The sequence below is a fragment of the Rana temporaria genome, chromosome 12, assembly GCF_905171775.1.
Source record: "Rana temporaria chromosome 12, aRanTem1.1, whole genome shotgun sequence".
NCBI classification, from domain to species: Eukaryota; Metazoa; Chordata; class Amphibia; order Anura; family Ranidae; genus Rana; species Rana temporaria.
Genome location: NC_053500.1, coordinates 76838631 through 77320372, shown reverse-complemented (window position 1 = coordinate 77320372; position 481742 = coordinate 76838631). Strand labels below are relative to the sequence as shown.

Sequence of the window (481742 nt, the reverse complement as noted above, 5' to 3'; positions counted from 1 at the left end):
TTTTGAACCACGAAAAAATATGAAACAAAGTACAGTATGTAGAGAGAGAACACTAACCTTGCTTACAAGTGGGATATTGGCTGCCATGGAAACAAGATTAACAATTAATATGAATAATGATGGATTGCCACCCTCCTTCTCAATAACAGCCCCAAAAGGGGCAAGTCCCTGGTCCACCCAAGTTATTTCTTAATGAATGTATTTTTGAAGCCTTTGATCCCAAGAAAACTCAAACTGAACAAATATGTCAAGATGTAACTTTATACAGCGGGTAAAGAAGTATTGAACGTGTCACCATTTTTCTAGGTAAATATATTTCTAAAGGTCGTATCAAATAAGTTTAAGTTTTGTATAATAAAATGGAATGAAACAGAGATAATGTATTGAACACACAAAGAAAAGAAGATGCAAAAAGGCATGGAAAGCCAAGACATCAGCTGAAATCGAAATAGTAAATTAGAAAGCAATGATGCCCCTTTGTCCGTGCAAATTAAGATCAGCTGGTTCAGTCTCAACGAATGGCCTAAAAAATATGTGTCTCATTACCAAGGTGTCGCATAAGAAACATCTCATGATGGGTTAAAGCAAAGAGCTCTCTGAAGACAACCTTATTGTTGCAAAAAATACTGATGGCATTGGTTACAGAAGGATTTCCAAACTTCTAAATGTTCCAGTGAGCACTGTTGGGGCCATATTTCGGAAGTGGAAAGAACATAATTTCACAATAAATCGGCCACGACCAGGTGCTCCTCACAAGATTTCTTGAAAGTGAAAAGAAAGAATTATCCAAGAGCCAAGGACCATTTGTGGAGAGTTTCAGAAAGACCTAGAATTAGCAGGTACAATTGTTTCAACTAAAATAATAAGTAGCACACTCAACCACTATGGCCTGTATGCACGCTCACCACGCAAGACTCAATTGCTGAAGAAAAAGCATGTTGAAGCTTGTTTAAAGTTTGCTACACAAATTTAGACAAGCCTGTGAAATACTGGGAGAATATAGTCTGGACAAAATGTAACTCTCTAATTGCCATAATACTCAACATGTTTGTAGGTCAAATGGCACTGCACATCACCCCAAAAACATCATACAAACAGTGAAATTTGGAGACGAGAACAACATGGTGTGGGGCTATTTTTCAGTATACAGTACTGGCAAACTTCATATCATTAAGAGTTGGAAATTATTGAAAAACTGTACCAAGAAATTCTTGATAAAAATCTGCTGCCATTTACCAGGATAATGAAGATGAAATGATGATGGCCGTTACTGCAAGACAATGATCCCAAACACAAAGCCAAGGAAATCCTAAATTGGTTTCAAAGAAAGAAATAAAAGCTGCTAGAATGGCCCAGCCAATAGAAAATCTATGGAAAGAACTTAAGATCAGAGTTCATAGAAAAGGCCCACAGAACATTCAAGATTTTAAGACTGATCATATTAGGGGTGCAACAGATCGTCACCGATCTGTGATCCGAATGGATCGGCACACCCCGCGATCCGCTCCGGAGCCTCGGCCTAGGACAGTTCCCGGCTTCGGCCTAGCTCCGGAGCGACGGCCATCTTGCTCCACCCAGTGTGCTTGCCAGAGCCCAGTGCACAGCGTGACACGCCTCCCCGCCTCAGCGCGCTGAGGCAGGGAGGCGTGTCATGCTGTGCAATGGGCTCTGGCAAGCACACTGGGTGGAGCAAGATGGGACCACAGACATGTGGAGAGGAGACAGATCTACACCTGCCGGTAGGAGATGCATGGCTGTCTGTACACCAGAGGGGGGGGGCCTGTGACACCAGAGGAGGGGGTGACACCTGAGGAGTGGGGGGCCCTGTGACACCAAAGGAGGGGGTGACACCAGAGGAGTAGGGGGCCCTGTGACACCTGAGGAGTGGGGGGCCCTGTGACACCAAAGGAGGGGGTGACACCAGAGGAGTGGGGGGCCATGTGACACCAAAGGAGGGGGTGACACCAGAGGAGTGGGGGGCCCTGTGACACCAGAGGAGGGGGTGACACCAGAGGAATGGGGGGCCCTGTGACACCAGAGGAGGGAGAGCCGCTGTGACACCAGAGTGGAGAGGGACACCGGTGATACTAGAGTAATGATAGTGATTAGGGGGCAAGCGGACATCTTGTTACACCCAACAGAGTTTTAGATTCAGTTATTTTCATCACAAAACTGAGCTTATTTGCTTAAATACAGTGTATGTAAATCTGACGGACTGTTTACATGTTAAATTTTAAAAGCCGCAGCAAACCTGCTGACCTTACATGGTTGCTAATGTGACAGAACACCTCTGATTTTCACTTTTAACTAAATGTGAAAATCGGAGCTGTTCTGTCACATTGGCAACCATGTAAGGTCAGCAGGTTTGCTGCAGCTTTTAAAATGTAACATGTAAACAGTCCGTCAGATTTACATGTACTGTATTTAAGCAAATAAGCTCCGTTTTGTGATAAAAATAACAATCTAAAACTCTGTTGGTTGTAACAAGATTAGTCTTTTTTTTCCTTTATTGCTGATCCGAAAAATTATCCAATCCGTGACTCCAGATCCGAGGATCGATCCGATCCACCCCTAGATTATATGGAAGAATGGGCAAAAATCACATCTAAGCAATGCATGCGACTAGTTTCTCCATACAGGAGGCGTCTTGAAGCTGTCATTACCAACAAAGCATTTAGTACTAAGGATTAAATACATTTTTGTTAGCGTGTTCAATACTCTTTCCCTGTGTCATTTCATTTTATTACACATCATTTCTGAACTTGTTTTGGTTTCTTTGTATTTATGGATTGCTTGGGTTATTACGGACATTGAACATTTCATGTCAATAGCACCTTTAGAAATATAGTTACCTAGACAAATGGTGATGTGTTCAATACTTATCTTACCTTCTGTATACAGTGTCCAAATATGGCAACCTTGAGTGTAGGGGCTGTTCTTTTGCGTATAAATGTAGCAAGATGTTGGCAGGAAGTCCTAGTTTCTGAAAACATCATTTTTTGATGATGAAACATGTTGGGTGGTACTTCCAGGTGATGTCACATCCTGGAACAGGAAGCGAGTGGCAACCATCTTAGAGGGCAACTTTTGTGTTTTACAGGCTGGTTACTTCTTTATTTAGATGTACCGGTAAGTGCAGTACTTGTTTTAATATACTTTTTTTTTTTTTTAATTCTTTATTTTATATGTTTTTTTTCACACTTAATTTCTCCTTATACACACATATATAGCTAACTTTAAGTGTACACAATTTAACACTTTCCTTTAAACATTTTCTCATTAATCGTTGTGCCTCTTAACAGGATTTCAAGAATCTACCTTCATATCCACTGTTTGTAGCTATATCATAGTAAGCTCCCTGTTCCCCCAAATCTACCCTTACTTATAAATCCCTCTTCCCCTCCCCCCCATATACCTCCTCCCAAAAAAAAAAAAACTCTCCCGGCCCCTCCCCTCCCGCCATCTCCCCCCTCAGAGGTCTCGTTCTCTAAATCTTATATATGGGGTCCACACCTGTCTATACTTCTCCTCTTGTTCTCTTATTCCCATTGTCAGATGCTCCATCTGCTGAATTTCTGTTACTCTACCTAGCCATTGTTGTCTGGTCGGCATAGATGTGCTTTTCCACAGAATTGGAATACATGCCCTTGCTGCTGTCAGTAGATGTCTAATCAGGGAATTTTTAAACTTTGCCAGGGAAATTGGGAAGTCAAATAGTAAATAAGTAGCAGGATTATCTCCCAGATCCACCTCTGTAATTTCTTTTACCGTGTCAGTGACCATTTTCCAGAAATCTTTCAACTTTGCACACTCCCAAAATACATGTAACATGGTACCCTCCCCTTCTCCGCCAGCAACGGTCTGATAATTCAGGGAATATCCGTTTTAGTGCGACAGGAGTTTTGTACCATCTAGTTAAGATCTTATAACCCCCCTCCTGGTATCTAGTAGCAAGAGAGGCTTTGTGTGTAAAATTGAAGATTCCCGTTTTCTGTGTCTGAGAGTTTAATCCCCAATTCTTTTTCCCAAGCTTATATAAATGGTAGTTATTTTGGGGCTACTGCCTCTCCCAAAAGGATATACATTAACGACAGACCATGTCTCAGCGAGTCACCCTTCAAGCATAATTCCTCATATCTTGAAAGATCTCTAGCCGCATTACCTTGTGGATTCATTGCTCTAATAGCTGCTTTTAATTGATTTAGTCTCATTAGATCTATTTCCCTGCTGAATACCTCTTCCATTTCTCCCCCACTCATTCTTCGGTTCTCACCTTCAAAATGTATTAGCCTGCTCATTCCTGAACGTCTTAGATTGTTAAAATGTAAATCTGTGAGGCCAACCTGAAATCTAGGATTACCCAGCACCGGTAGTAATGGACTTGGGTGTTCCGAGATTTTGGTTTTCTTAAATATCTTTTTTATGACTCGTAATGTGGCTCCTATTGTAGGATGTTTTTTCACCTCTTGAGGGATGTCTACCTCTTGGATCCACGCCAATCCCTCCAGGGGAATGTTCGTGATTTTTTGCTCCATGAGGATCCATGGCTTAGTCTTCTGATGGGCACACCACTCTACTACCCTTGCCATATGGGAAGCATCGTGGTATCCCATTGGGTCAGGGAGGCCCACCCCTCCTTTTTCCTTTGGCATCGTCAGGATGTCCCGCCGTATTCTAGGTACTTTTCCTGGCCAGATAAACTTAGCAAATCTAGTTCTTAAATCTCTCAGGAACCCTGATGGAATCTTTACCGGTAAGGTCTGAAAAACAAAGTAGTTTTGGCATCACGTTCATTTTTATAATGTTAATTCTTCCGAACCAAGTAAAGATTTCCTTGTCCCATCGTTGGAAATCTGCCTTAATCTGCCTTATCAGGGGTACAAAGTTTAACTCATAGGTTCTTTTTAAGTTTTTTGGTATCTTTGTTCCCAAGTAAAGTATATGGGAGTCTGTCCACCTAAAAGGAAAATTAGCCGCTAATTGCTGCTGCCTCTGCCTATTTACCTCTACTCCCATCGCCTCCGATTTGCTATAATTCACCTTGAAGTTGGAAAGATCTCCATATTGCTTTATCTCCTTCAGTAGGGATGGTAGAGATAATTCTGGGGTCGTTAACGAAAATAGCAGGTCGTCAGCAAATGCAGCGACTTTGTACTCTACTCCTTTAACCCTGAGTCCTCTTATATCTCTGTTTGCACGGATGGTTCTCAGAAATGGTTCTAGGGTGAGGACAAAGATAATCGGAGAGAGTGGACATCCTTGCTATGTCCCATTTCTTATTGGGAAGGGATCAGACATTACATCGTTCACCTTTACCGTCGGGCATGAGTAGAGGCCTGCAATCCAATTTTGCATCCCTCCTCCCAGCCCTATATATTGTAATGTGGCTCTCAAAAATCCCCAGTCCACCCTATCAAAAGCTTTCTCTGCATCAGTTGAAATTAATACCAGAGGATTTTGATAGAGTTGGGACATATAGATGGTGCTTAACACTCGTTGTGTATTCTCCCTCCCTTCTCTTCCAGGGGTGAAACCAACCTGATCTGGGTGTATTAGGGAGGGTATATGGGTCACTAATCCGTTAGCAATTATTTTTGAAAAAATCTTTAGGTCTGTGTTCAATAGGGATATTGGTCGGTAGCTAGGGCATGATGTCGGATCCTTCCCTTCCTTGGGAATTACGGCTGTGTGTGCCCCCAGTGTTTTTTTTCTGAGCATCGGTCGTCCTTTTAATGAATTAAAGGCCTCCAAGAATTTAGGTGCCAGTTTTTCAAAAAAAGTTTTGTAGTATAGTAATGTATAGCCATCTGGACCCGGGGATTTGCCTACTTTCTCTATGTAGGACTCCTTTCTATTGTATTATCTATGTGGGAAAACAACTGTTTTGAGACACAATTTATGAGTCAAAGCTGTATACTTGCAATAAAACTGAAGGGAGATTTGTGGTAGAACTGACAGCCATTTATTCCTGGTCTTCTACACACAAGCCTTTTTGAATCACTTGCTAAAAGCAAGTCAACTCCATTCCGTGAGTGTAAAACTTGTAGAATGCTACTACATCAATGTCCCTTCTCTAGACGATTACTAGAGGTCAACTCATGATATGATGATGAATATTCTAGTCCTGAAGTGCTGTCTTGTACCCAGTGATCTTTTTCTAATGCACACACATGCAATACGTATCAAAAACTTAATCAATCGACCCAATTTTTAAACAACTATTTATTATTGTCAGCTTTGTGGATAACAGGTGGGTCTAAATGAAAACCAGTAACAAGAGCAAGTATGAAAGTTGCATCACGTAGTCTTACGTGTGAAAACTGTCTAAATGGATAAAGGATTTTTTTCCTCATTCAAACATGTGGATATTATTTCACATCAGACACAGAGGCCATCTCTTCAGTGAGTGATTCTTCTGTTATCGCCTCTGGGGTATCTTTGCAGCTACTGGACTGTGAAGTGTGGGAGAGAGAGCTGTTCTTCTCAAGAATTGCTTTAATTGTTGCCAATGGAGCATTTGTTCGGATTCCTGTTGGATCAAAATGTGTCCGGCTCACCAGAAATCCAGCTTCTGAGAGATACTGTAATATTTTATTTAATCTGAAACAGGAAAATTTGAAAATAAATAAACTTTAACAGGGCTTTTTTTTTTGCTGAAATGACTGTTTACAGGGTACAGAGACATAGGGGTAGATTCACGTACAGCGGCGCATATTACCGCCGGGCGTAGTGTATCTAAGATACACTACGCCGCCGTAACTTTTTTTTTCGAATCCTCAAATTATTTGCGCCGTAAGTTACGGCGACGTAGTGTATCTTTGGCGGCGTAAGGGCGCGGCTTTCAAATGGATGTGATGGGGGTGTGTTTTATGCAAATACGTCGTGACCCGACGTAAACGACTTTTTTTAACGGCGCATGCACCGTCCGTGGGGGTATCCCAGTGCGCATGCTCGAAATAAAACCGGAACAAGCCAATGCTTACGACGGTGAGGTCATTCTACGCAAATCCCTATTCGCGAAAGACTTACGCAAACGACGTAAAAAATTCAAAATGCGAGGCGGGAATGATGGCCATACTTAAAGGGTCACTAAAGAATTTTTTTTTTGCTGAAATGACTGTTTACAGGGTATAGAGACATAATAGTTAACCGATTCCTTTTAAAAAGGATTACAAATAGATACAAAACAATCATATAATGTACCTACAGTTTAGTTTTGTTTTTGCTGATGTTTCCTGCTTCTCTGATGTACAGAGCCAGAGAGCAGTGAAGGTTTTGCAAAACGAAACTGGATTGGTGCTGAGGGGTTTTAGACACACCTCCTTGATTAGTCACCACAGTGAGAAATCTCCCAGTACTGTGGTGATCAGGAAACAGACAACCAGGAAGTGTCCAGAGAGGAATTACAGCAACATCAAAGCAAAAACGAACAATGAGGACATGAAACCAGGACTGCAGTAGGGTAAATGAAGCTATTTAGCAAAAAAAAAATTCCTTTAGTGACCCTTTAACATTGAGTACGCCACCATATAGCAGGGGTAACTATACGCCGGAAAAAGCAGAATGCAAACGACGTAAAAAAGTGCGCCGGCCGGACGTACGTTCGTGGATCGCCGTAACTAGACAATTTGCATACTCGACGCAGAAATCAACGGAAACGCCACCTAGCGCCCGCCGAAAAAATGCACCTGAGATCCGACGGCGTACTAAGACGTACGCCTGTCGGATCGATCCCAGATGCCGTCGTATCTTGTTTTGTGGATACAAAACAAAGATACGACGCAGGAACTTTGAAATTAAAAGGCTTTCCTGATGATGCAGACTTGCGAAACGCGTAGAAGCCAGGTGGACAACGCACAGAGGGGGTACATCTGACCAGCGGAACCACAAGTGTAGCAGGAGCCGGGCGCGCAACCCAAAGACAAGCTGGTAAGCGGCTGTCCAAACCCGATACTGCCAAATACACCAGGTGCTGGTGATCGGGTGATCAGGCAACCTTGTGTTATCCAGCATCCTTATGCAAGCAAGCATCTTTATGCGATTTTAGGCATTTCTGTGAAAACAAGCCTCTCTGTGTGACCCAATATCCTTGGGTAATCAAGGACTCGTGTGATCAGGCAACCTTGTGTGATCCAGCATCTTTATGCAATCAAGCATTTTTTTGCGATTTTAAGCATTTCTGTGCAAATAAACCTCTCCGTGCGACTTAAGCACTTTAATGAGACCAAGCATCCTCATGCGACTATGTAAAAAACATGTAAACCCATACAGACAGAAACATGTATCTTTATGTGATCAACAATAAAACATGTTCTGTTATTGTTTTTACCCCACATGCATTTTGAACATTACGAACTCATGTATTTTATGCAAACATGTGGACTGGTAAAGAGGAAGTTATCCTCTGCAGATGTGCGTTTCCGCAATCATGCGATATAGCTGTTGTGCGTTAGCAATGTGCACCAGCAACTGTGCATCCCACAGTTGTGCGTTTAGTTAGCCTGAAACCAGCACCAGGATGAGGACCCTGTGGATGTTTATCTAGCAACCTAAAGGAATTTATTTTTTAAACCCCAAGGAGGAGACAGAGGCTCTGGCCGTCTAGGCTGAGGGAAGTTATATGCAGTATGAATCTCTGAAAAAGACTGCAGCTGAAACTCCAGAACTTGTGAGGCTTCTGATGGCTCCTCCTCGTTAGGTTGCATCTGTTCCCTGTCCTCTGACAGTGAACCTTCATCCTCATGTCTTTTAATCCCTTTGTTTGAGGATTTAGAGCAGGGAAAGGGGCACACCCCCCGGTTTCTGCTTCATGTGAGGATGCTGCGAATATAGCAGTTAACCTCTTATAGACCAACAAATGCAATGCAAAAAATGTCCAAACAGACATAGGCAGAGTGGCTGCAATGTTGGGGGAGGCTGCAATGCCTGACAGGGCTGATGGCTCAATATGTGGGCTGCCTCAAGTCTCTACAGGGGAGGATGGTATCATGCAAGCATGATAAGGGCCACCAGATTCAGGTGGCGATACCCTGGTGCCATTTTATATTCCTACCCCTGACCTTTTCTACAGGGAGACGAAAGTCCTAAGCTAAAAGCAAAGGGAACTTAACACAGGTGCATCAAGAGCTGAACTTACTCTAGCAAAAAACAATGCCTGCTTCTCTTCCGGTTTAAAGCTGGCCATACACCATACAATTATCTTATTCAATTTCCTTTAGATTTACCTTTTTTTTGATCCAACAAAATTTTATTTAGTTTGCAGAGGTACAAATTATACAAGGTCCCCTTAACATTGCGGGGACAAGATAACAACATATGTTAGGACATCCCGTACTCAGTGAGTATTTATAGGTAGGAGGTATAGCCCCCTCCCCCCAAACCGTTTCAAACAACACCATCCCGCAAAGTATCACCGTCCCCATCTCACCCCACATTGATGCCCAGAAGTCTATCCATCACAAGGTCTACCGGGGCTAGACCTGGTACATCCAACCACTTTGCCCACAATTTCTCAAATTTGTGGGTACTACCCCTGTGTTGATACACCACTTTCTCCATCCTCAGCACCAGCCCAATATTATTAATCCATTCAGCCAGAGTCGGAGGGGCCTCAGCCCTCCAGTGAACCATAATGAGTTTCCTGGCTTGGAACAGAACCCTGTGTATCGCCTCTCTGTCCGCTTCCTCCCATTCGTACTCCTCCAGAGCCCCCAAGAGACAAGCCCTCGGGTCCTGTGGAAGAGCCACGCCAAAAGTCGAATTTACTGTACTCACAACTCCCGCCCAATACGTGTGGAGCTTTGGGCATCTCCACAGCATATGGATCAGATCACCATGGTCTCTTTTGCACCTGGTACAGGTTGGATCAAGCTGAGGATTCATCTTATGGAGCCTGTGTGGGGTATAATAAGTGCGCAGCAAAATATATTGTGTGAGCCTCTGTGAAACATTTAGCGAGCATTTACCCACTGCCTGAAAGATTTCCTCCCATTGTTCCCCATCCAGTTCGCCCGCATCCGCCTCCCACCTTTCCCGTATCCTCAGGGGATGCTGCTTCATCACGTACTGTAGCAGAATGGCGTAGCACTGGGAAATAAAGCCTTTTGACGTCCCAGCATCCCCCAGAAGATCAAAAGCAGGGGTCGGCGACAGGCACCACTCAGAGGAGCGACCCTGTGCCGCCACTGCGTGCCTCAACTGCAGATAGGAGAAGTGCATAGTCTGGGGCAAGCCAAACGCCCCCTGCAGTGCAGAGAACGAGCGGAGCACCCCGTTACTGAATATGTGTGTGAGGTGCGTGATCCCATACTGTTTCCACCTGGCCCCGGACTGTAACTTGGCCAATTCAGTGTATGTGTCGTTCTGCCATATAGGGCTGTATTTCGTGTAACCCTCCGCATTTTGCACGTATTTGACCTTATTCCATACCTTCTGAATTAAGCTAAAAGTGGGGAGCTTCTTGTGCGGTTTAGCAAAGGCTTGCGCCTCCAATGCCTCAGGGATCGGCCTTCCGCCCACGGTGTGCTCCATAAGCTTCTGAGCCGAGGATCTCACCGCCGGCCGAAACATGCCAACCAGTTGCTGCATCTGAGCCGCCAAATAGTACAGCCAGGGGTTTGGCAGCGCCAATCCCCCGCCGTCTTTAGGTCTCTGCAGGTGTTCCAGTTTAATCCTGGGCGTCCTATCTTTCCATATGAGATCTCGGAAAATACTATTTACGGTATGAAAAACCTTCAGGGGTATAACCATAGGGGCGTTGTGTAGAAAGTACAACAGTTGCGGCATGAGTATCATCTTAATAAGATTCACCCTGCCGGCAACCGACAAGAATAGGGCCTTCCAAGTCTTAACTTTGTCTCTAAATTTCAGAAGTAAGGGAGAGATATTTAGATGTATGAAATCCCGTGGTTTAGCCGTGATCTGTACTCCCAGGTACTTAAAGGACAGAGTAACGGGTATGGGGCATACGGGGTTGATTATCTGCGTATCGTCGCCATCTAGTAAAAGTAGTGATGATTTTGCCCAGTTTATAAGCAAACCAGAGAACTGTCCAAACTCTGTAATTGCCACCATAGCTTCCCTGAGGGAGGGATCCGTGTCGCCCAACAGAAGGAGAGTGTCATCAGCATATAGCATCACTTTTTCCTGCATGTCACCATAGCAGAATCCAGTGATGCGGGGGTTAGCTCTGATGCCAATGGCCAACGGCTCGATAGCCAAGGCAAAGAGCAGGGGGGACAGGGGACATCCCTGTCGCGTCCCCCTCCTCAGTGCAAAGCTCCCCGACAAAGAGCCAAATGTCCGTATCGCCGCCTGCGGCTGACTGTACAGCAGCCGCACCCAGGAGATATAAACAGGGCCAAATCCAAATTTTTGCAACACGGTCCAGAGATAGTTCCAATCTATGCTATCAAAGGCCTTTGTAGCATCTAGGGACAGCAGTGCCCTACTACCCATATTATCCGCCCGTGCTTGCATGTTAAGGAACAGCCTCCTCAGATTAACCGCCGTGGACTTATTGGGCATGAACCCAGCCTGATCCCCATGAACCAAGGAAGTCACCACCCCATTCAGTCGAATGGCGAGCACCTTGGCCAATATCTTAATGTCACTCTGTAATAGGGAGATGGGGCGATAAGCCCCCGGGTCCACGGGATCCTTACCTGGCTTGAGTAACAGTACTATATTTGCTTTGGACATTGAAGGGGGCAAAGTCCCCCCCTCCCTGGCGCTGTTAAAGACTTTTAGAAGCTGTGGCAATAACACCTCGGGATATTGTTTGTACACCTCCATGGGCAACCCGTCCTCTCCCGGGGCTTTACAGTTAGGGAAAGCACTGACTGCCACCTGTAGCTCCTCGACAGTGATTGGTTTTTCTAACATGGTACGTTGGCTATCGGACAGCTCCGGGAAGACCATTTGGGCCAAATACCTCTCTAGATCCCCCTGGGTGTACATCGTGCCAGAACTGTACAGGGTCTCATAGAAACCCGCCAGTTCCTGCATAATCTGGTCTGGCTGAGAGACTACCCTTCCTGACCCCGATCTTATAGCCCCTATCGCAGGCGAGCGTTGATGTGAGTTTGCAATCCGCGCCAATATACGGCCGGTTTTCTCACCCTCCTCAAAGAACGCCTGCTTAGCAAAGAACCTCTTCTTCTCAGCCGACGAGGAGAGCAATTGCTGGTAGGCAGACTGAGCAGCCTGCCAGGCCTCTCTGGTCAGGTCAGAAGGATCAGCGACGTATACCCGCTCCATTTCCTGGACCCTGTTTTCCACTTCTATCAGTAGTGCAGCCGAGGCCCTCTTCACCTCATTCACTCCCCTTATAAGCAGGCCCCGAAAATACGCCTTGAAAGCATCCCAGTTTAACACATTCCGCTCCATTCCTTCCCCATCAGCAAAATACCTTCGTATGTCCTCCTCTATTTCCACATGGGAACTTATCAGCTTCAGCCAAAAGGCATTCAGCTTCCATGGTGCCTTAACCAAGCTCCCCTGCGGTGCCACGCAAAGCTGCACCACCAGGGCAGAGTGGTCCGACACACTGCGGGGTCTGTGTGATAGGTCCGCTATCAATGGAAGCATGCTCAAATTTCCCACCCCTAGGTCTATTCTTGATAGGCATCCATGTGTCTTCGAAAAGCACGTGAACTGCCTGACCCCGGGATTACGGTGTCTCCAGATATCCACCCAGCCCACCTCTTGCAACAACCGCGCCAGGGGAGTACTCCTAGCGAGGGCAGAGGGACCGGGGCCCGGGTGTCTATCCGCCACCTGGTCTAGACAACAGTTAAAGTCGCCAATCACGAGCAACGGAACATCCGGCTTACCATCCAAAAAGGAGAGGAGGAGCCGGAGCACCGCTGCCCTGAACGGCGGTGGGATATAAACACATGCTAAGACACATACCAAATTACCCATTTTGCAATGAATAAACACATAGCGACCTTCCGAGTCTATCATACTGTCAATTTCCTGAAAATCCAGAGCATTGTGCACTAATACACTCACCCCCCTAGAAAAGGAGGTGTGTGTAGAGTGATATGCCTTACCCACCCACCTGTATTTCAAAAAGCACACAGTTTCCGCTGTCAGGTGTGTTTCCTGAAAACAGATCACCCCTGGTAAAAATTTCCTCAGACACATAAATAACATCGTGCGTTTCAGTGGAGAGTGCATACCCCTCACATTCCAGGATACGATAGACACCTTAGCCATGTGTATCTTCCACTATCATCAAAAAACAGTATACTAGCGAGCAAACATATGTAGGCTGGCCCCTCTCTCGGGGGACAGGGCACTCCCCCATACCTGTTCTGTCCTGCACAGTTTCTCGCACAAGGGCTGAAGGCCCAAGTCTGGTGTGTTGTACCTCTTTCTTTGTATGGTGGCTGAAAAGATTAAAGTTAGTAAAACTTATGGACCGAACGGGTCCTAAAACTTCTTGGACCGCCAACAGGGCGGGTTCAACACTTTGTGCGACTAATCGTCGACTTACTCCAGTCACATCAACCATCAGCACAGTACACTTTACGTTTAGGTCAGCTCTTCTCGCTTTGTGTCGCCAATCATTGAGTCCCCCGGCCAAAGGGAAAAATAAAAAGATTCAATTAGGTAAAAAGTAGGAGATCCCCCCTAAACAGAAAAAGGGCCAACCGTTGAAGTATAATAACTCTTCCAACATGTGCATACTAGGTGCCTGGAGGCAAAACAGAAGATATAGCCTGGGACAAACTTGCTCATGTCTCACTCCCCTTCCTCCTGCACTCGGCGTTGCAAAGATTGCTCGTTCCGATCCAGCCATGACATGGCCTCCTTGGCAGATTCAAAGAACTGGGCTTGACCCCGCACCACCACCCGGAGCTTCGCAGGGTAAAGCATGGCATATGGGAGTTGCAGAGCTCGCAGCCGCCGTTTTACATCAAAGAATTTGGCCCTGCGCCTCTGTACTTCTTGTGAGAAGTCCGGGTAGAAGGACACCCGGACACCGTTATGTTGTATATTCGCTCGCTCCCGAGCCTGGCGCAGCACCGCCTCCCTGTCCCGGTAGTGAAGTAGTTTCGCCAGGATGGATCTAGGGGGGCCCCCCTGTTGCGGTGGGCGAGAGGGTACTCGGTGGGCCCTTTCCACTGCAAAAAATGGCGACAGTGCATTTTTGCCAAAAAGTTCAATCAGCCAGTTCTCCACAAACATGGTGGGGTCCTTGCCTTCCACCCTCTCTGGCAGACCCACTATACGAACGTTGTTTCGTCTGAGACGGTTCTCCATATCTTCCACCCTGTCATATGCGTCTCTAGCCATCTGCAAAGCAGCTCTGGTGTCTTGGGTCATGGGCTGCATCTGGTCCTCCACCTCACTGACTCTGCTTTCCACGGCAGTAGTACGTTCGCGGATTTTCTGCATATCCTGCCTCAGCAGTCCAAAATGTTCTTTCAGTGTGTCCACAGAAGCTGTACATTTATTTACTGCTTTGAGTATATCAGCCAGAGTGGGTTGCGCAGCATTCGCAGCCTGTGCGTCTGCGGCCTGCTCATCCTCAGGCCTGAGGCCTGCTTGATCTCCGTCCTCCTCCTCCCCCCAGTAAAGTGGGACACTGTCCTCCTGTGCTGCGGGCCTAGTGTGAGGCGCATCACCGAGCGGGACGGTTGTTCCGGCCCCCCCGTCCCAGTCATCTTCTGGGCATAATAAAGCATGTCCCTGGGGGGGTCCTTACCCTGGGTCTTAGCAGTCTTGCTGTGTTTGGGCCCCGTTCTGTCCGCTCCACGAGGCGTCCCTTTCCCAGCCAGCGCGGCGGCGCCATCTTGGATTTCCATCCCCGCTGCCTCCGATTGTCCTTTGCGGGTCATCCCCCTGGTGCAGAGCGCCGGTGGTGGTACCGCTATGATCCTGGGAGCACGGGCGTTCAGCATATGGTGGTGGTGAACCGGAATCGTGGCCGGGGGAGGATCGATACCGGATCAGCGCCGGGAGCTATGAGAGATGCGTCCTCTCACATGCCTGTCCTGGCCACGCCCCTTAGATTTACCTTTAACTGTGTAGTTGAAGGGCCTGCCTGGTTGCATACAAATTAAAAGTGTTTCGATTTGACCTTCTATTATATGGTTTTGGTAAATCTAAAGGAAATCTAAAGAAGAAAATTGTATAATGTATGGCCAGCCTTACACAGAGTGTGATGTCTGGGCATACAGCCAGGATAGCTAAAATTGCTGATTGGAGGAAAGACACACACCCCCTCTCATCATAGGCAGAGACTCTCAGAGGTGTTTTGTAACAGGGCCAGCTCCCTGATAATTTATAGTAACCTTTCCTAACAGAAATTTCAGGCTGCCTTTATCTGTTGTGTCTGAGAATTTGTCAGGAGTTATCAGGCCGATAACAGAGGAACCGGTCAGAAGAGAGCTATGGGACTTATCTCTTTGAAGAGAGATAACAAAATACTGCAGATATATGTGCCCAGCTCAAATTTCATAAATTGGGTTTACGTCCACTTTAAGGCCTTTAGCTGCCTGAGAAATTCTGACAGAGGGGGAAATCTGACAGAGGGGGAAATCTGACAGAGGGGGAAATCTGACAGAGGGGGAAATCTGACAGAGGGGGAAATCTGACGTAGTCAAATATAGAGCTAGAAAGGGATGCATAGATCAGTGTTAAAGCAGAAGTAAACGCTGCCCCTCAGATACTGTTAAAAAAAAGTATAATAAAGTATTACAACATATACATCTACATAATAACCACCATTTGCGTGTTTCTTACTTGTTCCATCAGTTTTAAAATCCATGCTTCCTGGGATATGCCAGCTACATTTTAAGTATGGTTTCCCGAGTCTGCATTGTAATATATAACTTCCACCCTTTCTTCTATTTCTAGCTGTAATCTCACACATGCTCAATGCTTTCTAAACCAAGCCTTGTTCTAGCTCCAGGATTGCTATGTACCACCCATCATAGCAGACCTGTTTGATGATTAAGGTCACAAGTGTATCAGGAACTTCTGAATGGGACTAAAATATTGTGGTGCCTTGGCACAGTGCTGTAGAGAGATGAACACAGCATGCTTATTAATGAACTTATGGCACAAAGAGCATGCCGTGAATCAGGCAGAAAATGCGCATGCTTGGGTGATGTCAATAAATAGAACGGGACAGATTACTAGCAAACGGAGGAGGAATAGTGACATCTACACACAGTGATTTGCACTGTATTCACTTCTTATTATAATGTGCAAAAGTTATGTGGGAGAGTTTACAACCACTGTAAAGTATATGGTCATGCTCTAGTGCAAGGAAAGCAGAGCCACTTTAAGCAGTGTGAGTGCTTTTGCAGGCCAGAGCTTTGTCACGGTCCAGTGTCCAATCACCTGAAGGTAGAAGCCTATGGCCTCGTACACACGACAGAGTTTCTCGGCAGAATTCAGCGAGAAACTCGGTCAGAGCCGGATTCTGCCGAGAAACTCTGTCGTGTGTACACTTTCAGCCCGATGGAGCCGCCGAGGAACTCGGCGAGAAAATAGAGAACATGTTCTCTATTTTCTCGTTGTTCTATGGAAGAACTCGGCCCGCCGAGCTCCTCGGCGGCTTCAGGGCTGAACTCGCCGAGGAACTCGATGTGTTTGGCACGTCGAGTTCCTCGGCCGTGTGTACGAGGCCTACAGACCCAGGGTCTGAATATCCTGCCTGTGTCCTGCACTGTATGATTAAAGTAAAACTAAAATTAAAGGGGTTGTAAATAATTTTTTTTTTTTTTTTTTTTAAACAAACATGTTCTACTTACCTCCACTGTGCAGCTCGTTTTGCACAGAGTGGCCCCGATCCACGTCTTCTGGGATCCCTCGGTGGCTGTCTCTGGTCCTCCCCGCAAGAACTCCACACATTCATGTGAGCTCCCTCGCATTGTGTGGAGTCCTTGCGGGCACGCTCCCGTGATACAGCGAGCGGCCATAGCCGCTCACTGTATCACTCGGCCCCACCCCTCGGCGCGCCGCGTCATTGGATGTGATTGACAGCAACTCCAGCCAATGGCTGCGCTGCTTTCAATCCATACGCTCTAGCCAATCAACGGCCAGGCTGAGTGGCGAAGAGGATGTCTGGGCCGAGCGAAAGGACTTTCGAGGGGTCAGGTAAGTATAACGGAGGTCCGGTATTGTCGGAATTTTTTTTACCTTAATGCATTAAGGTGAAAAAACTTTTACCTTTACAACCCCTTTAAAGGCAAAAAAAATTGTTTTTAGTTTTGAATAGAGTGGAGAGGGATTAGAGCCCCTGTCAAGAGATTCACCCTCTCAATTTGTCCTGTTTACCATTATCACCAACGTAAAAGTAAAAGAAAAAGAAAATCCCAAATTTTGGGTTGTCTACAGAAAAGTAATAGAAGGGAAATCTTCCAGTGGGGACACTAGGTCTGGTGACCTGGGGGTCCCCAAGGAATTCCCTTACTTTTAGGCATTTCCTCTCACTTCCTGCTTGGCTAAGTGACAGGAAGTGATGAAAAATCTCTGCAATCGGACACAAATGGGTGGAAAAAAATCTGACGGGTTATAACCCTCCCTTGCTCTATCCATAATGAGTTTCTTGCTGCAATATTCACCTGCTGTCCAGAGATTTTCCACACTTTCTGGGCCAGATCCTCATAGCGAGTACGCCTGCGTATCTACTGATACGTTGGCGTACTTTCAAATTACCCGCGTTGTATCTTTAGTTTGAATCCTCAAACCAAGATACGACGGCATCTGGGTTCGATCCGACAGGCGTACGGCTTCGTACACTATCGGATCGTAGATGCAATACTTTGGCGTCCGCTGGGTGGAGTTTGCGTCGTTTTCCGCGTCGGGTATGCAAATTAGCTTTTTCCGACGATCCACGAACGTACGCGCGGCCGTCGCATTCTCTTACTTCGTCTCTAGTCGGCTTTTTCCGGCGTATAGTTAAAGCCGCTATTTTGCAGCGTATAGATAGACTTGCCATGTTAAGTATGGCCGTCGTTCCCGCATCGAAATTTGAATTTTTTTTTTTTGCGCAAGTCGTCCGTGAATAGGGATAGACGTGAATTACGTCTAAGTTAAAAAAATTACGCCGTTGCGACGTCATTTCGCGCAATGCACGGCGGGAAATTTCGAAACGGAGCATGCGCAGTTCATTCGGCACGGGGACGCGCTTCATTTAAATGAATCACGCCCCCTACCCGCCGATTTGAATTACGCGCCGAGAGATACACTACGCCGCCGTAACTTACGGCGCAAATTCTTTGTGGATTCAAAGAATGAAAAAGTAAGTTACAGCGGCGTATTGTATCTCTGATACGCTGCGCCTATCTAAATGTATGTGAATCTGCCCCTCTATCTCTAGATGCCCAGCATCATTCAACCCACCTTGTGAAATAAGGTCATCCTGTGACTGGATGATTTTTCATCTTAACAGCATGCTTTTTGGCAGCACCAATTTTTTTGCATCTCTGTACTGATTTTGCCTCTCACACTCCAGCTCTGTTGTACATGGACTACAAGAGGCTGATACAGGTCAAATTTAGATAAGGATGATAATGAGTATCAATTACAGAGCTGCAGTACTTTTAGTCTTCTATAACTGCATGGCATCAGTTTTAACCTTACTTTGGTAAGTTTAATCCACCAATCGCATGTCTGTGAATGCTATAATAAAATGGAGGATGTTCTGCTCGAGTATCATTCTTTAGACGTTTAGGAACCATGTTCATGTGCTGCCGTTTTCTTTTACCTAGAAAAGAAAAAAAAAATTCAGAAAACAGCACACAAAAAAATGTGTACAAAAGCCCCAGATGAAAGTTTTTAAGTAAAATGCCAAAAAACCATCAGACACAAAATGGCCACCCACAATCAAACACTGATATAAACCCAAAATTAGGATGACACTTCAGATCATAGGGATAGCAGAAATTTTTATATACAAACATATTTAGTTTTGAATGTTCTCACAGCTGTGGGCTGAGAATTTCGACTATTGGATCAAAGTTTAACTACTTAAGGACCTAGCCTGTTTTTCAAACATCAAAAACAAGTATTTTTGCTAGAAAATTACTTAGAACCCCCAAATATTATATATTGTTGTTTGTCTAACACCCTAGAGAATAAAATGTCGGTCATAGCAATACTTTTTGTCACACCGTATTTGTGCAGCGGTCTTACAAGCGCACTTTTTTTGGCAAAAATTCAAGTAAAAATAAAATTGTAATTAAAAAAATATACAACAGTAAAGTTAGCCCAATTTTTTTTATATTGTGAAACTTAATGTTACACAGAGTAAATTGATACCCAACATGTCACGCTTCAAAATTGCGCCCGCTCGTGGAATGGCGTCAAACTTTTACCCTTAAAAATCTCCAAAGGCAACGTTTAAAAAATTCTACAGGTTGCTTGTGTTGAGATACACAGGAGGTACAGGGCTAGAATTATTGCTCGAACGATTGTGGTGATACCTCACTTGTGTGGTTTAAACACCGTTTTTATATGCGGCGCTACGCACGTATGCATTCGCTTCTGCGCGCTTTAAAAATTTGGGTCACTTTTATTCCTAATACAAGGAATGTAAACATCCCTTGTAATAGAAAAAAGCATCCTCTTAAAGCGGTCCTCCACCCTAAAGTGGAGTCCCGCTGATCGGAACCCTCCCCCCCTCCGGTGTCACATTTGACACCTTTCAGGGGGGAGGGGGGTGCAGACACCTGTCTAAAGACAGGTATTTGCACCCACTTCCGGCCACACGCTACGGGCGAAAGACGGGCATTCCGTCACATCCCGTCTGTCGCCCGTTGTGTGCTGGGAACACTCGGCTCCCAGCACACAGCGTGTGAGCCAATCGGCGGGCGCAGCGCGACTCGCGCATGCGCCGTAGGGAACCGGGCAGTGAAGCCGCAGCGCTTCACTTCCTGGTTCCCTCACCGTGGATGGAGGGGGGAGCAGCAGGGTGACGAGCGATCGGCTCATCCTCTGCTGCGATCACCGCTGGACTCCAGGACAGGTAAGTGTCCTTATATTAAAAGTCAGCAGCTGCAGTATTTGTAGCTGCTAGCTTTTAATATATTGTTTTAGTGGCACATCCGCTTTAAATATGGGATCTGGGGTCAAAAAGACCTCAGATCTCATATTTAGACTCAAATACAATAAAAATGTCATTTGAATAAATGACAAAAAAATGTGCCTTTAACCACTTAAGCCCCGGACCATTATGCAGCTAAAGGATCAGGCCCCTTTTTGCGATTCGGCACTGCGTCGCTTTAACTGACAATTGCGCGGTTGTGCGACGTGGCTCCCAAACAAAATTGACGTCCTTTTTTCCCCAAAAAAAAATGGAGATTTATTTTGGTGGTATTTGATCACCTCTGCGGTTTTTATTTTGTTGCGCTATAAACAAAAATAGAGCGACAATTTTGAAAAAAATTCAATATGTTTTACTTTTTGTTATAATAAATACCCCCCAAAAATATATATACATTTTTTTCCCCTCAGTTTAGGCCGATACGTATTCTTCTACATATATTTGGTGAAGGGGTTAACCTCTAGGGGGTGCTGTAGGGGTTGTGTGCCCTAGTGTGCGATTCTTACTGTAGGGGGGCGTGGCTGGAAGTGTGACGTCATTGATCGTCATTCCCTATGACAGGGAACAGACTATCACTAATTAGGAAGAACGGTGAAAGGTTTGTTTACACTTTCCTCTCCCTGTTCTTCAGCTCTGTGACCCGATAGCGGGACACCGGCGGCGATCGGGTCCGCTGGTCCCGCAGGCGCGGTCACGGTGCTTCGGGAACGGGTCGCGAGCGCCCCCATGACCCACGGCTGGGTTCTTAAAGGGGACATACCTGTACGCCCTTGTGCCCAGCCGTGCCGTTCTGTCGACGTATATCGTCGTGCGGCGGTCCCCAAGTGGTTAAGCCATATGGGCAGAAGTGACGTTTTGACCCTGCTTTGGTATAGAGAGGGGTGGGGGCCATCTTCCCCTCACTCGTCTCCATACCCAGCAAGGAAGAGGACCTGATCGCCTCCTCGGGAGATGGGGGGGCCCCTCTCCCGTCGCGATAATGGTGATCTTGCGGCGAATCCGTCGCAGAGACCACCATTACCGTTTACAGGACCGCTCACTGAAGAGATGGATACCTCAGTTGTGGCAGCAGCTGCTGCCGTTACCGAGATATCCATCTTTAAAGTGCCGACGTATATATACAGTGGGCGGTCCTTAAGTGGTTAAACTAGGTGGTGCCAACAGGGCGACCCATGGCTTGAAATTCAAGCCATGTATGGTCTCTTCTTGAAATCTAAAATATATAGTGCTAGGCTAATTACTCTAATTTGTGGTATGCATATGCTGTGTGTGAGAAATTACCTGATAATATGACAATTTTGTAAAAAAAAAAAAAGTTTGAAAACCATTGTGGGAAAAAATTACAACTTCAAAAAACTCACAATGTCTCTTTCTAAATACCTTGGAATGTCTACTTTCCAAAAAGAGGTAATTTGGGGGGTATTTGTACTTTCCTGGCATGTTGGAGTCTTAAGAAATTAGATATGCCATCAGTACATCAGGTGTGATAAATCTTCAGTGACTGGCACCATCAGTTTGTGGACTCTATAACTTTCACACCGGCCAAATAATATACACCGATTTAGATTATTTTTACCAAAGATATGTAGCGGTATAAATTTTGGGCAAAATTTATGAAGAAAAATTACAAAATTGTCAGTCTTTTGTTTATAGCGCAAAAAAATAAAAACTGTGGAGGTGATCAAATAGCCCTAAAAGAAAGCTCTATTTGTGGGGGAAAAAAAGACAACAATTTTTATTTGAGTACAGTGTCGCAGGACAATTGTCCGTTAAAGCAACGCAGTGCTGTATTGCAAAAAATGGCCTGGTCGGGAAGAGGGTAAAACCTTCCGGTGCCCCAGTGGTTAAAGGCACAGGGACGCACGTGATGACCGGCATGAGCACAATGGCAGTAAAGGCATCCCGTGTGTCCCTGCACCCAATTTGTCCAACTGTAGAAAAAAGTGGAAAGCACCCCAATCTATAACTGGCCTTTGCAGCAAGGAGCACATGGAAGGGCAATGCACATCACAAAGAAAAGATTTCCCAGCGCACTCACCAACTGTTTTTAATAGGGTTGTCCCGATACCACTTTTTTAGGACCGAGTACAAGTACCGATACTTTTTTTCAAGTAGTCGCCGATACCGAACACCGATACTTTTTTTAAATGTGTCCCCAAATGCAGCCATGTCCCCCCCCATATGCAGCCATGTCCCCCACATATGCAGCCATGTCCCCCACATATGCAGCCATGTCCCTCTAGCCATGTCCCCCACATATGCAGCCATGTCCCTCCAGCCATGTCCCTCACATATGCAGCCATGTCCCTCTAGCCATGTCCCTCACATATGCAGCCATGTCCCTCTAGCCATGTCCCTCACATATGCAGCCATGTCCCTCTAGCCATGTCCCTCACATATGCAGCCATGTCCCTCTAGCCATGTCCCTCACATATGCAGCCATGTCCCTCTAGCCATGTCCCTCACATATGCAGCCATGTCCCTCTAGCCATGTCCCTCACATATGCAGCCATGTCCCTCTTGCCATGTCCCTCACATATGCAGCCATGTCCCTCTAGCCATGTCCCTCACATATGCAGCCATGTCCCTCTAGCCATGTCCCTCACATATGCAGCAATGTCCCTCTAGCCATGTCCCTCACATATGCAGCCATGTCCCTCTAGCCATGTCCCTCACATATGCAGCAATGTCCCTCTAGCCATGTCCCTCACATATGCAGCCATGTCCCTCTAGCCATGTCCCTCACATATGCAGCAATGTCCCTCTAGCCATGTCCCTCACATATGCAGCAATGTCCCTCTAGTCATGTCCCTCGATGCGGCGTCGCGATGCGGCGGCAGCGGCGGGGGGGGGGAAAGAGGGGGGAAAGTATTCTATTTAGGTATCGGGGGTATTTGCGCGAGTACGAGTACTCCCGCAAATACTCGGTATCGGTCCCGATATCGATACTGGTATCGGTATCTGGACAACCCTAGTTTTTAACGTAAACTGTTAGACAGGGCCACTCCGGTTGTTTTGTAGGCTGGTCGGTAAGTGTGCTGGGAAATCTCCCTCATTCTGATAAGTAGGGGCACGCCATCACAGAGAGGGCTTGGAGTCAGACATGGCTGGCTTGGAGGTCCACGTCTTCTATTAAAAGTGTGTTCCAGACCCAGACTTGAAACTTAAGGCCTGAGAGGAAGGAAATTTTTTTTCCCAGTTTCTGGGGTAGAAAGTTTACATGCAGAAGGGCATGCCTTATTTTCCTGGGAGGGAGACTAGTCTTACCACCTGTGACCTCCTTGATGTACTGGTATGTGCCTTAGGAGAGACCAAACAGGCATTCTATCTCAGTCGATGGACAGGAAAGAGATTAGATGAGAGAGGGGTGGGTTATATAAGCAAAGTCCCTGCAGCTTTCTTTTTACCAGTGTCTGGTCACCTAAAAAGGTAGCTAGCTATACATAACCCATGGTTAAAAGACTAAATTCATGTGTCCTCTACTGGAAGACAATGAACATTTCTGCCATCACTAAGGTGTAGCTGCATTAATTTTTTCCAGACGTTTTCCACTTTTATTTTCATTTCTGTGTTATGCACAATTTCAATTGTGCATAACACAATTCCTGTTCCGAGCTGGCCAAGTTAACTTATCCACTGTATCTCTGAAGGGAGCCATACTTGTCATCAAGACTGGATATCAAATACATTTCAAAAACAAAGTCAGAACTATGGTACCAAACATAGGCTGCTAGCAACAATAAGGACTGATAGCCATGTCCTGATGGGTGTGTGTGTATGTGTAATATATATATATATATATATATATATATATATATACACACACACACATACATTATATATATATATATATATATATATATATATATATATATATATATATATATATATATATATATATATATATATATATATATATATATATATATATATATATATATATATATATATATACACACACACACACATATATACATATATACATACATACACACACACACACACACACACACACACATACAATTGCAGCACCACCAAAATAAATGCGCATAAATAACAAAAAATAAATATGTGAACTGAATAAAAAAAAAATTGCAATATGGGAATGCAAATATACTCTAACCAATAGTGTCATAAAACACATATATAAAAACTAGTTTATGGTGAAAAAAACTTTAATTATAGAATAAAACAAACCAACGTCCCCTTGTCAGAACACAACAGCTTAGCAGGGGAGATTTCTGTACGAACGTTGGATTGTTGGTATAGCAGCTCCGACCGGAGCTGACAGTTATTTTTTTTCATTCAACCCAAAAACTTCATAGGTCCGGATTCACGTAGCACTTACGCTGGCGTATCTCGATATACGCCGCGTAAGTGTAACTGTGTGCCGTCTTATCTGTGCGCCGTGCCCACAAAACTAGATACACCTGAAAATAGGCTTCCTACGACCGACGTAACTTTCCTACACCGGCGTATCGTAGGCGCATATTTACACTGGGCGCATTTGCCGCTCCCATTGATTTTGTATTCAAATATGCAAATTAGGGAGATATGGCGTGCGCCCGGCGCAGGCTATGCGCGGTGCACGCAAGTCCAACGTCCGGCCTAAAGTTATATCACATAAAGCAGGAGTAACTCAGCACCAGACGTGCACAGGTCAGCTGGACAGCAGCTGCAGCAACACCGTTACGGACGAGCTGAGCAACCACACTTGCAGGACAACACCTGTATGCCAACATGCCAGGCAGGGCCGCCATCAGGAATTATGGGGCCCCTTACACAGCTTCAGGCATGGGCCTGGGAGGGGGGGGGGGGTGTGCTGCCGCAAATTGAGAAAGACGAAATAAAGAAAAATATATTTAAAAAAGGAACTAAAAAGAATAGAAAACTAAATGTAAAAATATCAAAAAAATGTTTTTAATAAAAGTCCACCATGCAGAACTTGGGAGCAGCAACGCCACGCCAAGGCCCCAAATGCTGTTGCTGTCCATTCATACCACATTCACATGGTCGTGGGGATAACCTCTCCCCGACGACCCAAGGTGACACACCTTGCTGGCAAGCATGTCACCCACATTCACACACCAGTCACACTGTAGCCTGCACTACTGACCGTGCGCAGTCACTACAAAAAAAAGCTCATAACCTGAGCAAACAAAAACAAAAAGCTCATAACCTGAGCAAAGAAAATAAAAAAAGGCACTCATTTGCCCTGTCGTGGGCCACGCATGGTGCCACGGCTCCGGCTCCTCAGTTGTCTGGGGGGAGCCTCGGGTGGGGGGGGGAGGCATCAGGAGGAGGATCATCCCCAGGTCTGCCACTCCTGGCAAGTGCTGGCTGCCTGCCCTCCAACGCCAGGGCAATGCGGGTGAGGACCGCGTTAGTCTGCGCCTGCATCCGCAGCTGGCGGGTGGTGGTGTGCCGCTGGTGGCGCCTCGTCTGCCTCCCCTCCGCCTCGATGGCAGCAGTATTGGCCTGTACAGCCACTGCCAGGCTCTTTACCTCTGCCTGATGTTGTGGCCTGCAGCTCCCCAACGCAGGTGACCAGAGCAGCGCAGTTACCACTCACATCCTACAGGCTGTCAGTTATCTGGGCCGAGGAGGCCATGCTGCCTGCCACATGGCGCAGGTCCCCCGTCAAAGCACCCATATGGTGGGTCTGGCGGGCCTGTTCCCTCGCAAGATTTTCCTGGAGGGATTCAGGAACACCCCTTCTCTTGCGCATAGCCTTCCTGGGGGCAGGAGAGGCTTGGGCCGTCTGTACGGGGAGGCCCTTGAGGGGCTTCCCCTGATGGGGGAGGAGCTTCCCATGATGGGGGAGGAGGGTGAGGGGCTTCCCCTGATGGGGGAGGAGGTTTGGGAGGGTCCAGGGATGAGGCTCTCCTCCTCGAGGTACACACATCCCTCAAGGTCCCCATGCTCCTCCTCAACTTCCTCTAGAGGAGAGGTGTGAGCACACTCCGCCGGGGATGGCGTGGGTCGTCCAGCAGCTGACGGGCCCGCTCCCTCCAGCACATCTGTGGATGACACAAAACATTCACATGTTGGTGGACCCACACACTTGTCACATGTTCCCTTGCACCCCCTCACATGCTACACACCAGATAGGGGATAAAACACACTTACCTGTCCTCAAGGCCTGGTCACCGGAGTCAAAGCCCTCCATCTGCTCCCTCTCCAGACATTGGGCGATGATCTCCTCCTCATCCGTCAACCGCAGAGCAGAGGCTGGTCCTCCTCCCGTGCCCCTGGCGTGTCTCCTCATAAGGGCCAGCTTGTCCCGGACCCGATGTCTCATGTCATTAATCTTTATACTTATATCGTCGGGGGTCCTGGTCTAATTCCCAATGGCATTGACCTCCAGGGTGATCTCCTCCAGGATCTCCCTCTTACATGCCCTGCTGGTCCTGGCACTGTGGGCACCATGGAGGTACTTATTGAATTTGGCTATAACCGAAATCAGGACATCCCTCTCCTCCTTCGAAAAATTCCTCTTCCTCCTCTCCTTGCCAACATTTGCAGCTGCCATCGCTCAGCAAAAGTACCTTGCTTTAGGGGGGGAAACAAGCAGGATGTACTTTTGCGCCGGACGGGCGTATGGCTGTGCGTATTTATGCGCTCGGCATAAGCCGGTGGGCTGGCGTTTTCCAGGAAGTTGCGCCAGCGTAGTTGTGAGCATGCGCACAGGGGTGCGGTCATATGTCCGCGTCACTGCACATGTGCCGCTCATGATAGGCCGGCCGTAAAACACTGCTCCACTCTCGGACCATCATTTGCATGGGGTCACACCCACCTTCCACGGCTTACGCCTACAAATTTACGTTACGCTGGCGCAACGTTGGGAGCATTTGCTTTGTGAATTCCATGCTTGCCTCTCCACGCTGCGCCGGCGTAGTGTAAAAAAGATACGCTACGGCGGCATAAATATGCGCCGATGTATGTGAATCCGGGCCAGAGTGTGTACCAATAATTCAAATAAATCCAAACATCCGTCTCTTTGCTTATCTCGATTACGTAGAAAAGAGGGTGATAGAATTAGCAGTTTACAGAACAAACATATTTTTTTGCTTTCAGTTCAGCATTTCTGGCAAGATCAACAGGTGTTTGTGCATGCATCTTAGGAATGCAATGTAACATTTTTGTTCTTGGGTTTAGTTATACTTTCAAGTATAAAAAAAATCTGAATGTGATAAGTATCCTGGAAATAAAACTGTATACGAACAAGGAACATTTTGTATTTTCAGTTACAAAGTAACATTTAAAAAAATCTGTGAAAGTTACATACCAGGTTCTGACAATACATCTGTACCTGGAACTTTAATTAAAACTCCACTTTCTTCTGCAAGAGAGATCATAAGGTCACATAGCTTTATTAATATAAAGTAAAAGAAAACACAACATGATCAGCATCAGTTCTATCACACAAAGTAAAAACAAAAAAAAGGACAACCAACCATGAAAACTCAGGCCTTTTACATCAGTTTCTACATCCATATTCAGTTCAGTCTATATCCGTATACATCATACATGGCACTGGTCTTTTAAGTAACAAAGGGGGACCTTGTCTTACCCGTCTTCAATGCTGGTCCCCATATAGGGTCCAGACTGTGCATGTGGTGAGTGTACCCCTGAAAGAATCTTCAGGGTCTGGGCTCCATAAGGATAGATCACAGCCGTGGTGCATAGCACCCTGAGGCTGACTACCTGTGTTGCACAAAGTGCAGAGGTATGGGATCCAGGGCCCAAAGCAAAATTACAGGCCATCCCTATGGCGTTGGGTTGGGGGAAGGTTCCCAAGGTTTTACAGAGGATACACCAATCCGGATGCACTGTTTTTATGTGGTATTAGAAGAGTTAACTGAAAAATCTAAAGATAAAATAAACTAGTTTAAACTAGCCAAGAGTGATTTTTCAGTACGTTAGAGGAGGTCTATTACCTTCGGGCAGTAGCAAAAAATTGAGGACTCACAAAGTGTGGTATGGTTATAGGGAAGGTGAGCAGGGAGCATGTCCTCAAAAGCTTTTTAACAAGAAACTATACTGTACAATTTATGTAGGAGATTTTAAGTGCCACATTCCCCAGCATAGTATAGGTTAAATGCTCAAAGTCTAGGGGGGGGGGGGGTGTAAAGCAGAGGAACTTCTCGTTTTTTACTCCTGCAGACTTCTTCCCAACTGGTTCTCAAATGGAAAAAGCATTTCTCTTCTCTGGCCACTCCCTGTAAGACATAACATACAATGCAGACAAACAGTTCTGCATTGTATTTGACAACATTTAGAGACTGCTCACATTCTGGGGTTGGAGTGGATCAGTGGAGAGCCAGTATGTCGGGAGACTGAGAAGTAAGGTAAAAAAAAAAATGAAAGGCTGTCCGAGTTCTTTAAGCTTTTAAGGCTTACAAAAGGATTTCTATGGGAAAGAATTTACAAACAGAACAAATTCAGCTCCACTGGTATTCTCACAGCATTCTGCCATCATCAGTGCAAGATTACTGAAATGTAAGCTAGTATGGTAGGCTAGGATCTGCAGATCTCTCTTGTAATTAATGTGTGTTCATAGGTTTTCTTTATGAAAAACACTAAAAAGAATGGTGTTCATGGTAGGTCAAAAGAAAAAGAACAGAAAGTTTCACTACTCCAAATAGCCCCCCCCCTTTTTTTTTACAGTACAAATCAAAATATTCTGCACACAGATGAGACAAAAGTTAAACTATCCAGATTTGCAGAAAAAAGTGCTGTATAGGAAACTAAAACCTCATACCAGCTATAAGCAACAGTACATGGGGGGAACCATGGTGTGGAACTGCCTCAGGGGCTGGAGGATTTACAATTGCAAGGACCAAAACATTAAAGTTGTATGAAATATATCTAAAGCAGAATTTTGATGCATCAATCTGTGGTATAAAATGCAAACAGAATATGCAATATAGCAAGGATCCAAAACACAGGGGGTAAACCAACAATGGAGTAGATACAGCAGTAGAAATTCCATATTTAAAATTGGTGAAATGTTGAGGTGTAGTTAGAGGCAAGGGCCCGGATTCATGTAGCACTTACACCGACGTATCTCGAGATACGCCGCGTAAGTGTAAATGTGCGCCGTCATATCTGTGCACCGTGCCCACAGAACTAGATACGCCTGAAAATAGGCTTCCTACGACCGACGTAAGATTCCTACGCCGTCGTATCGTGGGCGCATATTTACGCTGGCCGCAAGGGGCGCTTCCATTGATTTACGATTTACGCCCGGCGCATTAATATACGCGGTTTACGTAAGGCTTACGTCCGGCGTATAGTTATTCCCCAAATGTATGGACCAGGGAACAGCCGTCGTATTTTACGTTGTTTACGTAGTAGTACGTGAATAGGGATGGCCGTAGGTTACGTTCACGTCGTAGGCAGTGATTCGACGTATCTTAGGGAGTATTTCTGACATGATTCTGAGCATGTGCACTGGGTTGCGTCCACGAGACAGCGCATGCGCCGCTCGTTCGGCCCATCATTTGCATGGGGTCACGCTTCATTTAAATGGATCACGCCCACTTCCACCTACTTTGAATTAGGCTGGCTTACGCCTACGAATTTACGTTACGCCGGCACAACGTTGGGAGCATTTGCTTTGTGAATACTGTGCTCGCCGCTCTGCGCCGGCGTAGCGTATATTCGATACGCTACGCCGGCATAACTATGCGCCGTTGTATGTGAATCTGGGCCAAGGTATTCAAGCAGGGCCTACCATAAACTTTTAAAACTAAAAAAGTACTCTACACAGGAATGTGTAAAAATATGTCCCTACAACAGCAAAGGTCTGATCAGAATTTACAGAAAATGTGTGGTTAGACTAGTGCAGCTAACAGAAGCTCCAAAATCTTCTGACCTGATCAATAACCCTGAATATTTAGGTCATAATTCAATTAGCATATGGCTAAGGAATGTGTTGCTTAGAAGACAACTACACTCTGCCCTGGTATGAAAGAAAAATTAAAAAGATCTGAAAACTGATAAGTTCCATAGTCATTGTTGAAAAAAATGTGCCCAGTTCAGCAGGGACTTGCTGAATTTAGACAGAAGCAGATTGTTTGAGCAACTTCTCACAAAAGGAAAACCTTGTAAAACTTTTCTTGATGAGCACTGATCAGTGTATTCAGAGAGCAGCGGGAACTGTTGTCAGAATATTATGTGCTGCGAGGGCGGGAAAGGAGGTCTCCATTCACTTTGTTTGGGCGAACGAAAAAAAAATCCCAAAAAACAATCCATCTAGTGACCGACGCATGGACAGAAAAATTAAAGTTACGCTTACCTGTAACATCTTTTCCTGCAGACTTTCAGGGAAGCCACCATGAGAGACCCTGGCTCCTCTCTTCCACAGGAAACACTGCGATGACCACCTTTAAAATTCCAGACTCCCTTGACGGTCTTTCAGTTTTTCCAGAGCAACTCTGGCCAGATAGAGAGACACAAGAACACAATAACATATCAATCATAGTTCTGTAGTACCTGTGTCGAGGTCCCCAAGAACCTCATGTATTCGTGTGGGTAACCGGTGAAGTCCTGAAAGACTACAGGAAAAGACGTTACCGGTAAGTGCAACTCATTTTCCCCCAGCATCTTTCAGGACAGCCACCATGAGAGGAAAAACGATCACTCACGGTTAGGGCGGGTCTACGGCCTGCAAAACCTTTCTCCCAAAGCACTGCTCTTTTGCCAACAGGTCCATCCTGTAATGTTTTACGAAGGTGGAGAAACTGGGCCACGTTGCCGTTCTGCAGATTTGCTCTGCTCGAGAAGACGCCATAGCTCTAGTGAAGTGTGCCTCTTTGCATGCTAGAATATCTGCTTGGCCAACCTAAGCCACCTAGCTATTGTGTGTCTGGAGGTCTTACAACCTTTCCTTGCCCCCGAAAAATAAAATAATGAATCTGTCTTTCTGACGCGTTTTGTTTCCTTCACATATTGGAGGACACATTGTCTTACATCTTAGTATGTGAAATTCCCTTCCACATGAGGGATTGGAACAAAACGTGGGCAAAACAATTTCTTGGCTTTTGTGGAACTTTGAAGCCACCTTTGGTAAAAAGGCTAGATTAGTCTAGGTGATCAAAAATAAAAAAAATAAAAGGAAGGTCTAATTTATAATGGTTGTAATTCACCGACCCTCCTATCGTCACCAAAACAAACGTTTGCAAAGTAAGATTTTTTTAAAGCGCATTCCTACAGGGGTTCAAAAGGGCCCCACTTCAGGAAAGGTGGCCTCTGAACCGGCCTTTACCTACCCAGTGCCTTGAAGAATCTCACCACCCAAGGGTTGGTGGCAAGTGTTTTTTCCAAAAATGCACTTAGGACAGAGACCTGGCTTTTTAGCATGCTTACGGCAAACCACTTATCTGCCCCACACTGCAAGAAATCCAACAATGCAATGGGGCTGTTCACCTCGTATAAACTTTCCACACACCAGACAATGAAGTGCTTCCAGGTTTTTTGATATATCAGGTGTGTCTTTTTCCTGCCATAAAGCAGAGTGGAGACTAACCTGGCCGACAAGCCACCTCTTAGTAGCTCCTCCTCAGTAACCAGGCCGCAAGATTCCACCGCTCTACCGGCGGACATAATACCATTCAAGATCCTCCCGGTCTGGCAGCATCAAGGGGGGTTCGCTCGTTCTCTTTCACATACTTTGTGTGAATTTTTGGCTGGCAAAGGGAAGGCATAGCAGCGCGGGAAAATGACAACTTTGCATTAGAGCATCCACAGCTAGGGCACTTCTGACCTGTTCAGAGAGAAGAACGGTGCTTTTGCATTCTCCCTCAATGCAAAAAAAGCCCACCCAATCTCCTGGTTATCAGCCTGAAGGGACAGAGTTGCGTTCTGCCCAGTCGAGAACTTCTGATGCCAGGGATAACAGGGTTCCGCTCCTCGTTCCACCCTTCTTGTTTATGTATGCCACTATAAAAGGAAAAGCTGCGCTGCAAGTTGAATCAACATAAATATTCAATTATGTATTAAAGTGCACAAAATCCCAGTGCAAAACTGAAAGGTAAATTAGTGCAAAAGTCCATATATGAAGTATCACAGAGGAATGCAGGAAGTGACAGGAAGTTCTCCGAATAAGTGAAACTAAATATCCAGGCACAAATCTTGTGAATCAGATGACAAATCCACCACCACTTATGTATCAGCTGCTTACCAGAGCAAGAATAAATTCAAGCATGTACAGCATGGGTCAATATGGGTCCTGGATAGACTGCCACTCTCTCTCCTGTATCACCAATCGCCGTTTCGTCACAAGGATGACTTCTTTCGTCACATCCTTGTGACGAAACGGCGTAGGGAGGAGCGACGTGCTGACGTCACCACGATCCACGCTGTCTACCCGGAAGGACGAGCAGACAGCAGAGCCGGCCGGCTTTACGATTATTGATCGCACTTTTTAACCGTTTTACATGTGAGTGCAATATCTTTTTACATTAAACTATTTTAAAACGATATCACACCATGCAAGTGTTTTTCTCCTTTGGGTAACATCTATGGAGAAAGTTGGTCTGACATAGAGGATTGGTGATACAGGAGAGAGAGTGGCAGTCTATCCAGGACCCATATTGACCCATGCTGTACATGCTTGAATTTATTCTTGCTCTGGTAAGCAGCTGATACATAAGTGGTGGTGGATTTGTCATCTGATTCACAAGATTTGTGCCTGGATATTTAGTTTCACTTATTCGGAGAACTTCCTGTCACTTCCTGCATTCCTCTGTGATACTTCATATATGGACTTTTGCACTAATTTACCTTTCAGTTTTGCACTGGGATTTTGTGCACTTTAATACATAATTGAATATTTATGTTGATTCAACTTGCAGCGCAGCTTTTCCTTTTATATTGTATTTGTGTGTGTATCTTACATATAAGTTGCAGCAGCTCTTTTTTTTATTTTTTATATTTATTATTTTTCTCACATATGTTTATAGTGTCATCACTATTTCACTCATAGACCTGCGCAGTATCTTCCTATTTTGTATATTTATGTATGCCACTACCGAGGAGTTGGCCGACCTTAGTTGAATGTGGTGGCCCTGTAGTTCGCTCTGGAAGGCATCAGGTGCTTAGGATACAGCCCTCAACACCTTCCAGTTCGATAACCTTTGGAGTTCCACTTTCATCCAGGCGCTTTAAACCATCAGGGGTCCCAAGTATGCCCCCATCCTTTGCCACTTGCATCCATGGTCACCACTTTGGTAACCGGAAAAACCCACAGCCGGCCCTGTGACAGGTTTCCCATCGCTCTCCACCACCAGACCGACCTCTTTACTATGCGGTGGTACGCTTACTAAGGCATCCAATGTTGACCGACTGTGGTTCCACACCTTCAAAATGAAGGTCTGTAGGGGATGAAAATGCAGCCCCGCCCACTGCACTGCTGTGATAGCCAATGTTAACAGCCCCAGCGATGCCCTTCCCCCTCCTAATTGAGACTGGCTGGTTGTCCTGCAGCAATCTCATTACATCTATTTTCTGTACCTTTTCCTGTGGTAGAAATATTCTCTGTTGTCTGGAGTCCAACAGATACCCCAAGTATGTAATTTACTGAGAGGGTACTAGATGGGACTGAGGGGTTTAACAGCCACCCCAGGCCCCTCTAGAAGAGTTTTGTAAATTCCTGATTGCGTGTTAAATGTTCCTCGGAGGGGCAAAGAGGAGTAAATCGTTGAGGTTGGCAATTATTGAGATGCCTCAGACATAGAAAGGCCATGGCCTCTGCAATGACCTTCGTGAAAGGAGGCTAGGCCAAATGGAAGAGCCTGAAACTGCAAGTGGATTGCTTCTTCCCCGACCCTTACCGACAGACTTCTGAAACCTTTCTGTGATCGAGATATGCAGAAAGGCATCTCTGAGGGATGCCATGTAACAGTTTGGGGGCAGTAGTGCCCTGACCAAAAAAAAAATAGAGTCCATACGGAACCCTCGGTAGACCACACTGAGGGCTTCCGCACCACAAAAACGTGGGAGTAAAACTCTTGTCCTATTTCGTCCGCTGGGACCCGCACACTACATTTTAGCTTTCCAACTCTCTCAACGATTCCAAAAGAGCCTCGGACTTCTCCGCACACCTCTGGAGTTCCGTCACTAGGTGTCTGCGTGGGGGGGGGGGGGGGGAGATCTTAACGCTAGACAGCATCCCCTCCTTACAACCCCCAGAATAAATTGGCTGCAGGAGACTGCTTCCCACTGTGGGATGAAGGCCCCCAATGTTCAGGAGGGTGAAATATCGCTGCCCCCTTTGTTTCTTCTTAGCCTCAGGCTTGAGAGCCCTTGTGCGCTTTGGAGTACGAAACCCCTTTTTTGCCTGTGGGTTTGCGTTTAACTGGAAATGCTTTCTTTTTATCTGTGGTGCAGTCTAATACAGCTTCTAGACCAGGACAGAAGAGTAAGTCCCCTGTCAGCGGGATGCCACATAATTTGACTTTGGAAGCGTTATCCCCCTGCCAAGTTTTAAGCAATAAGCCTCTTTTGGCCAAGGATCTGGTGGACATGCGGACAGACTCGGCCGAAGCTTCCGCTATGTAGGCCACCCCTTTGAGCAGCACAGGGAAGGAGGATATTGCACCTGTATCTTGGAAATCAGTATTTCAGGTTATGGGCCACGACCATCACCGCCATTGCTGGCTTCAGATTCCCCACGGACGATTCCCAAATTTTTTTTTAGGAGGAGGTCCATCCTTTTATCCATAACGTCTGACAGGGCCCCCCACGTGTCCAGGGACACTTGGGAAAAGTTGCATCCACGTTTGGATTCTTATTTCACACAGATGCAGCATCTTCCAGAAAAGAAAACCTTCTCTTCAGCATCCTGAAGAAAGGTTTCCATTCTGGATCAAGCCACTCTTTTTTGACTGCCTCTACCAAAACGTTATGGACAGGGAAAAATTTTCCTTTTCTGTTTGCCCATGCCCTGATACATCTGATAACGGAGCGTAAAAAGTTTTTTTATCTACCTGAATTCCCAGAGTGGTGTGGATTGCCCCTAGGAGGTCTTCTACCTCTTCTAGGGACAGTTTGTACCACAAGGACCTGCTGGGCTCCCCTTCCAGCCCATCGCCCTCTGACTCTGCACTGTCCAGTTGCTCCCCAGTCTCTTCTCTGGAGACTCCAGTGGTTCTTTCCTCTCCTGGCAGGGATGACCAGTAGTGCTGGTGTTGCATCCTGCTGTGCTGAAGGAGGAGCTGCAACCGACAAGGGGCCCGATGAGGGTTGCGGTAACTGAAACCCCTCAAAAAAACGTTTTAAACGATTGAAAGATAGAGGAAAGTTCCTTCACGGAGGCTGCCAAGTTGCTCTCCTGTTTTGAGGCCCGTTCCCCATCTATGAATTCTTCACATAATACTTTAGACCAACTGTCCTTTAAATTAGTCCTGCAGGAGGGACATTTCTGCTTAGAGCTATGGTAGGACCTCAATTTCTTACCCTGAAAGACACAATCACATAGGGGGTACCGTTAACCGCTGGGACCCTGACCCATTCCGCCAGCAACCCAAGAAACATCAGCAAGGAACACACCTAGGGACTCCCCAGGGCCCTCCTCCCAGGGTCCCAAGCCTCCCCCTTCTCTGACCACTCAGAAGGAATTCCCCCACATGTTAGGAGCTATACAGTGGGGGAAAGGTAAGTGGGAATTCCTCCCCAGGTTTCTGATTGCTGGAGCCAGTCTGGGCATGTTCCACCTCCGACATGCCAGCGATGTGGTGCCTACGGGCTTGTTGCTGTCAGCACAGCTTGGTCCAGCCTCTGCCTAGCATGCTTTTTAGTGTCCACTGCCGAAACCCGGAAGCCAAGGGGAAGTACCCGCCCCCACTGGAACCAACATCACCTGTCACTCGGCCCGCTCCAGCTCTATTGCGGCCACTCTACGTGCAGTGGGGTGGAGACACTTCCCCTTACTCCACCACTGTGAACCTGCCAGCAGACCCCTGAATCATCCACCTGCGAGAAGATGGGGTGGCATATTACAAGTTGTGGTCAGGTAAGCCACCCGCCGCTGGTCCAGGAGACCCCCACCTCTCTTACAGGACCACTGACTGCCTCAGCCTCCCCGGCTATACAGCCACGGTCCCTTGCAGCGTCTCCTGCTGGAAAAAACACTAATAACTGAAGGGCCGGCAGGGGAAGCTGAAATTTGAAAGATGGCTATCGCAGTGTTTCCTGTGGAAGGGAGAAGCTGGGTTCTCTCATGGTGGCTGTCCTGAATGACGCTGGGGGAAATACTGTAATAAAACGTAAAACTGATTAGACGCCTTTGCTATATGGGGGTTTTACATATTGCTATTAAAAACTGATATTTTTTTTAGTTCCTTCATTTATCATGATGGCTAAATTCAGGGCTGACCCAAGACATTGTGCTGCTTGGGTGCAAGAATGAAATGCTGCCCCCCCAAAAAAATAAAATCATGCCCACCAAAAGACCCCCACATCTAGCATTTTAAATCATGATAATTAAAACAAAAATGTAATAGGAAGTCAGATTTACATGCAACAGCACTTTGTATGCAAAACTTAATGACATACCATTATGTTCAATTCCAAGGGGCGGGCTAGGGCAGTATAGGGGCGGGCTAGGGCAGTATAGGGACAGGCTAGAGTAGTATATGGACAGACTAGGTTAGTACAGGGGCAGGCAGACAGGCCCGAGGGCAGTTGTCATGACACACAAAACTGCTGGAAAAAAATCTTGGTCGTCGTCAATTTGTTGGGTAAATAGAAGAGAAGGGGAGGTGGCTGTGGTTCAATTTTCTGCCCTCTCAAAGTGCTGCCTGGGTCCAATGGACCCACTGGGACCCATTGTAGGGCTGGCCCTGGCTACATTGAAGATCATTCACATTTTAAAATCCAAAAAATGCAGAAATTGTAAGAATGTTAACAAAATTTAAAACTGCACCTTGACTGTACTGAATGGGATGAACAGAAAACTGTTTGACAGTTATGCATTCAGATTCACATATGAGGGTCTTCAGCAGTGTGTGGATTTCCACAATGTCTTGGGATGTTGCTTTGTACAGCATTCTTCTCAGAAAGCTTGTGTTAAACAGGGAGCCAGACCTGAGAAACACAAGAACACAGACTGCTTATAAATCTACAATGTAGGAGGCGTGTGTATATTCTGGTAATGGATTATTAGCAAACTGTTTTCACTGTGCAAACAAGAATAAACATTCTAAGTAGGACTACAACTGATAATGAAGTCACCATTTAAAATCATTCATGCCAGGTAAGAGCAAACTGTCAAATTATATGAATGATTTCCATGCACTTACTGTATACACAACTCCTGGGTACTCTTAAGGTTTTGGTTGCAATGATTTTCATATACCACTAGTTTTGTGATTCACTTTCAATCCATCCTTATTTTTTACAGCCGACACCACAAGGATAGACTAGATATAGAATAAATATAATTGACTATAACAGATTTAAAGGTTTGTCTTGGGCAAGCAGTGAAGTAACACATTCCTTAACCACTTGCGCTATAGCTGAATGACGTCTACAGCGCAGCCGGCTAGTTCTGGTAGGGTGTCCGTTGACGTCCTCCAGCTTCTTGTGCATCACCTGAGGCGCGCACCCAAAAGTGTCCGTGATGGCTGGGTCTGCAGGACGAACGAATCACGGATCGGGGTAAAAGAAAGGCCAACCACAGTGGCCCTTTATCACGTGATTGCTCCGCCCAATTACGGAGCGATCACTTTGTCAACAAATCGGTGTCATGTCCAGTTCAGTTCTCTCCTTACACGCTGTATCAGTGTGAGGAAAGAGCTGAACCGGACACGTCGCCGGTGCAGCAGCGCGAGATGGCTGCGATTAGTGTGCCCTACAGTGCCATCACAGTGCCACAACAGAGGTATCAGCACCACATCAGTGCCCTACGGCGCCACTACAGTGCCCTATTAGTGCTCATCAGTGCCACCCTATCAGTGGATCCACATCAGTGCCCGTAAGTGCCGTAAAAAAATGGTTTTAATTTTCTTTGCACATTTTCCAAAAACTTCTGGGGAAAAAAAAAGGCACGTTCAAAAAACTCATTATGCCCAATAGAATATATGTTGGGGTGTTTGCTTTCCAAAATTGGTCCAAGGCCTTCAAAAGGTACTATGTAACTAGTCAAGAAATGATGTGCAATTTATGCTCCTAGAACACTTGATGGTGCTCCCTGCATGTGGCCAGGCTGTAAAAAGTCTCACATGTGTGGTATCACCATACTCAGGAGTAGCAGAATGTGTTTTGGGTTGTAGTTGCCAGTATGCATATGCGACGTGAGAGAAATAACCTGTTAATATGACAATTTTGTTAAAGCGGGGGTTCATCTGATTTTTTTTTTTTTTTTAAAGTCGCGCTGCGGCTTCACTGCCCGGTTCCCTACAGCGCATGCGCGAGTCGCGCTGTGCAGTTCTTAATGCTCCCTGTTGTGTTCTGGGAGCCGAGTGTTTCCCAGAACACAACGGGGGAGGGGGGGTTGGGTGACGCAGAGGGGCCGGACTCACGCGGGAGTCTATACCCGGAAGTGGTGCAAATACCTGTTACATACAGGTATTTGCACCCTCTCCCCCTGAAAGGTGTCAAATGTGACACCGGAGGGGGGAGGATTCCAAAAAGCGGAGGTTCACTTTTGGGTGAACCTCCACTTTAAATAAAATAATAAAAATAAATAAATAACCATGCCTTTTACTAAACACCTTGGAATATCTACTTTCCAAAAAGGGGTCATTTGGAGGGTATTTGTATTTTCTTGGCTTGCAAGTGTCCTTTCACATGGGTGGTTCCACCCAGCAGACTCCGATTTGCTCAGCGGGGGATCGATCTGAGCAGGCAGATGACAGGTCCGTCTCCTCTCACTGTGCACAGACTTGTGAGAGACAGACCTTTCAGAGCCCCGCTGTCCTCTATGGGGAGATCAGATGAAAACGGACCACCTTTCCGATCCGCCAGACGGATGGAAATTGGGGGCACCATCCGTCTGTATTTCACGGACAGGATCGAATAGCAGCGGGTGCCAGCGAACATGTCACCGCTGACATCTGAATGGAGGCTTCAATCAGGCCCATCTGAAAAACTGACAGGCGGACCTGATAGGAAAGCACATATGAAAACCAGTTAGGCTTACCGGTAACTCAGTTTCCAGGAGTCTTTCAGGACAGCCCATGAGAGAAGCCCCTCCTTCAAAAGGAAAAACTTCACCAATACACTTTACGGGCACTTCCACACTGAACAGCGCTGGGCGTCGGCTGTAAAGAGCAGCTATTTTTAGCAGCGCTTTACCATTGTTTTTGCAGCGCTTTTAGTCCGCTAGCAAGGTACTTTTAACCCCAGCTAACGGCCAAAAAAGGGTTAAAAGCGCCCGCAAAGCCCTGCTTTGCCGATGGCGCTGCCCATTAATTTCAATGGGCGGGTGCGCTTTTGGAACAGTGTATACACCACTCCTACAATGTCTCAAAGATGCTGCTTACAGGACTTTTTTGAGAGTCCTGCCAGCGCACCACTCCAGTGTAAAAACACTCAGGCTTTCACACTAAAGTAAGAGGAGAGGCGCTTTGCAGACGCTATTTTTAATGCTATAGAGCCTGTGAAGCACCTCAGTGTGAAAGGGGTCTAAAAGACAGTCTCTCTGCTGAACTGGTCAATTTTAAACAAAAACCATAGGACAAAACCTTAAAGCATATACAAACATAACAACCATTAACATAAGGGCAGGTACCTGCCTGTCCTGGAAGACTCCTGGAAAGATTTACTGGTAGGTCTGGTTTTCTGGTAACTCTGGTTTTCCCCAGTTGTCTTCAAGGACAGCCCAAGAGAGGATTAGCAAGAACCTACTATATCAGGGAGGGTCATTAAAAGTCCAAAGACCTTTACCACCCTTGGAAATACCATAATTTTGGTGGGACCAGTTATCTTAAATTCTCAATAGAGACTAGCCCCAACTATGGTGGAAATATAAAAACCACCATCCTATATAGAATATAAACATACGGATCTGCTAGTCATACGTCTAGTGACTTTTCCCCATCTACATTCTTATATATGAAATGTGACAAAGCTCATGCCTTGAAACATGTTATATACAACAGCTTTGTTATATGGAGACAGCGCTGATACTCCAAGCTAAGGCGCACCCACTGCCGCTTGAAAAGACTAAGCAGTAGGGGGTTTGCCTAAATGCAGACCTGACTACCATACTTTACGGGATTATGGCATGCCAAAAATCCACTAGAACAAGTCTCCAAATGCACCCCTCTTTCTGTTAATTGGAGCACATACACACCTAATTGCGCATATTTATTTGCTTCTGAAACCATCTTACTTGCAATCATTGCTAAAGATGAGGAGGTGCTGCTGCTGGCTGTGTTTGTCAGAGCCTTATGTGAAGTGGCAGAAGGTATGCAAACAAGTTGCTGTCCTTATGTTTTACTTTTGCCAGCCACTGGTTTTAGCACCACTTGCATACTCGAAAAACATGCAGGACTCTGATGGCAAGGTTTTATCTGAACCGATAACCCCAGGGCAGGCAGGTAGAAGCACCAACCACCAAGCCACTGCGCCGCCTATGCAAAATATGGCTATACCCCTGTACCAATATTTATTTTGGCACAAGGACATACTACATAAATACAGCAATATAAACCATCACATCCTCTACACATGAGACCATGGAAGAGGTATAACATTTTGACACAGAATAAACACCGCCCCAAAATGCATAAGTACAACGCATGACCTGCAGACTTAGTGTTGCAAATTTGTTGCAACACTCCACTTAGTGAAGCAAAGCAAAGACATTCCATTCCATAAATGCCTTAACACATTGGAGAAACAGTTTCTATGCATGTGCAAGGAAGCTCTGAAGAGGGAAGCACTGTGGTAAAAGATAGCTAACCCCAGCACTCATAAGCAAGGCCCCTTTCACACGGACGGCTTTTCTGACGCAGTTAAAAGCAGGTTTATTTTCTGTGAAATTCAAGACTCCAGGCACAGCGATCAACTGCATTTGTACAGTGCGATTAGCTGCGTTTACATGTGGTTGCGTTTAGCTGCGGCACGATATTGAACGGGGATCCGACTTGTATCCCTGCCAATACCAGGCACTGTGTTTGGTATGAATCATGAGGGGGAACTCCACCCCAAATTTTAAATAAAAAAACGTCATGGGTTCCCCCTCCAAGAGCATACCAGGCCCTTGGGTCAGGTCTGGTATGGATTTAAAGGGGAACCCCCTACGCCGGGAAAACGGCGTGGGGGTCCCCTCAAAAGCCATACCAGACCCTTATACGAGCACGCAGCCCGGCCGGTCAGGAAAGGGAATGGGGGACGAGCAAGCGCCCCCCCCCTCCTGAACCGTACCAGGCCGCATGCCCTCAACATATGGGGGGGGGGGGGTGGGTGCCCTGCACCCCCCCCCCCCACCCCAAAGCACCTTGTCCCCATGTTGATGCGGACAAGGGCCTCTTCCCGACAACCCTGGCTGTTGGTTGTCGGGGTCTGCGGGGGGCTTATCGGAATCCAGGAGCCCCCTTTAATAAGGGGGTCCCCAGATCCCGGCCCCCACCCTATGTGAATGAGTATGGGGTACATCGTACCCCTACCCATTCACCTCGGGGGGAAAAAGTGTCAATAAAAAAAACACTAGACAGGCTTTTAAAGTAATTTTTTAGGCAGCTCTAGGGATCTTCTTCCAGCTCTTTTACTAGCGGTGGCCCGGTCTTCTTTTCTTCCAACTTCGGGGGGATTCATACCAAACGCAGCTGACACAGTGCACTGTGATTACCTGTGTCGTTCCTGGACGCAGTCAATTTTTTTTTCTGCACCAAACCGCATGTAACGAAACCGCAGCTAAACACAGTGCTGGTTCCCTACTGCGCATACGCAAGCGGCGCGGCCCGTCCCCACTAGTCCCCGCTCTCTCTCTCTGGGACCAATTTTTGCTGTCACAACATAGAGTATAAGATTTCCTATCATCTGTGCCCAGTCTTGCCACAAACAGTTAATCCAGCTTTGAGCAATCCTCTTATTTTTTCAGTGAGATAAACGAACAAACAGGAGAAAACTTTTGTCCGTTCTTCCCCTTTGCTATGAATGACAGGTTATTTACATATCTCATGCACTAGCCTGAGACAGGCATTATTTTTCAATTCCCACCCCCACTCCTTTTTCTGAAGTCATGTGGTTACTTTTCTGGATTTTGACTGGATGTTAGTGATCATAGCAGAATTTAGTGTAAGGGGGAGTGTAGAGGTGGGGGGGGAGTGTAGAGGTGGGTGGGGAGTCTAATGACATCACGACTCCACCCACCGAGCTCCAGACAACAGATCCAGCCACAGAATCTGCAGTTTTTCAGTTCTAACAACAGACAGAGGGGAGACATTTGACAGGTAAAGATACATGTATATCCTTATAGATCAGCACTATGGCAGTAGTTTAGAAAGGATAAGAGTGGGTTTACATCCACTTTAATGCATTCTATTCATTAAGGTGATTAACCTTCTGTAGTGCTGCAGCCCCCTGTTTTACATACCTGAACTCTGTCATCCTTTGACCAGTAACGAGCACACCAGCTCTAGCTAGTGTCTCATGTCCTGATTGGATAGATTGATAGCAGCGCAGCCATTGGCTCCCGCTGCTGTCAATCAATTCCAATGACGCGGGGGCCGAGTCCTGCATTCTGTATTAATGGACAAAGATGCAGGACTTGGTAGCACGACCACACAGGTGTCCACCTTAGGAGAGTCTTCTCCAACGTGGACAATCGATTAGGGGAGGATCCACCAGCGCTGCAGGGGCCCCCCCCAGAAGAGGTGGATGAGGGCCACTCTGTACAAAACGAACTACACAGTGGAAGTATGACATGTTTGTTATTTAGAAAAAAAAACAAAAAACAAGGGTTTGCAAACCATTTAAGCTCTAAACACATGCTAGTATGCAAACTAGTATAACTAGCATGCAAAAACACTGACACTTTCCCTTAAATGTCAATTCTACAAGATAGACCTAAAAACAATAACCCCTGAAGATATACTGTACTGTGTTCCCTTACTGACAGGGAATTTAGCTACTATACAGAAAAAATCATCCTCTCCACTTAAAGAAGAGGAAGAGGTCCTTTTATTGGACCCATTGCATGAATCCAGCTGAGGAGTAATGGGGCTGGTAAAACCCCCACCCAATCCACCATCTAGGAATCCCCTACAGCCCCTGCACAGGAATAGGGGATCTTGGCACTAGTCAGGTTTATTATTCTCCCTGGTAAATAGGGAGAACCCAACAGTGCCCTGTGACATTAACCCCAACTCAAGGGGCCCCAGGTGACAAATTACAGGCTAGGTGAAAGCAGGTAGGTAAAGCAACCTCCATCTTACCTGTGTCCTGCTGGTGCAAAGGGTGCCTGTATCCGCCTGAGCTGCATTGAGCCCAAAATGCAGTATTAGCTCCTCCACCTGTAGCTTCCCAAAAGACCTTTGCTTGAAGGAAATGCTATTTAAAAGGCACCCACCCGCTAGTCCTTCCCCTACTTCTGCACTGAAAAAGAGGCTTGGAACCAGAGCCTCAAGCACCTGGAAATTACTTTTGCCCATCAGGATTACTGCCCGTGCATCATCCGGTCACACAGGAACACAGACAGGCCACAACTCAACGCAGCTACTGTGCAAGCCCCTTCCCAAAAATGTCTTATAGTGCAGACAGTGCACGCACCCAGACACTTGGACTGGGAACCCACGCTGCCTGTGCTGGTTCCTGTCAAGAGGGTATGCCACTTCCAGTCATGGCCTTCACCAGGCACAGAAGGAGAAAGGGAACCAAGCTACCACCTTCCTCCGAGTTGTCTATTCGCTGCTCCCAGTGGAGCCAAGTAGGTAAAGATGTGGGTGGAACAAAAAGAAAACCAGAGAACAGAGGCCTCCCTCATCCAGGTTCTATGTGATGCATCTCGTCCGTCCGGATAAAACAAAAAGAAAAACTGACCAGTTCAGCAGAGGGACTGTCTTTTAAAGTGTATGTGGTGTTTCCTGTTACTGTTGGAGGAGGAGCTTCTCTCATGGGCTGTCCTGGAAAACGACTGGGGAAAGGGGCCTCGGTGTCGAGAAGTAAAATAGACCATCAGTACATCAGGTGTGATCAATTTTCAATGATTGGCTCCATAGTTTGTAGACTATAACCTCCACAAAGAACAAAATTATAAATTCAATAATTACATTTGCAACATGTTATAACAGGAACTAAGGAAATGTTTTTACAAAATGTTTGGTCTTTTTTTATTCATAGTGCAAAAAATACCAACAAAAGCTCCATTTGTGGAAAAAGGACACAAATTTCATATGGGTACAGTGTTGCATGACTGAGTAATTGTCAAAGTGTGAGCACCGAAAGCTGAAAATTGGCCTGGTTAGGAAGGGGGTATAAGTGCTCAAGTGGTTAAAGTGGCACTAAAGATCAAAAAAAAAAAAAAATAACCTATATGACGTGCTTTGTTTTTTGAGTCTCCTGTGTAACCTTAATTTTACCTGTTGATCCTGCGTGCTTATTTTTCAATTTCCTTTAACAACCCAACTTGGGCAGAACAAGTGGAAGTTAAAAGGTTAAAACAAACCAGTTAACACTGACAGAAAAATGAAAACAGAATTTCTGTAACTGCTTGAACAGTGTTAGCTGGAGTTTTGCTTAGTTAGGTGCTTATGAAAACGAAATCTACCAGTCCATCTAACACTATCTTCTCAGACAGTGCTGCTGTCACAAGGGTGTCTCCGTATGTCCTCCAGCTAGCTAGAGGATTGTTTTTGAATGAAGATTCACTTGGTATTTGGACTTTTGTGCAGCTATATCTATATATTGAACTATATTGCAACTTTTGATTCAATTGATAAATATGTTTCTATCTATGAGCCACATGATTTGTGTTTATTATATGTGAACATTTATTTAGTATTTAATGCATTATTCCAGTGGTATTTGCAGGGTGTATTTTTTCACTATTTGGGTTCTATCCCTATTTATATATTTATTTTTCATTTGATGTGAGAAAAGCACTACGCTATTTAGGTTATTTTCTTTTATACCTGTTTAAAATTAGCCTGAGAGAGGCATTAAAAGTCATTTCATAGCTTGATAAAATCCCACCCTCTTGACGGTTTAGAAAATATTTACAAATCAGACGGGCGACGATGTCTACGGCACAGGCGCACTTTAGAAACGACGAGCATGCCATCTCTAAAGGAGTGCCGTGAATGGCGGCTCCCGCGCGCATGACGTCATAGCAGCTCTGGCCAATCACAGCGCCAGAGCCGCGATACCCGGAAGGAAGATGGACGTGATGCATAGTAGCCCATTATGCTTTACCTTTGCATGGAAACAAAGAGGAAGTAAAACCCATCATCTTTAAGAATGTGGAGACAGCTTTATGTGTTTACCTCTAGGGGTTTTCATCAATGCTATTCCAGAAATTATCTGAACAAAATATATAATAAAACAGTGTCCAATTACTGCAGAAGCTTGCCATTTATGGAAGTCCCAGAAGGCCTGATCCTTGGGACTGTTAAGATGTTTGAATGGGGTCAGGATTATGATCATATATGTATGACATAAACATTTTCTTTATCTTGTTCAAAACATCAAGTCTAACCAAATGTATTTGGTAGCAATCTGAAGAAACAGGGGGTTTTTGAGCTGAACAATTGTCTAATGCTGGCCATACAGAATACAAATGCTTAATACAATTACCGCTTCAAGGATTGTTTGATGAACACTGCCCATATAGTGCAGTTACTAAAACAATATTTGTTTGGGAATTTAATAATGAACTGGTCTTAATGGAACATCTAGTTGAATGCAAAGGTTTAAAATAATCAAAATGTAGATAGTTTTTTTTTTTTTATGCAATATGCAAGCACAGTTCTATCTGTAATACTCTTGATATTTTGTGTTCCCATCCCATTTGCATGTTGTGAATTAACAGGCATTTTGGTAAAAGACACCAATCTGGACATTTAGCAAGCAAGCAAATTTGCATTGTGACAGTAGAACACATCACAGACAGTAGAAAACATTACTTACCACATTGGGCCAAGCAAGGCCGCTGATCTTCCAGGCATACTTTCATGGCAATCACACGGCAGCTGTTTATATGGATTTTCTTTAAAATAAAAGAACATTGTTAAGGGATAGTGTGACGGTTTTGTTTGTGCATTTTACATTACTTTTTCCTAATGTATAGTAATGTAGTAATGTAAAAATGTGTTGTAATAACCCCCCCCCCCCCCCCCCCGTCAGCAGGGGGATCTCTCTCATGGCGGTATTCAGCAAGGAGCCGAGGAAGCCAGGAGAATAGTTTAACCACAGCCGCCGCCTCCTTGACCTCTCTCCCTGACCCCGCCCCCCCAAGAGGTGAGAAGCAGCGGGCGCAGCATCTACCGTGCCTCCAGAGCATGGATTGCTCTTACTTCCTCTTCACAGTGAAATGAGGCCCGGGGGAACAATCTGACTGGGGACCCAGAGGACGGGCACGCTGCCAGGGAGGATCAAAGGAGACACAGGTAGAGAAAGCAGTCTCTCTCGTCATCTCTTAGCCTCCCCCTCTTCCCCCTTTCCCTCAGCTCCCCTGTCTCTCTGATCCTAATGTCTGTATCAGTAAATCCAAATCACCATTGCTGCAAAAAACACAAATTGTACAAATATATAAACAAACTCATTTTATATAATTATTAATAAAATGTTCATTCACAGTCATGTTTTTTGGATGGTTTTTATTGATTGTTATATGGAATTAGTTTGCTTATTTATATATTGCACAATTGTGTGTTCTTGCAGCACTGGTGATTTGGATTCACTACCCAGTAGGGCTATCTTAGAATTATTGAATTTGATGAATTGTTTTATGAAATATTTTTTACTTTATTTATTTGCACAATGAGGTTGAGGTTTCTTGCAGCACCGGTGATTGGGACTCACTACCCAGTAGGTTATTTTATAATATTTCAGTTTAATGGAAGCTACACATGTCATATTCACACTATAATACTTGTTGCAGCACTGTGCACTTGGGATCAATACTCATTAGGGTTTATTTTTTTTACTGAAATATAAAATCCCACTCCTAATGCCTATGATGGCTAACCTGTGTAGAAAATATGTAAACACCTATTTTCAGGCTGTCCGGTCATGTTATTCCCTGTGCGAGCCAGTGGTGTATGCAGGGGAGAGGAAGGAGCACCAACAGATGGGACACAGGAATGTATATTTGATGTCACCACTCCAGGCTTTACAAGTCATTGACGAGCACGCTCTCCTCTCCCCTGCAGCCACCGCTGGCTCACACAGGCGATCATGTAACCAGACTGAAGCTAGCTGAAAATAGGTCAGTCTGCGAGTCGGGGGGGGGGGGGGGGGGTGATGTGTCAAAGTTCCCCGGCCAGGGGGCGGGGCTGAATATGACGTTGAGCGGCGGGAACATGGCAATTAAAATGAAAACCGTTATCCTGTGTTCCCCGCGCTGCTCTGATCACCTGAGCGGCTCTCCTGTTCCTCTCCTCCCCTGCACAGGTAGGCTGCATTTGGTGGACACAGGCTGCCTTGGTGGGCATGGATACAGTTGTTGTTAATATTTTTATAACTTAATTCTGCATAAAACAGTTAAGTGTCATTTCATGAGATAATTTATGAGGGCGTGTTTAGGGGCGAAAATAGGGGCGGGCGGGCTGGGTGGGGTAACTGGTGGCGAGTAACCCTTGAGGCCTGGCTAGTAGCTCAGGACTTGAAATTTTGAGCCGTGTGTGTGTGTGTGTGTGTGTGTGTGTGTATTATATATATATATATATATATATATATAAAACATATAGCCATGTTATGCAGGTGGGGTTTCTGAAAATGTCACCCCAATTATTTATCTTTTAATGGTTTCTGCTCAAGATCTGTTTCCTGTCCAGCTGGCTACAAAGTGCTAATACACTCACTGGTCTAGATAAGGGATTCTGGAACGCAAACTGGGGTTAATTAACTAAAATTGTTTAAAGTGTCACTAAACCCACATCATAAAAAAATCTATTAGCCTAGGTTCACACTGAATGTGGGTTAGAAATCATGCGAGTTCAGCTGAATTTGCATGATTTCAAACTGGCAATGCAATCCGACTTCACAAAGTCAAGTGCACAGAGCAAGGTCCATAAAGACATGGATGAGAGCCAGGCCTTCTCATCAGCACCCAACCTCATAAATGCGTTTCTGGAAGAAAAGACACACTCCTAAACCTTGTGGACAGCCTTCCCATATAAGTTGAAGCAGTTATTGGTACCGTAATCAATGCTGTATCTTGGCCTAGGCCAACAAGGCCCAGGAATAGGGCAGCACTTTGCAGGGGGGCAGCACGAAAAGAGTCCCAGTGGCTTGCGCTATGCTTTTAGTGTAGTGCCACTCTTGGGGTGAACTGGGCAGTCTAGTGCCCCCATAAAGCGACCACACTACTGCCGGTATAATACTGGCAGGGCCACCATCAGGACCGTCCTAGATTCCACAGGACCGTACTAGATTCCACGGGACCGTCCTAGATTCCACGGGACCCTCCGAGTCCGGTGGCGGAATGCCAGGGCCTGGTAGTTCCGCCTAGTTCAGCCCTATGTCCAGCCTGTAACGCCTCAAAATGTTCCTAGGGAAAATATAGTCAAGGCTTTGGACGAATTATGGCTCTCAGCAGACTTCACTGGTGAAACAGCGATGCATACAATTCGTTACTTCGCAAGATCAGTGTCACTACTTGTGATTGCCATATGGGTATTGTGGTCAGAACTACAGGCAACTGAAACCATGTCAAAACAAAATTAGTATAAATACCCTTTTTTTATGTTAAATTACTCTTTGCAGAAAGGTTACAGAAAGCCTTTTCCTGCTTTACAGGAGGAAAGTCAGACTTGATTCTCAAGAACCGCAGAATTAGATGTACACTGGGATTCAGGGATGCTTACTTGCATGCACCCATACTACAACTGTTACAGAAATATCTGAGATTTTTGGTCAACCAGGCCCATCTACAATTTGACGTCAACAGCACTCTACGCACGTCTCGTCACCAAAGGACGTCTATGGAGGATTGACGAAACGTGCGTAGGGTGTCTATCGAGACGGTGGTGTTACAAGTATACAGGAAGTAAGGAGAAGCAGATGGAGATGCCGCAGCTCTCATGACATTAATGCTGAACATTAACATCGTTTTTGTAAGTGCAATATTTTCGTTTACTAAACTGAAATAGTAAACACTACATACTGCACTATGAAAGTCTTTGTTTTCTATTTCTGAGCAATCCTTGGATTACTAGCTGCTGCCTTTGATTGATTCTGGGGAGACCCATGTTCCCTGAGATTGGCGTGACTGCTATCTGCAGTAACGGCTTTTTGGTAAGCAGGCTACCTACACAATTGGGCGTTTTGAAGACACGTTTGCTTTTTGGGAAGATTGGTGTCACTCACTGCTTTTCTGGAATCACCTTGATTTACTTTGGAAGACAATTTTTACATGACTCTAATTAAAATTTAGTTTTCCTCTTTTTTAAAAAAAATTATTATTTTTCTTTTTTTGAGTGTTTTATATCAGGATTTATTATCACTTGATTAATCCATTATTCACGTGATATTGAGGTCAAACATCACCTGTTCTATATATTAATTTGTTTACATATGTGCTAATTTATTGTATCACTTTAGCGCTGCTTTTTTTGGGATTTTTATTGTATTTTAAGTTTTTGTATTGAACTTAAGTGCAAGCTGCTTTTTTTCACTAATTTATCACTATTTCATTGTAAATTTATTTTTCATCTATAGCGCAGCATCAGCCCTAGGGCTTTCTTTTTCTTAATTTAAAAGGGTACAGCTGGTGGCAATCTCTGCTGTGAGGACAAGAGATGGGCCGAAGATCCTTTAATAATCAAATTCTTCAAGACAGTCAAGAAGATGAGGCAACCCATTAAAAAAAAAAAATTCCCACTTAGGGTAAGGGCTCCAGAGTGATAGAGAGATCCCAACAGCCTTTTACCCCATCTGATTCAGCATCCTTGTGGAATTTCACTTGGAAACTATTTTTCTTTGTGGCAATGGAATCGGGCTGGGGAGTATCAGAACTTCAGGCTCTGGGATCAGAAGACAAGAATATTATTTTTTGTACTCGGATAGAGTGGAACTTAGAACTGTACATGGATTCATCCCCAATTTCTCCTCTTCCTCTACTATTTTCAATCTTTTCAGATCCAAATTCGACCTTCTTCACAAAGACGATATTACTTCGGTACTAAGACACTATCTTCGAATCACAACTCTTCAGACTTTGATCTAACCCATTTGTAAAGACAGGGGCAACGGTCATTCCAGAACGGCAGTATCCATCATGTCTTGTCATGTCTACATATCGGAGCTTTACAATACCTCATAGGACATGTGGTTTTGCGGCAGCTGGGGAACCATATTTTGCAGATCCCTGCTCTAGTTTCATGGATAATCAAGTTGGTTGAGAAGGTTTACAGGGATAAGGGACTGAAAACCTTTTTAATTGGTCTGTATGCCACCCGGTTTTTGTGCTTTTTGGATGGCCAGAGCAGACGCATCCATCAAAACAATCTAAGGCCCCTTTTACACTGGGGTGGGGGCGGTGTTGGCAGTAAAGTGCCGCAATTTTTAGCACAAACCAAGGAGGGGTGGGTGCTGTGTCCGTCTATGAACTCAGAGAAATGGATTTTACGGTGAGTACAAAAATCCTATTTCTCTTCCGTTCATAGATGGACACAGCCTTCATTGACATTAGGGACGTCCCCAAGCAGTGTCAAAAAAATCGAGGGGTGGGAAAGTAACACAGCAAACCAGGTTACACCCCAAACAAAAACCGGAGTTGCTCAACGGAGAAACTCCAAACATAAACTGCCGCCCGTAACACCTGCGGCTGAGGAAGGCATCAAAAGATGCACACACATCCACCTCGTAAAACGTTGAAACAGCGTGGATTGACGACCAGGATGCATCCTAACACCGCTGTAACACAGAGGCATGATGCCGGAAAGCCCAAGAGGCCCCGATCGTCCTGGTCAAATGCGCCATTAACCCGAAAGGGGGGCGCACGCCCCTTCAGGGCATAGGCCTGAAGCACAATCCGTCGGAACCACCTAGGAACGGTGGCCGACGAGACTGCCAGGCCCTCTTGTAGGGCCAGCCACCGACACGAACAGTGAGCCCGACTTCCGGAACGGAACCGTAACATATAAGTACACTCGTAGGGCCCGAACCACATCCAGAGGATGCAAAGTGGCCTCCTCTTGGCATTTCGGCCAAGGACATAAGGATGGAAGAACAATGTCCACATCCAAGTGAAAAGCCAAAACGACCTTAGGGAGAAAAAACGGCTGCGGCCGCAGCACCACCTCATCCTTACGGATGACCAAGCAGGGAGCCTTGCAAGACAAGGCCGCCAGAACAGACAGACACCCGCCTGATCGAGGTAATTGCTACCAGAAATAAAATCACCTTTTGTGACAATAAACAAAAAACCTCCCGAATGTCCTCAAAGGGAGCATCCGGAAGCACCGAAAGGACTAAATTCAAGTCCCATGGGGGTAATGGAGGGTGCATCGGAGGGGCCACCTGCCAAACCCCTTGACCCAACGTACGCACCCAGGAGTGCGATGCCAAGGGTCGCTGCAAGTAAAAACAGCCAGAGCAGAAATCTGGCTCCTAACCGTACGTAAGGCGAGAGCCTGAACCACTCCCTGCTGCAAAGACAGCAGAATCCTGTACACAACGCATGTACGAGAGTGCCAGTTCATCTCCACACACACAGAGAAGTAGGCCTTCCATGTATGAGGAAAAAACCTACGTGAGGTAGACTTCCGTGCAGGCAGCATGGTAGAGACCACCGAGCCCAATAGGCCTCGGTCCTTAAGCCCCTGGCTCTCAACAGCCACGCCGCTAAGGCCGGTGGCTGTGAAACAGGGTGGAAGATCGGACCCTGTAACAGAAAATCAATTCCCAGGGGAAGACGCTAGGAGGCGTCTGCCACCAGACGCATCAGGGCCGCGTACCAGAAGCGACGCGGCCAATCTGGGGCAATCAGGACTGATAGAATCCCTACAGCTTACACTCAGCGCAGCAGGCGAGGAAGAAGCTTCCGAGGAGGGAAGGTGTAAAGTAGGCGACAGTGACCCCAAGGAGCCACCAACGCGCCTGACGCGTCCGCCCACGGGTCCTTAAACCTGGCCACGAACCGTGGCACCTACCGATAGAGACGGGAAGCTAGAAGGTCCACGTCCAGAGTGCCCCACTTTCGGCACAGACCCCGAAACACCTGCGGGTGGAGAGACCACTCTCCTTGGCCCAGTGCAGTGCGACTTAGGTAGTCAGCTAGCCAATTCCGTATTCCCGGAATGTACCCGGCCGATAGAGCCGGAACGGACCCTTCGGCCCACCGAAAGGATGTGCGCGACCCCGTCGCTGCAACAGAACTCCGTGTGCCTCCCTGATGATCAACCTACGCCATGGCCGTGGTGTTATCGGACAGGATCCTGACCGGTCGGCCCTGTAGATCCAGGGACCACCTGGCAAGGCAAAGCTTGATTGCTCGGAGCTCCAGAACGTTATTCAGTAGGCAGGACTCCACCTGAGTCCAGTGCCCCTGGGCTGACTGGGTGCCCCAAGCGCCCCTCCCCAACCGGAGAGGCTGGCATCCGTCGTGACCACTGTCCAGTGGCCTGCAGAAAAATGACTTTCCGGCCCGAAGCACCGGAAACGCCAGCCACCACACCAGGGGAGACCTGATCAGATGACTCAATTGAATCTGGTAATCCAGAGATGACGGAAGCTAGTCCCATCGTGACAGCAGTTCCCTCCGTAGTACCCTGGCGTGGAATTGGGCATACGGAACCGCCTCGAAAGAGGCTACCAACTGACCCAGAACCTTCCTGCAGAATCGCAGAGATGACCACTTCTGGGTCGGCAACTGCTGCACAGCAGATAGCAGAGTCTGAAGTTTTTCCGTTAGGAGAAAAACACTCCCGCCCCGGCGGAATCCAAGACTAGTCCCAGGTATTCCAGTCCCTGAGACGGAATCAACCCTGATTTCAGGACAATCCAGAAACCAGCCGAACACTCGGAGAGCCTGACACGTGATAGACACGGCTCCACCAATGCAGAGCTCGAAGAAGCTTGTAGGAGAATGTCGTCCAGACATCCCACGATAACAAACTCCCGCTGTCACAGCCGGGCCAGTATCGGGGCGAGCACCTTGGCGAAAACCCGCCGAATGGGAAGGACACCAATTGAAAATGGTCCCCCCCTGACCGCAAAGCACAGAATCTCCGGTGGTTTGAGGATATGCAGGTACACGTTCATGACATCCAAGGATGCCAGAAAATCCCCCTGATGGAGTGCCGCTATTACCAAGCGAATCGACACCACCTAAAAGTTTGCACCTTGACAAAACAAACGAGGGACTTGAGGCCCAGGTTGACCGGGCCCCATCCTCCGTGGGGACACAAACAGAATGGAGTAAAAACCCCGAGACCGTTCCAACGAGGGAACTGGCACAATCACTCCCCTGACCAGAAGATCCTGGACAGCCCCTGACAGAGCCAACCGGCGAACCGAAGGAGGCCAGAGGCCGGAGGGAAAAAACCTGCTTGGCAGACAAGAGAGAAACTCAATCTTGTACCCCAAGGAAAACACTTCGCAATGCGAAGCGAGTCTCCCACCCGAGGAGACTGGGTCCTGAAAAAAAAAAAAAAAACACGCAAAAAAACAGATCTTTAAATTTGAGTAAAAATAAATAAAAGTTATTGATAAAAAATGTATCACTTTTATTCCTATTACAAGAAAAGTAAACATCCCTTGTAATAGAAATAGGACGTGACAGGTACTCTTTATGGAGAGATCTGGGGTCTACAAGTCCCCAGATATTTCCTTTATGCTGGAAAACCGGAGCCAAAAAAAAAGAGACGATCTTAGGCTTTCCAGCAAAAAACTGCAGTGTTTACATCTGCCGGCGTTAAAGTGACGTTATGACTTTGCTTTCGGCCTCTGAGAGTCATAGAACTGTGGCTGGGGACCAGCTCTATGGTAAACAGCCGGCATCAGATTCATTTTCTGGCTCTCCGATCGCACAGGCGAGCCCGGAGAAACACTGAAAGGCGGAAGGGGGATGGGGTGAACATTTGCAAGCAACCGCTATGATGGATTTTACTTTGCTGGGAATCACCTGCTGAAAAAAGAAGATCTTAAAGATGCCTGTAGCTTCAGGCATCATTCAAATATCTCCACTCAAAGTCCTGGACATCATATGACATCCTTGGGTGGGTGGGAGGTGGATAAGGCATGTTTTCCCTTTGGGAGTACCTCAACAAAATTGACATTTCTGTCTCCAGATTGCCATATTGTATTTTACAGAAAATCACAGTGCTGTAAATTAAAAACAAAAATTTAATTTTTAATAACATGCGATTATAATGCGACTTGTATAGCAATTGTATATGCTACATTATTTTTTTTATTATTTTTTACAGTTTTTTTTCCCTGCTAAAGTGGAGTTACCCTTTAAATATAGCAATTTCCTTCTGGATTTTAGCAATCTTATGGTGCACACATTTTCCATTTCTGCATTATGCTTTATGTCTTAGAACCGATGTTTTGCAGAAGATCAAACATGCTGTTAATGTTTCTGTCCATTTCTGTTTAAAATCATCACTAAATGGGTCGTATGCAATTCTTAATCCTTAGACCACTCAGGACTCACTCAGCTGTGAGACTCTGTTAACCGCTTCCGGACCACCCACCGCATATATACTGTGGCAGAGTGGCACGACTGCACAAAATCACGTAGTTGATTGTGTGCAAACGTAGGGGACATGCCGCCAGAGCGCCGCTTACGCTGTGATTGGACACAGTTAGAGCCAATCAGCAGGTCCGGGGGGTGCCGTGATCTGCTGATCATTTAGTGGAGACACAGAGCAGCGGTCTGTCTATGTAAAGAAGGCAAACTGCTGATCTGTCATGGAGCAAAAGAGAGATATTGTGTTTCAGCTAAGCTATAACATGGATCTCTCTTTTCCTCCAGTGTATCTGTCCCCCACACAGTTAGAAAGCACCTCTCAGGGACACACTTAACCCTTTGATCGACCCTGGTGTTACCCCTTCCCTGCCAGTGTCATTTATACTGTGACCGTGCATTTCCCTATTGGTGTCACTGGTCCCCATAAAGTGTCAGTGTCCAATTTGTCTGCTGAAATGTCCCATTAAAAACCGATGATCGCCTCGTAAAAAAAATGTAAATTAAAAAAAAAAATGCCATACATCTATCCCATTGTTTGTAGACACGATAACTTTTGCACAAATCAATATACTCTTATTGGGATTTTTTTAACCAAAAATATGTAGCAGAATACAGATTGGCCTAAACTGATGAAGAAATTCGATTATTTTTTTTTTTTTTATTGCAAAATTTTATGTCACACTGTATTTTCGCAGCGATCTTTCAAAACACAATTTGGATTCACAGTGTCGCATGTCATTTGGAAGATTCGTCACAGGGTGCATCAGTGTCTTATTGTCTTGATCCTTCACGGAAGGGACTATTGTGTTTATTTTTCACTTTATTGCATTTTCCTGAAAATTACCATTCACAGTCCATTTCAGTGGATCACTTATGGTTCATTCGTTTATTGTTTTTTATTCATATTTTTTTATTATTCCATTTTTTTTTTTATTCATTTTATTATACATTTTTTCATGTATGAGTTATTCGCTTATCATTTATTAGGTGTCCAATTCACTGGTTCTCATAATCAATTTATATAGTGCAGCTTCCACTTTTTATTATATGTATTTGTGTTGTATATCAGGTTTACTTTTTTTTATCTTGGGTTAAATAGCGCAGTTTTTCTTTTTCCATTACAGGAAGTGGTTAATGGTTATGTGAGACAATTGTCTCTACATAATGGTAATTATTATGTGAGACAATTGAGACAGTTGTCTCTACATAATGGTGTAAGGGCTTTGGCATGCTTGGAGAAAATGGTTTGCCTAGTGTGAAACATGTCAGAATAGAACCAATTTCTGCTGGAAGATTTTGCTTGGTGTGTGGCATTCAATGCAGACAAGGCGAGTCAGAACCTAAGATGCGATTGTGAAGCAGCATGTGAAATCTGTTCGATTGGGTATACACGTAGAGTTATTTTCATTCAGCCAGGGGAATGAATGAAAACAAGTATAAAGATCCCTGCATCCACACAAGCAGTGTGGATACAGGCATCTCCCCCCTGTCAGAATACACTGATCAGTGCTGCAGTGGCTGATTGAATATTGGTCTTCCAGCAGGACAGAACCCATTCTAACAACCGGCATGTGTTGAACAGACAGAGCTATACATGGCTCAAGATTCAGCTGGGTCATTTCGATATGTGTACACCCAGCTTTATGGTCACCAATAAAAGAAAAATGACTTCTAGACTGTGTATCACTTACCTTCAAGCATAGTTCCTTCCTTTTGGAAGATTCTTTCTTCACACCAATGGCAATGAATAAGGTTGCTGATCATTTTTAGACTCTCATCAGCTAGTGAAGGACCTCTTAGAACCCGCACTATCACAAGAACAAAATGCTCCAAAGCGACCGAGAGCAGAACATCAATGCCTTTATTACAGCGAGCAGCTGCCCTATGAAAAACAAAGAATAAAATAAATGATTACATAGTCTGAAAAACAATGTACAGCAGTAAAACATCTAGTTGTTGCTACCTGGCAATAGCAGCCAGGACAATCCGCACTGCCAGCTCTTTGAAGTATTCTGTCCTAATGATGTTGCACCCATAGTAGCGTTTTGTGACATGCACAGTTTTGGCATACAGAGATCCAGTATCAGTTGAGGTCACAGACACAATACCCTGGTTTCTGATATTTCGAAAGGCTGCATCCAAATAATTCACAGATGTCCCAAAGGGGTCCAAATGTCTGCAGAAACAAAAAAAACAGCAGACACTTAAAAGGGTACCTCCACTTACTTGGAAAAAACATAGCAAAATACACAAGCCATATTATAGTTTCTTGCTTGGGATAAGAACTCTGCACTGCACTCTGTAGGATACAAGTCAGATTTTAGGCAAACTTTGCAACAGAAATTTCATTTTTGGTGGCATACTCTTTAAGGATAAAGATGGGTATACACACACACACACACACACACACCACACAGGTTTTTTAAGTCATTTATTAGGCAGCTCTGGGTGGTCGTCTTCCAACTTCGGGGGTCTTCTTCGGTTTCTCCAGGCTCTTCTCCCGTTCCCGGATGCTTTCTGCCGGGCTCCTCCGCTATCTTTTTTCAGCTCTTTTACTAGCGGTGGCCCGGTCTTCCCTGTCGTCTTCTTCCCTTGTCCCAAAGTTGACACAATGCTCTTGCCCACTGTAATGCCGCGTGCACGGTGCGCAATGATTTATATAGGCATGGTCACCGGGTGATGTCTCCTGGTGACCCTGCCTCTTATGACGTCACAGTCCCATCATGCCCCGGGACTGTGACGTCATAAGAGGCGGGGTCACCAGGAGACATCACCCGGTGACCACGCCCCATGCCTATATAAATCATTGCGCCCCACGCACACGGCATTACACTGGGCGAGAGCGTTGTGTCAACATCGGGACAAGAGAAGAGGGAAGACGACGGGGAAGACCGGGCCACCGCTAGTAAAAGAGCTGGAAGAAGATAGTAGAGGAGCCCGGCAGAAGGCAGAACGCACCGGAGAGAGGGAAGAGAGCCTGGAGAGCCGCAAGAGGCCCCCGAAGTCGGAAGAAAATCACCCGGAGCTGCCTAATAAATGATCTGTGTAGTGTGTTTTTTTTTTCTTGCCACTTTTCCTCAAGGTGAATGGATAGGGGTACGATGTACCCCATACTCATTCACATAGGGTGGGGGGCCGATAAGCCCCCCGACAACCAACGGCCAGGATTGTCGGGAAGAGGCCATTGTCCTCATCAACATGGGGACAGCACCCACCCCATGTTGAAGGCATGCGGCCTGGTACGGTTCAGGAGGGGGGGGCGCTCGCTCATCCCCACCCCCTTTCCTGACCAGCTGGGCTGCGTGCTTGGATAAGGGTCTGGTATGGATTTGGGGGGCCCCCACGCCGTTTTTTTCGGCGTAGGGGTTCCCCTTTAAATCCATACCAGACCCAGGGCCTGGTATGCTCCTGGAGGGGGAACCTATGCCGTGTTTTTATTTAAAATTTGGCGTGAAGTTCCCCCTCAAGATCAGCAAAGCACAAGTCGCATGCCAAAGTCGGAGCATGCAAGACGGCGTTCCGACTTTGATCCGACTTCAAGAATATTCAATGGGCTGAAGTAGGATAAAAGCCGGACCAAAGTAGTACAGGGAGCATTTTCAAAGTCGGTCCAACATGTGTCGGACCAGTTAAGACGGCTCCCATAGAAAAACATTGATTTTTACACATCATGCGACATGAGCTCCCAATGTCGGAGCGTTTTTCGGACCAGTGTGAACCTGGCCTTAAAGCTATCGTCACTCTTTGAAGACAAATATTTCTTCCTCGTCTCCGCTTGTGGCTACCAAACAAACTGAAAGAGGATTGCTGGAGAAATTATTGGAGATTCTTCACAATTACATTTAATTAAACTAAATTCACAAAATGTTTGACTTTAATTGGTTTTGCTTTATAATGTGCCTTACAATACAATTAGAATTGTAAAACTGTCTCTTAAATTAAGAATCTACACACTGGCGAAACCGTTTGTAAGAACCACTTTTGACTTACATGAAATCAAAAGATCGTGTATGCATAAGGACATTGGCATCCATCTGTGTAACCTCTACTGTGTTCACAAATTTTTCTTCTATGACCACTACTTCAGATTTCTCTTCACTTTTCATTAACACCTTCATCTTGTTAAGTTGACAGTTTTCCCGAATAATAGCAGTTGAGCTGTCACTAATGTCATTGAGCGTGACTTTCACAGAATTCCCAAGGTGCTTTGCCCATTGTAATCCCATGATGCCTAGAAGAAAAATTGGTTTATAGACTATACATACATACATACATACATATACACTAGATAAAACTTGCGCTAGGTAAATATATGAATGAATAAACTGCGGCAGCTATTACAAAAGGTACTGAACCTCAAGAATGGATGTATAAATAACAGCGCTTGCAGAATATTAAACCACAATTGAATGATGTGCTTAAACATGAAAAGTGACAATATATCAAAATACAAAATAGATGACAGAAAAATTGTGTCCGTGTGACACTCCCCTCTTGTGACCCCACTCACCAAAGATTATAAACCCTCAGCTTTGCAGTCCGGGGTCAAAAAAGCTGTGATCTAGGTGATCTGGTGTATGAGGAGCGGACGCTCAGAAAATTTTCCATAGGGGTATTCTCATGGATAAATCGGAGTAGAAGCGACCATAGTAGATTTACGTCTGCTGGGGTGGACTTTTAATTGCGCCAAATCATATTCTACCATAAATTATTATTAGCCAATTTAGGATTGGAGACAGAATTGTTTTTGAGGGAGGTGTGTTGAAATTCCTCTGTTACTTGTTTTACTAGTGCATTGTTCCTGGTATAAAACTTAATAGTAATTTTCCTTATACATTTCTGAAAAGCAATAAAAAAACATTAACTTTGTTTAAATTCCTATTAAGAGCAAATAAACAAGTTCTTCAGATATGCTCAGAACAAGTGATACCGGATGACCCAGATTTTTTTCTTTTGCATGTAAACCAAATACCAGAGAAAGCTTATAGGGAATCAAGTATTTGCCATCTCTTACAAAAGATACATGCCACAGCAAAAAATATAACAGAACCTGACGCGTTTCACACTGTAGCTCAGTGCTTAATCATAGCTAGTGCACTAGCTATGATTAAGCACTGAGCTACAGTGCGAAACGCGTCAGATTTTGTTCTCTTTTTTTGCTGTGGCATATGTTTTTTGCGACTTGTTTTAATAAAAGGAATGTTTTTTGGAGTGCGGCTGTCCAAGTTTTCCTTCGTATTTTTGCATCATCATTGCATTGCCGGCACCCATGGTTTGGATTCAGTGAGGAGACTCTCTGGTTATGTCTGAGCGGTTACCCTTTATTTGCCATCTCTTAGATGCTGCAAAGGCCTGCATACCGAAGAATTGTAAATCACCACTTCCGCCAACAATGGAGATGTGGATTAGCAAAGTAAAAGATCAGTAAACTAGAAGAATTAGTCCTTTCAGCACAACATCAACAGGAAAGATATTTAAAGACGTGGTCTACCTGGAGGGCCTTCTTGGTCTCTAGGGGAGAGGTTTAATGGGGAAAAGGCTGGCCTTATTAGAGAACAAGGAGGACCTGGAAGAATTATTGGAGTATGCTTAGGTGAGAAAGTATGTTTTTTTTTTGTGTTTTTTGTTTTTCCCGAATTACCAAGAGGGAAGGTGCTATATATATGGTCTCTGCAATGGGCAATAAGGAATGTATAATTGTATGTAAGATGGTTTTGTGTTGTAATATTTTGTGTTAAAATAAAATATATTAAAAGATAAACATTTTTTTTTAAAAAGATAAAAAAAAAAAGTCACTATCAAATTTAATGCAGTGCATTTCTGACTAGCAACACTGCACAGTCATATAACCCACAGAAGTGTCACTACCAATAATATGATGTTGTGCATTTTTGATTAGCAAACTTGTACAGTTATATGACCAACAGAAATGTCGCTGACAATTCAATGTTGTGCATTTCTGATTAGCAATAGTGTACGGTTATATAATAAAAGTGTCACGAACAATTCAATGTTATGAATTTCTGATAAGCAACAGTGTACAGTCACATAATCAATATTATGCATTTCTACTGAGCCATAAGATAGTTATATAAACACAAAACAAACTTCCAATGTTGTGCATTTCTGATGTGTGGTCAGACCAACAATCTATCCTAGGCATAGCCTGAACTCCAGATACTAATCCTTCACCCACCAGTGAAGGAACGTGGTAGTTCCAAATAATGGAAGTCTGAGGTGTGCGACAATACCACAGTAGTGGTAGCTGCTATTCTACTACCGTGTTTCCCTGAAATTAAGACACCATATAATTATTTTTCCTCAAGAAGACACACTATGTCTTATTTTCAGGGGATGCCTTATTTTTATTAAGCAGCAGCTTTACTGGTGGTTGTGGGGGGTGAGAGAGACCCACAGACTGTTGCTGGGGGAGAGAAACCCACACTGCTGAGAAAAACAGGAGCCACAGCTTTACTTCTTCCCCTGAGGATACACAATACCTAAAAGCAGAGCGTCCTGCTCCTCACTTCACTGAGGAGACTTCTTTACTTTCACTTGCTATTTCTCCCTCTATGCCTCAGCTTGCAGCACAGAATCACCATGTCTTATATTCGGGGTATGGCTTATATTGCACAAATGCTTAGAAATCCTGCTACGGCTTATTTTATGGGGATGTCTTATTTTCGGGGAAACACGGTACTGCATACATAGGTCTGAGTAGGTGTAGCTAGCCCACACACACACACACAGGTGGGAGCGAGTCCAAGCCTCCCAAGCATCTAAGGTCTTAACGAGCACAGACCCAAAGATCAATTAAGTCTCTCAGGAAGAGGTAATCACAATCTTAGCCTGGAGGAAATCAGACACCTGTAGGGCTTCACACTAAATACAGGCTAGTTTATGTAGCTTTAGCAGAGGTTTGCACCAGGAACCCCTCAATTAAGGGTTGCAGGATAGCATTTTATGCTTCTCATACAGCCCACAGGTGGTTTGTAGCCCAAGCCACAAGAGGTTTTGATTAACTCTTACACAGATAAGATATAGCAGCCCTGCAAGGATGAAATAATAGGTAAGCAACCCCCTCAAGGATATGTTCACAAGGGTGCCCCTTACTGTGCCACCCCACCCTATGGGTAAAAATTTAGGAGGCAGGCTTTAAAGGGCTAAAAACCTCTAAATGCATCATCGTGAGCTACCTGCCAGATTCATAGCAGCTGGCATTGACCCTTTAAGGATTGATGGAGTGGGAACACCCTGGATTGAGCCTTGCTCAGTCCCCTATATGCTGAAGTTATTCTAGGGGCTTCTGTAATCTCCTCAGTGGCCTATATTGCCTGCAGGAGTCCATCCAGATCCTCTAGGGTGAAGAGGTGTCTCCTTAACCTTGCATCCTCCTGAATCTGGTTTAACAGGTCTAGTTCCAACTCCCCCTCTGAGCTGTGTTCTGACCTGGCCTTCCATTCCATATCCTCCTTTTCTTCCTCTACCTAAGCTAGAGGGAGTGATTGTGAGGGTGGGAGAAGGGCACTAGGTCCCATTCAGAAGAGGCTTTCCTGGGAGGATGTGCCTTCTCTAGGGGTAAGCTCCTCTGTGTCAGGACCTTGGGTTACTGACTGCCCGGCGGATTCACGGAAAGCTTGGGCTGTTGCCGGCATTTCCGTCTGCATAGATGAGACATTTTCTCATCATTGCAGAAGCCTCCTTCCCTGCTAAATTATTAATGCATTTAGAGCAAAATGGTTTTGAGTGGGAGTTTATCCTTACAGTACCCACATTTTTATTTTTAGAAGGAGCTATGCCCTGTAGCGGCAGGAGGTTGTTTATCTGGGGCTTCCTGGGTTCCGCTGGGGGATTCTATAAGACAAGAGATACAACACATATGCATAACATTACTCTGTCTTCCCCTAAAACTGCAAGTTTGTACTGGGGAGGGGAAAGGGTAAGGTGAGAAGTGAAATCCAGTTCCTGTTCTGGCTGGCCCCGGGATTTCAGACCCCTGAAATCCAGAACCTCTCACTCCCTTTCCTCCTCCCTTTCCAAGGGGGGTTTGTACTCACCGGTCCCCGACCTGGATCTGCCTGCAGTCGCATTTGCCTTCCCTTCCTCTTGTTCCATGAGGAGGTTGGCTGGGTCCTGGGCTGCTGGTACCACTAGAGGGGCTGGTACAGCAAGCCGACCGCTTCTCACTGCCTTGCTCGCCACGCCACTCTCCATGCTGTCTCCCGGCGTTTCCTAGCACTTCCGAGTCGGCGCCGTCCTCTTCCTGTGATGCGGCTGTTCAGAACAAGGCTTGGAGACCAGTGCTTCTTGTATATGAAAATCCGGAAGTGCAGAGAGCGGCTTAATGGCAGCGTTTTTTAAATACAGCGATGGCGTGCACTCTCTGCGGCCAGAGCGCTGGTGCACGCCTGGGGCAACCTGTGAGAAGGACAAAGCCTACAGGTTAGTTCAGCCCTCCCCGGCCTCCCTAAAACCTGTCTCAACAGGGGTACCATTAGACCCTCCCTGGTCTTTAAACAAAACAAACATGTCGCTGTGTTCGGGAGAAACACAATCAATACTGGGGATCAAGGGAAAGGGTGGGGACTTATAACAAGCTGTCAATTGATTGTGTTTTCTGTGGGGAGGAGCCCTCATCTCTCAGGTGTGCTGTCCTGGAAGGCGATAGGAGAAATTATGTTTTTATAACAAATTATGTGATTAGACTGTAGTTTCTGTTTAACCACTTGCCTACAAATTAATGCAAACACCCAAAGGCCATCTCTTCAAAAATGTATGTTTATTAAATAAAAAAAGAACAGAGGTTACTATACCCTACAAATCCCCCCCCCCTCAGAAAACCCACACACTTTCCGGCCACATACCCCCAGTAAGAATATGGATTCCCAACACCAACTCCCCTAAAGGTGCCCAGAGCAGCCCTCCTGAGAGAGCCAAGACAGTGCGACCAGAACCCCCCCAAAAGATGGATCCCCTATAACAGCACTTGAACGTTGAATGGACCACGGTCTGTGAATAGTGGTACTGGTAACACTGGGTCCTTAATGTGGCGACAACTGCACCTTAAAGCCACAATGGGTGAATGCAGTGGAACCAAAAAACAAGAATCCTGGGACCAGTATCCAGAACACTGAACAGCTGGGTCAGTAATAGCGAGCCAACGATGAATGGATGACAATACATAAATATGGGATAGAATGAATGTCAGATGAGGCGATCTATAACAAATGCAGAAATTCCAAAAAGCTGCTGTTCCACTGCTGCACACCCAGCCCTTATACTGGGCGGCACCTCTACTTATTTTTCCATTGATCAGGCTCCCAGTATCCTAGGATTTTTTTGTAACATTACTGTTCTTGGTGGGTTATCCACCGCATTTTCTGATTGAGCCTGATGATTACATGCCAACATAGTTTTTACTGAAAACAAACAGCATAATCCATTTGGATATAGGAGTGTAGAGTGCACCATTTTCCCTTACTAGTCCTTGAGTGTTTCACCTCCGCCCCCCCCCCCCCCCCCCCCATTATTTTCCCCTTTCCCCAATATCCATGTTCTACCATCAGGTGAGACTAGCCTAGGTGGACTTTTGGTATTGGATTAGCCCTGTGACAAGCCCTCTTCAAGTGGAGTACCCTGTGACCACTTAGATGTAAGATTCGGGTGATCTACCCACTTTTATTATAATTTTTTTAGTGTGCATTACCGGGTCACTCACTAATATGGCACTCCGTATTGATGAAGGTGTAGAACAAGAAATTAGAGCAGTCTTTAATCGAGATGAACAAACTGTATCTGGTCTAAAAACTGATTTCAAGAAATTGTTCAGAAAGCACAGTAATCTAACAATAAAACATTTAAAGAGTAAATGGAACATTGGGGGTTATTTACGAAAGGCAAATCCACTTTGCACTACAAGTGTACTTGGAAGTTCAGTCGCTGTAGATCTGAGGGGGACATGCAAGGAAAATAAAAAACAGCACTTTAGCTTGCACATGATTGGATGATAAAATCAGCAGAGCATCCTCTCATTTCAGCTCTTCCCCTCAGATCTAAAGCGACTGCACTCCCAAGTGCACTTGTAGTGCAAAGTGGATTTGCCTTTCATAAATAACCCTCATCGTCTCCTTGGGGGCATATATTGAGGCTAAACTAATCCCATGGAGACAACGGGAACGTATTATCCCAGCCAAACATCTCCATAATGATCGATTTTTGAACTTATGACAAGAAAAAACGGTCAAAACATGGATTGCGCCTCATAGCATTATAGCCAAGGAAAAAACATAACTGTAACGACACCCCGTGTATGAAAGGGGTTAAAGTCGTTTAGGAAATTCCATTCCTGAACACCAAGGCAGCTACCAGACACTCCAAACCAGCCGAATAAGACCCCATACGAGTAATTCTCCCCCAAATACGAGGCAACGCTCTGTATGAGGTTCAAGCATGAATCACTTAGTCTTTACATATCCTGGAATGCCCATATTAGGAGTTACTTCCCGTGCATAGACCTCACAGCACACAGGGGGACACATCTTAATATTTCTTGAGATATTGTCAAGGAATTTTACTGTACCATTTGAAGTAGTCCAAGATACATTTCCTCAGTCACCCTATGCCCCTAATGGACATAGGGTGATTTAGACATAAGAGGTGGGGAGCTGAAGCAAAGGTTTCTCCTACTTTCCAAGAGATTCTGGGTTCCACGGGCCCTCCCGTTATAACTACAAGAATTGGAGGAGCAGCTACAGGAGTCTGTGAAAATACACAATGGGTATCAAGATATAGAGGAATTTGAGAGATTTAATGATAGATTGAAGATAGAAGTAGAAGAATTCCAAAAAGAGCAACAATTGGGTAAACAGAAAAAAATATCAAAGAGATGTGGCATATTTTGAATGTGGGCAGGTATTTGATTTAGAGGGGACTGCCCCTTTAAGGCATAAGCCTGGATCACGATCTGTCTAATGGTAAATTAAATGGTGGCCGACGAGACCGCCAGGCCCTTCTTTGGACCAGTTACCGACACAAACAGGCAAAGGAGTCGAAAAACATCTGGATGTAGCAACCATTCCCCTTGGTCCAGCATCTGACGATTTAGGAAATGTGCCTGCCAGTTTTCTATGCCCAGAATGTACACGGCCGATACAGCCGGCACGCGCCGCTCTGCCCACCTCAGGATGTGAGCGACCTCCAATGCTGCAGCCGAGCTCCTTGTTTCTCCTTGATGGTTGACATATGCCACCACTGTGGCGTTGGCCGACTGGATCCTGACTCCTACAGCCTCCACGACCATGTGGAGAGGCCCAAAGTTCCAGCACATTGATCGGCAGGCAGGATTCTTCCTGCGTCCAGCCACCCTGCGCCGACTGTATGCCCCAACTCACCCCCAACCGGTCAGGCTGGCGTCCATCGTGTCCACCCATCCAATTAAAGGGAAGGAACGATTTCCCGGACCGAAGGCCTAGAGACCTCCGCCACCAGATCAGGGAATCCCTGACTAGCTGGCTCACCCGAATTTGACAATCCAGAGACAACGGAGATTTGTACCATTTGGACAGGATCTCCTTTTGCAAGACTCGAGTGTGGAATTGAGCATAAGGTACCGCCTCGAAAGTGGCTATCATGAGACCCAGGACTCGCATGCAGAAGCGCAGCGATGACCACTTGCGGGACACCAACAGCTTCACTGCAGCCCGAAAAGTCTGCAGTTTGACCGAAGGGAGAAAAACTCTCGCCTCTGAGGAGTCCAGAATCATGCCCAGGTACTCCAGGCGTTGTCGGTACCAACACCGACTTCTGGAGGTTCAGAACCCAACCGAACTCCCGAAGAGTCTGACTGGCGATCACCACATCCTCCTCCAATTTTGAGGCTGAAGCTGTTCTCAGAAGGAGGTCCTTCAGGTAGCCCATGATTGCGATTCCTTGCTGTCTCAGCAAAGCCAGAATCGGGGCGAGCACCTTGGTGAAAACCCTTGGTGCCGATGCCAGGCCAAAAGGGAGAGCTACAAATTGGTAGTGGTCGTCCCAACCACAAACCGCAGAAACCTCTGATGCCTGACGCATATGGGGATATGCAAGTATGCGTCCTAGATGGAGTGCAGCGACCACAGAGCGAACTGATTCTATCCTGAACCCTTGCAACTTCACAAAGCTGTTGAGGGCCTTGAGGTCCAGGATCAGACGGACCCCTTCCTTCTTTGGGACAACAAACAAATTGGAGTAGAAGCCCTGAAACCATTCCTGCGACGGCACCGGCACTATCCGAGCAGCAGCAGGTCCAGTACTGCCCCAAACAAGGCTTTCCGACGAGCCAGAAGAAGATGAAGGTTGGAGGGGTAAAAACCTGTTTGGTGGACAAGAAAGAAACTATCTTGTATCCTGATGAAACCACTTTGCAGGTCTGAAAGCAGGTAGGTCCACCAAGCTGCAAACTCCTGAAGGCGACCCCCCACCCGAGAGTCAGGCAGGGGCAAACCTTCATGCTGTCGTAGATTTGTTCGCAGGCTTGTTTGGCTTGCGAAACCAGGGACGCTTCTGTCCCTCAGCGGACACCTTGTCGGTCTGGGAACGCTTACCTGCTGACCCGAGCGGCCAAAAAAGCGCTTCTGAGCGGAAAAGAAAGGGCCCTGGCCTACGGCGTGGCTCCTTACCTTTTCTGGATTGTGGGAGCAACGTACTCTTACCCCCAGTAACATTTTTAATAATGTCATCCAGCGAGGCTCCAAAAAGTCTCTCTCCCTGGAAAGGCAAATCCGCCAGAGCCTTCTTAGATGCCTGGTCCGCAGACCAGCATTTTAGCCAAATCAGACGACGTAGCACCACAGCAAATACTGCGGCTCTAGAAAGCAAGGGGGCCGTATCTAAGGCCGCATCGCAGACAGACTTAAAGAGGAAGTAAACCCTCACACATTTTTTTTTTTTAAATAAACCCCTGCAAGAGAAAGACATAATGAGCTAGTATGCACAGCATACTAGCTCATTATGTGTCACTTACCTGAGATCGAAGCCCTCAAAGTCCTCCTCAGTCCCGCCCACCGCCGCCATGTCCGCTCGGAGCTTTTTTCCTGTTATCGCCGCGCCGGCGCTGTCATTGGCCGGAGCGGCGATGAAGTCACTCACGCGCATGCGCACATGCGCGGAATTCCGGCAATATCATGGCATCTACAATTCACAACACCTGCATGGTCAGTGCGCCTGCGCCGTTGTCTATGGCGCGCATGTGCCGTAGACAACAGTGCATTCCTTTCTGCATACATCTCCTAAACCAGGGGTGTCCAAACTTTTTTCAAAGAGGGCCAGATTTGATGAAGTGAATTTGCACGAGGGCCAACTATTTTGCCTGACATTCTTTGAACCATTAAAATTTGGTCTAAGTGTGTTTGTTCGAGCACTAATACACTGCCCAACAAGAATTATCTTGCCTTGTGCTTGGGCGTGTTATTTGGATATGCCATATTTATTGGGGTCTAACACGCACCTTCACTTTAAGAGGGAAGTTTCAGGAGAAAAACGTACATTTTAAATAAAGAACAGTGAAGCAAAATAAGGATCAGTGCCCATCTGCAGACCCACCATTGCTATGAATGCAGCACCCACCATTGCCAGGAATGCAGCACCCACCATTGCCAGGAATCCAGCACCCACCATTGCCAGGAATCCAGCACCCAACATTGCCAGGAATCCAGCACCCAACATTGCCAGGAATCCAGCATCCAACATTGCCAGGAATCCAGCATCCAACATTGCCAGGAATCCAGCATCCAACATTGCCAGGAATGCAGCATCCAACATTGCCAGGAATGCAGCATCCAACATTGCCAGGAATGCAGCATCCAACATTGCCAGGAATGCAGCACCCATCACTGCCAGGAATGTAGACTCACCATTGCCAGGAATGCAGCCTGATTCATGCCCATCCATCTGCAGCCTTGGAGGGGGAGGGACGAGCGCCAAAAGATTACATACAGGAGAATCTCAGGTTTACACAGCGGCCTCTTTAATAGAAAGTCCCGCCTACTTTGATGGACAGAACAGTCAACCAGTGGCAGTGCAGGAGACGGGACTTTTACAGAGGCCGCCCGTATACAGGAAATTCTCCTCCTGTATGTAAGGCGCTCATCCCGCCTCCTCCCTGTCCCCTCCAAGGCAGCCAGCGTATATTTTTTTGTGGACCCACGCTGGGAGATCGTCGGGAGCCACAAAAGATATATATGTCCAAATAAACAAGCGGGCCATTCAAAACTGAAACGTGTGCCGAGATTGGCCCACGGGCCGGACTTTGTACATGCCTGTCCTAAAAGTGTATACCGATATTGCAAACACCTACAGGAATGCACCAACTGGACTGCCAGTTCCACACAGACCGGGGAGGCCTGTTGCTTTTCCAACTCACGGTGCAACAATTTTGCCCATTTAGTAAGTGTCAGGGACTCCAGGGCCGTAGCCAACACTGGCCACAATGCTGACCCCCACCACCGTAAACATGGACCGAGCAACCAACTCGGCCCTCCTATGAGCAGGGTCCTTAAAAGCAGGGGTCCCGCCACCGGAAACGTGGTTACCTTATTTAACCTGAATACCGGGGGTCCACAATCAGGGGAGATGTCAATTTTTTCAGGAAATTCTCCGCCATGCATTTTGGGACCAAAAAGGCCCTCTGCAGGCATTCCCATTCTTTGTAGATAAATTCATCAAAATAGGTCAGTTAGCTGTGCGGGCCAGCTTGTGAGACCCAAAAAGGACCAACACCTCTGTAGATGCTCCCGCCAAATCCTCAATTTTTAGGGTATCCCGCACCACTGTGATAAGTGCTCCTACAAGCGCCCTGTCCTGCGCTGACCCGGAATCATCCTCACTGTCCGAATGGTCCTGGTCCGCATCCTCTGAAACTTCAGAACATGGGCCGTTGCCACAGCAAGGCCAGAGTCTGAATCAGAGCTTTCCCCAGAAGACGGTGGGGGGAGGGGGTGTTTTTTTACCCGCACCCGTCCCCCCCCCCCCGTGCCCGCACGCAAATTCCAATCAATATAGGCTTATTGCAATTTTTTTACCAAAAACATGTAGAATACATATCGGCCTAAACTGAGGATTTTTTTTTAAAAAAAAGTGATATTTACTACAATAAAAAGCAAAAAATATTGTGTCTTTCAAAAATTCTCGCTTTTTTGCTTATAGCGCAAAAAAAATAAAACCGCAGAGGTGATCAAATACCATCAAACAAAAGCTCTATTTGTGGGGAAAAAAACTAAGATTTCATTTGGTTACAGTGTTGCATGACCATGTCATTTAAAGTGCGACAGCGCTGAAAAAAAAAAAATTGGTCTAGGCAGGAAGGGGGTGAAAATGCTGTGTATTGAAGTGGTTAACTGGCCTGCCTGTAGTCTAGACCTTTTACCAATCCAAAATATTTTAAGCATCTTTAAAATGAAAAATATGACAAAGAAAACAGGGATTGCTGAGTGGTTAGAATCCTATATCAGGTAAGAATGGGAGAACATTAGTTTGCGAAAACTCCAGCAACTGGTCTCCTCAGTTCCAAGACATTTAGAGTGTTGTTAAAAGTAGATGCTACAACATGGTAAACAAGGGCCATTCCTACTTTGAGACATGTTGCTGCCATTCATTTCAAAACTACTAATTTTCAGAACTTAAAATGGTACATTTTCTCAGTTTAAACATTTGACTTTGTATGGTCTTCTATCGTAAATAAAATAGTTTTTTTTCTTTAGATTTGGTTTAATTTTGTTTTTATATAGATTTTACACAGTGTCTCAACTTTTTTGGAATTGGGTTTATTGAGGCTATTATCCAAGTGGTTGAATTTTAGAAATGTGAAAAATTTACACTAAAGTTAATACAACGCAAATACAGCCGTTGTCTTTTACAGTAATGATCAGAACAACACAATAAGTTTTATATGTCCACAACGCAGTCCAGGCTTCACCATTCACAGTGGGCTTACCCCCTTACACCCTGAAGATGTTTTCAGGAACTGGGTTCCAAAGGAATGGACCGCGACCCTGGACCTATATAGCACCCTATGGCTGACTACACACATTGCACCAAGTGCAGAGAAAAGCACCCACGTAGAATCCACTGACCACAGCAACAATACAGGCCATCCCCACAGCGTGGGGTCTGGGAACCAATTCCAAAGTTGCGTCAATATGGATGTCCTGCTTCTATCTGTGGCACTAGAAGACAGTGAGAAGCTAGAATGAAGAATCTGAATTTTCAATAGGAAGATAATAAACTAGTTGCTCTAAGAGTAATTTCATCATAAACAAAGTCCATCACCTTAAAACACCAGCTCAAAACTGAGGACAGAGAAGGGTAGGGTCAAAGGTAAGGTTCCCAGTGAGCACCTAAAATCCAGGATCTATAAATACTTTTCCTGTGTCCTGTACTGTACCAATAAGATGTCAGATGCACAGATGCCCAGCACCCCTCTGTCCCTTTTAAGTACCACTAAGTGTATGGTTCCACAAAAAGAAACCAGCCTCTACTGCCCCCAAATACACCAGTTAACATTCTTAGAGAAAGCTGTGACATGCTCCGTCACAGAACCACTCACCATTTCATGCTGCAGGGCCAGCTTTATCCCTCACAGCGGGTGAGTCCTGCAGGGCCTTCAGGGACCAGCTCCCCATCCCTGAATGCAGAAAACTAATGCAGATGAGACCACTACCTACCCAACAGGGGTGATCAGAACAGACCAAAAATAGATGGAGGGGAAAAGGAAGGATTACAGCGCACAGCTTGTAAAATGAAAGATGGAAACCGTGGAAGAGTGAAGCAGTGCACCTGGCTTGTTGCATAGAGCTACAGGGATAAGAAGCTATAGAGTGAAAGAGTGGAAAAGTGCAGTGATAACTCACAGTCTGCAGCACAAAGAGTAATACAATAGAAAAGGGATGATGGACAAGGCAGCATGCAGCACAGAGACATGGAGAAGTAGCAAGGGGCATGGAACTATCAAGATGACAGCAGAAAAGGGGGAGAGAGAGTATCAAAGAGAGAAAAGATGGGTAGGTAGGTGTATATTCGGTGAGAATATAAAGATAAATGTTGCATAGTTAGTCAGGTTGAAAAACAGACACCAATAGAATGTGTGCACAAAGCTCTATTACTGCTAACAGAAAGCATCCACCTTTATTTAGATTTTAAGGATGGGATAATGATTAGCGGAGTGCAATGAACTCCAAAGCATCAGAAAAAGCAGATGTTACTATGAGCAAATGCACACCAAATACACTTTTTTCCTCAATTATCGGTAATGGAAACAGGGGACACTTTGGCCATTACTAAATATAAAAAAAGGCCTGGGCCATAACTCCAGTTTAAAATGCAGGAGAAATATTAGAGTATTTGTGAAAAGCAGGTCAACATTTTGCAATTGCTACATTCTGTACCTGTGGCACTAAATGCATCCAGACATTCCAGAGGTTGCCTTTCTTCCGTTAATACCGCCAGGGCACAAAAGATCAGCTGTCTGCAAAAAAAGGAGGAAAAAGGATGTACAATACATATGTGAAGGTTCTCATTTATCCAGGTCATGGTACAGCTAGTAGTAGTTTCTCACATTCAACTGGCTTCATTATGTAACGCTAACAGGGTCACACCTATGAGAATTTAATGCACGTCTCCCCGCATTCAATTTGCATAGCAGGAGAATGCGACTGGCTCTCTATGGAGCCGGTTTGCATATCTCCGCAGTGGGTCCGGTGCTGTGTTCCCGGAAAAACGTGTGATTTTGTTGGTGCATTTCAGCCCAAAATTCGGGCTGAAATCGGACCTGTGAACCAGCACGCACCAGGCCCCTGCTGTGAGCCGCATGCGGCTACAGTGTGAACCCGGCCTAAAAGCGGTAGTAAAGGCCACTAGGTCATTTTTACAGGTAAACCTATAAGGTATGCTATTGATCTCCTTTCCCTGAAGAATTCTTATGTGGAAAAATGCATTAGGTGGAGTCACTATACTAGACGCAATTATACTTGAGCCGGTCAGGCTATGTGCTGTGGTTGTGCTTTTTGAATTTTGTTTGGAACTTTGTTTTTTTGCTTGGTGTTATGTTCTGATTTAGAGCAATAAATATTTTAAACAAACTGCACCATGAAGCCTTTCTCTTTCTGCCCCTATTAACAATATCGGTATGGTGAGCAAGTTTGGATATCCATTTGATGTGTAAAATCCATTGAAAAAGGAGTTTTGCATAGCTCGGACGGGACATCTGCACCTTCATTGGAATCCTCAGATGCTGATCCCTAACTGGCTGATGGTGTTCTGACATGCCTTTTTGATACAGATCAAAAAGGCATGTCAGAACACCACCAACCTGTGATCCCACAGATCTGGTAAGCGGCGGTGATTGCCTTATTTTCTTTGGTTAACAGAAAATCTTACCTGCAGACAAGTTGTCATTCTGTTGTAATTGTGGATACCAGGAATTGTGAAATTACTCCGATCATTTTTTGGATCCTTAATTGCTCGTTTGGGACATTGTATCTCGTTTTCCAGATATTCTCTCATTTATGTCATTTAAGGTTTTTCACTTAACACAATTTCACTCCTTTTTGGATATTTATGTGGTAGCGCACTATTTTTTGTTTTACACTATAATAAGGTTTACCTGTAGGTAACATGATAATCTCCTAAAATGTGCACAGTTTAGGAGATATTCACCCTGGATGCATTCAGTTATGTGCATACTAGCAAGTTATGCCATTGCCAAGCTGGGGTATCTTCTTTATACTCATAACTGAAGAAATAAGAAACAATATGTCTTTAGCATTACAGACTGAGGCCCATTCAATGTGATTAACTACAACTAGCGATGTATAATACACAGCAATTATCAGTAAGCTGACACATCCTGCCAGGTCCTGAACTATACTATTACAACCAAAATGATGAATTATATATCAGTTTGCACTACATGAATGCACTGTTATTAAATAAAAGAGCTACTGATTAAGAAGTAAGGCTTCTCAGATCACATGTTGTATTTTTCATGATTACAGTTTGGGAGCCTTGCATGCCACTAAAAATCTCCAGCCACATCCATCCAGGAGTAGACTCCCAAACACACTAAATGGATCATGTCTCCTACAAAGCTTTCAAATCTCTTTAACCACTTTAGCCTCAGGCCATTTGACTGCCCAAAGACCAGAGCACTTTTTGCGATTCGTCACTGCTTTGTTTTAACTGACAAGTGCACAGTCGTGCAAAAAAACAAAATTGATGTTCTTTTTTTCCCACAAATAGAGCTTTCTTTTGGTGGTATTTTTTGCGCTATAAACAAAAATAGAGCGACAATGTTGAAAAAAAAAGCTATATTTTTTACTTTTTGCTATAATAAATATCCCCAAAAAATATATAAAATAAAAAAAAATTTCCTCAGTTTAGGCTGATACGTAATCTTCTACATATTTTTGTTAAAAAAAAAAAAAAAAAAAGCGTTTGATTGGATTGCGCAAAAGTTATAGCGACTACAAAATAGGGAATAGTTTTATAGCATTTTTATTAATTTTTTTTTTTTTACTAGTAATGGCAGCAATCTTTATCGTGACTGCGACATTATGGTGGACACATCGGACACTTTTGGCGATATTTTGGGACCATTCACATTTATACATTGATCAGTGCTATAAAAATAGGATTTTTGTACTCATTGTAAAATCCTTTTCTCTGAAGTTCATGGTCGGACACAGCTCCTCTATTCTTGACCTTAGGGTTATATGCAGTCTATCAGAAGAGGACTAGGCAGACATGTCAACAGTTAAAACATGTAACATCAAAGCTGAACAGTACCGCCCACCCTGCATCTAGCAGCTCAGTTCGTCTAAAAGCCATACAAACATAAAAAGGAGGGGTGGGTGCTGTGCCCATCCATGAACTTCAGAGAAAAGGATTTTACGGTGAGTACAAAAATCCTATTTCCTCTTTCGTTCCTCTATTCTTGACCTTAGGGATGTTCCCAAGCAGTGTCAAAAAAACAAGGGGTGGGATCAGCAACCAAACTTCCACCCAAAAACAACCAGAGCTCCTCAACTGAGGAGTTGCAACCTTTAACGGCCGCCTGCAAAACTTTGCAGCTGAAGCAAGCATCCGCAGATGCATTGCACATCAACCTTGTAAAACTTAGTGAAGGTGTGAACGGACGACCAGGTCGCCGCCTTACACACCTAGGAAACAGTCGCTTGATGTAGGAAGGCCCAGGAGACACCTATCGCCCTGGTCGAATGCGCCGTGACAGGAAAGGGAAGCGCCCGCCCTTGTAGGGCATAAGCCTGAATCACGATCTGTCTGATCCACGAGAAATGGTGGCCGTCGAGACCGCCAGGCCTTTCTTTGGACACAGTGTGTCTGACCTCTGAAACGGAGCCGTAGCAGACAGATACACCCGCAGAGCACGGACCACGTCCAAGGAATGCAAAGCAACCTCTTTGGGATGCAACGGTCGAGGACACAAGGATGGAAGCACAATGTCCTCATTTAGATGAAAGGCCAAAACAACCTTCGGAAGAAAGGAAGGCTGTGGACGTAGCACGGTCTTATCCTTGTGGAGGATCAAGTAGGGCGACTTGCAAGACAAGGCCGCCAACTCAGAAACCCTCCTGACTGACGTAATAGCTACCAGAAAGGCAACTTTCTGAGAGTGTCAAAAGGGGAATATCTCTGATGTTCTCAAACAAAGGTTTCTGAAGTACCGAGGGCACCAGATTCAAATCCCACGGAGGCAGTGGTGGTCGAACCAGAGGGGCGACATGTCGAAACCCTTGCACAAACGTACTCGCCAGTGAATGAGCCGCCAGGGGTCGTTGAAAGAAGACAGCCAAGGCTGATATCTGCCCCTTAATGGTGCTTAAGGCAAGTTTTTGATCCACTCACAGCAGCAGGATCGGGGGGAGTGTCCGGAAGTTGCCCTGCATGGACGCCTGAGCCTATAGCTCCTCCACAGCCCGCAGCTCCGCGGCCGTTTTAGGGGATTCTACCTGTTCGTTAATGGGTGGCGCCAGGAGGACTCGCTCCTCTAAAGTCCGGGGATCGTCCCAGCCACCTCCCGGCTCCTCAGCGACCCTCTGTGGGTACTTTTCACCGCTGCCTATATCCCGCGGCGAGGCCTCCAAGATGGTGCCACACCAGCCGGCCCCCCAGCTGCCGATCCATCCCCACGGTTTGCCGGACTCACCATGGGGACCGACAGGACTACATCCACCGGCGTCCGGAGCGGTGAGTTCACCCCCGCCCCAGTCCCCACGGGTGGAACCGCAACATGGCCCCCTGAAGGCCCCACTAGGCCTCAATGTGTAAGGGGGGGAACTAATGCGCAAAACCACTCTAACCCAGCCCCCCCCAGGTCCACAGCTAGGGCCCTCTCCACTGCACCCTCCTCAGCCCCGTCCGGGGCCTGACTACCAAGGATGACTTCAAGATGCTTATCGAGGAAGTCAAGTCCGCCTGCCAAGCCGAGATTCAAGTGCTCCACGCCAACTTTAAACATCTCTCTGACAGGGTGGAAATGGCGGAGGAAGAGATACAAGAAACAAAGATTGCGGTCCACCGCACTCAAATACATGGTGCTGAACACCGTTTTATGCTGAGGGATATGCAGGGCTAGGTGGAGGACCTGGACAACAGGGGGTGCAGAAACAACATTTGCATCAGAGGCCTACCTGAGTGAGAAGGCCCCGAGGACCTGCATGATGTCCTTCAGATCCTCTTCAATGACCTGCTAGGAGAACCCCCAAATAAACCCATCGAGATGGATCGAGCACACCGAGCCCTACGTCCCAAGGGACCTGCCTCCAGACCTTGTGATGTCATCTGCAGGGTCAATTCCTTCCCTCTGAAGGACATTATGCGTAAAGCCCGTACCATCAGGAAGGTGGTCTATGGTAATGCCCAGCTACAGCTGTATCCGGACCTGTCCTGGATCACCCTGCAGAAGCGTCGACTCTTTCAGCCCTTCTTCCTCTCGCTGCAAGAACGCAAAATAATCTACCGGTGCGGTTTCCCCTTCAGCCTTACTGCCCGTCGGCAAGGACAGTCGGCGGTGCTCCGCTACCCTGAGGACATAGACACTTTCTGCGAGTCTATGGACATACCCGTCCCCCGCCTCCAGGAATGGGACCTGGTCGCTACTCCTCCGCCTTTGCCTTCGGTGTGGCAAAAGGTCCCTCCGACCAAGCGACCCCGGGACTCCCCCCGCAGGCCTGTAAACCCGGGCATGGCTGAAAACTGTTGGCCCCTGCCTTTTTGCCGGTCATGTCATATTCACCCTTCTTTTTGACTCTCCTGGCCCACTTGCCAGCCTCATTAGTGATCCCCTTAGGCCCCCTGCTTGTTACCCGCATTTTTTTTGGGCACTCCCCATTGGAGTTCTGGGAGTGGTGATTTTTTCGGTCACTTGTCCCCCCTAGGTTTACCCTACCGGAGTTCCCTCGTTACCCTATTGTGAATTTTGGTTGATGTTTGCTGTAGTTCTCTATGTCCCCCCCCCCCGCCTGGCTCCCCTCCCTTCTGGGGGACCCTGGTCGGGAGGACTTATTGGAACCCTCTGGGCCCCGTGCGGCGTGGTGCGCCCGGGCCCTTTTTGCACACTGACCATGTGTTTGTTATGTATGTAGTGTTGTCTTTTCTTTTTTTCCTCTCTCTCTCTCCTGTTCTCCTTCCCCTTCCTCCCTCCCTTCCTGGCTCGGCCCACACTCCTGGCGAATACCCGGACCGCTTCTGCGACTTGGCGTCTTCCCTACTTGGATACTGAGGCATCCTCGCAGCTGGATCAGATGAGTATTCTCTTGCTTGTACATACCCACGACCAAGATCGTATCACTAAATGTTCACGGCTTAAATTCAAACAGGAAAAGACATCTAGCATTAAGGGAGTTTAGACCGTTTGGGGCGGACATTGTCCTTCTCCAGGAAAAGCACTTTAACAAGGGAGACTCCTTTGCATTCGCCTCCAGACAGTACCCCCAGATCTACCAGTAGTTCAACCCCCAAAAGATGGCGGGCGTAGCCATCCTCTTTAAACACGGTTCCCCCTTCACGTGCTCTGAGGCATTTATTGACCCGAGTGGGCATTACATTATTCTGAGGGGTCACTGGCAGACGCAACCTATTACACTATGTACCCTATACGCACCCAACACCCGCCAGATTCACTTCCTCTCCAGAGTGTTTGCTCGGCTGTTCCGGACACCTAATGAATACTTGCTTATAGGTGGGGACTTTAACTTGTCCCAGTCAGTGGCCCTGGATCGCCTTGTGCTGAACCCTACGGATCCGCAGGTCCGAGTCCATAGGGACTCAAAGCTGTTTCGCCAGCTTACTAGGCGCCATGCCTTGTTTGATGCATGGCGGGCTCTCCACCCCGGAGACAAACAGTTTACGTTCTACTTCGCCCCACAACGTATGCACTCCCGCTTAGACTACTTTTTTCTCAATAACGCTGCCCTCCGTGACGTTAAAGAAGCCCAGATTCTACCAATCTCCTGGTCGACCACGCTCCGTTGGTTGTGACCTTTTTTTTGCTCCAATATGGCCCCTCTAAACTGAAATTAGAATCTGCGCTGCAGCATTACTTTATTGAAAATGACACCCCCGACATCTCCCCTGACTCCCTCTGGAAGGCCCACAAGCGGTCCTTCTGGGGCATTGCATGGCGATTTCCTCGACCATGAAAAAGGATGCAAGAGCATCCAAACTGCAAGCTGAACGGGACCTTAGGGCCCTGGAGCTCCAATTACAATCCTCGCCATCCCTGTCCCTCCTTAAAAAGATTGTATGCTTGCGGACACGCAAGTTATCAGAACGTTCCCACACGTCCACCCCTCATCAGACTAAAAACAGGGCGGGCCACCTCCTTTCCCACCCTCGGGACATAGCCCATGCATTCGAGGAATTTTATACGGCCCTATACAGCGATCCTGACATCCCGCATGACCCCCGACCTGACCGACCGATTGCACCAGTACCTGGAAGGCAGCGGAATTCCTAAGATCCAGGCGTCAGACCTCCTCTCCCTTAATGCTTCTATAACGGTGGAGGAACTGACGGCCGCCATCAAGACCTTGCCCTTGCATAAATCCCCCGGGCCGGACGGCCTCCCTTATGAGTACTATAAGACCTTCCTCCCAACCCTTCTACCACACGTGTAAACTGTTTAATACCTTCCTTCAGTCGACCCCTATTCCCTCGGATATGCAAAGGTCGTTCCTCACGCTGATCCCTAAACCTGACAAGGACCCCTCATTGTGTGCAAGCTATAGACCGATAGCGCTCTTGAATTTGGATCTAAAAATTTTCACCAAACTCCTCTTGATGCGTTTGAATATGATAGTACCCTCCTTGATTCACAAGGATCAGGTGGGCTTCGTTCCCCTCCACCAAGCAGGGGATAACACGAGACGTGTTATCGACCTGATAGATGTGGCAAACAGGGATGGCCTGGAAGCATTAGTTCTCAGTTTGGATGCGGAGAAGGCTTTTGACCGTCTCAGCTGGCCTTTCATGTTTGCCAAGCTGAAACACATGGGGTTCCGGGGGCCTTTCCTGCGGGCCATACATCACCTCTACACAAACCCTACGTCCCAGGTTAAAACTCCCTTTGCACTCCCTTTCCGATAGCCAACGGGACCCGTCAGAGATGCCCACTATCGCCCCTACTGTTTGCGTTATGCGTGGAGCCCTTGGCGGCTTCCATTCGTAGAAACCCGAATATTCGCAGGATCCCGATGCGGGGCAGGGAGTTCAAACTAGCACTTTTTGCGGATGACGTCATACTTACCCTGACCCAACCCAGGATCTCTTTGCCCAACTTACATGCGGAACTCGACCTGTACAAGTCCCTCTCTGGCTATAAAAAAAAAAAAAAAACGTGGCTAAATCTGTAGCTCTCCCTATCAACATTCCGGATGCAGAAATTCAACACGTGCAACAATGCTTCCCTTATCACTGGAAGACGGAGGGCCTGAAATACCTAGGGGTTCAGATTACTCCGTCCTATGCCACTCTCTATAAAGCCAACTTCCCCCCCTCTTTCGGTCCATAAGAGAGCTACTACAGAGGTGGAGGGTTCACCACATCTCTCTCCTAGTGAGGGCTTAGACATGTTTTGACGGCTGCAAGGTGCCTGGTTGCTCTCCACTGGAAGCGACAATCCCCTCCCTCACAGGTGGATCTGTACTCACGGATAAAGGCTATAGAGTTGATGGAGAAAATCACAGCCAGGCTGCAGGATAGACTGGAGATGCATGATAAGGTCTGGGAAGAGTGGCACAGTCGTGAGGATCCGCCCTGAGCTGACGGCCACCCCCCCCCCCCTTTGTCTATGGTCTAATGATTTATATGTGGAGTCAGTAAGCTCCCCCTGCAGTCTGCTTTGTGAAGTACTGTATCCTGATACGTACTGTTTTTGTTGCTGCTATGCTGAACGTTTTTTTTTCTATCTATTGTATTACAATGCTAACCTGTGTTAAATAAACAATTGTTTTTTTTTAAAAAAATAAAAAAAAACAGCAGGATCCTGGAAACTGAATATGTCCGTGGACGCCACTCCATCTCCTCACACAGAGATGTGAGCCTTCCACGTGCGATGATAAATTTTCTGAGAAGATTATTTCCATGCCCTCAGCATGGTGGCAATTACTGAATCCGACAGGCCTCGGTCCCTTAACACCTGACTTTCAACAGCCGCGCCATTAAAGCCAGCGGCTGTAAAGCAGGATGAAGTATAGGACCTTGCGACAGAAGGTCCTCTTGCATCGGCAGTCGCCAAGGAACATACTAGGTAGGCGTACCAGGGTCGCCGAGGCCAATCTGGGGCAATTGGAATCACCGGAATCCCCTCGGTTTCCACTCTTCGAAGCACACGAGGAAGACGTTTTAGCGGGGGAAGGCATAAATTAGCAGATACCGTTCCCACGGTGCCACCAATGCGCCTGTAGCGTCCACCCAGGGATCATTTGACCTGGACACAAACCTCAGTACCTTCCAATTGAGGCGAGAAGCCAGGAGATCCACATCCATCTCAGGCAAAGGAATCTAAACACATCCGGGTGTAGTGACCATTCTCCTTGGGCCAGCATCTGGCGACTTAGGTAGTACGCTTGCCAGTTTTCTTATGCCCGGAATGTATAAGGCCGATAGAGCCGGCACGCTCCGCTCTGCCCACCGCAGGATGTGAGCAACCTCCAACACTGCAGCCAAGCTTCTTGTTCCTCCTTGATGGTACACATATGCCACCGCTGTGGCGTTGTCTGACTGGATCCTGACTGGACGTCCCTGCAGCCTCTGTGACCATGTGAAGAGGCACAGCCTGATCGCCCGAAGTTCAAGCACATTGATCGGCAGGCGGGATTCTTCCTGCGTCCAGCAACCCTGTGTCGACTGTATGCCCCTAACTCCCCCCCAACCGGTCAGGCTGGTGTCCGACGTGATCACCGTCCAGTGAAAGGGAACGACTTCCCGGACTGAAGTACCGGAGATCTCAGCCACCAGACCAGGGAAGCCCTGACCAGATGACTCACCCGGATTTGACAATCCAGGGACAACAGAGATTTGTCCCATTTTGACAGGATCTCCTTTTGCAAGACTGAAGTGTGGAATTGAGCATACGGTATTACCTCGAAGGTGGCTACCATGAGACTGAGGACTTGCATGCAAAAGCGCAGAGACGACCACCTGCAGGATGCCAACAGTTTCACCGCAGCCCAAAGAGTCTGCAACTTTTCCAAAGGGAGAAAAACTCTCGCCACTGAGTCGTCTACAATTAAGCCCAGGCATTCCAGGCGCTGTGTCAGCACCAACACCGACTTCTGGAGGTTCAGTACCTAACAAAACTCTCAAAGGGTTTGACTGGCTACAGCCACATCCTCTAAATTCTGAGTCTGAAGCTGCTCTCAAAAGGAGGTTGTCCAGGTAGCCCACGATGGCGATTCCTCGCTGTCTCAGCAGAGCCAGAATCGGGGCAAGCACCTTGGTGAAAACCCTGGGTGCCAACGCCAGGCCAAAAGGCAGAGCTACAAATCGGAAGCGATCGTCTGACTGCAAAGCGCAGAAATCTCTGATGCCTGACGTATATGGGGACATGCAAATATGTGTCCTTGATGTCCAAAAACTCCAGAAAATCCCGCGGATGGAGTGCAGCGACCACAGAGCGAACCGATTCCATCCTGAACCTTCATATTTTACAAAGGTGTTGAGGACCTTGAGGTCCAGGATTGGACGGACCCCGTTCTTTTTTGGGACTACAAACAGATTGGAGTAGAATCCCTGAAACCTTTCCGGCAGCGGCACGGGTACAATTACCCCGCCGCGTATTAGCACTTCCTGCACCGCCCCAAACAGGGCGTTCCGACGAGCCGGAAGATGATGAAGGTTGGAGGGGACAAGAAAGAAACTATCTTGTATCCTGATGAAACTACTTTGCAAACCCACTGGTTGGAAAGCAGGGAGCTGAAAACTCGTGAAGGCGACCCCCCCCACTCGAGAGTCGGGCGGGGTAAACCTTAATGCTGTCGCAGATATGTTCGCAGGCTTGTTTGGCTTGCGAAACCAGGGATGCTTTTGTCCCTCAGCTGGCCCCTTGTCGGCCTGGGAACGATTACCTGCGGACCCGGGCTGACAAAAAAAGATTCAGAGCGGAAAAGGAGGGCCCTGGCCTACGACGTGGCTCCTTACCTTTTCTGGATTGTGGGAGCAGCGTGTGCTCACCCCGAGTGACATTCATAATACTATCATAAAACGAGGCTCCAAATAGCCTCTCTCCCTGGAAGGGCAAATCCACTAGAGCCTTCTTGGAAGTCTGGTCCGCGGAACAGCATTTTAGCCAAATCAGGCGACATAGCACCATAGCAGATACCGAGCCTCTGGAAAGCAAGGGAGCTATATCTAAGGCCGCATCGCAGACATGCTTAAGGCCATGCACCAACTGGTCAGCCTGTTCCACGCAGACCGGGGAAGCCCGTTTCTCTACCAACTCGTGGTGCAACAATTTTGCCCATTCTGCAAGTGTCTGACACCAGGGCCGTGGCCAACACTGGCCGCAATGCTGACCCCAACACCGTGAACATGGATTGGCCACCGCCTCGGCCCTCCTGTCTGCAGGGTCCTTAAAGACAGGGGTCCCCTCAACTGGAATTGTGGTTACCTTGTTTAAATCTGGATACGGGGGGTTCCATAATCTGGGGAAACGTCAATTTTTTCAGGAGACTCTCCTCAAAGGGATAATGGACCGCCATGCGTTTTTGGGACCGAGAAGGCCCTCTGCGGTCGTTCCCATTCCTTGCATATAAACGTTTTAAAATACGTTAGGGAAACAGCTTAGCAGTGCGGGCCGGCTTGTGGGACCCAAAATAAATCGACCCTCAGTAGATGCCCCCACCGTATCTTCCAATTTTAGGGTCTTCCGCACTGCAGCGATAAGTGCTCCAACAAGCGCCTTTTCCTGCACTGATCCGGGCACGGAGTCCTCCTCACTGTCCGTCGGGACCTGGACCTGGTCCGCATCCTCTGACACATCAGAACAGGGACCGTGTGCCACAGCCAGGCCCGGGTCTAATTCAGAGCTTTCCCCAGAAGATGGTGGGGGAGGGGGCATTTCCCCCCCCCTTGCAGCATCACACCACTTCCACCCTGGCAACAAAGGACTCCAGTACCGCTATCGCAGGGATATCTGGGGAAGAAGCGCCAGCTTCTGACGCCATGCTGACCCACACTCGTCTGACAGCCACTCAGGAACTAAAGGAAAGGTAAACACAAAAGTTCCCCCGTTCTAGCTGCTGGAGACGGAGGGGTCCCCCAGAGGACTCACCAACCTGACCCAGGTACTGCACAGCGCCGCGGCCCGCTCTCTCTCTCCTGCACTGCCTGTGCTGACGTGTCCCCTTGCGTCTGAGGTGTTCTGTGCTGTTCGCAGCATTCAGAAAGACAATCCCAGCACTAGCGGCCAAATCTAACCATGGGCTACAAGAAAATGGCCGTCTCAGGAAAAAGCGTGAGCTACGAGAAAATGGCCGTCCGCTGCTTCAGTATTACAACTAACGTGGCTACAAGAAAATGGTGCTGGCTGGGCAAAACGGCTGCCTCTGAGGTAAAAGAAAAAAGGCAGTGAACACGCTGGGCCTCCGAGTGGAGGCCCCCCACATGGCAGACCACACAGCAGCCCACAATGGAGAGTGGATCCCGGACACCCAGCGCAGCCCCCAGCCAGGACCCGGAGCCCCCCCCAGACGACCCCTGGTCAGGTACACAGCAGGCCCAGCAACCACAGATGCATGGGGAGGAGGGAAGGGACAGGGAGAGAAGAGAGGGAGAGTGAGAGACCCCCTAGTCGACCTTCCCAGGAATGCCCAGCTGTTCCATCCTGCCGAAACAGGTGGAACCCTACTTACCTGTCCTGCAGGGATTGCTGGACGCATTCCGGACAGACCCATCACCCGAGCAGTACAGAGTGGCTGTCAGCCACGGCCCACTGACTTGGACAGCAGTAGCCCGCTCATATGTGTGCCCCGGAGCATAACGCTCACCAGTCACCCATGGAGCAAACAGCTATGTCGTGGCTGACCCAGCACGTAGCTAAAGGTCTGCTCACGCTCGATGGCCGGACTGGGGAGACTACAAGGATCTACATTATCCAGCCTGTCACCCAGCCGGCAGTTGATCGTAAATCTCAGGATCAAAAAAGTCAATAGTAAATCTCCAGGGCCAATGGTCCCAACCGGGAGCCAGGTCCTTCTATGCTAGGCAGAAAAAAACTGAGCTGCGAGATGCAGGGTGAGGGGTTATAGCCAGAGGGACTGCCCCCTGGACAGTACTGTTCAGCTTTGCTGTTAGATGTTTTAACTTTTTAACATGTCTGCCTAGTCCTCTCCTGATAGACGGCATATAACCCTAAGGTCAAGAATAGAGGAGCCGCGTCCGTCCATGAACGAAAGAGAAAATGTACCGATTACTGTGTAAATGTTACTGGCAGTGAAGGGGTTAACCACTAGGGAGCTAGGAAGGGGTTGTGTCCTAGGGAGTGATTCTGTTAGGGGGCTTGGCTTACTGTCACACATCACTGCTCTCGATGGATGAGAGGGAGCAGACGATCGGTGTCAGTGTCACTAGGCAGAACGGGGAGATGCTTGTTTACACAGGCATCCCCTGTTCTGCAGCTCCGTGACACACGATCACCAGGGGCGCGCACCCACACAGCGGCAAATTTAAAGTGACATATTTACGTCGATTTGCCTGTCCGTGCCATTCTGCCAACATAAATATTCGTGACTCAGTCCTTAAGTGGTTAAAAGCTGAACTCCAGGATAAGCAAATATAGTGTAAATACACGCGATATATTTGAACCTTTGTGTATTTCTCCCAGCTCTATGTAGTAATTCAGTATCAAATGCAAGCAGTTTACATTGCCCTCTGAGAACCGCTGCAGGTGTCAATACGTTATAAGGACACCCCCAGATTTGTTCACAGATCGCCGTTTGAACTGTGAACTCTTCCTGGGAATACAATGGGAGTTCAGCCATACAACTGTATGGCTGAACTCGCATTGCACAGACATTGCATGCGATCTGCATTGCACAAGTGTGAACCCGGGCTCAATGTTAAGACTGGCGACTGCTGCTCTTTGTGCTAGGTGACTGGTCTTCATTTTTACAGTGGGGAAAATAATACATTTGATCCCCTGCAGATTTTGTAAGTTTGCCTATTGTGACAGGAAGTCAGGTAAATCTGTGGGTGTTGTCACAGACGGGAGATACATTTCTGCCTTGTTTAGACAATACACCAATTATTATCGGGTGTCGGCTGTAGAAGTAGCCAGAAAGGTTTAACCACTTCCCGCCCGGCCTATGGCCGATTTACGTCCGGGAAGTGGTTATGAAATCCTGACAGGACGTTCTAGAACGTCCTGCAGGATTTCATGCCGCGCGCGCATCGCGGCGATCGGTGATGCGGGGTGTCAGTCTGACACCCTGCATCTCCGATCTCGGTAAAGAGCCTCCGGCGGAGACTCTTTACCACGTGATCAGCCGTGTCCAACCACGGCTGATCACGATGTAAACAGGAAGAGCCGTCGATGGCTCTTCCTCACTCGCGTCTGACAGACGCGAGTAGAGGATAGCCGATCGGCGGCTCTCCTGACAGGAGGGGTTCGCGCTGATTGTTTATCAGCGCAGCCCCCCCTCGGATCGCCACACTGGACCACCAGGGATGCCCACCCTGGAGCACCAGGGTGGGCAAAAAAAAAAAATGCCAGCAAAAAAAAAAAAAAAAAGTCTAAAAAAAATATTTAAAAAAAAGCATTAGAAAAAAGATGCCAGTCAGTGCCCACAAATGAGCACTGACTGGCAACCTGTCAAAAATCAGTGCTGCCACCCCAGTGTCCATCAGCGCCACCCCAGTGTCCATCAGTGCCACCCCACAGTGCCCATCCATGCCCAGTGCCCACCTATCAGTGCCCATCTGTTCCACCCATAAGTATCCATCAGTGCCGCCCATGAGTGCCCATCAGTGCCGCCTATGTGTGCCCATCAGTGCCGCCTATGTGTGCCCATCAGTGCCGCCTATGTGTGCCCATCAGTGCCGCCTATGTGTGCCCATCAGTGCCGCCTATGTGTGCCCATCAGTGCCGCCTATGTGTGCCCATCAGTGCCGCCTATGAGTGCCCATCAGTGTCGCATACCAGCGCCGCCAATCAGTGCCACCTCATCTGTGCCCGTCAGTACTACCTCATCGATGTCCATCAGTGCCATCTCATCGGTGCCCATTAGTGCCGCCATATCAGTGCCCGTAATTGAAAGAGAAAACTTATTTACAAAAAAATTAACAGAAAAAAATAAAAATGTAATTTTTTTCCAAATTTTCAGCCTTTTTTTAGTTGTTGCGCAAAAAAAAAAAAAATCGCAGAGGTGATCAAATACCACCAAAAGAAAGCTCTATTTGTGGGGAAAAAAGGACGCCAATTTTGTTTGGGTACAGTGTAGCATGACCGCGCAATTGCCATTCAAAGTGCGACAGTGCTGAAAGCTGAAAATTGGCTTGGGCGGGAAGCTGCGTAAGTACCTGGTATGGAAGTGGTTAAGGGTGTTGGAAAAACTTCAGCTGTTCAGAATGAGGCAATTAAGGCCTCTATAAGTAATCCAGAGGATTACTACCGATTGCTGCATCTTGAGGCTTTCTGAGTGAAGGACTGCAGTGAGCTGAAATACTTCTGAAGAGGTGAGGTGCAACTAATTTTTCTGTGTGATAAAAATCAAAAAGACTTGTTTTTCTGCTGCATGATCAGCAGTGTCTACCCAGCAGTAGGCTGTGCTCTACTCCATAGATAGGTTCCTGTGTGGAAGGTAGATGCCCAAATTGGCCAGGGTTTATTTCATGTTTGATTTTGTTTATGCTGTTTTGATGCTTGCACTTGTTTCCAGCAAGATGGAAGAATAAACCAAAATCTTTGTTTTCAACAGTCTTCGACTGCCTTTCTGTATAAGTTCCGTGTGTAGGGAACCCATCCAGAGGGTCACACACCCCCGCTACCGAGCTAACCCCTTACACATGGTGGAGAATGCGGGCAGTTAAAGTAAACCCAAAATGGAGGAGATACTGAAACAGCTACCTTTAGCAAATGCAAATCAACAACAGACAAATGCAGGTTTGCAGCGGAGCCTTGCAGCTCAATAACAGGCTCACGCAGCTCAACAACAGGCTCACCAAAAAAGAGCATGGCAGCTCAACAAAAGGTTCACCAAGAGAGCATTGCAGGCTTGGAACAGAGACACCAGCAGCAAATGGAGGCCATTGTGACACAGCTTCAGAGATAGCAGACCGAGGCTGGGAGTCAGGCCAGTAACATACCGACTTTTCGGCTAAGACACTTATTGCCAAAGATGACAGCAGATGAGGACCCCGAGATGTTTCTGACCACGTTTGAGAGAGCAGCTGAAAGAGTTGGCCTAAAGAACAGTGGGCTGGACTAGTGGCCCCCCTATTATCTGGAGAAGCCCAAAAGGCATATTTTGATTTGGAGCTTGCAGATGCAAAAAACTATGATCGGCTAAAATTGGAAATATTGGTCACGTCCCACCAACAAGAAACAGGTTCGTGCATTTTTGGGGATCGCGGGCTATTATCGCCGCTTTATCCCCCATTTTGCCTCACAGGCTGCTCCCCTGACCAATTTGACCAAAGGGAAGGAGTCGGTAATGACCAAATGGACTCCCGAAGCAGAAACAGCTTTTCAGGCTTTAAAACAGGCCTTATGTAGTCAGCCAGTTTTAAATTCGCCTGATTTTTCAAATGTGGGATTAGGAGCTGTACTGTCTCAGATTATCAAGGGGGAGGAACACCCTGTTATGTACCTCAGCCGAAAGTTGAAGGCCCATGAGGAGAATTATGCCACCATTGAGAAAGAGTGTCTGGCGGTGAAATGGGCTTTGGATTCTCTCCGGTACTACCTTTTGGGTAGACAGTTTGAACTGGTGACGGATCATGCCCCATTGAAGTGGATGGCACAGAACAAAGAGACCAATAGGAGAATAAATAGGTGGTTCCTGGCCCTCCAGGAATTTAGTTTTGTGGTAACGCATCGCCCCGGTGCTAAAATAGGGAATGCAGATGGGTTGTCCCGAGTGCATGCCTGCCTGGCAACCTGTGTCCCAACCCTAGGGTTGAAACAAGAGGGGGGGGTATGTGACAGGAAGTCAGGTAAATCTGTGGGTGTTGTCACAGGCGGGAGATACATTTCTGCCTTGTTTAGACAATACACCAATTATTATCGGCTGTCGGCTGCAGAAGTAGCCAGAAAGGTTTAAGGGCGTTGGAAAAACTTCAGCTGTTGAGAATGAGGCAATTAAGGCCTCTATAAGTAATCCAGAGGATTACTACTGATTGCTGCATCCTGAGGCTTCCTGAGTGAAGGACTGCAGTGAGCTGAAATACTTCTGAAGAGGTGAGGTGCAATTGATTTTTCTGTGTGATAAATCTGTTTTTCTGCTGTATGATCAGCAGTGTCTACCCAGCAGTAGGCTGTGCTAGACTCCATAGATAGGTTCCTGTGTGGAAGGTAGACGCCCAAAGTGGCCAGGGTTTATTTCATGTTTGATTTTGTTTATGCCGTTTTGATGCTTGCACTTGTTTCCAGCAAGATGGAAGAATAAACCAAAACCTTTGTTTTCAACCGTCTTCGACTGCCTTTCTATATAAGTTCCATGTGTAGTGAACCCATCCAGAGGGTCACACACTCCCGCTACCGAGCTAACCCCTTACACTACTTACAAAAAAATGAAGGGTCTATCATTTTTTATCAAAGGTGTATTTTAAATGCTAGAGACAGAATTTTAAAAATCCAGAAAACACATAGTTAGTTAGCCAGGTTGAAAAAAGACACAAGTCCATCCAGTTCAACCACAAAAAATAAAACAAACAAAATAAAAAACACAGTACAATCCCATACACCCAACTCCATACCCACAGTTGATCCAGAGGAAGGCAAAAAAAAAACCCAGCAGAGCATGAGATCCAATTTTGCTACAGCAGGGGAAAAAATTCCTTCCTGATCCCCCGAGAGGCAATCGGATTTACCCTGGATCAACTTTACCTACAAATCTTAGTACTCAGTTATTTTATGTACATTTAGGAAAGTATCCAGGCCTTTCTTAAAGCAATCTACTGAGCTGGCCAGAACCACGTCTGGAGAGAGTCTGTTCCACATTTTCACAGCTCTTACTGTGAAAAAAACTTTCCGTATTTGGAGGTAAAATATCTCTTTTCCTCTAGACGTAAAGAGTGCCCCCTTATCCTCAGTGTTGACCGTAAAGTGAATAACTCAACACCAAGTTTACTGTATGGACCTCTTATACATTTGTACATGTTGATCATATCCCCCCTAATTCTCCTCTTCTTAACCACTTCCATACTGGGCACTTACGCCCCTTCCTGCCCAAGCCAATTTTCAGCTTTCAGCACTGTCGCACTTTGAATGACAATTGCGCGGTCGTGCTACACTGTACCCAAACAATTTTTTTATCATTTTGTTCCCACAAATAGAGCTTTCTTTTGGTGGTATTTGATCACCTCTGCGGTTTTTATTTTTTGCGCTATAAACAAAAGAAGAGTGACAATTTAAAAAAAAAACACTATTTTTTACTTTTTTATTTAATAAATATCACAATTTTTTTTAAAAAAAACGTTTTTTTTCCTCAGTTTAGGCCGATATGTATTCTTCTACATATTTTTGGTAAAAAAAATCGCAATGATCATATATTGATTGGTTTGCGCAAAAGTTATAGCGTTTACAAAATAGCTGATAGATTTATGGCATTTTTATTTTATTAATTTTTTTACTAGTATTGGCAGCGATTTGCGATTTTTTTTTACTGTCACCGTGACATTGCGGCGAACACATCGGACACTTTTGACACGTTTTTGGCGCCATTCACATTTATACAGCGATTAATGCGATAAATATGCACTAATTACTGTATAAATGTGACTGGCATTCAAGGGGTTAACACTAGGGGGTGAGGGAGGGGTTAATATGTATACCTAAATTGTGTTCTAACTGTGGGGAAAGGGGGGTGACTGGGGGAGGTGACCGATCTATGTCCCTATGTACAAGGGACACAGATCGGTCTCCTCTCTCCCCTGACAGGACGTGGAGCTCTGTGTTTACACACAGAGCTCCACGTCTTGTCCCTATAGCCGCCGATTCCGAGTGACTGGCGGACATCACGACCGCCAGGCACGCGCATCGGCATTTCGGGGACGCGCCGGGCGCGCGCCCCCCAGTGGCCGCAAGAATACAGGATGTCAAATGACGTCCTGTTGAATTTTCAGAGTAACCGTGGAGCCGTCATTTGACGATGGCCCGGTACTCTAGTGGTTAAGAGTGAATAGATTTAGTTCTTCTAATCTTTCCTCATAGCTGAGCTCCTCCATGCCTCTTATCAGTTTGGTTGCCCTTCTCTGCACTTTCTCCAGTTCCCCGATATCCTTTTTGAGAACTGGAGCCCAAAACTGAACTGCATATTCCAGATGAGGTCTTACTAATGATTTGTACAGGGGCAAAATTATATCTCTGTCTCTGGAGTCCATACCTCTCTTAATACAAGAAAGGACTTTGCTCGCTTTGGAAACTGCAGCTTGGCATTGCATGCCATTATTGAGCTTATGATCAACTAAAACCCCCAGATCTTTCTCCACTACAGATCCCCCCAGTTGTACTCCCCCTAGCATGTATGATGCATGCATATTCTTATTCCCTAAGTGCATAACTTTACATTTATCAACATTAAACCTCATCTGCCACTCAGTCGCCAAATTAGACAGAGCATTGAGGTCGGCTTGTAAATTGGTGACATCCTGTAAGGACGTTATTCCACTGCATAGCTTGGTGTCATCTGCAAAGACAGAAATTTTACTTTTGATCTCAGACCCAATATCATTTATAAATATATTGAAAAGTAAGGGTCCCAGCACTGAACCTTGGGGTACACCACTGATAACCTTGGACCATTCAGAGTAAGAATCATTAACCACGGCTCTCTGAATTCTGTCTTTCAGCCAGTTTTCTATCCATTTACAAACTGATATATCCAATCCTGTAGACCTTACCTTACACATGAGCGGTGTGTGGGGAACTGTATTGAACGCTTTTGCAAAATCCAAATATATCACGTCCACAGCCACGCCTCTGTCCAGGGTTTTACTTACCTCTTCATAAAAGGAAATCAGGTTTGTCTGACAACTTCTGTCTTTCATGAATCCATGTTGTCTGCTGCTTAAATAGTTTTTTTCCAGCAAGAACTCATCCATGTGGTCTTTTATTAAACGTTCCAGTATCTTCCCAACTATAGAAGTTAGACTAACAGGTCTATAGTTACTTGGTAAAGACTTTGTTCCCTTTTTAAATATGGGCACCACATTGGCCCTGCGCCAATCCAGTGGTACTATTCCTGTCATTAACGAGTCCCTAAATATTAGATACAGTGGCTTTGAAATGACAGAGCTCAATTCATTCATGATACAAAGGTTATAAATGGAGTTGCAGTTCAATGAGTAAAATAAGTATTTGATCCCCAAGCAAAAGATGACTTTGTACTAGGTGGAGAAAACCTTGTTGGCAAGCACAGAGGCAAGACATTACTTGTAGTTGGTGACCAGGTTTGCACACATCTAAGGAGGAATTTCAGTTCTCTAAATCCTTAAAGTAGATGTAAAGCGGATTAATGACATTTGACCTAAGCATATATCTGTAGTGTTTGCTTATGTCTCTCCAAAGCCCTGAGTCCTGTGTCTTTCTGCTGCTCCATTCTTCTGTTATCAGCATGATAACTTCTGACAAGCCAACCGAGATAAAACAAGCCTGAAATGTGTGTCGGGGTGGGTGCTATATTTTAGATTAGCAGAGAGCTGGTCTATTTACAGCACAGCTCTGCACATCCCTTTGCCTATGTGGCGTGGGGGTGTGTGCCTTTTCTCTAGAGAATATAGCAAGCTGAAGACAGCAGATATACATGTAAAATTTACGTAGGTTCACTTCATTGAGTATATGTGAGGGTTTACATCCACTTTCTTGGCTGTCGCTTGGCAACACAAAGTTTCAGCTCCTTCCATAAATTTTCTGCAGGATTGAAGCCTCGTACACACGCTCGGTTTTCTCAGCAAGAACCAGCAAGAAAACTGCTGGCAGAGCTTTCTTGCCGAATAAACCGAGCGTGTGTACGAGGCTTTCAGGTTTCTAGTCTTGAAATCTGGCCAGAATCTTGACGAGAAAAATAGAGATCCTGCTCTCTATTTTCTCATCAAGATTCTTGTCGGGTTTTTCTTCGGGAAACAGGCTGACAAGAATCTCGATGAGAAAAATAGAGATCCTGCTCTCTATTTTCTCATCGAGATTCATGTCAGCCTGTTTCCCGAAAAGAAACCTGAGAGTGTGCATACTTACCTGTCGCAGTGGAAACCCGCGCATGCTCGAAATGACTTTGACGCATGCGCGGTAGCTTCCACGGCATAGGTAGGGTGAAGCAAGATGGCAGCGACGGCATCGAATGTGACGAGCGCATGCTCGTCGTAAGCGATGATGTCACTGCTTTCTTGCCTTCCACGAGAACCGCGGTTCTTTTGAAATGAGTGTGTGTACACTCGGGCGGCAAGAAGGTTTTTTTCCTGACAAGATTCTTGCCCATGTGTAAGAGGCCTAAGGTCTGGAAATTGGCTAGGCCACGCCATGACCTTAATGTGCTTCTTCGTGGGCCACTCCTTTGTTACATTGGCGGTATGTTTTGGGTCATTATGCTGAAAAACCTAGCCATTACCTATCTTCAGTGTTCTGACTGAGGGAAGAAGGTTCTCATCCAAGACTTTACAATACACGACCCTGTCCATTGGCCCCTCAATGCGGCAAATTCGGCCTGTACCTTTAGCAGAGAAACAGCCCCAAAGCATAATTTTTCCACTCTGTGCTTGACTGTAGGGATGTGTTCTAAAGGTCAACATTTTTCTTCCTCCAAACATGTTGAGTTAATGCCAAAGTGCTTAATTTTGGTCTCATCTGACCACAGCACTTTCTCCCAATTCTTCTCTGTCCCATTTAGATAATCATTGGAAAACTTCAAACCGGCCTGTACATTTTTGAGAAGGGGAACCTTGCGGGTGCTGCAGGATTTCAATCCATGGTGGCGTATTGTGGTACCAATGGTTTGTTTGGTGGCTGTGGTTTCAACTGCCTTGAGATCATTTTCAAGCTTCTACCATGTAGTTCTGGGCTGAACCCTCACTTTTCTCATGATCATCCTTACCTCATGAGGCAAAATCTTGCATGGCACTCCAGACTGAGGGGAATTGATGGTTATTTTTGTATTTCTTCCATTTGCGAATAATTGCCCAAACAGTTGTCTCTTTCTCAAGCTTCTTGCTGATGGTCTTGTAGCCCATTCCAGCCTTGTGCAGGTCTACAATCTTGTACCCAATGTCCCTCGACAGCTCTTGCCCATAATGGTGGGTTTGAATGGAAAAAAGATTCTGTGGACAGGTGTCTTTAATACACATAACGAGTTGTTGTTAGGAGCAGGTTCTTAACCACTTTAAGGCTGCATTCACACCTCCGCGACAAGATACGCCGCGTACGCGGTGTTTTTTGCCGCGAGTGTGTAACTTTTTTTTCCCCACAAAGTCTTCCCATTGCTTTGTATGGCCGAACGCCAATGCCGCCTGAAAAAAAGTGTCCGGGACTTTTTTTCAGGCGACAGGCGTACGGCGTCTATGAGATGTGAACCATCTCCATAGACAGCAATGGGAATTCTCCCCTCTATCGGCACAAGCGTCCGGCGTTTTGTTGCCTAGATGTGAATGGGCTCTAAGACCGGGCCTATTCTTTAAACTTGTTGTTTACAAGTTAAAATTATACATTTTTTTGCTAGAAAATTACTTAGAACCCCCAAACATTATATTTGCGATATATTTTTTTTCCTAGCTCCCTAGAAAATAAAATGGTGGTCGTTGCAATACTTTGCCACATCGTATTTTTGCAGCGGTCTTATACGTGCACTTTTTTTGGGGAAAAAAATACACTTTTTTGAATAAAAAGAAAATAAGACAACAGTAAAATTAGCCCAATTTTCTTTATATTGTGAAAGATGATGTTATGCCGAGTAAATTGATACCCAACATGTTACACTTCAAAATTACACCTGCTCATGGAATGTGACAAACTTTTATCCTTAAAAATCTCCATATGCGACATTTAAAAAGTTCTACAGGTTGTATGTTTTGAGTTACAGAGGAGGTCTAGGGCTAAAATTATTGCTCTCGCTCAAACGATCGCAGTGATACCTCACGTGTGATTTGAATATATGCAGGCACTACTCGCGTATGCATTTTCTTCTGTACGCGAGCTCGGGGGGACGGGGCGCATTAAAAAAGGTTTATTTTTTATTTGTTTTACACTGATCTTTAACCACTTCCCGACCGCCGCATGTATATGTACGTCCACAGAATGGCACGTACAGGCAAATGGGCGTACATGTACGTCCTTGCCTTCTAGTGGGTGGGGGGTCCGATCGGGACCCCCCCCCCGCGCTACATGCGGCGGTCGGGTTCCCTCGGGGAGCGATCCAGGACGACGGCGCGGCTATTTGTTTATAGTCGCTCCGTCGCGATCGCTCCCCGGAGCTGAAGAATGGGGAGAGCCGTGTGTAAACACGGCTTCCCAGTGCTTCACTGTGGCGGCGTATCGATCGAGTGATACAAGGGAGACTCAATCGATGACGTCAGTCCTACAGCCACACCCACCTACAGTTGTAAACACACACTAGGTGTACCCTAACTCCTACAGCGCCCCCTGTGGTTAACTCCCAAACTGCAACTGTCATTTTCACAATAAACAATGCAATTTAAATGCATTTTTTGCTGTGAAAAGGACAATGGTCCCAAAAATGTGTCAAAATTGTCCGAAGTGTCCGCCATAATATCAGTCACGAAAAAAAATATCGCTGATCGCCGCCATTAGTAGTAAAAAAAAAAAATAATAAAAATGCAATAAAACTATCCCCTATTTTGTAAACGCTATAAATTTTGCGCAAACCAAATCGATAAACGCTTATTGCGATTTTTTTTACTAAAAATAGGTCGAAGAATACGTATCGGCCTAAACTGAGGGGAAAAAACATTTTTAGATATGTTTTTGGGCGATATTTATTATAACAAAGTAAAAAATATTGCATTTTTTTCAAAATTGTCGCTCTATTTTTGTTTATAGCGCAAAAAATAAAAACCGCAGGTGATCAAATACCACCAAAAGAAAGCTCCATTTGTGGGGGAAAAAGGACGCCGATTTTGTTTGGGAGCTACGTCGCACGACCGCGCAATTGTCTGTTAAAGCGACGCAGTGCCGAATCGCAAAACCTGGCCTGGGCATTTACCTGCCTAAAGGTCCGGGGCTTAAGTGGTTAAAGAAAAAAAAATGGTGTCACTTTCCTATTACAAGGAATTTAAACATCCCTTGTAATAGAAAAAAAACATGACGGGACCTCTTAAATATGAGAACTGGGGTCAAAATACCTCAGATCTCATATTTACACCAAAATGCGATAAATAAAAAAAGTAATGTGAAAAAAAAAAATACCCCTTTAATAGGTATGGGCGGAAGTGACGTTTTGACTTTGCTTCCACCCTGCAATGTTATGAAGCCTGGTGGGGGCCATTTTGCCCTCACTCAGCTCCATGCCACAGAGGGGAGAGGATGCATTTGCCTCCGCGGGCGGCTCAGATAAGCGGTGGAGGGCACCGGAGCGTGGTGGGAGGGTCCTCTCCCGCCTCCGATAAAAGTGATCTTGCGGTGAATCCACCGCTGAGACCACTTATCTGAAAGCGGACCGCTTGCTGAAGAGGATACTAGGATTATGGCAGCTAGCTGCTACCATAACAATAATATTTCTCTTCAAAGTGCCGATTTATGACGGCGGGTGATCCGTAAGTGGTTAAATGGATGGGACTGATCTGAGTATCACATACTGTAGCCAGTCTGTGGGAGCCACAATTGTTGTTGGTTGGTAAGGGATCAAATACTTATTTTACTCACTGAACTGCCACTCAATTTATAACATTTGTATCATGTGTTTTTTTGGTTGATTTTCTGTCTATATCATTTAAAATACACCTATGATAAAAATGATAGACCCTTCATTTATTTTAAGTGGGTAAATTTACAAAATCCGCAGGGGATCAAATAATTGTTTTTGTTTTTAATCCTGACAGAGTATGTACAAAACCTCTATACATTTACTTCAGGTATATACAATTGTCAGATAACCATGATCAGAAAGGGTTGCTGGGATTCTCAGCCTGGATTGTGCAGAAGAAGGGGTAACTGTCCAGTAGTATTTCAGATTTTGGGGTATGTGATTTAGAAATGGTTTTATTTATAATATTTATATAGAATCATCTTGCTATGAATGCAACATACCAACATTAAAATGACTCTGTCTAGTAACTATGTAGTTTGTCATTTGTTTCCTAGTTCAATTCTTGGCTATATTACAGTTAGGTCCAAATATAATTTGGACACAGGCACAATTTTCATACTTTTGGCTCTGTATGCCACCAGAATAAAAATTAAACAAAACAATCCAAATTAATTTGAAGTGCAGACTTTCAGCTTTAATTCAAGGGGTTGAACATAAATGTCAAGTGCAAAATTTGGGAACTGTAAATATTTTTATACACAGTCCCTCCATTTTCAGGGGCTCAAACGTAAATTGGACAAATTATTATAATCATAAATAAAATATTTTTTATATTTTGTTGAGAATTCTTTACTGGCAATGACTGTCTAAAGTCTGTGTTTCCTCCTTTCTGATGCTTTGCCAGGCTCTAACTGCAGCTGTCTTCAGTTCTTTGTGGGTCTTTCTGCCTTTAGTGTTGCCTTCAGCAAGTGAAATGCATGCTCCATTGGGTTGAGATCAGGTGACTGACTTGGCCATTGCAGAATATATCACTTATTTTCCTTCAAAAGCTCATGGGTTGCTTTTTCAGTGCGTTTTGGATCATTGTCCATCTGTACTGTGAAGCGCCGTCCAAAAAACGTTGCTGTATTTGGCTGAATCTGAACAGACAGTAAATCTCTAAACACGGCAGAATTCACCCGGCTGCTTCTGTCACATCAATAAAACACCAATGACCCAGTGCCACTGGAAGCCATGTATGGCCATGCCATCACACTACCTCCACCATGTTTTGTGTGCTTTGGATCATGAGCTGTTCCAAGCCTTCTCTACACGTTTTTCTTCCCAGTCATTCTGGTACAGATTAATCTTAGTTTCATCCATCCAAAGAATGCTTTTCCAGAAGTGGTCTGGCTTTTTTAAATGCTTTTTGGCAAAGTCTAATCTGGCTTCTATATTATTCAGGCTTTTAAATGGTTTGCACCTTGTGGTGAATCCTCTGTATTTGCTCTTGTAAAGTCTTCGACAATGATACACCCACCTGCTGGAGAGTGTCCTTCACTTGTCTGGATGTTGTGAATTGTTTTTTCTTTACCATATAGAGAGGATCCTGCGATCATCCACCACTGTTGTCTTCAGTGGACGTCAAGACCTTTTTATGTTGCAAAGCTCACCAGTGTATTCTTCTTTCTTCAGAATGTACCAAACTGTTAATTTGGCCACTCCTAATGTTGCTGCTCTCTCTCTAGATTCCAAATGCACACTTAGACCCCTTTCACATGGTCGGGCTGTTCAGGTCCGCCTGTCAATTTTTCCGGCGGACCTGAATGGCCATACATCTCTATGGAGCGTCGGATGTCAGCGGTGACATGTCCGCTGACATCCGATCAAATCAGACACGTTGCCATCCGCCCATAACAGATCGGATGAGATCTTATTCGTCCGATCTCTCCATAGGAGACAGCGGCGCAGGACAAGACCCTCCCCGCTCAGTGAGCAGAGAGGAACCAGTCGTCCGCCGGCTCAGCGGAGATCAATGGATCCGTTCCCGTGTGGAAGGGACCTTAGGATCAACGCCAGACCTTTTACCTGCTTAATTGATGAAGAAATAACGAAGAAGTAGCCCACACCTGGCCATGAAACAGCTTTTGATTTAATTGTCCAATTAATTTTGGTCCCTTGAAAAAGGGGGGGGTGGCTATTAAGAGCTATAATTCCAAAACCCTTCCTCTGATTTGGATGTACATACCCTCAAAATAAACCTGAGAGTGTGCAATTTCGGATCATATCAATTATATAACTATAGCTCGAATATGTTTTGGTAAATACCTGAAAACACACTCAATTTTAAGTGTAACGAAGGCCAGAAATATTGGATTTTCTTTTGGTTTTGTTTTTTTAAATTGATAGTCTTGTCCAGATGCAGATTGTAACAAAGTCAACTTATCTGCATTATTTGGTTTGTGGTTTCCTGTGTCCTCACATGGGGTAGGACATGAGGCTGCACTCAGTAGGTAGCGCATAAATTATTGTATACTGTAGCAGGAAAGAGTAGGCACCTCAGCACCACCTGAATTTGAGGTGAGGTCTCTGGATGAATTAAAAAAGGACCCATATAACAAAGAAGGGGTCAGACTGTTGAGAGTCTCTACAGTGAGAGACGGAGGAGTGGGTGGCTGCAGGTCTCACTAGGAGACTAGAAGACGCATTGGAACTTTGGAGACCGATAATTCCATATGGGCTGTGCTTTGCTTTCTGCACTGCTGGGACATTTAGTTCTACATTGTGTGTTTGGCTCTCTGGGCAGTGAAACTTTATTCTCTGCCCTTCCCTGCAACTGCTGTCTGTATGGCCCAGACGCTGCTGCCAGGGGACAGCCCTCTGAGGACCCATGGATGTGCCTATACAGGACCTCTGCTGAGGCCACTGTTGGCAGGCAAGTCCCTGCTGTACTAAATTGCTGCCCTGTGCCCCTGGACTTTGCTGTACTGGATTGTAGTCTGCAACTCACTGTGTCCGGATTGTTGCCCTGTGACCCTGGACAGTGATTGTGGTCCTATACTTACTGTGCCTGGAGTGTGCCCTGTACTAGATTGCCGCCCTATGCCTCTGGACTTATCCTTTGATGTGCACTATTGCTACCCTGCTATAATTTTGCATGTACCCAACAGTGTTGGAATTATTGCCCTGTGTCCTTCCCTTTATCTGATTCATTGTTTTTTAACCATCCAAAATAAAGAACCACTTGGTCAGAGGCCCCAAAATCCCTCTTGATCTCCACGTGTGTTCTGTATTAGTGGTAAGTTTTCATATGTAGAAGTTTGCTCCTGTGGTGTCCTTGCCAGTCCAGTCACCGACTGATACTGCTACCATCAAGCTACATTTCCAACTTCACTGGGCATTTTGTAGATAAGAGAATTATTTAATTATCACTGCAGGGGGAAAAGTCTATTAGAGTGTTTATTTGAAAAGCACTGGGTGTAGTAAACAACTACCACCTTCTCTTTGATGTGCAACCTCATCCTCTAGCTCCATTTAGCACCTGCTCAATAGTTAGATATGAGCTTTTATAGAACCAGTTTCGCTTTTAGTTACAAAGTTCACTAGTGCAGTTTAGACATGAATAAGGCCACTCAAGTAGGGTCTCATTCAACGCAAAGGGGTTCACTGCATTGCCATCAGTGACATAGCTGTGGCCTCTTCTGATCAAAAACTATCGTGCTAAGGTCAGTAAGCAGTGGTGGTTTCCAGGTTATTGAAGGCAAGAGAGCTAGGGAGGGTGGATTAGTGAACTTTTCACTAAATGAGGACATGCTCTTTAAACCAACGCAGTAAGATTTCATAGCAACACCTGGCACTTGTAGCTTGAAGAATGTTCAGCAGTGTAGAACGGTCAGAAGTGTAGGAGTAGTCTGTAAAACTTTTGATGTAACAATGACTTAGACATATACTAGGAGGTCCTCCTAGGCAGCAACATTTTGGGAGGCTCTGGTGAAATAGTAGACCGGTCTACCTGGCCAGTTAAGCAAATTCTTTTGGTAATGTTTTTTCTTTAGCCTCTGTTTTGATGCCATACGGTAAAGGGTGAAGGTGCTGAAGAGGGCAAACAAGAAAAAAAAAAGTCAGCAGCTACAAAAACTCATCGGTCTTCGGTCCCCATGCTAACTATGGGCAGCCGGCTGCGTCTTCTTGCAGCTTCACAGCCAGCTGCACATGCATGAGCCGTGCTTTGTGAATGGTCCTGCAGCCTTCTGGGACCGGTCGTGTCCCAGGAGATTGCTTGTGGGTGGGCTGGGCTGGTGAATGGAAAGGAGAACTTCTCATCCTAGGCAAGTGAGAGCGGGTATCTGTCAAAACTAGGAACCCACTCCTCACCCCCAAAACAAAATGTCCCACATATGGCAGAGGTGGGGGAAGAGAGGCTTTAGCTAGGCTTCTAAAACTACCCCTAACCCTGCAGTCAGCAGCTCAGTTTGTCTAAAAGCAGTAAAAACTTAAAAAAGGAGGGGTGGGTGCTGTGTACATCAATGAACTTCAGAGAAAAGGATTTTATGGCGAGTACAAAAATCCTATTTTCTCTTTCATTCATGGACGGACATAGCTCCAAATAATCTTGACAGTAGGGACGTCCCCAAGCAGTGTCAAAAGAACGAGGGGTGGGTACAGCAAGCAAACCAACTTCCACCCAAAACAAAACAGAGCTCCTCAACAGAGGAGTTGCAACCTTAAACAGCCGCCTGCAAAATTTTGCGGCCGAAGCAAGCATCTGCAGATGCATGTATATCAACCTTGTAAAATTTAGTGAAGGTGTGAACGGACGACCAGGTTGCCGCCTTGTACACCTGTGAGACAGATGCTTGATGTCGGAAGGCCCAGGAAGCAACCATCTCCCTGGTTGAGTGCACCGTGACAGGAAAGGGAGGCACCCGCCCCTGTAAGGCATAGGCCTGAGTCACGATCTGTCTAAACCAACGAGAAATGGTGGCCGACAAGACCACCAGACCCTTCTTTGGACCAGTCACCGATACAAACAGTGAGTCTGACCTCCAGAACAGAGCCGTAGCAGAGAGATATACTCGCAGAGCTCGGACAACATCCAAGGAATGTAGAAAAACCTCTTTTGAATGCGACGGCCGAGGAAACAGGGATTGAAGCACTATGTCCTCATTAAGATTAAAGGCCGAAACAACTTTCGGAAGAAACTAAAGGCTGCGGGCGTAACACCGCCTTATCCTTGTGGAGGATCAAGTAGGGGGACTTGCAAGACAAGGCCACCAATTCAGAAACCCTCCTGACTGATGTAGTGGCCACCACAAAGGCCACCTTCTGAGAGTGTCAAAAGGGAAATCTCTCTGATGTTCTCAAAAAGGAGGTTTCTGAAGTGCCGAGAGCACCAGATTCAAATCCCACAGGGGTAGAGGTGGCCAAACTGGAGGGGCCACATGTCGAACCCCTTGCACGAATGTTCTCACCAGTGAATGAGCCGCCAAGGGACGTTGAAAGAAAACAGCCAAGGCTGAAATCTGCCCCTTTATGGTGCTTAGAGCAAGACTTTGATCCACCCCAAGCTGTAAACAGCAGGATTCTGTAAAACCGAATAAGTCCGTGGGCGCCACTCCATCTCCCCACACATTGGGATGTAGGCCTTCCACGTGCGATGATAGATCTTCCTAGAAGAAGACTTCCGTGCCCTCAGCATGCTGGGAATTACTGAGTCAGACAGACCCCGGTCCCACAGTACCTGACTTTCAACAGCCATGCTGGTAAAGCATAGGACCTTGCGACAGAAGGCCCTCCCACATTGGCAGTTGCCAAGGGACATCCGCCACCAGGTGTACAAGGTCGGCGTACCAGGGACGCAGAGGCCAATCTGGAGCAATTTGAATCACCGGGATCCCCTCGGTCTCCACCCTGCAAAGCAGACGAGGAAGAAGCTTCAGTGGGGGGGGGGGGGAGGCATTTATCAGCCGATACTGTCCCCACAAAGCCAACAATGCATCCGTTGCGTCCACCCAGGGATCTTTTGACCTGGCCACAAACCTCAATACCTTGCGATTTAGTCAAGAAGCCAGGAGATCCACATCTGGCGTGCCCCATCTCAGGAAAAGTAGCCGGAACACATCCGGGTGTAGTGACCATTCTCCTTGGTCCAACATCTGGCGACTTAGGTAGTCTGCTTGCCAGTTTTCTATGCCCAGAATGTATACGGCCGACACGCTCCGCTCTGCCCATCAAAGGATGTGAGCGACCTCCAATGGTGCAGCCGAGCTTCTTGTTCCTCCTTGATGGTTGACATACGCCACCGCCGTGGCGTTGTCCGAATGGATGTCCCTGAAGCCTCAGAAACCACGTGGAGAGGCACAGTCTGATCGCCCGAAGTTCCAACACATTGATCAGCGGACACCATTCCTCCTGCGTCCATCGACCCTGTGCTGACTGAACACCCCAGACACCCCCCCACCCAGTCAGGCTGGGGTCCGTCGTGATCACCGTCCAGTGAAAAGGAACGACTTCCCGGGCTGAAGGGCCGGAGATCTCAGCCACCATACCAGGGAAGCCCTGACTGGTTGGCTAACCCGGATTTGACAATCCAGGGACAACGGAGACTTGTCCCATTTGGACAGGATTTCCTTCTGCAAGATAGGAGTGTGGAATTGAGCATATGGTACCACCTTGAAGGTGGCCACCATGAGACCCAGGAATCGCATGCAAAAGCGCAGTGTCGACCACCTGCGGGATGCCAACATCTTCACGGCCGACCGAAGAGTCTGCAACTTCTCCAAGGGGAGGCAAACTCTCGCCTGAGGAGTCCAAAATTAAACCCAGGTACTCCAGGCATTGAGTCGGCACCAACACGGACTTCTGTAGGTTCACTACCCAACTGAACTCCTGAAGTCTGACTGGAGATCGCCACATCCTCCCCCAAGTCTGAGCCCAAAGCAGCTCTGAGCAGGAGGTCATCCAAGTAGCCCATGATAGCAATTCCTCGCTGTCTCAGCAAGGCCAGAATCGGAGCAAGCACCTTGGTGAAAACCCTTGGTGCTGATGCCAGGCCGAAAGGGAGAGCCACAAACTGGTAGTGGCTGTTCCCACTGCAAATCGCAGAAACTTCTGATGCCTGGAATATATAGGGACATGCAAGTATGCATCCTTGATGTAGAAGGAGGCCAGAAAATCCCCCAGATGGAGTGCAGCGACCACAGAGCGAATGGATTCCATCCTGAATTTTTTTACCCTCACAAAGGCGTTGAGGTTCAGGATTGGACGGACCCTGTCCTTTTTCGGGACTACAGATTGGAGTAAAATCCCCGAAACCTTACCGTCAGCGGCACAAGTACTATTACCCCGTGCCTCAGTAGGTCCTGCACTGCCCCCAATAGGGCGTTCAGACGAGCCGGAAGAAGATGAAGGTTTGAGGGTAAGAATCTGGTGGGCAAAAAAGAAACGCTATCTTGTACCCCGATGAAACCACTTTGCAAACCCACTGGTCGGAAAGCAGGGAGGTCCATCGAGCTGCAAACTCGCGAAGGCGACCCCCCACCCGAGAATCGATCGGGGGCAAACCTTTGTGCTGTCGCAGATTTGTTCGCAGGCTTGTTTTGCTTGCGAATTCAGGGACGCTTTTGTCCCTCAGCTGGCCCCTTGTCAGCCTGGGAACGCTTACCTGCGGGCCCAGACTGACGAAAATACCTCTTCTGAGCAGAGGAGGGCCCTGGCCTACGGCGTGGTTCCTTACCCTTTCTGGACTCTTAAGCCCAGTGGCATTCTTAATGTCGTCCAGCGAGGCTCCAAATAGCCTCTCACCCTGGAAGGGTAAATCTGCCAAAGCTTTCTTAGAAATCTGGTCGCCAAATGTTGCTATTCTTATAAGATATATATATGCATATGTATGTATGGGTATGTGTTGCAATGCAGATATTGTCGAATATTGATAAAATTAAGAAATAAATGTTTTAAAGTTATAAGTACATCTTAGAACTTAAAGTTGAATATACAAAGGATTATTATTGAGTTCAGCTATTCCCCCCCTCCTCACTCCTAATTACGGCCCCTCCTTTATGTTGAATTCCTGGACGCATCAGTTTGAGGAGAGCAGAGAAGAGGAAGCATGTTCTCCCATCACCCCTTCTACTGCCATTTCCTCTTTGCTACACATTCCAAGCCTTTTCGAGAGAAGGCAGATATGGACTTCAACCTCCCCTCCCCCTCCTCACTCGGATCTCTTGGAAAGGAGCTGAATGAACTTGTTTACACTGGGCAGCATGCCCAAACATGGACTTCCATTTCTTTCCCTTTTCCCATTGACTTTGAAATATGTGTCATGTGTTACAGACGTCACAAGGGGGTGGGTGGTACTGAGTAATCAGTGGGTGTTTCTGTTTAATGTGAACCAATCAACTGTAATGCTTTGTGATTCTATGTTTTTTTTAATAAAGCTGTGGGGGCATAGCTCGCTCTCTTGGCCGTTGACCGTTGGAAGGTGAGCATGTGGTCTGTTCTCTCCATAGATTGCATTGGTCTCACCCATAGTAATTTGAAATCAGCCACAGAATAGGTAACCCTGAGATTGTATCAGGATATCAATGAATTAATGAGTCTCTATCAGTTGGCCGCCCAACGTTTGCTTTGCTCTAATGGGAAGATACAGCACGCCGAGATGCCATGGGGTGTGTCTGTGTGGATTGAGGCTGATCACCTCCATGGATGCGCTTTCAAAGCCGCAGTCCGCTTCCGTGCAGGCGTCCTTCATTCTCTCGGTCTTTGTGCTGTGCCTTATCTATTCAAGGATGGGACATTCTTGGGCAAAGATTTTAACCCATTGTTCCTTTCTGCCGGTTTGACGTTTTTGTTTTCTGTTATGTCTTTGTTTTGCGTTTGCCGTCTGTGTTTTTATGTTTGACGCGTTGTGTTAGTTTGAATGTGGCTGTTTCAGGGGTCTATGTCTGCAGGCGGTGGGTGGACAGTATTTTTCGTTCAGGGGTCCCGAGCCGGTGACCCACGGTGGCATGTCTTGGGGTGGAGATGTTTATGTGCGCATGCTGTCACTGGACTCCTTCCTATATAAGCATCCGTGATTTACTGGTGTTGGATTAAGTGAGGTTGGCAGTATGCACATGTTAATATGTCTGGTCTGAAAGAAGAGGATTTGGGGGTTCCTTGACTAAGGGAGTTCAAAGCAGTGTTTTTTTAAGGGATTTATTAAGGGGTACAGGGTGTTGTATCAGTCACTAAGACGAGTGTTGACTGGGGGGGATTGTCAGTCGCTAAGAGGAGCCGACTGGAATTAAAATGGGGGGTTGCTAGTTTTTTTTGGGGGGGATTCAAATTGTGTTGTATCATTCACTAAGACGAGTGTTGACTGGGGAAGGGATTTATTAAGGGGTACAGGGTGTTGTAACAGTCGCTAAGAAGAGACGTTGACTGGGATTAAAGGGGGGTTGCCCTGGCTGAGAGAGCTAGGATCCTTATTTTGGGGGGGCACTGAGGGTTTTCTTTTTACATTATACATGGGTGTATGGATATATATATATATATATATATATATATATATATATATTTTTTTTTTTTTTAGGTTAGGGGTTAAGAATTAGCGTCCTGCAGACAGGGGGGCTGAAACAGTCGTATTCTGTGTATTTTGTGTATTGTTTTATTGTCATACACTGATATGCATTTTTTTTTTACATGCATTTATTTATTTTTTGTCAGCAGTCTATAAGATGGCTGCGTGAAGAAACTTACCCCCCCCCCTCCCTTCTTACTCCTCCCCCCCTCTCCAGCATAGCATACTGTCTTTCTCGTCCTCCCTCCCCCTCTCTGTTTCATGCTCCGTGAAAGTTCGCTTTTGCTCACCACACAGTGTACTTAACTTTCTGTGCTGGAAAGTAAACAATTCTCCCCCTTCCCTTCTTTCCTGCTCTGTCTTTTATTAACGACATGTGTCAGCTGGCTATTAGCAGCCGAGCAAGAAGGTAAAAAGTGTAGGAGACAGTTTTTTTTGTTTGTTTCTTTGATAGATAAATGTAACATACCTTTGTTAATCCCCCCCCCTCATGCTTCCCTGCTGGCTGACACAGGCAAAGCAATGAACAGAAAAACGTAGTGAAAAGGTTTTAAAAAAGAAAAAAAAAACATAGGTCTGGTGTTTAGTATGTATGCGTGTATTTTGGCTGTTTTATAATCTCTGCGGATGCTGATGTATCTTTTTGATTCACAGACATTTGAGGTTTTGGGACAGCCCAGGATATTTGTATATCCGAATCTGTGTGTACAGTGGGGCTTATTTTTGTTGTTTTTTTTAATAAGTTCTGAGATGACTTCCTGATCACAAAGATGGAGTCCTGCCCCTCCATGATGGGGGATAAAACTGGGTGTGTGAGGAATGTGGGAGGTCCGGACTCTCACATCCTGCCAGCCCTGGGCTCTGCCACGCTTGCAGTTGTAAGTTGGAGGTCCTCCCCCTTGCAAACAGCCCCCCTCTTCCCCCCCCCCCCCCCAAGGAAACTAAAAAGCAACCTAGAAGACAGTTTTTTTTTTAACAAAAGGTTAAATTGGGATATTGCAACTGTTTCTTTAGTATTGATGTATGGAATGGGATGTGCGGAATGCTCATTCATTGAGTACAATTGAAGTTGGTCCGTCTATGTCTGTTAGATTGTACACTGATTTATCAGAGCATCCGATTTCAGGTACTTTGTCGCAATTAAAAAACAGTAATCAGAAAATAATAGGATATTTCTCCTGAGGTTTGACAAATATGGAAAAGACATTTGATATACATAATAAGCAATTGTTAAGTCTTTATTTTGCAGTTAAAGTAACAGAAAAGATTGTGAGATCTAGTAAGATCATATTACCGACATCTGAAACTTCTTCTACAGAGAATTAATTCAGGAGAATTGAAAAAAATTGTATCAGTAAAAAGCCAACGGATTATTCTGATCCTAGCGCTCAATGGAAAGATAGTTGAATAGATAATTGTTTTGTGCAGTAGAAAAGCAGCTATTTTAATAAAATAATATCTTTTAATAACACATTGTTTTTTAGTACTAACAAAACATTAACAGCGCTAAAATGAGCCTATAAATGGCTTATGAGTCCAATACTCATGTACTGCAATGGTAAATTTGAGAAAAAGTTTGTAGGACTATAAATACATCACATTAAATTTGCCTAGTGGATATATAACATGTGTTCCCACTCTTTGTAATTTCATTAATGGTAGTCCATGCAATTCCTCAGATGTACAGTTCTTTGTTAGGAGTGATCCCACAGTGTAGACGTTTGTCTGCTCAAATGCTGATAGGGACTCTCTGTGATTTCCCCCTAAGGTTTTGTACTCACTAGAATGTAGTACTTTAAAATCATTGGATACATCCACTTGTAGTGATCACGCATCGGTTCTCCTCCTCTGGTGTGTGGTAATGATCCGTGTGTTCTTTAGTCAGTGTAGCTTGGCAGTCATGCAGGGAGGCAAGAGAAAACAGATAAAGATAAAAAATGCTTGTCATGGAGGCTGCTGCCTCTGCTCACTCAGGAATATGGCTCCAAATGCTCAGGCTCAAATTTTCCTTCGTAAGTCCCGGGTAGAAGCTAAGCTGCCTTGCAAGCTGAATCGTCGTGTAGTCACGCCCTGGCGCGTTTCGTGATAGGTCCACGTCTTCAGAGGGCGTGGCTACACGTCTTGGTATGTCTAATTTATAGTGGGGACTCTGCTTTGGGTTCCTCCCCTTTCTTAACCCTATTGGTCACCATCTGACAGGGCTGTAGGGAACCTCCCCATCAGCTGTGCGCCGTTCATCTGGGTTCGCTTGCCGTGACGTATACCGCTCACCCCTGATTGGTGCGCGGCGGTCACGTGATCCGAGAGATCGGGATACAGAGTTCCCACCCCTCTGCTATGCTGACTGGACGTACGTCAGCAGCCTTAGTAGAAGTCCTCCCACTATGCTGATCGTGCGTTCCAGTCACTCGAACCAGCCCTCGTTTTGACCATCGCTTGTGTTAGCTGATGTGTCTTGTCGGCTGATGGATACTCGCACTCCAACCATTCTTATCCAATTGTGGAGCCGTGTATCCTTCCTTATTAACCCCTCTGGCTCAGTTATTCCTCTCGGATTGTCGCTGGTCCTAGAAAGGGAAGTTAGGGGATCATTTAGAATAACTTTTAAACAAATTTGCATTTCTTATTGTTTAAAAGGATTATTTGAAAGAATATATTTTTTAAAAAAATCTTTTTTTAAAACATATATTATAAGGAAACTCTTGTTAAAATGATTAAGATTTTATAAAGGTTTTATGCAAGCTATAAATAAATATGTGCATATCTCGGTGACAATATATATGCGGCTGTCACCCTATTGCTGTGTGAGCAGACACTTCTGACAGCCGAAAAACATTGAAACCATTATATATAAAAAATAGCATTATATATAAAAAATGGTAGCATCCATCATTTGTGTAGCTATAGTACAACCTCTAATATTTATCCACAACAATTGTACATAGCTTATTATACAGAAGGTAATGGTAAGAATCCTCTCACTGTGATCGTCATTACCATCTGATAAATGGATCTAAGTCATTCCAATAATATTCTATAACTAAATATAAATATAACAACTGAACTGTAATACACAATGAATTGTAAAAAAATTTAATTTAAATTTTAAAATTCAAAAATTTAAAAATATTATGTTAAAAAGAGGACCTGAAATTTTGTAATCATGAGGAAAGATTGCCTTAATCCTATTCTGATATCAGTCTTTCTAGTGGTTACTAATAAAACAATTGAGGTCCACATCTATATTCAAGCCATTCGGACTGAGAGTGTTGGTCATATACAGCCATTGTGTTTCGCGTTTTGAAATTTCTCGGACCATGTTGGCACCCCGCCAGTTGGGGCCAACCCGGTCAATCCCCCAAAACTTCAATCCTATGGGGTTCTTATCATGTTTCTTCAGAAAATGTAACGAAACGCTATGTTCCTCATACCCAATGGTAATATTGTATATGTGTTCAGACACCCTTTTTGACAGTTTTCTTTTTGTTCGTCCTATGTACATTAGGCCACAAGGGCATTCTAAAGCGTAGACCACATGTGTTGTAGCACAAGTTATCGACTCTTTAATTTCAAAAGTTTTGCCATTGGCCGTAGATGTAAAGTTGCTTATGCCCCTCAGGTGAGTTGATACCTGGCGGCAAGATTTACATCTTCTACAGGCTGTAAAACCTGCTTTGTTCCAAAACATCTGAACTTTTTTTGGGGGGTCTAAGACTTTATGAACTATTTGGTCCCCAAAAGTTGCTGTTTTTCTGTAGATGAACACAGGAGATTCAGGTAACATTGGTTTTAATGTTTTGTCCATAGCTAGTATGTTCCAATGTTTTTTGAAGATCATTTCCACTTCACGGTACTGGTCATGATAGTTCGATATAAAGCCCCATTCATGTGTTTGTTCACGTGGACGTTCTTTAGGTTGTAGAAGGGCTACCTGTGAGCTCTCTCCCACCTGATGTCTTATTTTATCTAGCAGTTCTTCTTTATACCCCTTTTCCACAAAACGTTGTTGAATCAGTGAAGATTGTATTCTGTAATCATCATCTTTCGTGCAGTTACGCCTGATTCGCATGAACTGACCTTTAGGTATATTTCGAAGCCAGCGTGGATGGTGTCCACTCTGTATTGGAATGAAGCTGTTTCTATCTGTTGCTTTGAAGTAGGCCTTAGTTGTTAGGTGATCTGCTCCTTTAATGACCGTAACGTCTAGGTAATGAATTTCCTGTTTACTCCAAGAGAATTCCAGTTTGATATTATTATTATTACCATTAAGCCACTCTGAGTATGCAATGAGTGATTCTTCCGTTCCTTGCCATATGATGAAGAGATCATCTATATATCTCTGGTAGAAAATCAACTCTTGCTTCCTATTGTTATATATCCATCTGTCTTCCCATTCACTCATGAATAGGTTGGCTAGGCTGGGTGCAAATTTTGCACCCATAGCCACACCTATCTTCTGAGTGTAGAACTGCCCCCCATACCAGAAATAGTTATGGGTAAGGCAGTAATCCAGTGCCATTTTGAGGAATTTCTTTTGGACAAAAGGTAAATCTTCTCTTTTACTCATAGCCCAATTAAGGGCAAGGAGGGCATCATCATGTTGAATATTGGTATAAAGTGCAGCGACATCCGCTGACACTAAGAACACTTCTGAATCTTTAGGAAATCTTACTTCTTTTATTTTCTGTATGAAATTAGTGGTATCCTTTAGAAATGCCTTGATAGTAATGACACTACCTTGCATGAAGTGATCTAAATACTGTCCAATCCTAGCTGTGACGGACTCTATACCATTTACGATAGGTCTCGCTGGTGGTAGTGTTGGGTGTTTGTGTATTTTGGGGACAGTATATATCGTTGGAGTCCTGTTGAAACTTGGGCATAAATATAACTTTTCTTTCTTTGTTATCACTTTCATGTAGTACCCATAATCTATCAGATTGTGCAGGTCAACTCTGTATTGTTTCATTGGGTCCTTCTTTAGAAGTTGGTACGTATTTTGGTCATCCAGCATTTCTTTTAGTTGTGTGTGATAATATGTTTTGTCCATCACAACCACTCCTCCCCCTTTATCAGCCGGTCGGATGATAATGTCCTTGCGTTGTTCAAGGGCTTTGATGCCTTCCTCTATATATCTGGGGTTTAGACTTTTCTTAGCTGGCATAATTTCAAGATCTTTTAATACTAGCTGTTTAAAAACCTCTACTTGATGGTTATTCGTTTGTGGTGGGTTAAAGAGTGACTTATTCTTAAGACCACTGTCTATCCCAACCATCTCAGAGTACTTGTTGCTTTTCACACCAAAACTATTTGATAAGAAATATCTTTTAATGTTTATCTTTCTAATGTATTTCTGTATGTCAATGTATACATTAAACTTATTTATTGATTTTGTGGTGGTACATTTTAACCCCGCATTTAGTATATTGGATTCCTTCTGTGTCAAGGTTGCTGTTGATAAGTTGTATATTCCACTTAATCGCCCTGTCTTGGCCTTTTTTTGTTGGATACGTTGCCCTGCTCGACATCCTCTCCTGTTGTGGTTCTGTTGTTCCTGGCTGGGCTGTGATGGTTCTCCCGTTGTGGTGGGTTCCACCACTCTCTCATAAGGTTGGGGTTGTGGGATGGTTGTCCTCGTCCTCTCCATGGTCGATTGCCCCTCCCTCGTCCCCGAGAGTTGCCCCTCATGCCTCTCCCTAAAAAAGGGACTGGTCTAGGTGATGGTGCATAATAGGTATTCCCCCTAGTATCCTGAAGAGGATCATATCTATTTTGTGTACTGATTTCATAGTGGTCATCATATCCTTGATTAGATGTACCCTGTCCATATTGGGGGGGTCCATATCCACCCCTCGTATGTCCTTTATTAGATCCCCTTGTAATCTGTTGATTGCCTCTGCCTCTTTGATTATTGGGAGCAGGTGCAATTCTTACTTCTCTCTGGGAAGTGGGTGGCCCTCTATTTGTGATGGGAGCGGTGTTCTGAATCAAAGGGGTAGTGATCCCCTGTTGATTCACAGAAATCACAGAGAGTCCCTATCAGCATTTGAGCAGACAAACGTCTACACTGTGGGATCACTCCTAACAAAGAACTGTACATCTGAGGAATTGCATGGACTACCATTCATGAAATTACAAAGAGTGGGAACACATGTTATATATCCACTAGGCAAATTTAATGTGATGTATTTATAGTCCTACAAACTTTTTCTCAAATTTACCATTGCAGTACATGAGTATTGGACTCATAAGCCATTTATAGGCTCATTTTAGCGCTGTTAATGTTTTGTTAATATCTTTTTTTTTTTTTTTGCTATAATGACAGCTGCACACCAGAGGACTGTGGATCTCACACCTGTCTCCTATTAGCCTATGTACTGAACTGTGTTTTTTCCATGAACTATTTTTGCTGGTTCTATTTGAATTTTTTCACATTATAGTTTTTGAGTGGTTTTTGTTTATCTTTTGCACATATACCTCCCTGATTTGAGGTGTAGGGGGTTCTTATTTATGTATATGGTATATATATATATGTATGCAATTTTTTACTTGATTATCAGCGCAACACAATATTTTCTTATTACTACCAAGGCATTTCTAAAGGATACCACTAATTTCATACAGAAAATAAAAGTGAGATTTCCTAAAGATTCAGAAGTGTTCTTAGTGTCAGCGGATGTCGCTGCACTTTATACCAATATTCAACATGATGATGCCCTCCTTGCCCTTAATTGGGCTATGAGTAAAAGAGAAGATTTACCTTTTGTCCAAAAGAAATTCCTCAAAATGGCACTGGATTACTGCCTTACCCATAACTATTTCTGGTATGGGGGGCAGTTCTACACTCAGAAGATAGGTGTGGCTATGGGTGCAAAATTTGCACCCAGCCTAGCCAACCTATTCATGAGTGAATGGGAAGACAGATGGATATATAACAATAGGAAGCAAGAGTTGATTTTCTACCAGAGATATATAGATGATCTCTTCATCATATGGCAAGGAACGGAAGAATCACTCATTGCATACTCAGAGTGGCTTAATGGTAATAATAATAATATCAAACTGGAATTCTCTTGGAGTAAACAGGAAATTCATTACCTAGACGTTACGGTCATTAAAGGAGCAGATCACCTAACTAAGGCCTACTTCAAAGCAACAGATAGAAACAGCTTCATTCCAATACAGAGTGGACACCATCCACGCTGGCTTCGAAATATACCTAAAGGTCAGTTCATGCGAATCAGGCGTAACTGCACGAAAGATGATGATTACAGAATACAATCTTCACTGATTCAACAACGTTTTGTGGAAAAGGGGTATAAAGAAGAACTGCTAGATAAAATAAGACATCAGGTGGGAGAGAGCTCACAGGTAGCCCTTCTACAACCTAAAGAACGTCCACGTGAACAAACACATGAATGGGGCTTTATATCGAACTATCATGACCAGTACCGTGAAGTGGAAATGATCTTCAAAAAACATTGGAACATACTAGCTATGGACAAAACATTAAAACCAATGTTACCTGAATCTCCTGTGTCCATCTACAGAAAAACAGCAACTTTTGGGGACCAAATAGTTCATAAAGTCTTAGACCCCCCAAAAAAAGTTCAGATGTTTTGGAACAAAGCAGGTTTTACAGCCTGTAGAAGATGTAAATCTTGCCGCCAGGTATCAACTCACCTGAGGGGCATAAGCAACTTTACATCTACGGCCAATGGCAAAACTTTTGAAATTAAAGAGTCGATGACTTGTGCTACAACACATGTGGTCTACGCTTTAGAATGCCCTTGTGGCCTAATGTACATAGGACGAACAAAAAGAAAACTGTCAAAAAGGGTGTCTGAACACATATACAATATTACCATTGGGTATGAGGAACATAGCGTTTCGTTACATTTTCTGAAGAAACATGATAAGAACCCCATAGGATTGAAGTTTTGGGGGATTGACCGGGTTGGCCCCAACTGGCGGGGTGCCAACATAGTCCGAGAAATTTCAAAACGCGAAACACAATGGCTGTATATGACCAACACTCTCAGTCCGAATGGCTTGAATATAGATGTGGACCTCAATTGTTTTATTAGTAACCACTAGAAAGACTGATATCAGAATAGGATTAAGGCAATCTTTCCTCATGATTACAAAATTTCAGGTCCTCTTTTTAACATAATATTTTTAAATTTTTGAATTTTAAAATTTAAATTACTTTTTTTACAATTCATTGTGTATTACAGTTCAGTTGTTATATTTATATTTAGTTATAGAATATTATTGGAGTGACTTAGATCCATTTATCAGATGGTAATGACGATCACAGTGAGAGGATTCTTACCATTACCTTCTGTATAATAAGCTATGTACAATTGTTGTGGATAAATATTAGAGGTTGTACTATAGCTACACAAATGATGGATGCTACCATTTTTTATATATAATGCTATTTTTTATATATAATGGTTTCAATGTTTTTCGGCTGTCAGAAGTGTCTGCTCACACAGCAATAGGGTGACAGCCGCATATATATTGTCACCGAGATATGCACATATTTATTTATAGCTTGCATAAAACCTTTATAAAATCTTAATCATTTTAACAAGAGTTTCCTTATAATATATGTTTTAAAAAAAGATTTTTAAAAAAAATATATTCTTTCAAATAATCCTTTTAAACAATAAGAAATGCAAATTTGTTTAAAAGTTATTCTAAATGATCCCCTAACTTCCCTTTCTAGGACCAGCGACAATCCGAGAGGAATAACTGAGCCAGAGGGGTTAATAAGGAAGGATACACGGCTCCACAATCGGATAAGAATGGTTGGAGTGCGAGTATCCATCAGCCGACAAGACACATCAGCTAACACAAGCGATGGTCAAAACGAGGGCTGGTTCGAGTGACTGGAACGCACAATCAGCATAGTGGGAGGACTTCTACTAAGGCTGCTGACGTACGTCCAGTCAGCATAGCAGAGGGGTGGGAACTCTGTATCCCGATCTCTCGGATCACGTGACCGCCGCGCACCAATCAGGGGTGAGCGGTATACGTCACGGCAAGCGAACCCAGATGAACGGCGCACAGCTGATGGGGAGGTTCCCTACAGCCCTGTCAGATGGTGACCAATAGGGTTAAGAAAGGGGAGGAACCCAAAGCAGAGTCCCCACTATAAATTAGACATACCAAGACGTGTAGCCACGCCCTCTGAAGACGTGGACCTATCACGAAACGCGTCAGGGCAGGACTACACGACGATTCAGCTTGCAAGGCAGCTTAGCTTCTACCCGGGACTTACGAAGGAAAATTTGAGCCTGAGCATTTGGAGCCATATTCCTGAGTGAGCAGAGGCAGCAGCCTCCATGACAAGCATTTGTTTATCTTTATCTGTTTTCTCTTGCCTCCCTGCATGACTGCCAAGCTACACTGACTAAAGAACACACGGATCATTACCACACACCAGAGGAGGAGAACCGATGCGTGATCACTACAAGTGGATGTATCCAATGATTTTAAAGTACTACATTCTGGTGAGTACAAAACCTTAGGGGGAAATCACAGAGAGTCCCTATCAGCATTTGAGCAGACAAACGTCTACACTGTGGGATCACTCCTAACAAAGAACTGTACATCTGAGGAATTGCATGGACTACCATTAATGAAATTACAAAGAGTGGGAACACATGTTATATATCCACTAGGCAAATTTAATGTGATGTATTTATAGTCCTACAAACTTTTTCTCAAATTTACCATTGCAGTACATGAGTATTGGACTCATAAGCCATTTATAGGCTCATTTTAGCGCTGTTAATGTTTTGTTAATATCTTTTTTTTTTTTTTGCTATAATGACAGCTGCACACCAGAGGACTGTGGATCTCACACCTGTCTCCTATTAGCCTATGTACTGAACTGTGTTTTTTCCATGAACTATTTTTGCTGGTTCTATTTGAATTTTTTCACATTATAGTTTTTGAGTGGTTTTTGTTTATCTTTTGCACATATACCTCCCTGATTTGAGGTGTAGGGGGTTCTTATTTATGTATATGGTATATATATATATGTATGCAATTTTTTACTTGATTATCAGCGCAACACAATATTTTCTTATTACTACCAAGGCATTTCTAAAGGATACCACTAATTTCATACAGAAAATAAAAGTGAGATTTCCTAAAGATTCAGAAGTGTTCTTAGTGTCAGCGGATGTCGCTGCACTTTATACCAATATTCAACATGATGATGCCCTCCTTGCCCTTAATTGGGCTATGAGTAAAAGAGAAGATTTACCTTTTGTCCAAAAGAAATTCCTCAAAATGGCACTGGATTACTGCCTTACCCATAACTATTTCTGGTATGGGGGGCAGTTCTACACTCAGAAGATAGGTGTGGCTATGGGTGCAAAATTTGCACCCAGCCTAGCCAACCTATTCATGAGTGAATGGGAAGACAGATGGATATATAACAATAGGAAGCAAGAGTTGATTTTCTACCAGAGATATATAGATGATCTCTTCATCATATGGCAAGGAACGGAAGAATCACTCATTGCATACTCAGAGTGGCTTAATGGTAATAATAATAATATCAAACTGGAATTCTCTTGGAGTAAACAGGAAATTCATTACCTAGACGTTACGGTCATTAAAGGAGCAGATCACCTAACAACTAAGGCCTACTTCAAAGCAACAGATAGAAACAGCTTCATTCCAATACAGAGTGGACACCATCCACGCTGGCTTCGAAATATACCTAAAGGTCAGTTCATGCGAATCAGGCGTAACTGCACGAAAGATGATGATTACAGAATACAATCTTCACTGATTCAACAACGTTTTGTGGAAAAGGGGTATAAAGAAGAACTGCTAGATAAAATAAGACATCAGGTGGGAGAGAGCTCACAGGTAGCCCTTCTACAACCTAAAGAACGTCCACGTGAACAAACACATGAATGGGGCTTTATATCGAACTATCATGACCAGTACCGTGAAGTGGAAATGATCTTCAAAAAACATTGGAACATACTAGCTATGGACAAAACATTAAAACCAATGTTACCTGAATCTCCTGTGTCCATCTACAGAAAAACAGCAACTTTTGGGGACCAAATAGTTCATAAAGTCTTAGACCCCCCAAAAAAAGTTCAGATGTTTTGGAACAAAGCAGGTTTTACAGCCTGTAGAAGATGTAAATCTTGCCGCCAGGTATCAACTCACCTGAGGGGCATAAGCAACTTTACATCTACGGCCAATGGCAAAACTTTTGAAATTAAAGAGTCGATGACTTGTGCTACAACACATGTGGTCTACGCTTTAGAATGCCCTTGTGGCCTAATGTACATAGGACGAACAAAAAGAAAACTGTCAAAAAGGGTGTCTGAACACATATACAATATTACCATTGGGTATGAGGAACATAGCGTTTCGTTACATTTTCTGAAGAAACATGATAAGAACCCCATAGGATTGAAGTTTTGGGGGATTGACCGGGTTGGCCCCAACTGGCGGGGTGCCAACATAGTCCGAGAAATTTCAAAACGCGAAACACAATGGCTGTATATGACCAACACTCTCAGTCCGAATGGCTTGAATATAGATGTGGACCTCAATTGTTTTATTAGTAACCACTAGAAAGACTGATATCAGAATAGGATTAAGGCAATCTTTCCTCATGATTACAAAATTTCAGGTCCTCTTTTTAACATAATATTTTTAAATTTTTGAATTTTAAAATTTAAATTACATTTTTTTACAATTCATTGTGTATTACAGTTCAGTTGTTATATTTATATTTAGTTATAGAATATTATTGGAGTGACTTAGATCCATTTATCAGATGGTAATGACGATCACAGTGAGAGGATTCTTACCATTACCTTCTGTATAATAAGCTATGTACAATTGTTGTGGATAAATATTAGAGGTTGTACTATAGCTACACAAATGATGGATGCTACCATTTTTTATATATAATGCTATTTTTTATATATAATGGTTTCAATGTTTTTCGGCTGTCAGAAGTGTCTGCTCACACAGCAATAGGGTGACAGCCGCATATATATTGTCACCGAGATATGCACATATTTATTTATAGCTTGCATAAAACCTTTATAAAATCTTAATCATTTTAACAAGAGTTTCCTTATAATATATGTTTTAAAAAAAGATTTTTAAAAAAAATATATTCTTTCAAATAATCCTTTTAAACAATAAGAAATGCAAATTTGTTTAAAAGTTATTCTAAATGATCCCCTAACTTCCCTTTCTAGGACCAGCGACAATCCGAGAGGAATAACTGAGCCAGAGGGGTTAATAAGGAAGGATACACGGCTCCACAATCGGATAAGAATGGTTGGAGTGCGAGTATCCATCAGCCGACAAGACACATCAGCTAACACAAGCGATGGTCAAAACGAGGGCTGGTTCGAGTGACTGGAACGCACAATCAGCATAGTGGGAGGACTTCTACTAAGGCTGCTGACGTACGTCCAGTCAGCATAGCAGAGGGGTGGGAACTCTGTATCCCGATCTCTCGGATCACGTGACCGCCGCGCACCAATCAGGGGTGAGCGGTATACGTCACGGCAAGCGAACCCAGATGAACGGCGCACAGCTGATGGGGAGGTTCCCTACAGCCCTGTCAGATGGTGACCAATAGGGTTAAGAAAGGGGAGGAACCCAAAGCAGAGTCCCCACTATAAATTAGACATACCAAGACGTGTAGCCACGCCCTCTGAAGACGTGGACCTATCACGAAACGCGTCAGGGCAGGACTACACGACGATTCAGCTTGCAAGGCAGCTTAGCTTCTACCCGGGACTTACGAAGGAAAATTTGAGCCTGAGCATTTGGAGCCATATTCCTGAGTGAGCAGAGGCAGCAGCCTCCATGACAAGCATTTGTTTATCTTTATCTGTTTTCTCTTGCCTCCCTGCATGACTGCCAAGCTACACTGACTAAAGAACACACGGATCATTACCACACACCAGAGGAGGAGAACCGATGCGTGATCACTACAAGTGGATGTATCCAATGATTTTAAAGTACTACATTCTGGTGAGTACAAAACCTTAGGGGGAAATCACAGAGAGTCCCTATCAGCATTTGAGCAGACAAACGTCTACACTGTGGGATCACTCCTAACAAAGAACTGTACATCTGAGGAATTGCATGGACTACCATTAATGAAATTACAAAGAGTGGGAACACATGTTATATATCCACTAGGCAAATTTAATGTGATGTATTTATAGTCCTACAAACTTTTTCTCAAATTTACCATTGCAGTACATGAGTATTGGACTCATAAGCCATTTATAGGCTCATTTTAGCGCTGTTAATGTTTTGTTAATATCTTTTAATAACACATTGTTTTTTAATTCAGGAGAATTATATGCCTCATGGTGCTGGGCTTAGTTTAGCGGTTACATGGTGACCAGCCCGTCCTGTTTTTTTTTATCCTTTTAATCAGGTAGATTGAATGCGTGTTCTGTGGGGACCTGTCTCTCTGGGTTGCCTCTATTCACACCCTGACGATGCTATGCATTGCATGACCTGATACATAGAGGGCTTTTTGCCAGTTTGATTGTTGTAATGTGATACCCAGGGCCTGTTATTGTCCCTTCATTTCCCTCGTGTTCTGCCCACGATGCCTCGGCTGGTGGAGACATGGGCCCCGCCCGAATGCTGTTCTCTGCTGGAGACATGGGCCCCGCCCGAATGCTCGAGGCCTTGCCCCTTCCTTCCCCTCTTGTTCTGCCCAAATGTATGCCCGGCTGGAGGAAGCATGGGCCTGCCCGGATGCTCTTCCCTCCTGAAGGCTTTGCCCCGTCTTAAAACGCAGATGGTGTCACCTCCTGCCCATGCTGGCTTCTGTGCTCTGCAGGCTCACCGGCCCTCATTCTCTCCTTGTGTTTGTACAGGGGGGGGTAGATATGCCATTCCATTGTACAAACACTGAGGGATGAGAATTATGCAGAGGCGCAGACTTACCTGACCTACCTGGTGGGTGGCTAAGGTGGTAGAGAGTGTATAAATCCCTGCGTTCATGGCTACAGTCATTGTGTTCACAGTCACAAATCAGGGATGAGGAGATTCTGGGTATCACATTGGAACATTAGAACGTTTTACATAGTACATTTAAACGGTTTTATTCCACATGCCATGCCACCCTCAGGGTTAGTGGGTAAGTGGCCCCAAGGGGGGAGCATTCATTATCTTTTTTTGAAGTCTTGTTTGAGACGGTCTCTAGATTAGGTTGTTATAAGCTATGACAGTCTGATACTTTGAGAAATTATGTGACCGCTTTTGGAAAATAGTTAACTAATATCCGTGTACGAGTTTTTCTCACATTTCTGATGTAGGTACAGATATCCCCTGGGTGATGATTAAGAGGTTCCTTCGAAAACATTCTCTGGAAATGAGATATAATGGACTGTGCCGCCCACATCTGAATGAAACTATGGGCCAGATTCACGAACAATAGCGCCGGTGTAACGCAAGTCGTTTACGTTACACCGCCGCAAGTTTTCAGTTTTAGTGCCCGATCCACAAAGCACTTACCTGGAAACTTGCGGCGGTGTATCGTAAAGACGTCCGGCGCAAGGCGGGCCAATTCAAATGGGCGTGTGCGCATGCTACGTTTCGCAATTCCCGTGCTTTGCGTGCAGTGACATCAATTTTTCGAACGGCGACGCGCGTAGCGTAATTCCGTATTCCCGTACGGCTTACGCAAACAACGTTCATTTTTAAATTTCGACGCGGGAACGATGGCCATACTTTATACAGCAATACGATTGCTGTGTAAAGTTAAGGCAGGTCAAATAATGACTAACTTTGCGATGGGAAACTAGACTAGCGGCGACGTAGCGAACGCGAAAATCCGTCGTGAATCGCCGTAACTCCTAATTTGCATACCCGATGCTGGTTTACGACGCAAACTCCCCCCAGCGGCGGCCGCGGTACTGCATCCTAAGATCCGACAGTGTAAAACAATTACACCTGTCGGATCTTATGGATATCTATGCGTAGCCGATTCTATGAATCAGTCGCATAGATAGAAACGGAGATACGCCGTCATATCTCTTTTGTGAATCTGGCCCAATATATATTTTTTCAAATACATGGGATTGTGACCACTGGGGTTTGTGGGTTGGAATATCTCAAAGGGGGGTCCCGGTTACATAGGGTAATTAGTTAGTGTCAGAGTGTAAAGAAGTTCTCTAATGAGATAATTAAGTTTAATTCTGCTTGTAAATGTTTATGAATATGTTATCCCCAACAACTGAAAATGTATTATGACATGTCAAAGCATAACCATGGGATTAGAACAAAGGTTTAATAGAAAAATGTTGATTGAGATTGTGTGAAGAATTGTATACAATTCAGATAATGGTAAACAACATGGTATTTTGTATTTAACTGAAATCCTACAGATCTGGTTGTAAGAATTAATAAGTTCAGGTTTGAGCAATGTTTACAACAGATTCTAAACTTGGGTTTGGTTTATTATAAGGTTCCCCAGGAAACATTTAAATATGAAAGTTATGTTCAATCTAAAAAAAACATTATGAAAAAATATTATAACATTTTTAAAAATAAAATTAAAAAATAAAGTGTTAAAAGTTTTTATAATGTGACGTTTCTGACAAGAGTGGTTAAATTATGAGTAATTTTCTTGGAAGAAAACAATGGTCGGTTCATGCGCAGGGACTGGTCAGTGGATTTCGTGAGATTTGTTCTCTAAGCGATCTTTTGGCTGCTGTAGTTGGGAAATGTCATATTATAATGTAATGTACATGATTTTTGACAGATGTACAAACCAAATAGGTTTTTAAATTTTTGAAAAAGGGTTAAAAATTAGAAAAACGATACAATTTGATTGTATTGTATATGGTGAATCGTATAGATCTTGTCCAATTTGGGCAAAAGGGCGGGGAACAGATGTTCCCTCTTAAAAGATAGGAGCAGATGTTGGAGATTAGGTCACACGGCCGGACACACAGTGGTAAAATTACCCTTCTGTCTGGAGTGCTAGCGTTGAAACTAGACACCCAGTGTAAACATTCTCAACTGATGTGGTTTAAATGACTCTTTGCAATGTTTGAAAATATATATATATATTTGTCTGAAGTAAATATGTTATGAACTATAAAAGCATATTATAGGGTAAATCTTTCTTTAATAAAAGGTAATTTGTACACAATCATTTGAAGATCTGAAAGAAAGCCCTTATTAATAAAAATAGATTTTGTTTGAAATAGATGGTCAACAGAGGTTCGTTAACGGTAAACAGGGATGCATTTCTGCATATTACTGAACACCTAGAGGCCACTTCACAAATGACTTTGTATAAAATTATGGCCTTATACATGATATTAGGTGATAAGGGGGGTGCATTTAGAATGTCACCTGGGGACAGTATTTTGGGTGATAACACATTTATGCTCAGGTATAGCAATTTTGTTTATATTGGTTACGATAATGTTTTGTTATATTGACCGTGTCCTCCATTACCGTCCTTGTCTGTTAATAATAACAAAGAGAATGTAGGGACGTTACTTCTCAAATAGACATTTTAGGGGGGATTGTAGTGGATGATTATAAAATCCCTATTTTCAAAGTAGGCTAAATTCTTTTTATTATTAAAATCACTTAAATGTTTCCAAATGTTGCTATTCTTATAAGATATATATATATGCATATGTATGTATGGATATGTGTTGCAATGCAGATATTGTCGAATATTGATAAAATGAAGAAATAAATGTTTTAAAGTTATAAGTACATCTTAGAACTTAAAGTTGAATATACAAAGGATTATTATTGAGTTCAGCTATTCCCCCCCTCCTCACTCCTAATTACGGCCCCTCCTTTATGTTGAATTCCTGGACGCATCAGTTTGAGGAGAGCAGAGAAGAGGAAGCATGTTCTCCCATCACCCCTTCTACTGCCATTTCCTCTTTGCTACACATTCCAAGCCTTTTCGAGAGAAGGCAGATATGGACTTCAACCTCCCCTCCCCCTCCTTCTCACTCAGACCTCTTGGAAAGGCACTGAATGAACTTGTTTACACTGGGCAGCATGCCCAAACATGGACTTCCATTTCTTTCCCTTTTCCCATTGACTTTGAAATATGTGTCATGTGTTACAGACGTCACAAGGGGGTGGGTGGTACTGAGTAATCAGTGGGTGTTTCTGTTTAATGTGAACCAATCAACTGTAATGCCTTGTGATTCTATGTTTTTTTTAATAAAGCTGTGGGGGCATAGCTCGCTCTCTTGGCCGTTGACCGTTGCAAGGTGAGCATGTGGTCTGTTCTCTCCATAGATTGCATTTGTCTCACCCATAGTAATTTGAAATCAGCCGCAGAATGGGTAACCCTGAGATTGTATTAGGATATCAATTAATTAATGAGTCTCTATCAGTAGTACCACAGCAGATACTGAGGCTCTGGAGAGCAAGGGAGCTGTATCCAAAGCTCCATCGCAGATGTACGCAAGGCCATGCACCAGCTGGTCAGCCAACTCCACACAGATCAGGGAAGCCTGTTGCTTCTCCAGCTCGCGGTGCAACAATTTTACCCACTCGGTAAGAGTCTGTGACACCAAGGCCGTGGCCAATACTGGTTGCAATGCGGACCCCAGCATGGTGAACATGTACCTCCTGTCAGTAGGTTCCTTGAATGCAGGGGTCCCTTCTGCAGGAATTGTGGTGATTTTTTTCAACCTAGACCTAGACCCTTTTTCAAAAGGCTTTCCTCAAAGGGGCAACAGACCACCTTGCGTTTTGGGACTGCAAAGGTCCTCTGCGGCCGTTCCCATTCCTTATCTATAAATTTATCACAATTTGTCACAAAAGGAAAAACCTTTGCAGTGCAGGTCGAGTTGCGGGACCCAAAATGGACCCACACCCAGTCGCATCCTCCAATTTGAGGGTTTCCCACACCGCAGTGATAAGTGCACCCACAAGCGCCTTCTCCTGCTCTGCCCCGGACACAGAGTCCTCCTCACTGTCCGAAAGGTCCCGGTCTGCGTTCTCTGATACCTCAGAACAGGGGCCCTGCGCCACGGCCAGGCCAGAGTCAGAGCTGTCCCCAGATGATGGTGGTGGGAGGGGGAGCTTTTTACCCCCCTTACACCCACAGACTGCTTCCACCCTGGCAACAAATGATTCCAGGACAGCTAACTAAGCGTCTACCTGTACTGCTTACCTGACAGGCACTCAGGGACCAAGTCAAGGTATACTGAAATAAAGATCCACCCTCCTTGCTGCCACAGACCGAGGAGTTAACCCCAGAGGAACTCACAGTCCCGACCTAGGTACCGTTCAGAGCTGCGGTCCGCACCAACACCCAGCACAGTGTGTGCCTGAGGAGTCTCTGAGGTGATCTGCCGTTTGCGCCATACAGAATGAGCCATTTGAGCGCTAGAGGCCAAAACCGTTGGGCTTCAAAGCGGAGCAGGTAGGGCGGGCTGTGTGGGAGGGCCCCCTCACACACCCACCATTGCCACCCGGGGCATGGAGAAAGGTGGCAGATTGCCTCTGGGGGAGGCCTGCCTACTCCCAACTCCTGCAGTCCGGCTCCTCTCTCAAAAACACGCACAAAATACACTTTAAAAGAAAAAAAAAAAAAAAGCATGTTATACAGCACAGTGCTTGTGCTGTGTCATTTGGCCCCCTGTATCAACTGTAATACCTGTTTGATCCTGCCAGTTTCTACCTTACCCTTGTACGCCGACTCCGATATATCAGTGCTGCTGAGCCCTGACACCGGAGTCAGTACGTGCCTCGGTCATCCGCTGCCCTGCTCTCTCCTCCAACAGTCTCTTCCTCCCTGTCATCATGTGATCACTTTCCTCCACGCCCCTCCCGCCTCTATTCAGCTGCTTAAGGCAGCACATAGGAAAGGAATCCCATGCAGATGTACTGCCATTAATGAAAGTGTAAGTGTTCGTTAGAAATGAACAGGGGAAATACCTTTTCTGACACTGCAGCCGTGCAATCACATGATTCCCCTGTGCTAGCCAGCCTTGATCTATGGAGAGAAGCAGGAGGGGCGAAGATTATCCTGTGACATCAGCCGGCCAGCAGAGGGGAATCTTAGCCCCTTCCACTTCTCTGCAAAGATCGAGGCTGGCCAGCACAGGGGGATTATGTGACAACACGGCTGCAGTGTCAGAAAACGTATTTGCCCAGTTCATTTATACCAAACACTTACACTTTCATTAATGGCAACATATCTGCATGGGATACATGTAAAGTAACTTTAGTGACTTTACAAACACTTTAACTGCAATGGTAATTCATGAATTTGATTTAAAAGAACGGTTTCTTTTTTTTTTATGTATATGCACCTGTACTTCACAGATGTTAGTAATCTGTGAAAGAGCATTTTTAATGTTTTTTCATAAAACTTTTAAAGTTGCGTATCTCTTCTGTAAAAACATTTGGTAGCAATTTTTTTTTTAAATAAATACATTTCTTTTATATAAAGGTCTTATTAGGGAGATAAACAATCTGACATACCGATTCGTCTTCATTATTGGATTAAAGAACGTTCCGGATTGTTGTGGGGTGTTGCAATTCGGAAGAACTTGTACCTCTGTGTTCGATTCGTGTAAAATTTTCTGGGGTCTACTAACTAATAAAATAAAAATAAATAAATTACCATTTATAGTAAGTAAACTCCAGACAAATCACTAGATACACATTTGAAATACATATAGTGGGCCATTTTACCTGCCAAAGGCTTTGTATTTCTAGCCATCTAATCCTGATATTTAGGGCTCATATGCAAGAAAAGTGACTGTATTTCAATGAGCTTACTTTACAACATTGCAGTGCTTTATGCATGCTGGTTTTTTTTAGCACTGCAAATGCACAACAACTTGGTAAAAAAAAACAAGCTTAATGAAAAAAAAAAAAAAAAAAAAAAAAAAAAAAGCACTGCAAACACACATGCAGGAATATACAGTGAACGCAAAGATTGTGGTGTAAACAAAGTCTCACAAGTCTAGGCACACATGTGCGTGTCAGGAATGCATGCATTAACGCGCAAATTTCGGCCCACACGCAAAACGCGCTGCTCTTTAGCAGATGCAAGGGGGTGGCATTAATTCTTAATAGCACCACCACACTTGGAAAACGTGGTGCGTTTTCATGTCTGCAAAACCACATGGTGCCGCAGGACTATGTGATTACATGCAGCTGTGGTTTTAATAAAAGTATTGAAGACTTCTTTTCCACATTTATTGCAGGCACAAATTAATGGGCTAATCCAATCAATGGGCCGTGCTAGCTCATCTACATAAATAAATTCACAGATGATTCTTGCTGGAAGCACACTAAATGGCCTGTACGTGTTTATATATCTTTAAAGAAAGATATAAACAAGTTTTTTCTTTTTTTAAACGTGTACTCTCAGAACCGGTTCACACTGGGGAGGCAGGACTTCGGGGGCGACTCGGCAAGTCTTCCTGAAGACGACTTCAGAGGCGATTAGCAAAATGACTTCTGTATAGACGTCAATGCAACTCGCCCCGAGTCGCCCCCAAAGTCGTACAAGAGCCTTTCTCTTCCGTTCATGGACGGACACAGCAGCAATTGACCTTAGGGTATTATCCTCCCTTTTAGGAGATTGACTAGGCAGAAAAAAAGCATGTTAAGTGTTAAAACACTCCACACAGTACAGTACCTCCCAGGGGGCGGATCCCCCGGGTACATCCCTCTCTCTGCATCATGCAGCCTCAGTTTTTTTCTGTCTAGCAAAAGGAGATGACATGGCTCTTCTGGGCCCATGTGCTCTGGAGATTTTTTTGCGATTTTCTCGCTTTTCTTTTCTTTTTTTCCTGCATTTTTGGATCCTGGGATCTACAATTAACTGCCGACTGGGTGACAGGCTGGAGCCTCGATCCTTGTAGTCCCCCCATGTTCAGCCATCGAGCGTGTGCCGGCCTTTAGCTACGCGCTGGACATGCCCCGTTGCTCCAGGGGTGGCCGGTGAGCTATACGCTCCAGGGCACACATGACCGGGCTCTATGTCCGTGTCACAGTTTGCCGGGCCGACAGCCATGCCGTAACTGCGCGAACGTTGGTTCTGTCCGGGATGTCGCCAGCTGGTGGTCGCAGGACGGGTAAGTAGCAGTCCACTTGCCTTGGTATGGTGGTGCGGCTGGTGCGTTCCTGGGGAGGTCGATCGGGGGTCCGCCCTTCTTTCCTCTCTCCCTCCTTCCCCGCATTCTGGGTGGTCGGCCGTGAGTTGGGGGGTCCGCCTGGGGGGCTCCGTCCTGTGGCTGGGGGCTGCGGTTTTGTCAGGGGTGCTGTGTGCTCTTTATTGTTGCAGTGTGTGTGGGAGGGGCCTGCCCGGGGGTCCTGGGTGTTTCAATGTGTTTTTTTTTTACTATGTGTTCTGCGCTGTCACGGCCACCATTTTACTGGCGCCGGGCGCCTTTGACAATCGGTGGCCATTTTCTTGTAGCCCGCATGCTGTTTTTTGCATGTCAGCGGCCATTTTGGAAGGGGTTTTTGCCACTAGTGACCAAAATAACGGTGCAAACGGCTCCAGCACACTTCCTGAGGGGCGGCACAGCACAGACAGCGCTCTGGGCAGTTAGCAGCAGCAGTACAGCCTGGTCGGGTGGGGAGTCCTCTGGGGGGTCCCCTGTCCTCTGCTGCCGCAGGAAGGGTGGCCTGTGGGTCTTGCCTTGCAGTCCAAGGGCGGCAATTGGGTGGGTCAGCATGGCGTCCGAAACGTAGGCTTCCCCCCTAGACATGCCGGAGTTAACCCTTAGTGCCCCTGTTCCTGCGGCCTCTGTGGATGCTACGACGGCAGTCCTTGAGGCGTTTGTTGCCAGGATCGAAGCGGCGAGTGGCCAGAGGGGGGGGTAAAAAGCGCCCCCTCCCCCTGCCTTCTTCTGGGGATGTCTCTGACATGGAATCGGGCCCTGCTACTGCGTCTGGCCCTGGTTCCGTAATGTCAGAGGATGCAGGCCTAGTCCACACAGACAGTGAGGATGACCCTGCTTCAGGGTCTTTGCTCTATAGGGCGCTTGTTGGAGCTCTTATTACTGCGGTGCGGGATACTCAAAAACTTGAGGATTCGGCAGAGGCATCAGAGATGCTGGTTCCTTTTGGGTTCCGCAAGCCGGCCCGCACTGCAAAAGTGTTTCCTTGTGTTCCTTATCTGGACAAATTTTTGTACAAGGAATGGGATCGGCCGCAGAAAGTTTTTTTCTGTTTCAAAATACTTTGCGGTCAATTATCCTTTTGAGGAGGACTTGCTAAAAAAGTGGACCTCTCCTCCGTCAGTGGACCCCCGTGTCCAGACTGAACAAGACGACCATGTTGCCTATGGAAAGGGCTCCCGCTTTTAAGGACCCCGCAGATAGGAGAGCTGAGGCTGTGGCCCGCTCCATGTTTACAGTGGTGGGGTCCGCGGTGAGACCGGTCTTGGCCAGGGCTCTAGTGTCACAGACACTTACTGAACGGGCAAAGTTGTTGCTTCAGGAGTGGAGGCGAATAATGCCTCTGAGGACTGTGTGGCGCTGGCCGACCAGTTGGTGCAGGGCCTAAAATTTGTCTGCGAGTCAGCCCTGGATACGCTTCCCTTGCTCTCCAGGGCCTCCGCCTACGCGGGAGTGTTACGCCGCCTTGTGTGGCTGAAGTGTTGGTCTTTAAAGGGTTTGTAAAGGAATTTTTTTTTTTTATCTTAATAGCTTCCTTTACCTTAATGCAGTGCTGTTTTCATGTCCTCATTGTTCGTTTTTGCTCTCAAGTTGCTGTAATTTTTCTCTGATCTCCACACTTCCTGGTTGTCTGTTTCCAGATAACCACAGTCCTGGGAGCTTTCTCTCTGTGGTCACTAATCAAGGAGGTGTGATTACTGTGTGTCTAAAACCCCACAGCACCAATCAGTTTTGTTTTCCAAACCATCACTGCCCTGTATTGGCTCTGTGGCTCTGTACAGCAGAGAAGCAGGAAACATGCAAAAACGAAACTAGAAACTACAGGTACATTATATGATTGATATTTATCTATTTATCTAATCGTTTTTAAAAGGAATCAGTTAACTATTATGTCTCTATACCCTGTAAACAGTCATTTCAGCTAAAAAATGTTTTTTATTTACAACTCCTTTAAGGGTGAATGGCTTTTCGGGGCGTCTCTGGATGACATCATAAAAGATGCCACGGGAGGTAAGAGTACTCTGCTCCCTCAAGCGGGAAAAGGTAAGGAGCCTCGCCGTAAGCAGGGGCCCTCCTTTACCACCCCCAAACATTTTTTTTGTCCGCCCGGTGCGGCAGGTAAACGTTTCCAGGGCGCCAAGGCGCCCGCTGAAGGGCAGAATCGACCCTGGTTCCGCAAGCCCAACAAGCCTGCGGATAAGCCTGCATCCGCATGAAGGTCTGCCCCCGTCCGTATCTCGGGTGGGGGGGCCGGCTTCGCGAATTCGCGGCTCGGTGGAGGTCTCTTCTTTCCGACCGATGGGTTTGCGAAGTAGTTTCCTCAGGGTACAAGATAGAGTTTCTCTCTTGTCCGCCAAACAGATTTTTTCCTTCCAACCTCCAGCTTCCTCCGGAACGTCGGGAGGCCCTGTCAGGGGCTGTTCAGGATCTGCTGGTCAGGGGAGCGATTGTGCCGGTTCCTTTACTGGAACGGTTTCAGGGGTTTTACTTCAATCTGTTTGTAGTCTCCAAGAAGGAAGGGGTCCATCCAATCCTGGATCTCAAGGCCCTGAACTGTTTTGTCAAGGTGCAAAAGTTCAGGATGGAGTCGGTTCCCTTGGTAGTAGTGGCACTCCATCAAGGGGATTTTCTGGCGTCCTTGGATATCAAGGACGCGTACCTGCATATCCCCATATGCGCAAAGCACCAGAGATTTCTGCGCTTTGCGGTCGGAGAGGACCACTTTCAATTTGTGGCCCTCCCTTTCGGCCTGGCCTCGGAACCAAGGGTTTTCACCAAGGTGCTCTCTCTGATTCTGGCCCTGCTGAGGCAGCGTGGGATCGCTATCGTAGGATACCTGGACAACCTTCTTCTGAGAGCTTCTTCATGCTCAGTGTTAGAGGTGGATGTGTCCATCACTTACCAGACCCTCCGGGAATTCGGTTGGCTGCTGAATGTCCAAAAGTCGGTGTTGGTACCGTCTCAGCGTCTGGAATACCTGGGGTTGGTCCTGGATTCCTCGGAGGCGAGAGTTTTCCTGCCAACGGAGAAACTACAGACACTGCAATCGGCGGTGCAGCGGTTGGCGACCCAGAAGTGGTCGTCGCGTTGCTTTTGCATGCGGGTTCTGGGTCTGATGGTGGACTTGTTCGAGGCGGTTCCGTATTCTCAATTCCACACTCGAGTGTTACAGAGAGGAATTCTGTCGCGTTGGGACAAGCTCCCTTCGTCTCTGGATTACCAGGTCCGGGTGAGTCGCCTGGTCAGGTCCTCCCTAGTGTGGTGGCTGACATCTCCGGTACTTCGGGCCGGGAAATAGTTTCTGCCGTGCCATTGGACGGTGGTCAAGACGGATGCCAGTCTCTCCGGCTGGGGGGGTGTCTGGGGTGTCCAGTCAGCCCAGGGGCGCTGGACTCGGGAGGAGTCCCGTCTGCCAATCAATGTCCTGGAACTCCGGGCGATCAGGTTGTGCCTCTCCAAGTGGTCGCTGGGTCTGCAGGGTCGACCGGTCAGGATCCAGTCCGACAACGGCACGGCTGTGGCGTGTCAATCATCAAGGGGGCACACGGAGCTCGGCTGCAGCGGCGGAAGTCGCATACATCCTCCGGTGGGCCAAAAAGGTACGTTTCGGCTCTGTCGGCCGTGTACATTCCGGGGGTACAGAACTGGCAGGCGGACTACTTAAGTCGCCAAACGCTAGACCAAGGAGAATGGTCGCTACACCCGGATGTGTTTCAGAATCTGTGTCTGAAAAGGGGCACTCCAGACGTGGATCTTCTGGTGTCCCGTCTCAATCGGAAGGTGTCACGGTTCGTGGCCAGGTCAAGAGTCCCGTGGGCGGACGCGTCAGACGCGTTGGTGGCGCCGTGGGGTCACTATCGAATAATCTACGTCTTCCCTCCTCTGAAGCTTCTTCCTCGTCTGCTGCGCAGAGTGGAAGCTGAGGGGATACCAACAATCCTGATCGCTCCGGATTGGCCTCGCCGCCCATGGTATGCAGATCTGGTGCGCCTGGTAGCAGAGGTTCCTCGGCGCCTGCCTCTGCGAGAGGATCTTCTGTCGCAGGGCCCTATCTTTCATCCTGCTTTACAGTCGTTGGCTTTAAAAGGCGTGGCTGTTGAGAGCCAGGTGCTGAAGGATCGAGGCTCGTCGGACTCGGTGATCTCTACCATGCTGCGGGCGCGGAAGTCTACTTCCCGGAAGATTTACCATCGTACGTGGAAGGCTTACATCTCTATGTGTGAGGAGATGAATTGGCACCCTCAATCATACGTGTTGTCCCGGATTTGCTGTTCTTACAGCGTGGAGTGGATCAGGCTCTCGCCTTAAGTACGGTTAAGGGGCAGATTTCGGCCTTGGCTGTTTACTTTCAGCGATCCTTGGCGGCGCACTCTGGTGCGTATGCTTGTGCAGGGGATTCGACATGTGGCCCCTCCTGTGCGGCCTCCACTGCCTCCATGGGACTTGAATTTGGTTCTCTCTGTGCTTCAGAAGGCTCCGTTTGAGGACATCCCTTTGTTGACTCTTTCCCAGAAGGTGGTCTTTCTGGTGGCGATTACTTTGGTCAGACGGGTTTCTAAATTGGCGGCCTTGTCTTGCAAAGCTCCTTGGTCATCCACAGGGATAAGGTGGTGCTGCGGCCGCAGCCGTCATTCCTTCCCAAGGTTGTTTCGGCCTTTCACATTAATGAGGACATTGTTCTTCCATCCTTATGTCCTCGGCCGACAAACCCTAAGGAGGCCACGTTGCATTCCTTGGACGTGGTTCGAGCCCTACGGGTGTACCTGTCTGCTACGGCTCAGTTTCAGAGGTTGGATTCACTGTTCGTGTCGGTGACTGGTCCTAAGAAGGGTCTGGCGATGACACACATCTCCCAGGAGGCATAGCAGCGCTGGATGCTGCGGATATGCCATTCCGCCACAACAGGGAAAGCAACTCACAGGAATAAAACCGTGAGCTTAAAAAAAACAAAAAAAAACATGCCAATTGTATTTAAGGGGGCAGTGTAAAATAGAATGCTAATAAGTTGTAAAATAGGGTTGAACTCCGCTTTAAGCTGCATTCAAATTTGTGCATTCCCTACATACGCATTGCGAGGTCACGAATGGTTAATGGCACCCCAAATGTGGCTCACAAGCTAAAACCAGCAGTAAAAAACATGCAGCACACCACTTTCAAAAACGTGCAGGAGCTTCTTTAACGCACGTTAAATAGGTCGTTTTATGCTGTAGTGACATAAATAAAATAAAAAAACACCCAAAATAATGGGGAACCCAGGTTTTAAACCAGGAACAGAGGGAGCAGTATTCAACAAACTAAAAGAAAAGGGCATGGTGCAGGTCTCACATTTTTTGCAAACAGAAACTTGGCCATCCATCGAGGTCTTAATGAAGCCAGGGGGAAACTTTGAGTTAAGCTTCTGGCAAGCTTTACAAGTAAATCATTTTATGAGATCCCTAGGACAACCATCTAATTTCCGGCGACAGTTAACAAAATTTGAGAGCTATTGTGATGATGAGGAACCAACACAACGAGTGAGTTCTAAGATGTATAGACTGTTGAGTTCTCCTCAGGAGGATTTTGTGTTGCCGGGGATTAATAAATGGGAAAGAGACCTGGGGAGGAATTTCTCACTAACTCAGCGTAAACACATTATCTATCTAGCACTAAACTAATCAGTATCTACGCGAATACAGGAATCCAACTACAAACTATTGAACCAATGGTACTACACTCCAGTAAAGATGCATACATTTTCTATAGAAAACTCAGAGTATTGCTGGAGATGTGGATTGGAACAGGGAACTCTGTTGCACATATTTTGGTCCTGTGTAAAAATAAGGAAATATTGGTTGGAAGTCCAGAGAATATCTCAAAAATTCACGGAAATTCAGCTACCGGATGATCCGGCCTTTTTCTTGCTCCACAGTTCACAGATCCCGGTGCGAGTGTATAAAAAAAATCGGTGCTATGTCATTTGATAAATGCTGCTAAAAGTGGAATAACTTTACAGTGGAGAGACACTAGGCCACCCTCCATTACGAGATGGCTTAATAGAGTCCGAGAGATAGGAGCCATAGAAGCCATAGAAGATCTAGTTCTTTCCGCCCGAAATAAAAGAGAACAGTATGTGGAAACATGGACAGGATGGAATCTGTTTATGTATTCTGAAGAGGGGATGAGATTGATGGAGGAGTAGAATAAGGAGTGAAGAGTCACCCACGGGAGGAGTGTGTATAGGATTTTTGATGAATAGAAATAAGGGAGAGTCCCTCCATTTCTTGTGCAGGGGAGGGAAGGGTTTTTTTTTTTTTTTTTTTTTTTTAGAGGGAGGGATAGGTAGGGTATATAGGGACAAGGGAACAGAGAGGTCTAAGGTGTATGCGAATAATACAGTTACTTTAGAGATTCTAATTAAAAGGTTTAAGATGTATTGTTAATTATACAATAATAGGGTAAGGGAGATGATTGGATAAGCCTGGTTGGTGGTTACTTTTTCTGTTTTTTGCTGTTTGGTACGATAATATGTATAGGATTATGAATTCCTTGCTTTTGTTATGTTAATATCTCTCTGTGAAAAAGAAAAAAGAAAAAAACAGTGCAGCGCTAGTGAGTGATATTGTGCTCATATAAATTAATAATAAACAAAAAAAGTCATTCTGGAATAAACTGAAAATATAGCCAGAATAGGAAAAAACATAAAAATGCAGATGGATATATGAAGAAAAAGTCTTAAAAAGCCACGAAACAAAGTTCATATGACTCTATCCAGTAATTTTCCTTGTGAAAGAGAAGTGGATTGTGCAGACAATGTGAAAGACTCTTGATTGATGTGAGGTAAGCTGTCACCAATACACCCGTGAGGAAGGATAAGATTGCCTGCTTACCAGATGAAAAGACTGTTTTGCATCAGTCTAATAGGGCCTGTGGGAAGTCTGGTCTCCCAATACCTTAGCCGTCAAGATAACCACGGTATAGCTCAGCATACAATCCGAAGAGTCATAAACCAAAAAAAAGAGAAGAAGGACCTCTCATAGCGTATAACGTTTAAAAATAAAAGAGGGTTTAATAAAAATTGCACTTACAATTAGGCAATATAAATACAGCATGGATAGCAAAACGTCTCCGATCTCTTGTTCCGATGCTTCTCGCTACTCGGTCAGGAAAACACAGCCGGCGTTCAGGACGGAACGCGATGACGTCACGGCACCCTACGATCGTTTCGTCGCTAATGGACTTCAACGGGGGAGTAAGCCGGATGTTGACGTCAGCGCGCTAGGTGTTTAAATACCCACGGGTTCCATACTGGAAAACTCGGGGAGAGTCCTCATAGTGACTGAGGGCAAAATAATTGAGTAGCGAGAAATGGAAAAGTGTTCTAATCATGTTGTACATAACGTATCAGATTAAATAACGATATATATTAGTACAGAACGCGGGGGTGTTTAATAACTGGTAGCGGAGCATCGAATAATGAAAATAAGATCGGAGGTTAACAATATATGCAAAAAGATTGTATCATAAATTTGCATAATCATAAAAATCAATCTATATTTAATTAGAAAAGATCTATATCATAAAAATCATCTATATTTAATTAGAGAAGATCTATAAATTAATTTAAATTTTGATAATGATTATGATAATTAAAATTGGAATAAAAAATTAATTAATAAAATTTTTTTTTTTTTTTTTTTTTTTTTTTTTTTTATTATGAATTATTTAAAAAGCAGTTTATATCCCAATCTACGTTAAGTCCGAACGGAATAAAAGATTTCATAGAAAAAATCCAGCGAGTTTCGAGCCTAGATATGGCCCGAACCATATTAGTACCACGCCAATGAGGACGAATGTTATCTATGGCAAAAAAACTTGTCCCCTTTAATTGTCTCCCATGGAATTTATCGTAATGTTTCGAGAGGTTATGTTTAGGGAACCCGCTTTTGATCCTGCCCACATGCTCACTAAGACGTATATGCAGTTCTCTCTTAGTACGGCCGATATATTGCTTTGAGCATGGACATTGAATCATGTAAACAACGTATTTTGTTGAGCAAGTCATAAATGAATCTATGTCATAAATTGTACCAGTAGCTGTTGATTGAAAATTAGTACATTTCCGTTCCCTAAAGGAATTTACCTTGCAGATATTACATCTGCGACATGGGAAAAAACCTTTAAGGGACTGGAAAAATGACATAGTTCTTGGTGGATCTATAGCATTTGGTGCAATTTTTAGCCTTAAAGCAGGTGCCCCCTTAAAAATCACGATTGGATTATCAGGGATAAGTGATCCAATAATCTTATCACTTTTAAGAATGTCCCAATGCTTTTTTAAGATTTTTTTAATTGAAAAATGCTGATTTGAATATTTGGTAGTTAGGGACCAGCTAAATTTTTCTGAAGGAATAGGGTTCTTACTACTGTTTTTTACCAATAAGGATTCTCTATCCATCTGTTCCACCTTTCTCATGGTTTCGTTAATCAAAACTTCTTGATATCCTTTAGTCAAAAATCTTTGTTTCAGAACGTGTGCTTGTTCATGGTAGTCCTTAATATCAGTGCAGTTCCTCCTTATGCGTTGAAATTGACCTTTAGGTACTGCGGCTAACCATGAGCTATGATGACAGCTTGTGACAGGAATAAAAGCGTTCCTATCTGTCTCTTTGAAGAACGTGTTGGTAATCAGTTTATCTTCTTTTACATAAATGTTTAGATCCAAAAAATGGATGTGGGAGGTGCTAATATCATATTGAAGAGAAATACCCCTCGTATTGGAATTTAATTTAAAAAAGAATTCCTCAAGTGATGTTGTGTCTCCCTCCCATATGACTAACACGTCATCTATATAGCGTTTCCAAAGTCGTAATTGTGAGGGTGGTTGATCATCAATAGCTTCTCGTTCCCAATGAGCCATAAATAAATTGGCTAGGCTGGGGGCGAATTTAGCCCCCATCGCCACGCCACAGATCTGAAGAAAAAAGGTACCACCGAACCAAAAATAGTTATGTGTAGTTGCAAATCTTAACAACTCCAAAATAAACTCCTTCTGTAAGGGTGGTATATCAGATTCTTGCTGGAGGTAAAAGTCCACTGCCTGCAGACCATGTTGATGTGAGATAACCGTGTATAAAGAAGCCACATCAGCAGTGGCAAGGATATAGCCATCCTTCCATTGGACCTCTTTTAATAGATTCAAGACTTCAGTGGTGTCTCTAAGGAAAGCAGGAGTCGATTTCACTAAGGGTTGTAAAAAACTATCTACATATTTACCTATCCTGGCCGTGACGGAATCTATTCCGCTTATAATTGGACGGCCAGGGGGTTTAACTAAACTTTTATGAAGTTTAGGTAAATAGTATATCACCGGTACTCGCGGTGTGATGGGTATGAGATGGGCATGTTCTTTTTTGTTAAGAATCCCCTTATGTAGGCCTTGATCCACAAGATTGGATAACAACTTCCTATATTTTACTGTAGGATTCGAAGGTAGGGGGGTGTATGTTGAACTATCAGACAATTGTCGATTCATTTCTTCAACATACTGGGACTTGTCTAAAATGACAATCCCCCCCCCTTTGTCTGCAGGTCTAATTACTATCTCATTCCGCTGACAGATCTTCTTGATGTTAGTCTGAATAGGGAAAACACCTCTAGGTTTAGTAATTTTAAGAGACAGAAGATCTTTTGTAACCAGTTCTTTAAATACTTGTATCGCAGGAGCAACAAAGCCTGGTGGATTGAATAGTGATGCATTCCTCAGATTGCTATGTTGAATAGGAGCACAAATGGTAGGTGGAACGTCGTCTGAATTGACTCCAGATCGTCGAATAGAAGATGGGGGAATCCTATGGATAACCTGAGTGCCATTTCCAATTGGATTTAAAATGAAATGTCTTTTAATATTCATCTTGCGGATGAATTTGTTAACATCAATAAAGGTCTCAAATTTATTGAGTTGATGTGGGGGGGCATATTTAAGACCGTGACTCAAAACATTTTGCTCGCCAACTGTTAATGAGGCTGAGCTAAGATTGAAAATACCAGCTAGGTCCGTGGTTTTCCTCTCTTTGGCCCGAATTCGCCTCCCCCCTCTGATGCCTCTCTGTCGTCGTACTCCTTTTTGCTCTGACTCCGTGTCATGGGAAAAAAACGAGGAGGACTAGTAATCCCATACTCCCGTGGAGATTCAATATAGTAGTCTCTCTGAACTGGGAGGCTATTTTGATATTCCGGATGCTGAGTAATAACATAATTATCTTCATATGTATCCAATTGATGGTTGGAGAGCGCAGCAAAGCGGTTTTCGAGGGGAATGCATCCTGGAGTTTGATTTCTTCCTTCAGCTCTTTGATCCCTATATCCCTGTATTGCTGGTTTGAGGTTCCAGCGATCCCGTGGATCTGTATGATAGTCTCTGGAATCATTAACTGAATTGGTGGAATTATAGGGATGAGGTCTAAAATGCCAGGTGCCTCTAACTTCTCCCCTCTGTTCTGAAGAATTCAGATGTGGCTGAGATTCTCTAGGGACATAGTAGCCATTATGAACATTGTCTCTAAAGTTAGGATCTCTCCCTGTAGGAGGTCCCTTAGGGCGAGCCCCTTGAGGAGGGCCCTGTGGATAACCCTTTTTGGTTAGTTTAGGAGGTTTGGATGAAAAAGGAGCATTACCAGTCGTCTGATTTTTGTTATTTATTGGGCCCTGTGTTGGTCCACGGGGAGGGGGTCGGTTATCAATAGAGGAAGCAGGTTGCCGGGAAGAGGCTCCACTTTCAACTTTATTGATTTCTGCATTCTCCAAATTGGTCTGCCATTTAAAGACCACCTTGTTAGAATAATCCGACAGATCGCGGTTAAATTTCTTCTTTTTCTTATTTTTTTGGTCCAAACCTTCCTTCTCTATAATTTCTCTCAGTTGATCAGATTTGGATATATATAAATCCTGATCCTTGAATAGATTGAGTTTAGTTTTTATTCCCCCAATTTCTTCATTCAGGGATTTTATTTTATCTTGTTTCTTATCTAGAAGAAACTGGAGAAATTTAACCCCTATATCATTAAAATAGGTGTGCCAGCCCTCTAGGTCAGTCTCCCCTTTCTGAGGGGCTACTTCCCATCTGAGACTGCGGGGTACCATTTTTTTATCAACATAATGCTCTAAATATGCGATATCCCAAATAGTGTGCAGTTCAGAGATCAAAAGATTTTTAAGTCTAAGGAACAGGCCACCAAGAGCATCATTATGCTCAATACTACCATCAAAAACTCCTTCTGTGTTAATATTATATTGTGATCTGAAATCAAAAATGTCCATAGTGAATGGTGAGCAGCAACGTCTAAGTACAAAGGACAATAGAAATAAACAAAAACCAAAAGGTTGACGCTGCGCTAAATTAAATATTGAATTATAAATGTAAATAGCTGCTAGCACTAAATTGTGTACAACAACTTGGTAACATAAAAAAGAAAGAAAAAAACAGTGCAGCGCTAGTGAGTGATATTGTGCTCATATAAATTAATAATAAACAAAAAAAGTCATTCTGGAATAAACTGAAAATATAGCCAGAATAGGAAAAAACATAAAAATGCAGATGGATATATGAAGAAAAAGTCTTAAAAAGCCACGAAACAAAGTTCATATGACTCTATCCAGTAATTTTCCTTGTGAAAGAGAAGTGGATTGTGCAGACAATGTGAAAGACTCTTGATTGATGTGAGGTAAGCTGTCACCAATACACCCGTGAGGAAGGATAAGATTGCCTGCTTACCAGATGAAAAGACTGTTTTGCATCAGTCTAATAGGGCCTGTGGGAAGTCTGGTCTCCCAATACCTTAGCCGTCAAGATAACCACGGTATAGCTCAGCATACAATCCGAAGAGTCATAAACCAAAAAAAAGAGAAGAAGGACCTCTCATAGCGTATAACGTTTAAAAATAAAAGAGGGTTTAATAAAAATTGCACTTACAATTAGGCAATATAAATACAGCATGGATAGCAAAACGTCTCCGATCTCTTGTTCCGATGCTTCTCGCTACTCGGTCAGGAAAACACAGCCGGCGTTCAGGACGGAACGCGATGACGTCACGGCACCCTACGATCGTTTCGTCGCTAATGGACTTCAACGGGGGAGTAAGCCGGATGTTGACGTCAGCGCGCTAGGTGTTTAAATACCCACGGGTTCCATACTGGAAAACTCGGGGAGAGTCCTCATAGTGACTGAGGGCAAAATAATTGAGTAGCGAGAAATGGAAAAGTGTTCTAATCATGTTGTACATAACGTATCAGATTAAATAACGATATATATTAGTACAGAACGCGGGGGTGTTTAATAACTGGTAGCGGAGCATCGAATAATGAAAATAAGATCGGAGGTTAACAATATATGCAAAAAGATTGTATCATAAATTTGCATAATCATAAAAATCAATCTATATTTAATTAGAAAAGATCTATATCATAAAAATCATCTATATTTAATTAGAGAAGATCTATAAATTAATTTAAATTTTGATAATGATTATGATAATTAAAATTGGAATAAAAAATTAATTAATAAAATTTTTTTTTTTTTTTTTTTTTTTTTTTTTTTTATTATGAATTATTTAAAAAGCAGTTTATATCCCAATCTACGTTAAGTCCGAACGGAATAAAAGATTTCATAGAAAAAATCCAGCGAGTTTCGAGCCTAGATATGGCCCGAACCATATTAGTACCACGCCAATGAGGACGAATGTTATCTATGGCAAAAAAACTTGTCCCCTTTAATTGTCTCCCATGGAATTTATCGTAATGTTTCGAGAGGTTATGTTTAGGGAACCCGCTTTTGATCCTGCCCACATGCTCACTAAGACGTATATGCAGTTCTCTCTTAGTACGGCCGATATATTGCTTTGAGCATGGACATTGAATCATGTAAACAACGTATTTTGTTGAGCAAGTCATAAATGAATCTATGTCATAAATTGTACCAGTAGCTGTTGATTGAAAATTAGTACATTTCCGTTCCCTAAAGGAATTTACCTTGCAGATATTACATCTGCGACATGGGAAAAAACCTTTAAGGGACTGGAAAAATGACATAGTTCTTGGTGGATCTATAGCATTTGGTGCAATTTTTAGCCTTAAAGCAGGTGCCCCCTTAAAAATCACGATTGGATTATCAGGGATAAGTGATCCAATAATCTTATCACTTTTAAGAATGTCCCAATGCTTTTTTAAGATTTTTTTAATTGAAAAATGCTGATTTGAATATTTGGTAGTTAGGGACCAGCTAAATTTTTCTGAAGGAATAGGGTTCTTACTACTGTTTTTTACCAATAAGGATTCTCTATCCATCTGTTCCACCTTTCTCATGGTTTCGTTAATCAAAACTTCTTGATATCCTTTAGTCAAAAATCTTTGTTTCAGAACGTGTGCTTGTTCATGGTAGTCCTTAATATCAGTGCAGTTCCTCCTTATGCGTTGAAATTGACCTTTAGGTACTGCGGCTAACCATGAGCTATGATGACAGCTTGTGACAGGAATAAAAGCGTTCCTATCTGTCTCTTTGAAGAACGTGTTGGTAATCAGTTTATCTTCTTTTACATAAATGTTTAGATCCAAAAAATGGATGTGGGAGGTGCTAATATCATATTGAAGAGAAATACCCCTCGTATTGGAATTTAATTTAAAAAAGAATTCCTCAAGTGATGTTGTGTCTCCCTCCCATATGACTAACACGTCACTGATATTAAGGACTACCATGAACAAGCACACGTTCTGAAACAAAGATTTTTGACTAAAGGATATCAAGAAGTTTTGATTAACGAAACCATGAGAAAGGTGGAACAGATGGATAGAGAATCCTTATTGGTAAAAAACAGTAGTAAGAACCCTATTCCTTCAGAAAAATTTAGCTGGTCCCTAACTACCAAATATTCAAATCAGCATTTTTCAATTAAAAAAATCTTAAAAAAGCATTGGGACATTCTTAAAAGTGATAAGATTATTGGATCACTTATCCCTGATAATCCAATCGTGATTTTTAAGGGGGCACCTGCTTTAAGGCTAAAAATTGCACCAAATGCTATAGATCCACCAAGAACTATGTCATTTTTCCAGTCCCTTAAAGGTTTTTTCCCATGTCGCAGATGTAATATCTGCAAGGTAAATTCCTTTAGGGAACGGAAATGTACTAATTTTCAATCAACAGCTACTGGTACAATTTATGACATAGATTCATTTATGACTTGCTCAACAAAATACGTTGTTTACATGATTCAATGTCCATGCTCAAAGCAATATATCGGCCGTACTAAGAGAGAACTGCATATACGTCTTAGTGAGCATGTGGGCAGGATCAAAAGCGGGTTCCCTAAACATAACCTCTCGAAACATTACGATAAATTCCATGGGAGACAATTAAAGGGGACAAGTTTTTTTGCCATAGATAACATTCGTCCTCATTGGCGTGGTACTAATATGGTTCGGGCCATATCTAGGCTCGAAACTCGCTGGATTTTTTCTATGAAATCTTTTATTCCGTTCGGACTTAACGTAGATTGGGATATAAACTGCTTTTTAAATAATTCATAATAAAAAAAAAAAAAAAAAAAAAAAAAAAAAAAAATTTTATTAATTAATTTTTTATTCCAATTTTAATTATCATAATCATTATCAAAATTTAAATTAATTTATAGATCTTCTCTAATTAAATATAGATGATTTTTATGATATAGATCTTTTCTAATTAAATATAGATTGATTTTTATGATTATGCAAATTTATGATACAATCTTTTTGCATATATTGTTAACCTCCGATCTTATTTTCATTATTCGATGCTCCGCTACCAGTTATTAAACACCCCCGCGTTCTGTACTAATATATATCGTTATTTAATCTGATACGTTATGTACAACATGATTAGAACACTTTTCCATTTCTCGCTACTCAATTATTTTGCCCTCAGTCACTATGAGGACTCTCCCCGAGTTTTCCAGTATGGAACCCGTGGGTATTTAAACACCTAGCGCGCTGACGTCAACATCCGGCTTACTCCCCCGTTGAAGTCCATTAGCGACGAAACGATCGTAGGGTGCCGTGACGTCATCGCGTTCCGTCCTGAACGCCGGCTGTGTTTTCCTGACCGAGTAGCGAGAAGCATCGGAACAAGAGATCGGAGACGTTTTGCTATCCATGCTGTATTTATATTGCCTAATTGTAAGTGCAATTTTTATTAAACCCTCTTTTATTTTTAAACGTTATACGCTATGAGAGGTCCTTCTTCTCTTTTTTTTGGTTTATGACTCTTCGGATTGTATGCTGAGCTATACCGTGGTTATCTTGACGGCTAAGGTATTGGGAGACCAGACTTCCCACAGGCCCTATTAGACTGATGCAAAACAGTCTTTTCATCTGGTAAGCAGGCAATCTTATCCTTCCTCACGGGTGTATTGGTGACAGCTTACCTCACATCAATCAAGAGTCTTTCACATTGTCTGCACAATCCACTTCTCTTTCACAAGGAAAATTACTGGATAGAGTCATATGAACTTTGTTTCGTGGCTTTTTAAGACTTTTTCTTCATATATCCATCTGCATTTTTATGTTTTTTCCTATTCTGGCTATATTTTCAGTTTATTCCAGAATGACTTTTTTTGTTTATTATTAATTTATATGAGCACAATATCACTCACTAGCGCTGCACTGTTTTTTTCTTTTTTATGTTACCAAGTTGTTGTACACAATTTAGTGCTAGCAGCTATTTACATTTATAATTCAATATTTAATTTAGCGCAGCGTCAACCTTTTGGTTTTTGTTTATTTCTATTGTCCTTTGTACTTAGACGTTGCTGCTCACCATTCACTATGGACATTTTTGATTTCAGATCACAATATAATATTAACACAGAAGGAGTTTTTGATGGTAGTATTGAGCATAATGATGCTCTTGGTGGCCTGTTCCTTAGACTTAAAAATCTTTTGATCTCTGAACTGCACACTATTTGGGATATCGCATATTTAGAGCATTATGTTGATAAAAAAATGGTACCCCGCAGTCTCAGATGGGAAGTAGCCCCTCAGAAAGGGGAGACTGACCTAGAGGGCTGGCACACCTATTTTAATGATATAGGGGTTAAATTTCTCCAGTTTCTTCTAGATAAGAAACAAGATAAAATAAAATCCCTGAATGAAGAAATTGGGGGAATAAAAACTAAACTCAATCTATTCAAGGATCAGGATTTATATATATCCAAATCTGATCAACTGAGAGAAATTATAGAGAAGGAAGGTTTGGACCAAAAAAATAAGAAAAAGAAGAAATTTAACCGCGATCTGTCGGATTATTCTAACAAGGTGGTCTTTAAATGGCAGACCAATTTGGAGAATGCAGAAATCAATAAAGTTGAAAGTGGAGCCTCTTCCCGGCAACCTGCTTCCTCTATTGATAACCGACCCCCTCCCCGTGGACCAACACAGGGCCCAATAAATAACAAAAATCAGACGACTGGTAATGCTCCTTTTTCATCCAAACCTCCTAAACTAACCAAAAAGGGTTATCCACAGGGCCCTCCTCAAGGGGCTCGCCCTAAGGGACCTCCTACAGGGAGAGATCCTAACTTTAGAGACAATGTTCATAATGGCTACTATGTCCCTAGAGAATCTCAGCCACATCTGAATTCTTCAGAACAGAGGGGAGAAGTTAGAGGCACCTGGCATTTTAGACCTCATCCCTATAATTCCACCAATTCAGTTAATGATTCCAGAGACTATCATACAGATCCACGGGATCGCTGGAACCTCAAACCAGCAATACAGGGATATAGGGATCAAAGAGCTGAAGGAAGAAATCAAACTCCAGGATGCATTCCCCTCGAAAACCGCTTTGCTGCGCTCTCCAACCATCAATTGGATACATATGAAGATAATTATGTTATTACTCAGCATCCGGAATATCAAAATAGCCTCCCAGTTCAGAGAGACTACTATATTGAATCTCCACGGGAGTATGGGATTACTAGTCCTCCTCGTTTTTTTCCCATGACACGGAGTCAGAGCAAAAAGGAGTACGACGACAGAGAGGCATCAGAGGGGGGAGGCGAATTCGGGCCAAAGAGAGGAAAACCACGGACCTAGCTGGTATTTTCAATCTTAGCTCAGCCTCATTAACAGTTGGCGAGCAAAATGTTTTGAGTCACGGTCTTAAATATGCCCCCCCACATCAACTCAATAAATTTGAGACCTTTATTGATGTTAACAAATTCATCCGCAAGATGAATATTAAAAGACATTTCATTTTAAATCCAATTGGAAATGGCACTCAGGTTATCCATAGGATTCCCCCATCTTCTATTCGACGATCTGGAGTCAATTCAGACGACGTTCCACCTACCATTTGTGCTCCTATTCAACATAGCAATCTGAGGAATGCATCACTATTCAATCCACCAGGCTTTGTTGCTCCTGCGATACAAGTATTTAAAGAACTGGTTACAAAAGATCTTCTGTCTCTTAAAATTACTAAACCTAGAGGTGTTTTCCCTATTCAGACTAACATCAAGAAGATCTGTCAGCGGAATGAGATAGTAATTAGACCTGCAGACAAAGGGGGGGGGATTGTCATTTTAGACAAGTCCCAGTATGTTGAAGAAATGAATCGACAATTGTCTGATAGTTCAACATACACCCCCCTACCTTCGAATCCTACAGTAAAATATAGGAAGTTGTTATCCAATCTTGTGGATCAAGGCCTACATAAGGGGATTCTTAACAAAAAAGAACATGCCCATCTCATACCCATCACACCGCGAGTACCGGTGATATACTATTTACCTAAACTTCATAAAAGTTTAGTTAAACCCCCTGGCCGTCCAATTATAAGCGGAATAGATTCCGTCACGGCCAGGATAGGTAAATATGTAGATAGTTTTTTACAACCCTTAGTGAAATCGACTCCTGCTTTCCTTAGAGACACCACTGAAGTCTTGAATCTATTAAAAGAGGTCCAATGGAAGGATGGCTATATCCTTGCCACTGCTGATGTGGCTTCTTTATACACGGTTATCTCACATCAACATGGTCTGCAGGCAGTGGACTTTTACCTCCAGCAAGAATCTGATATACCACCCTTACAGAAGGAGTTTATTTTGGAGTTGTTAAGATTTGCAACTACACATAACTATTTTTGGTTCGGTGGTACCTTTTTTCTTCAGATCTGTGGCGTGGCGATGGGGGCTAAATTCGCCCCCAGCCTAGCCAATTTATTTATGGCTCATTGGGAACGAGAAGCTATTGATGATCAACCACCCTCACAATTACGACTTTGGAAACGCTATATAGATGACGTGTTAGTCATATGGGAGGGAGACACAACATCACTTGAGGAATTCTTTTTTAAATTAAATTCCAATACGAGGGGTATTTCTCTTCAATATGATATTAGCACCTCCCACATCCATTTTTTGGATCTAAACATTTATGTAAAAGAAGATAAACTGATTACCAACACGTTCTTCAAAGAGACAGATAGGAACGCTTTTATTCCTGTCACAAGCTGTCATCATAGCTCATGGTTAGCCGCAGTACCTAAAGGTCAATTTCAACGCATAAGGAGGAACTGCACTGATATTAAGGACTACCATGAACAAGCACACGTTCTGAAACAAAGATTTTTGACTAAAGGATATCAAGAAGTTTTGATTAACGAAACCATGAGAAAGGTGGAACAGATGGATAGAGAATCCTTATTGGTAAAAAACAGTAGTAAGAACCCTATTCCTTCAGAAAAATTTAGCTGGTCCCTAACTACCAAATATTCAAATCAGCATTTTTCAATTAAAAAAATCTTAAAAAAGCATTGGGACATTCTTAAAAGTGATAAGATTATTGGATCACTTATCCCTGATAATCCAATCGTGATTTTTAAGGGGGCACCTGCTTTAAGGCTAAAAATTGCACCAAATGCTATAGATCCACCAAGAACTATGTCATTTTTCCAGTCCCTTAAAGGTTTTTTCCCATGTCGCAGATGTAATATCTGCAAGGTAAATTCCTTTAGGGAACGGAAATGTACTAATTTTCAATCAACAGCTACTGGTACAATTTATGACATAGATTCATTTATGACTTGCTCAACAAAATACGTTGTTTACATGATTCAATGTCCATGCTCAAAGCAATATATCGGCCGTACTAAGAGAGAACTGCATATACGTCTTAGTGAGCATGTGGGCAGGATCAAAAGCGGGTTCCCTAAACATAACCTCTCGAAACATTACGATAAATTCCATGGGAGACAATTAAAGGGGACAAGTTTTTTTGCCATAGATAACATTCGTCCTCATTGGCGTGGTACTAATATGGTTCGGGCCATATCTAGGCTCGAAACTCGCTGGATTTTTTCTATGAAATCTTTTATTCCGTTCGGACTTAACGTAGATTGGGATATAAACTGCTTTTTAAATAATTCATAATAAAAAAAAAAAAAAAAAAAAAAAAAAAAAAAAAAAAAAAATTTTATTAATTAATTTTTTATTCCAATTTTAATTATCATAATCATTATCAAAATTTAAATTAATTTATAGATCTTCTCTAATTAAATATAGATGATTTTTATGATATAGATCTTTTCTAATTAAATATAGATTGATTTTTATGATTATGCAAATTTATGATACAATCTTTTTGCATATATTGTTAACCTCCGATCTTATTTTCATTATTCGATGCTCCGCTACCAGTTATTAAACACCCCCGCGTTCTGTACTAATATATATCGTTATTTAATCTGATACGTTATGTACAACATGATTAGAACACTTTTCCATTTCTCGCTACTCAATTATTTTGCCCTCAGTCACTATGAGGACTCTCCCCGAGTTTTCCAGTATGGAACCCGTGGGTATTTAAACACCTAGCGCGCTGACGTCAACATCCGGCTTACTCCCCCGTTGAAGTCCATTAGCGACGAAACGATCGTAGGGTGCCGTGACGTCATCGCGTTCCGTCCTGAACGCCGGCTGTGTTTTCCTGACCGAGTAGCGAGAAGCATCGGAACAAGAGATCGGAGACGTTTTGCTATCCATGCTGTATTTATATTGCCTAATTGTAAGTGCAATTTTTATTAAACCCTCTTTTATTTTTAAACGTTATACGCTATGAGAGGTCCTTCTTCTCTTTTTTTTGGTTTATGACTCTTCGGATTGTATGCTGAGCTATACCGTGGTTATCTTGACGGCTAAGGTATTGGGAGACCAGACTTCCCACAGGCCCTATTAGACTGATGCAAAACAGTCTTTTCATCTGGTAAGCAGGCAATCTTATCCTTCCTCACGGGTGTATTGGTGACAGCTTACCTCACATCAATCAAGAGTCTTTCACATTGTCTGCACAATCCACTTCTCTTTCACAAGGAAAATTACTGGATAGAGTCATATGAACTTTGTTTCGTGGCTTTTTAAGACTTTTTCTTCATATATCCATCTGCATTTTTATGTTTTTTCCTATTCTGGCTATATTTTCAGTTTATTCCAGAATGACTTTTTTTGTTTATTATTAATTTATATGAGCACAATATCACTCACTAGCGCTGCACTGTTTTTTTCTTTTTTATGTTACCAAGTTGTTGTACACAATTTAATGCTAGCAGCTATTTACATTTATAATTCAATATTTAATTTAGCGCAGCGTCAACCTTTTGGTTTTTGTTTATTTCTAATATCTCTCTGTGACCTTGAATATAAAAATAAAAACAAATAAATATGAAAAAAAAAAATAATGGGGTTGATAAAACTTTGTGTGAATGGGTCCTTGTGAAAATTCATGCAACCCTCTCCCTCCTAGTTCTACTATACAGGGAATTACCAGCCGCTAATATAAAAGACAAATTCAGGTAATTACACTAGTTGTGTTTAACTATTTGAAACTGTATGTTAACCCCAAGTAATGAATTTCTCCCATTGGGCCTTATTTGGTATGAAGAAAAAAAAAACACAAAACTCAAGAGAGCTTTGTCATATCTGTTTGATAAGTGCAAAAATAAAAAATCCATTGATAATCCTGCCAGAAACCTAGTAAACTCCTAGCTTCCAGTAGTCAGCTGACAACACAGCACTAAAACCTCAAACTATGTTATCAGCCCAGTTGAAAGGCACTTGTACACTCTTTTAGGATAAAATCCTGAAAGAGGAAAGGAAGTACTTTGTCCTGCTGCTCCTGTAAACCCCTGAAAATCATATTTTGCTCAGACTAAACCAATGTTGGAGCTGCTCAGTAGCTTAAAGGGGTTGTAAAGGAAAAAAATTGTTTTCATAATAAGCATCCTTTACCTGCAGACATTCCTCTTTTCACTTCCTCATTGTTCGTTTTTGCTCAGAAGTTGCTCTATTTCTTCTCTGTTCACTTCCTGCTTGTCTGATTTTACTGACCACCATAATGGGAGGCTTTACTGCGGTGGTCAGTAATGTGCTCACCCCTCCAGGAACTACATCTGTGTGGCAGGACGCTCTCTACGTGTTAGAGACTTCAAGGAGGTGTGAATTACTGGGCGTGCCGCAATTCATACTGGGAAATGTAGTTCTTACATGAACAAACGATGCAAACCAGGAAGTGAATGAGAGAACAGAAACTAGAATGCCGGAGGTGATATAGATGAAGGAATTTAATAGGTATTTACTCGTTTTTTAACAGAATCATTACACTATTCTGTCTGTCTACCTTGCAGACATTAATTTTAGGCAATTTTTTTTTCCTTTAGTGACCCTTTAATTAGCCTGTAAGTCCCCATTCACACCTAGGCGTTTTGTCGCCTGTAGTGTGACGCTGCTGCCGCCAGAGGGCTGGAAACGCATTGCCCTCTATGGAGATGGTTCACATCTCCACGCCGAACGCCGGACGCCTGTCGCCTGAAAAAAGGTCCAGGACCTTTTTTTCAGGCGGTTTTCGGCGTTCGGGGACCATCTCCATAGAGGGGCACATCTAGGCGGACAATCGCGGCGCCGCAAATCTCGGTACAAAACGCCACTATTTGCCGCCGCAATTCGCGGGACAAAACGCCGCGATTTTGTCCGCCTAGATGTGAATGGAGCCTAACAGTTCATCAATATCCTCCAAACAAAAGGTTTGTTGGATCTACCGACTCCTATGATCAACTTCTCCTTCCTCTTCAGATCCAATGCTCGAGGGGGAGTCTACCTCTTCCTTAGCCTTAAATCTGAAGGTTTATCAAATATGTGCAACCCTGAAAGGTCCTAAAATGTAGAAATTAATAGCGATGACTAAATGTATAATATTGAAGAACAGAAACCACACAAACCCATAGGAAGTTGGTTACATAAAAAAATTGATTCCAAGATCTGGAAAGTTTTCTCTTGTTGGCATAGCACACATTTCAGCCCTGCCAGTTTTCCTGCACACCAGGTTAGCAGAAAAAAATCCCAAGGATTTTGTTAGCCAGGGAACATTTTATTCCAGTTTGCCATAAGGTAAGCCCCCCCTGGGATTTTTCCCCAAAGCTCTCAATGGGTTAACTAGGGCACCAATTGAGCCCTTTGCAGGATCCTTCAATTAAAGTTTTGACTCACAAAACAGCTTTTAAAATTGTCAGTGACCACAGATAGAAGGATAGGAGATTTACAGGCTCTCTCAATTAAGAAACCATCATATCTTACAGTCTTTTGGCTACTAAAGGTAGTCTCTTACTATCATATAAATCAGAATATCATGTTACTTTCACTTTTTGAAAACCCCAAAAATGACAGAGAAAAGACATTTCATTATTTAGATGTCCATAGATGTATATTGCAATATCTGGAATCTACAAGACTTCATTAGCCCAAGGAAGAGTCTCTCCGGGCATCTAAAAGTTTAGTTACTAGATGGATAGGTGTAACTAGAACCCTCATCTACAAAAGCAAGTGGAGATCAGCTTCAGTTACATTGCATTTTGTACATTCCCTGGCAATGTCTTGGGAAGATAGTGTTTTTTTGTATGGTTTGCTTTTCCATTTTCAAGGATTCCCAATGCCCTTTCTTTCCCCTCCAAAACACCCTTGTCTTTGCCCTTTTCTCCTTTCCCTCCCCAGGAATGTCTAGCCGATACAATGCAGTGGCAGGCAAATCACTTACAGACTGAGGGCATTACTTGAGTTTCCCCCTTCTCGACATGGCATTTGATGTGTCTTAACATTTCTGTTCTTCTTCGAGCGACAGTTGCAGAACAGATGATGCAATGGTAGTGAGCACTAGTTTTATTGGGCAACTGCAAGACAGCAACACAGCACAGTTATTGTAAATCATAAAGACAATGAACTAACATTTAATTCTGAGACATAACAAAATTAAACCAATATTTTATTTATTTTTCCTAGGATTTAGGACAAACACATTGCAAAAGATTTTAGCCACTATTGCCTGGATTAAACCAATCAAATAATATACTACTGTAGCCCAGTCTGCAGCACTGGTGGGAAAACGATTGTGTGAGCAGCAGAGGAGACTTTCACAGGCACAGCTGCAGAAGGAGACTGAGGAAATTAAGCAGCCGCTGTTAAGACTCTGACAAATAGAAATGCTAAGGGGAAGAGGATTGTGGAACCTGTGGTTCTACACAGACAGTTATCTCAGTGGGATGGGAGGAGAAAACTGCAGATCCCACAAGGCACTGGGGCTCAGAGGAGAGGTGGTTTTCCTATGGCTTTCCCCGGGGTGAGGAAAGGTGCAAAGGCTTTTCAGAGGGTCTGAGTGCGCCTCAGGCTGCTAGCAGTCCACTCACCACTACACCTGAGAGACAGAAGCAGTGGCAGACATTCTGGAAAATCAAAAGAGAGCCACGAATGCTGGTGGAGTCCAGTGCCTGATTCAAGGGAAGGACTATGTGAACACTGACAATTTGTACTTCACCATAGTAAACAGAGGGAGTTTGCTTGCTAACACAGGAGATGAGGCTGCTGGCCAAAACCTCATTATATTTTGACATAAATGGGACAAGTGTTGACATCAAGTTTCACAGAGCTTGTGCCTTCATCAGTGCTTAATCACTTCAGTTCCGGAAGCTACACTCTCCTTCCTGATAAGGCCATTTTTTTGCAATACTGCACTGTGTTGCTTTAACTGACAATTGTGCTGTCGTGCGACACTGAAATAAAAAAAAAAATGGTTTCTTTGTTTTCCCCACAAATAGAGCCTTCTTTTGGTGGTATTTGATCAACTCTGCGTTTTTTTATTTGTTTCGCTATAAACAGAAAAAGACCTGGAAAAAAATTTTTTACGTTCCGCTATAAAACCTATCCATTAAAAAAATATATAAAAAAACACACACATTTATCAATTTAGCCAAATATGTATTCTGCTACATGTTTTTTGGTAAAAAAAACAAAAAATAAAAAAAAACACAATAGGCATGTATTAATTGGTTTGCACAAAACTTATAGCGTCTACAAACTGTAGGATAGATTTATGAACTTATTTTTATTTATTTTTTTACACCAAGTGATCAGTGCTAGATTATATTGCATGCAGAAGTAAACGCATACGCAAGTTGCCCCCGCATATGAAAACGGTATTCAAACCACACGTGAGGTATCGCCATGATCATTAGAGCAAAAGCAATAATTCTACCCCTAAACCTACTCTAACGCAAAACTGGTAACCTGTAGAAAATCGTAAACGTCGTCTATGAAGATTAAAGGGGTTGTAAAGGTAAAAAAAAAAAATCCCCAAATAGCTTCCTTTACCTTAGTGCAGTCCTCCTTCACTTACCTCATCCTTCCATTTTGCTTTTTAAATGTCCTTATTTCTTCTGAGAAATCCTTACTTCCTTTTCTTCTGTCTGTAACTACACACAGTAATGCAACACTTTCTCCCTGGTGTGGAGAAAGCCTCTTGAGGGGGGAGGGGGCGAGCAGGAGGGTCAGGACACTATCTACTTTGCAGATAGAGAAAGGAGCTGTGTATTAGTGGGCGTGGGAGGGGGCGAGCAGGAGTGTCATGATGCCCACTAACACACAGCTCCTTTCTCTATCTGCAAAGTAGAGTGTCCTGACCCTCCTGCTCGCCCCCTCAAGAGGCTTTCTCCACACCAGGGAGAAAGTGTTGCATTACTGTGTGTAGTTACAGACAGAACAGGAAGTGAGGATTTCTCAGAAGAAATAAGGACATTAAAAAAGCAAAGTCGAAGGATGAGGTAAGTGAAGGACTGCACCAAGGTAAAGGAAGCTATTTAGGGAAATTTTTCATTACCTTTACAACTCCTTTAGAGCCCTTTCACACTGGTGCGTTTTTGCCGCGTTTTCGCGGTAAAAATAGCGATATTAAAACGCACATAAAACACTCCCCATGCATCTCAATGGACCCCTTCACACTGAGGCGTTGCGCTGGAGGAGCGTTGAGAAAAGTCCTGCAAGCAGCATCTTTGGAGCAGCTTTTGAGCGCTGAAAAAAACGCTCCAAAAACGCCCCTCTCCATTGAAATGAATTGAAAACGAGGTAAAATCGCGGTAAAAACACGGTCAAATCGCCCTGAGCTGTAGAAAAGTCACATGATCTCACAAAAAAATTAACATGCAAGCAGTAAAGAGAACATCTTTGGGATCTCAAAAACGATCATTTTTCAAATAGAATCATGAAAAGAAAAAGCTGTAACATGGTGGCACAGGGGCACATACCCGACTGGGAAAAGCTAAACAATAAACAAAAAAACAACAAACGTGAGTACCAGAACTGGAGAACATCCCACTTCCACTAGTCCCAAATCCCTAACCCTAATCCCGCTCCCAATAGTCCCAAATCCCTAAACCTAACCCCGCTCCCAATAGTCCCAAATCCCTAACCCTAATCCCACTCCCAATAGTCCCAAATCCCTAACCCCGCTCCCAATAGTCCCAAATCCCTAACCCTAATCCCACTAGTCCCAAATCCCTAACCCTAATCCCACTAGTCCCAAATCCCTAACCCTAATACCACTCCCACTAGTCCCAAATCCCTGACCCCACTTCCACTAGTCCCAAATCCCTAACCCTAATACCACTCCCAATAGTCCCAAATCCCTAACCCTAATACCACTCCCACTAGTCCCAAATCCCTAACCCCACTTCCACTAGTCCCAAATCCCTAACCCTGCTCCCAATAGTCCCAAATCCCTAACCCTAATCCCACTCCCAATAGTCTCAAATCCCTAACCCTAATCCCACTTCCACTAGTCACAAATCCCTAACCCCACTTCCACTAGTCCCAAATCTCTAACCCTGCTCCCAATAGTCCCGAATCCCTAACCCCACTCCCATTAGTCCCAAATCCCTAACCCTAATCCCACTTCCACTAGTCCCAAATCCCTAACCTCACTCCCAATAGTCCAAAATCCCTAACCCTGCTCCCAATAGTCCCAAATCCCTAACCCCACTCCCAATAGTCCCAAATCCCTAACCCTACTCCCAATAGTTCCAAATCCCTAACCCTATTCTCGCTCCCAATTGTCCCAATTTACTAAACCTAACCCTAATTCTGCTCCCAATAGTCCCAAATCCCTAACCCCACTTCCACTAGTCCCAAATTCCTAACCCTAATCTCACTCCTAATAGTCCCTAATCCCGCTCCCAATAGTCCCAAATCCCTAACCCTAATCCCACTTCCACTAGTCCCAAATTCCTAACCCCGCTCCCAATAGTCCCAAATCCATAACCCCGCTCCCAATAGTACCAATTCACTAACCCTAATCCTGCTGCCAATAGTCCCAAATCCCTAATCTTGCTTCCACTAGTCCAAAATCCCTAACCCTAATCCTGCTCCCAATAGTCCCAAATCCCTAACCCCACTCCCAATAGTCCAAAATCCCTAACCCTGCTCCCAATAGTCCCAATTTACTAACCCTAATCCTGCTTCCTATAGTCCCAAATCCTTAACCCCACTCCCAATAGTCCAAAATCCCTAACCCCGCTCCCAATAGTCCCAAATCCCTAACCCCCCTCACTAGTCCCAAATCCCTAACCCCAATCTCACTCCCACTAGTCCCAAATCCCTAATTTCACTCCCATTAGTCCAAAATCCCTAACCCTAACCCTGCTCCCAATAGTCCCAAATCCCTAACCCTAATCTCACTCCCAATAGTCCCAAATCCCTAACCATAACCCTGCTTCCAATAGTCCCAAATCCAGAACCGTAATCACAGTCAGCATTGATGTTTGAAATGTATTAATTATATAAATAAAAGAAAACAAATTTACATTTATTATGTTTATTACATGACAACAATAATCACACAATATACAGTATGTAGTACACTCAAAATACTATATACTCCAAAAGAGACAAAAAGATTAATATATTTTAAAGTATGTTAAAATAGATCTAATAATGAATATGTTTATGCTATTGTAGGTTTATAATTTGGGACTATTGGGAGCGGGGTTAGGGATTTGGGACTATTGGGAGCGAGGTTAGGGTTAGGGATTTTGGACTAGTGGAAGTGGGATTAGGGTTAAGGATTTCGGACAATTGGGAGCGAGATTAGGGTTAGGGTTAAGATTAGAGAATTGGGACTATTGGCAGCAGGATTAGGGTTAGGGATTTGGGAGCGAGGTTAGGGATTTGGGACTATTGGGAGCGGGATTAGGGTTAGGTTTAGTGAATTGGGACAATTGGGAGTGAGATTAGGGTTAGGGATTTGGGACTATTGGGAGCGGGGTTAGGTTTAGTAAATTGGGACAATTGGGAGCGAGAATAGGGTTAGGGATTTGGAACTATTGGGAGTAGGGTTAGGGTTTTGGCACTATTGGGAGTGGGGTTAGGTTTAGTGAATTGGGACAATTGGTAGCGGGCTTAGGGTTAGGGATTTGGGACTATTGGGAGCCGGATTAGGTTTAGTGAATTGGGACAATTGGGAGCGCGATTAGGGTTAGGGATTTGGGACTATTGGGAGCGGGATTAGGGTTAGGTTTAGTGAATTGGGACAATTGGGAGCAAGATTAGGGTTAGGGATTTGGGACTATTGGGAGCGGGATTAGGGTTAGGTTTAGTGAATTGGGACAATTGGGAGCGAGATTAGGGTTAGGTATTTGGGACTATTGGGAGTGGGATTAGGTTTAGTGAATTGGGACAATTGGGAGCGAAATTAGGGTTAGGTATTTGGGACTATTGGGAGTGGGGTTAGAGTTTTGGGACTATTGGGAGCAGGATTAGGGTTAGGTTTAGTGAATTGGGAGCGAGATTAGGGTTAGGGATTTGGGACTGTTGGGAGCAGGATTAGGGTTAGGTTTAGTAACTTGGGACAATTGGGAGCGAGAATAGGGTTAGGGATTTGGGACTATTGGGAGCAGGATTAGGGTTAGGTTTAGGGATTTGGGACTATTGGGAGCGGGATTAGGGTTAGGTTTAGTGAATTGGACAATTGGGAGAGAGATTAGGGTTAGGGATTTGGGACTATTGGGAGCGGGATTAGGGTTAGCTTTAGTGAATTGGACAATTGGGAGCGAGATTGGGGCTAGGGATTTGGGACTATTGGGAGTGGGATTCGGGCTAGGGGTAGGGATTTGTGACTATTGGGAGCGGGATTAGGGTTAGGGATTTGAGACTATTCGGTGCGAGGTTAGGGTTAGGGATTTGGGACTATTGGGAGAGGGATTACGGTTAGGGTTTTGGGACTATTGGGAGCGGGATTAGGGTTAGGGATTTGGGACTATTGGGAGAGGGATTAGGGTTAGGTTTAGTAAATTGGGACAATTGGGAGCGAGAATAGGGTTAGGGATTTGAGACTATTGGGAGCGGGATTAGGTTTAGTAAATTGGGACAACTGGGAGCGAGAATAGGGTTAGGGATTTGGAACTATTGGGAGTGGGATTAGGGTTAGGGTTTTGGCACTATTGGGAGTGGGATTAGGATTAGGTTTAGTGAATTGGGACAATTGGGAGCGAGATTAGGGTTATGGATTTGGGACTATTGGGAGCGGGATTAGGTTTAGTGAATTGGGAGCGAGATTAGGGTTAGGGATTTGGGACTATTGGGAGCGGGATTAGGGTTAGGTTTAATGAATTGGGACAATTGGGAGCGAGATTAGGGTTAGGTATTTGGGACTATTGGGAGTGGGATTAGGTTTAGTGAATTGGGAGCGAAATTAGGGTTAGGTATTTGGGACTATTGGGAGTGGGGTTAGAGTTTTGGGACTATTGGGAGCAGGATTAGGGTTAGGTTTAGTGAATTGGGACAATTGGGAGCGGGGTTAGGGATTTGGGATTGTTGGGAGCGGGATTAGGGTTAGGTTTAGTAACTTGGGACAATTGTGAGCGAGAATAGGGTTAGGGATTTGGGACTATTGGGAGCAGGATTAGGGTTAGGTTTAGGGATTTGGGACTATTGGGAGCGGGATTAGGGTTAGCTTTAGTGAATTGGACAATTGGGAGCGAGATTAGGGCTAGGGATTTGGGACTATTGGGAGTGGGATTCGGGTTAGGGATTTGGGACTCTTGGGAGCGGGATTAGGGTTAGGTTTAGTAAATTGGGACAATTGGGAGCGAGAATAGGGTTAGGGATTTGAGACTATTGGGAGCGGGATTAGGTTTAGTAAATTGGGACAACTGGGAGCGAGAATAGGGTTAGGGATTTGGAACTATTGGGAGTGGGATTAGGGTTAGGGTTTTGGCACTATTGGGAGTGGGATTAGGATTAGGTTTAGTGAATTGGGACAATTGGGAGTGAGATTAGGGTTATGGATTTGGGACTATTGGGAGCGGGATTAGGGTTAGGTTTAGTGAATTGGGAGCGAGATTAGGGTTAGGGATTTGGGACTATTGGGAGCAGGATTAGGGTTAGGTTTCATGAATTGGGACAATTGGGAGCGAGATTAGGGTTAGGTATTTGGGACTATTGGGAGTGGGATTAGGTTTAGTGAATTGGGAGCGAAATTAGGGTTAGGTATTTGGGACTATTGGGAGTGGGGTTAGAGTTTTGGGACTATTGGGAGCAGGATTAGGGTTAGGTTTAGTGAATTGGGACAATTGGGAGCGGGGTTAGGGATTGTTGGGAGCGGGATTAGGGTTAGGTTTAGTAACTTGGGACAATTGTGAGCGAGAATAGGGTTAGGGATTTGGGACTATTGGGAGCAGGATTAGGGTTAGGGATTTGGGACTCTTGGGAGCGGGATTAGGGTTAGGTTTAGTAAATTGAGAAAATTGGGAGCGAGAATAGGGTTAGGGATTTGAGACTATTGGGAGCGGGATTAGGTTTAGTAAATTGGGACAACTGGGAGCGAGAATAGGGTTAGGGATTTGGAACTATTGGGAGTGGGATTAGGGTTAGGGTTTTGGCACTATTGGGAGTGGGATTAGGGTTAGGTTTAGTGAATTGGGACAATTGGTAGCGGGGTTAGGGATTTGGGACTATTGGGTGCCGGATTAGGTTTAGTGAATTGGGACAATTGGGAGTGAGATTAGGGACTATTGGGAGTGGGATTAGGATTAGGTTTAGTGAATTGGGACAATTGGGAGCGAGATTGGGGTTAGGGATTTGGGACTATTGGGAGCGGGATTAGGGTTAGGTTTTGTGAATTGGGACAATTGGGAGCGAGATTAGGGTTAGGGATTTGGGACTATTGGGAGAGGGATTAGGGTTAGGTTTAGTGAATTGGGACAATTGGGAGCGAGATTAGGGTTAGGGATTTGGGACTATTGGGAGTGGGATTAGGTTTAGTGAATTGGGACAATTGGGAGCGAAATTAGGGTTAGGGATTTGGGACTATTGGGAGCAGGATTAGGGTTAGGTTTAGGGATTTGGGACTATTGGGAGCGGGATTAGGGTTAGGTTTAGTGAATTGGGACAATTGGGAGAGAGATTAGGGTTAGGGATTTGAGACTATTGGGAGCGGGATTAGGGTTAGCTTTAGTGAATTGGACAATTGGGAGCGAGATTAGGGCTAGGGATTTGGGACTATTGGGAGTGGGATTAGGGACTATTGGGAGCGGGATTAGGGTTAGTGAATTGGACAATTGGGAGCGAGATTAGGGCTAGGGATTTGGGAGCGGGATTAGGGATTTGAGACTATTAGGAGCGAGGTTAGGGTTTTGGGACTATTGGGAGAGGGATTACGGTTAGGGATTTGAGACTATTAGGAGCGAGGTTAGGGATTTGGGACTATTGGGAGCGGTATACGTTAGGTTTAGTGAATTGGGACAATTGGGAGCAAGATTAGGGTTAAGGATTTGGGACTATTGGGAGCAGGATTAGGGTTAGAGATTTGAGACTATTAGGAGCAAGGTTAGGGATTTGGGACTATTGGGAGCGGGATTAGGGTTAGGGTTTTGCCACTATTGGGAGTGGGATTAGGTTTAGTGAATTGGGACAATTGGTAGCGGGGTTAGGGTTAGGGATTTGGGACTCTTGGGAGCGGGATTAGGTTTAGTGAATTGGGACAATTGGTAGCGGGGTTAGGGTTAGGAATTTGGGACTATTGTGAGCGGGATTAGGGTTAGGGATTTTGGACTATTGGGAGCGGGGTTAGGGTTTCGAGACTATTGGGAGCGGGATTAGGATATAGATACTTACGTTGCAATGCTCATCCGAGTGTAATTTCTGAACTTTTCTGGTTGCACTCTCAAGTCCTCATATAGCAACACAAATTGTCCACTTGAGGTGTGTGCTTGGAGGATGGGATGAACCCAATAGCGATGTTTCTGCCTCTGTTGGTGGATTATCTCCCAATAGAGTAGCACAAACAACAAAAAAGCTCCATAAACTCCATCTTCTTTCTGTACCTTCTTCTCACCTCCACGAGATACCCGGAAGTAAACGGGAAGTGATGTAGAGAAGTGGGGTTGTCCTTTGACGCCCATGCTTCAATAACGCTTGTAAAACACTGTCAAAACGCCCATAGCGTTGCGGGAATTTTACCGCGAATGTGGTAAAAACACGGTAAAATAGCAGGGTTTTACCGCTATTTTAATGCTCCGCTATAGGCGTTTTCAGTGTGAAAGGGCTCTTAAGGGGAAACGTTTGTCGCCATTTCACGAGCAGGCCCAATTTTGAAGGGTGACATGTTGGGTATCAATTTACTTGGCGTAACATTATCTTTCAAAATATATAAAAAAAAATTGGGCCAAGTTTACTGTTCTTATTTTTTTATTTAAAAAAAGTGTATTTTTTCCCCCAAAAAAATGTGCTTTTAAGACCGCTGCGTCGACACGGTGTGATAAAGTATTGCAAAGACCACCATTTTATTCTCTAGGGTGTCTGAAAAAAAAAAAGAAAAAGAAAAATCTCCAGAGAAACGCATTTAAAAAAGTTATAAATTGATTTGCATTTTAATAAGAGAAATAAGTATTTGATCCCCTATCAGCAAGATTTCTGGCTCCCAGGTGTCTTCTATACAGGTAATGAGCTGAGATCAGAAGCACTCTTAACCACTTCAGCCCCAGATCATTTGGCTGCCAAATGACCGTGCCACTTTTTGCAATTCGGCACTGCGTCGCTTTAACACAATTGCGCGGTCGTGCAACGTGGCTCCCAAACAAAATTGATGTCTTTTTTGAACTAATAGAGCTTTATTTTGGTGGTATTTGATCACCTCTGCGGTTTAAATTTGTTGCCCTATAAACAAAAATTGTACTATTTGCTATAATAAATATCCCCAATTTTTTTTAAAAAGCTAATTTTTTCTCAGTTTAGGCCGATACATTTTTTTTTTTTCAAAAAATATGTAAACGCAATAAGCGTACTGATTGATTGGTCTGCGCAAAAGTTATAGCGTCTGCAAAATAAGGGTTTTGCCACAAAGTACTAAGTCATGCTTTGTCCGAAGGGGGTCAAATACTTATTTTACTTAATTTTTTTGTTGTTATTCTGTCTTTCACTGTTATGCCGTGTACACACGGTCGTTTTTTGTCTTGTAAAAAAACGTCGTCTTTTCTCATGAAAAAAAGCGACGTTTTTCAAAATTCATTTTAAAAAACGACGTTGCCTACACACCATATTTTTTCAAAATGCTCTAGCAAAGCGCGGTTACGTACAACACGTACGACGGCTCTCTGTTCCATTCAAGCTCACGTCATAACTTGCTTCTGAGCATGCGCTGGTTTAAAAATGTTGTTTTAAACGTCGTTTTAGCCCACACACGATAATTTTTTATGACACAAAAAACGACATTTTGAATAACGACACAAAAAATTGAAGCATGTTCGAATTTTTTTTTGGTCGTTTTTTAGAAGACAAAAAACGATGACGTAAAGCCCACACACGATCATTTTAAATGACGTTTTTTAAAACGTCGTTTTAGTTCATCACAAAAAACGACCGAGTGTACGCGGCATTAGAGTAAACGTACCATTAAAATTATAGACTGATTTGTCAGTGGGCAGACATACAAAATCAGCAGGGGATCAAATACTTTTACCCCCTCACTGTAGGTCTCACTGTAGTCACCAGGTAGGTCAGTGCAGTGGTTAGGTAGGTCAGTACTACTGTACTCATGGCAGGTACTGCTACAATTCCATGGGTTAGGGGGCACCACTGAATACAGCACAAAACAACTCAGCAGATAACAGGCATTATCTTCACAGGTTACCACAGTGTGAACCATGAAGAGTGGATGGAAGTTATCCTGGGTGAACATCATTTGACATCCTCCAGATAATGTCCTAGGGTCCACATACTGTCACATGCTGTGTCCACCGGACACAGTGAAAGACAGATAGTTGTACCAGGCTGGCCCTGGTACCATGTGATCGCTGTGAATAACAGTGATCACATGTCAATAGTAGACCATGGCATTCATTTATAGCCATTTACTGTGCATTACCGTCATCTCTGAGATTGGCAACAGTGATCACATGATACAATGGGCCAATCATAGTTGACCTGTACCATGTAATACCTGTGGCCAATCAATAGAACACTGACACAAGAATGGATGCCATTCATAAAAATAATGAACAGCCATTGTTGAAAAAAAAACTTAGTTCATAGAAAATAAAATACCTAATGATTATTAACCACTTAAGACTTGAGGTGTTCTTACAATTTGGCGCTGCTTTAACTGGTAATTGCGCGGTCATGCAATGTTGTACCCAAACAAAATTTGCGTCCTTTTCTCCCCACAAATGGAGCTTTCTTTTGATGGTATTTCATTGCCTCTGCGATTTTTATTTTTTGAGATAGAACTAGAAAAAGACCGAAAATTTTGAAAAAAAATATATTCTACTTCTTGTTATAAGAAAAATCGAATCAACTCAATTTTAGTCATACATTTAGGCCAAAATGCAAAATGTATTCAGCCACATGTCTTTAGTAAAAAAAAAATGCCAGTAAGCGTATATTTATTGGTTTGCGCAAAAGTTATAGCGTCTACAAACTAGGGTACATTTTCTGGAATTTACACAGCTTTTAATTTATGACTGCCCATCTCATTTCTTGAGGTGCTAAAATGGCAGGGCAGTACAACCCCCCCCCCCCCCAAATGACCCCATCTTGGAAAGTAGACACCCCATATTTTTTTTGTCCCAAGTGATTGAATAATGACAAAAAAAAAATAAAATCATGTGTGGGACTTTTTGGGAGCCTAAACCCAAGCACCACCTCCAAGATTTCTAAGGGTATACATTTTTGATTTCATTCCTCACTACCTATCACAGTTCTGAAGGCCATAAAATGCCAAGATGGCACACAACCCCCCCCCTCCAAATGACCCCATTTTGGAAAGTAGACAGCCCAATCTATTTGCTGAGAGGCATGCTGAGCCCATTGAATATTTAAAAAATGTTTGCCCCAAGTTATTGAATAATGACAAAAAAAATTTGCAAAAAGTTGTCACTAAATTATATATTGCTCAAACATGCCATGGTTATATGTTGAATTCCCCCCCCCCAAAATACATTTTGCTGCTTCTCCTGAGTATGGGGATACCACATGTGTGGGACTTTTTGGGAGCCTAGCCGCGTATGGGGTCCCAAAAACCAAGCACCGCCTTCAGGCTTTCTAAGGGCGCAAATTTTTTAATTCAATCCTCACTACCTATCACAGTTTCGAAGGCCATAAAATGCCAAAATAGCACAAAACCCCCCCCCCCCCATTGACCCCATTGACCCCATTTTGGAAAGTAGACACCTCAAGACATTTGCTGAGAGGCACGGTAAGTATTTTACAGCTCTCATTTGTTTGAAAATAAAGAAAGACATTTTTATTTTCAATTTTCAAAACTTTGTGACAAAAAGCGAGATCTGCAAAATACTCACCATACCTCTCAACAAATGGCTTGGGGTGTCTACTTTCCAAAATGGGGTAATTTTGGGGAGTTTTGAACTGTCCTGGCATTTTATGCACAACATTTAGAAGCTTATGTCACACATCATCCACTCTTAAAAGCCTTTACAAGTTACCACATTAGATCTACAGAGGAGGTCTACTGCTAAAATTACTGCCCTCGATCTGACCTTCGCGGTGATACCTCACATGCATGGTGCAATTGCCGTTTACATATGACGCCAGACCAACGCTTGCGTTCACCTTTGCGCAAGAGCAGGGGGGGACAGAAGGTGCTTTTTTTTTTGCTTTTTTAATTTTTTTTTTAACATTTTTTATTGTTATCTCAGGGAATGTAAATATCTCCTATGATAATAGGTAGTGACAGGTACTATTTTTAAAAAAAAAATTGGGGTCTGCCCTCAAAGCATCTGACCACACCAAGATCGGTGTGATAAAATGCTTTCCCAATGGCGCTGTTTATATCTTGTAAAAGCAGTCTGGAGGCTAATTAGCCACTAGGATTGCTTTTACATGAAAGCCGACCGCTGGCTGAAAAGAATGATACCAAGATGATACCTAAACCCACAGGCATCATTCTGGTATAACCATTCAAAGTCCAGCAATGGAATTTCGACCGTATGTACGCAGCATAAAAAGTTATGACGCATACAAACGGTCTGATTTTTTCATGGGCAACCCTCCGTCGGAATTTTGACCGTATGCATTAGGAGCAAAATCGTTCCTCCGCCCCTGCTGCCCCCATGCTTCAGCACATATGCTCTTTTTTTAACTGTGGTGGTGAAATCACCTTCTACAGCGTTGGAGTCACGGCTTTATGTATCGTGGGAGCAAACGTTGTTGCTGTCAAGATAAATAAATCTGCGCTGCAACTGAATGGCGTACCTGCTAAGCAAATGATGGTTAACATTAAAACAAAGTAACATTACAGTATAACAGTAAGACCTTACCATACCATACCTGCAAAGCAAATACCAAAAAAAAAACTGTAAAAAACTAAAACATTTTTTAACGCAACCTGTGCCTAAAATATAAATATATATAAAAACATAGCCGCCGTCTAAATTCTAAATTTCGACTGTATGTATGCGGCATAAAGTTATGCCGCGTACACACGGTCTGACTTTTCCACAAGCAAGCCACCGTTGGAATTTCGACCGGATGTACTCGGCATTAGGAGCAAAATCGTTCCACCGCCCCTGCTGCCCCCATGCTTCAGCATATATGATCTTTTTTTTAACTGTGGTGATGAAATAACCTTCTACAGCACTGGAGTCACGGCTTTAAGTATCGTGGGAGCAAACGCTGTTGCTGTCAAGATAAATAAATCCGTGCTGCAGCTGAATGGCGTACCTGAAAACAAAAAAATGGTTAACAATAAAACACAGTAAACAGTAAAGTATAAAAAAATTACATACCTGAAAAGTAAGCATGATAAACTATAACAATAAAACATTGCAGAATAGAATACAGTAAAAAAAGAGCAGAACAATAGAGAGAGAATAGAGAGGGAGAGAACAATAAAACGACAACTATGTTTGCTTTTACTTTATATTTTTTTGTTTTTTATTTTTTTTACTTTTTTTTTGTAACTGTTCAACTTTTGGGTTCCAGGTTTGGGTCTCTCAGAATGCGATGGCATCTTGGGAGACCCTGTGTAAGTGTCCTAGCCTGTGAAATGCTGTACTCTATGCTAAAACTGCACTAGCGTTCAAAACATTTACCAATGCAAAGAACAGGCTCGTCAGGACAGCGGGGACAAAAATAACGGGCCTCACGCCTATATCCGCGCTTTCTACAGACACAACATTTTCTTTGGGGGGCTCGTTGGGTAGGGGTACTCTCGAGGACATATGAAAAATGCCTCTCATGCTTTTGGCTTACTGCATTTGGTTGGGAATGGTGAAGTGCAGCACCGCCTGGATACAGAAGGGCTGTGACGATCTCATCCTGGAATGTAAGGAAGGATCCAGTCTGTCCTGAAGCTCTGTATAGCACATGAGCGTTCAGCAAAGCCAATTGAAAGAAGTATAGAGACACTTTTTTGTACCAGCGTCTCCCCTTACCGGCAATTTGATATGGAGCCAACAACTGGTCGTTGAGGTCCACCCCTCCCATATTTTGGTTATATTCGTGGACACGGGGGTTTCTCCACAATACCAGCCGCTGTACACATTTGGACTGTCGTGTCTGCGTGAAGGGAGGTAAGAACGAAAACAGTCTTATTATCCCTCCACTTCACAGCGAGCAAATTACTACACCTTGAGCTGGCTCTTTCCCCAGCCTAAGACGGGATTCTACTGGGGAAAGCACCGGCAATTAGGTCGCACTGTGCCACATGCTCCAATCTAATGATCAAACAAGTGACTAAAAAGTGGCACGCTTGTGTAATAATTGTCCACATATAAGTGGTACCCCTATCCGAATAAGGGTGACACCAAGTCCCACACAATCTTGCCAGCGCTCCCTATGTAATCTGGGCAGTCCTCCGGCTCTACCCATCTTTTCCCTCATAAACCATAAAGCTCTATGTATAGCCTGTTGCACTGTCACAGAGCTTATAGAGCTTGACCCTGTATCTGGCACGCTTGCTGGGAAGGTACTGTTTGAAAGACAAGCGGGCAGAAAATGTAATCAGGGACTCATCAACGCAGACAACTTGATGGGGAGTATACAAGGCTGCAAAATGTTTGTTGAAGTGGTTTATGAGGGGCCGAATTTTGTAGAGCCAATCGTATTCAGAGTCTCCATGATGACTACAAAGTTCATTGTCGTTGAAGTGCATGAACCGCAAGATCGCCTTGTATCGTTTCCTGGCGATGAAGGCAGAGAACGCGGCATATGGTCATGTGGACCAATACGTCCGCAACTTCTGGAATTTATTTATGCCCATGTTGAGGGAAAGGTGCAGAAAGATCTTAAATTCAGAAACCGCAACTGGTCTCCATTCTCTGGCAAGAGTGGACTGGAGACAAGTCTGGTCCACAATAGATCTATAGAGATCTAACGTGAAAAACAGCGAATAAAAATCAAGTGACGTAAAATCAGCTGTTTCCACCTGAATACAGGGTTGGCCAGTGAATGGGGGAAGTACAGGTGCTGCAGAAGTGGTGGGGACCCAATCAGGAATGGCAAATGCAGCAGGAAGGGCAATATGGGCATGACGGGCCTGTCTTTGTCTTCTTCTTGGTGGCAGCGGGACACTACTTGGCTAGCCACCTCGCCAACTTGAACTGCACTTATGGGACTCGACACGTCACCAAGTGTTACTGCAATGCTGGATGTACGACCAGGGTATTCTAGGCCGCTGGTGCTTGCCAGTTCACCAGAAAGGAATAGCGGCGCTCGTACTGGCTCTCTGCTCCATACGAGGGACCTGCAGGTTCTTGCACCTTAACAGCAGAATGGGGTCGGGTACGCCTGAACTTAGCAGGGACCTCATCTTCGTCATCAGAGCTATCCGACATGGAGCCGCTGTCTTCTACGGGATTGTATTTCGAGCCCGAATCTGACAGATGCGTGACCTCCTCTTCACTATCTGTCATGCTCAGAAACTCGTAGGCCTGTTCACTAGTGTACCTTCGATTTGCCATTTTGGGCTCTAAATTTAGTGGTACACTAGTAAGGATTCACAGGTAAAAAAAAAAGCACCTGTCAGCAAATGTATAAAACGTTACCAAAAAAATAAAAAAAATAACTTAGCAATCGCAGGGATCAGGCCTGTCTCTGTGAACGCTGCAGTTATGTGTGTTGTGTTTTGTAAGTGACAGTGATTGATCGATACTGCACTTGGCTGGGCTGGGCGGAGGGGCAAAATGCAGGTGCTAGCAGGTATCTGGGCTGATCCTGCTAACAATGCGGTTTTTGGAACCCTAAACTGCTGGGTACGCTAGATATTGATCTGTTCAGATACTATACCACTAAAGGGAGGTATATGCTTTGTGCGTGGGTGTTGGTGCTACTGGCGCTAACCTGAAGCTGCCTGGGGCGAGGCAGACCCTATCTGACGCTAAAACCTAATTGATATCACTCGCCGGGCGATCAGGGGGTTAAACTTTTATTGGGTTATATACGGTGGGTGCTCTGATGCTATAAAAAGCAAACTAACCAACGTCACCCGTAACACTTATAGGGTGATCACTGGTGAAAGGGTTAACTCTATGGGGCAATCAGGGGGTTAAAACCTTTTTTTAGGTAATATATGGGGAACCTGATGCTATATAAAAACCTGACAGGGAACCTAAATAAGTAACTGGCTACCTGGCGGCACCAGCGGCACTACATCGATCAGAAAAACGATTGATTAACTTCTTGGGGCAGCATCCAATACCGGTGAGGGAAAAATGGGAGTGGGAAGAGATATTTCAAGGGGTGAGCATTTGTTCACTGAATGTGGCCCAGCGGCTCACTCAATTACATATCATCTTTAGGGTATATTATACCCCGCATAGATTGCAGTTGATGGGGATGCAAAATGAAGATACATGCACTAGATGTAAGCGTGACCATGGGGATCTTATCCATCTCCTGTGGAGATGCCCCAAACTGCATAAATACTGGGCCGAGGTAGTGAGTACTGTCAACTCGGTATTTGGGGTATCTATACCTGTGAACCCCAGGGTATGTCTATTGGGTGTATTGGAGGAGTATGTGGTGGAGGTGTACACAAGGGAGGCTGTTCATAGAGTGCTATTCCAGGCTAGGAAGTTGATTATGTTTTACTGCAAATCTGAGAACCGACCTTGAGGGAATTGACTTATAACATAGGAGATATGCTACGTATGGAGAAACTTATCTACCAACACAGGGGGAGTACACGGAAATAGGAGAATCTTTGGGCTCCGTGGCTAGATACGCCTGGGCTTTCCCCCGGTGGACCTGGTCATGGACAGGTTGTTGGGACTGAATGTGGGATGAGCAACACAGCATGGAAATTTGAGAGTAGTAGACGTGGTGACAAGCTTTATTAGGGGGGTAGGGGGCTACCCTGGACCTAAAGGGGCCTAAAGCTAACTGCCCTGCAACTTTTTACTGTCACAGATGACACTAAATGCAGTGATCGGTAAATAAATGATCACTGCAATCAGTGACACTGTGACTGGGGGCTGGGGGGTGATCTGGGGGTGAATTGTGTGCCTATGTGTCCTGGTGTGTGTGTACTGTTGGTGCACTTACTTGATGTTTTCTCTCCTCTGCGCTCTGGACGAAAAGAACACCACAGGAGAGATGACATCACTTCCTCCTGCCTGTGTTTACATTACACAAGCAGGGGAAGCTTCTCATTCGCCAGGAGCGATCGTGAGGGGGTGGTCAGAAATCAATGGCCGCACCCTCATCCCGGATCGCTCCTGAAGCAAAAACAGACTGCCGCAGGCACCGGGTGGGGGGGTCCCATCGGACCCCCCATCCGTGGGATGGCAGGGACATACATGTACTCCCATGTGCCACTCTGTCGACTTATATCGTCTAGCGGCGGTCCTCAAGTGGTTAACTACCAACAAAAGAAAGCTCTATCTCAAAGAATAAAAAATATTATAGGGGTACAGTGTTTTATGACTGAGTAATTGGCATTTAAAATGTGACAGTGCTGAGATCTGAAACTGGCATGGGCAGGAAGGGGGTGAAAATGTCTGCAATTGAAGTGGTTAAAATTATATTTAATTAACAGAGTTTAGTTAAATACATGTACTATAAGTAAAATACCTCATTTTCATTTTGTGCTGTATTTTGCAAGCAGGGCAAATAACAAATGCACATTCTGTATTCTGAAAAGACAAAAACAGTGAATATTTCATGAATGAAAGAAACAATTTCATTAGGGTAAAAAGATTTACTCCATAAACTATTAAGGCTGGGTTCACACTGCTCCGACACGGAAATTGCATGACTTCCGATCCAATGAACGGGATCCAACTTAGATGATTGGGACTTGTGCTTTGACCAATCAAAACAATTCCTTTGCTTATGGTATGGATTAAACCTCACGCCAAAAAATTCCATACCAGACTCTTACCTGAGCATGCAGCCCTGCAGGTCAGGAAAGAAGGTGGTGGTGGGGGGGAATGAGTGAGTGTCCCCTCCTGGACCCATACCAGGCCAGATGCCCTCAACATAAGGGGTGGGGGGCAGGGGGGCTTTGCTTTCCCCCTTCACCCTAAAGCCATGTTGATGGGGACAAGGGCCACTTCCCAACAACCTTGGGTGATGGTGGGGGTCTGCCGGCAGGGGGCTTATCAAAATCTGGAAGCCACCTTTAAGAAAGGGGACCCCCTTTGTGAATGAGTATGGGATACAGTGTACCCCTACCCATTCACCCAAAATAAAGTTAGTTTTTTTGAAAAGTTCTTCATTAAAAATTAAGAATGTCCCCCCGTTGTAGCTCCAACGTGTTCTTTCTCTGCTACCGCCACCGATGTCTTTTTCCTCCGGTCTTCGCCCACTGCTATCGTCGTCCTCAGGTATTCTTACTCCACCAATCCGCTAAAACCTATACAAGAACTGGCTGACACAACGGCGGTACCAAGCGTCGGAAGGGCCGTTTTATTTGTATTATTATTAGCGGGTCGGTGGAGAAAGAAGACATCGGTGGAGGTACTGGAGGAAAAAAAAAAAAAAAGAAATGGAGCTACGATGGGGGACATTCTTCATTTTAATAAAGACCTGTCAAAATCCATCTCTTGTTTTTTTGGGTGAATGGGTAGTGATACAATATACCCCATACTCATTCACATGGGGGGCCCGGATCTGGAGGCCCCCTTTCTGCCCGTAGACCCCCACAACCAATGCCCAAGGTAGTCTGCCCTAAAGCACCCACCCCCCCATGTTGAGGGCATGTGGCCTGGTATGGTTTGGGGGGGGCTGCATGCTAGAATAAGAGTCTGGTATGCATTTGGGTGGGGGGTACGCCATTTTTTTTTTTTTTATCATTTTGTTCTGGGGCTCTCCTTCAAGATCCTCAGAGCATGCCACAAGTCGGATTAGTTAAGATGATCCGACTTATGTTCAAATCAATGGGCTGAAATTGGGCCCAAGTTGGAGCAAAGTAGTGCAGGAACCTTTTTCAAAGTCAGACCGGCACAAGTTGGACTAGTTAAGATGGCTCTCATAGGGAACCATTGATTTTGACATGTCATGCGACTTGTGCTTGCGAAGTCTGAGCACATGTAGGACCAGTGTGAACCAATAAACAACTGTCAATAAGTGCTCTGACTGCTCTAAGGGGTCAGTATGCACTCATGTTCCCCAAATATGGCCTACCAGCAGTGAACACTTTCCATGTAATCTTACATATGCACAGCTAGAATAACTGGATTCTCAGCCATGCATTTAAACTACCTGTGGAGCTATCCAAAAATCATACTATTAACTGAAACTTAATGTGTTTGCTACAAAATTTAGCAGATAGGTTTGGATGTCGGTGGGTGTAATAGGAGGGCAATGGATGATCCGATTGGGTACGCCTAAAAAAAAAAAAAAGTCCACCTGCGTGAAAGGGGCCTTCGGTTTTTTCATCCTCGAACGACTAAAAAACGCATTTTATTCAGTATCCTCTATAATTATAGTCCAACAGGACATAATGTCAGTTTATCAGCTCACCTTAACGTTCTAGAAATACAGAAAGTCACGTTCAGGCAGAGCCACTGATTGTAGAAGGGAGTCTTCAGGCAGAGACAGAACGTATATCACATGCCTCCCCCGCCAACTCAATGAAGCTTCACACTGGTTGCAGCAGGTGTAGAAAGTCCAGAGCTTTAAGTCAGTCAAAATAGCATACGCATACCCCTCTGAAATAGTGTAAGTGCAGTACAGAACCAATGCTTTCATATAAAGCGATTCTAATCAGTGGACACACAGAATCCGCAAGAACCACCAGTCACCCTCATATAAAGCCGTGTTCATCAACACTCTCCTCAGGGCCCACTAACAGGCCAGGTTTTATGTATTACCTTGGGGAGATGCAGACTAGAATACTGCAATCACTGAGCAGCAAATGATATCACCTGTGATATCTCTTAGTTATCTTAAAAACCTGGCCTGTTAGTGGGCCCTGAGGACAGGGTTGATGACCAATGATATAAAAGGATAGAGAAACAACACACAATTCTCTCCCACAGTTAACTGTCTTTTTTGTGACCTCCAAGCAAAGAGTATATATAAAAAAATATATATATTTTTGTACTCACCGTAAAATCCTTTTCTCTGTAGTTCATGGACAGACATAGCAGACATAGCAGAATCACTGAACATTAGGGTATTTCCCTTCTATCAGGAGAGGCAGAAAACATTGTAAAAGTGTTAATACAACTTTAAACTGTACAGTACTGCCCAGGGGGCGGTCCCTCTAGGTACAACCCCACTTCCTGCACACAGCAGCCTCAGTTTGTCAAAAAACAGTACAAACATAGAAAAAAAGGAGGGGTGCGTGCGGTGTCCGTCCATGAACTACAGAGAAAAGGATTTTACGGTGAATACAAAAATCATATTTTCTCTTGTGTTCATGGACGGACACAGCAGAATCACTGAACATTAGGGACGTCCCCAAGCAGTGTCAAAAAACGAGGGGTGGGAACAGCAAACAAAACAGACAAACCCAAACATAACCAGAGCTCCCCAACAGAGGAGATGCAACATAAACGGCCGCCTGCAAAACTTTGCGGCCCAAGCTATCATCCAAAGATGCACTCACATCAACCTTGTAGAATTTGGAGAAAGTGTGAATGGACGACCAAGTCACTGCCTTACACACCTGGGAGACAGACGCTTGATGTCTGTAAGCCCAGGAGGCACCTATCCCCCGGGTAGAATGCGCCATGACAGGAAATGGAGGAGCACGTCCACGTATGGCATAGGCCTGAATCACGACCTGTCTAATCAATCGAGAAATGGTGTTCGATGAGACCGCCATACCCTTCTTAGGACCAGTCACCGAGACAAACAGTGAGTACGACTTACGGAACGAAGCCGTAGCGGACAGGTACACCCGCAGAGCTCGGACCACTTCCAAGGAATGCAAAGCAGCCTCTTTGGGATGCGATGGTCGAGGGCACAAGGACGGAAGTACAATGTCCTCATTGAGATGAAAAGCCAAAACGACCTTTGGAACAAACAAAGGCTGCCGGCGTAGCACCGCTTTATCCTTGTGGAGGATCAAATAAGGAGCCTTGCAAGACAAGGCCGCCTTCTCAGAAACCTGTCTAACTGACGTAATGCCCACCAAAAAGGCCACCTTTTGAGAGAGAGTCAACAAAGATATCTCCCTGATATTTTCAAACGGTGGTTTCTGAAGTACCGAGAGGATCAAATTCAAGTCCCACGGAGGCAAAGGCGGTGGCACCGGGGGGACCACATGTGGAACCCCCTGTATAAACTTACTCACCAGGGAATGCGCCGCCAAAGGGCGTGGGAAAAAAAAAAAAAAAAAAAAAAAAAAGACGGCCAGGGCAGAAATCTGCCCCTTAATGGTACTCAAAGCAAGTCTTTGGTCCACACCACGCTGTAAAAACAGCAGAATTCTGGAGACTGAATACACCCGAGGTCGCCACCTTAGCTCCTCACACATAGAGATGTAAGCCTTCCAAGTACGATGATAAATCTTTCTAGAGGAAGATTTCCGTCCTCTGAACATGGTAGCAATAACCATATCCGACAGGCCACGGTCCTTCAACACCTGGCTTTTCTTAGCCATGCCGTTAAAGCCAGCGACTGTAAAGCAGGATAAAGTATGGGACCTTGTGACAGAAGGTCCTCTCGCAGAGGTAGTCACCACGGAACATCCGCCACCTGACGCAACAGGTACCTTTCCACGCTGCAGGGTATTGCAAAGCAAGAGGCCCAGCCTTCACCCCTCGCCGTGGGCTTCGTCTCAGACCTTCAGGGACTGGGGTCCATAGCAGGTCACCTCTCCCCTGGACCTATATAGCACCCTGGCAACAGAAAAAACATTTGGTCTTTGGCATCGACCAATGCTCTGGAACCCAGGGTCCAGCTCTCAGAGAGAAGAATTATAGGCAAAACCTTGTTCTTTGTACCGAGGCCCGGGTACCGTCCACTTTGGCTATGAAGCACCTTGGACGGATCCGGATTCTATGGAGGTTTTTTAAATCCAGCATGGATCTCTCCAGTGAAGCTCCTTAGAGCACATGTTTACTCGTGACTAGAGTTGCGAACCCGAACTGTAAAGTTCGGGTTCGGTACGGACGTTGGCTTTTTCCCGAACCTGAATAATTGGAAAAAGTTCAGGTCCGGAGTTTGGGAAAAAAAAATGTGCGGCGGTCCCCGCAAATTCAATAACCAGACCCTTTAGGTCTGGTATGGATATTAAGGGGAACCCCGCCGTCAATTTAAAAAAAAAAAAAATGACGTGCCCCTAAATATCCATAACCAGACCTGTTATCCGAGCACGTTGACCTGGCCGGCCGCAGAAAAGAGGGGGAGACATGAGTGCGGCCCCCACTCTCCTGAACCGCACCAGGCCACATGCCCTCAACATTGGGAAGGTGCATTGGGGTGCCCCCCAAAGCACCTTGTCCCCATGTTGATGGGGACAAGGGTTTCATCCCCACAACCCTTGCCCGGTGGTTGTGGGGGTATGCGGGCGGGAGGCTTATCAGAATCTGGAAGACCCCTTTAACAAAGGGGACCCCCAGATCCTGACCCCCCCCCCTGTGTGAAATGGTAATGGGGTACACTGTACCCCTACAATTTCACGAAGGAAGTGTAAATTCTTGTTAAAAAAAAAAAAAAAAACACACCGTAGAATAAAGTCCTTTAATAATAATAATAAAAAAAAAAAAAACTCCAGCGGTTCTAAAAGTCTGTGTCCCATTGACTACAATGGGGTTCGGGTTCCCGAACCCGAACTTTTTTTTTAAAGTTCGGTTCGGACCCGAACATCCAGGTGTCAACTCTACTCCTGACCAACACCTTCGACACTGGTGAAAAAACTGAGGTGCTCCCAGTATGGGAGGGGTTATATAGGGAGGGAACTTCCTGTTCTAATTGATTACACCAGTGTCCAGCACCTGAAGGTGGAATATAACCCACATAGTAATGATTAAGACTCTGTGTCCCGTGATGTACGATAAAGAAATCCTATTTTCTCTTATCGTCCATGGACGGACACAGACTTCAAAAGTCTTGAAAAGTCTTGACAGTGTCAAAAAACGAGGGGTGGCAACAGTATCAGTAAAAACAAACAACTTCACCCCAAACAAGCAGAGCTCCTCAACGGAGGAGATGCAATTTTAAACAGCCGCCTACAAAACATTGCGGCTGAAGGAAGCATCTGAAGATGCACTCATGTCAACCTTGTAAAATTTGGAAAAGGTGTGAACGTACAACCACGTCGCCGCCTTACACGCTTGTGAGACAGACGCTTTATGTCGGAAAGCCCAGGAAGCACCAATTGCCCTGGTCGAATGTGCCGTGACCGGAAAGGGGGGAGCCCGCCCCTTAAGAGCATAGGCCTGTATGATACACCGGAGAAATGGTGGCCGACGAGACCACCAGGCTCTTTTGTGGACCAGACACCGACACAAATAAGTGAGTCAGATCGTCGAAACGGAGCCGTAGCAGACAGGTACACCCGCAAACCGCGTCTAAAGTATGTAGCGCAACCTCCTTAGGATGCACCGGCCGAGGACACAAGGATGGAAGTACAATGTCCTTGTTACAGTGAAAGGCCGAAACCACCTTCGGAAGAAAGGAAGGTTGCGGGCGCAACACAGCCTTATCCTTATGGAGGACCAAGTATGGCGACTTGCAAGACAAGGCCGCCAACTCAGAAACACGTCTGACAGAAGTAATGGCCACCAAAAAGGCCACCTTCTGAGATAGAGAGATTCCTCTCTTGACACCGTTTTCTAAAGGAGGGTCCTGAAGAACCGAGAGCACCAGATTCAAATCCCATGGAGGAAGAGATGGTTTAAGAGGGGGAAGTATATGACGAACCCCCTGCACAAAGGTACCCACCAGAGAATGGGCCGCCAAAGGCCCCTGAAAGAACACAGCCAAGGCTAAAATCTGTCCTTTAATGGTGCTTAAGGCAAGTTTCTAATCCACGCCACGCTGTAAAAACAGCAGGACCCTAGAAACCGAATACGTCCATGGACGCCACCCCATCTCTTCACACAAAGAGATGTAGACCTTCCAGGTGCGATGGTAGACCTTCCTGGAAAAAGACTTCCGTGCCCTCAGCATAGTTGAGATGACCGAGTCGGAAAGACCTTGGTCCCTCAATACCTGGCTTTCAATAGCCATGTCGTTAAAGCCAGCGACTGTAAAGCAGGATGAAGTATGGGACCTTGAGACAAAAGGTCCTCCCGCATTGGCAGCCGCCACCAGGCGCACAAGATTGGCATACCAAGGACGCCGAGGCCAGTCTGGAGTGATTAGAATCATCGGGATCCCCTCAGCCTCCAGTCTGCCGTGTCTGCCCAGGGATCTCTGGACCTGGCCACGAACCTCAACACCTTGCGGTTCAGGCGAGAGGCCAGGAGATCCACGTCTGGTGTGCCCCACCTCTTGCAAAGGAGTTGAAACACCTCTGGATGCAATGACCATTCTCCCTGGTCCAGCTGCCTGCCAGTTTTCTACACCCGGAATGTAGATGGCCGACGCTTCTTTCCGCCCACCGCAGGATGTGAGCGACCTCGGATGCTGCAGCCGAGGTCTGTGTTCCCCGATGGTTGACATAAGCCACCGCCATGGCGTTGTCCGACTGGATCCTGATTGGGCGACCTTGCAACCTCCTCGTCCATGGACTCCTCGGGAGCGAGACTCTTTCTTCCCCTGGAAAAATTGCAGACTCAGGCTGCGGTGAAGCTGTTGGCATCCTGCAAATGGTCATCTCTCCGTTTTTTGCATGCGAGTCTTGGTCCTGATGGTAGCCTCCTTCGAGGCAGTACCGTATGCCCAGTTCCACCCTCGAGTATTGCAGAAGGAGATCCTGTCCAAATGAAACAAATCTCCATTGTCTCTGGATCGTCAGATTCAGGTAAGCCACCTAGTCAGTCTTTCTGTATTGGTGGCTGAGATCCCCGGCTCTTCAGTCCCAGAAGTCGTTTCTTCCCTTCCAGTGGACGGTGATTATGACGGACACCAGCCTTACGGGTTGGGGGGGGGCGTCTGGGGGGTCCAGTCGGCCCAGGGTCGCTGGGCTCTAGAAGAATCCCGTCTGCCGATTTAATGTCCCGGAACTGGGCAATCAGGCTATCCTGATTGCCCAGTTCCGGGACATTAAATCGGCAGACGGGATTCTTCTAGAGCCCAGCGACCCTGGGCCGACTGGACCCCCCAGACGCCCCCCCCAACCCGTAAGGCTGGTGTCCGTCATAATCACCGTCCACTGGAAGGGAAGAAACGACTTCTGGGACTGAAGAGCCGGGGATCTTAGCCACCAATACAGAAAGACTGACTAGGTGGCTTACCTGAATCTGACGATCCAGAGACAATGGAGATTTGTTTCATTTGGACAGGATCTCCTTCTGCAATACTCGAGTGTGGAACTGGGCATACGGTACTGCCTCGAAGGAGGCTACCATCAGGACCAAGACTCGCATGCAAAAAACGGAGAGATGACCATTTGCAGGATGCCAACAGCTTCACCGCAGCCTGAGTCTGCAATTTTTCCAGGGGAAGAAAGAGTCTCGCTTCCGAGGAGTCCAGAATCAACCCTAGGTACTCCAAAACACTGAGTCAGTACCAGGACTGGATTCTGAATGTTTAACACCCACCCGCATTCTTGGAGGGTCTGGCAGGCTATAGACACATCCACCTCTAATTCTGAGCCAGAAGCTGCTCTGAGAAGAAGATCGTCCAAGTAGCCCACAATGGCAATGCCTTGCTGTCTCAGCAAAGCTAGGATCGGTGCGAGCACCTTGGTGACGCTAGTCCAAAAGGAAGGGCCACAAACTGATAGTGGTCTTCCCCTATTGCAAAGCGCAGAAACCTCTGGTGACTTGTGCAAATTGGGACATGCAAATATGCGTCCTTGATGTCCAAGGACGCCAGAAAGTCCCCCGGATGGAGCGCAGCCACCACCAAGCAAATGGATTCCGTGCAAAACTTCCTTACTCTCACAAAGGCATTAAGGGCTTTGAGATCCAAGATTGGACAGACCCCCGTCCTTCTTCAGGGACCACAAACCCCAATAGGGCAGACCAACGAGCCGGAAGGAGAGGGAGACTTGAGGGAAATAATCTGTTCGGTAGACAGGAGAGAAATCTTGTACCCCGAAGATACCACCTTCGCAGACCCACTGGTCAGAGAGCAGGGAGGTCCACCGAGTCGTGACCCTGCAAAGCCGTCCCCCACCCATGAGTCGGGTGGGGGCAAAACTTCATGTGGTGGCAGGTTTGGATGCCGGTTTGTTCGGCTTACGCACCCAGGGACGTTTCTGTCCCCCAGCTGAGCCTTTGTCGGCCTGGGAGAGTTTACCCGTGGACCCCGACTGGCAAAAATACCTCTTCTGAGTGGGAAACGAAGGACCCGGCTTACGGCGCGGCTCCTTCCCCTTGGTGGACTGAGTGAGGTGAGTGCTCTTACCCCCAGTGACATCCTTAATAATGTCATCCACTGAGGTACCAAAAAGCCTCCCATCCTTGAAGGGTAAATCTGCCAGGGCTTTTTTGGATGCTTGGTCAGCAAACCAGCATTTCAGGCAAATCAGGTGGTGTAAAACTACTGCCGAAACAGAGGCTCTGGATATCAAGGGGGCTGCATCCAGTGTAGCATCACAGACATATTCAAGGCCCTGGACCAACTGGTCAGCCAGTCTAATATATTCGGGAGGGAGCTGGTGCTCCTCCACAGTCTGGTGCAAAACCTTTGCCCATTCAGCGAGTGTCTGAGACACCAAGGTTGCAGCCACAATAGGCCGCAATGCAGACCCCAGCATGGTAAACATGGAGCGGGTCTGTGCCTCGGACCTCCTATCAGTATGATCCCTGAAGGCAGGGGTCCCTTCTATAGGGAGAGTGGTCACCTTATTTAACCGGGCAATCGGGGGGGGGGGGGGTCAACCACCGGAGGAGAAGCCCATTTCTTCAAAAGGCTGTCCACAAAGGGGTAACGGACGGCCAGGCGCTGAGGAACCACAAAGGACTTCTGTGGCTTTTCCCATTCCTTATCAGTGAACTTGTCAAAAAAAGGACACATAAGGAAAAACCTTCACAGAGCGGTCCGACTTGTGGGACCCAAAAAAGGCTGAACCCTCACTGGATGCCTCACCTGCTCTATCCAGCTTAAAGGAGTTGTAAGGGAAAAAAATGTTTTGCCTAAAATTAATGTCTGCAAGGTAGACAGACAGAATAGTGTAATGATTCGGTTAAAAAAACAAGTAAATACCTATTAAATTCCTTCATTTATATCACCTCCGGCGTTCTAGTTTCTGTTCTCTCATTCACTTCCTGGTTTGCGGTGCTTGTTCATGTAAGAACTACATTTCCCAGTATGCATTGCGGCACGCCCAGTAATTCACACCTCCTTGAAGTCTCTAACACGTAGAGAGCGTCCTGCTGCACAGATGTAGTTCCCAGGAGGGGGAGAGCACGTCACGCACGGTGGTGAGTAAAAATCAAACAAGCAGGAAGTGAACAGAACAGAGAAGAAATAGAGCAACTTCTGATCAAAAACGAACAATGAGGAAGTGAAAAGAGGAATGTCTGCAGGTAAAGGATGCTTATTATGAAAAAAATTTGATTTTTTGTACTCACCGTAAAATCCTTTTCTCTGAAGTCCATGGACGGACACAGCTCCTTAAATCTTGACAAGTGGGTTATGTTCCCTGTTTACAGGAGAGGACTAGACAGAAACATGTTAAATCGTTAAATACATGTTACATTAACAGTTTAACAGCCCCGCCCAGGGGGCGGTCCCTCCAGACATAACCCTCCTCACTGCAGCTTGCAGCCTCAGTTCGTAACAAGCAGTACAAACCTAAAAAGGAGGGGTGGGAGCTGTGTCCGTCCATGGACTTCAGAGAAAAGGATTTTACGGTGAGTACAAAAAATCCTATTTTCTCTTATCGTCCATGGACGGACACAGCTCCTTAAATCTTGACAAGTGGGACGTTCCCAAGCAGTGTCAAAAAACGAGGGGTGGGAAATATATCAGTAAAACCAATTTTAACTTCACCCCAAAACAAGCAGAGCTCCTCAACGGAGGAGGTGCAACTTTAAACAGCCGCCGGCAAAAACTAGCGGCTGAAAAAAACATCATAAGATGCACTCACAGCAACCATGTAAATTCTGGAAAAAGCGTGAATGGACGAGCAAATCGCCGCCTCGCACACCTGTGAGACCGACGCATGATGTCGAAAAAAAAAAACCCAGGAAGCACCAATTGCCCTGGTCGAAAGTGCCGTGACTGGAAAGGGGGGCCCGCCCCTTAGGAGCATAGGCCTGTATGACGGCCTGCCTGATCCACCGAGAAATGGTGGTCGATGAGACCGCCAGGCCCTTTTGTGGACCAGACACCGACACAAAAGAGAGTCAGAAGCTCCGAAACGGAGTCGTAGTAGGCTGGTATACCCGCAAAGCGTGTACCACGCCTAAAGTATGAAAAGCCGAAACCTCCTTCGGAAGAAGGGAAGGTCGCGGGCGCACCATCACCTAATCCTTATGGAGGATCAAGCATGGTGGCTTGCAAGACGAGACCGCCAACTCAGAAACCCCTCTAACAGAGGTAAAGGCCACTAAAGGGGCCACCTTCTGAGATAGTGTCAAGAGAAAATCTCTCTGATGTTTCCAAAAGGAAGGTTCCTGAAGAACCGAGAGCACCAGAGTCAAAACTCATGGGGGAAGAGATGGGCCAAGAGGGGGAAGTATAAGACAAACCCCCTGCACACAAAAAAAGGGGACCCACCAGGAAACGGGCCGCAAAAAGGCCACTAAAAGAACACAGGCAAGGCTGAAATCTGCCCCCAAAACGGTGCTTTAAGCAATTTTTAGATCCACTCCAAGCTTTAAAAAACAGCAGGACCCTGGACACCGAGAGTACGTCCGTGGACGTCACTCCATCCCTTCGCACCGAGGTGCGATGGTAGATCCTCCGGAAGAAGACTACGGTGCCCTGTTGAGATGACCGAGTCAGACAGACCCCGGTCACCTAAAGTCTGGCTTCCAATAACCATGTTGAGCAAGTCAGTGACTGTACAACAGGAGGAAGTATGGGATCTTGAGACAGAGGAACCTCCTGCCCTGGCAAACGCCAGGGTGCCTCCGCTACCAGGCGCCCGATATCAGCGTACCAAGGACGCCGAGGTCAATCTGGAGCGATTAGAATCATCAAGATCTCCTCAGCCTCCACTCTGTGGAGCGGCCGAGGAAGCAACTACCATGGAGGAACGGCAAAAAATCACCGATACAGACCCCACAGGGCCACCAGCGCGACTGACGCGTCTGTACCAGATCACTAGACCTGGCCACTAACTTTGACACCCTTGCGGCGGAGACGTGCCGGCCAGGAGATCCATGCCCTGTGAGGCTCACCACCTGCAAGGAAGCGAAACACCCCAAGCACAAAGACCAGTCGTCCTGGTCCAGCATCTGGCGACTCCAGTAGTCTGCCTGCCGGCATACCTGATGGTAGACCGAAACCACGGCCGTGGCGTTGTCCGGCTGAAACCAGATCAGTCGACCACAAGGAGAAGCATAGCCTAATCGCCTTAATAGTAGGACAATGAACAGTAGACAGCACCTGGTATTACCAGGCGGTTCCTCCACCAGGCACTGCAAGGCCTGACCCTGGGTAGCTACCGAGACCAGACACATTCAGGGAGGTGTGGCCGTAGGTCCACGCAAGTCCAGCGACTCAGGGCCGATGGACCCCCCAGTTTGTGAACCCCCCAGGTTCACAACCCGTGAGCTGGCATCCGTCGTAAACACAGACCACTGGAAGGAAGAAATAACTTCCCGGACCGAAGAGTCGGGGATCTCTGTCACCAAATCAGAGAGACTCTGACTAGGTGGCGCACAGGAATCTAATGATTTCAGAGACAAGAGATTTTTACCACCCTGGACAGTATTTCCCTGGAAACAAGGGCGCAGCATTCAATGAAGCATCACAGACCTATATGAGGCCCTGGACCAGCTGGTCCGCTAGCCTAATAAACCTCAGGAGAGCGTCGGTGCTCCTCCACTGTTGGTGCAAATGCTCACTCTGTGAGTTGTATACAGCACTAGGGGTCAGGACTACTCCAAGATGGCCGCCGAGCGTTCAGAACGCGGGCCACAGGAAAATGTCCGGCACAATGTAAGCTGTGCATAGCGCGGCTACGACAAATGGGCGCCAATGGGAGTTTTCAATGCAATTGAAAAAACCTCCCAAAAAATGGCGCTAGCGCCGACTGAGACCCCAGTGTAGTGGCCACAAATAGGCCGCAAGCCAGACCCCAGCATGGTAAACATGGAAACGGGTCAGTACTTCGGATCTTCTATCAGTCAGATCCATACAAGCGGGGGTTCCCACCCGGCGGTGAGGGACTACAAAAGCCCTCAGCGGCTTTTCTCATTCCGCATCTCCGAAATGATCAAAGAAGGGCACAGAAGGAAAAATCCTACACAGCGGTCTGATTTGTGTCAGCCAAAAAAGACCGAGCCCTCGGCGGAAACCCAGCTGCACTATGCAGCTTAGGAGCGTCCCTTGCAGCAGTAAAAAGCGCACCTATAAATGCCTTATTCTGCTTTTTTTTTTTTTTTTTTTTTAACTAGGTACCTGGTCCATGGCTTCACAACAGAGCATTCCCCAGGGGATAACGGGGGAAGGGGGCACTCTTACCACCCGCCCGCAGTCCACCCCCACCCTGGCACAAACTGTGTCCAGGACTAACAATAAAAACTCTGTAGGAATCCCAGGTGCTAACACCTGCCAGATACTGACTCCAATATTTACATAGTGTGTATTATAATATGCACACCTGTCAATACAAATAGACAAAAGCTCCTAGAGCCCTATTCAGGGCCTCTCACCCACTTGCTGCGCTGACCAGGGGTAACCAGGGGACTCCCTCAGGAGGAGACTGCCCAGCGCTGCCTGTGAGAGGAAAAGAACCGTGAGGTAACTTCTGCAGGGACCTGTGTTTAAACAGGAAAAGCCTCCTAGGGCTGTTTTATGTAAGGATAAGACACAGATACAGCATAAAAAGTAAAACCGTTACAGGTGTCACCAATCAGTCAGCGTCTGCTGAAGTATAATCATAAACATCTGTGCTCATCACAGGGCTTTTTAATAGTGAAAAATCCCTCACAGGAAAGCCCAATACAAAAAAGAAAAAACACAGGCCAGATAACACAGTCCCCTCAGGAAGGCCCCCTCCCCCCTGACAGCGGCAATGTTAGCAATGCAGCAAGGGAAAGGAGCACGGAAGGGAGGAGAAGGGACTCCCGAACCCCAGGAATGCCCAGCCGTACCAACCCACCGAAGCAGGAGGGACTGTACTTATCCGTCCAAGCGAGGACTCGCCGACGCATTCCTGACAGAACTACAACCGAAATAGCCGTCGGCCCGGTCCACTGTGAGTGAGACAACACCACAGCCCAGTCATATGTGGACCTCGGAGCAAAGCTCACCGCCCCCCCCCCAGGAGTCATGGGGTATGGCGTGGCAGACCAAGCCTCTTTGCAAAGGTGTGTCCACGCTTGCTGGTCGGACTGAGTAGACTACAAGGATCTATATTATCCAGCCTGTCTCTCAGCCGACAGTTTGAAAGAAATTCTTCAAGAAAAAGTAAAATAAAATAAAATTTCTCTTCAGGGCGCTGGGCTCAAAGGGAGCCAATACGTCCTTCTCCTTGCTAGGCAGAACGAAACTGAGGCTGCAAGCTGCAGTGAGGAGGGTTATGTCTGGAGGGGACCGCCCCCTGGGCGGGGCTGTCAACTCTGTTAAATGTAACATGTATTTAAACTATTTAACATGTTTCTGCCTAGTCCTCTCCTGTAAACAGGGAACATAACCCACTTGTCAAGATTTAAGGAGCTGTGTCCGTCCATGGACGATAAGAGAAAATAAATTTCCTTTACAACCCCTTTAAGAGAGTCCCACTGATAAGCACACTAACAAGTGCCCTGTCCTGTACTGACCCAAGTGAGGAGTCTTCCTCACAAGTAAGGTCCTGGTCCACGTCCTCTGACAACCCAGAACCGGGATCGTCCTGTGCTGCAGCCAGGCCTGGGTCTGAGTCAGAGCATTCCCCAGGAGATGGCGGAGGAAGGGGCGCTTTTTACCCCCCGCACGCCGCTTCCACCCTGGCAACAAATGTTTCCAGGATTGCCGACAAAGTGTCCATGGGAACCGCAGGTGCAGGAGCACCAGCTGCCACCTCTGGCATGTTTTGAGAAGAAGGCCCAGATACTGACTTCATAACCACAGACAGCTCTCAGGGACCTATTCAAGACCTGAAAAAGCCCACCCTCCTTGCTGCGCTGACCGGGGGGGTTACCCAGGGGACTCACCCAGCAAGAGACTGCTCAGCACCACTGCCCGCCCTCTGTACACAGGTGTGCGGTGAGGAAAAAGCGAGTGAGGTAAAAATCTGTGGATATATGTGCTGCGCGCCGTATATAGAAGCCAGCACTGAGACCAAAAGCAAAACACAAAATGGCTGCCGGACGCCCCAGAGATAACAGGGCACTGCCACAGTAAAATGGCCCGACCGCAAAGAACAAGCTGCGCCATAGCGCGACCACAACAAATGGCCACCAATGGGAAATTTCAATGCAAACAGGAGACTGCAAAAACGCCGGACTGAGGAGACAAGGATCTATATATCCAGCCGGTCACCCAGCCAGCAGTTGATAGAAGATTCTCAAATAAAGAAAATTAAAATAAAATAAAACGAAAAATGTCTTCAGGGCACTGGGCCCAAAGGGAGCCATGTCCTTTGCTAGGCATGAGTAATTTTAAATACAAAATACATAGTAATCCACAATCAGATAAAAATGCATACATAGAATACACTATTAGTAGCTGATATACTCATATACATAACCAAGATAGAACAGGAGCCTTATTGGTCTGTTATATGGAATAGGGGGAAGGAGAAAAAAAAAAAAGGAGAAACACAGTTTATGTTCCAAATTGTTAAAAACATATGTGGAAAAAGAATTGGGAAGCAACTGCGCTAATTAAATACAAATACAATACAAAGGTACTCCTAAAGAATACTGATGTGAACGAATAGAGCTGCACCTTACTGTGTATAGTGGAACAGTGGTAACATAGGAAAAAAAACAAGATGCGCTAAATATATTAATGCAAAGTAAAATCCCAAACCACATGATACAAATCAATGTCCATAAGTGAGGGAAAGAGAATAAAAAGTATATGCATGGTTCATATATGAAAAATCCCCAAAACATGATTACAATGCCTTTGGCAAAAAACATAATGATGACCCTGTATTATGTAAAATTTAAAACGTATTTAAAAAGATATATATGAATTATATTATATCGAGCAACCAATAATACGTAAGCTCTGCAAACTTCCCAAAAATACTGTGCAATGACAGCGTTGCAGGAAGTAATATTACACCAAGCAACTTGATAAATAAATAGAGTCAAATAGATCTGATGGCAAAAGGAGTGATATTAAACATATCTCACCGCATCAAAATTAAGAAAGAGAGGGGAGTGCTAAGAATTGTTAATGAAGGCATTAATATCTGTGTCGATATTTAGCCCAAAAGGCGTGTAAATTTTGACGCGGTGGATCCACGTCATTTCCTGTCTGGAAATATACCCCGGACAAGATTACTACCCCTCCAATGAGGACGAAATTTATCGATCCCAACAAACAGGGTCTTAGAAGGATCCCTATTATGCTTCAAATCATAGTGCCTTGAGACAGAGTGCTTGTCGTACCCACTCCTAATTTTGGCGATGTGTTCATTAAGCCTAACAGATAATGCCCTCTTCGTGCGGCCAATGTACTGAAGCCCGCAAGGGCACTGAATGAGGTATATAACCCCTTTTGTGGAACAGGTGATAAAGGGCTCAATATCAAACGTTTGTTGAGTTGCTGAAGATTGGAAAGCATACAACTTCCTGTCCCTGCAACTGTTCAGAGAGCAGACTTGACAGCGTTTACATTTATAGTAGCCAGTAAGGTTTTCTAAAAAAGTTCTGGCCGCCCTTGGAGGGTCCTGTAAGCTGGGTGCAATGCGACTACCAATCGTAGAGGCCCCCTTAAAGATCACACTTGGTTGTGTTGGAAGAATAGGCGCTAAAACCTGATCTGTTGTTAAAATGTGCCAGTTTTCTGTATGAGTTTCTTCACACTAAAGTGCTGTGCAGAAAAAGTTGTGATAAAAGGTAGAGAGAATCTCTCATTCTGCGCTACTGGAATTTTTTCTGTTAATAAAGATGCCCTTGCTGTGTTCCTGGTTCTCTCCATAGATTGGGATAAGGTAGCAGTGTCATATCCTTTTTCTCCTCAAATCGTTTGGAGAGAATTGAGGCCTGACTCTCAAAAACATGATTTTTAGAACAATTCCGTTTAAGACGCATGAATTGTCCTAAAGGCACAGATTTCAACCAAACTGGAAGATGACAACTATCTAGAGGTATAAATGAATTCCGATCTGTTGGCTTAAAGAAGGTGGACGTGACAAATTCCCCATTCTCAATGTTAATCTGGAGATCCAAGAAATGTTTGGAATGTTGGCTGGACTCAAAGTTGAATCTGATGCCCCTAGTGTTCAGATTCAACTCAGCAATAAACTCAACGAGAGCGTCCCCACAACCATCCCATAGGAGGAGGACGTCATCGATATATCTACGCCAGAGTAGAATCTCGGGGCGGCGGTGACAATCAATGACGTCCTCCTCCCACTTGGCCATGAAAAGGTTGGCCAAGCTAGGGGCATACTTCGCCCCCATCGCGACGCCCCTATCTTGTCTGTAGAACATGTTGTCAAATAAGAAATAGTTATGCGTTGCTGCATACCTCAAGAGATCCATGATGAATTCTATTTGAATTTGTGGGAGGCCGGAATCTCTCTCCAAATACGAGACCGCCTCCAGTCCCAATTGATGTGGGATAATCGTGTATAAGGAGGTCACATCTGCTGTGACCATCCATATACCTGATTTGGGGGAGATGCCAGCTAGTATATTGATCACCTGTTTTGTATCTCCGATATATGAGGGTATCTTCTGAACAAGTGGCTGCAAGAAAGTCTATAAACTTGCCCACCCGGGACGTGATGGAATCAATACCACTAACGATCGGTCGTCCCGGGGGGCAAGTCAGGCTCTTATGTAGCTTAGGCAAGTAGTAAATCACGGGCGTCCGTGGACCACTAGGCACCAAAAACAGGGTTTCTTTACTAGTTAAGATACCACATGAGACCCCCGCCTTCACTATTCACCTCCAGATCCTTACGATCAGGTTCCATCCCCTTGCACTTGGAATAGGGGTCCTGATCATCGTGGTTTTCCACCTCCTAACATGGGGTTTGCGGGCCCTAATTATGGGCCGCAACAGAAAGTTAGTCATAGTGCATTGGGGTTTAACATCCCTACTCATAATCGGTTTATGCCCATTTCCGACTATGATAATGGTAGTGGGCCATTACCCATCGGGAGTTCTAGATTCGCCTACCAGCCTAGGAATCCATTTACTTACCCTTTGGGCTACCCTGAGACATCCAATAGCCAATATGGTTTTAACCAAAACTTTTTTAATCCACCTGGTAGTGCATACAACCAAAATTGGGATTTTCGCAGGGCCCCCCCAGGCCAGGGTGGCCACACAAAACGAGGAGAGGCACCCGAGGGGGGAGGAGGGCCCAGTCGGGCAAAAAGAAAGAGAACCTAGGAATCGGTATATATAATCTTAGCCAACAAACACTGACGGACACAGAGAAACAAATTCTGGATAAGGGACTGAAATATGCCCCCCCCCCCCCCAGAAATCTTAGTAAATTCCAAACGTATATGGATGTGCACAAATTTACTAGAAGGCTCAGTATTAAAAGGCATTTTCTCTCTAACCCCTTTTCCAGTCATCAGATCATTAGTGAGTATAAACATTCACCCTTGGCTAATGCCTCCCTATTTTATCCTCCAGGATCTCTGGCCCCTAGCATAGGGTGTTCAGGGATGTTGTTTTGAAAGACCTTGATGATCTCAAATAAAGAAGTCAAATATGAATAGGGATTTGAAAAAAGGTTTGGAGTCTCTGTGTCAAAACAAATCTCTGGTCAATCGACCGGCGGAATAAGGGGGGGGCATTGTCGTCCTTGACCAGTGCGACTACTTGAAAGAGTTGCACCGGTTGGTTGACGACACTGACACCTATACCCCTTTGAGTAGGGACCCTTTAAGTGGCTACAGGAAGGATCTGGAGGTGATAGTGAAGCGGGGGTCTCAATGTGGTATCTTAAATAGTAAGAAAACCCTGTTTTTGGTGCCTAGTGCTCCACGGACGCCCGTGATTTACTACTTGCCTAAGATACATAAGAGCCTGACTTGCCCCCCGGGACGACCGATCGTTAGTGGTATTGATTCCATCACTACCACTAGATTCCAAACCCCCCCTCCCCACCCTCCCTCTGATAGCGCGGTAATACCCACTCTCACATTGATTCCATCACGTCCCGGGAGGGCAAGTTTATAGACTTTTTCTTGCAGCCACTTGTTCAGAAGATACCCTCATACATACAAAACAGGTGATCAATACACTAGCTGGCATCTCCCCCAAATCAGGTATATGGATGGTCACAGCGGATGTGACCTCCTTATACACGATTATCCCACATCAATTGGGACTGGAGGCGGGTCTCGTTGTATTTGGAGAGAGATTCCGGCCCTCCCACAAATTCAAATAGAATTCATCATGGATCTCTTGAGGTATGCAGCAACGCATAACTATTTCTTATTTGACAACATGTTCTACAGACAAGATAGGGGCGTCACGATGGGGGCGAAGTATGTCCCTAGCTTGGCCAACCTTTTCATGGCCAAGTGGGAGGAGGACGTCATTGATTGTCACCGCCGCCCCGAGATTCTACTCTGGCGTAGATATATCGATGAGATCCTCCTCCTATGGGATGGTTGTGGGGACGCTCTCATTGAGTTTATGGCTGAGTTGAATCTGAACACTAGGGGCATCAGATTCAACTTTGAGTCCAGCCAACATTCCATACATTTCTTGGATCTCCAGATTAACATTGAGAATGGGGAATTTGTCACGTCCACCTTCTTTAAGCCAAACAGATCGGAATTCATTTATACCTCTAGATAGTTGTCATCTTCCAGTTTGGTTGAAATCTGTGCCTTTAGGACAATTCATGCGTCTTAAACGGAATTGTTCTAAAAATCATATTTTTGAGAGTCAGGCCTCAATTCTCTCCAAACGATTTGAGGAGAAAGGATATGACACTGCTACCTTATCCCAATCTATGGAGAGAACCAGGAACACAGCAAGGGCATCTTTATTAAATTCCAGTAGCGCAGAATGAGAGATTCTCTCTACCTTTTATCACAACTTTGTCTGCACAGCACTTTAGTGTGAAGAAACTCATACAGAAGCACTGGCACATTTTAACAACAGATCAGGTTTTAGCGCCTATTCTTCCAACACAACCAAGTGTGATCTTTAAGGGGGCCTCTACGATTGGTAGTCGCATTGCACCCAGCGTACAGGACCCTCCAAGGGCGGCCAGAACTTTTTTAGAAAACCTTACTGGCTACTATAAATGTAAACGCTGTCAAGTCTGCTCTCTGAACAGCTGCAGGGACAGGAAGTTGTGTGCTTTCCAATCTTCAGCAACTCAACAAACGTTTGATATTGAGCCCTTTATCACCTGTTCGACAAAAGGGGTTATATACCTCATTCAGTGCCCTTGCGGGCTTCAGTTCATTGGCCGCACGAAGAGGGCATTATCTGTTAGGCTTAATGAACACATCGCCAAAATTAGGAGTGGGTACGACAAGCACTCTGTCTCAAGGCACTATGATTTGAAGCATAATAGGGATCCTTCTAAGACCCTGTTTGTTGGGGATCGAATAAATTTCGTCCTCATTGGAGGAGTAGTAATCTTGTCCGGGATATTTCCAGACAGGAAATGGCGTGGATCCACCGCGTCAAAATTTACACGCCTTTTGGGCTAAATATCGACACAGATATTAATGCCTTCATTAACAATTCTTAGCACTCCCCTCTCTTTCTTAATTTTGATGCGGTGAGTGAGATATATTAAAATTAGTGTCACTCCTTTTGCCATCAGATCTATTTGACTCTATTTAATTTATCAAGTTGCTTGGTGTAATATTACTTCTGCAACGCTGTCATTGCACAGTATTTTTGGGAAGTTTGCAGAGCTTATGTATTATTGGTTGCTCGATATACATTAATTCATTATATATCTTTTTAAATACGTTTTAAATTTTACGTAATACAGGGGTCATCATTATATGTTTTTTGCCAAAGGCAATGTAATCATGTTTAGGGGATTTTTCATATATAACCATGCATATATTTTAATGTTTGCTTATTAATGATTTTCTTCATGCATAATAGTTGTCTTATTATATTTATTTTTGTTATTGTGGGGACCCCTAAGCGAACGTTCCGGGGTTATACCCTGGTTCTTTTCTAACATTATCTAGAAAACGAGGTTCGCTCACGTCTCTATTTTTGGCCCATCGTGCCTCCTCCAGTCGGGCACCATTGGCCAATCAGTGTGTCAGTGCGGTTCCTTTCCCTCCATCTCATATGGAGGCTTGACCCGCACTGGGACGCATACTGAACGAGCCATTCGGTGATTGCATTCAGCTGACGTTTCTCCACGCCCGGCGCCTGACGTCGGCGTGCGCGATGACGTCATGCGGAAGTGCCGCTTGTGCGCTCCACAGCGGCGCTTTATCGGAGCTTACTACTGACATACAGGGGTGCATTTTTTGCGCCCTGAGGTGTCAGTCGTCTGGTCCAGCAGCCTTTTACTGTATCTGGCCCTGTTTAATTTGTTTTGAGTTGGTTCCAGCCCACGCTGCGCATCACCGCACTGTGTTCCATCAGCAGCTCAGATCGAGGCTTGGTCTGAGCTGTTTGTGCGCATGTGCGCCCGTGGCGCTGTTTTGTCCCTCCTAGGGACTATTATTTAACCACTTCCATACCAGGCACTTACGCAGCTTCCCGCCCAAGCCAATTTTCAACTTTCAGCACTGTCGCACTTTGAATGGCAATTGCGCGGTCATGCTACACTGTACCCAAACAAAATTGGCGTCCTTTTTTCCCCACAAATAGAGCTTTCTTTTGGTGGCATTTGATGACCTCTGCGATTTTTTTTGCGCAACAACTAAAACAAGACTGAAAATTTGGAAAAAAAATTACGTTTATATTTTTTTCTAAATAAGTTTTCTCTTTCAATTACGGGCACTGATATGGCGGCACTAATGGGCACCGATGAGATGGCACTGATGGACATCGATGAGGTAGTACTGACGGGCACAGATGAGGTGGCACTGATTGGCGGCGCTGGTATGCGGCACTGATGGGCACACATAGGCGGCACTGATGGGCACACATAGGCGGCACTGATGGGCACACATAGGCGGCACAGATGGGCACACATAGGCGGCACAGATGGGCACACATAGGCGGCACAGATGGGTGGCACTGATGGATACTTATGGGTGGCACAGATGGGCATTGATAGGTGGGCACTGGGCATGGATGGGCACTGTGGGGTGGCACTGATGGACACTGGGGTGGCACTGATGGACACTGTGGGGCGGCACTGATTTTGCCAGGTTGCCAGTCAGTGCCCATTTGTGGGCACTGATTGGCATTTTTTTTCTTTTTTTGAATGCTTTTTTTTTTTTTTTTTGAGACTTCTTTTTTTTTTTGCAGGCTTTTTTTTTTTTTTTTGCCTACCCTCGTGGCCCAGGGTGAGCTTCCCTGGTGGTCCATGTGGCGATCCGAGGGGGGGGCTGCGCTGATAAACAATAAGCGCAAACCCCCCCCCCGTCAGGAGAGCCGCCGATCGCCTCTCCTCTACTCGCGTCTGTCAGACGCGAGTGAGGAAGAGCCATTGATGGCTCTTCCTGTTTACATCGTGATCAGCCGTGATTGGACACGGCTGATCACGTGGTAAAGAGTCTCCGCCGGAGGCTCTTTACCAAGATCGGAGATGCAGGGTGTCAGACCTGACACCCCGCATCAACGATCGCCGCGATGCGCCCCCCCACGGGCTTGTGCGCGGCATGAAATCCTGCAGGACGTTCACTGGAACGTCCTGTCAGGATTTCATAACCACTTCCAGGACGTAAATCGGCTATAGGCCGGGCGGGAAGTGGTTAAGGGGGGTTGATTTGGTGTGTCACCCATGCCCCAGAGGAAGCGATTTATCGCGAAAAACCGGTCGGGCCGGAACGAGTTGCTGCACCGGATCACCCCACGCTACTTGCACAAACTTCTTTACCATTTTGGAAGGGTTTATATGGATAGCTTCCGGCGGAGCTCCAATTTGACTTGCTCTACTAATACTGTTTACATGTAAGTGTGTTTTTGACCTTTTTAAAAAATAAACACATCATTGGTTTTAAACTATTGCGGTTCCTATATGTCTTTCCATGGTACCTGATAAATCGAGTCTGAATAAGCACCAGGAATGAGATAAGGATTGGTCTCCAACTCAGCCCACCTGCACTCCGATTATCATTGGTTTATCCTTGACATGCTTTCTGGGGTCTTTCATTTAGCTAAGAGACCGCCGGATATTCCGGGTAAGAGGCTTAATTTGCTTTCGGTGGTGGATCACTGCTTCTGGATAGTCACTTTAAAACCCTGGATTTTTTTTTTATGGACTAATTGGTTTTCCTTTTTTCACTACACAGGAACTTTGCCGTTCCCTTAAGGACTTCATCTTTTCTTTTTATTCCCTTTCCCTCACTTATGGACATTGATTTGTATCATGTGGTTTGGGATTTTACTTTGCATTAATATATTTAGCGCATCTTGTTTTTTTCCTATGTTAAAACATATGTTTGGTCAAATGAAATACAATTAATCATATGGTATAAATGATGGTCCAGAGTGGTGGCTCGACACGCTTAGCGGCCTGATAACTGCTCATCCGGAGCATAAACCATGGAATTTATCTAGAAAGAGAGAATATATACTTATCTAGTTGCAAATAGTTTTAGTGGGAATTGGGAGAAGGGGGGAACAAGATAAATAAAATGGGGATAAATTTAAGGGGGGGGGTTCTGTGTATAACTCACATCTTCAGCTGCGCAACTACAGCACGCAATCGGGATTCACCAGTACAAAGTGGAGCCTCATCTCCAGGCGCTGGGGTGGCTGGATGGGGCAGCAACTTGTCTGTAGAGACAAGTCCAAAGCAGGTGGGTGTTGGTGAATGTCCTATCAAGGGTGGAAGTGTTAACCCAAAGTGGGTCGGTACACCTAAATAGGCATCTCCTTTGGCTGGTTTACATACACCATACTTTGACATCCCTTACTTGGATCAGTCCCTTGTACATGGATCTCGGCTTCCAGTACAATAGGTACACTCCACCCACCCTCATTATCTACTTTTCCAGTTTTCCTTCTGTCTGAGTTTCTTTTGTTGTGCATTTGCTCCTTATTTCTCGCTTTTTTTTTTTTGTCTTTACTATTTTGTCTTTACTATTTTTCCCACTTAGCCCTTTTTCACTTTCCCCACCCACACTTTCCCCACCCATCCTTTTCTTCCTATCTATTTTTCATAATTTATCCTCTCATGTCCTTTTCTGTTTTCACCTATCCTCTTTACATCCACACATAACATACAATCATAACCATTATATTACACCTAATTTACATTTGTTTCACTTAGGTCCCCTTTTTTGGGGTTAACATTCCACCCTCGATAGGACATTCACCAACACTCCCTGCTTTGGACTAGTCTTTACCGGATGTTGCTGCACCATCTAACCATCCCCAGAGCCTGGTGATGAGGCTCCAATTTGTACTGGCGAAATCCTGATTGCGTGCTGCAGTTGTGCAGCTGCAGATTGTGAGTTATACACAGAAAACCCCCCCATTAAATTTGTCCCCATTTCTATCTTGACAAAGTCGAGCCACCAACTCTCATCATTTATACCATGGATCAATTCTATTTCATTTGACCCAACTTATGTTTTTAACAATTTGGAACATAAACCATGTTACCCCCTTTTTTTTTTCTCCTTCCCCTATTCCATATAAAAAAGGACTCATCAGACCAATAAGGTTCTTGTTCTATCTTGGTTATGTATATGATTATATTAGCTACTAATAGTGTATTCTATATGTATGTATTATTATCTGATTGTAGATTACTATGTATTTTGTATTCAAAATGACTCAAAAGGTTAATGTTTAGAGGTTATATGCCCAGAAAATGCTATATGAGTTTATATAAAGATATAAATAAACATGATTTTCCCAGTCGCTTGACTTCATACTTTACTGCTGTGTGCTTCATTTAAAGTCCCACTTCTCACCCCCTTTTTAACAAATTATGACTGGGATGGAGGCAGTTACCCCTTTGGTTCAAACCTCATTTAAAGTCCCAAATCTTTTCTCTACTATATTTATATGTTTTTAGTCACAGCGCAGTATACACCACATTTTTCATAGAATAGCAAGGCCTGAATTTACAGCTAAGAAGCTTATTATATGAAAAACCCACATTAAAGCGGGAGTTCACCCATAAAAAATTTTTTACCCTTAGATTGTCTATTTTGTCTAGGGGAATCGGCTAGTTGTTTTAAAATCAAAGCTGTACTTACCGTTTTAGAGAGCGATCTTCTCCGCCGCTTCTGGGTATGGTCTTCGGGACTGGGCGTTCCTATTTTGATTGACAGGCTTCCGACGGTCGCATCCATCGCGTCACGAGTAGCCAAAAGAAGCCGAACGTCGGTGCGGCTCTATACGGCGCCTGCGCACCAACGTTCGGCTACTTTTGGAAAATCGTGACGTGATGGATGCCACCATCGGTTGTCTGTCGGAAGACTGTCAATCAAAATAGGAACGCCCAGTCCCGCAGCCCATACCTGGAAACGGCGGAGAAGATGCATCTCTAAAACGGTAAGTACAGCTTCCATTTAAAAATAACTAGCCGATTCCCATAAACAAAATGAGCAGGAATCTAAGGTTAAAAAATTATATGTCCAGGTGAACCTCCACTTTAAAGAGATCCTGTCACCAACAATTGCAGGTAAAAAGCTCAGAAAGGTTATACATTTTAAATGCTCACTTACAGGGTTTTTACTACCCATAAAACTTGCTAGAAACGGGACTTATTTAGGGCCAGTTCACACAAGACGCTGTTCTTTTCCGCTTGCTTTTTTTCTGCACAAAATGCATGCACAGCGTTTTCAATGTATTCCAATGGCTCTAGTTTGCTCTAGTTCACACCATGCAGTCAGTTTCTGCACCGGAAACTGAATGCATGGTGTGAACTAGAGCCATTGGAATACATGGAAAACATTGTGCATGCATTTTAGTGCAGAAAAAATGCACACAAAACTGTACGGAACTGCGTCTGGTGTGAACTGGGAAGAGTAATTTCCCTATCACAACCTCTCCCCTCCTTGTAAACCATAGCCTTCCCTTCTAGGAGTGTCTATATATATATGTGTTGGCCCAGCATCACGGTCCTTCCCTGTATAGGGTTTTATGTAGCTAGCAGGGAAAACGCAAAGAATACTGTAGACCAGGGGTCTCCAATCTTTTCAGTACCAAATATTTTACAAATATTTGCAGGCCAGAAAAAAAAGGGGGGGGGGGATTTTGATTAGCCTGTAAATTCCATATCTTGGAGGAAAGTACAAAACACAGGCTAAGTATTCACAGACTCTGGATTACAGGTTCTTGCATTTAGGTGATTGGACACTGGCAAAGCTTTCGCGGACATATCTCTATAACCCTACCCCACTCCGTGAGTCCTCCAGTTTTGTAGCAAGCATATATTATATTATTAGGGCTGTTACTGAAAAAAATCGATTAATCAAACACGTAAATTTTAATATCGATTAATCGACTAATTTCGATTAATTATAACGCACATAAATTTTTCGGATCACCACCATATATAGTCCCCACTGTAATATCCACAGACATTTCCCCCCACTGTAAAATCCACAGACATCGCCCCACTGTAATATGGTCCACATCTCCCCCACTGTATAGGAAGATTAGTGCTTGCTTAGTCTTACCAGAGAAACTGGCCGAACACAAGCAGTTGATGCCGGGTGATGACGTCAGCACGCCGCTCTAGGCTCCCCTAGGCCGCCACCGGGTGGACCAAGATGGCCGCCGCTCCGGGAGTTAGGCCGAAGCCACGCCTTTCCTATGGCCAAGGCAGCAATGGAGCTCCGCAGATCACGTGGTCTGTCGATCCGCATATGGTGACCTGTTCGGATCACGGATCATTTACGATCCGTTGCACCACCAGTACCCACACACACACACACACACACACACACACACACACACACATATATATATATATACACATACATACACAGACACTATATTTCTTTTTTTATTATTATTATTTATTAGGGATAAACCAATGCCATTTTTTTTTTGTACTGATACGGATTTCGATTTTTTTTGCAGGTACTCGCCGATACCAATTACCGATACCTATCGCCCAGGAAGAGGGGTGGTTTGGGAAGTGGGCGGTGGATGTTGTTGTTAGGGGGCAGGGAGGGAATAAAGGATAAGTGAGGGCAAGGCAGTTGAGAGGGGGGGGGGGTACAAGGGATGGAGGGTTATTGGGAGACATGAGGGCATAGGTAAGAGCTGGTGTAGGGAAGGAGGAGGCAACAGGCAGAAGTGACAGCAGGAATGGTACAGGAGACAGCCAGAGGCTGAAGGCACGGCACAGGAGACAGCCAGAGGCTGAAGGCACGGCACAGGAGACAGCCAGAGGCTGGAGGTACGGCACAGGAGACAGCCAGAGGCTGCAGGCACGGCACAGCAGACAGCCAGAGGCTGCAGGCACGGCACAGCAGACAGCCAGAGGCTGCAGGCACGGCACAGGAGACAGCCAGAGGCTGCAGGCACGGCACAGGAGACAGCCAGAGGCTGCAAGCACGGCACAGGAGACAGCCAGAGGCTGCAGGCACGGTATAGAGACAGCCAGAGGCTGCAGGCATGGTATAGAGACAGCCAGAGACTTTAGGCATGGTACAGAGAAAGTCAGAGACTGCAGGAATGGTAAAGGAGACAGTCAGAGGCTGTATGGTACAAAAGACAGTGTGGGAGAGGAGCTGGCTGGACAGCACATAGAGAAGGGAGAGAGCCCCGCTGCTCAGTGCAACAGGATATCACCGTACAGTGTAGGTATGAACAGAAAGTATATTTCCCCTGCGCGCGTAAAGGCGGTATTGGTGTGAAGTGGTAGTAATTTCAGATGGTGAGTTTGTGTAGGATAAACATGCAAATCCCGCTGCCTAGACTGACCTGGGGTGGTCTGTAGATAGTCAAGTGAAAAAAGAGGAAATCGGCGCGTGATCTAACGCAGGGCTCGACAAAACCCGGGCACCAGGGCGACTAGAAATAGTGTCCTGGCGACTTGGCTTGGAAGGTGGGCAAAAAAAAAAAAAAACATTTTTTTTTTTTTGTGAGCTGGCGCGATCGTTGCAATACTTTGTCACGCCGTATTTGCGCAGTGGTCTTTCAAGCGCACTTTTTGGGGAAAAAATTACTTTTTTTAATTAAAAAATAAGACAACAGTAAAGTTATCCCCATTTTTTTTTATATTATGAAAGATAATGTTACGCCGAGTAAATTCATACCCAACATGTCACGCTTCAAAATTGCGTCCGCTCGTGGAATGCCGACAAACTTTTACCCTTTAAAATCTTCATAGGCGAAAAAAATCTACAGGTTGCATGTTTTGGGTTACAGAGGAGGTCTAGGGCTAGAATTATTGCTCTCGCTGTACCAATCGTGGCGATACCTCACATGTGTGGTTTGAACACCGTTTACATATGCGGGCGCTGCTCACATATGTGTTTTCTTCTGCGCGCAAGCTCGTCGGGACGGGGTGCGTTTTCTGGCTCCTAACTTTTTTAGCTGGCTCTTAGATTCCAAGCAAATTTGTCAAACCCTGATCTAACGCATGGATCAAATGGATACAGTTTAATTATTTTAATTAATTATCAATTAATTATTTTAATAAACTGTATCCATTTGATCCATGCGTTAGATCACACGCTTTTTTCCTCTTGGCTATCACCGTACAGTGTCTTCATACAGAGCCCCTCCTTTCTCTGCCTCAGCATCCAGCCAGGGAGAGTCGGGAACCAGCACTCTGTGTGGTCATGAGTCAGAGCTGGAGGAGGGAGGTGCGCAGTGCGGACTGCGGAGACCAGGCTGATGGGCTATTAGGACAGGCAGTCTGGTGTTTTGTCAGAATCGGCGGCCCCTAGCGATGTCACTGGGAGGAGTAGGTGGGGATGGCACTGTGTGGAGGGGAGGAGGAGGTGGTCCTCTCCCAAGATTATGTCACTTTCGGTATCGGAGCATTTATGCAAGCACCGATACTCATGAAAATGCCTAGTATCGGTATCGGTGCAACCCTAATATCTAGTTTTTTATTTTATTACACTGACTGCACACTACACCAACTACCTGCCTAAACTCCATTCATTCACTATATAAGGCCGCTGTGTAGGCAACAGCCTTATATAGTGTGGGCGTGGACTTAGCCCCTGAGCCATGATTGGCCACAGGCACCCTGCCTTTGGCCAATAATGGTTCTCACAGCACATCGTGCTGTGATTGGCCAAAGCATGCAGGTCAGGTGCATGCTTTCGCCAATCAGCAGCCGTCAAGGCACTGCGATCTCGCAGTGCATTATGGGGCGCTCCACGGCGGCCAAACTTCCTGCGAGCACCCAATATGTTTGTTTGTTCTACGAACGAACAGCTGATGTTCAAACCCAAATCTCTAATAATTGATAGCGTGGTTTACAAGTCCATTAACATGCATAAAAAACAAATAGCTTGCAAGAGAAGTTCCAAAGGGTCCATGAATAATTACCAGGACTAAAGCACAACACACTCTGGATATTTTCTTGGAAGCACATTGTATGCATTTTAATGGTCTATATTATAATTGATTGTGCCGTTTACATGTTTATGCATTTCTGATTTGAGCATGCATAGTGCTGTTTTTTGGGAATACTCTGCCTGTGTCCTGTACTGTTCTTTTGTAGCCAGGATGATATGATTAATTCCAAACCATTTCTCACCAAATCCTAATCAGTGCAGCTGTAGCAATTTCTGTATTTACTGTAATTTAGGTCATTTCAGCTAACAAACCTTCAAATTCAACAGAGACTTTCCAATGAAAGTTCTGCAGGTGTCTCAGAAGCTTAGTGATGGGACAAGACTTAAATAGGTCTTCTGGACACAGCGGACATGGCTTCTTCAGACCTGAAAAAAAACATAACAGCAATGATTAAAAGCCAAACCAAACAAAAGGCAGAAGTTTCACTAGCAGTGTCAACTACTTTATTATTGCACTTCTTTTATCAGTCATCTCTTTTTCATAAATGTTAGTTTAAATATTATTAAAGCAGCACATTTCAAATTGGTCAGCCTTAACACAAAACCTGTGTGCTACCCAAAACACTTTTGTTAAAAAGTGTCACTAAACCCACATCATAAAAAAATAAAAATATGGTGCATTTCATGCTGTTCATACTCCCTCAGTCACTATGAGATTCGTTTTCTGTAAAACCTGGTTGATCCTGCCGCCATCACCCCCTTCCGTTCATATCCCCAATTCAGCTAGCAATTTTGCAGCTGTTGTGGCAATTCTGCACATGCTCAGTTTTCAGTGAGTTTCTATGCAGAGCATTTCCTTCCCATGACATCTGAGCAGCCCATGTGACTATAGAGGGGGCACATTCACAGTGGTAAATGACGGCCCACTCCCTCCCTCCTTCATGCCCACTAACCAGCTAAACACAATGGGGGCAGGGTATTGCATGTAGATTAACCACGTCAGCCCCAGAAGATATGGCTGCTCAATGACCAGGCATTTTTTTTACGATACGGCACTGCTTCACTTTACCTGACAATTGCGCGGTCGTGCGATGCTGTACCCAAACAAATTTTTTTTCCCCACAAATAGAGCTTCATTTTGGTGGTATTCAATCACCTCTGCAGCAGGGTTGCCAACCACCAGTACATTTACTGACAGTTTATAAAAACCTGATTTCTTTTTTACAACTGTAAACATATCAGGGGCTGATCATTTCATGCTGTGAAAAAAAAAATGGACAAACTTCATGATGAAGTTATATAGAGTATAGTGCATATGGTACAATACCTGGACTAGGTACCAACACACTGTGCAGGATATCGAGGCTAAATGAAGCCTAGAGCAAAAAGTAATAAACCTCTTTATCTTTATCACTTTTTGCTCTAGGCTTCATTGTGCCTTGATACCTAGTGCACGACAGGGATTACACATTATTTCTGCAAAACATACTCTCAAAATGCCCTGCAGTGCATAGTGGATCACCATTGGGATACGTACGCTATCAGATCACGCACCAACCAATTGCGTAGTAGAATGGGGAGAAGCAACTATTCGAGAATGTCATTGGAAGCTTAATGAGACTCTTTTGAAAAAGACAGAATGCGAGACACAAATAGCACAGGAATTGGAAACTTTTTTCTCATTAAATGACACAGAAGTGACCCCAACATGTATATGGGAAACACATAAATGCTATATTAGAGGCATCCCGATATCATTAGGGGCACGCAGAAAATGTTGAATGGGTGCTAGGCTAGTGTCCTTGCTCGGTAAGATCCGTAGATTAGAATTAACACATAAGAAAGCGCAAGTCAGACTGAGGAAAAGCGAACTCGTCTGCGCGAGGAACTAAATCTACTGTTAACTGATAAAGCTAAACCCGGTGCAGATGGGCTTTCTATAAATACGGTAAAAAAAAAAAAAGTAGGATGCAAGCGAATACACAGAGAAACGAGGACATGAAACTATATTGAACACATTAAAACCCAGTCAATATTAGTCAATTCATCCCAGGCAATCGCAAAGGCGTTCAGTGACTATTATATAGGCCTATATCAGATAGGGGACCAACAACAGACCGCAAAAACATTTAGTGGAGGGGAAGCAAAGGAGTATATGGAAGACTCGGGAATGCCTAGCCTGCCGGATGAAGGAGCAGAAGACATAGATGGCCCAATTACCATGAAAGTTTACAGATGCCCTCAAAACATTAAAACCAGGGAAGGCCCCTGGCCCGGACGGGTTCACTCTACTGTATTATAAAACCTTTACTGATAAATTGGCACAAAGATTCTTGGAGGCTTTCAACTCGGTACGAGAAGGGCAAAAGATGCCCGTAGAAACATTGATGGTGCATATAACCAATACCCAAAGAGGGGAAAGATCAGTCTCAATGCTCGAGTTACCGTCCAATCTCTCTCCTAAACATAGACCTAAAGATCCTCACGCAAATACTGTCAAATAGATTATTGCCGTATATCCCAAGCCTGGTACACCCGAGAGAGAAGGAAGGAAAAACATGCAAAGAGTTATAAGTGTGATACAGTTTGCGCAACATCATCAAAAACCACTAGTGCTTATATGCAGAAAAAGCATTTGATAGAGTGGACTGGACCTTTCTGAAAGCCACTATGCAACATATAGGACTGAGGAGGGGGCTGCAGAATTGGCTCATGGGCTTATATTCCTCCCCAAAAGCTAGAGTCAGGGTAAAGGACATACTATCTGAACCCTGGGGTGAGAGGGAGGGTTTGGATATATACATTTTTCTTCTTTTTCAGTTTTTTTTCCTCTTTCCTTGGTTTTAGGTTTTGCTTTTCTGTTCTACTGTTGAACCGTTACATGCTGAACCCCTTGTTTTAGGGATCTGGCTGTATGGGGAGGGGGAGGCCCAGGGAGGGGCTGTCGAGAAAATAACAGAGACAGAGTATTACAGCAGCCCATTACAAAACATTGGTTAAATAAGATACATGAGAAGAAAGAAGAGAGAGAATTCAAAATCGTGTTGTGTCAGCATGAAAAGAGTGATTAATATATAAAGTAGACGTTAAGGGGATATCAATTAGGATTGTTACACAAGATGTATTGTTGTATGATGTATTATAACGAAAGATTAAAAATAAAGAATTTATAAAAAAAAAATGTCGACGCCACCCTGTGGCAGGAGGGTAATGTCAACATTCGTCTCCTCTTCTCCCCCGCGATCTGTCTCCTCTCCCCTGAGGGAACAAATCCAGGTTCAATAAACTGTTTTAACCACCTCAATACAGGGCACTTAAACCCCCTTCCTGTCCAAGCCATTTTTTAGCTTTCAGCGCTGAAAGCTGAAAAATGGCTTGGACAGGAAGGGGGTTTAAGTGCCCTGTATTGAGGTGGTTAAAACAGTTTATTGATATTATTGATTTTACTCTGTATTCCGAAGGCCTTTTCTTTTTTTACTCTGACATGTGACCAACAGGAGAAGGCTAGAAGCTTCTCCTGCTTATGTTTCCCTGCAGACAGGCTGGGAAAAGAACTGGGTCATACGACAGCTGTATAATCGATAAGTAAAAAGGTACTTAGATTTTTTATTTTTTTTAAACCACTTAAGGACCGGCTCAAGTACATATACGTCGGCACTTTAAAGATGATATCTCGGTAACAGAAGCAGCTGCTGCCACAACCACATTATTCATCTTTTCCGTGGGCCGGTCCTGTAAACGATAATGTTGGTCTCCACGGCGGATTCGCTGCAAGATCACCGTTATAGGCTGCAGGAGAGGGCACGCCCCCTCTCCCGCACCCTTCTGCGCTTACCGGAGCCGTCGGTAGCGGCGGAGGCGATCGGGTCCTCCACCCTCTGTGTCATGGATACAAGTGAGGGCAAGATGGCCCCCAGCCGTCTCCATAGCATAGCAGGGCGGAAGCAACGTCAAAACTTTTTGACCCCAGATCTCATATTTAAGAGGACCTGTGATGCTTTTTTCTATTACAAGGGATGTTTACATTCCTTGTAATAGGAATAAAAGTGACCCCCTTTTTTTTTTTTTTTTTTTTTTTTTTAACAGTGTAAAAATAAATAAAATCAAGTAAAATAAATAAGAAAACAACATTTTTTTTTTTTTTTTTTAAAGCACCCCATCCCAACGAGCTTGCCCTCAGAAGCGAACGCATACGTGAATAGCGCCCGCATATGAAAACAGTTTTTAAACCGCACAAGTGAGGTATCGCCGCAATCGTTAGAGCAAGAATTATAGTCCTAGACCTTCTCTAACTCAAAAGATGCAACCTATAGAATTTTTTAAATGTCGCCTATGGAGATTTGGAGATTTGAGGGTAAAAGTTTGACGCCATTCCACGAGCGGGGGCAATTTTGAAGCGTGACATGTTGGGTATCATTTTACTCGGCGTAACATTATCTTTCACAATATAAAAAGAATTTGGCTAACTTTACTTTTGTCTTATTTTTTTATTCAAAAAAGTGAATACCGTGTGACAAAAAGTATTGCAATGACCGCTATTTTATTCTCTAGGGCAGGGGTCTCAAACTCAAATTACCTGAGGGCCACAAGACAAGTTTTCATATCCCATGGGGGGCCGCATGCAAACTTTCCAACTTTAAACACAGTACTGGTGTCAGCGAACAAATTATTAACCCCCCTAGCACTGGTGTGAGCAGACGCATTATTAACCCTGACCACTACACTGCACACTGACCACTACACTGCACACTGACCACTCACCATCAGGGTACAGCACATGGCACATCAGGGTACAGGACATGGCACATCAGGGTACAGGACATGGCACATCAGGGTACAGGACATGGCACATCAGGACAGGGCACATGGCACATCAGGACAGGGCACATGGCACATCAGGACAGGGCACATGGCACATCAGGACAGGGCACATGGCACATCAGGACAGGGCACATGGCACATCAGGACAGGGCACATGGCACATCAGGACAGGGCACATGGCACATCAGGACAGGGTACATGGGGCACATGGCACATCAGGGTACATGGGGCACATGGCACATCAGGGTACATGGGGCACATGGCACATCAGGGTACATGGGGCACATGGCACATCAGGGTACATGGGGCACATGGCACATCAGGGTACATGGGGCACATGGCACATCAGGGTACATGGGGCACATCAGGGTACATGGGGCACATCAGGGTACATGGGGCACATGGCACATAAGGGTACATGGGGCACATGGCACATAAGGGTACATGGGGCACACGGCACACAATCAGGGCACAATCAGGGCACACACAAGCACACCAGGGCACATGAGAGCACATCAGGGCACAGCACATCAGGGTACAGGACAGGGCACATGAAACAGCACATCAGGGTACAAAGCCCAGCACATCAGGATACCCCATGTACCCCAATGTGCTGGGCTTTGTACCCAGATGTGCTGTTTCATGTGCCCTGTACCCTGATGTGCCATGTGCCCTGATGTGCTGGGCTTTGTACCCTGATGTGCCGTTTCATGTGCCCTGTACCCTGATGTGCCATGTGCTCTGTCCTGTACCCTGATGTGCCACGTGCCCTGTCCTGATGTGCTGTGCCCCATGTGCCCTGATGTGCTCTCATGTGCTCCATGTTCCCTGGTGTGCCCCATGTTCCCTGATTGTGCCTTGATGTGCTCTCATATGCCCCATGGCACATCAGGGTACATGGGCCACATCAGGGCACATACGAGCACACCAGGGCACAATTAGGGCACATGAGAGCACATCAGGGCACAATCAGGGAACATGGGGCACATGAGAGCACATCAGGGCACAGCACATCAGGACATGGCACATGAGGGTACAGGGCACAGGGTACCCCGATGTACAGAGCCCAGCACATCAGGGTACATGAGGCACATGAGGGTACATGGGGCACATGGCACATTGAGGCACATGAGGGTACATGGGGTACATGGGGCACAGAGCCCATCAGGGCACATCAGGGCACATGGGAGCACATCAGGACACAATCAGGGCACATGAGAGCACATGAGAGCACTGACCACTACACTGCACATTGACCACTACACTGCACACTGACCACTCACCATCAGGGTACAGCACATGGCACATCAGGGTACATGGCACATGAGGGTACAGGGCACAGGGTACCCCGATGTACAGAGCCCATCACATCAGGGTACATGAGGCACATGAGGGTACATGGGGCACATCAGGGTACATGGGCACATCAGGGTACATGGCACATTGGGGCACATGAGGGTACATGGGGCACAGGGCACATCAGGGCACATGAGGGCACATGGGAGCACATCAGGACACAATCAGGGCACATGAGAGCACACGAGAGCACAATCAGGGCACATGAGAGCACAATCAGGGCACACCAGGGCACATGAGAGCACATCGGGCACAATCAGGGCACATGAGAGCACATCAGGGCACATGAGAGCACACGAGAGCACATCAGGGCACAGGTCAGAATTTACCTGTTGTTTTCTTCAAAGGCAGAGTAGCGCAGGAAGCGTCTGTCATAAGTTCACTTGTCTCTCATGTCACGCTGCTACTCCCCGGCGGCCACTCCCCCCCTCTCTTCTCGTCCATCTCAGATGATGTCACAAGCAACTGGGGATGGACAAGAAGAGAGGGGGGGCCGCCAGGGAGTAGCAGCGCAAGTGTAACATGAGAGACAAGTGAACTTATGACAGACACTTCCTGCGCTACTCTGCATCTACACTTCCGCGGCACCCCCCGCACTTATGACAGACGCTTCCTGCGCTACTCTGCATCTACACTTCCGCGGCACCCCCCATTTAAAACCGGTCCGCAGGCCGCAAATGGCCCGCGGGCCGGTACTTTGAGACCCCTGCTCTAGGGTGTTAGAAAAAAATATATAATGTTTGGGGGTTCTAAGTAATTTTCTAGCAAAGGAACCTGTTTTAAACTTGTAAACACAGGGGCAGATCCACAAAAGTATTACGCCGGCGTATCTCTAGATACGCCGCGTAATTTCAAATTTTGCGTGTCGTATCTTTGTTTTGTATCTTCAAAACAAGATACGATGGCATCTCGGCTAGAATTGCAGCTTAGATCCGACAACGTACCAAGACGTACGCCGTCGGATCTAAGCTGCAATTCTTCGGCGGCCGCTAGGTGGCGTTTCCGTCGAATTCCGCGTCGAGTATGCAAATTAGCTAGTTACGGCGATTCACGAACGTACGTCCGGCGCTTTTTTTTTACGTCGTTTGCGTTCGGCTTTTTCCAGAGTATAGTTAAATCTACTGTTATGAGGAGTACTCAATGTTAAGTATGGCCGTCCTTCCCGCGTAGAAATGTGAAATTTTTACGTTGTTTGCGTAAGTCGTTCGCGAATAGGGATTTGCGTAGAATGACATCACCGTCGGAAGCATTGGCTTGTTCCGGGTTAATTTCGAGCATGCGCACTGGGATACCCCCACAGACGGCGCATGTGCAGTTTAAAAAAACTTTGTTTACGTCGGGTCACGACGTATTTACATAAAACACGCCCCCATCACAGCCATTTGAATTCCGCGCCATTACGCCGCCAAAGATACACTACGCCGCCGTAACTTTCTTTTGGTGGTATATTATCACCTCTGCGGTTTTAATTTTTTGCGCTATAAACAAAAATAGAGCGACAATTTTGAAAAAAAAATTTTTCCTTTTTGCTATAATATCCCCCAAAAATATATAAAAAAAAAAAAATTTCCTCAGTTGAGGCCGATACATATTCTTCTACCTATTTTTGGTAAAAAAAAAAAAAAAAAAAAAATCGCAATAAGCGTTTATCGATTGGTTTGCCCAAAATTTATAGCGTTTACAAAATAGGGGATCGTTTTATTGCATTTGTATTAATAACTTTTTTTTACTACTAATGGCGGCGATCAGCGATTTTTTTTCGTGACCGCAACATTATGGCGGACACATCGGACAATTGTCATTTTAACAGCAAAAAATGCTATAAAAATGCATCATTTACTGTGAAAATGACAATTGCAGTTTGGGAGTTAACCACTAGGGGGCGCTGAAGGGGTTAAGTGTGATCTCATATGTGTTTCTAACTGTAGGGGGCCAGGCTGGACGTGTGACATCATTGATCGTGTTTCCCTACATCAGGAAACACACGATCAATGACAGCGCCACAGTGAAGAACGGGAAAGCTGTTTTTACACACAGCTCTCCTCGTTCTTCAGCTCCGGGGACCGATCGCGGGACTCCAGCCGCGATCAGGTCTGCGGGTCAAGGAGCTTCGGACCGGTTCGCGGGCGCACGCCCACAGCTAGGCACTTAAAGAGGACGTACAGGTACGTGCTTGTGCCCAGCCGTGCCATTCTGGCGACGTATATGTGCAGGAGGCGGTCCTTAAAGCGGGAGTTCACCCGAAAATGTTTTTTTAACATTCGATTGATGCTCATTTTGTCTAGGGGAACCGGGTGGGTTTTTTTTTTAAATCGAAGCAGTACTTACCGTTTTAGAGATAGATCTTCTCCGCCGCTTCCGGGTATGGTCTTCGGGACTGGGCGTTCCTATTTGATTGACAGGCTTCCGACGGTGCGTCACGAGTAGCCGAACGTCAGTGCGGCTCTATACGGCGCCTGCGCACCGACGTCCGGCTACTTTTGGAAAATCGTGACGCGATGTATGCGACCGTCGGAAGCCTGTCAATCAAATAGGAACGCCCAGTCCTGCAGCCCATACCCGGAAGCGGCGGAGAAGATCTCTCTCTAAAACAGTAAATACTGCCCCGATTTTAAAAAAACTACCCAATTCCCCTTGACAAAACGAGCATCAATCTACTGTTAAAAATTTACTTTTTGGGTGAACCTCCACTTTAAGTGGTTAAAATAACTACAGTACCATCATCCACATACAGAAATAGAAGGGACAATGTAAATTTAACAGTGTGCATTTAGTGTCACTTTAAGGTCTCCTGAATAGTTAATGGGGGAAGACTAAAGCCCTCACAAAACTGATTTTCCATTCACAAGTACATCATATGAATGAAAAATATGTTGAACAAGCTCACCACAGAGTAGTATACAGCAAATGTTTGTTTACTGTTGGCTTTCTCACCCATCCTATCAATATTTCAATGGTCATTGCTACTCTGCTGTGACAGTTCAATAATTCATGCTTGTGTAAAGGTACCTTAAGTGAATTTTTTTTCCCTTTTGGGAAAGAATTTGAACTCTAAGGCTTCATTTCCACTGACGTTTTTACAGTCACTTTTCTGAGCGTTTTTTACAGCTTAAAAACGCCTGTCCATGTTATTCTATGGCATCATGCCCACATAGGCGTTTTTGAGCTGCAAATGGCATAGGCGTTTTTGAGCTGTAAAAAAAACGCAGGACCAGGGCGTTCTGAAGCTCCAGAGTAGAGCTGTAAAAACGCCAGACGTTAAAAAATGCTCAAAAACGCTATCGCGTTTTTTTTTTTACAAAACAAACATGGACAGGCGTTTTTAAGCTGTAAAGATGGCTAACAACAGTGGCTGTAAAAACGCCAGTGGAAATGAAGCCTTAAATGAATCCCTTGGGAAATGTACTTTTCATTTATTTTTTTCCTGAAAGATTTCACCTTACTTCATGTCTTGGTAAGCATTATCAATGGGAGAAATTGGACAAGGCGCTTTGCAGTGGTTTTAACCCTTTCTTGGCTGCTAGCGGGGGTAAAAGCGCCCCGCTAACAGCCGAATAGCACCATGAAATTGACGGTAAAGCGCCGCTAAAAATACAGCCGACGCACCGACCGCTTCAGTGTGAAAGGAGCCTAAACCTTCTCCGCAGTTAAAATTACATTTCCAGTCTTTGCTGATTTGAAAATACTTTTGACAAAAAATGTACAGCTTTGCAAACATACAGCATTATACCATTTTTATAACAGCTTGCCTGTAAAATCCTTTTCTTGGAGTACACCACAGGACACAGAGCAAGTCATTACATAATGGGTTAAGGGTCACCAGCAGTGATTGGGCACTGGCACAACCAATTAAAGACAGATAACCCCTCCCATCAGGGAAGTACCTCAGTTTTGTAGCAAAGCAGTAAGGTTCCCATAAGAAGGGGGGGGGGGACCTCTGTGTCCCCTGGTGTACTCCAAGAAAAGGATTTTACAGGTAAGTTGTTTTCTTTATCGTACACCACGGGACACAGAGCCAGTCGTCATTACATAATGGGACATTCCAGAGCAATGCTCAATGAAGGGTGGAAGACACCGATCAAGCAGGCCGCTACGGACAAGAAGCCCTATACTGCTGCCTACAGCACACTTTGCCCAAAGGCGGCATCCTCATGTCCTTTCACATCTATTTGATAGAATTTGGAAAATGTGTGGACTGAAGACCAAGTTGCAGCTTTACGGATCTGAGCCATCGAAGCCTGGTGATACACTGCCCGTGAAGCACTTATCGCCCTGGTTGAGTGCGCCTTAACAGAAAAAGGAGGAGTCCTGTTCTTTAAACTATAAGTTTGAATAATTATTTGTCGAATCCACTAGGATATTATGGATTTTGATGCCGCTTGTCCCTTCTTGGGACCATCGGGGAAAATAAACAAAACATCTGTTTTACGTATCTGAGCGGTTGCTTGCAGATACGCTTTTAATACATCCAGAGAGTGCAATAACCTTTCCTCTGCCGTCTGTGGGTCAAGAAAAAAAAAAAGAAGGCAGAACAATGTCTTGATTTAAATGAAAAGCCAACACCACCTTATGTAAAAAGGCAGGCTGTCGTAGTACAATTTTGTCTTTGTGACAAATTAAATAAGGCTCTTTACAAAAAAGAGCTGCCAATTCAGATACTCTTCTAGCAGAAGAGAGAGCGATCAAAAGGGACAATTTCCTGCTTAAAAGATTTAAAGGAATCTGACGAATAGGTTCAAAAGGTTGCTTTTGCAATACTGACAATACCAAATTCAAATCCCATGGGCACAAGGGAAACTTGACTGGCAGATTTATCCGCAGTACCCCCTGAATGAACGCCCTAACTAAGGAATGAGATGCCAGCGGTCTTTGAAAGAAGACTGATAGAGCCGATATTTGACCCTTGATGGTACTAAGGGCTAATTTCAAATCCACTTCTAACTGGCAAAAGGCGAGAATCCTACTTATGTCATACTTCTGAGGATTCCATTTCTTGGTTTCACACCATGAAACATATGCCTTCTAGACTCTGAATAGTAGATAAGCCTGGAGGCTGGCTTTCTAGCATTAATAAGTGTAGAAAGAACTGGACCCGAGATCCCTTGTTTCTTCAAAATGTGGGTCTCAGTAGCCAGATAGTCAAATTTAGCTTTTGTAAGGATAGATGGAACACTGGACCCTGTGACAGTAGGTTGTGACGAAGCGGAAGCATCCAAGGTTTTCCTACCGCCATCTTTATGATCTTGGTGTACCAAGGCCTTCTGAGCCAATTTGGGGCCACTAGGATTACAGGAATTCTTTCCTTCTTGATCCTGCAAAGTAGCCTCTGTAAGAGAGCGATCAGAGGAAATGCATAGATCAGTGAGAACTGATTCCAGGGAATTATTAGAGCATCCGATCTGCAGGCTAGAGGATCTCTCGTCCTGGCTACAAAGTTGTCCAACTTCCTGTTGAACCTGGAAGCTAGCAGGTCTACATCCGGGGTCCCCCATCTCTGGCATATTGCCTGAAAGACATCGGGGTCTTTCGAATCAACGTGCCCTTGCACGCTTGCGACCCCGCTCCTCCCCCTCCGCCGATAAAGGGCTAGGGCTAATGGCGGCTGTCGTGGGGCAAGGGGAGCCTCCTCCTGCCTGATACTGCATGCCCATGTCTGTGGCATCCTTACCCGGCGTCTAGAGGAGAGAAGCGGTGGCCGTTCTCATGGCAGAGCTCTGCAGAGGAGGAATTGTGCTTGTCCATGGGATCTGACACTGTTTGGAGCATGGTGAGTACAACTCAGCTCTTTACTCCCTGTAGTGGTGGAAAAAAGAGAAGACACCTTACTCATTATTAGGAAAGGTCCTTAAGATTAGGCTTAGGATTCCTTTTCCCTTACCTTTATCCCCGCCGCAGGTTTTTCTGATGAAATTCAGACCAATCTTCACCCATCACAGCAGGGTCAGGAATATGGATTCCTACTAAATGGAGACCTCTCCCCTGGGACTTGTAAAAGACTCTTACCAGGACTTTAAGCATAAGAGCCCAGTCCTCCGAAGAGACATTACAGGCGACACCTCATGCATGAGGCCCGGATCCTATCCAGTTTTAGCATAAATTGGATGGATCCGAAAGCATAGCTCTTTTTACCCCCGAGGGTCTCTTTCGCAGAGCTTTCCTACTGTACATCCTACTCGCGTCCAACACCTTAGACACTGGTGAAAAAAAACGGAGGTACTTCCCTGATGGGAGGGGTTATATGGAGGGGAACGGTCTTCAATTGGTGCCAGTGTCCAATAGCTGCTGGTGACCCTTAACCCATTTGGTAATGCAGGGTTTGACAAATTTGTTTGGAATCTAGGAGCCAGCTAAAAAAATTAAGTGTCATAAAACGCACCCTGTCCCGCCAAGCTTGCGCGCAGAAGCGAGCGCATATGTGAGCAGCGCCCGCATATGTAAATGGTATTCAAACTACACGTGTGAGGTATCGCCGTGTTGGTAGAGCGAGAGCAATAATTCTAGCCCTCGACCTCCTCTGTAACTCAAAACATGCAACCTGTGGAATTTTTTAAACGTCGCCTATGGAGATTTTAAAGGGTAAAAGTTTGTCGCCATTCCACGAGCGTGACATGTTGGGTATCAATTTACTCAGCGTAACATTATCTTTCACAGTATAAAAAAAAAATTGGGCTAACTTTACTGTTGTCTTATTTTTTAATTAAAAAAATTGTATTTTTTTCTCCCCAAAAAAATTTTTTTCCCAAAAAAGCGCCATTTTATTCTCTAGGGTGTTAGAATAAAAAATATATATCATGTTTGGGGATTCTAATTAGAGGGAATTAGAGGGAAGGAGATGGCAGTGAAAACAGTGAAAAACACATTACACACAAACACACTGCTGTTTTGCTACTTGTAATGCAACTACTTGTAATGCCAACAGCCACCACAAGATGGCGCCAGATCACAGAAATAAGCTTAGGCCTGCAGAAGGCCGCAAAGCCGTGGCCTCAATTAGTAATTGAGGCTGCGGCTTTACGGCTTTCTGCAGGCCTAAGCTTCCTTCTGTGAAGGCCGCAAAGCCGCGGCCTTAATTACCGGTGGGCGTGGGCCGGCCGGTTATTGAGGCCACGGCTTTGCTGCCTTCTGCAGGCCTAAGCTTCCCTGGGCGCCAGGTCACAATTTCTTGTCGCAATTGCGATCGGGCGCCCGGATTTTGTTGATTGCCGATGCAATGACTGGCTCGGTGTCCCGTGAAGTACAATAAAGACATTTTTCCTCTAGCGGAGGTCCGAGTGTCATATTGGTGCTATGACTCCACATATCATCCTCCTGTACATGTCACAGGCCCATCATCTCAGATGTCCTACACAGACTGGGTCCCCCCCTCCCATCACAGACTGGGTCCCCCCCTCCCATCACAGACTGGGTCCCCCCCTCCCATCACAGACTGGGAGCCCCCCTCCCATCACAGACCCCCCAAGATAGCAGACTCCTGTCCTCATAGCAGCACAGCACTGACCCTCCCCACAGAACCCTACCTTATTTACACAAGATGTGCAGTGCGGCCGCTCTGGACAATGGGTGGGACTTTTCAAGTTAAAGGTGAGTGATTGATTGGTTACTACACAGTGGGGGCAGTCCTACCAATCACGCGCTTTTTAACTTAAAAAGTCCCGCCCTTTGTCCAGAGTGGCCGCTCTTCTCATCTTGTGTAAACAAGACAGGTGGAGGGCGGGTGCAGTGCAGCGATCCGAGGGACAAACAAACCTGTGCGCTGTGACCATAGCAGCAGGTGGGCGAGCCAGCGGCGGGGAAAGGAGTGGAACACGCAGGCAAACTATTTGGCGAGGCTGCGGTCCAGGTAGTATGGCTACTGGGGCCGGAACCGAATCGCAGTCCGCCATTTGGTGAAGCCTGGTGTAGAAGGTTGGGCCAAACTCAACATTTGCAGGAAAAGTCAAGCTTTCCATACAACCTCAGCTACCTATATTTTTGAATCTACTTTAAAAAAAAGAGTGCTCCACCTCTGCGTATGTATTGTTTTAGTATATGCTTATTTTGCCTTGATCAGACATACCATCAGCTTGATTAGCTAAATCCTCAAGGTGGGACAACTTTTTCTGAATAGACTTGTGCTTGCCTGAAAACAGGATAGAGAAGATCATTAAGAGCAAGTACCAGAAAGGAATAACATTTTACAATCTTACATAAACAGTTTGGTGTGTAAAAACCTACGTTAGACTTACCGGTAACGGTATTTCTACGAACCTTCCAGGACGGCACACCTGAGAGATGAGGGCTCCTCCCCACAGGAAACACAATCAATTGACAACTTGTTATAAGTCCCCACCCTTCCCCTTGATACCCAGTATGTAATAAAGTAATCCTGAACTGGTTCACAAAGGACATCGTTCCACATAGGTACTTACCACCTAGCGCTTAACTTATCTTTCCCTCCACATAGGGCAGGAAGTAGGCCTGCCGTCCTGGAAGGTTCGTATAAATACCGTTACCGGCAAGTCGTAGGTTTTCTCCTATCACCTTCCAGGACGGCACACCTGAGAGGATAATAAAGGAACCAACAGGCCTACTTTAGGGGGGGGCCTTGCCTGCAAGGTCTTTCTGCTAAATGTCAGAGTCTGACTTGAATTATTATTTTTTTTTTCTAAACCTCCACTCCCTAGTGTGTGATGAAGGTATCCTAGCTGGATCATGTAACTGACCTGCAGGTCTGCTCCACCTATGCCCCTATCTTCTCTTCAGATACAGGATCTAGGTGGCATGTGCTCTTAAAGAAAAATTCTGAGAGCCTGTGAATTTTTTAAGATAGAAAGATTGACTGTGCCAATATTCTAGCAATCGTGGTCAATAATTTCTGCAACTGCTGCATAGGACCACCAAAAAGATTAATCAGAGATTTGTTGTGTGAAACAAGGAACTACTTTGATCAACAAAAAAAACATCTGGTTTTAAACCACTAGTCTGTTCAGGAGAATGGTTTAGAAAGAAAAATGCCTCCTGACGGACAATCCTTGTGGGTCCCCTTTTTGTTTGCCATAGCCATGGTTAAAAAGGAAAGAAAACCCACTTAAGGATACTAGATTAAGGGAAGCTTATTCCCGGGACTCAAATGACTGGACAGGTATGTAACCAAGCAGGGCATTTGGTGTGCTCCTGCACCTTCAAGGAGGGGTGGCTCCCCTTCAGTCCACCTGCCCCCATCCATTCATCAGAATGCATGTGCCTCTATAGCGAGGACACTCATTGGTCAGTGTCAGGACCACAGGATGCCTTGGCGTGGCTCACTCATGCGCCCGCAAACGCACGCAGACAAAACCCGTCTCCAATGCACACTGCTAGACAGGTCAAAACGGCTGCTCTGCAAGCCGGTTGGCAAGTAGGTCCAATCTTCCCCTGGGCATTCCCAACTTCTGGTTTTCTTCCCATCTGAATGCTGACATGTCAGATGTGAAAGTGTTTTATATCCCCAGGCTCCTTATAGCCCTGCGGGTAGATGCATTAAAGCTACGCAGAAAGGAGCCTGGTAAGAACTGCGAGTAACCACCGCATTTATTGGTATATAACAGAAAAAAACAAAAGTGTCGGGGAAAGAAACTTTCCACAGCCCCCTGCGTATAACACGCAGGCACAGTTTACCCTATATTTTCAGGACAAACACGTGAGTGCCTCATGCCAACAAAATACAATATTTCGTAAGTATCCGGTGTTTGAGATCATAATCCACTCCAGGCACCAATGAGTGTTAAGTTAAGCAGATCCCTACCACAAGGAATGAATTCTATAGTAGGAGTAAAAGACGAATATTGGTTAGTCACATCCAGTTCGTCCAAGGGGGTGACATGAAGGATACATACCGAGCTGTAAATTTATCGGATTGGGTGAACTAGTCAGATAAGCTCTGATGCTGTATCTTCAAGCAAACAATTCCTAAGAGCGTAACCCCTTTCCTACTAAAAAATCATGATAGGTGATTTTATGACCACCTTCCGGTGTCCTATAACCCTACTGGGTTCAGGTCTAGGGAATGTCTCTGGCATGCCTAGATGTAAAGGGCTGAATCTTTTGCAGTCAGAAATCCTGTTCCTTCCATGTGCATGGAAAATAAGGTCTGAAATAAAAGTGACAACTATATATTTACTAGAAAATAGATGGAATACCCGCGCTTAGGATAAGATGTGGGAAATGGTATAAGTTATAAATATAAATAAGACTGCAGCCCCCCCTCTATTGTATCCCCAAGAGGATACAAATAAAAATGGAATAAATTGGGGTGTGGGGGTAGTGGCGCTGTCTGTGCTATAGCCGATGGCTAGAGGGAAATGGAGACACACGGCAATATATATGCAGAAATGCACACTATTACCACCAGAGGTGGAGTCCACCAGCCTGGAAATATAATATAATGCTAGGCACAGCCAAGCATAAATAAACATAAAATAAAAGGCAGCATCTAAACCAAAGTATGTGTGACTAAGTGGTGAGTCACTGAAGTGCAAAACTATTGCTAGTTAGGACCAAACATGCTAAGTGAATAAAGTTAAATATGCGCATAAGGGTGAAATGGATGCAAATAGACCCAGCCTAGGACAAAAGCACAAAATAAATTGAACTAGAAATCCGCTAGCAACATACAAACGTGAGATAAAGTGCTGTGATGCCCGTAGCCAATTATATAAATAAATATAAATAGGGATATGCACACAATTGTGCAAAAAACATTAACATATATCACCAAAAAAGTATAAAATCCTGTGGTAACGAGAGTTGGATAGATATGCCCAACTGTGTAATAAAAGTGTATAAAAAAAAAAAAACAGTGGGCCAGATTCATGTAGCACTTACGCCGGCGTATCTCGAGATGCGCAGCGTAAGTCTAAATGTGCACCGTCGTATCTATGCGCCGTACCCACAGAACCAGATACGCCTCAAAATAGACTTCTTCCTACCGGCATAACTTTTCTACGCCGGTGCGGCGTGGGCGCATATTTACGCTGGACGGATCTGGCGCGCCCATGGTTTTTTGTTAAATATGCAAATGAGGGACATACGCCGATTCGGAAAAGTACGTTTGGCCGGCGCAGGCTACTCCCGGTGCGCGTAACTGGAAATTCCGGCACAAAGTTACCCCTCATAAAGCAGGGGTAACTTTGCACCAGACTTGCTCAAGTCAGCTGGAGAGGGCCCAGGTGGGAAACCCCTTAAAAAAAAACAAAAAAAAAAAAAAACAACATTTTTTTTTTTTTTTTTTTTTTTTTTAGGGATCCGGAGGCCACCAGGGCCCCAGATGGCAATCCCCCCCCCTTTTTTTTTTTATAAAAATAAATTTCCAAATAAAGGGGGCTTTCCATCCGGGACCTCTGGGCCCTTTAATAATAATAATAATAATTATATATTTTTGTCTGAAAGGCACTGGCCGTGAACTTGTTCTGCATACAGACGGCAGAACTTTTTCAGCCAACATTCACAAAACTACGTAGTTTTTCTGCTCTTTTGTCCGATGGAGCGTACAGACGGTTTGATTATACGACAAAACATGTCCATCGGAATATTCGATCGTGTGTGCGATCCTTTAGCCTGTAGGGTTCAATATTGGGTTGGCTCACCCTTTGCAGCTATAAAAGCTTCAACTCTTCTGGGAAGGCCGTCCACAAGGTTTAGGAGGGTGTCTATGGGAATGTTTGACCATTCTTCCAGAAGTGTATTTGTGAGGTCAGGCACTGATGTTGGACAAGAAGGCCCGGCTCACAGTCTCCGCTCTAATTCATCCCAAAGGTGTTGAGGTCAGGACTCTGTGCAGGCCAGTCCAGTTCCTCCACCCCAAACTCACTCATTTATGTCTTTATGGTCCTTGCTTTGTGGACTGGTCCAAATCATTTGATGAAAGGGTGGTTATGGTGTGGGGTTGTTTTCAGGGGTTGGACTTGGCCCCTTAGTTCCATTGAAGGGAACTCTTAAGGCGTCAGCATACCAAGACATTTTGGACAATTTCATGCTCCCAACTTTGTGGGAACAGTTTGGCGAGGGCCCCTTCCTGTTCCAACATGACTGCTCACCAGTGCACAAAGCAAGGTCCATAAAGATATGGATGAGCGAGTTTGGGGTGGAGGAACTTGACTGGCCTGCACAGAGTCCTGACCTCAACTCGATAGAACACCTTTGAAATTAATTAGAGCAGACTGCAAGCCAGGCCTTCTTGTCCATAAAAAAAATATAAATAAAAATATATTACATTTTTTTTTTTTTTTTTTTTATAAAACAAAAAGGCCTAGTTAGACTTACCGGTGACGGTATTTCTAAGAGCCTTTCAGGACAACCTTGGAGAGAGCGCAGCTCCGCCTCTTCTGTAGGAAACACCCACAGGCTTTAAATCCCTCCTCTTCCACCATGGCTTCAGTTATTGTGTGGCCTCCGGCACTGGAAAACAAAGCACAGAGAACCACAACACCATGATAGATAACATACTTACTTTTTAATATACATTTAGGGAGGGAAATAGCGGTTGTCCTGAAAGGCTCTTAGAAATACCGTCACCGGTAAGTCTAACTAGGCCTTTCTCAAATCACCTTTCAGGACAACCTTGTAGGAGGATAACCAAGTAACTTACCCTAGGGTGGGACTACTGCCTGCAGTACCTTCCTGCCGAAGGCTTGATCTGCGGCCGACAGCAAGTCAAACCTGTAGTGCCGAATAAAAGTTGAAAAACTGGACCAAGTAGCAGCCTTACAGATCTGATCAGGCGTAGCACCGGCCCTCTCGGCCCAGGAAACTGCGGTTGACCTTGTTGAGTGAGCAGCGATACCTGAAGGAGGAACTTCTCCCGTTGCTTGATAGGCTTCAGAAATTGCTTGTCTAAGCCATCTACCGAGCGTACTCTTAGAAGCTTTTTCCCCTTTGCGGGAACCGGAGAATACCACAAAAAGAGCGTTTGATTTTCTGAACTCCTTGGTGACGGAAAGGAACTGTAACAAACATCTCCTCACATCCAGTGTGTGGAAAGCTTCTTCTCCTGCATTAGCCGGAACTGAGGAAAATGTTGGTAAAATTATTTCTTGCGACCGATGGAAAGTTGAGGCCACTTTCGGTAGGAAGGCTGGATCCGTTTGAAGGATCACCCGGTCTGGCAAAACTCTAAGGAAGGGTTCCTTAATTGCTAGAGCTTGGAGCTCACTGACTCTCCTTGCTGATGTAATGGCAACTAAAAAAATTGTTTTGAGAACTAAATTTTTTAACGATGTACTCTGTAATGGTTCAAACGGAGCTCCCGTGAGACCTTGCAAAACAATAGATAAGTTCCAACAAGGGAAAACTTTGAGGGCTATCGGTCTATTTCGAGCAAGAGCCCTAAAAAATCTAGAAATTAAAGTTTCTCTGGATAGAGATCTTTCAAGATAAACTGAGAGAGCCGCTACCTGTGTTTTCAGGGTGCTGGCTGCTAGACCTTTCTCCATTCCTTCATGGAGAAATTCCAGAACTGAAATAGTACTCTTGATTTCGAAATTCTTGGAAGAACACCAAGAGTTAAATTTCTTCCATACTTTGAGGTAGATGGATCTAGTTACCTCTTTTCTACTTGATAGTAGAGTCTTAACTACTTTATCAGAAAGTCCTTTAGATTTTAGAAGGTCTTCTTCAGAAACCAAGCACTTAGATGTAACCTGCTTGCTTCCGGATGGCACACAGAGCCCTGTGTCAATAGATCCTTCCTGTATGGTAATCTCCAGGGAGGTTTTGTGGCCAGGTTCAAAAGTGTTGCAAACCAAGGCCTTTTTGGCCAAAAAGGAGCGATCAGGAGCAAGTTGGTGTTTTCCTCCCTGAATTTCCTTAGAACCAGAGGAATTAGTGGAAAAGGGGGAAAGGCGTAACACAGCCGGTAATTCCATGGGTGTGCTAGGGCGTCTATACCCACTGCCTGATCCATTCTGTGGAGAGAAAAGAATTCCTGAACCTTTGTATTTTGCTGACTTGAAAACAGGTCCACTTGAGGATGTCCCCACTCCTCCGATATCATATCGAACACCTCCTGGTTCAGACTCCATTCTGCTTCCACCACTCTTTTTCTGCTTAGCAGATCTGCTAGGAGATTTTGTGATCCCTTTAGATGGACTGCCGATAGGGAGGCCACATTTATTTCTGCCCATGACAGAAGTTGATTGGCTAAATCCATGAGCCCTTTGCTCCTGGTTCCCCCTTGTTTCAGCACATAGATCACTGCTGTCGTATTGTCTGACAGAATCTGTACATGATGTCCCTTGACCTCCTGTTGAAAAGCGAGCAGACCCAAATGAATGGCTTTCATTTCTCGCCAGTTTGACGATTTTTTTGCCTCTATCTTTGACCACGTGCCTTGAGCGGTTTGACCCTCCAGATGGGCTCCCCAACCCCAAGAGCTTGCGTCGGTTGTTAGACGCTTGTCCAGGGGAAAGACCCATGGGAGACCTTTCGTTAGATTGGAATAGTCCCTCCACCAACATAGTGCTCGTTTCACTTTCGCCGATAGTTTGAAACGTTTTTTCGAACGGCACCTGGTGTGACCAGACCTGTAAAATGTTTTTCTGGAGTGGTCTGGAGTGTAGTCTTGCCCACTGGACTGCTGGAATTGTAGCCGTGAGAAGGCCCAAAACTGACATAACTGTTCTGACTGGGACTGAAAGGTTCGTCTGGATCTGACCCACTGCTGAAAATATTTTGTCTATCTTTTCCTGAGGCAGGAACACTTTTTGCACCACCGAGTTTAGGGTGTAACCCAGAAACCTCATCTCCTGAGAAGGATCTAGATGCGATTTTTCTAGATTCAAAATCCAACCTAGACTTTTGAGATGAGTCTGACGTTTGGAGGTTCGTCACAAGCTGATCCCTGGAATCTGCAAAAAATAATAGGTCGTCCAGGTATGGCACGACCGAGATCCCTCTCAGTTTCAGGGGTTCCAGGGCTTCCGCCATAATTTTTGTGAAAATTCTGGGGGAAGATGATAGGCCGAATGGTAGGGCCCTGAATTGGAGATGCCAGACTGATGTTCCCAGATTGATGGCCAGGCGAAGAAATTTTTGGGAAGCTGGTGCTATTGGCACATGTAGATAGGCATCCCTTAGGTCCAGGGATGCCATGAAGCAGCCTGGAGACAACAGTTTTGTGATGGAGTAAATTGTGTCCATGCGGAAGTGTTTGTACCGTATTGATCTGTTCAGGATCTTTAGATTCAGAATCAACCGGTATTTGCCTGAAGGTTTTTTTACTAGAAATATATGGGAATAAAACCCCCGACCCTCCTGTTTCGGGACCTGGACAATGACTTCTTGTTGAATCAGATCCTGTAAAAGGTTCATCATGGCAGAAGCTTTTTCCTGATCTTTTGGGAGGGCTGTAAGGTAAAACCTGCTTGGCGGACATTCCGAGAATTCCAGTTTGTAACCTTGTGAAATGATGTTCGTTACGAAAGGACTTGTGGATATTTGACTCCACTGAGGGAGAAAGGATGACAATCTTCCCCCTACTGGAGTGGTTTTGTCATTTGTCTTTAGGGGTTTGATCTGGGGGAGATCTGAAGAGAACTCCGCCTCTTCCCCTACCCTTTTGAGGAACCCAGCGTTTTTTTGTTGTTATCTTCTCTATTTTTGTAGGGTTGTTGAACAGCACGAAAATTCTTTTTAAACGTTTGCTTCTTCTTGGCTGGGAAAGCCTTTTTATCGGCCGTTCTATCCAAGACTGTTTCCAGGTCTGGCCCAAAAAGAAAATCACCTGAAAAAGGAATGCCACAAAGTTTAATCTTTGAGGCTGTATCCCCTGACCACGTCTTTAGTCAGACTGCACGCCTAGCTGAATTGACAAGTGCTGAGGATCTGGCTGCCATTTTAATTGATTCAGCTGATGCATCAGCCATGTACTTAATTGCATTAAGAATTAGAGGAAAGGACTCTAAAAGGTCTTTCCTATGGGTGCCCGCTTCAATGTGGCCCTTCAGCTTCTCTACCCAGCATTCCAGGTTTCTTGCTACCACCGTGGAAGCCATGGCTGGTTTAAGGCTGGCAGATGCGGAATCCCAAGCTTTTTTAAGGAGAGCATCTGCTCTTTTGTCCATCGCATCTTTCAAGACCCCCATGTCTTCAAAGGCCAGATCTGTCCTTCTAGAAACCTGTGAAAAGGCAGCATCCACTCTGGGTTTCTTATTCCAAACTTCAGTTTCTTTATTTTCAAAGGGAAACCTTCTCTTAAGAGATTTGGGTAGGAAGGGACCTTTTTCCGGATCTTTCCATTCTTTCTTAATTGTGTCCGATAACACTTTATGAACAGGAAAAACTCTATGTTTGGAGTCATCCATACCCTGGTACATTTTATCATGGACTGATAATTGTACTCTTTCCTCCTGAATATCCAGGGTAGTGTAGATTGCACTTAAAAGTTCATCCACATCCTCCAGGGATAATTTATATTTAGAGGTTCTGCCTGCATCCTCTTCCTCAGAGTCTTTAAGAGAGGGAAGAGTACTTGTCCCTTCATCCCCAGAGTCCACCACTACTGGCCTGGAGGTGGAAGCTCGTGGGCTTGCTGGTGGTTGCTGGGGCTCAGTATGGACCGAACTTTGTACTAGCATAGATTTAACTGAACTGAGTGAGTCCGAAAGTTCCCTGACTGACGAAAATAATTCTTTAATTTCCTTAATACATGATCTACACATGGCTTTCTGCCAAGAGTCTCTCAGAGGATTTTTACAGGAAGGACATTTCCTTTGGCTTGGTGGAATTGCTGGTTTAGTTTTACTAGCAGTTTTCTCCTGAAACGAGAAATTAAACTGATTTTAATCAAAGCTCTATTAGCTAAGCAAAAGAAACCACCACCGTGCTGATACCACCACCAGAGTGAAATGTCCCCTTTAAGAAGAAAGATAAAACATAGCAACCACCAAAATTACTGCTAGATGGCCCAGCACAAGCTTCCATCAGAGCAGAGCAGGCTCCCATAGGGAGGAAACAACAATACACAAAGTAAGCCCATAAGGATCAGAATAAAGGCACCATTGTACCCCTCTTACCTGGGCCTGACCGGTGCTAACGGCGCCTGCATCCGCCATCGCTGTAACTCTTTACTCCATTGCAGAGAGACAGCTGTAGAGGAATTGCTGGGGTTTTTAAGTTTCCCGGGCTCCGCGTCATCAATAGGAGCCGGAAACGGAAGCGCCGGTCAGAGAACCCGCTTTCTAGTCCCTGCGTTCCAGGCGCCAGGAGCCACAGGCGCCACGCCTCCACAGGAAACTCCGCGTCGCCGGCGTGACGTCACCCGCCAGACCGGGACCCGGGACCGACATGCAGGACGTGTTTCTTGCGAGAAACGGTACCCGCCCGACCACCAGGGCCAAAACCTGCGGACCCCGGGCACCAGACGCGGCATAAAATTTGTGGGAGCAACTGCGCTAATAGATATAAAAATGAACAAACTAATGTTCATAAATAATACATATGTATAAACAAAATCAATGTAGATAAAGCTGCACCTTACTGTAAATATTGTACAGAAATAACATGAAATAGAAAAAACAAGATGCGCTATACAAAAAAGAAAAAAATTCTAAAGGTCATAAGTTATAACATAGATCAGTGTCCATAGATGATCTAAAACGTGAAAAAGTCCTGATCCCCAGTGCAGTGAAGGAAACAGAAGAAACAGTCCATAAGTGTTGATCAAAGGCTGTGGTGACGATCCAATAGACAGAAAAACCTCCACCATAAATATGTCTGCTTACCAGATATCCAGCGGTCTCTTAATTAAAAGAAGACCCCAGAAGGCGTGTGAGTAAACACTATGGTAGTTGGAATGTAGAAAGGCTGAATATCATTGTACACCTCCGTCTCAAGCCAATGGATGGAAAATTGGGATCCCGATTATCATGGAAGACACATAAGGGCCACAATAGTGTAATAACGTAGGTAACATTTATTAAAAAGAAGAAAAAAACGCACTTACATATAAACGGTAAAAAATAGGCATGTCAAATTTGGAGCTCCGGCCGGAAGCCAACCAAAAAGACCCGTCCAAGTAGGTAGGGAAAGGTGCAGTCAACAGTGGGAGATCCGATACGACACTCGTTCCGCTCGACCGGTTTCGCGAAAACTCGCTTCCTCATGGGGCACGGGTGACACACCGAATGACCCCCCTTAAATAACAAAAAATAATGGCCACTGGGCGTTCATCACACGCACGTGAACGCGCATGCGCGTGCACCGGAAGCCATACAGGTCAGACCAAGTTTAACTCTAGTATGTCCTAGGCGCCAATGCGCATGCGCCCGCGCTCCGCGGAACCCAGGGCTACATAAACACGGGATAATACCCGATCCGGACATCCAAGCCTTGGATAAGAAAATCGCCAGCCGGATGCCACGAAAACGGGGCCCGTGACTGGAGTATACATGACCCCAAGACCGCACTGTGACGATCGAGGTGACCTCCGCATCACATGACCGAGAACGCCGACGTCACACGTCGGCGTGCGGCCGCAGCGATCCCAAGCCACCAGAGAACACGGCGCGGACCAGAAACAAGGGGGCCAAGCCTCGTTGTGGGTTACCAGCTCCACCTCCCTGACGCACTGATTGGTCAGAGAAGCCAAGCCTCGTTATGGGTACGGTGGAGCTGCCGTGCAGTCATAATAGCATCCCCAGGGAACAAGTGGGGAAAAGAACTATATAAATCAGCAGAGCACATCAATGCTCTAGCGGACTAGAATTATAACTATATGGCTAGCACAGCTATGCACCACCAGACGCGGCATCCCCTATGGATCCCAAAGCTCCCGTGAGCAGGCGAGACCAGAGGGCTCCGGAGCATCCCCCCTTAAAGGTACAGTGGGGGAGCTGGGATGGTTAGACGTAAAAACAAAAAGAAAACTGAGGGAAAAGCCTGTCTCCAGCCTTGGAGAGAAACGCAGCTCCCTGGCTCCAACCTGATGCTTCCACCATGGCGGAGGAAACACAATAACTGAAGCCATGGTGGAAGAGGAGGGATTTAAAGCCTGTGGGTGTTTCCTACAGAAGAGGCGGAGCTGCGCTCTCTCCAAGGTTGTCCTAAAAGGCGATTTGAGACAAAAAAGGGGGGGGTTCCCATCCGGGCCCCTGGGGACCCCCGGTCCCCTTACAGGTGTACTGCCTGTACCCCCCTGATGGCGGCCCTGGTCATAAGTCTCCATTGCTGTTATGAGGGCTGACATCTCCTGGGTGTTAAAGTTTTTTTCCTCCTCTGCCTGTGGGGAACGGGAGCAGCCATCTCACAGCAAAAGTACCTTCCCTGGGGGGGGGGGAATAAAACTGGATGTTAGAAAGGATATTCCCTCAACATTAAAGAGCCCTCTGTCATAAATGAAATAGTTCGACAAAGTATGAATAAATAAAAAGGTAGGATTTGTGAGACATTTGACTAAAACCCTGCTAAGTGAATACTATGATGTTTGCAGGCATACCTGCTTGCTTATATATGCCTTAGTATAAATATGACATCCATTAGGTATAGGTATGGAGACGGGTATAATTAAGTTTACAAAAGAGTAAAGTACAGTATTAATATATTATCAAGTGTATGATAGTTCTCATGGGTTTGTGTAAAGAACCATAACCCACCAAAGGTGAGTAGGAGATTCCGAGAGATAATAGAAGCCACAAATTAATGTGAGGCACATAATCTAGGTGCAACTTCCAGAGAATAGTAATAATTTCAGCAACGTGGTATAGAAATCTTAGCCACACACAGTGTGATATTAAGAGATGTCACACCATTGGTACAGTCTGGAGGACCGAAGATTATAACCACAATTCAATCATCCTATGTTAAATCTCCCGGGGAGGGATACATAAAGAAAGTGCCCAGTTAATAATCATACTCTGAGACTGCAAAGGTGCATAGCTCACTAGAAGTAGATTCAAAGAGAGGTAACATTTTCTACCATAGGGTGAGAGTGATACCTAGTATCCAATTAACAGAACCAACCCGTTACCAATAAATATTGGTTAGTATTCCACAGAGTAGACTAGATGGATCTCTGTAGTATTAGGGGGGTTCTCCTATCCACAAGGGGAAACCACAATAGCCCCATAAGGCATGGATGGGAATATAGTACAATAACACACTATACCTTCCGGGAGTGGCTATCCCTATAGTTGATCTATTACAGGATAAATACCTCACTGAATGTCCCCAGGTGGGGGGGATCGGGCTCTACTCAATTAGATAACCCTCTTCAGTATCCTGTCTGCGGTTTAAAGCAATAAGGGAAGTGGATTCCATAATAATCCATGGTCGGAGTCAATGGAAGAAATTTTGAATAAATACATATCATGGACACTAGTATCCATGATCTGTGTGTTAGATTACATTGTTCCGTATAAGATACCTTTAGGGTAAATCATATATTCAAAACTACGCCCACCAATATTGGGGCCTAAGTAGTAGAAATGTTAATTCAGGGGTTTGCTAAAAAGCAGTTCAGGTCAATGTCAATGTTTAACTCATGAGGCGCCAGGGACCCCAACCGGTAGATCCAACTGGTCTCGTTCTGTGAGATGGCAGTGGTTTTGTTGCCTCCTCTCCAGTTGTCCTTCACTACATCAATACCCGTAGGGTCTTTATGATGGAATTCTTTGAAGTGTCGAGAAAGATTATGCTTGGGAAACCCCTTTCTAATTCTGTTGATGTGTTCTTGAATCCTCACTTTTAGTGGTCGAGTGGTTCTGCCCACGTATTGTAAATGGCCCCCCACATTGCAGAATCACCTTGTGCATAATGTGATAGACCCACCAAAACCTGTTACCATTTTCCCTGAACTGAAAGGTTTTTATAAATGCCAGAGATGCCTAGCCTGCAGGGTCAGTAAACAACAACCCAGAAGAAAGGCGAGTTTCAAGTCAAGAACTGACTTCAAGGAGTATAAAATTAAAGAACTCATCACCTGTAATACCACCCACGTGACCTACGTCATCGAATGCCCGTGCCATTTACAATACGTGGGCAGAACCACTCGACCACTAAAAGTGAGGATTCGAGAACACATCAACAGAATTAGAAAGGGGTTTCCCCAAGCATAATCTTTCTCGACACTTCAAAGAATTCCATCATAAAGACTCTACGGGGGTAATCTTTTACGGTATTGATGTAGTGAAGGACAACTGGAGAGGAGGCAACAAAACCACTGCCATCTCACAGAACGAGACCAGTTGGATCTACCGGTTGGGGTCCCTGGCGCCTCATGGGTTAAACATGGACATTGACCTGAACTGCTTTTTAGCAAACCCCTGAATTAACATAATTTCTACTACAGGCATACCCCACTTTTAAGTACACAATGGGACCAGAGCATGTATGTAAAATGAAAATGTACTTAAAGTGAAACAATACCCTTTTTCACTTCTAGGGTGTAGTGGGGGATCAGGGGCTGTAGTGGGGGTGTCAGAAGCTGTAGTTGAGGTCTCAGGGGCTGTAGTGGGGGTGTCAGGGGCACACTGGAACAGGGCGGGCTATGCTCTTTGAGCTTCAGCTTCTTCTACCGCGGCTGCAAAATGTCTGTACAGTACTTGTAAGGCACTTACGGGTATGTCCTTACTCGCGAGTGTATGTAAAGTGAGTGTACTTAAAGCGGGGTATGCCTGTACTTAGGCCCCAATATTGGTGGGCATAGTTTTGAATATATGATTTACCCTAAAGGTATCATACGGAACAATGTAATCTAACACACAGATCATGGATACTAGTGTCCATGATATGTATTTAATCAAAATTTCTTCCATTGACTCCGACCATGGATTATTATGGAATCCACTTCCCTTATTGCTTTAAACCGCAGACAGGATACTGAAGAGGGTTATCTAATTGAGTAGAGCCCGATGCCCCCCACCTGGGGACATTCAGTGAGGTATTTATCCTGTATTTATCCTGTAATGGATCAACTATAGGGATACCCACTCCCGGAAGGTATAGTGTGTTATTGTACTATATTCCCATCTATGCCTTATGGGGCTATTGTGGTTTCCCCTTGTGGATAGGAGAACCCCCCTAATACTACAGAGATCCATCTAGTCTACTCTGTGGAATACTAACCAATATTTATTGGTAACGGGTTGGTTCTGTTAATTGGATACTAGGTATCACTCTCACCCTATGGTAGAAAATGTTACCTCTCTTTGAATCTACTTCTAGTGAGCTTCTATTGTGGCTTCTATTATCTCTCGGAATCTCCTACTCACCTTTGGTGGGTTATGGTTCTTTACACAAACCCATGAGAACTATCATACACTTGATAATATATTAATACTGTACTTTACTCTTTTGTAAACTTAATTATACCCCTCTCCATACCTATAACTAATGGATGTCATATTTATACTAAGGCATATATAAGCAAGCAGGTATGCATGCAAACATCATAGTAATCACTTAGCAGGGTTTTAGTCGAATGTCTCACAAATCCTACCTTTTTATTTATTCATACTTTATCGAACTATTTCATTTATGACAGAGGGCTCTTTAATGTTGTGGGAATATCCTTTCTAACATTATATGATATTTACCTTTAAAGCCTAACACAGGCGCTTTTTATGTACACAGCCCTGTAAATTTTGGCACTGATGTATGTCCATTATTATGGTTGCTTTTAGATACGATGTGCTATTAGGCTTTTTAAACCCTGCTGAGGTGTGATGGTTTAGGACGTCATTATGTTTATTTAGGATCTCCAAGGGTGCCTGCTAAATTAGCCTGCATTCGGTGGGAAAATGGTTCTAAAAATCTGATTGGTTGTCGCCTTTATGTGGGAGACATAACTCATATGACGTCCTCTATTTATTTCCTAAGCATAGGTATGCATGTACCAGCGTCAGAAGAAGTTACCTTACGAAACGCGCGTAAAGCGGTTACACGCACGCGCACTTCCGGGTGGAACAGCTAACCAATTCAGTGGAACGCACAGCGTCCGGCAGCTGCTACCACTTACATACCGGACCGATAGTGCCCTGTCTGCACACCTGCGATCATCGCAGATAGCTCATTTTTTAATTTTTTAATTTTCTATTTTTTCTATTTTTATTTTTATTACCCTTGTCCTGACTAGTTTGTGGGCAATACTTTACATTGTTTGTATACGCTCATATTTGTATTTAGCACGCCAAGCTCTTTAGTGGCAGTGCAAATAAAGCTTACCCTGGTTTTTACATATCACGCTATGGGAGCCTGTCTTTTTTTCCTGGAGGAGCCTGGACGATTAGGAGGATCCTTGCCACCTGGTGGAAGTCGTTCTAAGAGAGCTCAGGGAAGGAAGGATTGGGACCGAGAGACATCACAGCGTGTTTTGCACCCTACCCATGCAGGGGTGAGGGCTTCTGGTGAGTGGGGACCCAAGTGGGGGAGCACCGGGACCACCGCGCTTACACAAACTGCATAGTGTGATCACCCAGCACAGCAAGAAGCACTATCTGAAATTGATTACTGCACTCAAGTTGAATTTCAATTAATTGTTTGAGGATTCATCACTTTACTGCTGATTTTTGTGACACTTTTTTTATATATACATTTTTGGATATTTTTGGATTGACTCTGGCTTTTTGTTTTTTTTGATACACCGTTGTTTTTTTTATACACTTTTTATTATACAGTTGGGCATATCTATCCAACTCTGGTTACCACAGGATTTTATACTTTTTTGGTGATATATGTTGATGTTTTTTGCACAATTGTGTGCATATCCCTATTTATATTTATTTATTTATATATATATATATATATATATATATATATATAATTAGCTACGGGCATCACAGCACTTTATCTCACGTTTGTATGTTGCTAGCGGATTTCTAGTTCAATTTATTTTGTGCTTTTGTCCTAGGCTGGGTCTATTTGCATCCATTTCACCCTTATGCGCATATTTAACTTTATTCACTTAGCCTGTTTGGTCCTAACTAGCAATAGTTTTGCACTTCAGTGACTCACCACATAGTCACACATACTTTGGTTTAGATGCTGCCTTTTATTTTTTATTTATTTAGGCTTGGCTGTGCCTAGCATTATATTATATTTCCAGGCTGGTGGACGCCACCTCTGGTGGTATTAGTGTGCATTTCTGCATATATATTGCCGTGTGTCTCCATTTCCCTCTAGCCATCGGCTATAGCACAGACAGCGTCACTACCCACACCCCCCAATTTATTCCAAATATATATTTACTATCACAAATATACAGGTCATAAATCTTGTATTTCTGAAGGGTAGCAAGCTCAGGCTTAATATGGAATACAAAACGGGAAGACACACTCAGCCTTCACTGTTGTATTTTCTGATTACAGTCACCTGTAGGACAGAGAAGACACAAACCAAACTTAAAATGTTGTGTATTTCGGATATGTAATAAGATACCATATAACCTAAGCAAAGAGAAATGTGTGCTTCTGATGCATAATAGGTTAAAGGGTCACTAAAGGAATTTTTTTTTTTAGCTAAATAGCTTCCTTTACCTTACTGCAGTACTGGTTTCATGTCCTCATTGTTCGTTTTTGCTTTGAAGTAGCTGTAATTCTGCTGTGATCTCCACACTTCCTGGTTGCCCGTTTCCTTATAACCATCATACTGGGAGATTTTCACGGTGGTCTAAGCTGTCATTACTGTGTGTCTAAAACTCCTCAGAACCAATCAGATTAATTTTAAAAACAAAACACTGCCCTGGATTTGTTTGTTTTTGTTCTGTGAGTCTTCCCGACTCACCTCTCACCCGGAACTTCATGTATGTCCTTTAAAACCGAAATTGAAACTAGAGGCACATTATATGATAGATTAAATTCAATTTGTAATCATTTTTAAAAGCAATCAGTTAACTTTTATGTCTCTATACCCAATAAACAGTCATTTCAGCAAAAAAAAAATTCCTTTAGTGACCCTTTAAGATCCAATAGAAAGGACACTAGCAAATATGGTGTTTTTCTGAGTAATTAAACACAGAAGACACAGACACCTTCCACTGCTGTGTTTTTCTGATGTACAGCAAACTAAGGTAATAGATTCAAGACAGGAGGACAAGAACAAATTCAGTGTTGTGTATTCCTGAAACCGACTGTAGTACGGTCTTATAACCAACAGAAATAATACTAACACCTCTTGTGTATTTCTGATGATCACGAAAATGCAGTCGCATAGCCAGTATCACAACAAAAAAGGACATATGCGACCTCAACTGTGTATTGCTGGTGCTAGACTACCTGCAGTCATAACCAGCAGAGAGTGGCACTAACACACTTCAGATTAACAACAGGGTATAGGACATAAGACAGAAATGTTACCAACAATAACATTGTGCATTTCTGATTAGCAACACTACACAGTCATATACCCGGCAGAAATGTCACTAGCAAAAACTCAATGCTGTGCGTTTCTGAATAGCAACAGTATACCGTCACTGAACCCACAGAAGTGTCATTCCCAGAAATACAATGTTGTGCATTTTTTGATTAGAAAACTTGTACAGTTATATGACCAACAGAATGTTGCCGACAACTCAATGTGTTACTTAATGCAACCTTGTAGGGTCATCTAATCAACAGAAATGTCACTAGCAAAAAGAAAACTCAATGCATTGCATATCTGAATAGCAACTGTGTAAAGTCACTTAACCTACATAAATATCACTACCAATAATACAATGTTGTGCGTTTCTGATTAGCAAAATTGTACAGTCATATAACCAGCAGAAATGTCGCTATCAGTAACTCAATGTCATGCGTTTCTGATAAGCAATAGTGTACAGTCATGTATCCAACAGAAATTTCACCAACAGTAATTCAATGTTGTGTGTTTCTGAATAGTGTACGGTTATATCAGGGCTCAAAATTTCAAGCCCTGAGCTACTAGCCAGGCCTCAAGAGTTACTCGCCACCAGTTGCCCCACCCAACCCATACACTGCCCTGCCCCCTAATTACACCCCTAAACATCCCCTTGTAGATTATCTCATGGAATGACACTGTTAAATGTTTTATGCAGAATCAAGTTAGACAATTAAATATTACCAACAACAACTAACAAAATGGGACAGGGCACTGGGGGCAGACCAATGGGACAGGGCACTGGGGGCAGACCAGAGGGACAGGGCACTGGGGGCAGACCAGAGGGACATGGCACTGGGGGCAGACCAGAGGGACATGGCACTGGGGGCAGACCAGAGGGACAGGGCACTGGGGGCAGACCAGAGGGACAGGGCACTGGGGGCAGACCAGAGGGACAGGGCACTGGGGGCAGACCAGAGGGACAGGGCACTGGGGGCAGACCAGAGGGACAGGGCACTGGGGGCAGACCAGAGGGACAGGGCACTGGGGGCAGACCAGAGGGACAGGGCACTGGGGGCAGACCAGAGGGACAGGGCACTGGGGGCAGACCAGAGGGACAGGGCACTGGGGGCAGACCAGAGGGACAGGGCACTGGGGACAGACCAGAGGGACCGGGCACTGGGGACAGACCAGAGGGACCTGGCACTGGGGACAGACCAGAGGGACCTGGCACTGGGGACAGACCAGAGGGACCTGGCACTGGGGACAGACCAGAGGGACCTGGCACTGGGGACAGACCAGAGGGACCTGGCACTGGGGACAGACCAGAGGGACCTGGCACTGGGGACAGACCAGAGGGACCTGGCACTGGGGACAGACCAGAGGGACCTGGCACTGGGGACAGACCAGAGGGACCTGGCACTGGGGACAGACCAGAGGGACCTGGCACTGGGGACAGACCAGAGGGACCTGGCACTGGGGACAGACCAGAGGGACCTGGCACTGGGGACAGACCAGAGGGACCTGGCACTGGGGACAGACCAGAGGGACCTGGCACTGGGGACAGACCAGAGGGACCTGGCACTGGGGACAGACCAGAGGGACCTGGCACTGGGGACAGACCAGAGGGACCTGGCACTGGGGACAGACCAGAGGGACAGGGCACTGGGGACAGGCCAGAGGGACAGGGCACTGGGGTAGACTAGAGGGAAAGGGCACTGGGGTAGACCAGAGGGACAGGGCACCGGGGCAGTCCGGAGGAACATGGCACTGGGGCAGACCAGAGGGACAGTGAACTGGGGGAAGACCAGAGGGACATGGCATTAGGGCAGTCAAGAGGGACAGATGGCACTAGAACCAGGTTTTTTCCCCATTCTCTTGCTGTCGCCTCTGCAACCCCCATCCATCCTCCTCTCTCTCCTATTCATCTCGCCATCAGGAGCCCCTGTGTGCGGCTCCACACTTGCATGTCCCCACTTCTCCCTTTCATTCATGCTGACAGTGAGGAGAGGAGCTACAATCCAGCACCGAGATCCACACACCTGCATAGCCATTGACACCACAGCACAGCGCACACTGACACCGCACAGCACACTGAGACCAGTCTGCTCACACTGCTCTGCTCAGGCTGAACACTTACAAAGAGCGTGTAGAAATTCATTTTTTACTCCACCTTATTTCCAGAACTCTTTAGGTATTAGATGTGCAAACAATAAGGTGAGAACATATCTAATACCTACTGAGAGTAATGGAAACAAGGTGGAGTTCAAAAGTGAACCATGCCATTACCTGGAGGAATTGGCATTTAGGGGGTTTAAACAGGCAGAGAGGAAATGTGATATCACCTCCTCTGCCTGTCACTTTTCAGTGGAATGGCAGTGCCTGCTGCAAATGAATACAAGTCTTTGGGCTCACACTGGGGTACGGCCAGTTTTCCACAGTTGTAGTCCCCCAGGTTGCACATTTTTGCTGTATTTTCTGGAATTGCACCAAAGATGCAGCATTCGGGAAATTTTGTGCACTTTCAGAACATGCAGTAAAAATGTGCAACCTCTATGGGAATAGGGGCAACATGCAGGAAGACAAACTGCAGGATACCAGTGTGAGCCCACATGATAACACCTGGGTAGTGTGTCACAGGCTGCTAGAAAAAAAAAAAACGTTTTAGCTGCAGAGAAGCTCACTTACTTTACTCTACAGGAAACTCACTGCATTCGAGCCAACTGCTCAGATTGAACTTCCCGCCCACACATCTTCTTCACACACAGTACACAGGCTAACCAGAGTGTGGGCGAGGAAAGAGAGCAGCCTCTGCCAGTGTGGAGGAGGGAGGGGCTGGGCTCTGTAACACAGACCGTCGGCTGTGAGACAGAGAAGACATTGCTGCTCACAGTGCTGGATATAGCTGCCGCACTCGGCCAGTTCAAAAACTGTGCATGTGCGGTTCTGAGATGGCGACAAGGCAGCCTTTGCAGAGTATATCAAAGCAGCCCAGGGGGAAAACGCATCCCTGGCCCAGCCCGCCCCTGCTAAATGTAGGTACAGATTGGACTGTTTGTCATGCAGAACTATCATCACTCGCCCCCAGCTTAAATCCACTTGCCAAATGCGAGCAGGCGAGTAGAAATTTTGAGGGCTGGGTTATATAATAGAAGTGTCACCAACAATTCAATGTTATGCGTTTGATAAGCAACAGTGTACCATCACATAATCAATATTATGCATTTCTTGTGAGCCATAGGATATTTATATAACAGGAAAAACACAAGATCAACTCCCAATGCTGTGCATTTCTGATGTGCGGTCAGACCAACAATCTATCCTAGGCATAGCCTGAACTCCAGATACTAATCCTTCATCCACCAGTGAAGGAACATGGTAGTTCCAAATAATGTAAGTCTGAGGTGTGCGACTATACCACAATAGTGGTAGCTGCTATTCTACTATTGCATAGGTCTGAGTAGGTGTAGCTGGTCCACACACAGGTAGGTGCGAGTCCAAGCCTTTAAGGTCTTAACGAGCACAGACCCAGAAATCAATTAGGTCTCTCAGGAAGAGGTGATCACAATCTATGGGCTCTTTCACATGGAGCGGATCCGTATTGATCCGTTCCGTTAGCCCGTTTGGCTCAGCGGGGATTCCTCCGTTAATCCCCGCTGAGCTGTCGGCGGACAGGGCGGTCCCCGCACACAGTGCAGAGACCGCCCTGTCTCTCCTCCGCTCTCCCCTATGGGGAATCGGATGAATACGGACCGTGTGTCCGTATTCATCCGATCCGTTCCGCCGGATGGAAGAAAAATAGGGTTTTCTTCCGTCCGCAAAAGCGGATCTTTGCGGACGCTGATGGTTGGACGTTAGCGGATGCACCATCCGCTAACGTCTGCAATCCCATAGGGATACATTACAAGTTCGTAAACGGACTTGTAATAAACGGACCGTTTGTCCGTACGTGTGAAAGGGCCCTTAGGCTGGAGGCAATCAGACACCTGTAGGGCTTCACACTAAATACAGGCTATAAGCTACATTTACATAGCTTTAGCATAGAGGTTTGCACCAAAAAAAAACTCAAGGGTTGCAGGCTCGCATTTTATGCTTCTCATACAGCCCTAAGTGGTTTGTTGCCCAAGCCACAAGAGGTTTCGATTAACGCTTACACACTGATAGATATAGCAGCAGTGCAAGGAGGAAATGATAGGTTGAAACTGGGGAAGATGTTGCAACTAAAAAGCAACCCCCTCAAGGGTAATCTAATCTATTCACTAGGACGTCCACCCTATGGGTAAAAGTTTAGGAGGCAGGTTTTGAGGTGCTAAAAACCTCTAAAAGCACCATCGTAAGCCATCTGTCAGATTCATAGCAGCTGGCTCTGATCATTTAGGGATTGATGGAGTGGAAAAAACACCCTGGATTGAGCCTTGCTCAGCCTCCTATATGAAGTTATTCTAGGGACTTCTATAATCTCCTCCGAGGCCTATATTGCCTGCAGGAGTCCATCCAGACCCGCTAGGGTGAAGGGGCGTCCTGTTCTGCTTGGCTTTCCATATCCTACCTGTCCTCCTTTGCTTCCTCTACCTAGGCTAGAGGGAGTGACTGTGAAAGCGGGGGAAGGGCACTAGGTCCCATTCAGAAGAGGCCTTCCTGGGAGGATGCGTCTTCTCTAGGGATAAGCTCTTCTATGTCAGACCTTAGGTTACCGACTGCCTGGTGGCTTCACAGACAGTTTTGACTGCTGCCGGCCTTTCCGTCTGCATAGATGAGAGATACCTCATTATTGCAGGAGTCCCTTTCCCTGCTAAGTTATTAATGTATTCTTAGCAAAAGGGCTTTGAGTGGGAGTTTATCCTTACAGTACCCACATATTTATTTTTATAGGAGCTATGCCCTGTAGCAGCAGGAGATTGTTTATTTGGGGCCTCCTGGGTTCCGCTGGGGGGATTCTGTAAGACAAGAGATATAACACATATGCATAACCTTACTCTGTATTCCCCCAAGACTGCAGGTTTGTACTGGGGAGGGGAAAGGGTAAGGTGAGAAGTGAAATCCAGTCCTGTTCTGGCTGGCTCTGGGATCTCAGACCCCTGAAAGCCAGGACCTCTCACTCCCTTCCCTCCTCCCTTTACAAGAGGGATTTGTACTCACCGAACCTCGACCTGGATCTGCCTGCAGTCACATTTGCCTTCCTCTCCTCCTGTTCCATGAGGAGGTTGGCTGGGTCCTGGCTGCTGTTACCGCTGGAGGGGCTGGTACAGCAAGCCGACCACTTCCACACCACTCTCCACGCTGTCTCCTGGCGTCCTAACACTTCCAGGTTGCAGTGTCTGCGGCACCGCCCACTTCCTGTGATGCGGTCGTGTTCAGAAAGAGGCTTGAAGCTCAGTGCTTCATCTTAGGAAAGAACCCGGAAGTGAAGAGAGCAGCTTAATGGCAGTATTTTTTGCATCACAGCGATGGCTCATCCTCCCTGCTGCTCAGAGCGCTGGTGCACGCCTGGGGCGACCTGTGAGAAGGCCAAAGCCTACAGGTTAGTTCAGCCCTCCCCGGCCTCCCTAAAAACCTGTTTTAACAGGGGTACCATTCTACCCTCCCCGGTCTTTCAAACAAAACAAACATGTCGCTGTGTTCGGGAGAAACACAATCAATACTGGGTATCAAGGGGAAGGGTGCGGACTTATAACAAGTTGTCAATTGATTGTGTTTCCTGTGGGGAGGAGCCCTAATCTCTCAGGTGTGCCGTTCTGGAAGGTGATAGAAGAAATAATGATATTTAGTAGTATTAAGTTGGTGGTACAAACCTGCGCCGGCCTGTTCCAGTTTGCGTTTTGTGGGTTTCTGATCTTCATCCTGAGTGTCCATCTCCTGGTTGCATAGCTTCTCGTGTAATGAGGTTTCGCCTATGAAATTCAAAGAAAAATTGTAAACAACTTTAAAAATAGGCCAAAAAGCCTTACACATTGAAAAAATATTTCTCTCCAACCAAAATTAATTTTAAAATAAATTTCAACTTTACACCAATATATTCATGACTTATTCTCATTTTCCTGTAGGAACACAAAGTTGGTGTATCAAGATAATCAAATTTCTATGGGAACCACACATGTTAAACCAGAAAGCCCTAGCATAGACAATTGAAAATAATAAAAATCCTTCCTATTCCATCACATTTTTTAAGTGCCAAATTTTTCAGCCAACATTTTCTCCCAGTCTCAGCTCTTAGTTTAGGCTGAAAATTCCAATTCAGTAGACCAGTGAGAAAATCTCAATAGCATCTTTGAAAAAAACATGCATACAGTGCCTAAGGTGAAGAACGAGTCAGACAAGATACAGACAGATGGCAAGAGAAAGGAGTGGAAAAGTACCACCCTTGCTCCAGAGATAAATCGATAATTCTCCCGATCTACAAGACCCTGGCCCGGCCGCACCTGGAGTATGCTGTCCAGTTCTGGGCACCAGTCCTCAGGAAGGATGTACTGGAAATGGAGCGAGTACAAAGAAGGGCAACAAAGCTAATAAAAAGGTCTGGAGGAGATTAGTTATGAGGAAAGTTTACGAGCACCGAACATATTCTCTCTCGAGAAGAGACGCTTGAGAGGGGATATGATTTAAATTTACAAATACCGTACTGGTGACCCCAAAATAGGGATAAAAACATTTGTGGAAGGGAGTTTAACAAGACACGTGACCACTCATTAACTTTGGAAGAAAAGAGGTTTAATATTAAACTAAATAGAGGGTTCTTTACTGTAAGAGCAGCAAGGATGTGGAATCCCCTTCCACAGGCGGTGCTCTCAGCAGGGAGCATGGATAGTTTAAAAAAAAAAACTATTAGATAAGCACCTTAACAACCACAACATACAGGGATATACAATGTAATACTGACATATAATCACACATAGGTTGGACTTGCGTCTTTTTTCAACCTCACCTACTATGCAACTATATATGTATGTAACTATGCAAGCAATGAATAGACACACTGATAACCAAGTAGGAAGAGAAAGCAGGATCTAGAGTTCAGCTCCCATGAAAGAGCCCACTAGTTTCCGGCTACTTCTCTCATTCTGCACCCTCTATAACAGTGTGTGCATAAGCTCTGAATTATCTAGCAACCTAAAAAAGGAAAAGTAACTTGCAGACTCTCCATTCACAAGTGCATGATATGAAAGAAAAATATGTTGAACAAGCTCACCACAGAGTAGTATGCAGCAAACCTTTGTGTACTGTTGGCTTTCCCACCCATCCTATCAATATTCCAATGGTGATTGCTACTCTGCAGCAACAGTTCAATAATTCATGCTTGTGTAAAGATACCTTAAAGCGGATGTCCGCCAAAAAAAAAATATTAAAAGCCAGCAGCTAACAAATACTGCAGCTCCTGACTTTTAATATTAGCACACTTACCTGTCCTGGAGTCCAGCGACGTCAGCAGCAGAGGACGAGCGATCACTCTTCACTCTGCTGTTCCCACCGCCATCCTCGGTGAGGGAACCAGGAAGTGAAGTGCTCCAGCTTCACTGTAAGGTTCCCTACGCGAGTCGTGTGCGCCGTGCTCACTGGTCCCCGCTGGGTTCTGGGAGCTGTGCGTTTCCCAGAACACAACGAAGAGGGGGAGGGTTTTGATGTTCTGCCTGCAGTCTACCCGCAGACTGGGCGGAAGTGGGTGCAAATACCTGTCTTTAGACAGGTATCTGCACCCCCCTCCCCCCTGAAAGGTGTCAAATGTGACATCGGAGGGGGGGGGGGGGTTCCGATGAGCGGAAGTTCCACTGAAAGGTGTCAAAAGTGACACCGGAGGGGGGAGGGTTCTGATGAGCGGAAGTTCCACTTTAGAGTGGAGCTCCGCTTTAAAGCAGAGTTCCATTCAAAAGTTTGACAGGTACCCTTACCCACTTCGGTCAAACCTTGCAACAGCGAGATGCGTCAGAAGTTCGGCCTCCCTCCTCCTTTTACCTGCGGCTGGGCCAGTAAATGCGCAGCGCGCTTCACGCATGTGCCGCGGGGAACCCTTACTACGAATGGTGGCTGCAGCACCCGAGAGTTGATATAAACCTGGGCTGGGGTGACGACATTGCTGGATTCCAGGACAGGTAAGGCGTCATATTAAAATTCAGCAGCTACAGTAGGCGACTTACATTTTTCGTGAGGGGGGCGGAACTTGAACGTGAAATTTTTTTCCAGCCAAGCTAAACATTTGCAGGAAAAAAAGTCAAGCTTTCCATACAACCTCAGTTACCTATATTTTTAATCTACTTTAAGAGTGCTCAACCTCTGCTTATGTATTGTTTTGCCTTGATCGGACATACCATCAGCTTGATTAGATAAATCCTCAAGGTGGGATAACTCTTTCTGAATAGACTAGTGCTTGCCTGAAAACAGGACAGTAGGGCCGAAAAAATTGGATTTTTGTACTCACCATAAAATCCTTTTCTCTAAAGTTCATTGACGGACGCAGCCAGGGGGCGGTCCTACTGTCTATAACCCCTCACACTGCATCCAGCAGCTCAGTTCGCCAAAAAGCAGTACAAACAGAAAAAAAGGAGGAGGGGTGGGTGCTGTGGCCATCAATGAACTTCAGAGAAAAGGATTTTACAGCGAGTACAAAAAAAACTGAGTTACTTACCGGTAACGTCCTTTTCCAGGAGTCTTTCAGGACAGCCACCTTAGAGAGATCGCGGCTCCTCCCCTCTCAGGAAACACTGCCTTCCCTTGCAAGATTTAAGCCTCATCCTCCCACCGGCCCCTCAGTTCTTCAAGAGCTACCTGGTTCTGTTCCCCCTTCAGATGTATTGCTGATAGGGACAGGACATTGAGCTCGGCCCATCTGAGGATGGCTTTCGCCTGAAGCCACATGGAGACACTTTTTGTACCCCCCTGCCTGTTGATGTAGGCCACTGCTGGCGAGTTGTCCAATCGGACTCGCACATGTTGCCCCAGAAGTTCCTCCTGAAAGGATCTGAGTGCCAGAGCTACTACGCTCAGCTCCCACCAGTTGGAGGACCTCTCTGCGTCCTCTGTCCCCAAGGTACCTTGTACCCACCAGGGGCCTAAGTGCGCTCCCCAACCTGTGCCGCTGGCATCGGTTGTGACCGTCTTGGACACTGGTAGGATCCACTCCAGACCTTGGGACAAATTTGCTCCCTTTCTCCACCACCAGAGGGATCGTTTGACCACCGGAGAAAACACCATAACTGAGGGGCCGGTGGGAGGATGAGGCTTAAATCTTACAAGAGAAGGCAGCGTTTCCTAAAAAAGGGGAGGGAGGCGGGATCTCTCTAAGGTGGCTGTCCTGAAAGACTATCTAGGGAAAATCCTATTTTCTTTCATTCATTGACGGACGCAGCACTTTAATTCTTGACCTTAGGGACGTCCCCAAGATGTGTCAAAAAACGAGGGGTGGGAACAACAAGCAAAAACTCCACCCAAACACCCAAAGATCCTCAACGGAGGAGTTGCAACTTTAAACTGCCGCCTGCAAAACCTTGCGGCCTAAGGAAGCATCCGCAGATGCACTTACATCAACCATGTAAAATTTAGTGAAAGTGTGAACGGATGACCAGGGGGCCGCCTTACACACCTGGGAAACGGACGCTTGATGTCGGAAAGCCCAGAAGGCACCAATTGCCATGGTCGAATGTGCCGTGGCAGGAAAGGGAGGCGCCCGCCCCTTTAAAGGCACAAGCCTGGATCACGATCTGTCTAATCAACTGAGAAATGGTGGCCGACAAGACCGCCAGGCCCTTCTTTGGACCAGTTACTAACACAAACAGTGAATCTGACCTCCGAAACTGAGCCGTAGCCGATAGATACACCCGCAGAGCCTGGACCACGTTCCAAGGAATGCAAAGCAACCTCTTTGAGATGCGACGCCCGAGGACACAAGGATGGAAGCACAATGTCCTCATTTAGAGTTGAAAATATATTTATTGGTATTTTAACAAATGAAACAAACATGAAGTGTCACAATCTAAGAACAGTCATAAGTGTGCAGGGGTAAAGAGTCAGCCCAATGGCTATCGCCCACAGCAGGACTCCTACCAACGTGTAACACAATAAGAACAGTAGTGACTTCAATATAAAACTATAACTAGATGTAACCACAAGGGCCCCATCGTAATAGGTATAATTGCAATCAGGATTTCTAGTAGGAGAACAAGAAAAAAAAACAAAAAGGTAAAAAAATAAAATAAAAATGACAAACAGGAGATAAAATTGGGGAATCAAGGATCTAGGGAGTTAGAAGGTAGGAAAAGAAGGGGGTAGAGAGACGGGAGAAGAGGGGGGGAAGAGGGAAGAAAAAAAGAGAAGAAAAAGCTAGGGAGTGATCAGAGTAAAGCGTTCGAGTCGCTGACAGTACAATCGGAGGAGATAATATAGGGAGTGCGGGAAAAGAGACCCAACCTGTCCCAGGGCACTGAAATATAAAGTAGCAATCATGTCTGGGATGACAACATGTTCGTCAGCGTGTCAGAGGATGAGAAGCGGAGCCAGATGAGCCACAGCAGTTTATAATTATCAAAGGTGTGGTTATCAAGAGCCAACATCTCCTCCATTCTCATAGTGTCGTTCATAATTGAGACCCAGTGTGACAAGGGCGGAATTGTGGTCGACTACCAATAGGAAGGTATGAGCTGTCTCGCTGAGGACATGAAAAAACGGAGGAGATTTCGCTTCTGTGACGGAACTGAACCCGGTAGTATAGAGAGAAGGGCAATCTTAGAGGAGGGAACCAGTAATTCATCATACATTTTGTTGTAACACTCAAATACCTGAGTCCAGAAGGGGGCGGATCCTCTCACATTCCCACCAGACATGAAGGTAGGTCCCCTCAGCAGCAGAACATCGCCAGCAGGTTGCTGGGGTGGACGGAAATATTTTGTGCAACGCGGAGGGGACCCTGTACCATCTTGACAGAATCTTGTAGTTCTTTTCCTGTGAGTAGCAGGAAATTGTGGACTTGTGAGTAAAATAAAAAGAAGTGCCCCGAGACGAAGTGATTCTTTCACGAAACGCGTCGGGCGGAGCGAGCGATACGCTGGTGTCATCCCTCCTCACCGTACCTCTCCACGAGCGGTCCTGTTGCCTGCAAGTGTCCGGCCGGAGCTGCATGGCAGAAATGCTTTTATGATTCTTCTGAAATCATCCCTTTTCCTTTTTTCCGATTGGCTTAATGAATACTAACATGGAGTTTGAATACTAACTTGGAGTTTGCTGTATCCGGATACTAATACCCATTGATTTTGGAGTTACATGCTGAGCTTGGTCCGTAGGGACCTCCAAATCTGGTAAGCGGTTTGCGAATACTGGTGGTGGACTCACTTAAGGCTATTCTAGACCACGAAAGCTGCATGGTTGAAAGTGCACGGGTGTTATTAACCGACACGAACTTTCTTCCCTTCCTTTTTCATTGGGAATATGAACTTTCTCATGTTTTAATTTTAATTTTTTCTTTATTTTCTTTTTGTGTGTTTTTCACAACATTCCATTGTCACTTCTGGCTAAACCCCAGAGGTGTTTTTGTATCACTAATTTATTTTGGGCGTCCAGGGTTTTGGAGCCCAAACACTATGTAAATGGTCACTCATTGAAATTTACTTTGATTTGCATGTATTGTGTACTTGAAATTTATATATTCTTATACACTTGGGCCTATGCCCACTGTAGCGTTTTAGTTTTCTCTGACAGAGATCACTACAATTTGGTTTAGCGCAGTTATATTTTTTCCTATCTAAAATAAAAAGAAGTCTGCCAATCCGGTCGTAGGATGTCCTCACCCAAGTCTGCAGACCACGTCCTGGTGTAAGAGGGTAGCTTGGTATGCGTGAGTGCTTGTAAGAGGCCATATACGGCCGAGAGAAGATGTCTGGGGGTCTCCAAAAGGGAACACAACCGTTCAAACTCTGTATTGGGGCGGTTTATTTGGGAGGAGGAATGTAGGTGCTTTGTGAATGTGGATAAATGAAGTGTGGTGAGCCAATCGTGCGATCCTGTCGGTGTCACCGGTGACCCTTGTGTAGGATGCACGAAAGAGCGTGCCTGTGGCCATTCAGACCTTTTAAAGGGACCTAACGTTGATACCCCGGTACCCTGAGGGAAGGAGGGATTGTCAAATAAAGAGGACAATGGGGAAGGGTCAGATGATAGAAGGGAACATAACCCCCTGTTATACCACAGCCTGAGTGAGGCTAGCGTAAGCGGGGAGGGGGCATACGCGCCAAATCAGTCCTATAACCCCATAGGAGTGCTCGAAGATCCACGTGGGCCAGATCCTGCTCTATGGTGACAGAGGCCTTCAAAAAGGGCCGCGGGAACCATTCCAGGACACGCGCTATGTGAGTGGCCTTGTAATATGTCTCAAAGTCAGGAATGCCAGCACCACCCTGCAATTTCGGGCGGGTGAGTAAATTGTATTTCACTCTAGGCATCCCTCGGCTACACAGGAATCTAATGGTGAGAGAGCGCAGAGAGTTAAAGAAGGGCTTAGGAACTGTAATGGGGACCGTCTGAAGGAGGTATAGAAGTTTGGGTAGAGTGTCCATCTTTAGGGTGTTGATTCGTCCAAACCACGGCAAAGAGGACCCTCCCCACTCCTCCAAATCTTTCCGTATGCGGGAGAGCAAGGGGACATAATTTAGAGAAAAAAGATTGGAAAGATTACAGGGGATAATGACCCCGAGGTACGAAATTCCCCTAGTCACTGAAAGGAGAAATTTGCTTTAAGTGTGGTCATTGTAGTGGAGGGGAGGGAGACGTTGAGAGCCTCCGTCTTGGACATGTTAAGTTTAAAGTTACTAAACGAGCTAAAGCGACGGAATTCCGCAAAGAGGGATGGCAGGGAAATATGGGGATCTTGCATGTACACCAGGAGGTCGTCGGCATAAAGGGATAACTTGTAGTGGGAGGAAGGAGTTTGGATACCGCGTATGGAGAGGTTTTGTCTGATAGCGCAGGCTAAATGCTCTATCACAATGACGAACAGGAGGAGGGATAACGGGCAGCCCTGCCAAGTGCCGTTGAAGATAGTTAATGGCTCTGCCTCCGCGCCATTTGATAAGACTGAGGCCGAAGGATGGGAGTAAAGGGACATCACCTTGGAGATAAAGGGCGTTCCCAGACCTAACTGTTCCAACGAGAGTCGAAGAAATCCCCAATTAACCCGGTCGAACGCTTTTTCGGCGTCGAAGGAGAGGAGGCAAGCATTCAGCCCCTTACGTTGGATAAAGGAGATTAAATTAATCGTCTTGGTGGTATTGTCCCTAGCTTCGCGGCCTGGGACGAATCCCACCCGATCGTTGTGGATCACACCCGGGAGTAAAGGGGACAAACGATTGGCCAAAACCTTAGCAAACAACTTTAAATCGATAGAAGAATTTATTGTTTGAAGGAATAATGGACTTTCTAGGCACCAATGGTTGACACAGAATATACATTTTTTATTGATGCAAACCCAGAGATCCGGGTAATTTGAATCAACAATTACAGTACAAAAATATATAAAAAATTACATTAAAAACATTAGTAGGCATAGAATATCTCTAGAAATGCCAACAACCCAGGAGGGGTTATACTGAAACCACAAACAGTCCACTAGGGACAGCAACAAAGGTTGATGAACAAACGTAGACTTTGATAGGCGTTTTAGTATATAGGCTCTACATGTTTCGCAGGTTACTGCTTCTTCAGGAGCTTAAAAAAACTTTCTGGAAAAGAAAACAGACTATTATTGGTTTCACTTTTTGGTTTATCATTACATGTTTTGTAAGTAAAAAATAAATAAAAAGTATCCATTGTGCAACAAAACACTATAATATATGACTGAGGTTGCCACATGTTACCATAAGGACAGCACAAAAAAAGAGTCCAAGTGAGGAGAGTGCAGGGACATGCCATATATCCATGAGAATTAAGCAGATGGGTCCAAGTAGTAGCCCGTCAACGCCAGTGTAGAAAAAGTCCATTATTCCTTCAAACAATAAATTCTTCTACTTATGCTAGGACGTGGCACTGCAATATCCTAGGACACCCATAGTCCATCCTATGGTTGGTGTTCCTCAATTCTCATATAACTTTAAAATCGATGTTGAGCAGGGATATGGGCCGATAACTGCTGCATTGGGAGGGGTCTTTCCCCGGTTTGGGTAAAACGGAGATGTTAGCAGATAACGCCTTGGGCGGTGCGAGGGAGTCCTCCATAGCATTAAACGCCTTAGCCATCAAGGGGGATAATAGCGGGGCAAAGGTTTTATAGACACGGGGGGTATACCCATCTGGGCCGGGACACTTGACCACCTTCAGTCCTTTAATGGCACATAGAAACTCGGACGTGTGCAAGGGCCTATCCAATTCAACCACAGCCGATGCGTCAATGGGGGGTAATGCCGTTTCAGTAATATAATCTCGCATATCGTCACCCGAAGGTGCTGTATGTGTGGTCGGGCCACTGGGGCGTACAATGTCCTCATTTAGATGGAACGCCAAAACAACCTTAGGCAGAAACAAAGGCTGCGAGCGTAGCACCACCTTATCCTTGTGGAGGATTAGGTAGGGAGACTTGCAAGGCAAGGCCGCCAACTCAAAAACCCTTCTGGCAGATGCAATAGCCACCAGAATGGCTACTTTCTGAGAGAGTGACAATAGGAGGGATCTCCCTAATGTTTTCAAATGGCGGTTTCTGAAGTACCGAGAGCACCAGATTCAAATCCCACGGAGACAGCTGTGGTCGAACCAGAGGGGCCACATGTCAAACCCCCTGCACAAACATACTCACCAATGAATGAGCCACCAAGGGACGCTGAAAAAAGACAGCCAAGTACGATATCTGCCCCTTAATGGTGCTTAGGGCAAGTTTCTGATCCACTCCCTGCTGCAAAAACAGCAGAATCCTAGAAACAGAATACGTATGCGGACGCCACCCCATCTCCTCACACAGAGATGTAGGCCTTCCATGTGCGATGATAAATCTTCAGAGAAGAGGACTTCTGCACCTTCATCATAGTGGAGATCACCGACTCCGACAGACCTCGGTCCCTTAGCACCTGACTTTCAACAGCCATGCCGTTAAAGCCAGCGACTGTAAAGCAGGATGAAGTATAGGGCCTTGCGACAGAAGGTCCTCTCGCATCGGCAGTTGCCAAGGAACATCCACCACCATTCGCACTGTCGGCATACCAGGGGCAACAAGGCCAATCTGGGGCAATCAGAATTACCGGAATCCCCTTGGGTCTCCACGAAGCAGACGAAGGAGAAGTTTTAATTGGTGGAAAGACATAAATCAGCCGATAATGCCCCCATGGAGACAACGCGTCCGTCACGTCCCCCCAGGCATCCTTGGACCTGGCCACAAACCTCAGTACCTTACGATTGAGTCAAGAGGCCAGGAGATCCACATCTGGCATGCCCCATCTCAGGCAAAGGCATCGAAAAACCTCGGGATTTAGCAACCATTCCCCTTGGTCCATTATCTGATGACTTGGGTAGTCTGCCTGCCAGTTTTCTACGTCCGGAATGTACCCGGCCGATAGAGCCAGCACGCGCCGCTATGCTCACCTCACGATGTGACCGACCTCCAATGCTGCAGCCGAGCTCCTTGTTCCTCCTTGATGGTTGACATACGCCACCGCCGTGGGGTTGTCCGACTGGATCCTGACTGGGCGTCCCTGAAGCCTCCGTGACCATGTGGAGAGGCACCGCCTGATCGCCCGACGTTCCAGCACATTGATCGGCAGGCGGGATTCTTCCTGCATCCAGCGACCCTGTGCCGACAGTACGCCCCAAACTCCCCCCCAACCAGTCAGGCTGGCATCCATTGTGACTACCGTCCAATGAAAAGGAAGGAACGACTTCCCGGACTGAAGGGCAGGAGACCTCCACCAGATCAGGGAATCCCTGACTAGCTGGCTCACCCGAATTTGACAATCCAGAGACAACGGAGATTTGCCCCATTTGGACAGGATCTCCTTTTGCAAGACTCGAGTGTGAAATTGAGCATATGGTACCGCCTCGAAAGTGGCTACCATGAGACCCAGGACTCACATGCAGAAGCGCAGCGACGACCACTTGCGGGACGCCAACAGCTTCACCGCATCCCGAAGATTCTGCAGTTTGTCTGAAGGAAGAAAAACTCTCGCCTCTGAGAAGTCCAGAATCAAGCCCAGGTACTCCAGGCGTTGAGTCGGTACCAACACCGTCTTCTGGAGGTTCAGAACCCAACCGAACTCCCGAACAGCCTGACTGGTGATCGCCTCATCCTCCTCTAATTTCTGAGGCAGAAGCTGCTCTCAGGAGGTCGTCCAGGTAGCCCACGATTGTGATTACTTGCTGTCTCAGCAAGGCCAGAATCGGGGCAAGCACCTTGGTGAAAACCCATGGTGCCGATGCCAGGCCAAAAAGGGAGAGCTACAAATTGGTAGTGCTCGTCCCCCGACCACAGAAACCTCTGATGCCCGACGCATATGGGGATATGCAAGTATGCGTCCTTGATGTCCAGGGTCGCCAGGAAATCCCCCAGATGGAGTGCAGCGACCACAGAGCGAACCGATTTCATCCTAAACCTTTGCACCTTCACAAATCTGTTGAAGGCCTTGAGGTCCAGGATCTGACAGACCCCTTCCTTCGACGGGACTACAAACAGACTGGAGTAGAAGCTCTGAAACCGTTCCTGCGACCGTTCCGGTGACTTGTCCTCAATGTTCCCCTATGGGGGAAGTTCCTCCACTCACTGCGCAGGCGCAAACTTCCCGACGGAAATCTCCGAACCTCGCCCGGCATCCAGGCTCATTCTTTAACATCCCCGTGGATTGGAGGATGTTAAAAAAAGAGCCAGGAGGCCGAGCGAGCGAAGCGAGCCGTCCGAGCGCAGCGAGGACGTGAGGCCGACTGGCCACTTTCCTCTAAGTCCACGTCGCCCTGGATGCCGGCCGCCGTTCGGGGATTTCCGTCAGCAAGTTTGCACCTGCGCAGTGCTTGACGGGAACTTTCCCGATGGCTGGAACCAGCTCAGCGCATCAGTTCGCGCATGCGCTGGAACTTCCATGATACATGGAACCAGCACGTCAGATCACCGGCACCATCACTCCGCGCAGCAGCAGGTCCTGCACAGCCCCAAACAAGGCTTCCCGACGAGCTGGAAGATGATGAAGGTTGGAGGGGAAAAACCTGTTTGGTGGACAAGAAAAACTATCTTGTATCCTGATAAAACCACTTCGCAGACCTACTGGTCTGAAAGCAGGGAGGTCCACCGAGCTGCAAACTACCAAAGGCGACCCACCACCCAAGAGACGGGCGGGGGCAAACCATAATGCTGTCATAGATTTGTTTGCAGGCATGTTTGGCTTGCGGAACCAGGGACGTTTCTGTCCCTCAGCGTCCCCTCCCTCGCTCTTCCTGGAAAGGGTAATCCGCCAGAGCCTTCTTAGATGCCTGGTCCGCAGACCAGCATCCAGCATTTTAGCCAAATTTGGCGACGTAGCACCACAGCAGATACTGAGGCTCTAGAAAGCAAGGGGGCCGTATCTAAGGCTGCATCGCAGACATACTTAAGGCCATGCACCAACTGGTCTGCCAGTACCACGCAGACCGGGGGAAGCCTGTTGCTTTTCCAACTCATGGTGCAACAATTTTGCCCATTCAGTAAGCGTCTGGGACACCAGAGCCGTGGCCAACACTGGCAACAATGCTGACCCCCACCACCGTAAACATGGATCGGGCAACCGCCTCGGCCCTCCTATCGGCAGGGTCCTTAAAAGCAGGGTTCCCCTCCACCGGAATTGTAGTTATCTTATATAACCTGGATACCGGGGGTCCAATCGGGAGAGATGTCCATTTTTTCAGAAAATTCTCCTCGAAGGGGTAATGCACCGCCATGCGTTTTGGGACCGAAAAGGCCCGTTGAGGGTGTGTCACGTACCTGATGGGAGATTGAGATGACGAGGTCGGCCTCTCTTGTATCTCCGGTCCTGGTACCGCTGGAGGTGGAACAGAGGACACCGAGGGACAGGAGGAACACGAGGACCTGCAGATGTAGACCCAGACAGCAGTAGCAGGAGATGCGAGCCGGGATGAGTAGGAGGAGCATCAGACCATGGAGGATAGCAGTACACAGAGGATCAGCCGGGGTTTAAGAGGTGCTCCGCTGGAGCAGTGACACTGGATGTCAGATGAAGTGTAGTTCCTGGAAGACTTGCAGCAGGAAGTCGCAGAGTCGCAGGACCCAAGTCGCAGACACTCGGAGGTTGCCAAGGCGCAACACAGGAAGCAGGGTCATACAGATAGCCGGGTCAAGTGGTAGGCGGGCAGCGAGGTACCAAGCAGCAGGCGGAAGCAGCGTTAGGTGGGTAGCCAGGATCGGAAACCAGGAGTCCGAGTATAAGCAGAGTTCAGGAACAGGGTCAGGGCAAGCCAGGTTCAGCAACAGAAGACAAGCAGGATCACAGCAGGGTTCAGATTATCAGGTAATAGCTGAAGACCAGTCAGCAAGGGTCAGGGCACTTCCTTAAAAAGGCAGTCTGGCGCCAATTGGCGCTAGGGGCGCGTGCATGGCAATTGTTGCACGCGCGCATTGGCGCACCAAAGTATCTCAGAGCGCCAGTGTGCCCTCGCACATGAGCATTGGTGCGCCTAAGCATCTCAGGGCGCCCATGTGCGCGTGCATGCGCCAGAGAGCGCCTCGGACGGAAGGTCAGGGTTTGACAAATTTGCTTGGAATCTAGGAGCCAGCTAAAAGTTAGGAGACAGAAAATGCGCCCCGTCAAGCTCGCGCACAGAAGCGAACACATACGTGAGTAGCACCCGCATATGTAAAGGGTATTCAAACCACACGTGAGGTATCGCCGCAATCGTTAGAGCGAGAGCAATAATTCTAGCTCTAGACCTCCTCTGTAACTCAAAACATGCAACCTGTAGATTTTTTTAAACGTCGCCTATGGAGATTTTAAAGGGTAAAAGTTTGTCGTCATTCCACGAGCAGACGCAATTTTGAAGCGTGACATGTTGGGTATCAATTTACTCGGCGTAACATTATCTTTCACAATATAAAAATTTTATTAAAAAACGTGTATTTTTTTATTAAAATACCAGTTACTCACCGGTAGCTGTTTTTCTATGAGTCTTACAGGACGGCACCTTGAGAGTAGACTGGCTCCACCTGACAGGAAACACAATCAGAAAGAGGTTTAAAAGCCCCGCCCCTCCCCGTGCAACTCAGTTAGTGATAAAGTAACCACCATTAGAGCACGGGAACCAGTATATAAAAATACAAACCATATAAATTCCTCAGGGTGGGAAATAGGCCTGCCGTCCTGTAAGACTCATAGAAAAACAGCTACCGGTGAGTAACTGGTATTTTCTCGAGTCGTCTTCCAGGACGGCACCTTGAGAGATAAGCAAGTAACCCTCAGGCCTACTTTAGGGCGGGACAACTGCCTGCAGGATTCTTCTGCCAAACGTCAAGTCTTGGGGTGACAGAAGTTCCACACGGTAGTGTTTGAGAAAGGTGTTCTGGCTTGACCACGTTGCTGATCTACAGATTTGTTCCACTGAAAACTCCTGCTCTCTCTGCCCAGGAGGTTGCTATAGATCTCGTGGAATGTGCCTTGACTTTAGGTACTGTTTTGCCAGCCTTAATGTATGCTAATGAAATTGCCTGTCTTATCCATCTAGATATGGAGGCTCTAGATGCTTGGCAACCCTTTTTCTGTCCTGAAAAATTAATTAGCAAGTGAGATGAGCGTCTGAACTCGCTCACCCTTTCCAAATAACTTAACAAACAGCGTCTTACATCCAAACAGTGGAAGGTCTTTTCCCTTTCGTTCTGTGGATTTGCGCAAAATGAAGGAAGAATAATTTCTTGTGACCTATGAAATTTCGTTACCACCTTAGGTAGGTACAGGGGATCCTGACTTAGGACTACCCTGTCTTCAAAAAGACAAAAATAAGGCTCTTTGATTGAGAGCGCCTGCATGTCTCCTATTCTTTTGGCCGTAGTAATAGCCAGAAGAAAAGAGAATTTAAATGTCAACAGCCTAACCGGAATGCTGTCTATCGGTTCAAACGGAGGTTTGGATAAATGGTCTAGTACCAAGGTGAGGTCCCAGGGGGGAACCCTGGAGATCTGAATAGGGGATAACCTATCCCTAGCCGACAGGAACCTCTTGATCAGCGGATCCAGGGCAAGCCTCTTGTCTAAAAAGTAGGACAAGGCGGCTACTTGCTCTTAAGGTTCTTGTGGCTAGTCCTAGATCAACTCCTTCCTGGAGAAATTCCAGGATGACAGATATTTCAGGTAGTGGGGCTTGCCTGGCTGCACACCAGCGTGAAAACACCCCCCAGGTCTTAGCATAGATCTTTCTAGTGACCTCCTTATGACTAGCCAAAAGGGTATTTATTACCTTCTCCGAACATCCTCTCCGCTGCAGGTTCCACCTCTCAAGTACTAGGCCGTCAGACTGAAAAAGTCGGGCTCTGGGTGAAAGATCGGTCCCTGCCGCAGAAGGTCCACTCGGACCGGAAGAGGAAGGGGGGGAAGAACTGACCAACGTTCTAACATTGGGAACCAAGCTCTTTTGGGCCACTGGGGAGCGATCAGGATCAGCTTCCCTCGTGAGCGACTCAGTTTCTGTAGGACCCTTGGGATCAGACTCAGGGGAGGGAAGGCATAGGCCAGATGAAATGTCCAGGCCTGGGCCAACGCGTCCACACCCTCCGATCCCTGATCCCGGGAGAGGGAGAAGAATCTTTCTACCTTCCTGTTCGCGAAGAGGTCTATTTCTGGGTTGCCGAAACGATGTCGAACCCAGTCGAAGACTTCTCGATTTAATTCCCACTCCCCCTGGAGGATGGGTTGGCGGCTTAGAAAGTCCGCTTCTAGGTTTAAGACTCCCCTGATGTGAATTGCTGAAAGGGAGAGGACTCTCTGTTCTGCCCAACCTAGAATTTCTAAGGACAGCCTTAGGAGAGAACGGGACCTGGTGCCTCCCTGGTGATTTATGAACGCCACCGTGGTTGCGTTGTCGGAGAGAATCTGTATTCTTGGTTCATGACTCTCTCCTCGAATGCCTCCAAGGCCTTCCCGACCGCTAATAATTCGCGGAAGTTGGAAGAGGGCCTGCTTTGTTGTCGATCCCAGGGCCCCTGGGCCTGGAGACCCGATATGTGGGCTCCCCACCCCCAGGAGCTGGCATCCGTGGTTATCCTGAGAGGATTTGTCTGGTTCCATGGGAGGCCTTCCTCCAAATTCTGAGGAATGAGCCACCACCCCAGTGTGCATTTTACAGACTCCGGGATGCTGACCCTGGAGTCTAGGGATGAGTCCTTCCCGTCCCAGGAGGAGAGCAGGAAGGCCTGCAGGGTTCTGTAATGAAGCTGGGCCCATGGGACCGCTGGGATGCATGAGGTCATCAGTCCCAGTAACCTCATGATCTGCCTGAGGGAAATTTCTATTGAACCCATGACGGACCTGACCACTGACCCGAGTCTCCGGGTCTTGTCCTCTGGAAGGACCAGCTTTTTCTCTACGGAATCTATCAGGAACCCCAGATACATTTTTCTCTGTTCTGGGAGGAGAGAAGATTTTTCTCTGTTTACAATCCATCCCAAAGATTCCAGAGTAGTCAGGACGGTGGCCAGATTCGAGAGAAGAAGCTCTCGGCTGGGGTTGAAAAGCAGTAGGTTGTCCAGGTAGGGGACAAGGGAGATCCCTTTCAGATGTAGAAAGGCGACCACCTCTGCCAGGACCTTCGTGAAAACCCTTGGGCTGGAGGCCAGACCAAAGGGGAGTGCGGTGAACTGCCAGTGCTGAATCCCCTGAGGGGAGGCAATGGCAAATCGGAGGAACCTTGATGGTCCCTGAAGATTGGGACATGGAGGTAGGCGTCCCTCAAGTCTATGGTTACCATAAAGACTCCTTCTAACAACAGTCCCTTGAGACTGTAAATGTTTTCCATGCGGAACTTCTTGTAGAGGAGAAAGGTATTTAAAGGTTTTAAATTTATGACCAATCGGAATTTCCCCGAAGGTTTGGGCACCATGAAAATATGTGAGTACACCCCCTGACCCTGTTGTCCTGGCGGAACTGGGATTATGACTCCCTGCTGAGCTAGATCTGTCACATTTCCCAGAAGGGCAGCTGCCTTGAGGGGATCTTGGGGTAGATGAGTGAGGAGAAATATTGGGGGGGGAAGTTGGCGGAATTCCAATCTGTAACCCTCCCTCACTATTTGCAAAATGTGAGGACTCCGTGTTATACTCTCCCAGGCTGGAAAAATTGGGAGAGTCTTCCCCCGACTCTTAAGTCACTTGGAGTCCTTACCTGCGGGTTTGGGATCGGGGAAAAGGATACCCCTTTTGGCTTATCCTTTCCCGCGATCCAACGTTTATTAAAGGCCGATCTTCGGTCAGAAGGTCGGTTTTTATTCTGGGGGCCTCGAAAAAATCTTCTCCTGTTAGGTCTAGGTTTTGGGGGGAACCGTTTCCCCTTTTCTGAGGCCCTAGTTAGAGCTTGATCAAGTCCTGTCCCAAAGAGAAGCGTACCTTCAAAGGGCAGGGCACATAGACGGGTCTTGGAGGCAAGATCACCTTCCCACGTCTTGAGCCAAACCGCCCTTCGGGCGGCGTTGACGAGAGCACCCGTCTTAGCAGAGGATCGGACTGTTTCAATCGATGCATCTGCTAGATAGGCTACCGCACTGCCTATGACTGTAAGAGAATCTCTAATTTCTTTAAACTTGGAGGTCTGAGGTACATGCTCCAGAAGTCTGGTTAACCAGGTATCTGCATTCCTAGCGATGCAGGAAGAGGCCAAAGCGGGTCCAAGGGCGGCCGCATTAGCCTCCCAGGCCCTGCGAAGGGAGGTCTAAGGAATCCTTTAAGTTCCCTGCATCCTCAAACGAGAGGTCAGACTGCCTGGAGAGTTGGGCTAGAGATGCATCTAGTTTAGGAGTTTTAAACAAAGTATTTTCTAACTCCTCCTTAAAGGGACAGCGCCTCTTCCAGGTCTTGTACCTTAGTCTTTTCAGGCTCAGCCCATTCCCTCAGAACTATATCTTAAAGTGACTGATGGACTGGGATAACCTTTGGCTGGGGTTTAGCTAGACCCTGGTACATTCTGTCCTGAGGTGACACCAGCTCTGCTGGCTGCTGGATCCCCTCAGAGGCATAGACAGCAGACAGCAGACCCCCCATGTCATCTGCAGAAAAAATATATTTGCCTGATCTGGCATCCTCATCCTCATCCTCAGAATGACTATCAATTACCCCATCTTCTGGGGCCTCTGAATCTTCGGTGTCAGATAGGAGAGACTCCCTGGCCGGGGAAACTCGTGGCACAGGGGTGGATGAGCTCTCTTGGGAAGAGGGGACGGCTGCTATGGGCTCAGGATCCCTATTTTTTAAGGTGTCCTTAAATCCCTTTAATGTGGAGAGCATTTGGGATTGGACATTTAGGAATTCTTTCATAATAAGGGAAGTTTCCTTTCCTGCCAGCTTTTGTATGCATTTGGCACAAAGAAGTTTGGAGTAATCTGCAGCCAGCTTAATGCTACAGTTACCACACCTCTTGGTTTTGGAAGTGTGTTTTAGGGAGAGATTAGCAGCTTCCCCCTGGGCAGAAACCTCCTCCCCTGTAAGGGGAGAGAAAAATATATCACAGCCCATACATACAAGTGTGAGAGGAGAGGAGGGGGGGGGGGGGGGAAGGAGAGGACCCAGTCCAATATGCCCCCCTGACATTCTGAGGCAGACTCACCCTTGGTGGTGTCCTCGGCAGCGGCTGCTAGCGAACGATCCTCGCGCTCCATAGCGAAGTCGTGCAGGCGCCACTCTCCTCCTTGCTGCAGTGAGAACAGCGAGGAGCCGACGCCGCTGGCGGCCGCCATTTTGGTGAAGACCGGAAGCTTCGTCATCACCGCGCGACGCCTGTGACGCGGCGTCGACTGCTGGCTCCATTCGAAAATGTCCCCGGGAGGACAGTACACCGGAGCCACGCTGAGGAAGCCCTCACACCCGCCCAGCAGGTAAGGGGTCCTGGAGGAGAGGGAACATGGCCAAATAGGAGTACTGGGATAGCCACTATCCCAGGGATTCCTATAGAAAGGAAAGAAGGGGGGTATTGTTTGCAATCTTCCTCCCCCCCCCCTATCACACGGGGAAAACCCCCCGGGACAGGCATTACACCTTTAGCTGAGGCAGGGACGGCCTCCCAGGACCCACTGCTCAGTACCCGGAGGGGGACCACCAGCCCCAGGCCTTAGGTCTGACAAAAAATAACAAACTGTTTCGCTGGTGGGAAACACAATCAATAACTGAGTTGCACGGGGAGGGGCGGGGCTTTTAAACCTCTTTCTGATTGTGTTTCCTGTCAGGTGGAGCCAGTCTACTCTCAAGGTGCCGTCCTGGAAGACGACTCGAGAAAAAAAGTGTATTTTTTTTCCCAAAAAAGTGCGCTTGCAAGACTGCTGCGCAAATACGGTGTGACAGAAAGTATTGAAACGATCGCCATTTTATTCTCTAGGGTGTTAGAATAAAAAATATATATAATGTATGGGGGTTCTAATTAGGAGGGAAGGAGATGGCAGTGAAAATAGTGAAAATGTACACACATTATAATTGCTGCAATGCCAATGCCAATGTAATGTAATGCCAATGGCCACCACCAGATGGCGCCAGTTTACAGAAGCTCCCGAAGAGCTTGGAACTTCACAAGGCCGCGGCCTCAATTACTGGCCGTCGCTGTTCCTTCCTGGATCTCTGCTTCCTTGATCGGCCTTAAAAGTCACACATTCACTTCAGATGGTTGCCGCACAGCCACGCCCCGACATGTTTCGTCATAAAAGACTTAGTCATGGGATTGATCAGAGATCCAGGAAGGAACAGCGGGGAGGTGGTGAGCGATCAGTTGACACCTTGGGTCTGCTGTGACCAATATACTCGGTTTTCGATTCATCTCTGAACGAGTGTTTGCTGTGCAGTGTATTGCTCTATTTTTTGAGATTCATGCGAGTGCTTTATTTGAAGATTCGAGTGTGTTATTTACCTCTTTACCACCGGGCTTGTTTTTCAGATTCTGTGTTTACGAGACTAAAACAGTTTTTTTGGCTAGAAAATTACTTAAAACAAACATTATATATATTTTTTTTCTAACACCCTAGAGAATAAAATGGCAGTCATTGCAATACTTTTTGTCGCACCGTATTTGTGCAGCGGTCTTACAAGCGCACTTTTTTTGGAAAAAAATCACTTTTTTTAATTAAAAAATAAAACAATAAATTTTGCCCAATTTTTTTATATATTGTAAAATATAATGTTACGCTGAAGAAAATGATACCCAACATTTTACGCTTAAAAATTGCGCCCGCTCGTGGCAGGACGTCAAACTTTTACCCTTAAAAATCTCGATAGGCGACGTTTAAAAAAATTCTACAGGTTGCATTTTTTGAGTTACAGAGGAGGTCTAGGGCTAGAATTAATGCTCTTGCTCCAACGATCGCGGTGATACCTCACTTGTGTGGTTTGAACACAGTTTTCATATGCGGGCGCTACTCGCGTATGCGTTCGCTTCTCTGCGTGAGCTCGTCGGGACGGGGCGATTTAAAAAAAACATTTTGTTTTCTTATTTATTTTTATTTCGTTTTATAATTTTTTACACTGAAATAAAAAAAAAATGATCACTTTTATTCCTATTACAAGGAATGTAAACATTCCTTGTAATAGAAAAAAGCATGACAGGTCCTCTTAAATTTGAGATCTGGGGTCAAAAAGACCTCAGATCTCATATTTAGACTTAAATGCAAAAAAAAAAATAAAAAAAAATTGAAACTGTCATTTTTTCAAATGACAAAAAAAAAAAAATGTTTCTTTAAGACGCTGGGCGGGACTGACGTTTTGACGTCACTTCCGCCCAGCAGAGCTATGGGAACGGGTGGGGGCGATTTTTCCCTCACATCCCCAGTCAGCTGCCGAACGGACCCGATCGCCTCCGCCGCTACCGACGGCTCCGGTAAGCGGCGGAGGGCGCGGGAGAGCGGCGGGAGGGGGGGCCCTCTCCCGCCACTGATAACGGCGATCTCGCGACGAATTTGATGCGGAGACCGCCGTTATCGTGTACAGGACCGCCCACTGAAGAGATGGATATCTCGGTTGTGGCAGCAGCTGCTGCCGTTACCGAGATATCCATCTTTAAAAAGAGGACGTCTTTTTGACATGGGGCGGTGGTCAAGAGGTTAAACTGATTTTACGGTATCACGCTATTTTGAGCGCTTCTTTTATTTACATGCGGAGCTTTCTGGCAGTGAATTGGTTGGAACTGGAATTATCTGCTATACCAACCAGTGAGGTCTTTTTGTACACGTTTGCACTCCGAACACGAGAGTGTAAGGCAATTTGAGTTGGTGAGTTTTGCATCTGACGGGAGACGATTCACCGACACAGGGTGTGGTGGAAGATTGGAAGCTATTATCATTATTTTTTCACAAACCTACTATGTGTTTTATGGAACTATATTTAATTAATATTCAAACACATTTATATATATTTTTTGGAATTTGTGCACATATTCACTTTTGTCACATGGTGATGTTTATGGACATTAGCATTCTTTTTGAATACCTGTGAAAACGGATATTTCATCTTACATTGTTTACAGCGCTGCTTATATTTTATTACACAAATTTTAGGGTTTTAGAATATGTTTTTCAAAATAGTGTTTTCTGTAAATTTCTGAACGTCTCGTACCACTCCCCAGAAAAGGGTTAGGCTGGGGCAGGACCAGAAAATATGTACTAGTGTTCCCTTGTCTGCCCTGCAGCGCCACCAGAGGTCCGACGCCTCCGGGAAGAATTTATGAAGCAATGCTGGGGTCCTGTACCATATCGACAGGAGTTTGTAATTGGTCTCCTGGGTTTTGGCACAAATGGAGGCTTTATGTGTAAATCTGAGGATGCGCTGTCGTTTGGTCTCATTGAAGTGACAATTTAGTTCCAGTTCCCACGTAAGTAATCCCGGGGGCGGGAAATTAGCCTGTGGTGTGTTTAAGAGGTTGTAGACTAGTGAGAGCATGTGCGTTATAGGTCCTGAAGTGTTGCAAAGTTCCTCCAGTGTTGTGAGAGGGTGGTCGGCAGCGGCAGGGGGCTGCAAGGAATGGATGGAGTGGCCCAGCTGAAGTGACCTCCAGAAGTCTAGGCGAAACGGGCCTGTGGGGTCAGAGAGTTCCACGATTATTTTCCAGCGTCCTCCAGAACTAAAGTGGGAGGCTTGGTGAAGGCTCGTCTAACTCAGCCTCCGAAAGACTGCATCATGTATACCCGGCGAAAACCGGGGGTTTCCCAGTATAAGAAATAGAGGGGAATTGGGGGAGGATATGGAAGCCTGGGAGACGAGTCGGGCACAGACTCGTGTTGTGTTACCAATCAGTGAATAGAGTTTGGTTTCTGCCGGTAAAGTCATGTAGCACCAGTGTGCCCTGTTGAGGGGGGGTCGTGCTGTGGTTTTGCTCCAGTTGAGTCCAGAGCTTGGCCCCTTGATAGCGGCACCAGTCTATGAGCCTCCCTAGATGTACTGCCTGGTGATAAACGCGAATGTCCGGTAGAACGAGACCGCCATGGCGTTTGGGACGCACTAAAAGTTTATGAGAGAGTCGCGGTCTCTTCCCAGCCCATATGATTTTTGTGAAGGTGGTTTGCACATGTTTAAAATAGGATTCTGGAATATGGATAGGTAGAGCCTGCATGGGGTAGAGGAATTTAAGTATGATCGTCATTTTTACAATGTTACACCGGTCTATCCAGGAGTGCAGACCTGTGCGCCATTGGTTCAGTAGGGCTTTACCTTTTTTCAATAGGGGTGGAAAATTGAGGTCGTATAGCCGTGAGAAAGTTTGGGGAATGTGCATGCCCAAATATTTCAGAGCAGTGGTCGTCCACTTCAATATAAAGCTGGATTGTAGATGCGCGAGTTGTGAATGCGGTATCCTACACCCATCGCCTCTGATTTAGCAAAATTGATTTTCAAATTGGAAAGCGTCCCATACGTTGTGAATTCCCATAGCAGATTTGGGAGGGAGACTATGGGAGACATAAGTGAAAACATCAGGTCGTCCGCATACGCCGACAACTTGTGTTGTGTTTGGTTCACCATCACGCCTGAGATGTTAGGGTTCAATTGTACGTAGCACAGGAACGGTTCTAGTGAAAGAGCGAAGAGGAGGGGTAACAGGGGGAATCCCTATCGTGTCCCATTAGTGATCGGGAAAGAGTCTGAGGTCACACCGTTTGCCCTGACTCTAGCCATTGGTGTCGCATATGTCCCCGAGCTCCATCTTACCATATTAATGCCCAGTCCCACATCCAGCAATTGTGCCTATAAAAACAGTTGGCGTTTTAGTGCGGGTGGCCGAATGGAGCAGGTTCAAAACCTTGGTGGTGTTGTCCCTAGCCTCCCTGGTTGGGACAAAGCCCACTTTGTCTAAATGTATCAGATGGGGCAAGTGGGGTTGTAGTCTGGTGACTATAATTTAAGATACGTGTTAAGTAGGGATATGGGTCGGTAGCTCCCGCATTGATTTGGGTCTTTACCTTCCTTAGGGATGGCAGAAATTTGGGCTTGTAGAGTGGTGTCATGCATTGTTCCTCCCTTGGTGAGTCTGTTAAGCAGTCAAACTAGGTGGTCGCCTAGTGCGGGGAGTAGGGTCTTGTAATATTGAAGTGTTAGACCATCCGGTCCGGGGGCTTTCCCTGGTTTGGTACTCCCTATTGCCAGCTGTAACTCTGATAACGTAATGGGTTCCTCTAGGAGTTCCCGTGTCTGTCAGTATGCGTGGGTATACAAGAGGAGGTTATGAAGTCTGTCAAACGTTCTAGAGGAGGTGGTGCCGTGGACAGGTTGTAAAGTGACTCAAAGAGACTTAAATTTGTGTGTAATCTGTCGGGGTAAGGCCACTCTGTCTCGTTGGAGAATGTATATATGGTATGTATGACGGAAGTTTCTGGGCACGCAACGATTGTGCCAGTAGTCTACCACACTTATTGCCCGATTCGTAGACCCTCTTGCGAGAGATCTGCACTGCCGCCTTAGCTTTAAAATTAAGAAGGTCGGTGACCTGCGCTTGTATTGTGTCAAGCACATTTACCAGTGAGTCAGTCGGGGCTTGTTTGTGACTAGTTTCCAGGATCTGTAATTTGCTGAGTAGTGAGCTTAGTTGGGTTGTTCTTAGTTTTTTGATCCGTGCCCGTGTTTTACGAGTACCCAGCGTATCACCGCCTTATGCGCCTCCCAAATCAGGCCTGCATCGTCAGTGTCATCATTAGTGTGAAAATAGTGTGTGATCTCTTTCGTCAAGTCGGCTAACACTTCGGGGTCCTGCAAAAGGCTCTCATTAAGCCTCCACGGCTTTCTTTGACCTCTGTGGAAGTCGATCAGGGCATATCGCAGTGTGACCGGCGCATGATCCGACCAAGTGATGGACCCTATCGAGGTGCCTTTGCCGTACTGAATTTGGCTGTGAGGAATTAGAAAGAAATATATACGCTAGTACGTACGGTGGGGACGAGGATAAAAAGTGTAGTCTCGCCCTCCGGGGTAAAAAGGCGCCAAGCGTCAATCAGCTGTGCTGAATCGAGAGCCAAGTGGAAGGCCCTACGTGTGCCTCGAGCGATGGAGGACTGCCCCGACGAGGTGTCTTCTGTTGGGAGCAAGGGGATATTGAGGTCACCGCCTACAATGAGCAGCCCTTCGTAAAACTTTCGGAGGAGTATTAGGTGTTTTTTGATTAAGGTGTCTTGCTGACTGTTGGCAATAGTCACCTTCACACCACTGATCAGGCCTTTTAGGAACAAAAATCTGCCCGTCGGGTCAGACAGCACATCAGTCAGGGACCCAGATATTTTTGCCAAAATCAGGATAGACTCCTCTAGATTTGGCTTCCGAATAAATAGAGTGGTACACAGTCGGGTAAAATCAATTTTTGCTTTTCCCATCCTCAAGATATGTTGTTGTTACATCTTGTATGTCCTCCTGTATTTGTTTGTAATGCTTTGGCCCAAGTTGGGCCTTAATAAAAATAAAACTATATATTTGAAAAAAAAAAAAAATCTATTTTTGAGAATTGGGAACGTGTTTTCTCGGAAGTGTGTCTCTTGCAATAGAACGATGTCTGCATTTAGGCGTCTCATGTTGTTGAGCAACATCCGTCTCACAAAGGACTTTTTTTAAACGCTTTTTTTGGTTTAATGGACTTCAATAGAGAAGCTGCAGAAAAGCATGTAGTGCATTTTTGTAGCAATTTGCATTTTTTAATCTGCCCAACAGCAAATTGGCTAAAATGCAAAACGCAAATCACAGCAAAATCGCGTGTGCAAAAATGCAAAACACACTGTAGAAACTGATCAAAAGCAAACTGCACAGGTGTGAACCGAGCCTTATGTTGGCCATACAGGTATCAATTTTGGGAAAGAATATTCATATGAAAAATCTTTGTACATTTGCTGAAAGAATGTAATTTGAAAATTTCACTTGCTTTCAACATTCAGTTTTAAAATTAATGTAATTTGTGAACGAAAAACACATAGATGGCCTGAAAATTCCTTTCACCAAGAAGTTTTCTATTCTACGCCTTCGAATTGTCCCATTGCTGTGGTAAAAAAGAACGTTGATTTGACCCCACTAATGATTAGAAAAATCGAACAAACCTTCTTAAAATCAAATTTTTTAATTTTTTTTTGAAGGAAGACATATGCACGGCCAGCATATAATATATTACAGTTCTGTCTGAAAATTGTCAAAACAGTCTTTACATTTTTTTTCCCCTTTAACTAAAAAACATGATCCGACTCTGATATTTACCAGATTCAATCTCTAATAGTATATACAGTATATATCTTCTGTCTGTTAGTCTCCGAGTGGATTAGCGATTTTACTTCCTAACCATATAGTTTGTTATTTATATTTACCACCACATATAGATATTTAAGAATAAATTGCCTTTTTTTTTACTTTGCATATTAAAATTATACACCACACTTTTTTTTTAAGGTTATTATCCGATTAATAGAAACAATAAAATCAGCAAACTAATCGATTATAAAAATAATTATTAGTTGCAGCCCTACAGGGCGGAGAAGAATGTTAAGAGGAAGTACCAGAAAGGAATAAAATTTTACGAGCTTACAAAACCGTTTGGCATGTCATATTAAAATAAAGATATTTAGTCGTTTTAAGTTTTAGGTACCAACCTGTGCCCTCCTGCTCTAGTAGATGTTTTGAGGGTTTCTGCTTTTCACCCTGAGTGTCCATCTCCTGGTTGAGTAGCTCTTCGTGTAAAGAGGTTTCTCCTATGAAATGCAAAAGGAAAATTGTAAACAAATTAAAAATAGGCCAAAATGCCTTACCTTCCTATCACAATTTAGATTAGCAGCAAGAATGGAAAGCGTCATAATGGGGGATTTTAATTATCCAGAAATGGGCAGAGGGAAACGTGCATTCATCTAAGGCCCCGTACACACGACCGAACATGTCTGCTGAAACTGGTGCGCGGACCAATTTTTAGCAGACATGTTCGGTCGTGTGTAGGCCAGAGCGGACAGGATTCCAGCGTACATTTGCCCGCCGGGCCTTTTTCCAGCGGGCAAATATTTCTGAACATGTTTTAAAACATGCCCGCTGGAATCCTGCCCGTCGGACATGTTCGGTCGTCTGTACAGACCTACCGTACATGTCCGAGCGGCCGCCATCCCTCGCATGCGTCGAATGACTTTGGACGCATGCGTGGAAGCATTGAACTGGCAGGGCCGCGCACGACGGCGTCGCCGCGTATCGAGTACGCGCGGATTTCTGTATGATGGTGTGTACAGCCATCATACAGAAATCCCCGGGCAGACATGTACGCTGAAAACGGTCCGGCGGACCGTTTTCATCGTACATGTTTGCCCGTCTGTACAAGGCCTAAGGCTCGCCAGTTCCTAAATGTCTTGCAGGACAAATTTCATGGGTCAGATGGTAGACTCACCAACTAGAAACAAAGCGTTACTAGACCTACTGATCACCAACAATACAGACCTGATCACAGATGTGGAAATAAGGGGAAATTTAGGAGCACACAAATAGGAAACATAAGGGGAATACAAAGACACTGAATTTCAAGAGTGACAACTTCCCTAAACTACGAAACTTGCTAGAAGATATGAATTGGGATAGAATCTTAGAACAAAAAAAAAAAAAAAATGGAGGAGAGATGGTTTTGCTTTAAGAGCATATTAAATAAGGGAATGAGCCAGCGCATCCCATTGGGAAATAAATTTAAAAGAGCGAACAATAATCCTGGATGGCCTAACTCCAATGTAAAGACGCATATAAAAAGAAATGAGACCCGGTCCTAAGCTCCGTGACAGTGGGACCCGATCGCTGCCGGTGTCCCGCGATCGGTCACAGGAGCTGAAGAACGGGGAGAGGTGTGTTTAAACACACATTCCCCGTTCTTCATTGCGTCACGTCCAGCCCTGCCCCCCCTACAGTTTGAAACACATATGAGGTCACACTTAACCCCTACAGCGCCCCCGAGTGGTAAACTCAAACTGCAATTGTAATTTTCACAGTAATCAGTGCATTTTTATAGCACTTTTCGCTGTGAAAATGCCAATGGTCCCAAAAATGTGTCAAAATTGTCCGATGTGTCCGCCATAATGTCGCAGTCATGAAAAAAAAAAAAAAAAACACTGATCGCCGCCATTAGTAGTAAAAAAATAAATAAAAGTGCCATAAAACTATCCCCTATTTGTAAACACTATAAATTTTGCGCAAACCAATCGATAAACGCTTATTGCGATTTTCTTTACCAAAAATAGGTAGAATACGTATCGGCCTAAACTGAGGAAAAAAAATGTTCTTTTTTTGGGATATTTATTTTAGCAAAAAGTAAAAAATATTGCATTTTTTCAAAATTGTCGCTCCATTTTTGTTTATAGAGCAAAATATAAAAACCGCAGAGGTGATCAAATACCACTAAAATAAAGCTCTATTTGTGGGAAAAAAAGGACACCAATTTTGTTTGGGAGCCACGTCGCACGACCGCGCAATTGTCAGTTAAAGCGACGCAGTGCCGAATCACAAAAAGGGGCAATGGTCCTGCATAATTCGTCCGGGTCTTAAGTGGTTAAAGGCTCTGTGTCCCGTGGTGTAGGAAAAGGTTGGGACAAGCTCAACATTTGCAGGAAGTCAAGCTTTCCATACAACCTCAGCTACCTATATTTTTGAATCTACTGTAACCACTTGGAACCCCCGGCATTGTAAAATGACGGGCACAAGGTGGCTCTACAATGCCGGGAGGACGTTGTAACGGAATGACCCGGGACAAACAGAGACTTTGTGAGGATGGAGGATACTCCTGTGTCAGCGTCACTGATAACTCTTGGGTCTGAGTCCACTCTGTGCCCTTTGGGCATGGAGTGGCAAGTGAATCGTAATTCATGGATTACATGAGATTTGACATCACGGACAGTTCATATTGCAGGATCTTGAGAGACTACAAGATGTTGGTTAATTGTGACCCCAACCAGTCAATATTCTATGACTCATTTCTATAATTAGTCTAGTGACATGCTAATTGCGTCAGGGCCTGGGAGACAGTCCATTGTCCTTGTGTAAAGGTGTTGTAACGGACAGGTGTTAATCCCAGGTCTGCTCCCAGAACTCTAATTATGCATACTAAAGACTGCTTATGTGTGATAACCCTGTCTACAATCTATTGATGCTCAGAGGTGTCAAGCGGTATGCAGAGACGGAGTGGGTGAAGGTTTTTGTTGTTAGTAATTGAGGAATGTTTAGTAATTAGCCTTAGTGTGTGATTAGGGGGGGGGGGCAGTTTGATTGTTCCTGTAAATTCTGTGACCTGTTGTACTATATAAAAAGCTGAGAAGAAATCATTAAAGTGTCATTACATTTGGAACAAGTACAGAGCTGCGTGTCTCGTCTTGATTCTGGGAAAATGGGATGCCTGCTGGTCTGTCTGTGTGTCAGATGAGCTGTTGTCGTGGATGGAAGGTCGTAAACGGTGGTGACCGTTACAGTGGTGGCACAGCAGTGGGATAATTCCATCGCTTAAAGGACGGCGACAAGGACACAGGACGATGGAGACGCTGTATGAACGGCTGAAGCTCTCTTCCCTCAAGGACTTACTGGAGAGCCGGGGCAGATCGGCCTGCAACCGTAAGAGAAGGGACATTATCGCACAACTTGTCGAAATGGATAGAGCTGAGAGGCCCAGCGTAACAGACAGGACACCCGATGAAGAGTTTTGGGACCGGGCTGTTAGACGTGGACTGGCACAGTATGGACCTAATCCTCCACCGGAGATCATAGACCGGGTTATAGCGGCTGTGGATGCCACTTGGCTAGAGCAAAGAGGTGCTGCAGCAGCAGAAGTCACAGCAGCACCAACTGAAGAGAGGGGAGAGGTACAGATGCCAGTCACCATGGAAGTGGAGTTCCAGGGAGCCGGGGCAATTGGCCCCTCTCCCCAGCAACAAGCTGTGGTGGTAAAGCATTTACTCCCAGCTGAATCTCTGGCGGCAGGGCAGGATGCTACTGGCTGCGGCACACAACTGCAGCTTGAGCTGACATCGGGGGATGGGACTGTGGTCTCCCCCCAAAGCGACCCAGCAGAAGAGCTGGCAACAGAGCAGAGCGCCACAAGCCTCTGCTCTCACCTAGCAGGAGAGGGAGTTCCTGTGGGAGTGGATGGGACTGTGGTCTCCACTCCAAGCGACCCAGCAGAAGAGCTGGCAACAGAGCAGAGTGCCACAAGCCTCTGCTCTCTACTAATGGAAGAGGGAGTTCCTGGGGCAGTGGATGGGACTGTGGTCTCCACTGACACAACCCCAGAAAATGGTGCGTCACCGAGACAGGAGGATGTCGGCTTGGCTTTGCAAGCATCAGGGGTTTTTCTACCACCAGTGGATGGGACTTCAGTCTCCACTGGTATACCCCAGGGATGGGGGGCAGTTGGCCCAGATCCCCAGCAGCATGAGGAACTGAGCCCAGTCACCCTGTCTTCTCTCCAGCGGCTGAAAGGACTCCAGGGAGAAGGGCCAGTCCAGGCCTCTCCCCAGCGGCAGGCAGATTCTCTGAGAGAGACAGAGGTTGGTTGGGTGAGTAATGCTCTGTTTGGAGCCATTTATTTGGGGTACGGTATGGATACCAGCATTGGAGGACTGGATCTACTGACTGACTTCGGAGTCAACCTGTTCGGGGTCTCCTCCTGTGTCAGTCTCCCACCGAAAGGGGAGAGATGTAACGGAATGACCCGGGACAAACAGAGACTTTGTGAGGATGGAGGATACTCCTGTGTCAGCGTCACTGATAACTCTTGGGTCTGAGTCCACTCTGTGCCCTTTGGGCATGGAGTGGCAAGTGAATCGTAATTCATGGATTACATGAGATTTGACATCACGGACAGTTCATATTGCAGGATCTTGAGAGACTACAAGATGTTGGTTAATTGTGACCCCAACCAGTCAATATTCTATGACTCATTTCTATAATTAGTCTAGTGACATGCTAATTGCGTCAGGGCCTGGGAGACAGTCCATTGTCCTTGTGTAAAGGTGTTGTAACGGACAGGTGTTAATCCCAGGTCTGCTCCCAGAACTCTAATTATGCATACTAAAGACTGCTTATGTGTGATAACCCTGTCTACAATCTATTGATGCTCAGAGGTGTCAAGCGGTATGCAGAGACGGAGTGGGTGAAGGTTTTTGTTGTTAGTAATTGAGGAATGTTTAGTAATTAGCCTTAGTGTGTGATTAGGGGGGGGGGCAGTTTGATTGTTCCTGTAAATTCTGTGACCTGTTGTACTATATAAAAAGCTGAGAAGAAATCATTAAAGTGTCATTACATTTGGAACAAGTACAGAGCTGCGTGTCTCGTCTTGATTCTGGGAAAATGGGATGCCTGCTGGTCTGTCTGTGTGTCAGATGAGCTGTTGTCGTGGATGGAAGGTCGTAAACGGTGGTGACCGTTACAGACGTCTATTGACGTCCTCGGCTCCGCCGGCCATTGGGGGGGCACGCGAGCGCCAGCAGCGAGTCACTGCGGTGCCGATGCGCATGCCTGGCGGCCACGATGTCCGCCAGGCGGCCACGATTGGACGTTACACAGGACAGGACAGACAAGGACGTGGATCTGTGTGTATAAACACACAGATCCACGTCCTGTCAGGGAGAGGAGACCGATGCTGTGTCCCTTGTACATTAGGGACACAGATCGGTCACCTCCACCTGTCAGTCCCCTCCACCCACAGTTAGAATCACTAGTAGGGAACACATTTAACCCCTTCCTTGCCCCCTAGTGTTAACCCCTTCCCTGCCAGTCACATTTATACAGTAATCAGTGCATATTTATAGCACCGTTCGCTGTATAAATGTGAATGTTTCCAAAAATATGTCAAAAGTGTCTGATGTGTCTGCCATAATGTCGCAGTCACAATAAAAAAAAAATTCTAGTAAAAAAAAAAAATATATATAAAAAAAAGAAATATAATTCTGTCCCCTATTTTTTAGGCGCTAATAACTTTCGTGCAAACCAATCACTATACGCTTATTGCTATTTTTTTTACCAAAATTATGTAGAAGAATACGTATCGGCCTAAACTGAGAAAAAAAAAGTAAAAAATAGTGTTTTTTTTTTGTTTTTTTTTAATTCACTGTTTTTCTTTTTTTTCCCCCCACAAAGTTGTCAAATTAGCAGGTTATTTCTATCTCATGATTGGACTGCATTACCCCATAAACAAAAACACCAGAGCGCAGGAATTTTTTTTGTATTTTTTTGTATTATTTCTCACACACAGCATATGCATACCACAAATTACACCCCAAAACACATTCTGCTATTACTCCGGAGTATGGTGATACCACATGTATGAGACTTTTACACAGAGTGGTCACATACAGAGGCCCAACATGCAGGGAGCACCTTCAGGCGTTCTGGAGCATAAATTACACAATTACACTTTTGAATTTGTAATTTTTTTCAAATTTTTTTGGGAAAATGTGGAAAGAGAATGAAAACGCATTTTTTTTAAACACAAAGTTGTCAATTTATACAATATTTCTAACACATAGCATGTACATACCAAAAATGACACCCCAAAATAGATTCTCCTACTCCTCCTGAGTATGGCGATACCACATGTGGGAGACTTTTCCACAGCCGAGTATGGCTGGGGGCGGATGGGATGGCCGAGCATGGATGGATAAGTATCAAAGGGGTGGCCTAGCGTGGAAGGAGGGATGGCCGAGCGTGGAAGGAGGGATGGCCGAGCGTGGAAGGAGGGATGGCTGGGATGAGTGCTGCAGTTGTCACTAAGCAGCGCTGTGGGCACTACACATCCAGTCCACAACGCTGCTGCATCCGATCTCTGCGCTCACACTGTACATAGAGGAGAGAGAGGAACCCGACATGACACCGGTTTGTTTACATGTGATCGCTCCGTCACGGATACACCTATGTGCGCGCAACAAGGGGAGGACGTCAATGGACGCCCTCCCAGAGTTATCAAGCCGCACTGTAGCCATCATTCGGCTATAGTGCGGTCAGCAAGTGGTTAAGAGTAAGTACCAGAAAGGAACAACATTTTACGATCTTACAAAAACAATTTTGCGTGTCATATTAAAATAATGATATTTAGTAGTATTAAGTTGTAGGTACCAACCTGCACCAGCCTGCTTTAAAAAGTGCTTTGTGGGTTGCTGCTCTTCAACCTGAGTATCCATCTCCTGGTTGCATAGCTCATCATTTAATGATGTTTCTCCTATGAAATTCAAAAAGAAAATTGTAAACAAAATTTAAAAATAGGCCAAAAAGCTTTACACATTGAAAAAAATATTTCTCTCCAACCAAAAATTATTTTAAAAAAAAATGTCAACTTTACACAAATACATTTATGACTTGGGCCCCTTTTACACATACGGACCGTATGTTCGCTTTTTCATCCATCCGTTTACGGAGGAAAAAGGGACATACATGTATCCCTATGAGATAGCGGGTGTCAGCGGATGAACATCTCATCGGTGTCCGCTATGCTCCGATTCTGCAGACGGAGAAAAATCCTATTTTTCCCTATCCATCTGCAGAGCGGATTGGGTGAACACGGACAGATGGTCCGTGTCCATCCGATCCCCCCATAGGGGAGAGCGGAGATCTGACAGGGCGGTCCCTGCACGGTGTGCAGGGACCGCCCTGTCATTTGCCGGCTCAGCGGGGATCAAACGGAGCGATCCCTGCTGAGCAAGTGGGTGACACATGTACAGATCCTGACCGAATCTGTACATGTGAAAGGGGCCTTATTCTTATTTTTCTTCTGGAAACACAAAAGTTGTTGTATCAAGATCATCAGATTTCTCTTGAAACCACATGTTAAACCAGAACGTTGACTATAAGAAAACACTTACAGGGACAATTGGAAGCAAAAATAAAAGCCTTCCTATGCCATCACATTTTCAGCCAACTTTGTGCAGCCAACATTTTCTCTTAGTCTCCGAACTCCAATGCCGCGTACACATGACTGTGTGCATGCTCCATCGGACATTTGCTGTCGGAATTTCTGACAACAAATGTTTAAAAGCTGGTTTTCAATTTTTCCGACAACAAAAGTTCTTGTCGAAAATTCCGACGCACAAAAATCCACGCATGGGTCGGAATCAAGCAGAAGAGCCGCACTGTATATTGAACTTCATTTTTCTCGGCTCATAGTACGTCACCGCATTCTTGACTTTCGGAATTTCCAACATTTGTGTGACCGTGTGTATGCAAGTTTGAGCCAACATCTGTTTAGATGCATTAGTTTAGATTGAAAATCCCCATTCAGAAGGCCAATGAGAAAATCTCAATAGCAGCTTTTAAAAAACATGTATACTGTGCCTAAGGTGAAGCACAAGTCAGACAAGATGCAGACAGATGACAAAAGGAGTGGAAGGAAAGAAGTAATGATTAGACACACGGATAACAAGTAGGAATCAGGATCTAGAGTTCACCTCACCTGAAACAGCCCCCTATTTTCCAGCTACTTCTCTCATTCTGCACCCTTAATAACAGTATGTGCATAAGCTCTGAATTATCTGGCAACCTAAAAATGAAGAGCTACTCTGAGACTCTCGCAGAGTGTGGTCAAGTGGCCAAATCTCAAGCACCTGTATACACATAAATTAAAACAGCTGACAACATACATTGATCAGCCATATTGCCACTGACAGGTAAATGTAGGATATATTAGGCAGCTTTCCTCAGTTTAGGCCCATACATATTCTTCTACTTTTTTTTTTTTTTTTTTTTTTTTTTACCAAAAATATCGCAATAAGAGTTTATTGATTGGTTTGCGCAAAAGTTATAGCGTCTACAAAATATGGGATAGTTTTATGGCATTTTTATAAAAAAATGTTTACTAGTAATGGCGGTGATCAGCGATTTTTATCGTAACTGCGACATTATGGCGGACACATCGGACACTTCTAACACTATTTTGGGACCATAGTCCGTTTTTCAGCGATCAGTGCTTTAACAATGCACGGATTACTGTGAAAATGACACTGGCAGTGAAGGGATTAACCTGTAGGGGGCACTGAAGGGGTCAAGTGTGACCGATTGAGTGATTCTTACTGTGTTGGGGCGTGGCTTGGGGTGTCACGTCACTGTTGACGGTTGGCAAGCAGTTAAAGTGGAGGTCCACCCTAAAAAAAAAAAAAAGGGCAAAAAAAAAAAAATTATGCTTACCTGAAAAGGCTGTTAAAAGGCAGATCGTCCTAATCTGCCACTTCCTCGTCCGCGGTAAGGTTTTGTGTTCTCCTCCTCACGTTGCCTCATGGGAAACACAGGATGGTGTGCCCATTCACAAAAAGCCGTGCGACTCGCACATGCGCAGTAGGAAACCGTTTCCCTTAGTGAGGAAGGAGGCGTTGGGATCCGGTCTGAGGGGCGGTCGACATCGCGGGCAACCTGGACAGGTAAGTGTGCTTATTAAAAGTCAGCAGCAACAGTGTTTGTAGCTGCTGACTTTAAATTTTTTATTTTTACCGCCGGACGTCCGCTTTAAGCAACCACATTCGTAGGACTCTGTCCTTTACTGGCTGCCCTTCAGATTGCGGGCATGACCTATAAGTGGGGGTTCACCTTCAGCTTGCAAGTCACCAAAGATGGCCAACAGATCACGCTGAGGAATAAAGATGACCCCCCATGTTTCCTTTCCTCGCTGGGACTGGAGCCAGTTGATCTTCCAGATTGGCGCTGTACTCCTCCCAATACCTCGGCTCCCTGTGAGATCTAAAGGCCGGTCACGGGGCCATAAGAGACCTTCCTCTGGTTCTTCATCTGTGAGAGATTGATATGCTCCTATAATTTCTCCTCGATTCATGCACCTTTGGACCCAGCTCTAACCTAATGGTGCCAGCCTTGCCCAAATCCTCTGGACCTCAGTTTTGGTTTGCTTGTACATGGTGCAACTATGAGGGACCTGGCAATTTCATTTTGGTGCCTTTGTTTTGTTCTCATATTGCTCCATATTTTCACTGGCTGGACTACAGTAGCGAACACTTGTTACCCCTGCTTTATTGAACTTCTGTAATCTATGCGAGCGGAACGCAAGCTCCTTTGTGCTGGTTCACGTTTCCCACAAAGGCCTAACCAATTTAGGTGTATATCCCTTTGGGGTGCTGGGCTTCGGCCTGGGGATCCCTCCTAGCGGAGTTTTTCATGCTGAACCTAAGGTTGACTCAGGTATCGGACCTGTTCAAACTTATCCAAAAATCTTATCTGCTGAACAGTTTATTTGTTTCATCTTTCCCCAGGATGCAACTTAGCCAACACCCTCAAACCGTACACGATAGTGCTGACCGGCCTTTTGCTTGCTGCTCTAGTTTATCTTACAATGTTCGGGGTTTCTGCCCTCCTCATAACACAGTAAACTATGGCTTGCGCTCAAAAAAATTGAGGGCTCAGGTGTCATTTCTGTGTCCCCCATTAGATAGCCATTACTTTTCTGGGGACAACCTGAAATTTGGGGTTCTCTTTTACTTTCACTGATAATTCTAAACAGGAATAATAGAGAGGGTGAATCTGGCTTACACAATGGCACAGACAGCAATAAAAACCTAATACGGGTTCTAATCCCTCTCCACTCTGTCCAAATTGAAACAAAAAAATAAATACATTTTGCCTTTATTTATATTTTAACTTTTTAAGAGACAGCAGAAGATATAAAAAACAAACAAAAAAAATGAGCCTTTTATACTTGCCGTTTTCCTATAAGAGATTTTCCTCACTTGTCCTGGTCACAACATTGTAACTCTGGACATTACACACATTAAAATCTCCAACTGTGACACAGATAGCAGTAAAAGCTGACAGGGGTTATAACCTTACCCCAATCTAAAGTCTTGGTGTTGCCGATTTGTTTATTTCCCACTAGATGTACACAGAAGGCGAAACAAGCCCGATAAAGATTTCTACCCTTCCCAACTCCAAACCCTTTTTTTGTTTATGTACCATTTTAAAGTGAACCCATACCCAATTTTAAGCTTTTTAGTACTACTTAACAACAGTCATATTTTGGAGTTTGCTTATAGTTTTGTTTTGATGACAAATGGGGTTTGTTTTTGTTGAGACAGAGGCAGAATACCTTAGGATATGGAATTCTGTAGGGTAGATGGAAGTCTGAAGAACCAACATCACTTCCTCCAAAGTAGGAGAGGGCTGGGTTTAACTGGACAGAGAAGGAACCTACACATACTTGCTCCACGTGTTCTCCAAACTCTCCTGTTGTGGCTCTACCTTTAAAGGGGTTGTAAGGGTTTATGTTTTTTCATCTCAATGCATCCTATGCATTAAGGTGAAAAAACACCTCGCTGTCACAGCCCCCCTCCCCCCGTTTTACTTACCTGAGCCTGTTCACCTGCTGTGCACTTCCCCCCGGCATCCTCTGGCTTGCGCTACGGTCAATCACATCCAATGACGCGGCCGCTGGGGGCGGGACCGAGTCAAACTCTGTGTCTATGGGCGCAGCATGGAAGACAGGGAGCACGCCCGCAAGCTAACCCCCTCAGGATAGAGCTTCCCAGAGGGGGTTAGCTATTGCAGGGAGGAGCCTAGACAGCCTCCGAGGGACCCCAAAACAGGAAGATCGGGGCCACTCCGTGCAAAACCAACTGCACAGTGGAGGTAAGTATGACACGTATGTTATGTAAAAAAAAAAAATTAAACCTTTACAACCCCTCTAACCCTCATTCCTTTCTGTCAATTAGCATGGATCATTCCAAAATGGGGATACATTTTAAGTTGTATGGGGTAGTGTTAATTTAGTCGATTAAAACAACCAAAACATTTTAGTCGACTAAAATATGACCAAAACAATTGAGATGACCAAATGCCATTTTAGTAAAAAAACTAAGACTAAAACTAAATTGAAATTTGACGTCAAAATTAACACTGGTAATGCATGTTCATACCTCTATACCATAAATAACAACATTTTTTTCACTCCAGCTGTATATAATGATTTTGACATTGTAGAGAAATGTTAACTAATGCATTACAATTACACCCATTTTAGACGACTAAAATGTACTGGAGATTTTAGTCGACTAAATACGACTAAAACTATTGCAGAAGACTAAAATGGGACTAAAACTAAAATACCATTTTAAGACTAAGACTAAAACTTAATCAAAATTTGATGCCAAAATTACCACTGGTATGGGGTTTAATGAGCACCTAATTTCAGCGCTGCTATAAAACAACAAAAACTTACTTTGTAAAAGATTGCACTTGGCGGTAGCTTCTGGCTCCAGTATTGATTCTTCTTTAAGATTCTCCATCATTTACATAAAAATGAGTGCAAGACAAACAACAAGTCTTGAAGATCCCTCAATATTGTCATCTGCAACAGGTACAAGTCAACAAAGATGGAAGTGCACCTCTTTTCAAAGATCTCTGCAAACAAAAAAAAATATCCACCGCTTACACAACCTATATGTAATTGTTAAATTTATTTTCAAAATTGTAAAGTCATCCTGTGCTAATAAACGTTTTGCTGCAGGGGTGCGGTGTGGAAGGGCTTACCATAACTCAAAATTATCCATGTATCCATTTTTGAACACCCATGAGTGAAATGTAAAACCAATCTTTATACGGTATACTCAGGCCATTTTGGGCCTTAGCCCCGTTTACCAAATCCGATTACAGCCTAGCAATATTCTCAAAAACCCTATGAGCTTAACCACTTCAGCCCCGGACCATATTGCTGGTCAATGACCGGGCCACTTTTTGCGATTCGTCACTGCGTCACTTTAACTGACAATTTCGGTCGTGCGACGTGGCTCCCAAACAAAATTGGCGTCCTTTTTTTCCCACAAATATAGCTTTATTTTGGCGGTATTTGATCACTTCTGCGGTTTTTAGTTTTTGCGCTATAAACAAAAATAGAGCAACAATTTAAAAAAAAATATATATATTTTTTACTATAATAAATATCCCCCAAAAATATATACCGTATAAAACTATTTTTTTCCTCAGTTTAGGCCGATACGTATTCTTCTACATATTTTTCGTAAAAAAAAACAAAAAAAAACGCCCGTGGATGCCACTCCATCTCCTCGCACATAGAGATTTAGGCCTTCCAAGTGCGATGGAAGATGACTTTCGTGCCCTCAGCAACGGACAGACCTCGGTCCCTTAGCACCTGGCTTTCAATAGCCATGCCGTTAAAGCCAGCAACTTTAAAGCAGGATGAAGTATGGGACCTTGAGATAGAAGGTCCTCCCGTATTGGCAGCCGCCAGGGTGCATCCGCCACCAGGCGCACAAGGTCGGCGTACCAAGGATGCTGGGGCCAATCCGGAGCGATTAGAATCACGGGGATCCCCTCGGTCTCCACTCTGCGGAGTAGACGAGGAAGTAACTTCAGGGGGGGAAAAGGCATAAATTAGCCGATACTGACCCCACGGGCCACCAACGTTTCTGACGCGTCTGCCCAGGGATCTCTGGACCTGGCCACGAACCTCGACACCTTCTGATTGAGTCGAGAAGCCAGGCGATCCACATCCGGTGTGCCCCACCTCCGGCAAAGGAGTTGAAACACCTCCGGATGCAATGGCCATTAACCTTGGTCCAGCATCTGGCGACTTAGGTAGTCCGCCTGCCAGTTTTCTACACCCGGAATGTAAACGGCTGAGAGAGCCAGGACGCTTCTTTCTACCCACTTTAGGATGTTAGCGACCTCCGACGCCGCAGCCAAGCTCCTCGTTCCCCCCTGATGGTTGACATAAGCCACCCGCTGTGGCGCTGTCCGACTGAATCCTGACAGGATGCCCTTGAAGCCCCTGCGACCACTCGAAGAGACTCAGCCTGATCGCCCGAAGTTCCAGGACGTTGATCAGCAGTAGGGACTCTTCTGGGGTCCAGCAGCTCTGAGCCGACTAAGCCCCCCAAACTCCCCCCAGCCGGTCAGGCTGGCGTCCGTCATGATAACAGTCCAATGGAAGGGGAGGAACGACTTTCCGGACTGAAAAGCCGGGGATTTCAGCCACCAACTCTTAGAGGCCTTGACCAGGTGACTTACCTAAATCTGACGATCCAGAGACAACAGAGATTTGTTCCATTTGGACAGGGTCTCCTTCTGCAAGACTCGAGTGTGGAATTGGGTATACGGTACTGCTCGAAGGAGGCCACCATGAGGCCCAGGACTCGCATGCAAAAACATTGAGACGACCACTTGCGGGATGCTAACAATTTCACTACCGACTGGAGTGTCCAAAGAAAGAAAGACCTTCTCCTGCGAGGAGTCCAGGATCAATCCTAGGTACTCCAGACGGTACCAACACCGACTTCTGAATGTATAGCATCCAACCAAATTCTCGGCGGGTCTGACTGGCTATAGACACGTCCTCCTCTAATTCTGAGCCAAAAGCAGCTCTCAGAAGAAGATCGTCTAAGTAGCCCATGACAGCAATGCCTCGCTGTATCAGCAAAGCCAGAATCGGGGGGGAGCACCTTGGTGAAAACTCTTGGTGCTGACGCTAGGCCAAAGTGAAGAGCCACAAATTGATACGGGTCTTCGCCGATCGCAAAGCGCAGAAACCTCTGATGCCTGGTGCAGATGGGGACATGCAAGTATGCGTCCTTGATGTCCGGGGACGCCAAAAATTCCCCTGGATGGAGCGCAGCAACCACTGAACGAATTGATTCCATCCTGAACTTTTGCACCCTCACAAAGGCATTGAGGGCCTTGAGGTCCAAGATTGGACGGACTCCTGAAACCTTTCCTCCAGTGGCACAGGTAAAATTACCCCGCACCTGTGCAAGTCTTGTATTGCTCCCATTAAGGCAGACCGACGAGCCAGAAGGAGAGGAAGATTTGAGGGAAAGAATCTGTTTGGCGGACAAAAAAGAAACTCGATCTTGTACCCTGAAGTGACCACCTCAGAAGACCCACTGGTCGGAGAGCAGAGAGGTCCACCGTGCGGCAAACCCGCAAAGCCGTCCCCCCACCCTTGAGTCGGTCGGGGCAAAACTTCATGCGGTAGCAGGCTTGTTAGCCGGATTGTGCACCCAGGGAGGTACCAAAAAGCCTCCCACCTTTGAAAGGCAGATCTGCCAGAGCTTTTTTGGATGCTTGGTCAGCAGACTAGCATTTCAGCCAAATCAGGCGGTGCAATACCACCGCAGATACAGAGCCTCTGGAGATCAAGAGGGCCGCATCCAGAGTGGCATCACAGACATACACAAGGCCCTGTACCAACTGGTCGGCCAGCCTCACACACTCAGAGGGGACCTGGTGCTCCTCCACGGTCTGGCGCAAAATCTTGGCCCATTCAGTAAGTGTCTGAGACACCAAAGTTGCAAGGATAGGCCGCAACGCAGACCCCAGCATGGTGAACATGGAATGGCTCACCGCTTTGGACCTCCTATCAGTAGGGTCCTTAAAGGCAGGGGTCCCCTCAACCGGGAGAGTGGTTACTTTATTTAGGCGAGAGACCGGGCAGGCCATGACCGGAGGAGAGGTCCATTTTTTCAAAAGGCTCTCCTCAAAAGGATAACGGACCGACATGCGCTGAGGGACCACAAAGGACTTTTGCGGCCGTTCCCATTCCTTATCTATGAACTTATCAAAGAAAGACACATAAGGAAAAACTTTAACAGAGCGGTTCGACTTGTGCGACCCAAAAGAGACTGAGCCCAGCGTGGACGTCTCAGCTGTATCTTCCAACTTGTGCCCTGTCTTGTGCTGACCCGGATGAGGGGTCCTCCTCACCAGGGAGGTCTTGGTCCGCATCCTCTGACATACCAGAACCTGGGTCCGGAGCGGCAGCCAGGCCTAAACCCGAGTCAGAGCATTCCCCAGAAGATGGCAGGGGCGAAATGGCCGCCAATGGAAACTTCAATCGAAAAAACAGGCACACTAAAAATGGCGTCAGCGTGGTAAAAATGACGCCCGAGATGTGGACGAGAAGGCCGTGGCAGAGACTTCCCAGGAGACAGAACACCCCCCACAGAAAGCGGACCCCGACACCCCACAGTCCCCAACTAGGACCCGGAGTTCCCCCATAGGTACACCCCGGTCGCAGCGGCCACTAGGGCAGGAGGGGAAAGGGAGACAGAGCAGGGAAAGAGAGGACAGGAGAACCCCTAAATCTGGGGAATGCCCAACTGTTCCATCCTGCCGAGGCAGGAGGAACAGTACTTACCCGTCCTTGCAAGGACTTGCTGGCGTGTCCCTGACAAACCTACAACCTGTCGGCCCGGTCCACTGTGAGTGAGACAGCAGCAGCCCAGTCATATGTGGACCCTGGAGCATATGCTCACCGGCCACCCCAGGAGCCATGGGGTATGTCATGGCCGACCCAGCGCATAGCTAAGGTCTGCTCGCGCTCGACCGCCAGACTGGGGGGGGGGGTACTACAAAGATCGATAATATCCAGCCTGTCACCCAGCCGGCAGTTGATAGAAGAATCACAAAAATAAAATAAAAAATAAAAATGTCTTCAGGACTCTGGGCCCAAAGGGAGCCAGGTCCTACTCCTCTACTAGGCAGAAAAAAACTGAGCTGCTGACTGCAGGGCGGAGGGTTATGTCTGGAGGGACCGCCCCCTGGGCGGGGCTTTTCAACTCTGTTAAAGTAACATGTATTTAAATATCTAACATGTTCTGCCTAGTCTTCTATAGAACAGGAACATAACCCACTCAAGATTTAAGGAGTTGTGTCCGTCCATGGACGAAAAGAGAATTTTTTTTTTTTACTTTCGGCTATATTAACCACTTAAGCCCCGGACCATTAAGTTGCTAAAAGTGTTTATTGATTGGTTTGCGCAAAAGATATAGCATCTACAAAATAGGGGATAGTTTTATGACATTTTTATTAATATTTTTTTTTTTTTTTACTAGTAATGGTGGCGATCAGCGATTCATACATGAAGCAGTCGGCAAGTGGTTAACCACTTGCCTACTGAGCACTTTTTCCCCCCTTCCTGCCAAGGCCAATTTTCAGCACTGTCGCACTTTGAATGACAATTGCGCGGTCATGTAACACTGTACCCATATGAAATTTTTATCGTATTTTTTTTTTTTTAACGCAAATAGAGCTTTTTCTTTTTATGGCATTTAATCACCACTGGGTTTTATTTTTACTAAACAAACGAAAAAATACCAAATATTTTGAAAAAAGAAAGTTCATAGTACCGGTAGTTATAAAATTCTGTTAACAGGTAATTTTTCTTCTTCAGTGATGTGTGCTGATGGGTGACACTGAAGGAGGCACAGGCAGGCACTGGTTGGCAGCACTTATGATCAGAACACTGATGATCCTTTTAAAAGAAGCCAGTTATTGGCTCTTTTTTTCTCTGGCCTCAAGTTGTCAGCGTGAGGAAAGAAAAGCCGACAGCCGGCTTATTTTTACTTCCGTGATCAGCTGTCAATGGAGTCCGAAGGACTCAGCAATCAGAGTGTGCCACCGGGGGCACACGGGCAGAGCGATTATGGGAGGACATTCATGTACGCCCTCCTGGCAAATTAAGCCTGTGCCTTAGCCGTCTTTTAGCCAAGTTCACCTTTTTACAAAAACAAATAAATGCACATTTTTTGGGGGGCTTAAAAAAAGGGATTTTTAATACAGCTTACCTGTAAAATCCTTTTCTTGGAGTACATCACGGGACACAGAGCGGCATATTCATTACTATATGGGTTATATGGAGTACCTTCAGGTGTTGACACTGGCAATCTCAAACAGGAAATGCCCCTCCCTATATAACCCCCTCCCATAGGAGGAGTACCTCAGTTTTGTAGCAAGCAGTATGCCTCCCAAAATGGTCCCCAAAAAGAGGGGTGGGAGCTCTGTGTCCCGTGATGTACTCCAAGAAAAGGATTTTACAGGTAAGCTGTATTAAAAATCCCTTTTTCTTTATCGTACATCACGGGACACAGAGCGGCATATTCATTACTATATGGGATGTCCCAAAGCAATGCTCACAATGAGGGGAGGGAGAACATCTCCAAGACAAAAGGATTTAATTTAGAGAAATACTCAGATCATAATAAATCCAACTTAGTTGAGAAAAATAATCTTAAATTTTAAATTTAACTCAAAAAAGAGGAGCCCCCGGAATCCGAGGGTCTCAAACTGCAGCCTGCAGCACTGCCTGCCCAAAGGCTGTATCAGACTTCCTTCTTACGTCCAACTGGTAGAATTTTGTAAACGTGTGGACAGAAGACCAGGTTGCCGCCTTGCAAACTTGAGCCATAGAGATCTGGTGGTGTGCTGCCCAGGAGGCGCCCATGGCCCTAGTAGAATGAGCCTTTAATGATACTGGAGGAGGCAACCCTTTCAAGCCGTAGGCCTGAGTGATTAATTGCTTAATCCACCTAGAAATGGTGGACTTTGCAGCTGCCTGCCCCTTCTTGGGCCCATCCGGTAATATGAACAGCACATCTGTTTTCCGGATCTTCTTTGTAGCTTTAAGATAGGCCTTCATGGCCCTGACGATATCCAAGGTATGCAGCAACCCTTCCTTTCTGGAAGTAGGTTTAGGGAAGAAGGATGGTAATACCAAATCCTGGTTCAAATGAAAACTGGATATAACCTTCGGTAGGAAGGAAGGATGAGGGCGGAGAACGACCTTGTCCTTATGAAAAATAAGATATGGTTCCTTACAGGATAAGGCCGCCAGTTCCGATACTCTTCTTGCGGAAACTATGGCGACCAAAAATACTAACTTTCTTGTCAGTAAAACCAAAGGAATTTCAGCCAACGGCTCAAACGGTTGTTTCTGTAAACTTGACAGAACAAGGTTTAAATCCCACGGGCAAAGCGGGGATTTAACTGGAGATTTAATACGCAAGACCCCTTGAAGGAAGGTCTTAACCAGCGAGTGGGTGGCCAGCGGCCGCTGAAACCACACTGACAGAGCAGAAATCTGTCCTTTGATTGTGCTTAATGCCAATCCTTTATCCACTCCTAGCTGGAGAAAACTTAATACTCTATCGATGGTAAATTTGCGAGAAAGCCATCGCTTGGACTCACACCAGCCTACATAGGCCTTCCAGACCCTGTAATAAATCACCCTAGAGACCGGTTTCCTGGCTCTGATTAGGGTAGAGATTACTTTCTGAGACAGACCTCTACCCCTGAGAATCAGGGATTCAGCTTCCAGGCCGTCAAATTTAGATGCCGTAAGGCAGGGTGGAGGATCGGACCTTGCGATAGCAGGTCTGGCCGTAGAGGAAGAGTCCAAGGGTCTCCCACTACCATCCTTAAGATTAGTGAGTACCATGCCCTTCTGGGCCATGCTGGAGCTACCAGGATGACTGGTATGTGCTCCACCCGGATCCTGCGCAGCAGGCGGGGGTAGTAACTGGAGCGGGGGAAACGCATAAAGAAGTTTGAACCGATGCCAAGGGCAAACCAACGCATCGGTTCCGCAGGCCATCGGATCCCTTGAGCGGGACATGAACCTGTCTAGCTTCTTGTTGAGTCTCGATGCCATGATATCCACGTCCGGCACTCCCCATCTTTGGCAGAGTGCTTGAAAGATTTGTGGATGCAGAGACCATTCCCCCGGCAAAAGAGTCTGGCGGCTTAAGAAGTCCGCCTGAAAGTTGTCCACTCCTGGAATGAATATTGCCGATATGCAGGGCACATGAGCCTCTGCCCATAGGAGAATCAAGCTCACCTCTCTCTGAGCGGCTTGACTCCTGGTTCCCCCTTGGTGATTTATGTATGCCACGGCCGTGGCATTGTCTGATTGAATTCTCACCGGGAACCCCTGCAATTTTGACGTCCAAGCCCTGAGGGCTAGTCGAGCAGCTCTGAGCTCCAAGATGTTGATGGGCAACTGCTTCTCTGGCGTTGCCCAAGTACCTTGGCGAGTGCAACCATCCAAAATTGCTCCCCAGCCCGTCAGGCTGTCGTCTGTGGTCACTATCTTCCAAGCCACTGGGCTGAAAGACTTCCCCTTCAGTAGATTCTGAGGGTCTAACCACCAACACAGACTTTGTCGGACTCTTGATGAGAGCGGCAACGGGATATCCAAGGCCTGTGGCCTTCTGCTCCATGCTGACAGGATGGCTGCCTGCAGGATGCGAGTGTGGCTCTGGGCGTATGGTACCGCCTCGAATGTGGCCACCATCTTGCCTAGTAACCTCATACATAGGCGAATAGTCGGTTCCTTCTTGCTTAGAACCAGTAGGATTAATTCCTTGATGGCTTTGACCTTCCTCAGAGGTAGAAACACTCTTTGTTGTTCTGTGTCTAATCTCATGCCGAGATATTCCAACTGCCTTGTGGGCAGGAAAGCTGACTTTTCTCGATTTAGGACCCAGCCGAACTTCTCGAGGTATTGGACCGTGAGGGCCACTGCTCGCTCCAAGCCGGGAGACGAGTGATCTATGACTAGGAGGTCGTCCAGGTATGCTAGGATCGTGACCCCTTGGATCCTTAGTTTGGCTAGGATTGGAGCTAGGACCTTCGTGAACACCCGGGGGGCCGTAGCCAACCCGAAGGGAAGCGCCACGAATTGGAAGTGACGCGAAGCCACCATGAAGCGTAGATATTTTTGATGTGGCTGATAAATTGGAAGATGAAGGTAGGCATCCTTTATGTCTATGGACGCCATGAAGTCGTCCTTTTGGAGTGTGGTAGCTGCTGACCGCACGGATTCCATCCGAAATGAGCGGATCTTTAGGTATGTATTTACCATCTTTAGGTCCAAAATTGGCCTGACATCTCCATTGGACTTCGGGATGATGAATAGGTTGGAGTAGAAACCTAGCCCCTGTTCCAGGACTGGTACCTCTACTATTACTTCCTGGGAAAGTAGATGATTTAATGCCGACATTAATGCGGCTCCTTTCTCCGGATCGTTTGGAATCCTCGACTCCTGGAAATGAAGAGGAGGAAACCTTAGGAAATCTAATTTGTAGCCCGTGGCCACGGAAGACCGTACCCACTCGTCGGGAATGCTGGCTTCCCAAACCTCTGAAAAGAGTCGCAGCCTTCCCCCCACCTTCGTGGGTGGGGGCGTCCCTTCATAAGGTCGGCTTGGGGGCTGGTTTTGCTGGTTTGCGAACCCACTGCTTTCTGCCTCTAGCAGCCTGTCCTTGTGATTTGCTGTTGAAGCCGAAGTTTGCTTTCGCAGGAGGCCGTCGATACTGTTTGGCATTAGAGGGCCCCTGCCCAGGGGAGTACTGTCGTTTAAACGCAGGCCCCTGAAACTTCCTCTTAGTTGGCAAGAGAGTACTTTTGCCATTTGAAATGGTTTGAATGTATTTATCTAGGTCTTCTCCGAAGAGTCGTCCTCCATGGAAGGGGAACCCTACCAGGAGCTTCTTGCATGGGGGCTCGGCCTCCCAGCTTTTTAACCATAAGAGTCTTCTCATATGGATAAGGGATAACGATAAACGTGACGCTTGCTGGATAGAATCCTTAATTGCGTCTACTGTAAAACATATGGCCCTAGGGACATCCGAAAATTCTTCTGCCTGCTGGGCAGGAATAAGTTTAAGCATCTGCTTAACTTGATCCGATAATGCTTGAGCAACCCCAATCGCAGCCACGGCTGGCTGTACTACTGCCCCTGCAGTAGTGAAGGAGTTCTTAAGTAGTGCTTCCAAGCGTTTATCAACTGGATCCTTGAATACCTGTATGTTTTCTACAGGGCATGTTAATGATTTGTTAATACATGAGATGGCTGCGTCCACTGCAGGAGTAGCCCATTTCTTGGAAAATTTATCTTCCATAGGATATAGGGCAGAGAATCTTTTAGGTGGTAAGAAGATTTTATCTGGCTTGTTCCAATCTTGGAACAAAACTCCCTCTAGTAGAGGGTGGATCGGAAATACTGCATTGCTTTGAGGCGCCCTCAGTGAGCCCAAAGCTGAAACCGTAGACACCTGGAGATCTGGTACTGGCAAGTTGAATGCATTATGGACCAAGTCCGTTAAGGCTTGAATCCACCAGCTCTCCCCTTGGGAGACTGCTCCAGACTCCTCTGTATCCGGATCTTCGATCCCTGAACCTACTTGGTCCTTGTCCAAGAGGTCGTCCAATTCCCATGAGGAAAGGACCTCCTCTTCTGAGGGTCCGCGCTCGGGCGACGGAGATCTAATCCGTTTACTGCCCCGCATAGCTGTGGCTATCATTTTTCCCATTCTTTTCTCCATCTCTCTTAAAGAGGTGAGTAATACCTTGTCCGTGACCATCTTAGGGTTGGACTGACCCGCGCCAGCTCCAGCCCCAGATCCCGATGGCCCCAAGGCTCCCTGTGGGGAAAGCAGCGGCATAACTTTGTCCGAGACCTCAGACTCTCTGGGGGAATCCCCACCTCTTGTACCCTCTGACCCGGATGCCATGGTACAATACCGAGGTACACCTGCTACCTATTGGTATTTGGAACTATAAAAGTTAATTGCCCAAACACCTGTTTGGGGGATAAAAAATGCTTCCTCTCCCCTAGATGACTTTTTTTTTTTTTTTTTTCGTTTTTGTTTCAAATCCAGGAAAGAAAAAACATTCTGTCCCCCTGAGTAGTATTGCAAAGAAAAACTATGAGATGGAAAAGAAACAGCCTATTTCTAGGCTTGAAAAACAGTCTTCTGAAGACTGCAATATCCTTTCTGGCCACTGTGTGTCCTCGGCGCCCCGTGCTGCCGCTCTGGTCTTTCTTCCCCAGTTCCAAAGTATTGAATGGAACAAACAAGGAAGGGCCGCCCCTTCCTTAAGCCACTGACCCGCCCTTCCCCCCCCAGCAATCTCAAACAGGAAATGCCCCTCCCGACAGGGGGGGGGGTTGGGAGGAAGGGACCTCTCTGTTCCAGCAAACTGCAGCCTGGAACCATGAGGAGGTCAGCGTTTTGCCTGCTTTGCAGGCCCTGAGGAGGAAGACTGAATGGAGCATCGCCTGGAGGCTTGCAGGTAAGCACAGCTCTCTGACACACATATATACTTTTATATCACACAGGCCCCACTCAATGCTTTTCCAACACTACAAGGGAGGTCACATCTTATGGGGAATAATACATATAGAGCCATCCTATCTTTATGATATGTGACTAGTTTGCCAGATGCAGTGCATAACTTTAGGCATGTCCCCTGTGACCCCCCAGAAAAAAACCTGCTAAGAACCAAGTTCCGCAAGTTTTCCCCTCACTTACCTGCTCCATGCCGCAGGACTTTGCCAAGCAAGAGGCCCAATCTTCCCCCATCTCCGTGGGGATGTCTAGACCTTCAGGCCCTGGGTTCCTATGAAGGATCCACTGTCCTGGGCCCATATAGCACCCTGGCAACAGAAAACATTAGGCACCCAAAGGTTTCTAAGTTCTGGGCCCAGGGTCCAGCTCTCTAAAAAGAAAAGCATTATGGGCTATACCCCAAGGGTTTGGGGTCCGGTTACTGACCACTTTAGCGCTGAGGCTTTTTTGGACAGAACCGGTAGCTCACCTAATCCCAAGGATGCGGAGGCAAGCTAAACCATGACTAACACCTAAGACACTGGCGTAAAAACTGAGGTACTCCTCCTATGGGAGGGGGTTATATAGGGAGGGGCATTTCCTGTTTGAGATTGCCAGTGTCAACACCTGAAGGTACTCCATATAACCCATATAGTAATGAATATGCCGCTCTGTGTCCCGTGATGTACGATAAAGAAAGTGTATTTATTATTTTTTGTTTCTCGGGTCATTACACCAGTGATTAGCAGATTGCTGGTGCCATGCAGGTCTCCAGCAGACCTGTCATTGTATCTGTGTGCCCGTACATCATACGGGCAAGCAGATACAATCTGACAGGAAGACTCAATGAGCCAACAAAGAGCCGTGTTAGTGCATTGAAAACTACAAGCCGACAGCCATAAAAAGGTAGTTTTCCCATTCACAGAGGACTGTGAATGAGTGACGCTTGTCCGCGTTTTTTTAAAGGTAATTGTAAAGGTTTTTTTATTTTTAACCACTTAACTGACAATTGTGTGGTCGTGCGACACTGTACCCAAACAAAATTATTATATTTTTTTTCCCACAAATAGAGCTTTCGCTTTGTGGTATTTGATCACCTCTGCGGTTTTTATTTCTTGCGCTATAAACAAAAAAGGGTGACAATTTGGGGGGAAAAAAGCAAAATTTTTACTTTTTGCTATTATATACCAAAAAAAAATTATAAGTCTTCCTCATTTTAGGTCGATATATATTCGTCTACATATTTTTGGTAAAAAAAAAACACAACAAAAACCCAATAAGCGTATATTCATTGTTTTGCGCAAAAGTTATAGCGTCTACAAAATAGGAAATAGATGTATGGCATTTTTATTATTTTTTTCTAGTAATGGCGGTGATCCGCGATTTTTAGCGGGACAGATCGGACACCTAATTGGCATTTTTGACACTTTTTTGGGAACCAGTGACATTATTACAGTAATCAGTGCTAAAAATATGCACCGTTATTGTACTTATGACACTGGCAGGGAAGGAGTTAACATCAGGGGCAATCAAGGGGTTAAAGGTGTTCCCTGCAGGTGTGTTCTAACTTTATAGGGGATGGGCTGCCTGGGAAAACACACAAATATGTCTTCCTGCATAGCAGAAAGACAGGATCTGTGTGATCTCCCCTGTTAGAACAGAGTTCTGCCTTGTTTACACAGACGATCCCCATTCTGTCACTGCAGGGAACAATCGCAGGTGGCCGGCAGACATCGAATCTACCCAACCCGCTGATTGGCTCCCGCGATGGCCAGTGGGTGCGCGAGCCCACAACACAGAATTTCCGAACCGACGTACGACCGCAAATTATTAAGTGGTTAAAAAACAAATATGTTCTACTTACCTCCTCAAAGAGAGGCCCAATCCTCTTCTTCTGGGGTCCCCCGGCAACGCTCCTGGGTCCTCTTCATCAGGTGCCCCAACGGAGAGCCACTTTGCATGGGGGCACTTGTGCGGGCACGCTCGCGAGTCCCGCTTCTGCGTCCATTGACACAGACAGCAGGATTGGGCCATGTGTCACTGGATTTCATTGACAATGGCTCCCGCTGCTATCAATCTATCCAATGAGGACCCAAGACAGTGGCTGGAGCTGCTGGGTTTGTGCACATCACAGGAACAACTGGGTTCGGGTAAGAAAAAATGGGGGCTCTGGGGGGCAGCTGCAGCACAGAAGGTTTTTCACTTTAATGCATTAAGGCGAAAAACCATGAGACTTTACAACCCCTTTAAATTGTGACAGCTAGTGAGGGGAGAGAACCCTGCTAGATGTCAGAGCGGGGGTGAGTCTGTTTGTAATATTTTACACCCCGAATATGGGTATAACATGCACCATGTTACAAAAAGTGAACAAATTCTTTAGACCCCTTTCACACTGAGGGTGTTTTGCAGGCGCTATAGCGTTAAAAATAGCGCCTGCAATCTGCCCTTAAACAGCTGCTCCTCACACTGGAGCAGTGCGCTGGCAAGGAGTCAGAAAAAGACCTTAATAAAGTGTGTCCAACAGTGGCGGCTGGTGCTCAAAATTTTTGGGGGGGCGCAAACGAAGAAGAAAAAAAATCGCAGCCTCACTGTGCCCATCAAATGCAGCCACTGTTCCATCAATTCGCACCACTGTGTCATGCCATCAAACGCAGCCACTGTGCCATGCCATCAAACGCAGCCACTGTGCCATCAATTGTCACCACTGTACCATGCCATCAAACGCAGTCACTGTGCCATCAATTGTCACCACTGTACCATGCCATCAAACGCAGCCACTGTGCCATGCCATCAAATGCAACCACTGTGCCATGCCATCAATTGTGGTCACTGTGCCATCAATTGTCACCACTGTACCATGCCATCAAATGCGGCCACTGTACCATGCCATCAAATGCAGCCACTGTACCATGCCATCAAATGCAGCCACTGTACCATGCCATCAAATGCAGCCACTGTACCATGCCATCAATTGTGGTCACTGTGCCATCAATTGTCACCACTGTGCCATGCCATCAAATGCAGCCACTGTGCCATGCCATCAAATGCAGCCACTGTGCCATGCCATCAAATGCAGCCACTGTGCCATCAATTGTCACCACTGTGCCATGCCATCAAACACAGCCACTGTGCCAATTGTCCCCACTGTGTCACTGTCCAGTCATCCATCCACCTCGGATCTTTATATTATAACCTGCTGGGACTTGTAGTTCTCCATCGTCTCCTGGGGCTCAGGTGCATGCAATCCACCATCTTTGTCCAGTTTTTCTCACTGCTGGGACTTGTAGTCCCATAGATGGTGGATTGCATGCACCTGAGCCCAGGAGAAGATGGGGAACTACAAGTCCCAGCAGGTTATAATATAAGACTCCCATCCACCTAGGAGCCTTATATTATAACCTGCTGGGACTTGTAGCTCCCCATCTTCTCCTGGGCTCAGGCTGCTGACGGCTGGCATTTCACCCATAATATGCATTGCATTGAACATTAAAAATCATTTATTAAAGCCCAACTCCATGAAAATGTTAAAAAAATCCACCCTTGCAATGAGCCTACATCTGCACTGGGTTAATTGCTCACCATGTCTAGTGAACATTCGGCCGAAATCGCGGCACCCCCATCCCCCCCCCCCCCCCCGGGGGGGGATGGGGGTGCCGCGATTTCGGCCAAATGTGCACTAAAAAAAAAAAAAATTCCAAATGTTCCACATTTTTTTTTTATAGTGAATATTCGGCCGCGGGGGGGGTGCCGCGATTTCGACGTCCCTGTTCTTCCAGGGACGTCGGGACGGAACGAGCACAAATAGTGGATGCACCCGCCCAGCCATAACAATGCAGTCCATCGCGCCGGAAGCAAGTGGTGCGATGGACCGCGCCACAAAGGCATTTTTGGGCTGCCAATGTAGCACCACGTCTGCAATCCCGTGATTGCACAGACGTGACGCTACCCATACCGCGCTGTTCCCGGCGCCCGATGCCCGGACTCCGTGCACATAAGAACCTTTTTTGGAATTTTTTTTCCTTAAAGGGACATGTTTAAATTTAAAAAAAGAAAAAAAAAAAAATGTTTTGATTTTTTTTTTTTACTGACTGGGGGAGGGGGGGCGGCGCCCGGGCGCCCTTTATGGGCGGGCCGCCACTGGTGTCCAATGCCACATTTTGAAGCCAGTGCAAACAGGCCCTTAGACCCCTTTTACACTGAACCACAGGCAGCGTTAGCGGAAAAGCGCCGCAAAAACTATAGCTGTTTTAGTGGCGCTATTTGGCTGCTAGTGGGGGGTTAAAAGCTCCCCGCTAGCGGCCAAATGGAAGAAATGGTTAAATGCACCAATGTAGCACCGCTGCCAAAGCGATTTACAGGCACTTCAGCAGCAATGCCCATTCATTTCAAAGGGCAGGGGTGGTTTAAGAGCTGCTTGCAGGACTTTTTTTTGTTTTAGACCCCTTTCACACTGAGGTGTTTTTTCAGATGCTTTTGGGCTAAAAATAGCTCCTGAAAAACACCTCCCGTGCAGTCCCAGTGTGAAAGCCCGAGTGCTGTCACACTGGGGCACTGCGCTGGCAGGACGTTATAAAAACTCCTACAAGCAGCATCTTTGGGGCAGTGGAGGAGCGGTGTATACAGGTCCGGATTTACTCCCTTTGCCGCCCCAAGGCCGGGTCCTTCAATGCCGCCCCCGCCGTACGGGGGGGAGGACATTATCCGCCTGGGGACTTTTTCGGCAGGACACTGAGAAGGGGGGGGTGTTGCTTCCAAAAATGACATTGAGCATTGGGGAGTGCTGCTCCCGAAAATGACATTGAGAAGGAGGTAGGTTGCTGCTGCCAAGAACTATCTCACCTCCTCTTCCCTCTGTTTTTTCTCCTCTCACCATCCGCATGACAGGGGGGAACTCCCGATATGAAAGTGTCCTCTCCTCTCAGCCGCAGTGCCACCCCTGCACCCACTGCCGCCCCGAGGCCTGGCCTTGTCTGGAATCCGGCCCTTGGTGTATACGAATATGAACGAATGAATGGGCACCGCTGCTGGGGCACCTGCAAAGCACTTCGGCAGCGGCGCTATACGTGCGCATTTAACCCTTTATTCGGCTGCTAGCGGGGTTAAAAGCGTCCCGCTAGTGGCCGAATAGTGCCGCTAAAATTACAATAAAGTACCGCTAAAACTAGCTGTGTTTTACCGCCAGTGTGAAAATAGCCTTAACATCCTGCCAGCGCAGCGCCCAAGTATGAAAGTATGGGGTGGCAGGGGAGGCACCATTTTTAGTCCTTAAGCACCTGAAAACGCCTCAGTGTGAAAGGGGTCGTTTTTAGGAACAATTCCTGCACTCATACAGACTGAAGTCAGCCTTGGTCTGAGGACAGGCTCTGTATAGACAGCAACACAGGCCAGACACTGCACAGCCGTTATTAATAAACGGGACACATCATCCAGGAATACCTGTCTGTCACAATGGGAAGAGCTGGACTCCAGCGGGATACAACAGTCCTCCTCTGTACTCTAACCACTGAGGCCGACTCCTGACACACACGCTTCTACTCTTCAAAGCGGGTTTCCTTCTGCTTTCCCCGATTGGCTACTAGGAACGTCAAGCTAAGGATGCGAACGCTCATTGGTCAGTGCAGGGAAGCAGATTGGTTGAGGTTACAAAAGAAAGTTCTAGTTGGCTGCCAGTGACATAAAAAGAAGGAAGCCAGAGTAGCGCGAGGGGTTCTGGGAGTGGTAGTTCTGTAGGGGGTCACTGGCGCCGACATGCAGGGCTCCCAGGAGACAGTTATGATTGGAGGAGTGGCTTAGGGGTTAAATGTAAACGATTGTCCTGGAATTCTTCTTATCCTCTTTAGTTTACAATCGGTGCAAAGCCTTCCATGTACCACAGAGGAGTCTGATTCCTGCATTGACTTGGTTGTAATGGTGAGAAAGTGACAGGTCTCTTATACATTCGGACATATAATCAGGTTGTATAGTAAAATAAAATAGAAAACCTATACACAGCACACTTCTCCAGGTATTTCCCAATCCACCAACTTCCTGCAATAACAACGAGGGACACCTATTAGCAAAGATATGCAGGCATAGGCCACGCCCCCTTAGAGAAGAATTATACAAAAAAAATTTAAATCCACAAGTGTTTCTTTTACCACTACTGTTCCTTTATACTGGTTTTTGGAAATTTATCAATACAGAAATCGGATGAAAGGTTTTATATGCAACCATAGGTGTGTGCCCAGGCATGCCCTAATCACCCCAATGCACACATGGCTCTGGCACTGCACTTTCTACTTCTAAATACTGGCTGGCCTGGCTTCTGTATTTACAGGTGACAGCGCTCCTCTCTGGAGGCACTCCATACCCCTGCACACTGTTCATTATGCACTCCATACCCCTGCACACTGTTCATTATGCACTCCTTACCACTGCACACTGTTCATTATGCACTCCATACCCCTGCACACTGTTCATTATGCACTCCATACCCCTGCACACTGTTCATTATGCACTCCATACCCCTGCACATTAATCATTATGCACTCCTTACCCCTGCACACTGTTCATTATGCACTCTCCACCCCTGCACATTGTTCATTATGCACTCCTTACCCCTGCATACTGTTCATTATGCACTCCTTACCTCTGCACATTATTCATTATGCACCCCTTACCCCTGCACACTGTTCATTATGCACTCCTTACCCCTGCACACTGTTCATTATGCACTCCTTACCCCTGCACACTGTTCATTATGCACTCCTTACCCCTGCACACTGTTCATTATGCACTCCTTACCCCTGCACACTGTTCATTATGCACTCCTTACCCCTGCACACTGTTCATTATGCACTCCTTACCCCTGCACACTGTTCATTATGCACTCCTTACCACTGCACACTGTTCATTATGCACTCCTTACCCCTGCACACTGTTCATTATGCACTCCTTACCCCTGCACACTGTTCATTATGCACTCCTTACCCCTGCACACTGTTCATTATGCACTCCTTACCCCTGCACACTGTTCATTATGCACTCCTTACCCCTGCACACTGTTCATTATGCACTCCTTACCACTGCACACTGTTCATTATGCACTCCTTACCCCTGCACACTGTTCATTATGCACTCCTTACCCCTGCACACTGTTCATTATGCACTCCTTACCCCTGCACACTGTTCATTACGCACTCCTTACCCCTGCACGGTATTATGCACTCCTTACCCCTGCACATTATTCATTATGCACTCCTTACCCCTGCACACTGTTCATTATGCACTCCTTACCCCTGCATACTGTTCATTATGCACTCCTTACCTCTGCACATTATTCATTATGCACCCCTTACCCATGCACATTATTCATTATGCACTCCTTACCCCTGCACACTGTTCATTATGCACTCTCCACCCCTGCACATTGTTCATTATGCACTCCTTACCCCTGCATACTGTTCATTATGCACTCCTTACCTCTGCACATTATTCATTATGCACCCCTTACCCATGCACATTATTCATTATGCACTCCTTACCCCTGCACACTGTTCATTATGCACTCCTTACCCCTGCACATTATTCATTATGCACTCCTTACCTCTGCACATTATTCATTATGCACTCATTACCCCTGCACATTATTCATTATGCACTCCTTACCTCGGCACATTATTCATTATGCACTCCTTACCCCAGCACATTATTCATTATGCACTCCTTACCTCGGCACATTATTCATTATGCACTCCTTACCCCTGCACACTGTTCATTATGCACTCCTTACCCCTGCACACTGTTCATTATGCACTCCTTACCCCTGCACACTGTTCATTATGCACTCCTTACCCCTGCATACTGTTCATTATGCACTCCTTATCCCCTGCAGACTGTTCATTATGCACTCCTTACCCCTACAAACTGTTCATTATGCACTCCTTACCCCTGCATGCTGTTCATTATGCACTCCTTACCCCTGTACGCTGTTCATTATGCACTCCTTACCCCTGCACATTGTTCATTATATACTCCTTACCACTGCACACTGTTTATTATGCACTCCTTACCCCTGCACATTATTCATTATGCACTCCTTACCCCTGAACACTGTTCATTATGCACTCCTTACCCCTGCACACTGTTCATTATGCACTCCTTACCCCTGCACACTCCTGGCTCTGTTTGCTTGGGAAAGATATTTGTCTGACCCCTGCACTGTGCGTTATTTACTCCTGACTACTGGGGTCTGTCCATAATGTGATTCTGACTCATGCTTTGTTCGTAGTTACATAGTTAGTCAGTTTGAAAAAACACACAAGTCCATCTATTTCAACCAATAAAAAAAATAAAAAAATCATACAGTCCCATATACACAATCCTTCACCCACAGTTGATCCAGAGGAAGGCGAAAAACCCCAGCAAAGCATTTTACAATTTGCTACAGCAGGGGGAAAAAAATCCTTCCTGATCCCCCGAGAGGCAATCAGATATTCCCTGGATCAACTTTACCTATAAATGTCAGTATCCAGTTATATAATGTACACCTAGGAAAGAATCCAGACCTTTCTTAAAGCAATCTACGGAGCTGGACAGAACCTCCTCCGGGTAAATTTTTTCACCTTCTTTCCTTTTACACCAGTGTCTAACTGTCCAGCAGTGGCCGTGTCCTGCTAAAGTGTTTGGGTTTGGCTTGAAGAAAAGGTTGCAGTCCTACTCCTAACCCCTGTGCTTTTTATGTTGCATACTCCTCACCCTTGACCCCTGCACTTTTTGTGTTACATATCCCTCCCCCTGCACTCTGTGTGTTACATACTGCTGGCCCCTGCACTTTGTCGGGGGTGAACCAACAGATAGGAAGGAGACGGATGCTTCATAATGGCAGCTTGTTTTAGCTCTTAGCACTTTCTTCAGAAAAGCAACGACAAGAGGAATATATCGGTAAGGGGTCAGCTTCTGCATTGTTTCTAACTTTGCCTTTTTTTACTTTATTTAAAGACCAAATGACTGGAGAGGGCCAGATTGTCCCCTGTTGAGACAGGTTTTAGGGAGGCCGGGGAGGGTCGGATTGTCCCCCGTTGAGACAGGTTTTAGGGAGGCCAGGGAGGGCTGAACTAACCTGCAGGCTTGTCCTTCTCACAGGTCGCCCTCAAAGCTGCACCAAGACTCTGGCCGCAGCGAGTGTGTGCCATCGCTGCAAGTGCACAAAACGCTGCTCTCTTTATTCCTGGTGAAAAGCCATCTTGCATGGAGGAAGTGCTGCGCTCCAAGCCTTACTCTAGTAAGGTCACGGTCGTATCACACCCAGAAGTCAGGGCTCAAGTCCTGCGGAAAAGCGTGGGAACGGAGTTCCTGCACTTTTTTCACAGCAGGAACGCAGTTCCCTTTGCAGGACTAGAGAAGCCGAGAACAGCCGAGCCGCCCAAGCCGATCCTTTACGAAGCGGCGATGCCCAGCTCGAGTCACTGTCATGGGCAGGCGAACCTTAGTAATCTTAGTAACCTTAGTAATCCTTTATGTTACTGGCCGCTTCCTGTATATGAATTCATCGGGTAGTGTGCGGGTATTCCGTCACTTCCTCGATGCCACAATGTCTCCTGGGAACAATGACAAAAGCTCCCAGGAGACATTGCGGCATCGAGGAAGTGACGGAATACCCGCACACTACCCGATGAATCCATATACAGGAAGCGGCCAGTAACAAAGGATTACTAAGGTACAGTGGATCGACCCCTGCCAGAAGTGCTCTTAAAATGCTGGGAGAGCAGCGTGGGGAAGATGAGAGAGAGAGAGAGAGCAAGGTGGCAGACAAAGGTCGGCTTTCTGTACTAGCAGCTTAGCGGTACCACCAACCCAAGCCAACCTCCTCATGGAACAGGGGGAAGGGATGGCGACTTCAACTGTGGGTAAATCCAGGTCGGGGCCCGGTGAGTAGAAACCCCCTTGGAAAGGGGGGGGTGAGAGGCCCTGGCTACAAGGGGTCTGAGAATTCCTGGGCCAGCCAGGACAGGCTGGGCCTAACCAATTAACTCCAACCCCCCCCCCCCCCCCCAAATGAAAGCCCACAGTTAAGGGGAAGACAGAGTAAAATTTAGATATGCTCTGTCTCTTGTCTTACAGATTCCCCCAGCAGAACCCAGGAGGCACCAGATATACAGCCTCCTGCTGCAACAGGGCATAGCTCCTCAAAAAAGTATGGGTACTGTAAGGATAAGCTCCCAAAGTCCCATTCCAAACCCTTTTGCTATAAATGTATCAATAAATAAGCAGGGAAAAAGGATTCTACTTTGATGAAAAAGTTCCTTTCATCTATGCAGACGAAAATGCTGGCAAAAGTCAAGTTTTTCCGTGAAACCGTCGGGGTGTTCATTGATTTGTTTGGCATCACCACACTTTGTTTCTGGCCCATGTGCATACATCACTTCCTGCATTTGTTCTGCTGATGTAAATCAGTAATGCCGCGTACAGACGGTCGTTTTTTGTGATGAAAAAAACTACGTTTTTGAAAACGTCATTTAAAATGACCGTGTGTGGGGGGAAAACGTTGTTTTATGTCTTCTGAAAAACGACAAAAAAAAAATCCGAACATGCTCGAATTTTTTGTGTCGTTTTTCAAAACGTCGTTTTTTGTGTCAATTAAAATGATAGTGTGTGGGCAAAACGACGTTTAAAACAACGTTTTTAAACCCGTGCATGCTCAGAAGCAAGTTATAAAGCTAGCTTCAATGGAAAAGAGTGCTGAACGTAACCGCGCTTTGCTAGAGCAAATTTAAAAAAACGATGGTGTGTAGGCAACGTCGTTTTTGAAAATGACGTTTCAAAAACGTCGCTTTATTTCATGATTTAAAACGTCGTCGTTTTTTTAACACAAAAAACGACCGTCTGTACGCGGCATAAGGACTATATTTTTTTTTATAAAAAGGAGCTTTCATTTATACAATGAAAGCTCCTTTTTATTAAAAAAAATATAAGACTTGTTTCACACTTTTCCTGCAAATTTGGACCTCCGAGTTGCATTAAAGTTGTAACCCATGATTTTGAATGATAACCATTCATATCTGTGCTATTTCAAGTTGCAACAACTTCAGTCCCTGTCCTACTTTGGTGTGACTTTCCAGTGACTTTACACAGGCATTCCCAGAAGTTGGGGTCAAGTTCCAGTAGCAAAGTGGCAGCAAAATAGTGTGACTTTCAGGCCGCCACAGTGTGAATGAGATTCATGGATAATAACTTTGAATTAGGCCCTATTCTCACTTGTACATCCTGACAGTGGGTCAAATTTGTCCCTGCACTACTTTGGTCTCACTTTGATGCGACTTGAGGTCCATACACCACAGGATTACACAGGCATTGGTCGCACAAGTGCAAATGGAACCTAATTCAAAGGTGTTATCAATGAATCTTATTAGGTTTCTTTCACACTTGGCCAACTTTTCATGCAACTTGAGGTCCATAGGACCCCTTTCACACTTGTGCGACCCGAAAAGTCCAGCGATTTTGAAGCTATTCGTTTCTAGCCATCCCCTCGCGATCGCTCCCCGGAGCTGAAGAACGGAGAGAGCCGTATGTAAACACGGCTTCCCCGTGCTTCACTGTGGCGGCTGCATCAATTGTGTGATCCCTTTTATAGGGAGACACAATCGATGACGTCAGACCTACAGCCACACCCCCTACCGTTGTAAACATACACTAGGTGAAACATAACTCCTTCAGCGCCCCGTGTGGTTAACTCCCAAACTGCAACTGTCATTTTCACAATAAACAATGCAATTTAACCACTTCCTTACTGGGCACATATACCCCTTCCTGACCAGGTGAAATTTCAGCTTGTGTCACTGCGTCACTTTAACTGACAATTGCGCGGTCGTGCGACATGGCTCCCAAACAAAATTGACGTCCTTTTTTTCCCCATAAATAGGGCTTTCTTTTGGTGGTATTTGATCGCCTCTGCGGTTTTTATTTTTTGCGCTATAAACAAAAATAGAGCGACAATTTTGAAAAAAAAACAATATTTTTTACTTGTTGCTGTAATAAATAGCCCAATTTTTTTTAAAAAACATTTTTTTTCTCAGTCTAGGCGATACGTATTCTTCTACATATTTTTGGTAAAAAAAAATAAAATCGCAAGAAGCGTCTGGTTTGCGCAAAAGTTATTGCGCTTACAAAATAGGGGACAGAATTATTATTGTTTTTTATTTTATTTTTTTACTACTAATGGCGGTGATCAGCATTTTTTTTGCGACTGCGACATTATGGCGGACACATCGGACACTTTTGACACATTTTTGGCGCCATTCACATTTATACAGCGATCAGTGCTATAAATATGCACTAATTATTGTTTAAATGTGACTGCCATTGAAGGGGTTAACACTAGGGGGTGAGGAAGGGGTTAAATGTGTACCCTGAATTGTGTTCTAACTGTGGGGGAAGGGGGGTGACTGGGGGAGGTGACCGATCTATGTCCCTATGTACAAGGGACACAGATCGGTCTCCTCTCTCCCCTGACAGTAAATGGATCTCTGTGTTTACACACAGAGCTCCACGTCTTGTCCCTGTAGCCGCTGATCCCGAGTGCCTGGCGGACATCACGGCCGCCAGGCACTCGCATCGGCATCTCAGCGATGCGGCGAGCACGCACGCCGCTGACTGCACGCGCAGGCCGTATAAACACGGCCAGTTAGAGATTTAGAACCACCCCGCGGCCGTATAAAGTCGTACGGCCGTCGGGTAGTGGTTAAATGCATTTTTTGCTGTGAAAATGACAATAGTCCCAAAAATGTGTCAAAATTGTCCGAAGTGTCGGCCATAATGTCGCAGTCACGAAAAAAATCGGCATTAGTAGTAAAAAAAATTTTTTTATAAAAATGCTATAAAAAAACTATCCCCTATTTTGTAAACACTATAAATGTTGCGCAAACCAATCAATAAACGCTTATTGGGATTTTTTTCCCAAAAATAGGCAGAAGAATACGTATCAGCCTAAACTGAGAAAAAAAAAAACATTATATATGTTTTTGGGGGATATTTATTATAGCACAAAGTAAAAAATATTGCATTTTTTTAAAAATTGTCGCTCTATTTTTGTTTATAGCGCAAAAAATAAAAACCGCAGAGGTGATCAAATACCACCAAAAGAAAGCTCTATTTGTGGGAAAAAAAGGACGTCAATTTTGTTTGGGAGCCACGTCGCACGACCGCGCAATTGTCTGTTAAAGCGACGCAGTGCCGAATCGCAAAACCTGGCCTGGGCCTTTAGCTGCATTTTGGTCCGGGGCTTAAGTGGTTAAACAAATGACCTCTACCGATCCTATATTTCTATTTATAATATCTTAATCACTTAATTAGGTTTCTCAAAACTTTTACAAAACCGAGAGTCTTTACCATGTGCTTCCAAAGCACTATATATATATATATATATATATATATATATATATATATATATATATATATATATATATATATATATATATATATATATATATGACACAGTCTATGACCAACAAAGTTATACAGATGGTCGCAAATTAGCCCCTTAGCCTAGACTTGTCCCTGACCAGGTTGACCCTTAAATCATCTCTTAACAGACGATTTACTAAAAATGTATGTCTTCTACGTCTAGCTGGTGTATGTACCTTTAAGATGCAGTAGGGGGTGTAACTTCTAAGTCAGACCCTCCTTTCTGCCCCCTTTTATGATCCCGTGTCAGTGTCTATACTCACTACTCCAGGAATATCCCTTTCTGCTATGGGGGAATACGTGTATTATGAAAGATATCAGATATGAAAGATCTGAATAATACGATGACCGGGGACAAACAATAAAGTTGTTTCCTTGCCTATGTACCTGACCCCTGAGTCCCTCAACCGTTAAACCTTCCTGGAAAACTATTGGTACGTGTAGGTTGAACCTCAATACCTGGAGCCGCGGTTTACCTTCACGAAATAAGGGACTCTTACCGATCCTTGAATGATACCCACCCTGCACACTTGATATTAAATATGTGTGACTTCCGTAAAAACAAAACAGTACACCCACAACACATTCAGAACACCTATGAGACATTAATAATGTTCTTATACTCTAAAATATGCCTGATTACTGTAAGAGCAAACCAACAGTCCACTCAGGCCTTGTACACACGGTCGGACAAAACCGATGAAAACGGACTGAAGTTCAGTTTTATCGGTCCAAACGAACCGACCGTGTGTACGCCCCATCGGTCAGTTGTCCTTCGGTCCAAAAAAAGAGAACTTGCTTTAAAATTTGTCCGATGGACGCCTGACCGATAGGTCAAAACTGGTCATTAGTACGCACGACCATTGGTTCAAAATCCACGCATGCTCAGACTAAATGAGGGGACGGGAGCGCTCGTTCTTGTAAAACTTGCATTCGTTTTTGACATGGCACATTCTACATTTTAAAAATTAGTGTCTCGCTTATTGCAGCGCATTTTTTTCTTCGTTCTATTGCTGGAATAAACACGTTGTTTTGCTGATGCTATTTAGACAGAGTTCTCCCATACTGATTTCTTTTCTTTTTTGGTTGTGATCTCATGTTTATTTATGTTTTTGGATTAAGCCAGATATCCAAAATAATTTTTTGAACTCCACATTTTTTTTTTCCTTGGCAAGTTATCACACCATTTTTTTTTTTTTGGTGGAGGATTTTTTTTTCTTCTTTTCTTTTTGTGGAGAAATGTTAATTTTTTTTGGTCAAGTTATCACACCAATGTTTTTGTTTTACCCCCCCTCAAGGAGGTTGTGTCCTTTGTTAATTACACATTGTATTTCTGAAATGTTTGATGGCTATTCACCAGAAAAACACAATAGACAAGTTTTTAACATAAATTAAATTACCATTTATTCTGGCAAAACCAAATAAAAAAAAGAATGGCAACACTTGACCAATTCACAAAATACATGCAGACTTTTTGGACACCAAAGGCACATTCCACCATGATCAAGAACAAAATCAACAACCTCAGCCCCTTGCGGGTGGTGACAATCTGGAAGGAGGAGGAGGAGAAGAAGCCCGGGCTGGTCCCTCAATTCTGTGGTCACAGTCAGCAGGTCCCTTCTCCCCCACCATATCACAGAGTTGATCAGCTCTTGGGCCAGGCCCCTTTGTCCCTCCCCCAAACCTTGCAGCTCGTTTGCAAGGTAGGAGCCGTAGCTCTCCACTGGGTTCAGGGGGGCCCTCATGATCTCTGCAGCCTCCCTGATCACCCACAGGGTCTCCTCCTCCAGCTGGCTCCAGCGCCTCTTTTTTGTTGGTGGGCGCATCTAGAGGGGAGGAACCTTCCATATGGTGCTGCCGCTGGGCCTGGGCACCTGCTGACTGCCACTTGACCCAGCCTCCTCCTGGCTGCCACTCACCCCTTCCTCCTGGCTGCGGCATACTTAACATTGGCTACGCAGGGGTAACTTTACGCCGAAAAAACCTTACGTAAACAACGTAAAAAAATGCGCCGGGTGGACGTACGTTTCTGAATCGGCGTATCTCGCTAATTTGCATATTCGAGGCGGAAATCAACTGAAGCGCCACCTAGCGGCTAGCGTAAAATTGCACACAATTATACGCCGGCGTATGCTACTTACGTCAGTGGAGGAAGCCTATTTTTTCAACGTATCTGCCTTTCAGAATCAGCATAAAGATACGACGGCGCAGATTTGATATTACGGCGGCGTATCTGGAGATACGCCACCGTAAGTTGTATCTGAATCCGTGCCTCTGTGTTTACATTTCACTAAATAAGTGTCCTAAAAACATGCAAATGTAATGAGAGCATTCATCAAGGCACCATTCATGTGTAGATATCATGCACCTCAGCTTTGATGAGATGATACACTGTTTAATGACCTCTGTCCAACAAGCACAATCGTTGCCTGATCTGATACACAATAAAATACAGAGGTTTTGCAGTCTCACATATATATTTAATATATATTTAGGAGATGTCTCCGAGCAGATGGAGAGCAAAATTGCATGGGGGGCCCCCAAGATAAGAAATTGCTCAAGGGTGCAATCAACATATAAACCCCCCATCCCATGACTCCAGTCTATAGGCCTCTGCTGGGCCCAGTTTCATTTACCCTCGTTTCTGCCGTTTGTCACTTCCGCTCATGCAGACTCCAAACGTAGTCACGTCGTTCTCCTTATATACCCCGCGAATGCGTGAAACGCTGCCCTCTTCGCCTGCCCATGACGGACCTATTCCTCTATTCCACGCCCCTAATCATTGTGAAACGACAATATGGCGGAGTCACAGGTGTGTGGTAGATCCCGCCCCGACGAGGAAAGGCCGGAGGCTGTAACGTCACAATCCAGGCCCAGGCACTACAAAGCGACAAATATGTCACTTGAAGAGATGGTGGAGATACTGCGGAGGAAAGATTATGATGGAGATCATGGCCCATACCACACCCCTAATCGGAGGAAGGCCAAAATAATGGTGAGCAGACTTTATGACATATTTGAGGACAGGAGGTCCAAGGAGCAGCTCCAAAAAAGGTGGTCTGACTTGAAATTGTGGGAACCAGAGCAGTATAGGAAGATCAAGAGAATTATTGAGAAAAGTAGGTAATTGTTATGTGCTTTTTGCAATTGTCTTTATAATTTGTGGGCAGGTTTTTCTCCATGTGCTTCTTTGGCCTGGTTGTACTTTTGATCATGGCAAATTTCTGTTTACAAGTTGGCAAAGTGTAGTATTTTCCATTCGTTGTAAACATCATTCCTCCAAAATCCGATGTTTTCCGCAGATCCAGGAAAAGCACACCTGAACATGCCTATTTGGCGTAAACCAACGTTTATAAACATTGGCCCGGATTCTCGTAGCACTATATACGCCGCGTAAGTGCACAGATGCGCCGTCGTATCTATGTGCCTTACTCTTAAAGCGGGAGTTCACCCGAAAATTTTTTTTTAACATTACATTCATGCTCATTTTTTCTAGGGGAATCGGCTAGTTTTTTTAAAAACGAAGCAGTACTTACCGTTTTAGAAAGCGATATTCTCCGCCGCTTCCGGGTGTGGTCTTCGGGACTGGGCGTTCCTATTTGATTGACAGTCTTCCGAAAGCCTTCCGACGGTCGCATACATCGCGTCACGAGTAGCCGAAAGAAGCCGAACGTCGGTGCGGCTCATGGTGGATTGTGACATCCCAGCCACGACTCCACTGCGCTACTTTCGGAAAATCGTGACGCGATAGATGCGACCGTCGGAAGCCTGTCGGAAGACTGTCAATCAAATAGGAACGCCCAGTCCCGCAGCCCATACCCGGAAGCGCCGAAAAAGATCGCTCTAAAACGGTAAGTACTGCTTCGTTTTTAAAAAAAAATAGCCGATTCCCCTAGACAAAATGAGCATGAATCTAATGTTAAAAATTTACATTTCTGGGTGAACCTCCACTTTAATGCAAGATACGCCTGAATTTTGGCTTCATCCGACCGACATAAGTTTCCTACGCCGTCATATCTTGGCCTCATATTTACGCTGGCCTCAAGGTGCGCTTCCATTGAATTAAGCTTTAAATATGTAAATGACCGAGATACGCTGATTCACGAACGTAATTGCGCCCGTCACAGTAATATACGCCGTTTACGTAAGGCGTACGTCCGGCGTAAAGTTATTCTTTGGGGTGCATCCATGTGTGTCACTTTGCCAAAAAGCGGCAGTATCCCAGCTTGGGAGAAGTCAGAAAAACAAAGGGGATGTTTTTAGGATTGATCCCAAAAAGACAATTGTACCCCACTTCTAAGCAATGTTTTCTATTTCTGCCCTCCAATATCTGTGTGCTGAGTATACCTTTTGTTTCATTTTATTAAGGGAAAGAAGAGGACACCATTCGGAGGAGGCAAGGAGGCCCAGACCTGAAAAAAAACCACCAGCCTCAGCATGTGGAGGAGGAGGATGTGGAAGAAGAAGTTGTGGAAGAAAGAGAGGTGGAAGAAATAGAGGAGGAAGAAAGAGAGTTGGAAGAAGGAGTTGTGGAAGAAGGAAGTGTTGAAGATGGGGAGGTGGAGATTATCAGCACAACAGGTCAGTGTCACCCCAGCTTCACAGGGAAAAAGAGATGTAGGTAGGCCTGCACATTTCTAATAAACCCTTTTGTATTTTTTTAGGGGATGAACATGGTGATATCACAGCACCTTTCTCCAGTGCTAGTGCCCAAATCGTCATCCAAGAAATTATGGAATGCAGTACTGAAATGGACATTATGAGGAATAGGATGAATGTCATTGAGCAAAAATTTAAGAACATCCTTGACATGATGAGCCGTATAAAAGATTAACCCCCCCCCAAACCAGTTTAGATTTTATGTTTTGCACACCAATTTGTATTGGATAATGCACAAGCCAAAATTTGAAGATGCACACAGTGTGCCAACATGTGCTATCTGCCATCACAGGATATCGATTGTCTGTGCTTTGTGGGTGCAACCCCTTCCTCGCTACTCAAGTAGGTGAGAGGAAGGGTTTGCACCCCCAAAACACATCCATTGATCACCCATGATGGCAGACAGCACATGTTGACTTTTGGCATGGGATCAGGATAGAAATCCCAATTTTGCCGATCAAAATGTGTGCATCTTCAAATTTTGGCTTGTTCCGGGGTAATGTCGTACGTGGTTTACGTGTCCGCGTTCTGACCCGATCGGTTTTTGAACCGATGGTGTGTAGGCACATCAAACTAACAGTCTGCTTCATCGGTGAACCGATGAAAACGGTCCTTCGGACCGTTCTCATCGGATGGACTGATTGTGTGTACACTGCCTCACACTCTGGGCACTTACCAGGCACCAACAATATTCTTATACCTCTATACAAGATTATACTTATACCTTTATGCGATAGATAAAAAGGCAAAAGCAAACTGAGATATGTATTCTGTGTATACACCTTTAAATTTAAGTTTCCCTTAATAGCCACCTAGGACTATGAGCTCCGTCTAGGATCTATCTATATGCGTTTCCAAAAACGCTTTATGTGTTTTCAAAACACTATGGCCGCGATTCAGATACATTGGCGCATATTTATGCTGGCGTAGCGCATCTTATTTACACTACGCCGGAGCAGCGCGGAGAGGCATGTATTGTATTCAGAAAGACATTACTCACCAAGATGCGCCAGCGTTACGTATTTTGGAAGGCGTAAGCCAGCATAAGTGTAAGTGGGCGTCACCCCATGCAAATGATGGTCCGACCGCGTCGCAGTGGTTTACGTCGGGCGTATCTTAAACGGCGCATGCGCTGTGACCTGGACAAATTGACTGCACCCATCTGCTCATGCTCACAACTATGCCCGGCGTAACCCCTAAGATACGCCGGCCCACCGCCTACGCCCAGTGCATAAATACACCCAGACATGCGCTCGTCGAGTGCAAAAGTACACAAGCATTTTTTTTTGCTAGTGCTTTTGTATCTTGAGGCATGTCTGCACCAGTGACTCCTAAGGATCGCAGAAAGAAAAATTTCAGCCCTGAGGAGAAGGCTATTGTTATTGATGCCCTCTCCAAATATGGCATGTGCCTCCATGGGGCTCAGAGTCGCACGAACAGCAAGGTCCAGAAAGATGAAATCCTGATGAAGATTACTAAGCAGGTGAATGCCCTTGGCGTGGCGGCTAGGACCCCCAGGGACATAAGCAAAAAAATAAATGATCTGCGGCGTCTGGTCAAAGAGAAGCTGGCCACGATCAGGAAGCATGCCAGGGGCACAGGAGGTGGACCAGCCGCAAAGATCACGCTGACTCCTAATGAGTTGGTCATTGCCCGATGCCTGGAGAGGGAGCAGGTTGAGGGCCTGGAGGGCTTTGATTCAGTTGATCAGCCCTTGAGGACAGGTAAGTGTGTTTTATCTTCTCTCCGGTGTGTAGCATGTGAGGGGGTGGAAGGGAACATGTGACAAGTGTGTGGGTCCACCAACATGTGAATGTTTTGTGTCATCCAAAGATGTGCTGGAGGGAGCTGGGCCGTCGTCGGCTGCTGGGCCACCCATGCCATCCCTGGAGGAGAGTGCCCCCACCTCACCTCTAGAGGAAGTAAAGGAGGAGCAGGTTCATATGGAGGAATGTTTTTACCTTGTGGATGAGACCCCCATACCAGGACTCTCCCAAACCTCCTCCCCCATCAGGGATATCCCCTCAAGGGCCTCCTCCCCCATCAGGGATAGCCCCTCAAGGGCCTCCTCCCCCATCAGGGATAGCCCCTCAAGGGCCTCCCCATACACCCGGCCCCAAGCCTCTCCTGCCCCCAGGAAGGCTACCCGCAAATCCAGGGGTGATCCGGAAGCATTGGAGGAGAATCTGGCGAGGGACCAGGCCCAGCAGACCCGCCATATGGGTGCCTTAATGGCTGACCTGCACCGTGTGGCAGAGAGCCTGGCCTCCTCGGCCCAGACCCAAGCTGTGTGCACCTTGGCTGCCCAGCAGGCCCTCACCCAGCAGGCTGCTCAGACAAGCAGCATTACTGACAGCCTGCAGGATGTCAGTGGAAACTGCACAGGTATTGTGACCTGTCTGGGGGACCTGCAGGCCACCACATCAGGCCTTGTGACTGAGGTCAGGAGCCTGGCTGAGGCAGTCCAGGCAAATACTGCTGCCATGTGTAAAGGCTTACCTTGAGTGGAGTCCATTTTGCAGGTTTGTATGCTCATATGTAATGCTCCTGTGTATGAGTTTAGTTATGATTTAATTGGATCTCAGCTGCGGAGGTTTCTCAGGGTTAAACCACTACTTCACTCTCTTGTATGGTCAAAGAGTTTAGGGTTTAGTTCATCACAACCTCTTTTTAGAGAATCAACTTAATCAAGAAAGCTTATTAACTCATAAGCCTTTATAATGCAGTAACGGATAAAGACACAGTCTATGAATAAGTAGGTATAAGGTTTTTGGTAGCAGTATTACTTAATGTTTCTTACTGAAAGCAGTGCAGATAGAGCCAACACACATATATATATATATATATATATATATATATATATATATATATATATATATATCACAAGCTGAGACCATGCACAAGTATATTCAGGCAGGACATAGATATTGAGATATGCAATTGATAGACAAGCACAGTTCAGCATAGGCTGGGGATCTAAACAATTTGTGTAGAGATACTTGCGGTACTGCTGGTAGAAACAGAGATGGCTACATTCAGGTCTGCAGAGTGCTGGTACAGATGGGAAGCCTGAGAAGCTGATGGCTGAAGGGTGAGCTGATCCCAGTCCTGGATGGAGAGAGTGTCTCCTGATAGCAGGTCCACAGGGCTTTGAGGAGCGGGTCCTGGGTGACAGCAGGGGTCCAACAAATCCAGGGTACAGCCAGCCAAAGGGTCAGAAGCCGGGGTCAGTCTTCTAGATGAAGACAATCACAGGAACCGTTGGCACAGACAGGACAAGCAGAGTACAATGAACTGACACCTGCCTCATAGTGAGGCAGGGCTTTATACCCTGGTTGATTAGGAAACCTGCCTCAGCTGGACCAGGATAAACAGGTGCAGATTGCAGGGAGATTCAAAGACAGGCAATCAGCACATAGTTCAGAACCAGGCTTTGATGGACAGCAAGCAGAATATGAACTTGAGAAGTGGCTCAGTGGCAAAGATCTGGAGTAGTGAAGAAGAAGTCCTGGGTTCAATCCCACCCAGAGCCACTTGGGGCGTGACCACGCCTCGCTGTCTGTTTGACACGATAGCGATCGTGACACCATGCAGGTGGAGGGGAGGAGCCTGGCAGCTGCCGTACAAGCGGAGGGGAGGCAGACAAGGCGCCACCAGCGCAGCACCACCACCCGCCAGCTGCGGATGCAGGCGGAGACCAATAATTTTCTCCACTGCATAGCCCTGGCATTGGAGGGCAGGCAGCCAGGCACGGAGAGACCGGGGGATGTTCCTCCACCAGATGTCCCAACCCCCCCTACCTGAGGCTTCCCCCAGGCAACTGAGGACCAGGAGCCTAGGCACCAGGCGGAGCCCACGTCAGGGCAAATGAGTGACTTTTTTTTTGTTAATGCTCACGTGATGAGGTTTTTTGTTTCTTTGTCTACCCAGGTGATGAGTTTTTTGTTTCTTTGTCTACTCAGGTGATGAGTTTTTTTATTTTTTACTCAGGTTATGAGTTTTAATTTTTTTTTGTTTTACTCCGGTTATGAGTTTAAATTTTTTTTGTAGCTCCTGCACACGGTGAGGAGTGCAGACTACAGTGTGACTGGTGTGTGAATGTGGGGGTGACATTCCTGCCGGCAAAGGGGTGTCACCCTGGGTCGTCGGGGAGAAGTTATCCCCACGACCGTGTGAATGTGGTATGAATGGAAAGCGACATAATTGGGGCCTTGGCGTGGCGTTGCTGCTCCCAAGTCCTGCATGGTGGACTTGGGCTAATCCAATGTGATGTGGATGTGGTGTGTGTGAGCTAGGGACCACAGTGGTGTGCATGCGTGCATTCTCCTTGTGCCATGATGAATGTGTGTGTTTAACGTGCAAAGATGCCTACCACGAGGCATCTCCTGACTGCTCTTCCCTCAGCAGACGGGGTAGCCTCGGTTAGGGGGGAACTGTGTGATTCGGGGGTCAGGTCATCACGTATGTCAATCTCCAGGCCCTTTCTCATGGCGTAGTTGTGCAGAACGCAACATGCACCGATGATCTGGCACACAAAGTTTGGGGAATACAACAGGGTCCCCCCGGACTTATCCAGGCATCGGAAACAGAACTTCAGAATGCCAAATGTGCGTTCCACCACTGCACGGGTACGTATGTGTGCAGCATTGTAGTTTCTCTCTCCTCTGGTTTCGGGATTCCAGAATGGAGTCATGAGATGGGGCCCAAGTGCATATGCAGAGTCACCTGGAAGGGAAAAGACAGGAGGATGTTAGTCGTGCATCATGGGGTCGGACAGTCAGGCCTGACACCCATGTCACTCACCAACCAGCCAGCTGTTCCCGTACACATTCTGTTCGAATTCTTTTGGGATGTTGCTTTGACGGTATATGTAGCTGTCGTGGCTGGCCCCGGGGTGTTTGGCACGGACGTGCCATATAAGGCATTGGACATCGGCTATCACCTGTACATTGATGGAATGCCAATGCTTACGATATATGTGCTCTGTGGCTTGGGGGGGCCGTAGTGCCATATGTGTGCAATCAATGGCCCCCACGGTGCGTGGGAATCTGAAGAAATCATGCATTGCCTTCAGCCGCTGATGCTCATGAGTGGGTCTGATGATGTGGTGGGACATGCGTCTGAGGATTGCGGGGACAACCTGGTGCACGCATCTGCTCATGGTGGATTGTGACATCCCAGCCACGACTCCACTTGTACGCTGAAAAGATCCACTTGCAAGGAAATGCAGTGTTGCCAGTACCTTGACCAGTGGCTGCACTGCATGTAGGCCTTGTGTCTGGCTGGTGATGTCATCATGCAGGGTTGTGGGTATTTCCAGGATGGCATCAGGGCTGAATCTGAAGATACGATACACCTCTGAATCACCCATGCCAAAGACGTTAATGCGCGTGTGGTATATCCTCTCCCATGACCTCCTATGTGCCCGTAGACGCAGTAGTGCTATCACCACGGCTGCCCCTGGCATGTTGGCATACAGATGTGTTGTCCTTAAAGTGTGGTTGCTCAGCTCGTCCGTAACAGTGCTGCTGTAGCTACTCTCCAGCTGACCTGTGCAAGTCTGGTGCAAAGTTACCCCTGCTTTATGAGGGGTAACTTTAGGCTGGACGTTGCAGTTACGCGCACCACGCGTAGCCTGCGCCGGCCAAACGTACGTTTCTGAATCGGCATATCTCCCTCATTTGCATATTTGAATAGGAAATGTATGGGTGGGCCAGATGCGTCCAGCGTAAAAATGCGCCCACGATACGCCGGCGTAGGAAATTTACGTTGGTCGGAAGAAGCCTATTTTCAGGCTGTGATACATTTGCCTATTTGTCTCAGTTTACTGCTCCCTGCTAGCCAGGTTATTGATGTGCTAATGTCCCCTCACTATTTCTAAAGGTTAATTGATCTATTGTGTTGTGTGAAGGAGAGCTGGGTTTAAGTGGCTTGTGTTAATTATTCTGATTGCTTCATTGTGGTAATTATCTCTCTATATGCGGGGTCGAGCGGTCTGGTTGATGTATTCAGTACAGCTAGTGCTCAGCGTCATTGATGTCATTGTCTAAAGAAAATGTGTTTCAGCATCGGCCCCGTCGTGTCTACCTAGTCATCTGTATGGAAGCCCCAGTGTGAGGGGGGCGGAGATTTGTCATTGTAACAGTTTTGGAAATGACATATAAGCTGTGTGTGTTATAACATTAAAGTCTGTGTTGTTCAAGCAGTAAGCTGGTCTCATGTGTGGCTTTCTGGGCGATTCCAGGGATATCCCTCCTCGTGGAATATTGGGGTGATTTTCGTTATGGGAAGAAGGGAACGTTGACGGGGATATCATACCGATACCGTCACACAGGCGTATCTAGTTTTCTGGGTACGGCGCACAGATACGACGGCGCAAATTTACACTTATGCAGCATATATCGAGATATGCCGGCGTAAGTGCTTTCTGAATCCGGGCCTATATATATATATATATCTATATATAGTTATTCTTATCAATAAAATAGCAGGGTTCCACACAGGGGGATATAAAAACATATAAACAATAAACCAGTCAAGCAGTAATCACATTTAGATCCCATATATACATGTATATACTTTCAATCATATAAAAACCTTTAAAAACACATAAACAACGGCCAATCAAGAAAGAAATCGGGATTATCTAACCTCTTAGGCCTTGTACTCACGGCAGGACATGTCCGATGAAAACGGTCTGCAGACCGTTTCCATCGGACATGTCTGGCCGGGGACTGCCCGGGGACTTCTGTTCGATGGCTATACACACCATCGAACAGAAGTCCGCGCGTAAACAATACGCGGGGCGTGTCCGCGGTGTCGCCGCGTCGATGACGCAGCGACGTGGGCGGCCCGCCTTTAAAATGCTTCGACGCATGCGAGGGATGGCGGGCGGCAGGACATGTACGGTAGGTCTGTACAGACGACCGTACATGTCCAGCCGGACAGGTTTCCAGCTGACTGTTATAAAGCAAGTCCAGGAAACAGTTGTTCGCTGGAAACCTGTCCGATCCGCCCGAAAATGGTCCGCTCGGGCCAACACACGGCCAAACATGTCTGCTGAAACTGGTCTGCGGACCAGTTTCAGCAGACATGTTTGGTCGTGAGTACGGGGCCTTAGAGATCCATACATCCGTCCTTTGTTTGTGAGAGACAACAATAGCGCTCTCACTACCTACTCTAGTCCGGCCATCCAAGCGGGACAATATATCTTATACTAAGTCCGGCCATCCTAGCGGGACAATAAACTGTATTTATTGGCGTATAACACGCACAGGGGTATAAAACGCACCCTAACTTTAATAGGGAAGTTTCAGGAAAAAAACTTTCCACAGTTTACCCTCTATTTTCAGGGTAAAAAAATGAGTGTTATACGCCAACAAATACACTATCTCTTAAACTAAGTCCGGCCATCCAAGCAGGACAATATCTTTTATCTTTTTTCCGGCCAACCTAGCGGGAAAATATCTCTAATCCACACAACCCTTACATCTACCACAGGGAAGGCCAACCTAGCGTCCCCTGGGCATAAAATAAAAAAATTTAAAATATGAGTGCGATTAATCGCTGACAGAGTAAGTGAATATTCTTTGCAAATAAAATCTTTACAAAGATCTTCACCTACCTGCAAGACGACCATTCCACCTTTGTCGCCAACTGTAAGGTTGCTGGTTCAACTAGACCCGGGTTTTTAGGACTGTCTGGATGTATGGAACTCTCCAATGCATTGGCCAGTGAAAACATCCACACGGAGATATAGTATGTCCAGACTAGACTTTATTTCTAATGCATACTTGTTCATAATCAAATCATACAAGAAAAGAACGCCCTTGTCCCAGCCAATCATATCTAAGTTATTAGGTTATACAAGTAATATTCGTCACAATTATACATCGTGTGTAAAATATAACAATCTGTCTTCTGGGTGCCTGACTGAATCTGGTTTCTACTGCACTTTATCTAATGTTATGTTCTTTGCCTAGTACACAATAACACTGGCAAGGTTCCTAGCTTTTGTGTAACTAATCCTAGAAGCTCAAGGATACATCTTCATACAAGCATTTATTACTATGGGGGAACTCTAGCAAGCCTTATAATGAATTGATATTATGGGGGAACTCTAGCCTTTCAATGCATTGATATTATGGGGGAACTCTAGCCTTTCACTATATGTTTTCTGCTGCACCATTGACATGGTTATATATTCACAGGGCCATATTCTCAAAGAATTACGCCGGCGTATCAGCAGATACGCCGACGTAAGTCCGATTCTAAGGCCAACCTATGTTTAAGTGTATTCTCAAACTGAGATACACTTAAACATGCCTAAGATACGACGGCCAGCGCCGTTGTATCTTAGGCTGCAATATCTACGCTGACCGCTAGGTGGAGTTTCCTTTGCGGTCAGCGTAGAATATGCAAATGACTAGTCACGCCGATTCTCTAACGTACGCTTGCCCGTCGTAGTGATTTTCCGTTGTTTCCGTAAGCGATACGCGGCGTAAAGATAAACATGCCCCCTAGGTGGCGTACTCAATGTTAAGTATGGCCGTCGTTCCCGCGTCGAAATTTGAAAATTTAACATCGTTTGCGTAAGTCGTCCGTGAATGGCGCTGGACGCCATTTACGTTACCGTCAAAACAAATGACGTCCGTGAGACGTCATTTAGCGCAATGCACGTCGGGTAATTTACCCGACGGAGCATGCGCATTACGATCGGCGTGGGAGCGCGCCTAATTTAAATGATCCACGCCCCCTACCAGGATCATTTGAATTAGTAGTGCTTGCGCGGGTGGACTTTACGCTACGCCGCCGCAAGTTTACAGGTAAGTGGTTTGGGAATCAGGCACTTGCCAGTTAAACTTGCGGTGGAGTAACGTAAAGGACATACGTTACGCCGCCGGAGATCTATAAGATTATGGCCCTTAGTCCTTTCCATAAAATTATCAGAAATTTGTGCTTAAAATAGAACTATAGGCAACACTTTTTTTTTTTTTTTCATTTTGGATAGTGTAAGGGAAGGTTATAGCCCCTGTCAATTTATTTTTTACCATCCCTGTCCCATTGCAGAGATTTTCCTCCACTTCCTGCCCCATCGCCAAACAGGAAGTGAGAGGAAATCTATGCAAATTAAGGGAATCCAATGCCCCCCAGGCCATAAGCACTAGTGTCCCCACTTGAAAATTTCAGGGCGGGTCTTAAACAGAAAGGGGTGTGGCTTTGACCGCAAGGTGTGGGTAATATTTAAATTAGGAGGTGCACAAGTTTAGTCAGGCCTAGGGCAGAACAAAACCTAAATACACTACTGCCTGGAGGTCCTAGTAGATGATAGGCTCAGCAATGGCATGCAATGCCAAGCTGCTACTAACAAAGCAAACAGAATATTGGCATGCATTAAAAAGGGGATTAACTCAAGAGATAATGCGATAATTCTCCCACTCTACAAGACTTTGGTCCGGCCTCACCTGGTCCAGTTCTGGTCACCAGTCCTCAGGAAGGATGTCCTGGAATGGAGTAAGTACAGAGAAGGGCAACAATACAAATAAAGGGACTGGAGGATATTAGTTATGAAGAATGGTTACGAGCACTGAACGTATTCTCTCTGGAGAAGAGACGCTTGAGAGGGGATATGATTTCAATTTACAAATACCATACTGGTGACCCCGTCATAGGGATAAAACTTTTTCGCGGAAGGGAGTTTAATAAGACACGTAGCCACTCATTAAAATTAAAAGGAAATAGGTTTAACATAAACTGAGTAGAGGGTTCTTTACTGTAAGAGCAGTAAGGATGTGGAATTCCTTTCCACAGGTGGTGGTTTCAGCAGGGAGCATAAGATAAGATAGATTAGATAAGCACCTGATGGACTTGTGTCTTTTTTCAACCTCCCCTTCTATGTAACTATGTACCACTGTGTCGGTTCTTATTCTGACTGACCATATGAATCTCACATTCTTGTCTGAGGCTAAACGCTCTCTCAGAAGGGCGCGATGGGCTCTTTTCTTGTTTCCATTACATAGTCTCATTCTTACTCGGTACTAAGAATGTAAGGGCTGATGCATTGTCATGACAGTTTCCCTCTGTCATGCCTTCATTAATAAGGCTCATAATCTTTCATTGACTTTGGTTTAGTTAAATTAAATCTATGCTGCCATCTAATGGCCATTTTGTTTAACTGCACTATTTCTATTCAATGCAGTCAGTTAGAATAGCTGGTTAGATTTGGTCCATGCAAGCCTCCGTATTTTCAATCCCATCAGGCCTTGCATCAGGTTTTTCAGTCTTTTCCTTTTCCCTTTCACCCTGGAAGCAAGCACATGGGCTGCTAAGTTCTACGTGAGCCATCTCGATCCATCTTCGGTATGTTTACCATTTGTGTCTTCAGCTAGATAGATAGGAAGGCTCTAATTGTGTGATTATTTATTAATTGTAATTTGTTTGTATCTGTTACAGTTTTACTCTGTCTTGTACCAATAAAAGTTCAAAAGGATTTTGCGCCTACTGGAATGCATTGGTATGAGAGGAGTTAACAGTGTGCCCGAATACACCACGGTCATGTGTAGTGAGGGGCATAACAGTAAAACGAAGGCTTCTAAACATGGCTAGCATACAGAACTTCCAGTAAAACAAAGGCTTCTAAACACGGCTAGCATACAGAACGCCAGTAAAACCAAGGCTTCTAAGCACGGCTACCATACAGAACGCCAGAGAGACAGCAGTGTTCTCAGCTTCCATATAACGAGACACCATGTAACAGATAAAGTCAAAGCACTTTGCGACAAGGTCAGAAGTTTACTCCACGAGCACAAAGAGGTCAGTGAAAAGCGAAACAATCGCCATTGCCCGCGCGAAAGCAGAATCTGCAAAGGTGAAAGCTGACTTTGCAGCAAAGGAGGCCGAAGTAAAGGCTGCATTTGCTGAGACGCAACTCAAATTAGAAAAAGAGACACAACTCAAATTAGAAAAGTTACGCATGGAAACTGCATTAGAGAAGCTAGCTGCAGAGAAGGAGTCAGAGGCTGCTGCAGCTGAGGCAGACATTCTAGAAGAACTTGCAAAGCCCACCAGTGAGCGGCTCAGCAACGTGCTTGGGGAAAAATCTGTTTCTCATGACAGTACAGAGCGTACCTCAGAATATGTGCGGCGACACGCCGAACCAGACAACTGCCTGCTTACAGCGCCGAGAGCGGAATCAACTCCCGCCATTCACACGCCTTATATCAAGCAAGAAAGTAAACCTGCACTCAGTCAGTTTTCAGCACATTCTGCATCCAGGCTATCAAAGCACTACGTCACAGTTGACCAAATCGAAAATGAAGAACAACAGTTTAAAAGACACAGCGACAGCATCTCTGATGACCGCATCTACCCACCAAGTTCCTGGCACAACAGAGCGCACCCTGGCTACTCACACAACGATCAAGGTATGTCAGATTTCTTCAAGTTCTTAGCACGATGTGAACTGTTAGCAAAGAGACTTGCAAAGTTTAACGATCGCCCTGAAAGTTATAGAGCATGGCGTTCGTCCTTCAGAAATGCAACGAGGGATCTTGGTATTAAAGCAAGTGAGGAAGCCGATCTCTTAGTCAAATGGCTGGGGAATGAGTCATCAGAGCATGCAAGGAGAATCGGAGACATTAACATTAATTACCCAACCAAAGGGCTGAGCGTGATATGGGAGAGGATGGATGAGTGTTACGGTTCCCCAGAAGTTCTAGAAAACTCTCTTTTTAAAAGAATAGAGGACTTTCCCAAGATTCCTAACAAAGGCTATCAGAAGCTGAGAGAATTGAGTGACCTAGTGACAGAACTCCAAATAACCAAAGCAGAAGGAGACTTGCCAGGCCTTGCCTTTCTGGACACAGCCCGTGGCATTAACCCTATAGTGCAAAAGCTGCATTACAGCCTTCAAGAAACCTGGATTACACGAGGCTCCAACTATAAGCAAAGGCCCCAAGATAGCGCTTCTCCTTGGGAGGGACATCATCAGAGTTCACAAGGTGAGAAAACAAATCAATGGTCCCCACAACTCCCCCTATGCCCAGAAGCTAGATCTCGGATGGGTCATCATAGGCAACGTATGCCTAGGGAGTGTTCACAAACCAACCAGCGTGAACTCTCTCTTTACAAAGACACTAGAGGGTGGGCATCCATCCTTATTTCAGCCTTGCACCAACAGATTCCTTGTAAGAGAGAAGCCTGCCAGTGTAATTCATTCCAACCCTTACACCGCTAATCTTCTTTGTGATGAAGACAGAGATCATTTAGGATGCTCAGTTTTCAAAAGGACTAACGAAGATCACAAAATTGCCCCATCTATTGAAGATCATATCTTCTTGGAAATAATGAGAAAGGGATTCCACAAAAACAATGAAAACAGCTTGGTAGCACCCCTGTCTTTCAAAGTACAGAGACCCTGTCTTGCTAACAACAGAGAACCAGCTTTGAAGCGCTTTTCTTCCCTCAAACGCAATTTTTAAAAGAAGCCAGAAATGAAAGGGCATTTCTTCTCATTCATGAGTAAGATGTTTGAGGATGACCATGCTGAGATAGCCCCACCTCTAAAAGACAATGAAGAGTGCTGGTACCTACCAATCTTCGGCGTCTACCACCCCAAGAAGCCAGGTAAAATCCAGGTAGTGTTCGACTCCAGCTTTCAGCACGAAGAGGTCTCACTAAATGATGTCCTTCTAAAGCAGTGATGGGGAACCTTGGCACCCCAGATGTTTTGGAACTACATTTCCCATGATGCTCAACTACACTGCAGAGTGCATGAGCATCATGGGAAATGTAGTTCCAAAACATCTGGGGTGCCAAGGTTCCCCATCACTGTTCTAAAGGGACCAGATCTCAACAACACACTTCTTGGTGTTCTCATCAGGTTCCGCAAGGAAGCAGTTGCCATAGTTGCAGACAAACAGCAAATGTTTCACAGCTTCCAAGTCAAGGAAGAACACAGGAACTTCTTGAGATTCCTATGGTTCAAAGACAATGACCCTACTAAAGACATTACAGAATACCGCATGAAAGTGCACGTTTTTGGTAACAGTCCATCCCCTGCTGTTGCCATCTATGGACTTAAGCTATCTGCTCAAGAAGGTGAGAAAGACGTTACACAGTTTATTGAAAGAGACTTTTATGTAGATGATGGTCTGAAATCACTTTCTTCACCCGAAGCTGCAATAAGTCTACTCAAGAGGACTCAAAGCACACTTGCCTCCTCAAATCTTAGACTGCATAAGATAGCATCAAACAGCAAGGTCGTCATGGAGGCCTTCCCTTCTCAAGATTATGCCAGTGACTTCAAAGATCTGGACTTAGCTACAGACTCCCTTCCTATGCAACGCAGCCTAGGACTCAACTGGGACCTCAAGACTGACACCCTTACCTTTCAGGTTGACCAAGAGCCAAAACCCTTCACTCGGCGAGGTGTCTTATCCACCATCAACAGCCTGTATGATCCACTCGGGTTTGCAGCACCTGTGACCGTCCAATGTAAGATTCTGCTTAGAGAGCTTACTGCAGACACACGTGATTGGGATTCTCCACTACCTCCTGAGAAAGAGACATTATGGGTAACATGGAGAGATTCTTTAAAGACTTTATCCAACCTACACATACATAGACCATACACCCACTCTCCTCCTACAAGGGTTCAGTCTAGAAAGTTATGTGTATTCTGCGATGCTTCAGTCAAGGCAATAGGAGCAGTAACCTATCTCAAGTCAGTAGACATCGAGGGCCAAATTTATATTAGGTTCGTTATGGGCAAGGCCAAGCTAGCACCATGTCCTGAAACCACCATTCCAAGATTGGAACTGTGTGCTGCTGTACTAGCAGTAGAACTAGCAGAACTTATTACATCTGAGATGGATATAGAGCTCAAGGATACAGAGTTTTAAACAGACAGCAAGGTAGTGTTGGGCTACATTTACAACGAAAGTAGGAGATTCTATGTCTGTGTACACAACAGAGTCCTAAGAATCAGGAAGTCTACACAGCCCACTCAGTGGCGTTAGGTCTCAACTGATCATAACCCAGCAGATCATGCCACAAGGTCTGTGCCAGCATCCCGTCTCAAAGACACTACATGGCTCACAGGACCACCCTTCCTGTACAAGTCAGTGCCTACCGTTCCAGAAAAGGAGACATATGAACTGTTAGAACCTGAATCTGACTCAGACATCCGTCCTCAGGTTTCCACACTACATACAACAATTTCTAACCAACTGTTGGGATCCGAGCGCTTCCATAAGTTCTCCACTTGGAAGTCCTTACAAAGAGCTACAGTTTTCCTGGTTCAGAGTGCCAGACCCTTGACATCTATACCCAATGATCCTGAAGATCATTTCTTGCTTACACCTTCCACTTTGCTAACCCAAGTGTTTCCAAGTGAAGATGGACACGTCAAGAATGTTGAACTCAAAGTCATTAGGCAAGGCCAGCCTAAACCTTTCCTCAGACCTGTTTCCGAATTAATTCTGTTACTCTCCTCCGGAGTGCCAGTATATGTGGTATCTGTGGGAAACCAGGCGGGGAGTGTCATGCCTTCATTAATAAGGCTCATAATCTTTCATTGACTTTGGTTTAGTTAAATTAAATCTATGCTGCCATCTAATGGCCATTTTGTTTAACTGCACTATTTCTATTCAATGCAGTCAGTTAGAATAGCTGGTTAGATTTGGTCCATGCAAGCCTCCGTATTTTCAATCCCATCAGGCCTTGCATCAGGTTTTTCAGCCTTTTCCTTTTCCCTTTCACCCTGGAAGCAAGCACATGGGCTGCTAAGTTCTACGTGAGCCATCTCGATCCATCTTAGGTATGTTTACCATTTGTGTCTTCAGCTAGATAGATAGGAAGGCTCTAATTGTGTGATTATTTATTAATTGTAATTTGTTTGTATCTGTTACAGTTTTACTCTGTCTTGTACTAATAAAAGTTCAAAAGGATTCTGCGCCTACTGGAATGCATTGGTATGAGAGGAGTTAACAGTGTGCCCAAATACACCTCAGTCACGTGTAGTGAGGGGCATAACATCCTCCACTTCCAAGATTGAGTCGGTTCCTGTTCCTGTGATTCCTCCCGATTGTATTCTGGCTAGGGTTCGCACCAGTCTCACTTGTCCTTTGGGTGACAAAATTCTTGCCACTCAAATCCATTCTCCTCCTAAACCTTGTGACCGCTGCATAAACATATCTATTGCTTCTGTGTTACGTCCTTACAGACTGTAGGTCATGACACAGGAAAGAGTTGACCAGCTGGCCTCATTGGCACACACCCTGGATCATCCACCCTCTCACTCCCAGCTGCACGTTTTTTAAATGAAATGCAATCAATCAGCGATCACCCTTCTCACTAAATACACAATCAGATTGCATAGTGTATGGCCATCTTTATACAAGTACATAGAAGGGAGTGGACAGAAACACTCAGCTATCAAGCCCCATTCACATCTCTCTATAGCAGGAACTTACTTTCCCACCTGCATTTTTTGTGAGGTGGGGGGGTGCCATCTGTGCCCACCTGTGCTGCCTGTGCCCACCTGTGCCACCACAGTGCTCTGCAGTGCAGCCTCACCAGCCACCAGTATGGCAAAAAAATATTTTACTAGTGAGGAGGCCTACCAGCTTCTATGCATGACCGATGAGGGCATCGGGGAGCTCTCTGAGTCTCAGTCAGATTCCGATTCAGCCTATGATCCTGTTACAAGCAGTGGGTCTGACACAGAATCGGAAGAGGAACATGTGCCCGTGAAAAGAAGGCGTTCTGGCATGGAGCAGCATTCTACTACCAGCAGCGCAGGGCCATCAACCTCAATAGCAGTGCCGTCCACCCCAAGAGCAGTGCCATCCACCCCAAGAGCAGTGCCGTCCATCCCAAGAGTAGTGCCACTGCAACAAAGGCCAGGCACCAGTAGGGTGTCATCTCAGCCCCAAAGGTATAGGGGCCATGCCAGCCTTCCCTATGCCCTTCAAAACCCCCTGTGGCTTCCCCCTAATTCTGGAGCAGCAAATATCTCCCCTTTCACCGCCCAGCCAGGTGTCCAGGTGAACACCGATGATTTTGCCATGCTCGATTTTTTTCATTTGATTTTTACAGAAGACATACTATCGTCCATTGTGGCCCAGTGCAACAGCAGTACATAGTAAGCAACCCTGATTCCAGTTACACCCGTCCCTTTGAGTGGAGAGAACAAACCGTAGAGGAATTCAAAATTTTCTTAGGCCTAACTTTTAATATGGGACTCACAAAAAAAAAACAATTGTACTCCTATTGGTCTACCAAAGCCATCCACCACATGCCACTCTTCTCATCCCTTATGCCCAGATCAAGATACCTAATGATTATGCAGTTCCTCCACAATAACGACAACACCCAGTGCCCTCCCTGAAATGACCCAGCTTTTGACAAACTATTTAAAATTCGGCCACTCCTAAATTATTTCTCTGAAAAATTTCCCCAGTTATATATCCCCGAACAGAATATCTCTGTGGATGAGTCCCTTGTAAAATTCTCAGGCAGGCTGGGCATCAAACAGTTGATCCCCAGCAAAAGGGCCCGATATTATTATTATTATTATTATACAAGATTTATATAGCGCCAACAGTTTACGCAGCGCTTTACAATATAAAAGGGAGACAATACAGTTACAATACAATAAAATACAAGAGGATTAAGAGGGCCCTGCTCAGAGAAGAGCTTACAATCTAATCGATATGGTGTTAAACTGTACACATTTTGTGACCGAGCCACGGGGTACATTTACGCCTTCCTGGTGTACGAAGGGAATAACTCCCAACTTCATCCCCCTAAATGCCCAGAGTACATCGGAGCCAGCGGAAAAGTGGTCTGGGAGCTTGTCTATCCACTTCTTGGAAAGGGATACCACCTTTATGTGGATAATTTTTATATCAGCTTGCCCCTGTTCTGCAATCTTCCCGGAGGGACACCCCAGCATGTGGTACAGTAAGAGCCAATAGAAAGGGCTTCCCGCAAAAACTCATCAATGAAAGGCTACGACGAGGGGAGACGGCATGTCATGTACCAGGTGTGACCTGAACTGTGTGGCTAGCAACAGAGGAACACCAAATACATATAAGTGAAAATATAATGATTTATTTAGGTAAGTGAATAATATAAATACAACCACCTCCAATATGATGCAGTGCAACAAACCAACCAACAGACAGAGACCCACAAATAACAACAGACAGATATGTACAATAAGTGGGAAATGCCAGAATCATAAACAATAGCCAGGCCAGGGTCATACACAGCAGGTCGGCAGATGGACAAAGGGATATTCCAGAAACATAAACGTTAGCCAGGCCAAGGTCATACACAGGGAGATCAGCAGATGGGGTAAGGAACACAGGACAGGGAGAGGATGGATGGTCAGGACAGGGAGACAGGATCAGGAACTCAGGTAGCAGATTTCAGGAACAGGTTCAGATAATCAGGCAGCAGGTACAGATCAGGGCACGAGGACGATACCAGGGCAAGGTATGTTTGCACTTGCCGGGTATTTATAGGAATGCCTTTAATTGGCTTCAGGTCACACCTGAGCGCAAAAGGTGCTGTCTGCTCCACACTGCCAGGATCCATCCGCTGGTGGATGCCAGTACTGAGGCCCAAGGATGACATAACACCAGCAGGGAGAAGTTCCCCTGACAGTTCAAAACTGCCAGGAGACACCTGCTGGTGGACCTCAGTACTGCATGCCAAATGATAGATATTACCAGCGGATGGAACCTTTCCTGACACGGCATCTTTGCGGAACCAGGAGCTATTGGGAGGGACAGATAAAATGTCCACATGCTCACATCATTCCACAACGACACCTACGTGGAAGTCCTCAGAAGAAACGGCCCAGTCCAGAAACTAGCATGCATCTATGATTTTATGATTATAATTTGTTTATGGGGGGAGTGGACTTCAACGATCAGATGATTGAACCCTACCTCCCCACAAGAAAATCCCACCACTTGTATAAGAAAGTGTCCATTTATTTTTTCAGTTTGGCCATGTATAACACTTATGTTATCTACAGAGAACCCTGTATCCTATCTGCACTACCAAGAAGAAGTTATCACCGCCCTTTTGTACCCTGAAAGCCCACCAGAAAATATTCGCTCTGATTCCGTGAGCAGACTCCGCGAACACCACTTTCCTGAGAAAATCTCCCCCGCCCCCCCCGTCAAGCAGGCACAAGACGTCAGAAGAAATGCCGGTTGTGCTGCAGAGGAGGAGTCAGAAGACTTTTATTGTCCCAATTGTCCTTCCCAACCAGGCCTCTGTATAGGTCACTGTTTCCACCGTTACCATACTTCCCAACATTATAAGGGAAGTATGGTAAACGTAGTTCTCATTTCCTATCATTTTCCTCCACACCCCTTATGCCACTGCACTGAACTGTACATACCTATGCCTTCTCCGGAACCGACCCTGGCCTGTTATACGACCACGCTTCTGCCTAACGCTAAACATACCTCTGCTTTCTCCGGAACTGACCCTTGCCTGTTATACGACCACGCTTTTGCCTAACACTAAACTGTACCTATGTTAGAATATTATTCCAAATTCATAATTCGGCAATTCATGGCAAGCTTGCAAAACATATTTTGATTTATGATTAATCATAATAATTAGGTATGAATGAATGACCTTGATCAATTGATATGACATAATTCTTCTATCCAAAACTGAGCATTACTGGTCAACCGATTTGAGAATGACATAGGATTTGAATGTCAGGCAGTTGTTCTACTATGTCCAAAGTTGACATGAGTTCAGGAGGTCAGCAGGCTAACAGATAAGTATACACATAGAGTTCATGTGTCAGAGCTGACATGTTTTTACATGCTTTAAAGTTAAAATCACAGATAATCCATAACTTAGCTATTTATTTGATATTGTTGTTTAATTATTTAGAGCTAGTTTAAGTGAAGTCTTAGTCATACTAATATGTATTAGTATATAGTTACTTAATGAAGGTATAGTAGGTAATATATGTTCATATAGGTTATGACGTTTCTCGTTATACTCTAAGTATAGAGTGTCACATGTGTGCCTGTCAATCAAACTCCATACGACTCTGTGCTAAGATCTTCATATTGCTGAACCTAGCAGATATTAATATTTGCCATACAAGGGTCTAAGCCTGGGCCGTATGAGGTCATGACGTTCACTTGTAACATATATTTAAGCTTTGCTTTAAAGAAGGCTGGACACATTTGCACCACACACTTGCATGACACACTGATACACACTTAAACTAAGACACACTAATTCACACCCTCTTTGAAAGACAACACTGACATATAGACTAGGAGAACAGCTGAAGCCAGAAGTCAAACGTCATTTCCTGTTTCTTCCGGCATCACTTTGGAAAATCTCAGAAGACAACATGCCTGAGGCTGCACACATCCTTTCATAAGCTTGCTACAATACTATCGATCCAATTCCAGATATTTTCATCTACGCTAAACTGAACTTTATACTATTTTTCATTGTGTTTATGATGCCACCTGTGTGACAATAAACTCACACGTTATTTTCAAATCAACCTGACTATGAATGATCTTCATTCAGATACGCCCTTGAAGCTATAAGAATATTAGTTATTAATTTTACATTCTTACAGTGGCGAGCCAAAGAAAGTACTGTCTTATCTCTATTTTTACGGAAATCTCGACCCTTGATGAGGGGGGGAGAGATTGGCGCAGTCTTTGCGAATATTCAAGTCTCGAGAAAAAAGACGGTTCAGAACCTATCAAGCAAGAGGCGTTTGTGTCGCGTCAGATGTGGACAACAGTCCAGTAACAGCCGGTTGATGACGAGAAATCCTTCTAATAACGGTGAGTAAAAAAAAAAAAAATTATGAATTTTATAGATGAAATAGCTAGAGATAGTAAGCTAGAATTTAAAGATGTGTGTTTTTATCCAAATGACAGTCACTTGTGGTTGTATATGTACCAAGAATGCTTAAATTCCAATGTCCAGATAGACAAATCCAGGTTTACTGTGAATAAATTACGTAAGAAAATAAGTAATGTATTGAAATTGGTAAGAATATTTAATAAGATGATTATTGATATTTTACCTGCCAAAAATGTGTGTACACTAAACCAGACAGAGACAAATAATGTACAGAACACAGGAATACATGAAAATGTGTCCCAGGATGCTCTCAGTTGTTCGAACTGTGAGATTTTGTGTAATTACATAGAAAATCTTGAGGAACAATTAGGATCTAAAAACATGATTTTGCCAGAGTTACAAAATGACAGTAAACAGATTGCTGTAATAAATACAGATGACAAAAAGGTTGAAACCAAGTCAAAGCTACAATCTTATTTTCCGGAAAGTTCGGAAATAGAGAATGTTGATGCTACTGATGAAATGGAAATGAAGCATAAAAACTTATTATGTAGGACTGCAAAACTTAAATTGCAAATTCATGATCAGCTGATGAAGGTTCTAAAAGACTTTCCTATTTATGACGTTGAGGCTACTGTATTTTCTAATTGGGATTTATTTGAAATGTTTGCAGATCGTTTTAATCTTTCAAACGATCAACGCAATTACATTTTTCAGTTGTGGATTCCTGTTAATTTTGCTAAACGAATCCATTCACTTGTTAGTGATGATGAAGGTCAAAATGACGCCACAGATAGATTGCGACTATTATTGCTATGTATGACCGGTGAACAAAAACCGACCATAGAAATGCTAGACCTATTACAGACTACTGCAGAAGAAGATCCATTTTGGTTTAAAACAAGATTTTGCAAGGTTTATGAAATGATATTTGGAGTAGATGATGAAACTGACCCAGGTTTAAAAATGGCTTTCATAAAAAAATTTAAATACCTTGACCCAACTTCAGTGGCCATAGCTCAGGAACGGCAAAATTTAAATGCTATAGTAAGTTTCATTGACAAAATTAGGAGGCAATTGAATCAAAGCAGTCTCGCACACGAGGTTTCTATTATTCAATGTGACAAAAATAGTCAGGCTACAGACGTGTCAGAAACGACAGGTCTTAGCAGGAATGACAAGGACAGGTGCAGTCAAGTGAGTCAAGGAGACGACCCCATGATGTGTTTTTACTGTCATGGATTTGGCCATATGAAAAAACATTGCTTTAAGTTTAAGAGTGACTTACAAATAAGAACTAAAGATATGGAGTATGAAAAATCAGCTTTTGTGCAACCTGATTTTTCATGTCAAGATAACATTTTGACTGAATTGCCTTATGACACTGAAGTCAAACAGATCAGTAATTTGACTGTTCACAGTAGTTCAGACATTATGGCAAAAGGAGCTGTCACTGAAAAAGAAGGTTTATTGCCATTGCCAAAAATAGAATCACACCCGGATTCAATTTCTCTGCCATTACAATATGTAGCACCAATTATTTTGGACGAGAATGGGAGGCCATATTTACAATGTTTGATAAATGGTAAACATATTAATTGTCTCTTAGACAGTGGATCTGAGATTACCCTTATCAAAGAAAACATACCTGTGAAACCAAATTCTCCTATGTGTAATATAGTGGGTTTTAATAATACAGGTAATTCCACTGCTAGACAGGTATCCAATGTAACATTTGAAGTACCTGGATTAGTGAAAACTAATATTAACATTTGGGTCTGTCACGAAGCAGAGAATATACTTGGCATTGATGTAATCAATAAACAAAAGTGGGTGATTGATTTGGCTAATAGAAGTATTTGGAAAGATCCATCTAGGCCCAAATCAGTGCTGATTGATCCCTCTGTATACAGTGATGTTGGTTCTGTTACCAATATGTCTACAGAACAAAAGTGGCCTGATATTGATGAAAATTGTGCTTTAAAGGAAGTGGTACAATCTTTTCCAAGTTTGTGGTCAAAGTTCAAAAATGACTTTGGAACTTTGAAAAGTGCCGAATTAAATATTGAAGGAAAGGATCCAGAACCTCTTGATCAGAGTGAGTTACCACCAGAATCAATTGGTCCACTTTCTGATATTATTCAAGAATTTGTACAACTTGGAATTGTAAAGAAAGCTAAATCAGTGGTAAATAACTGTATTTGGCCTATCAAAAATATTGATAATTCATATTCTTTATCAGTTGACGTAAGAACATTGGATAAACAAATCACAAATAGCCCAGTTCTTCCTGATAAATCTAACATAAAATTACATTTGAATGTTGAGAACAAAGTGTTTTCTGTACTAGAAATCGCTGGTAGCCATTTTTCCATTCCTTTAACTAAAAGTTGTCAATACAAACTTGCGTTCACATTCAGAAAAGAGACTTATACGTTCACTCGATTAATACCTGATCTAGGTATAGGTGATGGTATAGTTCATGAAACTATAGCAACAATACTTTCTAAATTTTCTAGGCCAGATTGCATTTGTCAGCACGTGGATACGATTTTGCTGAGTACTCAGAATATCGATGAACATATGGCTCTTTTGTCTGAATTGTTTATGATGTTACAAGCTGAAGGTTTAAAATTAAACACAACAAAAGTTCAGCTGATGAAAAGTCAAGTGAAATTCCTTCACATGCAAATTAGTCAAGGAAAGAGACAATTGTTGCAAGAAACAGTTAGGGATATTACTGTTATCCCAACTCCAACAACTTACAAGGCATTGCATAAATTTTTGCATAAAATAAATTATTGCAAAGAGTTTGTACATTGTTTCGCAGAAAAAGTTAATCCACTATATAATCTTTTAAGGAATAAAGGTAATATAGTTGACCAGTGGGGTCCAAATGAGAAAAATGCTTTTGAAGTGTTGAAAAAAGATTTGCAGAATGCTCCAGCATTAAGTACAATAAAGGTCTGTTCTGAAACATCGTTTGTTTTGAAAACTCATGTATCTGAGAATGCCATCTCAGTAACATTGTTTCAGTTACAAGAAGGTAAGGAGAAAATAATTGCCTATTTCTCCAGAGTTTTATCATTTTTGGAAAAAACTTTTGAGCCAGGTGTGAAGCAACTTCTAAGTGTTTACTATGCAATTAAAGTTACAGAGAGCATAGTGAAATCAAACAAAACCATTGTACGGACACCTGACTGTTCATTAAAAGGTATTTTTGAGGAAGGTAATTTTAGTGAAATTAAGAAAATATATCCTTTATGGTTCAGAGCTTTATTACAAATACATATTCAGATAGATGGGAACGAAAGACATCAACAGAAATTTACACCAGCACATGTTTATACAGCTGTAGCTGAGAAGTCTTTATCTCAGATTTCCAGCGTAAGAGCTGAGAAATGCATTGAAGTACTTGCAGAACACTCTGACACTAAAGTAAGAACTCCAACACAGAATACAGTTACGCATATTTCTAATCGTTTAGAGGTGAGAACAAAGGCATAGTCCATTGTCATCTCTGGGGTGATATGAAATCTAACTTTGTTCGTTAGAAATAGAATTTGTATCATGACCGGAAAAATGAAATATTGCGTCCTGACATACCTAAACCTCACAGTACATATATTTTATAATTTAGGTTATTTTTAGTCAGAATAAGGACAATATACAGAAGTATATAGAAGTACATAGTCACACAGAAAATCTCTTTGAAGGAAAATATGAGATAGTATTTCACATATAGTTTTAACAAATTCACAAAGTAATTGTCTCATAATGTTTTAATATTTGTTGAGAAAAATATCAAAATGTATAAGAATTAATATAAATATTTTATTCCTGAGTAATGATACTGCCTCTCTTTTACAGATATGGCATCTAAAATCAAACAAATATGAAGGATAACAAGCTTCTATAAAGAGCAAAGAGAAATTCAAAGTTAAAGAAGAGATCCTTTTTGGAAGAATATTTGACAAAAGATTTATATTTCATATTTATGAACTATTTTATCTTATTCATCAAGGTTTTTCTAACGGAACTTGAAGAAGACATTTTAAAGACATTTCATGAAGAAACATTAATCGGAAGGAACATTATCTATCTACTATAGATAAACAATTTAGGACTGAAACATTTGTCCACATATACATATACATTTTTTGATTATCCAATTATTATGATATTAATGTTCACATGAAGTTAGGATTATTATTTTTATTTATTTTTATTTATTCACATATTGAATGTTAGCACACTCATTCTAGTTAATAGAACATTTTTTGTTCATAACTTAAGAAAGATATCATTAATAGAACTATGGAAAGTTATGAAAGTTTTAGAGTATAAAGTATATTTCCAAAGAGCTAAAATATTATTTGAGCACATATATGGAAATATATTATTGCATTATTTACTTATTTTAATAATAATAATTTCCATTATTATTATTAATATTAATAATTATTGATATTAGTCATCATTATGTTATACATTTTTAAAATCTATACCATTATTTCTGGTAAGATTTTGATTAGATAGATCTAAGAAGAGTTAAAAGTAAAGAGTAAAGCATTTAGGAAAAGGAAAATTTCTAGTTGCTTCAGTTCTGAGGAATATCGTGTCCAATCGTTTGATACAAGGTGGAGAAAATGAGATATGAATGTATGTATGTGTGTATTAAATGATTTAGTATGATTAATCATAATTCAGGGGGGATTGTTAGAATATTATTCCAAATTCATAATTCGGCAATTCATGGCAAGCTTGCAAAACATATTTTGATTTATGATTAATCATAATAATTAGGTATGAATGAATGACCTTGATCAATTGATATGACATAATTCTTCTATCCAAAACTGAGCATTACTGGTCAACCGATTTGAGAATGACATAGGATTTGAATGTCAGGCAGTTGTTCTACTATGTCCAAAGTTGACATGAGTTCAGGAGGTCAGCAGGCTAACAGATAAGTATACACATAGAGTTCATGTGTCAGAGCTGACATGTTTTTACATGCTTTAAAGTTAAAATCACAGATAATCCATAACTTAGCTATTTATTTGATATTGTTGTTTAATTATTTAGAGCTAGTTTAAGTGAAGTCTTAGTCATACTAATATGTATTAGTATATAGTTACTTAATGAAGGTATAGTAGGTAATATATGTTCATATAGGTTATGACGTTTCTCGTTATACTCTAAGTATAGAGTGTCACATGTGTGCCTGTCAATCAAACTCCATACGACTCTGTGCTAAGATCTTCATATTGCTGAACCTAGCAGATATTAATATTTGCCATACAAGGGTCTAAGCCTGGGCCGTATGAGGTCATGACGTTCACTTGTAACATATATTTAAGCTTTGCTTTAAAGAAGGCTGGACACATTTGCACCACACACTTGCATGACACACTGATACACACTTAAACTAAGACACACTAATTCACACCCTCTTTGAAAGACAACACTGACATATAGACTAGGAGAACAGCTGAAGCCAGAAGTCAAACGTCATTTCCTGTTTCTTCCGGCATCACTTTGGAAAATCTCAGAAGACAACATGCCTGAGGCTGCACACATCCTTTCATAAGCTTGCTACAATACTATCGATCCAATTCCAGATATTTTCATCTACGCTAAACTGAACTTTATACTATTTTTCATTGTGTTTATGATGCCACCTGTGTGACAATAAACTCACACGTTATTTTCAAATCAACCTGACTATGAATGATCTTCATTCAGATACGCCCTTGAAGCTATAAGAATATTAGTTATTAATTTTACATTCTTACAACCTACCTCTGCCTACTCTGGAACTGACCCTGGACTGTTATACGACCACGCTTCTGCCTAACGCTAAACTGTATCTACCTCTGCCTGCTCTGGAACTGACCCTGGACTGTTTGACCATTTTTTTTTTGCCTGCCTCTTGGATTGATCTTTTACCCTGCTATTCTAGTGGGAACACAGGGGTCTCACATATGTGAGGGGCTCCAGAATTGTTTTTCTGGATGAAGAAAAATGAAAAATGTTTTTTTTTTTAGTTTTCTCATTCCCGGATTAGGGTCTGGAGACTCGGGGGCTTCAAAGAGATTTGGGTGGGAGAAGCCTCTACACCTGTCCCCATTCTTTCCTGGCCTGCTACTTGGACCATGTTCCTGCTTACTACCAGGACCAATATTTTGGCACTGCTGGCAATGTCTCTTCCTGCACTGACCCTGGACTGTATATGGACAGTATCCCTGCCTGTACTGACTATGGACAATATTCCTGCCTGCTGCCCGGACAATTCTATTCACTGTCGCTGACCACGTCCCTGCCTGCTGCCTGGATCAGGGCTCTCCTCCTGTGGACAACTGCACTACTAAAACCACAGGTAATCTTTTTTTTACCCTTTACTCAGCAGAATGTATTTTAGGGTGTAATTCTTGGTTGTAACAGCACTAGGGAAACGGGAGTGAACCACAACTGCGGTTAGCAAGGATTTCAATGCGCTTGCTTATGTGACAACTCAGTATTGGGCCTCAGGCGTCACTCCTCGCAACAGGAGTTTGGGGGATCTCTACATCATCTTTCTGTCACATAAAGAAAGGCGTTGAGCTATTAAGCATGGACGCATTACAACATGCGACCAGAGATTAGCGTTTTAAATTATAGAATGTACTAAAAGATTGCAATGCACAACTATACGCTAGTGATTATGAGTATTATATAGCGTCGTGCATTAGGCGACTAAGGCCCCATACTCACGACCAAACATGTCTGCTGAAACTGGTCCGCGGGCCAGTTTCACCAGACATGTTCGGTCGTGTGTGTGCGCGAGCGGGCCGAATTCCAGCAAACATTTGCCCGCCGGGCCTTTTCCCAGCAGACAAATATTCCTGGACTTGTTTTAAAACAGCCCGCTGGAATTCTGCCCGCTCGGACATGTACGGTCGTCAGTACAGACCTACCGTACATGTCCAGGCGCCCGCCGTCCCTCGCATGCGTCGAATGACTTCGACGCATGCGTGGAAGCATTTTAAAGGCGGGCCGCCCACGTCGCTGCGTCATTGTCGCGGCGACACCGCGTCATCGACGCGGCGACACCGCGGACACGCCCCGCGTATTGTTTACGCGCGGACTTCTGTACGATGGTGTGTACAACCATCGTACAGAAGCCCTCTGGCAGACATGTATGGTGAAAACGGTCCGACGGACCGCTTTCACCATACATGTTTGTTCGTGTGTACCCGGCCTTAGGGAGAAGGTATAGAGTACGTCAACCCTTAGCATAGAAAGTTTTAGGCGAACACGTTCCGCAACTTTAGGGCATAGGGCCATATACAAGTAGCACTTATGTCAGCACGTAGTAAATATGCGTAGTAGCGACAACTGATAGTTGCATAAGAGTAGCAATTTATAGGTTAGGTACTTTGAAAGTACACGTGGTAACTTGGAGTTGTTGCGACAACTATTAGAAGCGTATGAGAGGCAATATAAGTCAGGTTATTATAGTTGCATCTATGAGGTAAATATATCACACACATAATGGTAATTGCATGTGAGAGGCAATATAGCTCAGGTAATAGCAGTTGCATATATGAGGCGAATATTGCACAAGTAATTTGAGGGTAGCTGACCCTTTAAGGTACTCCTTTGCAAACAGTCCTTAGCACAGCAGTATATCCCAATAAGTATGTTGTTATCCACAAGGCATTTTTGGTAACACAATTGTAATAGATGGAACACTAGCAGTAGATCTTTTTATAGGACTACAAGTGATACAATGGCTTGTGAACAATGGTTCTGTTTAATGTGAATGCCTTTATAGGCAAAGAGCAGATGCAGTGCATAAGCACTGATTGAAACAAGAAGCGCCGATTTGCGGCGCACTTCCGCGATCCACGCTGGAACACACCAAGGCGCCGGACAATGATGTCATTGCGCGAGCGCCATATTCGTTCCAGCATGGAACGCATTACGGCGCTGAAGCGCCTGTCACAATAGGAATTAACAGGTGCGCGGAGCACCTGTTACATTGGTATGTACATGCTGTGTTAGGAATATGAAGGGCCTTCAAAAATGTGATAAGGAAATTGGATGTGTAATTTATGTCCCTATAACACCTGATGGTGCTTCTTGGATGTTGGGGCTCTATGTGTCCAGGCTGTGTAAAAAGCGCACGCATGTAGTATTGCAATACTCAGGAGAAGTAGCAGAATATATTTTGGGGTGTAATTTTTTCTATGTACATGCTATGTGTTGGAAATGTCTTATAAATGCACAACTTTGTGTAAAAAAAATGCGTTTTCATTTTTTTCCCCACATTTTCCAAAAACTTCTGTAAAAAAATGAACCGTTCAAAAGACTCATTATGCCTCATAGATTATACGTTGGGGTGTTTGCTTTCCAAAATGGGGTCCCTTTGTGGGCGTTTCCATTGTCCTGGTGCTCCAGGGCCTTTAAAAGTGTAATAGGTGGTTGAGAGATTAGATGTGTAATTTATGCTTGTAGAATGCCTGAAGGTGCTACTTAAATGTTGGGCCTCTGTATGTGGCCAGGCTGTGTAAAAGTCTAACATAAATGGACAACTTTGTGTAAAAAAATTGCGTTTTAATTTTTTCCCACATTTTCAAAAAACATCTGGAAAAAAATTAACCATTTAAAAGACTCATTATGCCTCATAGTTTATACATTGGGGTGTTGGCTTTCCAAAATTGAGTAATTTTCTGGGCATTTCTATTTTCCTGGTGCTCCAGGGCCTTCAAAAGTGTAATAGTTGGTTGAGAGATTAGATGTGTAATTTATGCTTGTAGAACACCCGACGGTGCTACTTCAATGTTGGGCCTCTGTTTGTGGCCAGGCTGTGTAAAAGTCTCACACATGTGGTATCACCATACTCGGGAGGAGCAGCAGAATATATTTTTGGGGGTCATTTGTGGAATGTACATGCCATGTGAGAGAAATAACCTGTTATGATGACAATTTGGTGTGAAAAATTATAAAAATAAAAAAAAAATCTTAATTTTGCAAAGAATTGTGGGGAAAATTACAACTTCAAAAAACGAACTCTGCCTCTTACTAACTACCTTGGAATGTCTTCTTTCCAAAAAGGGGTAATTTGGGGGGCATTTGTACTTTACTGGCTTGTTAGGGTCTCAAGAAATGAGATGGGCCTTCAGTACATCAGGTGTGATCAAATTTATAAATTTTCAGTAATTGGCACCATAGCTTGTAGACCCTATAACTTTCACCCAGACTAAATAGCTGCGTGAGCCTATTGTTGAGCTGCGTGAGCCTGTTGTTGAGCTGCAACGCTCCGCTGCAAACCTGCATTGGTTTGCTGTTGATTTGCATTTGCTAAAGCCAGCTGTTTCAGTATCTCCTCCATTTTGGGTTTACTTTAACTGCCCGCGGCACTCCACCATGTGTAAGGGGTTAGCTCGGTAGCGGGGGTGTGTGACCCCCTGGATGGGTTCACTACACACGGAATGATACAGAGAAACAGCCGAAGACGGTTGAAAACAATTTTGGTTTATTCTTCCATCTTGCTGGAAACAAGTGCAAGCATCCAAACAGCATAAACAAAATCAAACATAAAATAAACCCTGGCCACTTGGGGCATCTACCTTCACCACACAGGAACCTATCTATGGAGTCTGGCACAGCCTACTGCTAAGCAGACACTAGTGGTCATACAGCAGAAAAACAAATAGTCTTTTTTGATTCTTTATCACACAGAAAAATCAACAGCACCTCACCTTTTCAGAAGTATTTCTGTTCACTGCTCTCCTTCACTCAAAAAGCCTCAGGATTCAGCAATCAGTAGTAATCCTCTGGATTACTTATAGAGGCCTTAATTGCCTCATTCTGAACAGCTGAAGTTTTCCAACGCCTTTAAACCTTTCTGGCTACTTCAGCAGCCGACACCCGATAATAATTGGTGTATTGTCCAAACAAGGCAGAAATGTATCTCCCGTCTGTGACAACACCCACAGATTTACCTGACTTCCTGTCACAATATATATATAAAAGAAATAAAAAAAATATAAAAAATCCGGGGCCCTGGGGATCTCTGGGCCCCTGGGGACCTCCAGGCCTCAAAAAATTTTTTGGGCCCTTTAAACACTTAAGACCCGGACCAAAATGCAGCTAAAGGACCCGGCCAGGTTTTGCGATTCGGCACTGCGTCGCTTTAACAGACAATTGCTCGGTCGTGCAACGTGGCTCCCAAACAAAATTGGTGTCCTTTTTTTCCCACAAATATAGCTTTCTTTTGGTAGTATTTGATCACCTCTGCATTTTTTTTTTTTTGCGCTATAAACAAAAATAGAGCGACAGTTTTGAAAAAAAAATCAATATTTTTTACTTTTTGCTATAATAAATATCCCCCAAAAATATATAAAAAACATTTTTTTTCCTCAGTTTAGGCCGATACGTATTCTTCTACCTATTTTTGGTAAAAAAAATCGTAATAAGCGTTTATCAGTTGGTTTGCGCAAAATTTATAGCGTTTACAAAATAGGGGATCGTTTTATTGTATTTTTATTATTTTTTTATTTTTTACTACTAATGGTGGCGATCAGCGATTTTGTTTGTGACTGCGACATTATGGCGGACACTTCGGACAATTTTGACCCATTTTTGGGACCATTGTCATTTTCATAGCAAAAAATGCATTTAAAATGCATTGTTTACTGTGAAAATGACAGTTGCAGTTTGGGAGTTAACCACAGGGGGCGCTGATGGGGTTATGTGTGACCTCATGTGTGTTTACAACTGTAGGGGGGTGTGGCTGTAGGTGTGACATCATCGATTGAGAAATCCCTATAAAAGGGATCACACGATCGATGCAGCCGCCACAGTGAAGAACGGCGAAGCTGTGTTTACATACAGCCCACCCCATTTTTCAGCTCTGGGAACCGATCGCGGGACTCCAGCGGCGATCGGGTCCGCGGGTCCCGCGGTCCCGGAGTGGGCTCTAACATGCAGCATCAAACGTTAGCCGAGACCAAACATCCCCTCCCCCTTCTCCGTGTGAGGAAAATCCATTTTATGGGAAGCCGCTTCCTGTAATTATTAAAATGAAAGATCCCTTTTAACTCTGCGTGCTGCTTGTTCTGAATGAGAAACAGCGTCCAGTAATTGTTTTTACAGCATGAGGTAATTTTCCAGCCGTATCATACTGTGCCAGTGCAGAACCCTAAGCACTGGTTGGCCCCGCCCATCCCCCACATCAGAGCTTTGTTTTGACAGCTCCACTCTCGCTGTGGCCGCACGCCCCTGCTTACCCACCAATCACTGGATGTTTACACTGAGGGCTTTTTGGTGACCCATTTGGGGCTCTAGCCACCCCCTCCCGACGCCCCTGAGTGACAACTGGCCCACTGAGCCATAGGCCCGCCAGGAAACTCCGGTAGTCCCGATGGCCAGTCCATTCCCTGTATTCAGGGCTCTGTATATGCATTGGGTGTGTGGGACCGTTCATCTAGGAAGTTAAGCCATTGCATGCTGATTTGAATAAAGTGTTAAAGTTGGGCCTGTGGTGTCAGGGGACAGTAGAGAGAGGCCTGACACAAAGGGGATCATTCCTCTGCTCTCCTCTTGCCTGGACTCATAGGCCCAGATTCTGAAAGGGCTTACGACGGCACAACGCAATGTGCGCCGTCGTAAGTCCTAATCTGGGCCGTTGTATCTATGTGACTGATTCTTAGAATCAGTTACGCATAGATAACCATTAGATCCGACAGGCGTAAGGCTCTTACGCTGTCGAGTCTTCAATGCAATTTTTTTTTTCGCCGCTAGGTGTCGCCTCCATCGTTTTCCCGATCGAGTATGCAAATTAGCAAAATACGCAAATTCCCGAACATACGCGCGGTCGACGCAGTGAAGAAACGACGTTTACGTTAGATTTGCGACGCGAAAAGTTGCCCCCGCTATATGAGGGGCAACCAATGTTAAGTATGGCCGTCGTTCCCGCGTCAACATTTTTAAATTTACGTTGTTTGCGTAAGTCGTCCGTGAATGGGGCTGGACACCATTTACGTTCATGTCGAAACCAATGACATCCTTGCGACGTCATTTAGCGCAATGCACGTCTGGAAATTTTAGGGACGGCGCATGCGCAGTACGTTCGGCGCGGGAACACGCCTAATTTAAATGATCCACGCCCCCTACCCGTCTCATTTGAATTAGGCGGGCTTGCGCCGGGGGATTTACGCTACGCCACCGCAACTTTACAGGCAAGTGCTTTGTGAATCAAGCACTTGCCCGTAAAACTTGCAGCGGCGTAACGTAAATGAGATACGTTGCGCCGCCACAGAGATGCGGCGATCTACGAGAATCTGCCCCTTAGTGGCCAATCTGAGTAAAGGTAACCAATACAAATTTTAAGTGTCATATTGTGCTTTATTTACCATTTAAGTGTGCCTCTGCTCTTGGGGACATTCTCAAGGTTGGAATCCCCTGAAGCTTGAATATAGAATTGAGAGCTATATTATTGTTAAATCTCAGTCATTGCTCTCTGATTACTTGAATAAATACTGTTACTTTTTTTTTTATTCTTCCACGGAAATATTGCAGTAAAGACAACTTCTGTGTTTTATTATAACGTGTGTGTTTTTCATTGGTCATTGCACTTACACCAGGGTTTGACAAATTTGCTTGGAATCTAGGAGCCAGCTAAAAAGTTTGGAGCCAGAAAACACACCCCGTCCCGCCAAGCTCGCACGCAGAAGCGAACACATACGTGAGTAGTGCCCGCATATGTAAACGGTATTCAAACCACACATGTGAGGTATCGCCGCGATCGTTAGAGCGAGAGCAATAATTCTAGTTCTAGACCTCCTCTGTACCTCAAAACATGCAACCTGTAGAATTTTTTAAACGTCGCCTATGGAGATTTTAACCACTTGGCAGCTAAAGGACCCGGACAGTTTTTGCGATTCGGCACTGCGTCGCTTTAACTGACAATTGCGCAGTCGTGCGACATGGCTCCCAAAAAAAAAATTGGCGTCCTTTTTTTCCCACAAATAGAGCTTTCGTTTGGTTGTATTTGATCACCTCTGCGGTTTTTATTTTTTGCGCTATAAACAAAAATAGAGCGACAATTTTGAAAAAAATGCAATATTTTTTACTTTTTGCTATAATAAATATCCCCCAAAAATATATATATAAAAAATAAATTTTTCCTCAGTTTAGGCCGATACCTATTCTTCTACCTACTTTTGGTAAAAAAAATCGCAATAAGCGTTTATCGGTTGGTTTGCGCAAAATTTATAGCGTTTACAAAATAGGGGGTAGTTTTATTGCATTTTTATAATTTTTTTTTACACACAGCTCTCCCCGTTCTTCAGCTCCGGGACTGATCGCGGGACTCCAGCGGCGATTGGGTCCGTGAGTCCCGCGCCCGTGGTCACGGAGCTTCGGACCAGGTCGCGTGCACACACCCGCGGCACGCACGCGACCCCATTCTGCCGACGTAAATCGGCGTGAAGGGGTCCTTAACCACTTCAGCCCCGGACCAATATGCAGCTTAATGCCCAGAGGTGTTTTTACAATTTGGCACTGCGCTGCTTTAACTGGTAATTGCGCGGTCATGCAATGTTGTACCGAAACGAAACTTGCGTCCTTTTCTTCCCACAAATAGAGCTTTCTTTTGATGGTATTTGATTGCCTCTGCGATTTTTATTTTTTTGCGATATAAGCGAAAAAAGACCGTAAATTTTGAAAAAAAATGATTTTTCTTAAAACAAAAAGTAAAAAATATCAAATAAACTAAATTTTAGTCAAACATTTAGGCCAAAATGTATTCAGCCACATGTCTTTAGTAAAAAAAAATCGCAATAAGCGTATATTTATTGGTTTTCGCAAAAGTTATAGCGTCTACAAACTAGGGTACATTTTCTGGAATTTACACAGCTTTTATTTTATGACTGCCTATCTCATTTCTTGAGGTGCTAAAATGGCAGGGCAGTACAAAACCCCCCTAAATGACCCCATTTTGGAAAGTAGACACCCCAAGGAAACTGCTGAGAGGCATGTTGAGTCCATTGAATCTTTTTTTTTTTTGTCCCAAGTGATTGAATAATGACAAAAAAAATAATTTTACAAAAAGATGTCACTAAATTATATATTGCTCACACATGCCATGGTTATATGTGGAATTGCACCCCAAAATACATTCTGCTGCTTCTCCTGAGTACAGGGATACCACATGATTGGGACTTTTTGGGAGCCTAGCCGCGTACGGGGCCCCAAAAACCAAGCACCGCCTTCAGCATTTCTAAGGGCACAAATTTTTGATTTCACGCCTCACTACCTATCAAGGTTTCGAAGGCCATAAAATGCCAAAATAGCACAAAAACCCCCCAAATGACCCCATTTTGGAAAGTAGACACCCTAAGCTATTTGTTGAGAGGCATGTTGAGTCCATGGAATATTTTATATTTTGACACAAGTTGCGGGAATATGACAAACTGATTTTTTTTGCACAAAGTTGTCACTAAATGATATATTGCTCACACATGCCATGGTTATATGTGGAATTGCACCCCAAAATACATTCTGCTGCTTCTCCTGAGTACGGGGATACCACATGTGTGGGACTTTTTGGTTTATATCCGGGGGGGTGGGGCATTCCCTCCCACTGAATGTAAAAGCAGTCTAGAGGCTTTTACATGAAAGCCGACCGCTGGCTGAAAATAATGATACCAAGATGATGCCTAAACCCGCAGGCATCATTCTGGTATAACCTTTAAAAAAGTCCAGCAACAAACCAGTACGTTGATGGTTCTTGTTGGACATGTATTGTAATCTTTTTTTTCATGCAGCCTGTTGGCTGAACGAAAAAAAGATTGATCGGTGGGTATGCCCACCATTAGAATACCTCCCTTCATCCACCCACTTCTAATGATGGGCATACATGCACCATTTATATATGCCGAAGCATGGGGGCATCCTCTCGCAAAAAAGTTATGCCGCGTACACACGGTTGGACTTTTCTATGCCGCGTACACACGGTCGGACTTTTCTATGCCGTGTACACATGGTCAGACTTTTCCACGGGAAATTTAATTTATATCACCTGCCGGGCGATCAGGGGGTTAAACCTTTATTGGGTTATATACGGCGGGTGCCCTGATGCTATAAACAGCAAACTAACCAACCAGCGTCAACCGTAACACTTATACGGTGATCACTGGTGAAAGGGTTAACTAGGGGGCAATCAGGGGGTTAAAACCTTTATTAGGTAATATATGGGGGTACCTGACGCTTTCTAAAAACCTGGCGGCGAACCTAAAATAACTAAATAACTAACTGGCTAACCCGCGTCACCAATGACACTTATACGGTGATCACTGGTGAAAGGGTTAACTCTAGGGGCAATCAGGGGTTAAAACCTTTATTTATGGGGGTACCTAACGCTATATAAACCTGGCGGCGAACCTAAAAAAAAAATAGCTACCTAGCGGCAACAGTGACACTAATACAGCGATCAGAAAACCGATCGCTTAGTGACACTGGCAATAGGGGGTGAAAGGGTTAACTAGGGCGGTGATCAAGGGGTTAAACCTTTATTAGGGGGGGGTAGGGGGCTACCCTGGACCTAAAGGGGCCTAAAGCTAACTGCCCTGACACTTTTTACTGTCACAAATGACACTAAATGCAGTGATCAGAAAATAAATGATCACTGCAATCAGTGACACTGTGACAGGGAGTGATCGGGGGGTGATCGGGGGGGGGGGGGTTATGTGCCTATGTGTGCTGTGTTAGTGTTGTGTTGGTGCAACTCACAGTACTGACGTCTTCTCTCCTCTGGAACCGGACGAAAAGACCGCCAGAGGGGAGAAAACGTCACTTCCTCCCTGCCTGTGTTTACAGTTACACAGGCAGGGTGGGCTCAGGAGGAACCTGATTCGCCGGGAGAGATCGCGAGGGGGTGGCTGGAAACCAATAGCCACCCCCTCATCCCGGATCGCCCGCACACCGTTCCCGGCCGTCGCATGTACCGAAGGGGGTCCCGATCGGACCCCCGACCCCGGGAAAGGCAAGGACGTACATGTACGCCCATTTGCCTGTACGTGCCATTCTGTGGACGTACATATACATGCGGCCGTCGGGAAGTGGTTAAAGGGTTAAAGGGTAAAAGTTTGTCGGCATTCCACGAGCGGACGCAATTTTGAAGCGTGACATGTTGGGTATCAATTTACTCAGCGTAACATTATCTTTCACAAAATAAAAAAAAATTTGGGATAACTTTACTGTTGTCTTATTTTTTTATTAAAAAAAGTGTATTTGTTTCCCAAAAAAGTGCGCTTGTAAGACCGCTGCGCAAATACGGTGTGACAGAAAGTATTGCAACGATCGCCATTTTATTCTCTAGGTTGAAAAAATGTATATATAATGTTTGGGGAAAGGAGATGGCAGTGAAAAACACATTAGAAATGCTGTTTTACTTGTAATGCCAACGGCCACTACCAGATGGCGCTAGGTCACAGAAGGAAGCTTGGGCCTTCACTCGGCTGCAAAGCCATGGCCTCAATTACCGGCCGTCACGGGCCCACGGCGATCGCGCGGCAGGGGAGGTGGGGGTGCACGGAGACACAGGATCCTGTGCCTCCATGCGCCCCCACCTGCCCCGCGGCTGCCAGCGCGTGGGCCCGTGACGGCCGGTAATTGAGGCCATGGCTTTGCAGCCGAGTGAAGGCCCAAGCCTTGTAGGCCACAAAGCCACGGCCTCAATTACCGCCGGGCGCCAGGTCACAATTTCTTGTCGCAATTGCGACCGGGCACCCGGATTTTGTCGAGCCCTGACTTACACTATTGCCAGGTGTGCCAGAGGGGGCTGAGGCTGTTTCTAGGGTTGAGAGGCAGAGTAACGGACTGAACTAACAAAGCAGCTCCTTCGGGGTATCACTACACTTAGTACAGGTTTCTGTGTAAAGGAGTGCCTATTGTGTGTAGTATAATATAGATTTTATGTAAGACTATGATCCTAACTATGAAACAAGTGTAACAGGAGCACAGGTGGTAATATTCAGTGGTGCCGTTGTCCCACTAAAATCACCCATCATTTATCTTAAAGGGCAGATCAGGGAGTGGTAATATATAAAAATAGCTCAAAAATATAGAATGGATGGAAAGTGATGATTTTGCCAAGCATTAGGCAAGTCAATGAGCTAGCAATAGTCAACATATCTGTTTGTAGAGATAAAAATTCTTACGTGCACTGAGTAATGACTGTGTAAAATTAGATGGGTGTGTAGACCGTACTAGACTGATCTGAATGAAAGAAGAAACTGTCCTTGCAGTGGGCCCCCCACTCTCTGCAAGGGTTAAATGCTAATTTTTGCCTGGGTGTAATGCTTACCATCCAGTGGTGCAACCAGTCCTCCAAAGCCTCCTCTCCAAGGTGGGCCTGGTCAAGCTCCACACTGCAGCCTCCTCCATGTACAATGCAAGGTTAAGCCCTCCATTATACATGATGTTTCAGAGGGACCATCCACAGACCAGAGTGCCAGAAGAAGAAGAGGAGCATACCGGAACAGGGGTTTGGGTAAAGAAAACAGTGCCTGTACCCCCTAGACATTTGCAAAACGGGGGGAGGGGGGACAGCCCACTGTAAGGGTAGATTTTGTAAAATTCCTAGTTGGCCTAAAATATACTGTATTTTCCGCACATACATTATCATCATCATCAATACTTGTCAGAAACTATCAAAGGAGGATACACTGAATTGTACTAAATACTGTGCTATACATTTTTTTACACAGCATTAAATCACAGTGGATTAAATTGTTTTTATTCTGATAGATATAGGCTGAAATATATTATTTAATAACAAAGTGAAAACACATATTTGCAAAGTGACATTAAATTAATTACAATGAAAAAAGTCAGTATTTTGTAGATGCAGGATTGGAAGCAATTACAAGCTTGGCCTGTGTGAACAGGTCTGTTATCAGCTTTGCACATCTGGACATTGTAGTTTACCCTCACGCCTCTTTGCAATACTGCTCCAGCTTTGTCAGACTGTATGATGATACAGCATGAATAGCTTTTTCAATTCTAGCCACAAATCCTCTATTGGATTGAGAATAGTGGATTCTATTCTCAAATACTGCATGTTTAAAGGTAAACCAGTGTTTGATAATCTGCATAGCATGGAACATATTTTTCCTCTGAAATACAGCAAATTGTGATATTCTGAAATATGATATGCTAATTACCCACTATTTATTTTACTCAAAATTTGGGGGATTATACAATGGGGAAAATAATTATTTGATCCACTGCAGATTTTGTAAGTTTGGTCACTTACAAAGAAATGAAGGGTCTATAATTTTTAGCATAGGTATATTTTAAATGATAAAGACAGAATATCAACCAAAAATCCAGAAATAAAACACATTAAACAAATGCTTTAAATTAAGTTGCAGTTTAGTGAGTATAATAAGTGTAGTGAATGCCCTCCATCCACTCGCGGTACCATGCCAAGCTGTAAAAGAGGAATGATATGGACAGCCGCACTCCAATTTCTTAAAAAGACGTGCCCTTTATTGGGTAAAGGAAAAATGCACTACAGGTATCAGCACACAGTGGGAAAAACAGCTAACGCGTTTCGCATTGGATATCAATGCTTAGTCATAGCTCAAGTGCATTTTTCCTTTACCCAATAAAGGGCACGTCTTTTTAAGAAATTGGAGTGCGGCTGTCCATATCTTTCCTCTTTTGCATATCCCGTGCATTGCCTGCACCCATTGGTTTCTGAGTGGACATTGATTGTTCTAGTGTGCTCACCTGGAGCAGCAGCCTTCCTACCTACCATGCCAAGCTGGCCGAGGCTCTCCAGTGAGAGGAGAGAGCGCCCAGAGCCGGTACAAGGCAGGGGCGGATGCCCTGGGTGAGACAATTTACTAGAGGAAGAGGGGTGCAGGTGAAGTGCTGGTGGTGGCTGAACTGTACACACAGGCTGCTCTAGAAGAATACAGTGCAGCACAGCCAGTCAGAGCTGCAACAATGCGCTCCTGCACCCAGCACAAGCAACAGGCGTCTCCTAGTCCCGGCGTGACGTCACTAAGACGCCGGCCAGGAGGTGGGAGTGGAGAGGCAGCAGAGCTGCAAGTGTGATCTAGAGGAGGAGGAGGAGTAGGAACCAAGCAATAGTAAGCCATCAGCCATCTGCAGATGAATTTTGTAACGGGAGGGCCCGTGGGACCCAGAGGCTCTTGCAGGGTATGGGGTACTCCTGTTTTAGCTTCACTGATGACTCTTGTGTCTAAAGGTCAATAGAAGAGTGACTCATTCATGTGGGAACCCAGACTGTTAAGGAGGTAATTAAGTCTGCTACTGTCATGTAAACTAACCTTAGTCTGGCTTCTAAAGACCTTTCATTGAGTTATGCTAATTGACACTGTATTGTGTGAATTTTTATTAATGATAAATGTGTATTGTATAGTATAGCAGGTGAGAGAAGCCGGAGTCATGATGTCTGACTTGTCAGCTGTAGTAATCAGTTCATGTTAATTATGTCAGACCTGGTGACAAAAAGTCTGACTAAAAGATGTGTATTGGAGGCTCGTTAGTACCCATTGTATGATGTTGTGGGTGGAGTGTGTCATTGTCCCTTTGATTACTGCAGCATGCTTTTTGGTGTATATAAGAAGCCTGAGTTTCCTATTAAAGTCTATTCCTGTTGAACCAGAGAACAGAGCTGTGTGTCTCGTTTCTAGGGAATCCTATGGGCCATGTTCGTCTGCCGGATTGTGGAGTGTCGATAAGCTGTCTTGGGTTCGGAATGGAATATCGTAAACGGTGTTAACCCCTGTCCCATTTGGGGTTCCGTTACAAATTTGTTAACTCCTTTTTTTGGGGAGGGGGGCTGAATGGTGGTTAATAAATTACCCATAGTATTTGTAATATGCATGAAGGGGTTAATGTGTATTTTCACTGCTGCATTAGTGACATGTGGCAGGTAATAAACCCCTTTGGGTTTGAGTGTAGCGGTGCACTGCCGCAAGCTCAAAAGATCCACACATCAACCTGTTGCCTGACCATAATGCATCCATCTTGAGACAATGAACAGTCATTTGCATTGCTTTGCTGCATTTTTATTGCGGATTAAAACTTGGATAGGATAGAGAGGCTATGAGATGCCCATAGCATTTAGCACATTGGAACAAGGATTCACTTCTGGTAATGAGACACAGCAACCGTTTACAGTCTATTACTCCACTCTGCTTCACTGCAGACTATTGCTCCTCCTCTTCTGCACTGGCTCCTGCAGAGTATCACTTCTAGATTTCTGTGTAAATCCTTTGCTGCAAAAGTGTTAGGGCCAAATCCTCAAAAGGGATACGCAGGCGGAACTGCTGTTCAGCCTGCATATCCCTGTGCCTATCTTTGGAACTGATCCTCAGAAGCAGTTTTCCAAAGATAGGCAGAAGATCCGACATCTGTAAGAGACTTACACTGTCGGATCTTAGGATGCAGTACCGCATCCGCCGCTGGGGGCATTTCGAGTTGAAATGCCGCTTTGCGTATGCAAATGAGGACTTACGGAGATCCACAAAGCTTTTCAGCTTTGTGTTTTCTGCGTAAGTTTACGTTTGCATACGTAAAATTAGTTCTGCTTTTACAAAGTGTAAACTAGTAACACCTTGTAAAAACAGACCTTTTTTTCGATCGCCGCGATTTTTTTAAAATTTTTAATTTTTTTCCCGGCGCGTAACTTTTTTTTTACCCGACGCAACTTTATTGTCCCGTCGCAATCCACAAAGCCCGACGTAACGTAATTTCGCGCGCTGCCCGTCGGGAAAATGACGTCACGAGCATGCGCAGTACGGCCGGCGCGGGAGCGCGCCTCATTTAAATTGTCATCGCCCCCTGCAGAAGAGGACCGCCTTGCGCCGGAGACATTTAAGTTACACGGCCTGAAATTTCTAGGTAAGTGCTTTGTGGATCGGGCACTTAGGTAGAAATTTTAAGTCAGTGTAACTTAAATGGGAAAAGTTAAGTTAGGCAGGATTTTTGAGGATTTGGCCCTTAGTTTCCTGTAAAACTTGCTTTCCTATGGGGAGTCACTCTGAATAACTCCCCAGCTTGCTGACAGTCACTCCAAGGCTGGCACTGAACCAGAGATGAATCCACACCTCCCCCCGATGGCTCAGTACTTTAGCAGCACATGGCGACAAATGGACTACTATGCCCAGATAGTCCAATCTTGCAGAAGCTATGTTCCCCGGTCACAGCAATCCGCACTAGGTTTAAAGTCCTTTTTCTGAACTGCTTCGTTCCCCCGGCCACACCAGTCTACACTCCCCCGGTCAATGGAGGAAATGTAGTTCAGCTGCACAGTCCAGTGGTTCCTATAATCCTTCCTCTCCTCTGACAGAATTCCTCCTCTGCGGTGCATGTGAGGGATGAGTCTTCCCTGCGACTCCCCCTCCTCAGCACATGGCAGGCCCCAGGCTGGGGACCACCACACAGGAACTAGCACTCCATCTTGCTTCTGTTAGAACTCCTCCCGCGCAGCATGTGTCCTCAGCTTATCAAAGAGGCCTGCCCCCTGCCAACACCGAATGGGGATTGGCAGAACCCCCTTACATGAGCTACCTGCCACTCCAGCACAAGACCAAGCCTCTTTTCCAGAATGTACTGACTGGAAGCAGGGGAGGCGTCTTTGAGCCTGAGCACAAGTGGTCACACCCACAGCTACTCTGAACACTCCAAGTCCCAGATCAAAACAAACAGGCCTAGCTTAATGCACAGCCCTGCCTAAATGTGCCTGCACTAATAACTAAACATAGAAAAACCTCATTCTAGCACCTACCAAAAGGTAGTGGGTGCTACAACTGTATGACATGAATTTATGCAATAAATGTATTTACCGTATTTATCGGTCGTATAGCGCGCACCCCTAATTTTGACCCTAAAATCCTGTAAAAAAAACATTTTATTACATTTTACTACTTACAGTTTTGGTGTCTTTCCCGGCATCCATCGGCGGCCTCGTCCGGGCCGGCGTCTGTCTGCGGCCTCGGTGGTGTCCTCCCGGCTTCTCCCACGCTGTCTTCATGTCGAATACCCGCTTCCCGCTCTCAGTTTGAAGCCTCTGCCGACGTATACCGAGCGCAGTACACTCAGGTATATTCGGCCAGGCTCGGCTTCTCACGCATAAATATCACAGAGCGTGACTATGAGCGAAGCCGAGCCTGGCCGAATGTACCCGAGCGTACTGCGCTCGGTATATGTCGGCGCAGGCATTCAAACGCGGCAGGAAGCGGGTATCGCCGTATATCGCGCACCCACGATTTTGCCCTGATTTTCAGGGCAAAAAAGTGCGCGGTATACGCCGATAAATACGGTATATCTTTTTTTACTCCTTTCTTTGATACTTGCCTCATTCAAAGTCCCAAAACCCCCCTCTTTCTCAAATTCATTAGGGATGGAGGGGCATTTTAATGTGCACCTCATTTAGTCCCAAAAACTCTTGTCCTTAGATATTTGTACTATTCATTTGAAAAGCCATCATCCCCCAAGGATTTGTAAATGGGTAGTTTCTTGATGACTAAGCAAATTTCTTGAAATGTAAAAGGTTGGGAGATGGACTCGAGTTGGTCATCATTAAGGTTACTGAGTTTAATTTTACTTAAAGTGCTAATGATCTCAGGGAAGGGTTGGGGCATAGAGACATCACTATGGAGATCATAAAGTGACTGGTAATAGTCTGCAAAGGTGTTTTTTTTATTTCTATTCATACTTGCCTAGGTGGATGCAGCATCAGACCGATGCAGCTCTCCCCCGGTGTCTCTGCACTGAAAACCAAGCCACCGAACACCGCCGATGGCTCCGTTCTCACTACTCCCTGAGAGGAGAGCTGCTGACTGTCAGCATCTCTCCTCTCTGCTCCTCCACGCTCATTGGAGCAGTGAGCTGTGCAGGGGTGAGGAGCGATCGCCTTAGCGGCTCGCTGAGACTGTCATCAGTCAAGGCAGGTGGCGGATCCAGACTTCAGAAGTCGGGATGATGCGCTGCCTCGACTGATTGCAGTGATGCCAGCAGAAGCGGACTTCAGACCGCTCTCCGCTGAAAATGGGATAGGAGTGCAAAACAAATTGCGAACAAAAACTCCTGTGACCCATAGGAGAAGCCCAGCCTAAAACGCTCAGGCTGGACTTCTCTTTTTAAATAGGATATTCTTAGACCTAGGATAAGTAAGTTTATTTTCTGGTTAAGCTGTTTCACTTAGCTAGCCAAGCTCCCGCTTTATTGTGGGGGCCATAATAATTGGCTTTAAGGGATTTGAGATGATTTTCATATTTGTAAAGATGTTAATTTTTGCCTATCTTGAAGGATATCTTGTGTGAGGCGTGGGTTTGGGCTAGATTTATTCTCTTGTTCTTTTAGGAAGATAGAGTTCAGCACACCTTCAATCTGTCTGCTCTGTTTCTTAACAAATTAAGCCATTTTGATTAATATCCCCCTCATATATACCTTATAGGTATACAACAAGGTAAACCTGTTGGTTTCAGGAGTGTCATACACAAAAAAAATTGTGCTTTTCTTGCACGATCTTTTGGTACAATTTCTTGTCATCCAAAAGTGAGGCGTTTAGTCTCCACTGCTGGGCGGGGGGGGGGGGGGGGGGAGAGAGTTACAACGTTTTTCGTAAAATTCTAGCGTAATCTGACCAAGAAATTGTAAGCAAAAAAGAAGTCGCGCTAATTATAACTCATGAAAAAATGCACTGAAAAGTGCTGTGAGCAAATTCAATGGTGAATAGGATGACACGGTTGTAGCTATGACCGCAATCAACAAAAATAGTCCAAAACTCAAATGTTCACATTCAATGGTCTCCCAGTGAAAATCTATATTCACAAACGGTCCTGGAAAAAGTGATGACAGAAGCACCTCCACCACGATCACACACTGACTCTTACCAGAAATGTACGATCTCGAAGTTATAGGAGATCATAAACAGCATAGACCGATGATATCTTTGAATATTATCGTCAACCCAGGATGCTCTCACTGATAAATTGCCTCAAGCAGTGCGCCAATGGAAGACATATGGAGGAGAGGAGGGGACTCACATAGCATAAAATCCTTGGGTGTTTATTAAATAATAAAAAGATGTACACTTACATCGATTCTGTGACAAAGAGCGTTTAAAATAACAAGCTGGACGGCTTCTCGAACGTGTAGCCCGTATCTTCCGGGTCTGATCACTTGACGCAGTGACGTCAGAACGTGGCCTCCCAAGAAATTGTACTAATGTCCACATTCAGAAAATTTTGCAGAGACACTTTTACCGTGAATAAATAGTCTATGAGGGAGTAGGAAGAGTGTGAAAAAAAAAAATTGTAAATCCTTCTCAGATCCATGGAAGCAGCGCCAGACATCATATAAGTCATATTTATGTAGCAAGGGAACAATGCAGTGACCAGGTCTTCTAACAGGAGCGGTGGAGTCCATAGTGGGGTGTAGGAGTGTATTGAATTCTCTGCCGATAATAAGGGTGCCTTGCATTACTTCCAGAACCTTGGCAAACAGTGGAGTAAGGAGTTTCCTCTGTTTAATGTTCAGAGCATAAATGTTAACTCGTGTAAAGACTACTTGATTTAGTTTGCAAATGAGGATGATATATTGGCCTTGAGGATCCTGAATAGTGCAGATATGGCAGAATACCACAGAGTCCCTGATAGCAATAAGGACTCCACAGGCATTTTTTGGGGCCATTTGCCATGTACAGGTGATGAAAATGTTGAAATTTTACTCAAGTGCATTTGTGGGCAGCAAAATGGGACTCCTATAATATTGATGTAGCACTTACCCCCGAAGGAGCTGCTGGTAATTGATTGGGCCTGTACTCTGCTTTTCTACCCCAAATAATTTGTCTCAACCCGCTTGACACAGCTGTGTAACAGTGTGGATGTGAAACCTTCACTAAACGGAACAACCCCACATAACAGTGTGTATATAGTGTACCTTTATCGCTATCTGGGCATCCGTTGTTCCACCTGTTAGAATAATGAACAAGCCTCACACCAATTGTGATCAACCAAAATGTAAGTTTACTGGAACTAGTATAAAGACAGTAGTTATAATAACTGTATCAACATACAACTTACTATAATAGTGAAATGAGTGTACACAAATTATTAACACTTAAAGGTCCCTTGAGCCTCTACTGTGGCGCGTCTCCAAGTGGGACTAGTGCTCAGAGTGACAATGCCTTGACACTGGTCACCTTCCCACTTCCAGTACGGCCGCACCAAACATACCAATGCAAAGATATCAACACAGCACAATACAGTTTCTCAAGAGCTTCCCCTGAGGTATAAGGCAGCCTTTTGTCTTACTGTATCCACAGCACAAACCCTCCCAATGAGAAGTGTAGTCTCTGGTCTTCTTTTTCTTCGGCTAGCGATTATACTGCAGTGTTTGTAATCCAATGGTTTAACAAGTAATGAAGTAACATAACTGAAGAGTGATAACAATTCCTGCTATACAACACACTTGTAGATGCCTTCGGAGTAGGTATACCTTAATCATCAGTCAGCCCTCAATGAAGCATAGGCTTTTAAACCTGATTGAACTCAGTCTATTTGAATGAGACCTCCCCGTAGGACTACAGGTCCCAGCAACACTGTGAAATTAGTCTAAGTGTGTTACGGGTGTTAAATAACTTCTGGGCGACAGCCCTCTCACCACTCCAGGTCTGGAAAGTTGTGAACCTCCGCTCCGGCTGTCTCAGTCCTGCTGCCAGTCAGCACTGTCACACTGCTCCGCTCCGCAAGCAAACCGGACATCCACTTTGCTCCTTCAAGGGTCCTGGGTCCTCAGACCCGATCACACTGCCTCTCCAGCACACTGTGGTAAGGCAGAGTCAATGGATGTTGTTCTGCTCTGCACGATGTAGGCCCTCTTCTGAACACTCCTTCACAGATCCTTGCAGGCAGACCATGCATCCAGAAGAGACAGAAAATGGCTGCACTCTGCCTTTATTACCCACCCAGCATGCAGTTCAGCCACCTAGTGTTCATGGGTAAGTGAGTGAGCATTATGGGTAAGTGAGTCTCTTCACAGTCAATAAACCTTTTCTGCTCTGCATGTGTAAGTTAATATATCTCTCACATTCACATTTGGCTCCCTCTAGTGGTATGCAATCTTTAGCATTACATGACAAAAATACCAGTGCTACATACTCCCCCTGCTTTAAGTCTTTGGTCCCCAAAGATATTCAAACTCTTAGCTCTATTACACATTTTTGCCTCTAGGCGATTGCACAATACTGACAGAGGAGCCTCCCACCAGTTCTCATGTGATGGGAGACTGTTCTGTGCACTCACAGCTGACACTGTAGTGTCTGGTACAGATGTGTCAAGGGGTGGGTTGGGGTTCTCTCTTTCTGAATTGACAGTAGAGAGACCAGGCATTTCAGAATTTCTTTTGGCAGTAAACCGAGTCTGGTTGGAGCATTCACCCAGCACATCATAAGTTAATCTTTTGGGTGCATGAATCTCTCTTTTAACTCTTTGTCTCTTGGGTGTAGGCACTATCTTCGAGCAGGTACTATCCTCTCCCACTTCAGACTCTTGTACTTCAATGTCATTAAAGGACGAGTGATCCTCAGAATGACCATTTTGTGGCACAAATTCTGGGGCTTCTGGTCTAAGAATTCCATTGTCCTTTCTTCTTCTGTGGGGTGAACAGTTTGCATCAACTCCTGGCATTTCAGGTGACCACAACCAGCTTATCCCCATCTTCCACTCCTCACTACCTTCTGTGGCAAGGGATCCAGATTGAGACCTAGTTACAGGTCGAGGTACAGCAGTAGACGTGGACGGTAGTTCCTGTCGTGAAGTTATTCGGACTGCTTCTGTTAGAGGTAGGAGGTGATTCCGGTGCCACATTTTTAATGGTCCTGTACTCCCTTCCGGTTTGATCTGATATACCGGCAGTCCTGGGAGTCGTTTGCATACAATGTACGGCTGTGACTTCCAGCGATCAGCCAGCTTGTGTTTCCCTGGTATGCCCAGGTTTCTCAACAAGACTCGGTCACCAGGTTGTAGATCTTGAATCCGTACCTTGAGGTCAAAGTTCCTCTTGTTTCTACTTCCTCTTGTGTCCGATGTGGCTTGGGCTTTTTCATATGCGGCCTTCAAACTTCTCCGCAATCTGTCTACATACCCTCGGTGAGAAGTCTCTGAGGTGTGGTCCAGAGAAGTGCCAAAAGCCAAATCCACCGGTAGTCTGGCTTCTCGTCCAAACATCAGACGATAAGGCGAATACCCTGTAGCATCACTTACGGTGCTATTGTAGGCGTGTACCATGGCTGTGATGTGTTTACTCCACTGTTGTTTTTGTTCAGAGGCCAGAGTCCCCAACATGTTGAGAAGGGTTTGGTTAAACCTCTCTGGTTGAGGGTCCCCTTGTGGATGGTAGGGAGTAGTCCTGGATTTTTGTATGCCTAGTAGATCCAACAGTCGTCTAATAAGGGTACTCTCAAAGTCCCTTCCCTGATCTGAGTGGATCCGTTGAGGCAAGCCATAGTGAATGAAGAATTTTTCCACTAAGGTCTATTCGCCACTGTAGATGCCTGCTGATCCCTGGTGGGAAATGCCTGAGCGTATCGGGTGAAGTGATCAGTGACTACCAGGATGTTTCCTTGCCCACTCAGGTCAGATTCCAAACATAGGAAATCTATGCATACTAGATCCATTGGCCCTTGACTCTCTAAATGGCCCATTGGGGCCGCTCTCTGGGGTAAGGCCTTCCTTTGTATGCACCTGAGACAGGAATGACAGTAGGTCTCCACTTCAGTCCTCAAGTATGGCCAATAGAACCTGTCCCTCACCAGTTGGAGAGTCCTTTCTGATCCCAGGTGGCCATGGTGATCATGCAGGGCAATTAATACTTTCTCTCTATGCTTCTCTGGCAAAAACAACTGCCACTTCTCTTCAGAATCTTCAGAGGGGCCCCTTCTGTAGACCACCCCTTGCTGCAGCTGCAACCGATCCCACTCTTTGCGAAGCAGGCGAGCTTCCTTCTGAGCGCTCTGGAGAAGTAGATCAGGGTGTTGGCTCTCCAAAGCCTTCAATACCAGGCCACAAAGGGGATCTTCCTGTTGGTCTCTCCGGAGGTCCTTCCTAGATAGCTTAGGTAGACCCTCCTCCACAATTTGAGTGACATTACAATAGCACTTAGGCACCCCCGCAGCGGACACTCCGACTTCTTCAGCCCTGGCTCCACCTTTCACTTGTAGTTCCGCCCCCTCACAAAGGGCTCTCACACTCTCAGGGGTAAGCTGGGTCCATCCTCCTGAGTGGTCCTGGGAACAGTGGGGCCTTCTGGACAGTGCATCAGCGTCTCGATTCCCAACTCCTGGTCGATATTTCAGGCTGAAAGTAAATGCAGAGAGGGCAGCCAACCATCTATGGCCTGTGGCGTCCAATTTTGCTGTAGTGAGCAAGTATGTGAGAGGATTGTTGTCCGTCTTAATCACGAACTCAGCGCCATATAGATAGTCTTTTAATTTGTCTACTACCGCCCACTTCAAGGCCAGAAACTCAAGCTTGTGAGTTGGGTAATTCCTCTCAGCAGGTGTCAGACTCCGGCTCACATAAGCAATAGGTCGTAAATGTCTGTCATACTCCTGATAAAGCACTCCACCTAGTCCATCTCGGCTGGCATCCACGTGCAGTTCATAGGGTCTGGTAGGGTCTGCATAGGCCAAGACCGGGGCAGTGGTAAGGCTCCACTTCAGCTGTCTAAAGGTCTCTTCGCATTGCGGAGTCCACTGGTCTTCGATGGACTCTTTCTTCTTCCTAGGTCCCTCTTTTGGTTTTCCAGGTTTGTCCGAGTCTAAACCAGCTTCCTCTTGGTTCTTCAACAGCTCAGTGAGTGGATGAGCTATCTTGGCAAACCCTTCTACGAACCTACAGTAGTATGAACAGAACCCTAAAAATGACCTAAGCTCGGTCACATTCGTGGGTCTGGGCCAAGAGGTGACGGCTTCCAGCTTCTGAGGGTCTGTGGCCACTCCTTCGGTGGACACAATGTGGCCCAGGTAACTCACTGAAGGTTGATAGAATTGGCACTTCTCCATGGAGAGCTTCAGGCCTTCATCATGGAGTCTCCTCAAGACTTTCTCCAGGCGCTCTTCGTGCTCCTCCAATGTTCTGCCAAACACTATGACGTCATCCAAATATACCAGCACTTCAATCAGGTTCATGTCACCTACAGTCTTCTCCATCAACCTCTGGAAAGTGTCTGGGGCTCCAGACAGACCTTGTGGCATGTGATTGAATTCAAATAATCCTACAGGAGTAATGAAAGCGGTCTTCTCCCTATCTTCGGGGTGCATGGGGATCTGGTAGTACCCACTTTTTAAATCCAGCACACTGAACCACTTTGCCCCCGACAGGCTCTGTAAAGCATCTTCTATTCGGGGTGTGGTGTATTGGTCGGGAATGGTCCTTCGGTTCAGTGTCCTATAGTCAATGCACAGTCGTAAAGACCCATTCTTCTTCCTCACTACCACTATTGGGGAAGCATACGGACTCCGAGACTCTCGGATGATTCCTTCTTCTTCAACTCAGCCAGCTGTTCCCGCAGATCTTCCAAGTCTCCCAATGGAATCCGCCTGACCCTCTCTCTGAAGGGTTTATCTTCCTCCAATCGAATCTTGTGTTCAGCACTTTTTGCAAGCCCCACATCAAACTCACTTTTTGAAAACGCAGTTCTCCATCTCAGGAGCTGGGTTTTTGCTCTCTCCATCCAATCAGGTGTTAGGGGGGTGTTTTTCGGGTAGAACTCTTCCATAGGAATCTCTCCCTCTTGTCCCCCCACGATACCATACGATAAGACTGGGGTTGCTTGATTCACCTGCCCCAGCAACACTCTAGCTGGCATCTTCACAGGTGAGGTTGTGGTGTTCCGGACACTGACTGAGACCTTCCCTCCGCTCCGCTTCAGCGCCTTGGTCGATAACAATTCTGGGATTATTTCCAACTCCTTATCTTCCTTCTCTCTGTCCGTCTCAAGGACGATGAAAGGGCCAGGTTGTCTCCAAGTCAGTTTGATAGAAGCTTTCAAACAGACCACTTCACCTGGTTGCACAATCTTCTCACTTCTGTCTAGGCGCCAGATTTTTCCCACTCCTTCCGCCGGGGCTTTCTGCTCATGCAATAGATTCTGGTACACTTGTGCTAGCATTGGGTGTACCTTCGTGGCTGGAGTGCTCTGTACTTGGACAAGCGGTGTCAAAAGTCTTCGGACCAGGTCGGTATTTGTCCCAATGATGAGAGAACTTCTATCAGCCCCTGGGGGGCGGGGACACACCACTGCCAGTGTATCGAAGGTTTCGGCCTTTCCCGCCACACTCGGGTCGAAGGTGAGCTTAATGGGTAGGTAGCCGTCATAAGGGAAATTCTGGGTCCCTAGGCCCCATATCTCCAATTCCTCCAGCTTCTGCAGTGGCAAGTGTCTGAGATGTTTTTCATAAAAGTCACTGTAAAGTAAAGTCACTTGGGCTCCAGTATCCAACAGGGCTTTAGTATAAATACCTTCCACTTGGATGGGGACAATTGGAGAAGGTCCCACTATCTCAGGAGGGAATCCATGGGGAGTGGCAGGTTTAGCCTGTTTGGTAGTTTGCACTTTTACGCCTCGCTTCTGTGGGCTCTTGACCGGATTCGGCCTAAGTGTGTCCCCAGGGACCTGGTATGTATGAGGTTGTTTGGAGCTGGCTGTTGTAACAGGGCGCCCAGCTGGCTCCTTCACTGGGGCCCTCTGAAGTTTTCCGCCAGCTTTTGACGTTTTGTTTCAGGATTTGCCGGGCTTGGGCATACTTGACGGTAGTGTCCAACTCCCCCGCAGTTGAAACAGGTCTTTGGCTTCGCCGGTTTCTCAGTCTGAGCGGCTGTTGGATCCATCGGGGTCTTAGGTGCCGGGACTTCCTCCCTCTGTGGTCCAACCAGCTTAGCAGTCAATAGGGCCATCATTTTCAACATCTCTTTCTGCATTTGAAACAGTTTTCCTAATTGAGACTGGGGCAGATGTTGTACAGGTAAGGACCAGGGCATTTGATCAGTGTTCACCGTCAGGACACTGGGTTCCTGGGAGCCCTGTAGAATTTCAGATTGATGCCCTTTGGTTCTTACTGTGGTGCTGGACTGAATTTTCCTTTGTTTCTTCTCCCTTTCCATCTCCATCTTGGCTGCTTCATTAGTCTCTTCAATGAGCACCTCATCTGTAGTGAAAGGATCGTCCAAGTACTGCCTTAACTGGAACTTGATATAGTCACTTCTCAGTCCTGTAGCCACAGACCTCAGGAATTTCTTTTGGATCAGTTCAGCCCCAAAGTGTTCATCTGAATCTTCTCCTTTTGAGACAGACAACAGGCGGTCTTTCAATTCAATGGCCCTGAATAAGAAATTCTGGGGAGTCTCCTGACTGCTCTGTGCCATATTTATCAGTTGATGATATAGCTCAGCAGCATCTTCCTCTTTGTAGTAGCTCTTTAGTATTCTCCTGAGTTGTACTAAAGTCAGTCCATTTTTCATTTCCAGCATGCCTCTGATACTCAGACCTGGGCTAATGGCGTTGACTACAGCCTCTACAATTTCGGATTCAAGATATCCTCTTTGGAGTCCCAGTTCAATCTGATGCAGAAGATTTGTATAGGACAGGTTGCCTTTCTGTTCCTTCTCTCCTATATCTGACCTTCAATCTTGAAATCTTTCCGGATCGTCACCTCTGGCAAGTGGCTATGAGTGCGTCTCTGGATGACTGAAGCAGGTCTTTGCCTTTGCTTACCACCGCTCGAGTCCTTGCACTGGACACTTAACTCTTCAATGTGTCCTGCGATCATGCCAGAGGTCTCCTTGAACCTTTCTTGTATATTGCGGTACTGCCGTTTTAGGTCAGCTAGTTGTCGTTCCGACTGGGAACCTCTCCTGTGCGTGTCAACCACGGCCTCTTCCTTCTCCAAAGGGGGCCTTGTACTGATTTTGGTTGGAGTTGACCCAAAACTAACTCCCAGCAATGTTGGCTTAACATGTCTAGAGTTGGCAGAGCTCCCTCCGAGCCCCTCTGGGTGCGTCAGGTAAAACTTGGTTTTGCCAGCTAGCTGCACACTCGAGCCTCTAAAGTTCTCCGGAATTCCCTTTCTCCAATAGGGCATAAGTGTGAGAGGTCCCACAATCTGGTCTGATGGCAATCACCCAGGCCTTTCTATCTGGGGACAATGCCTTTACAATCTGGCTGACCTGTTCTTCCTCCCAAGCTTCTCCTGGGAGTGCGATTGCCACGCTCGCTTCTGAGCGAGCGCCTTCTGCTTCACACCACCGCCCCACTGTGACTGGGTCCATACAGGATCCCGGACGAGCCACCACTTGTAGCACTTACCCCCGAAGGAGCTGCTGGTAATTGATTGGGCCTGTACTCTGCTTTTCTACCCCAAATAATTTGTCTCAACCCGCTTGACACAGCTGTGTAACAGTGTGGATGTGAAACCTTCACTAAACGGAACAACCCCACATAACAGTGTGTATATAGTGTACCTTTATCGCTATCTGGGCATCCGTTGTTCCACCTGTTAGAATAATGAACAAGCCTCACACCAATTGTGATCAACCAAAATGTAAGTTTACTGGAACTAGTATAAAGACAGTAGTTATAATAACTGTATCAACATACAACTTACTATAATAGTGCAATGAGTGTACACAAATTATTAACACTTAAAGGTCCCTTGAGCCTCTACTGTGGCGCGTCTCCAAGTGGGACTAGTGCTCAGAGTGACAATGCCTTGACACTGGTCACCTTCCCACTTCCAGTACGGCCGCACCAAACATACCAATGCAAAGATATCAACACAGCACAATACAGTTTCTCAAGAGCTTCCCCTGAGGTATAAGGCAGCCTTTTGTCTTACTGTATCCACAGCACAAACCCTCCCAATGAGAAGTGTAGTCTCTGGTCTTCTTTTTCTTCGGCTAGCGATTATACTGCAGTGTTTGTAATCCAATGGTTTAACAAGTAATGAAGTAACATAACTGAAGAGTGATAACAATTCCTGCTATACAACACACTTGTAGATGCCTTCGGAGTAGGTATACCTTAATCATCAGTCAGCCCTCAATGAAGCATAGGCTTTTAAACCTTGTCGGAACATTTGGGGTTAAAAGAATACACATAAGATCGCACATTTGATATGATTCATAGTGTTCCATATTCATAATATGTTTAGCAGAAGAGATGCCATTTGGTGTCTTAAACCTGTGAATAAGGCCTCGTTCCCAGAATGACCTATCTTTCCTGGCAGAATAATATTATCATTACATCGTTGATGATTTTTAGTTAATTAAAATATAGTTAACCAATCGCTATATCATATATATATAGCATAGTTAGAAAATGTAAATCTTAATTAATAAGAATATGTATTCATACTGTCTATTTACTCAAATAGAAAATGATTGACAATCCAGACCAGATCGTTGATTGGTAAAGGTGAAGTGATCTACCAAAGACGCAACGATCGCATGGATGATGTTAATCCTTGGCACCCCATTCCGGAGGGAACCGTCACCAAACCACACTCCAGACCAGATTGTTGATTGGTAAAGGCGAAGTTAACCACCAAAAGATACCGCAATCGTCTGGTTGATGTTAATCCGTGATGCCCAGTTAAGGATGGAACCTGCCGCCACATCGAATCCTTCATCAGGAGTCATGAAGCGAGATGCTCCAGGATTCGTATTGTCGGAAAGAAAGATTTGTTGCAAAAGTCCCTTGTTCATTTGAATCCAAGAATATCCGTCGAAAGAAGGGATATTGAGTCCCATTTACAGCTTGTAACACTACAAGAGCGGATTCACTGAAGAGTTCTTCAATTGCTGGTTTTCCAGTTTTGTTTTTATTACATTTGAAATGGGGGGGTGACACCACCACTGCAACAGTTCATTTTGTTTTTATAAAGACTTGAACTCGTCAAGGAAGATCCAAGTCATACAAGAACACTCTTTATCATATGGACGAAGAGAGGAACATTTTTTTTTTAGTATAAAGAAAAATAATAATGTGGCCATATTTTTTAACCACTGATATTTCTTCGGACACCGTTTCTTAACATGTGTTTGGCTATTCGCCACACTATGAAAGAACGTGGGGGGGATTTGTCGGAACATTTGGGGTTAAAAGAATACACATAAGATCGCACATTTGATATGATTCATAGTGTTCCATATTCATAATATGTTTAGCAGAAGAGATGCCATTTGGTGTCTTAAACCTGTGAATAAGGCCTCGTTCCCAGAATGACCTATCTCTTCACAAGAAACTGGATGCCTATCTGTGCCATCTCCAAGGTCATATATCTTGGGGGTTTAACACTTAGAAGATAAGAGAATGATGAGGAATTCTGGTTTCATGGGAGATGAAAAGCCTGCACAGCATGACATGAAACTCAGCATTGTCTTTGCACTATGAGACTAAGGGGGCTTATTCACAATCCCAGCGGAATTGTATATCTTAAATAGTATTGTTTCTTTATAATGCCTTAACAATATGTGTGTATCAGTAATTCACATAATACTACTTGTTAATACATAGACACTACTGGGGTCCCAGGTATAAGATCCTAAAATAACTTCAAAGTATTAGACTGCCTTGATCACAGCCCCACATTAGTTTAAAGGAACTTTCCAAGGCATGTGTGTTGATCATAAAACCTTATCTCAATCATAACTTTAGACGTTGCCAAGATGTTTGACAACTGTTTGACATACAGGACAATTTATGGGGGGGTTTTATAGGCCCAAGTTAGAGAGGTCATAAGTCATGATTAACTCTGCTTGACCCCATCATTAGGAATAATTCCTTACACGCTACTGCCCCCTATAGGTTAATATCGGCATTGATTCAATATAGACTTATCAAAACATATTACTATGTGACATCGGCAGTCATGTGATAGTGATGTGACACACCCACTTTTTGGGAGAGATAAAAAGTGATTACTCAGGACAGAGAGGAGGCTGATGGGAAGAAGCTTAATGGGAGATGGCTGGAGCTGATCCCTGGAAGGCTGATCTCTGATCTCTGAAGGAAGCTGGAAGGGAGAGATTGACCGCAAAGATGTAGGGGAATGAAGAGGGTCCTTCATTAGGACTTTCCCTTCTCAAACAGAAAGATCTCTTACATACTGGTAACGTATTATCTTGATTATTTACCTTTTTGGTAATTCGGAGATTTTCACATACACACACACAACTAAAACCATGTAAATATACTTGGCAAATATAATTTGGAAATTGGTTATGTCTAACTGCAGCATGACGTAATTGTATTCCAAATATTAAAGACATACGCATTACGTTTGTCTTTGAAAAGCTAAGTGCCAATGATGGTAAATCGGTTTTAGAGTGAGGGCGTATATGAAGATATATCCTAGCCAAATTTAACAAAAGCTTGTGTACAACATAACATTTGTTATGTACACATATTTAAGTAGCAAGAGATCTGTTTGTTATTGAGAAGAAATAATACAATGTCAATGTTATGTCACCAAAAGCTAAAATGTTTCAAATACGCCAAGATGATTTAATACCAAGAGCTAGGAATATGCCTTGTCATAATATTGTAAATATTATCTAAAACATTCAACCATTGCTTATTTCTGATTATAGAAACATATCATTTATTTGTTGTAATACGAATTGTACCTGATTTTAGATTTTGCACTGTACCTTTAGTTAATAAATATATATATTTTAAATATTCATTTGTATTGCTTGTCCTCAAAATAGCACGGATAAAAGAATTTTAGATATCTTGTATTGTAGGAAAATTGTATTTCTCCCAAAGCACAGATATACATATTTTCATAATACAATAATATTTTATAGTTCAGAATAAATATTCTGACGGTATATGTAGGCTCTATGCCGAGATACGTCAATGGTTCTGACATATATGGGGGCTCGTCCGGGATCTGTCAACGTTTGAGACAAGTAATATAATTGTGCAAAATTATATATATTTTGTCATTATTAATTTTTTAATTTTTTTTTGGAAAAAAAAAATATTGATTTTTAAAAATTAATATTTGTATTGCCATTGTTAGATGCAATATTGAAAAATGACAAAGACTAAAGTTATTTTTAGTGCAGCCGGTCCTGCTGATGCAGAGACTGAAATTGGTCTGCATCATAGACAGTTTGCAAAATATCAGGTAATGTCTTCTATCAGAGAAGTATGGGTAATGAAGACAGAGCTTGGTCCCTATAAGTCGGCTGACGCTGCAATAAGGACAATGGGTACTTTCAAATTTAAGCCCAATCAAAGTACCACAGAACTTTTAAAAGTTCTCAAGAAAGCCCAGGCTGTTGTAAGAAGCCCAGATTCTGAGAGCCATGAATTTTCCCAATTGTTTGGCAAGGCTTTGCCAAATAGAGAAAAAAAATAAATAAATAAATAATATTATGGCCGGGATTATTCTCCCAAAAATGGATCGGGCTGGGTAAACAGAACACCATTTTTTTTTTTTGACGGTTCTACAGAACCAGAGCTTCAAAAATAAATTTAAAAAGCCTGCTCAAATAATGGCTTAATAAGAGCAAGAACAAAATTGAAGCTCCTCTCAATTAAAAAGTTACACTCAGTTCTAAAAAAAAAAAACTTGAAAGTCAAATCTAGCTGAGTTGTTCACATATTTAAATGGCTGTTTAAAAGTTTTTTTTTTCCTTTCTCTGAAAGGAGTTTTTCACACCCTCCTTTGTAAAAAGGGAGGGGGGGGTGAAGAGAGCAGAATGATGTTGCTCCAGCCAAAACCTTACCTTAAGGAATGTCTGTGTGATACCAGTGGGGGGGCATTGCTCCTTGCTTATACAAACACACAATACTGACAAAGTGAAACAACAAAAAAAAAAAAAAACTGTTCCATGTCATTCATTCCAAGTATATGTGTTTTGTTTTTATATTGTTTTCCTTACAGGTATTTTGTAATGACAGGATACCATATGAATATATGGAATATTTCAAATAAATCCAAGCAATTATGTTATTTCAGAAATATTTAAAATAAATCCAAGAATTTATTTTCTGAAAAATACATCAGCTAAAATTATTTATTTTAAGCTGACTTTGTAAATATTTCAGCACTGCCCTGAAATCAAATTAAAATAAAAAGCCCAGTTGTATTTCAACTTAAAAGGGAATGAAGTAATTTATATTCCCGCAGGTATAATTAATATGCCCACGATCGATTACATATGGGTATCGATCTCCTTAAAAATATTTATATCCTATTGTGATTTTATAAAAATAATAATGAGGCCATACATGTGAACCTTCTCGGTTCTCTCACAATCAGTGAGTATAAGTGAGATCCATATTTAGATGGCACCCTCATACAGGCATCTCCGATTTTCCCCAATATGAGGGTCAGACAGGAGGATCATACTAAAGTGTATGTCCCCTGGAATATAATTGAGAGGTATGCTTGGAAGGTGATATTCTCAAATGCTCACATCCATACAGTGTATGCTGACTCTATTGAGCTTCGCAATTATACGTAATCCTACTGGGATTGTATGGTATTTTCCCCCCAGGTCAATGACCTGTGGAATATTTATGAGGTTCATATTTATGCCAGGAATATAATCACATTAGTAGAAATTATTAAAATAGTTGATCAATCCTAAAATAAATATTTAGCTACTCACGCCCTTCAGGAAATAAATAAATGAATAATCAGTCAATCATTTATTCCTGATAATCAATGACCCAATACATCATGTGTACATTGACAACGATATATTACATTGCTTTGTTATGCACATAGATCTGGTAAATACCAAAGTGGTCCAGATTAAAATAAAACCCAAGTAGTTTCATAAATGAACATGAAGCCCTAATATAATCTTGGTTACTGCCAGATGCAGTAAACATATTAGTACCACAAAGGTCATTATTCAGACAGGTACTAATACAGTTTTATTATTATCCGGCCATGTATAAAAAGGCCGAAGATTTTAAAAGAACCCTGCTGCATTAAAACGTTTCGCAGACAGGATGTACACAGAAAAGATTTCAGTAAATCACACTCATGAAAGAAAAGTGTTCATGAAGTTTAAGAAAATATGTGTATGAAAAGATTCCTGTGATGTGGTATAAGACATACACATAGCCAGGATCCAATCTGATCCAAGCGAAAATGTACCTTGTGTTTTAAATCAAACATTGTTGTCTTTCCCTAGCCGGCTATGTTTCGCTAGTGGAGACCATTAGGAATTTAAAGGAAAGGAGCTTTGTAAGATTAGTGCACCGGATCTTATGATAATCCTATACTTGATATTCTTAAACTAAATGGTCATTGCGTTTGTATGCTGATCTAAGACAGCTACATAAACGAGTATATATGCACAGCTAAGCTATGCCATACATTGACCAATGCTTGATATAAAAATACAAAGTGCTAAGTATTTCACCACACTAAATGATGCCCAATGATGGTGGAACATTCAGGTAAGTCCTGAAGACCCATACAAGCTGGCAGTTAACGGTGGTAAGAAATAGTACAACTGAAACAGAATGTAACTTGGTCGGATAAATTCATGTTTTGAATGTGATTTTGTTTCTGTTTGTTATTTTACATAAGGCCAAGGCCTGATATACCTTCAAGAAAAAGTAACATAGGTGGATATTTTTGCTGAATAGCAAAATGTTTGAAAAGCGTATCCCAGAGTTCAGATATGTTCTTAACCAGTTGAGGGAGGCGGGTGTTTGAAATTTCATTTCAGGAAGACCAATGGTGTCGCTCCAAGGTTCATCCCCTGAGGCCTACGGTTCGTAGCCTAAGTCTCGCACAAGAAGAAAATGGAGACTGTGATGAGGTCAAGAGTATCTGCCAATATCAGTGAATTGAGAACATGTCTGGGTATGGTATGAAATATGTAATTGTATGCTTGTCATCCTAGTTTCCAACCAAGAATGCTGGAAGGTAATGTATAAGAAGAGACTTAACAGGATCAAGAGAATGTAATGTAATAAAAATGACATTGTGATATTTCTCTCTTGACTTACAGATCTCCAAATCTTATACTTCAGCATTAGTGTTGATCCTGCCATTCCTGGCAGAATAATATTATCATTACATCGTTGATGATTTTTAGTTAATTAAAATATAGTTAACCAATCGCTATATCATATATATATAGCATAGTTAGAAAATGTAAATCTTAATTAATAAGAATATGTATTCATACTGTCTATTTACTCAAATAGAAAATGATTGACAATCCAGACCAGATCGTTGATTGGTAAAGGTGAAGTGATCTACCAAAGACGCAACGATCGCATGGATGATGTTAATCCTTGGCACCCCATTCCGGAGGGAACCGTCACCAAACCACACTCCAGACCAGATTGTTGATTGGTAAAGGCGAAGTTAACCACCAAAAGATACCGCAATCGTCTGGTTGATGTTAATCCGTGATGCCCAGTTAAGGATGGAACCTGCCGCCACATCGAATCCTTCATCAGGAGTCATGAAGCGAGATGCTCCAGGATTCGTATTGTCGGAAAGAAAGATTTGTTGCAAAAGTCCCTTGTTCATTTGAATCCAAGAATATCCGTCGAAAGAAGGGATATTGAGTCCCATTTACAGCTTGTAACACTACAAGAGCGGATTCACTGAAGAGTTCTTCAATTGCTGGTTTTCCAGTTTTGTTTTTATTACATTTGAAATGGGGGGGTGACACCACCACTGCAACAGTTCATTTTGTTTTTATAAAGACTTGAACTCGTCAAGGAAGATCCAAGTCATACAAGAACACTCTTTATCATATGGACGAAGAGAGGAACATTTTTTTTTTAGTATAAAGAAAAATAATAATGTGGCCATATTTTTTAACCACTGATATTTCTTCGGACACCGTTTCTTAACATGTGTTTGGCTATTCGCCACACTATGAAAGAACGTGGGGGGGATTTGTCGGAACATTTGGGGTTAAAAGAATACACATAAGATCGCACATTTGATATGATTCATAGTGTTCCATATTCATAATATGTTTAGCAGAAGAGATGCCATTTGGTGTCTTAAACCTGTGAATAAGGCCTCGTTCCCAGAATGACCTATCTCTTCACAAGAAACTGGATGCCTATCTGTGCCATCTCCAAGGTCATATATCTTGGGGGTTTAACACTTAGAAGATAAGAGAATGATGAGGAATTCTGGTTTCATGGGAGATGAAAAGCCTGCACAGCATGACATGAAACTCAGCATTGTCTTTGCACTATGAGACTAAGGGGGCTTATTCACAATCCCAGCGGAATTGTATATCTTAAATAGTATTGTTTCTTTATAATGCCTTAACAATATGTGTGTATCAGTAATTCACATAATACTACTTGTTAATACATAGACACTACTGGGGTCCCAGGTATAAGATCCTAAAATAACTTCAAAGTATTAGACTGCCTTGATCACAGCCCCACATTAGTTTAAAGGAACTTTCCAAGGCATGTGTGTTGATCATAAAACCTTATCTCAATCATAACTTTAGACGTTGCCAAGATGTTTGACAACTGTTTGACATACAGGACAATTTATGGGGGGGTTTTATAGGCCCAAGTTAGAGAGGTCATAAGTCATGATTAACTCTGCTTGACCCCATCATTAGGAATAATTCCTTACACGCTACTGCCCCCTATAGGTTAATATCGGCATTGATTCAATATAGACTTATCAAAACATATTACTATGTGACATCGGCAGTCATGTGATAGTGATGTGACACACCCACTTTTTGGGAGAGATAAAAAGTGATTACTCAGGACAGAGAGGAGGCTGATGGGAAGAAGCTTAATGGGAGATGGCTGGAGCTGATCCCTGGAAGGCTGATCTCTGATCTCTGAAGGAAGCTGGAAGGGAGAGATTGACCGCAAAGATGTAGGGGAATGAAGAGGGTCCTTCATTAGGACTTTCCCTTCTCAAACAGAAAGATCTCTTACATACTGGTAACGTATTATCTTGATTATTTACCTTTTTGGTAATTCGGAGATTTTCACATACACACACACAACTAAAACCATGTAAATATACTTGGCAAATATAATTTGGAAATTGGTTATGTCTAACTGCAGCATGACGTAATTGTATTCCAAATATTAAAGACATACGCATTACGTTTGTCTTTGAAAAGCTAAGTGCCAATGATGGTAAATCGGTTTTAGAGTGAGGGCGTATATGAAGATATATCCTAGCCAAATTTAACAAAAGCTTGTGTACAACATAACATTTGTTATGTACACATATTTAAGTAGCAAGAGATCTGTTTGTTATTGAGAAGAAATAATACAATGTCAATGTTATGTCACCAAAAGCTAAAATGTTTCAAATACGCCAAGATGATTTAATACCAAGAGCTAGGAATATGCCTTGTCATAATATTGTAAATATTATCTAAAACATTCAACCATTGCTTATTTCTGATTATAGAAACATATCATTTATTTGTTGTAATACGAATTGTACCTGATTTTAGATTTTGCACTGTACCTTTAGTTAATAAATATATATATTTTAAATATTCATTTGTATTGCTTGTCCTCAAAATAGCACGGATAAAAGAATTTTAGATATCTTGTATTGTAGGAAAATTGTATTTCTCCCAAAGCACAGATATACATATTTTCATAATACAATAATATTTTATAGTTCAGAATAAATATTCTGACGGTATATGTAGGCTCTATGCCGAGATACGTCAATGGTTCTGACAACCTGATTGAACTCAGTCTATTTGAATGAGACCTCCCCGTAGGACTACAGGTCCCAGCAACACTGTGAAATTAGTCTAAGTGTGTTACGGGTGTTAAATAACTTCTGGGCGACAGCCCTCTCACCACTCCAGGTCTGGAAAGTTGTGAACCTCCGCTCCGGCTGTCTCAGTCCTGCTGCCAGTCAGCACTGTCACACTGCTCCGCTCCGCAAGCAAACCGGACATCCACTTTGCTCCTTCAAGGGTCCTCAGACCCGATCACACTGCCTCTCCAGCACACTGTGGTAAGGCAGAGTCAATGGATGTTGTTCTGCTCTGCACGATGTAGGCCCTCTTCTGAACACTCCTTCACAGATCCTTGCAGGCAGACCATGCATCCAGAAGAGACAGAAAATGGCTGCACTCTGCCTTTATTACCCACCCAGCATGCAGTTCAGCCACCTAGTGTTCATGGGTAAGTGAGTGAGCATTATGGGTAAGTGAGCCTCTTCACAGTCAATAAACCTTTTCTGCTCTGCATGTGTAAGTTAATATATCTCTCACATTGGCATTTGGCTCCCTCTAGTGGTATGCAATCTTTAGCATTACATGACAAAAATACCAGTGCTACATTGAGTTGGCCCATCCTTTGCAGCTGAGAACCCCCCCCCCCCCCCCCAGCAAATGAAAGCAAGGTCCATGGAGAAGGTGGGTTGTAGGTGGCTGCTGATTCTGTTATCAATGTCAAAGCCCCCGTACACACGACCGAACATGTCTGCTGAAACTGGTCCACGGACCAGTTTCAGCAGACATGTTTGGTCGTGTGTAGGCCCGAGCGGACAGGATTCCAGCGTACATTTGCCCGCCGAGCCTTTTTCCAGCGGGCAAATATTTCCAAACTTGTTTAGAAACAGCCTGCTGGAATCCTGTCCGCTTGAACATGTTCGGTCGTCTGTACAGACCTACCGTACATGTCCGAGCGCCCGCCATCCCTCGCATGCGCGGCCACGCCCCACGTATTGTTTACGCGCGGATTTCTGTATGATGGTGTATACAGCCATCATACAGAAATCCCCGGGCAGACATGTACGGTGAAAACGGTCCGGCGGACCGGTTTCATCGTACATGTTTGCTCGTCTGTACGCGGCCTTAGGTTTATGGTAATTTTGCTCTGGTTTTTTTCCTAGGTTGACTGCTTTCGAGAGAGAATCACAAATGAGGTAAGCCTGTTTTTATTTTAGAAAAGTTTATTGCTGAGACCATCAGTTTAATAACTTTTATTGCACCTTAATTATTAGTATAGGTATTACCAGGGGTCAAGTTCTGGGGAAAAAAGTGTGGGAACTCCCACCCAAGATCCACTCCCCCACCAAAAAAAAAAAAATGATACGCTCATATGCATAATTACTAAACCGCATTTTTTTTTCGATCCACTTTACCTTAGTAATCCTTTATGTTACATGCAGCTTCCTTTATATGAATTCATCGGGTAGTGTGCGGGTATTCCGTCACTTCCTCGATGCCGCAATGTCTCCTGGGAGCTTTTGTCATTGTTCCCAGGAGACATTGCGGAGGGATTTAGAAAGAAGTTCTCGCGGCAGACCTTCTGCAATGTCTCCTGGGAACAATGACAAAAGCTCCCAGGAGACATCGCGGCATCGAGGAAGTGATGGAATAACCGCACACTACCTGATGATAAATCCATATACAGGAAGCGGCCAGTAACATAAAGGATTACTAAGGTTGGCCTGCCCCTGACAGTGACTCGAGCTGGGCATCGCCGCTTAGTGAAGGATTGACTCGGGCAGCTCGGCTGCTCTAGTCCTGCAAAGGGAACTGAGTTCCTGCTGTGAAAAAAGTGCAGGAACTCCATTCCCACACGTTCCCGCAGGACTTGAGCCCTGGGTATTACCTTGTTTTTAGTGCTTTCATTGATTTTGATAGAAAAATAAAGTATTGACTCGTATGTCAGTGAAAAGCTCAAGGTAACAGGCCTTCTTTACTGCCATGGAACTGAAAAGTGGTACTCTTTATACTGTGTAACTATTTAGCATAGCATTGGTGAGGGACAAAAATAGTATGTAATGATATTTTATTATTTATGTTCTTCATAACAGCATTATCAATACAATGTATGTATTTGTATGGTGGAAGTAAATGAGGCTACCCTCTCTGTCATCCATTGAGAAAGCCTATAGAAAGGCGAATATTTATAAAGGTTGTTTCTCTGCTATGGGGGAGGGGGGATGCATGCATTTCATTTTCTGTCTTTGCTTAGTTTGTGTTGGAAGTTGATGCTTAGGACCTTTCAATTTAATGCTTGGTTTATAATTCCTTCCCAGGTTTCAGGTTGGAATACTTTCTAGAAATTTAATTTTTTTTTTTTTTTTTTAGAAATGTAATTCTTAATTAGCATGCCCCCTTTTCCAAATGTTCCCTTACCTGTGCACCCAGAGATATAACCAGAAGCTCAGGAGAGGCTACTCTAGTTGATTTTTTTAACTCTATATTCAGTAGAGCTGCACGATTCTGGTTAAAATGAGAATCACATTTTTTTTTTGCTTACGATAAAGATCACTATTCTCGGCATAACATCTTTCACATTATACAAAAAAAACGGGCTGACTTTTCTGTTTAGTGTTGTGTGTGTGTTTTTTTTGTTTTGTTTATTTTCATTGAAGTGTATTTCCCCCCCCCCCAAAAAAATTGTGTTTGAAAGACCGCTGCACGAATACAGTGTGACATAAAATATTACAACAACCGCCATTTTATTCTCTAGGGTCTCTGCTAAAAATGTATATATAATGTTTGGGGGTTCTAATTATTTTTCTAGCAAAAAATACTGATTTTAACTTGTAAGCAATAAGAGTCATAAAAAGGCTTATGCCGCATACACACAACCGTTTTTCGGGTTGTAAATATTTAGTTTTTTTTTATGTCATTGAAAACTATTGTGTGTGGGCTCCAGAGCATTTTTCACAATGTAAAAAATGGGCATTAAAAATTTCGAACATGCTCTAATTTTTCATGACGTTTTTAACGTTGTAAAAAATTATCGTGTGGGCTTTAACGACGTGAAAAAACGTGCATGCTCAGAAGCAAGTTATGAGACGGGAGCGCTCGTTCTGGTAAAACTATCGTTCGTAATGGAGTAAGCACATTCATCACGCTGTAACAGACTCAGGGCTCAAGTCCTGCGGGAACGCATGGGAACGGAGTCCCTGCACTTTTTTCACAGCAGGAACGCAGTTCCCTTTGCAGGACTAGAGCAGCAAAGCCGCCCGAGCAAATCCTTCACTAAGCGGCGATGCCCAGCTCGAGTCACTGTCAGGGGCAGGCGAACTTGCTTAAAGTTCTTTCTAAATCACGCGATAACTCGCGGCAGACCTCCGCAATGTCTCCTAGGAACAATGACAAAAGTGACGCAATACCCAATGAATCCATATACAGGAAGCGGCCAGTAACATAAAGGATTACTAAAGTACAGTGGATTGGAAAAAAAAAACAAAAAAACATGCGGTTTAGTAATTATGCATATGAGCGTATCATTTTGCTATTTTTGGTGGGGGAGTGGATCTTGAGTGGGAGTTCCCACACTTTTTTCCCCAGGACTTGACCCCTGAACAGACTGAAAAGCGTGAGTCGTCTTTTACTAACATAAAATCAGCAAAAGCAGCCCCAAGGGTGGCGCCATCCGAATGGAACTTCGTTGTTTTTTCTAGAACATTAAAAACATCATTTTTTACAACCCGAAAAACGGTCGTGTGTACGCGGCATTAGTCTTTAAAACTGAACTTTAGTCTTTTTTTTTACTTTCCATCTATTAAATCTTGTGCTTGTTGTTTTAACTTTAGATAGTAAAACCTTTTTTTTCTGCCAGTAAATACCTTATACAACCCACTTCCTGTTTTTTTCTGGTAAAAAGCCTAGGCTTATGACATCATGCACAGCTATCTCACTTAGAGGTCGACCGATATGGGTTTTTCTCTGGCCGATGCCGATATTTAGAAATCGCGGCGGCCGATAGCTGATTTATGATGCCGATTTTTTTGGGCCGATATGTTAGGCCGATTTTTCAGGCGCTTTTGGGCTAAACAGTAAAGTTAGCCCATATTTTGTTTTTCGTCCAAAATTTTTCATTACCTGTTTTTGTGTATTACATATTTCCTGGGCGTCCTACGGCGGCACACCATGGGGTTAAGCTTTCCTTCTAACCCCTAAAGGAAGAAAACTAAACTAGCAGTGAGACAAGTTAAATTAATCAATTAAACATAGTGAGTCCACCTGTCCTGAACCTATAAACCTCCCCCAAGAACACAAACACACGTATTTTTTTTCTTTCTTCTTACCACAGATGAAGAAGACGTGAGGCAAGTTGCTCACACCCGGTGCTTCTGGGTTTCTGAGCGTAGGGGCGGCCGTATATCGGGTGCTATCTCCGGTCCCTCAGCCTGCACCCCGACATTCCTTGGTCCGGTATAGGAGGCCGCCATGTATCCCCGTCTAAGGACCGGTATGAGATGGGCACCGAGGATGTCTGCGCGCCGCAGTACCGGAAGTCACCGGAGAGGACGGCGCAGCGATATGACGCACTTCCGGAAGCGCCGGAGTTCGCGTCAGTGACGGGGACCACAAGCAGTAAGCGCTCTTTCCTGAAGGTAATCTGCAATACCGCTTCCGCTGCCCGATTAATGGATATGGGCAGCCGGGTTTGCTGTGTGGGATCCCCAGGGCTCTATCCCACTGTACCGTGTCATTTCCGGTTTTGGGTCTTTTTCTGACCGGTGGGATCTGCAATGGTTGCACTCAGCCTAGGCAGCAGATCCCTTGGCCGGTCAGAGGTAGGACAGTGTCAGAAGTGGGGGTCTTTTCTCTGTTTTTTCTTCCAGATGGCTCCCTCTGGAAAAGCTACAAGAAAGTCTAGACATAACATGTGCAGCAAATATGAACAACCTCTGCCAGAATCCTATACAAGGGACACTTGTAAATTTTGTCTGAATCATTCGGATAACATGCAGACCAATTCTTTCCTAGCTTGGTTCAAAGAGGAAATGTGTAATACCTTTAAAGAACTTAAAGACTCCCTGGTGCAAAGAAAAAGAAAGGGAGTTTTCAGACATGTGTCCCCTGCTGCATCCGACACTTCTGGGGAATGTTCTGCCTCCTCATCCAGTCCGGAGGTATTGTTCGATGATTTGGATGACGATTTATACTTGTTGCCCAGGGATAAGTTTCCCAAATTACTCTCTGCAGTGAAGGACACTATAGAGTTACATAGTTAGCCAGGTTGAAAAAAGACACAAGTCCATCCAGTTCAACCACAAAAAATAAAAAAACAAAATAAAAAACACAGTAAAATCCTATACACCCAACTCCATACCCACAGTTGATCCAGAGGAAGGCAAAAAACCCCAGCAGAGCATGATCCAATTTGCTACAGCAAGGGAAAAAATTCCTTCCTTCAGTTATATTCTGTACATTTAGGAAAGAATCCAGGCCTTTCTTAAAGCAATCTACTGAGCTGGCCAGAACCACCTCTGGAGGGAGTCTGTTCCACATTTTCACAGCTCTTACTGTGAAAAAACCTTTCCGTATTTGGAGGTGAAATCTCTTTTCCTCTAGACGTAAAGAGTGCCCAGTTGTCCTCAGTGTTGACCGTAAAGTGAATAACTCAAAACTGAACTGCATATTCCAGATGAGGTCTTACTAATGATTTGTACAGGGGCAAAATTATATCTCTGTCTCTAAGTCTTCTAAGGACGTGTCGGCTAGACCAAAGAAGGATCAGTTGTACTACTTTCCACAGATCCCAGATATGAGATTGCCTTCTCACCCTATTTTAAGTGACTGGTTTAAGAAGGACTGGGCCAACCCTGATAGAAGGTCTGATGCGGGGGCCTGCTTTAAAACTACTTATAGGTTGGACCCCAAGAGTTCATCTGAGTGGGAGAATCCACCTAAGCTTGATCTGGCGGCTGCCCGGATGGTCAAAAAATCTCTATTTCCCTCAGACGAATCCTCCAAATTGCCCGACCCATAAGAGCGCAAGGCAGATAGCCTGGCTAAAAAGAACTACCTAGCCGCAGCTTCCGCTTCCAAGGTAGCGGCATCCTCAGTGCCTGTAGCTAGAGCTCTTATGCCGCGTACACACCATCACTTTATGTGATGAAAAAAAATTACGTTTTTAAAAACGTCACTTTAATTGACTGTGTGTGGGGGAAAACGTCGTTTTATGTCTTGTAAAAATTGCATGCTTCAATTTTATGTGTCGTTTTTCAAAAGTGCACTTTTTACTTCACAGAAATTGACCGTGTGTAGCAAAAAACGTCGTTTTGTAAGACGTTTTTTCATCCACGCATGCCCAGAAGCTACTTATGAAGCAAGCTTCAATGGTAAAACGTGGTGGAACGTAACCTCACTTTGCAAGAACATTGTGAGAAAACGATGGTGTGTAGGCAACTTCGTCTTTGAAAATTGAAGTTTCAAAAACGTCATTTTTTACTTCACAGAAAGTGTCGTTTTTTTTCATCACATAAAGTGATGGTGTGTATGCGGCATTAGGATCTGGCTGAGTCAATTATCTCTGGATATAGAAGAGGGAGTATCCAGAGACTCTTTGCTGAAAGGGGTTGAAATCATGAAGTCTGCTGCAGATTTTTTATGTGATGCGCCTGTGGATGTTCTGAAGTTTTCATCCAGATCCCTCGCTTTGTCCAATGCAACCAGGAGGGCGCTTTGGATAAAGCAATGGGCTGGTGACATGTCATCAAAGTTCAGTTTTGTTAACATGCCATTTCATCCTTCATCTATGTTTGGCCCTCATCTGAAAGATATTCTTAAATCTTACAATGAGGAAAAAGACGCTGCTTTTCCCTTAGAGAAGAAAAAGTCTAATAAGCCGTTTTTTGGGAGATCCAGATACTCCCCAAAAAGGAATTATTCTTTTCGGGGAAGAAGATCCTACTATAAGAAAAGGCAAGATCCAGTGGCAGCCAAGAAGCAGCCCTTCAATAAGCCCAAGGAATCCTGACGCCATCAGCACCTCTCCTCCAGTGGGGGGCAGGCTGAGGTTTTTCTCACAGGTCTGGCAAAAGACGTCGTCGGACTCCTGGGTGACAGACGTCGTCACAAGAGGGTACTCTCTAGAGCTGAGTTCTTTCCCACCTCAGAAGTTCATGCTCAACAAACCCTCCAATCCAGTAGTTCTAGAGTTGGTAGAAGATTTCATAAGAAAGCACGCTCTAGAAAAAGTTCCAGATCAAGAGAAATTCCAAGGTCTCTACTCCCTGATATTTCCGGTACCCAAAGCCTCAGGAGGATGGAGGCTAGTAATAGACCTGTCTTATCTAAATCAGTTTTTTGTCAAACGCAAATTCAGGATGGAGTCAATTCGGTCTGCCATTGCGAACGTAGAAAAAGGAGACTTCCTAGCGTCAGTCGACCTTCAGGACGCATACCTGCATGTCCCTATCCTCAGAGCACACAGGAAATATCTACGGATCGCTCTCCTCTTCAATCACCAGATTCTCCATTTTCAGTTCACATGCCTACCATTTGACATTACCTCGGCACCTCAAGTTTTTACAAAAGTGGTGGTGGTCCTGACGGCAGCTCTGCGACTACAGGGGATATGTGTGACACCCTATCTAGACGACTGGCTAATCAGAGCCCCCTCAGAAGCCATGTTGAAGCAACATCTTCACAAGACTCTTCGAATGTTGGACACCCACGGGTTCATAGTGAACGTGAAAAAGTCTTCTCTGAACCCTACTCCAGTCATTCCCTACCTCGGTTTCACAATAGACACCCTTCAAATTAAGTTGTTCCTTTCAGATCAGAGGGCTACCAATCTTCAACAGGCGGTACAAGATCTCCTGCAAACCGATCACTGCTCAGTAAGGAAGGCGATGAGAGTACTAGGAATGATGACATCATCCCTAGAAGCTGTTCCATGGGCCAGGGCTCATTTCAGGATGCTACAGAACTGCATTTTGACCCAGTGGGACAAGAGCCTAGACTCTTTGGAGAGGACTATCAACATTTCTCTCGCAGTGAAGAAGGATCTCCTTTGGTGGATGCACCCGCAACGCTTCCGGCAGGGCATATCTCTCAAGGCTCCGATTCAGACGGTCCTCACCTCGGATGCCTCAGGCTTAGCCTGGGGTGCCCATGTGGAGGATCATTGGGTCCAAGAAGCCTGGTCGCAGAAGGAGCTTCTGATGTCTTCGAACTTGAAGGAACTCACGGCGATCAGGAAAGCGCTCATCCATTTCAAGTCCAAAGTTCTCCACAAGGCTGTTCAGGTACAGTCAGACAACTTAGCTGCAGTATTCTACCTGAACAAACAGAGGGGAACACGAAGCCCTTCCATGCAGAAGGAATGTGCCCGCATCATGCTCTGGCGGAGGAGAACCTCCTTTCTCTAACGGCCATCCACATCAGAGGAGTGGACAACGGGAGAGCGGATTGGCTCAGCAGAAATTCGATCGGCCCGGGAGAGTGGGAGCTGAACCCTTTGGTCTTCAGGAAGATCACGTCCATGTGGGGTCTGCCAGAATTGGATGTTATGGCCAACTCTCAGAACAAGAAGCTTCCCCAGTTCTGCTCCCTATCCAGAGTGGGGAACCCGCTAGCAATAGACGCTCTGTCAATAAGCTGGAAGAAGTTTTTCATCTATATCTTTCCCCCGATTCCATTGATCCCGAAAGTGCTGCAGAAAATTCGGGACAAGAAGGTGAGAGCAGTAGCAATCCTGCCATTTTGGCCCAGGAGGGCATGGTTCCCGCTAGCCTTGAATATGGCAAAGAATCGGGTCTGGAAGATACCCGTCCAGAAGGATCTTCTTCTTCAATCAGGGATGCTCCACCCGGACCTCGAGAGACTCCAGCTTGCGGCATGGAATTTGAACTCAGAGCCTTGACGGCTCAAGGCCTATCTCAGGAGGTTATTGCTACCCTTCTAGCCTCTAGGAAGCCTGCTACCCTGAAAGTCTACAGTAGAGTGTGGACCCTCTACTCAGCCTGGTGCGCCAGGCATTCATCTTCTCCTGAGCAGGTGGCATCTCTCTTACAGTTCTTACAGGAGGGATTCCAAAAGGGTCTGAAGCCGAACACTCTAAGAGTGCAGTTAACTGCCATTAACTCCTGCCTGAACGGAGTTTTTTCAAGAACACCTGTCTTCAGCAGGCTTTTCAAAGCAATTAATAAATTACGACCATCCTTCCATAAACCTTTACCAGCCTGGAGCTTACCCTTAGTGCTAAAGAGGCTAACATCACCTCCCTTCGAACCTCTGGAGAGTTCATCCTTAAGGTTCCTGACTTTCAAATGTATCTTTCTAGTGGCGATTACATCCGCCAGAAGAATAAGTGAGCTTCAGGCCCTGTCATCCAAAGAACCCTATCTCAGGTTGCTATCGGATGCAGTGGTACTAAGGACTATGCCGGGTTTCCTTCCTAAGGTCTCCACGTCCACGAATATCAATCAGGAAATCGTATTGCCTGTGTTTGAAGATGAGTCTGAGGACGACCTACACCTCTTGGATGTAAAAAGAACCATCTCTACCTATTTACAAAGAACCTTAGAGTTCAGACAGTCCGAGGCCCTGTTCCTACAGTTCCAAGGGCCAAACAAGGGGAAAAAAGCGAGTAAATCATCGCTAGCAAGATGGATAAGAGACACCATCAAGCACTGTTATTTTTTAGAAGACAAAGAATCCCCTCTTCTCTTAAGAGCTCACTCCACAAGGTCTACAGCTGCGTCCTGGGCTGAGAGGTATCATGTCCCAATGGACCAGATCTGTAAGGCGGCGACGTGGGCTTCACCGAACACGTTCATAAGACACTACAGAATCGATGTAGTATCGTCCGAGGGATCGGCCTTTGGTTCAAGAGTGCTTCAGGGTGCCATAAACCATTGATTTACCTCCCTTTCCTTTTGCACTGCTTTGCAAATCCCATGGTGTGCCGCCGTAGGACGCCCAGGAATAGGAAAATGTATTCTTACCTGAAATTTTATTTTCCTGTAGTCCGTAGGCGGAACAGGTTTTCCCTCCCATTAAAATTACTCTATTGCTGCATAAAATACGTGTGTTTGTGTTCTTGGGGGAGGTTTATAGGTTCAGGATAGGTGGACTCACTATGTTTAATTGATTAATTTAACTTGTCTCACTGCTAGTTTAGTTTTCTTCCTTTAGAGGTTAGAAGGAAAGCTTAACCCCATGGTGTGCCGCCTACGGACTACAGGAAAAGAAAATTTCAGGTAAGAATAAATTTTCCTAATATATATAAAAAATGTAATACACAAAAACAGGTAATGAAAAATTTTGGACGGAAAAAAAAACATGGGCTAACTTTAGTGTTTAGTTATTTTTTATTTTATTTGTTAAAGTATATTTTTTCCCAAAAAAATGTGTTTGAAAGACCGCTGTGCAAATACTGTGTAACATTAAATATTGCAGCAATCGCTATTTTTATTTCCTAGGGTCTCTGCTAAAAAAAAATATATAATGTTTTTTGGGTTCCAAGTCATTTTCTAGCAGAAAATACAGGATTTTTACTTGTAAGCTACAAGTGTCAAAAAAGATTTAGGGCCAGATTCTCATACATTAGCGCTGCTCCTGGGCAGCGTAATGTATGAGCTCTACGTTACACCGCCGCAGGTCTACAGGTTTAAATCCTGATTCTCAGAACACTTACCTGTAAACTTGCGGCGGTGTAGCGTTAGATTGCTCGGCGCAAGCCCGCCCAATTCAAATGGGGCGGGCACCATTTAAATTAGGCGCGCTCCCGCGCCGAGCGTACTGCGCATGCTCCGTCGGGTAAATTACCCGACGTGCATTGCGCTAAATGACGTCGCCCCGACGTCATTTGCCTAGATGTCTACGTAAATGGCGTCCAGCGCCATTCACGGACGTCTTACGCAAACGACGTAATTTTTATTCAATTCGACGCGGGAACTACGGCCATAGTTAACATTGGTTGCGCCTGCTAATTAGCAGGGGCAACCTTACGCGTCGGGTACGCTACGCAAACGACGTTAATTCGCTGCGTCGACCTCGCGTATGTTCGGGAATCGCCGTACTTACCTCATTTGCATAGACGACGGGGAAAAGCGACGATGCGACACCTAGCGGCGGGAAAAAAAAATACTTTTAAGATCTGACAGCGTAACAGCCTTACGCTTGTCAGATCTAATGGGTACCTATGCGCAACTGATTCTGAGAATCAGTCGCATAGATACCCGGGGCCAGATGAGGTGTTACGACGGCGCTAATGGTGTTGCGCCGTCGTAACGCCTTTGAGAATCTGGCCCTTAGCCTTTAAATGGTTAAACTGAGAACTCTCCTACACGGAGTTTAGTTAATTGATAAGTAGCAACATTGTATATCTTTTCTAAAAACTTGTCAGACTGCCCAGGAAAGAGAAGTCTTCTACAGCAAACTTCAGGCAACTTGCATTGACTTCTATTACAGAAGCTTTTTGCAAGTCGCGGTGCTGAAGTTTAAATCGGCTTTTTTAAAGCACAAATCGGCCGATGCCGATTAATTAAAAAACGCCAAATATCGGCCGATATATTTTGTTACATGAATTGTGGAAATGCTGGATAAAGATTGTGTGTGTGTGTGGGGGGGGGGGGGTTGAATCGAGATTTCATATATTTTTTTTTTTTAATGATCAATCGTGCAGCTCTAGTCTTCTAGTCTAGTTTTACTATTTGTACTTCACATTGTAGATAATGGGAACATCTTGCCTTTCATGTGCATTCTTGTCTTCTAGCTTTGATGTCGTTTTTTTCTGCGGTTGCCCATTCCTTTGGTGCTGCCTTAATACTTGCCAGGTAAGGACATATTGCCAGAAAAGGTTTATTAAAGCCATGTAGTTTGGGACATGCTTTTGGGCTTGGTTGCTTCTGAGTCCTTACACTTTATGTCTAAGGTCCCGTACACACGACCGAACATGTCTGCTGAAACTGGTCCGCGGACCAGTTTTAGCAGACATGTTCGGTCGTGTGTAGGCCCGAGCGGACAGGATTCCAGCATACATTTGCCCGCCGGGCCTTTTCCCAGCGGGCAAATATTTCCGGACTTGTTTTAAAACAGCCCGCTGGAATCCTGTCCCCTCGGACATGTTCGGTCGTCTGTACAGACCTACCGTACATGTCCGAGCGCCCGCCATCCCTCGCATGCGTCGAATGACTTCGACGCATGCGTGGAAGCATAGAACTGGCAGGGCCGCCCACGTCGCCGCGTCATCGTCGCGGCGACGGCGCGGACACGCCCCGCGTATTGTTTACGTGCGGATTTCTGTATGATGGTGAGTACAGCCACCATACAGAAATCTCCGGGCATACATGTACGGTGAAAATGTTCCAGCGGACCGGTTTCATCGTACATGCATGCTCGTCTGTACGCGGCCTTATGGTTCATGAGGGTTTTGCCTCAATCGGTGAAAATATTAGACAGTTCAATCAGGTATTCGTTTTTCAGTTATCACGTATTGGAAAAGGGGTGTGTTGTCCCTTGTAATTAATTATATAAAAGAAAAAAATGGACCTGGTACAAAAGAAAATTAGAAAATCCATAAATCGATACCATAATTGGAAAAATTGATAAATGCATATTAGCTAGACATGTGCACACTGAAATATTTCATTTCGGAATTTCGTTTTCATCCGAAAAATAAATTTATTTAGTTACTCCCGAAATTAGTTTTTATTTATTTTGTTTTTCGTTAGAAATTGCATTAGTCCGAAAATCTGAATTAATTAAGGTCGAATCTGTCATTGAAGGCTTATGGTGTCTGTCGAATGTTCAAAGAAGATTCGACAGACACCATACAGCGAAACTGTACGACACCGCAATCGTACATTTCCGGTCGAATGTTCCGCCTACAAGCTAGCTATAGTAGAATTCTAATGTTGTATGACACTAGTAATAATTATATTTATTAATTATTATTACTAGTCAACCAACATTAGAATTTTTCTATAGACTATGGGCCGAGCATTTGACCGGAAATGTACGATTGCAGCGTCGTACAGTTTAGCTGCTCAGTCGAATCTTCTTATGCCGCGTACAGACGGTCGTTTTTTGGGATGAAAAAAAATGAAATTTTTCAGCGTTTTTCAAACATCATTTTAAAAACCGATGTAGCATACACACCATCGTTTTTTCAACAAGCTCTAGCAAAGCGCGGTTACATTCAGCACGTACGGCGGCACTCTTTTCCATTCAAGCTCGCGTTCTAACTTGCTTCCGAGCATGCGCGGGTTTAAAAACGTTGTTTTAGCTACACACGGTCATTTTTTATGACACAAAAAACGACGTTTTGAAAAACGACATAAAAAATTTAAGCATGCTCGAATTTTTTTTTGTCGTTTTTCAGACGACATAAAAAGACGTTTTCCCCACACACGGTCATTTTAAATGATGTTTAAAAAAACAAAGTTTTTTTTCATCACACTTTCGACAGACACCATAAGACTTCAGTGACAGATTCAACGTTTATATGTTTTTCGATGCTTTGTTAAATCTTCGTTGTTCATGTTGAATTGTCAAGTTAGTTCCAGCTATTTTACTAATCCTCCTCTTTGGTTACAATCAGCCATTAACATTCATCATCATCATTATTTTTATTTTTATTCCACCCAATTCCAGCAGCGATATATTCTCTCTATAATGTTGAATCTTTTCTCTCTATCATGTCAAATCTTTTCTCTCTATGTCGAATATTTCCTCTCTATGTAGAACAATATTGGACTAATAGAGTTAAGGTTAGGCACATTCGACCACAGGTTCGATAGACACAGATTGTTATTGTCAGTGTCATGTCAAATCTTCTATCTATATCGAACTGTTGCTGCAATGAAAACAAAAATAAAGCATTTGTTTATGTCGGATCTTTCGGTTTTCGTATTCTAAACATTCGTTTGTTAAAACGATAACGAAAATACCGTATTTGCCGGTGTATAAGGCGACCGGGCGTATAAGACGATCCCCTAATTTTATCGTTTTTTATAAGATTTTTTGCCTGTACTCACTGTATAAGACGACTCCCCTTCCGAGGCTTCTGACGCTTCATATTTCTTCCTTCTGGAGCCATATTCTTCTTCATTCTTGCTGGAGCCAATCACGGCAAGCGATGTATTCTATTAATGAATACAAAGCCTGCTTGGATTGGCAGAGGCTGTAACATCATCAGCCCATGCCTCTCTGACTCTCAAAGCCAATCTGAGCAGGCTACTGTATGTAGCCTGTTCGGATTGGCAGATATTGGCAGTTGTTACTCCAATTCGAGGAGGCTCTGTATTCATTTGAATACATTGCTCACCGGGATTGGTTAAGCGGTATATACTGTATGTAGCTGAAGCTACATACAGCATTACTGCACATCCAGCAGATATCCGAGCAGCTGACCCAGTGTATAAGACGACCCCTGCTTTTTGGCCAGTTTTTTTAAGTGTAAAAGGTAGTCCTATACGCCAGCAAATACAGTACCTGAAATTCGGACGAAAATGCATTCGGACGAAAACGAATGCACATGTCTAATATTAGCAATACGTAAACAATTAGGTGAACGAATATACAAAAATAAACATGTCATGACCTTGCAGTAATACTTTCATGACCTGTCTGCCTCTTACTGTAACAGCCGCTCCTCTTGCCGGCTGTTTCTTGTGATAACAGGCGCTTTCAGCGCCGTAATGCGTTCTACGCTGGAATGCATATGGTGCCTGCACAATGACGTCATCGCCCGGTGCCATGTGCGTTCCAGCCGGGAACGCAGAAGTGCGCCGCACATCACGGCTGCATTGGATCCAGTGCTGATGCACTGCACCTGTTAGTTGCCTATAATGGCATTCATTTGAAATAAGAACCTTGTTCTATTATTGTCAGCCGTTCCGGCCACGGTACAACAAGGGGCAATATTATGGCCAGCTAGCAAAGACCTTCACTGCGTCCAGCCTGCCATCGCTGCGGACAACCTGAGTTCTTCCTTGCTGAAGCCCTACACTACGGAGTCCCATGCTGCCAAACACTGAAGCCCTGCAAATGGATAAGTAGCCATTGTATCACATGTAGTTCTAGCGAAAGATCTGCTGCATACTCTTCACCTAAAACAATTGCTGTTATTTATTATGGCTTGTGGCTATTGACACACTGCTTGGGATAGACTGTTGTGCCTATGGCTGTTTGCAAAGGGATACCTCAGCTATAATTACCTCTCTAATGCAACTATTATTACCTGAGCTATAATTGCCACTTTTATGCAATTATTAGTTGTTGCAACAACTCCTATTTACTACGTGTACTCTTAAAGTACCTGAGCTATATTGCCTCCTAGATGCAACTATTAGTTGTCGCTACAACTCCTATTTACTACATGTACTCTCAAAGTACCTGAGCTATAATTGCCCCTCATATGTAATTATTAGTTGTCTCAACAACGCCTATTTACTATGAGCTTGACATAAGTACTACCTGTTTATGGGCCTATGCCCTAAGTTGCGGAACATGTTCGCATAAACTTTTCTATGCTAAGGGTTGACGTATTTTATACCTTCTCCCTTAGTGGCCTAATGCACGACGCTATGTAATACTGATAATCGCTTGCATACAGTTATGCATTGGAATTTTTTAGTGCATACTATAATTTTAAACGCTAAGCTCTGGTCGCATGTTGTAATGCGTCCAAGTTCAGTAGCTCAACGCCTATCTTTATGTGAGAGAGAGATGATGTAGAGAACCCCCAAACTCCTGTTTGTGTGGAGTGACGCCTGGGGCCTAATACCGAATTCTCACATAAAGAAGAGCATTGAAATCCTTGCTACCACAGTTGTGGTTCACTCTCGCTTACCAGTGCCGTTACACTTACCTTGTCTGTGTATCAGCCTTAGGGCTTGCTCTCTCATACCTGCATTGTTAAGTAAACTTCCCTCAGTGTGGCTCCACCCTAGCCTCAACAGGAACCACTATTTAACACTTTGTTCTCCAAGCCTGCCTTGCCGTGCAATATTGTGTGTTTGATTTCCTGTTTCCTGCTTGCCGTGTGCTCTACGTTTGTCTCTATTACCGATCTTGGCATGTTCCTGTCCATCTCCGCTTGCGTGACCTGACAGTTTGCACGGCCATGGACCTGGCTGATGTGACGCTACATGCCGATGATCAGTTGCCGGGCATAGTCCGCAGACTTGAGACCCAGGAATCTAATCAGACCCAGGTGATGCGATTTCTTCAGGATTTGGCTTCCCGCTTTGAACAACTTCAAACCTCCTTAGAATTCCTGGTTCGACAACCTCAACCGCAACCTGCTGCTGTATCAGCTCTACCTACAGTTGCATCCGCTAACCCGTTGCACCTACCTTCTCCATCCCGTTACTCTGGGGATTCCAAAGCCCTGCAGAGGGTTCCTTAGCCAGTGTACCATTCACTTTGAACTCCAGCCTCAAAACTTCCAGTCTGATCGGGCAAAGGTGGCCTATATTATTTCTCTCCTGTCCGGCAAGGCTTTAGCTTGGGCTGCCCCTCTGTGGGAGAGGAACGACCCAGTGGTTTCCAGCCTGTCTAATTTCTTGAAACTCTTTCGGAATATCTTCGAGGAACCAGGTCGTGTCTCTTCAGCGGCCGGCGTCCTTTTATGTCTGCGCCAAGAGTCTGCTTCTGTAGGATAGTATGCGCTTTGTTTCCGCATACTGACGGCTGAGCTGAGCTGGAACAATGAGGCCTTAGTTGCAACCTTTCTGCATGGCCTTTCTGATAGAGTGAAGAATGAATTAGTGGGAAGAACCCTCCCCACTGATCTGGACGAAGTTATCTCCTTGTGTAACCAGATAGATGTTCGTTTTCATGAAAGGACCATAGAAAGGCGACGCCAGCATTCCTTGGTCCTTAGTCAGCCTGAGCTCCCCTCTCTTCAACCAGTGGAGCATTTCCTGCCAGCTGAGGAACCCATGCAGCTGGGTCAGACCAGGCTATCCCCCGAGGAATGTGCTAGGAGCAGAACTCTGGGCCTGTGTCTCTACTGTGGGGGCAAAGGTAATTTTCGTGACTCATGCTCATTTCGTCCGGGAAATGCTTGGGTCTAATACATCTGGAAGGTGGAGTATTGGACTTAGAAAAGTCACCTTCTAGTCTCCTTCTTTCTGTGTTTTTCCATATATAGGCGCTTCATCCCACTCAGCCTTGGCTTATCTGGAGCTGCTAGCAACTTTATGGACTGGAGAACTGTATCTTCCATGAACCTTACCCTTTCACCCCTCACCACTCCATTGGTGGTCTCGGTGATTGATGGCACTGTTATTCCAGGGGGCCCTATTCGCTTCCAGACCCTTCCTGTTAAGATGTCGGTAGGGATACTCCACCAGGAGTGGATATCCTTCCTTATCCTTCCTAAGGTCTCAACCCCTATCCTATTGTGTCTTCTTTGGTTGCAGCTCCACTCTCCACACGTCGATTGGACTTCTGGGCAGACCCTCACTCGGTGTCCCTACTGTTTCTCATCCTGCCTTTAGTTTGCCCCTAAAGGAGAGACTTCCCGTGGCCACCACCTCAGTATCCTCTGCTCTTCCCGCTGCATATAGTGATTTGCAGGATGTGTTATGTAAAAAGTCAGCCGAGGTGCTTCCTCCTCACAGGTCATTTGACTGTGCCATTGACCTTGTACCCAGAGCAACTCTGCCCAGGGGTCGTACCTACCCCTTGTCCATCCCAGAGACCCAGGCCATGTCTAAGTATGTTTTGGAAAATCTAGAAAAAGGATTTCTGGAAATCCTCATCGCCTGCGGGAGCAGGGTTTATTTTTTGTTGCCAAAAAGGATGCCTGCATTGATTATCGAGGCTTAAACACAGTAAGGATCAAAAATCGATATCCCCTACCTTTAATATCGGAACTATATAAAGGTTGAAAGGTGCCTCCATTTTTACCAAGTTGGATCTCAGAGGTCCATACAATTTGATCCGAATACGGGAGGGGGATGTATGGAAAACTGCGTTTAACACTAGAGATGGGCATTACGAATACTTGGTTATGCCCTTTGGTTTGTGTAATGCCCCAACGAAATCTTCAGGGATCTGCTTTACCCATTTGTTGTCATCTACCTGGATGACATTCTCATCTTTTCGGATAATCTGTCTATTCACAGAGACCGTGTCCAGATGGTACTTCAGCGCCTTCGAGAAAATAATCTGTATACCAAGCTGGAGAAATGTTCTTTTGAGTGTTCTGAAGTCCTGTTTCTGGGATGCTTTGTCTCTAACTTTGGTCTTCGTATGGATCCTGGAAAGGTTTCGGCCATTACCAATTGGCCTCTTCCTGCCGGCCTTAAGGCCACACAGCTCTTTCTTGTGTTCACTAATTATCGCCTTGACCAAGAAGGGTGCTAATGCCAAGGAGTAGCCCCCTTAAGCTGTCTCTGCCTTTCATGATTTGAAACAGGCCTTTGTGTCTGGACCTTTTGTTGAGGCGACCTGACCCTGGGGATCCATTTTTTATTGAAGTGGATGCTTCCTCAACTGGGGTGAAAGCTGTGCTTCTTCAATCCTTTGGAAAGAAACTGCAACCATGTGCGTTTTTCTCCAGAAAATTTTCTCAGGCGAAGAAGAATTACGCCATTGGTGATCGTGAACTTCTTGCGATTAAATTGGCATTGAAGAAGTGGCATCATCTCTTGGAGGGTTACCCACATCCCATAACAATTTTCACTGACCATAAAAATTTGCAGTACTTACAGAATGCCAAACGATTGAATCCCAGACAAGCCAGGTGGAGTCTCTTCTTTTCCCATTTTAACTTCACCATTACGTTCAAACTTGGTTCCAGCAACAGTCAGGCTGATGCCCTCTCTAGGTCTTTTGACATTCAGGATGAGGAGCCTACCACCGAGCCAGAGTCGATTGTGACGGTATTGGTATGATATCCCCGTCAAAGTCTTCCCTTCTCCCCATAAAGATAATCACCCCAATATTCCACGAGGAGGGATATTTCTGGGATCGCCGAATAAGCCACACATGCCAAGCTTACTGCTGGAACAAGAGAGACTTTAATGGTTTTCTTCTCAGCTTTTTATACAGTCCAAGACATTCAAGCAACAATTTAATCTCCACCCCCCCTAATCATACACTAAGGCTAATTACTAAAACATTCTAGACAGGTCGGCACCGACCGACAATTATCATGTCTAATCACTGCACATTCCTTAAACAGCATAACAACAAACCACCTTCACACAATTAAAGGCCTTTCAAAAGCTAGCCTTATTTAACATATGAACAGTCTTTACAGAGAGAGATGAATCACAAACATGAAAACACCTGTTACCTCTAACCCACAGCATTAAATTAGCAGGGAGAATTAAACTGGAGCATATATAGGCAATTGCATCACAATGGCCCCCCTTTTTCTCCCTGCTCCGGCAAACCCGGTTGGACCTTCCCTGGTCCAGTAGGGTTGACGGGTTCAGAGCTTTCAGTCCGAGGTTAACTTCGTTTGGCGTGACTGACCTCCCGTGGCAACTGCTTCCGACTTAGGTATGTCACCGGGTTGTCAGATCACACGCCGGTCAGTCCCCAAGTCTTTGTGTGATCTGCAGAGTCACCAGAAGTCAGTGTGAAGACGGCTAATGGGTCTGTGCGCCGCCGTCTAGGTGTCCCGCTATGGGAGGGGGCAGGTTATGGCTCTGAAGTGACAATCACAGGAGATTCATAAAAAAAAAGAAAAAATTATATTTGTTGAAAGGCTGTAGCACTGTTGCTCAGAGTCGGGGGGGGGGGAATCAGTGCCCCATAGGGTCAGCCACCCCCTGCTCCTCTCTGCAGCCGCCGGTTCTCCTCTCTGAGCTTCTCCAGCTCCATCTCCAGTTCATGGAGCCTGGGGGGGTCAGCCTGCTGTGACCTCAGGTGGTTGTTCTCCTCCTCCATGCGGCTTATGCACTCCTCCAGCTCCATGTACTCACGGATCAGATCCTGCTTGCTCATGTCGTGCAGGCTCTCCACGTGGTCCTTCATCATCAGGAACTGGGTGGTGGTGTAAGGGGCCACCGGTGGGCCCTTGGCGAACATTTCGGCCCGCATCTGGGACGCCCGCTGCGACTCCCTCTCCTCCAGTCGCTTCTTCTCCTCCCAGGTCACCTTGTTATACGGCTTCCAGGACCTCTTCTTCTTGGAGGGTGGCCGGTGGTGCCTCTTTCTGCCCAGCTCCCTCCAGGGCCCCTCCGGCTCAGGGCTGGCGCCCATGACCAGCTGACAATGGTGTTCCCTGTTGTCCGTAATAACAGATTGTACCATGAGGGCTTCGTAAGGGGTGCCCAATGGTTCTTCCCGACCCAGCTCCTGGGGATCCCAAGCCGAGTCTACACAATGGGCTGCTGCTGGTGGGCGGTACCCAGGTTGAGACCAATTTGACCTGGTGTTGTCATTCATGGGGCAATTCTGCTTGAAGTGACCCAGCTGTTTGCACCGGAAGCAGCGTTGTTCGTTGTCCTCCTGGCGTGGATAGCGAGGGCTAGATGTCACCGGTCTGTTAGTAGGTTGGTATCTAGCGGTTGGTGGGTGTGAGGGCGCCGTTGGTCATGGAGGTTGTACCCGTGGTGTGACCTGGTTTGTCTTGCGAGTATCCGCATATTCATCCGCCAACTTCGCGGCCTCTGGTAGAGTCATGGGCCTGCGATCTCTCACCCAGTCTTTGACGTCCGTCTGGATGTGATTGTAAAATTGCTCCAGGAGCATTAGTTGCAAAATGTCCTCTGCGGTGGTGGCCTGGCTGCTGTTAACCCAGTTAGAGGCCGACAGGGATAACTGGCATGCCCATTCCGCGTAAGAGTCTTCCGTGGTTTTGCGTGAGTCCCTGAACTTCTGTCGGTGGGACTCTGGGGTTACTGCATAACGAGCCAGGAGCACTTCTTTAACCCGGGCGTAGCTATGGATATCCTGATCTGGCACGGTCCGGAAAGCATCAGAAGCTTTGCCTGACAGTTTGCCTGACAATATTGCGACCCACTCTCTTCTAGCTATTCGGTGCAGGTTACATTGTCTCTCAAAATCTGCCAGGTAGTTATCAATTTCACAGTCCTTTTCATCAAAAGCTTTAAAAGCGCTAAACGGAATCTTCCTTGCGTCTGCTGTGCTGTACTCACTGTTTGGAGAATGTGCGGCTGCTTGTTGGACTGCTGCCAGTTTTAACTGTAGCTCTGCGTCTCTTATTTGTTTAGCCTTCTGTAGCTCTGCGTCTCTTATTTGTTTAGCCTCCTCCGCTAACAGGTCCATCACTTTCAGCACCACATCCGCCGTTGGGTTCGGGCCGAACCATGCTAGCTTCTCTCTCATTAGCTTGTTGGCTGGCGATTCTTCTTCCTGAATCACTGGTGTCTCCATCTCTTGTACTGCTGGCGTTGCTGCAACCAAGTTCTCCTGGTCTCGCTCCATTAATTCCGCTATGATGACCTGCTTGGTTTTGTTGCTAGCAATCCTTCCACGAGCTTCCAGTAGTTCTTCCAGTGTCTGCCTGGAATCCGGGTGTAAAGGAGAGTAGAAGGGAAAATCCCTCTGCTGCCAACCAATTGTGACGGTATTGGTATGATATCCCCGTCAAAGTCTTCCCTTCTCCCCATAAAGATAATCACCCTAATATTCCACAAGGAGGGATATTTCTGGGATTGCCGAATAAGCCACACATGCCAAGCTTACTGCTGGAACAAGAGAGACTTTAATGGTTTTCTTCTCAGCTTTTTATACAGTCCAAGACATTCAAGCAACAATGAAATCTCCACCCCCCCCCCTAATCACACACCAAGGCTAATTACTAAAACATTCTAGACAGGTCGGCACCGACCGACAATTATCATGTCTAATCACTGCACATTCCTTAAACAGCATAACAACAAACCACCTTCACACAATTAAAGGCCTTTCAAAAGCTAGCCTTATTTAACATATGAACAGTCTTTACAGAGAGAGATGAATCACACACATGAAAACACCTGTTACCTCTAACCCACAGCATTAAATTAACAGGGAGAATTAAACTGGAGCATATATAGGCAATTGCATCACATCGATCATCCCTACATCATGCCTCCTTGCTCATTCTACCACCCTGGAGTCGAAGATTCCTCCTGGTAAGACCTTCGTCCCCATCGTTCACAATTCCCTCCAGACAGCTGTCAAAAAATTCAAGGGTTTTGCTGACCGCCACAGGCATAAGCCACCCCCTCTACAGCTATTGGTCCTTACAATATAATTTCAAAGCTGAATCCTGTTTGTTTTAAACCAGATCCCTAAAAGCCTCAGGATCTCAAACTGAGGGAGTTGCAGTAGTCGAGGCAAGAGATAACCAGGGAGTGAATTAGAAGCTTGGTGGTGTTATTGGTTAAAAAGGGGCATATTCTAGAGATGTTACGGAGGCGAAGGCGGCATGATTTAGACAGGGAATGGATGTGGGCCTGAAAGGACAGTTCAGAGTCTAGGGTTGCTTCTAGCACTCCGGCATGTGGGGACGGACTGATAGTTGTGCCATTGATCTTGACAGAGAAGTCAGGGGGAGGGGCATGTGGGGTAGGAAATATTATGAGCTCGGTTTCAGATTCAGTTTGAGAAAGTGGTGTGACATCTAGGCTGATATGTCTGTTAATAACTAAGTTATTTGTGGGGAGACTGATGGGGTGAGCTGAGGGGTAGAGAGATTTAGGTGTCATCGACATATAAATGGTAGAGGAAGCCATGGGAGGCTATCAACTGACCCAGGGAGAATGCAGGGCCATCTTTTCCATTGGGCACGCTGGGAAGTTGCCCGGGGGCCCCGCTTGCCTGGGGGGCCCCCCGGCTGCCCAGCAACCCCAGTAAAAAATTGTGGAGAGTGACGGGTTAGAACTGCCTATGCCCAGTTCGCGGAAATCACAGAGAAGATCCGGTCCTCCACGAGTGAGGGGGGTTGCTGATGTAAGGGGGGAGTGAATGCAAAAATGTAAGAGGGCACTGATATAAAGGTTCCCCCTCCTATATTAGTGACCCTCCTTACCTTAGTGTATTTACTCTACGGAAGGTGGTCTCTGGTCACCAGAGTGCCCTCCACATCAGAGTTCCCCTTTACATCAGAGTCTGCAGGATTCCCCCTTACAATGCAAGGGGGAACTCAGTCTGCGGACCCTGATGTAAGTGGGAAAGAGAAAGCAGTGGTCTCTGATATAAGGTGGTCTCTGGTCACCAGAGCCCCCCTCCACATCAGAGTCCCCCCCTTAGATCATGATCTGCAGCGTTCCCCTTTACATAAGAGTTCCCTTTCACTGTAAGGGGAAATCCTGCAGACTCTGATGTAAGAGGAAACTCTGTGCTGGCTGGGCTATAGTAACCTGACCTTCATGTCAACGAAGACATTTTTATTTTTTTTGTTACTTTTGTTTAACTTAAACACATTGCTAATAGCACTAGCTATATGTTTATAGTTTAAATACTGTCATTTGCATTGTTCGAAACTGAAAACTGTAATTTAGGTACTTTTTTTGCAGTGGCAGTAAAAAATGTGGTTCTGCCAGTAAATTTTATGATTTTTGTCAGTAAATTCTCGTGCGTGATTGTGTAGACAGGGCCCCACTGCGCTGTATTGCCCGGGGGCCTATAATGCTCTTAAGATGACACTGGGAGAATGTGTATGTAGTGCTCACCCCCGAAGGAGCCGCTGATTAGTTTGGGATCGGCTTACTGAGTTACCTTCTTGACTTGGTCTAGGGGTGATTTCTGTGAGTGTGAATAAAGAGCAAGTGTCCAGACATCAATTCAGTTTTCAATGCTTTATTCCAAGGCCCAACACGGCCAACATCAACATGGCACACAACAGAAAAAGATTGATGAGCGTAGGGAAACTTTAGTATCAGGCCTTGGATATGAAGAGAGAGCAAGCCTGCTCTCAGCAATGATATAGCTCAATTCGTCGCCAATAAGGGTGGGTAAAGTGCCCCCGGTCAGGCGGTTATCTCAGACCTGGCAGACGGAGCGTCACTTGCGGATCACTAGGAGGAAACAGACCTCTGCCACAGGCCGGACAACTTAGGATTTGTGAGATCAATTTGAGCAAATCCTCCCAGTTAGTTTAATCAGTGTCACCCATTGACAGCTTGAGCATACCTGTCATATGGTGTGGTGACCGGATCCCCGATGGTTCGTCTAGGCCTCCTGGACAACCTCTAGTTCTAGGTTCCCCCGAGCCGATCCCCCATCGCACAGCCTCCAGCTTAGGATCCTCTCAACAGAAGGTTAGGACCCAGCAAGTCGCTGGGGCCCCTCTCAATGTCAGGATGAGGCTCTGCATGGTGCACAATCTCAGCGAAGCAGGCCACGGTGGCGAGGCCCATGGATGCGCGTACCCTGAAGGTGGGTACCGCACCTGGAACTCAGGCCCCGCATAGAACAACCCGCCAAAAGCGGCTGCCCCAGATATACCCCCCTCCCAGCATGCCCAACAAGAGAAGAACTCCTCTGATTGGCTGCTGGGAGAAGGTGGGTCTGTCAGAACCCCTATAGCGCCAACTGCCGCCCAGGGGTGATAACATACCCCTGGAGCGCAGACTGACCTACAGGACCGATTCTGAAGTGGGCAGCAGCCTGAGTTTCCATAAATCACGAATGGGAGTAAAACTAACCCTTCCATTCCCCACTAACTTTAGTGTAGCGCCCGCACTTAAAGTAAGGGGGGCGCTACATGTAGATCAAGAATAGTAGCGGTCCAAGGACAGAACCTTGGGGGACCCCAACGGTAAGAGGTATTGGTGAGGAGGAAGTGGAGTTGTAAGTGACACTGAAGGTGCAGCGAGAAAGGTAAGATTCGAACTAACAGAGAGCACAACCATGGATACCAAGCAAATAGATTTTTTTAGGAGGGTTTGATCAACTGTATCAAAGGCAGCGGAGAGGTTCAAGAGTAAAGCCCCATACACACTATTCGATTTTCTGCAGATTTTTTTCTTCAGATATACCTAAACCATGTAGTGCAAAAGCCTACCTGATTGCATACAAATTTAAACTCTTAAAGGTTTGACCTCATATTATATGGTTTTGGTAAAACTGAAGACAAAAATCTGCAGAAAATCTAAAGGTGTGTATGGGGTCTAAGAGTACGGAATAATGACCATTGGTTTTAGCTGTTTGTGAGTTTTAGGAGAGCAATTTCTGTGGAGTGCTGTGGATGAAATACAGGCTGAAGGGCATCAAGAAGGTTATTCTCAATGAGGTCGATGCTTATTTATAGACTAAGCGGCAGATCCACAAAAGGATTACGCCGGCGTATCTACTGATTCGCTGGCGTAATTTTAAATTTCCCGCGTCGTATCTTTGTTTTGTATCCACAAAACAAGATACGATGGCATCTGGGATCGATCCGACAGGCGTACGTCTTAGTACGCCGTCGGATCTAAGCTGCAATTTTTCGGCGGCCGCTAGGTGGCATACCCGACGAAATCTGCGTCGAGTATGCAAATTAGCTAGTTACGGCAATCCACGAACGTACGTCGGCCCGGCGCATTTTTTTACGTCATTTTCGTTCGGCTTTTTCCGGCGTATAGTTAAAGCTGCTATATGGTGGCGTACTCAATGTTAAGTATGGCCGTCGTTCCCGCGTACAATTTTGAATTTTTTACGTCGTTTGCGTAAGTCGTTCGCGAATAGGAATTTGCGTAGAATGACGTCACCGTCGTAAGCATTGGCTTGTTCCGGTTAAATTTCGAGCATGCGCACTGGGATACCCCCAGGGACGGCGCACAACGTTTTTACATAAAACAAAAATGCGCTGTTGTACGTGGATCTACCCCTAAACGTTCAAGGAGTTTGGAGGCAAAAGGGAGTAGGTAGATGGGTCTTAGGTTGTTAAGATTGATGGGGTCCAGTGAGGCCTTTTGGTATGGGAGTGACTAGTGTTTCAGAGGGTTGGGGAAGATGCCAGTAGAGGGAGAGGTTGAAGATATGAGTTACAGTGTAGGATAGGGTCAGAGGGTGTCCGTAGTATTTGAGAAGGAACAGGGTGCCGTGGGCAGGAGGTTAGGTGGGAAAAAGTGTGTCTTCCTCTGTAGTAGTTGGGTTAAACAAGAGTATTGATTGTACAGCAGGACACCACCGGCCGCCAACGCCCAACCGCTCACAACACTAGAGGAACTCTGCAACACTTCAGGTACCACGTCACATACGCTCTCCCTGGCCTATAGTATTTTAAACACACCACGCGCAGATTTTGTACCCCCGGGAATACTCAAATGGGAGGAGGAATTAAACTGTCATTTCAATACGGCCAAACGACAGCGCATCCTGAGATTTACGCATAAGTCCTCCATTTGCGCCAAGACTCAGGAGACTAGTTACAAACTTCTGTCACGATGGTACAGGACCCCAGTACTGCTCCACAAGTTCTTCCCGGCGACGTCTGACCTTTGTTGGCGCTGCCGGGCTGACAAGGGAACGCTGCTACCAGGGGCGGACTGACAACTCATGGGGCCCCCGGGCAATAGAAGAGTATGGGGCCCCTCTGGCTTACAGATGGCCACCACGCCAGGAGGCAGTGCAGAGGCGGGCAGCTAAAATCTTGGGATATTCACATTAAAAGCATGTCATTTTCGGACATATCAGGGACAGATCTAAAAAAAACACAGATTTTTACATACTGTCCCTGGTTTTACTGAGCCTGGCAACCCGGATGGGGCCCCCTAGTGGCATGGGGCCCTCGGGCAGTGCCCGAGTGACTCAATGGTCAGTCCGCCCCTGGCTGCTACACATTTTTTGGTCACTTCTGGCGAGTGATTCGTGAGGTAGCTCAGAAATTCACAGACCGCAATATACCAGCTGACCCCGCATTTTTTCTCCTGCGTGTATCTAACATTCCGGAAAAGGTATACAAAAAATCCGTAATTAGGCACCTTTTGGATGCAGCCAAGGCCTGCATTCCACTCCACTGGAAGGCTACACTTCCGCCGACAATTCCCCAGTGGATTGCGAAAGTGGAAGAGATAAAACGCATGGAGGACCTCATCCTCACAGCGCAAAACAGACAGGAAGCATTTACTAATACCTGGCAACTGTGGAATATCTTCATATATTCGGCTGAGGGCCAGGCAATTGAGAGAGCCCACGGCTGATGTATGAATGTATACTTATGTTCATACGTTCCCTCCCGCCCCAGACCATCTCCATAACGGAGAGTAGGACCACGAGGTAGGAGAACTCCCCCCCAGGGAGTCTACGTATAGGGTGATTAACCCCTCTACCACCCCCCCCCCCCTAAATCCTCTATCCTCGACCACTCTTTCTTTCCTCCTATCTTTAGTTCCGATTTTCTATCCTCTAGAATTCTCTACACCCCCATATAGTGGGTTCTTCTTGATTTAAAGAGAAAATGAAGGGACCGGTTGCGCGGAACTGAAATCTTGCTATAAATTGACACAAGGGGACCCCCTTTGAGGGCCACCGCAAGTTTCTTATAGCAACAACTTCCAGGCACCCTCCGGAGGCACACGTGCCACCTGGCACTCGCGGTATACAGTGGGTGCCTAACATGTTTGCAATGTTTTCTTTATATCATGTATAGTTGTTGTTGTGTAACTAATCTACTACATGTACTGTATGTACCATTGTACCGTGTCGGCCTGCGCGGCCTTGTCCCTGTTTACAAAAAAAAGAAAAAAGAAAAGAGTTAAACGTGAGAGGGTGTTAATGAGAGTGATAAAGTAGGTCTGTTTGGCAGTGTGGAGGCAGGAATGGTATTTTTGGAGGGCAGATTTATTTTGTCTAAAATCTTGCTGTGACTTAGTCAGTTACAGCTGCAAGTCTTTTTTTTTTAGGTATGTCTCTACCAGCTGTGCACATCTAGATAGTGAAATGTTTGCCCTTCTTTGAAAAATAGCCCAGCTCTGTCAGATTGCATTGAGAGTGTCTGTGAACAGCAATTTCCAATTGGATTTAGGTCTGGACTTTGACTGGGCCATTCTAAACACATGAATCTGCTTAAAGTGGGGGTTCACCCCAACAAAAAAAATGTAACATGACATTTAGCCGAGTTGTCAGAATGACATTTGCCTGTTTTTTTTTTATTTCAGTGCCGCTTCCGGGTATGTAATCTGCGGGACTGGGCATTCCTAATTGATTGACATCCTTCTGACCAACGCATACAGCGTGCCACGAGTTGCCGAAAGAAGCCGGACTGCGAGTCGGCTCTATACGGCGCCTGCGCACCGACGTTCGGCTTCTTTTGGCAACTCGTGATGCGCTGTATGCGCCGGTCGGAAGGATGTCAATCAATTAGGAACGCCCAGTCCCGCACATTACATACCCGGAAGCAGCGGTGAAAATACGGTATGTACAGCACTGAAAAAAAAACAGCCGATTGTCATTCTGACAACTCGGCTGAATGTCATATTAAAATTTTTTTTTTTGGGTGGACCCCCGCTTTAATCTATACCAGGGATATGCAATTAGTGGACCTCCAGCTGTTACAAAACTACATATCCCATCATGCCTCTGCTTCTGGGTGTTATGCTTGTGGCTGTTAGTCTTGCTATGCCTCATGGGACTTACAGTTCTGCAACAGCTGGAGGTCTGCTAATTGCGTATCCCTGATCTAAACCTTTCCATTGTAAGCTCTGGATGTATACTTAGGGTCGTTGCCCTGCTGGAAGGTAAACCCCTACCCCAGTTACATAGTAGGTAAGGTTGAAAAAATACACAAGTCCAACCTATGTGTGTGATTATATGTCAGTATTACATTGTGTATCCCTGTATGTTGTGGTCGTTCAGGTGCTTAACTAATAGTTTCTTGAAACCATTGATGCCCCCCTCGCTGAGACCACCGCCTGTTGAAGGGAATTCCACATCCTTGCCGCTCTTACAGTAAAGAACCCTCTACGTAGTTTAAGGTTAAACTTCTTTTCTTCTCATATTAATGACTGGCCACGTGTCTTGTTAAACTTCCTTCCACGAAAAAGTTTTATCCCTATTGTGGGGTCACCAGTATGGTATTTTTAAATTGAAATCATATCCCCTCTCAAGCGTCTCTTCTCCAGAGAGAATACATTCAGTGCTCGCAACCTTTCCTCATAACTAATATCCTGCAGACTCTTTATTAGCTTTGTTGACCATCTTTGTACTCCAGTACAGCCTTCCTGAGGACTGGTGCCCAGAACTGGACAGCATACTCTAGGTGTGGCCGGACCAGAGTCTTGTAGAGTGGAAGAATTATCGTTTTTTTTCTCTGGAGTTAATCCCCCTTTTAATGCATGCCAATATTTTGTCTGCTTTGTTATCAGCAGCTTGGCATTGAATGCCATTGCTGAGCCTATCATCTACTAGGACCCCCAGGTCCTTTTCCATCCTAGATTCCTGTAACGGCTACCCAGCTAGGAAGAGGGTCTCAGCCGTTGGAGAAGTCCTTTTCCCTGGCAAGTGGCGATATGCAGGTACCGCCGGTATATCCCATCGAACGCCCTTTCAAGAAACGAGACGGGCTACGTTTGCAGAGTCAAGCAGACAGACTTTTAATGCCACATTTTACCTCCTTATATCTGGTTACAAACTGTACAGAAACAAATGACACCCCCCCCACCCAGGGGGGGCTTCAATACACATACTTTGAAATAATGACATTCCCTTGAGCCAATCAGTCGCTAGACGTTTTGGCTCCTAAACTTAGCTTGATCAGACAATAGAATTCAATTAACCTTTAAAACAATTATCACTCACACATAATCCCCATCAGCATACACCTCACAGGAGGCTGTTACCTACACAAAAGAGAGTTCATTAGCTATGCAAAGGGAACATTAGCATTCAGCAGTGAAAGAGACCCTTGTCCAATTAACCCTTTGAGCTCAGAATACAATGTGGTACATCCAATTGTGACAAGCCATGCAGTTCCTTGTAGTCCTCCCTGCATGAAGATTATAAATGTCCAGACAGAATACATAGGTCTGTTACACTACTCCCCTTTTGTGGAACACTCCGGCAGACCCGGATTGATCCTTTTCGGGTCAACTTGGGGATGTCCGGTCTGCTGTTAAGGTAAAAGTTCCGTTTGCCTGGACAGTCCGTCGGCCTTCCCGTTGACTTACCAGGTCGGTAGCTGATGGTGAGGGTGAATAATAGAATTCAGTTCTGGAACAGTCACTTGCTTTGCTCTCTCAATGGCTCCCAAAACCTGTTGCTGATGCTCTTGGGACAGATACGGCACCACCTGGATGCAAATCCCATTTAATCTTTTGACAATTTCTGCCTGTTTGTGCATTTCAATGTTCAAGCCACGGGACATCTCATAATACATGACATAGTGTCGTTGCATCTCTGATTTCTCACTGGCCAACTTGTCACATTCCCATTTTAGACTGTGATATTGTGCCGGATCTACAGTACATGTCAGGGAAGGTAGTCTTACCCGGTTCTCAGCAGCAAGCGGGTTGATTCCAGCAACGCGGGTGGTCACGGGACAAGCAGCAGCAGGTGTAGGTAAATAAGCCGAAGTCAGAGGGCCAATGTCGTTGCCCAGCACCACCTCGGCAGGTAGGTTGTCCATGATACCAACTGTGGTCTTTCCTGACCCGGCTCCCCAGTCTAAGTGCACCCGGGCGGTGGGTACGCGAAATACAGCACCCCCTGCGACCCGGACGGCAACTGTGCGAGTGGACCCGTTCTCTGGCTTTACCAGATGTTTTTGAATCAGAGTGATAGTAGTCCCGGAATCTCTTAGGCCTTGTGCTACTTGTCCATTCACTCGTACCTCCTGACGGTGATGCTGACGGTTATCCGGAGAGGCAGCTTGTATTGGGTCTGCCTCATACCAAATTCCCAGACATTCCTCAGGGCCCCCCTCGGTCTCCAGGCAGTGGGCCGCAGAGGGACGTGATGGAGTGACCTCTGTGTTGGGTGTTGTGCGTCTCCAGTTGTTATTTGTAGCTCTCAAAGGGCAATAACGAGCAATATGTCCCGTGTCGCTGCAGTGATGGCACGTCACCCTAGGCGAATCCCGGGGGTAGTTGCTAGGCCCCTGAGGACGTGGTGGGACTGGAGCCCGAAACTCTGGGCGTGGGGTGACGGTTGGAGTACGCGGTTCTACCTTCTGAGACAGCCGCATAGTACCCTGGCTTACTTTCCTTGTCTCCGCATACTCATCTGCTAGCCGAGCCGCCTTGTTTAAGTTAGCGGGATGGCGATCTCGTACCCAGTCTTGTATGTCTGCGGCCAGGTCTTGGAAGAAATGTTCCATTAGGAACAGCTGCAATACTTCCTCCCCGGTGTTGGCCTTGCACCCTTGGACCCAAAGGGATGCCACCCTTTGTAACTGGTTGGCCCATTCCATGTGGGAGTCCACAGCCATCTTCTTGGACTCCCGGAAGCGCCGGCGGTAGGCTTCTGGCGTTACGGCATATCGGGTTAGCAGCGCCTTTTTAACTTGCTGATATTGTAAAATATCCTCTGGAGCGAGAGCCCGAAAGGCTTCATTGGCTTTGCCCGACAATTTCCCCGACAAAATAGTGACCCATTGGTCTGGTGGTACCTGGTGTAGTGAGCACTGCCTCTCAAAATCCGCCAAATATCCATCGATTTCCTCCTCACTTTCTACAAAAGCTTTAAATGCAGTGAACGGTATTTTCTTTCCTGTAGCCGCGGGTGGGGGAGTAGGAACTGCATGTGTAACGGGCTGTCTCGCTCTTACCAGTTCCAGTTCTTGTCCCCTCTTCGTTTGTATCTCCTCCCTTGCTTCCCGGAACAGCTGGTTGATTAGTTCCACGGACGTTTCTGGGTACAAGGATAATCTCCGCTGTACAATCCCAGTAATTACATCTTCCTCGCTGACCGGTGCAAGGGGCTCAGTTCCTTCCATGGATCCATCCATTTCGTCCAGCTCCAGCAGGTCAGCTATCAGCTCCCTCCGTGGTCTGTTGCTGGCGCTCCTACCACGACTCTCTAATAAATCTTTTAGTGTGGATCTTTTCAGCCTGGCGTACTGCGACTCCATTCAGCACTTGCTCTTTGGATAAAAGGACCATCCCGCTGCTGCCAACCAATGTAACGGCTACCCAGCTAGGAAGAGGGTCTCAGCCGTTGGAGAAGTCCTTTTCCCTGGCAAGTGGCGATATGCAGGTACCGCCGGTATATCCCATCAAACGCCCTTTCAAGAAACGAGACGGGCTACATTTGCAGAGTCAAGCAGACAGACTTTTAATGCCACATTTTACCTCCTTATATCTGGTTACAAACTGTACAGAAACAAATGACACCTCCCCCCCCCACCCAGGGGGGGCTTCAATACACATACTTTGAAATAATGACATTCCCTTGAGCCAATCAGTCGCTAGACGTTTTGGCTCCTAAACTTAGCTTGATCAGACAATAGAATTCAATTAACCTTTAAAACAATTATCACTCACACATAATCCCCATCAGCATACGCCTCACAGGAGGCTGTTACCTACACAAAAGAGAGTTCATTAGCTATGCAAAGGGAACATTAGCATTCAGCAGTGAAAGAGACCCTTGTCCAATTAAACCTTTGAGCTCAGAATACAATGTGGTACATCCAATTGTGACAAGCCATGCAGTTCCTTGTAGTCCTCCCTGCATGAAGATTATAAATGTCCAGGCAGAATACATAGGTCTGTTACAATTCCCCCAGAGCTGCTCCCCCCAGTGTATAGATTACATTCATATTTTTGCCACAGTCTCAAGTCTTTTGCAGACTCCAACAGGTTTTCTTCTAAGATTTCCCCATATTTGGCGCAATCCATCTTGCCATCAACTCTGACCAGCTTTCCTGCTGAAAAAAAAGCATCCCCACAACATGATGCTGCCTCCACCATGTTTGGATGTGCAGTGTTAGTTTTCCGCCACACATAGCGTTTTGCTTTTAGGCCAAAAAGTAAAATTTTGGTCTCCTTTGAGAACTTTTTTCCACATGTTTGCGGTATCCCCCACATGGCTTCTTGCAAACGGACTTCCTATAGCTTTCTTTCAACAATGGCTTTCTTCTTGACACTCTTCCATGAAGGCCAGATTTGTGGAGTGCACAACTAATATTTGTCCTGTGGACAGATTCTGCCACTTGAGCTGTGAATCTCTGCAGCTCCTCCAGAGTTACCATGGGCCTCTTGGCTGCTTCTCTGATTAACATTCTCCTTGCCCAGCCGTTGCAGTTGTGCCATACTCTTTCCATTTTCGGGTGATGGATTGAACAGTGCTCTGTGAGATGTCCAAAGCTTGGGATATTTTTTTCTTAAATCTAACCCTGCTTTAAACTTCTCCACAACCTTATCCCTGGCCTGTCTGGTGTGTTCTTTGGCCTTCATGATGCTGTTTGTTCACTAATGTTCTCTAACTAACAAACCTCCTTATCCCAGTTAATACGTATTGTGAAGCATGTAATTCTCCCTGCTTGTTTTAGATATATTGTGTGTGTTAGAGGTAAAAAGGGTTCATGTGTTACAGGCTGATTGATATGTTAATGACCCTTCCTCAGCCAGCTCCCTAGTTCAAATGGTAATTGATTTATTGTGTGTGGGAAGGAGACCGGCCTTACTGTTTACAATGATTAGATAAGTGGCTCATGTTAATTATTCTGATTGCTTCATTGTGGTCAGGCTGTTACACCTAGTAATTAACTCCACGGATGTCCTTATCTAAAGAAAATGTGTTTTCAGGTCGGCTCCGAATTGTCTGGCTATATTCTGTATGAGAACTCCAGAGTGGGTGAAAAGGGGGTGGAGCTCCCATTGTTCCTTGATTAAGGATTTAGCTTGTAAAACTGTATTTATAACCAGCAGCAAGCTGCCAATAAATCAGTCTTGGTTCCAGCCTTCAGTCTTGACTCATGTATGGATGATCCTATGATGTTCTTGTATGGAGAGGAGGGAATACTTGAAGGGGATATCATACCGATACCGTCACAATTGGATGGCAGCAGCGGGATCTTCCCTTCTACTCTCCCTTACACCAGGATTCCAAGCAGACACTGGGAACAGTGAATGGAAGGCTGCTACACCCTGCTTAAAAGAAATACACTGAAAGAACTACTGGAAGTTCGTGGAAGGATTGCTAGCAACAAAACCAAGCGGGTCATCATAGCAGAATCAATGGAGATAGACCAGGAGGACGTGATTGCAGCAACGCCAGCAGTACAAGAGATGGAGACACCAGTGATTCAGGAGGAGTCACCAACCAACAAGCTAATGAGAGAGAAGCTAGCGTGGTTCGGCCCGAGCCCAACGCCGGATGTGGTGCTGAAAGTGATGGACCTGTTAGCGGAGGAAACTAAACAAATAAGAGACGCAGAGCTACAGTTAAAACTGGCAGCAGTCCGACAAGCAGCCGCACATTCTCCAAACAGTGAGTACAGCACAGCAGACGCAAGGAAGATTCCGTTTAGCGCTTTTAAAGCTTTTGATGAAAAGGACTGTGAGATTGATAACTACCTGGCAGACTTTGAGCGACAATGTAACCTGCACCGAATAGCTAGAAGAGAGTGGGTTGCAATATTGTCAGGCAAACTGTCAGGCAAAGCTTCTGATGCTTTCCGGACCGTGCCAGATCAGGATATCCATAGCTACGCCCGGGTTAAAGAAGTGCTCCTGGCTCGTTATGCAGTAACCCCAGAGTCCCACCGACAGAAGTTCAGGGACTCACGCAAAACCACGAAAGACTCTTATGCGGAATGGGCATGCCAGTTGTCCCTGTCGGCCTCTAACTGGGTTAACAGCAGCCAGGCCACCACCGCAGAGGACATTTTGCAACTAATGCTCCTGGAGCAATTTTACAATCACATCCAGACAGATGTCAAAGATTAGGTGAGAGATCGCAGGCCCATGACTCTACCAGAGGCCGCGAAGTTGGCGGATGAATATGCGGATACTCGCAAGACAAACCAGGTCCCACCACGGGTACAACCTCCACGACCAACGGCGCCCTCACACCCACCAGCCGCTAGATACCAACCTCCTAACAGACCGGTGACATCTAGCCCTCGCTATCCACGCCAGGAGGACAACGAACAACGCTGCTTCCGGTGCAAACAGTTGGGTCACTTCAAGCAGAATTGCCCCCTGAATGACAACACCAGATCAAATTGGTCTCAACCTGGGTACCGCCCACCAGCAGCAGCCCATTGTGTAGACTCGGCTTGGGATCCCCAGGAGCTGGGTCGGGAAGAACCATTGGGCACCCCTTACGAAGCCCTCATGGTACAATCTGTTATTACGGACAACAGGGAACACCATTGTCAGCTGGTCATGGGCGACAGCCATGAGCCGGAGGGGCCCTGGAGGGAGCTGGGCAGAAAGAGGCACCGCCAGCTACCCTCCAAGAAGAAGAGGTCCTGGAAGTCATATAACCAGCGGACCTGGGAGGAGAAGAAGCGACTGGAGGAGAGGGAGTCGCAGCAGGCGTCCCAGATGCGGGCCGAGATGTTCGCCAAGGGCCCACCGGTGGCCCCTTACACCACCACCCAGTTCCTGATGATGAAGGACCACGTGGAGAGCCTGCAGGACATGAGCAAGCAGGAGCTGATCCGTGAGTACATAGAGCTGGAGGAGTGCATAAGCCGCATGGAGGAGGAGAACAACCACCTGAGGTCACAGCAGGCTGACCCCCCCAGGCTCCATGAACTGGAGATGGAGCTGGAGAAGCTCCAAGAGGAGAACCGGCGGCTGCGGAGGGAGCAGGGGGTGGCTGACCTTATGGGGCTCTGAGTCCCCTCTCTCCCCCCCCCGGACTCTGAGCACCAGTGCTACAGCATTTCAACAAATATAACTTTTTCTTTTTATGAATCTCCTGTGATTGTCACTTCAGAGCCATAACCTGCCCCTCCCATAGCGGGACACCTAGATGGCGGCGCACAGACCCATTCGCCATCTTCACACTGACTTCTGGTGACTCTGCAGATCGCACAAAGACTTGGGGACTGACCGGCGTGTGATCCGACGACCCGGTGACATACCTGAGTCGGAAGCAGTTGCCAAGGGAGGTCAGTCACGCCAAACGGAGTTAACCTCGGACTAAAAGCTCTGAACCCGTCAACCCTACTGGACCAGGGAAGGTCCAACCGGGTTTGCCGGAGCAGGGAGAAAAAGGGGGGCCATTGTGAAGCATGTAATTCTCCCTGCTTGTTTTAGATATATTGTGTGTGTTAGAGGTAAAAAGGGTTCATGTGTTACAGGCTGATTGATATGTTAATGACCCTTCCTCAGCCAGCTCCCTAGTTCAAATGGTAATTGATTTATTGTGTGTGGGAAGGAGACCGGCCTTACTGTTTACAATGATTAGATAAGTGGCTCATGTTAATTATTCTGATTGCTTCATTGTGGTCAGGCTGTTACACCTAGTAATTAACTCCACGGATGTCCTTATCTAAAGAAAATGTGTTTTCAGGTCGGCTCCGAATTGTCTGGCTATATTCTGTATGAGAACTCCAGAGTGGGTGAAAAGGGGGTGGAGCTCCCATTGTTCCTTGATTAAGGATTTAGCTTGTAAAACTGTATTTATAACCAGCAGCAAGCTGCCAATAAATCAGTCTTGGTTCCAGCCTTCAGTCTTGACTCATGTATGGATGATCCTGTGATGTTCTTGTATGGAGAGGAGGGAATACTTGACGGGGATATCATACCGATACCGTCACACGTATTCCATAGAATTTACCAAATTAATTAAACAGGGCCAGAGCTGCATTGAGTGAGGGACCTGTGTCTTGTATGTAGAGGAGGGCGTCATTTGCGTATAAAGATATCTTCTCCTCCAAAGGTCCCACCCTTAACCGATGCAGAATCCCAAAAAATAATTGCCAAGGGCTCCAGGGCCAAGGCAAATAGGTAAGGGGACAAGGGGCATCCCAGTCGGGTTCCCCCGCTGCAATGGAAAGGATTCAGATATTTGATTATTCTCGCTGTACGGGAGTTATACAACATCTGCACCCACTGAAAGAATTTGGGTCCTAACCTGAATCTATCCAGCACCACCCAGAGAAAACCTCACTCCCCAGAGTCTAACGCCTTTTCGGCGTCTTAAGACCCTATGACCGGTTGCCCCCCATTAAAAAGAACTGTTGAAAATAGGTAGGTAAACCTCAGGGCAAGCAGATCCAGATGTTGTGTGTAAAACTTGGTAGGAAGTCAAGCTGTCCCTGGGGTCTTCCCTGGTTTAAGATGAGTCAGTTGAACCCCCTCTAAAGAAATGTCCTTTATACAGCATCAGTGTTCCTAGTCGCCACCACACCAGTGTCAGTGTCACCAGACCAGAGCCAGCAACAGTAATCCAGATCGATAGCCACACCAGTACCAGTGTTGCCAAAGTCAGTGCAATCAGCAACAGCTTTCCTGACCACTAGCTACACCAGCCCCAGTGTCAGCAGAACAGTATAAGACAGCAACAGTCTTCCTGATCGCTAGCCACACCAGTGCCATTGTCACCAGACCAGTGCAGTCAGCAACAGTGCTCCTGATCACAAGCCACACCAGTGCCAGTGGAGCCTGCAACAATGTCCCCGGTTGCCTCCACACAAGTACAGTGACACCAGAGCTAGTGCAGCCAGTACCTGTGTGGCTAGCAACAGTGTTCCTGATCCCTAGCCACATCATTGCAAGCCAGAAATAGCGTTCTGATCTTACCTCTGTCTGGTACCTGAACTAACCCTGGCTTGTTTATTGATCATGTTTCTCTCTGCTGTCTGGGATAATCCTTTGCTGGCATACTATGTCTCTGCTATCCACTGGAACTGATCCTGGCCTGTTTATCTGCCATGTTTCTGCCTGCCACCTCGACCAATCTTTTGCCTGTTTACTGACATCTGTCTGTTGCCATCCAACTGTAAATATTTGTGGCTACACTAACTTATTAATCCATGCCCACTTGTACAGATGAGCATTTTAGTACACTGTTGGATACTAAAAGTAGTAGCAAAATGTGTTTTGGGGTGTAATTCTAAGCACACACATTCTGTAATTGGAAAATATATTTTATTAAATTGATAACTTTGTATAACAAACAAAAAAATACCAAAAAATTAATCTTTGACTTACTATGCCTCTTAGAAAATGCCTTGAGGTGTTTGCTTTGCAAAATGTGGACATTTTGTGGGTGTTTCTACTGTTCAAGTGCTTCAGGGCCTTCAAAAATTTGATGTGTAATTTTATGCCTTTTGAAAGCTTGAAGGTGCTCCTTGGATTTTGGACCCTTCTATACAGCTAAGCTGCAAAAAAGTCTCATGTTGTATCCCCATACTCAGGGGGAAAGGGATGTGCTTTGGGGTGTAATTTTAATCGTATACACAGTACATGGTGTGAGAAATAACTTAAATGATTTACCTTTTCCATTTAAAAAAAAATTAAAGACAACTTAAAAATAAAAACGCACCACGCCTCTTGCTAAATATCTGTTGTGCTTCCAAAAATAAAATAAAAGTATTTTTTGGGGTGTCTGCACTGTAGAGTACACACACACACATATATATATATATATATATATATATATATATATATATATATATATATATATATATTATAAATATGTAGACACGCCTGCCCCAAAGTTTGTAGACTCACTTTCACACAATCTAGATAATCCTAATTTTATTCAGATTATTTTTAAAATTTTATAATAGAAATCAAGATTAATTTTTTTCAACAATTTCAGCCTTCCTGTAGTTTAAAAGTAGAAAACCCTGTGGTGATTAACTTCCACCAAAAGAAAGCTCTACCAGTCTCAAAAAAGGATAGGAAATTCATTCACATACAGTGCTCTATGGCTGAGTAATTTTCAAAGTATCAAAGTGCTGAAAAATAGCTCGGACAGGAAGGATGTTTTTAACGTGCAGTCTCAAAATGGTTAACAAATGATTATATATCTATGAGCTTAGAAAAACCTTTAGGCTGCATTCACACCTAGGCAACAAAACGCTTAAAGCGCGACTCTACAATACGCTGGAGGGGAGAAATAACATGATTCTCTATGGAGATGGTTCACATCTCCACGCCGAACGCCTGAAGCTCAAACAAGTCCCGGACCCTTTTTTGTCGCGGCATATCGGGCGGCTTCGGCGGTCTCCATACCCGACAATGACCTATACAAAACCGTGGTTAAAAACGCAGCGTTTTGTCGCTGCAAATCGCGGTAAAAAAACGCCGCAATTTGTCGCGGCAAATCGTGGTAAAAAACGCCTAGGTGTGAATGCAGCCTTAATCAACATAGAGAAGCACTCACGTTGTAGACTATGTGTAAATGTTGAGGGTACTGAAATGTAATTAGGAAAAAATAAATAATGTAAAAAGACTGCAATTTTTTTTAAATAAACCTACAAAAGTTAGAGCCCATTCACATAGGGACTTTGGGGGCGACTCGGCAAGGCGACCTGAAGACGACTTGCAAAATCTTCAATGCAAGTCTCCCCGAGTCGCCCCCAAAGTCGTACAAGAACCTTTTTCTAAGTCGGCCCTGTGTTAATGATGCTTGCAAAGTGTATTTTCAGGCATTATTGATAAATATGTTGCAATAATATTGTTTTTACTAGGGTTGTCCCGAAACCGAGTACAAGTACCGATACATTTTTTTCAAGTACTTGCTCATACCAATTACCAATACAGTGGAAAAATGGATTACGAGCATAATCCGTTCCAGGAGAATGCTTGTAGTTCAAAGCACTCGCATATCAAAGCGAGTTTCTCCATAGAAGTCAATAGAAACAAAGATAATTAGTTCTACATTGACTTCTAATGTATGCAGTACCGCCAGAGGTGGGGGGACGCTGGAGAGACTCGGAAATACGTAGAGACCATTCGGAGACGCTCGTATGCACTCGGAAACACTTGGGAATGGTGTGTTCCGAGTGCATCCGAATGACTCTGAGTGTCACCACCGCCCCCCGCACCTCTGGCCACGTACATCGGCGCATATATAGGCCGGCGTAGTGCATCTCATTTCTGCTACGCCGGCTCAACTTAGAGAGGCAAGTACCGTATCCTTAGAGTTATTGCGCCCCAACGTTGCGCCGGCGCAACGTAAATTCCTAGGCGTAATTCAAAGTAGGAAGGAAGTGGGCGTGTTCCATTGAAATGAGTCGTGCCCCAATGCAAATAATGGGCCGTGATGCTGACTATGTTCAGCGCCTCTCTGCGCATGCTCAGAACTAGGCCTGGCGTAATCAGTGAGATACGCCCAGGGCATAAATAGACCCAGACATGCGCCCGTCCAGTGCAAAAGTACATCTGCTTGTTTCCCCCCCTGAAGCAAGGTACTTTTGCGGTTTTCTTTGCTGCTGTATTTTTTGGAGCTATGTCTGCTCCAGCTGCTGAGAAGAGGAGAAAGTTGAATTATTCCCCACAGGAGAAGGCGGTGATTATCAGGGCCATGGCCCAGTTTAATAGCTTTCTCCATGGTGCAGAGAGTGCCAACACCACCCAGGCCAGGAGGAAGGAGATCCTGTCGCAGATTGCGGCAGATGTGAATGCTTTGGGTAACAAGGTCAGGACCCCAAATGACATTCTTAAGAAAATAAATGATTTGCGTAGCCTGGTGAAAGGTAAGCTGGCCAAGATGAGGACTCATGCCAGGGGCACTGGAGGGGGACCAGCAACTACCCTGACATTGACTCCTGAGGAGCAGGTGGTTGCCCAGTGCCTCCACAGGCATCAAGTGGAGGGAGTTGAGGGCTTTGACTCCGTTGAGGATGCCTTGAGGACAGGTAAGTGTGTTTTATCTCCTATCTGGTGTGTAGCATGTGTGGGGGTGGAAGGGAACATGTGACAAGTGTGTGGATCCTCCAACATGTGAATGTTTTGTGTCATCCACAGATGTGCAGGAGGGTGCTGGGCCATCTGGCCAGTCCACACCATCCCCCGGACATCAGTCCGAGTCAGACCCCCTGGCAAGCCAGGAGTCATCAGTGGCAGGGAGTGGCCACACCTCTCCTCAGGAGGTGGTTGAGGAGGAGGAGGAGGTGACCAGTGGGAATGAGGTCAGGCTCCATTTGGAGGAGTCTTCCCCTTTGGCTGGGACCAGTCAGCCCACCATCAGGGGTAGCCCCTCCCACTCCTCCCCCAACAGGGCTTCCCCCCCCAAGGGTCTCCCCTTCTCCACAGCCCCAAGCCACTTCTGGACACAGGAAGGTGTCTAGGAAGACTAGGGGGGTGTCTGAGGTTCTTCCTGAACACCTCAAGAGGGACCAGGCCCGCCATCTGGGTGTGGTTGCCATGAAGTTCGACTACATGGCACACAGCATGGCCACCCTAACGGGAGCTGTGCAGGATGTGGGCTCCAATTCTGAAGCTGTGGTCACCTGCCTGGCTCAACTGCAGGCCACCACAGCAGGCCTGGGTGATGAGGTCCACGCCCTGACAGAGGCTGTTCGGGACAACACATCAGCCATCCAGGCGGAGGGGAGGCAGTCCAGGCTGCTGCAGGCGGACACAAATGCGGTCCTCACCCGCATCGCCCTGGCGTTGGAGGGCAGGCCGCCAGGCGTGGAGAGACCAGGGGATGCTCCTCCTCCTGATTCCCCCCCTCATGAGTCTCCCATGAGGAGCCGGGGCCACGGCAGGCGTGTGCACGTCAGCGCCGTTGATTTTTTGTATACTCAGGTCAAGTTTTTCATGTTTTATAGCCCAAGCACACGGTCAGTAGTGCAGGCTACAGTGTGACTGGTGTTTGAATGTGGGGGTGACATTCCTGCCAGAAAAGGGGTGTCACCCTCGGTCGGTGGGGAGAAGTGATCCCCAGGACCAGGGAAAAGTGATCCCCAGGACCGTGTGAATGTGGTACGAATGGACAGCAACATAATTGGAGCCTTGACGGGGCGTTGCTGCTCCCAAGTCCTGCATTGTGGACTTGGGCTAATCCAATGTGATGAGGATGTGGGGGGTGTGTTCTAGGGACCACAGTGGTGTGCATGCGTGCATTCTCCTTGTGCCATGATGAATGTGTGTGTTTAACGTGCAAACATGCCTACTGTGAGGCATCTCCTGACTGCTCTTCCCTCAGCAGACGGGGTATCCTCGGGCAGGGGGGGAATGTCTGGTTCGGGGGTCAGGTCATCACGTATGTCAATCTCCAGGCCCTTTCTCACGGCGAAGTTGTGCAGCATGCAACATGCACCGATGATCTGGCACACAAAGTTTGGGGAATACAACAGGGTACCCCCCGACTTATCCAGGCATCGGAAACGGGACTTCAGGAGGCCAAATGTGCGTTCCACCACTGCACGGGTACGTGTGTGTGTGCATCATTGCATCTTCTCTCTCCTGGGGTTTCAGGATTCCGGAATGGAGTCATGAGATGGGGCCCAATTGCATATGCAGAGTCACCTGGAGGGGAAGAGACAGGAGGATGTTAGTCGTGCATGTGCCCCTCGTGATGTCTGCATCATGGGGTCGGACAGTCATGCCTGCCACCCATGTCACTCACCAACCAGCCAGCTGTTCCCATACACGTTCTGTGCGAATTCTGTTGGGATGGTGCTTTGACGGAATATGTAGCTGTCGTGGCTGGACCCTGGGTGTTTGGCACAGACGTGCCATATGAGGCATTGGGCATCGGCCATCACCGTTGATGGAATGCCAATGCCTACAATTGTGGTATATGTGCTCTGTGTCACGGGGGGGCCGTAGTGCCACATGTGTGCAATCAATGGCCCCCACGGTGCGTGGGAATCTTGCAATACTGTAGAAATCACGCATTGCCTTCTCCCACAGATGCTCCTGGGTGGGTCTGACAATGTGGTGGGCCATGCGTCTGAGGATTGCGGGGACAACCTGGTGCACACATCTGCTAATGGAGGATTGTGCCATCCCAGCCACAACTCCACTTGTACGCTGGAACGAGCCACTGGCAAGGAAATGGAGTGTTGCCAGTACCTTGACCAGTGGCTCCACTGCTTGGGAGCGATGTGTCTGGCTGGTGATGTCATCTTTCAGGGTTGTGGTTAATTCCAGGATGGCAGCAGGGCTGAATCTGAAGATGCGATACACCTCCGAAGCCCCCATGCCAAAGACGTTTAGGCGCGGTCGGTATATCCTCTCCCGTGCCCTCCTCCTACACGCCTGTGGAGCCAGTAGTATAGCTATGACCATGGATGCCCCTGGCATGTTGGCATACAGATTGTTGTCCTGCAAGTGTGGATGCTCAGCTCGTCCCGAACGGTGCTGCTGAAGCTGCTCTCCAGCTGACCTGTGCATGTCTGCTGCTGAGATACAGCTGCTTTTATGAGGGATAACTTTAGGCCGGACGTACAACTTAGGCGCAAGGCGCGTAGCCCGCGTCGGGCACACGTACATTCGTGGATTGCCGTATCTCCCTCATTTGCATATTTGAATAGCAAATCAATGGTGCATCCAGCGTATATATGCGCCCACGATGGTCGGAAAAATCCGCTTTTCAGGCGTATCTAGTTTTGTGGATACGGCGCATAGTTACACCGGCGTGGATATATACACTTACGCGGCACATCTCGAGATACGCCGGCGTAAGTGCTTTGTGGATTGCACAAACCAATCAGTATACTCTTATTGGAATTTTTTGTTTTTACCAAAAATAGGTAGCAGAATACTTATTGGCCTAAATTTATAAAGCTTTTTTTATTGGACAAGTTTGATAGCAGAAAAGTAAAAAAATAATTTGCTTAAGATTTTATTTTTTTTGTTTATAGCGCAAGCACAGAGATACTCAAATACCACCAAAAGAAAGCTCTATTTGTGGGGAAAATAAAAATACAAAATTGTATTTCGGTACATTGTCACATGTCCGCGCAATTGTCAGTTAAAGTAACGCAGGGATTAAAATCCAATAATACAGTTTTGTGCTCTGCACACACTCACTCTTCCTTTTGTTTTTAGGCACTGTCAAGTTTGTAGAGGCTAATCTGCCAACAGCCTTTACAGCCAAGGAAGTGGCTTCTGTTTGATCTGCAGGAAGGGGTTACAGTGGTGGGCGGTTTACAGTGTTGTGCCAGATGAGAAGGGAGGTTCAGTGTTAAGGCACATGTGAAAGGGGGTGCATTAGTGGGGCAGAAGTGTTCAGTGTTAACACAGGTGAGAAGGTGGTTCAGTAGTGAGACAGAACAACTTGGGGGTACAGCAGTGGAGATGTGCAGGAAGATAGTGGTGGGGTAGATGAGCAGGGTAGTAATGTGAGGGGACAGATGAGCAGTGGGGACAGTGATCTGAGGTATGAAGGTGCAGGATGTTAGTTACTATTACGCAAGTAGATTTAAGCATTTACTCAATAAAAAAATCCTTTGTGATCGAGTTTGAAGTTAAAAAAACAAAAATAAAATAGTTAGAAAATCGGAACGCTCAAATTTCCTTGAAATTTTTTTTTGGCACACTGTGCTCAAAAAGGTTGCCCACCCCTGCTCTAGAGAATAAAATGGTTGGTTTTGCAATTTTTCTGTGTCCGGTATCCACACAGTGGTTTTTAAAATGCATTTTTTTGTAAAACATAATAAAAAAAAAAAAAACACAGCCTAATTTTTACAAAAGATATTACATTGACTAACTAGATACCGAACATGTCACACTTTCAAATTCTGCATGCCCATGCAACAGCAACAAATTATGTAAATTTTACTATCCATGGGCAACGATTTAAAAGTCTTTACAGATTACCACTTTAGATTTACAGGAGTTCCAATGCTAGAATTACTGCACACTAACCACTTAAGACCCGGACCATTATGCCGAAAATTGGCTATAAAAATGCATTGATTACAGTGAAAATGACAATTGCAGTTTAGGAGTTAACCACTAAGGGGCGCTGTAGGGGTTATGTGTGACCTCATATGTGTTTCTAACTGTAGGGGGGCGGGGCTGGACTTGTGACGTCATTGATCGTCTTTCCCTATATCAGGGAACAGACGATCAGTGACACTGCCACTGTGAAGAAAGGGGAAGGTGTGTTTATACACACACACACACACACACACACACACACACCTCTCCCCGTTCTTCTGCTCCTGTGACCGATCGCGGGACACCGGCGGTGATCGGGTCCCGCGGTCACGGAGCTTCGGACCGGGTTGCGGGTGCCGACGTATATCGGTGTTAGGCGGTCCTTAAGTGGTTAAGAACCATTGCACGACGATATAAGTCAACAGAATGGGGCGGCTGGGCACAAGGGCATACATGTATGTCCCCTTTAAGAACCCAGCCGTGGGTCCCGGTCCGAAGCTCCGTGACCACGCCCGCAGGACACGTGGACCCGATCGCCGCGGACGGGTGTCTGGATTTTGTGTACCAGCTGGCACACCATATTTAAGGCCTATTTTTTCTGCAACATTGTTTGTAATCAGAGTCTTCGAGTAAGGGATGTGATAACCCTAATAACCAATGGCCTGGAGTGTGCCTTTGGCCCGCTGGTAGGTACGCCTGAAAGAGGGCATACCCTGAATAAGAAAAAGTACAATGAGAATATATGAAAGCTGAGGGAATGGGTGGGTGGGACCCAGAATCCGACGGTGAACCCAGCCCTGACAGGGAGGGAGTCTTAAGTACCCTCAGACTCCTCCCACAAACTCAGGCTGGCCTGCGGCCAGCCTTCTAACTCACTAACTAACACTAACACTGATCACACACACACACTCCAACCAACCTGAGACAGGGGGAGATTGCCCGTAGAAGCTGATTGACCAGGGTGTGTCCGATCACTGCCAGCCCTTACTAAGGGGGAAGCAAGGATGTACTAACCCATCTACCTTGTACTGTACACATGGAGAGCACCAAACAACTCCCCATACAAGTTCCAGCCTAGTATGGGCGCCGAGGAAGGGGTGGGTGGATGGATAGAAGCTGCACCCCCCCTCGTGAACCAGCGTGGGTGGATGGATGCTGCGCCCCCCTCCCCCTCGTAAACCAGCGTGGGTGGATGGATGCTGCGCCCCCCCCTCGTGAACCAGCGTGAGCCCCGGGAGGAGTAAGAGGACAAACGAGCGGCCATGCCGCTGCGGCCGGCGTGAACCTGGAGGAGAAAAGTGAGTGGGGGTTGGATGGGGGGCACCTGCAAAGGACCAGGAGACAAGCGGGAAGTACCGGGAGGTGAGCCCCCCCTATAGACCCGGTGTGAGAACCAGACTGTGAGCGGCTCCCCCCTCCCCCTGAAGCACCATGTGCGGACGGGATAACGACGGGCAGGCAGGTCTCCATGCGGCCGGCGTGAGGGGAACCTCCATGAGCCTCCAGCTGCCGACCTGTACCGGAAATGACGCGGTCCCCCTGTAACCCGGAAATACCTCACCCTGAAAGAAACACCGACACCCAGAATCCGACGGCGAACCCAGCCCTGACAGGGAGGGAGTCTTAAGTACCCTCAGACTCCTCCCACAAACTCAGGCTGGCCTGCGGCCAGCCTTCTAACAAGTGCTACTTACAATGTTGCAGATTCAGCACAGTTTTGGACACGTTATTTATTTATTTGGGGATTTTTGCAAAAAAGCACTGGTGTTCAGCATTCATCATTCAACTTTTTTAATACCTATGGACTATATCATTTAATTTTTAGGCTTTCTTCATTATATGATTTTTCAATTTATTTATTTTTTGGTTACCAATATTAACTGGCATGAGACTGCTTGCTAACACGGCAACTGATACTTCTATAATATTGGACATATTCGTTTTTTCATTTTATTATATGCCATTAGTCACATACTAGTTAATCACTAGCCTGTTTTTGGTATTTTTTATTTTGGTGATTGAATTCCTTAATTAATATACACATCACATGGTTAGGGGGTGGCGCGATTAACATTTTCTTCTTATTTGTTTTCCTGTACCGATTGTTTTTTTTTTTTTTTTTTTATTTATCTTCAAAGAAGCCAGTCCACACAGATCAATAACATACATCAATAACAGCAGAGAAAACAAAATTTGTATACATTCACAGATATGTCTATGGGTTCATGTTTCTATAAAACAATATTTCAGTGAAGCGTTAAAGTGTGATTCAAGCCCCGAGAAGGATCTATTCCTCCGCCTTTGAGGTTATGACCTCCTGCTTTAATAGCGTATCCCGTACGGACTGGCCTCCAGGTCCATTTTCCGTTTTCAGTAAAGAGAATAGGTTAAAGGTTGGATGGTAGAGAAGGGTGGAGAAAAGCATAGTAAAGAATGGGTGGGGAGGGTAAGGAGAGAGGGGGGGGAGTTGCACGAGCAGGGGTAGTGTAAGGCGCCCCGAGGGGCGTAAGGAGTATTTAATCAGTTTCCGGATATTCTGCGCGTCTAGGATAGTAGGCGTTATACCTGTAGTTGATTTAGGGTCGGGCAGTCGACCGTTCTGAGACTCTGACCTTCGTCGGAGTATTTAAACATGTTGTACAGCTGCCACGTCTCAGAGTATGTCTCCTGACGGTGTTGGCTGGAGAGGATCAGGTCTTCCATTCGACTGATCTCATCCACTCTGTTCAGCCAGAGAGCAATAGTTGGAGGATGAGGGGACTTCCAGCGGAGAGGCACACAGGCCCTGGCTGCGTCCAAAAGGTGGCGCACCACCGATGTCTTGTAGACTCCCGGTGGTATATTGGTAGGTAGCATGTAGGAGGAAATAGGCCGGGTCATCCGGGACCATGTACCCCGTGAATTTTTGTGTAATCCGGCGTACCTCTCCCCAGAAGCCCCTGATCCGTGGACAGGTCCAGAAGACATGGAGCAAAGTGCCCCTGTCACGCTGGCATCTCCAGCAGGCGTCGGAGGTGTCGGGGAATAGTTTCTTTAGGAGATCTGGGGTCCTATACCAGCGGGTGAGAACCTTGTAGTTCGTCTCCTGGGTTTTCGCGCACAAGGATGATTTGTGCGCGAAGCGGATTATGGTCTGTTTAGTGGTGGGTGAGATCATTTTCCCACTTTGCCAGAGCCGGTATCTGGTAGCCACTGGGGGGGTGATCAGCATGGTATAGAGCAGTGAGAGAGCGTGTGGGAGCACCCCAGTCTCCTCGCATAGCTCCTCCAATTCTGTCAGTGGACCCTGTCCGGGCGATGGGGCCGGGATGCTGCTCAGGAAGTGGGTCAGCTGATTCGCTCGAAAATAGTCAAGGCGATAAACGCCGTCCGGGTCGGTCAGTTCCGCTGCCGATCTCCACCTCCCTCCCGAGCTAAAGTGGGACGCTTGCAGAAGGCCGGCCCTTCCAAGGTCCAGAAACCTCCTATCCTGTAGACCCGGTTCAAAAAGCGGGTGACCAATGATAGGTCTAAGAGAAGAGTTCCTGGAGGTCAGGGAGAGCCGAGCGAAAAGGTTCGCGCACACCTTGATCGTGTTCCCCACTAAAGGGTGTCGCATCTCCGTCGGGGGGAGTGACGTTGAGCACCACGGGGCTCGGTGTATGGGGGTTCTGATCTGGCTTTGTTCGATCTGCGTCCACAGCTTGTTCTGTCCGTGACGGCACCAATCAATTAACCTTACTAAGTGTGTTGCATGGTAGTAAGTCCGGATGTCTGGTAGGGCCAGGCCTCCATGTAACTTGGGAAGGGAGAGGACCATCCTGCGTATCCGTGATCTTTTCCCCGCCCAGAGAAATTGAATGAACGCGGAGTGTACTTGTTTAAAATAGTCTCCTGGGATGTGGATCGGGAGGGCCTGTAGGAGATACAAGAATTTGGGTAAGATCGTCATTTTTAAGATGTTACATCTGCCCACCCAGGAATGCAGTCCCCCGGTCCACTGAGTCAAAAGTCTCCGAACCTCTGTAAGGAGGGGGGGAAAGTTCAGTCTGTATAGGTGTGTGAGTGAGGGGGGGATGTGCGTACCTAAGTATTTTAGCGAGACGTCAGTCCACTTCAGGTTAAACACAATTTGAAGCCGGGCTAGCTGTTGCTGCGGGATCCCTATCCCCATGGCTTCTGACTTCGTCAGATTGATTTTTAAATTGGAGAGTCCTCCATAAGTATCAAATTCCCTGAAAAGGGCCGGGAGTGAGGCGTCGGGGTCCGTGAGGGTAAAAAGCAGGTCGTCTGCGTACGCGGAGACTTTGTAGTGTGCGTTTGTGGTAAGTACACCTTTAATGTCAGGATTCAGCCGGATATGACACAGGAAAGGTTCTAACGATAGTGCGAACAGCAGGGGTGACAAGGGGCACCCCTGCCTCGCCCCGTTAGTGATTGGGAATGAATCTGATAGTACCCCATTAGTTCTCACCCGTGCCGTCGGCCCTTTGTAGACCGCCGCTACACAATTCCTCATCTTGTCTCCCAGTCCTACGTGCTCTAAGGTAGACATCATAAACCGCCAGTATACGCGGTCGAACGCCTTTTCGGCGTCCGTTCCGACAAACAGGCTAGGCGTCTTACTGGAGGACACCATATGTAGAAGGTTAAGCACCTTGATCGTATTGTCCCGGGCTTCCCTCGTGGGCACGAAGCCCACCTGGTCTAGGTGTATAAGACGCGGGAGGTATCCCTGGAGTCTTGATGCTAGGATTTTGGTTAATATTTTGAGGTCTGTATTGAGGAGGGATATGGGACGGTAGCTACTGCAACTAGCTGGGTCTTTACCCTCTTTTAGAATTACAGATATTTGGGCCTGTAAAGTGGTGGTGTGAAATGATCTCCCCGCGCCTAGCTCATTTAACAGTTTAACCATATGTTGTCCTACTGTTGGGAGCAGAGTCTTGTAGTAGGCGATGGCAAGGCCGTCGGGGCCTGGGGCTTTGCCCGGTTTGGCGCTTTTCAGTGCTAGTTGGATCTCTGGAAGTGTAATGGGGTCCTCCAGGCTGTCTCGAGCCTCAGTAGGTAGGGCATCAGAGACGTGGAGATAAAGTCTCGTATTGAGTCCGCCTGAGTGGGGGGTTTGGCCAGATTATATAGGGTGTTATAGAACTGCCTAAATTCCCGAGATATCTGCCGTGGAGTGGACCGTTTCTGCCCTGTAGGGGAAAGTACATGTGGAATGTAAGAGGCTAGTCTATGGGCGCGCAGTGTGTTAGCCAGCAACTTGCCACATTTATTACCCGATTCGTAGGAGTAGCGTCGACAGGTCTGTAAAGCCGCCTTGGCTTTGAAGTGCATGAGATCCGTGATCTGTGAGCGTAGCGTATCCAATTCCGCGCCAATTTGACTACTCGGGGTCAATTTATGTGTGGATTCTAAAGTCCGCAGTTTAGTAAGGAGCAAGTCTAGTTGTGCCGAGCGCTCCTTTTTCAGTCTTGCGCCGTGCTTAATAAGCACCCCCCCGGATCACCGCTTTGTGTGCCTCCCACACTACGCCCACGTCACTGTCAGGGGAGCCATTAGTAAAAAAATAATGTCCTAGTTCCGTGATGACATCCGTCATGACCTCTGTGTTTTGTAGGAGCCCCTCGTTAAGTCGCCACAGCGCCCTCTGACTTCCCCGGAGCTCAGAGAGGGAATATTTCAGAGTCACTGGGGCGTGGTCCGACCACGTGATCGAGCCAATGTCAATGTCCTGGATTGCGTCTAGTTGCCCATGTGGTAGGAGGAAGTAGTCAATCCTCGAGTACGTTTGGTGCGTCCTGGAGAAGAAGGAGTAATCCCTCTCCCCAGGATGCATAAGACGCCAGGCGTCTTACAGTTGCATCGAGCGCAGGATAGCGTCAATACGCTTCCGCATGTCTCGGGTCAAGGACGACCTCCCGGTGGACGTGTCTTCAGTCGGGATCAGGGCTACGTTCAGATCTCCCCCCAATATCAGGTGGCCCTCCATAAAGCGCCTGAGCTGTGTCAGGGTTTTCTTCAGGAATACATCCTGCTGAGCATTGGGAGCATAGAGGTTGGCAACCGTCACCACCATGTCTCCTATCCTGCCCTTCAGGAAGAGGAACCGCCCCTCTTCATCTGACAGGGTATCCAGGAGTGTCCAAGGCACCCGCGCGGAGACAAGTATGGAGACGCCCCTACTCTTAGCCTCCGTATATTGAGAATGGTGTACCGTGGGGAACAACCTGTTTTTCAGGAGCGGTAGATTAGATTTCTTAAAGTGTGTCTCCTGAAGGAGAACCACATCTGTACCCATGCGTCGCATATCCTGTAGCAGCATGCGTCTTTTTTCAGGGGTGTTAAGACCCTTGACGTTAAACGACGTCACCGTCAGCACCTCCATGCTCGTGCAGTGGGGGGGGGGGAGGGGGTATGGGAGATGGGTAGGTGTGCCCTGGTGAAGAAGCTCACCAGTAGCAAGGGATAGTGGGGGAGAGAGGGGGTGAGGGGGTGTAGGAAGGAGAGGAAGGAGCGGAGAAGTAGAAGTAGGGAAGAGAAGAGAGTAGAAGAAGGTGGAAGGGAAAGAGCTCAAAGGGGAGGCTCCAGATGAGGCCTCCGAGGAGCTTCTAAGTTAGCCCAAACAGCTAAAAGCGCTCTCTGGGTTTCCCCAGGAGACGAGCGCAGCCCTAGGTGGGGGAGATGTGCTAAACAGGGACATTAAACGAGCCCCCGGCCCTCCCCCCACCCGTATAACATTATATCAAAGCATATGAACCGGCATTATTCAGTATAATCTATAATGACAATAGAACCAGCATCAGACATAACAATGTCCATACATACAACCAGAGAAGGCAAGTTAGTGCATTAAGTGCAAACGTAGAGCCCGTGGCAGCGGGCCACCCTGAACTATGGGTGACCCACATCCGCATGTAGGGGCCCATCTAACCATCAAAACAGTTTCCCCCTCCCCCTGCCCAGCAAAAAAAAAAAAAACACAGCACCCCCCCCAGCAACCCCCGAACTACAGGGGGCTTTCCGGGGAGTCCTCAGCCTCCAGAGCTTAGTCCCCTAAGTGGCGGCTTCAGCCGCTGTCACCCCAGGGTGTATATCCCGGGGGGATGGGCAATCGTCTCCGAGCAACACGGAGCCCCCCCAGCAACCCCCCCCAAACTCCACCGGGTCCCACAATCCCCCCGCCACCCTGCAGTCTCGTGACCCCCCTTGTCCAAGGGATAGTGTCAAACCTGAAATATTGGTTCTCGTCTCCTCCTGTCACGTTTACCCTCTTCCTGTGCAGGGGGGGTAACGTAGCGGTATGCAATTCGCCTGTCGGATCTCAGCCATGCCTGGGTAGTTCGACAGGGGGGTCATTCAACGTGTATGGGGGGACCCAGCAAGGACAGAGGTCCGCCGCCCATCCAGAGGGAGAGTACACACTCGAGTGCACTCAGGATCGAGATCCCCAAGGGGGAAAGGGGGTTCACCTGGCATCAGATCGAAGGCAATGACCCGCAAGCAGGGCGGCCATAGAAATCATAGACAGAGGGGGGGGGGATAGGGGGGAGCATCACCACAGGGGGACCCGCGTATCACCCAACCGTCCCCGGGCACCCCTGAAAAAAACAATAAAAAAACATCAACAGAAGGGGTGACCTAAAAGTGTCCAGGGGGGCTTCACGGAGTCGGGATGTTGGATCGGCAGGGGAGGGAGTATCTGGCTCGCGGCCTACTCACGTGGTGCCTCCTCACGGGCAGAATGGCGGCGCCGCCTCCCCCTCTGCCGGCGTGGATTCCAGGGACCTCCGTTAGGTGGTGCGCCCGACCGGCCGGCCAGGCGGGGGAAGAATTGAAGCCAATCCGGGGCCTGGATAGGTTCAGAGCCCAAGAAGCGAAAGAGGGCCGGAAGATCCGCTGGGCTCCTAAGGGTGAAGGCCGCGGCATCTTTCCTGAAGGTAACCGCCAGCGGGTATCCCGATTCTGTACCGATTGTTTACATGTTAATCGCAGCTCCTAATTGACCAAACTGCAACTTAGCTTTTTAGCGCAGTTTTTTTCCAATTTTTCCACTCATTTATATATTTTATTATTAGTTGTATTTTTTTTTTTCTAAACACAGTTTGTGACAAGTACTCTATATGGAGGGATCAAAAAGACCCCAAAATTCCTCATCTGCCCTTAAAAGCATTCAAACCACCAATATTATTTTTTTTTTTAAATCGAAAGCAAAAAATAAAAGAAAGAAAGGGCACCAATGACTTACAGGTAAACAGTAAGGGATGTCAGGTCATCACTTTCAGGTTGAAAGAGGAGAGCTGATACTGTATTTGTTCGGCTGTCCAAGCAGCCAAACATGCTGGCTGGTTGTTTGAGTCTCCTGGTGGGACAGGAGAGCCTGAGGAAGGTGGGAGAAAAGAGGGGTGTAAAACATCCCCCCCTGCTGCTTGTAAAAGCAATCCAGCAACTTATGGGTATGTTGGTGGTTAAGGAGGGAAGGAAAGAAGACATTGATTGCGATAGTGGAAGATGATCAGAATGGGAAGGAGTGCAGACATGAAAGCAATAGAAAATGATCATGGAAGGAAGGAAAGCCGGTGTGGATGGAAGCACCCGAAGGGGACTATTCTACTTCTCCTAGCTCACTAAATACTCCAACCAGTAAGCATAAGAATAAATGACCATATTTATAATTCAGGTAACGGCAAGATGTTGACATCTATAAGCCGGCACCTTGACCTATGCCATCGTTTTGACACTTCTTTTGCTTCTTTCTTTGTTCTGGCTATCATCCCTAGAAACCCGAGAGGGGGTGAATGGGATAAAATTATTCTCCAAAAGGAAGCTATATGGGTGGAAAGATTAAATGCCATCAACTTCCCTGGCCTAAATGAAGCCCGGTCATATAGGTTTTTACTATAAGACTGTAGTAATATCTAGTCATCCACACCATGGCCCGGATTCTCAGAGTACTTACGACGGCGTAGCACCATGTACGCCGTCGTAAGTCCGAATCCGAGCCGTCGTATCTATGCGCCTGATTCTTAGAATCAGTTACGCATAGATTTCTATTACATCCGACTGGCGCAAGTCTCTTACGTCGTCGGAGCCTAACTGCATTTTTACGCTGGCCGCTAGGGGCGTGTAAGCCGATTTACGTGTCGAAAAAATGTAAATTAGCTAGATACGCGAATTCCCGAACGTACGCGCGGCCGACGCAGAAAAGATACGCCGTTTACGTTAGGCTTTTCCCGGCGTAATGTTGCCCCTGCTATATGAGGCATAACTGCGGCGTACCAATGTTAAGTATGGCCGTCGTTCCCACGTTGAAATTTGAAAAAGTTACGTCGTTTGCGTAAGTCGTCCGTGAATGGGGCTGGACGTCATTTACGTTCATGTCAAAACCAATGACGTCCTTGCGGCATACTTTGGAGCAATGCACACTGGGAAATTCTACGGACGGCGCATGCGCCGTTCTGGAAAAACGTCAATCACTTCGGGTCACAGTACATTTACATAAAACACGCCCCCCTGATCCAAATTTGAATTAGGCGGGCTTACGCCGGCCGATTTACACTACGCCGCCGCAACTTACAGAGCAAGTGCTTTGAGAATAAAGCACTTGCCCGTCTAAGTAGCGGAGGCGTAACGTAAAGCGGATACGTTACGCCCGCACAAAATTACACCGCTGTACGAGAATCTGGCCCCATGTCTTTAATCTTAAATCCCCCTGTTTGATTTAATGTTTTTTTTTTTTTTTTATTGAAGATTTTTAACAAGACATACATACATTGAAAAAGAGAGTGCCGTGGTAACACACTCGTTTGATTTAATGTTTAAATCATTTTACACAAATACACTTTTATTATATGTGATACTCTGATTTGGCGTCATATGTCATTTTAATCCGTATATATATATATATATATATATATATATAGTGCGCAAATAGGACATATTAGTCATTTCAAAAAGTGATATATTTCTATTCATAATCCACAAAATGTATTTTTTATATTAAATTTCATTTGTTTTTATAGTATTTATTCATTTATCACTACTGCTTTCATTATTTATTCCATTTAATTTATTATCTCATTATTTCACATCTTTCATATTTAGTGTTCTATTCACACTTATTTTCACTATTTAATCGGTATCACCCTTATATTATTAATTATCTTTATTTTAGTTAATTTTATTTTATAATTTTTTTACTTTTAATATATGGGGGAGATTAGGACATGTTTTTTGGATGGTGTACAATCAGGTTATTACTAAATTATGTTTGAGTAAATAACTCGTTGTTTAGACAGCAATATTTGCTATAATCATTTTTCTTTTTAATTTTATACAATTTTCTTTATTTTCCATTCTTTGTGCGAATACTAATATTCTCGTAAAGAGAAGGATTGATATTCCTGGATGTATTTCAAAAATGTGCATATATTTCTACTAATTGTTAGGTAGTTCTCATCACCTTTTTTATTTAGAGTCCTTTACTTTTATAATGTTGCCTTTGGCTGTCCATGTTTGAGCATGACATTCGTGGGTGTATTGCCTCCCCCTCCCTGGCTCATCCATTTCAATTTGGACACTTTGCCCCCTTCATTAGGTCTGGCGCCGTGGCCCTGGTCCGATGCATAGGGCAAGTCCCAGCTCTATATGCTCCGCCTTCGCATTGGCCGATGTGCGGCACATGCACGGTGGCTTTTGACCTCTGGGAACAATGTCATATCCAGAGTGACGTCTGTTCCTGTGTGGAGACATTTAAAACGTCGGTATACAATGCTCACTCTCGGTAGCACACAGGACTCCACATTGCGTCAAATAGCCAGACTCCAAGGCGACTTTTTTTTTTTTTTTTAAGTTTTATGTCATTGTTTCATGTATAAAATTGTTTGATTAATCAGCATCTCTGATGATGTTCTTTTGTATATGTCTTAACAGACCACCATGCTTCTGAGGAAACGTTCCTATACACAAAACACGTAGAGCAAGAATTAAAATCCTGCATATTGGACCCTTGTTCAAGGCTACACATTCCATATGTATCACTTTTGTCTGTTGGTTATGTATTCCTCATAATGTGAGTATCCGACAACGTTGTGGAAGTGTAACTCTAGCACTTGTCAGGGCCATATTTTGACGATTATTATATAGTTATTTATATATGTATTTTTATTTCTACTAATAAATATCTATATATTTTTATACTCAATACCTGTGTGCCATTCAAAGTCCAAATGTTTAGTTAAAAATTAGTATTCATTCTCAGTAAGCATAAGGACCAAGTAACTTTTAAGTGGGAGGGGCGCAAAGGCAGCTCCTATACTTTACAGCTGTGAATGGATGCTAAAAAAAGAAAAACAAACACACTTCATGTAGCTACCAAGTGTTACTACAGGTGAGGTGGGGAGTATCACCCAACAGAGTTCTCTCCCTTGGGTACAAAAATAGTCATCCATGGACGGACACAGCCTTCACAAGTCTTGACATATAGGACATCCCCAAGCAGTGTTTTAACAAAAAAAAAAAAAAAAAAAAAAACACACAACAATTAACTTCACCCCAAACAAGCAGAGCACCTCAACGGAGGAGTTGCAACTTTAAACAGCCACCTGCAAAACCTTGCGGCCAAAAGGTATCATCTGAAGATGCACCCACATCAACCTTGTAAAATTTGGAGAAAGTGTGCACCAAGTCACTGCTTTGCACAACTATGAGAGAAACGCTTGAAGTCAGGAAGCACCAATTGCCCTGGTGAAATGTGCCGTGACCAGAAGGGGGGGGGGGGGTCGGGGTGCCAGCCCCTTAAGAACATAGGCCTGTATGACAGTCTGCCTAATCCACAAAGAAATGGTGGCCGACAAGGCCCTTTTGTGGACCAGACACCGCCACAAACAGCGAGTCAGACCTTTGACGCAGACAGGTACACCCGCAAGGCACATACCACATCTAAAGTATGGAGCGCAGCCTCTTTGGGATGCGAGGATGGAAGCACAATGTCCTCATTCATGCGGAAGGCTGAAACCACCTTCGGAAGCAAAAAAAAAAAAAAAGGGCTGCCGGCGTAGCACCACTTTATCATTATGAGGGACCAAGTATGGTGAATTGCAAGACAAGGCCGCCAATTCAGAAACACGTCTGACAGATGTTATGGGCACTAAAAATGACACCTTTTGAGACAGTGTCAAGAGAGGAATCTGATGTTTCCTAAGGGAGGGTCCTGAACAACCAAGAGCACCAGATTCAAATCCCATGGGAGGAAGGCGGTGGTTTAATAGGGGGAAGCACATGACAAACCCCCCTGCACAAAAGATGACCACCAGGGAATGGCCCACCAAAGGCTGTTGAAAGAACACAGCCAAGGCTGAAATCTGCCCCTTAATGGGACAGAAGGCAAGTTTCTGATCTACTCCACACTGTAAAACAGCAGGACCCAGAAAACCAAAATACGTCCATGACATCACCCCCCATCTCTTCACACAGAGAGATGTAGGCCTTCCAGGTGCAATAATATATATCTTTCTGGAAGAAGACTTCCGTGCCCTCAGCATGGTTGTGATGGCAGAGTTCAAAAGACCTTGGTCCCTTAGTACCTGGCTTTCAATTGACATGCCGTTAAAGCCAGCGACTGTAAAGCAGGATGAAGTATGTGACCTCGAGACAGAAGGTCATCCCGTATTGGCAGGCGCACAAGGTCGGTGTACCAAGGACACCGGGGCCAATCTGGAGCAATTAGAATCACCGGGATCCCCTCAGTCTCCACTCTTTGGACCTGGCCACAAATCTCAACACCTTGTGATTGACGAGGGAAGCCAGGAGATACACATCCGTGTGCCCCACCTCCTGCAAAGCAGTTGAAACGCCTCCAGATGCAAAGACCATTCCCCCTGGTCCAGCATCTGGCGACAGAGCCGGCACGTTTCTTTCCGCAGATGTGAGCGACTTTGGACACTGCAGCCGAGCTCTGTGTTCCCCCTGATGGTGACATAAGCCGCCACCAGATCGTGATTGGGCATCCTTGCAGCCTCCTTGACCACAAGGAGACACAGCCTGATCGCCCGACGTTCCAGGACATTGATCAGCAGATGGGATTCTTCCAGAGTCCAGCCACCTGGGGGCAGACAGACTCTCAGCCACCAACTCAGACTCTGACCAGGTAACCTACCTGAATCTAAACAATGCAGAGACAACAGAGATTTGTTCCACTTGAACAGGATCTCCCTTTGTAAGACTCGAGTGAGGAATTGGGCATATGGTACCGCTTCAAAGGAGGCTACCATGAGGCCCAGAACTCGCAAAACGGCGCAACGACCATTTGCGGGGTGCCAACAACTTCACTGGAGAGTCTGCCATGTTTCCAAGGGAAGGAAGACTCTCGCCTCTGAGGAGTCCAGAATCAACCCTAGGTGCTCCAAATGCTGAGTTGGCATCAGGACCAACTTCTGGATGTTTAACACCCAACCAAATTTTCAGAGGGTCTGACTGGCAATAGACACACCTACCTCTAATTGAGAGCCAGAAGCTACTCTCAGAAGAAGATAGTCCAAGTAGCCTACGATAGCAATTCCTTGCTGTCTCAAAAAAAAGCTAGAATCGGGGCAAGCACCTTGGTGAACACTCTTGGTGCCGACGCTAGGCCAAAGGGAAGAGCCATAAACCGATAGTGGTCTTCGCCGATTGCAAAGCGCAAAAACCTGTCCCGTGCAAATTGGGACATGCAAGTATGCATCCTTGAGTCCAAGGACACCAGAAAGTCCCCTGGATGCAGCGCAACCACCGAACGAATGGATTCCATGAGGAACTTCTGTACTCTCACAAAGGGCATTTAGGGCTTTGCGGTCCAAGATCAGAAGGACTCCGTCCTTCTTCTGGACCACAAACAGATTAGATTAAAATCCCTGAAACCTCTCGTCAGTAGTACAGGTAAAATTACTCCGCATCTTAGCAAGTCTTGCGCTGCCCCCAAAAGGGCAGACGAACGAGCCGGAAGGAGAGGGAGATTTGAGCGAAAGAATCTGTTTGACAGACAGGAAAGAAACTCGATCCTGTACCCCCAAAGTAACCACCTCGCAAACCCACTGGTTGGAGAGCAGGGAGGACCACGCAAGCTGTGAACCTGCAAATCCGCCCCCCCCCCACCCATGAGTCGGACAGGGGCAAAACTTCTTGTAACGGCAGGTTTGGTTGCCAGCTTGTGCACCCAGGGACACTTCTGTCCTCCAGCTGAGCCTTTGTCAGCTTGGGAGGGTGTACCCACAGACCCTGACTGATGAAAATACCGCTTCTGTGTGGGAAAGGAAGGTCCCTGGCTTAGGGTGCAGCTCCTTTCCCTTGGTGGGAGGAGAGTGCTTTTACCTCCAGTGACATCCCTAATGTCGTCCAGCGAGGTACCAAAAAGACTCCCACCTTTGAAGGGCAAGTCAGCCAGGGCTTTTTTGGAAGCCTGGTCAGCGGACCAGCATTTCAGCCAAATTAGGCGGTGTAATACCGATACACAGAGGCCCTGAAGATCAGGGGGGCCGCATCCAGAGTAGCATCAGACATACACAAGGCCCTGTACCAACTGGTCAGCCAGTCTTGCACACACTGGAGAGAGCCAATGCTCCTTCCACAGTCTGGTGCAATATTTTTGCCCATTCAGCGAGAGCCTGACAAACCAAAGTTGCAGCCAAACTAGGCCGCAACACAGACCCCAGCATGGTAAACATGGAGCGGGTCACCACCTCGGACCTTCTATCAGTATGGTCCTTAAACACAGGGAGAGTGGTTACTTTATTCGACCGAGGGTTGGGGGGTCAACCACCGGAGGAGAAGCCCATTTTTTTTTTCAAAAGGGATAACAGACCGCCAGGCACTGAGGGACCACAAAGCACTTCTGTGGCTTTTCCCATTCCTTATCTATGAACTTATCAAAAGAAAGATACATAGGAAAAAACTTTTACAGGAGCGGTCCGATTTGTGCGACCCAAAAGAGACAGACCCCTCTGTGAATGCCTCAGCTGCACCTTCCAGCTAAAGAGAGTCCCTTACAGCATTGATAAGCGCACCGACAAGTGCCCTGTCCCGCACCAGGACCTTCCTTGTTGACAACCCAGAACCGGGGTCCTGTGCCGCAGCTTGGCCCGGGTCTGAGAGCATTCCCCGGGAGACGAGAAGGCCAAGGCAGGACACCCCCACAGAAAAAAACGGGCCCGACACCCCACAGTCCCCCACTGGGACCCGGAGTCCACCAACAGGCCCGCCCCGGTCGCAGCCCACTAGAGCAGAAGGGGAAATGTGACAGAGCAGGGAAAGGGAGGATAGGATCCCAGCCCTTCCATCCCACTGAGGCAGGAGGACCCGCTGGTGCTTCCCTGACAGACCTACAACTGAGTAGTATGGCATAGCTTTCAGCCCGGTCCACTGTGAGTGAGACCGCAAGCAGCCAGTCATATGCGGACCCCGGAGCAAAAAAAAAACCTGGAGCCATGGGGTATGTCGTGGCCGACCCAGCGTGTAGCTAAGGTTTTAGTGAAAAATGAGCAGAGGGGAATGTTTTGTGGAAGAGGGGGAAAAAAAAAACCCACACAAACTGTCATGAACTCTTGGTAAACAATCCACTACGAGCATTTTAGATGCAGCTTTTGGGCTGTGTGCACATATACTGTGGCTCGCAGCATGAGGTCCGGTGTCTCTTCATCGATTCAGGTGCAAATTTTTGCCTGAATTCACACTTGAAATCAGAAACAAAAGACATACAGGACCCTCTTTAAATGCAGAACGCGGCCGCCCCAAAGTGGTGTGAACCCAGTCTGAATGTCAGGTTCTAGCATTTTTTTCAGCCACCTAGTTTGCATGGACACCAAAAAGGCTGCTTGTTGCAGCATTTCACATCATTTACACATGCACACATTAAAAGACATTCAAAATTAGGTCGACAAACCGTTTGCAAAAAACACATCTGATGAACATTTTTAATAACTTGACAATTTAAAATTGTACATATGCCATTTCAGCAGAGAACAAAATATTCAAAACATTTTTACAATAAAGAATCAAAAAATGACAATGATAAAAAATATACAATTTAAGGCTGGGAACACCACCATTCAGAACAGAAGTGAAACATATGTATAATCTGGATGGAGACTGGCGACCGTGAATCCTAGAAAATAGAAAGACAAAAGGCAAGGATACAAAGGGGTTCTGCCTGAATACTTAGACAGACTTCGTATATGGCCCTTTTCAATAAAAAGCAGTAAATAACTGGGCCGCAATGCTGGTTTATTTTCTATAATTACAAACCAACAAAATATCTGCCTTTGTTTTCTGGTTTTGACACATTATTCAGCTGAAAACCAAATGAAAGTAATATGTAAAACTAACCAATGCCAACATTTCTGGAAGAAAAAAAAACAAAAAACTTGATAAAGGACAGTGTATTGATGATGGGCAATGAACAGCAAAGTCAAAAGACCACCAGGACCTCACTTTACTGTAGTCAAATAAGTGAGCAGGCAACTAGAAACTATAGGTTACTGCTCCCTGCACACAAGACTTTACAATACAACTGCAATTAAAAAGGATGTGCACTGTAATTTCCAACCATTACCAAAAGCCACCTCCTACCATGCTTTACCGATTGTGCATCTGACCTAGACCAAGTAGAGGAACCATCCTAGATTTGTTGGGGTAAACAAATGTGACTGCCATTAACCAGGCATGTAAAAAAGGAACCCCGTTTTGGAGGTCACCTACCCATGTCATGATTGTACTATTTTTATACAGTCATATTCAACGGTGTTTGAAGATCAAAAAAAAAAAAAAAAACAGGATTGTTGGGTTAAGCTGTTACATTTTTATTGTAGATAAGCTAGCAGACTAGATGTCTGCGTTTACTGAGGGGCATGTCTGAAGTACTGAAGGTATTGCAAGTTAAGTAAGGGAAATTCACTGCATTTCCGGTTCTAAAATTGTGATTGTTCTATGCCATTTTTTCTTTGTTTACCTAGTAGTTTTTAATTATGTGTAGAAACAGTTAAAGGAAACCTGTGCGGAATAAAATATTAAGGCTGACATTCTAAAAACGATGCAATGCTCATCTGTCGAACTTCAATACTTTGAGTCAAAACCTGTAACAAGTATACAGCAAGTGAAGACAAAACTCCATTTATCCAGGTTTGAAAACACTGAAGACATTGGGGCAGCAAGGCAGCCAAGCAACTAGCATCTTCAAAAGGTCAGCTATGGCAGTCTACACAACTTTGTTAGCAGGAAGTCCTTTAAAACAAAGTATTAGAAGCACCAATTTTACAGGATTCTCTGATCAATTGCAAAGGGACATTGAACAAAATAGACATCTGTGTGTGAAAGTTGACGAGTACCTTATAAAAAAGGGAGAAATACAAAACTGTACTTTGGTTTGCATCTTAATTGGTATTCACAGTTAGCATGCTTCAGGGCATTGGGGCTCCAGGTAATTTTAGAGTAGTCAAGACTGGAACTGGGGTCCAGATACTCTGGGCTGGTCCAGCTTAAGTGACAACCTAGCATCTACCTAGTTCACAGGTAGCAAGTGTTTGTTTGGTATAGGTGTGGGGCCACTTCCCGCACCCCATAGATACTTGGCCTCTACAGCAATATTTGGCCTCCAGCAAACTGCAGCTGGCATACCAGACTAACCCCAATTACCTTCACATGGACTCCATTTCACGTATAGATTAAAACACTAACATTACCAGGAGCTCTTAAGGTGGAGCCCCACATCCCTAAAAACACATTGGGGCCATCATTTTGTGAAAAATCAATAAAGTTGTGTGCCAATTCACTGACTTGTACTGATCTAGGCAAGCCATTCCTTACCCCACACACACAGATGATACATGTCTGATGAACCAGCACTCCAGCTGGTTCCTTTAAAAGTTGAGCAGCCAAAAAAAACAAATACACAGGCCCACACCACCACAAAACTCTAAATTTGTATTTTAAGAAAATGGCACAACTGAATGCAGTGCAGTACCACCACACAAAGCAGTTTTCATAGAAAACAGAGCAGGGATCTCGCACTACTGTAGGGAAAGATAGCATGAAGGGGACTTGTATTCCCGGCCGCACCAGTCAGAATTATGTCAAATCTAATAGATGGCTATGGGGGAAAAATAGATTTTTTTTTTTGTTTTTAAGTCAAATTGATAGAGGGGTACAGTAAATAACATATGAGATTCAAAGTTCTGATTGGTGTTTCCCTATGGGGGCGGCAATGCAAAACTTGAAGTCTAAATGAGAACTCCTCTATTCTACACATTTTAGCAAAACGACACTTAAAGCGGGGGTTCACCCTGTTAAAAAAAAAATTTTTTTTTTTATTATTATACCATTACATTCGGCATCGTAGCGCGAGCTACGGTATGCCGGTCTTACATTTTTTATCCCCGTACTCACTGTGCTATGGATCATTGAAGATTCCGGGGAATGGGCGTTCCTATGGTGAGAGAAGGTGATTGACGGCCGGCCCTGGCACGTCACGCTCCTCCGGAAATAGCCGAAATAGGCTTGGCTCTTCACGGCGCCTGCGCATAGCCTGTGCGCAGGCGCCGTGAAGAGCTCGCGCTACGATGCCGGATGTAATGGTATAATGATGTTAAGGAGGGTGAACCACCGCTTTAAATGTGGTGCAGTTAGAAGTTCAACATTCTTGGTAGTATTTATTACCTACATTGCGCCATTAGGCCTGATCAGAGTACCTAAAGTGAACCTGTTAGCCATTATAAAACGGTTAAAAGTAAAAGTCCCACCCAACACCAGACCTTAAAAGCTGCCTTCAGGCTTCGCCAGGGTTGAGGGTAATCAAAAGGGCTTGCAACAAAGTAAAAGTCCTGTGTACGATTAAGGAGGACTAATTTTCTGGAAAAGGGAATGTTTAAACCAGCATTTTATTTAAAACGTTTAAATGGAAGAAAAAGGTTCACTTGAAGCAACTCACCTCAGCAGCATATCTCCTTGCAATAGTAGTGTGTATACACACTTTGCCAACTGAGAGGGGTTGGGTTTGGTGAGAGTCCTAACATCTCTGCTTTTTAGTGCTGCGGTCTTCACAACTGGAGACGAATATGTCCCTTGCGGATTGCTGAGGATCCTCTTGCTGGCCCCTTAGCACCATGGAATCCTGTAACAGCGTAGTTGTCTAAGAAAGTAACCACAGCACTGGGCATGGGATGCAGGCATTCAACATTCCTAAAGTGTTGGATGCATAATACTTTGCTGGAGGCTGCAACACTAGAAGACCAAGGTATACGGACTGCTGCCAAGGTAAGTATTCACAGTATTTTTCTACAGGGAGCCTTTTTTCCCCCCTGGGAATAGACAAAAATCGATTTTGGTATCGAACGTGGTTCAAAAGAGAAGAGAAATGTTCAGGAATTTGGGCTATAATTTTCTACAATAAACTAGTTAACAAAATATTCAGTCATGAAATGTTGTTTGTAGCCTCTAAAAACGCAGGATTACTGTGCACAGACATGGCCACAAACATATTTAAACATGTTTCCACTGAACACAAAGCTTCCCCAGTGTGAGCAAGTATACAAGAACGAGAGGCAAATGAATAACTTTTACAAATCCAAACTCACTTCTAGTATTTGATAAAATGCAAAATTATTTTAAGCAATAATAATAAAAAAAAGAAAAAAAAAACAAAAAAACACACAACTTTGAAATTAACCATATTTCCTACATTGTTCATTTGAATATGTTCTACGGCTGTTACATCTAATAAAGTAATTAAAATGGGCTTAAAATAAAATTACCAAATTATGCCTCTTCATTTTCAAAGTGTATTTATAGTACAATGTCAAAAGAGACTTGAAAGTATTACTCCAAATAAATGGAGCCATGAAAAGCTATGGGTGCTGCCAAACCTTGCCTTAAAACAGACCCAGACGTAGATATCCATTTTACGTGTGGAGACAATGTTTGCAATTATAGATCCAAGTTGTTCAAAAGTGGACTTGAGGTAGAGCTGTTCCTAATTGTCATGACTGGCCAAATTACCGATTTTTAGATTGCCTGCCTTAAAGGATAAATGCACTTTTGTACAGTTATCCTTTATGGCTTATTGAAGAACATGGTTATTTACCAGAACTGTGCAATAAGCAATATAATCCAATTAATACAAAGTCATGTGTTGATACAGCACATATCTGCTCTATGTTTTATAAAAAAGGAAAGTTTATTTTAATTTGTCACCGCTTTACGTTTTAGTCTTACCATGTAGTTTAGAAATTGGTGCACAGGATTATTGCTCGTCTGCCAATAATTAAAATGGGGGACAATATTTTGGATTTCATTTGCAATTAATTTTTGACATATCAGTTTCAAAATGTATTTATAGTCTATATTATGATGTTTATTTGTGAAAAATGCTATCCAATTTTAAATGAAAAAAAAAAAAAAAAAAATGTATATTTAGAATATCTTAGGTTACAATTACATTTTTTTGATATGAAAGGTTTTCCCTTTTGAATTTATGGGATATCAGTTTAACATCCACATATATGAATTTGGTCATATCTGTATACAGTTGACATTCCCCCAGTAGTAACTGAATATAGGAATCCATATACGCTTTTAGCCACCAAAATGTGTTTGCTGTTCTATGGCGTTTTTCATGAATCAATATCAAAATTAAGTTCATGGACTCAAACCTCTATTTCATGTGTATCTTAAACTCGGAGAACCACCATTTTGTCCCAATGGAGCCACTTACTGTGCCCCGATGTAATCGAATTGATAAACCTAAAATATAGTGCACCATTTCTACTTACCCTGTAGTTATATTGCAGCCATGGAAGGTCAGCCCTAATTTGGATTAAACCTTTTAGACAACTACAAGCCCAAAACTATTGACCAATTCCAATACTGACACAGTGCTATAAGGGGATACATTGTAGCATTCTGGTATTACAGTGCTCCAGGTATAAAAGGCTTTCATAGTGCTTTGATACAGACCAAGGCTTTCAATATACATTACATTTCTGAATCCAGACCGAAGGGAAAAATATTGTTTTAAACATAAAAGCCAGAAGATTTATTTCCAGAACAGTTTCAATCCCTTCATGGTGGAGAGGATGTCTCACGTTCATACAAGGCAATGATGGCCTATGTTCCTTTTAAGTTCAAAGGAAGAAAACTAAAACAAAATATAACTAAAATGTTGGGAGGAAGGTTTCTGTGGACATGATTATTAGTAGAGTGTTTCAGCATTACTGTTCCTGGGCTTTTTGATTTTCTCAATGTTTTTGAAGATCAGGTCATGTAACGTCACCTGAAACAGACAGAACAGTGTTAAATAAGAACAAACTCCCCATACAATAACATGGCTGAAACTAGCTCTTCTAGCATATGTGAGGCTCTTATTCGGGCGTCTGTCAGGTTGTAGATGTTATTGGTTAATTGGCCATTTCCCTTTTGCTCTCCTTTCCATGCCCTTAACCCCCCCCCCTTCTTTTCCCTCTCTGGGTTTTTCCTTTTTAATGCCTCTTCCAGAATTACAACTATAGTCGTACATGCTTATGCTTCCAATGGTGCCCCGATTGTACAGGGTGAAGCAAATACATGAGGCCAAGTTTTCACATTTATCGTTTTAGAGTTTTCCACACCCACGCCCCTAGGCCTTTTGCATTTTTTAATGGTTTATTACGACAACATTAGGTCTGCTGCAGCTATGGTGAACCTTTGGGATCCTGACGGAAGCCCGATGTTTGCTGTATTGTACAATTACCACTGTATACATTTTTATCCCAATTCTGTTTTATCTACGATTAATCTTTTGTAATAAAACCTTTACAAAACAATAAACTGAAATCATACCACTTACCTATAAATTAGGTTTGTCACACATAAAGCAAGCAGATGGATCTTGTAAAAATCATGTGTGCTGGGCTACCCTGTCCTTTTCCTGGAGATAAACTTCTGGTGCCAGTGTACACTGCATGCAACATGATTTCTGAATAGGGGAGAGAATCTGGTCATTCATCCAAATCTCCCCCATTCAGAGAACATTTTACAGGCAGTGCACATTATACACAGGCTTTTCTCAATGGATGAGAGGGGTTGATGGGGCAGGTCCCCAGATGTTTCCACTGCAAATTACAGAAGACTAAAATCTATTAACTCCCTCAGCAGCCCAAGTTTGCACAGAAGATTTCTACAGGACCCAGCTGCCTGCATGACATTGGATATTCTTAAAATGTTACTAAACCCACAACAGTAAATCAGTTTGTATATGCAGTTAAGCATGCTTGTTCTGCTCACTGTGGAACCCAAGGGGTTAAACCTCTGCATTGTGTAAAAAGGCTGTTTGGAAGAAGGGGAGGAACAGAGCAGACAGGATCAAAGTCCCCAAACCATCTTCAGATAGTACAGAGGCTAGGGGATAAGCTGAACATGCTCAGTTTGGTGTGCATTTCTAGAGAGGTTTTTCTTTTTGGGAGAGTATATGTGATCAGCGCATGGCCAATCAGCACTGTCCAGACAGTGTCACGCCCTGCATCCTCATAGGTCAATCATAGGAGAATAAAAAACTCCTACAAGCTTTAACCAGACACTGATGGATATCACAAGACTGCTCTAACTGCCGAGGATAAAAGATATTTAGATTATATTTACTAAAACTATTGCATTTCTGTGTGCTGTGGGAGACCAAATATAGTGAATGCAGGGTCCTGGGTTCAGGAACACTTTATTTACAGGCAAATGGTGTGACAACCGACATTGAAGAAATTTTTGTTTGACCAAACTTCAGTTTTAATATTTACCATAGTGACTCCCCACCCCCCCAAGGTTATTGGGGAACCCATGAGACTGAGTAAAATCTCTGCAAATGGGATGCTGCGAGGTCTTCATTAAGTGTGGTTTGGCAAATCTCCAAGTTGACAAGCTAACCTGTCATCCACCCAAAGGATTAGAAAGGGTGAAGTAAAATTTTTTTTTTTTTTTTTTAAATATAGAAATAAAACTGTAGGAGATCAAATAGATCATTTTGCTACAGGAAGCATTAAAACCCAAAAGATAAGGATGTTAGAGTAAAAAAGCCAATTACATATTGGTTTCTCAGCTCTGATATTATTAGCCGTAAACTGATATACTCCTTTTCATCTATTTCTGTCACAGTACGTCGATAATCTTCCTGCAAAAGATCAGAAACAAAAAATTAATATTGAACAAGTATTCAGCTTTTACTTTGGCGCAGGTAAGTGAATACCAAGAGGCATGTTACAGACAAATGTAGTAAAATGGGGGAAACTAATGCACAAACCAAAATAAACAATAATTGATAATAAGCAGCTGCCACAACCAAAGAAGTGTTCACACACTCAAGATAACATGAAAAATTGGGGGTGTTGTGGTGCTTACTAATAAGGCGTAATAAATAATCAAATAAAAACTATTAGCAAATAAAGTGCTGTAAATATAGTAAAATAATCAATGTGCAAATAACACTAGTGCAAAAGAGGCCCGACAACAGTATATACTGCTGGCAGAAAAAAAGTGCAATAAAAAAAAATTCCGGTGAGTTAATCTCAATAAATAAATTGATGTGAAAAGTTAATAATGTCTAAAACGTGAACAAATAATGAAAAATCTTCTCAGTGCAAGTACAGGTCTCATGCAATAATTATAAAGTGCAGCTGTGAATCTCTGTTTACAATGTCCAACAACATGCAGAGTATTCCACCATCCACAAATATTCCTATGTGTGCAGGTGCTCCAATCCAAGTGACTCCATTTCCCCCAGCCTCTCACCTTGGCTGGCTTGCAATCAAGCCTCTTTTAATCCCACAATGTCAGAAGCAACTCCTCAGCAGCAGTCATCACCTTAGACCCAGGGTAGTGGCTCTCAATGGCAGATGGGGGAACAAAAGGGACTCCATATTGATCATTTTCTAATAAAATGTAATAAATATGCACCAATACACTTACAGTTGGGCGATATAACAAGCGCATATAATCCTTCCACAACACCACCGGCACTTGCGCTCTCGGCCGCGAGCAGAAATTATGTCACCACTGGCTCTCCTCCCCGACGTGTTACGTGGCTTAATTATAGGGCAACGCGTAAGGGAGGTCAGGGAGGAGAGACAGTGGTGACATAATTTCCGCTCACTGCCGGTGTTATTGTGGAAAGGTTATATGCGCTTGTAATATCGCCCAACTGTAAGGTGTATTGATGCATTTTTTTTTTTTTTTTTAAATCAATCAAAAACAACTTTTATTGAGCATAGATTTGACATACAAGGACATGCAAAAAAAAAAATAAAAAAAAATGAGGAGGGAGTATTGGCCCCTGAGTATTGGCCCCTGTCAGAATGGTTGAAGTGGAAGAGGTGCGAGAGCTGGGATGCCATGTAGTAGAAGAGCAGGTCAGGGAGTGCGGCGCCGCCCAAGTCGGCCGGACACTTCAGGACAATTTGGGCTGGGAGGAGCCCCAGACAAAAAGGTGTCGAGGATGGCCTCCATGGCTTTAAATATACGTGGAGGCAGATCTAGCGGGGCCTGCCAAAAAAAGAGCAATTTGGGGAGGAGGATAATTTTAACCAAGTTGATTCAGCCCATTACCCCAAGGGGGAGACGGGACCATATCTGCGTTTTCAGTTTTAGGAGGGCGAATAGGGGTTCAACATCGAGGGTGGCGTAGTCAAAGAGGGACCTAGAAACAGTGACACCAAGGTATTTAATGGTGCCAGCTCTGACCAGGGGGAGCTGGCAGTGGGGGCGCCCGCGTCGAGAGGGAGGTTTTGGGACTTAGTCCAGTTTATCTGGAGCCCCGAAGGCTGTGATAACCTGGAGAGCCGTCTGGAGTGAGGGGCCCGCGTCGGCAAGGTAGAGAAGCAGGTCGTCGGCGTAGAGGCCAATGACCTCGGTCAGCCGACCGCAGCGGAGGCCCCTGATGTTGGGGTGGGCCCTAAAAGCTATGGCTAGGGGCTCCACTGCCAGGGCATAGAGCAGGGGTGAGATGGGGCACTTCTGGAGTGTGCCTGGGGAGAGAGGGAAGGAGGTGGAGACCCTGCCATTAACCTGGATGAGCGCCGAGGGGGATGGATAGAGAAGTTGGAGCCACTTGATGAATTTTGGGCCAATGCCGATCTGCGGAGGCATTCCCACATGTAGCTCCATTTGGATTTGAACGCCTTGGCGGCGTCTAAAGTGACTACCACCCTGGAGCCCACATCCGCATTCTGGGCCTGGAGGTTCATGTGGAGCCGTCTAAGGTTAAAGGCCGTATTTTTTCCTGGCATAAACCTGGACTGGTCAGGATGTATGAGGCTGAGGATATCTTTGTTGAGGCGCAAGGCTAGGATTTTGACGTCGAGCTGGAGGAGAGAGATGGGCCTATATAATTCTGGGAGCAAGGGGTCCTTGCCCGGCTTGGGGAGGAGTACAATTAGGGCTTCGCTCATGGATGCCGGGAAGGAGCTTGTGTCGGATATGTGCGTGTATAATTGGCAGAGCCGTGGGATGAGGGTCTCGCCGAATTGCTTATAGAACTCGAGAGGGAGTCTGTCGGAACTGGGCGTTATGGAAGTGGGGAGCAATGCCAAAGCCTCCGCGACGCAGTCCTCGGTGATAGGCGACTCCAACTGGGCCACCTGGGGGGGGCGCAAGTGTAGGGAAGTTAACGTCCCGCAGGAATGCCGAGAGCTCGTCCTGGACAGTAGGAGTACAGCTCGCCGAATTTAAATATGCGCCGTTTGCTGAAAAAAATGCCCTGTTTGGTCTGCATACAAACACGGGCGGCATTGGCTGCAGTGGGGTCATTTTAAAAAGGCTTGCTCAAGGGTGTCAAGGCTCTCCTCCACCTGCCAGAGTAACACCTTGGAGGTGGCCTTGCGTCTATTAATTTGCGTGGTCATGATCAAGCGAGCATGCATTTGGAAGGTCTCCCAGACAGAACCAAATGAGGCGGAGCCGTCGTTTAAAGTTATCCCATTCGAGCCGAACCGAATCCAAATCGGATAGGGTGGTGAGCCAGAATGGATTCAGTTTCCAAATCCAGGACGGTGAGGGTGGGCCGTCAGCCGCAGCTTGATCCAATAAGGGGAATGGTCAGAGAGCACTCTGGTGCCAAAACCCACGTCGAGGAGGTGAGGGAGGAGAGGGGGTGTAAGGAGCATGAGGTCAATGCGGGACATAGCTGAGCGCCAGGGGGTGAAGCATGAAAAGTGTGACCGTCGGTTGCCCGTGTCTGGGGGAGCGAATTCCATGAGGAACTTCCCAAATCTAGTAATGTCAGGTGTTGGGAGGGAAGAGGCAGTAGGGCTCAGTCTGTCAAGGCCTGGGGCAATTACCATATTAAAGTCGCCAGCCCAGACGGCCGGCACCAGGGGGTGCCGAGCCATAAAGGCCACCCCCTCCCGCAGCATGGCAAATTGGAAGAGGGGGAGGGATGTAGAAGGCGAGAAGGAGAACCTCGAGGCCCCCAATGGTTGCATGCAAAAACAATGACCTGCCCTGGGGGTCCGACTGCAGGGTGTGAAGGCAGAACTGCACCGTCTTGGCTACAAGAATCGCGATTCTACAGGAATTGGAGGTGTATGGGGCCTGATACAGCCAGCCCACCCAGGGCTTTTTAAAGGCACATTTGCTTCTGGCCTGTTAGATGGGTCTCAACTAGGATGGAGTTGTCAGCCCGGAGAGAATTAAGGTGCGAGAGGATCGCTGCACGCTTCGCCCTCTCTCCTGGACATTCCAAGTCAAAATCTTAAGGGAGGCCATGGCGCGCATTCGGACGCCCAGGGAGCAGCATATAACAAAAAGGCAGTAATTATAGCATAGCAGAACAGAGGAGAGGGGGCTAATTCCATTGGCAATAACATAGGGGGAATGGCCTGGCACTCGTAGCAGGTCAAAATGGATTCGTGAAAAGGAAGGAGGACAAAACATATAGAAACAAAAGTCAAATATAAACAGTCTGCATAGACAATGGACCAGCAATGCAGATTCAACACACTGCCATTCACCGAACTCAGGTGGGCAAAGGCTGGCCAGGGAAACATAGGTTGAGGAATGGTATTCCTGGATGGCACGGGTGTCGTGTTCTTAAGGTGACCAGTGGGGTCGACCAAACTGAAGAGTGCACAACGGTGCAGGGAAGGGGGTATCCAGTCTCGTGGGATGCGGGCGCAGCTGAGTCATCCGAGACACAAAATAATCATAATGATGGGGGGGGGGGGGACACAGTCTCACATCTCGGTCCAGGGGTAGAACGGTACAGCGGGGAGTGAGGGGGAGGATGAGAACAGAAGAAAAAGAAATGTCACGGCTAACTCACGGTTCCGTAGGATGCTTCAAGTAGGCAGGTCGCCCAAACAGTAGGAGTCCCCGACCGCGACGAGTCAATGGAGGCGATGGACGGGGGGCTAGGATCTAGGCAGGAGCCAGCTCGGAGCCGTGCCGGGAAGAGCATCGCGTATGGAAGATGGCGCGTGCGGAGCTGTCGTTTGGCCTGTGAAGCGTGCCCTCTTCTGGACCTCGGCCGAGAAGTCTGGGAACACCGCCACGTTTACGTTGCCGAAGGGGATGTTGCCCCTTTCCCGGGGAAGCCTGAGGATTGCATCGAGGTCACGGTAGTTGAGGAACTTGGCGATAACGGTGTGTGTCGGGGCTCCAGCGAGTCGATGTGCGTGCTCTACCACGAACATCGAGGAGAACACCTCTACCAAACATCTTGACCAGCAGGTTTTGAAGGTATGTAGGGGGATCCGCACCCTCTCGGGGATGCCCACGAAGTGCAGGTTACATCGTCGTAGGCGGTTCTCCATGTCGCCCTGCTTGGATAGGACCGCACTCAATTGGTATTGCAGCTGTTCTGTGGTAACCTGGAGGGGATGCAGGCCCTCCTCTACGTGGCCGATCCAGCGCTCCGCCTTAGTCACCCGCTCACGGAGCTTGTGGATGTCTTGTTGGATCAGAGAGATAATCGATCTTTACCTCCTCGATTCTGGTCGTTAGGGTGGATTGGCAGAGAGCGATTGCCTCTAGCACTCTAGCTGTATCTCCGGATGCCTGAGCCCCATCCACACGAGGCGGGTCAGCACCATCTTCCTCCTCAGGGTCTTGCTCGTCGTGGCGAAATTGAGCCAATTTGGCAATACCCCCGGACCTTTTAGTTGGGGACATTGTAGCCTGCGGGTGAGTAGAGTGCCCGGAGCCTTCAGGTGGTCTTTGGCAGGGAATATATCCCCCAGGATCGGTTTAAAAGGATAAGTCTCGAGCGGAGCTCTCACTCTGCACATCCTGCTACATGCAGCTCCAGACCACGCCCTCTCTGTATTGATGCATATTTATAAAATTTTGTTAGAACGTTATCACACTATGGAGTCCCTTTTGTTCTTCATCTGCCATTGAGAGCCACTACCCCGGGTTTAAGGTGATGACTGCTGCTGAGGAGTTGCTTCTGTCATTGTGGGATTAAGAGGCTTGATTGCAAGCCAGCCAAGGTGAGAGGCTGGGGGAAATGGGGTCACTTGGATTGGAGCACCTGCACATGTAGGAATATTTATGGATGGTGAAATACTCTGCATGTTGTTGGACATTGGAAACTTGACTACACAGAGATTCACAGCTGCACTTTATAATTATTGCATGAGACCTGTACTTGCACTGAGAAGATTTTTCATCATTTGTTCACGTTTGAACTTTTCACGTCAATTTATTTATTGAGATTAACCACTTAAACCCCCTTCGTGCCCAGACCAATTTTGACGCATTTTGAATGACAATTGCGCGGTCATACAACACTGTACCCAAATTATATTTTTATCTTTTTTCCCACAAATAGAGCTTTCTTTTGGTGGTATTTGATCATCCCTGCGATTTTTATTTTTTGCGCTATAAACAAGAAAAGACAGAAAATTTTGAAAAAAATTAAATAAAAATATATCGCAATAAGCGTATATTGATTGGTTTGCGCAAAAGTTATAGTGCCTACAAAATAGGGGATAGAGTTTTTTTTTTACTAGTAATGGCGGCGATCTGCATTTTGTCAGGCCTGCGATATTGCGGCGGACGTATCGGACACTTTTGACACAATTTTGGGACCATTCACATTTATACAGCGATCGGTGCTATAAAAATGCACCAATTACTGTATAAATGTTACTGGCAGGGAAGGGATTAACACTAGGGGGTGAGGAAGGGGTTAAATGTATTCCCTGGGTGTGTTCCAACTGTGTGTGGAGGGGGACTGACTGGGGGAGGTGACCGATGCTGTGTCCCTATGTACAAGGGACACAGCATCGGTCTCCTCTCTCCCTGATAGGACGTGGAGGCTCTGTGTTTACACACAGAGCTCCACGTTCCTGCCGTCACCGCCGATCGCGGGTACCTGGTGGACATCGTGGCCACCAGGCACGCGCATCGGCTTCCCAGCGATGCGCCGGGCACAGTGTTTCCCAGCGGCGCGCGCGGGGAATGTAAACAGGACGTCCACCCGGCACTTGAGAGCCGTGCTGTGGACGTCTTTCCTCTACAGCGCGGATGTCAAGTGGTTAACTCACCGGAATTGTTTTTATTTATATTGCACGTTTTTTTCTGCCAGCGGTATATACTGTTGTCAAGACTTTTTTGCACTAGCGTTATTTGCACATTGAATATTTTACTATATTTACAGCACTTTATTGGCTAATAGTTTTATTGATTATTATGCTTTATTAGTAAGTGTTACAACACCCCCAGACAAAGCCACAAAAAAAAAAAAAACTCCCCCCTCCATCCGGTGCTTCTCCGGGCTCTCCCGTGCCATCGGGGGCCCGGAGAGCGAATCAGCCGGCGCTGCCTGGGGAAGCATAGAGATGACTGGTGACCATCTGTTTACCAGTCATCTCTATGACCGTCGGAGGCCCGGTCGCGACATTATAACGTCACGTCCGGTACCCGCAAGTAAACAAAGCCGCAATCGCAGCTGTCGGTGTGAGATCGGTGAATGTTTTTTCACCGATTTCATGCTTGTAAGCCTGGAGGAGAGATGTGGGGTCTTATTGACCCCACATCTCTCCGTAAAAAGGACCTGTCACACTGATTCCTATTACAAGGGATGTTTACATTCCTTGTAATAGGAATAAAAGTGATAAAAAAATAAAAAAACACGCCCCTATCCCCGCTAGCAGAAGCGAACACGCATGCAAGTCCCGCCCACATATGTAAACGCCGTTCAAACCCCACATGTGAGGTATCGTTGCGTGCGTTAGAGCGTGTGCAACAATTATAGCGCTAGACCTCCTCTAACTCGAAAATAGTAACCTGTAAAAAAAATTAAAGCGTCGCCGTTGGAGATTTTTGTAAGTACCGGACTTTGGCTCCATTCCTTGAGTGTGCGCAATTTTAAAGCGTGACATGTTAGGTATCTATTTACTCGGCGTAACATCATCCTTCACATTATACAAAAAAATTGGGCTAACTTTACTGTTTTGTTATTTATTAATTCATGAAACAGTTTTTTTCCCCAAAAAAGGTGTTTGAAGAAAAAAAAAATTGCGCAAATACCGTGCGAGAAAAAATAAATAAAAAAAAAAGTTGCAATGACCGCCATTTTATTCCCTAGGATGTCTGCTAAAAATGTGTAAAATATATATATATATATATATATATAATTTATTTATGTATTTATTTAATGTTTGGGGGTTCCGATTCATTTTCTAGCAAAAAAAAAAAAATTTGATTTTACATGGAGAGAAGTGCCAAAATAGGCCCGGTTGTCAAGTGGTTAAAGCACCATTTGCAATTGAGAAATGACATAACTCCCACAATTATATATATATATATATATATATATATATATATATATATATATATATATATATATATATATATAAAAAATGTTTTTGATCTATAGATTATGACAATGCAACAGAAGCTTACTCTGATCTACAACAAAGCATAAGCATCATTGCTGGGCAGCATGGTATAATGCAGGATACGAGGATGGCATTCTCATTAAACAATCTAGTCACAAATTCTAATACTCACCACATGAGGATATTTTGCTATTTTGGAAACCAGTTTGGCCCGAGTGATATAATATCTAAAAATTTGAAAACAAGAGGGGACAATATATTAATACGGTTTAGCATGTTCTGCCTTTACTGCCATTATCAGTCATCTAACTGAATGGATCCTATTGACAAAAAGGTTAATAAATGGAATCCAACACTTTGCCTATTCAAGGCAAGTAAAAAGGAACCCCCAACTGCCGATACTCCTCTGTCATTCTCCCTCTCTGCTCTGAGTTCTCAGTAAAAACTTGTCCTCAAGAGACAGTGCTTTGTTGCATCCAGACAAATATCCAGACATGAACACTGTCAAGGGTAGAAGTAATGTCATTAGGTCTCAAAGCACTGAGAAACAGCAAAAGCTAATAAGCAGGCAGTTTCACTGCCATAAGCAAATATTTTTACAGTGACAGTGTGTAGACACGGTGTATTACAATAAGCTGTGATTGATCACAGCGATCACATGGTACCATTTCTACCATTTGATTAGCTGTGGTCAATTGCAGCTAGCAACACAAATGTATACAATGAATGAGAAAAACAACAAGAGGCAGGCGCCACTTAGTAAACTGTAAAACTTTTAATAAAACATGTAATAAAAGCACTCACATCCGCTACACAGCACAAGCGCTGTGCAAGTGTTTGAAGGGACCCACACACCTATTGGCTGGGCAAGACGACTCGCAGGACAACATCTATATGCCTGAATCTTCATAGCTATATGTGAGTGCTTTTATTACATGTTTTATTAAAAGTTTTACAGTTTACCAAGTGGCGCCTGCCTCTTGTTGTTTTTCTCATGCTATGTACTTGGAGCGTTGCTTCAGCTCCCATTGCAAGGCTGCCCGGATCCATAGACTAACTCACACTAAGGCTGCATTCACACTATAGCGTACTGAATCGCGGCGTTTTGTCCCGCGAATTGCGGCGGCAAATAGTGGCGTTTTGTACCGCGATTCGCGGCGACAAAACGCCGCGATTGTGAATGCAGCCTGTGACCCCCTCTATGGAGATGGTTCACATCTCCTAGCCGAACGCCGCCTGAAAAAAAGGTCCGGGACCTTTTTTCAGGCGGCAGGCGTCCGGCGTGGAGATGTGAACCATCTCCATAGAGAGCAATGCTAAAGCATCCCTCTGGCGTGTCGGGGCGGCAGCGGCATTCACACTACAGGCGTATATAGGCCTAGGTGTGAACGGGGCCTAAAGCTCAGCAAGCTTACAGGACTTGTATGTAGGACATTTTTATATTTACACAGTTCACCATATGCGTTATTCTTGTACATAATTTACAAATGTATACAATGAATGGCATTGAAAGAAAACCATTCATGGTGATGTGATCTGCTGTGAATGGTCACAGATCACATTACCAGCAGCGGGCCAGTACACCAATTAGTCGAGTGACAGATCGCAGCCCATTCTTGGGAGAACGTTATACGACGTCCTCCCAGAGCAATAAGGGGTTCCTGCCTGAACGTCATTTTACAATAGGCCAGGCAGGAAGCAGTTAATATTGTAGACTGCTGCTCCCATTGTGTGTGTGTGTGTGTGTGTGTGTGTGTGTGTGTGTGTGTGTGTGTGTGTGTGTGTGTGTGTGTGTATGTATGTATGTATGTATGTATGTATATATATATATATATATATATATATATATATATATATATATATATATATATAGCCATGTTGATAGAGGCAGGACTTTTCTTCCTCATGGTCAGTCTTGTGTAAGGAGAACAGTGAGTAGCGCAGTAATGACATCACCAAACCTCACTCCAAATCTCTTTAGACTAGCAGTCAGAGGCAGTGCGTTAGATTTCACAGTTCAGCTTTACTGTACACAGTATGCAGGAGGAATTCCAAGCACAATTTATATTTCTAGATATTTGTAACATAGAAAATCTGCACTTGATAAATTCAGATCCACTTGTGGGCAGTTTTGTTCCCAAAACCAGACCTTGTATTTTTCCCTGCCCAGAGCCCTGTCAATCAGTGATGTGGCCGAGCCACATTTTTTTTTATTTTTTATTTTTATAGTGACAGCTAACTGGGAGGGAGCTATCACAGCAGAGATCAGGGTGGTGCAGGGGCTGGTTCACAGCCATGTGCACAAAAGCACCAAATAAAAAAAACTATATACCAAATCTATTATAAAATAGCCTACAGGTTAGCCTTTCTCCCAGCAGTTGCTGTGATCAGTGGCCAAAAAAGGTCTTTGTGTCTTCATATTTTGGCACACTTTTATACATGGATCCTTGTAAGACACACAAGATAAATGAAATGCTGAATGTCCCCACACCATCATTCCTCACCTGGAAATCTGATCAAGATAGGATGCTGCTTCACTCTCTACTGTTCGCAACTCGGCCACTGTCTCTTCCTAAACATGAACAGAGCAGAAAACCAACATTGAGACAAAATTCATCATTTATGCAAGGTGGTTGATTTAGTTGTGGATCAATAGATTTTTATTGTTGTCCATTTGCAAACCCACTTAAGTTTGCTACGCACTATTGATAAGTGGTTGCACTGCAAATAATATTTTGTAAACCCCAAACCCCCCCCCCCTTTTTTTTTAAGGGATGAACACTTTGCAACAGTGTTAAATGGTTATGCAACTGACCTAAAGTATTGCTGATAAGTACCATATGGGCTACCAAATTAATGGGCAATAAAAAAAAAAAAGCAATAAAACTGACCACCAATTGGAAAACATTTTCAGTTAGGCAAGTGAATGGAGGAGATGTAAAGATAAGCTAACATTTAACGTGGTTGTAAACCCTTTACAACCACTTTTACCTACAGGTAAGCCTTTACCTGTAGGTGCTTGAAATATTTCCTAAGCCTCCATGGTTTAGGAGACATTTATAAAAATGACGGGCGCCGATGTCGATGGCGCACTTTAGCAATGGCGATCATACATACTAGCTCATTATGCTTTTGTCTTGCAGGTGGTGTTTTACACCAAAAATAAAAGTGGGTTTACTTTAGAATAGAACTATTAAAACGTGTATGTCAGGTCAATATTAAACATGTAGATCTTGACAGAATTTCCTTGGTTCCCAACTTTGTTGTGTGCTGACAGTATTTCCCCCCCCCCCCCCAAAACTAAAATTACGATTGTGTCAGCCCTTTCCAGGTCTCTTTTCCTTTTTAATTGTGGTGTGTTGTAGTACAGCAAAAGTCCAGCCTGAGCTTCTTTTCTAGGTCACAGGAGTGCAATTTGTTTTGCTCTCCTGTGACCTGTTTTCAGTGGAGAGCTGTCTAAAGTCCACTGACGTCACTGCAATCAATCGAGGCAGCGCGTCATCCCCACTTCAGAAGTCTGGATCGGCCAGCTGCCTGGACTGATAGCAGTTTCAGCAAGCCGCCGAGACAGCCGCTCCCTGCCCATCCACAGCTCAGCACTCCAGTGAGTGTGGAGGAACAGAGCAGGAGAGATGCTGACTAACAGGCAGCAGCTCTCGGCTCGGTTCTCGCTCCTCCCTGAGCAATCGGCAGTTTTCGGTGGCTCGGTTCTCGGTGTAGAGACGCCGGGGGACAGCTGCAGCATCGGTCTGATGCTGCATCCAAAGTATGAATCTCAAAAAAAAAAAAAAAAAAAACACACACACACACACACACACACCTCTATGAAGGAGGTGGTGTTCTGTAGGCCAAGAAAAGATCTGCGAGGGCGGATTAGACATCCCGAGTTTAGACTGTGGAACGCAGGACAACTCTGGATTTCGGACAGATCATTTTTTTTTAGGGTTGTCCCGATACCGATACTAGTATCGGTATCGATACCGAGTATTTGCGCTAGTACTTGTACTCGTGCAAATACTCCCGATGCCTAAATAGAATACTTTTTTTTTTTCCGAGTGCGGGTGGAGAGGGGGCGGAGAGCAGAGCAGTCCTCGTATGGAGGAGAGCCCGCCTCCTTCGTGTGATTGAAGCGTTGTGTATGGGACGTGTGTTGCCATAGTCACCGACTATGTTGGTGCATGGCTTCGCACCTCCCCGACGCTATGCCTCATGGATCCTGTAGTTCAGGCACCTGTTGGTCTGTGTGGGCTTGCACCGATTGGCCCGCTCGGCTCCCGGTGACGTCAGACGCCGGGCGTGGTGTAGGACGCCATTTATACCTGCTTTTGCGGTGTATACCGTGCTGAGAGCAGGGGGTTGCCAATGTGATGGTATACGGCAGTCTTTGCCGTGAGCATCACTGCCACATCCGAATGTACAGTGTATTTTTCTTTATATTCCAGCTGAAATCGCCTTGCCCTTCTATCTGTGTATCTAATATAGCATTTACCGATATACATTTCCCCACCTTGTCTTTACTCTGTTTAAACGATTTGCACAGATTAATTTACCAATATAAATCCTTATGATAATGAGACCCAGTGTCCACCTTGTCTCTAATATTATAGAGACTTCTCTACAAAAGTTTTTTTTTTCTTTTCCAGTTTTAGCTATTTAAAAGCCTAATGCCATTGATATTTCTGGGCAAGGGGGAGGGGCTATACATGATGGCGCGGGGGAACACAACAGCTATTCAAATGACAGCTGTTGTGTTCCCCCAGCGCATAGTAACAAGATGTCGGGGGAAGGGGGATTGACTTGGCTTTGTCTTAGGGGGACACAAGGCTGAATTTAGGGACACAAGGCTGAATTTAGGGACACAAGGCTGAATTTAGGGACACAAGGCTGAATTTAAAAAAAAAAGTATCGGTATTCGGTATCGGTGAGTACATAAAAAAAAAAAAAAGTATCGGTACTTGTACTCAGTCCTAAAAAAGTGGTATCGGGACAACCCTAATTTTTTTCATTGCACTTCTTGAGCAAACAGAACAAAATGCAGTTCAGCGCCTGGCATTGAAGTCAATAATACTGTCCAGTGGCATAATCTCTACCTGATGGCACTATATTTAAATTTCCAGGTTCTATTTCAGTGTTACAGCACTGCCACTAGACCAGCACTGGCAGTTATTACTGCAGTCATTGACACCAATAAAATTAGCACAATAGGAAAGGGGCTCATATAGTACAATGACCACTGAAGACAACATTTTTGTCATCTTATTTGCTACAGAGGAAATCTCAAAAACAGGAAGGATAAGGAACTTGGGACTCAGAGCATAACAGTGGTAAACAATGAGAAGAGAACAGAGAAAGTAAATCAGACTATAGACCAGGGATACGCAATTAGCGGACCTCCAGCTGTTGCAGAACTACAATTCCCATGAGGCATAGCATAACTGACAGCCACAAGCATGACACCCAGAGGCATGATGGGACTTGTAGTTTGTCAACAGCTAGAGGTCCGCTAATTGCATATCCCTGCTATAGACTGTTCGACTCTCAGCCGGTTCAGCAGGGACAGGCCGAGATTTGAACCATGTATAGGCAGACCAATTTTACCCAAGTCGAACCATCGATCAACTTGGGTACAACCAGCATATCAGATTTTTTATGTGAATATTGCCAGCAGCTATAGCTGCTAGCAATAATTTACTGTGCGTTAACCTGGGAGGGCGGGTCGGGAGAACACCAACTCGGTGGTGGGGATTCCTCCTGCAAACACTGACTGTTGATGGGTGAATTGAGAGATTTACTTTTTCGCTCATACATCACGGGACACAGAGCCTTAATTACTTAATGGGTTATGTAGTCACCACAGGTGATTAGACACTGGCAAACCCAATTAGAATTGAGTTCCTCCCCTATGTAACCCCTCCCAAATGGAGAGTACTTCAGTTTTTTCGCCAGTGTCTAAGGTGGTTGGTCACGTTGAACATGTGCCAAGAAAAAAAAAAGCTCTTCTGCGGAGGCCTAGGAGCTATAACCGGATCCATATCTCGGGCCAATATCAAAAGCCTAAGATGGGTGATACCCGGGCCTTGTGTAAAGAAGAAACTAGGTTTGCCTGTAATGTCTGTTTGCAGAGGTCTGGGCTCCAGACTTTGGTATACTTATACATCTGTGGCACAAACAGTTACACAGTTACTGGCAGAGTCTTCTACAGGTCCAGGTATGCGGTTCCTCTAAGTGGGAACCCATGGTTAACCTGAAGGTTGGCACAACATTACCCGCTTTTAAAGTGGCCTCAGTGATGTATACAGGAGCTGCCATAGGAAAAGCTGCAAAACCAGACAGGGGCACATGATCATCCTGTGAGGCCCTTACCAGACTGACAGGGGGGATGGTAAACTGCAGGCATGCTCAGAATCCTTAGCCATAAGCAGGGTTCTCATAGTGCCTCTTTTACTAGCCCTTGTACCTCTTCTGGGAGACATAGTTCTAAACTGCAAAGCAGAGGTACTACAACAAAATGCAATCACTGTTGTGCTATAGTCTTATATTACACAATATTGCCTCACTGCACAACCTGATGCCAAGTAGGAGTCTTAGGTTTGCCTGGTTCAATACACAGGAAGGCTTACAGCCCCACAGCTCTGTGTCCATGTCGCTTACAGAAGGCTCTGGCGTGCTGGGCTTTTAAAAAGAGCCTCTTGGCACCTGTGCACAGGTGTGCCGTGCACGAGCAACCACGGCTTCGGGGGACCCGTTACGTGGTTTGTGGCAGAGCCTGCCACGGAGGTGGTGAGTGGTGTTTAATTTGACCGACTTCACTGAGCGTGTTCCTGGATGGCTTTGTAAGAATACACCAGGTATGTAACTTACTCCCTCTAGGGCAGTGGTTCTCAACCTTTTAGGGCCGTGACCCCTTGATAAAATTTTCCAAGTTGTGGGGACCCCCAACGGTAAAATTATTTTCATAGCGTGGGTTGTCAGCACCCAAGGCAAGACAAGTAATTTACACCCCTAACCCACAGACATTTGGCGCTCCCTGAGTCCTTGTAATGGCAACTATAATCGCAGGTAGTGTAACTCACTGCCTCCGGCTTCACTGTGTCTCCAGCTCTGTGGTGTCTCGTAGCAGTGACACCTATGCCGAAATCAGGAGATAGGGTCTCCTCCAGCCCCTCCCACTTCATAATCCTCACCAGTCAGCTGACCTCTAGTCTTTGCGCCCCAGCCATGCCGTAAACTGAATGGGCGGCTGCGAAGAGGCTGAGTGGGCAGCTGTGGGCTCCAGGGATAGCCCTGCTGGGTGGCTGCAAAAATGCTGAGAGAGTGATACGGGCTTTAGGAACAGCCCAGGATTCGGTGACCCCTGGTAAATCATAATTTGACCCCCGAGGGGGTCCCGACCCCCAGGTTGAGAACCACTGCTCTAGGGGTTGAAAAACAGGCAAGACATCCTACTCACAAAAGATACATTTTTTAATTTTTAATGTCATCTTCCCTTAGCTTTATCCCCGCCGCAGGAAAGCTGCCGAAATAGCAGAACCAGCCTTCACAGCAGGTAATGTTGTGCCAACCTTTTAAACCATTTTTGGTCTATCCAAACTGGGGAGTTGTGGAGTATATAAAGTAGCTGGGGCAGCCATAACATCTTTATTAAATTGCATCGCCCCGCTATAGATAGTGGTAGTTTACACCAGATGTCTCTTTTATGTTCCCATTTATCCAAGAGGGGCATTAAGTTATTTGGAACAAAGCTATTGATGTCACTCGTGATCCATATACCGAGGTATTTCATCTTTGTTTCTACTGGATAGACCAAAAATGGTTTAAAAGGATAGAATCCATCTTTAGAGATTTAATCTGGAAGAAGGGACAAGCCCGGATTTGTCTCCAGACCATGCAGCTACCAGCTAAAGAGGGGGGAATGGCAGTTCCACACCCGAAAACATACTTTCTAGCTTCACAGTTACAACATATCGCGAATTGCGGATTGGAGGGAGACGGGAATCCTGGGAGACTGATGCTAATAGGGGCACCACATAGGACAATATTGGAGGCACTCGAGACTGGCTCGTTTTTTCATAAATGTCCAACCATAAAACTTATCCTTAAAGTATGGCAAATAACAAAAACACTGCTGGGCTATAAGGGAATAACAACGTTTGCCCCTCTCTGGTGCAACCAAAACTTAAAGGAATTAAAAGACATTGAGAGATGCAAGGAATGGGAAAGACAAGGGATAAACCGCTTAAGTCAATTATATGAGGGAGAACACATGAAATCATTTGCAGACCTGCGACAGGAATTCAATATAGCAAATAAAACATTCTATAGATACCTCCAGATCCGGCATGGTATCCAAGCTCAGTTTGGGTCACAACCCATTGTATGGGCCTCGGCTCCTACTCTCCTGAAAATAACCTCCTCAAAAACAACTAAAGGCCTGATCTCCGAACTGTATTCCAGAATAGGAGCTAAAACAATAAGCAGGGCAGGTCCCATCAAGAGCAGGACAGGATGGGAGAGAGACTTAGGGCAAATGTCTACGGAACAGTGGAGCGCGATCCTGAGGAGGGGGGTACTGGTCTCGATCTCTCCATCCCAGAAAGTGTCACACTTGTTCCTCTTGCATAGAGTATACTATACCCCCAGGAGAATGTTTAATCTTGGGTGGAGAAGAACTGACGAATGTCCTAGGTGCAGAGCGACAGGCAACCTTATCCACATGATGTGGAAATGCCCTAAGCTATTTAGATACTGGGAGGAGGTGATAGATATAATAAATAAAACTTTTAAAACGAATTTGGAAGCCGAGTCTAAGACATGCCTATTAGGCTGGGTTCACACTACGGTTTTCCCATCCGTCAGCCGCATACGATTTCAGTATTGAAAACGTACGGGCACGGACGGGAAAACGTATAGATAGACAATGCATTGCAAATCGTATGCACTCAGATGCATCCGGGTGCGTACGATTTGCTGGCAAAACGTTTTTTAAACGTACGCAAAACCGTGTTTAACCACGGTTTTGCGGTCGTTTTTAAAACAGTATGGCAACCGCATACGTTTTCCTTTAACATTAATGTCAATGGAAAACACACATATGTGCGGTTCCATACGTTCCCGTCCGTTTCAGCCGCATACGGTTTTTCATATAAATCGTATGCGGCTGACGGACGGGAAAACCGTAGTGTGAACCCAGCCTTAGGCAGTATTGACGAGGATAGAGTGCCTGCTGGGACCCTTGAGGTGGTGCTGAGATGCCTCTTCCAGGCAAGGAAGTTAATTGCGTGGAGGTGGCAGGCCCAGATTCCACCCACTGTTAAATCGTGGGTTGAAACCATCAATACAATGATCTGGAGCGAGAGAGTGACACTCATTAGACAGGGCAATTATAGAAAGTTTGTGAGGATGTGGAAACCATGGCTAGACATAACGGGACGCTCTATATAAGAAGAGGGCTTCTTTTAAACTCAACTCAAATCAATATATGCTTTAATCCGCTACTGGACGTCCCTTTATGGGGCGGATCTATCCAATGAAGCAAATCAAATTAATTTAAAAAACTGGTCCATGGTGCGATGGGAGGGTGGAGGGGTGGTGAGGGTAGATACAAGGGAAGAAAATTTGGAATCCAAGAGGCTTTTTTTTACTCAACTACAACGACTCAGGGGTAGGGGGAGGGTGAGGGGTAAAAGGCTTGCTTGTGTATGGATTATGTTAAATGTACGCACGATGGTGCATTACTTTGTGTAATTTATATATGCAAACAATAATAAAAAAATGTTATAATTAAAAAAAATGTTGTGCCAACCTTCAGGTTTACCATGGGTTCCCACTTAGAGCAGGGGTTGACAAATTTGCTTGGAATCTAGGAGCCAGCTAAAAAAGTTAGGAGCCAGAAAACGCGCCCCGCCGAGCTTGCGCGCAGAAGCGAACACATACGTGAGCAGCGACCGCATATGTAAACGGTGTTCAAACCACACATGTGAGGTATCGCCGCGATTGGTAGAGCGAGAGCAATAATTCTAGCCCTAGACCTCCTCTGTAACTCAAAACATGCAACCTGTAGAGCAGTGGTCTCAAAGTACCGGCCCGCGGGCCATTTGCGGCCCGGTTTTAAATGGCCCGCGGGTGCCTCGGAAGTGTAGATCAAGGTGCCTGAAGAGTAGCGCAGGAAGCGTCTGTCATAAGTTCACTTGTCTCTCATGTCACACTGCTAGTCCCCGGCGGCCCCTCCTCTCTTCTCGTCCATCCCCATTTGCTTGTGACATTATCTGTGATGGACGAGAAGAGAGGGGGGGGGGCTGCCGGGGGGGGGAGCAGCGTGACATGAGAGACAAGTGAACTTGACAGACGCTTCCTGCGCTACTCTACCTTTGAAGAAAACAAAAAGTAAATGCTGACCTGTGCCCTGGTGTGCTCTCATGTGCCCTGATTGTGCTCTCATGTGCCCTGATTGTGCCCTGGTATGCTGGGCTCTGTACATCAGGGTACCCTGATGTGCCCTGTCCTGATGTGCCCCATGTGCCCTGATGTGCTCTCATGTGCACCATGTTCCCTGATTGTGCCCTGGTGTGCTCGTATGTGCCCTGATATGCCCCATGTGCTCTGATTGTGCCCCATGTACCCTGATGTGCCATGGGGCACATGAGAGCACAATCAGGGAACATGGGGCACAGCACATCAGGACAGGGCACAGCGCATCAGGACAGGGCACATGGCACATGAAACGGCACATCAGGGTACAAAGCCCAGCACATCAGGGCACAGGGTACATGGGGTACCCTGATGTGCTGGGCTTTGTACCCTGATGTGCCGTTTCATGTGCCCTGTACCCTGATGTGCCCTGTCCTGATGTGCTGTGCTCTGATGTGCCATGTCCTGTACCCTGATGTGCCATGTCCTGATGTGCTCTCATGTTCCCCATGTTCCCTGATTGTGCCCTGATGTGCTCTCATGTGCCCCATGTGCCCTGGTGTATTCGTATGTGCCCTGATATGCCCCATGTGCCCTGATGTGCTGTGATTGTGCCCCATGTACCCTGATGTGCCCCATGTACCCTGATGTGCCCCATGTACCCTGATGTGCTGGGCTTTGTACCCTGATGTGCTGTTTCATGTGCCATGTGCCTTGTCCTGATGTGCCATGTCCTGATATGCCCTGCCCTGATGTGCCGTGCACCCTGATGTGGCCTGTTGTGCTGTACCCCTATGTGCTGTGCTCTGATGTGCCCTGTACCCTGATGTGCGCTGTGCACTCATGTGTGCTGTACCCTGATGGTGAGTGGTCAGTGTGTAGTGTAGTGGTCAGTGTGCAGTGTAGTGGTCAGGGTTAATAATGCGTTCGCTGACACCAGTACTGTTTTTGAAGTTTGAAAGTTTGCATGTGGCCCCCCATGGGATATGGAAACTTGTCTTGTGGCCCTCAGGTAATTTGAGTTTGAGACCCCTGCTGTAGAGTTTTTTAAACGTCGCCTATGGAGATTTTAAAGGGTAAAAGTTTGACGCCATTCCACGAGCGGACGTAATTTTGAAGCGTGACATGTTGGGTATCAATTTACTCGGCGTAACATTATCTTTCATAATAGTAAAAAAAAATGGGGATAATTTTACCGTTGTTTTATTTTTTAATTAAAAAAAGTGTAATTTTTTCCCCAAAAAAGTGCGCTTGCAAGACCGCTGTGCAAATATGGCATGACAGAAAGTATTGCAACGATTGCCATTTTATTCTCTAGGGTGTTAGGATAAAAAATATATATAATGTTTGGGGGTTCTAATTAGAGGGAAGAAGATGGCAGTGAAAATAGTGAAAAATTACATTAGAATTGCTGTTTAACTTGTAATGCTTAACTTGTAATACCAACGGCCACCACCAGATGGCGCCAGTTTACACATCTGGTGGTAATAACTTGTAATACCAACGGCTCACCACCAGATGGTGCCAGCTCACAAAAAAAAAAAAAAAAAAATTTTTGCCCCCCCTTCCAAGTCGCCAGGACCCTATTTCTAGTCGCCATGGCGACCTGGCGCCCGGGATTTGTCGAGCCCTGACTTAGAGGAACCTCATACCTGAACCTGTAGAAGACTATGCCAGTAACTTTTCATGCCACAGTTGCATTAGTACACCAAAGCCTGGATCCCAGACCTCCGCAGAGAGGCATTACAGACAAACCACGTTTCTTCTTTACACGAGGCCCTGGTACCACCCCATCTTGGGCTTTTTATATCGGCCCGAGGCATGGATCGGGTTAGGATTAGGCTTCCGCAGAAAACCATCAAAAGAGCTTTTTTCTTCTTGGCACATGTTCAACCACCTTAGACACTGGCGAAAAAATGGAGGTACTCTCCATTTGGGAGGGATTGTATAGAGGAGGAACTCAATTCTAATTGGGTTTGCCAGTATCCAATCACTGGTGGTGACTACATAACCCATTAAGTAATTAAGGCTCTGTGTCCCATGATGTATTCCCAAGAAAAGGATTTTACAGGCAAGCTGTATTAAAAAAAAAACAAAGGTTACAGGAAAGAACAATCGCACCACCTATTGCCAGCTTAAGGGAGGATGCAAGGAAAAGATTTCTCCATCGTGGCTTTGTTTAATCCAGAGTGCTGTTTCTTTTATTTTACATTTAAAACTATAAAAGGCTAAACTTGGTAAGTTTTTCAGAACACAAAAGGTGGCAACTTTTGTTTAGATCTCTAGAGAAAAAAAAAAAAAAAAAGTGGCCGATTAAAATACACAATCGACCAAAGCTGCTCAACATTTAAATTATCAACTGTTCACCAGGTTAACGCTGGTGATGAAACCGTGATTAGTCCATTCCAGCCCTAAACTTGGCACTAGGGAATACAGGGCTACTTTCATGGGGCATGAAAAATGCTTCTTGCCACTAGAGTTCATATTACCACACACAAAAGTTGTACAACTTGTTTGAAAAAAGAAAAAAAAAAAAATCTGTGTGTTATAGACATTCCTTCCTCCATAAACCACCATTCATTAGCTGGCCATGTCACTTCAGGATTTTACCTGGATAGACACTCCAAAATTGTTACCATCTTCTATCCTTGGAATAAGAAGCTGAACCCACATTTTTACCTAAAAAGATAAAATAAAAAAAATAAAAACATTGAGATTAGAACACAAAAGTAGGTAATCCAGTTCAACCTGGAGGTTTACAGATTACAAGCTATTTATCCCATTATTTTTGAGCATACTGTACATCCGCTTTATGGAGCAACTTGCTTACCATCTTTGTACATTTCTCTCTATTTCACTTTCTTCATCCCTAGAGAATTATTCTGAAGTATTAAGTTCTGCTACTTCCTAATTGAATGATCACGTTTACCCACAACTTCTACACCTCCAGTCATTTCTCACTCTTAGCACCAGCATTGTTGAGAGATACAACTGTCTGGGAAGACAGGGAACACTCTCCTGCATTACAGGAGTCTACAGCAGCTAGCATTACTCATACCTGTTTAAATACAGAAACTGCTAACCTCTACCTTACACCACTGTCACACCCGAATCCATTTACATATACACCTTTTCTCCCCTTATTATGCAAGCCTGAATATGGCCGGTACACTCACGGTATTACACTTCTCAATCAGTAACCTGATCTCCGGCTTCACTTTCTCGATGATCTCCACTAGAGGTGCATTGCTCTTCAACATGCCATTGGGCATCACAAAAACTTTGGTGCCTATGAAAAAGGAAAATGGACAATTACTTACTGAAAAAAACAAAACCACACACACTCCACCCACAAACATTCTATACCTTAGACATAAATGTTTAACTGCTCGTCAATCCGCCACAGTTTATATACTGCGACAGGGCAGTTCCTACAGGCACAGCAATGTACCCATATTCCACCGCCTGTTTCAAAGTTTTGGGGGCAGCACGCCCCTGCCCTTCAACTCCCTTGTGATTTGACAAAGCAGATTCCAGCAGCACATGCGTGTGTGCAGAGGTGCTAAAGTCAGGCAGAGCCTGTAGGTACATCAATGGAGTCCAAACACCCACACACCACCCCCCCGGTAGACTTGCTTCCAATAAATTTCCACCTTAGGCTTTGTGAAAAGGTGCAAAAAAAAATTATATATATATATATATATATATATATATATATATGTGTAATAAATATCAGTGCGTGCGTTTGTGTGTAAATTGGTGACCAGATAGTTTTATTGTTTTGTTTTATCGTTTTTCTCTGCATAGGGGAGCAAGTCCCAGGAATTTTATACTTTCCTGACTGTCACATGTGGACAGACAGTGGCGTTACCACTTTGGGGCATATGTCTAATGACTTTCTGAAAACCTTCCAAACGCTGAAAGAAAAATATGCTCTCCAATAGATACCGGTTTCTCTACCTCTTCTCTAAGACAATTCCCTCGGCTGATCATGGAAGGTTTTTTACCCCAATGCAGAAAATGCATTAGGGTAAAAAAAAACCTTATGCCTTTAGAACCATCAAATGATCCCCATGATGCCTTAAGGCAGTACAGTATCGTGACAAGCTTTGTTCTCCATTTTGTAGCAATAAATTACAGCAAAAAAAAAAAAAAAATTCTCTTGCAAATATTACTGCACCAAAAGACACACATTAACCGCAACATAGTGCAAGTGCCTTCAACTATGAATTGTGAGGGGTTTGGGACCACGTGCATGTTTAGAATACAAAAGTCAAGCTCAATTTCTCATATATATTATATAGATATATAGATATATATAGATATATATATATATATATATATATATATATATCTAAAATGGCAGGCGTAGGGTAGAGACACTGATAAAAAAAACAAAAAACGGCAGTACGTACAACAATGTTAAAAACCACGTGTGTGCATGCACATGTATGGCTGTGCATTACACGGCACAGGTATAAAACAAGACACAATGCAAGGTCCTGAACTAGGTTACTTGCTGTACTGTAACTAAAATAACTGGCCAACAGCTTCTTATTTTATTAATTTACTACCCCCAAGCCACACCAAGCCTTTATTTTGTTTCCAATGTATCAATTGGCGCTTCTGTACACCTGTGAGGGTATGAAGGGGGTGGGTAGTTATTTTACATGTTGTCAAGCCATGTAAACTAAAAAAATTACAGTATCTAACAAATACAACCAAAGACGTTTTTAAGCATTATATGGCATGGTGCATCCCCCCCAAAAGACAATAAGTTGAGCAACCTGTATGACAGACAACCATTGTAGAAACACAGGCATCTGCAGAAGCATCAAACACATGTTACAGAAACATGCAAGCCTAAATATAGCTGTAATAGAAAACTGTTATTGTTACAGCTTTCCAGATGCCAGTCTTTTCATGCAACTCAGAGTTCAAATATACAGTGCCTTGAAATTTTCCACATTTTTTCATGTTGCAACCAAAAAGCAAAACAGTCTTATGATAATTTATAATGGCCAGTGCCCAACTATTCAGTCATCTTTACTTATGCATTTCTGACTCCAACACTACCAATACAATAATGAAAATTTAACGGTCTCAACATTTATTAAATACCTGATGACCTTTATTATGTTGTCTGCATACCCAACTAGCAGAGGTTTAAACCTAGAATTAAAGAGACAAAAAGAGAGTATCTCCCCCTAGGTGGGATTTTAAAGGCCAAAGTGTCAAGGTAGAAAATGGGTCTTTTAATGAGAATTAGTACACATATTGGCACTTTTTGTCCAACGATTGGGGGATGTGGCCAATACAAATGTTGTATATGAATCAGTGAATACCTCATCCCTTTTCTCTAGAATTAAAGATACGGCATTGCAGAAACCTTTGCTCTGCACCATTTTGTTTATTAATTACCTAGTGTGTTCACTTTTATTGTAGCCTATAATTTAAACTTAGACAAAAAGATATCTCCCATGGGACTTTGTTGCTGCAATAGAAATCACACAATTACAAATTTCTGTATAAGGATGGAGAAGCCTTCTTCCCAATTTTTTAATTGCTACGCTCCGCTTTTAAATTTAAACTTATTACAATGTGTAGGTGGTGTGTAAAGGATAATGGAAATGAACATATAGAAGTCTAACTGCTAACATTTTATACACAAAAAGGTGCTATATGCATCCAGCATATGTGCAATTGCAACACAGCATTCTTTTCCCCAAACACAATCCTCCAAAACACACAAACCTGTACAGTGATCATCACCATCTTCCAGTTTTCGCTTCTTGAGGTTTGGCTGTAAAAAAAAAAAAAAAAAAAAAAAAATTCAGTTATGTACCGTAAAAGCCAACAAATACAGGAGGCCCTCCTATTCTCTGGTCAATATCTATCCAAGGAGAAAGCTGGTTCAGTAAATGTGGACTGTTCTTGAAGCAACCAATTCTAGTGGTCATTTTACTCAAATAAGACTAGAACAAGAAAACATGGAATGGTATGTATAGGTAAAAGCATAATATGCAACCCCCCCCCCCCCCCATCTACACCCCTTTTATATGTTGTTCACATATGTGTTCTATAATTAATGGATCGCAGATATACAATATACAGTAACCATATGTTTTACTACGCAGACCTAGATCAGGAGACAATCTGCTAGTTTACAAAATTACATACAACTAATTAAACCAGTGGTTCTCAACCTTCCTAGTGCCGTGACCCCTTGATAAAATTTCCAAAGTTATGGGGACGCCCAACGGTAAAATAATTTTTTTATCGTAATTTGAGCCCCCGGACATTTAGCGCTCCGAGTCCCTTCCACTTGTACAGTATTAAAACCCCTTATAGTACATTTTAGGATGTACCACTCTTTGTTCTCCTTTCCCTTTTATCTCTCTCTCTCTATCCTCATTTCTTGTTTGTTTTCACCATACCTCTCTGGCCGTCTTTTTTGTTCTTTCTCTCCCTTTTTTTTGTTCCTCCCCCTCTTTTCCTCTCCCTTCCATGTATTCTCCATTTTTATTCCTTCTCTTACTCCCTGGCGGGGAGTTGGGATCAGTGGCAGTGCTGGTGGGAGAGTTCTGATCAGCCAACTTAGGTGCTCTTGATCAAGGTCATCTGCTGATCTGAGAACTGTAGTGGGGACTTTTAAAGGCAACTCTAATCACAGGTAGTGTTACTCACTGTGTCTCCGACTTTGTGGTTTCTCGTAGCAGGGACACCTATGCTGAAATCAGCAGATAGGGTCTCCTCCAGCCCCTCCCACTTCACATTCCTCACCAGTCAGCTGAACTCTAGTCCCTGCCCCCCAGCTATGCCGTAAACTGAATGGGCAGCTGTGAAGAGGCTGAGTGGGCGGCCGCGGGCTTCAGGAACAGCCCAGGTTTTGGTGACCCCTGGCAAATCCTCATTTGACCTGCCAAGGGGGTCCCAACCCCCAGGTTGAGAACCACTGAATTAAACAGAAAGTTATTCTTCATAAAATAGTTGCATCTGATAACACCAACTTTGCACTGCACTTTGTAGCAGAACTTACGCCATCCAACCCGTCATGGCTGTTAGTCAGTAGAATGGGATCTGGTATTGGCAGATTCATTTCTGAATGTATTTGCGTTAGGTCTTGGACATTGAGCATGGGTTCCTGCAAGTAAGAAGTAAAGATAGAAAAAATTAAATAAAATGCAAACAAAACAAAAAAGCACAGATGTCATATTCTTAATTAAAAACAAGCAGTCCTACCTTGAGAAAGCTGTCCAGTTCTAACAATTTCTTTGGAAAAAATGCAGCAACCAGGTCTTCAGCCTTAATATCAGAAAAAAAAAAAAAAAAAAAAATAATATGTCAAGTGTTACACTGTAAAAGGCGTTTGTCATTATGTTAATCGAGAGGGGGGTGTTTTGGGACTTTAAATGAGGCACAATGACTGTGCCTCCATCCCTGATTCAGGTCAACAAGAAAGGAATGTGGTACTTTGAATGAGGCCATCGACTTGTGGAGGCAGAGTGGTTAGTAAACATTATAAAATGGTTATGTTGCATTTGTCAAAAAAGGGGCAAAATAATGTGTGCTACCTCCCTGGTGTTAAACATATATGCATTTCTACCATTTCATCAATAATTTGTTACTTTTCATGTGCTGCCAAGCCAACATATGTATTCATCATGTTCATGGAGAGATAGAGAGAATATTATTATATATATATATATATATATATATATATATATATATATATATATATATACACACACACACACACTTGATACTTTTCATGTGCTGACATGTGTATCATTGTAACAAATTATTGATGAAATGGTAAAAATACATATGTTTAATGGCCAGTTCACATCAGATGCAGTTCCGTGTTTTCTGCACCAATACAGTCAGTTTCTGCACCGAAAACTGACTGCAATGGTGTGAACTAGAACCATTGGAATACATTGAAAAAACACTGCACGCATTTTTAGTGCAGCGCAAAAAAAAAAAAAAGCGCACGGAACTGTATCTGGTGTGAACTAGCAACATCATGACTGATTGTGCGAAAAGTGTCAGATTTTTACCCCAATAAAGGCTACCTTTTTAGGTTCATTTTGGTGTGCGGCTGTCCATGAATTCTTTTCATAGATTTTTTTTAACAACATCAGGGAGGTACCACACACAGCCCATTCACTGGATAGACACGCATTCTTTGAGCCCCTTTGACAAATGCAACATACCCATTTATTTGTTTTCAATGTGTGCACGGACATATAGGATAACAAACACACATGTAAAAAAAAACATCCAGTGTGCATGAAGCCTTAGACCTAATTCATCACATCATCGTGTACTGCAGACAGAGATGTCAGTTTTGAAATCCGTTTCCTCCCATCAGTTTTCATGTGAAGAACGAGCCCTAATGGTTTAATTTTTTTTTTTTTTAACCAGATTTGTGGATAAAATTGGTGCCATTCTTGAAAGTTTAAATTTACAAAATATCGGCAAATATTGGCAGGAAAAGTGGTAAAAATATCGATATCGGGAGTGTGGCCAAGATGACAGTGAGCGGATAGCTTTCCTGGAGCGTTCCATTATCATCCATACCCGAGTCTGGTGTTCTGCACTGCTGGGTAGACGGCGAATGCCATCTAAATCCTCCAGCTGTGGGAAAGCTGCCAGGAGCATCCGTTTCCCCCCCGGATACATCCTTTGTGGACGGCCCCAAACTCCGTCCTAGGCCTGAGCGGCAGCAGCGTGCCAACATGGTGCCCAGACGAACTCTGCGGAGGAACCCGCCACTTCTCTGCCGGGGATTCAAGGTCTTGGCGGCCATCGCCTCGTTCTGCTATTGCCCAGTGTCAGACAACCCTCACATGCAAGATTGAGGCGACGCAGCTAGACATGGATATGGACAAGGTCCGCTCCCGCCTCACTACTGCAGAAAGGCAGATAGGCCATGTGGAGGATACCGTAGCGGTGCATTATGGAGCTATATGCACGCTACAGTCTAAAAGGGTGCTGAGGGAAAAAACCCTACAGTCTTTTTGGAAGAACTTATGCACTCCTTTTTACCAGCAGCTCAGTTATCACCCTACTTTGCAGTGGAGAGGGCACACCGTATGCCGCAACAGCCAGGGCCAGAAGGGGCCCCTCCGCGCACCTTCATACTCCAGCTCCTCAACTTCAGAGACTGGCAGAATGACTATTCTGTGGAGACGCAGAAGCTTCACAGGTCCTTTGACTCGGTTAAAGCTGCACTCTGTATAATAGGGCTTATAGTGTCCCTTTCCTGTCCATGCTGAGAGTCGTCGATGCAATCTTGTTACTAATCTGCCTGCTGTGACCCCCAAGACCCCCCCCCCCCCCGGTTAGTGGGAGGCTCTTTACTTACCTTGTTTGTCCCGGGGGACTCTTCCCTTATATTGGGGATCCCTCACGGACTACTGTGGTTATCAGGCTGCTCCACAGGCCCTTTCAAGATTTGTGCCCCTGGCTTAGTCCAGGCGATTTATCTGACTTAGTCCAGGCGATTTATCTGACTTGGGTAATATTTTTCCTCTTACCAGCACCTCCTGATGGGAACTTTATTGCTACTATCGTTTCCAGAAGGCTGTCAGGACTGACCACAGTTATGGACTGCTTTTCACTCTAGTTTTTCTACACATCTCCCATGTTCCAGTTGCCTTCGGGCTAGTTGCTGGGGATCCATGCGGTGTCACTATGTGTGATTCGTGGGGAGGGGTCAGCAGTTGCGGACCAATGGTGGACAAGCGAGTTTTTCTTTTATGCAAGTTTAAAGTGGTTGTAAACCCTTTACAACCACTTTAACCTACAGGTAAGCCTAGATTAAGGCTTACCTGTAGGTGCTTGAAATATCTCCTAAACCTCCACGGTATAGGAGATATTTACTAAAATCACGGCGCCGATCTCTACGGCGCATGCATCATAGACAATAGAGCAGACGCACTTTAGCAACAGCGAGCATGCCACTCCTAATGAAGGGCGTGCCATGACTGGCAAGATGTAACCCCCGGGCAAGATGTCGGCCGCCCGAGCGTTGCACGAGGAAAAATGTGGGGGGCTTCGATCGGAGGAGAGTATTACATAATGAGCTACTATGCTATGCATACTAGCTCATTATGCCTTTGTCTTGCAGGTGGCTTTTTTTTATTGTATTATTGTTCCTTTATGGCATTGTTCCTTGATATGTTGAATGGCATTATGTTACCGATGTGGGGTACAATTAGGAATGGATTGGCCCTGTTCGGGTAGGTGCCTCTGGCTGGGGGGCCTTGGGGTGTTGGAGTGCGGGCTGGCTTGCATTGGCTCAGTTTCATTTATGTGGTTCTAATCTTATGGCAGCTGTATCTGTAATATCCTGGAAGGTTAGGGCGCTTAAACCCGCAGTCAAGAGATCCCTGGTGTTCAAATACCTCCAAAAACACAACCCCCAGATTGTTATTTTACAAGAGACACACTTTGTGGGATCTCGTATCCTAGGTCTCAAACGGGCATGGGTTGGCTCACACTATCACGCCACGCATTCCGGCTACTCAAGGTGGGGGGGGTCAGTATACCGTTACATGAATCTCTTCCCTTTCAGCTCTTGGACATTAGAACAGATCCAGAGGGGCGATCCATTGTGATGCATGCTTTGATAGAGAATGTACTCCTGGCGTTAGTGGGCTTATAACTTACCACCTCCGGCTGATGCCTCCTTACTTGGGGTTATTATGCAAACTGTATTGACATATGGGGTGGGTAGATGTACTGTTCCTGGGGGGTTTCAACATGACCCCTAGTCCAGATCTGTACAGACTCTCCTCTACCTGCTGTTGGTCCCCCAACTTGGCTCAGTGAATTGGCTTGTTCACTCTGGTGGATGTCTGGAGACACTTCCACCCCGCCATCCGGGTATTTGCGTGTCATTGGGCATCCATCCTCAATGTGCTGCCGTCACAACTTCAGGAGAAATGCATGAGGGGGGGGGGGCTTCCTTAAGATTATTTTTCTCCCCAAGTTTCTATGTTTTTCCCAGAATTTTATATATCTTTTTTTAAGGTTGTGAAGCACTGTATGAGGGGGGGGGGGGGGGGGGCCTTTACTACCCTTCGCAGTGCTTAGTGCCAAATTCCATTTACCAGGGTCAATGATCTTTAGATACTTCCAGCTGTTCCATACGGGCCCAATTCTCTTCACCTAATCAAAAATGGATCCTTTTGAGTAATTACTAGCCCAGGAGCCCCGATCCAAACCCCTGTCTGCCCTATACTTCGACCTGCTTAGTGCAGACTCTCCCAGGAAGACAAGACTCTGGACAAATGGAAGACTTGACAGGGAGGACTGCTTGGGTGATAGTGCCAAACTGTTGATCTCATCCCAGGATAGGTTGATCCAAATGAAATGTTATACACAAGGTGTACTACACACCAGAGACTACACCATATATATATCTTCAAAGATCCCAGGATTCTACTTGCTGTGGGGGTGCTGATGGGACTTATATGCACATGTTCTGGACCTGCCCAAGAGTGGCCAGCTTCTGGGGTGAGGTGATTGACATCAATTTCCATCTCCAACTGGACCTTCTGGTCAACCTGGAGCTGCTGCTATTAGGGGTAAACGATGATGATCATATGAGAGAGATTGTCCTTAAGTAGAATTCCCGTTCCTCTCCCTTCATAGTCTCGTGGGAAAAGGCTATAAATTCAGCAATTCCTATGTATATAATGACATACATCAGCAGAAAAAAATAAAAAATTGGACCGGGTGTGGTGGCCATGGACGGCATAGGGAAGGATGCCCTTTGTTTCTTCCCTCTGTGTGTTGCACGGCTGAGACACTCTTGGCACACTCCTTATTTATTTAGATACTGTGAATGGATATTGATGGTGGGGTATTTACAATCGATATCGATCTTTAAGGCTAGCTATGTGATCTACGCTCCTTTCTATGTCTGTATATCAAGTGACTTATTTTACATGTCGATTTTTTATACGTGTATATGCTCAAACTTTTAAAAAAAAATGAACATTCTGTTAAAAAAAGTTGTTGGCATTGTATCGGCACCGAAAAAACGATATCAGTCGATCCCCCAAGATGAACACCAAAAAGTATCCCAACCTCGACTCTTGTAAGCAAGGCTATACACTGTTCGAACTTCGAAAGAATTCTCTTTTGAAAAATCTTATCCAATATATTTTTTTTGAAAAACAAATGAAGGATTTTCTAATCAAAGATAGGAGAATCGTGTGAGAAATGTAAATCGAAAAATAAATTTGCATGTGCAAGAGAAGAAAATTCCCGGAAGAAAAAAAAAAAAAGGATTCCCAGCCACAAAAATAATTTTCGGTAGCAACAGGAGGTAAAATTGAAGGTTTGGTTGGTTAAATTTTTCCAAACACATTTTTTAGCAGAGACCATAATGATTAAAATGGCGGTTGTTGCAATATTTTATAAAAAAAAAAAAAAAAAAAAAAAAAAAGGAAGGACACACACAATGCTGTTATCAAGAACATTTCTAAAATATCATACATACCATTTTTGGCTCTCACCACTGCTATGCTAAATAGTTACACGGTATAAAGAGTAAAACACTTTTCAGTTCCATGGCAGTAAAGAAGGCCTGTCACCTTGTGCTTTTCACTGACATACGAGTCAATACTTTGATAATGAAAGCACCAAACAACAAGGTACGAATTAAGGTGCATTCAAAGTTATTAGACAGCAATAAACTTTTCTAAAATAAAACAGGCTTACCTCATTTGTGATTCTCTCTCGAAAGCAGTCAACCTAGGAAAAACCAAGAACAAAATTACCATAAACCTTAGACATTGATAACAGAATAAGCAGTCACCTACAACCCACCTTCTCCATGGACCTTGCCATCATTCCCTGGGAGGGGGGGGGGGGGGTTGCAGTGTGGATTGTTTTTTCAGGGGTTGGGCCTGGCCGCTCCGTTCCAGTGAAGGGAACTCTTAGGACCTAAGCATTTCAAGACATTTTGGACAATTTCATGCTCCCAACTTTGTGGGAACAATTTGGGGATGGAAGATTATTTAGGTGAAGGGGTGGTGGCGCTGCCTAAAAGGTGTTTGTGACTTCCAATAAGTGTTCCAACAAACCCTGTGTCAAATATGTGATACGTGTCGTAATTTTCTTGCCATAGGCAAGCTTTTACTATGTTTTAATATATTTTTTAACTAATTAATTAAACAGCCTTCCATTTTTTACCACACTATGCGGATATTTTTTATTAAACATCACGCTCACACGTGTCTCCGTGTCCTGGATTGGAACACTATCCCCTGAAGGACGTAGATCGGCGGCAGCATCCAGCGCTATTGAGGTATACTGCTGACATCCACATAAATTCCAGGCTCAACACCCCCTAAGGGGGACAACTATCTGGTGAGTGGGGACCTCAGAGGGGGAGCACAGATGACAAGTCACAGAGCCATTATTATAGAATTTCAAGTCATTTATAAGAAACCAAGTTGAAGCACAGTCATACAGAGTACAGCTACATTGTTGTGGGACTGTATTAACTGCATTTTCCATTTAGCAACCCAGTTACTGTATTAACTGCCAGCTGTTTTATTATTATTTCAGCTGTATGTATGTATGTATGTATGTATGTATGTATGTATGTATGTATGTATGTATGTATGTATGTATGTATGTATGTATATATATACACACACACACACACAAATCCCGGGCGCCATGGCGACTAGAAATAGTGTCCTGGCGACTTGGCGTAGGAAGGTGGGCAAAAAAAAAAAAAAAAAACATTTTTTTTGTGAGCTGGTGCCATCTGGTGGTGAGCCGTTGGTATTACAAGTTATTACCATCAGATGTGAGCTGGCACCATCTGGTGGTGGCCGTTGGTATTACAAGTTAAACAGCAATTCTAATGTCATTTTTCACTATTTTCACTGCCATCTTCTTCCCTCTAATTAGAACCCCCAAACATTATATATATTTTTTTATCCTAACCCTAGAGAATAAAATGGCGATCGTTGCAATACTTTCTGTCACGCCGTATTTGCGCAGCGGTCTTACAAGCGCACTTTTTTGGGAAAAAAATTACACTTTTTTTAATTAAAAAATAAAAAACAGTAAAGTTATCCCGATTTTTTTTAATATTATGAAAGATAATGTTACGCCGAGTAAATTCATACCCAACATGTCACTCTTCAAAATTGCGTTTGAACACCAATTACATATGCGGGCGCTGCTCCCTTATGTGTTCGCTTGTGCGCGCAAGCTCGTCGGGACGGGGTGCGTTTTCTGGCGCCTAACTTTAGCTGGCTCCTAGATTCCAAGCAAATTTGTCAACGTATGTATGTATGTATGCATATATATTATAATATAATATCACTGGTAGTTAGCCCACTCACAGGCAGGAACAGCCACTGCCAATCACTGGACAATCAAGCACTCGTAAGCTATTCAAGATTCCACTTTTGATACGTTTTTGTTATATTTACTTTTGTATTCTGATCAATCATTGGTTTACACTAGGAACAAATCACGTGTTAGCAATAGAAACTTTCACAGGCACACGGATAAAAAGGCATCACATCCAAATAATAGCCTATGGAATTTTAGTTTCCAAGGGTCATTAAATAGGAACAGCCTCTAGCCAACAGAGGGGACTCTCCCCGCTTGTGAGTTCACCCTTCAGGAGGTGTCCGACATTTATTACCACTTAACTATTATGGCACGTATCACATATTTGACACAGGGTTTGTTGGAACACTTATTGGAAGTCACAAACACCTTTTAGGCAGCGCCACCACCTCTTCATCTAAATAACCTACTATTTCATTCCTTCCTTGGGAGGACTACTAGGGGGGCAGCAGCCCACTTACCCACCGTAGCGCGGAATTCAATATAAACAATTTGGGGATGGCCCCTTGTTCCAACACGACTATGCACTGGTGCATAAACAAGGTCCAAAAAGACATGGATGAGCAAGTTTGGTGTGGAGGAACTTGATTAGCCTGCACAGAGTCCTAACCACAACCCAATAGAACACCTTTGGGATGAATTAGAGCAGTGACTGCAAGCCAGGCTTTCTCATCCAACATCAGTGCCTGACCTCACAAATGTGCTTCTGGAAGAATGGTCAAACATTCCCATAGACATACTCCTAAACCTTGTGAACAGCCTTCCCAGAAGAGTTGAAGCCATTATAGCTGCAAAGGATGGACCAACTCAATATTATAGGAGTCACATTTTTCTGCCCACAAATGTACTTGAGTAAAATTTCTAAATTGTTATCACCTGCAAATGGCCACAAAAAGGCCTGTGGAGTCTTTATTGCCACCAGGGACTCTGATTTTCCACCATATCCACACTATTCAGGAACCTCAAAGCCAATATATCATCCTCATTTGCAAACTAAATCAAGTAGTCTTTACACGAGTTAACATTTATGCTCTGAACATTAAACAGAGGAAACTCCTTACTCCACTGTTTGCCAAGGTTCTGGAAGTAATGCAAGGCACCCTTATTATCGGCAGAGAATTCAATACACTCCTACACCCCACTATGGACTCCACCGCTCCTGTTAGAAGACCTGGTCACTGCATTGTTCCCTTGCTACATAAATATGACTTATATGATGTCTGGCGCTGCTTCCATGGATCCGAGAAGGATTTCACCTTTTTTGTTTGCGTCACTCTTCCTACTCCCACATTGACCATTTCTTCACAGTAAAAGTGTCTCTGCAAAATGTTCTGAATGTGGACATTAGTACAGATCACCCTTTGATAAGACTAGAATTTGACGACAAACTTCATAACTCTTATACCCACCATGGAGACTAAACACCTCACTTTGAGGACAAGTAATTGTACCAAAAGAATGATCATGAATCAAGAACATCATGACTTTTTGTGTATAATGCAGGGTTTGACAAATTTGCTTGGAGTCTAGGAGCCAGCTAAAAAAGTTAAAAGCCAAAAAACGCACCCCGTCCCGCCAAGCTCGTGCGCAGAAGCAAACACATACGTGAGTAGCGCCCGCATATGAAAGCGGTGTTCAAACCACACATGGGAGGTATTGGTAGAGCGAGAGCAATAATTCTAGCCCTAGACCTCCTCTAACTCAAAACATGCAACCTGTAGAATTTTTTAAACGTCGCCTATGGAGATTTTAAAGGGTTAAAAGTTTGTCGCCATTCCACGAGCGGGCGCAATTTTGAAGCGTGACATGTTGGGTATCAATTAACTTGGCGTAACATTATCTTTCATAAAATAAAATGGGGCTAACTTTACTGTGATCTTATTTTTTTTTTATTAAAAAAAGTGTATTTTTTCCCAAAAAAAGTGCGCTTGCAAGACCGCTGCACAAATACGGTGTAACAAAGTATTGCAACGACCGCCATTTTATTCTCTTGGGTGTTAGAATAAAAAATATATATGTTTGGGGAATCTAATTAGAGGGAAGGAGATGGCAGTGAAAATACACATTAGAACTGCTGTTTTTTGCTGCGATTGCACCGGCAATTGAGGCCGCGGCTTTGCGGCCTTCTGCAGCCCTAAGCTTTCCCAGGCGCCAGGTCACAATTTCACAAAGAGAAGTCCCTGGTTACGAGAGAAAGACAGAATTAGAGTAATGGAGGAGTTAATGAATGCAGGCCAAGACATAAGATTTTGAGTAGATGGAGAGAATTCAGGGACTCAAGAGGACTATATGGATATGGGAGGAGTAGGAGGGAATGGTTACTTCATTCCTCCTTTCTTTGTTTCTCCTCCTCCCTCACCGCCCCCCCCCTTTTTTTTAACACAAGGTAGATTTGTATATTAGCACCATGAATCCTTTGGCGATCATATTTTTTCTTCCCTCACATAATACATTAACCACTAGAAATTAGAAGGGCACGTGGGTATTATGAAACCCTGAGGTGATTGGGGAGGGAGAGGGGGCTTTCTTGTCCTTGTCTCTCCTCCCTCCCCCTTTTTTTTTTTTTTTTTTTTTTTACACAAGAAGGTAGATTTGTATATTAGCACCACAAATCCCTTAGGGGACCATATTTTCCCTTTCCCCCTCATTTCTTGTGGGTGAGGGAGGGGAGAAATTACCCCCCCTTTTTTTATGGGTCACATATTTATATTACACATTGGCACTAGGACTCTCTATAGGAACAGGGGAAGGAGGGAGTCCTATATCTTTTTCTCCCCTCTTTCACAGGAAGCTAGATTTGTTCACTTGTATTTTTCCTTCTATTCTCTCTCTCCCTCCTCCCCGCGGGAGAGAGGGAGGAGAGGTCTCCCCCTTTTTTTTTTATATAAGAAACTAGATTTGCACATTAACACTATGAACCCTTGAGGGATTATATTGGAGATATATTTTTTTAGTACACTGGCACCAAGAATCCCTATGGGGATAGAGGCGGGAGGGAGTGGGGTTCTATATCCTTTTCTCCCCCATCTTTTGGGCACAAGACGTTAGATTGGCTTATTTTGATTTATGAATTCACCATGGGACCATAATTATTTATTATTATTTTTATTTTTTTAGGGGGGGGGGGGGGCAAGGCCCTTGCCCCCTGTGCTTCTCTCCCTCCTCTCTTCTCCTCTGTCCCTATCCTCCTCCACTTTAGCTTAGTTCTCAATAGAATATTAAGAATATAGGGTAGGGCATATTCTATATAGGGCAGGTAGATCTCCTAGTAAAATCCATTATAAAGATTACATTTTATGAAGGGGTTACATTGAGATCGTATTTGTTTTGTCTGTCTATTTGTATTTAAGTTTTGTATTGTAATATATGTAATGTTGAAAAAGTTTAATAAAGAGAAATTTAAAAAAAAAAAAAAAAAAAAAAAAAAACGTCCAGCCTGAGCTGGACTTCTCCTATGGGTCACAGGAGTGCAATTAGATTTGCACTCCTGTGACCCGTTTTCAGCAGACAGCGGTCTGAAGTCCACTCCCTGCTGGCATCACGGCAATCAGTCCAGGCAGCGAGTCATCCCGACTTCCGAAGTCTGGATCCACCTGCCTTGACTGAAGGCAGTCTCAGCAAGCTGCTTAGACGGCCGCTCCTCACCCCTGCACAGCTCAGCACGTCAATAAGCGTGAAGGAGCAGAGAAGATAGATGCCGACAGTCAGCAGCTCTCCTCTCGGGGAGGAGTGAGAACCAAGCCATCGGTGGCTCGGTTCTGAATATATAAATAAAAAAAGGACTTTTCAAAACAAGTACTACAAGTATCTAAGGACAGGAGGTTTTGGAACTTTAAATGAGATGCACATTAACCACTTAACCCCCAGACCATATTGCTGGTCAAAGACCAGCTTTTGCGATTCAGCGCTGCGTCACTTTAACCGACAATTGCGCGGTCATGCGACGTAGCTCAAAACAAAATTGGCATTCCTTTTTTTCCCCCCACAAATAGAGCTTTCTTTTGGTGGCATTTGATCACCTCTGCATTCTTAGTTTTTGCGCTATAAACAAAAAGGAGCGTCAATTTAAAAAAATAAATAAAAAAATAAGATTTTTTTTTTTTACTTCTTGCTATAATAAAATGTCCCCCAAAAATATATATAAAAAAAATTTTTTTCCTCAGTTTAGGCCGATACGTATTAGTCTACATTTTTTTTTTTTTTTTTTTTACGAAAAATAACACTAAATAAAAAAACACGCAATAAGCGTTTATTGATTGGTTTGCGCAAAAGTTATAGCGTTTACAAAATAAGGGATAGTTTTATGGCATTTTTTATTTTTAATATTTTACTAGTATGGCGGCGATCAGCGATTTTTATCGGTACTGCGACATTATGGCGGACACTTGACACATTTTAGGGACCATTTGCATTTTTATAGCGATCAGTGCTATAAAAAATGCATTACTATAAAAATGCCACTGGCAGTGAAGGGGTTAATCATGTTCCCTGGGTGTGTTCTAACTGAAGGGGGGGTGGGACTGACACGGGGAAATGACTGATCGCTGTTCATACATTGTATGAACAGACGATAGGTCATTTCCCCCCCTGACAGGACCGGGAGCTGTGTGTTTACACACACAGCTCCCGCTCTGTAATGAGCGATCGCGAGTGCCCGGTGGTGAACGCGATCGCCGAGCGTGCGCGTCTCCAGCGGCGCGCGCCCCTATTGGCTGCTCGGTAACTACGTGCTCTCGCCCAGCAGGCGGCTGGTCGGCACGCAGTTACCATCCCTATTGAAATTTGATATGAGAAAAAGAGGGGTTTTAAAATTACAAAAAAAAAAAAAAAACACACACACACACACACACACACACACACACACGAAACAAGAGCAGCATAAACAAGTTGGCACAAGTATGCATAATGTGTGTCTACGCAATAAATGAAATCAATGTATGCATTATATTAGGTCCAAGATTCGGACATAAATATGGAGCGGGGGCCCTAGGACAGGTAAGTGTCCAATTATTAAAAGTCAGCAGCTGCAGCATTTGTAGCTGCTGACTTTTAATCATTTTTATTTCATTTTATTTTTTTTAAGTCGCAACTCCGCTTTAAATGAGGTGCACCTCCATCCCTATTGATTTTTAAAAAAAGGGGGGTATTGGGACTTTGAATGAGGCAAGTATCAAAGGAGTCTCGTGTGCCAGGACCGTAGGTGTTGAACTTGTGACCATATGCCAGTTACCCCAGGTTGAACAGTTCTTCCTGTCATTTTTCTTTTCTACTACTTGGTTATGTTATATTATACTCCCTTCAATGGTTTCATTTTATTATGGTTTATGTACTTATTTTTATATGACAAGACGCAAGAAGGTCCATCCCTTTGGCCTAGGTTATGTACTTGCCTACAATCGAGTCAGACCCTTTATGGGTTCCATGTATATACTGTAGGACATGAATTTATGCAATAACAATTTTATTTTTACTCCTTTCTTAGATACATTCCTCATTCAAAGTCCCAAACCCCTCCACTGAAACTGACCCATATCGGCAGTCGGTCTCGCCTCCTCCCCTGGGTCATTCCCACTGGAAATGTTAACCACTTGCCGACCGGCTCACGCACATTAATGTTGGCAAAGTGGTTTGTTACTGCAAAATGACGTACCATTTCCTTTAAGAGCCATAGCAGGTGCACGCCCGCTGCACGGCGGGGAACACCATGCGTGTGGCCAGCAGGAATGCCACTGGTCGAGGGCCAGAACAGCGATTTGTGCGTAAACACAAATCCCTGTTCTGACAGGGGAGAAGAGACATCTGCTGCTTGTAGTAATTACGAAGTCAATATGACTCCTCCCCCAGTCAGTCTCATCCCCCACAGTAAGAAGCACTCAAAGGGGAGCACACATTTAACCCCTTGATCGGCCCTAGAGTAGCCCCTTCCCTGCCAGCGACATTTACACAGTTATCAGTGCATTTTTATAGCTCTGATCGCTGTATAAAATGTCAATGGCCCAAAAATGTGTAAAATGCTGCAATACCGCTAAAAATAGCAGCTCACCGCCCAAAAAAATATGAAAAAAAGCTCATCGTTTGCGCAAATAAATATACGCTTGAGATTTTTTTTACCAAAAATATGTATAATACATATTGGCCTAAACTGATGAAGATTTTTTTTATTTTTGGGGACATTATAGCAATATTGTTTTTTTCAAAATTTTCTTTTTTTATAGCATAAAAAACGCAGAGATGATCAAATACCACCAAAAAGAAAGCTCTATGTAAAGAAGAAGAAGAAGAAAAAAAAAACCCCCACACACACACACACACCTTTAATTTTGTTTGTGTGCAACATCGCACGACTACGCAATTGTCAGTTAAAGCAACGCAGTACCGCATTGCAAAAAATGGCCTGGTCATTAAGGGGACAAATTTTCTGGTCTGTAAGTGGTTAAGAGCTGTGATTGTAACTATACCAAAACTAACAAAAACTCTACAAAATACAGGCATATCCCTCTTATGACATCACAGTCCCATCATGCGCTGGGTGGTGTTGACATAAGGGGCAGGGGGTCACCGGACACGCCCCATGCCTATATAAATCTTTGCACGTTCGTCATTACAGCGGGATGAAGCTTCGTCGACATCGAAGAGGGAAGAAAACGCAGAAGACCGGGCCGCTGCTAGTAGAAAGAACCGGAGAGCTGGAAAAGAGAACGGAGAAGTCGGAAGAAGATCCCCGGAACTGCCCAATAAATAACTTTAAAAACCAGTGTAGTGCGTTTTTTTTTTCCCCGCTCGTCCCCACCCCCTTCCTGACCGGTCTGCATGCTCAGATAAGGGTCTGGTATAAATTTTGGGGGGACCCCCACACCTGTTTTTCGGTGTAGGGGTTCCCCTTGTAATCCATACCAGACCTAAGGGCCTGGTATGCTCTTGGAGGGGAGCCCATGCCAGGTTTTTTTTTTATTTAAAATTTGGCGTGGAGTTCCCCCTCATGATTCATACCAAATACCAGCTCTGTGGGAGGGAGGCGTTTGCCTTAGAGCCGGTTTCTATTGAAATCAATGGGTACAAGTCGCCTAAAAGTTGGATTGAAGTAGTACAGGAACCTTTTCTGAAGTCTGAGCGACTGTAGTAGTGTACATTAAGACTGCTCCCATTAACTTCAATGTAATTTGACATGTCGCGCAACTTGGGGCAACTTCAAGTCGGATCCCGTGAAGTTGGGGGAAAAAAAAAAAAAAAGTTATCCCTGTCCATTTATAGTCTTGCCGGTGGGTGGAACTAGAAAGAAACAGTTTCAGCGATGCCACCAGACTTTTTAGGGATGTATATAAAGTGGTGTGTCATTACCACACAAGCACTTATCCAAAATAAAGTTTTGAACTGACCATTTAAAAGCTATCTGTTCAGCATATAAAATAGACAGGACCATGTACAACAGGCATCAGCGCACTTTTCAGCTTCATGGTTATTCCAGGTGAGTGACTCACTAAGCAGAACAGGAAGGGAGCAGAAACATGTGTACTTACACAAAGCCTTGTACGGTGCCTGAGCACAGTCCTCGTTCCCCACACTGTGCTGGGCTCCAGCATGCTTACATTGTCACCTCTACCTCACACAGATGCATTATGTGCCCAAGTGCAACTGAACAGAGCTCAAGCCCACCTCTTCAAAAGCAGGCCAGTATATGGTACAGAGTGATCACACTAGTCAAACGAACTGAACTCTGGGGGTCAAACGTGTTTTAGGCATGGATTGTCTAGTAACAGAGTCAAACAATTGGATAGCGAGACTTTAAAATTTCCAAGTCGTCCTTCTGGAATAAGGCCTCATGTACACTGCTGCTGAACTCTCCTCTATGTCATCTTATCAGTACATGTACACAGAGTCGTTTATAGGCAGTTGAGTTTTTTATGCTTTTTCTAGAACCCCCCCCCCCCCAAAAAAAAAAAAAAAAAAGTGTTCAGAAGCTGCGTTATTATATATTATCAGTACATCCCCTAAATCACGATAGGCCAGTGATGGCGAACCTTGGCACGCCAGATGTTTTGAAACTACATTTCCCATGATGCTCATGCACTCTGCAGTGTAGGGGAGCATCATGGGAACTGTAGTGCCAAAACATCTGGGGTGCCAAGGTTCGCCATCACTGCGATAGGCTAATATCTCTATAGTTTTGTACAGATGCAGCTACTGGAGGTATACCTTTCATATGGATGGATGTCTTGTTTGAAGCAATAACATCTGCAGCCGACTTTGTTGGCACCCGTCATCTTTCAGGTAATCTATAATGGCCTCAGTCTATCTGAGCATACAACCATTTTGATTTGGAGATTGGTTTCCTTATATGAGCATTTTATGTGGTTTCAGATCTAGATGCTTACTTCAGCAATAGGAATTTGTCCATTGATACCGCTGTTACCTGTGGATGTACTAGGGAGGTTTCTCCCAGGTACGTGATATATTATTGCAGGGGTGCTCAACCTGTGGCTCTCCAGCTGTTGCGGAACTACAATTCCCATGAGGCATTGCAAGCCGCTGACAGGTACAAGCATGTCTCCCAAAGGCTGAGGCATTATGGGAATTGTAGTTTTGCAACAGCTGGAGAGCCACAGGTTGAGCACCCATGTATTATTGCATCAAATGTGTTTTTTTGGCATACAAGATATATTTGGCAGGGAGATGGAGTCTAATTTTGTTTGTTGCAGAGCCATCTGGCCAAAATAGGGCAATTGATTAGCCTTTTCTGCCCATCCTTATATGGGATCTCTAATGGCTTCCAGGACAACTTTTCTTGGCTGGCTTTAGATCTCCCTGATGGGGGCAGACATTCTGTTCATCTTACAAACATACTGGTGGAGGATTTCAGTGCCTCAGTTTTGGGGCTTCTCAATATTTTTCTTGCTTTAATGCAAGTGTTACTGCTTTGATACAACATTTTGAAGTGATGCTTTTTCAAAATGGTTATGTATATTATTGGCATATATTTTACAGCAACTACAGTGCATTCACCTTTCCTCTAAGGCAGTGTTTCTCAATTCCAGTCCTCAGGCCCCCCCAACAGGTCAGGTTTTCAGGATTTCCCTCAGATGAAAAGGCTGTGGTGATTACTAAGGCAGTGAAACTGATCAAATCACCTGTGCAAAATAATGGAAATCCTGAAAACCTGACCTGTTGGGGGGGCCTGAGGACTGGAATTGAGAAACACTGCTCTAAGGGAACCCCTGAAGAAGCCGTCAAGCGAAACGCGCTGGTATAGAGCTTTCTCTTGTACTAGCGTTGGTGCATGTCATGGATGGGTATGTCTGCATCTGTGCAAAACTAGAGAGATTAGCCCATCTTGATTGGGGGGGGGGGGGGGGGGAGATGTACTGATAACATCTACTATTGCCGTTTGGAGATTTTTTTGCTACTATGCCTATTTTGTTATAGGCTTATAATAAAATTTCAATACATTTTACATTCAATTTGTCAGTATTATTCCACAAGGAGGACTTGGCACCTTTAAAGTCCCCCTATCCAATGGTTCCATCTATCTCGGGATTTGGTGCCAATTATCAACTGATATACCTTATTAATATATTTACGGGAGTTAAAGGGTAACACTCCAGAGCCTTCACATTCAAAGCCAGCAATGGCACCTTGTTCCAAACAGGCAGGTTCCCTTTAAGTGTCAGATGAGAGAAACGTTCTTGTCACCCAAACATACCAGAATCCTTTGATGTTTTCTTTCACATTGATAGCTTCAAATATATTCTTCATGCCAAGTACATGCATGTTAAAATGAAGCATCACTTCATTCCCCTCCACATCTTCCCCCATTTCTCTGGTGTTAGGCAGCTCATACATTCATCCCCAACTAACAGGTTGAAAAGAAAACAAATCTGTTCCTTACCACTACACTGTTGTGATCTGACAACAGTGCACGCTTTTTCCCTTTGCTCTTGGCTTTCCATGGTAGTAAACCAAGGAGGAGAAGGGGGAGGCGTCGCCAAGAGTTCCAAAAGACGGGATCACTTTGTGAAATATTTTTTTTTGTTAATTAAAATAAGACCTTTAGGCCCCATGCACACGAGACGCTGGTAAACACGTGTTCAGAGGCTTTGGACAGCTTTTTCAACTGCCCCTGAACACATTCAATGTTATCCTATGTGTCCATGCACACAGTCCCATTTTTTTGTGTTTTTCGGCAGTTGTGTTTATGCTCGTTTTTTCAGAAGCAAAAAATGGGTTCAGACGCAAAAGTTTGAGTTTGACGCAAATCGCGGCAAAACGCCGGTACCGCGTTTTCCGATTTCGTTTATAGGCGTTTTTAAAGGTGACCTATTTTTTTACATTAGAAATCTCAAAAATGATGGCAAATGATGAAAAAACATAAAAAAAAATGTAATTGCTTGCATTGCGGACAATCCACAACTTGTGGCAGGTGACATGGCAAGTGGACAAACCAGAACTTGTGGTAGGTGACGTGGCCAGGTGATGTGGCAGGTGACGTGGCCAGTGGACAATCCACAACTTGTGGCAGGTGGCGTGGCCAGGTGACGTGGCAAGTGGACAATCCACAACTTGTGGCAGGTGGCGTGGCCAGGTGACGTGGCAAGTGGACAATCCACAACTTGTGGCAGGTGACATGGCAAGTGGACAATCCAGAACTTGTGGTAGGCGACATGGCAAGTGGACAATCCAGAACTTGTGGTAGGTGACGTGGCCAGTGGACAATCCACAACTTGTGGCAGGTGGCGTGGCCAGGTGACGTGGCAAGTGGACAATCCACAACTTGTGGCAGGTGACATGGCAAGTGGACAATCCAGAACTTGTGGTAGGTGACGTGGCCAGTGGACAATCCACAACTTGTGGCAGGTGGCGTGGCCAGTGGACAATCCACAACTTGTGGCAGGTGGCGTGGCCAATCCACAACTTGTGGCAGGTGGCGTGGCCAGGTGACATGGCAGGTGACGTGGCCAGTGGACAATCCACAACAATTTGTGGCAGGTGACGTGGCCAGGTGACATGGCCAGTGGACAATCCACAACTTGCGGTAGGTGACGTGGCAAGTGACACGCTAAATACACGTACACTGCTGCTCTCTCAGCTGCTACTCACTCTGGTCTCACAAAATGGCTGAAATGGTTAAATAATACTGTTTTTTGAGCTTAGGGATGGTCTTATGATGTTTCTTAACCAACCGCTTATAAACGCAAACGCAGTAAAAAGCTGCAAAATTCGCTTCAAAAATGGGCGGTTTTTGCGTTTGAAAACGTGTATTTAGATGAGTTTGCATCTGCGTCTCGTGTGTATGGGGTCTTACAAAACACTTTAATATCACTTTAAACAGACGCTTCAGGATTCTCCCCACCCCAGATGCCGACTTTTAAAAATTAGGTATTTTCCAAAAGCCTGGAGTTTAGTGGTGATTTCCCAAAGCTGGATGTTCTTACGGCTGCAGGTCCCTGGTCCCGCCATCTTGGATTTGGGAGCCAGCTGTGGCTTCTTACTTGTGCAGAACTCTGAACGGTTCTGCAGCCCTCTAGGACAGGGTTTCTCAACTCCAGTCCTCAAGGCGCCCCAACAGGTCATGTTTTCAGGCTTTCCATTATTTTGCACAGGTGATTCGATCAGTTTCACTGCCTTAGTAATTACCACAGCCGTTTCAATTGAGGGAAATCCTGAAAACATGACCTGTTGGTGCGCCTTGAGGACTGGAGTCGAGAAACACTGCTCTAGGACACAGAAAGTGGGCGGGGCACACATCTTTGCCTAGGCGAGCAATGAGGGAGTGGGTAAAAATAAATATCAATAACTGTCCTCCCTGCAAAAAACAAAATTCAGCCAGAAGCTAGATGGGAGTAGACCAGTGATACTTTACTACCGTGTTTCACTGAAAATAATCCCGGGTTTTATATTAATTATGCCAACAAAAGACACAGTAGGGCTTATTTTCTGGGTAGGTCTTACCATGTAATGTGCTGTCTTCTCTCCCCCTCTCCCTGTCAGGAATCCCCAGTGTGAACTGAGTTAAAATGCTTGTACAATCCTATAATCCTCTCTATTACAGTATTATATAATGTACAATGTGTGCGTTTCTGTAATATAATTGTGCCAAATACATTTGTTATAGAGCCGCTCTGCACTTCTGTGACCCGCCGGAGCTCTCTTCCCCGCAATTATATTACAGAAAACACACACACACATTGTACATTATATACTACTGTAACATTGTTGATTATAGGATTTTACAAGCATTTTTAACTGGGGCTCATTTTCGGGGTAGGGCTTATATTGCAGCCCTCCTGGAAAATAACACTAGGTCTTATTTTCAGGGTAGGTCTTATTTTTGGGGAAACATAGTGGATCTTCGCTGAAGTACCCCAAGTAATGTGCAAGTGTAACCCTTTCAGAAATGTCAGTACTCTACCCGCTGACAGTGCCTTTATTTGGTTCTCTCCAGATGACCAGCAACATCTTTCTCTAGACAGAGTCCATATCTACTTCTTGGACTGAGATGCCAGCTCAGGGTTGACATCACAGGGCTGTGTTCACAGGTGTCATCCGGCCCCCTTGTGACTTGCTGCAATATACTCATTGAGTGAGAGGACATGCGCACTCCTGCCTCTGCCAGACTGACATGGAGGAAGGACATGCCTGATCCTGCCCCAGCTAGACCAATGTCATCAGCGAGGGAGAGGACATGCCCGCTGCTGCCTCAGGCCAGACGACATGCCCGCTGCTGCCTCAGGCCAGACGACATGCCCGCTGCTGCCTCACGCCAGACGACATGCCCGCTGCTGCCTCACGCCAGACATCAACGAGGGAGTGGACATACTCGCTGCTGCCTCAGGTCAGACAACGAGGTAGAGGACATGCCCGCTGCTGCCTCAGGCAGACTAATGACGTAGAGGACATGCCCGCTGCTGCCTCAGGCAGACTAATGACGTAGAGGACATGCCCGCTGCTGCCTCAGGCAGACTAATGACGTAGAGGACATGCCCGCTGCTGCCTCAGGCAGACTAATGACATGTCCAGCTTTTTCATTGGAGATTTCCCTGGATACTTATATTGTGACAGGTAAAATTGTACACATGCTGAGATTGCCACGTGACTTTTGTCTTGAATAAAGCAAATGATTTTGCAGCCAGCACACAAGGCTTCCATAGTGCCCCAGATTAGGAATGTCTCCCCCCATCAGCTCCAACTTGAGTCTACAAGTCGTCCAGCACGGAGACCTCCACAGGAAAGAAGTGGAAGCGCTGAGCTCACTTTACACCTCGGCACAGGCCAGTCTGTATTATTAGGCTGTGTCATCATGAAAGGAGATACAGGCCCCCCCTCCGGATAACTGGGCCCCAGCCACCCACAAAGGGCCCCCACCCCCAACACAAAACTGCTGACACGGGTCCGGGGGTAGCGGTCCCGGAGAGCCGTCACACCGCCGCTCACCTTCTTCTTCAGCTCCTGATCCACTTTCAGCAAGGAGGACATGATGTACAGCTCACAAACCTCCTTCTCTCTCACCAGCTCGTGCAGCTTAGCTCCGGAAGTGACGTCTCTTCTAGCGCGCTGTCTACTGAGTTGATTGAAAGAAGGCGGGCTCACCAAAGGCCAATGACATTGCGGAAAAGCATTCTGTAAGGCCAATAAGACGCAAGGATGAGAGCTATTGGCTGCTTGTTTGCTTCCTCTTTGTCGCTCATCATCCCATGTGTTCCCCTGTCAGCGGACACGTTTGGTACCAGCTGCTGCTTATAGCCGGGGATTGTCGCTGCTATAGAAGAAATATCCCTCATATAGAATTTCCCTTGATGTGTAGAAATACTGCAGTGCCACCAGTAGGGTGACCACGTTTCCGAACTGTCCTACGGGGGCACCCCCCTTCCCAAAAAAAGAAGGGGGGGGGGAGTGCAGTCTCAGGGCTGACTGGGAATTCAGCAGCGTGTGATTTATCGGGCAAATGGCTGGTGTTATGTATATCACCAGTCTTGATATGGTGTCAGGAAGTTCAAATAATATTTTTCTTACTACAGTGTACTATATAATGAAATCGTTTAATTCAATTTAATGCAGAATTGTCACTTGCCACCAGTAGCCTGCCACCAGATGGAGTGTGCCACTTTCCACCTCTAGCCTGCCACCGATGGAGCGTGCTACTTTCCACCTCTAGTCTGCCACTGATGGAGTGTGCCACTTTCCACCTCTAGCCTGCCACCGATGGAGTGTGCCACTTTCCACCTGTAGCCTGCCACCAGATGAAGTGTGCCACTTTCCACCTGTAGCCTGGCACCAGATGGAGTGTGCCACTTTCCACCCGTAGCCTGCCAGCAGATGTAGTGTGCCACTTGCTACCCGAGCCTGCCACCGGATGGAGTGTGCCACTTTCCACCCGTAGCCTACCACCAGATGCAGTGTGACAAATTCCACCTGTAGCCGGCGACCAGATGAAGTGTGCCACTTTCCACCCCTAGCCTGCCACCAGATGGAGTGTGTCACTTTCCACCCGTAGCCTGCCACCAGATGGAGTGTGCCACTGGATGGAGTGTGCCACTTTCCACCTGTAGCCTGCCACCAGATGGAGTGTGCCACTTTCCATCCGTAGCCTGCCACCAAATGCAGTGTGCCACTTGCCACCTGAGCCTGCCACCAGATGGAGTGTACTACTTTCCACCCGTAGCCTGCCACCACATGCAGTGTGCCACTTTCCACCTGTAGCCTGCCACCAGATGAAGTGTGCCACTTTCCACCTGTAGCCTGGCACCAGATGGAGTGTGCCACTTTCCACCCTTAGCCTGCCACCAGATGCATTGTGCCACTTGCCACCCGATGGAGTGTTCCATTTTCCACCCGTAGCCTGCCACCAGATGCAGTGTGCCAATTTCCACCTGTAGCCTGCCACCAGATGCAGTGTGCCACTTGCCACCTGAGCCTGCCACCAGATGGAGTGTACTACTTTCCACCCGTAGCCCGCCACCACATGCAGTGTGCCACTTTCCACCTGTAGCCTGCCACCAGATGAAGTGTGCCACTTTCCACCTGTAGCCTGCCAGCAGATGCAGTGTGCCACTTGCCACCCGAGCCTGCCACCAGATGGAGTGTGCCACTTTCCACCCGTAGCCTACCACCAGATGCAGTGTGACAAATTCCACCTGTAGCCGGCGACCAGATGAAGTGTGCCACTTTCCACCCCTAGCCTGCCACCAGATGTAGTGTATCACTTTCCACCCGTAGCCTGCCACCAGATGGAGTGTGCCACTGGATGGAGTGTTCCACCTGTAGCCTGCCACCAGATGGAGTGTGCCACTTTCCATCCGTAGCCTGCCACCAGATGCAGTGTGCCACTTGCCACCTGAGCCTGCCACCAGATGGAGTGTACTACTTTCCACCCGTAGCCTGCCACCACATGCAGTGTGCCACTTTCCACCTGTAGCCTGCCACCAGATGAAGTGTGCCACTTTCCACCTGTAGCCTGGCACCAGATGGAGTGTGCCACTTTCCACCCGTAGCCTGCCACCAGATGCATTGTGCCACTTGCCACCCGATGGAGTGTACCATTTTCCACCCGTAGCCTGCCACCAGATGCAGTGTGCCAATTTCCACCTGTAGCCTGCCACCAGATGCAGTGTGCCACTTTCCATCCCTAGCCTGGCACCAGATGGCGTGTGCCACTTTCCACCCCTAGCCTGCCACCAGATGGAATGTGCCACTTTCCACCCCTAGCCTGCCACCAGATGGAGTGTGCCACCTGCAGCCTGCCACCGGATGGAGTGTGCCACTTTCCACCTGTAGCCTGCCACCAGATGGAGTGTGCCACTTTCCACCCGTAGCCTGCCAGCAGATGCAGTGTGCCACTTGCCACCCGAGCCTGCCACCAGATGGAGTGTGCCACTTTCCACCCGTAGCCTACCACCAGATGCAGTGTGACAAATTCCACCTGTAGCCTGCAACCAGATGAAGTGTGCCACTTTCCACCCCTAGCCTGCCACCAGATGGAGTGTGTCACTTTCCACCCGTAGCCTGCCACCAGATGGAGTGTGCCACCGGATGGAGTGTGCCACTTTCCACCTGTAGCCTGCCACCAGATGGAGTGTGCCACTTTCCACCCGTAGCCTGCCACCAGATGCAGTGTGCCACTTGCCACCTGAGCCTGCCACCAGATGGAGTGTACTACTTTACACCCATAGCCTGCCACCACATGCAGTGTGCCACTTTCTACCTGTAGCCTGCCACCAGATGAAGTGTGCCACTTTCCACCTGTAGCCAGCCACCAGATGGAGTGTGCCACTTTCCACCCGTAGCCTGCCACCAGATGCATTGTGCCACTTGCCACCCGATGGAGTATACCATTTACCACCCGTAGCCTGCCACCAGATGCAGTGTGTCAATTTCCACCTGTAGCCTGCCACCAGATGCAGTGTGCCACTTTCCACCCCCAGCCTGGCACCAGATGGCGTGTGCCACTTTCCACCCTTAGCCTGCCACCAGATGGCGTGTGCAACTTTCTACCCCTAGCCTGCCACCAGATGGAGTGTGCCACCTGCAGCCTGCAACCGGATGAAGTGGGCCACTTTCCACCTGTATGTGTATGTGCTATCTCGCGCCAAAAAATTAAGTAAATAAATGTGTATAAGCAGCTACCCAAAAATAATCGAAAGATTATAACATGGAAAATAAGTGGGGGATGGGTGCGCTATAAATTAATATTTATGTAATAAAAACTGTATATATATAAATATGTGAAACACCTGTGAATAATAATACATCTAACATTAAAGTCCATGTGCACTTGATTGAATGTGAAATCAAGCCCAGATAACCATAGTAATGAACTTGGTAAGAACTGGGCTCAAGTGAATTAGTCCCGTGATGGTAAACAAAAACAAAAAAGAAGAAAAACATCCCAAAGAAGATCCTCAGAGGAAAAAACTGAAGTAAATAGTGCTTCCAATGTGTTCCACCTTCACCATATGATCAAACACCCGAAGTGGATAAGTGAAATGGCTCCTTACCAGATGGATATGTCCCTTAGTTTGGTATCAAACAAGGAGACATATATAGCTTAAAACAGGATCACTTTGTAGAGTCTGCTGTATCCTAGCAAGGATGTAAATGCCAGTCTTGGACGTCCCAATATATAACATGAAAGACAGAATGGTGCCAATATAGTGTAGTAGGTTTATTAAAATTAAAAAGACTTAACATAAAAGGAGCCAAATGGCCGCCTACCATAAGAAGTGCCTGTGACCCGGCACTGAGGCTGTAGCGCGTAGGGTAGGTGTGTCACAATGTATACCACGAGTGTATACCGCTGTTTCGATCTCTCATCGGTGGAGCGTGCGTTCCACCTCGGCAATGTCCGGAACCAGCGTTGGCAGGAAGTGACGTTTCGTGCGTGGTTGAGTGCCGCCCCGACGTACGTTTCGTTGTGAATCGTCTTCAGGAGGCGTGCCCAACCACGCTAGATAGTAGTTTATATATGTCCATCAATTGGTATGGGCGGAAATCACCGGATGCAGCCTCAGTAACGGGTTCAGTGCCGTTGAACTGCCCATACAATACATAGACTTGAAATTAATGCCCATGGTATCAATGTTTGGCTACATACAGATCAAAAGGCAATAATACCAGTATTGAACGATAGTAGCAACAATGGCATGCGTCCAAATCTAATATGCAAATGGAACGGACATATATGGATGAATAAATTGATGGAAAAAATAATAAGAGTAAATGTATTCACCCATTAATCCCTTAAAGCCCACATAGATAAATAAGGTAATAAAACGCATTTACAAGAGCATGTAAGCAATAGTAATTCAATTAAAATTATTATTATTAAAATCGATATGATTGCTATATCAAGTGATAGTAAATATAAAAAAAAATTCTTTTTAGAAAAAATTTCCACAAATATTTGTTAAAAAAGGGGGGACTTTATGTGCTCTGAATAGAAACTCAACACCCCAGTTAATAGTTAGTAAGGAAACAGTTGAGGTCCAATTCAATGTTGAGGCCATGCGGATGCATCGTCCCCAAACGGTGAATCCACATGGTCTCATTCTGAGAGACTGCCTGTGTCATATTGGTACCTCTCCAATGGCCAGTTACTTTGTCAATGCCCACGAATGTGAGTTGGCTAGGATCCCTACCATGGCATTCATCAAAATGTCGGGACACACTATGATTCGGAAAACCGCTCTTAATGTTAGCCACGTGTTCATTGATCCTTATTCTCAATTTCCTAGTAGTGCGGCCCACATATTGTAGCTGGCATGTACACTCAAGTAAGTAAGTAACATGATGTGAATCACATGTGATAAGTGGTTTCACTGTGTACTCACTTTGGGTTGTGTTAGACTTAAATTTTGTAATCTTTCTGCTTTTTCTAATGGTGCTTTTGCATGATTTGCACCTGGTGCAGTAGTGGAATCCTGTTCCATCAAGAAAAGTGAGAGGTTTGGGTGGTGGGTCCGGTATGTTTGGGGCAATTATATTTCTCAATCCTGGTGCCCGTCTGTATACAAATTTTGGTTTGGGGGGTAGTAGTGCAGCTAAGTCATTATCTTTGAGCAAGATGGGCCAATGCTTGTTGAAAATTTTCTCAATGCTCTGATATTGTCGGTGAAAACCTGAGAAGAAAGCCAATTCTCCTGAGAAGGGGGGCTTCTTCTTGGAAATCAGAAGTTGTTCTCTATTCATATTTGCTACTTCCGATATTGCTTTTTCTAGAATTTTAGGATGGTAGCCCTTTTCTTTGAATTTTTCTGTTAAGGTCAAAGATTGTGATTGAAAATCAGAAATGGTGTCACAATTCCGACGAAGTCGCATGTATTGTCCTTTCGGAATGGTGCTTAACCATTTGGGGTGGTGACAGCTATTCACTGGCACAAACGCATTTCTATCCGTACTTTTAAAATACGTGCGAGTATTAATTTTGTTGCCATTCTTGGTTAAAATGAGATCTAAATAATTGATTGAAACCAGACTTGATGTCGCTGTGAATTTAAGTCCGTACTGGTTGGTATTCAATCCATCTAAGAACATTTCCAAGGTCGCCCAGGTGCCTTCCCACATAAGAATAATGTCATCTATGTACCTCATATAATAGATGAGTGATATGTGGTTTTGTTGGTAGATGGTTTCTTCTTCCCACTTGTTCAATACTAGGTTAGCCACACTGGGGGCATAACGAGCCCCCATAGCCACTCCCTTGATCTGATTAAAGAATGATCCTAAGCATCGATTCATGCCGTGCGGACGTGTGTGAGGTGTGCGAGGGCCCCTCCCCTCTCCTATGAGTTTCCCCGGGTAATGAGCTGCACGTAGGAGCGTGATGTGTGCGTGGACGAGCGGAGGATTGAGGGCTGAAGCCGTCAGCACGGAGTGAAGGCGCTCTCTGGAGCTGGGCCCACGGTCTGTTCTCTCTCGCTCCCGGCTGCGTTCTCTTATCTGGCGCATGCCGTGGAGGCAGTGATAGAGACAGCACATTCATCTCTTCAGCGGGCTCTCCCCCCCACACCCGTCGGCGAAGCAGGCTGGTTTGCAGACAGCCCATCCATCGTACAGCATCAGCTGGCTTAGTGGGCTCCCTCCCTCCTTGGCGAAGCAGACTTGACAACAA

General features: G+C 45.2%; 2 protein-coding genes and 1 long non-coding RNA gene across 5 annotated transcripts; 1 reads left to right on the top strand and 2 right to left on the bottom strand.

Annotated features, from left to right (window-relative positions):
• Positions 1-6203: 6203 nt before the first annotated feature.
• TRMT1L (tRNA methyltransferase 1 like) lies at positions 6204-287745 on the bottom strand. 3 transcript variants are annotated; one of them, XM_040331220.1, is made up of 19 exons: positions 287585-287744; positions 271465-271646; positions 266380-266478; positions 259910-260008; positions 234494-234592; positions 211477-211539; positions 197556-197669; positions 167950-168011; positions 150140-150272; positions 125394-125508; positions 72296-72375; positions 58869-59109; positions 56842-57054; positions 56570-56760; positions 46148-46226; positions 36999-37159; positions 27357-27410; positions 18607-18730; positions 6204-6600 (listed from the first exon to the last, which is right to left on the bottom strand). In XM_040331220.1, the coding sequence occupies exons 2-19, from the start codon at positions 271532-271534 to the stop codon at positions 6369-6371; spliced, it is 2229 nt and encodes a 742-aa protein (XP_040187154.1). In that variant the 5' UTR covers positions 271535-271646; positions 287585-287744; the 3' UTR covers positions 6204-6368. The 3 variants fall into 3 exon arrangements, with proteins under 3 accessions (XP_040187154.1, XP_040187155.1, XP_040187156.1); XM_040331221.1 differs by lacking the exon at positions 27357-27410 and having other exon boundaries at positions 287585-287745; XM_040331222.1 differs by lacking the exon at positions 211477-211539.
• Positions 287746-318808: 31063 nt separating this feature from the next.
• On the top strand, positions 318809-325847 carry LOC120919180. Its single transcript, XR_005744527.1, has 2 exons — positions 318809-320103; positions 323996-325847. It is a non-coding gene; the product is annotated as an uncharacterized LOC120919180 (long non-coding RNA).
• Positions 325848-425904: 100057 nt separating this feature from the next.
• On the bottom strand, positions 425905-475706 carry PSME3 (proteasome activator subunit 3). The gene is made up of 11 exons (XM_040331209.1): positions 475571-475706; positions 460490-460522; positions 454994-455056; positions 454791-454895; positions 453506-453554; positions 450928-451040; positions 450362-450430; positions 439849-439916; positions 437517-437571; positions 429592-429678; positions 425905-427815 (listed from the first exon to the last, which is right to left on the bottom strand). Exons 1-11 carry the CDS (start codon positions 475610-475612, stop codon positions 427735-427737), a joined length of 765 nt encoding a protein of 254 aa, XP_040187143.1. The 5' UTR covers positions 475613-475706; the 3' UTR covers positions 425905-427734.
• Between the last annotated feature and the right edge of the window lie 6036 nt (positions 475707-481742).

Excerpts from the sequence above, each read along its gene's own strand:
- PSME3 (XM_040331209.1), bottom strand. The coding sequence starts at position 475,612 with ATGTCCTCCTTGCTGAAAGTGGATCAGGAGCTGAAGAAGAAG. Across the intron at positions 460,523-475,570 it reads ATCAGGAGCTGAAGAAGAAG|GTTGACTGCTTTCGAGAGAG; the intron begins GTGAGCGGCGGT and ends GGTTTTTCCTAG. Across the intron at positions 453,555-454,790 it reads GCCATGACGGGTTGGATGGC|CCAAACCTCAAGAAGCGAAA; the intron begins GTAAGTTCTGCT and ends TTTTTTTTACAG.
- TRMT1L (XM_040331220.1), bottom strand. The coding sequence starts at position 271,534 with ATGATGGAGAATCTTAAAGAAGAATCAATACTGGAGCCAGAAGCTACC. Across the intron at positions 211,540-234,493 it reads ACTGGAACAGGCCGGCGCAG|GCAAGCACAAGTCTATTCAG; the intron begins GTTTGTACCACC and ends TCCTGTTTTCAG. Across the intron at positions 46,227-56,569 it reads GGAAGGAACTATGCTTGAAG|AAAATCCATATAAACAGCTG; the intron begins GTAAGTGATACA and ends TTTATTTTAAAG.